At 48.9% G+C, this 576,716-nt stretch overlaps 1 protein-coding gene across 4 annotated transcripts; it reads right to left on the minus strand.

Annotated features, from left to right (window-relative positions):
* Window positions 1-167,767: 167,767 nt before the first annotated feature.
* On the minus strand, window positions 167,768-437,354 carry NAP1L1 (nucleosome assembly protein 1 like 1). Of its 4 annotated transcripts, none has more exons than XM_069629371.1 (16): window positions 437,145-437,279; window positions 413,690-413,715; window positions 395,123-395,211; window positions 378,242-378,344; window positions 371,666-371,807; window positions 361,869-361,949; window positions 348,207-348,335; window positions 324,999-325,070; window positions 323,963-324,102; window positions 308,097-308,242; window positions 307,999-308,018; window positions 276,793-276,912; window positions 243,000-243,032; window positions 224,414-224,464; window positions 224,137-224,167; window positions 167,768-168,445 (listed from the first exon to the last, which is right to left on the minus strand). In XM_069629371.1, the coding sequence occupies exons 2-15, from the start codon at window positions 413,704-413,706 to the stop codon at window positions 224,162-224,164; spliced, it is 1,149 nt and encodes a 382-aa protein (XP_069485472.1). In that variant the 5' UTR covers window positions 413,707-413,715; window positions 437,145-437,279; the 3' UTR covers window positions 167,768-168,445; window positions 224,137-224,161. The 4 variants fall into 4 exon arrangements, with proteins under 4 accessions (XP_069485472.1, XP_069485473.1, XP_069485474.1 ...); XM_069629372.1 differs by having other exon boundaries at window positions 348,207-348,332; window positions 437,145-437,274; XM_069629373.1 differs by lacking the exon at window positions 224,137-224,167 and having other exon boundaries at window positions 437,145-437,354.
* Window positions 437,355-576,716: the final 139,362 nt, after the last annotated feature.

Here is a 576,716-nt window from a genome sequence, read left to right on the forward strand (position 1 = left end):
ACTTAACCTCACCCCCCCCCCAATCTCAACAGACAAATTCAACAGCCTGGTGAGCAAAAGTAAAAGAGTGGGCTCCCCAGCAGATCCATGGCCACCGGACCGCAACAAAACCATCCTTGCCCAGAGAACATCCCCAGAATACTACCGCAACCTCTCACTAGCATCAGGAGCAGTACTGCAAGCCGTCTAATTAGCGTACATCAAACCACTCCTTGAAAGATCACTTGGGAAATGCGGATGAGCTTACCAACTAGTGAACAATTTCAAATTTCCCAGAGCTGGCTAAACTACTGCAAAGCTACGTCTATGAACAAATCTTGGAATACATGGAAACAACCAGCTGCTTCAGGCAGAAGTAGGTTTCAGCCCAAGAGAGGAACAGAAACTGTACTACTATCTATCTGGCATGACAAAGAAACGCAGACTCCAACATAAACTCAGCATTAATACTACTCGATCTACTACTCGATCTCTCAGCAGCTTTCAATGCAGTGAACCACAACACTCAAACAACTAGAAGATATCAGGATCGACAACACTGCTCTCCATTTGCTATAATCATTCCCGATGGAAAGAAAAGAAACATGGCTAGCACCATTCAAATAAACACCTCAGAAAACCTCATGTGGAGTCCCACAAGGCTCATCGCTGTCACCACTACTATAACATCTAAATGCCACCCCGAATCAACCTCAAAAGAACATGGTCTAACCTGCTACAACTACGCAGACGAAAACCAAATTATCTATAAAATGGATGCCAGCAAAGAGGATAACCCAACATTAACCAACTGTCTCAATGAACTAAACCAATGGATGAGCATCAACAGCCTTAAGCTCAACCCGGACAAAACCGAAATCATGTTCACACCCAATGACCTGGCAAATAACCAACACCTTTCATGGCCCCCTAAGCTGGGAAACACACCTGAACCTTCCAAGGTGGTCAAAAACCCTGAAGTTCTAATGGACAATTAACTAACACTAGAATCACAAGTCAACGCCGTAGTTAAGAAATGCTTTTTTCAACTGCACACAGTCAAAAAGATACTTCCCTTCTCCTTCACACACAGAACACTCACCATCATCTCCCTCGTCATGTCATGAATAGACTACGCCAAAAGCATCTACCTTGGAATGCCAGAACACCTGTTAAGTAAGCGACAACAAATACAGAACACAACTGCAAGACTACTCCTAAAACTAACCAGAAGGCAATACATCACTGTGGCTTTAAGAATGCTGCATTGGTTGCCTGTCAAAAAACGAATTTTCTTAGAAGCACTTTGTATAACACAGAGCAATCCGTGGCCAAGGAGCAGAATTTATACAGGAGAAAATCACCATCTACAAACCAGCACAAACCTCAAGGTCCAGCAGCATCTGCCTTGAACCCAAACAATACTCAAAATAGAAATAAGGAGGATTAGCATTCTCTAGCATAGCAGTGAAACTGTGGACTTGCTGCCGAAGGAAATAAGAACAGAGGACCACCTCAATTCAGGAAGAAGCTAAAAATATGTCTGTTTAACACACAGAGCTGAAGAAAACGTCTGAGCAACAAAATTCCATCGACTGCAAAACAAGAGAAAACCAAGAGAACGAGAACACCCAAAACTGACCACTGACCCAATAAGACCATGGCCAAGCTGATGGGACTAAAACTTGTAGCATAACCCAACCACCCTTTTAATAACTCCCTCACTCCACAACATAACCGTAACACACTACATAACCAACTTAACACAAACACTGAACGCTGACACTAGACACTGAAACTACAGACCCTCTACCATCCCTCCATAACACCCGACACGACAGAAATCATTCCATACACTCACCCACAAACATACAACTGCCTACCAACCATTGCTAAAATAGCGAGAATTGTGAGCACCTTCACTGCTACGTACAGAAGATCCTGCCACCTAGATGGATTTTCGGGATATGAAATGTGTCGCAACTAGATTTTATTCTTTTGTAGGGGTAGAAATGTGTCACTCTTGGGTGGATGTATGGGGGTGAGAAATATGTTGCACTTAATGATATTTTGGGGGTAGGAAATGTGTCACCCCTACATAGAATTCTGGGAGTGGGAAATGTGTTACACTTAGATAGACTTTGGGGGTGAGAAATGCATCGTTCCAAGAAGGAGGTCTGGGGGAAGAATATGTGTCGCATACAGATACATTTTGGGGGAAGGAAATGTCTCGCACCTGGATGGACCTTTTGAGGGCAGGAAATGTGTTGCACTTAACTAACCGTATGAAAAACTCAGTACTCTGCAAACTCACCCTCAAACTCTAAACTAAACACAACACCACCTCTACCGCACCACAAACCGCACACACTTCTCAACACCCAACATGAAACCAAACACAAGTACACACAAAGCACCCATGCACAATCATACTTCAACACCGCATGACTACCAACCAAAAATGCACCAAAGCTCAGTGACTGGATTCTCTGAACTGAAGCTACCAACAGCACAAAGCTCTCTTGCTCTTCTCCCTCTCAATCCCACTAACAACCCATGCAACCTTCCTTCCATTGCAGATCCACCAGAGCACCATGAGGCCACGCAAGTGGCAGCAATGCACTGTACAAGACCAGAAAGCATAGCATAACATACAATTCCAAATAAAAAAAACCTTCAAATTTACCATAAATAGATTAAAAATGAAACAACTTCAACTTCAAGTGACATATGCCAACAACGCTAAAATGGACCATGCTTCAAATACTGTTAGCACATCAGTTTCAATATTTAATCCACTTTACCCCACAGTTTAGTCAATTGACATATTAAGCTAACATCATCTCCATCCAGGTAAGTACTCCACAAAGAGTCCAAAGACCTACACTCCATGTCATCTCCATACACCAAACAAGCATTGCCACAAATAGTTGCCAAAGCCCAACACTCAATGATTAAGTGTTAAGGAGTTTCCAGATCCATCGTCCCACAGAGCCTGTAGTAGCGCTGAGTCAAGGGAAGACCTCTACAGTTCTCAAACGCAGCAAATGCTCCCACTAGATTACATTTAATATGGATGGAAAATGAAATAATCCTGTTATATGGATACACAACCAAATACCTATGTTCACCAGTGTTGCACATCCGGTGAGACCAGTAGAGGTTTTGGCAGCTAAATTGGCCAACACTTGCTCAGAGGCTACTTCAGAGATGGCCCTCTTCCACCAGGGACCAAGTTTAGGATATCGAAAGAAAGCAACAATACACTCAAATCCTGACACGCAATTGCAGATTTCATGATACGTGTTATAAAATGGGATCTTCCTGCAGCCTAAAGCATCCGAATGCACAAGGACATTACTACAATGCCGTAAGGAATCCTCAGGGGATTGAGATACTTTTAAGCATAAATTGCCTTGACCTATCTTTAAGGGACTGTGCAAAGAGTTAAAACGAGTCTCAAGTAGAACGTATTGAAATGGAGTAGAGAAAGGCAGATTAAGGATCAATTTTAGGCAGCATCTTTCAATCTGGCTCAGTTTTCCAAGATGCTTATCGGCCCGTATTTCGGCACCATACAGCAGTACTTGTCTTATTTGAATCTTCTACAAGTTTTCCAAGCTGGTTATTGAATGGCCTGCATACTTCCTAGCAAATCGCTTCAGTCCAACTACAATTTGTTTCACCTTTCCCTGGATACGATCCAAAAGATGACAATCACAGGTGAGGCCTAAGTGATCATAAGATTGAACTTGTTCCAACGACAAAGACCCAAACTTAAGGGAAAGGCGTTGGCTCTGCTTTGATTTCTTAAATCCGAATACCACGGTTTTAGCTTTGCTAATGTTAATTATCAGACCGTATTCCACACCATAGTAATTGAGACAGTCAAGAGCACACTGTAAGCCCAGGGGTGTGAAGTTCAGTAGAACCAAGTCATCTGTGTAACCCAACTAGGGCATTTAGTTCCTACCCAACCTTGGTGGAATGCTAGTGTCAATGTTTAAGGAAGCCGGAAGATCATTTAAGTACAATTTAAATGACAACATGGCCAGTAAAGAGCCCTGTTTTAATCCTATATAATTGCTAATGGGATCTGTGATAGCACCAGAGTTGCCAAGTCTAACCTTGACAGTGGTATTTGAATAAAGAGCCACAAGCAACTCGAGGACACCCAATGCGATTCCACGCTCAATGTTCCACATGAATTCTTCAACCATAACGCAATAGAGACTGCCACAGAAGAGGGTAGGTCAGAATGGTCCTGGTAGTTCATGCCCGAGCATTGATAAGGTTGAGGAAGAAGGAGAAGGGAGTCGACACATTCACAATAGGTCTTACTGCACATGAGCAACGCAAGTAAGAATCCAACTAAGGTTGGTATTGAGCAATATCTTTGGCCTTCTACTCCTCTACACAAACATCAAGTGAAGATGAGTAACAATGCAGGGTGACTCCCAACAAATCACAAATCACTTTCTTGAAAAAAGACTTACTGACTCCGATGAAGGAGCTACAAGATTTCCTAGCAGAAGGATCTCTGGCCTCAAAATGGAAATGTCAAGAAATATTGCCACCTTTAGGGTAGAGATTGCCAGTTTAGGTGACATACCAACGATCAGGCTATTGGGGGCGTGACTACGCTAGTACCTAGGGAAACAGATGATATTCAACATCTGCAACAAAGATTAGAGGAACTAACTGCAACCTGGGAAAACTAAGAGAACCACTCATGCATAGGTAATATTAGGCTGTAATAACTGAGACAAGGTCAGATGATGGTCCCAAAAAGGGACGACAGGGTTGGACAGAACAATGAAAGTATGAACAGCAAACCTGGAAACATCCTCTTTAGACCCAAATCTTATATTTGTAAATAAAATCTTTGCTGGGAAGCTAGAAAGTTGGGCCCTGTGGCGTTCTGCAATGCTAGTACACAGTTGGTGTTTGATTTGTAAGCCCCATCTCTTCAAAGACAGCTCTCTTCCAAACAATAACAGAGCACCTGTGAAAATAAGGCATCAAATACTGATGGGTGTTCCCAATGAGGATCCAATTCGACCTAAAATTCAACCATCGCACCATCATGACACTTTAAAAAGGATTTAGGGTTTGGGTTTAGCTCTACACTTTACAAAAGATGCTTCAGGTTCCATCAAGACACCTAGGAGGAAACTAAAAGGGAAAACCGAAATAAGGTAAAAAACGGGAACGCAGTCTGACCACAGGTCCAATGGCTGATCTCAATCACAATGCTAATTTCCCCCATTGCTGTAAAATATGCTTTGAGTTGAATTTTTAATTACTTGACTATGGTGAAAGGATACACTTTGCTACTTTTGTAAGGTGATTTATACCTATTCGGAAAGATATGATGCATGGAGGTGATATAAGTAACAGGGGGCTTGCCCCACTATTACTGTGTCCCTTGCTATAATGTGCTTAGGTTTTATTTTCCTTACTGCCTCACTGTGCTTGGTAAAGCACTAAACACATCCGTAATGCGATCTCCAAGTTTTGTGTATGTCAGAGGTTGACTTGCAAATGACCTTGGGTGGGTTTTCAGTGTGCAGGATGAGGGAGAGCTGTTACAGTTGTTGGGGGTTGGTCCTGAACCCCCTCGCGATGCCCGTAAGCCCCCAAGCAAGCACAGACTCACACGCACACACGTCTGTACTGCTCGGGCTTCCCGGTCGCACTGTCGCGGCCGGGAACGCCCCTTTTATTTATACTGCACGCGGCGGCGTGCAACATCACGCCGCCGTGTGCGTGTTCCTTCAAGGGGCAACGCCACGCTCCTCCTTTTTCAGGAGGACAACAACAAAATGCTTTAATGCTACACACCACAAAACCAAAGACTATACTAATACAACCCTTGAACAACAGCTTCCCCACATGCCCCTTTATTAGCATCCACCCGGGTCCCCTTACTAAACAGTCCAAGGACTCAGGCCCACCAGATAAGTGTCCCAGCACATAGTCACTGAGGTAAGCGGGTTTCCCTCGCCCAGCCTTCTGGGGGTACCTCCCGCTTACCTCCGGCACGGGTAGTCTGTCCATAGGCATTCCCGGGCAAGGGACTCAGGTGTGCCGGATTGGTCTCCTCCGTCGTCAGGTACCTCCATTAAGTCCGGATCAGGGGGAGGGTCAGTTCTCGGGTCTCCTAACTTCTTAAAGAAGCTCACGTTGCGGGTGACAGCTGACCTTCCGTCCGAGGCGGTCACCATGGACCCCGAGACCACCACGATGTGCAACGGCTCCGGCTCGTATGAAAGGGAGAGCTTTCCATGGGGGTGTCTGTTCCGGATGAGGACTTCGTCACCTGGCTCCAGCCGCTGCGGGCGGAGCCCCCTCCTGGTGTTTTCCTGCTCAATCCTCAATCGTCGGTCCACCTCTACCTGTTGGTTATCAATCACCCCCGGCTCCTTTCCCCCACCTCGGGCAGAAAACCCAGAGGGCAACGCTTGCATAGAGCCTCGGCCGGGGCCGCCCCTGTGGGAGCATGCAGGGTGGTGCGGTACACCCGCAGAAACTGATAGAGGGCTCTCTGGAGGGACTGTCCCTGGCCTTGGGCAATTCTGAAGGTCTTGTTCAGTGTCCTCATTAGCCGTTCGGCTTTGCCATTTGCCCTCAGCCATTAGGGGGTGATCTTCCGGTGCTGTACCCCGCAGCTCTCCATCAGTTCCGAGAACCGCTCACTCTAGAACGGTGCCCCGTTGTCAGAGCACAACATGTGGGGGAAACTATGGGCCACAAACACCTTCTCCACGGCCACCACCACGTGCTCATAGGCCACCGATTCCACGAATTCCAATTCAGGGTACCTGGAGTGTTCATCGACGATCTCTAGAAAGTGGGTGCCCATCGTTGTAGATCTGAAGTCTGCATGGACCACCTTCGTCTATGATCGGCTCTCGCTGCAGAGGAGATGCCACCTGACACCAGACACAGGCTGCCACGAAGTCATCCACTTTCCACTCGAGCTCAGGGAACCATACTTTCAGTCGTAGCCTGGCCTTGGTCTTTGCAGCGCCCTGGTGTCCATGGTGAGCAAGAGTGATCACGTCCTTCACCTTGGACTGAGGAACGACGATCCCATCACCTCTGAGCAGCAGGCCGGACGCCGAGAATGATAGTTCTTCCCTGACCTTCCACAGCTGTTCCAGTCCTGTTTTGGCCTCCTGAGTGCACCCCACCAGGGCCTCCAGCACCGACTTCCAGGAGCCTCGCTGCATGGAGTGTCTCAGGATTTGGAAACACTTGTCTCCCGCTGCTGCTGCCTCTAGCTCCCCCAGGAGCATCGCATTAGGCATGGCCGCCTCCACCACCATGCGGACATGATCATCTGCTTCTTCAGCACATGTGTCATACTCTTCTCCCCCATGTGCATCCGGGTGTTGAGATAGCCAGTCTGCCACATTGTTCGCCCCTGGCGGATACACCAAGGAGACCCCATACTCCAGGAGAGCGAGCATCCACCGCTCGATCCTCGCCGGCAGCTTGGACGACGACCCTGCCAGAATGGGAAGCAAAGGCTTGTGGTCAGTCACAACCATCACGGGGCGTCCCAGGACATATCATCTGAAATGCCTGCAGCCCCAGAGCACCGCCAGCGCCTCGCGCTCAATCTGCGAATACCTCTGCTCCATCTCAGACAGCGCCTTGCTGGCGTAGGCCACTGGGCGGACACCCCCATCACGACCAATCTTAGGTAGCACGGCGCCCAGGCCAAACGGGCTGGCGTCCACAATGACCTCTGACTGTAAGGCAGGGTCAAAGAATGCCATGGTGTCTTGATGCCGCCAGCACACCCTTGCTCAAGCGGGCCACAGTGCCAGATGGAGTCCTTCTTCGTCAGGGCCCTGAGGGATTCCGATCTCGAAGCAAAATTTTGAATAAACCGTCCACAGTATGTAACCATGCCGAGGAAACTCCTCACATCAGACACCGACTCGGGTGGCTGTGCCTTTTTGATGTCCTGGACTTTCTTGGGATCCAGCGACACACCCCCCTCTTTGAAAACAAAGCCGAAGAACTCAATAGACGGGCGCAGGAACTCACATTTTTCTTTGTGAAGGGTTAGGCCCGGCGACTGCAGCCTCTCAAAAGTCTTAGCCAGCCTCCTCAGATGGTCCACCTCTGTCCTGGCAAACACCAGGATATCATCACTAATGTTCAAAACGCCCTCTAGGTCTGCAAGGGCGCCCTGGATGATATTCTGAAAGACCTCTGCTGCCGAGGACAAACCAAAGCTCAGTCTTTTATAGCGGTATAGCCCCCGGTGGGTGGTGAATGTGGTAATGTACCTCGATTCTGGGTGTAGGACCACCTGATGGTAGCCCGCTCGGAGGTCCAGCTTGGAAAAGAAGCGAGCACCCTGCACCTCGGCAATGATATCATCGATTGTGGGGGTAAGGTGCCTCTCTCTCTTGATGGCTTTATTCGGCAGTCTCATATCGACACAGATTTGGACGGCGTCTGGTTGCTTGGGTTTCCTTGCCACAACAATCGGGGACACCCAAGGAGTCGGACCCTCCACCTTCTCAATTATGTCGAGATTAACGAGATTGTCCAGCTCCCTGTCCACCTGCTCACAAAGGTGAAAGGGTTCCCTGCGATGTTTTAGGGCGATGGGCTGCACCGACTCATCTATATGCAACCTCACCGGGTCGCCAGCCATCTGTCCAATTCCATTGAATAGGGCAGCATACTTGTCAAGCAGGTCGTTAATGTCCTCGAGGTACACCGAGTAAGCAAAACTGACGATTCCGAGGGCCTCGGCTGCTGCACAGCTCAGCAGGGTGTTTGTGCTTAACGGCGTTACATAGAACCGTGCGGTGATCCGCGAGCCATCATGCTCCACCTTCGCCCCAAAGGCACCGTCCAACGGGATGGGTTCCAGGCCCCTGAATGCAAAGATGCAAGCTTTCGGTGTGACCAGTTTGGGAGGCGTGTCCATGGCGTCGTAATGCCCACGGGCCATCACGTTGACTGACGCTCCCGTGTCTACCAGGACCGGGACTGGCGACTTGTTGACCTCCACCACACACCTCGGCTGTCTTGACGGAGCGTGACCCAGCCTCCATCCTCGCTGCCCGAGCCTCAGACACCTCATGGCATCGCCCCAGCTCAAGGATGCAGGGCAACGTGGTGCTGGGCTCTGTTAGGACCGGTCTTCTGAGCTTGCCCGAGGAGCACGCCTGGATGAGCATTGTTCTTATCATGTCCTCTGCATCGCCCCATGCACAAGCCAGCGACAGGCGCCTTAGGCTTCCATAAAAGGTGTCCAAAGTCTCATCCTCCTTTTGCTTCGCGGACAGCATAACAAATCGTTCGTAGTCCGAGTTGGCAAGGGGCAGAAAATGAGCCTGGAGTGCTGCCTTTGCCGCCGCATAGGAACCATCCCCTGGTGGAAGCGACTCAAATATCTCCTGGACCGAAGCATGCTGTCATCATCCGTCACCTGTGTGGCCCTAAATTACATATCGAGGCAATCAACCCACATCTTCCATCTGGGCCCTAAGCTGGATGGCGGGCCTGCAACGTCAAATTCCGGGATGGTCTGCAGGGCCGCATAGGCTCGTGCTTGGGCCATGACAGGATGTGCTGGCTGAGCAACCGGTTACACCACTTGCGGCGCCTGAGGCAATGGCTCCTGGCCTCCTGTTTGAGCCTGAGGAGGCTGCTGTATAGCTGCTGGTTGTCCGCCGTCCTGGGGGGGGCTGCTGTTGAGCTGCTGCTTGCCCACCGTCCTGAGGCTGTTGCTGTTGAACTGCAGGCAGTCCACCGTCTTGATCACCAGCTCCGCTCATGGGCTTGAGCGCACAGGCACCCCCAGCATGGAAATTGGGGGCCGCAACTCAACACCCACCACCACAACACAGTCCAGACACACACCCAGGCAAATGAAATTTCCAACCTGGTAGAGAAGGTGACGATGGCAGTGTACCCCTTCACAGATGGCCTCATACACAGCCACAGCAGCTAGACATGATGATGAACAAGATGAGGAGAAATGGAAGATCCACAACAGCAGCAGTCCTCACTGATGATGAAAAGGATGAAGAGGAATAAGATCTCCAGCCTGATGATGAAGAGGATGATGAAGAACATACTCCTCAGCTACAGCAGCACCTCATAGGCACAGGGGTTCCAAAAATTGAGTCAAAGAGAAAGTTTGGGCTAAGCAGGCCCAGCCATTGTAGCCCTCCTCCTCGCTTGCACTCGACGTAATGTAAGAGGATTCAATTCAACACTACAGCTAAGTCAATGCCTAGTCTGGGATACTGAATGGAAACCCTTATTAATATATCTTTATGTCCAGTTCATGCGTTCTGGATGACTACCCCTATATAACACCCCTCTCTTGGAATCCCCCTGACCCCACTGAGCCAAGAAGTAGTTCTGTTTTGCAAGTTAAAAGGTTTATTTGAGAATTTAAACAATATATATATATATCACACTTTATAATAAATTAATAATTGAATATCACACTTAATCTGATATGATAAAGATTAACAACGGAGAATCTGGCACTAGCACACTTCTTTATAATCACTAAGGAGTTGACATGAAATGGATAAGGTAGCACACTGGTAAATAGGGACAGAAGAATAATGTGGTAGAGAATGCTTTATAGGGTTCAAGGAAATGCAAGGTTGAATGAATGAAATGCAGTATAGAAGATAAACTGATATGGTTTCACAAAAGACAAGGTAATCACTTTCCCTTTGTGGCAATTCCCCCCCCTATACAATGTAAGGAGATGGAAGGAAGAGCACACAGTTCAGGTATACAATCACAATGTAATACAGAGTTCCAGTTTCCCAGCAAGCTTAGAGGAGAATAGATATGAGTTTTACACAGGCTCAAAATGCTTTAAATGTGATAGCAATATATTGGAAAATGTGCTAAAATGATTTTTATTCCCTCTGGAGGTTCAGGTTGAGGATTAGTTGGTTTAAATTAGTTCAGGCTTACTTTAGCAATGTTCTAGGAATGATTGGCAGGTTAAACGAATTTTTGGCAAATGAAAGCAAGGAAGCTGCTGTTTTCACACGTGGAGAAATTTGCAAATCGCGGCAAATTCGTGAGTGCGTTTTTCGCGATTGCGGCAAAAGTATAGGGAGTATGAATGCGTTTCTAGGTTTGTTGAAAAGCCAAGATTCCCAGCTTTCAGAGGAAAGTTACTGCAAGTCTCTAAGACAAACGGTCACGGAGATATGAGTGATATGGTAAAGGTCGTTTTTCAGATTTGAAATTTTAAAAGTTCAAAGTGACAAGTTACAGCTAGCAACTAGAAATGACAGGTGACAGCTTTGCAAATGACAGGTGACAGTTAGGAGACAGTTCTGGTTAGATTAAAATAGATTGAATTATATTATTTTAACTAAGAGATTGGTTCTGCACAGTTCTGCTAGGTACTCACAATATATTTTAAAATAGGCCTCGCCACGGACGGTTTCTGCGCACAGCGTCGGGGTCAGCTCTACTCTGCTGTTCTGGTCTGGGTCTCTGGTTCTGATCAGGTCTGTGGGTCCGGATACAGCGGTCTCCGGTTCAGCTGGTCTCTCTCTGGATACAACACTGCTCTCTGGCAAATGGCAAGAGTTCTTGCAAAGAATTCAAACAGCTCGTCTGGCTGTGATAATGGCAATGATTTGAGGCCTGCTAAAGAGGGATTTAGCTTGTAGTTGACCTCTCTGCTACAAATTCTGAAGTAAAGTCTTGGTCTCTGAAGGTGGATAGATTGAAGTCTCTATGTTGGCTCTCTGGAGGTTGATGGAGGTAAAGTATGGATTTTCCCGGCAGAGCGTCCCGCAGCAGATGGAATAGAATGTCCCTATCTGTCCTGACTGTCTGCTTTTATGTGTTTTGAAAGTGGGTGGAGAGGCTAGCTTTCTAGGCCCAACCCCTTCAGAGTTCTGATAGGTTGGAGAATTCTTTGCGTTCTCACTGGAGAGCAGGATTGTGTGTCAGAATGATGTCATTTAATGGCTTTCAGAAAGGACACTCCCCTGTCAAATTGCACACAATCTATATTTGATCAAAAAGACATATTTGCACAGGTACACATTTGTTTAAAATTACATGCGCCCATCACATATCACAGGAGGTATACCCTGTCTTCCTGAGAGCTTGCATTGAGAAATGGCAACATTTTGCACTTTTTAACTGGTTTTGCAATATCGGACATTAACCCAAATTTACACACATGTGCGCAAGGAGTATGGACATTAATTGATGAAGTGTCAGATTTTTAACATGCATACATTTTAAGTAATACCCTCTTAACTGCTAGCTTGCCCCCAGATCATACCACCGGTTCTAAAAACCTCTTAAAATGTGGGCAGAAAAATCACAAGAATTATGGTATCATTTATAAAATTTTCACAAGTCCGCTCTATGAATGATCCATCTTTTTAGAGTTATGTTCTGGCCCCAAAGGGGTGTGGTTTCCCCCCAGCACAAGGTTGAATTTCTGGTTTTTCCAGTTCTGCCAAGCTCAGAGACCCTGCCCCTCCCAGCTTCTGCCAAGAGGAAGCTGTTTTACGGTCCCCCCCAATAAAGCATCTGCCTGGGTCCTGGAAGGCCCATTGTTCAAGAGGAAGCCATTTATGGCCTCCCCCCAATAAACCCTCTGCCTGGGTCCTATGTTTAGTCTCTAGCAGTCTTTGGTAATTCAATCAGAGAAGTGTCATATCCCTTTTGGTGGGAACAGCAAAAGACAGCTAGGCATGGGAACACAGCTGTTGTGCAAGTCTCAACTCCTGTAGGGGGTAGCTGGTGGGCAGAATTCAGTTCCTTAAGCCAGGCCCCAGCTAATGTCACTTTTAGTTACCTAGTTTTCTGCATTCAAATAAAACTAACAATTTTTACATATGCAGCTAGAATGCTGATTCTAAGTTTAAAACTATGACATTTAAACAATTGCAACCTATGTGACACTCAAAGTAGGTCACTCATTTCTTTTAAACATTTAGCTCTTTAGTGTCTTTCAGTCCAAATTTACTTAAACTGCTGAAATCCACAGCTCAGCCAGTCTTGTTATAAACCTTTAAGTCACTTCAGAATATAACTTTACATTGTATCCACCCCTCAGTAAGTCTTTCTTTGGCCTGCTTTGGGTTCATTTATTCAGTTTTACACAAATGTCTGGTGTTGTTTTAAAACGCCGGCTTTCTGATAGTGGTGAGTACTGGTAATGCACCCATTTTTGGGATTTAAGAAAATGAATTCCCCACAATTCTAGGTTGCTTTTGGCAATCAGCATTGCCATTCCCAATGGTTTCAGGCTACTGTGTGGGTAGTCCAATGGGGTTTTAGGCAGTGCCCTTCTGTGCCCATAACATCGGCAAAAATGGGGGGCAGCCTATTCTTCATGCATTTCCCTGGGCATTTTCTGGGAAGCTCTGGCCATCATGATGTTTTCAATGCCAGTACTGCACAGTTTTTGAGGTAGGGCTCGGATGCATGGGTAAAAACATCCCACAAGCCCCCCTCTTGCGATGGCCATTCTGTTTCACTGATGGAACTCGCAAGACCTGGGATGTTTCCTCATCTTCTTCCAATAGATGGCACAGTTCAGCATCTTTTCCTCCATCCAGTACTGATCGATCGGTTCTCCTCGCCGGTCCTGATGGGAATATTGGGCGGTACACTGGGCCCCTTGCGTCTCTGGTCCCGGTCTCCGGATCGTCCTCCTTGGCCAGCCTGCAGGTTTTCCTTCTCCTAGGACGACAAAGGAAGAGCGGCAATACCTATTCATGGACATTTCTCCCCCACCATTGATATAGTGGGGTGGCATATAAATTTATAGTCAAAACATATGAACCTGCACATTTCTTTTTGCATTCAAAAACCAAAACACCCACATTGAGAAACTCAGAATTTGATAGGCGATATGTAGGATATTTTAAGGTAGAACTGAATTAATCTGAGACAGCACCCTCTAGGATTCCAGAGGATTCCTCCAGTTGTTGCAGAGTGTGCCTGGGATGGCAACACTTCAACTGGTTAATGTGGACCCACTTGTCTTCCCCCTCTGCCAAACCGCCTTTGGGGATGCGGATCTTGTAGGCCACAGGGGAGATCTTGTCTATAATCTCAAAGGGTCCCTTCCATGTAGGCAAGAATTTTCGCTGTTTTGCCTGGTTTCTTTGGAAGTTGTATAGATAGACCCGGTCCCCCACCTGATATTCCTTCCTGGAAGTTTTCAGGTCATAGTGGGTCTTCATGCTATCAGCTGATCTTTCTAGATTCCGCTGAGCATAAGCAAAAGCATGTTGAAGGTGTTTCCTTAAATTTTCAACATACTCATGAGTTGTGGAGGCATTTATCAGTGTCTGCTCTTGGGTCCTGTAGAGCAAATGCTGAGGAAGCACCATCTTGCGCCCAGTCATCAACTCAAACGGTGAAATTTTGGTTGCAGATGAAGGGGTAGATCTGATGGCCATTAGGACCAGAGGTAATCGGATATCCCAATTTGGCCCAGAATCGGCCACAAACTTCTTTAATATGCTCACAATGGTTCGGTTATATCTCTCTACTGCCCCAGAAGAAGCTGGCCGGTAAGCAATATGCAACTTCCTTTTGACCCCCAGTATCTCCCACATCTTTGTCATTACTTCACTGGTGAAGTGGCTACCCCTGTCTGACTCAATCCTTTGAGGTAGACCGAAACGGGAAAAGATGTGGTTAATCATCAGGGCAGCTGCTGTTTCTGCCTTGCAATTTGGGGCTGGGAGACATTCCACCCACTTGGTAAACAAGCATGTAACGGTCAACATGTACTTGTTTCCTCTAGACGAGCGAATCACAGGGCCTACAAAGTCGATTTGCAAATTTGACCATGGCAGTGTCATCCCCCGCTTTTGGAGAGGCGCGCGGTGTGTGAGGGACGTCGGCTGAAATTGCGCACACACAAGACACCCCTTCAAGTATTGGTCAAGGTCCTGCCCCATGTGTGGCCAGTATGCAACCTCTCTTAAGATTTCCAGTGTTGTGTGAAACCCCCTATGACCGGCGGTGGCCGCATCATGGGCGTGACTTAACATCAGGCTTCGGAATGAGGTAGGAACCACCTACTGATCGTGGCCAGCTTTGGATTTCCTTACCAGCAAACCGTCTTGGATTCGGAACATTTTTGGACATTTCATCAACACTCTTAGGTCCTCTTTCCCAATATAATCGGTATCCGTCAGGGGAAAGTTCTCAGGGTCCTCAAGGTGTTGGTAAAACTTACCAATAATTGGATCCCCCTTCTGAGCGGTAATCAAATCAGCATCAGGGGTCTCCTTACTCCATTGTGCAATTGAAAGGTCGTTGTGAGCATTTGTCTGGGACCTAGTGATAGCAGTGACCTGGATTTCCCGCAACAGGGACTCAATCTCAATTAGATCCCCTTGGATGGCCCCGGTTTTGGCCAGCTGATCAGCTAAGTCATTTCCAGTTTTGTCTGGTCCCTCTACTTTGGAATGACCCTTGATCTTTTTCCAATAGATGGTCATCTCATTCGAGGTGACCAGATCATCAATGTTTTGGATCAACTTCCCATGTTTCAAGGGTTTGTTGTTAGCACATAACATGCCTCTGGTTTTCCAATTAACCAGGTGCTCCACGAACCCGTTCCGTACATAATCCGAATCTGTGATTATGACCAGTTCGTGGAGTTGATGCTGGACAGCAGTGAGAATGGCCTGATGCACAGCCATCAATTCTGCCACCTGACTACTTCGGGGACCAATTTTGTATCCAGCGGAGGGTTCTGGGGACTCATTCACCCATGCATTCCCTACGCCGGCCACCAGTTCTTTCTCCCCGTCGTTGTCAACATGGTAAGAGCATCCATCCACATATACAGTGGGCATTCCCTCACACTTGTCTTCTTCAAAGACTTTGTGGGGGGAATTAAGGTATGCCTCCATGTTGTCCTTTATTTTTAGACTTTCGTCCTCGAGACAGTTTTCTCTGGCACAATCATGCAAGTCAGCCAGACCTTGCGCGAGGGGACTCTTCTTGTTTTGGCCATATCTGACCTCCACAGGAAAGCCTTGCATTGACAGAATCCAGGAAGTAATTCGGGAATTACTCACATTTCCTGCCCGGATTCTGTCACTTTGGAGATATTGCAGAGGCTGGTGTGGAGTCTCCACTATGATGTGTTCCCCCTGGATAAACGGGCGGTAATTCTTCAATGCCCACACCGTTGCCAGGAGTGCCTTCTCACAATCGTTGAATTTTTCCTCCACAGAGGATAAAGTTTTGCTCGCATAGGAGATTACTTTATTGACCTTGTCATGCTTTTGGTATAATACTTCCGTCAAGCACGTATTAGAGAAACCCGTCTCCAGGAAGAACTCCTTGTTTCTGACAGGGTAAGCTAGGCAAGGCACTTTTGAGAGGCTTCTTTTGAGTTGTTTTACTGCCTCGGCTTGTTCTGGACCCCATTCCCACTTGACCCCCCCTTCAGGAGATGAATCAGGGGTCTGGTGATCTCTGCGTAGCCCTCAATGAACTTTCTGCTGTAATTAGTCAGTCCAAGGAGGCTCCTTAGTTCCCGCAGAGTTGTGGGGTCTTTCAGTTTCTGAAGTGCTTCCACTTTCTTTTCCTGTGGACAGAGACCCTGAGGAGTAATCTCATGCCCCAAGAAATTAACACGGGTTCTACACCACTGTGCTTTCTGAAAGGAAAGTTTTGCTCCGGCGGCCCTCAACTGCGTCAGAACATAACGGATCTCCGCTATGTGTTCCTCCACAGATGAACTTTTGATGAGGACATCATCTACATAAGCCAGGTTACCCCTTGCACCCAGGTCGGGCATGGCCTTATGTAGGAAAATATTGAACTCATTACCGGAGTTAAGGTATCCGAAGGGAGTCTGGGTCCATGTATACTGCTGGCCCCCAAAGGTAAAAGCCAGCTTGTATTGGTCCTCCCTACTGACCGGCACGGTCCAGTATCCATTGGTCAGGTCTATTGCAGTGAATACCTGTGACCCCTGGATCTGGGCCAGCCCTTGGTCAATGTAGGGCAGAGGCCATCGGGAAGTATGGACCCGTTTGTTGAGCTCCCTGAGGTCGGCGCAGAGTCTCCACTGGCCGTTTGGCTTCAATATTCCCAGCACCGGATTATTGAAGGTGCTGTGGACTGGACGGATTATTCCCCGGGACTCAAGGTTCTTAATTATTTCAGTAAGGGACTCCATTGATGCGAGAGGCAAGCGATATTGCTTCACAAACACAGGAGTCATGCCAGGGTCCGTGGGGATTGTTGTTGTGTGGATGTCAGTGCGACCACAGTCATATGAGTCTACCGCAAAAAGATCTTGGAAATCCAAGAAAACTTGTTTCAACTTTTGCTTTTGTTCCAGAGTCACACAGGCATCAGCTAGGTTGACTCTCTCTTCCACCATCTGCCTGAAGCCTGGAAAGACTTCTGGTTTGGCTATCTCCGCGGCCTCCTCCAGCTGGGTGGAGAAGTCCCTGGTCAGAGTGCTGATTTGGACCGGAGGCTTCAGGTGGGAAAGGCAGCCCTCATGGACCTGGAAAATCACCTCATCCCTCCTGAAGTCACAAGTCACATCTTCCTTACCATAGGGGCAGGAAGTGTACACCAGGAAGTTCCCCCCATGCCGGGTAAAAATCCTGTCTGGTGTTGTGTTGTCCTCACTGTCACTGTCAACGCAGTCCTTGGGGATTGGCCCTAACAGTTCATTACCTAAATCAATGGAAAAATGTCGGTCATCAACCGCCATTCCAATAATGGTGCCTGCGGCTAGAGTAATACTCTTTAAGTCGCTGTTATCCACCTCTATTAGAATGGTGTCATGTTCTATGTTGACTACTGGTGTTGGGTTTACCCCTAACCCTTGCTGTTGGAGAGAAGCATTTAGATGTATGTAAGCATCAGGGTTTTGCAAATATTGTCCTCTTTTAGCTTTCACTTCCAGGGAGAATTGTCGGGTCCTTTCTCGGATGGTGACTTCCTCTTTGATCTGAATTTCAACTGCATAAGGTAGCAATTGAGCTGACCTAAATGCTTTTTCTGGATCATCAAAGCCCATGGGATTATCCGCTAATCGGGACCAAGCTTTGAAGTTTATTAGGTCCAAACTAATGGCAAAGCAATTGAGAATGTCACTGCCTAAGTAAAAGGCGGCAGGGACGTCTCGCACGACCCAACAATTGTGGACTATGCTCTTGTTGCCAATGGAGATTTTGAGCATACACCTGCTTGGCAGGAGATGTTTGGAATTAGGTGCTTCCAGGTCCATTTCCCATTTGTCTATCAGTTTGAAGGTGGGAATGGCTGGATCTTTTGGGAGTTGGCGAAACATGGCTTCGCTGATGAAGCTCTTACCATTGTTCACACACACTCGAGCGAAAACAGAGTCCTCCCCATGATTTAACTGAACAGGGATGAACAACTGCTCTCCAATTTGCTGAATATCAGCCAGACTCTGAGCTGATTTCACATCTTTCTGGACTATAAGAGTGGGAGTTTCTGATTGTGGATTAGTAAAGAATTTCAGGGTGTTTCCTTCCAGTGTGGAATACCACCTTAAACTGGAAGGAAGGTTGATTTTCAGAAATAGAGAGGACCCCCATCACCAGTCTGTTGTCCAACTGCTATTACTGTCACGTCTGGAATTTGGTTGTTCTGGAAGTGAAATTCTACTTGGTCAGATTTTTGTTCAACCATGTGGCAGGTGCCGTTTAAACTAACATGGTTGACACTCTGTTTTAATTTTATTGGTCGGCTAGTCTGGGTCCAGAGGACCTTGTTTACGCAATCTATTAAGGGTGACAACCTCCTCAGGAGGTCATTCCCCAGTAAACAAGGGGTGCCCTCTGGAGTCACTACTATGACTGGGTGTTTCACCTTGTGTCGCCCGATCTTAATGTCCAAGTCTGCAGTCCCCTCAACGGGAATTTCCTTCCCGTCAAAGTTCTGCAGTTGTCCAGGAAGAGAGGTGAGAGGAATTTGGTAATTCTCTCCCCTTCCTGCATTCAGTTCGTCAAAGGCCCTTCTGGACAGAAGGGTAGCTTGAGATCCTGTGTCCACCAGCGCTGAAATCGTACCCTGCCCCTGTACTTGTACCGGGGCATAGTATCTTCCCTCCTTCTCCTCAAGGGGGCACAGATAATGCACATTTTTGGACAACTGGTGGGCTAACTTTCTGGTTTTGGACATCACTAGCGAAGAGATTTGGGCAGAATTCTGTGGAGAGCTTTGGGAATCTGAAAGAAAAAATTGGCAACTGGAGATCAGAGCCATTGTGGGTTCCCCTGGCTCCGGTTCCGGGCCGCCCCCCCCTTTTTGGAGGCAGTCACCAGGATGGGTTTGAACCAGGGGATTTTCTTGCTGTTGGTTCTGGGATGAGATGGTGGGCGGCGGTAGCTCAGTCTCCACATCTCCCCAGTCTGGATTTGCATCCCTAGGGACCCATTTTTCTTTGGGAGGAGTTCCCCCCTCTCTGAAGGAGAAGATCCTTTTCCCAGGATCCTCTGAGGATCCCTCTCCCTCAAATTGGAAGATCTGTACCTCCTCCTCAAACTGAGTCTGTTTGGGTCTTTTGTTTCTCCTACCCCCCCTCTGCTCCTTAGGAGGCAGACTTTCAGGGGCAAGAGATTTTGTTTCCGGTTCCTGGGTTTCCAGGGGCTGTTTACAAGTGAGGAAGGAAGCTTCCTCCAAGGCTTTACACCCCCCTTCCCTTTGTGCCTCCTCCCTGGGAACCGGTGAGTTATCGGGGTTCTGCCCCCGTCATTGTTCTGGAGCACCAGGTCCAGAGTTGGGTGCGTTCTGCGCCGGCATGCCGATCTGAGGGTTCTGCTGAGCCCTCAGTATGTGACCCAGATCCCGCGCCATGTTTTGAACCTGGCGCTCTAACTGGGAAACCCGCTCAGGCTTATACAGGGCCCTGTTTTCTCCCCTGGGCTGATCCCGGGAAGGGTAGCTATCCCTTCTTTGGTAGTACCCCTGGTTGGGAAGATTTGGATACCCCTCCACCCTTGGCCTCCCCTCTCCCGGATTCGTTTGCCTGGGCTCAGGGAATTGGGGAAAGAAGGGTGGAGGATTTTGGGGCTGGAAGTTGGGTGGATACCTGGGGAAGAAGTTCTGCCCAGGGTTTGGTGAGTTTCTGTCCTCCTGTGAGAAGTTGGGAGGGAAGTTCTCTGGGTTAGGTGCTTGGCTGGATCCCCCCCCTTGGGCTGGAGGAGTCCACACATAACCCAGGATGGGTCTGTTTCCATTGTAACGGCGGTTTACATAATCAGGAGAGCGAGGGACCCCATTTGTGGGGCTGGCTCCCTGTCTGTGACTGGCCCGAGGACCTTCTGGGCCTAGCATTATTAGGTGCAGGTAGGTTTTTAGGCCCCCCCCCCATCTCCAAATCTAAAACGGGGGTGACCTTTACCTCTGCCACCTTGGCAGCAGCAGGGGTGTTGTTGGCTTTGGGGTTTTTGGGCGCATTATTTTTATTTTCTATTGGCTTCTGCACCTCATAGATCCGGGTCGCCTGTTCAATGACCCAGTCTAAAGATCTTTTCTCGTGAAAATCCCTCACGAGCTGGGTCATTATGTATTTGGGCAAGGCATGGAAAAACGTATTAATAAATTCTCTGCTATCCATGCGCACCCTTCTTGTGGTCTGTGCAAAAGCACGCTTTAACTCCTGCACAAATTCTTGTGGGGCCTGATCCTCCCCACATTGTAAATTGTAGGCTGCCTTGCGAGCCTCTTGAGGATTTCTATGAGTAGAAAAATGTTTCAAGATGGCCGCCTTATAGGTGGACCATCTTAAATGATTTTGGTCCTCCAGCCCCGCAAAGAAACTGGAGTATTCCGGGGAGAAGGTCCACTTTACATATTGAATACAGCTTTGGCTGTCCTTCAAATGGAAAGTCTCCATCATTTGCTCAAACAACTCTAAGTGCTCCCAAACAGAATACTTGGCGTTCTTATGATAAGGCGTGATGACGCTCCTGATTGCCTTAATCTGCTTTAAGGGGTCCTTAAGCAAGGCCCTTTTTGTCTTATTGGCCCTTTTGGTCCGGGTAACCCTGGTCCATTCATCTTCTGACTCAGAGGCACTGCTCCCAGAGGTTCCCGTCTGTTCTTCCAGGTTTTCCCGGATTCTGCGAACCTGGGAATGGCTGGCAGAATGTGGGGACCTGGTCTCCTGTGTCCTGTACCGCTCAGAGGAGTCTTCAGATCCCTCCTTGCTGCCAGGATTTGATGGGTACCCCCCCACTGACCTAACTGGGCAGAGGTTTTCAGGATGCCCTTAATGGGCCTACTCTCCTGGGGTTCCCCATCAAATTGCACTGTGCTTGGGTGCCCATACCCGGATGCCCGCCCCTCCATTCCTGGGTGGTACTGGCCTATGAGCCCCATGCTTCTGGCTGGATAGTAATCTGCCATCCCTGTGGCCCTGTGCTCATGTGCGCCAGGGGACATGGGGGTGGCAGAGTCCAGGGACTGAGAGAGATAAAGGCCTCTGGTACTAGGGCTCCTGGGGTTATGCTCAGGAGTTTCTCTTTCCCAGCGAACATCATCTCTATCCGCCCCTGCTCCCTGTTGCAATGCAAGAGCCTGCGCCTTCAGTTCCTCAGTTAAGGCCTTACTAGACTATCAGTCTCTCCTGCATCGCTACCTGTTGTTGGAGTCTGTCATTGTGCTGGCAGAGAGCCTCATTCTCTCTCTGTGCCTCCTGATTGGTCCTGGAGCACTGGGCCAGTCTTTGCTGCAGGAGGGTTACCTCCTGAGCTGTGTCCCTATTGGCCTGCTCCTTTCTTGCCAGAGCATCCTCCACCCTCCTGGTGTGTTCTAACAAGTTCTGGTGTTCTTTTTGGAGGTCACCCAGCCCCTGGAGGGCCAAGTGATTTTCTTCTGTTTTTCTTTTTAAATGGCAGACTTCCTGGCCTAAGGCGTCTCTTTCCTGACTAAGAGCCTGCATTTGTGCAGCCGGGTCGTCCCTCTGCCTTTGAAAGGCACCAGCTTTCTGGCGTTCTTCATCAAACTCTGTCTGGGTATCCAGGTCTTTCAAAATCAGCTTGTTGCTCTCTGCCTTCACTCTATCTAGATGACTTTGCAGGGTGGCTACCTGCTCCGTGCATGCCCTGTTAAAGTCTAATTGTTGCTCCAGCTTTTTCTGGCTCTGCAGTAAGGAGTCCAAACTGTCTTGGTGCTCCTTCTGCAGGGCCAGAAATCTAGTATCCTGGTCAGCCTTTTCCTGTTGCAGTATGTCTATGTCCTCTTTTATTTTAATGATATACTGCCTACTATCATTTTCTGACTCCTGGCTCCTCTGCAGCCTCTGCTCAGAAGAGTCCAGATCAGATTGGGCCTTCTGTAATGCCAGCAGTTGCCTACTCGCCAGATCTTGGCCTTCAGCATATTTGTCCTGCATGGCTCCCATATGTAAATATAAATATGCCGCTACCCTGGCAATCTTGTTGTGCTCATCCTTGGCCTTAGAGGACATATATAGTTCACTCAGGGCCACATGTAAGGGACCCTGGTCTCTCCATATATCTGACCCTGTTTCCGTGATCTGGGGTGCGACTGCTTGCAACCAGACCGCCGGTCCTGATGAGTCCACTCACCTCTCACAAATAGCTTATGTAAGAAGTGCTCTCTGGCTATTTTCATATCTACCAAGGTCGTCATTCTGGAATTTGAGTTCCTTCCTGACTTACAGAAGTTTGTATTTTATTTTTGCAAAACAGACCTTTTCCTTAGAGCGTTCCTTTGAGGAGTGCTTTACAGCGTAACACAGCGTGATGATCCGACCTGATATATGTATCTGGTCAGCTGGCACACTGTATTAATCTGCACAAGTGATAGATATAATCCGGAATCCCCGGCTACGAGCCCCCAATTTGTAAGAGGATTCCATTCAACACTACAGCTAAGTCAATGCCTAGTCTGGGATACTGAATGGAAACCCTTATTGATATATCTTTATGTCCAGTTCATGCGTTCTGGATGACTACCCCTATATAACACCCCTCTCTTGGAATCCCCCTGACCCCACTGAGCCAAGAAGTAGTTCTGTTTTGCAAGTTAAAAGGTTTATTTGAGAATTTAAACAATATATATATATATATCACACTTTATAATAAATGAATAATTGAATATCACACTTAATCTGATATGATAAAGATTAACAACGGAGAATCTGGCACTAGCACACTTCTTTATAATCACTAAGGAGTTGACATGAAATGGATAAGGTAGCACACTGGTAAATAGGGACAGAAGAATAATGTGGTAGAGAATGCTTTATAGGGTTCAAGGAAATGCAAGGTTGAATGAATGAAATGCAGTATAGAAGATAAACTGATATGGTTTCACAAAAGACAAGGTAATCACTTTCCCTTTGTGGCAATTCCCCCCCCCCCTATACAATGTAAGGAGATGGAAGGAAGAGCACACAGTTCAGGTATACAATCACAATGTAATACAGAGTTCCAGTTTCCCAGCAAGCTTAGAGGAGAATAGATATGAGTTTTACACAGGCTCAAAATGCTTTAAATGTGATAGCAATATATTGGAAAATGTGCTAAAATGATTTTAATTCCCTCTGGAGGTTCAGGTTGAGGATTAGTTGGTTTAAATTAGTTCAGGCTTACTTTAGCAATGTTCTAGGAATGATTGGCAGGTTAAACGAATTTTTGGCAAATGAAAGCAAGGAAGTGTCACGCCACTTCTGGGGAGACCGAGGTCCAGTGCGATCGCTCCCCCTTCTCCTTCCTGGCGGATCTACCCGCGCTTTCGCGTCTGGGGAGCCGCCAGGAGGAGAGCCTCAGGAACCGCTGTTGGTGGGCTGCGGCGCATGCGCGGGAGAACACCAACAGCGGTTCCTGAAGCTCTCCTCCTGGCGGCTCCCCAGACGCGAAAGCGCGGGTAGATCTGACAGGAAGGAGAAGGGGGAGCGATCGCACTGGACCTCGGTCTCCCCAGAAGTGGCGTGACAGGAAGCTGCTGTTTTCACACGTGGAGAAATTTGCAAATCGCTGCAAATTCGTGAGTGCGTTTTTCGCGATTGCAGCAAAAGTATAGGGAGTAGGAATGCGTTTCTAAGTTCGTTGAAAAGCCAAGATTCCCAGCTTTCAGAGGAAAGTTACTGCAAGTCTCTAAGACAAACGGTCACGGAGATATGAGCGATATGGTAAAGGTCGTTTTTCAGATTTGAAATTTTAAAAGTTCAAAGTGACAAGTTACAGCTAGCAACTAGAAATGACAGGTGACAGCTTTGCAAATGACAGGTGACAGTTAGGAGACAGTTCTGGTTAGATTAAAATAGATTGAATTATATTATTTTAACTAAGAGATTGGTTCTGCACAGTTCTGCTAGGTACTCACAATATATTTTAAAATAGGCCTCGCCACGGACGGTTTCTGCGCACAGCGTCGGGGTCAGCTCAACTCTGCTGGTCTGGTCTGGGTCTCTGGTTCTGATCAGGTCTGTGGGTCCGGATACAGCGGTCTCCGGTTCAGCTGGTCTCTCTCTGGATACAACACTGCTCTCTGGCAAATGGCAAGAGTTCTTGCAAAGAATTCAAACAGCTCGCCTGGCTGTGATAATGGCAATGATTTGAGGCCTGCTAAAGAGGGATTTAGCTTGTAGTTGACCTCTCTGCTACAAATTCTGAAGTAAAGTCTTGGTCTCTGAAGGTGGATAGATTGAAGTCTCTATGTTGGCTCTCTGGAGGTTGATGGAGGTAAAGTATGGATTTTCCCGGCAGAGCGTCCCGCAGCAGATGGAATAGAATGTCCCTATCTGTCCTGACTGTCTGCTTTTATGTGTTTTGAAAGTGGGTGGAGAGGCTAGCTTTCTAGGCCCAACCCCTTCAGAGTTCTGATCGGTTGGAGAATTCTTTGCGTTCTCACTGGAGAGCAGGATTGTGTGTCAGAATGATGTCATTTAATGGCTTTCAGAAAGGACACTCCCCTGTCAAATTGCACACAATCTATATTTGATCAAAAAGACATATTTGCACAGGTACACATTTGTTTAAAATTACATGCACCCATCACATATCACAGGAGGTATACCCTGTCCAAATCTGCTCTTCCTGAGAGCTTGCATTGAGAAATGGCAACATTTTGCACTTTTTTAACTGGTTTTGCAATATCGGACATTAACCCAAATTTACACACATGTGCGCAAGGAGTATGGACATTAATTGATGAAGTGTCAGATTTTTAACATGCATACATTTTAAGTAATACCCTCTTAACTGCTAGCTTGCCCCCAGATCATACCACCGGTTCTAAAAACCTCTTAAAATGTGGGCAGAAAAATCACAAGAATTATGGTATCATTTATAAAATTTTCACAAGTCCGCTCTATGAATGATCCATCTTTTTAGAGTTATGTTCTGGCCCCAAAGGGGTGTGGTTTCCCCCCAGCACAAGGTTGAATTTCTGGTTTTTCCAGTTCTGCCAAGCTCAGAGACCCTGCCCCTCCCAGCTTCTGCCAAGAGGAAGCTGTTTTACGGTCCCCCCAATAAAGCATCTGCCTGGGTCCTGGAAGGCCCATTGTTCAAGAGGAAGCCATTTATGGCCTCCCCCCCAATAAACCCTCTGCCTGGGTCCTATGTTTAGTCTCTAGCAGTCCCTTGGTAATTCAATCAGAGAAGTGTCATATCCCTTTTGGTGGGAACAGCAAAAGGCAGCTAGGCCTGGGAACACAGCTGTTGTGCAAGTCTCAACTCCTGTCGGGGGTAGCTGGTGGGCAGAATTCAGTTCCTTAAGCTAGGCCCCAGCTAATGTCACTTTTAGTTACCTAGTTTTCTGCATTCAAATAAAACTAACAATTTTTACATATGCAGCTAGAATGCTGATTCTAAGTTTAAAACTATGACATTTAAACAATTGCAACCTATGTGACAGTCAAAGTAGGTCACTCATTTCTTTTAAACATTTAGATCTTTAGTGTCTTTCAGTCCAAATTTACTTAAACTGCTGAAATCCACAGCTCAGCCAGTCTTGTTATAAACCTTCAAGTCACTTCAGAATATAACTTTATATTGTAACCACCCCTCAGTAAGTCTTTCTTTGGCCTGCTTTGGGTTCATTTATTCAGTTTTACACAAATGTCTGGTGTTGTTTTAAAACGCCGGCTTTCTGATAGTGGTGAGTACTGGTAATGCACCCATTTTTGGGATTTAAGAAAATGAATTCCCCACAATTCTAGGTTGCTTTTGGCAATCAGCATTGCCATTCCCAATGGTTTCAGGCTACTGTGTGGGTAGTCCAATGGGGTTTTAGGCAGTGCCCTTCTGTGCCCATAACATCGGCAAAAATGGGGGGCAGCCTATTCTTCATGCATTTCCCTGGGCATTTTCTGGGAAGCTCTGGCCATCATGATGTTTTCAATGCCAGTACTGCACAGTTTTTGAGGTAGGGCTCGGATGCATGGGTAAAAACATCCCACAGTAAGAGGCCCAAAAAATCAAATAAAATTCGAAAATTGTGCATGGGCATGCAGGTATAACTGCCTGCTAACAGTGTGTCCAAAAATTTGGCCTGGATGCCACTCACCGCCCAAACCGGAGCTCGGTGAAGTCCCACAGCCAAAATTCAAAATGGCTGCCAGCCACTTGGTCGATGCACGGCCTACGGCATGAAACGAAATGCAGTCCGAATTCCGTTTCAGGGCAAAAAATTGATTTTCAATCACCGCCGGGCCCAGGCATTATCCCACCTTCGTCGCCACTGTTGGGGGATGGTCCTGAACCCCCTTGCGATGCCCGTAATGCCCCAAGCAAGCACAGACTCACACGCACACAGGTCTATACTGCTCGGGCTTCCCGGTCGCACTGTCGCGGCCAGGAACACCCCTTTTATTTATACTGTACGCGGCGGCATGCAACATCACGCTGCCGCGTGCGCGTCCCTTCAAGGGGCAGCGCCACAACAGTAGCGTTTTAGCCACGAGTAGTGTCCAGACCCATACTTATCTCTGTGTTCAGGGGATTGTTCTGCATGTTATGGAATTGGGTTTCTTGGATGGTTCTTGGGAACACAGCATAAGTCTAGTTTGTACTACAGACGAATGATTCATTAATAGCGACATGAACACGGGTCTTGAGGTTCCTGAAAGAGGGCAACACGGAGAAAGCTATGCCCCAAGAAATGCACATCCTAAAACAAGACCAGCATAGACTTGAATCCAAAATCTTTGCTGTACATATTTTTCCTTAGAACCCATTCAAGAAGGCTAGAGTTGCAATCCTTCCTAAGCAACATTCAGGGTTTAAATGGATGAATACAAGGGGGAATATGTCTTGATGAAAGGGCTACTAGGGAAATAAAGTTGACAATTAGCTATATGTATGCTCCTAAATCAGGCCAAAATGTGTTTTTCAGATCTTTCCTTCCGGAGATACTTGTCTTTGCAGAGGGGGAAATTATTCTGGGACCTTATGAACAGGAACCTCGATCACTTGAAGGTATCCTCTGTGCAGGCTCGATCAGTCTCAGAAATGGTAAGGGAAGAGTTCCAAACCATAAGGGTTGAGGAAGTTGGGGATCCATTCAGGAAAATGAAAGACTTCCCTTTCTACTCAAATGTTTACTCTGTATACACTGGCATTGGCTAAAATGTACGTCCTTCATTCTCCCTTGGAAAATCACAGAAGACCCTAAAGGTAGCTTCACCATCGTGTACCACAGTGCTATTATGCAGAACCTAACCTTCCGCCAGAGGGGCACTTTGATACGATCCTGGCCTTTAGCCAAACATTAGCCGGTCAAGTGGCATCCTTGCAGAGCCTAACGCAGGTTCGAATCCCGGCGGGGGCCAAACTCAGCCTTTCATCCTTCCAAGGTCGATAAATGAGCACCACACACCGTGGGTAATAAGCAGCGCTCAGGTTTCGTAGCGCTATATAAATGCCAAATTATTATTATTTACTGACAGAGTGTGGGTGTGGGCGACAATTGTACCCTCCTCGCTAAATGAAACAACATTAACGATAAACATACAGTATTCCTTCGAGATTGGTACCCGGTGTTACAATATTTGACAAAAATACACAGGGGAATGTGTTGTCGACTCGTTTATGAGCCCCAAATTTGTTTGATCTTCAAGCGATAGGACTCCCATAGAAGTATGATTTGGGGAGTTTGCTCCAATGGGATTTACAACTGACAGGAGTTTATTCAATATGATGTTTTCAGGCATGTCTGTATGTGTTCTGCAGGGAATACAGTTTGCCTGTATTGCCCACCGTGAAATGCTCATTTCTACATCAAGTTATGAGCGGTGCATGACGTCAGCAATGTTTAGCACATTTTGGTTTGGCCTTTTTTTTATTCACGCTGTATTTTCAGCTTGCTAGTAATGTGTATAGAAATACAAATGTTAAAATATTTTGTAAACAAAAATGCAGAGATCTATATTGCAGTTTGCAGGTGTATTTATGTTTATTTGTTTATTTATAACGTGCCGCCAGGGCGCGACACAAACACAAGCTGACCAACAGATAACACGGGACAAGTTCATAGGAAACTGGACCGGGAGGGAGGATTTAGGTTAGAGCCTAAGGCTCGCGCTTTACAACCTTAAACACGGTGACCCATATGTTCTATTACACGTTTGCTCCTTCTATAATTCCCCTTTTCTATTAAGACAACCGAATGAGCTTTACACATGTAGTGAAGTGCATTGGGTACACCCCCTTTCGGCGCCGCCGTTTCGGCGCGGCCAGTTGGCCGCAGCGGCCAGTTCGCCGCGCCCATTTCGGCGCGGGAGCCTTTCTGGCGCCGCCGAATTGGCACGAGGGACGTTTGGACGTGGCTGACATTGCAGCCACGTCTAAACTTCCTCGCGCCAAATTTAAAAGCATAATTATTTTCAAATGCAGCACGTTGACAGGAACTGTGCCTGACAACGTGTTGCATTTGAAAATAATTTGGGGTCACTGGGATATCAATCCTCTATGATTGAACAGTCTAATAAAAAAATAATAAAGCATTTGGGCAATTCACAATAAAAAAGAACCCCCTGCCCACTACCACCTCCCCCCTCCCACCACCTGCCAGCTACCACCTCTAACCCCCTGCCAGCTACCACCTCCCCCTCCCACCCCCTGCCCACTACCACCTCCCCCCTCCCACCACCTGCCAGCTACCACCTATAACCCCCTGTCAGCTACCACCTCTCTCCTCCACCCCCTGCCCACTACCACCTCCCTCCTCCCACCACCTGCCAGATACCACCTCTAACCCCCTGTCAGCTCTCTCCTCCACCCCCGCAAGATGCCACAAACCCCCTGCCCACTACCACCTCTCGCCTCCCACCACCTGCCCACTACCACCTGTAACCCCCTGCCAGCTACCACCTCTGACCCCCTGCCAGCTACCACCTCCTCCCTCCCACCCCCTGCCCACTACCACCTCCCCCCTCCCACCACCTGCCCACTATCACCTGTAACCCCCTGTCAGATACCACCTCTCCCCTCCACCCCCGCAAGATGTCACGAACCACCTGCCCACTACCACCTCTCTCCCCATGCCAGGGATTACAGGGATTCGCTGGAGGTAGTGGCCTTACGGTAAGTACTCTACCCCAGAGTCTTGCAGGCCATGGTTTGTGGATAAACTGAACCTTTCTTTAATTTCCCCTTTTAAATAAAAATAATGTGATATTTTGCAAATACAATCAAATTAAAAGCTTTAGCCCAGCCACGAACCATGGCCTGCAAGATTGTGAGGCTTGGAACTTAGCAACAAGACCAAACTGGCCTTGTGCCTGGGGCAGCAAAAGTTACATATTTAACTCGCATGAATGAACAGTCTAAGAAAAAAAGAATAATAAAGCATTTGAAACAAGAAGCTCAACACTGGTGCATGTGCGCCATCTAGTGTTTTCTTTTCATAAAGAGGACAATTTAGAATGTTATTGCATAACTAGTTAAATAAAAAATTGTGTACGAATAGCAAGCACACTGTTCCCAAATACTCTAATTAACCTACTGCAGAAAATAACAATTGAAAACGGACATTGGAGGTTAAAGAAATCAACCAAACGTTTCAATCAAGATTACTACTATTCACACGTGCTGGACAAACCCGACCACCTGCGAGTTGTCGCAGGATTTGGTGGCATTTTATAATCCTGCTTGAGCTCGCACGGGAGTATGGCAAGCCAATTAAAACTGCAAACCTCTTCGAGATTTGAGGGGCCAGCAAGAGCCCTAGAAACTTTGCAAGGTCCGGCAATCCCATGAAAGGCCCGGTGCACTTCCAAGCTGTCCTTGATAACAAATGGCACGCGTGTGTAGGCCCTGCAAGATGGCCGCTCGGATGCTCTACTCCCGCCTTCCTAGTAGTCACAGAAAGATTGTGGCACACTGTTACAGACACTGAAAGTAATCACATTCCTCCAACCAACACTGGGGTTTTCAAAAAGTAACCAACCTATCATATTCCTCCTACCTCTCCCTCAGTGGCTCCAACTGAGAGAGAGCCAGAAGCAGTAAAGGTCTGTTTCCTTCTGGTTGGTCGAGATGCCAGAGGTACTTTACATTGTCCAGTGAATACTCCTGCTGCACTGTCTGCGCGTCCTTTTTAACCTCATTGGGCCCATTCTTTACTCCTCTGAAGTAAAGAACCCAGTCACAAGACGGAACTGAACGCTCATTGCCACATCCCGTTTGTTCTCCCTCTAAAGATTCATGGAAATATATTCTATGGCTTTGAAACTATCTAATCTGCATACATTTCTCCAGAGCTGAGCAGCAGGCTCTCAGCAAGGCCTTGTCTTGTCTTTGGTTCCAGTGTTTGAGCTGGTCCTGCTTGGCCTATGTGGCGCTGCCCATGATGGGACGCGCACGTGGCGGCGTGACGTTGCACGCCGCCGCGTGCTGTATATATAAACGGGGCATTCCCAGCCGCGTCAGAGCGACCGGGAAGCCCGAACTGTAAGGACGTGTGCTGTGTGGTCCTTGCTAGTTGGGGGCTTACGGGCATCGCGCAGGGGTGCTGTACCCACACCCAACAGTGGCAACGAGTGGAGGCTGATGCCCGGGCCCGGCGGTGAAATTATGGTTAATTTTTTTTTCTGAAACGGATCGAACAAACTTTTCGTTTCATGCCGTGGCCGTGCATCTCTTACGCGGCTGGCGGCCATTTTGTCTACAAGGCCGTGGAACTGCACTGAGCTCCGGTTTGGGCGGTGAGTGGCATCCAGGCCTAATTTTTGGATACACTGCTAGCAGGCAGTCATACCTGCATGCCCATGCCCGAATTTTGTAATTTTTCCAACATTTGGGCTTCCTACGTCGAGTGTAAGCTAGGAGAGGGGCTATAATGGCTGGGCCTGCTTAGCCCAATTCTCTTTTCGTGGCTCAATTTTTGGGACTCCTACACCCACTGGGTGCTGCTATAGCTAGGTGGCTGGTGCTTCTTCATCCCCTTCATCATCAGCCTGTTGAGGCTTAATCTTCATCCTCTTCATCATCTGGGTGGACTGCTGCAGTGGCAGACCCTGTGGAGTTCCTCCTTCTGTCCCCGGCTGAACCTTTATATGCCTGGGTGGGGCAAAAAGACTGCGCAGAGGTGGTGGGTGATTGAGTTGCGGCCCCCAGTATCCAAGGAGGGGGTGCCTGTGCGCTCAAGCCCATGAGCGGCTCAGAGGATCAGGACGACGGTGGTCAAGCAGCAGCTCAACAACAGGCCCGGGTGCCTCCAGTGCAGCCACAGCTCCACAACAACTCCCTCAAACCCAAGTCGGTGGTCAAGCTCTGGTGCCACCTCTAGCACAGCCAATTGCTCAGCAAGGACTTCCCATCATGGCCCAGGCACGTGCACAGGCGGCCCTGCAGCCCATCCCTGAGTTCAACATATCGGCCCACCATCCAGCATTGGGCCCAGGTGGAAGAGGTGGGTTGACCGCCTTGATATGTACTTTAGAGCCGCACAGGTGATGGATGATGACAGCAGGGTGGCGACAAGCTGTACTCGGCGGGGCCTTCGGTCCAGGAGATTTTTGAGTCGCTTCCAGCAGGGGATGGCTCCTACGATGCTGCAAAGACTGCCCTTCAGGTTCACTTTCTCCCTCTTGCCAACTCAGACTATGAGAGATTTGTAATGCTGTCGGCCAAACAAAAGGAGGATGAAACGCTGGACACTTTCTATGGACGCCTGCGCCGCCTCTCCCTGGCATGCGCATGGGGAGACGCGGAGGACATGATACGCACAATGCTGATCCAGGCCTGCTCATCGGGCAAACTCAGAAGGCAAGTCCCGAGGGAGCCGGGAATCACCCTACCCCGCATCCTCCAGCTGGGCCGGTGCCACGAGGTGGCGGAGGCTCGGGCATCTAGGATGGAGGTGGGGTCCCGCTCAATCAAGTCTGAGGAGGTGTGTGCCATATGGTGGGGTGGTAGAGGATCGAGAAGGCCTGGGGTAGGAGCCCGTGACAGACCAGGAAGAGCAGGGGAATCTTGCCAGAAATGCGGATACGACCTTCCGCACCCAACTGAGTGTCCGGCGGCCAGGAGAATGTGTGGTAGGTGCGGACTGCCTGACCATTTCTCAAGGGTGTGCAAGGCAGCCCTGCCCGTGATGGTGCCGAAAGGCCCGGCTCGGACCGGGTTTCAGCGCCAAAGCCGCCCACCAAACGTGGCCCAGGTGGACCAGGGTGGGGAAGATGCCCACGTGGAGGAGGCCGACGAGGATGAGGAAGAGAACATTTTCTTTGTCTCCAGTGTGGGGATCCTGAGGGGCAAGAACAGGAGACAACCGAGGTGTGTGGTGGAAGTCAATCAATCGCCGGTCCCGGTCCTGGTAGACACTGGAGCATTGGTCAATGTGATGGCCCGGGGGCATTATGATGCTCTGGACTCGCCCCCCCAAGCTACTCACACCGAAAGCTTGCATATTTGCATTTGGGGGACTGGAACCAATCCCACTGGACGGCGCATTCGTGGCAAAAGTGGAACACGAGAGCTCGCAGATCAAGGCCCAATTCTATGTAACTCCAGTGAGTACCAACACGCTCCTGAGCTGCGCCGCCGCTGAGGCTCTCGGAATTGTCACATTTGCATATTCAGTGTACCTTGAGGACATTAATGATCTGCTCGACAAGTATGCTGCCCTCTTCAGTGGAATTGGACGGATGACTGGCGACCCGGTGAGGTTGCATATTGATTACTCTGTGCAGCCCATTGCCCTGAAACACCGTAGGGTGGCGTTTCACCTCCGGGAGCATGTGGACAAGCAAATGGATAACCTTGTGAGCCTCGACATCATTGAGAAGGTCGAGGGCCCGACTCCCTGGGTATCCCCGATTGTGGTTGCTAGGAAGCCCAAGCAACCTGACTCTGTCCGTATCTGTGTAGACATGAGGCTGCCCAACAAGGCCATTAAGAGGGAGCGACATCTCACCCCCACCATCGATGACATTATTGCAGAGGTACAAGGGGCTTGTTTCTTTTCTAAGTTGGACCTCCGGGCAGGCTATCATCAGGTAGTCCTCCACCCGGAATCGAGGTATATCACCACATTCACCACTCACTGGGGGTTATACCGCTACAAGTGACTGAGCTTCGGGTGTCGTCGGCAGCGGAGGTGTTTCAGAACATCATTCGAGTCGCCCTCGCAGATCTGGAGGGTGTACTAAACCATTAGCAATGACATCTTGGTGTTTGCAAGGACCGAGGTGGACCATCTGAGAAGGCTGGCGAAGACATTTGAGAGACTGCAAGTGCTAGGCCTCACCCTTCATAGGGACAAGTGTGAGTTTATGCGCCCTTCCATCAAATTCTTCGGATTCGTATTCAAAGAGGGAGGGGTATCGCCAGACCCGAAGAAGGTCCAGGACATTAAGAAGGCGCAGCCACCTGAGTCGGTGTCCGATGGGCGGAGCTTCCTTGGCATGGTCACCTACTGTGGGCGGTTCATCCAAAACCTCACCTCTAGGCCTGAACCCATGAGGGCTCTAACAAAGAATGAATCTGCCTGGCACTGGGGCCTACTTGAGCAGGCTGCAATCGAAGACATCAAGGGTACCCTAGCGGCTGAGGACACAATGGCGTTTTTCGACCTGGCATTACCATCCGAGATCATTGTTGATGCCAGCCCATTTGGTCTGGGCGCCGTGCTAACCCAGGTGGACCGTGACGGGGGTGTTCGGCCAGGGGCATACGCCAGCAAAGCGCTGTCCGAGACTGAACAGAGATATTCCCATATTGAGCGGGAGGCTCTGGCGGTCCTGTGGGGCTGCAAACATTTCTGACTCTATGTCCTGGGCCGCCCGGTGATAGTGATGACCGACCACAAGCCACTGCTTCCCATTCTGGCAGGGTCCTCTTCAAAGCCACCGGCCAGGATCGAGCGGTGGTTGCTCGCTCTTCTGGAGTATGGAGTCACGTTGGTGTATCGGCCGGGGGCCAACAATGCAGCAGACTATCTCTCCCGGCATCCGGGAGCACATGGGGGAGTAGAATATGACACCTGTGCTGAGGAGGCTGATGATCATATCCAAATGGTGGTGGAGGCGGCCACGCCCAATGCAATCCCCTTGTCGGAGCTTGAGGCGGCAGCTGCCGAGGACGAGTGTTTCCAAATCCTAAAGCACTCCATGCAGCAGGGCTCCTGGAAGTCAGTGCTGGAGTCCTTGGCAGGACGGACTCAGAAGGCCAAGACGGGGCTAGAGCAGCTATGGAAGATCAAGGAAGAGCTGTCCTTCTTGGCGTCGGGCTGTTGCTTCGAGGTGACCGGATAGTGGTCCCACAGTCCAAGGTAAAAGATGTGATCACCCTGGCCCACCATGGACACCAAGGTGCCGCAAAGACCAAGGCAAGGCTGCGGCTGAAGGTTTGGCTCCCCGAACTGGAGCGGAAGGTCGACGACTTTGTGGCGGCATGTGTCTGGTGCCAGGCGGCATCTCCGTTGCAGCGAGAGCCGGCCATCGAAGCGATGCCCCGGGGCACACGGCCCTGGGAGGTGGTCCATGCAGACTTTGGATCAACGACCGTGGGCACCCACTTCCTGGTGATCGTCGATGAGTATTCCCGGTACCCAGAGGTGGAGTTTGTGGAGTCTGTGGCTTTCGAGCACGTGGTGGTGGCTGTGGAGAAGGTGTTCGCGGCCCATGGATTCCCCCACACACTGTGTTCGGACAATGGCTCGCCCTTCCAGAGTGAACGGTTCTCTGAATTGATGGAGAGCTGTGGGGTTCAGCACTGGAAGGTGTCCCCGCTGTGGCACCGGGCAAATGGAGATGCTGAGAGACTAATGCGGACACTCAATAAGACCTTCCGGATCGCACAAGGGCAAGGACAGTCCCTCCAAAGAGCTCTGTATCAGTTCCTGCGGGTGTCCCGCACCACCCCACATGCATCCACGGGGGTGGCGCCGGCCGAGGCCCTGTTCAAGCGCTGCCCGTGGGGTCTGCTGCCCAAGGTGGGGGAGAAAGAGCTGGGGGTGATTGGCAACCAACAGGTCGAGGCGGACCGGCAGATGAGGATCGATCAGGAGAACTTGCGAAGGAGCCTCCGTCCTCATCCGCAACAGACACCCCCATGGGAAACTCTCACTCCCCTATGAGCCAGAGCCATTGGACGTTGTGGCCATAAAAGGGGTCCATGGTGACTGCCTCCGACGGAAGATCTGCCGTCACCCGGAATGTCAGCTTCTTCAAGAAGCTGGGGGATCCCAGAACTGAACCCCCTTGGAGCTGGACGTGATGGACATGCCGGATGATGGAGGCGGCTCCCCGAGCATACTCGAATCCCCTGTCCAGGGGACGTCTGTGGAAGGACTTCCCGTGCCGGAGGTAAGCGGGAGGTACCCCCAGAGGGCTGGGCAAGGGAAACCCGCTTACCTCAGCGATTACGTGCTGGGACATGTGGCTGATCAACCTGAGTCTGGGGACTGTTGAGTAAGGGGACCCGGGCGGTTGACAATAAAGGGGTTTTGGGCAAGTGATGTGTGAAATGTTGTTGTTAAGCGTTTTGTGGTTTGCAGTGTATAGTAATAAAGTATTTGTTTGTCCTCCCGGAAAAGGAGGAGTGTGGCGCTGCCCATGATGGGAAACGCACACAGCGGCATGATGTTGCACACCGCTGCGTGCTGTATAAATGAACGGGGGTTCCCGGCCTCATCTGATTGACCGGGAAGCCTGAACTGTAAGGACATGTGCTGTGTGGTCCTTGCAGGTTGGGGGCTTACGGGCATCGCGCGGGGGTGCTGTACCCACACCCAACAGCCTATAGCACAGACCTGCCTACATGTGAAAATAAAAAAAAACCTGAGATGTCTGTTGTGCGCGGTGCACGCTCGCCGTGCTGCACACCCTGCAGCACCATAAGTCCCTCACCACAACCTAGGCTAAAGGAAATATATATAAAATAACGCAGCAATTTCAACCTATCAGCATCTATAATTTTCTTTCCAAAGGTGTAAAGTAAAATATTCCTGCTTTGTTAATAATTTAAAATAGTTGCACATATGGTTTCTGTTGAAATATTCAGCAGGGTTTACACATTTTTCATTAAAAAAAAGATACAATGAATACTTGGAGCCGGACGCACTCAGGCCTTACCTGAAAAAGCCCTGCCTACGGTACCTGAAGCGCTTTATCCTATGTCTTCCACTGAACATTTTGCCCACAGCAGAACATTTTGGGGCCTGGAAGGAGATCCCAGTGGAGGAGGCGGAGCGCATCTGCCGCATGTTCTCCTAACACTGTGAGGACAGCCGCCACCGATTAACCGCCTGCCGTTTCTAAAATGTGTTTATTGGAAGGGCTACAATACATTTGTAAACTCTGATGCTTATATTGAGTCGGAGCAATTTTGGAGTTCCTTGCTTGGCGCTGAATCGATGCTGAGAACTGCCACAGCCTATTATCTATGGAGGGAGGCAATGAGACAAATTGAGGCGAGATTCACTTTGGAGTAGTAGGAATCTGTTGATGAGCACCTTATATTAACATAATTTTCTCTATTTCTTTTTTATCCATTTTAAGGTGTATATGTCATTTTCTTAAAGGAAATGATGTTGTAATAAATGTGCTTACGGTTTGTATTTAAAACTAAATGCACAATAAAGTATTTTTTAAAAAAATCAAATCTGTAGCTAAGGCACAGAGATAAAAAATAATTTGCCCACGATCGCACACTTTAGCATATCTTCTCAGGTGTAGTTGGGTAGGAGTATGTGTTAATGTTTGCCTCCTAAGAATTTTCTGTTTTGTAAAAATGACCAGCAGAACAGAAATCCTAATAAAACAGCATGACAAATATAAATCTTTATAGAACTAGGTTAGGCAAAAACAGTCTAATTGTAGATTTGTTCTACCACCGCCTCACTTTGAAGAGGAATACAAGTTTCAGAATGTGAAGTTATGCAAGCTTAAAAAATGAGTTAAGCGTTTTGCAAATGTGCTCTGAACACTTAAAGCCCCACAGCAAAGGATACTGTGATAGGTTTGCCTGCTTATTTGTTAACCCAGTCATCCTTATGTATGTGTAGTGTGAGGAAAATGTTACATTCTGCATAAATGCAAACCCTCCTTTGTGTGTTAAAATAAGAAAGCATAATGGAAATGAGAGACAGTTTAAATGTGTTTGCCTTCAAATAAGGCCCAGACTTGGAGATTTATTTGGTCTTTCAAAGGCATAATAGCTAATGCCATCTTCAGTTCTTACCACTGACCGTTAACAAAGAGGTGTTGATTAAACACAAAAATACCTAGGGCTAAAGTAACGACCAGACGTGGTCAGGGGAAATTTACATTCCTACTGTTAAGGCAATGTATGATAACACAATGAACGGTGTTAAGAGCAAGTGTTGTCACTAAGGAGACAAATTCTCACTTGAGTTGCACAAAATCAAAACAACACACACATTCGGGCTGCCCCTACAGGGAAGAACACCCCGTCCCTATTCCATGGGTCTCGCCCTAGGAGTATGGTGGTGCGCCGCCTATCTAAAAGGGATAGCAGAGAGGCTCTCCCTGATCAACTGGTATACACATATACCTACAACCCTATATGTGGTAAAAAGGTCAGATACAAGTGTAAAGATGTTACATCGAGGCACTCTACATAAAAAAGGGTCTCTCCCGTCTCTGACTGGGTACTGTTACTAGGGGTTTCTATCTGTGTTTTATTCACCAAATAGTCCAGAACTTGTACTGATCATATTAAAACAATGAACCCTCTAGAAAGGGAAAACCAATCCGGAACTTGTACTGATCATATTAAAACAATGAACCCTCTAGAAAGGGAAAACCAATCCGGAACTTGTACTGATCATATTAAAACAATGAACCCTCTAGAAAGGGAAAACCAATCCGGAACTTGTACTGATCTTATTAAAACAATGAACCCTCTAGAAAGGGAAAACCAATCCGGAACTTGTACTGATCATATTAAAACAATGAACCCTCTAGAAAGGGAAAACCAATCCGGAACTTGTACTGATCATATTAAAACAATGAACCCTCTAGAAAGGGAAAACCAATCCGGAACTTGTACTGATCTTATTAAAACAATGAACCCTCTAGAAAGGGAAAACCAATCCGGAACTTGTACTGATCATATTAAAACAATGAACCCTCTAGAAAGGGAAAACCAAGGAGCCTAAAGGCATGAAGTCTATCTAGGCAGATGAGTAGTAATAGACGGTCTGCACATGAGAAGACTCATGCACTGGTGGGTCGCCCGGTTTCGATGACAGTATTAACTTTGGTCATCTTCTTCAGGACCAGGTGGTCTGTGTAAAGGTGTCCCTTCTTCTGTTGACCATCCACTGGGATCCAGGCACCACCTCTGTTCCCCTGATCGCGAGCCTCGCTCGTTTCGTGCTCCACGTTTTCGGGTATTTGATTTTCTTCAGTCTGCTTCCAGGTCATCAAAGACTGGCAGCTCGTCCGAAGTCAGCAAAGATGCGGGAACCCTCTTCGTGTGCGCGGTAGGGGGCGTCAGGTCGCAGGACTGATGCTGTTAGTCGAGGAACACGGGGGTGTCGATGAGCGGTATACCGGGGCGTCTGATCCTCTGCTCGTAGTGCCGGCTGCTTCCATCCAGTCTTTTATGGCATGAAAACAGACAGAAGAAAATCAAATACCCGAAAACGTGGAACACGAAACGAGTGAGCCTTTTCATGTGCAGAACGATGCAAAATTAAATAACCAGTGCACGTATATTACTACTGCTTAATGGGTCCCTTTGTCCTTGAACAGGCTCATGTCAGCAATCTCACTCGCATCTTTTAGGTTTTCATCACCAACATTTTGTCCTTTCTCTACATTCCATCCATGGTCCCTCTCTCCAGATGTTCCACCATCTTGATCATTCTGTGCTCTCTTGGCAAATACAGTTACTGTTTCCAGGTTGTATTTCTTGCATCTTGTGTGCATTTATATAATTTGTTCCACACAAATGTCATCAGCTATCTGAACCTGGATCCTTTGAGTGTCTTTGACTAATTTCTTATCTTCCCTGTGTCACCCTCTTCTGCCATGGTTCTTTGTACAGTTCTGATCTGCCATACCATGTTTTCATTCTATCCTTACTTTTCCAGATTCTCCATACAATATTTTCCATGTCCAAGGTTTCATCTTCTTTTATTCTGGAGAGCCATGGGGGTACCAGTACTGGCGCTCCCTTTCTTCCTTTCTTCCTTTCTTCCTCTCAGCATGTGGAAGGCAGATACTGCAGTGGTGGCTTTAGGAGTCAGTCTGTGTGCTGAAGCCGCTTACATGGCGGTTGACGGCACAATAAAGAGCCATACCAGAGGCTCTGGCTAGCTGGATTACTCCTTTAATTAACTGGTTGGCTCACTCTACCAATCCATTTGCTTATGGGTTTTATAAAGCTGCTTGTATTTGTTTGATGTTGTGCATGCCTAAGAACTTCATTTCTAAAGATGTAAGTTAACACCATTGTCATTTTCCATTTTTATGCAACCCCTCTCTGGAATAATATTTTGAGAGCATCAATTGCTTTTTTGATTGTAATGTCAGGTACAAATATGGTTTCTGTTCCTTTACATAATTAGTCTACTACTATAATGCTGTACCTGTGTTCTGGTTGCATGGTTTCAAGTGGGCAAATTCAATCTAGCCCAATCTGTTTGCATACTGTGGCTGGGGGTTCCATGGGTATTAAAGGTGCTTGTCATAAGCATTTGTCACTGTTTATGCACCCGAGGCATCCTTCCAGACCAGCCACTACTTCGGTACCCATGCATGGCCTCCAGTATGACTCAAATTTCCCTTCTGGCCATATCACTCGGGAGGATAGCTCAGGGGCAACGCGCTCACCTTGGAAGCAAGACGACGCAGAGCAACAGAGGTTTGAACCCGGGTCTGCGCTTAGAAACCTCTGGATAGTAAGCGTGTTATAAATAACCAATCATATCATATCATTAGTGTCTAAGTGACCTGAATGAGCTTGTTCTATCATCATGTTTCCCCACGTGTGTGGGTATATCTATCATTGATAAACAGCCAATCATTGTCCGAGTAGAGCTCATTTGACAGTTTACAGAAAGGTTGCCAGTTTTGTGGCACCACTCTCTCATTGGGCCATCCTTTCCTTACCAATTAATTTGGGAATAGCTGTATCTTGAGCTGTCCCTTCAATCCAATGTTGTTTGGTCATCACAAGCTATTCTTTGCCACTTTCATCTTAAAATGTGCTGTCTTCATTTTTGACTAGAGGTAATCTTGACATGCAATCTGCTTGGGAGTGCTTCCATCCTGCTTTGTGTAAAATGGCACATGTGTTCCTGCAATGTTTCTACAATGCGTGCCAATCTTGGTATATAATGGTTTGTGCCTCCGGGGCTCAGCTTATGTATCAACAGCTTGTGATCCGTTACTAAATAAAACGTAGTTCCCAACCCATTGTTTGAAAATATTCTAGCGCCAACGTCTCTTTCTCAGAGGTACAATAGGCCTTTTCTGACAGCTCCTTGTATTTGTATAAAAGTAGTCCTATTCTGTATTCACTGGCGTTTGTGGTAGTATGTTTTCCTTTGTGGATGGAAGGCCTTCCAACATGGCGCTTCTATGATCATTCTCTTCACCCCTTCAAATTTGACTTTTTGTGCATTAGTCCTGTTGTAATCTACACTTTTCTGGAGTACATTTCTCCTCTTTGCAGTCATTTACGATCTTAGAGTAGTATTTGGCTAGTCCTAAGAATGACCATAGTTTGTCCCTATTGTCTGGTGTCGGAGCATCATCCATAGCCTGTAAAAGATGAATTTGCTTGATGCCACTTTGTGAAATAGTACAGCCCAAGTATCAGACTTCTTGCGTCTTGATTTTGCACTTGTCATATCTAAGTTTCACTCTCCTTTTCTTTAGAATTCCAAACACTTCTAAGCACCCTGTTCTTCTCAGCATACACCAAAATGTCATCTTAAAAACTAAACAGTTACAATTTTTCTCAGTAAGGAATCGATCATTCTCTGAAATAGCGAGGCAGCAGAGGACAATCCAAATGACATGCACGTGAATTCATATGTACCAAATGGGGTAGTGAATGATGCAAGAGGCCTCGATTGTTTGTGCAATTTTATTTGGTGGTAGGCATCTCATGTCCAATTTCGAGAAAAGCCTGGCCTCTCAACAAGAGCAGTTTGCTTATGCTTGGAAGTGGGGAGCTGCCCATAACTACTTCTTGGTTTAAACTGCAAGTCTATATAAAGCCTCAGTAGTGCTTTAGATTTTGTTTTTTATAAGACCCACAGGGCTCAGCCACTCCTGTGATTCCCCCTGCTCTATGTTGCCTTCCTTTTTCATTTTCTGTAACTGTTCTTGCAACGCTACACAGTCAGTAGCAGGTACCAGCTAAACTCTGTTGAACTAGAAGCACTCCAGGCTTTATTTGTATTCGGTGCACAAATTAATTTTTATACGCCCTAAGGATTTTAAAAACAACTTAGAAAATTCTTCTTTTGAAAATGGGTTGGCCTCCTATTTAATCGATAGTACTTGATCTGAGGTATTGCAGTCCAGCTTATTGTCCAATTTGGCTTGATCACTCCATCACTGCTGGTCCTATTGTTGAAAAGGCACACCTTGTTTCTTGCTTTTTATCCTTTCAATTCAATACCGCATTTTACATACCCCAGTAATTGTATGCGGGCTCCTCCAAATACCTTCGGTTGTTCTTTGGTTTTCAATACCCCAATTATGTTTTCCACCCATTACTTAAGTTCTATACAAAAAAAAGTGCCAGGGCCCAAATATTTTCTAACACATCAGGGCAGGCAACTCCCTGCCCACTGGTGCCACCATACACTGCAGTGCCCCAAGGAGTCAGCATTTTTAGGGTATAACCTGTCACTGCTATCGGCTATTGCGGGTGATGGATGCCTACCCATGGCAGAAGTGCAATTTATAGATACCAATTGACATAGCACACTAGTTTAAGGCAAACGTTTGAGTAATTCTTTAAACACATAATTGTTAATATTTTGCTCCGATTCACTAGGCAGCAAATGGAAAATGTGTGAGCATCCATCCACAGAAAAAAAAGTAAACATGCTTTCCTCCTATGCTAAAATGACGATTGCATGAACACCTATTCCTGAACTGATTAACTTGCCTATTAAACACTGCAGCAAAGTCGCTGTGTACAGTTTGGCGCTCATGCCAGACACTCCTCTTAGGCAGTGGCCATTTCCTTGGCTTTGTCCCATGTTGGTGTTGCTGGCTGGTGACTATCCTCTTATTGTCATGCAAGATGACTGGAGCAGTAAGCATTATCTCCTTACAACTCATTGTTATCCATGAAAACTAGCACTGTCCTGCCAATCTGGGTCATTAGGTCCAGCAATAAAAATGAACCGGCGCAGATTGAAGAGACTGCGGCCGGTGCACACTGTTGTCCCTTGTGTGATAGCTACTGAATGAGAGTTACATTAATAAAGTTTCCGAAAAACTTCATCATAATCAGAATTAGTTGGAGAAAATAAGTCCTGGGGCGTTTGCCAGACAAACACCCCCACAAATTAAGCACTGTAATTCCAAACATTTCTTTATATGTGTTTATTGGATAGTGAAGTCTGATCCAGAGTCAGCCATTATTCTGGTCTCTTTGCCATCTACCTTTTTTTACACAATCTGGCTTTTCTTTTCTACATCTTCCCATGTCCACCATTAGAACAGTGGATTGGTCTTCCTCCATGGATTCTTTATCTGTTGTAAGGAACTCAGGGTGGCAACAGTAAAGACAGACACAAGTGATCACAGTTCAAGGGTGTTTAATAAACTGTATGAATGGGTGAGAAAGACACCTAATCTGAACCTAAATCTAAGATGGGAGCAAGTGTCGACCATCAAATGAAAATACAACAGATTAAAGAAGTTGTACAATCACACTGCGCCAATCACTGGATTGTTTACTGCAACAATATTTATTGTTTGCACACATCAGCCAACACGTGTTTCAAGCAAAAAGGCTCTTCTCCAAAGGCTCCAAGTTGTCTTGTTGAGTGTACATCAAACATAAAAGAGGCTTGTTTGCCCAGAGGTTAGATTCAGATGCCTTATTTTTAAAAAAAAATATTTATTTGTTTTGGTTTAGAAAAACCTTTACAAAAAAATTCATTTTCATTACAAAGATTCCAGACAGAAGCAAAATAACATTATCGGAAACCATTATTCTCATTTGCAATACATAGTAATACTTATACCACATTTGTACCATTAATTTGTTTTCTGCCATGGCTTCATGAGATGACCTAATGAACATCCAAAATTCATTCGCAAAAACTTTTACATAGTAAGAAAACCAAACCACAATTGGAAAATAAAAGAAAAGGAAATTTAAGTTTTAAAAGTTCTCTATATATTTTAAAACAGAGCACAAATGTTTCTCAGAAATGTTGCAACCCTGATGTTCAGATTGCCTTTGCAGTTGTGTAACATTTTATACCAAATAAATTCTCTATCCACTTCCGCAGTGTTATGAACATATTGAGCAAAATATAGGAGTCTTTTTTCCTTCAATGCCGGACATACCAACATATGTGTTTCAGGTCCTCTACCGTACCTTCTACCCAACAGAACCTGCACCACAGCCATGTTAATTGAACAGTAGATCTGATTGAAAGTATTTGGTTAGTAGGCAATACATTGAATCTAAAACGCATAAAATAATTTCGGATTGTTATATTTGGATACTTGTTTAGGTAGCTTTCCATCCCTGGGAGCCATTTATTTAATGCACACACTTGTTGAAATAGTTTTGTACTCAGTATCGTATTTTCTGTATGGATCCCGTCAAAACCCAACACTTTCTTTCACCCTAGCCGGGTTATTCCTAAGCGAGGTGGCTGAAATCCCCATTAGCTTCAGGCTTTTTATAATTTCCTCATTCAATTCCACTATAAAAGGATTGGATGTATCTCGACCTGCATAATAGTACAGAGTGTTGGTATCTAAAGAGTTACATTTCCTCCATAACGTCATTCTTTTCCAGGTCACCAGTGCCTGGAGCGAGTTTAGACCCATTTCGTACTTCACTAAATTATATGGGATACATTTCGGAAGGTAATACATTACAGATTTCCAGATGTAACTTTCTATCGAGGCCCATTCTCCTTCACATGCTAAGGGATGGAATTCAGCCACATATGTTAATCTGGGAATTACTTTTTTGGTGTAATATTCTCTAAGAGCGGTCATTGAGAATTTCCCAAATTTTGCATCAAGGGCCCTCATTTGAGAAATAGTAATGTCGGCCTTAAGTTTCAATTGTGTTCTGAGTAGGGGTCTGGATTGTACACCTGCTATTGAGAAACCCAGGTATTTAAACTCTGCTTTTGCTTTAAGTCTGATATTCCCGGATACCCATGTTAGCATATTTGCTTTCTTGTTCTTCCTCCCTAGGTGAACAATCACTGTTTTGTCCAGATTCACCTTTAATGCAATTGAGTCAATGAAACCCTCGAAGGCTCTGAGCATACGTTGTAATCCCACTTTAGTGGTGTCAATGAGAAGAAAATCGTCCGCGTATGCTAACCAGGCCAGGCCATTTTCTCTCTGATTTCTAAGTCGAAATTATGGGCTCTGTCTTTCCTAAGTAGAATCATCCGGTTATCAGTGTTGCCCAGTTTTTCCAAAGAGCTGCAGATATATTCAGTAAAATTACTAACCGCACAAGTCTTTTTCCTCTGCTGTTCTGAAAAATTCTCTATGTCCGCCACCAAGGATGCAGTAAATTCTCTACTTTTTTTTCTCATCCATGAAAATCGGTTCCCTGCTTGGTTGACGTAAATATTATAGTCAAACCCCGTTTTAGACTCAATACGTACAGTGATACATATTTCCAGAGACAAGATACAATGATCACTAAAGGTGTTCTCAATGCACTCAAGATTCCCAGAACGATTGAACAGGTCCCCTGAGCATATGATATAATCAATTGTCGAAAGACAGCCTCTAGCTTTCCAGGTTGGTAGGAGATTTACCAAAATTTCCAAGCCCCACATCTCCGCGAAGTGGGACCACATCCTCCCCCTGCACCTTAGGTTATCAACCCTTTGGGATTGTTCCCCCAATTTGCTAATCAGAATGTCCCCACTAAAAGAATCCCCATGAATAACTGCATTGAGATCACCTGCGATCACTATCTGGCCTCCTGTGTTTATTAACAACCGGTTCTGCAATAGGGACCCTAGATTACATAATTCAAGCCATAATTGCCTGTCCGAGAGTTCAGCCGGGTTCCAGTAAATATTGACTAACAAAAAGGGTGTGTCCCTGTTATTATACAACAGTAAGGAACCCACGGCCAAAAAATGATGGGCAAAAGCCCATTCTCCCATAATTTTGGGATACAGGTGGTTCTTTGCTGCAATAAAGAGGCCACCTTTAGGACGACCTCTGCCTCCCCCTTGGGCACATAGAGAACACACCGTAAAACCCTCCCAGCATAAAGGGACCTTTGACCAAGTTTCTTGGATGAAGAGTAGATCATTTTGTGCCAGGTCCCTCATTAAATTCACATTATGTAAGAGATTGGCCGAGCCTCTCGAATTCCAGGTTAACAATTTCAGAGTACCATTTGCCTTTACTAAAGTTGCTTCCCTAGTTTTTTGAGGCTGTCAATGGACTCTCTTAAGGTCAAGGCAAGCCATCTCCAGTCCTGTTTCTCCTCCTTTTCCCTCTCCTCATCCCTTTCTCCTTCCTCCTTGTTTGAAGGGTATTCCTTCTGCTCTCTGCCTGTATTTCGAGATGTCGCTATAGGATGTGACTCTGTCTGAACATATTCGAAGATATTGAAACCCCTACGATACAGTTCTTCGGCTTCTTTCATCATAAGGTTTCTGACCAATGGGGATGGTATCACTATACGGACATAGTCCAACCTCTGCCTGTGCATATAATCGACCAGATATATGTCAGTGGATTCAATTAGGCTTAGGTTTGGAATCTGACCCAGAAAAGACAAAATATAGGGTCGATTTAGGGCAATGTTATTCTGATCTAGGAATAATGTAGTCAGTACTAGGGCTGGAAGATCCGGTGTCACCGGATCCTTCAGGTCCCGTGTCTAAAGTGGCTGTAGCTGGTCCTTCTCCATCACCTTTTCCCTTCTATAGGCCTCTCCCCTCCTTCCGGAGCAATATTCTTCATATGTTTCCTCCCTCATATTATTCTGTCGCATTTCAATTCCAATTTTGGGCACTCCTGCTGCTGCTTATCTCTTAGCACTCTGAGGATATTTTGATAATGGGTCTCATCATTAACATTCTCCTGTATTTTCCCTGCTGATTTCTGGTTATCTTGGTGAAAAATGTTTCCCCTCTGAAGCCCACTATCCGTTCCATGGTCTTGGTTACAAAGATTAGTATTGCCCAAGTACGGACTCGAAAGAATTTTGGGTTCATTACCCTGGGCAATTTTCCAGTCCCTACTCCCCAAGCTCACATTATCAGCAACAGGGATAATATTCCTTCCCGGGGCCTTATCAATAAGTATTTCATTCTCCTTCGTAATACTTTTAGTCATGGGTCCTTCCCTTTGTGTGGAATGGTTTAGCTCTTTGGCTTTTGCAAGCCACCCAATATTAGTTGTAATGTCCTGCGGAGGAGCCGCATTTAAGATTTCATATACCTCATCCCTTTTGTTTTTATCTTTCATTACTTCACATAGTTGTTGATCACCTTGTACATATACACTTTGTGTCGCTTGGTCCTTCACCTTATTGGTGACCCTACCATCCTCCTTTAGAATGTTTTTGTTCTGCTGTTGTCTATTTCCTCTATTTGGAGATTCCTCAAACTCTTCCCCCTGAGTAAGATTTCTCAAAAAATGTTTAGATGTTTTGGCAGTTACTCCTTTTTTATTTGTATTTTTCTTTTTTTGTTTTGCCATTTTTTTAATCTGTCTTTTAGACAGTTTAAATTCGGTCAGCTGGTCCACTGACCCATTTGTCCTCGTTCTTGCATCCGGACAACTTAGGTCAGTGTCCTCCAACGAGGTATTCCCCCCCCATCCCAATAGAGTCTCGTGCCTGTTCTTGTGAGGCATCTACCAGAATTATCTCTTCCGTGAGAGGATCCTTCGTAAGATCAACCGGCCTTACCTCCCCCTTCCCACTCCTTTATTTTCTTCAGATATTTTAACAGTTTGTCAGATAATCTATCTGGTAACGCTTTGAAATCAGAGGTTAAATTGGTCAGACACTCAGTTTGCTTACGCAGTTCAGACAGAATTAAACGATTAAAAATTGTCATCATTACCGTAAATTCTGAGGGAGAAGAATCTGAACTGATGTTAATAGCATTCTCCTTATCAAATGTAGTGCCGTTTCAGAAATCGAGCAGTTTATCATAATTCAGATTCTCATGCACATCATTATCCTTCAATTTATAGGTATTCTCATGCTCTTTATTTGTATTAATTACCCCAGCTCATTAGGTTGCACAGTGTTCGCTGAATCATCCTCCCCAAAGGGCGGTTGAGAATCATCAATAATGTCCTCACTGTTTCTCGAGAAGCGAGCGTTCTTGAGCATACTTTAGAAATTCGGCCTCTTGCGAGGGATCAATGCTGTCCTCCGACTGTTTTTCTAGCTGAGAACATTGTTGTGCACATTGAAGTAAGTCAGCCTCGTCCTCGTTGGCCTCCGGCAGCGATAAGGCTGCAGCCCTGGCCAAACTCGCCCTTCTGGTGCTTACCGCAATAAAAAAGTCAGCCCTCGCATCTTTGCGGGGCGGAAGTTTAACTTTCCCCATTTCTCACAAAACTTCAAAATTATATCTGCGGAGATACACAATGCACGGTTATGTGTCCAGTTAAACCCTTTGCAGCAAGACACACCAGCCTCTAGTCAAAAGTCTACAAGCCCAAGTTAACTCTTACACCCTCCGCCAGCCGAACAGCCCAACAGCCGCACTTCCAAGCACTTCCGGATGCGCGCGAGATGCACGTGCACCTGTGCTTTTACGGAAGTGGAAGTGGCTGAGGGCAGGTGGGCCGGCAATGGGCTGAACCAGTAGGCGTGGCTAAAGGGAGGCGAAAGCCAGAATGAGTTACTCTCGCCTCATATGAGACCCGCGGTCAAGTTAAATCAGATAAATCAGAGCGGGAATTGGGAACAAATACCCTCGAGTTCACTATGAAGTCCACAATGTTGCGCGTTTCGCTCGATAAGGAAACTGCTAAACTTCAGCTTGCCGACGCCTTCACAGAAAAGTCGGCTTCTCGATCCAAAGTTCGATTCCAGCAGCATGACACAGCCCAACAGCTGCACTTCCAAGCACTTCCGGATGCGCCTTATTAGCATTACACTATCATTTCAAATTAAGTAATACCAGCCTTTCGGCGTTTGAACGGCTTGTATTACCTTTTTGCTTGAAACACGTGTCGGCTGATGTGTGCAAACAATAAATATTGATGCATTGTTGCAGTAAACAATCCAGCGATTGGCGCAGTGTGATTGTACAACTTCTTTAATCAGTTTACCTTATTGTGGTGTATTGGGCAAAATACCCAAACATTCCAATCACTGCTGCCTTTCAGACAGTAAATCTCTCGTATGCAAGCGCTAGGGTGTCGTCCTCTTTCTTGTCCATGAATATTTGCAGTAATAATACAACAGTCCTTGTGGCGTCTTGTCACAATAAAATAGGCACATACTAAAAAAACCTTACCGCTAAGATACCAAAACAGTGTGAGGTAATGTTCACCAGAAAAGAAAGACGTGTTCACAAAATGATAAGTCAGGATGCTATGGCTGGGGTCTACCTTCCCCATGTTTTAAGCACGGGACAAGGCAGCACTCCTAAGCACAGCACACTCCTGGGCCTAAATAACCATGAGAATCACAGTTCATTCAATGATACCAGGACCTTCAGGGCCAAGTCTCTTTTCTACAAAGTCTCTTGCCGTAGATGGCCTACTGGACCAAAACAGCAAACAAGAGTTCCTTCGATGCTCTTGCACATTGGGCGACTGCTCTTCGCCCCTTAGATCTCCCTCAGCCAGGCTTGGATCCTTCTTGCAGTGTTGGCCTCCCTCTGACTGATTCACTACAACCTTTCAATCACAAATTCAACAATCATTCACTGTGGACAACCCTCGGCCGGGTTCACTCTTGTCAACACAATGCTCTCGGGTGCTTTAGGCTTCACACTGATTTGCAGGCATCCCTCTGCAGGGTTCACATTTGCCAGATACACATTTCAACTTTGCTTTGTCACAATGCGGGATTTCACTTCTCTTAGCTTTTCCCTTCGCATCCCCCTCAGTTCGGTTCACATAGAAGATCATGAACTGTGTTGAAGATGGCAATTCATGATTTGTTCATCTCATCAGAAAGCAGGATTTCCCTTCTCCTAGCTTTTCCTTCAGCATTCCTTCGCCGGGTTCACCCTTGCCTTATTCACAATATTCACAATCTTATCAGAAAGCGGGGGGGTTGGGTGGGTTCCCTTCCCCAAGCTTTCTCTCGGCATCCCCCTGTCAGGTTCACACTTGCCACAATTAACAGAACAGTCTCTTTAGAGCCCTTAGGTTCTTCTCTTTACCCAAGACATGTTCTCAGCCCTAGTTAGGTTACACACAGTTCTTGTTAAGACAACATCCACTTTGCTTTCCTCCACGTGTGAAAGACATTCGATTGTATGAGGGGTTTGCTTGACCCTTGTATGACCCCTTTGACACCTCACGCCGGCCTTCCCCAAGGCCCGTTGGTTATGGTGATTTCAAAACAGGTCCCGGCCAGTCTTTCAAATGAGTGCCCACGTGGCATCAGACCAGTCTGCACCTGGACCTTAACTGGGCTTTCTTTAAAGTTCATATAACACATGTTCTTTGACAGTTCAAATGTTGCCACTTGCAACCTTGGGCCGAGCATAGTTCGGTTTTATATCAGTTTCCTCCGACTCACCGGCTGTACTGAACTGGCTGGACTCTCTTTTCTCAGGAGTCAAGGAAGGCACCACAGTGGCAATCGCTGATCCCCGCTTTGGCAATCCGCGCGGGAGGGCCCCATGTGCCGTTGACACCAGTCAGACCACACGCCAGCTGGACTTCATGATCTTATGATTCTCCTTTCGAAGGCTTTGCAGGGCTGAGTTGAAAAGGGCAAGGCCAATTCCCTCCTCGTCCTTTCAGGTCCTACCGCCTTTTTCCTTTGCTTTAACTGCCGGTTTGGAGTAGCTGCTCTCTCGGGAGTTCGCCCTTGCTCAAAGTGTGCTTTTGTGCTTTGCCTTTTATCCCTGTGGGGAATACAAAGGGCCATCAGGTGTGTCTAATTATTGGTAATTGCCTGACCCTTCAGTTGGGACATGTCAGGTAAACAGTTTTGGCATAAGTCTTGTTGTCACATGTGTAAGAAAGTGTTCATGTTGGAAGAGGAGGGTGGTAGAGTTTCTGCGTATCCTACAGGATGGGATGGATAAATGGTGTTATACGGGATTTTAGCCCTTGAATTAGGGGGGGGGGGTTGGTAAACTCAGAAGAGTGAGATTTGTAAGGGTTGTGGAATGAACGGAAATTACCAGAGTTTTTAATCGTGATCAGAACAGGGGGGAATTGTGGGAATGGTAGTGTGTTGTCAAAGTAAACTGGGAGTTCAGGAAAGAATAATCAGAGGGACATGGAGAAGAATGACTAGGAGTGTTCGGGTAGCAGATAGGGATTCTAGGAGACGTGGTGTGATGCTGGAAATGCATCGTAGGGTCAGGGCCTCTGAATCCTTGTCCTTTATTGATTTTTATCATGTGTTCCATCTTGTTTTCCACGCAGGAGTTCATGTGGGACTCCTGGCGGTGCAGCTCTTCCTGTATTTGGTTTGTTGAACAGACCGTTGGGATACACTTATGGCACCCATGGGTGGGAGTACGACCCTGTACTCCTAGTGTATGTTTTTGGGCACCTGTGTGTGGCCCACAGAGAAGGGTACGGGCTGGTGGCAGCTCCATGCTGAATTTGACAGGTGCTCTGAGAATGCTCCATTTTGGGATGCCTAGGCCCTGCCATTGGAATCAGTGAATTCCTGATAGGAAACAAGATGGCCCCTGTGACCTCTTGCTTTCTATCGCCTGTCACGTTACTTTTCCCAAAGCCCGGGGAAGCCCGGACTCTGTCCCGCCCCCCTGACTGGCTGTTGGGTGGAAGTTCCATATATGGTGTTGTGGGAAAGTCCTGGCCAGACTCGCTGGAGCCTTCCCAATGACTGTATGTTGTTGGTACGGCTGTGGGATGGGGTGGGACCTGGGTGAATTGAGTGAGTGACGAATACGCATTCTGTGTTAGGGGTGTCTAGTATCTGGTGTTCGAGACAATGACTGAGACAGCAATGCCCGAAACTGGTATGAATGCAGTGTGGAGTGCTGAATGGCAAAGTACTTGTCCGAATCCACATTCTGTGTTGTGAGTGACTGGATGGAGAAGAATGGCCTGAATGCACGGTGCGCCTGATTGGCTGACTGCCTAAATGCCCTGCTGGATGATTGGTTGCCTGATTGTGACCCAGCAGAGTGAATGGGAGATCAACAGTATATCTGGGAGCCTCTCAGTGCTAGAAATCGTTCAGAAGCTGAAGTAGAAATGGATACTTAACTGTGAAGCCCACTGGAAGACTAAGAACTTCTGCTGCTGTCCTTCGCTAATCTGAAAGCTGCTGTGCCTTCAAAGAACTGATCCAAGAGAGGACCTGGCTAGGAGACCTCTTCCCGAGCTACGAGGGACCATCGTGCACCAGCTGATCTTTGGCAAGGCTCCCTGGTAGACAGACCTACGAAAGGCTGCCGACCGGAGAAGGGGACCGCCGAGGAGAACGAAGAGAAGCACCAGTCAGCCATCCACCGGCAAGGGGGGGGGGGGTCGTCGCTGACTGGAGACACCATGCTCCCTTTGCCTAAGAACATTTGATCCAAGGACTCCCTAGTTCACCCTCGTCGACCGCTTTCATCCTGCCGGAGAAAGTCAAGGCCGCCAATGACCGAGGAAAATCCGCTGGTGGGTTTCCCGCCACCCGAAGACCTCAGAGACTCTGACGAAGCTACTGAAACCAGCCGTGGTCACGTCCTGTACGCCGACACCAGACGCCGAGACACCCTTGCTGGGCCAAAGTTCTTCACTGACTCTTTTCGGCAACAAACCATCAACGTTGAGGTGCACTGCAGGCATCCCCTGTTGCAGGATGTTTTTGACAGATCGTCAACGAGCACCGCAAGGACCAAAGATGCTGCCTCAACAACAACGTTCACCTTTTCTTCATCTCGGAAGTTCGATGACCCATCGCTCCTTCGTGAAAGGGAGTCACTCATGAAGGGCCCGACGAAGAACTCTCCAACACAAGGTACATTTGGGTCGCAGAACTATAGAAGATAAGACCTTAATAGATGTATGGACTGGGCTTGTAGTGCATCTTCATTTACAGGTTGCCCAGATGGGGGGATCTGCATACAGAACTGTGCCTGACGGTAGGGGCTCTGTATTCTGCCAATTGTCTAACCAACTTGTTTTCCTCCTAAGTCTATGGTTGATATCGTTTTACTGTGTTGATTTGTATGCTATTTGAACTGAGTACAGTTGATGCATTTTAATGGAATCAGAGTAATCGGGGTGCCACCTAGAACTGTATATATTTACTATTTTAGAATTGTCAGAGCACAGTGTGTTATTGTGATTGTGTATATAACGAGAACCTTATTTATATAAAGAGCTGTGTTTTCACTAACAGTGTGTGGACATTCCTTTGTGGGTGCTTGGGGACTACACTGTACTTAAGAACCAGCCCGCATCACCTCCTGAGACGCTAGGCACTGATTGCTCATCCATTGCTACCAACAATAGAGAATCTTGGCTGAGGTCCTCTATGCCTCTCCTCTGCTATGCTATGCCAACAGGAGTACAGACACCCCCCTCCAGTCTTTACACTGGTGGGAGCGGTGGGATGCTTATGGTTTTAAGAATCAGTGTGTAACCTTGCCACTTATACAATATCTACACTTTGTTAAATTGAGGTTTAGTTGTGTACAAGATGACTGCATTACAAGCAATGGAATCTATTGCAAATGGTAAATTGACTCGGATGAGTTTAGAGGCTCTTCAGGGTGCTTGCAAAGCCAGGGAGTTAAACTTTGAGGATAAGTCTAGGGCTGAGCTGATAGGTGCCCTGGTGGACTACCAGACTGATTGTGAAGCTCTTGAAGGGGAAGATGTAACCATTGAGGCCCCTGGGGTTGTTGTTGAATCGGTTTCTGGGAATGCCGCCATTCCTGCTGCCTCTTTTCCGACCTCCAGCAATGTTTCTTCAGGGAATGCCTTGGAAATTGTGTTAAGGATGAAATTGGCCTTTGAATACCACAAGTTGGAAATAGAATCTGAGCTTAAGAAATAGGAGTTGGCACAACAAGTGGAGCTCAAGAATAGGGATCTTGAACTCAAAGATAAGGACCTTGAACTTAAGAACAAGGACACAATGTCAGAAAGTCCAGCTAGAGAAAGCAAGAGTGGAGACTTCAGGGAAACCAGTTGAGAGTGTCGGGTCCCCAGCCACCAAGTTTATGAAAGATTTGGTTGGTGTGTATGCGTAGGGTTCTGATATCCTCCAATGGATTGCAAGCGTTTGAAATGGCTTGTGGGATCCATGATGTTGATAAAAGAGATTGGGCTAACTGTTTGTTAATCAAAGTGCCTCAGGCTGGATACGACTGTATTCTGAAACCGAATGTGGAAGAAGGGGGTCAGTATGAGTGCATGAAGGCTGCTTTGATTGCCAAGTTTGGCAAGACACCTATCCAATACCTTAAAAGGTTCAGGGAATTTAAGACACAAGAGAATGTGTCTTGGGTTGACTGGGTGAGTGCTGCTCACATGAACATGATGGGGTGCATTGATGGTTACAAAGTGAAAACATTTGTTGAATCATCCCACCTTATGTTTTTTGAGCATTTTTGAGAAACCTGTTCACCAGAGCTGTGTCAGTATGTTGCGGACCAGAACATTTTGGATCCCCTTAAACTGGCCAGGCTGGTTGACAAGTGGGTCAACCACCAGGTGTCCCCTAAGGACTCCAGTGGGAAGGACAAGGAAAAAGAGGGCCTCTCAGAAGGCCGAGGAGTTCCAGAAGCAATCACAGTCGGGTAAACCAAAACCTTCCTCTCCTAAGACACAAAAATCTTGTGGGGATAAATCCTATGTGGGTGGGAGTAAGAGTAGTGGTCCACCTGCTGCAAAGCAGGCTCCAAGTAGTTCTAGTACCGTACCTCACATTCCAGGCACTTGTTGGGACTGTGGTGCTCTGGACCACAAGAAGGGTGACCCCAAGTGTAAAGGTAAGGCACTTGGAGTCCAGGCTGTCAGCCTGACCTACCCTTACCCCATGCTTGAGGTGGAGGCCAGTGTCGTCCTCTCCTCTACCGGGATCACATTCGGTGCTCCTGTAGAGATTTCCCTAGTGTCCCTTGGATCCTGGGACCAGTACACAGAAGAACTGGCGACAATCCCACAGAACACCCATAGGTTTTTGAGAAGTGTCCTCTTGAATGGCCAGCCTTCTACTGGTTTGAGACACACTGGGGCAAGCATGAAAGTGGTGGACAGGACCCTGCTCAAGCCAGGGGACTATGTAGGTGCTCCTCTGAGAACCACCAGGTTAGCTGGTAGGCTTTCCAAATTATCGCCTGTAGCCTTAGTCAACATCACGATTGGAGACAAGACAACAAAGCTTCATTCCTGGTTCAGGACAATGTGCCTGCTAACTTTTTGTTAGGATATGATTTGGTAGAAATGGGAATGATCTCAGATGGTCTACCTATGGCTGTTGCGGCGGTCACCCGATCACAGGTCACACTGGGTCCAGCTGCAAGTCCCGTACACTCGCCGACGGGGAAACCCAAGGCACGAATAAGGAAGAGCCAGAAGGCCACCTCTGCGAAAGGGACCCCTCCTCTTCTTGCTGCTCCTGCAGCACCCATTGGGATCCATGCTCCGGGCGGACTGTGTCCAGTGGACAACCCAAACTCAACTCCTGAGGGAGAAGAGGCAGAAGACCTTCCTGCGGGAGAGGTACTCAATCCGGAGGACCACCCTGACCTTCAATGCCTGTTGGCTGAATGGGGAACCTCCCGGGTGAACTTCTGTAAGGGTTAGAGAGAGTGCCACTCTCTCTCTCCCGAGGGTCTGAGGAAACAGGCCCTGTCACAGGCACAGGGAGAAGCACCTAGGACATTCTGAATCTATTGGGAGGGTGAGCTCCTGGTTAGTGAGCCCACTAAGCCTGAACCTGGTGCCCTCAAGAGGTTGGTGGTACCCCAGGTTTACAGGCCCTTCCTGCTGCAGTTGGCGCATGAGGTGCCCTTAGCTGGTCATCTTGGTACCAAGAAGACTAAGCAGAGGCTCTCGGCCCATTTCTACTGGCCCGGATGGGAGTAGAAGTGGAGTCCCACTGCAGGACCTGCCCAACTTATCAGTTGTCTGGCAAGACTGGAAGCAGTGTCATTGCCCCACTACAGCCATTGCCAGTGGTTGTCACGCTGTTTGAGAGGGTGGGCATTGACATTGTCGGTCCCCTTGACCCTCCCATTTCAGGTTGACATCAGTTCATCCTGGTCTTGGTTGATCATGCCACCAGGTACCCTGAGGCTATAACCTTTCGGACTATTATGGCCACGGTGGTTGCCAGGGCTCTCCTGGGCATTTTCACCCGTGTTGGATTCCCTAAGGAGGTTGTCTCTGACAGAGGATCCAACTTCATGTTGAGTTACATGAAAACAATGTGGAAAGAGTACAGAGTAACCTACAATTTCTCCACCTCCTACCATCCCCAGACCAATGGTCTGGTTGAGAGATTTAATAAAACTCTCAAGGGCATGCTGGGTGCTTTGGAAGAGCTCCTAAGGAGGAAATGGGATCTCCTCCTGCCATGCCTGCTGTTCGCTTGCAGAGTGTTGGTTTCAGCCCCTTTGAGTTGCTCATTGGACATCCTGTGAGGGGGGGCCCCTTACCTTGATCAGAGAAGGTTTGGAAGCCACCCTTCCAGGTCCTGCCATGCAAGTAGGGGACTATGTGTTAGGCCTCAGATGGAGGATGACACAGATGATGGGCCAGGTGACATCAAACCTTAAGGCAAGCCAGGAATTGAACAAATACTGGCATGACCTTAAAGCATCACAAGTGGATTGGACTCCAGGACAGGAGATCCTTGTGATGGAGACTACCAAACCTCAAGCCTTGGCAGATAAGTGGACTGGACCCTTCAGGATCTTCTCCAAGATGGGCAAAGTCAATTATCTGGTTGACATGGGAGTCCCTGGGGTAACCCTTCAAGTATTCCGTGTCAACAGGCTCAAGCCTTTCCCTAGGCGAGCAGAAGTCTCATGCCTCTTGCTAGCTTCAGAGCAAGAAGAGGATGAGAGTGAGCCCCTTCCTGATTTGCGGCATAGCAACCCTCAGGGTGGCTTAGTGGAGGGAGTGCATCTCTCTCCAGATCTGACACCAGAGCAGCAGAGGGCCTGCAGGGCTTTGCTGCGGCAGTATGCCCCTCTGTTCACGCTGACACCAGGCCTCACCCCTTGGTACAGGCACGAAATTGGCAATGGTGACAGCGTACCTGTCAAAAGCAGATGCTACAGAATGTCAGACAGTGAAGAACCACATCCAGGCTAAGGTCGCCAAGATGTTGGATCTGGGTGTTATTGAACCCTCAACCAGTCCCAGTCCAGTGGATTGGAGGTTCTGTTTGGACTACAAAGGAGTCAATGCCATCACCAAAACTGACAGGCACCCATTGCCCAGGGCTGATGAGCCCGTGGACACCATAGGTGCTGCCAAATTTGTGAGCACCTTTGACCTTACCTCAGGCTTTTGGCAAACAGACCATGGCAAGGAAAAGACTGCATTTTCAACACCCGAGGGACTCTACCAGTTTAGAGTCATGCCTTTTTGGTTGAAGAATGCACCTGCCACTTTCCATCGTTTAGTCAATCATGCACTCAGTGGGCTGGAGGACTTTTGTGTGGCCTACTTAGATGACATCGCTGTGTACAGTTCCACTTGGGAGAAGCATTTGACTCACCTGGATAAAGTGTTGCAGGCCTTGAAATGGGCTAACCTCACTACCAAGGACACCATGTGCCATATAGCTCAGGGGAAAGCCATGTATCTTGGTGATGAGGTAGGAGGGGGGTCAAATACAACCTCTCCCTGAGACTCCCACTACTCAAACCCAGGTGACAGCCTTCTTGGGCCTCACTTTGTATTATTGCAACTTCATGGCAGACTATGGAACCATAGCTGCACCTCTGACTTCGCCCAAACAACCAAGAAAGGTTGATTGGACAGAAGACTGTCAGAGGGCCTTTGTTGGCTTGAAAGAAAGTCTGTGTAGGGCACCTGTGTTGTGTGCGCCTGATTACAGCAAGCCCTTTATCGTCCAGACAGATGCCTGCGACACCGGAATTGGAGCCGTTTTGTCCCAGTTAAATGACAAAGGGAGGGAACATTCAATCATATTCATCAGTAGACAACTCAAGGGTAGAGAACTTAAGTGGGCTACTGTTGAAAAGGAATGTTTCAGTATAGTTTGGAGCCTTAGGCGTTTTAGGCCCTACCTTCAAGGTCCAAACAGACCATAAGCCTGTGAAGTGGCTTAAGCAGATAAAGGTGAAAACCTGAAACTGCTCTGGTGGTCCATTAGTCTACAAGGGCTAGACTTCACCATAGAGCATAGACCAGGGAAGAGTCATGATAATGCAGATGGCCTTTCCAGAAGGTATGTTGACCGTCTGGAGGAGGGTGTCAATCTTGCAGGAGATTAGACACCCTAACCTCAGTCTGGGGGAGATGATTGATGTTGGAAATGCATTGGAGGGACAGGGCCTCCATATCCTTGTCCTCTATTGCTTTATCATTTATGTTCTATTTTGTTTTCTGCACAGATGTTCATGTGGGACTCCTGGCACTGCGGCTCTTCCTCTCTTTGGTTTGGTGAACAGACCCTTCGGATACCCTTATGGCACCCATGGGTGGGAGTACTACCCTCCTAGTGTATGTTTTGGGGCACCTGGTTGGGGCCCACAGAGCAGGGTATGGGCTGGTGGCAGCTATATGCTGAATTTGACAGGTGCTCTGAGTATCCTCCATTTTGGGATACCCAGGCCTTGCCATTGGAATCAGTTGATTCCTGATAGGAAACAAGATGGCCCCTGTGGCCTCTTGCTTTCTATTGCCTGTTACATTGTATTCCCAAAGTCCCGTGCAGCTCTGACTCCATCCCTTCCCCGTGACTGGCTGTTGGGTAGAAGTTCCATATATAGTATTGTGGGGAAGTCCAGGCCAGATCAGCTGGAGCCTTCCCAATGACTATGTTGTGGGTACGCCTGTGGGGTGGGACCTGGGTGAATGAGTGTGACGAATACGCATTTCATGTTATGGGTGTCTAGTATCTGGTGGTTGACACAATGACTGAGACAGCCCTGCCCGAAACTGGTACGAATGCAGTGTGAGTACTGAATGGCATAGTGCTTGCCCAAATCCATATTCCGTGTTGTGAGTGTCTGGATGGAGAAGAATGGCCTGTGAGCCTGATTGGCTGCCTGAATGCCCTTATGAATGATTGGTTGCCTGAGTCTGACCCAGCAGAGTGAATGGGAGATCAAAAGTATATCTGGGGCCTCGCACTAATGGAAATCATTCAGAAGCTGAAGTTGATACTTGATGCTTAACCTTGAAGCCCACTGGAAGAAGAATTGCTGCTGCTGTCCTTCGCTCAATTTGAAAGCTGCTGTCCCTTCAAGGAACTGATCCAAGAGAGGACCTGGCTAGGAGACCTCTTCCCGAGCTACGAGAGACCATCGTGCACCAGCTGATCTTTGCCAAAGCTCCCTGGACGTTAGACCCTCGAAAGGCTGTGGCCAGAGACGGGGACCTCTGCAGAATCACAAAGCGAAGCACCCAGACATTGAAGTCCATTGCCGTCGACGTGCTCCTTTGCCTAAGAACATTGAAACAAGGACTCCCTTGCTCATCGTCGACCACGTTCGTACTGCCAGAGAAAGTCCTGGCTGCTGCCGACCGAGGAGAATCCCCCGGTGGGTTTCCCACCACTCGTAGACCGCAGAGATGCTGATGACTCAATGCCGTTGCTGGGCCAAAGTTCTTCATTGACTCCTTGCAGCAACGAACATTCATCGTCGAGGTGCACCACACGCCTCAGCTTGCAGGATGTTTTCGACCGATCATTAACAAACACAGCAAGAACCGAAGCTGCTGCTGCCGCAACAACAGTGTTCACCCTTTTTCCTTGTGAGATCTCAACGATCCGTGGCTCAAGCCTTTAAGGGAGCCGCTCAAGAAGGACCAGACGTCAAACCCTGCTATTCAAGGTACATTGGGGTGTAGAGCTGTTATAGAAGGAAATAAGACTTAATAGACAATATATGGACTGGGCTTGTCAATATCTTTATTTACAAGTTGCCGAGGTGGGGGATCCTCATACAGAACTGTGCCTAACGGTAGGGGCACAGTATTCTGCCAATTTAACCAACCCGCTTTCCTCCTATGTCTATTGTTGGTTCACATTATTAACTGATTTGTATGACTATTGAACGGAGTACAGTTGATGCATTTTAATGGAATCAAGAGTAATTGTGGTACCACATTGAGACTGTATATATTTACCATTTTAGAATTGTCGGAGCACAAAGTGTGTTATCGTATGTGTACATAATCAAAGCCTTATTTATATAAACACTGTTTTCACTAAAATAGTGTGTGGACATTCCTTTGTGGGTGCTTGGGGACTACACTGTACTTAAGAACCAGCCTGGATCACCTCCCGAGAGTGTAAGCCTTGATTGCTCGACCTTTGCTACCCAATAGAGAATCTTGGATGGGGTGCTCTGTGCCTCTCCTGTGCCATATAGAGAGCAGGAGTACAGCTACCTCCTCCAGTCTTTACAGTCTGCCGACTGTACTATAACATGTTGTAGTCGGCACAGATTCATGACTGTGCTACGGCCCGGAAACAAATCCATTCTGATCCCTGTGTAGGAGTTCACCAATCACCCTAGTGAGTCTTTTCGCCAGTACAGTCATAAGTATTTTCATGTCATAAATTAGCATTGCCAATGGCCAATATGAATCACATTTGTTAGTGGCTTTCCCTAGCTTGGGGATTGTTGGGATCACTAGGGTTTCTTTCATGCTCGGAAGTATCCCCTTTTCATAAGCCTCCTTAACACCTCATGCAGAGGGGGGGGCTGGGGGGTGTGGGAGCTGGACTGGTGCGTATGCTTTATAGAATTCCGGGGGGGGGTCCATCGCTCCCGGGCGCTTTGCTAGTGGCCAGTGATTTAAAGGGTGTCCATTATATCCTCTTGGGGCACCGGTTCTTCCTGTCTGTACAGGTGACAATAGAATTTGGTAAAGGTATCGTTAATCGCCTATTCCGACTTCAGTTTGTTGTCCTCCCCATTTATGAGTTCTGTGGTTAAGTGTCTCAGGTTTTCCCTTTTGCACAGCCATGCCAGTAGTTTACTTGGTTTGTCTCCCTCCTCATGTGCCCAGGTGGTCTTGACCGTGTAGATCGTCTCACCCAAGCATCTTATCATTCACCACTGGCTACTGCCAATCGGGACTCCTCATCTCAGGTGCCTAATGTTTGGGCTTCTATCCTCCTAATGTCTTCCTCCCTTTTCTGAAGTTCCCCCTTCAACGTCTTTCGGATACCACCGGCAGTAGCGATGACCTCCCCTCTCACTACTACTTTCAGTGCCTCCCACACTGTACTCCAGTCCTTCACACTGCCTACACTCCTCTATTTTCATCGTAAACCCTTCTCTGAAGATTTGGTCTGTCAGAGCATCCGTGGGCATGCGCCACAGTGGTATGGGGGGCTTTGGGCCTCGCATCTTCCAGTCTATCAGAAGCAGCGAGCGGTCCAAGATTGACCTGCCTAGGTACTGTGACGATTCAATTTCCGCTAGTTGGGACCGTCCCACAAATAGGTAGTCTATCCTAGTGTATAGTGTTGGGATGGAGCCTAGTGATTTCCTTCTTTCCCAAGTGTTTTAGAATTAGGCAAGACTTCCGTTAACTGTTTTCTAAGCACTACAAGAGTCCAAGGGGGTGGGGAGAAGGAAGGTTCACTAAATAAAGATAGGTAGTATTTAAAATATTAGGTGCATATCACCAGTAGTTGAAAACACATGTAAATGTTATTCTGTGTAGTTTTAAAATAAAATCTCAAAGCAGGCTCTCTGCCCAAAAAGAGTGTGGCCGCCGCTAAATATGGATCGCAGAGCTCATGCGGTGTTGCGTCACTGAGGCTAAGGCTTGCAAAGAGCACAAAGTGGCTGAGCAGCTGTTTCCGTCAATCAAAAGCCCAGGCACTAAGAATAGGAAAATGGACGTGCTCATGCACACAATGCAACAATATGTAAAAATAAGTGTTTTTATGAGAATTAGTGGACCAGACAATATATAATTTTATGGCGTGAAGTGTTGAGAAAATGGCGGGAAGATGTGTTTATGTATGAATGTTTATAGCATAGCAGATGATGCTAAGAAAGAGCACAATGTATTTCTGCATAGGCAGCATATATGTAGCTTGTCCCAAACAGATCCAGCCATGCCAGAAGGAAAAATTGCAGCATCCCTTGTATGGCAAGGAGGACAATTTTGGAAGTGCTCTGCCAGTATCCAGTAACCAAGTCAAGATGCAGATCATATTAACCTGGGGAGTAGAACGCCTGTGCAACCGAAGCTGAGTAAACTGCGAAAAGGAAAATTGTGGAGGGATAATGATAAAGTGGGAGTAACTAACGCTCACCTGGCTCCCACGGAGGCGCTGGTCTTGGTTGCTGTGGCCTCTTCAAGCGTGATGCGCAGAATTCGGACCACCGATTGAACAGGACCCCCAAATCTTGCTTGTCGGGCCTGTAGGATTATCCTTCTGCAGATGAGAAAGGGGATTAACTGTCTGCCAAATAGTGTGCTTGCTCCACCCTTCCCCCCTTCGTTCTTCTCGGATTCCTCCAAAACCCCCGGTTTAAGCTCACCTTATGGTTTGGAAGGATGAACTCTCCATCCTGCTTCTGGTGCAGGGGCGCGCGTTTGTCCAGTTACTTCACTGGTTTTCAGAATGGCGCTGGCACATCCACTTGACTTTTCTGAGCAATACGCCGTAAGTATGAAGATGCAAAAGTTCAAGTGTGAGCCTCCTTTTATGTTGTCTTTTCTGTCCTTTATTTCAGGTGCAGAACAAAGGCGATGCGTTGAGGGATTAAATTGCCGGTGGTAAAATCAGGTGAGTTTGTGATGAGGGCGACCCCTCTAAATGTCTTTATAATTCCCCAGTAATGTCTTTTGTCCTTTCCCCATAGGGGCCGGGGTGCGGTACCTGCCAAACCCAAGATGTGGAATGATTCACCAAGAAAAGCCGGTAAGTAATATGGCTGAAAATGTCCTTTCCCCATAGGGGCCGGGGTGCGGTACCTGCCAAAGATGCGGCGCCGACCCGAGATGTGGAATGGTTCACCAAGAAAAGCCGGTAAGTAATATGGCTGAAAATTCAGCTTTCCTCTTGTGTTCCCTTGCTCACCTTTTGTCTCTTCTTCTCTCTCCTAGGTGCAGAGATGTGGCGACCGGTGCTGAGAGCCGCGATGGAGCCGGGCAGTGTCTCGGGAACAGGTGAGTGAAGCGCGGCGCTGCAGCGAGCAACGCGGTGCTTTTAAATGGAAGTCTTCCTTCAGGAATGCTGGCGTGAAGATTCCGGATGCAGGTAAGAAGGTTGAATAAGTTCTTGGTTTTCACCTTTCTCTTCTCTTATTCCCTTACAGGTGTTCCAGGTTCGAGGCGGGCATGGCTGGAGTCCAGGTGCAGGAGCAGGAGCAGACACGGTGAGCGTTCAGCTGCTGGGATGCATAACAACGCAAAGCACGTGTGGCTGTCCGGGCGTGGCTTAAATAGCTTTGGAAGAAGTTCCAGGTGAGTATTCTTCCACAGCCCCACCCAAGTAACAAAATAGTTCCATCAGAAAAATAGTTCCTCCTAAGCCTCATTTGGCTTGGTTCTTCATGCAGCATGGTCTGCATCAGGTGAGTGTGCAGCATGGTCTGCTTCAGGTAAGTGCACCAAACACTTCCCCTTATGAGCCTGGCGCTTATGGCGCCAGGACTGATGTCCAACATGAGCCTGGCACCAACGGCGCCAGGACAGAGTCCAAAGAGCCCCTATAAAGGGCCGCTGGGCTTTTACCCAGGGGCGTGATGCCTGCTCCCGGGGGTGCTGGGCCTGGCCTGGTGTTCCAGGGGTAGGCATGACAGCACTCCCCCTCCCCCCAAAGGCCCCTCCCAAGGTCTTTTCCCCAGGAGGTTTCGGTTTGTTCGGGAAATTCCGATGGAACCTTTTTACTAGCCGAGGTGCATGTACATGGTCGCTGGGTTCCCAAGATCTTTCCTGAGGCCCGTACCCCTTCCAATCAATTAGATAGAAAAGTTTTGATTTTGAGATCTTAAGAGTCCAAAATGTTCTTCACCTCGAATTCAGGTTCCCCATCTATCTGGACTGGTTCTGGTGGCTTTATTAATCTGGTTCCTGGTTGCACTGGTTTCAAAAGCGACACATGAAAAACGGGATGAATCCGCATGTTAGCTGGTAGATCTAGCTTGACTGCCACTGGGTTAATTATAGCGTTGATCGAGTAAGGGCCTAAATACCTTGGATTAAAAGTCCGAGGTCCCTTGAGCGATAAGTGTTTGGTAGCCAACCATACTTGATCCCCTATTTGGTATGGAGGCGCCTCCTTTCGATGCAGATCCGCATTCTTTTTGTATTTCCCTTTCGCATGTTGTAAGTGTGCAGTAGCATCCTTGAAGGCTTGAGTAATCGTAGAATGCAAATGGTCCACTGCGGGCATTTCGAGGCTCAAAGGTGAGTCCAAGTCTGAAGTACGAGGGTGATGTCCATATAGGGTATAAAAGGGGCTCTGACCAGTTCCAGAGTGTATCGAGTTATTGTATGCATATTCAGCCACCCATAAAATATCCTTCCAATTACCCTCCGAATGGTGCAACATACATCGTAGATATTGTTCACGGGTCTGGTTCGTTCTCTCCGTTTGACCATCGGTCTGTGGGTGGTGGCTGGTTGAGAGTCTTACGTCGATTTGTGCCAGTTAACAACACTTTTTCCAAAAATGAGAAATAAACTGGCTTCCCCGATCAGAGATTAGTATGGACGGGAATCCATGCAGACGGATATTTTCTAGGAATTCCTTGGCAAGAACAAAAGCTGAAGGTAATCCTTTCAACGGAATAAAATGGGCCATCTTGGAAAATAAATCCACCACAACCAGAATAGTATTGTATCCATTGCAAGAGGGCAGGTCCGTGATAAAATCTAGTGACAAGGTGTGCCAAGGTGCTGGTGGAATGTCTAAGGGTTGAAGAAGACCGGCGGGTTTTGTTTTTTGACCTTTGTTTTGGGCGCAAACTCCACAGGACATCACGAAAGATTTAATATCCTTTCGCCAGGACGGCCACCAGAATTGTCGTTTAATTTTTTCCTCTGTTTTGGCAATGCCAGGATGTCCTTCCATCAGAGTATCGTGATGACGGGAAATAACCAGTTCTTGCAATTCCTTTTCTGGCAAAAATAAACGTCCTTGGAAGTAAGGTAAGCCATCGTTGATTGAAAAGGCAGATCCCCTCTTGATCCAATCCTGCAAGGCTGAAGAGTCCCGGAATAGTTTTACCCGTGCTTGAATGTCTTCAAGGGTTTGTAAAGTGGTTATCCGCAAGATTCTTTGTTCAGGAATTATCGGCACAGGTTCTGAGTTTGTGTCCATTTCTCCCATTCCAATTCGAGATAGCACATCCACTTTGCCATTCTTACAGCCGGAACGGTAGGTGATTACAAAATCGAACTCAGCAAAGAATAAAGCCCATCGGAGCGGTCGTGAAGACTGAGCCTTGGCAGTTTTTAAATATTGTAAATTTCGGTGATCAGTGATCACGGTGATGGTATGCCTGGCGCCAAGAAGATAATGCCGCCAAGCCTTAAAGGCGGACTTAATGGCTAATAATTCCTTATCTGTGATTGCATAATTTATCTCCGGTGGCGAGAAATTTCTGGACCAAAATGCTACAGGGTGCAGTTGGTTGGTTTCGGGGTCTCTCTGAGACAGGACAGCTCCCATGGCTAAGCTGGATGCGTCGGTTTCAAATATATTTGGGAGATCAGGACGCGGGCGTTTCAAAATAGGTGCGGACGTAAATTTAGCTTTTAATTCCTGAAAGGCCTGTTCAGCTTCCTCGGTCCATTCAAAACGTTTATTCTTCCGCAAGAGTGCAGTGATGGGTTGCACCACCCGTGAAAATTCCGGGATAAACCTGCGATAAAAATTGGCAAAACCAAGCATGCTTTGGACACCTTTCACCGAACTAGGTGATGGCCATTTGAGGATGGCATCCACTTTCCGTGAGTCCATTCGGACCCCTTTAGGTGTCAGGATGAATCCAAGAAACTCAACCTCGGTGGTATGGAAAACGCATTTTTCCAGCTTTGCGAACAGTTTGTGCCTGCACAATTTCTCAAGGACGGCCCTGACATGTTTTCTGTGATCAGATTCCGAAGAGGAGTACACCAGAATGTCATCGATATACACGACAACACAGACATCGATGAGTTCCCGAAGGACATCGTTCATGAAGAATTGGAAGGCAGCAGGCGCGTTGCACAACCCGAAAGGCATCACCTGGTGTTCGAATAGTCCATATTTTGTACGGAAGGCCGTTTTCCATTCGTCACCTTCTTTTACTCGTACCAGATAAGCCCCCCAGAGATCTAACTTGGTGTATATGCAAGCGTCCTTCACCTTGTCAAGGAGTTCAGGGATCAAAACCAGAGGGTAACGATTTTTAACAGTTATCTGGTTCAATGTGCGGTAATCGATACATGTTCTAAGGTCGCCTTCTTTTTTTGGCATGAAGAACAAAGCCGAGGATGCCAGAGACTTTGACGGGCGAATGAAACCATTGGCTACTTATTGGTCTAAATATTGTCTCAAATGCAGATTCTCCGGCTCAGTAAGGGCATAAATCCTGCTACAAGGGGGTTGTGCACCGGGCACCAGATCGATTTGGCAATCGTACGATCTGTGAGGAGGTAACGTGTTGGCCTGTTCCTTTTGGAAGACGTCCTGAAAGACTTGGTATTCCGGAGGTAGTTGCATGGAGACAGAGGTTACTGATGCTAGACTGATCTTCAGATTTTCTGGGTAGCAGGTTCGTGCACACTCCGGAAAGGTTATTCTCTTCGCTCGCCAATCAATTTGAGGATTATGTGTCTCTAACCAAGGGATTCCGAGAATAACCTGAAACTGTTGAGCCTTGATTACATCAAACACAACTGCCTCCCGATGGCCGTCCGAACCTACAAGTGTCACCTCAGCTGTGGAATGTGTTACCGGTCCCGAGGCAATTTCGGTTCCATCAACTGTGGTGATGACATCTTTGCTGGTTTTAAGACCAGCAGGGGAAGGTTAATCCTGGAGATCAATTCACGATCCACGTAGTTTCCTATAGCCCCACTATCGATGTATGCCTTTATTGCATGCAACCGCTTAGGCTGTTCCGGATCTACGAGGACCATTGGCACAGTGAAATGCGAGGTCCGAGAGTTCGTTTTCAAGCTCAGCAAGCAGACCCCTACGCTTGGGCGGGGTAGTTTCCCGATAGAGGTTTCATGGATTTTATCAGCGGCTCCTACCACCTTCCTGGGCAGCCTTGCCGGGCAATCTCGTAGAAAGTGTCCAGAGGATCCACAATAAAGACATAAGTGCATCTGCCGTCTTCTTTCACGTTCCTTTTGCGTTAAAGGTCCTTTAACTCCTCCGATTTGCGTTGGCTCAGAGGCTTCAGCCCCCTTGAGGTTAGCGTGGGTCTTGACTAACACCCGGGTCTCAAACTTGGACCGATCAGCTTTTCTGTTTTGCAGTCTGTGATCCAATTGGACCACTAAGTCTATATATTCTGAGCATTCTTGGGGCAGATTTACAACTTGGGCCAGGACATCTTTAAGTTCTCCGCGTAAACCTCGATAAAATAACATGTTTCTTTTATCTTCTGGCCACCCAGTTTCCACAATTAGTCTATTAAAGGTTGCAATGTAGGAAAGGCGGTCTTGATTGCCCTGTCGCAGAGATAGAAGTTCGTCATCTAGAGCCTGCCCCTGGGAGTGACGAGCAAATAACCTTTCCATGCTTGCTTGAAATCCTTGAAAATCACGAAGAATCGGGTCATCTTGAGTACCAGTGGAACTGACCAATCGGCAGCACTGCCGCTGAGATATGACAATACAAAGGCTACCTTGGTCTGGTCATTAGGGAAGGACCCAGGTCTACACAGGAAATGCAAACGACACTGATTCATGAATACAGCGAATCGTTTGGGGTCCCCAGCAAAGCGTTCGGGTGGGGCCAGCGGCATGTTTCCAGGTAGATTTATCTGCACCGGGTTACTGGAAAGCACAGGAGCGGGGTTCCCTCCGGAACCGGGTAAAGGGGTTTGTCCAGCTTGAGCTTGCAAAAGCTGTCTAGCCAGGTCATCAGCTCTTTCCTTTGTTACAATCACTTCCCTCCTGAGAGCATTAGTTTCTTGACGAGCGGCGTGTACTTCGGCCCGTAATTCCCCCAGTAGTTGGGCCAACTGGTCAGTCTCGGAAGTTTCCATAGCGTCTGGGTGGGAATTTGTAGGAAGGCTTCACATTCTGTAACGCTCACCTGGCTCCCACGGAGGCGCTGGTCTGGTCTGGGTTGCTGTGGCCTCTTCAAGCGTGATGCGCGGAATTCGGACCACCAATTGAACAGGACCCCAAATCTTGCTTGTCGGGCCCGTAGGATTATCCTTCTGCAGATGAGAAAGGGAATTAACTGTCTGCCAAATAGTGTGCTTGCTCCCCCCTTCCCCCCTTCTTTCTTCTCGGATTCCTCCAAAACCCCCAGTTTAAGCTCACCTTATGGTTTGGAAGGATGAACTCTCCATCCTGCTTCTGGTGCAGGGGCGCGCGTTCGTCCAGTTACTTCACTGGTTTTCAGAATGGCACTGGCACATCCATTTGACTTTTCTGAGCAATACGCCTAAGTATGAAGATGCAAAAGTTCAAGTGTGAGCCTCCTTTTATGTTGTCTTTTCTGTCCTTTATTTCAGGTGCAGAACAAAGGCGATGCGTTGAGGGGTTAAATTGCCGGTGGTAAAATCAGGCGAGTTAGTGATGAGGGCAACCCCTCTAAATGTCTTTATAATTCCCCAGTAATGTCTTTTGTCCTTTCCCCATAGGGGCCGGGGTGCGGTACCTGCCAAAGATGCGGCGCCGACCCGAGATGTGGAATGGTTCACCAAGAAAAGCCGGTAAGTGATATGGCTGAAAATTCGGCTTTCCTCTTGTGTTCCCTTGCTCACCTTTTGTCTCTTCTTCTCTCTCCTAGGTGCAGAGATGTGGCAACCGGTGCTGAGAGCCGCGATGGAGCCGGGCGGCGTCTCGGGAACAGGTGAGTGAAGCGCGGCGCTGCAGCGAGCAACGCAGTGCTTTTAAATGGAAATCTTCCTTCAGGAATGCTGGCGTGAAGATTCCGGATGCAGGTAAGAAGGTTGAATAAGTTCTTGGTTTTCACCTTTCTCTTCTCTTATTCCCTTACAGGTGTTCCAGGTTCGAGGCGGGCATGGCTGGAGTCCAGGTGCAGGAGCAGACACGGTGAGCGTTCAGCTGCTGGGATGCAGAACAACGCGAAGCACGTGTGGCTGTCCGGGCGTGGCTTAAATAGCTTTGGAAGAAGTTCCAGGTGAGTATTCTTCCACAGCCCCACCCAAGTAACAAAATAGTTCCATCAGAAAAATAGTTCCTCCTAAGCCTCATTTGGCTTGGTTCTTCATGCAGCATGGTCTGCATCAGCTGAGTGTGCAGCATGGTCTGCTTCAGGTAAGTGCACCAAACACTTCCCCTTATGAGCCTGGCGCTTATGGCGCCAGGACTGATGTCCAACATGAGCCTGGCGCCAACAGCGCCAGGACAGAGTCCAAAGAGCCCCTATAAAGGGCCGCTGGGCTTTTACCCGGGGGCGTGATGCCTGCTCCCGGGGGTGCTGGGCCTGGCCTGGTGTTCCGAGGGTAGGCATCATGACAGTAACTTGGCATCAAGGGACCCTCGAGGCCACTTTAGATTACATCGTCGTTTCTCCCGGTCTCTCAGTCCTCCGCCCCAACCTCATCTTAAACTGGGAGGGGGGGGGGTGGAAGCGACCATGCAAGTCTGGAACTCCTGTTCCCCGATATACAGAAGTCTCAGCATTTCAACAATACGCAGGAACTCGAAGGTCTCAAAGGAAAACAGAGTAGTAAAGTATAAACACAGGGGGAAAATGCTGAATAAATTACTCGAAGCAGTTCCTCCCTCAACATGAAGTGATGAATTCCATCCGGAGAAATTTGGGAATTTTGTTTGGTCTATTCATCCCCCAAGCGAAACAAAGGTTGCAGGTAATCAAAAACATCTTCATCTTTTTGATGAAGAAACACAAAAGAAAGAGAATCCTGCAACTAACATTGCGTCAGATGAGAAAAGGGCAGGATGATCCCATCACACGCAAAGAAGACCTAAGATTGGCCAAACAGACCTATAGAAACTGGTCAAAAAATCATAAACATCAGAAACTGCAAGAAGATGGTGAGAGAATGCTCCATTTACTCAACACAAAGAACTGTAGAAACTTCTGGGCGGCGCTGAGCCAACAAGAGACCGGTCACAACAGTTCTCTTTGTAATCTGGTCCCAGAGCAAGAATGGGTGGCACATCTGTCAGACAACTTTAAACCAACTGGGTCCACAGATTTCATTTCACCATCAGACCCACATTGGTCCCTCACATTTGAGGAACAGGACATCGTGTAACTCATTATCTTCCTCCGCATCGAAAGCGGCAGGTCCCAATGGTCTTACTTACCAGGTTCTTAAAAACAACCCGAAACTGTGGGCTAAGCTGCTAAACCGCCTTTTCAAGGAAATCCTGCAGAATAGGGTTTTTCCTCCATCATGGAAGAATGCATTAGACATCCCATTTTTCAAGAGGGGCGACCGGTTAAGTCCGGCTAACTATCGCCCTATCGCCCTCCTTGATATTGACAGCAAACTCTTCATGCGGCTGCTGCTAAAAGACCTCACACTCTGGGTGGACTCCAGGCAGATCCTCTCACAGCACCAAACAGGTTTTAGAAAAGGGCTCTCTACCAGCCTCAACGGGCTCATTCTGAACCTACTCAGCAAAAAGACAAAATGAGAAAGAGGGTGCCCCCCTCTATGGGGCTTGGGTCGACCTGTCCAAAGCATTTGATCTAGTGGACAGATCCCTTCTTTGGCGGAAACTCCATGGTTGGGGAATTCCAGCTCCTCTACTAGCAATGCTTATGGAGCTCCATAGGAACACCACTATAAGATTGAGGCTGGACGATTTGGGTCACCTGTCAGATATAATACAGGTCTTTGAAGGGGTGTGGCAAGGATGTCTTGGAGCCTCTCTGTTTTTAATCTATTTCTGTCAGACCTAGGAGTCTTCCTGGCATCATCATCACTGGCCAGCCCCAGGATAAATGGAAAGAGAATACATTGGCTGGCCTCTGTCCAGCAGATTTAGTTCTGCTGGACAGCTCGGCGATTGGTCTGCAACGGCTCTTGTCCAAACTAGGGGAATAGGCTACACAAAATGGGCTGCTAATTAATCCTCTGAAATCCAAGATTCTCATCTTTAAACATCCTAAAAAGAATCGAGGCTCCAGAAAGTGGGTTTTGGATAGAAAAGCAGTCCCCCGGGCCGAAGAACTCACTTACCTTGGCTATGAAATCCTAGCCTCTCCTGCCCAGAATAAAGTGACTACGGCCATTTTGGACAAAGCCACCAAGATCATCTCGCAAATGAAGAAACTGAATGGCAAATTTTGTAAATTCTCATTACTCCTTATCAAATACTACATGGCCAAAGCAGTCCCGGTTCTCTTGTATGGTCTGGAAGCAAAGACTATGCTTTGGCATTACAACTTGAACAAAATCGAGGGTCTCCAGTGGAAAAAAATCCCTAAATCTCCCAATGTGTACCCCACTTGTGAGCCTTCGGTTCGAGCTGGGACTGACCTCATTGGGTTGTCGAGCAGATTGGAAACTCCTACCTCTTTACCATGAAATAACAGCTAGCCAGTCCTCCCTTTACTTTGATGTAAATGAACATCTTAAAAAAGAAAAATCAAAGCAACTAATTGGACTGGAGAAGAAAGTGGGAGACATTCTGCTCAGGCTTGAATTAACACCAGAAACCCTTGCTTGCAATCCCATGAAAGTAAAAAAGCTTTTGGAAATAAGAGACTGGATCACCACCATCGATGGAGTAAGGAATCTCAAACCTCTTTCTTAAGGTGGATAGAACGCTTGGTTCTCTCCCTGGTTATCTCCAAAAGTTTCCTGAAAAAGGTATAAGAAATAATTTTATGAAATTAAGACTCAACATAGCCCATTCGGCGGCAATTTTAGCTAGAAGAAACTAGGGGGAGAAAGCAAAAAGACTCGGCAGAAAATGCGACTCCCCAAGCCACCAATCCCTTAGACATTTGCTAATGGAGTGCGAAGGCACTTGGGAAACAAGATTGTCATTGCTTGGAAGATTCGTGGCTAAAGAAGAGAGCTTAATGTGTGATTTGTTTTGCGACAGACTGATCGCTGGTCAAGAGATTATGCTCACGGCTACAATAGTAAAAGTTTAGGAACATTTTTCCATACTTTCAAGTTCAAAAGACACTTGCCAATTTTATGAGCAAAATGAGGGCCACGTTTAGTCTTAGTTTTGTAGCCCCTGGTTTTCTTTGGCATCTTTTATTTTTCACAATTTTTGTTTGCATCTGTCTATTCTTGTTTCGCTTGTATTACTGAGGTTTTTGTAAAGGTTTTTCATTTAAAACCAAAACAAATAAGAAAAAAAAATGTATTTAAGCCCCAGGCCCATCACCAGTCTTCAGGCCCTGGGAGCCAGCTATGGAAGACACGATGCTGGTCAGAATGGCAGAGTCCTTTGCCATTCACCCCAATCCTCATCTTTGTAAAGATTAAAGTTTGTTATCTTTTGCAAGATAGACTCATGGCCTTAATTCCCTAGAGGGGTGCATTTACTCTGGTTTGAGCGTGATCAGGAGGTACCCCAAAATATTTAAGGGGTGCTCCTGTAAATTGGGGTTCACTTTCAGTGGTGACCCCTTGACGTGACCTCAGTCTTCACCTGTACTTTGCAAAGCCCCAGGCCAAGTCAGACACGCCCAACTATAGTGACCAGTCCCCTAAATAAAAATAAAAAACACGTGTTTCCTGAGCGGTTTTAGTAGAAACCATTTGAAAAGAAATCCTCTCTGCTCACTGAAGCAGGGCGTGGCTCCAGAAAGACAGGCCAGCATGGGATTTCAGAACAGAAAAATCGAGTGAACAATGCCCATGTGAGTATACTCTTGCAAGTGATAACAAAATGGGAACATGTATGTATGGTATTATGGTGATGTACAAGGTGGATGCAATAGGACTTTTGGTGATATAGTATTGGTGATGCAGTATAAAATAGGACTTTGGTGATAAAATTGGATTTCAGGTTATGTGTAAAGGAGTAGATTGGTTAAAAAGTGGGTCATGTATTGAAATGTGCACGTATTTCAGTTTTTCTACTTTTTATAATGGAAAGGGAAGGAAAAAGGATCCCCAGCTTATAAGGACTCGGAGGTAAGGTACCACACATAAAAGCAATAAGTGGTATTACAAAGGTAGTGGCTCAGTATAAGGAATGAGCTTGGATTTTAGTGATTTTTTATACTTTCTCTTGCTGTATTTTGTGGTAAAAAAGGAAGGAAGGTGGATGAGTCGCAGTGTGTGTGTGGGTGAAATCCAAGTGAGAAAAAGTAAGGTGGTGGGGGAAAAGTGGGTTGATCTATATTTTTGAAGCACGTGCAGCATAGGAGTAGGGTTTAAGTGAAGCATTAGGGACGCGTGCAACATTATGGAGGAAGAAACTCCAATAAAACACATGCGTAGGGTTCTGCCACTGTATTGTGACAGAATAAATAAACAATTGATAGTAGAGACAAAGGAAGGGGGACGTCCTGCTCCTGGCCAGAGCAGGGCTCCCATAACAGAAACATGCTAGAAACAATGTCCATCTTTGTAGCAGCAAAATATGAAGGAAACAAGTTCAAAAAGAGAAGCAATTCCAGATCTCTGTCAAATAGTTGAGCATATGGGAGATCAGGACGGGGAAAAAGAGATCCAACGTAAGGAGATCTACCCTGTTACGCCTAAACCTGCAGTAGGTTATAAAAACCCAGTCTATACACCTCCAGAGGTAGGTACAGAGAGTGTCAACAGGATTAGCAAATAAGGGGGTGGGACTAAAGCATTTTTGCACCTCCACATAACCCATCCACAAGCTCTAATATGTCCGTAGCATTGGTGTACCCAGGGGGTCCACAAGTAGACAGACAGTGAGTTAAGAGCATTGCAGGAAAGGTTGGTCAGGTTCCAAAACCTGGAGAATTATCACCAGAAATAAGGGTACATTTACAGAAAATAGGGGATTGGAAGTCAGGAGATTTTTTGTTTAGGTTTAACCCTGGGGCAATAAGAAATGTTTGTGTTGAAAAAAATTGATGGGCAGAAGGCATGGACGATCATGGGACAAGAAGTAAAACAAGCAAGGGAAAATGGAGTGGAAGATCAAGGTGGTAGGGAAAATGGAGAGGAAGATCAAGGAGGAGATCAAGGAGAGGAGGTGGCAAGAAACCCGTCCCTGCCACAAGAGGCAGTGGGGAAGGACAGACCAAGAAATAGACCAGATTTAATCATGGTAGTTCAAGATCAAAAGAATACTAAAGGGGTAGAAAACAAAATAGATATGCAGATGCCTCTAATACATAAAAAAGTCGGGATAATGCAGTATGTGCCATGCCCTCAAATGGACAAAAATAATTTGATTAACTCTCTCCCCCAGCTTATAGGCGAAGCTAGTAAATGGATCCATGAATTTGAAAAACAATCAGCAGGGTTGCCTTAGCAGCAGGAGACTTTAAGAGTTTACTGGTCACCATAGCTGGGGACATATGAACCAGGGCTGGGGTAAGTCTTGCAGATAATGGACATGATGGAGCAGCATTTGATGAGGTAAGGGCCAGGGTATTGGCTGCCCTACGAAGGATGTACCCGACTTACATTCTTTAATGCAGTGCACAATGGGTGAGGAGTACCCAGTTAGGTTTATTCCTAAGTTACAGGAAATGTGGAGAGTTGAGACAGTACCCCTTTTCTATTTTATTGTAAGGAGGGGACTACCAAAAGAGGTCTAGAAGGCACTAGATAAAATTGTGGGAATTGAAGCCAAAGGGTGGGCAGATATTCAAAGTATAATAGTCCACAATTGTAAGAGAATCAAGGTGCAGGAAAGGGAGACAGTACAGAAGTGGCAAACAGACTAGGCAAAACTAGTGGAAAAGAAACGAAATAAGGTTGTTGTCCAAACACCAGTGAAGGTCAGCTCAGGGGAAAATGACAGGAAATACTCAACGAATTGGGAATGCCACAACTACAGCACATTGGGGTGAAGGAAGACAGGGACAATGGAGAGGGGGTGGGAACAGTCTCCCAACCCACAGTGGCAGTGTGAAGGAGCACCAAGGGGAAAAGGAGGATTTCAAGCAGCAGGAGGCTTTTGGGGGCTTAGGGCCCTGGGGAGGAGGATTGCAAACATCACAATGCTGGTGTTGTGGGAAATGGGGCATTTCACGAGGGAATGCAGGAACAGGCCTGGGATGAGATTTAATTATGGGCCATCACCTCTAGGGCAGGGATTCCAAGGGCCTCAAGGAAGGCGACAACAGCAATTTGGGCGAGGGAGTCAAAATCAGTCCCCTTATGGGGCTGACAGGAAAGGGCAACAACTACAGCAGGGTAAGGGAATGCAGTTTAACAGAATGGCAGGGCAAACAGGTGCCCCATTCCAAGGAGTTACAATGACAGGAGCGGCCCTTTTTCATTCCCCAGGACATACATATTCTGATTAGGACAGCCCACAGAAAGCACTCACATGTCCAATTCTATTGATAACCACACACCCTGAGGAGGAGCCCTTGCTGGAGGTGGAAATAGGACACAGACAATTTATATTAATGGTAGATTCAGGTGCAACTAAATCATGCATCACGAAGGGGAACTTTCCATTATCAGGTAAAACTCTTTACATGCAGATTCTCTGGGGCCATTCCTACAGTTCCATACACTGAGGAGCTGGATATAAAAGTGGGAGGGGAGGTAGTACAAGCCCCCTCGTTATATTCAGAGAGTTCCCCTGTGAACTTGCTGGGTAGGGATCTGCTCAGTACAATAAATATAACTATTATTCACAGATCAAGGGATAGTGTGTTCCACTCCAGGGATGCGAGTATCTCAAACAATGGTAATAATCAATGCAATAGCAAGGGAGTCAGTAGTACATGGGGTTCCTGTTGCCCTAGATAGATTTATTTTAATGGTATTAGTAAAAACAGTGCCTCAAATTGCAAAAAAGTGTTGGCAAGTAGCTACAGATTTTATTTTCCGACCCATGATGACACCCGAGATGGTGGCATGGACAATATTGTCATTAGATTTACAAGGACTAGTAGTGTCAGAAAAATAGCAGTCCTAATTGAAAGACCATGTTGGGTGCGAGTGGCACATAATATGTATAAATCCGGCAGTGTAATTAAATAAAATGGCTGATGAGTTATTTGAGGACAGTGAGTATATTGGGGAGAGTATTTTGGAAATCTGCATCCCCTGTGATATGATATGGTGCAGTATAGGGAGGTACAGTGCCCCCTGATGGCAGTGGTAACTCAGATTTTATTTTTTGAGGAAGACATGCGATATGTGCCAGCATAAGTATGGACTGTTAAACCACATGATGTTGGGTTACTGAGAGCTGTTACCTCAGTACAGATTACATTGAAGTAAGGTGCTTAGCACAAATCATCCAGTATGTGGTTGATCGGTTGGTATGTAGTGACAATGAACATCAGTGCAGGAGGGATTGTGTTGCATTATTGTAATTGCTGGCTCACAAAGGGTACATGACAGATACAAAGAAGCTACAATACTGCCAACAGGAGGGACTATACTTGGGACACCTCTTTTGTAATGGGGAAACCATTTTTATCAGATAGGGCGGCAGCAGTACGCACTGCCCCCAGGCCCAGTATTGTGAAGGAAATGTAGCAATTTTTTAGTACGATTTAATTATTGTAGGGCATGGATCCTAGACTACGCAGTCTACACAAGGCCACCGTTACAAAATCTCAGGGAAGGGCAGAGGACTTAAAAGTACATTTTAATGGATTGACAAAATTACTAGACAATTTTAGGACTTAAGCTATTTGCACGGCCCCTGTTTTAGCAACTCTGGATTATATACAGGAGTTTTAATTATTTTCCAACTCCAATGAACGGCTCATGCATTGACGGAAGGAGACATTATATGTTAATGGGTCATAAAAAATTGAGCAGGGCTCGCTACGGAAGCACACAGGGGTGGTAGTGGTGTGTGATAAAGGGGGGGGGAGAAATAATGACCACCCCTGTAGAAAGCGAGACCATGGTTCCATACACAGCATTGCCCAGCATTGGACCATTCTTATCTGGGGAACTGATCAACCACAGGTTTAAAGGTCCCTATGAGATGGTGTTCTGTACTCCTCTCGCAGTCCACATGCAGGAGTTAGATATTGGGTGCATCTCTCGGATGTCCTAAGGGGATAGCCAAAGAAGAGACATTTATGAGGATCCATGCCAGGGTTGTGTGCAGTGACACACGCCCGATTTTCTCTTTTTTCATTATTCATTTTTTTTTCTTTATCTTGTCAATTATATTTTGTTGCAGGTCTGGAACCCGATCGGCCCTGGTGGAAAAGGGGTCTCTTTCTCTCTCTCCCTCTACTCCTCTTGCGCTCTCTCCCTCTTTTTAGATGACCTTTTTTCTCCTCTCCAGGAATAAACAAAGATGGCTGACCGACCTCCGTTATGTAGGGATAATAATAAAGATGTTATCGAGTCTAGAAATGTAGTAGTATTATGATGTTTTGTATGACATTGGTCTTGGTTGTTGGAGTGGATGAAGGTATCTCTTTTATATGGGGTGGCCATATAAAGGAGGGGTGGACAGTTGGAAAATAAATTATAAGTTACTCACTGTAGTGACTAATGTACTCTTAGTCCTTAGTCCCCTTTCCTACATACTGCATGGGTTTCCCTTCCAAGGGACAGGAGACGGAACCTTTTTCACCAGAAAAAAAAAAACTTCTTCCCCCTTTAAATTTAGAGGCGTGGGGGGTGCAGCCCAGTGAGTATGCGCTGCCCTGACTCTGCCCTCCGGCGCCACACCTCAGTCCCCACTGACATGTCAACAATAGATGTAACATTGCCTAATGATACCAGTATTATTAGTGGGGCGGATGGTGGGACGTATGGCGGAAAGGGGACAGAACAAGTTACTTACCTGTAACTGTTCTCCAGCATGGGTCTGGCATCGATTCACATGCTCATATTCCCCATCAGGCTGGGAACCCTCGGTAAAGAAAAAAAATCAGTTTCACTTCTGAGCGGTCTTTCTCCCAACAACCAATCACTGGTCTCTGAATCATACTGCCCCCAACCAATGACTGCCCTCTACCTAAGCCCCTCTTCTGGCAGCCATCTTCAAATTCCATAGCACGTAAAGTGGCAGTAGGAGCAAGAAAAGAGTTGCAGACGGGTAGGCAGCAGGGTTTGCATGTGAACCCATGCCAAACCCATGCTGGAGAACAGTTACAGGTAAGTAAATTGTTCCTTCTCCAACATGGGGTCTGGCATGGATTCACATGCTCATGGATAAAGAATACATCGCAGTACACACATGCACAACCACAGGAGGTGGAAAGGCTCAACATTAAGCATCTCACACCTCCTCACCAGGCTCACCTTCAAGAGAACAGGTTGCGCAGCACTGCTTGGCTGACTCGACTCCTCCCTGGAATCCCTGTCGACGTAGTAGAATCTCGTGAAGGTGTGCATTGACCTCCACGTAGCAGCCCTGCAGATGTCCAGCAGGGGCACACCAGACAGGAATGCCGTAGTAGCAGCGATCACTCTGGGCGAATGGGATCTCAGATGGCCAGGCAACGGTCGGTTTGCCAACCGGTGACCATGAGTGATGCAGCTGGAGAGCCACCTGAAACGGAAGCCTTGGGGAGGGCCTTCCCAGTATTCACAGGGCCACAAGTTCACAAAAAGTTGCAACGTCTTCCGGAAACTCTTTGTGCGGTCCACATAGAACTTCAGCGCTCTAGCCACATCCAGAAAGTGCAAAATCCTTTCAGCCGGCAAAGGCGTCGGAAAAAACCCAGGTAACATCAAGGGCTTGTTTAGGTGAAAGTCTGACGGCACCTTGGGCATTAAGGAGGGGTGCATCCGGAGCACCACCCTTGTGTTGTGAAAAGTCAAGTAAGGTGACTTACAGGACAGGGCCTAAATCTCTTCCACTTGTCGTGCAGAGGTGATGGCCACGAGGAACGCTGTATTCCACGACAAAAACTTCAGCAGTGCAGAGTGCATAGGCTCAAAAGGAGGACTCACAAGTCTAGTCAGAACCACATTGAGCTCCCACGCCGGGGCCGGGACCTTCAGCGGTGGGAACGAACGGAAAAGTCCTTTGATAAACCCCTTGACCAGACGGTGTGACCATAACGACGACCGTCCCGGAACTCTAGTTTAGCGGGAGATAGCCACCAGATGAACCTTGATGGAAGCATGAGCCAGACCTAGGGGGGCGTGGCTACGAGGGCCATGTAGGAGGACGCAATCTGAAGGAGCTCCCGAGATCCTGCAACGATCCGGGCAAAAAAGTGCGTGAAGACAGGCCGTCGACCGCTGAAAATACACATGCCGGTGTGTGAATGATTGGGCTATGCGTGGTGAACTTCTGGATGGTGCAGGAGGGACGGCGGCAGAGATCGGTGCGGAAGAGATAAGGAGCACCGGAGACGAAAGACGACAAAATGGCCGACCAATGTCCGGAACAAAAGCAGGCCGCACGGTGACCTAGCGAAAGGGGCGTACTGAGTGCACATTTGTCACTTGCGCAAAATACAGGTCCCCTCGGTCATGTCGAATAGAACGGGGAGGCCGAAGGCGAAACAGCCCACCTTAGACGACTTCGCTAAGACGTCCCCGGGTCAAGACATTACCAAGAGCATGGACAAGCTGCCTGCAAGCGGCATGACGACTTCGGGCGCCAACCAAGAAATCCTGGCTGCGATTGCGGACCTAAGGGCGGCCTGGGAATCTAAGCTCGAACTAGCCGTCACTGAACTAAAAACGGCACTGGACCTCAAGGTCGGAGAGGTGCAGGAGGACGTTAACCTACTCCGACGGGATGTCAGGGCCTTGGCGGAGCGCACGGAGACCCTTGAGAAGGAAGTTAGCCCGAATACTGCGGATTGCGCCTCCCATAAAGCCGAACTGCATGCCCTGATACAAAGAGTGGGCAACTTGGAGAGCAGAGCGGAGGAGGCGGAAGGACGAGCCCGACGAAACATCTGCATCGTGGGCCTGCCGGAGGGATTGGAGGGCCACGATCCCATGGAATTCATTGAATCCATGCTACTGCAAGAGATACCCGGAGGAGCCCTATCCCAAGGATTTGCAGTGGAAAGGGCACACAGAGCCCTAACAAGGAGGCCGCCACCGGGGAACCCACCTAGGCCTGTGATAGCCAAAATTCTTAATTACCGTGACCGGGAGAGGATATTGGAACACTTTCGTAAGGGAGGAACGATCACACGAGGAGCGGCAAACATCACGGCTTACCCGGACTACACCCTGTCTGTGCAGCGCAGCCGCATGAACTTTGGGACGGTAAAGCGGAGATTGAGAGAGGCGGGCCACAAATATATGTAACTGTATCCGGCAAAATTGAAAGTCATTCATAAACATAAAACTTTGTTTTTTGAGACCCCAGAGGATGCCATGGGATGGCTTGATGCGCAAGGATGTCCCCAAGAGTCAGAACTAGGGACGGAGAAAGAGCTCGGAAGAGATAAGTGATGCATGAAGGTTCCGCAAGATGGCGCGGCACGTGGGTCTTGAATATAGTCGCTTGCGCAGCCTTCAGTAGAGAAGGTCAGACTATTGCACTATTTGTCATAAGCACTGTGGTTAATGTTGACTTAACGGGAGCCTTACGGAGCGATTCTCTCTACCCCACAACAGTTTTAGTTAAGTGCCCATTAGGGCGACTTCACCCTACTGAGCTCTGTACATCGTTCAGTGCTTGTAGGGCTAGATGTGGGGGTGCCTGAGCTCCGAGGATGGAGCTGGGCAGCAGTTGGGGTGTGTGATGTTGGGGAAGGGATGGGTGGGGGGAGGGGAGGGAAGTTGGGGATTTATTGTGTACATAGTTATGGGGAGTTTGAGCTGGTACGAGAAGCTACAAGCAAAAATGGAGGTCTGTATCTGTATCACGTGGGCAAAGGGGAGTCGCTACATGGGAGGCAGGAAGACACTCATGAGCCATGGGAGACCTTAAGATCGTAACATGGAATGTCATGGGACTTAACAGCTACTTAAAAAAGAACAAAGTCATGATGTACCTAAAAAGACAGAGGATTGATATTGTGCGGTTGCAGGAAACGCATCTGACCCAGCAAAAATTGGAACTGGTGGGGAAGAAGTGGAGAGGTACTGTAGTGGGCTCTCCGTACTCTGCCTACGCTAGGGGAGTGCTGGTCTGGGTGGCAGCGCACGTTCCGCTCCAACTCACACAAGGTGGTGGGCACGGAGGGTAGGTTGGTCATATTGAAGGCCTTGGTAGAGAATAAAGAGCTGTGCATTATAAATACATATGCCCCCAACCAAAACACTGCTACGTATTTTAGAACCCTATGTACTCATCTGGGCGCATGTGTGGGGGGAGCGGTTATCTGGGGAGGGGACTTTAACTGTGTGCTCGACCCAAAGGCAGACAGATCTGATGGGAAGATTGATCGGCCCACCCCGGCGGCCAGGGTATTACAGACATTACTAGATGACTTTGGGCTGGCGGATGTTTGGAGACTGAAACACCCTAATGAAACACAGTACTCGCACTACTCAGCTCCGCAGCACCTGCACACAAGGCTGGATTATTTTTTTGCCACGCCAGATGTGAGGATAGAGACCACCCAAATAGAATATAGAGCAGGGCGCAGATACCGACATGGCGCCTCCGGGCAGAGGCGCTCAGAGACCCAGTCTTCAGGGAAGATATCAGGGATGCGATCTCACAGTACTTTGAGGTGAACACAGGCAGCGTAGATTCAGAGTGCACACTCTGGGAGGCCTTTAAGGTGGTGTTGCGGGGTGCTGCTATTGCTAAGTCAAAAGGCCTACAGGGTGGGGTCCTAACAGAACTAGAGGAAGCGGAAGAGAAACTGGAGCGCGAAAACAACAGGGCAGGAGGGGACGCGGACCTTGTACTCGAGTTGCAGCAGAGGTGTGCGGAGCTTTGGGAAAGGCTCTGCAACCTTAACCACAAAAAGTATGTCGAGAGGCAACATGCAGGTGGGGATAAAACAGGCCGCTTGTTGGCGTGGTTATATAAGAGCGAAACCCCCAGGCCCCCGATTAGGATAATAACCAGAGAAGACGGGGAGGTGGTTCACACCCAGGTAGGAGTCAACGAGGCATTCTTGGACTATTATATAACATTATGACGACAGAGGAGGGGACAATCAGGAGGAGATTAGAGAAACACTAAAAGACATGGAATTACCTAACATTAGTGATGAAGAAAGGGAGGAACTAGACACAGATTACCCTGGAAGAATTAGAGGAGGTGGTAAAACAGCTGCCCACCTGCAAGACCCCGGGTACGGACGGATTCCCGGGCGAGTTTTACAAAATATATAAAGCAGAAGTACCCCCCCTATGCTAGAGATGCTCAATGAGTCTTTTGAGAAGCGTTGGCTACCGGACACGCTCAGAGAAGCACTAATCGTGCCGCTCCCCAAGCCCAACAAGCCAGGGCATTGCTGCGGTTCCTATAGGCCGTTGTCAATGTTGAACCAGGACAGCAAGATCTTGACGGCGGTCCTGGCTAATAGGCTACGAAGGGTCATCAGTAAACTGATACACCCGGATCAGACAGGTTATGTCCCCAACAGAAATATAACCCACAACCACAGGCGACTCCACCGGGTGATTGAAGAGGGAAATAGGAGCGATGGGGAAATGGCGGTGGTGTCCCTAGATGCAGTCAAGGCTTTTGATTCAGTGAGGTGGCCATGGTTGCTGGCGGCCCTGGAAGAATACGGGATGGGGCCGGGTTATGTTAGGTGGGCGAAATTGTTGTACAGTGAACCACTGGCCAGAGTATGCACAGGAACGGTAATATCTGAGAGGTGGCAACTCAGTAGAGGCACCAGACAAGGTTGCCCCTGGTCCCCGATGTTATACATTCTGGCCCTAGAGCCCCTGGCAGTGTACCTCAGACAACAATATGACATGGTCGGTATTGAAGCAGGGGGAGAGAAACACCTAATATCCTTATATGCTGACGATTTGCTACTGTATTTGAAATATCCAGAGGAAAATCTTCAGTATATTCTAGAGGTCATGGAAAAGTATGCAGAACTGTCCGGCATAGCTGTGAACCCCCAAAAATTGAGCATGTTCCCATTGGGGAGCTATATAGGAGCCCCTCTGGAACGGTTGCCAGTGTTGTCCGTACCTTGGGCAGCTGATTCCTTCCGCTACCTCGGAATAGATGTGTACCATACGGTGGAGGAGGAATACTTGCATAACACTGAGGTGGCTGTGAAAAAAATCCGCACAAATATGAAGTTTTGGGAGAAGCTGCCGCTGGCGATGATGGGACGGGGGCGATGCTCAAAATGGTGGTCCTGCCTAGGCTGTTACATTTCTTCAGTAATATACCATACTTGATACCCAAAAAGTTTTTTGTCAAACTGAACAGCATGTGTAGGGACTTCCTATGGCACGGCACTCGCAATAGAGTGGCGCTATGGAAGCTACAGAACTTCCATGATAGAGGGGGCATTAAGCTGCCGAACTTTGAGGCCTATTATGTAGCTAGTCAGTTGCAATATGTGACCACATGGCTCTCTGATGAGGAAACTCCTGAATCTAGGCTGTTTGGGCAGGACTGCACCCCGTTTTACCTAAAAGATTATCTAGGTTCCTAGACTTGAAATGAAAGAACGCCCGGGTATGTTGTTGCTTGGGTGGAAGATGTGGCACAGAGTATGCCAACTGATGGAGAACCCGTGCCCGTGTTTCCCGCAGGTGCCGCTAGTTGCCTTGGCTAGGGGAAACAACCAACTCAGGATGATAATCAGGACCTATTGGGAGTCGGTTGGGCTGGCCACATTGGGAGACATATGGCAAGCAGGGGCTATTAAAGATTTCGAAGACCTGGGAGAAGAGACAGGCTTGCATGGAGGCCAATATGTCACGTATCTTAGGCTAGTGCAGACTATTCGCAAAACCTGGCCAGAGACTGTACTGGCGGAAGAGCCAGACGTTCTAATGGGAACAATATATGACATATCGGAGGGAGGGCACGAGATCTCTAAACTATATGAGATGGTGATGACCCGGGTGGGGAAGGATTTGACTCATCTGAGGCTGGACTGGGAAGCAGAGGTGGGTGCACAGATGACCGATGGAATGTGGGAACGTGCTATAGGATACCACAAGAAAGTGTCCAGAAATGCTAGATTGCAGCAGATAAAGTTATACATAACGCATAGAGCCTATATGACCCCGAAGAGAATATCTAAGTTTGCAAACGCAGGAAGACAAGCATGCCCAAAATGCGATGAGGAAGACGTTGATATGACACACATGTTCTGGTCTTGCCCAGTGATTGAAGCTTTTTGGGGGGATGTGGCACGGAAACTAGTCAACATAGATACGGCCTGGGCCTGCCTGTTGGGAGGGTTTCCCAGACCACGGAACACTAAACACCTTGGGAAACTGAGGGACCTGGCATATGTGCTTGCTAAAAGAAGGATAGCTATGGGCTGGAAGCAATGCCACAAGCCACGGGTAGAGGTATGGTGGTGGGACTTGCAAAAATGGGCAGAGGCTGAAACGGTGGTGTGGCAGGAGGCATGTAGCAATTGCGGGGAAGAAAATGTAGGTAACCTGATGGCTTGGAGAATGTTAATAACAGGACTGTTTGGCACAGTAGTGGATCCTGCAGCTTCGGAAGGAAGCGATACCCAGCCACACGCAGTGGATACAGAACTAGAAATGCAAATAAGCTCTTGGGGGGCAGGGATTTGGGGAGCAGTAATGAGCGTTAATTGATATTCACGACTTTATTGTAAATAATGCTGCAAGCTTGGTTTGTATGGTTTATTTTTCAAAATAAATTAGTTAAAAAAAAAAAAAAACGCATGAGCCAGACCTGCTTTGGCCAGCAACAGCAAATACTGCAGCACCTGCGGAGCCGTAATTCGTAGAGGGTGGATCTTCTGTGCACGGCACCAGATGGCGAACCTCTTCCACTTATGTCCATAGCATTGAAGTGTAGACGAAGCCCTGGCCTTGGCAAGTACCTCCTTGAAGTCTGCTGGGATATCGTATCCCGCAAACTCTAGTGCTGCAGGTGCCAGGCCTGGAGGTTCAGCAATCCTGGATCATGGTGCAGAATCGCACCTCCTTCTCTGGCAAGAAGATCAGCAGCCCCCAGAAGTCCAGAAGGTCCGGGTACCACATCTGTCTCGGCCACATCGGTGCGACGAGCATCATCCTGCACCGGGACCGTCTGAGTTGATGGACTAGTTCAAGAAGCAATGGCAATGGAGGGAACGCATACAGGAACAGGCCGTCCCAGGGGAATGAGAATGCGTCCCCATGCGCCCCGGCTGGGGAAACCTGCTGGCGAACCTCTGGCACTTGGTGTTCATCACCGTCACAAACAGATCGATCTGGGGATTGCCCCACCGTCGGAACAGAAGATCCACTTGGTCCTGCCGAAGCTCCCACTTGTGGCAAAAGCGCAGCTCCCTGCTGAGGAAGTCAGCGACAGGGTTCTTCACTCCTGCCAGATGAAACGGGATGAGGAACATCCCCTGGGCAACGGCCGAGCTCCATTGGTCCTGCGCGTCTCTGGAGAGTGCTGGGGACCTGGTGCCCCCCCTGCTTCCGGATGAACATCGTGGTGGTGTTGTCTGTGAAGACCCATACCACCTTGCCCTAGAGGGACAGAAGGAAAGACTTGAGGGCCCAAAACACTGCCTGCTGCTCTGGTATGTTGATATGAAATGACTTCTCTTCCGGAAGCCAAAAGCCTCTTGCGTGGAGTCTTCCGGTGTGTGCGCCCCATCCTTCCAAGGAGGTGTCCGTCGTGACCATCTCCTGATGAGGTGGGGTCTGGAAGCTGCACCCGCCAACAGATGCGCACAGACTCCCCACCACTGTATCGCTCGACGGAAACTCTGAGTTATCTTGTCCTCAAAGTACCCCGCTACCTGAATCCAAGGGGCGTCGAGGAACTCTTGCAGTGGGCACATCCACAGCCTGCACAGCTGAATGAGGTATATGCATGACAACATCATGCCGAGAAGGGACTTGATGGACCTCACCCTTGCAATCTTCAGGGTCAACAGCAGTTGTACTTTTTCCGAGGATGGAAGCTATCCTCTCCGACTGAGATGCCAGGCACAACACCGTGTTGAGCTGAGACCCCAGAAACAGCACATCTTGCGATGGCACCAAACAGGACTTCGCATAGGTCACCGAGAACCCCAGCTCGTCAGCAGCTGGACGGTCTTTGCCATGTGTTGGACGGCGATCTCCCTCAATTTTGCTCGGATGAGCCAGTCGTCCAGGTAGGGGTAAAAGTGGATCCTCGTATACGCAGCTTTGCCACCAGGCACTTGGTGAAAACCCTTGCCGCCGACTTCAATCTGAAGGGGAGGGCCTTGAACTGGTAATGTTGCCCTTGAACCATGAAGCGCAGAAACTTGCGGTGCCCCTTGTGAATGAGGAAATAGCATTCCTCCAAGCCCAGCGACGATAGAAAATCCCCTTCTTCCAGCTGTCCTAACATGTGCTGAACGATGACCATCCAAAACCTCTGGGATTTGATGTGCTTGTTCAGACGGTGGAGGTCTAGGATGGGCCTCCAACCACCAGTCTTCTTGACAAAGAAGTACTGAGAGTACACTCCGGAGGCCCGGGAGCCTCTTTGGGATAAGCTCTATCGCGCCTTTCAGCATGGCCCGCACCACCGGCAGAAGCTGAGGGTTGTGGTTTTCCTGTCTCGCCACTGGTGGTATGCGAGGACACTTTCGTTGGAACTCCAGGGTGTGACTGTGGGCCAGAGCATCCAGCACTCAACGGTCGGTGGAGTTGGCCTTCCACACACTGACGAAGTTTGCCAGCCGGCCGCTCACCAGGGTGCGCAGGTGGGGGCCCGATGTCACAGCCGGTTCAATCTTGCTTCGCCGTGGAAGTGCTGCCTTGGGGACCTTAGCGACGACCACCTCGACTTGTTACAGCCCCTGTAGGCCTCCTGGGCCAAAGAGCGGGATGGTTGACGGTAGGACAAAGCTTCCACCGAAGCCTTTGAAGGAACTTTGGAATGTACCTCCGGAGGTCCGAAAGGACCGCTGTCGCTGTTGAAGTGTGCCTAAGGCACGAGCCATCTCGGTGTCCGCCTTGATGGCCTGAAGGGACTCGTCCACGATCTTTCCAAACAAATTGTCCCTGTCGAAGGACATGTCCAACACCCTTGACTGCACCTCCTGGCAAAAGTTAGTGGCCCTTAACCATCCTCGCTGACGAAGACAAACGCTGTTGCCCATTTGGCGGAATCCTGTGTCGGCAATGTCCGTGGCCACTGTAATGGCATGGTCCAATGCCACCTCGCCCTCCTGCAGTATCTCCAATGCTTCTGCTCTCTTGTAATCAGGAAGGAAGTCCAGGAGGGGAGCGATCTTAAACCAGAGCTCCATGTCGTAGCGTGCTACGATGACGAGGGCATTGGCTGCCTTGATGATCGTCGCTGCCGACGTAATGACTCATCCGACTTCTCCCCCTCGCTGTCTGGGGTGGGGGGGGGAGGGAGGTGTTCATGGACGCCGAAGAGCCAGAAGATTTCTTCCTCGCTGCCGCCGAGACCACCAAATCCGGGGAAGGCTGGGACCTCAAACACTTGGATGCAGAGTCCAGCACCCTGTGCTTTTTCAAGTAACGGCCCCTCTTCACTGGGGTTGAGGACGGGTTCAGAAGGGACAGTCTCTCATCCCAAATGTCGTCCAATAGCAGGATTGAAAGTACAGTCTTCCTCTTAGCCTCGCAGCGTTGGTACAGTAAACCCTCTATCTTCTATTTTTCGGGGGTCATTTGAAACAGTTCTGAGGCCCTAGCGATCATGGCATGGAACTAGCCTATCTCGTCGAGCAGGGAGGCTCTGGGCGGCAAAGATGTGAAGTCTCCTAACTCGCCATCGTCGTCCGTGCCTGTGCCCATTGTCGCTGTGTCCAGGTCTATCCTCCCTCTGTGTAGCGGAGTGAGGCAAAGGGTGACAAGGAGGTGGAGGGTGAACTCTCCTCTTCTTTACATTGGGCTCACCTGATGGTCCCAGTGCCACAGGGTCTCCCGCCGGTGGAAGGGGCACCCTCTCCAGATCTCCGAGCACAAGGTGTGCAGTGCCTGGGGAATTTCCACCAAAATGTCTGCTGGGGATTGAGGTGGTTGCTGAGGTGGCAGAGGAGGGAGCAACGGCGACAGCAGTGTAGGGTCCCCCAAATCCTCCACGGCTTGCTCCTCGTCTGTCTCGTCGCCACTCTCGACGTCTCCCTCGTTGAAGTCCCTCCCGTAGGACTTGGCCTCAATGAACTTCACTTCCAAAATGGTCTGGAGAATAGAAAGCTCCTCCTCAGAGGAGATAACCGTGCCCTGCAGGACTACCGCCCCCCCCCCCATTCTCTGCGACCAGGGGAGACTGTTTCAGGGAGATGATGGGCATCTTCTCCCGTGTCTTCTCTATGGGCTGAAAAGACGATTCTGAGTTGAGGAACTGCTGGAAAGTTTGGCAACCTGAGCCCGCTGTTGTCCCGGGGGACTCCTTTGCATCTGGTCGTCCTAGAAGGTCTGCGAAGACGCTTCGACCCATTGGAATAGTGGGACCAACTATTCGCGGCACCTTCATCAAAACTTGCAAGTAAGCTTTCTCGGAAGTCTCCCTGGGCCAACCAGTGGACTGACCAGCTTACCCAGATGCTTTGCTCTGTCACCGCCGCCATTTAGAGGAGACCCTTGAAACTTGGTATACTGCTAGCTCTGTGTCCACGGCACCCTCACACCAAATTTCATACACTTGGCGTTCCCAGGTCTGAAGTGAGACCAGTGAGCCAGGACCGGAGAATATGCGGTTACCATGTTGCCGTGCCGCGGCAACAACCTTTGCAAGTGCGCTGCATTTATGACCCTCTTGCCCCTGGAGCCTGCTGCAGTGAAACCATGTCGATCCATCCACCCAGAGTGGAGAAATCGCCACTGTCCCGTTTGGGAATCCTCACTGTATCTCAGGAACTGAAAGCCGCAGAGAAGTCCTTTTTGTCACGTTCGAACCTGCAAGCGAAGTGGACTGAACTGGCGAAGTATGGGTCTGAGAGCACCTGGGACCGGTGAGTACTTCAAACACTAACCAGTGGGCCCTAGTGCCAGGGCCCCTTTTTACACACAGGTGGCCCCTTAGGGCCCCTCTCCTTTCCACTGCTAGTGCAAACTAGCGACTCCATCGCAAACTCTGGAACTGCCTCTTCCTTCAAGTGGAGGTCCTCCCTGAATAGTGGGAACTTATTCTTCATTGCCTCATCCACCTTACCGAGCTGCTAGAGACCCGGTTTTGCCCATTGGAGCAACCTTGTGCACCTGAATTGCATGTACTATCGAGCACAAGGCTCCTCTCTTCTTAGGGCTTGGACTGCCTCTGAGTTGGGTGTATTGCTGATGTCGAAGGGGCCTAAAGACTACCTGCACTGCCTGTTTCCTTCCTATCTAGGTTGTCGACATATTTTGTCTATTTAACCCTTAAAACCCCAATGGTCTTTTATATGCATTGTATTGATAGTGTTGTGTTGATTTACTTAGTTATACTGTGATTATTTTGCTATGGTCTGAGTTACAAAGGCCTTGTAATAAATGTCTATATTTTTGATATAACACCTGTCTGGGAGTAATTTGTAAGTTTCCTTGCTCTGTGTGCTCATTGAGGTCCTTCAGTCACCCTCACCCCTGCTGAGACGTAGTCTTGACCGCCTGCCATAGCTACCTTGATTGGTCTGGCTTGTCCAGAGGTTACCCTGTTCCAAGAAACTAGGCTGGCCTTCTGAACCTCTGCCCACCAAATCAGAGTTCAGAAATCCAACTTAACATCCGCAAATTTCTGGTGCCAGAAATGTGTATGGAGAGCAAGCCTGCCCCCCCACTGGAGGCACGTGGACCCGAAGGGGCATGTCATGCCTACTTTCCCTCGGAGGCTGTCGCGGAGGAGGGGGATTGGAAAAAGCCCTTACTCTCCCCCACCCCCTTTTTGTTGCTTGCGCCGGTTCTGAGACAGCAAGCGGTCCGGCTGCCTGGATTACCATTCCTGGAAGCCGTGGAACCCTCCCTATGTACGACCCCTGTCGAAGCGCTGCTGAGATTGGGTGTACGATTTGGGCATGGTCTTTGTCAGAATGGATAAAGACTTGCCCGTTTGTGAGCGGTTTTTCTTTTTGTCCAGCTCTTCGTACGTGGAGGAGTGGAAGAGGTCCCTCCCCTCAAACAGTAGATCTAATATGTGTTCCTGGACGCCTGGGTTGAATTTTGTTGCCCGGAGCCAGACTGTCCTTCTCATGTCCGTGGGGATACAGATGCCACGGCCAAAGGTGTCGATATGGGCCAGCGTGGATTCCATGAGGTCACGCACCAACAGCTTGGCCTCGGCCAGCACTGCCTTAATGCGTGATTGGCTCTGAGTAGGGATTCCAGGAGGAAGTCAGCAATTTACTGCCATAACCTTTGGTTGGCAGCAGCCAGCATGGCATCGGCATTGGCCTGACGAAGATGCAAGGACGAGTTGGAATAGAGCTTCTTCCCGTATCACTCCAGAATCTTCTCCTTGCCTAGCAGCGCCGCTGAGGCCGAGGACGACTGAGGCTTGGAGTATAGTGATGCCGCAGTGATCACAGAAGAGTGTGGCTGAGGATGGGCCGAGAGCAAGAGTGCATTGCCCTCCATCTGTCTGTACTTGGTGTCCAGGCGTCAATTGACCGGCTGGGCCGACTGGGGCTTGAGCCAACCCTTCCTGGCCAGGGAGACTACATCAGTGCAGAGGAATCCCCATTTTGGCAGAGATGCGTTGCGTGAGGACTTGAGCCAGAACCCACTCTGCTGGCTGCTCGACCTCGGGTTGGGGTAGGCCCCCGCCGGTCTTGCAAGACATTTGTGGAAGGCCCTGGCCGAGGCTGGCGTATCTGGATCCTCATCCATATACTGTGAATCGGGAGGATCCTGTGGAGGAGTAGTTGGCGCCAGAGTCTGGGGTACAGGGAACACGGTCGGAGGCTGAGGAGGCAGCTGAGGCTGGTACAGAGCCGCCTTAGGCATTGGCTGGGGAGCCAGAGGCAACGGCTGCGCCGGGGTCTGGGGCAGCAGCGAATGCGCTTGTGGTGTCGCTAGCATTGCAGGGAGGACGCCCTTGAGGATAACACCCATCTGAGGTGACTTCATGAGGCAGAGGACCCACTCGAAGAACCCCTCTTCACTGGACGACGAGGTGGCAGGGGGTGCTGACTGGGTAGCTGGGAGCTGCTGGAGCTGCTGCGTACCCTGCCAATATGGACGCAGTGGGACGCTGCCCTCTGCAAAAGAGGGATAGGCTGTAGGCCACCTACCTGGTTGAGGCCAGTGCCACCTGGACACTCATTCTTCGCCAAATTCCTGGAATGGCATCAGACGGGTGCCTCTGTCTGGCGCGGTGTCTATCTTGTCGAGCTGCCTGCCACATGCCTGCAATGTATTGCGCAGCCCTCTGGGCCCAGCCTCCTCCAAGACTCTTGCATGTGGATCACAAGGCCTACCCTGCTACTCGGGCCAAGGCCCATTAGGTTGCTTTACCCTCGACCCAGGTGTTGGTAGAGCTGCGTTTAGGTACCCCCTCGGATGTAATGCCGGTACTAGGGCGTAGCCCCTTGGCCACATTGCCGGTACAAGGGTGGAGCCTCTTGGATGACAATCCGGTACAAGAACCTTCTGGTCCCTCATCACTACCACTGGGAGTATCCAAGGATCCCTCGGCCCGAAGGCCAGTAGCTGCAGCAGACTTGGTGCACGAGCTGGTATAAGGATCTTACCGGTCCCTCCCACGCGGGAGAGTCCCTGGGAAGGAGTTTCCTTTGCAGGGTGCAATGGAGAATATTGACCCTACCTTGGGATTGGCCCAAAGGCCCTTGAGGTCCTTTGGAGGCGACTTCCGGAAGAGCTCCCTCCACCTGTCTAGTCGGTTCTTTAGCACTTTTGAGGACAGCGAGCCACACGCTGTACAAGCTTGCCAACCGTGGTCTGGGCCAAAGCAACGTAGGCAGAGGGCATGGGGGTCTGAAGTTGGGAAGACCCCATTGCAGGATGGACACCTGCTGAGCCCTGTGGAAGTCGACATGCGCCGGGGAGGAGCGTGACGCCTGAGGACCGAGTACCTGAATGATAAAAAGACAAAGTATCCGCGCGTGGAATTACATGGCCGAAGCCAAACCCAGGAGCACTGGTGAATTCGGCCTGTTCCCGTCGATGCGGAAAAGGGGACCGAGGTGTGGCACCTAAGGGCAGAGTCAGGGCAGTGCGCATGCTCCCTCGGCCGCACCCCCACGCGCTTCTAAATTTAAAGGGTATGAAGGTTTGGAAGGGACGCCCATTCATTATGGAAGAAAGGGGACGGGACGCAATGTTAGTAGATATATGTATGAAACAAAAACACAATCAGAAAATGTCTCACTTTATGCTGGCCACCCCTACACGTTTTCATAGATGAATTAAACGAAGTATGAATGACGTATGATTTATATAAGGGGTTGGGCTTTGACACTATTTCTGACATCCAGAATGTAGAAACATTAAATAGCTGGTACTCTGATAAGCGGGTTGCAGGAAGGAATATAATCAAAGTAAGCAGTTACATTTGTGCACTTATCCCACACGCATTAGGGGCTCTTAAGCTTTTAGTTCCACATCCAGTCCCAATTACAGAGGCACAATGCTTGGTACATCTTGCACGCTAGAGGATGAAGGGCACATTCTCGGCACGCAGAGTGCAGTTGAGAAGCATTGCTCTATACCCAGCGTTATGAAATGGCAACACAAAATACCGCCAGTGTCTACAAGGACCATATTTTTCCTTGGGAGGTTACTCAAATGACAATGATAAATGGCAGGGCACCACAGTGATGTGCTTGGCAGATGGGCTGATAAAGTACAGTGGAGAAGCAATATCCCAAGTAGTGACTATGTGTACGCAAATATGGTCCCAACATATCACAAGGCTGACGTGGATTACAACAATAAAGAAGCCAGTACGAATAGATAGAGCCAAAAACTCTGAACTTTGTTTTTGCAATGAAGGAACAATTCCTAGTGGCGCAAACACACAGTTTTACCACACTGTTGTGATCCATAATATGACAAAAAGGTACAGCAGCAGTGAAGGATTAGTACCGGGTTTGTGGCCAACAAGCCTACCTGCAACTCCTACCATCTTGGAGGGGCAAGCGTTCACTCACCACCCTGCACTCAGTGCTACTAGTAATCCTGGAAGAACACCTGAAGGGATAAGCATTGCCTGTCGGGGTGCCAACAGCCACTCTAGCACCTAAAGAAGGAGAAAGAAGCTTGCAGATCACACAAGAATTTAGTATGCTGCCAGAAAAAGGACAATTTCAACAGCGGGGAAGAAAGAAGAGATCAAACTGTCTCAAGACTGTTCTGCACTGCTCAGACCTGTATCAGCTTTTTAGCTCAACTGAGACTTTGGTTTCATATTTTCTGGCTCCTGGGGTACACGCAGCTGCTGCACTTTTATACCCCTGGAGGATGCTGAGAATGGGTCACTATCCCACGTCATCAAGGTGGTGCACAATCTAGGTGTTCAAATCAATAAAGAAGGTGGCATTCAGAACACAGATTGGCTATTGCTTGCCTTTGATGGGGTCTCGTCATGACTGGGGGCAGCAGTAAAACTACCAATGGGGTCTCCAATGATGTGTTCGTATAGTTCCTAATAGTGCAAAGATGATGGTATCAATTGGGGGTGGGGGGAGGGTGATCTAAAACCTCTTGACATACAATAAACAGCGAAACTCAAACTAATATTTACTGGGTTATAGATTATGTCAGGTGGTGAGGAGTTCATTACTGTAGAAGTAACAAAAGGGGGGAATGTTCAAAAGGAGCCTAGTGCTTTCCTTCTTTCCAAGCGCTTTAGAATTAGGCAAGACTTCTGTTAACTCTTTTGTAAGCACTACAAGAGCCCCAGTCTGGAGGGGGCGGGCGGGGGACTGCACTAAATAAAGATAGGTAGTATTTAAAATATTAGGTGCATATCATCAGTAGTTGAAAACACGTGTAAATGTTATTCTGTGTAGTTTTAAAATTAAATCTCAAAGCAGGCTCTGCCAAAAAGGATTGTGGCCGGCGCTAAAAATGGATCGCAGAGCTCATGCGGTGTTTTGCCACTGAGGCTTGCAGAGAGCACGGAGTTGCTGAGCCGCTGTTGGTCAATCAGAAGCCCATGCAGACTAAGAATAGGAACATTTCAAAAAAGGTAGCAGGTGCTCCTCTCCAGAAAAAACATGGCACCTGTTCTGAGATGAGTTTGCAGCACACGCTTTTTGCTCACTGTACCTTTCACAGACGGGAAATATCCATTTGCATATCAGTCTTTGTCCCGCCCACATGGGCAGTTCAGCACCGAAATGATATGGCAATTTCTCAAGCGTGTGCTGCAAACTCATCTCAAAGTGGGAGAAAAAAAAACACAGAACAGGTTATCATGCCATGTTCTTTCTGGAGAGGAGTGCCTGCTACCTTTTTTGAAATATTTGCAAGGAACTTAGGGTTGGTCACCCCGAGTTACCTGGGGAACCCAGACGTGGACTCCCTACTCACTGTGTTCAGAGAGGCACAGCTCCACCTCACTGATGAAGCCAAACACGTGTATGGGTTGCTGTTGGTACTCTTGTTCAGAACGGAATTGCCATAGCATTTCGGTGCTGGACTGCCCATGTGGGCAGGACAAAGACTGACATGCAAATGGATATTCCCCATCTGTGAAAGGAACAGTGAGCAAAAACCGTGTGCTGCAAACTCTCATCTCAAAGTGGGAAAAAAAACACAGAATAGGTTATCATGCCATGTTCTTTCTGGAGAGTAGCGCCTGCTACCTTTTTTGAAATAGAAAAATGTACATGCTCATGCACACAATGCAGCAATATGTAAAAATAAGGTTTTTTTGAGAATTACTGGGCCAGATAATATATCATTTTATGGAGTGAAGTGTTTGTTTATAACATAGCAGATGATGCCAAGTAAGAGCACAATGTATTTCTGCATAGGCAGCATAATGTTATGTAGCTTGTCCCAAACGGAACACCGCCATGACAGAAGGAAAAACTGCTGCATCCCTTGCATGGCAAGAAGGACAATTTGGGAGGAGCTCTGCCGGTATCCAGTAACCAAGTCAAGAGTATTTAAGCCCCAGGCCCAGCACCAGTCTTCAGGACCTGGGAGCCAGCCACAGAAGACAGAATGCTGGTCAGAATGGCAGAGTCCTCTGCCATTCTCCCCAATCCTCATCTTTGCAAAGATTAAAGTTTTTTTATCTTTGCGAGATAGACTCATGGCCTTAATTCCCTAGAGGGGTGCATTTACTCTGGTTTGAGCGTGATCGGGGTACCCCAAAATATTTAAGGGGTGCTCCTCCAAGTTGGGGTTTACTTTCAAATGGCAATGGGGTGAGGAAAAATAAGAGTAGCACCTATCGCTAGGATGGTGTTCCCGCCATACATCCACGAGATCTAGATTTCGTGTCAATGCATCTAGCATCACAGAGGCCACCCCTGGCTGGTTAACAGGTGGGAGAGATCTATCCAAGTATCCAAGTCAAGATCTCTAACACAATTGAAGTCACCCCCCCCCCCCCCAGATAAAAACAAAACTATCCTGGTATGGTAGAATCTTAGTGCATATCATGTTAAGGTGGGTTGGGATTCCATGGTTGGAAAAATAGGAGTTAATTACAAATACTTCTACTTGTTCAATGCTACTGCGTATATCGGGTACATCCCGCCTTCATCTGACTCCGTCCCCAGTAACCGGAAAGGGACCGCAGCATTTACCCAGGTAAAAACCCCACGTGCATATTTGGAGTATGCCACCCCATACCCTCATCTTCCCCCAGGACTCTTTCACCCTTGCAAGTTCTCCCTCCATGAGATGGGTTTCTTGCGGCAATGCTAGGGACACATTTTTCCTATTAAGGAAGGACTTCACCCGGTTTCTGCGCAAATACGTGCCCAGTCCCCGTACATTCCATGTCAATCCCTTGATGTTACCCGCCATGTACACGTATGGCCGCGCCCTCTCGTTCCATCCCCGCACCCTCCCAGTTAGGTTCTTACCCATGAGTCTGCCCCTGTGATCCGCTTCAAAGTTCCCGACCTCCCCTTTCCACCTGTCATCCAGAGTGACCATTCTCTTTCGTTAACCATTTTTTATGTGAAGAACTTACAACAAACCAAACATTAACCAATATAAAACATTTGCACCCAGCAGCCGCTCCCAACGTGCAGCGGTCAGGCACCCCTGCACTTTCACGGCCTATCCAGGCCTTCTTGTGCGAGTTGAACAGTGTCAGCAATCAGCCGACTGACCATTGCATGGGGTAGACCGGTGAGCCCAAGGTAAGTGGCCAGACGCCACTCCCATCTAAATTAGGATTCATAAACGTGTTTTCACTTAGCGGCCATTCGGTGTTAGCACATCCTGCTACACAATTCAATAATCAGTGTGGTACCCACATTCCCACCACCCTCTCAAGCAGGGTTACCGCTCATTTAACAGTTGCCTTCCCTCCATCCAAGTTGTGTTCCAGCCACATGGTGGCCGCAGCCAGGGTCTCCAAGAAAACAGAACGGCCCTTCTGGATCACCTTTGGCCTAGATGGGTTCATTAACATGTACTTGATGTTTAGTTGCCAGAGTGTGGCCTTAATCGGCACAAAGAAGTTTCTAGCCTTTTGGACAGCCGGCATGTAATCCGGGTAGATAGCAATTGTAGAGTTGTCTCGTCATATCACTCCACCCTCCCGTGAGGATTTCAGTATGGTTTCCCTGTCCTGAAAGTTTAAAATCTTTGCAATCATCGGGCGAGGGGGCAATCCAAATGGCGGTAGTTTCTGCAAGGATCTGTGGGCCCTCTCCACTGCAAATCCCTGTGTAAGTTTGCGTGTACCAACCGCTTGCAGCAGCAGGGTCTCCACAAAGCCCATGGGGTTCGGGCCCTCAAGCCCCTCAGGAATTCCCAGCAGTCGCACATTGCTGCGCCGGGTTCGCCATTCTGCATCCTCCGGGCGCAATTACAGCACAGCGTTTCTCCTCTCTAACTCCTTCAGTCTCGTTTCCAGGTCTTTCATGGTCTCGCTGGTTGCTTTTAGGTCCAACTCTAATCGATACCCTCTCCGCCAGGTTCCGCATATCTTGCCTCATCAATATCAACCTTGACATCGTACATTTTTGATTCAACGAATGACTGCAGTGCTGCAATTACCCCCAACACCTAGTCTTTGGTAGCAGCGTCTGTTGTCCCGTTTGTGTTTGATGCCACGGCACCCCATGTGTGGTTTCTTGGGGTCTGGTCATGTTGAAGGAGTCCATAATTGTAGACGTTTTCCCTTAGACGGTGATATGCCCTTGTGTTTGCTGACAGACCGCACTGTCCCTCAGCTTCGGCAGCTGTATTATCAACTGGGCCTTGCAGTGTTTTATGGCTGTTATGAGATGACTGTCACCCACCTGTGGTGTGATAGGTGCAGTCTCTGAAGGTGACAATCTGCAGTTTCCATTGTTGTGACGGACTTTGGGTAGCCTGGACGTTGTATTGGTGGCCTATATTCCTGGTTTTCCAAGTGCCTGGTCGTTGCTCTTGCTGTTTTGAGGGTAGCCTTTGTCCTGACCCGTCTCTGTGACCCCCAGTTCGACTGTTGTGCAGTGTTGTGACCCTGTAGCACCCACAATGTGACCATTTATCCAGTATGCCACTGGCAAGCCCCAAAGGCAGGAGCCTCCTTGTCATACAAATCAACCGGACCGGCCAGTCGGTAGGATTGCTGCAGTGTTTTTGTAGGCAGTTCGCTCCCTGCCTCTCATATGATCTTTCGTGATGCAGCAGGCGAGTGTCTTTAATGTACTTGTCCTGCTAACAGCAATTCTCCCTCGACCAGTATTCGTTGTTGATGGCCAGGTCTCTTGTTATACATGTCCTGAGGAGGCAAAGGTGTGCACAAGCCTTCTTTGCCCAAACTCCAGCGGCGGGTTTGCAGTGCGCTTTCCCAGGACCTCATGCGCTGCCGCATGTCACATTATGCCGTGTCCCTCCTTGCCTCGTACCTTTTCTCATGGGTGCTTCTCGATTCGGGATCTCGTTGCCATGTCGTTTGGGGTCCTTAGTTGCCGCCTGCACCACATTTCTCTGGTTGCCTACGTGCTTCGGGCGCTCTGTGCCACCTCCGACTGATCCACGCTTCACCCGGGAAATTTGCGTGAGAAGCCTGCAGGCGTCATTTCCAAGGTAAGGGTGGGGAGCCTCCATCAGCACAGAGTTTCTCCTCAAATTTTATGATGGGGTTCACAAGCGCCCCATGGGCATCTCAGGGTTGAAGCAGTCTTGTAATGCACTCTTGAGCGTACACCTTCTCCCTTCAGAATGTACTGTGCCGTTCCAAGTGTCCCCAGTGTTCTGTTGCTCCAACCACAAGCCCATACAGTGGTCAATGTATGACTTTGGGGCAGTCCAAGCTGAATGTTCCATAAGGCCCGGGTGATTCCAATTGTAGCCCGATTCTGCATGTCACAGTCCACTGGCAGCACTGCCATTTGCATGGTCTCGGTGCTCAGATCGCCTGCACGACTCCCGCAACCCCCAGCAGCAGGACCTAGTCCCGGGCCTCCTGGTGGTGACTGCTCGGTCAGGGAAGCACAGCAACCCCTCTTGCTTCTCTGCTGTCGACTCGGCGGCACAGTTGTAGCGGCCAGTCTGTCTTTCCCTCAGCTGCCGGGTCAGACATACACAGCCTTTTCTCGGGGCTTGCCAGCCACTTTGTAGTGCTGCCTCTAACGCGGTTCGCATGCAGCCAGGGTCTTTACCGGCCTAGGTTTTTCCGCACCTTATTGCCATCATAGGTTAGCAGCCAGCTCAGTCAGCGGTTCTCTGGCTTCCCACGATGTCGCTGATTCTTGCCGGAGAGGGTGTTGCTTCAGGCCAGGGCACCTTACGCCTAGACAGAGCTTGTGCCACTGTCTTGCTTCAGCACCTCTTCCTTCAGAGTTCAGCTGCGGCCTCGACCACCATCTTGCCAGCGCAGGGTCCGTAGTTCACAGCCTTCGTTCTCCACATAAACTGCTCCAATTTTCATAGGGTTTTTTCGAAGGCAGAGCTGGGAAAACACTTCCTACATTGGTGGATGTACTTAGATATTTGCAATTTAAAGCTAACCGTTGCTTGTAAGGATTTCAGTCAGGATCTTGACAAGAGCTCTGCTCAGGCACGCTGGGCTCAGGCCACGCCCCCACCACAATGCCCATAGGCCCCTGCATCGCATGCCCTGTTACCGAGCACAACAGAACATGAAGACTAAGTATTAATCACCCTGCGAGGCGAGTTGATAATCCTTCAGAGCAACTCAACTACAGTACCTATAGAGGGGTATGCGCAATTTATATGTGACGTTTTCAATTCGTCATTCACATTGATTTTGATTTTTACGTGAGCTCATCAGTGGGTGGGTTGCACAATGTATGTTATCCCGATAAAAGAGGGCCATTTGGGTGTTTGAATAAGAGCGCGATAAAGCAGTTATGTCATTCTGGAAAAAATGTGGCCCTTGCAGGACCAGGACTGCAGTCCTGTTTCTGTGTCCATTGTAGTGGGATGTTTTAACTGTCCCATACAGGCACAAGACAAGCCCCCCTCAGCTAGGATCGACGCTGGAAGAACATAGCCAGACCGGTAAGCGTTACCAAAGAGTCGAGGGCGGTGATAATATCTTGTGAATACTAGAGATCCCCATGAAAAATGCTTCTGCAGCCGTTTATTATTATTATTTTTTTTGTTTTAAGTAGTTCTTGCCTTCTGGCAGTTCTGTTGTATAAAGGGGGGGCAGACTGGCAGTGAATGACTCCAGGGCGGGGTATGAACATCTATGTGCATTTCTGCAATCTATAATTTGAAAGCAAGTGTAGGGGCCGGGTAGTAATCTTATCCCTCACATGTTTTGTTGCAGGCGAGACTGCCCAAGAAAGGAAGTAAACTCTTTTCTTTGAATCCATCATGAGATGATCACATAGTTACTGAACGTTCTGGAAACCTATTTTCCATTTGTAAGCAATATGCCACGGCATGTCATTTTGATACATATTAAAGGATGTCCCGTGGCAGATACTTAGTTGTCGGAATCTTGATTGTAGGTATTCTACGCCAACAATGAAACGAGGGGGAATAGTCTCAAACGGAGTGTTCCTAGGAAAAAGAAGAGTATTATTCACACTTACATGTGGTACATTTTTGAGATCGGATTAACAATCCCACAAAAGGTAGGGAATGTCAGGGCTGCCCATTTCCTTACCCTGCTGCCTTTTCTGACAGGCTTTGCCAAGAAGTTATCTGGTTGCATGAGCATTGGTGATTTTCCATGGTCTTGAACTTACTCCCAGAATCTTCTGGAGGTAAGTCAATTTCGTGTAACAACTTAGCGGTTACATGCACAAGTTACTGTGCCTCTAGTCATAATGAACAAGGATGGGCAGAACACTGGTGGTAAGAGACTGATATGCAAATGGATATTTCCCATCTGTGAAAGGTAGTGAGCACAAAGCGTGTGTTGCAAACTCATCTCAGAACAGGTTATCATGCCATGTTCTTTCTGGAGAGGAGCGCATGCTACCTTTTTTGAAATATTTGCAAGGAACTTGGGGTTGGTCATCCTGAGTTACCTGGGGGCAACCAGACGTGGACTCCCTGCTCACTGTGCTCAGAGAGGCACAGCTCCACCTAACAGATGAGGTCCAACAAGGCTGAAACGCGTGTATGTGGTTGCTGTTGGTACTCTTGTTCAGAGAGGAATTGCCATAGTATTTCAGTGCTGTACTGCCCATGTAGGCAGGACAAAGACTGATATAATTGAGTATTTCCCATCTGTGAAAGGTACAGAACAAAATGCGTGTGCTGTAAACTCATCTCAGAACAGGTTATCATGCCATGTTCTTTCTGGAGAGGAAGCGCATGCTACCTTTTTTGAAACACTGGTGGTAATAGGTTATTTATTTTATTTCTAGATGAGGTTTACAACTCCATAAGCATAGAAGTGGGGTACATCAATTCATCCACTTCCGACCTGAAGAAGGTTGGAGAAAACTGAGGACCATAGTTTGTAGGCCCGCTGATTCCGACTGAAACACGCGTCAACATATGTTGCGGGATAGACACTAGTATACACATGGGGTGTAGGGAAATCTTTGAATAACTGTCAAAAGGTCATGTATGTTACAAGACCGATATATGAATAACATATAGAAGTACAATATATGTATGAATGAATGAGTAGATCTAATGGAGTAGGAGTTACTATAGCCATTTGTACAATTTGGTTTTTAATGCCTAGGTTTGTTCAGTATCACTAAATATTTGCCATGTATGAAAATAAATTGAAATTTTTGTGAAATTGGTCGAATTGTTGCTTTCCATCCTCTTGCTACTGGTCCTTTTTTGTGTATACCCATTGCTTACCTGGGGTACCGAGATTGCTGGATTTCTACTAGTATGGCGCTTGTACACATCTTATACGAATTTGCTTAGTCCACTGAAATGCATAGTAGGTATAGTCCACACGTTTACTTTTGATACCATTGTGATTGATTGAATATTTGTTATTTTTGTTCACCATGGGGGCCAACACGTGCTTCGAACATCTGAGGGTCATTAACACCTGTTAATGGCTCATATGAGCCCATGGCATGGCTCACCAGCACCAAGGCACCTGAAATTACCCTTGTTGAAGGCCCCCATGACCATTCACCCACCAGGTGGTGGTTCACCCTTGTGAACACTGCTGCATCTCAACGCCCTGGCCATTCTTGCCTTCCAGGTACACCGGCAGCACACAGCGATACAATAAAAACCTAACCCTTTAAGCCACAGCTGTATTTTAAATTTGCAATTTGCAATCCAAACATTGACATCTCCTCTCCACAGATGCACCTAACCAGGTGTGACCATCCACCCTCAAAAATACAGCTAAATCCTAGGTTAGCATGACATTTCACTCCTTATTCAATCCGTCTGTTTAAAATGAAACTTATAATATGCAGCCTATAAACTGGCTAACCTACTCTCCTCTTTCCTTCCCTTGTGCACCATTCTCTCCTTTCACTAATACAATTGTGATGTATGCTTATATTGGCTAATCCAATATCTATTAGATGTGCTTTGCTAACAAAAGTGTGACTCTGGATACTGTTACCCCAATTCTCCTTTGCCCCCACCCCCTGTTCAAATATTGCATTTTTTATAATTTGTCTTCATGCTATGCACTGAATCACCCATCACATTGCACCCTTCACAATAATGGTCTGTTTTGATAAATTATACCTCAATAAATTAATGGCTGTAGCCTTAAAGACCCTCAGATGGTCAAAACACGTGTCGGCACCCATGGTGAACAAAAATAGTCAATAAAACACAATAGTATCAAAAGTAAACGTGTGGACTATAGCTACTACGCATTTGAATGGACAAAGCAAATTTGTATAAGATGTATAAAAGCGCCATACTAGTAGAAATCCAACACAAAACTGCATAGACCTATACTTGGAGTACCAGGAGCACGGGCCCTATGGTTTCTACTGACTGTCTGCATGTACAACTAGACATGACAGAACACTGAGGAAGGCACGGCAACCACTAGTTCCTAGTGCTCTCACCTCTTCCGACTTTAGAAATTGTGTCACTAGTGGGATTTTGAAATATGAGCATTGTTCTGACGAGCACTTAAAGATGGATAGCACCACAATATAGCCCTTAATATTTCAAACCTGGAGCCCCAGATTGGCTAAGGATAGTAGAAAGGATACCACCTCTGGTGTGTTGCACAGAAAAGGGTCTACATTCTGGTCTTTGCACCAGCTGCATAATTTGTTCCAACGGCAACGGTGAAAGAACTTTGATGCTGGCCTTATGGCCGAAAGCAAAATCTCCATTAGGTCATCCGGGATGTCCCAATACTTGTATCCCAGTCTCTCAGAAACCACGCATGAAGGCAGAGTATCATGATCTCTGGATGGAGAACCCGACCCTCCTCTTACTAGTCCTCTTAGTGAAGACTTATTGGAGGGCAGATGGACATGTCCAGAAGGGCCGGTTACCACGTCCTCCTTGGCCCAATCCGGGGTAATTAGGATCATGCGTTTCCCCAAACTTTCTCAACCTCCTGATCATGTAAGGAATCACAGGGACAAGGAAATGTGTATAGGAACAGAAAGGAACAAGTTACTTACCTGTAACTGCTGTTCTCCAGCATGGGTCTGGCATGGATTCACATGTTCATGAATATTCCCCGTCGTCAGGCTGGGAATCCTCGGTAAAGAAAAATCAGTATCAGTTTCGTTTCTGATCTGTCTTTCGTAGTAGTAACCAATCACTGATCTCTGTGTCATACTGACCACAGCCAATGACTGCCCTCTCCCTAAGCCCCGCCTCTGGCAGCCATCCTCAGATTTGGTAGCACGTAAGTGGCAGTATGACCAAGTGAAGAGCAGCAGAGGGGTAGGCGGGAGGGTTTGCATGTGAATCCATGCCAGACCCATGCTGGAGAACAACAGGCAAGTAACTTGTTCCTTCTCCAGCATTGGGTCTGGCATGGATTCACATGCTCATAGCATAGCAGAATACATAGCAGTACACACATGCACAGCCACGGGAGGTGGCAAAAGGCTCAACATTAAGCGTCTCTTACCTCCCCACCAGGCTCACCTTAAGCGAACAGGTTGCGCAGCACTGCTTGGCCGACCCTGGACTCCTCCCTGGAATCCCGATCGATGCAGTAGAATCTCGTGAAGGTGTGCGTCGACCTCCACGTAGCAGCCCTGCAGATGTCCAGCAGGGGTACACCAGATAGGTACGCCGTAGTAGCAGCGATCGCTCTGGTCGAATGGGCTCTCGGACGGCCTGGCAGCGGTCGGTTAGCCAACCGGTGGCAGTGCATGATACAGCCGGAGAGCCATCTGGAAATAGAAGACTTCGAGAGAGCCTTCCCTTGATTCACAGGTCCGAAGTTCACAAACAGCTGTGATGTCCTCCGAAAACTCTTCGTGTGGTCCATGTAGAACTTCAGCGCTCTAGCCACATCCAGCGAGTGCAAAGTCCTCTCGGCCGGCGACGAAGGAGACGGGAAGAAAACTGGTAACACCAGGGGCTCGTTAAGATGGAAGTCCGAAGGCACCTTGGGCATAAAGGAGGGGTGTGTCCTAAGCACCACCCTCGAGGCATGGAAAGTCAAGTACGGTGCTTTGCAGGATAGGGCCTGGATCTCTCCCACTCGTCGTGCAGAGGTAATGGCCACCAGGAATGCAGTCTTCCACGACACAAACTTCATCGGTGCGGAGTGCATCGGCTCGAATGGGGGCCACATGAGCCTGGTCAGCACCACATTAAGTTCCCACACCGGGGCCGGGGCCTTCACCGGCGGGAACAACCGGAACAGTCCTTTCATAAACTCTTACCAGTCGATGGGACCACAGGGACGTCCGTCCTGTGGTTCTGGTATATCTGGAGATCACCGCTAGATGAATCTTAATGGAGGCATGGGCTAGCCCAGCCTTTGCCAGCGATAGCAGGTACGGCAGCACTTGAGGGGCCGTAATCCGTAGGGGGTTGATCTTCAGTGCTCGGCACAAGATAGAGAACCTCTTCCACTTGGGACCGTAGCATTTGAGAGTCGAGGACACCCTGGCCTTTGCAAGAACCTCTCTGCAGTCGGCCGGTATATCGTACCCTCCAAACTCTAGCGCTGCAGGAGCCAAGCCTACAGGTTCAGCGACGCCGGGTCGTGGTGGAAGATGGCACCTCCTTCTCTGGAGAGAAGATCCGCTTCTGCCGACAGCTTGATGGATGGGGACGTTGACAAGTCCATGCCTCGGCCACGCCGGTGCGATGAGGATCATCCTGCACCGGGACCTCTTGAGATGGTTGATGAGTCGAAGCAGCAACGGCAACGGAGGGAACGCATACAGGTATAGGCCGTCCCAGGGGAACGAGAACGCATCGCCCATGCTTCTCGGCTGGGGAAACCTGCTGGCGAACCTCTGGCACTTCAAGTTCGTTGCCGTTGCGAACAGGTCGATTAGGGGTTTGCCCCATCATGGGAAGAGTTGATCCACCTGATCCTGGTGCAGCTCCCACTCGTGACACGCACGCAGCTCCCTGCTGAGCGAGTCGGCGAAGGTGTTTCTTTCTCCTGCCAGGTGGAAGGGAACCAGGAACATCCCCTGGGCGACCGCCCAGTGCCACAGATCCTGTGCCTCCTTGGGTAGGGCTGGGGATCTGGTGCCTCCCAGCTTCCGTATGTAAAACATTGTCGTGGTGTTGTCTGAAGATCCGCACCACCTTGCCCTTGAGCAACAGGAGGAATGATTTGAGAGCCCAGAACACGGCTCGGAGTTCCAGGATGTTGATGTGCAGGAGCTTCTCCTCCGGGAGCCAGAGGCCTCTTGCGTGGAGATCTCCGGTGTGGGCGCCCCAACCTTCCAGGGAAGCGTCTGTCGTCACCGTCTCCTGGTACGCCGGCGTCTGAAAGTCTGTGCCTGCCGTGAGGTGCGCTCGAGCGCCCCACCACTGAATCGCCCGCCGGAACACCTCGTTGAGGGACCCTGTCTTCGAAGGTGCCCGTCGCCTGCATCCACCAGGCGTCGAGAAATTCTTGAAGAGGGCGCATCCGTAGTCTGCAGAGGCGCACCAGGTAGATGCAAGAGGACATCATCCCCAGGAGGGACTTGATGGACCTCACCCTGGCCACGTCCGTGGCTAGCAGGCGCTGCACTTTGCCCAGAATGGTCTTCGTCCGTTCTTCCGACGATGCCGCCAGGCGCCTCACTGTATCGAGCTTCGCTCCCAGAAACAGGGCCACCTTCAACGGCACCAGGTGGGACTTTGGGTAATTTATAGTGAATCCCAGGTCTGTGAGTAGTTGGACGGTCATCGCAGTGTGTTCGACGGCGAGTTCCCTCGTCCTGGAGCGGATGAGCCAGTCGTCCAGGTAGGGGTAGACGTGAATCCCCTGCAGGCGCAGCCGCGCCGCCACAGGTGCTAGGCACTTGGTAAAGACCCTGGGGGCAGACTTCAATCCGAACGGCAATGCTCTGAATTGGTAGTGGCGTCTCTGGACGACGAACCTGAGGAACTTTCAGTGACTTCTGAGGATGGGAACGTGGAAGTAAGCATTCTCCAGGTCCAGCGACGATAGAAAGTCGCCTTCCTCCAGCTGTCCCAGCACGTGCTGGAGGATGACCATCCTGAACTTTTGTGACCTGATGTACTTGTTCAAACGACGAAGGTCCAGGATGGGGCGCCAGCCGCCCGCCTTCTTCCTGACGAGGAAGTACCTTGAGTACACCCCGGAGCCTCTTCGGGACGAGCTCGATGGCGCCTTTTCTGAGCATCGCCCGTACTTCCAACAGCAGTTGCGGGACGTGATTTTCCTTCCTGGCCACAGGTGGAACGTGAGGGCACTTCTTCAGGAATTTGATAGTGTGTCCTCTTGCCAGGGTATCCAGCACCCAACGGTCGGTGGAGATGGACTTCCACACGCCGACGAACTTAGTCAGCCGGCCTCCCACCGGGGTGCTTCGGTGGGGGCCCGAGGCCACGGCCGGTTCAGTCCTGCTTGGAGGTGGTGGCCTTGCCGCCCTGGCCACCTTGCCGACGGCGGCGAGGCGCTCCCCGCGACCCCTGTAGGCCTCCTGAGACGAGGAGCGTGCCGCCTGGCGGTAGGACGAGCCACCGCTGGATCCCTTGTAGGCCCCCTGTCTGCCTCCGGAGCTCCGAAAGGGCTGTCATTGCTGAAGGGCTCCTAGGGCGCGGGCCGTCTCCGTCTTTATGGTTTGGAGGGATTCGTCCACCGCCTTCCCGAACAAGTTGCTGCCGTCGAACGGCATGTCCAACACCCTGGTCTGGACGTCCTGACGGAAGTCGGTCACCCGGAGCCAACCCTGTCGTAGGCAAACTCCGTTGCCCAGCTGGCGGAACCCGGTATCGGCAATATCGGTTGCCACCGTTATGGCGTGGTCCGACGCCACCTCCCCTTCTTGAAGTATTTCCAGGGCCTCGGACCTCTTGTCGTCCGGTAGGAAGTCCAAAATGGGGGCCAGCTTAAACCAGAGCTCCCTGTCGCAACGGGCCACGATCGCCAGGGCGTTGGCCGCTTTGATCGTCGTCGCCACCGACGAAATGACCCGTCGCCCCATGGCGTCCAACTTCTTTCCCTCGCCGTCCAGAGGGGAATTCGACGTTGAAGCTCCTGACCCCGCCATTTTCTTCTTCGCCGCCGCGACGACCGAGTCTGGCGTTGGCTGGGCCCTGAGGCACAGGGGAGCGGTCTCGGGTCCCGTTCGAAGTAGGCCGCAAATCTTCTGGAATCCTCCAAGAGGTTGATTCGACGAAATCTTCACCCTTGAGGGGCATAGGAAAATCCTGCAACGGGTACCCGTTAACCGAAGTAGAGACGGTGGAGCTTGAGGCTCGATTAACCGAAAAAATGTGAAAATTCACCTGAAAAAGCGCGAAACACGCAGCAAAAGCTCGAGAGCTAAGCACGAGGACTCCCAACACTTGAACGTGCGGTAAAAATCTGAGGATGGCTGCGAGAGGCGGGGCTTCGGGAGAAGGCAGCCATTGGCTGTGGTCAGTATGACACAGAGATCAGTGATTGGTTACTACTACGAAAGACAGATCAGAAACGAAACTGATACTGATTTTTCTTTACCGAGGATTCCCAGCCTGACGGGGAATATTCATGAGCATGTGAATCCATGCCAGACCCCATGCTGGAGAACTCCCAGTCCACTACGAACACATCGCCTAGAGCTCCTGAGGAAATTACCCTGGTGCAGTCCAGTTCGCATTTCCGGTAGACACTGGTTGTGAACAGAGCCATTTGAGGGCTTCCCCAAAAAGGGTGAAAATCTCTTGGACTTCCTGCGCTCGTTCCCACTCATGGGAGACTGCTCTGCCAGCTCAGAGCATCCGCTGCCGTGTTGACCTCTCTGGCTAGGTGAACTGCTTATAGGGCGATTCCTTCTTAACCTGCCCAGAGCCAGAACCGCATTGTCTCTGCACAGTGGTAGTGACCCTACACACCTCTTGTTGAGGTAGTACATGGCCACTGTGTTGTCCGTCATTATCAGGACATTCTTTCCCAATACAGAGGGCAGAAAAGCCTTTAGCACTAGTCCGATTGCCCTCAGCTCCAAAAGAGGTCCATGTAGTTTGGACTCCGATGGAGAACGACAACTGCTGACTGTCAGATCATTGGTGTGGGTACCCACCCTGTGAGTGAGGCATCCGTCACTACAGTTATCGCCGGCCATGGTTGACAAAAGGGCTCTCCCCCTCAGAATGTGGTCCTTGCAGGTCCACCACAGGAGATCCCGTGCGACCCTGCTTGGAACCTGCAGTAGGTCTGACATGTTTCCTGAGAACTGGGACCATTGTGTTCCGAGGGCCCATTGAAGGGATCTCATTCTTAAGATAGCCCTCTGGCACCAGACAAATGCAGGCTGCCATGAGGCCAAGTAAACAAAAAACAAAAAATAATTGTAGGCCGGGAGACGCTGGGCACTCAAACTTGGAGACCATCTGCAAAATGTCTAGAGCCCTCATCACCTAGGGTGGCAAGCTCTCTCCCCCTCCTCCCCCCCACAAGGATGTATCCAGTACAGTCCCGATGAACTGCAGATTTGAGAAGGTGTCATATGGGACTGCTTGTAACGGAGGCACGCCAGTCTGAAGATAGTGGCAAGTCATGCTGAGATGATGCAGGACTTATTGGAGGGGGAGGGGCGCACCCTGATCAGCCAATTGTACAGGTAAGGGTAGATGTGAACCAATCCCCCCCCCTCTCTCCCGAGACTCACTGCCACCACCATTAATTCGGTGAAAACCCTCAGGCGGAGGTTAGCCCGAATGGGAGAATTCGAAAACGGATGAGAACCGCCAACATCGATAGGTATTTTCAGTGCTTGAGATGGATTGGCACAGGAAAATAAGCATCCTGAAGGTCCAATGACACCATCCAATCATAGAGTTGGAGGGCCTGAAGGATCTGCTAAAGTGTGACCATCTTGAACTTGTCCTTCCTGAGGAACTTGTTAAAGTATCTCAAGTCCAAGATGGGTCTCAGTCCTCCATCCTTCATGGATATTAGGAAATATGGAGAATACCATCCCTTGTTCCGCTCCAGGCACTGGTTCTATAGTACACATCTCTAGCAGGGTCAAATTTCCCACACAAGGAGCGGATCCGGAATCCTCAAAGAATGGCTCCCGGGTAGATGGATCTGAGGTCTCTGAATGAAAGGAAGGCAGTAACCGTGGGCTATGGTTTCCAGTGCCCAAGCATCTAAAGTAATGTCTCGCCATTCTTTCAGATGCCGAGACAGTCCGACTCCCACTGGTGATTTGTGACTCAAGACAGAGGTTTTGAGACGGCTGATGGTAAGGATGCTCCTGCTTGAGCGGCCTTCGCACCTCTCCCTCCTCCACCCAAGAGGTAACTTTGGCCTCTTTGACCAGCCATTCCTCTCACTCTTCCAACTGAGTAGTAGTGAAAAGATCTACCCCACCAAGACTGTCCACTGGGGCGAACGAGCTGCATAATAGCGGCACCTAAAGATTTGGCAGCCCCCTTTGAAGTCTGCAACTTCTCAAGGCTTTCGTAATCCTTGTGGCCAAAAAGGTGAGATCCATCCATCAAAAGGCATGTGGAGGGGTCTGTATTGCACATCAGGTGCCAATCCAGACTTCCTCAACCATGCAAATATGAGTAAAGTTCTAGTAGCCATAGCTCTGCTGATGCGGTCAGCAGAATCTAGACCCTACTGAAGAGACTCGCACATGGCTTTTTTGCCGTTTCGAATAGCCAAGAACCAGTCTCTTTCCTCCCCTCGGGAATGTGCTCTGCCACCATGGAAATGCAGTCCCATAGAGTGAATGAGAATTTTGCAAGGGCACATGTGGAGTTGGCCGATTTTAGAGCCATCCTTGCAGAATATAATTCTTGCCCATCCATCTACTCTTATCATCCCCATTTGGAGGGATAGTAGGACAAGCTGCATGCTTGGAAGTTGCGGTAGCTGCCTGTAAGGACAGTATTTTTTGGTCAGGTTTTTATTCACTGCCAGATTAGTTTCTGGCACCTCCCAATTTGCCACCACCCTTTTTTGGAGAGCAATATTAAATAGTAATATAGGATCCATCTGTGAAGCCCAATTAAGGACGTCTGTCAGATCATCCTGTTCAAAGGGGAGGGGAGGCCTACTCCACCGCATATAGTCCACCACTGTAGAAATGAGTCGTCTATATGAAGCATCCGAGTGCTCACCAGCCTCAGAGCTACCAAAGTCCAGGTGAGGTATACACCCCACTGGCAGTCTGTAAATTATCATACAGCTCTTTCAACCTAGACTCCAGAAATAAAACTCGGGCACATTTTGTGTACCAAATTGGAAACCAAAAAACACATTGTCTGAAGGTTCATTTCCCTCATGAAATGAGATTTAAAATCATCTTTCCTTGGTAAAGGAATATAATTTTTTTTTCTTCTGGTATAGGCATCAGAGTTTTAATAAACTGGATTTGACACTCAAGGAATCATCGAAATTTCTTTTGGCTTTAATGGCACCATAGAATTGGGATCAACGGTGCAGCTGGCGTTGAGCTTAGCTGGCGTTGATGATCTTGACTTATGTTTTGGGCTTGCAGCTCGAAGGATCCTTCGATGATTTGTCATTGCCTTGAGGGCTCTCGATGAGGATATGGCCTTCATCCCAGGGTCGAGGGCACACAGGATTTGGCTTGAGCCCTTTCTTTACCGGCTCCTTTTGAAGGTGCGGTAAGAGCATGGCTTGCCATGGGTTTTTGGAATATTTTCAGCATTTTACCTAAATGCTTCCCATTCGGCAGGTGTGGTTTTTCATGGGGCAAGACACCCTCTCGGGGGAGGTGTTGGACGACGAAATCCAACAAGGCAATCTGTGGTTCCCCTTACGTTCGACGACTAGGAGTGGTAGGAGCCATTCCCCGATCTTTATCTTTTAACCTTCCTCCTCTGAGGAGTCTCGCCCCTCATCTCATCGGACAAAGTTTTTTTTTCCCCCCGACAGGGTAGATGGAGATTTTTGGGGGAGTTTCTACCTACCACCAATTTCCCATTACGCTACTTCAAGGTCTTTCCGATCATTGACTAGCACTTGGAGCACGCCGAGGTCTTATCCTCCACCCCAAGACATACTCTGTGTGGGGCCGTTAAGGACATTTTCAAATCACAACACTTCTTGAACCCAGTCTTCGGGGTAGTCTGTCGAAGACATATCGCAAAGAACAAAGGAAGCGCGCTGAGACAGAGGCCCTCGAGGGACAGAGTCCACTGCATCAACACACAGCACCCTCTGCCGAACATTTTTATCCAAAAGCAGCTGAAGCTGGATATCAAATATCAAAAATGATGAATACGTGGGAGGACCCAATCCATTCAAACCACACAATGCAATCATAACCAGCAGCCCTATGACACTATGCACTAAAAACTGCAGACAGCTGAAAAAGGGAATCGATATGTCATTTATAACACAAGTGTACACATTTCCATCAATCACATGAAATGCCCGACCCCTCCTTGCATGTGATGGGTAAGCCATAGTGATGTGCATTTCTGGTTCCAAAAATGTTCCCAAGACAAACTCCTTCATTTTGGACATTTATCAAGAATCCCAAATGGAGCATTAGTCTTGTGCAGCTCCCAGTTACAAGCCAGCCATGCAAGTATAGGTAGGACTTTTATTCTGCACAGCTGTGGCTACCATAGCTAGTACTTTTCTTAGCAATGTGCTAACCCCCCCCAAAAAAGAACCTTGAACTATTGATGCTAGTACAGGCCCTGCATCACTAGCCAATGGCAAATACAATTGACTCTTGAGATTACAAAATGGTGGGCTGTGTATTGATAGCAATGCAGTGGTGAGCGAATCATGCAACTTCACATTTCTACCCATGAAGACACTTTTTGGACCACACAAATCCCATGTGCAGTGTTGAAGCAACCTCCATTGGCAAGCACCGAAGCACCTTTTCTAATGCCACCCTGAACTTCTAGACCATGGCAAGCTGAAGAGTGAAGTCTGGTTGCATTGTTAACTAATGGAAAGGAGGAAAACCGATGTTGGTGCTCTGGACTTCATACAGCTCCCACATTTCCACCCCACCCCCTTTTTCTAGCAGGGTAGCACACTGCCTCTGGGAGCAGTGGTGCTTGGGTGTTGTACAGGTCTTTGAGACCTTTCAGCCTACAGACTTCCCTCAATACTTTTCATATGGCACCCAAAACACTGGTTCAGGTGTCCCGTGTGTGAGCAGAGTTTGTAACTCATCCCCCTGCAGGGTAGACATGGTAGGAACTTCATAGGGAAATCCATTACTTGGGTGGTGTTCCACCTTGGATGGGAGAACTCTTTGCACTGCACTGGTAGGATTGGGCTTTTTTGGAAACTTTGTGAGCCCAAGTTAAAGGTAGGGCTGGTAAAACGAGTTCACTCAGTCCCCTTCTGGCAGCACCCATGCTTCTGCATGGAGATCTGTCCCACAGGTTGGCATGAGGCTTTGAGGATCCAGTACCTGTCGTGTTTTTTCAAAGCTCTCCTCCACCCCTTTGCCAAACTGGAGTAGTTAGCCTACAGGGATTCCAACACCTGTCTCTCCAGGCAAGAATCACAACAGCCACCAATTTCACATTCGGATCGCTGCATGTTGTCCCATAATTTGACACATCTATGCTGCTCTTGATCACACCGTTGGAGGCCATCAAACCCTTGACCGCTTGAACTTCAGTTTGCACAGTTCTCGATAACCATAGCCACAACACAGCATCCTAAGGGAGCAGTTGTATCCGATAGCTAGCACCAGTGCTAGGGATGCATATTTTATAATCAGTCCCCAGCTTTCCCATAAGATTCAACAGGTACATACCTTTGAAGTTTAAGTTACTGTTCAGCATCACTTGTGAGCCTTCCTGAAGCTTGCCCGAAATCAGCGGATCAGTGGGAAAGGGCTTCCATTTATTTTCAGTTCTCATGTTAAGACTTGGGAGGTGCAGGAGCTTGCACAGAAGCCTTGTTTAATAGTTTGAGGCACATATTGGGCCAGGGGCTTAATCTCCACCAGCGTGTCCTTACTTCTGACAGTCTGCCATTGATTTGACTGGAACCCCAGGCAACTTTGTACCCTTGTTGCTTTGTAAATGAGTGGCCCCATCAGCCTCAGTAACCAACTCTTTATTGCAAGCTCTAGTCTGTTCTTAAGACCTCCTTTACAGGAATCATTTATCCAATTTACTTACTCCGGTGTTTTTACATTGTAACACATTCCACCTTCAGTGGAATGCTACCGGGGTACAGTTTTTTCATTTTACAATTAACACTAGTTATATCTATGATGCACACAATACATGCATACCCATGTTCTCAATTAGCAGGATCTAGCCTTTTATTCCCAGTCAATGCTTTGGGTGCCTGGAACAAGGGAAGTGACCGATGCCAATCCATATACCAGCCAGGCGATTTCTTGCTGTGCAGATGAGGAAGCCGACTGTCCATGCTTGTGTTCAAGATTACTACACTCTGGCCCAGTGGACAGATATATAGGAGGCCAACCTAGTTAGTGAAAAGTGACAACTTTGGGAGCTGTAGCCAAATCAATCAAGGTAGCATGGAGTGACCAAGTCTCAGGAAGGAGCGAGTCTGGTTCCACAAGGCAATTAATCCAAGTATTACACTGGTTATAAAAATACTAGATTTATGGCCAAGCAAGCACTATAAAAGTTGAGCTGGGAAAATGTTGATTTAATGGGTGGGAAAACCTCTCTGAAGCACAGCTTTCAAAAAGGCAACATGTTTTCCCAAAAGCAAACAACTGTAAAAAGAAAGTATTCAAAACCTTTACATGTGGAGATAGGGGTGAAGGCAAATACTGCTGTAACTCAATCCCCTACTCCCCCACTCTGGTTTACCCTCAAGTGGCAGGTCAGCGGGCCAGTTTTCCCCCACTGTTGGTTCTGGTCACAGAGCCCAGGAGTCGCAGGTGCAAGAGTGGTCCCAGTTGGATTCAGAAGTTGGTGCAACCTGGCCCTGAAGATGAATGCAACTCACACTGATGCAGCACTAGGCACTGGACCAGACACAGGAAAGGTTGTTTCAACAAAAGTCACCAATACACAGCAACAGCAGGGACATAGTTTGCCTCCTATTTCGGGTCCCATTGATGCTGGAATGTTGCATGAGGGAATCTTTTAGAACAAGCAGAGGGTCCAAGGTTCTGAGCTGAACACTGCCTCTACCATGGTAGCCCAAACTTGTCTGTACACAGGACGGTTCCAGGAACGCCCTAGAAGACACCAGCTTGGTGGGCACCAAGCAGATATTGAGGTATCACTGAATGCCAATCAGACAGGGCTGCAGTGGGACTACAGCAAAAGTGCATCATCAGGCCTTCTTAGGACAGGTCTTCCGACATCAGAGAGGGATACTTGGCTCCTCACAGGATCTCTGGCTCCTCACAGGATCTCTGGGGCATGGCTGCAGGACACCCTTATCCAGAAAAATCAGGCAAGACCAGCTCAGCCCACCCAATGAAAGATCCGCCCCTCACACCCCAGCAATGATCCAATCCAGACGACTGATGGTGAAACTCCTGCATACTCTAGACCTACAGAAACCAATTTGTGGATTACAACCAGACAGTCCCAAACAACTTCTTGGTAACTAATGCACCTGGCCCTGCACTAGCATGCAAAAACCAAGGCTTTCCCTGGCAGTGCATGACCATAAAATGAATTTCCTGGCAAAGGCAGGAACAGGACAAGATAGTCATGGAACAAAACATGTTGGGATGCTAGTCACCGTTAGTAGCCAAACATGGTACGCCTAATAAAAAGTACACTAAAATAAAGGCACTGCTGCCACCAGTTTGTCCTTAAGGACAACAAATCAGAGTGTAGTCAAACGCCACTTGCAGGGAGATACTCGCCAGGGCGTTGATGTTAGTGCTACAGACATAAATTAAACATTTTGCAACTTGGTGCCGGTCACAGAAGCTACACCCTCAGAGGGTCACAGCCCTTCAAGTAGCTCTGTATTTGTCATTTCCTAAATCAGGGCACGCTAACGCCTCCAAGGTACATCTGGAAGCCATCTCCCACTATACCAGGTCTCCAGGACTAGCTTCACTGTGGTCGCACTGTCTAGTCAAAAATATCATGAAGGGACTGACCACCCGTTCCCGACCCAGACTGCGGGCCTGGCATGGGAGCTAGACGTGGTGCTGACTAGGCTCATGGGGTGCCTCATTCGAACCTATGCATTCATCTCCGCTCAAGTTTATCATGAAAGACAGATTTCCTCGTGCCCATGTATGGGAGCGAGGGGCCCCCAGGCCCCCTCGCGCCGTACACTCCTCAGTACGGGACTTGGACCACATGCCTCCAGTAGTGGCGTTGCCCCTTGCCCTTATGTAAAGTTAACCACGGTTGACCGCTACATAGATGGGACTACTGAGCAGGACACGGGGCATCCATCTTTTGTGCCCCCTTTCGACTCCATCTTGGGTAAACAGGCCTCACTGCGATAGTACAGCAAGGCTCAGCTCCCCCTTCCACCGCAACAGCCAAGGACAGACACACACACACACACACACACACACACAAGGCGCGCAGGCAGCTGGCTGGCCCCCACCCTTGCACTCCCCCTGCGAAGGAAAGCTCTGCGCTCCCATTCTCACGCTGAAGCAAGTTGCAATAACCAATATGATAGTTTTCTTCCTCTGAGATCACTGCTAGCATGAGAACCAGCATGAGAACCAGGATGAGCTAAGCACTTTTTGCTCGTTCGTCCCCATAAACGTACAAGCCACCCACCCCCATTTAGAGTAATTAATTGCCATCCTGACCCTGCGCTCCCTGTAAGGTATTTCTTTCAAGTGCCAGACCCTCGTCTGCGCTGCGAAACCCACCCAACACACCCTCTACTAACCTTAAATACCTTGCCACAATATGTGTTTTTACTTATACTAATAGGTCTAAAGCTTAGGAGATATGTGAAACACAGCTGGACTCTTTACATGCACAATAAAGGTCAAGGCCTCCAATTAAAGCTACGAATGACCCAATTGTACTGACAATAAATACTATGTGTGATTTGTGTAGAAATATGAAAAGAAGTATAAAATGTTTAGATAATTTGTTATTTAGTGTTTTACGAATGCACCATATTAGTTTAGGTAGTGACCACAGTGACCGGACCCTGACCTGCGTGGAGCACAAGATATTTGACGTCCATCATCTCGTCAGCCACTCAGCCAATCAGAGGGAAGAGATGCCACCCACACCTACAGCACCACACCGCCTGGCCAATCGGGTCCATCTAGTATTTTTTGTTAGTTACTTTGAGATATATATATATATATATATATATATATATATATGAGTGATGATGTAAATGGGGTGGGCATTTTTTGGGTTATTTCCTAGCTGGAGAAATAAACCATCCTTTGAACTCTTGCAGCCGGTTCTCAGTGCCTCCTTCCCCAACAGGGGTTGTGTTGGTTATTTTATTTTCTCTTACACGTAGTAAGCCGGGGAAAGGCACCTACATTTTTGGTGACCCCCCGCGACGTGATTTAGAGAGGTGCCTCGAGGCTGGCACCGCCCGGCAGCGAGATCCAGGACGCCCCCGCAAGACCATTGCATCCGCGGTTGACCAGACTGTGCACATCAAGAAGAAAGGGTCAAGGGTTCCCAGTTGACGAAAACCCGATTGAAAAGGCTGCTCGCCAAGGCAGGCCACGGCTTGGTTGGGGGACGGACCTGAGCAAGGTCCGGCCGTGAGCGGTGACCCTCGGAGTACCTGACTGAACACGTGGAGTCCCAGTTGCAAAGACCCCAAAGGAAGGTAAGGGGAAATACGGGATGAAGTGAATTAGCAAACAAAGGGAAGGTAGTTAAGAATAGGGTCTGTGTGAGTGACAGCGAGGCTTTTCTGATCTATCCTTTATATGGCCATTAGGTGTTGTAAGAAGAGAAGTGGTATCTTAGCCCGTACAGGGTAGAAGGTGGCGCTGCGTAGCATTTGCCCCGACCAAGTGCACAATAGAGATAAAGAGAAAATAGTAGGGGTCTCGTATATTGAGTAGACTCAGAGTAGTTTTAGAATATTCTTTTTCCATGGAGGTAGGAAATCTTGAGACATAATAAAGGTGAAAGAGGTGGGGAATGAATGCGAAATAGTAGGTAGAATAGGGAAGAAGAAAAACCGGGGACATTAACGGGCATAGGGAAAGAACAAACGCGCACAGGCAGTGCATGTGTATGTTGCATGATTATATGTTTGTTGGTCTGCTTTGTGTATATGTCCTGTTGAACACGCCAAAGTATTTCAGTACAAATAACTTGTTGATTAATGAATAATAAGCAAAGAAATAAATTGAGAGGTGACCAGGTAACACCTCTCAAGAAGAACAGCTAATGTGACATACCATAATTGCGAGCATTGATAAAGAACGTATTTTCACATATTGTAACTGACATACCAAGTGAGAGGTGGGAAGGGACTCAAGGGTACCAGAACACACAAGAAAGGAACCGGCACATATTTGCCAGCACTTTCCACTATATAGCAACAGGATACAGAAGTATCACGATCAGTGGATCACTGAGATAAAAGGAGATGGGGTTATACCAATTTGGCCAGAAGGAGGGTCATTCGACAAGAGTGTTGGACCTAGTATAAACACATTTGCTAGCACGATACAAAGGGAAACAGTTACAGAACCGGAGAGAAGTGTTAGATTTATGGCAAATGTTCGAGGAAGTTACCCCCACGGCAGAGGTAGGTACAAGCCGAATGATAGAAAAGCAGAAAATACCTGAAGTAAGCGGGACACCAAAAGGGGAGTGCTCAACAACTCCAACCGAGAACGAAGTAACAAAAATCTATCCCTTAATGACCAGGCTAGCAGTAGGGTTTAGTGAGCCCATTTATATACCACCCACCCCCACTGCTCCGTGCGGGGCAACAGCCCCTGAACCCCTACCATATGACAAAGGAGACCTGTACGGCCCCACAAGTGCGCCTCCTGTGAACTTAGCATGTTTAACAGGCGATTTAAATCGCCAGCTAGCACACGCACAAATGGAAATAACACGGTTAAGAGCTCTATGCGACAAAGGGCAAATACTGCCAGGGGGAGGGGAGGTACCCCCGCTGTCACTGGCAGATCTCACACCCCCGATAGGGGCAGTAAGCAATGCAACCCCAGCAGTCTCAGTATCAGGGAAATCTATAGCATCACATGGGACGTCATCACAGCAAAGACAAAAGAGTGGCAGTCAGGACAGTTCCTGTTCCAATTGAACAACAAGCCAGTGAGAATTATACGCCCAGATACACCGGAGAGTCAACAAAGTGGAGATCAGGGTGAAAGACAAGGAAGTGAACCCAAGGAAAACTGGGAGGATAATAACGTCAGAAATAGTAGTATGGGATGATTTAGATGAATACGAAGAGGCAGCTGCCGCAGAGGGTTCCCCACTGCCAAACTGCCGTTACCCAGACACACTATCACCACCATTATGGCAGGGTAGATTAAGACAACAAACAGGGAGGACAGGGAACATACTGGTAAGTAAAACGAAAAAAGAGAACGAGCAAAACAGGAAAGAAACAAACTACAAATGCCACTAGTACATAAAGGAGCAGGTACTCCAAACTATATCCCGTGGGCCCAAATGGACAAAAACAACCTGTTAAAACTCCTCCCCCCGCTGACGGGAGGAGCAGGTAAGTGGATGAGAAGAACACGGCAGGCGTGCCGTTAGCTATAGGTGATGTGAAAAGCTTATTAGTATCAGCAATCGGGGACCAAGCAGACAATCTGGGAAAGGGCAGGGTTCCGGGAGTAACAATGAGCTGTGATCGCCACGATGGATCACCATTCAACAATGTTCGAGCACAAGTGTGGGATGCATTGCAGCGTGCATTTCCAGACGTTCCAGACTTACATGCAGTGCACGATGGAGGAGAGCGAGGATCCTGCGCAATTCATTTTGCGAGTGCAAGACTTGGAGAAGTGAAACTGGTACGGCATGGAATCAACAACCTTATTTTATCATTAAAAAGGGGTTGCCTAAAGAGGTGCAGAAGGCTTTGGACAAAATAGCAAGGATCGAAGCCAAAGGGTGGCCTGAAATTCAGAGCATAATTGTACACCATTAGAGGAGGATCAAAGAGAAGGAAAAGGAGGTCACACAAAAGAGGCTGGCGGGCGAAGCAAAACTAGTGCAGACCAAATTAGTGAAGGTCGCCGCCATTACTGCCAGTGTAACCACAGAGAGAAAACGAAGGAGAGGAAAACGCAGGAGGAAGGAAAAGGTGGGTACCGTGGGCAGAGGGGAGGATACGGAGGAATGGGAAAGAGGGTATGGTGGGCAAGGACCAAAAGGAGGACAACAGGGGTCATGTTGGAATTGTGGAAGGTGGGGACATTATTCACAAGATTGTAGAATGCGACCATCAGGGTATTTTCAGGGGCAGCAGCCCATGAACAATGAACAGGGGTGGGGCTGCCCACACCCAGGTAGCCCTTGTGGAGCTCCAATGGGGAGGGGGGGGACAAGATCAGTACTGCTATGTCCCCCAAATGCAACAGACAGCCAGCCCCACAACAGCAGCAACAGCAGCAGCCACAACAGCAAAACGCACTACAGCCCATGGCAAGACAAAACTCAGTAGGGAACAATAAACCTTTTGCAGCAGCTGCAAACGGAGCCCTTGCACCATTCCGTGGCGTAATGGTCTTAGGTGACAACGTTTTTTCAGTGCCAGGTCAGCAAAGATACCAAGACTAGGACAGCCCACAGGGAGTACTTGTGTGTCCAGTCCTATCCACCACACAAAGTGCAAATGAGGAACCACCAGTGGCGGCAGAGATAGGAAACAAGCAGTTTATCTTTATGGTAGACTCTGAAGCAGAAGGATCATGTCTCACAGAAGGGCGGTTTCAGCTCTCGGGAAGAAATTTGGAAAAACATGGGTTCTCTGGGGCTATTTTAAAAGTTCCTTACACAAAAGATCTTGATGTAACAGTAGGGTGAAAAACAGTGCGCGCACCCTTATTGTATTACAAAGACGCGCCAATCAATTTGATGGGACGAGGCTTGCTCAGTAAGTTAAACAGGACCATAGCTTTTACTGAAAGAGGGATAGTGTGCTTGACTCCAGGGGTATGCCCAGTACGAGCACTCCTGATAAGAAGCACGATTACAAAGGAAGTTGCAGTAAGAGGGATTGACATGGACATGTTCGTCTATGGAACACCGGCATTAGCCCGAGTAGTGCCTGAAATAACACAAAAAGAGTGGAGAATACCATCAGACTTCATATTCCGCCCAATCACACCAACAGATGTAGTGCCAGGCACAATTATATCTATAGACATTGAGGCAGTTCAAGTTTCCAACAGACGCATTGTGGTCATGGGCCTGGACGCGCAGGGACACGAGTGGAGAAGTGTACTATGCAAAGAGCCGAACATAATGCTAAAAGATATAACTGATGAAGAATTGTTTACCGATTACAAGGGGGATGGAGAAATAATAATGGAAATAAGCATACCATGTGACATTATGATCCACTACAGAGAAATACACAACCCACTCATGGCTAACATAAAGGCCCCACTGACAATATTTGCGGAAGACATGGCCAGGGTAGCACCTGAAATTTGGACTACAGGGCCACACGATGTGGGATTGTTGCATGAGGTGACTCCCATAAAGGTAAAACTGAAACCAGGTGCCCTCCCACCCAGAGTGAAACAATACACAATACCCAAAGAAGCAGAGGAAGGTATTAGAGAAACAGTGAATGCACTCCTAAACCAAGGTATCTTAGTGCCATCAACTTCCCCATGCAACACAGCAATTTTTCCGATTAAACAAGCAAAAGGAGGGGCGTGGAGAATGGTCCAGGATCTCTGCCCACTCAATGACGTCATCCAAAAAGAGTTCCCATTAGTGCATAACCCGGCATATATATTGTGCACTATACCAAAAGAGGCAACTTGCTTCACTGTCATGGATTTGAAAAATGCCTTTTTCTCTGTGCCACTTTCACCAGAATCGCAGTACCTTACAGCCTTTACATTAGGAAACCGCAGATACGAACACCGCAGACTCCCACAGGGGTATTTCGAGAGCCCAAGCATTTTTAACAGAGTACTACGAGAAGACATCGGCAACAGATGTAGGGAGCACCATTATACAGTACGTAGACGATATACTCATCTGCAGCAAAACAGAAGAAGAGTGTAGAGAAGACTCGATAACACTGCTTAATGTATTGGCTGCCAAGGGATACAAAGTGGACAAAGGAAAGTTACAATACTGCCTTGCAGACGTTGTATATCTCGGCCAGCAAATATCTAAAGATGGAAAAAGAATACTACCAGACAGAGCAGCGGCCATTCGACACATTATCATACCAAAAACAGTGAAGGACATGCAGAAATTTCTTGGCATATGTAACTATTGCCGAGCATGGATCCTCGATTATGCAGCATACACACGGCCAATGCTACAAGCACTGAAGGAAGCACAGAAGAACAGAGCCCCAATAAAATGGACACATGAGCCAATTGCCCAATTCACCCGATTAAAAGACCTTATTGCAGACGCCCCAGTCCTTGCAAACCCAGATTATGAAAGGGAATTTTTCCTGTTTTCACACAGCAATGGAACATTGACAGTAGTATTGACACAAAAGACATCGCTAGGCCACAAACCATTAGCATAGTACAGTGGAATATTAGACCTAGTAATGCAGGGACATTTCGCTTGCGAACAGGCCCTCGCTGCAGCGGCCTTCGCCATTGAGAAAAGTGCCACAATCGTAATGGGATGTTCAGTGACGCTATATGCGGAACACTCATTATTTGCCATCCTGGAAAGATCAAAAGCTACTCTCACAACAGAGGGCATCTGCTTATGAAATAATATCCAGTCCAAATGTACACGTGGTCAGATGCAAGACAGTGAACCCAGCCACATTCATTACAGAGCCATGCACAACTGAAGATTTACAAGAACACTATTGTAGCACGTATGAGGGAGAGGGCAATGACATTCCCAAAGCAAGAGAAAATGCCCTTACAGAAGGAGAAATCTATTTCATAGATGGGTCAGCATCCATAAACTCAGACAGGAGAGAAACATGTGGGGATGGCAGTAGTGTGCATGGAAGAAGACACATACGGAGTGATTGTTCAAAAGCGCCTCCCCTCACACTACTCTGCACAAGCAGCCGAACTGACTGCACTAATCAGCGCGTTACACACAGCCAAAGATTGTGCAGTAACAATATATTCAGACTCAGTTTACGCCACCACCACAGTTCACTCAGAGCTATCACGTTGGCGAAGGAGAGGGTTCAGAAGAGCAGACGGGTCCCCCGTACAACATGCCACATTGCTAAATTAACTAATAGAAGCTTTAGCAGAGCCATCGGTAGTGGCAGTGGTTAAATGCCAAGCCCATACCAATAACACAGACGCTGTCTCATTGGGGAACGCGGCAGCCGAAACAGCAGCAAAGGAAGCCTTGTACTTCAATAAGACACCAACATGAGAGTACGTTGTAAAAACAGCCACAGCAGTACCACCAGCAGAAGCATACAGTAACACGCCCATAGCACAATTGATAGAACTCCAGAGAAGGGCCCCACCGGAAGAGCAGGAGTTGTGGGGGCAAACGAGGGTGTAAACAATCAGCCACAGATCTCATTTGGAGACAGGAAACGACAGGCAAGGTAGTGATGCCTGTAGAATTATTAAAAGTAGCGTTCCAACAACTTGTTACACTCACCTGGACCCCACAGGGGTGTCGATCGGACCCGGACAGCTGCGGTCTCCGTCAACGTGATGCGTAGTGCAGAGATGACTGACTGGACTGGCCCGCCTAGTCTTGTCTGCTGGACCCCAAGAAGTATTTTCCTGCAAGTGGAGACAGGGATTAGCCACCTGTGGGTTTTAGTGATGGCCTCCCAACTGTTCTGTCATGATCTCTGCTTCCAAAAGGTCAGGGTTTTCCCAACTCCCTTGGAAGCAGATCCATAACCCAGGTTCCGAGTGCCAACCAGTCCCAATTGGGACCTTTTGGACCCAGTCCTGGCACCAGGCTCATAAATATGCCCAGTCCCAGCGCTGGAAGCGCCGGGCTCATAATGCTTGGGTGGACTTACCTGCAGCAGACCATGCTGCTTACTTGCCTGCCAGTTGAGTCTCTGATCCTCTTCTGTTTGGGACTACTTTTCCTGTTGGGTGGGGCAGGAGCCACTCCCTAGATTCAGAACACTGGAACTCTTCTGGAAAGCAGGAACTCTTTTCTTACCTAGGCGTGGCTGTGGAAGGAGACACCTAAGCACTACAGGAGGCTATTTAAACCACACCCCATGGATGAATCTTGCTTTGCGTTATTCTGCATCCTCAGCAGCAGAACGCTCATCGTGTCTTCTGCATCTGATCCTGGGCCTAAGGAAAAAGGCTTACCATTCTGAATCCAGTCTTCAGCAACACCTATAAAGACAAGAAAGAACAGGTTAGCATTACGGTCTTCAGTGACAGCTCTTCACTTACCTGGTCCATCGGCTGTCACCAACGCCTTGCGCTGCATTCCGGCATCTGAAAGACAAAGGCTTACCTACTCTTCGTGCGCTCCGGAGGCCTTCGGCGCTGCATCCCGCATCTGAAAGACAAAACAAGGTGCGTTTAAAGACATTGAGGAACTTTAATACTCACGTGCCATTACTCCTTTCCACATCTAACCCAGTGGGTATTCCGGCACCCTGCAGTCGCCCCGAACTTGTACCTGCAAAATAAAAAGACAGAGCGCATCGTGAAGCAGGCAACAAGCGCTTACTTACGTGCTTCCAAGCGCTTCTATTCATCACACGGGCTCCATCTTCAACTCACTTCAGCCCGCCATCCGCCATCGCCGGAACCCTGCAAAACAAGAGACATCATTACTAAAGACTTTAAAGACATTAGAATTACTCGAAACTTACCGTTCGTGCAGTAAACGACGGACAGCAGTCCTCTGAAGTCAAGAGGCCTGCTCCCCTTATCCAGTGAAGAAACTGGTTACAGCACCCTGCCTCGAGGCAGATGGAGAGCACGGCGTTCACTTACCTAAGGTGAGAGCGTTAACCTTTGGGGTTCTACAGGAGAAGAGAAAGGGAAGAAGAGAGAGACATTCAATAACCCAGTTCATTAATCCCACATTTTCTATCTGCAGACATCTTACCCTTCGAGCCAGACATACAGTGCACAGAGGTCCAGCCCAAAGAACCAGCCGTGTGTTACACAACACCTTTGAAGATACGGTATACGCCCAGTCAAGACCGGCGCCTCTACGGGAATCAGGTGAGCGTTACAGAACGCAAAGCCTACCACAAAACTCCCGTCCAGGCGCTATGGAAACCTCGGATACCGACCAGCTAGCCCAGTTACTTGGGGAACTAAGGGCAGAAATGCATGCAGCCCGTCAGGAAACGAACGCTCTAAGAAGGGAACTGATTATTTCCAAGGAGCGAACAGATGATCTCGCTAGACAATTGCTACAGTCACAAGCCGGACAGACCCCGTTACCCGCATCTGGGGGAAATCTTCCTTCTACATCCTCTATGAATCCAGTGCAGATCAACCTACCTGGGAATGTACCTCTGGCTCCGCCCGAACGATTTTCTGGTGACCCAAAGAGGTTTGCAGTATTTATCAATCAGTGCCGGTTGCATTTCTTATGCCGGCCAGCAGCCTTTCCAACTGATCAAGCTAAAGTAGCTTTCGTGCTTTCGTACCTTAGTGGCAATGCGGCAGACTGGTCGATCCCTCTAGTAAATCAAGATGATCCGGTCCTCCATGATTTTCAAGCTTTTCAGCTCAGTATGGAAAAACTATTCGCAAGACATTCACAGGGGCAGGCCTTGGACAATGAGCTTCTTTCGTTGCGACAAGGTAATCAAGACCTTTTGGCTTATATTGCGTCTTTCAACAGACTGATAGTGGAAACTCACTGGCCTGAGGACAAAAGGATTACGCTGTTTTATAGAGGTCTACGCAGAGAGCTCAAAGATGTGTTAGCCCAAGTAGTGATTCCCCCACAAGACTGTTCGGACTATATAGACTTAGTCGTTCAAATAGATCACAGACTGCAATACAGGAAGGCCGATCGTTCCAAGTTTGATGCTCGAGTATTTTCCAAACCGTCAACTCCTTCCAAAGGAGTAGACTCCGGGGAACCCATGCAAATAGGGGGTCTGAAAGGTCCTCCAACACAAAAGGAGCGGGAAAGGAGAAAACAGTTGCAATTATGCCTCTATTGCGGAAACTCAGGGCACTTTCTTCGAGACTGTCCGGTGAAACCTGCCAAGAAGACAGTAGGAGCTGCAGTTACCAAAGTTACAAACTCTGAGCAGGGAAACAACCTCGCCCGACAAGAATAGAGGTCCTCTTGCCGAGCGTGAAAACCAGTTCCGTGACCTCGCATTTCGTGATACCTATGGTCCTTATTAGCCCTGATAATCCGGATCGATTACATGCAATTGAAGCTTACGTCGACAGCGGTGCCATCGGCAATTATGTGGATCATGAAATGGTTTTGAGGATGAATCTAACTCTTTGTCCCAAGGCTGTAAAGGACGTCATTACTACGGTGGATGGTACGGAGATAGCCTCCGGGCCAGTAACGCATACCACTCAAGAGGTGACGCTAGTAAGTCAAGATGGACACCATGAGAAGATCGTGTTCGATGTGATCAAGGCCCCTCAGTTCCAGATTATTCTAGGAATACCTTGGTTAGAGAAACACAATCCTCTGATCGATTGGCGAGCAAGAACGGTCCAGTTTCCAGAATGTGTCTCTACTTGTCACCCTCCACCTGGTGTTGCACTGGCAGCAATTTCTTCAGAGACTCCCCAGTTACCTCCCGAATACCTAGAATACCAAGATGTTTTCCGGAAGGATCAGGCTAACTCTCTACCTCCTCATAGGTCTTATGACTGCCAGATCGACCTGATACCTGGATCTACTCCTCCTTGTAGTAGAATTTATGCCCTCACCGAACCTGAGAACCTTCACCTTCGACAATACCTGGCAAATGGGTTTATTCGTCCTTCCAAGTCCCCTGCTTCTTCAGCTTTGTTCTTCGTTCCAAAAAAGGAAGGAGACCTTAGAACTTGTATAGATTATCGCTCCCTGAACCAGATCACCGTTAAGAATAGATATCCGTTACCTTTGATCCCTGAACTCCCGGACCAAGTCAGAAAAGCATGCATATATACAAAGCTGGAGCTTACCACTTGGTATGAGTAAAAGAGGGCGATGAATGGAAGACGGCCTTCCGCACCAAGTATGGGCTATTTGAATATCAGGTCATGCCCTTCGGACTTTGTAATGCCCCGGCCGCCTTTCAATATTTTATGAACGATGTCCTCAGAGAGCTCATAGATGTGTGTGTTGTTGTTTACATTGACAACATCCTCGTTTATTCTTCATCGGAATCTGAACATCGGAAACACGTGAAAATGGTCCTCGAAAGATTGCGTCAACACAAACTTTTCGCTAAGTTGGAAAAATGTGTTTTCAACGTGACTGAAGTTGGGATTCATATTATCACCTGGCGGAGTGCGTATGGATTCAAAGAAGGTTGATGCAGTTCTCAAATGGCCATCACCATCCTCCGTAAAAGGTGTGCAATGCAAGTTAGGCTTCGCTAACTTTTACCGCAGGTTTATCCCCGAATTCTCTCGAATAGTCCAGCCCATCACTGCCTTGTTAAAGAAAAACAAACGTTTTGAATGGTCTACCGAGGCGGAACAAGGTTTCCAGGATTTGAAGACTAAATTTATCTCTGCACCAATCTTAAAACACCCTCGCCCCGAACTCCCCTACATCGTGGAAACTGATGCTTCAAGCCTTGCCATGGGGGCAGTTCTATCACAAAAGGACCCGGTAACCAATCAGTTGCATCCCGTGGCATTTTGGTCCCGCAAATTCTCGCCTCCTGAAATCAATTACACGATTACTGACAAGGAACTTCTGGCTATCAAGTCTGCCTTTAAGGCTTGGCGGCATTATCTGCTGGGGGCCCGACACACCGTTACTGTGATTACGGATCACCGAAACCTGCAATATTTGAAAACCGCAAAAGCCCAATCCTCTAGACAACTCCGTTGGGCATTATTCTTTGCCGAGTTTGACTTCATAATTACCTATCGACCTGGTACAAAGAACGGTAAAGCTGATGCCCTTTCTCGGATGGGAGTGGAAGAACACTTGATCAACCCTAAACCTGTACCAATCATTCCCGAACAAAGAATTCTGGGTGTAATCGCCACAGAATCCATAGAGGAAGTTAAGGATAAAGCCAGGCAACTTGTAACTCCAGCAGACATACAGAATTGGCATCTGCAGGGAAAGGACTTTGCAGTAAAGGACAACTTATTGTATTTCCAAGAACGATTATACCTACCCAGCACAGATTTACAGAAAAAAGTAATCTCTTGTTATCACGATTCTTTAATGGAAGGACATCCCGGTATGGCCAAGACCTCAGAAAAGATCAAGCGCTACTTCTGGTGGCCGTCTTGAAAAAAAAATATCAGAGACTTTATAATGTCCTGTGGAGTATGCGCCCAAAACAAGAGTCAAAACGAAAGACCAGCAGGCCTCTTACGCCCTATTGACATCCCACCTCGCCCTTGGCATACGCTTTCTATGGACTTCATCACCGATCTACCTCCATGCTCCGGATACAATACGATTCTAGTAATCGTGGACTTATTCTCCAAGATGGCGCTTTTCATTCCGCTCAAAGGCTTGCCAACAGCAGCAACTCTGGCCTGAGAATTTCTCGAAAACATCGTCCGACTGCACGGTTTTCCTTCGGTTCTAATTTCGGATCGAGGTAGTCAATTTATTTCTCATTTATGGCGAAGTTGCTGTCGGTCGGCTCAAATTGATGTGAGACTATCGACCAGTCACCACCCTCAGACCGACGGACAAACCGAGAGGACCAATCAAACTCTGGAACAGTATTTACGCTGCATGCTGCAACAAACTGAAAAAACTTGGAAAGACATCCTTTGGATAGCCGAATATGCCTACAGTAACTCTGTCCATTCGGGAACTGGGAAAACCCTGTTTTTTCTTTTGTACGGCAGTCACCCTCGAACCTCGGAGTTGGATCCCCTCCAAGATCTTGAAACACCAGCAGTAGACTACCTGCATTCTACAATCACCCAAGCCTTTAAGGAAGCTGTTTCTCACCTTCAAAGGGCTAAAGAACAATACAAGAGAGGAGCAGATCAACATCGGAAGGAAGCCCCTCAATATCAAGTAGGGGATCAAGTCTGGTTATCCACCAAATATCTACCTCTAAAAGGGCCACGCACATTCAACCCAAGATACCTTGGTCCCTATTCCATCACCACCATAGTAAACCCAGTAGCGGTCAAGTTGGACTTGCCCCCGCACATGAAGATACATCCGGTCTTCCACGTCTCTCTATTAAAACCCGTGCAACCTCAAACCCGACTAACCAAATCTCCAAAACCTATCCTAGTTGATGGAGAACTCGAGTTTGAAGTCAAAAGCATTCTGGACTCCAAGATCTCCAAATCTAAACTATTCTACCTAATTGACTGGAAAGGCTACGGCCCCCAAGAGAGATCCTGGGTACCTGCTGAATATGTCCACGCTCCTCGCCTAATCAAAAGATTTCACCGAACATTTCCTGACAAGCCAAAACCCCCAGAGAAGCCCGCTTTGGGAGGGGCCTTGAGGGGGGTACTGTCATGATCTCTGCTTCCAAAAGGTCAGGGTTTTCCCAACTCCCTTGGAAGCAGATCCATAACCCAGGTTCTGAGTGCCAACCAGTCCCAATTGGGACCTTTTGGACCCAGTCCTGGCGCCAGTGGCACCAGGCTCATAAATATGCCCAGTCCCAGCGCTGGAAGCGCCGGGCTCATAATGCTTGGGTGGACTTACCTGCAGCAGACCATGCTGCTTACTTGCCTGCCAGTTGAGTCTCTGATCCTCTTCTGTTTGGAACTACTTTTCCTGTTGGGTGGGGCAGGAGCCACTCCCTAGATACAGAACACTGGAACTCTTCTGGAAAGCAGGAACTCTTCTTACCTAGGCGTGGCTGTGGAAGGAGACACCTAAGCACTACAGGAGGCTATTTAAACCACACCCGATGGATGAATCTTGCTTTGCGTTATTCTGCATCCTCAGCAGCAGAACGCTCATCGTGTCTTCTGCATCTGATCCTGGGCCTAAGGAAAAAGGCTTACCATTCTGAATCCAGTCTTCAGCAACACCTATAAAGACAAGAAAGAACAGGTTAGCATTACGGTCTTCAGTGACAGCTCTTCACTTACCTGGTCCATCGGCTGTCACCAACGCCTCACGCTGCATTCTGGCATCTGAAAGACAAAGGCTTACCTACTCTTCGTGCGCTCCGGAGGTCTTCACACTGCATTCCAGCATCTGAAAGACAAAAGCTTACCAACTCTTCGCACGCTCCGGAGGCCTTCGGCGCTGCATCCCGCATCTGAAAGACAAAACAAGGTGCGTTTAAAGACATTGGGGAACTTTAATACTCACGTGCCATTACTCCTTTCCACATCTAACACAGTGGGTATTCCGGCACCCTGCAGCCGCCCCGAACTTGTACCTGCAAAATAAAAAGACAGTTAGAGCACATCGTGAAGCAGGCAACAAGCGCTTACTTACATGCTTCCAAGCGCTTCTATTCATCACACGGGCTCCATCTTCAACTCACTTCAGCCCGCCATCCGCCATCGCCGGAACCCTGCAAAACAAGAGACATCATTACTAAAGACTTTAAAGACATTAGAATTACTCGAAACTTACCGTTCGTGCAGTAAACGACGGACAGCAGTCCTCTGAAGTCAAGAGGCCTGCTCCCCTTATCCAGTGAAGAAACTGGTTACAGCACCCTGCCTCGAGGCAGATGGAGAGCACAGCGTTCACTTACCTAAGGTGAGAGCGTTAACCTTTGGGGTTCTACAGGAGAAGAGAAAGGGAAGAAGAGAGACATTCAATAACCCAGTTCATTAATCCCACATTTTCTATCTGCAGACATCTTACCCTTCGAGCCAGACATACAGTGCACAGAGGTCCAGCCCAAAGAACCAGCCGTGTGTTACACATCACCTTTGAAGATACGGTATACGCCCAGTCAAGACCGGCGCCTCTACGGGAATCAGGTGAGCGTTACATGTTCTCGCTCTCCCACACTAATCACCTCAAATATCCCCTTAGTAACCTCACCTTATGTTTGTAAAAGATGAGCTCTCCATCCTGCGTGTCTTGCAGGGGCACATAGATACCAGTTACTTCACTGGTTTGAAGGCCTTGGGAGAGTTCCGGTAAGCATCGACTCTGAAGTCCCAGGCGGGATTGGTAAGTATCAAGTTCAAAGAGTTCAATGTGCCCGATGTTCACTCTTGTCCCCTTCCTTAAGTTGCAACTGAGTTCGTAAGAAGAAGGTCTCGTAGCTGCTGCTGGCGTTCAGGTAAGAGTCTGTTACCCAACGCTGTCCGGTAACTATTGCATGCGTTAACTTGTTTCTCCCCCTTTACAGATGCGGCATATGAAGATATGGAGAATAATACCGCCGGTGGTAAATCAGGTAAGTCTATGGTGGTAGGAGGTATTTGTTGATTCCCTTGGCTCACCCGGTTATTCTTGTGCCCCTAGGTGCCGGAGTACGGCAAAGGAATGATGGACAGTGCCGGATCGAAAGATGCTGCGAGCACTGGTGAGTGTGGCACTGTGCTGGAGCTGGCGAAGCGATTCGTGCAGGACTAATGTACTTTCTAGGTCGGGGGATGAAATGGATCCGGAATCAGGTGAGGAATTTGAAATAAGTTTGTTTTCTAACCTTGTCTTTTTCTTCCTTTTTATTCTAGGAGCTCCGGATTCGAAGCGGGCGTGTCAGAAGGCTGGATGCTGGCTGCAGGCACGTGGGCATGGCAGAAGACTGGATGCTGGCTGCAGGCACGGTGAGAGTAACGCTGCTGGATGCAGAACACGAAGCATGTGCTGCTGATCGGGCGTTGTTTAAATAGCCTCCAAAGTAGTCCCAGGAAGTTCCCCAGGACCACACCAGAGTAAAAAATAGTCCCTGTAGTAAAATAGTCCCATCCAGGCTTCACGTTGGCTTCGATTTATTTGCAGCATGGTCTGCATGAGGCAAGTAATGTCTATGAGCCTGGCGCCCATGGCGCCTGGACCGATTTTTATAATGAGCCTGGTGCCAACGGTGCCAGGACTGAACCCAGACAGCCCCAAGCTGGGGCTGCTGGGGTTTTTGTAAATGTCTGGATGCCTGCTCCCGGGGCTGATGGGCTTGATCCGGATGCCCAGGGGTAGGCATCATGACAACTGCACTTCCCAGCTCAGGTTGCAAAACACCACATTGCCTCAGACATTCAGGAGGATTGGTTTGTTCCCAATCTGCGCGAATACTTGTCTAAATTTGTGATTGAATGTACTATATGCCAAACTTACAATTCAGGAATGACATTACGAACTCTGCGTGGCACTTTGCCACACCCTACAGGTCCATTCAGAGAACTACATATAGACTACGCCGATATGGGAGAAAGATGTAATGGAGCGAGATACTGGATTGTGGTGGTATGCCCTTTCACGGTGGGTGGAAGCGGGCCCCTGCCCCCATCCTGATGCAAAATGTGCTGCCAAGTTCCTTGTGCGAGAAGTATTCTCGCGGTGGGGAATCTGTGACGTGATCCGTTCAGACAACCGCACGCACTTTGTGAATGATCTTTTCAAAGAAGTAACCTCCCTTCTGGGGGTGAAAAACTATGTTCGATTTATCATCAATGGGCTGCTCAAAAGCAATTTATCGAAATTATGCAGCACGTTGAAAAAAAATTGGATATATTGTCTGCCCCTAGCACTGTTCCAACTCAGAAATCAACCATGCAAGGATCACCATTTGAGCCCCCATGAAATCGTGACGGGGAGAAGAATGCACACGCCGCCCTCTCCCGTTAGGAGGGCGTCGGATGCACACAGGGCTGCCAGTGCTGGGGGAAGAGTTTAAGGAATACCTAGCACAGCTAACACGCACAGTGCGCAGCATAGCAAAACAAATTGCTCCGCCATTTACTGAAGATGTAGCAACAGACACCTACATGCCAGCAGCAGATAGCCCGGAGGTGCCATTAATGCCAGGGGAACACATCTACGTTAGAAGCTTTGTAAGAAGGTGGAATTCACCAAGATTTCATGGTCCATACACAGTGGTGTACAGCACACCAACTGCAGTTAAGGTGAAGGGACTGAAATACTGGGTGCACCTCTCGGACGTGAGAAGGGCGCGCAGTGTCGCACTCCCCCAAAATGAAACAGACTGTGGGTGGCATTGCTAACAGTCTGACATGACGAAAACTGCAACCAAGAGAGGAAAAGTATAGTAGAAAAGCAAAATGTTTTTTTTTATATTCGTCGTTCCCTTTTTTCTCTTACTCTCGAATTGTGTTATTTTTCCTTTTATTCCTCATTCTTTTTCTGATAAATGGAAAGAAATTGTTAAATGCCTAACTAAGCAGAAGATGAAGAATGAACAATTGCAAATCCGTTTCTTTTCATGATGACTTAAATTTGTCTCGCCCACATAGTTTCAACATGAGCCAATACGATGAAACGGCTGAGCAGGCTGAAATGTTAGATAGAAATAGGGATGCCACTAGGGCCAGTAGATTGAGCATTGTGGAATGCGTTATAAGGAACAAGTTACTTACCTGTAACTGTTGTTCTCCAGCATGGGTCTGGCATGGATTCACATGCTCATGAATATTCCCCGTCGTCAGGCTGGGAATCCTCGGTAAAGAAAAAACCAGTATCAGTTTCGTTTCTGATCTGTCTTTCGTAGTAGTAACCAATCACTGGTCTCTGTGTCATACTGACCACAGCCAATGACTGCCCTCTACCTAAGCACCGCCTCTGGCAGCCATCTTCAGATTTGGAAGCACGTGAAGTGGCAGTATGACCAAGTGAAGAGCCGCAGAGGGGTAGGCGGGAGGGTTGGCATGTGAATCCATGCCAGACCCATGCTGGAGAACAACAGTTACAGGTAAGTAACTTGTTCCTTCTCCAGCATGGGGTCTGGCATGGATTCACATGCTCATGAATAAAGAATACATAGCAGTACACACATGCACAACCAAGGGAGGTGGCAAAGGCTCAACACTAAGCATTACATCAAACTCAACATTAAGCATCTTACCTCCTCACCAGGCTCACCTCAGGCGAACAGGTTGCGCAGCACTGCTTGGCCGACCCTGGACTCCTCCCTGGAATCCCGATCGACGCAGTAGAATTTCGTGAAGGTGTGCGTCGACCTCCACGTAGCAGCCCTGCATATGTCCAGCAGGGGCACACCAGAAAGGAACGCCGTGGTAGCTGCGATCGCTCTGGTGAAATGGGCTCTCGGACGGCCAGGCAGCGGTCGGTTTGCCAACCGATGACAGTATATGATACAGCCGGAGAACCATCTGGAAATGGAAGCCTTCGAGAGAGCCTTCCCCTGATTGACAGGTCCAAAGTTCACAAAGAGTTGTGACGTCTTCCGAAAACACTTCGTGCGGTCCACGTAGAACTTCAGCGCTCTAGCCACATCCAGCGAGTGCAAAGTTCTCTCAGCCGGCGACGAAGGCGACGGGAAGAATACAGGCAACACCAAGGGTTCGTTGAGGTGGAAGTCCGACGGTACCTTGGGCATGAAGGAGGGGTGCGTCCTGAGCACTACCCTGGTGTCGTGAAAAGTCAAGTACGGGGCCTTGCAGGAAAGGGCCTGGATCTCTCCCACCCGTCGTGCGGAGGTGATGGCCACAAGAAACGCTGTTTTCCACGACAAAAACTTAAACGGGGCCGAGTGCAGAGGCTCGAACGGAGGTCCCATGAGCTTGGTCAGCACCACGTTGAGCTCCCACGCCGGGGCTGGAGCCTTCACCGGCGGGAACGATCTGAACAGCCCCTTCATGAACTCTTTCACCAGACGATGAGACCACAAGGACGTCCGCCCCGTGGTTCTGGTGTATCGGGAGATCGCAGCAAGATGAATCTTGATGGACGCATGTGCCAGTCCAGCTTTGGCCAGGGTCAGCAGGTACGGCAGTACTTGGGGAGCCGTAATCCGTAGAGGGTTAATCTTCTGTGCGTGGCACCAGACAGAGAACCTCTTCCATTTGTGTCCGTAGCATTTAAGAGTCGAGGACGCCCTGGCCTTTGCAAGAACCTCTCTGCAGTCGGCCGGTATGTCGTATCCTCCAAACTCTAGCGCTGCAGGAGCCAGGCCTGCAAGTTCAGCGATTTCGGGTCGTGGTGGAGGATCGCGCCTCCTTCCCTGGAGAGCAGATCCGCGTCCACCGGCAGCTTGATTGGCGGGGACGCTGACAAGTCCAGAAGGTCCGGGAACCATATCTGCCTCGGCCACGCAGGTGCGATGAGGATCATCCTGCATCGTGACCTCTTGAGCTGGTTGACGAGCCGGATTAGCAGTGGCAAAGGAGGGAACGCGTAGAGGAACAGGCCCTCCCAGGGGAACGAGAAAGCATCGCCCATGCTCCTCACCTGGGGAAACCTGCTGGCGAACCTCCGGCACTTGGAGTTCGTCGCCGTCGCGAACAGGTCGATCTGGGGTGTGCCCCACCGTCGGAAGAGGCGATCCACTAGATCCTGCCGTAGTTCCCACTGGTGGCACGAGCGCAGCTCCCTGCTGAGTGAGTCGGCGATGGTGTTCTTTATCCCTGCCAGATGAAACGGCACCAGAAACATCCGTTGGGCGACTGCCCAATGCCACAGGTCCTGCGCCTCCTTGGACAGTGCTGGGGACCTGGTTCCGCCCTGTTTCCTGATGTAAAACATGGTGGTGGTGTTGTCGGTGAAGATCCTCACCACCTTGCCCTTGAGGGACGGAAGGAAGGACCTGAGGGCCCAAAACACTGCACGGAGCTCCAGGACGTTGATATGTAAGGATTTCTCCGTCAGGAGCCAAAGGCCTCTTGCGTGCAGATTTTCGGTGTGCGCTCCCCACCCTTCCAGGGAGGCATCCGTGGTCACTGTCTCCTGGTGGGCTGGGGTCTGGAAGTCCATGCCCGCCGTCAGATGCGCGCGGGTGCCCCACCACCGGATCGCTCGTCGGAAACTCTCGAGTGTGATCCTTTCCTCGAAGCTGCCCGTCGTTTGGATCCAGCGCGCGTCCAGGAACTCCTGCAACGGGTGCATCCGGAGCCTGCACATGGGAATGAGGTAGATGCAGGAAGACATCATTCCGAGGAGGGACTTGATGGACCTCACCTGGGCGCGTCGGCCACCAACATCCGCTGCACCTTGCCCAGGATGGTCCTGGCCCTCTCCTCCGACGGGGAGGCCAGAAGGTACACTGTTGAGCCTCGCTCCCAGAAACAGTGTCTTGCGCGGGTACCAGGTGGGATTTGGCGTAGTTCACGGAGAATCCCAGGTCCGTGAGAAGTTGGACGGTCCTTGCCGTGTGAACCACGGCGAGCTCCCTTGTCTTGGCTCGGATGAGCCAGTCGTCCAGGTAGGGGTAGACGTGGATCCCTTCGCGGCACAGCTGCGCCACCACCGGTGCGAGGCACTTGGTGAACACCCTGGGTGCCGACCGTAGTCCGAAGGGGAGGGCTTTGAACTGGTAATGACGCCCTTGGACCACAAACCTGAGGAATTTTCGGTGCCCCTTCAGGATGGGAATATGGAAGTAGGCATCCTCCAAATCCAACGACGACAGGAAGTCTCCTTCCTCCAGCTGACCCAGGACGTGCTGGAGGGTGACCATCCGGAACTTTTGCGCCTTGATGAACTTGTTCAGACGTCGCAGGTCCAGGATGGGGCGCCATCCCCCCCGTCTTCTTCCTCACGAGGAAGTATCTCGAGTAAACTCCGGAGCCCCGAAGCCTCTTTGGGACGAGTTCGATGGCGCCCTTCCTGAGCATCGCCTTTACCTCCAGGAGAAGTTGAGGGACGTGAAGTTCTTTCCTGGCCACGGGGGGACGCGCGGACACTTTCTTTGAAACTCGAGCGCGTGGCCCCGGGCCAAGGCGTCCACCAACGGTCGGTGGAGATGGACTCCCACACGCTGACGAAGCTCGCCAGCCGGCCTCCCACCGGGGTGCTTCGGTGGGGGCCCGACCCCACGGCCGGTTCAATCCTGCTTCGACGAGGCCTTGCCGCCTTGTCCTTGGCGACGACGGTGGGATCCGCCAGACTTGCCTCGTCCTCTGTAGGCCTCCTGAGACGACGAGCGGGCCGCTTGACGGTAGGAGGAGAAACCGCCGCCGGAACCTTTGGAGGCGCCCTTGCCTCCGCTGCTCCGAAAGGGCGTCCGTCGTTGTTGCAGAACTCCAAGGGCCCGGGCCGTCTCGGTGTCCGCTTTAATGGCCTGAAGGGAATCGTCCACCGTTTTCCCAAACAGGTTGTTCCCATCGAAGGGCATGTCCAGGACTGTGGTCTGAACGTCTTGACGGAAGTCCGTGGCCTTGAGCCATCCACGCCGCCTAAGGCAAACGCCGTTGCCCAACTGGCGGAACCCAGTGTCGGCGATGTCCGTCGCAACGGTAATGGCGTGGTCCGAAGCCACCTCACCTTCCTGCAGGATCTCCAGGGCCTCTGCCCTCTTGTCGTCCGGCAAGAAGTCCAGCAGGGGAGCCAGTTTGTACCAGAGCTCCCTGTCGTATCGGGCCACGATAGCCAAGGCGTTGGCAGCTTTAATCGTCGTCGCTGCAGACGAGATGACTCTGCGTCGCATAGCGTCCAATTTCTTTCCCTCGCCGTCCGGTGGGGAAGTGGAGGCCGCACCCCCCCCCCCGCTTTTTTCCTGGCCGCCGCAGAGACGACGGAGTCCGGGGTAGGCTGCACCCGGGGGCAGAGGGGGGCCGTGTCCGGGACCCGGTACTTTTTCTCGTACCGGTCTCTTCTAGCTGGCGTCGTGGAAGGGTTCTTGAGGAGGGTGAGGCCCTCATGCCAAATGTCGTCCAATAGAGGCACCGCGAGGACCGTCTTCCTCTTGGCCTCGCGCCGCTGATAAAGGAAACCTTCCTTCTTCTCCTCAGGGCAGAGTTGGAAAAGCTCGGCTGCCCTGGCGATCATGGAGTGGAACGATCCAATCTCGTCGGGCGGAGAAGCCCTGGTGGGAGGCGACGACGGTACATCCTCGTCGTATACCTCGTCCGTACCCGTCGCTGCCGTGTCAGTCCCCGTATCATCCCCTCGGGTGGACGGGGAGGAGGGCTGGAAGGGGCGCGACGGCTGAAAAGGAGGAGGAGGAGGGTGGATCCTCCTTTTCTTGGTAGGGGGAACCCCAGAAGGTCCCGGTTCTGGGTCCCCCGACGGGAGAGGTTCCGTCGGCAACGGTAGTCTCGTCCTTATCTCTGAGCATAAGGACTGTATAGCCAACAAAATGGCCGCCGAGCTGTCTCGCCGCGCTGGCAGAGGGGAATCCGACGGGCGATCAGGGGCCCCGTCGGTACCCTCGACGATGTCGTCGTCCCCTGCGTCGGGATCCATCCCGACGGGCCGGTCTTCTTCCACGCCGAGGCCGTGGCTTAAGACTTCGACCAGCTCCTCCTCCGAGGTTGAGGCCGAATCTACGACGACGCCCTGCCCCCCCCCTTTTTCTTCCCCACGGGGGATTTCACGGGGGTCCTATCGATGGGCACAAAAGAGGACTCCCTCCGAGGTGGCAGGGAGACGCTGAGCCCCGAGGTCGCCACCACTGGCGTAGCCTCCACAGGCTGAGCCAGGGCCGCCGCGACAGACTCGATAGAGGGCTTGGCCGGATGGATTAAGGCCTTCACCACCTTAGGTGCGCTCACCGCCTTATCCTTGAGGGGGGGGGGGGGGGGGAACAGTGTCTCGCTCCCCCTCAGCCTTCGAGCTCGACCGGGGCCTCTCCAGGAGCCTCGCCGGGTGCTCGGCCTTCCTCTTACCCGACCCAGAGCGTTGGCTCGTGGTTGATGGTGCCGGGGAGGGTGCGCCCAGCCTGGCGCCCGTAGAGCCCGACCGTTCGGCGCTCCCGGTGCCAGCGGACTCGCGGTGCTTGGCCTTATGTTGGACCCCCGTCGCCGGGGCGTCCTCAAAGGTCTTAGAAGACCGCTCGGATTTCTTCCTCTTCTCGCCGGACGGGCTCTTCCCTTCCAGCCAGTTGGCGAGACGTTGATGGCGGTCCTTCATGGTCCGCTCCGACATGTTGCCGCAAAACGCAGTCCTTCTCCACGTGCGTCTTGTCCTCATGTAAGCAGTAGAGACAAAAGGAGTGTTCGTCCTCCTTAAAGACGTTCTGGAGCTGGCATCCAGGGCAGATCCTGAACAGCTTTCCGGGCGTCGAGCTTCCCCTCTCCTGGGCCATGTCCGGGCATGAGAAACTTCTGGAGTCCTCCAAAAGCGTAGCTCGACGAAATCCTCACCCTTGAGGGGCGCAGACGAATCCGACACGGGTCCCCGTAGATCGGATGGAGAGTCGGTGGAGCTTGAGGCTCTTTTGACCGAAAAAAACGAAGTTTTTGAGAAAAAACGTGAAAAAATAGCACTAACGCTCGAGAGCAATAGCACGAGGATCCCAACACATGAACGTGCGGTAAAAATCTGAAGATGGCTGCCAGAGGCGGTGCTTAGGTAGAGGGCAGTCATTGGCTGTGGTCAGTATGACGCAGAGACCAGTGATTGGTTACTACTACGAAAGACAGATCAGAAACGAAACTGATACTGGTTTTTTCTTTACCGAGGATTCCCAGCCTGACGACGGGGAATATTCATGAGCATGTGAATCCATGCCAGACCCCATGCTGGAGAAAATATGCTGCCATACTATTTGCAATAATGTTTTATTTTATTTGGTATAACGTAGTTTTATTTGTGGCAAATGAAATGAACAAAGGGGGGAGCGGGGCTAACATGATAAAACCAGGGTCTAAACTAATATGGACTGGAGTAACAACCATTTGGAAGGACACTTATAACATTAAATCGAATAGTATAAATGCAACGCCACCCTATATCCAATTGCATGTAAACAAAACTGCTAACCCATTGTTGAGTAATACTGTGGCCAAGGAAATAGAGCCAGGATGGGATGTAACTGACGGTTACTATTGGTTGACGAACTCCAGCAATACAAGCATGCACGCACACGGCACCAGAAACCACTACTGAATACACACCTCACCATGAACAACATTGATGCATGGTCCAGAATATTCCCGCTGCAATATCAACAAGTTGGTACCCAATTAAAAAACAAGAGGAGAAAAAGGGGGCGGGAAAAACATTTATCATAACCTGGGGTTAGATGAAATAGAGGACCCCCGACACCTTGACCAATCAAATAAATGGTATTCAGACATGAGCACCGCAGCAAAGCAAGCAAGTAATGAAAGTTGCTACGTGTGCTCACTTATTCCTCATTCAACTGGAACCCCAAAAATGTTAATTCCACAGAAAGTACCCTTGCCTGAGGCCCAATGTTTGATTCATCTGATGCTGTGCAGAATAAAAAAAAGACATTTCAGGCACACAGTCACCATGGAAAAATTGGAAAACGAACAAACATGCACCAGCAGACAAGGAGTAATTTTCCTCCAAGAGCCATTTTTCATCATAAAAGGGACAAGGTATGCAGACAAGTGGCATGATGAAACGATTGAATGCAAAGTTGAAGGGCTTCGAGGGCTGCCAGACGAAACATACGAGTGGGCAAAAGAAACGTGCATCCCCATCTGGTCACAGCATATCACCAAGATGACATGGGTCACACCACGAGAGACCCATAAAGATTAAAAAATTAAATACCGCACAAACTTGCTTCCATGGAGAAGGGAAGGTGAATATGGGAAACGCACAGCAGTGCAATAAGACTTTAATACCAGATATGAAAAAAGTCACTGCTGCATTAATGGACATATACTGGATCTGTGGCAAACGAGCTTACCTGCATCTCCCAGAATCCTGGAGAGGAACTTGTGCCCTAGCCACACTTCACTCAGCACTAATGGTGATACCAGAGAGCCACGTTCAGTTTACAGCAAGGCCTTCGGCTGACGGTTCGACAGCAGGCCAACCGGCTGACATATCGGCAGCAGGGCAATTCGCTGCACCATCGACAGCGGCCGATGAGAATCATGGAGCCCCCAGCATACGAACTATTGTCAGAAGAAACACAGAACCAAGTTGTCATGCAGCAAAAGATCCAATTATATTTCATCCAAATCGTCAGAACTCCTTGCTGAAATCCCGCAGCAGTACAAGCTTTTCTCATCTGCAGAGACATTTTTTGCATCATTTCTAGCACCAGGCGTTCAAGCCAGCGCAAACGCGAAATGGCTGCAGATAACACGCTGGGAGCTCATCCAGCTGGCTAATGACACTGAAGGATTCAATATAAAAATAGAGCTCCGTGCACTGTGCCTGATGACGATGCAAAACAGATGCGTCTTAGATCTTATCACGGCGATGGACAGCGGTGTTTGCAAAAAAATGGGGGCGTGCTGCACGTTCGTACCAACTTCAGATGCTGATAACGGGACACTCACGTGATAACAGCAGTGCATAATTTAGGAGAAGGAATGAGAACGTAAGGTGGAGCAGACAACAGCACGTGGTTCGACAATCTGTTCAGCTGGATACCATCATGGGTGAACATAGCAGCGAAGATACTCATTCCCATTATTGTCTTTCTTCTCCTAATATTCTGTGTGTGCCAACTGGGACTAAGATGCTGTGAAAATAATATGCCTAATTCAGCGATGAATATGGTAACAGTGGGCCGACGGACAACGGTGGCTACCATGATAGATGCCCAAGTACAAACTGGAGAATACACCACACCACAGTATAGAATGACTGCCATCTATAGGCAGTATGGGGACGTGGTCGATAATCTACAACACTACCATTAAAGAACCAAAGGACTTGCTGTGGTATAATGAGGTTTGGATAGATCTGGATGGGGATGGTGGGATATAGTTAATGGTCACCCCAGAAGAATACGCAAGAAGGGGTAACAGCTTAAGAAGTGTGTGCAAAGCATGGATGCCCATAAAGGGTACACCTGCTTGGGATGAGGCTGTGGCCGAAGCTGAGCGCTACCGAAGGGAGAACGGAAAGAACGAGATAAGTAGTTTATTACTTTAGATGTAACAAAAGGGGGGAATGTATGGGAGCGAGGGGCCCCCAGGCTCCCTCGCGCCATACACTCCTCAGTACGGGACTTGGACCACGTGCCTCCAGTAGTGGGGTTGCCCCTTGCCCTTATGTAAAGTTAACCACAGTTGACCGCTACATAGATGGGACTACTGAGCAGGACACGGGGCATCCATCTTTTGTGCCCCCTTTCGACTCCATCTTGGGTAAACAGGCCTCACTGCGATAGTACAGCAAGGCTCAGCTGCCCCTTCCACCGCAACAGCCAAGGACAGAGACACAAGGTGCGCAGGCAGCTGGCTGGCCCCACCCTTGCACTCCCCTGCGAAGGAAAGCTCTGCGCTCCCATTTTCACACTGAAGCTGTAGAAAGTTGCAACAACCAATATGATACAGTTTTCCTCTTCTGAGATCACTGCTAGCATGAGAACCAGCATGTAAACCAGGATGAGCTAAGCACTATTTGCTCGTTCGTCCCCATAAACGTGCAAGCCACCCACCCCCATTTAGAGTAGTTTATTGCCATCCTGACCCTGCGCTCCCTGTAAGGTATTTCTTTCAAGTGCCAGACCCTCGCCTGCGTTGCGAAACCCACCCAACACACCCACTACTAACCTTAAGCACCTTGCCACAATATATGATTTTACTTATACTAATCGGTCTAAAGCTTAGGAGATGTGAAACACAGCTGGACTCTTTTCATGCACAATAAAGGTCAAGGCCTCCAATTAAAGTTACGAATGACCCAATTGTACTGACAATAAATACTATGTGTGATGTGTAGAAATATGAAAAGAAGTATAAAATGTTTAGATAATTTATTTAGTGTTATACAAATACAACATATAAGTTTAGGTAGTGACCACAGTGACCGGACCCTGACCTGCGTGGAGCACAAGATATTTGACGTCCATCATCTCGTCAGCCACTCAGCCAATCAGAGGGAAGAGATGCCACCCACACCTACAGCACCACACCGCCTGGCCAATCGGGTGCATCTAGTATTTTGTTAGTGACTTGGAATATATATATATATATATATATATATATATATATATATATATATATATATATATATATATATATATATATATATATATATATATATATATATATATAATGAGTGATGATGTAAATGGGTGGGCATATTTTGGGTTATTTCCTAGCTGGAGAAATAAACCATCCTTTGAACTCTTGCAGCCGGTTCTCAGTGCCTCCTTCCCAGACAGGGGTTGTGTTGGTGATTTTATTTTCTCTTACACGTAGTAAGCCGGGGAAAGGCGCCTACAGCCATCACCTCTGCAAGAAAAGGCGAGATCCAGGCCCTGTCCTGCAAGCAGCCTTACTGACTTTCCACGAGATGAGGGCGGTGCTGCAGATGCACTCCTTCTTGCCCAAGATTCCATCAATTTCAGCTCAACAAACCCTTGGTATTATCTGTGTTTTTTCCCCCAACTCATTCTTCGCCAGCTGACAGGCTTTTGCACTCGGATGTGGCTCAAGCACTGAAGATTTACGTGGCCCCTCTAAGAGTTTCCAGAAAACTTCTCAGCTTTGTGAACTTTGGTCCTGTGAACCATGGGAAGGCTCCGTCAAAGGCTTCCGTTTCCAGGTGGCTCTACGGCTGCATCACTCACACCACCGGTTGGCAAACCGACCACTGCCTGAGCCCATTCTACCAGAGCGATCGCTGCTATGAAGGTGTTCCTGTCTGGTGTGCCCCTGCTGGATATTTGCAGGGCTGCTACAGGGAGGTTGACGCACACCTTCATAACATTCTACTACATAGACAGTTACTCCAGGGAGGAGTCCAGAGTTGGCCAAACAGTGCTGGGCAACCTGTTTGCTTGAAAACGAGTCTGGTGAAGAGGTAAGAGATTGCTTCTGTTGAGCCTTACCACCTCCCGTGGTTGTGTAATTATGTAATTCGGTGTATTCTTTATTCATGAGCATGTGAATCCAAGCCAGACCCCATGCTGGCGAAGGAACACGTTACTTACCTGTAACTGTTCTGCATGGATTCACAAGCAAACCCTCCAGCCTGCCCCTCTGCTGCTCTTCACTTGGTCCTACAGCTACTTTACGCGCTACCAAATCTGAAGATGGCTGCCAGAGGGGCTTCGGTATAGGGCAGTATGACCCAGAGCTCAGTGATTGGTTTATAGGAGGCAGTTTGGAAACTAAACTGAAACTTGTTCCTTTACAGAGGATTCCCAGCCTGGCAACAGGGAATAGTCATGAGCATGTGAATCCATGCCAGACCACATGCTGGAGAAGGAATTTAGTGAAAGTCAAGGAATCAAAAATGTAACTGTACATACTTTCAGTACTTAGTCACTTTCCTTCATACTGTATGGGCATCCCTTCCAGGGGAAAGGAGACCTTTTAAACCAGGAAAAAACCTTCCTTTTATATTTAAAGGCACGTGGGGGTGCAGCCCTGGTAGCATGCGCGGTCCCGAATCAGCCCTCCAGCACCACACCTCAGTCTCCATTGACGCGTCGACAGATTCAACATTGCCTAATGACTCCAGTATTGTTAAAGGGGGTGGTGGGATGTATGGAGGAAAGTGGACTAAGGACTACAGTGAGTAACTTATTACTCCTACGTCCTGTCCCCTTTCCTCCATACTGCATGGGTGATTACAACTGAAGGTAGCCCCAGGGTGGAGAGGAGACCCTCCTTAAGCAAATAGGTTCCTGAACCACTTGTCCGAAAGCCGCATCAGATCTAGAGCAGTCATCCAAACAATAATGCTTGCAGAAAGCAGAGGGAGTGGCCCAAGTGGCTGCCCTGCTTATGACTTGCCAAGGAACATGGCGCTGGAATGCGATGGCCGTTGCCTTGGCCCCGACTGCATGGGCGTGCATGTTGGCCAGAAGCTGCTTGTGCTGGCCCTCGTACACTTCTGTGATGGCCGAGACCACCCAGCAGGATATGGAGACCAGATAGCCTAGCCTTGAGCCTCCGAAAGTGACGGGGCATCCGATTTGCAGAAGCCCTTGGTCCTGTCCAAATAGAATTTCAGGGCACGCCCAACATCCAGGCAGTTCAGTACTCTGGGTTTCGTCCTTGGACCGGCAAATAACGTAGGAAGGACCATTTACTCTTTCAAGTGGAAAGCAGACAGCACCTTGGCCAGAAACGCTCGGTGTGTCCGCAGGACCACTTTGTCGCGGTGAAAGTTAGTGTATGGTTCCGAAACGACAAGCGCCTGGATTTCGCGGACTCAGAGGCCGACTCGCAAGTCTGTCTTGATGGTGACCAGCCTGATGTCTGCAGATGGCATTGGCTCAAACTGTTTGTGCGCCAAGGCACCCAAGACTATTATGGTCCCACATGGGTGGGGCCTCTTGATGGGCGGGTAGAGCATTGCAAGCCACGTCAGCTGTTTGACGATAGGAATGGAGGAGAAGATGCCCTCCAAGTTCCTGTAAGCCCCTGTGCGGTATGTACGACAGGTGTCCACCTGCACACCAAAGTGGGCGAGGTGCACCAAGAAGGAAAGCATGTCGTCCAGAGTACATGCTAGGAGGTGGGTGGTCGATTTCCTTAGAGTCTGCCCAGTGGCAGAAGCAGGTCCATTCACTTATACTGGGCCCTGGTAGCCTTGCTCCATATATGATTTCCAGATTAGCTTGGAAGAGGCTGAGGTGACGCATGGTTACCTGCTCAGGCACCACACTGAGGTCCAGTTTCTGCAGCGCAGGCGGATGACCCCGCCCCCTGCAGCACCAGATGATGTGCTGGTCCCATCGGGAGGTGAATCTGAGGCACCTCCGAGAAGCTAAACAGCTCTAAAAACCAAGGTCTGACCGGCCACCACAGAGCTATTAGAATGAGGTTGAGCTGACTCCTTGATCTCTTGCAAATCACTCTGAATAAGCAGAGTGGGCGGGAAGGCGTAAGCCGTCATGCCGCTACACTGAAGCCGAAATGCATCGCACAGGGAGCCGGGGCCCTGTCCCTGACAGGAGGCGAACTGGGGCACTTCTTGTTGTGCCGGGGGGCAAAGATCCACCTGGGGATGATCCCCCCCCGGCCCCCCCCCGCCCGCTGAAGAAAGGTTTAGCTGCCACTCGTAATTGTCCGCTCCCAACCTGCTGAGCCTGTCTGCCTCCAGGTTGACTTCCCCGGGAAGGTGGACTGCCGTGAGGTAGATGTCGTTTCACAGGTCCCACTGCCACATGCTGATTGCCAGTCTGCACAGAGGGGCTCTGGTGCCTCCCTGCTTGTTAATGTACATGCTGGTCTAGTGGTCTGTCTGGATGAGGGCAACCTTGCCCCCGAGAAGTGGTAGGAATGCTCTCATCGCTAGCCAGATGGCGTTCAGCTCTAACCAATTGATGTGGTATTCCTGCTCCTGTCGAGTCCAGGTGCCGTGGACAGATTGTTCAGGGTGGCTCCCCAGCACTCGAGCGAAGAGTCTGGTGATGGTGGCCTGCGGGGTGGGTGGCTGAAAGGACTTGCCTGTCCGTAGGTTGCAGTCCCTGGACCACCAGGTTAGGGCCAGGTGGAGAGATGGAACATTGATCATCTCAGATTGAGAGCCCCGCTCCAGGTTCCATGAGGCCGCCAAGTGCAGCTGAATACTCTTAGTCCTCAGTCTCATGTGTGGGACAGCTAATAGGACCGCCTCCAAGAGACCCAGGAGATGCTGGTACCACCAGGCCAAGGTCACCTCTCTAAAGGAAGTGGGCAGTGGAAGGGAATAGTTTCTTACCTGTAACTCCATTTCTCCAGCATTGGTATCTTTCATGGATTCACATGCTTAGAATATTCCCCGTCGTCAGACTGGGACCCCTCGGTACACATATATATAGCCTTTTCCTGTAGGAAAACTTCCGACACTTTTGTGTCCTATCCTCGTCCTTTTAGGACCCGCCTACGCATGCTCCGCAGGCCGTCCCAGTATAAGAGGGCCACCCCCGCGGTTCCCCTTCAGATTTCAGCCCCTCCAAAGTAGGAAGGGTTAAACTTATCCATCACATACATTGCAGTCCCGGGGAGGCTTGGCGGGCGCATGTGAATCCATGAAAGATACCAATGCTGGAGAAATATAGTTACAGGTAAGAAACTATTCCCTTCTCCAGCATTGGATCTTTCATGGATTCACTACTACTCACATAACCTTTCCCACCGAAAGTATACTGTCATCAAAGGTAGAAAACAGACTCCACAACGTGGAGCTTACCTTACTGAAACAGATGGCGCAGGACAGCTCTTCCCATCTGCACCTCATCCGCATGCTGCCTGGCAAGGCAGTAGTGGCGGGTAAACGTGTGGGGCACTGACCATGCCACAGCTTGGCATCTGTCCGTCAGCAGAATTCCGGCCCATAACGCTGTTGAGGATGACATCGACCTTGTAGAATGGGCACTAGGATGTCTTTGCAGTGGCCTTCCGGCCTTAGAGTGACAAAAAACAATTGTTGACGAGACCCATCTGGCCAATCCCTGTTTCGAGATTGCTTTACCTCTCGTCGACGGACCATATGCAACGAACAGTTGCCGAGTAGCCCTGATGTCTTGTGTGCGATGTAGGTAGAATTTCCGAGCCCTCTTAACGTCCAGGGTATGAAGAGTTTTTTCTGCTGCCGACGATGGAGTGGCGAAGAAAGTAGGCAGAACCACGGATGAGTGTTTGTGATATACCGTCGGAACCTTAGGGACGAACGTAGGGTTAGTCGCCAGAACTACCTTGTCCTTAAAGAATCTTAGGGGTCCACGACCAGCGCTTGTAGTTCCGAGATACGTCTGGCTCATGTGATAGCTATCAGGAATGCCAACTTCCCCGAAATGAATTTCGTGTCGGACGTGGCCATAGGCTTGAAAGGCGGTTTCATCAAACCTGCCAACACTGTGTTGAGGCTCCACGCCGGGGGAAAACGTTTCACCGGGGGAAAGGCTCGAAATAAACCCCGCATGAAGTGTTTCACCAGTCTGTTACTGAATAGAGGAGACGACTGCCTCTTCCTTGTGAACCTCGAGATGGCTGCCAGGTGTACCTTTATCGATGAGGGGGACAATCCTTTTTTGCTAAGAGGAGCAGGTAAGGTAGAACTTGTTCCGGCGTCACCAACAATGGTTGTAGGTCCCGCTGTCTTCTACACCATTCACAGAATCTCCGCCACTTATAGGAGTAGGATTTGTTAGTGGAAGGGGCTCTAGCCGCCTGCAGAATTTCTTGGCACTCCTCTGAAATGTCTAAAGCCCCGAATTCCGAGAAGTCAGGAGCCAGGACGTAAGGTTGAGACTGTCCGGGTCGTGATGCCACACCGTGCCTCTGTCCCGGGATAGAAGGTACGGGACTTTCGGAAACGCTATGGGATGTTCCAGCGATATATGGAGGAGGTCTGAGAACCACGGTTGCCTCGGCCAGTATGGTGTCACTAGAATCACCCGGCAATTGTATCTGCGTATCCACTGTATTGTTTTCCATATGAGGGGAAACGGGGGAAAAGCATAGAGGAACATGTCTGTCCATGGGAAGGAGAACGCCTCCCCCACCGAACCCTCTTGGGGCCACCTGCTTGCAAATTTCTCGCATTTCTTGTTTTCTTTGGTCGCGAAGGCGTCCAGAGGGGGGTGGCCCCATTTCTCGAACACTCTTCAAGTGACCCGTGTCCATTTCCCACTCGTGTATCTGGGCCATGTTTCTGCTGAGGGAGTCGGCTTGGCAGTTACTCACTCCTGGAAGGTGATGAGCCACGAGGGAGATATCGTGCTTCAATGCCCAATGCCATGTTTTCTGAGCTTCTATGGAGAGAGTCCTTGATCGTGTCCCTCCTTGTTTCCTCAGATAAAACATGGCTGTTGTATTGTCGGTCAGTATCCGCACCCGCGACCTCGATGTGTGGTAGGAACGCCTTCAAGGCCCATCGTACCGCTCTGAGTTCCAGCACGTTTATGTGTAGGAGTGACTCCGTTGGAGACCAGTGACCTTGCGTTTGGAGAGCACCCATGTGCGCTCCCCATCCGGTTAGGGACGCATCCGTAAGGAACAAGTTACTTACCTGTAACTGTTGTTCTCCAGCATGGGTCTGGCATGGATTCACATGCTCATGAATATTCCCCGTCGTCAGGCTGGGAATCCTCGGTAAAGAAAAAACCAGTATCAGTTTCGTTTCTGATCTGTCTTTCGTAGTAATAACCAATCACTGGTCTCTGCGTCATACTGACCACAGCCAATGACTGCCCTCTACCTAAGCACCGCCTCTGGCAGCCATCTTCAGATTTGGAAGCACGTGAAGTGGCAGTATGACCAAGTGAAGAGCCGCAGAGGGGTAGGCGGGAGGGTTCGCATGTGAATCCATGCCAGACCCATGCTGGAGAACAACAGTTACAGGTAAGTAACTTGTTCCTTCTCCAGCATGGGGTCTGGCATGGATTCACATGCTCATGAATAAAGAATACATAGCAGTACACACATGCACAACCACGGGAGGTGGCAAAGGCTCAACATTAAGCATCACATCAACTCAACATTAAGCATCTTACCTCCTCACCAGGCTCACCTCAGGCGAACAGGTTGCGCAGCACTGCTTGGCCGACCCTGAACTCCTCCCTGGAATCCCGGTCGACGCAGTAGAATTTCGTGAAGGTGTGCGTCGACCTCCACGTAGCAGCCCTGCATATGTCCAGCAGGGGCACACCAGATAGGAACGCCGTGGTAGCTGCGATCGCTCTGGTGGAATGGGCTCTCGGACGGCCAGGCAGCGGTCGGTTTGCCAACAGGTGACAGCACATGATACAGCCGGAGAGCCATCTGGAGATGGAAGCCTTCGAGAGAGCCTTCCCCTGATTGACAGGTCCAAAGTTCACAAAGAGTTGTGACGTCTTCCGAAAACCCTTCGTGCGGTCTACGTAGAACTTCAGCGCTCTAGCTACATCCAGCGAGTGCAAAGTCCTCTCAGCCAGCGACGAAGGCGACGGGAAGAACACAGGTAACACCAAGGGTTCGTTGAGATGGAAGTCCGACGGTACCTTGGGCATGAAGGAGGGGTGCGTCCTGAGCACTACCCTCGTGTCGTGGAAAGTCAAGTACGGGGCCTTGCAGGAAAGGGCCTGGATCTCTCCCACTCGTCGTGCGGAGGTGATGGCCACAAGAAACGCTGTTTTCCACGATAGAAACTTCAACGGGGCCGAGTGCAGAGGCTCGAACGGAGGTCCCATGAGCTTGGTCAGCACCACGTTGAGCTCCCACGCCGGGGCCGGAGCCTTCACCGGCGGGAACGATCTGAACAGTCCCTTCATGAACTCTTTCACCAGACGATGAGACCACAAGGACGTCCGGCCCGTGGTTCTGGTGTATCGGGAGATCGCAGCAAGATGAATCTTGATGGACGCATGTGCCAGACCAGCTTTGGCCAGCGTCAGCAGGTACGGCAGTACTTGGGGAGCCGTAATCCGTAGAGGGTTAATCTTCTGTGCGTGGCACCAGACAGAGAACCTCTTCCATTTGTGTCCGTAGCATTTAAGAGTCGAGGACGCCCTGGCCTTTGCAAGAACCTCTCTGCAATCGGCCGGTATGTCGTATCCTCCAAACTCTAGCGCTGCAGGAGCCAGGCCTGCAAGTTCAGCGACTTCGGGTCGTGGTGGAGGATGGCGCCTCCTTCCCTGGAGAGTAGATCCGCGTCCGCCGGCAGCTTGATCGGCGGGGACGCTGACAAGTCCAGAAGGTCCGGGAACCATATCTGCCTCGGCCACGCGGGTGCGACGAGGATCATCCTGCACCGTGACCTCTTGAGCTGGTTGACGAGCCGGATTAGCAGAGGCAAGGGAGGGAACGCGTAGAGGAACAGGCCCTCCCAGGGGAACGAGAAAGCATCGCCCATGCTCCTCGCCTGGGGAAACCTGCTGGCGAACCACCGGCACTTGGTGTTCGTCGCCGTCGCGAACAGGTCGATCTGGGGTGTGCCCCACCGTCGGAAGAGGCGATCCACCAGATCCTGCCGTAGTTCCCACTCGTGGCACGAGCGCAGCTCCCTGCTGAGTGAGTCGGTGATGGTGTTTTTTATCCCTGCCAGATGAAACGGCACCAGAAAAATCCCTTGGGCGACGGCCCAATGCCACAGGTCCTGCGCCTCCTTGGACAGCGCTGGGGACCTGGTTCCGCCCTGTTTCCTGATGTAAAACATGGTGGTGGTGTTGTCGGTGAAGATCCTCACCACCTTGCCCTTGAGGGACGGAAGGAAGGACCTGAGGGCCCAAAACACTGCACGGAGCTCCAGGACGTTGATATGTAGGGACTTCTCCGTCGGGAGCCAGAGTCCCCTTGCGTGCAGATTTTCGGTGTGCGCTCCCCACCCTTCCAGGGAGGCATCCGTGGTCACAGTCTCCTGGTGGGCTGGGGTCTGGAAGTCCATGCCCGCCGTCAGATGCGCGCGGGTGCCCCACCACCGTATCGCTCGTCGGAAACTCTCGTCGAGCTTGATCCTTTCCTCGAAGCTGCCCGTCGTCTGGATCCAGCGCGCATCCAGGAATTCTTGCAACGGGCGCATCCGGAGCCTGCACATGGGAATGAGGTAGATGCAGGAAGACATCATCCCGAGGAGGGACTTGATGGACCTCACTTTGGCCGCGTCGGCCACCAACATCCGTTGCACCTTGCCCAAGATGGACCTGGTCCTCTCCTCCGACGGGGAGGCCAGAAGGGACACTGTCGAGCCTCGCTCCCAGAAACAGTGCGACTTGCGCGGGCACCAGGTGGGATTTGGCGTAGTTCACGGAGAATCCCAGGTCCGTGAGGAGTTGGACGGTCCTTGCCGTGTGGACCACGGCGAGCTCCCTCGTCTTGGCGCGGATGAGCCAGTCGTCCAGGTAGGGGTAGACGTGGATCCCCTCGCGGCGCAGCTGCGCCGCCACCGGTGCAAGGCACTTGGTGAATACCCTGGGTGCCGACCGTAGTCCGAAGGGAAGGGCTTTGAACTGGTAATGACGCCCTTGGACCACGAATCTGAGGAATTTGCGGTGCCCCTTTAGGATGGGAATGTGGAAGTAGGCATCCTCCAAATCCAACGACGATAGGAAGTCTCCTTCCTCCAGCTGACCCAGGACGTGCTGGAGGGTGACCATCCGGAACTTCTGCGCCTTGATGAACTTGTTCAGACGTCGCAGGTCCAGGATGGGGCGCCATCCTCCCGTCTTCTTCACGAGGAAGTATCTCGAGTAGACTCCGGAGCCCCGAAGCCTCTTTGGGACGAGTTCGATGGCGCCCTTTCTGAGCATCGCCTTTACCTCCAGGAGAAGTTGAGGGACGTGAAGTTCTTTCCTGGCCACGGGGGGGGGACGCGCGGGCACCTTCTTTGAAATTCGAGCGCGTGGCCCCGGGCCAGGGCGTCCAGCACCCAACGGTCGGTGGAGATGGACTCCCACACGCTGACGAAGCCCGCCAGCCGGCCTCCCACCGGGGTGCTTCGGTGGGGGCCCGACCCCACGGCCGGTTCAATCCTGCTTGGACGCGGCCTTGCCGCCTTGACCTCCTTGGCGACGACGGCGGGGTCCGCTAGACTTGCCTCGTCCTCTGTAGGCCTCTTGCGACGACGAGCGGGCCGCTTGACGGTAGGAAGCGAAACCGCCGCCGGAACCTTTGGAGGCGCCCTTGCCTCCGCCGCTCCGAAAGGGTGTCCGTCGTTGCAGGACTCCAAGGCCCCGGGCCGTCTCAGTATCCGCCTTGATGGCCTGAAGGGAATCGTCCACTGTCTTGCCAAACAGGTTGTTCCCGTCGAAGGGCATGTCCAGGACTCTGGTCTGGACGTCCTGCCGGAAGTCCGTAGCTTTGAGCCATCCACGACGTCGAAGGCAAACGCCGTTGCCCAGCTGGCGGAATCCAGTGTCGGCGATGTCCGTCGCCACGGTGATGGCGTGGTCCGAGGCCACCTCACCTTCCTGCAGGATCTCAAGGGCCTCCGCCCTCTTGTCGTCCGGCAGAAAATCCAGCAGGGGAGCCATCTTGTACCAGAGCTCCCTGTCGTAGCGGGCCACGATAGCCAAGGCGTTGGCCGCTTTAATCGTCGTCGCTGCCGACGAGATGACTCTACGCCCCATAGTATCCAATTTCTTTCCCTCGCCGTCCGGCGGGGAAGTCGATGTGGAGGCCGCACCCCCCCCCCCCGCTTTCTTCCTGGCTGCCGCGGAGACGACGGAGTCCGGGGTAGGCTGCGCCCGGAGGCATAGGGGGGCCGTGTCCGGGACCCGGTACTTTTTCTCGTACCGGTCTCTTCTAGCTGGCGTCGTGGAAGGGTTCTTGAGGAGGGAAAGGCCCTCATCCCAAATGTCGTCCAACAGAGGCACTGCGAGGACCGTCTTCCTCTTGGCCTCGCGCCGCTGATAAAGGAAGCCTTCCTTTTTCTTCTCCTCAGGGCAGAGTTGGAAAAGCTCGGAAGCCCTGGAGATCATGGAGTGGAAAGATCCGATCTCGTCGGGCGGAGAGGCCCTGGTGGGAGGCGACGACGGAAAGTCCTCGTCGTATGCCTCGTCGTCCGTACCCGTCGCTGCCGTGTCAGTCCCCGTATCATCCCCTCGGGTGGACGGGGAGGAGGGCTGGAAGGGGCGCGACGGTTGAAAAGGAGGTGGTGGATGGATCCTTCTTTTCTTGGTAGGGGGAACACCAGAAGGTCCCGGTTCTGGATCCCCCGACGGGAGAGGTTCCTCCGTCGGTAACGGTAGCCTCGTCCTTATCTCGGAGCATAAGGACTGTATGGCCAACAAAATGGCCGCCGAGTTGTCTTGCGGCGCTGGCAGAGGGGAACCCGACGGGAGAGCAGGGGCCCCGTCGGTATCCTCGACGTCGTCACCTGCGTCGGGGTCCATTCCGACGGGCTGGCCTTCTTCCACGCCTAGGCCGTGGCTTAAGACCTCGATCAGCTCCTCTTCTGAGGTTGAGGCCGACTCTACAACGACGCCCTGCCCCCCCCTTCTTCCCCACGGAGGGTTTCACGGGGGTCCTATCGATGGGCACAAAGGAAGACTCCCTCCGAGGAGGCAGGGAGATTCTGGGCCCTGAGGTCGCCACCACTGGTGCAGCCACCACAGGCTGAGCCAGGGCCGCCGCGACCGTTTCGATAGAGGGCTTGGTCGGATGGATCAAGGCCTTCACCACCTTAGGTGCGCTCACCGCCTTATCCTTGAGGGAGGGGGCACTGCCACGCTCCTCCTCTGCCTTCGAGCTCGACCGGGGCCTCTCCAGGAGCTTCGCCGGGTGCTCGGCCTTCCTCTTACCCGACCCAGAGCGTTGGCTCGTGGTTGATGGTGCCGGGGAGGGTGCGCCCTGCCTGGCGCCCGTAGAGCCCGACCGTTCGGCGCTCCCGGTGCCAGCGGACTCGCGGTGCTTGGCCTTATGTTGGGCCCCCGTCGCGCCCTCAAAGGTCTTAGAAGACCGCTCGGATTTCTTCTTCTCGCCAGACGGGCTCTTACCCGCCAGCCAGTTGGCGAGACGTTGATGGCGGTCCTTCATGGTCCGTTCCGACATGTTGCCGCAAAACGCACAGTCCTTCTCCACGTGCGTCTTGTCCTCATGAAGGCAGTAAAGGCAGAAAGAGTGTTCGTCCTCCTTGAAGACGTTCTGCAGCTGGCATCCAGGGCAGACCCTGAACAGCTTTCCGGGCGTCGAGCTTCCCTTCTCCTGGGCCATCTCCGAGACAGGGCCTGAGAAGCTTCTGGAGTCCTCCGAAGTGTAGCTCGACGAAATATTCACCCTTGAGGGGCACAGATGAATCCGACACGGGTCCCCGTTGATCGGATGTAGGATCGGTGGAGCTTGAGGCTCTTTTGACCGAAAGAATCGAAGTTTTTGTAAAAAGCGCGAAAAAAATAGCACTAACGCTCAAGAGCAATAGCACGAGGATCCCAACACATGAACGTGCGGTAAAAATCTGAAGATGGCTGCCAGAGGCGGTGCTTAGGTAGAGGGCAGTCATTGGCTGTGGTCAGTATGACGCAGAGACCAGTGATTGGTTATTACTACGAAAGACGGATCAGAAACGAAACTGATACTGGTTTTTTCTTTACCGAGGATTCCCAGCCTGACGACGGGGAATATTCATGAGCATGTGAATCCATGCCAGACCCCATGCTGGAGAACTATGGTGCTCTGGAACTCCGGCTCCTGTAGGGGTACACCTTTGTTCAGATTGTGGGAGCTCTGCCACCACTGAAGGGTCCGAAGTAGCTTGTCGTCGTCAACGGTTATCCTGTCCGACCACGATCCCTGAGCCTGTGTCCATCGGTCTGCGAGGAATTCTTGGACTGGCCTCATGAAAAGTCGACAGTTTCTCACCAGATGGATGCAGGATGCCATGGCCCTTAGGACCGAAACGTACTTTCTCACTGAGATCCTGGTGTTTCGCCGTAGCCGGGCCGCCTGTTGAATGAGTTTCGAGGTCCTGTCGAGAGAAGGTTTCATCAGCCCTAGCTGAGTCTCGAACTGTGCCCCCAAGAATACCAGCGTTCTCGATGGCCGCAGAGAGGATTTCTCGAAGTTTATGGCGAATCCTAGCCGTTGTAGAAGCTGCATGGTGGCTTGTAGACTTGTGTTGGTCGACGCTGGGGAGGATCCCCTTACCAGCCAGTCGTCGAGGTATGGGTATACATGGTGGCTTTGCTTCCTTAGCCAGGCCGCCACTGGAGCCAGGCATTTTGTGAACGTTCTGGGAGAGGTTTTGAGCCCGAAAGGAAGAACCGTGAATTGGTAGTGGGTTCGCCCTATTACAAAACGTAGGAATGTCCTGTGTTTCCGACACATTGGAATATGGAAATACGCATCCTGTAAATCCAGGGAGGCCAGGAAATCTCCCTTTTGAACTGCGCGGATCACATCCTGCAGAGTGAGCATCTTGAATTTCAGGCTCTTTAAGGACTTGTTGAGCTCGCTTAAGTCCAGAATGGGACGCCATTTGCCGTTCGGCTTTTTTACGACGAAGTATCTTGAGTAGACTCCTTGGCCTCTGTGATGTTGGAACTAATTCTATCACTCCCTTCGCCAACATGTGTAACCTCTTGTTGCAGTGCCTTCATATGGGACTGAGCGGTGACCGCAGGTGGAATTTGCGGGGGGGGGCTGTGTTTGAATTGAAGAGTGTCCTTGTCTTATAGTGTCTAACACCCATTGGGCCGTCGTTATCCTTTCCCATTCGTCGACATACGCTGAAACTCTTCCCCCCAGAACAGGTTGTGGAACGTCACTGCTGATCTTTAGTTTGCTTGTCTCTCGCCGACGATGGGTACGATGGTAGTTTTCTGGAAGACTGGAAGTTTCGTCGACAGTTAGCCGATTGTGAGGCACGTCGGTATCCCTGGGAGGGGTAAGCCGATCTGGCAAAGGATCTGTCTCCAGAAGAGGACCTTAAATTACCTTAAGCCCCTCTAAAGGGGCGAAAAGACTTGTAGCTTCTGCCACTCTGGAGGGCACCCAAAGACCGTGCCGTGTCCGAATCTTCTTTCATCCCTTTTAGGGCCTCGTCCACCTTCTCACCGAAAAGAAGTTCTCCCTCAAAGGGCATATGTAAGACCTTGTATTGTACTTCTGGTCTGAAGTAGGTACACTTCAGCCATGACTGTCGACGTAATACGACCCCATTATTGACTTGCTTGAAGCCAGACTCAGCAAGATCCACCGCAATGTTTATTGCGTGATTTGAGGCTTCCTCGCCCTCTCGGACCAGTAGCATCGCCACCTTCCTCTGTTCCGGAAGATGGTCAAGCAGCGGAGCCAGCCTGTGCCACATCTCCTTATCGTATCTGGCTACAATTGCCAGAGAGTTTGTTGCCTTTACTGTGGTCGCTCCCACGGAGAGCACTTTCTTGCCAAAGGCATCTTGGCGTCTTGCTTCATTCTTGGGTGGAGTCGTGCACTTGTGCTGTGCCTTTGCCTTCCTCGCTGCCGCCGCCGACACCACCAAGTCTGGTGTTGGTTGAGAGGATAGACACTTGGGTGTAGACTCTGGAGCCTTAAACTTTTTTTCTAGGTGTTCTTTCACTGCTGGTTCTGAGAATGGGTGTCTCATTGTCTGCAACCCCTCTTTCCATACATGGTCAAGTATCGGTATCGAGAACACCAACCTTCTCTTGCCCATGTGGTCGAACAAAAAAAAGTCCTTTTTTGTTCTTCCTGGGACAGACCAAATTCTTTGCATGCCTTCTCCATCATCGAATGGAATGACGCAATGTCGTCGGAGGGGACGGGTGAGCTGGGCTTCTGAGGTTTTCTAACTCCGCTTCTGACTCCCAGGTAGGATCCCTGGAGGGGGATAAAGAGACCTCTGACATGGCTCCCCTGTCCGACTCCGAATCTGGCAGCTCACCTTCCTCCTGCGCCAGTGTTGAGATTGGCGTGCGTGGGTGTGGCGGTTGACGGGACGGGCCCGGCTCGTCGACGGGTGACTGTGGCAGGCTGGCCTGGGGAAGTCGCTGGTTCAACGACCGTAGCAAGGACTGAAGCGAGGACAGAATATCCAACGACAAAACAGATTGAGGAGAGAGGCAGATACCGGTGTAACTGATGCCCTCGTCGACGACTTGGCATCCGCTCGTAGCCCTAGGTCTGCTGGGCCAGCCACTGTCTTGTCCTCCGAGGACAGCAACATAGCTTGCTCTTGTAGCAAAGCCTCTGGGGGGGTAGGGTCGAAGACTTCAGGCCTCCTGTAGGACCCCCGTCGACGAGGCTCTCATCGACACCATTGTCGACGGGACGGAGGATGCCCCTTGCGCTAGTGGCGGGAAGGCGGCCGGTGACTGGATCGCCGTCGACGACGCAGGCTTCGCAGGTGGTTTTGGCGGTCCCGCGTTCTCCACACTGTGCCCGCTTTTACTCGACTCGTGGTCGATCTGTGATGATCGCCAGAGGAGGATTTCCTTTCCTTCTCATACTTTTTTGATGAGGATGATTTCTTTGACGAGGAGTCTGTAGTGGAGTGAGTTCCAGACGACTCTTTCCGACGGTCTAGATTTCTTCGCCGGTGGTTCCGAGGCCGCGCGGCGTGATGTTTTCGCCGACTGTGTGGAGCCTACCTCCGAGGGGGGTATGCCCGCGCACCCTCATTCAGCCATGCCACCAGGTGGCGGTTCCGGTCTTTGAGGGTTTTTTGAGAAAAACCCTTGCATATGTCGCAGGCATCCGCCGAATGGTGAGGGTGGAGGCAATATATACAATCCATATGTCCGTCCCCCTCGTAAACCTTTTTCAAGCCGCACGTCATGCATGGACGGAACAGCGCTTTTCCTGATACAGAGGACATATCGTACTCGAAATCCAATAAGGCAACCTAGTACAAAATAGTAAGGCAACACGAGGAGATCCCACTACTTTGGAGACGGTTGAAATCTGAAGGGGAACCGCGGGGGCGGCCCTCTTATACTGGGACGGCCTGCGGAGCATGCGTAGGCGGGTCCTAAAAGGACGAGGATACGACACAAAAGTGTCGGAAGTTTTCCTATAGGAAAAGGCATATATATATATATATATATATATATATATATATATATATATATATATATATATATATATATATATATATATATATATATATATATATGGGATAGGGGTCCCAATCTGACGACGGGGAATATTCTAAGCATGTGAATCCATGAAAGATCCAATGCTGGAGAAGGCTGAGATTTTGTCCTCCGACGTAAATACATTCCGACCACATGTCCCAAGAAGGTCAGAGTCTGTGGGCTGCAACTGCAACTTCGTCAGATTGAGCGAGAAGCCCAGATCGTGCAGTGTGTTCATAAGGGCATGGGAAGAGGTGACCCACTTCTTGAGATGTAGCCCTGACAAGACAGGTATGGGCAGATGTGGAGGCTCTGCACTCTGAGGGCATCCACTATTCATGAACCTGATAAAGACCCTGGGGGCTGAGTTGAGGCCAAAAGGACCTTGTATTGGAAATGGTATCCCATGATCCTGAACTGAAGGAAATAACAATGAGGCTGCCAAATTGTGACAGGTATGCGTCGTTCAGATCCAGGGAGCACATCCAGTCTCCCTTGCACAAGGTCTCCGCTATGAAAGCTGGCATAACCATCTTGTTTTTGCTGGGGTAAGGAGAGGTTGAGGGTGGAAAGGTCCAGCACAACTCAGGCCCACCTGGTTCTTCTGAAAGCAAAAATCCTGGATTAAAAGCCCAAGCCTCGCTGGGAGGCTGGGATTTACTAGACTGCCTGGCTCTGAGCAACTGGATCGCCACCAGAAGAGTTGCTGTCCCAACTTGAGGGAGGGAGGAGAGGCTGGTATGGGTAGGCGGTACCCCATGGATTTTACCGAGAGGATCCAGGGGTCCACAAAATTCTGGCACCAGAAGTGTGCATGGAGCGCAAGCCTGCCCCCCACTGGAGAAACATGGACCCGGAGGAGCGTGTCATGCCTTCTTTCCCTCGGAGGCTGTTGCAGAGGGGGGACTGTAAAAATCCCTTACACCCCCTCGCCGCCCAACCCCCTTTTTGTTGCTTGCGTTGGTTCTCAGGCGAGCGGTCAGGCTGCCAGGATCTCCATTGCTGGAAGCCACAGAACCCTCCGTATGTACGCCCCCTGTCCGAGCGCTGCTGTGCCTGGGTGTACGACTTGGGTGTGGTCTTTGTCAAGATGTTTAAAGACTTTGCTGTTTGCGAGCGGTTTTTCTTGTCCAGCTCTTCGTCCACAGTGGCGTGGAAGAGGGTAGCCCCCATGCCCCCTTCTAACAGCAGATCGAATATGCGTTCCTGGACATCCAGGTTGAATTCCATTGCCCAGAGCCAGGCTGTGCCCTCATGTCCCTGGCTAGACAGATGGCACAGCCAGAGAGGTGTCAATATGGGCCACAGTGGATTCCATGAGGTCCTGCGCCACCAGCTTGGCCTCAGCCAGTCCCGCCCTGAAACATGATTGGCTCTGCATAGGGAGTTCTGGGAGGACGTCTGCAATTTCCTGCCATAACATTTGGTTAGCAGCCGCCAGCATGGCATTGGCCTGACAAAGATGAAATGACACGTTGGAATACAGCTTCTTCCCGTACGCCTCCAAGATCTTCTCCTTGCCTAGAAGCCCCGCCGTTGAGGTTGATGACGACTGAGGCTTTGAGTATAGTGATGCTGCAGCAATCGGAGGAGTGTGGCTCAGGATGGGCCGATGAGTATCCCCTCACCTGCCTGTACTTGGCGTACAGGCGTCGATTGACCGACTGGACAGACTGGGGGCTTGAGCCAACCTTTTTGGCCAGGGAGATTGCATCAGTCTGCTGTGGAATTCCCATTTTGGCAGAAGGGTGTCACGCGAGTACTTCAGCCAGAACCCCTTCTGCTGGCTGCTAAGCCCAGGTACTCGGCCAGCCCTGCAAGACATTAATGGAAGGCTCTGGCTGAGGATGGAGTCAGGTGGAGCAGGAGCCCGAGGCTGGGGTACAGGGACCGAAGGCTGAGGCTGGTACAAAACCGCCTGAGGAATTGGCGGGGGAGGCAGAGGCTGTGCCGGGGTGCCAGTAGCATCGTAGGGAGCACTTCCCTGATGGAGTCCCTGAGGATAACCCCCATTTGAGGTAACTTCATGAGCCTGAGGTACCTCTCGAACCCTTCTTCACAGGTCAGAGGTGGTAGGGGGTAGCAGGAGGACCTGCTTACCCTGCCCGTAAGGAGACAGTGGGAACCTGCCCTTTGCAAATGAAGGATAAGCTGTAGGCCACATACCTGGTTGAGGCCCGTCCCACCTTGACACTTGTTCTTCACCAAACTCCTGGAATGGCGTTGGACAGGTGCCCATGTCTGGCACAGCAGCCATTTTGTCAAGCTGCCTGCGTCATGTTGGTCGGCTCACTGGGCCCGGGTCCTCAAAGTCTCGAGTTTGGATTGCAAGGTCTACCCTGCTCCTTGGGCCTAAAACCGATAGGTGCGACACCCTCAAACTGGGGGTCAGTAGAGCTGCGTTTAGGCACCCCCTCAGACGTATTGCCAGTAATAGGGCTGAGCCCCTCAAATGAAAAATCCAGCACAAGAACTGTGTGCTCCATCAAGACTCACTGGGAGGATCCAAGGATCCCTTGGCCTGTAAGACAGTAGCTGAATCAGCCTTGGTGCACATGCTGGTACCAGGACCAGAGCGGTCCCTCCTGCACGGGCGAGTCCTTGGGAAGGAGTCTCCCTTGTGGGGTGCGGTGGAAAATAGAGGCTGTACCTTGGGCCTGGTTGGATGTTTCACAAAGTTCTTGTGGTCTACTGGAGAAGACTTCTGAAAGAGCTCCCTCCCCTGGCTAGTCTGTTCTTCAGTGATTTTGATGACAGGGCGTTGCACAAGCTTGCCAGCCATGGTCAAGGCTATGGCAACGTAGGCAGAAGGCATGGGGGCCTGAAGTTGGGAAGAGCCCTTTGCAGTTTGGACACCTGCTGAACCCTGTGGAAGTCGAAATGAGCCAGGGAGGAGTGCGACACCGGAGGGCTGAGTACTCGAATGAGAAGACAATGAAGTATCCGCGTGTGGAATTACATGGCCGAATACAAACTCTGGAGTGCTGTTGAATTCGGCACGTTCCCGTTGATGCGGAAAAGGGGACTGAGGTGTGGCGCCGGAGGGCAGAGTCAGGGCAGCACATGCTCCCAGGGCCGTGCACCTCTATTGAAGGGGAAGGTTTTTTTTCTGGTGAGGTTACATCTCCCATCCCTCGGAAGGGATGCCCATTCAGTATGGAGTTAAGGGGACATAAGTATATTTAAAACCAAGCATTCATTCTTATTTAACATAAGCAATTAAGAATCTAAGTTGTGAACTGGTGTGCAACTAGAAAACGGTGACAGCTCCATACAAGATTGATGGAAATGATTTCTGCAAATAAAAAGTAATTCCCCATTACAATGAGAGCATTTTTCCTGAGAAAAACTCACACCCAAAAAGTATTTTGTAATTCACCCAGTAGTTTATACACCATTTGAGTTTGTATTTGCAATTTATTTATGTTTGAGTATTTGCCAGCTTCAAAAGTTGTCTGGTATGCAGTTTACCTGTAGGGCAGTATGGAAGGATTAAGTTATGCACCTGCAACTCATGCTATCCAGCATTGGCATCTTTCATAGATTCACATGCTTTATGAATATTCCCAGTCCTCGAGCCAGGAATCCTAATATTTTTCTCATTTGAAAACTAATCACTAGTTCTATTGGCACCTTTTTGTGTTACTTTGCCCTGCATCCAATAGGCAGCATGTACCTCAGCACCTCACAGAGGCTAACTTCAGATTAGCAGAATGCATGTGAAAGTGCCAAGATGAACCATATGGATCCTTAAGAGGTGAAGAGGGTTGCATGTGAATCTATGAAAGTTACCAATGCTGGAGAACAGAGGTTGAGTAACTTATTCCTTTGCCAGCACTAGTTCTTCCATAGATTCACATGCTGTATGAAGCGATTACAAAGCAGTACCCATACAGTATAAATACCAAAATAGGTGATGTTTTCCCTGCATGAAAGGTCACCCCACAAGAAAATTACAACCTGCCTGTCCCTAGACTTGAGTGGCAACGCAGTAAAACCTTGTTAAGGTATGTACCAATTTCCATGGCGCTGCTCTGCAAATGTTAGACATCAGGACCCCAGAGAGTAAGGCTTTGGGGGAAGAGACAGACAAGGTGGGGGTGCACCCTCTGCCTACCCAGAAGTGGCCTGTTGGCGATTTAACAGCAGTATGAAATGCTGGCAGACAACCATTTGTAAATGGAGGCTTTAGAAATATGTGTCCCACTGCCACTGGCCCAAAAGATAGAAAAAGCTGGTGTTGATTCAGGCTACATTGCATTCTTTGGAAGTTATGAAGGCTTTGAAATAAGAATGTTTTTCCAGAGTAGACACTCAAAGAAAATCGGCAGGATTAATGGTTCCTTAAGATGAAAGGATGGAGGAACCTTCAACATGAAGGTATTATGTAGCTGAACCTTGAAAATATAAGGGCAGTTACAGGGCAGTTTGGAATGCCACTCCTGCCAGAGGTAACAGCAACCAGGAACAGTTAAAGGACAGAAATTTCATATCCCTTGTGCAATGGCTATAAGGGAGGCCCGTGAGCTAAACATCTGGGAAGGCATGCGCACAGGTGAAAATGCATGAAAACTGCCTTTGAGGAATTCCTTTACTAGCGCTGCAGTCAGTGAGGGTGCACCCAAGTTGAGGGTAACTCCCTGATGTAGCAGCCAGATGGACCTTCAAGCATGTGCCAGTGATGATGCAGCAGTCTCATGCGTCAAATATCGTAAACCGCTTCAACTATTACAGCATGAACTGTAGATGTGCACCCTTTGGGAAGAATGTCCCTGCAGTCTTGAGGCATAGGAAGGAGTCCAAATTCTATGGACGCAGCAGCCAGACCTTCAGGTTGAGAGGGACCAGATCATGGTGCTTGACTACTCGAGTTCCTGGACAGAATGTTGAAAAATGAAAATGGGAGGCGCCAATTAGCGGCTGTGAGCAACACCAGGTTCAATCTGCACCGAGTGAACGACCTTTGGAATATCAGTGTTAACACAAATGAGTGAATGGTCACGAAAATGAACATTCCACAGGATTCCATGTTCTGGAAATCTGCTGGTGAATGCCTTGCATTTGACCTTTTCCCCAGCAAGAATGATGTCCAGGACACCTCACATTCAGAAGATGCAGAGCACCTGGTCATTGAATTCCCACTTGGGGCAATTTCTCTGCTGAGGAAATCCTCAATTGATTTGTGAATGCTAAGGTGGAACAGCAGTAGAAACACGGTTGTGCCCACCTCTGTAGTAGAGTAGCTTCTGTGGAGTAAAGTAAGAGCTTTAGTGCCCCCCCCCGCTTCTGAAATTAGAAGATAACACCTGAGCAACTTTCTCTTGAAGATGGAGCCGGAGTGAGTTCAGCGCACAGAACACTGCTTTCAATTATAGGTAGCAGTTGGTCTTCTTGGAACCAGAGGCCTCTGGTGTGGTAGTTGCCACAGTGGACTCCCTAACCTTTCAGGGAAGTATTGGAGTCACTGATCTGGTGAGCTGGGGCAAGAAAGGGGCACCAAGTGAGATTGGAGAGCATCTACCACCATCGAACAGCTTTGTGGAAGGCATGCAAGATGAACACAGTCATCCCAGGACTCAGATCTGTTTGCAGCAGGTATTTAGGTATTCTTGAACAGACCTCAGGTGTAGCCAACTAAGTTGAATTTGAGGAATACAGGAAAATCATGCAGAGGAATTTCAGGACGTGGACCAATGTCACTTTTTTCCTGACGTGTAGGTGGGTCTTTGCCAGAACGGCCTTCAACCTGTTGGGAGACTAGGAAGTGCTGCAAGTAGTGTTCAGCTGGGATCCCAAAAACTCAACTGAGGGGAAGCAAGTAGGACCTAGAGCATAGAATCCCAGCAAGTATAAGCAGCTTATCGTCTTGGCATGTAGTTGGGCTTGGGGAAGGGACTATGCCCTGACAAGCCAATCATTGAGATGGAGATAGTGCCCAGAGAACATGCAGGTGGGCCGCAGCCTGCAGCTAGCTAGGCATTTTGTTAACTCACAATGCGGATTGAGGAAGAAAGGCCATGCCTTTAACAGTAGTGGAGGCCAGCCACCGAATTGCAAGAACTTTGTGGCAGCGATGAATGGTTATGTTGAAGCATCTTCCAGATAGAGAGCAAAGAAAATCACCCTGTTGTAGCATGACCATATGGTACGTTTAGGACCGGAAGGGCAGAGGTCCAGAATGAGGTGTCAATTGTCTCTTCAACAGCAAGTACACACCTTGACACTGTCACACACTGTCACTTTCCATCTGCACTGTTGAGGGCCATTCTTTGCATCGCGGCTCCAGAAGAGTCTTTACTCCTTTGGAGGGAGGTATGCTGGGTGGTTTCGAAAGGAATTCTAGGGTGAGACTACCGAAGTAAAGCTAGAACCAACCTTTGTTTTGAGGTTTTCCAATTTTGATGGAAGTGGGAGAGTTGCCCCACCAATCAGAGCATGGAGGGGCAGTTCGGTAAACCGGCCTGACCAGGCTGCAGGAGTGTCCCACCAGTTGATACCCTTTTCAGCACTTGTTCCTTCTGTAGGATTGACACTTTCCTCTGTAGCCGTCTCCAGAGGTGTAGGTTGTGCAGCACTAGGCCTGCAAGCGTTAGGAAGCAGGAGAAATGTCTCCAACTGAAAGGACTGAGTATGTTGCTGCAGAGTCCCCAAAGATTGTGCTGTGTCAGTCCTAATAGCTTGTAAGGGGTCAAATACTTTTCCCAAAACATGCTATGCACAAAAGCATGTCCACATCCTTGGCTTCAATATTCAAGTGGAGGTTTGCCTTCAACCAATCTTCCCAGCAGCATAGAACCCATTTGGCAAAATATGGCTCTCCTAAAGTCCACCTCCACAGAGATGGGGTGTTAGGGAGAATTCCCATTTCTGTGCCAAATCCCTTCAACCTTCGAGACCCCAAACCCTTTTGCTGGATTTGAGGATTTTTTAAATTTTAACCATGCAGTGAGCCCTTTCTCACGTGTTTTGACACGATTTGGATGCATTACCTTTGTTTTTGGAGTCTGAAAAACTTCATAGGCATCTACTTTAGATTTGTAATGTTTAAATAACTGTTCAAGAATAAAAGTGAAATTGACTTTACTTTCCTTTTCTCTTTGTAGGTCCAGCACACCTCATCTTATGTGGAGCGCTGGGGATTAACATAGTAGCCCCTTTTCCTACCTACTCGAGTAACATTTTTTAGGTTACCCTCACTATTTTAAATGTCTGGTGGCAGGGGTTTCATTTTTTCTATCATTGTGCTTTCCTGCCCCAGGCTGAATCTCAGCTGCAGTATAGCATCCATGGGGCACCATTTTGTCAAAACGGCCCCAGTCTTTTTCTGCCATTTTCTGTTCGTGCGGTCTTGTGTTTTACTCTGCGCGCCAAGCCAGGTTTGAGCCCAGAGCTTCAGTACTGAAACCCGCCTCTGGCTCCAGTGTGTCTGGAAGGGCAGGCAGTGTGGGAGGTTCCTGAAACTCCTGTCCTTTGTCTTTAGGAATGCCTGAATGCACCCAGTCATGAATAGCTGGCCGTCTTTTCAGGACAGCCAACCTGCTGTTTGCCTGACAGCTACGCTGTGCATGAATGGGAGCAACCTGCTTAAAAGGCAAGGGTTTTGGGCCTGAAGGCAGAGTCCACCACTAGTAAGAAGCTCCCGAAGAAACAGTGAACAAAGTTAGCTCGATCCTCCTAGACAGTTGATCCGAAAAGAGCCCTTAGCTGCCACCGACCTCTGAATTGCTGCCGCAGGAGTTCCCAGACGTCCCCTTTGTCCCCACGACAGGTGCAGGGACACAGGATCTGCATCACTCCAAACAAACCAGCTGGACCACTCTAACCAAAGGTACAGTTCTGACACGTGTCTGTAGCTTGCTCTTCTCAGTTGAGTCTTGCAGTAGCTGCTTTTGCTAGAGTTCATTTCATGTCTACCCTTCACAAGTTAACAGCTTGTGACCCCTACAGTGATTTTCTTCAAACTAACTTTGTGCAAGACTTATCTGAGAAGTGCCTACGCTGCATGCACTTTGCTCCAATTGACTTTGGCTGTCCTGGCTCCCTGCAGACTTCTGTTCCATTTGACTTGGTACTTCTGGTCCCTTTATAGGTGATACATTGGATTTATACTACTATTGCTGCGAAAGATTTTTAAACTAATATTGCTGGGAAGGGTTATCTTGACTTCATTGGAAGATTTAAAGTGCTCACATGCTCCAAGAACCTGTTTAACCTTTCCTTTCTACAAATCTCAGAATCTATAGTCTACTAGGGATATATAAATGTCATTACTGTCCCAGTTCATGAAGTCATCTGAGTGTAGGAAGTGTAGAAACATCTCTAAAGAATATCTACAAGCTTTGAGGTGATTCAGAAAAAGTATGTATTTGATTGCTACATATATGGCACTTTCTAAATAATGCTTATTTAAAAACTATTGTTAAATAATTTAACAAAAACCTTGAGTAGTGCTACTTGCATTTGTGGATTTAATTGCTACAGCACACATTTACCCCTCTTGAGATGAGCCTGGCTGCTCAGTCACCCTACCAACTTGTGTAGTACAGGCCTATACCAATATGGGTGTTCCCAATACCAAGACTACAAGGGTTACTACATCAATTCTTGCCCAACAGGGTGGTCTGAAGAAGCTTCACCATGCAACTTTTAATGTCTAGTCCTCATCAAGAACGGGTCTAATCTTCCACCATAACTCAGTCGCAACAGGATTGTCAAAGAGTTGGCCACCTTAATTGGACACAATCTGTTCTCCAAAAGCATCCGTCGTCTACTTTGCTTACCCGGTGGCACTGTGCACGGAGACAAGGTGATAGAGTGCATGTGAGCTGATAAGACCGTCCAAACCTGGCTGTGTAGAGGCATTTGGGGCGCCGTCTGGAACCCTATATTTCAGAGTATTCTTTTTAGGAAGGGCCATAAAGGGACGTAATAGAGGACTGGGATTAAGACAAGTCTTGGTTATTCCCTCGGTATAGCAAATCATACTCTGGGGAGCAAATCAAACCTCATGCTGGCTTTGTACATAATGGTATGCAAGTATGGATTACATAGAGCACGGGCGACCAAAATTATTGACAGTTGGTTCACCATTCTCCAGTATGTGGCCACTTGCCATTAGGAACACTCTTGAGACCTCAAACTCTTCAAGATAGTTGAGTCTTGAAGTCTGAGGCTAAGAGGACCGACTCCTAATGAAAGTAGTGAGGCCACGGTTTGCTCATCCAGTCAAGTCACTAACCTTTGACTGTCGCCGAGGGTTTTGCTGGAATGACAAATTGAGCAGGAACTCTGGATATAGGCAGAATTTCATGCTCTACTCGCAAACATTTTTTCAGATGGAGCATATCTTAAAAAAAAGGTTCATTATAGCCTTTTGATCAGCAATGGTGGCAGAACAGACAGATCTGTTAAACAAAGCTGGTAGTTGGAAAGGCGTGCTGAGAGCACTCCCTGAAGGATACAAACACCAATCAAGTTAGATTAGATGGCCAAAGACTGAAATTTAAGAACAATGTTGAGTTGTTCGAACTGGTAGGACACTCCCAAGACTTGCACTGTACAAATCTGAAGTGAGCCCCTAGAGAAGGAGCCAAGGTGCATGCTGCCTATTGAGGCAGGACAAGATGACCCAAAACGACTACACTAGCGATGCAATTTAAATAAAAACTGCTGTTACTGAGGATTCCTGATCTGATTGGGAGTATTCAAACAGAACGTCAATCTACAAAAGCTCCAATGCTGGATAATTAAGTGCTTTCCCAATACAGTGCATGCTTAGACTTCTGAAATGCTCACACATCATACATAAACACCAAATACTTTGTTTCTGAAAATACTAGGTTTTATTCACACCCCAGTGGTAAACAACCTTAATATGGTGACTAGATATTAAATGTAAATCACCATCACATAAAATACAAAAACCCATTGCAAACAAGCAGTTATGAACATTAGACATGGTCGTTGGAATTTGACAACCAGTTCTTTAGTCTTCAGTCAAATTCAAAATGCATCGTCTCCCAGTGATCACATCATTGCATTTCTAGGAAAGTAAGGGGAAGGCACATCTAGTGCAAGCAGACAAACTTCAAAATTACTGGGCTGAAATACTTTGGTTGGTTCTCAAGAAGAATTATTTTCTTTAATATTTTTTGTTGAAAAACTGTTTGGTATCCTCAACGGCTGCAGTCCAAAACTACATGACAGAAGAGACAAAGAATGAACATTGATGCCGAGATTCACTGCATTTTAAGTATGCCAGAAGAGACTTAAAATGCCAAGTAGAATGGGAGGCTTACATTTGAAACTTCTCTTTAAATGTTTTTATTTATATATTTTAACAAAAAATTCATGTACTTGATTCTACCAGGAAATACAAAAACATAAGGCTGCAAGTAACTAAGTGAGTGTAGGCTATTACAGTGCAGGTAATTGCTCAAGGCCACTTCTTTACACACTGCTTCACTGCTGCTTGCACTCTGCTGGATTCTGATCCTTCTGTAATAGAAGAAGCGTTTCAGGTTCAAAAGAATTATGTAATCATTTCAAACAGTAAAAATGTCATTCATGCAACCCTATCCAGAAAAAAATCAACGTTATATTGAAAGCTACAGCAATTGGAGTACTATTGCCAAGAGGCTCCTACTCAAATCATTGGTGTTACAACAGGAACTAATTCCTGAGCTTAACCAGTGGAAGCTGCACCATCAAGGTCAACTGTTGTGTGGAGAAAGTGTTTTAGAGCATTGCTTCACACCATTGCTGAACATAGAATATGTTAATTACCTGTAACTGTGGTTCTCCAATATTGGTGTATGATTCAAACACGGTTACATACTGCCCGCCAGGCTAAGAATCCTCTGAATAACCAGCAATATAAAAATGAACTGCATTCAGTTTAGTCATTTATGGTTCATCTACTCTGCAGCCAATAGGGAACAAGTTACTTACCTGTAACTGTTCTCAAGCATGGGTCTGGCATGGATTCACATGCTCATGAATATTCCCAGTCGTCAGGCTGGGAATCCTCGGTAAAGAAAAGGGAATAGTTTCTTACCTGTAACTCCATTTCTCCAGCATTGGTATCTTTCATGGATTCACATGCTTTGAATATTCCCCGTCGTCAGGCTGGGAATCCCCGGTACATTGTATAGACCCTTTCCCGTAGGAAAACTTTTTCGACGCTTATGCGTCCTATCCACCTCGTTTTGTATCATGCGTGCCCGTGCCGTCAGGACGTCATGATATAAATACAGGCCCCGCCCCCGCGCTCCCTCAGATTTCGGCCCCCAAAGTAGTGGGGGAACCGGTTTGCATGATCAGGGGAGGCAGGTGGGCGCATGTGAATCCATGAAAGATACCAATGCTGGAGAAATGGAGTTACAGGTAAGAAACTATTCCCTTCTCCAGCATTGGATCTTTCATGGATTCACATGCTTTGAATAGATTACATAGCAGTACTACCCCCAAGAGGAGGCGTGCATGCAAACCCATATACTTTCTTCGTAAAGGCCGTTCCCTATGATCATGTATACATCAGTAATAGTTAACATAGGAAAAAACGGACCACATACAGTCATAAATTCCACAGGATGCAACCCCGCAGCCGGGGCTTACCTTACTGGAATAGGTGTCGAAGCACCGCCTGTCCCATCCGGGTGTCTTCGGCATGTTGCTGCGACAGGCAGTAATGGCGGGTAAAGGTGTGTGTAGTCGCCCAGGTAGCCGCCATGCAGATGTCCCCTAGAGGGACTCCGGCCCACAGTGCCGTCGACGATGCCGCTGCTCTAGTTGAATGAGCTCTCGGCCGTCGTAGAAGAGGCTTCCCTGCCCTGGAATGGCAGTACGAAATAGTAGATGACACCCATCTTGATAGTCCTTGCTTTGAAATGGCTTTTCCTCTAGCACCCAAACCATATGCCACGAACAGCTGTCTCGTTTCTCTGAATGGTTGCGTACGATGAAGATAAAATTTGAGAGCCCTTTTTACATCCAATGTGTGTAGCATGCGCTCCGCTCCCGAGCATGGCTCCGGAAAAAACGTAGGTAACACAATAGAGGAGTGTTTATGGAACACCGAAGGAGCTTTTGGTATGAACTGTGGGTTAGTGGCTAGGACTACCTTGGTCTTGAAAAATCGCAAGTATGGTGGGTCTACCATTAGAGCCTGAACTTCTGAAATACGTCGGGCTGAAGTGATGGCCACCAGGAAGGCCAATTTCCACGACAGAAACTTTAGAGACGATGATGACATTGGCTCAAAAGGAGGCTTCATAAGAGACGTTAAGACCAGATTGAGGCTCCACTCCGGTGGAAATTTCTTCTCTGGAGGGAAACTCCGAAAGAGGCCTTTAAGGAAGTGCTTAATCAGGCGGTCGCTGAACAATGGTGCCGAGTGCCGTCGACGAGTAAACCTGGAAATGGCTGCTAGGTGTACTTTTATTGACGACACCGACAGGCCCTTTTGAGCTAATAACAGCAAGTATGGAAGGAGCTGTTCCGGCCTAATCGATTGCGGGGCCAAACCTGGTTGATCCTTACACCATTGACAGAACCTTTTCCATTTGTACGCGTATGAGGCGTTTGTGGAAGGTGCTCTTGCAGGATACGTCGACAGTCCTCCGGAATCGTTAGCCGACCAAATTCGGCGAAGTCAGGAGCCAGGCCGTCAACTTGAGGCTGTCCGGGTCGTGATGCCAAACGACACCCTCCTGTCGAGACAGAAGGTCGGGGGTCTTCTGGAATCTCATCGGTTCCGCCGCCGCTAAGTGTAGTAGGTCTGAAAACCACACCTGTCTGGCCCAGTATGGGGCCACCAGAATTACCCGACATGGATACCTGAGGATCCATTGCAACGTCCTCCGGACAAGGGGAAAAGGAGGGAATGCGTACAGGAATTTGTTCGTCCATGGGAATGAGAACGCATCCCCCAGTGAGCCCTGCTGAGGCCATCTGCTTGCGTACTGATGGCATTTCTTGTTGTTCTTCGTTGCAAACAGGTCTATGGAAGGGTGTCCCCATTCCTTGAATACTTGTTGAAGTTGTTGGTCGTTCAGCACCCATTCGTGAACTTCGTTCATTTCTCTGCTGAGGGCATCGGCTTCCACGTTTTTCACTCCTGGTAGGTGAAACGCTAAGATTTGCATGTTGTGTTGCAGGGCCCAATGCCAGATTTTCTGTGCCTCCGTCGATAGGGACCTGGAACGTGTCCCTCCTTGTTTCCTCAAGTAGAACATCGTAGTGGTGTTGTCCGTCATGACACGCACCACCGAGTCCCTCAGTTGCGGAAGAAAAGACTTCAGAGCCCATCGCACTGCTCTCAGTTCTAGCAGGTTGATATGCAGGGAGGACTCCTGCAAAGACCACTGGCCTTGAACCTGTAACATATCCAGATGAGCTCCCCATCCGCTCAGCGATGCATCCGTCACCACCGTCTTTTGGAACTCTGGTTCCAGTAGAGGCATCCCTTTCGTTAGATGAGTAGACACTTTCCACCAGCCGAGTGCTTGAACTAGTTGTTCGTTGACGACCAGTCTGTCGGACCAGCGACCTCTGCTCTGTGCCCAACGGTCCGCTAGAAATTCCTGGCAAGGCCTCATAAACAGACGGCAGTTGTTTATTAACGGAATGCAGGACGACATGGTCCCTAGCAGGGACATGTACTTGCGCACAGAGACTTTGGTACCGCCTCTCCATTCCGACGCCTTGTTTTGAAGTTTCTGAATTCTTTCGCTGGATGGTTTTACCAGGCTTGTGTGTGTATGAAACTCCGCTCCTAGAAAGACCAAGGTCCTCGAAGGCTCTACTGAGGACTTGTTGAAGTTTATTGCGAAGCCCAGTTCCTGTAAGATGGACATTGTGGCTCGTAGACTGTCTCGTGTTTGTTCTTTGGATGACCCTCTGACTAGCCAGTCGTCTAGATATGGATAGACATGATGACCATCCTTCCTTAAATGGGCCGCTATAGGGGCCAAGCACTTGGTGAACGTCCTGGGGGAGGACTTGAGCCCGAACGGGAGGATCTTGAACTGAAAATGCTTTCTCCCGACGACGAATCTTAAATATTTCCTGTGTCGTGGGCGTATTGGGATGTGAAAATAAGCATCCTGAAGGTCTAGTGATGATAGATAGTCCATGGGTTGCACCGATCTGATAACCTCTTGGAGTTTTAGCATTTTGAATTTTTGGCTCTTTAGCCACTTGTTGAGTACCCTCAGGTCGAGAATGGGCCTCCATTTGCCATTTGGCTTTTTGACCACAAAGAACCTGGAATAAACTCCTTGGCCTTCCTGTGCCACAGGAACTCTCTCTACCGCCCCTTTTCGCAACATAAGCGCCGCCTCTTGTCGTAGGATTTGGAGGTGGGGCTGTGTCGAGAATAAAGGAGGAAGACGCGGAGGCTTGTCTTTGAATTGCAGCGCATGACCCATGCGAATCGTGTCTAGGACCCATCGATCTTTGGTGATGCATTTCCATCGGTCGAAGTGATGAGACTCGACCCCCCAGGACGTTCCAAAGGCCGTCATTGGTTGCTGGTTTGCTTGTTCTTCGTTGACGACGGACCTGAGCCTCGACGCCTGGAGGCTTGATAGTCCCTGCTTCCACGTGCCGACTGGGACGCTCGTCTGAACCCTTGTGAAGAGTACGAGGGCCTGTTAAATCCACGGTCCCTCGAGGCTCCAAAGCGGGAGTTTCCAGAAGCACCTCTGAAGGGGCGAAAAGAGCGAAAATTTCTACCCGTTTGAAGGGCGCCGAGGGACCTAGCAGTATCCGTGTCTTCTTTCATCCCTTTCAGCGCTTCATCAACCTTTTCGCCAAACAGGTGCTCCCCTTCGCATGGCATGTCCAGGACTTTGTACTGTACTTCAGGACGGAAAGTAGTACATTTGAGCCACGCTTGTCGACGAAGCACTACTCCATGGTTGATTTGTTTGAAACCAGACTCTGCTAGGTCAACTGCGATATTAATAGCGTGGTTCGAGGCCTCTTCGCCGTCCCGCACCAGTAACATAGCTGCTTTCCGGTGTTCATCTGGCAGGTGTTCTAGGATAGGGGCTAATTTGTGCCACATTTCCCTATCATATCGTGACACGATCGCTAAGGAATTGGCTGCTCTTACTGTCGTCGCTCCGACCGAGAGCACCTTCTTTCCAAATGCGTCCTGCCTCCTAGCCTCGCTTTCCGGTGGCGTTGAACATTTTTGCTGGACCCTGGCCTTCCTAGCCGCTGCCGCCGACACCACCGAGTCAGACAGAGGCTGTGATGTTAGACATTTTGGAGTGGACTCCGGAGCTTTAAACTTTTTCTCGATCCGTCCCTTTATGGCTGGTTCCGAGAACGGATGGCGCATCGTCTTGAGACCTTCTTGCCACACGTGGTCAAGGATTGGGATGGCAAATACCGATTTTCTCCTTTGACCCATATGGTCAAAAAGGAAACAGTCTTTCCTCTGCTCCTCAGGCATCAAGCCGAATTCGGAACACGCTTTCCCCATCATTGCATGGAAGGCTCCCACATCATCAGGGGGAGATGGCTGTGTCTGGCTCCTCGTAGACTCCAATTCTACATCCGAATTCCATGTCGGGTCCCTCGACGGTGACAGGGAGATGTCTGACCCCGAGTCATCACGTATAGAGTCGGACTCCGACAACTCACCCTCCTCCTGAGCTCGAGGACGATCTTTCACCGCCTGGGGAGCCGATGGGTGATTCGTCGACGAGCGAGCCGTACAAGTTTGCTCGTCGATGGAAGGTACAGACAAAAGTGACGATGACGTCCCAGGTTGAGGGAACTGGGTATCCAGCCGCTGTAGTAGCTTCTGAAGAGTATTAAGCACATCCAGAGACAAAACTGTCTGGGGGTTCAGTAACGTGGATGATATAGGTACCATACCCCCGCTCGCACTCGCCGTCGACGTGGAAGGCCGTAAGCCTAAATCCGATGGCTGCAGAACCATGTCACCTTCCCCTTCCGCCGAGCAGGCCGTGTCTGGCTGCAGTAAGACCTCAGGGGGGATCGGGTCATAGACCTCAGGCAGCCAAGCCATAGACTGAGTCTCCGTCGACGAAGGAATCCCAACCGCTGCTGCTTGAACGGTAATAGGCATCGTCAATGACACCGAGGTAAACGAGGAAGTCGTCGTCGTCGAGCCCTTAGACTTCGTCGTCGATTTCGATGCCGACTTCCCGGCTGAAGCTTCTCGACTCACGGAAGACCTGGGACGGTCCCCTGAGGAGGATTTAGACAGCGCTAGCCTCTCCGTCTTAGATGATGAGGAGGAGGGCTTTTTATGTGACGAGGAGGATCCAGCATGTTTCCCCTTATGCTTGTCCTCAGCGCGAATTTCTGCTGGCCGCACCTTCTTCGATGGAGGCTCCGACTTGCTCCTGGAGGCCGTGGAGCCAACTTCCGAAGCCGGGTAGGCACCCGCTCCGTCATTAAGCCAGTCGACCAGCCTTCTTTTACGGTCCTTAAGGGTTTTTTGGGAGAAACCCTGGCATATCTCACATGTCTCCGCCGTGTGGTGCGGGTGGAGGCAGTAGATACAGTCCATGTGGCCGTCTCCTTCATAAACCTTTTTGAGGCCACAGGTTGCACATGGGCGAAATAACGCCTTTCCAGACATAATTCTCCAGAATTTGAACTTCGCTTACGCGAAACAGACAAAAAAATAAAAAATAACCTAGTTTTCACTAGTAGTAACCACGAGGATCCCACTGCTTTGAAAGACGGTTGAAATCTGAGGGAGCGTGGGGGCGGGGCCTGTATTTATATCATGACGTCCTGACGGCACGGGCACGCATGATACAAAACGAGGTGGATAGGACGCATAAGCGTCGAAAAAGTTTTCCTACGGGAAAGGGTCTATACAATGTACCGGGGATTCCCAGCCTGACGACGGGGAATATTCAAAGCATGTGAATCCATGAAAGATCCAATGCTGGAGAAAAATCAGTATCCGTTTCGTTTCTGATCTGTCTTTCCTAGTAGTAACCAATCACTGATCTCTGCGTCACACTGACCACAGCCAATGACTGCCCTCTACCTAAGCCCCGCCTCTGGCAGCCATCTTCAGATTTGGTAGCACGTGAAGTGGCAGTATGACCAAGTGAAGAGCCGCAGAGGGGTAGGCGGGAGGGTTTGCATGTGAATCCATGCCAGACCCATGCTGGAGAACAACAGTTACAGGTAAGTAACTTTTTCCTTCTCCAGCTTGGGGTCTGGCATGGATTCACATGCTCATGAATATAAGATTAAATAGCAGTACACACATGCACAACCACGGGGGGGGGGTGGCCAAAAAACACAACATTAAGCATCTTACCTCCTCACCAGGCTCACCTTAAGCGAACAGGTTGCGCAGCACTGCTTGGCCGACCCTGGACTCCTCTCTGGAATCCCGATCGATGCAGTAGAATCTCATAAAGGTGTGCGTCGACCTCCACGTAGCAGCCCTGCAGAAGTCCAGCAGGGGCACACCAGATAAGAATACCGTAGTAGCAGAAATCGCTCTGGTCGAATGGGCTCTCGGACGGCCTGGCAGCGGTTAGCCAACCGGTGAGTGCATGATACAGCCGGAGAGCCATCTGGAAATAGAAGACTTCGAGAGAGCCTTCCCTTGATTCACAGGTTCAAAGTTCACAAACAGCTGTGATGTCCTCCGGAAACTTTGTGCGGTCCACGTAGAACTTCAGCGATCTAGGCACATCCAGCGAGTGCAAAGTCCTCTCGGCCGGCGACAAAGGAGACGGGAAGAAAACAGGTAACTCATTAAGATGGAAGTCCGACGGCACCTTGGGCATAAAGCAGGGGTGCGTCCTAGGCACCACCCTCGAGGCATGGAAGGAACAAGTTACTTACCTGTAACTGTTCTCCAGCATGGGTCTGGCATGGATTCACATGCTCATGAATATTCCCCGTCGTCAGGCTGGGAATCCTCGGTAAAGAAAAAACCAGTATCAGTTTCGTTTCTGATCTGTCTTTCGTAGTAATAACCAATCACTGGTCTCTGCGTCATACTGACCACAGCCAATGACTGCCCTCTACCTAAGCACCGCCTCTGGCAGCCATCTTCAGATTTGGAAGCACGTGAAGTGGCAGTATGACCAAGTGAAGAGCCGCAGAGGGGTAGGCGGGAGGGTTCGCATGTGAATCCATGCCAGACCCATGCTGGAGAACAACAGTTACAGGTAAGTAACTTGTTCCTTCTCCAGCATGGGGTCTGGCATGGATTCACATGCTCATGAATAAAGAATACATAGCAGTACACACATGCACAACCACGGGAGGTGGCAAAGGCTCAACATTAAGCATTGCATCAAACTCAACCTTAAGCATCTTACCTCCTCACCAGGCTCACCTCAGGCGAACAGGTTGCGCAGCACTGCTTGGCCGACCCTGGACTCCTCCCTGGAATCCCGATAGACGCAGTAGAACTTCGTGAAGGTGTGCGTCGACCTCCACGTAGCAGCCCTGCATATGTCCAGCAGGTGCACACCAGAAAGGAACGCCGTGGTAGCTGCGATCGCTCTGGTGGAATGGGCTCTCGGACGGCCGGGCAGCGGTCGGTTTGCCAACCGATGACAGTACATGATACAGCCGGAGAGCCATCTGGAAATGGAAGCCTTCGGAAGAGCCTTCCCCTGATTGACAGGTCCAAAGTTCACAAAGAGTTGTGACGTCTTCCGGTCCACGTAGAACTTCAGCGCTCTAGCCACATCCAGCGAGTGCAAAGTCCTCTCAGCCGGCGACGAAGGCGACGGGAAGAATACAGGCAACACCAAGGGTTCGTTGAGATGGAAGTCCGACGGTACCTTGGGCATGAAGGAGGGGTGCGTCCTGAGCACTACCCTCGTGTCGTGAAAAGTCAAGTACTGGATCTCTCCCACCCGTCGTGCGGAGGTGATGGCCACAAGAAACGCTGTTTTCCACGACAGAAACTTCAACGGGGCCGAGTGCAGAGGCTCGAACGGAGGTCCCATGAGCTTGGTCAGCACCACGTTGAGCTCCCACGCCGGGGCCGGAGCCTTCACGGGCGGGAACGATCTGAACAGTCCCTTCATGAACTCGTTCACCAGACGATGAGACCACAAGGACGTCCGTCCCGTGGTTCTGGTGTATCGGGAGATCGCAGCAAGATGAATCTTGATGGACGCGTGTGCCAGTCCAGCTTTGGCCACCGTCAGCAGGTACGGCAGAACTTGGGGAGCCGTAATCCATAGAGGGTTAATCTTCTGTGCGTGGCACCAGACAGAGAACCTCTTCCATTTGTGTCCGTAGCATTTAAGAGTCGAGGACGCCCTGGCCTTTGCAAGAACCTCTCTGCAGTCGGCCGGTATGTCGTATCCTCCAAACTCTAGCGCTGCAGGAGCCAGGCCTGCAAGTTCAGCGATTTCGGGTTGTGGTGGAGGATGGCGCCTCCTTCCCTGGAGAGCAGATCTGCGTCCACCGGCAGCTTGATTGGCGGGGACGCTGACAAGTCCAGAAGGTCCGGGAACCATATCTGCCTCGTCCACGCAGGTGCGACGAGGATCATCCTGCACCGTGACCTCTTGAGCTGGTTGACGAGCCGGATTAGCAGTGGCAAAGGAGGGAACGCGTAGAGGAACAGGCCCTCCCAGGGGAACGAGAAAGCATCGCCCATGCTCTTCGCCTGGGGAAACCTGCTGGCGAACCTCCGGCACTTGGAGTTCGTCGCCGTCGCGAACAGGTCGATCTGGGGTGTGCCCCACCGTCGGAAGAGGCGATCCACTAGATCCTGCCGTAGTTCCCACTCGTGGCACGAGCGCAGCTCCCTGCTGAGTGAGTCGGCGATGGTGTTTTTTATCCCTGCCAGATGAAACGGCACCAGAAACATCCCTTGGGCGACTGCCCAATGCCACAGGTCCTGCGCCTCCTTGGACAGTGCTGGGGACCTGGTTCCGCCCTGTTTTCTGATGTAAAACATGGTGGTGGTGTTGTCAGAGAAGATCCTCACCACCTTGCCCTTGAGGGACGGAAGGAAGGACCTGAGGGCCCAAAACACTGCACGGAGCTCCAGGACGTTGATATGTAAGGATTTCTCCGTCGGGAGCCAAAGGCCCCTTGCGTGCAGATTTTCGGTGTGCGCTCCCCACCCTTCCAGGGAGGCATCCGTGGTCACTGTCTCCTGGTGGGCTGGGGTCTGTAAGTCCATGCCTGCCGTCAGATGCGCGCGGGTGCCCCACCACCGGATCGCTCGTCGGAAACTCTCCGAGTGTGATCCTTTCGTCGGAAACTCTCCGAGTGTGATCCTTTCCTCGAAGCTGCCCGTCGTTTGGATCCAGCGCGCGTCCAGGAACTCCTGCAACGGGCGCATCCGGAGCCTGCACATGGAAATGAGGTAGATGCAGGAAGACATCATTCCAAGGAGGGACTTGATGGACCTCACCTTGGCCGCGTCGGCCACCAAGATCCGCTGCACCTTGCCCAGGATGGTCCTGGTCCTCTCCTCCGACGGGGAGGCCAGAAGGGACACGGTGTTGAGCCTCGCTCCCAGAAACAGTGTCTTGCGCGGGTACCAGGTGGGATTTGGCGTAGTTCACGGAGAATCCCAGGTCCGTGAGAAGTTGGACGGTCCTTGCCGTGTGAACCACGGCGAGCTCCCTTGTCTTGGCTCGGATGAGCCAGTCGTCCAGGTAGGGGTAGACGTGGATCCCTTCGCGGCGCAGCTGAGCCGCCACCCGTGCGAGGCACTTGGTGAACACCCTGGGTGCCGACCGTAGACCGAAGGGGAGGTCTTTGAACTGGTAATGCCGCCCTTGGACCACAAACCTGAGGAATTTTCGGTGCCCCTTCAAGATGGGAATATGGAAGTAGGCATCCTCCAAATCCAACGACGACAGGAAGTCTCCTTCCTCCAGCTGACCCAGGACGTGCTGGAGGGTGACCATCCGGAACTTTTGCGCCTTGATGAACTTGTTCAGAGGTCGCAGGTCCAGGATGGGGCGCCATCCCCCCCTGTCTTCTTCACGAGGAAGTATCTCGAGTAGACTCCGGAGCCCCGAAGCCTCTTTGGGACGAGTTCGATGGCGCCCTTCTTGAGCATCGCCTTCACCTCCATGAAGTTCTTTCCTGGCCACGGGGGGGACGCGCGGACACTTTCTTTGAAACTCGAGCGCGTGGCCCCGGGCCAAGGCGTCCAGCACCCAACGGTCGGTGGAGATGGACTCCCACACGCTGACGAAGCTCGCCAGCCGGCCTCCCACCGGGGTGCTTCGGTGGGGGCCCGACCCCCGGCCGGTTCAATCCTGCTTCGACGAGGCTTTAGCGCCTTGTCCTTGGCGACGACGGCGGGGTCCGCCAGGCTTGCCTCGTCCTCTGTAGGCCTCCTGAGATGACGAGCGGGCCGCTTGACGGTAGGAGGAGAAACCGCCGCCGGAACCTTTGGAGGTGCCCTTGCCTCCGCTGCTCCGAAAGGGCGTCCGTCGTTGTTGCAGAACTCCCAGGGCCCGGGCCGTCTCGGTGTCCGCTTTAATGGCCTGAAGGGAATCGTCCACCGTTTTCCCAAACAGGTTGTTCCCATCGAAGGGCATGTCCAGGACTCTGGTCTGAACGTCTTGACGGAAGTACGTAGCCTTGAGCCATCCACGCCGCCTAAGGCAAACGCCGTTGCCCAACTGGCGGAACCCAGTGTCGGCGATGTCCGTCGCAACGGTAATGGCGTGGTCCGAAGCCACCTCACCTTCCTGCAGGATCTCCAGGGCCTCTGCCCTCTTGTCGTCCGGCAAGAAGTCCAGCAGGGGAGCCAGTTTGTACCAGAGCTCCTTGTCGTATCAGGCCACGATAGCCAAGGCGTTGGCAGCTTTAATCGTCGTCGCTGCAGACGAGATGACTGCGTCCCATAGCGTCCAATTTCTTTCCCTCGGCGTCCGGTGGGGAAGTCGATGTGGAGGCCGCACCCCCCCCCCCCCGCTTTTTTCCTGGCCGCCGCGGAGACGACGGAGTCCGGAGTAGGCTGCACCTGGAGGCACAGGGGGGCCGTGTCCGGGACCCGGTACTTTCTCTCGTACCGGTCTCTTCTAGCTGGCGTCATGGACGGGTTCTTGAGGAGGGTGAGGCCCTCATCCCAAATGTCATCCAATAGAGGCACCGCAAGGACCGTCTTCCTCTTGGCCTCGCGCCGCTGATAAAGGAAACCTTCCTTCTTCTCCTCAGGGCAGAGTTGGAAAAGCTCGGATGCCCTGGCGATCCTTGAGTGGAACGATCCAATCTCGTCGGGCGGAGAAGCCCTGGTGGGAGGAGACGGTACATCCTCGTCGTATACCTCGTCGCCCGTACAGTCCCCGTATCATCCCCTCGGGTGGACGGGGAGGAGGGCTGGAAGGGGCGCGACGGCTGAAAAGGAGGTGGAGGGTGGATCCTTCTTTTCTTGGTAGGGGGAACACCAGAAGGTCCCGGTTCTGGGTCCCCAGACGGGAGAGGTTCCGTCGGCAACGGTAGTCTCGTCCTTATCTCTGAGCATAAGGACTGTATAGCCAACAAAATGGCCACCGAGTTGTCTCGAGGCGCTGGCAGAGGGGAATCCGACGGGCGATCAGGGGCCCCGTCAGTACCCTCGACGATGTCGTCGTCACCTGCGTCGGGATCCATCCCGACGGGCCGGTCTTCTTCCACGCCGAGGCTTAAGACCCCGACCAGCTCCTCCTCCGAGGTTGAGGCCGAATCTACGACGACGCCCTGCCCCCCCCCCCCTTTTTCTTCCCCACGGGGGATTTCACGGGGGTCCTATCGATGGGCACAAAAGAGGACTCCCTCCGAGGTGGCAGGGAGACTGAGCCCCGAGGTCGCCACCACTGGTGTAGCCTCCACAGGCTGAGCCAGGGCCGCCGCGACAGTATCGATAGAGGGCTTGGCCGGATGGATTAAGGCCTTCACCACCTTAGGTGCGCTCGCCGCCTTATCCTTGAGGGGGGGGGGGGGGGGGGACACTGCCTCGCTCCCCCTCCGCCTTCGAGCTCGACCGGGGCCTCTCCAGGAGCTTCGCCGGGTGCTCGGCCTTCCTCTTACCCGACCCAGAGCGTTGGCTCGTGGTTGATGGTGCCGGGGAGGGTGCGCCCTGCCTGGCGCCCGTAGAGCCCGACCGTTCGGCGCTCCCAGTGCCAGCGGACTCGCGGTGCTTGGCCTTATGTTGGACCCCCGTCGCCGGGGCGTCCTCAAAGGTCTTAGAAGACCGCTCGGATTTCTTCCTCTTCTCGCCGGACGGGCTCTTCCCTTCTAGCCAGTTGGCGAGACGTTGATGGCGGTCCTTCATGGTCCGCTCCGACATGTTGCCGCAAAACGCACAGTTCGTCTCCACGTGCGTCTTGTCCTCATGTAGGCAGTAAAGACAAAAAGAGTGTTCGTCCTCCTTGAAGACGTTCTGCAGCTGGCATCCAGGGCAGACCCTGAACAGCTTTCCGGGCGTCGAGCTTCCCTTCTCCTGGGCCATGGCCGGGCCTGAGAAACTTCTGGAGTCCTCCAAAAGCGTAGCTCGATGAAATCTTCACCCTTGAGGGGCACAGACGAATCCGAAACGGGTCCCCGTTGATCGGATGGAGAGTCGGTGGAGCTTGAGGCTCTTTTGACCGAAAAAACGAAGTTTTTGAGAAAAAACGTGAAAAAAATAGCACTAACGCTCGAGAGCAATAGCACGAGGATCCCAACACATGAACGTGTGGTAAAAATCTGAAGATGGCTGCCAGAGGCGGTGCTTAGGTAGAGGGCAGTCATTGGCTGTGGTCAGTATGACGCAGAGACCAGTGATTGGTTATTACTACGAAAGACAGATCAGAAACGAAACTGATACTGGTTTTTTCTTTACCGAGGATTCCCAGCCTGACGGGGAATATTCATGAGCATGTGAATCCATGCCAGACCCCATGCTGGAGAAAGTCAAGTACGGTGCTTTGCAGGCTAGGGCCTGGATCTCTCCCACTCGTCGTGCGGAGGTAATTGCCACCAGGAACGCAGTCTTCCACGACACAAACTTCATAGGTGCGGAGTGCATCGGCTCGAATTGGGGCCCCATGAGCCTGGTCAGCACCACGTTAAGTTCCCACGCCGGGGCCTTCACCGGCGGGAACAACCGGAACAGTCCTTTCATAAGCTTTTACCAGTCGATGGGACCACAGGGACGTCCGTCCTGTGGTTCTGGTGTATCTGGAGATCACCGCCAGATGAATCTTAATGGAGGCATGGGCTAGCCCAGCCTTTGCCAGCGATAGCAGGTACGGCAGCACTTGAGGGGCCGTAATCCGTAGGGGGTTGATCTGTGCACGGCACCAGATAGAGAACCTCTTCCACTTATGACCGTAGCATTTGAGAGTCGAGGACGCCCTGGTCTTTGCAAGAACCTCTCTGCAATCGGCCAGTATATCGTAGCCTCCAAACTCTAGCGCTGCAGGAGCCAAGCCTGCAGGTTCAGCGACGCCGGGTCGTGGTGGAAGATGGCGCCTACTTCTCTGGAGAGAAGGTCCGTGTCCGCCGACAGCTTGATGGGAGGGGACGTTGACAAGTCCAGAAGGTCCTGGAACCAGATCCGCCTCGGCCACGCCGGTGCGACGAGGATCATCCTGCACCGGGACCTCGAGCTGGTTGATGAGTCGAAGCAGCAACGGAGGGAACGCATATAGGTATAGACCGTCCCAGGGGAACGAGAACGCATCGCCCATGCTGCTCGGCTGGGGAAACCTGCTGGCAAACCTCTTGCACTTAGAGTTCGTTGCTGTTGCGAACAGGTCGATTTGGGGTTTGCCCCATCGTCGAAAGAGTTGATCCACCTGATCCTGGTGCAGTTCCCACTCGTGACATGCGCGCAGCTCCCTGCTGAGCGAGTCGGCGATGGTGTTGCTTTCTCCTGCCAGGTGGAAGGGAACATCCCCTGGGCGACCGCCCAGTGCCACAGATACTGTGCCTCCTTGGATAGAGCTGGGGATCTGGTGCCTCCCTGCTTCCGTATGTAAAACATTGTCCTGGTGTTGTCCGTGAAGATCTGCACCACCTTGCCCTTGAGCGACGGGAGGAACGATTTGAGAGCCCAGAACACGGCTCGGAGTTCCAGGACTTTGATGTGCAGGGGCCTCTCCTCCGGGAGCCAGAGGCCTCTTGCGTGGAGATCTCTGGTGTGGGCGCCCCAACCTTCCAGGGATGCGTCCGGCGTCACCATCTCCTGGTACGCCGGCGTCTGAAAGTCCTTGCCTGCCGTGAGGTGCGCTCGAACGCCCCACCACTGAATCGCCCGCCGGAACACCTCGTTGAGGGGGACCCTGTCTTCGAAGGTGCCCGTCGCCTGCATCCAACGGGCGTCGAGAAATTCTTGAAGAGGGCGCATCCGTAGTCTGCAGAGGCGCACTAGGTAGATGCAAGAGGACATCATCCCCAGGAAGGACCTCACCCTGGTCACGTCCGTGGCTAGCAGGCGCTGCACTTTGCCTAGAATGGTCTTCGTCCGTACTTCTGACGGGGCCACTAGGCGCCTCACTGTATCGAGCTTCGCTCCCAGAAACAGGGCCACCTGCGACGGCACCAAGTGGGACTTCGGGTAGTTTATGGCGAATCCCAGGTTTGTGAGTAGCTGGACGGTCTTTGCAGTGTGTTCGATGGCGAGATCCCTCGTCCTTGAGCGGATGAGCCAGTCGTCCAGGTAGGGGTAGACGTGAATCCCCTGTAGGTGCAGCCGCGCCGCCACTGGTGCTAGGCACTTGGTAAAGACCCTCAATCCGAATGGCAGTGCTCTGAATTGGTAGTGGCGTCCCTGGACGAAGAACCTGAGAAACTTCGGTGACTTTTGAGGATGGGAACGTGGAAGTAAGCATCCTCCAGGTCCAACAACTATAGAAAGTCGCCCTCCTCCAGCTGTCCCAGTACGTGCTGGAGGGTGACCATCCTGAACTTTTGTGATCTGATGTATTTGTTCAAACGACGAAGGTCCAGGATGGGGCGCCAGCCGCCCGTCTTCTTCCTGACAAGGAAGTACCTTGAGTACACCCCGGAGCCTCTTCGGGAAAAGCTTGATGGCGCCTTTCCTGATCATCGCCCGTACTTCCAACAGCAGTTGCGGGACGTGATTTTCCTTCCTGGCCACAGGAGGAACGTGAGGGCACTTCCTCAGGAATTCGATGGAGTGTCCTCTTGCCAGGGTATCCAGCACCCAACGGTCGGTGGAGATGGACTTCTACACGCCGGGCCTCCCACCGGGGTGCTTCGGTGGGGGCCCCGAGACCACGGCCGGTTCAGTCCTGCTTGGAGGTGCAGGCCTTGCCGCCCTGGCCACCTTGCTGACGGCGGCGAGGCGCTCCCTTGCTTGCCGCGACCCCTATAGGCCTCCTGAGACGAGGAGCGTGCCGCCTGGCGGTAGGACGAGCCACCGCTGGATCCCTTGGAGGCACCCTGTCTGCCTCCGGAGCTCTGAAAGGGCCGTCGTTGCTGAAGGGCTCGGGCCGTCTCCGTGTCCATTTTTATGGCTTGGAGGGACTCGTCCACTGCCTTCCCGAACAGGTTGCTGCCGTCGAACGGCATGTCCAACACCCTGGTCTGGACGTCCTGACGGAAGTCGGTCGCCCGGAGCCAACCCTGTTGTTGTAGGCAAACACTGTTGCCCAGCTGGCGGAACCCAGTATCGGCAATATCGGTTGCCACCGTTATGGCATGGTCTGACGCCACCTCGCCCTCTTGCAGTATTTCCAGGGCCTCGGACCTCTTGTCCGGCAGGAAGTCCAATATAGGGGCCAGCTTAAACCAGAGCTCCCTGTCGTAACGGGCCACAATCGCCAGGGCATTGGCCGCTTTGATCGTCGCCGCCGATGAAATGACCCACCGCCCCATGGCGTCCAATTTCTTTCCCTCGCCGTCCGGCGGGGAATTAGACGTCGAGGCTCCTGACCCCGCCGTTTTCTTCTTCGCCGCTGCGATGACCGAGTCTGGCGTTGGCTGGGCCCTGAGGCACAGGGGAGCAGTTTCGGGGACCCGGTACTTCTCATACCGGTCCCGTTTGGCTGGTGCCGTGGAGGGGTTTTTGAGAAACGACAGGCCCTCCTCCCAGATGTCGATTAGGGGCACCGCGATGACAGTCTTCCTCTTGGCCTCCCGGCGCTAATAGAGGAAACCTTCCTTTCTCTGCTCCTCCTCCAGAGCTGGAACAATTCAGACGCCCTGGTGATCATGGCGTGGAATGAGCCAATCTCATCGGGCGGCGAAGACCGCGCGACGGGTGACCCGTTCCGTCGCCCTCAGAACCCGTCGTCGAGCCCAACGCACCGTCATCTCCCGACTCGTGGGAGTCGGAGGAGGGAACTGTAGGCCTTACGGGGGTGAGCGGAGGAGAGGGTTGGGTCCTCTGTCGTTTGTTCTGAGGACTTCCAGAGGGGCCAGGTTGTGGGTCCTCCGGCCTGGGCCGTGGGAATCTCGTCCTTATCTCAGAGCATAAGGACTGGATTGCAGACAAAATGGCTGCCGAGCCATCCTGAGCCCTAGGATCCGGCTGTGCCGGAAGGGAAGGCCGCTCTTCCTCACCATCGTCGTCTTCCTCGGTTATCTCCAGAGGATCTTCCTGACGGGATCGAATCTTCTCGAATTGGACTTTGAGGTTCCTCACGCCCTCGGTCAGTTCCTCCTCGGAGGCTGACTGAGCTCGAGGAGGGCACCGTGCCCCCCTCGCTTCTTCCATCATGGCGGACACGACGATGGGCTGAAAAGAGGATTCCTCCTTGGCGGCAGGGAAACTCTAGTCCCGGAGGCAGTCTCCGCTGGCGGTGTCTGCCGGCTTGGCAAGAGTCGCCGCAATAGCCTCGATAGAGGCCTTTGCCTGCTGGGTAGGGGCCCTCACCACCTTAGGTGCGTCCTGGGCCTTGTTCGGGGGAGGGGCGACGCCTCGCTCCCCCTCTTCCGAGATCGGACGGGGCTTCTCCCGAAGCTTAACCGGGGTCTCGGACTTCCTCTTCCCCGAACCGTTGGCTCGTGGTTGATGGTGCCGGGGAAGGTACGCCCAGCCTGGCGACCGAAGAGCCCGACCTTTCGGCGCTCCCGGAGCCAGCGGACTCGCGGCGCTTGGCCTGGTGTTGGGCCCCCTTCGCCGGGGAACCCGCATAGGACTTAGAAGCCCGCTCGGACCCTTTCTTCTCACCCGTCGAGCCCTTCTCCAACCAGCTTGCGAGACGGGATCGACGGTCCCTCATGGTCCGCTCCGACAAGTTCTTGCAGAACTGGCAGTCCTTCTCTACATGAGTCTTGTCCCCATCAAGACAGAGGCATCGCGAATGTTCGTCTTCCTTAAACACATTCTGCAGCCCGCATCCAGGGCAGCTGCGAAACAGCTTGGGTCCGGGCGACAAACTCGCATCCTGGGCCATCTCGAAGTAGGCCGCGAATCTTCTGGAATCCTCCAGGAAGTTGATTCGACGAAATCTTCACCCTTGAGGGGCGTAGGAAAATCCCGCCACGGATAGCCATTAACGGGAGTAGAAACGGTGGAGCTTGAGGCTCGATTAACTGAAAAAATGTGAAAATTCACCTGAAAAAGCGCGAAACACGCAGTAAAAGCTCGAGCTAAGCACGAGGACTCCCAACACTTGAACGTGCGGTAAAAATCTGAAGATGGCTGCCAGAGGGGGGGCTTAGGTAGAGGGCAGTCATTGGCTGTAGTCAGTATGACGCAGAGATCAGCGATTGGTTACTACTAGGAAAGACAGATCAGAAACGAAACTGATACTGATTTTTTTCTTTACCGAGGATTCCCAGCCTGACGGGGAATATTTATGAGCATGTGAATCCATGCCAGACCCCATGCTGGAGAAGCACCCTTTCCCTCAACTCCTCCTGGGGCAATCTTCAGAAGATCGGCAGCATGTAACGCCAAGTCTCATGTGGTGCTGGGGGAGGGTTGCATGTCGATCTATGAAAGATACCAACGTTAGAGAACTTTAGTTAGCGAAGTAACTTTCTCCAGTATTGGATTTTCTATAGATCACACGCTGAATAGACTGCAAAGCAGTATACAGGGAGAAGGCACTGAAAGGCTCACCTCATGCTACCATGAGTTGGACAGGTTCCCCTATGCAATGACTTAGACGTGCCCCTGTTGATTCAGTAGACCCTCATATGCAGGACTCGCAACTCTACTCTGGTAAGATGGCACGTGAGCATCTCTTGGCTTCCCATCAATTGTGTTGTCGGCTAGAACTTTAGTGCCCAACAGACTACCCAGAGTTCCAGAACATGGGCATGCAGTTTTATTGGCAGAAGACTATAGCCCCTTTCTGTGCAGGTCTTACAAGTGGGTTTATTGTGAAAACATTTTTTGGCATAGTTTCTATTGCTTTATTGATCTGGTCCTGACATTCGGAAATAAAGCCACCAGCTTCATTTGCATTTTGCTTGTTCTACAGAAAGCGACAGTCCTTCACGGTATTGGTACTGAGAAACCTTAGCAAAAATACAAGAATTCAAAAGAAACAATTGCACATAGCACCTCAGTGCAATGGGGGAAACTTTGTACCCCCAAACGTTAATTATAGTTTTAGATTACTGTTAGGACAGTTTCTGAAGTACAACTAAGGGCTTCACAAAACCATACAACAGTACAAAACTCCACTTAGTGTAAGGTTGTACCACCCGAGTATTTGGTAGTTTAGACAGAGCAGCCATACTCATCCAAGGAGGGAGAACATAAATGGGTCAACAAAAACACCTACACCCAGAAGAATGATAAAAAAAAGGAACAAGTTACTTAGCTGTAACTGTTCTCCAGCATGGGCCTGGCATGGATTCACATATTCATGAATATTCCCAGGCTGGTGAACCTCGATAACAAAAATCAGTTTCATTTCTGAATTGCATTTCCTAACAACCAATCACTGAGCTCTGGGTCATACTGCCCCTAGCCAATGACTGCCCTCCTCTGGCAGCCGTCTTCAGCTTTGGTAGCACGTAAAGTGGCAGTAGGACCAAGAGAAGAGTCGCAGGCGGGAGGGTTCGCATGTGAATCCATACCAGACCCATGCTGGAGAACAGTTACAGAAACTAACTTGTTCTCCAGCATGGGGCCTGGCATGGATACTCATGAATAAGAGCATGTAACAGTACACACAAGCACAACCATGGGAGGTGGCAAGTCTCAATTTAAGCACCCCTTACCTCCTCACCAGGCTCACCTTCAAGCGAACAGGTTGCGCAGCACCGCTTGTCCGACTGGTCTCATGCCTGAAATCCCTGTCAACACGGAATTTTGTGAAGGTGTGCGCTGGCCTCCAGGTAGCAGCCCTGCAGATGTCCAGCAGGGGCACACCAGACCGGTACGCTGTAGTTGCGATCGCTCTGGTCAAATGGGCTCTCGGACGGCCAGCAGTCGTCTTGCCAACCGGTGACAATGAGTGAAGCAGCCGGAGAACCACCTGGATATGGAAGCCTGCGAGAGGGCCTTCGCATGGTTCACAGGGCCAAAAGTTCAAAAAGTTCTGACGTCTTCCGAAAACAGGCCACATAGAACTTCAGCGCTCTAGCCACATCCACCGAGTGCAAAATCCTCTCAGCCAGCGACAAAGATGTCGGGAAGAATACAGGCAACACCAAGGGGTTTAGATGAAAGTCTGACGGCATCTTGGGCATGGAGGGGTGCGTCCGTAGCACCACTTGTCTCGTGGCATGTCAAGTTAGTTTACAAGAGAAGGCCTGGATCTCTCCCACTAGTCATGCTGAGGTGATGGCCACAAGAAATGCAGTTTTCCACGACAAAAATGTCAGTGGCGCCGAATTCATAGGCTTGAACAGTGAACCCATGATCCTAGTCAGCACCACATTGAGCTCCACGCCAGGGCCAGAGCCTTCACCGGCAGGAACGAGCAAAATAGTCTTCACAAACTCCTTGACCAAACGATGCAACCATAAGGATAGGAGATCTGGTGTAACAGAGACAGCCGCCAGATGGACCTTGATGGAAGCATGGGCGAGTCCTGCCTTGGCAAAGGGACAAATACAGAAGCACCAGGGGAGCAGTGACTCGTAGAGGGTCGGTCTTATGAGCACTGAACCAAAAGGCGAACCTCTTCCACTGGTGCCCGTAGCATTCGAGAGTAGATGACGCTCTGGCCTTGGGCGAGCACCTCCTTATCTGCTGGAAGATCGTAGCTCCCAAACGCTAGTGCTGCAGGAGCCAGGCCTTCAGCGATCCTGGGTCGTGGTGCAGAATTGCGCCTCCTTCCCTGTTCCCCAGCGAGATCTGCGTCCGCCAGAAGCTTGACTGGAGGGGACGCCGACAACTCCAGATGGTCCGGGTACCATATGTCTTGGCCATGCCGGTGCGACGAGGATCATCCTGCACCGGGGCCGTCTTGAGCTGGACTAGTCTAAGAGGCAACACGTACAGAAACAGACCGTACCAGGGGAAAGAATGTGTCCCCCCATGCTCCCCGGCTGGGGAAACATGCTGGCGAACCTCGGTACTTGGTGTTTGTCACAGTAACAAACATATCGATCTGGGGATTGCCCCATCTGCGTGACAGGTGAGCCACTTGGTCCTGCCATAGTTCCCAATTGTGGCAAGAGCGCAGCTCCCCGATGAGTTAGCGATTGTGTTCTGCACTCCTAGATAAAACAGTAAGTGGAAACATCCCCTGGGATATGGCCAGTGCCAAAGATCCTGCGCCTCTTGAGAGCACCGAGATCTGCTTCCGGATGTAGAAAATCGTGATGGTGTTGTCTGTGAAGACCCATACCACTTTGCCCTTGAGGGACGGAAGAAAGGACTTGAGGGAGAGGCGTCAGAGGCGTCTGTCCGTCGTGACAGTCTCCAGATGAGGTGGGATCTGGAAATCCGTGCCTGCGGACAGATGTGCACCACTCCCACCGTATTACCCAACGGAAACTGGTCCATGAAGCTCCCCTCCACTTGTATCCAGCGGGCATCTAGTAACTCCTGCAGCGGACGCATCCGCACAGCCGAATGAGGTAAATGCATGACATCATGCAGAGTAGGGACTTTATGGATCTTACCCATGCAACCTTCAGTGCCAACAGCCATTGTACCTTACCCAAGATGGCCACAATTCTTTCCCCCGACAGACGCCAGGCACAAAACTGTCGGGCTCCCAGAAAGAGTGCGTCCTGCGATGGAGTCAAGCAGGACATCAAGAACCCCAGTTGCGACAGAGGAGATGGACTGTCCTCGCCGTGTGGTCGACGGCGAGGTCCCTCAAGTTTGCCCAGATGAGCCAGTCGTCCAGGTGCAGGTAAACGTGGATCCTCGTAGACATAGCTGTGCCACCACCAGGGCAAGGCACTTGAACACTCGTGGCGCTGACTTCAACCCGAAGGGGAGGGCCTCGCACTAGTAATGTTGTCCTTGAACCACGAAGAGTAGGAACTTGGTGTTCCTTGTGTACGGGGATGTGAAAAGATGCATTTTCCAAGTCCAGTGGCGATAGAAAATCCCTCTTCCAGCTGTCCTAGCACATGGAGTTACCATCCGAAACTTTTGGGACTGGATGTACTTGTTTAGACGACAGAGGTCAAGCATGGGCCTCCAACGGCTGGTCTGACGAGGAAGTAACGAGTACACACAGACCCAGAGCTTCTTTGGGACAAGCTTAATCGCCCCTTTAACATGGCCCGTACCTCAAGCAGGAACTGAGGGATGTGGTTTTCCTGACGGGGCACTGGTGGTATCCTAGGACACTTCCGTTGGACCTCTAGGGTGTGTCTGTGGGCGAGACCATCCAGCACCCAATGGTCAGTGGAGAGGTCTTCCACACGCTGATAAAGTTCGCCAGCCGGCCTCCCACTGTGGTGCAGAGGTGGGGGCCAATCTTGTTTGATGTTGAAGCAGTGCCTTGACGGCGATTACTGTCCACCTCCAGATCTGGCGTGGCCCCTCCAGGTCTCCTGGGCCAATGAGGAACTTTCCCCCAGAAGTCTGAAGACTGCCGCTGTTGAAGCATGCCCAGGGCACGAGCAGTCTGTCCGCTTTGAAGGCCGGGAGAGACTTGTCCACAGACTTTCCAAACAAATTGTCCCCAAAGGGCATGTCCAACACCTTTGAACATCCGGGTGGAAATTCGTGGCCCTCAGCCAGCCTTGCTGACTAAGGCAAAATGTCAGTAATGTCTGGCCACTGTAATGGCGTGGTCAGAAGCCACCTCGCCTTCCTGTAGTATCTCCAATGCCTCAGCCCGCTTGTCATCGGGAAGGAAGTCTAGGAGGGGGGCCAGTATGGGAGTAGGCTGCCGATAAGCCAGAGGACTTCTTGGCCGCCTCGAAACCACTGAGTACAGGGATGGCTGGGACGGTAGGCACTTGGGCGCAGAGTCCGGCACTCAACTTCTCATAGCGATCCTCCCTCGCTGGAGCCGATGAAGGGTTCATGAGGGACAACCCCTCCTCCCAAATGTCATCCAATAAATGGATCAAATACACCGTCTTCCTCCTTTCCTCCCAGCGCTGGTAAAGTAAACTCCTTCTCCTCCGGGACAAGCTGGAACAGCAGAGGCCCTGGAGATCATGGCGTGGAACGAGCCAATAACAGGCGGTGAAGATCTGGGCGGAGACCTGCCAGGCTGCTGACGTCGATGCCAGTGCTAGTTGTCACTGTCAGACTTGGTGTCATCCCTTGGCAGGGGGGTGAGGGGTGAACTCTCCTCTTGGGTGGTTCCTCCAATGGTGGTTCCTCTGATGGCCTTGGCGCTGCGTGCTGGATTTGCCGGCGCAAGAGGCATCCTCGTTCAGATTTCCAAACACAGGGTATGCAGAGCAGCCAGGTCAACTGAGCTATCCCCAAGCAGCTGCTGGGGTGGAGTCGACAGGCACTGGGGTGTTTGAGACTTAGGCTGATCCGCTCTGTCGCCACCACCCTGTTTCTCTGAGACGGGAATAGAATTATTATCTTTTTAGAAAAAGATAAGACGTGCCATTTTAAGAGAATTGTTAGCTGGGAATGTTCGAGCCGCAGTTGGAACAACTGTTGTGTCCCATGTAGATCTAGTCTATGTTTGTTAGAAGCGCCCTGATGCCTGCGGCTCCTGGCGCTATACAAGCATACATAACTAACCCAGGGTAGGGGCCTTGGCCGGCAGCCACTCGTTGAGGTGCTTGCGTCGGTCGGCCCACATGCGCAGCACCATCACCTGACAAGCTACGCAGTCCTCCACATGATTCTGGTCCGAATGCATGCAGTAGAGGTACAGGGAACGTCCATCGTCCGAAAAGATGTCTGTAGGTTGCAGCCGGGTCAAACCTTGGAGTCGACGAGTCCTTCTCCGCCATATCCACGTGGTGTAGGTCTCAAAGAAACTAAACAAAATCTGCCCTTGAGGGGCACTGAAGAATCTGAAAACGGGTCACCATTAAAGGGTAATCTGTGAAGCTTGAGGCTCAATTGACCGAAAATGTAGAATAAAATACAGGATTTTTTATCGCAAAACACAGTAAAAGCTCGAGTTATAGCACAAGTACTCCCAACACTTGAACGTGTGGTAAAAATCGGAAGATGGCTGCCAGAGGAAGAGCTTAGGTAGAGGGCAGTGATGGAGGTTAGGAGAAAGACAGAAGTGAAACTGAAACGGATTCTCTTTACCAAGGATTTTCAGCCCGACTGGGAATATTCTTGAGCATGTGAATCCATGCCAGACCCCATGCTGCAGAAGGTAATTCTCATGACCCGGTCTATCCTCACAAGACCGTTGGGTAGCGCTAGGAATTAACTTAAGGGTCTGAGTGAACTCCTTGATCTTGAGGCGTGAGATGTACTTCAGGAGGCATAGAGTTCTTTAGGGCTGTAGACAGGGAATCTTGTTCATGTGTCTTTATTCTTGTGAGGGGACCTATCCATTTGGGATCCTTTATGGGGGGAGGGGTCTTGGAAGACTTTTATACTCTAACCTTTATTAAGCTTTCTGGGACGTTCTTTACTGAATGGGCTAGTCCTGCCTGGATAGTACAGATTTTGCCGGAGAATGTCAAACATCGGTAGTTGAAAGATTCAACGCCTAATCTACGAACCTCTCCCTAGACGTCATGCATTGGGCCTTCGAAAGGCATGTCGAGTCTCAGCCGTGGGCTGGCTGTGTGTTTAGTGGAAGGGGTTGTGATAGCGCTCTTGCCCCCGGGTGTCATACCCGCAACAAGGCAGCCGGCCTGTCAGGTGGGGTCAGGGGGCCTCCGCTTGGGAATCCAGAGTTTCACCATTGCCTTCGGATACTGCAGCGTTGCTGCAGTCGCTGAAAGTCCCCTCCACGGCCAAGGTGGCTTCACCTGCATGGCGGGTTCCAGCTTTTCATTAAGAGGTCCTTTAATATCTTGAGTTTGAAGAGCCTACAAGCCTGACCAGTCCCTTTGATGTGGTGCAGAGGGAGACAAAAGTTGCACTCCAGGTGCTTGTCGACCCACGGAAAATTCTTGTTGCATTTAGGGCAAAGTTTAAAGGGGGTACTAACCATAACGGAATGACATGGCAGCTAGCAGAGTGTACGAAAAGGGGCAAATATATTCTTAAAGGGGCAAATACATTCTTAAATGGGCTCCCCCTCTCCCCACTGTGTAGGCCGAACAAATCTGCCAGCAGGAGTCTGACAGCCGATCAGATCGATAGCTGGTGATATGGAATAGAAGATAGTAAGAAAAACTCATTAATTTGTAAAAGTCAATGGCGATAAGCCGAGAACTGTGCAAAATAGCGTCCGTCTACAATGGTGGAAAAAAACAATCTGAGGTACCTTGACACGTGAAGAACCATGGGTACAGTGGACATGTCACTAGGGATAGTATTACGGACACGCCCTGCCGACGTCCCTTTCAGAATTTCAAAAACTAATACTGCATCTTCCACTAGATGTCAGCCTATGCACAGCATGTGATCGAAGCAGAGACATAGTATACTTGCGTTTCAGCATCTGTAGTTCTAAAACAGCTTGCATTTTCTTCAGTGTTTAATGCACATGAAATGTTGCTCAATTCTTCACTTCGCCAGCAGATTCTACAAGGTCTATGTACTCTTCATTGGCATCTCTTCTGGGTGCGCCATTTCTGCTACATGTGACGTCACCAGTCTTCACACTTCTTCCAGAACCTCCTTTAAAAGACTCTGGATACATTATAGGGTTTTCTCAATGGACACCTTGTTTTGAGAATTCTTCACGGTATAGGGACCAATATTGGGGTTGTGCATGTTGCAATTTCCGGTTTCCAACATATAGGTAATCAAGCGTCCTCCAGATCCAGCTACGTCAGGAAGTCTCCTTCCTCCAGTTGGAAGAGCACATGCAACGTGACCATCCTGAATTTCTGGGACCAAAATATTTATGGAGGCACCGTAGGCAGAGAATGGGCCTCCAGCCTCTTCTGGAGTTATCTGGAAGATCTGACACTGGCAACCATGGTGTGGAACGACCCCACTTCATCCAAGGTGGGGAGGGTCGAAAGGATGTCCAGAGAAACGTCCCTCTGAGGAGTCAGGGAGGTGGGCCCCCAGCACCATAGTCGCATTTCCACAGTCGCAGTCTCCCTCAGTGTTCCCAGTAGCTGTTCCCCAAGTCCTGCGGGATACACCTGGTTCCCTTCATCCAAGGAAGACATATCCATGCCCTGGAGCACAGTCAAGGCCTCCCCTTTTGCATCCCAAGGGGTAGATCTCTGGCTTAGGGATGGCATCCTATTCTCCGGGTCAGCCCCTTTTACCTTCGAGAGGGTGGCCGCCACCAGCTTGATAGTAGAGGATGCCTTCACCTGCGCCGCCTGCCTGGGCCTTTAGGGGCAGGTCGGACACCTTTCCCTGAGCGCTGATCTCTGGCTTCTCCTGCAGCTTCCCTGGGTTAGCCGATTTGCTCTTCAAGGAGCTGGAGTGATGAGATGGTGAAGATAAGCACACCCTGCCCATCGCAGTAACCCACTTGCGCAGCTACCCCAACAGAAAAGGACTTGCAGTGCTTGGCCTTTTCTTGGGCCCCCACGGAAGGAGTGCCCTCAAAGGGCTTAAAGGCCTGCTCCTCGGACTGGCTGGTCCTGGGTGAGTCATGCCCCCGCATGCGGTAGAGGCCTGGGCGCTAAACCATGCCACCAACCAAGATAGATGTGCTGGTGAGGTTGGTCCTCCACAAAATGTTCCAATCTGCAGCTGGATCAGAGCTTGAGGAGGGAGCAAGCCTCCGCCAACATGGTCCGGCATGCGGTGTAGGCCTGATGGCCTTCTGCAATCTTCAATGAAACTTCGACATTTCTTGCCCTTGAGGGGCGTAAAGACTGACAAACGGATTCCCACTTGACAAAAATAGAACTTTGTGAACAAAAAAAGCACTAAAACATAGATGGGTGGCTTGGGTAGAGGGCAGTCATTGGCCAGGGGCAGTAAAACCCAGAGCTCGGCGATTGTTAGGAAATACAGTTCGGTAACAAAACAAAACTTTCATTTGAGGATTCCCAGCCCGACAGGGAATGTTCATGAGCATCTGGAATGCTCTTAGCAGGGACCTCTAGTAAGAACATTGCCAAACTGCAATTGGTACAAAATAATGCCCTCAGGGCTGCCACTGGGATCTCCAAGAGGGACCACATCTCCCAGGTGCGCAAGGAAGTTCATTGGCTCCGAGTAAAAATTGTTTTTAAAACCCTTGCCCTCAGACAAAATGTCTTCATGCATTGGCACCACCCTACCTGGGTCAAAGAATAGTTAAGTCCACCTCAACCAGGCCCACCAGGACTGCCTACGCCAACAGGATCTCCCTGCCTAAAACCTGAAGAATGCACGCGGGACAAGTTTCCCCTCCCTCGTGGCTTCCCGCTGGAATGCTCTGCCACCACACGCCAGGCTCATTGATTCGCACTTTGCCTTCCGTAAATCAATCAAAACCTTGCTATTTGACTCCGGATCAACCCGCACCTCAACCCCACAATTTAGCTTGACCACCAAGCCTGTTGCAACTCTGGGGCCTGCCTTCTCCTGTTTCTGCCTCTTGAGAACTGTTTGCACACAGTTAATGTCTTGTAACTAAGCAACTTGGGCAGCTTTTTTGTAACCCTTAATCAAGCTCATGTTAATTTACCTGTGACCGCGCCTCCATGCCCCCGGGCTGTAGTGCGCTATACAAATCCAAATAAAATGAATCCATGCCAGACCCCATGCTTCAGAAATATATGGCCGTGGTGCTGTCTGAGGACTAGGACTGTCTTTCCCTGGAGGCGTGTTTGAAAGGCCTTCAGGGCTTTGAATATTGCTAGCAATTCCAACAGTTTTATGTGGTTGAAGGCTACCGCTAGGGACAAAACTGCACGCGCCTTCTGATGAAGGTGGTAAAATGAGTCCGTGGCGAGTGGCTATATAGTGCAGGATCTGGAACAGCAGGTTGTGAACCCTCTTGGAGGCAAAGACGAGTCTTTGGTCCGAATTAGGGCCCCAGGCTGGACTTCTTGTTGATTGAGAATCCCAGAATGAAGAGTAGCTCTACTGTCTTATGGGTATTTGATAGGCATGTTCCGTATGAATGACATGCATTACTCACTGAAATAGCATTTCTGATTGCATCTGCTTAGATTCACATGCTGTGCATATAGTCTGACATCCGTGGTTACCACTGGAGCATTGCATCTAGTCTTTTGGGGACCGAAAGGGACGTCGGCATAGGCGCGCCTTTAACACTATCTAGCGTGACGTCTAGTGTCCCCAAAATCCCTCACGCGCCGAGGTCCCTCAAATTGTATTTTTTCCACCATGAGGGAGCCCAAGGCTATAGTGAGTGAATACATAGAGAGAAAGTAGTAAGACGTATAGGTTTCTTCCACCCCGAGCGGAGAAGTAGGGAGAGCGCATGTGAATCTAAGCAGATACAATCAGAAATGCTATTACAGTGTTTAATGCATGTCTTCTGATGCTTGGAATCCCATGCTGTGCATAGACTAGCAAGCAGTCCCGGAGTTGGGTTGTGATGAGGCACAGTAGAGAAAAGATGTCTTAGTACTGCTTGTCCCACCTAAGAATCAGACCTAGAATGAGTGTCTAGGCAATAGTGTTTTGTAAAGGTGTGTACAGAATTCCAGGTTGCCGCTTTGCAAATGGATGCGAGGGGGACCATGTGTAATTAATGCTATGGATGCCCCAGTGCCTCGAGTAGAATGCTCTAGGCTTGAAGGGCAGTTCTCTTACCAAGAGAGAAACAGTGATGCATTTGACAATCCACCTTGAGATAGGTGATTTAGAGACAGGATCACCTTCTCTACCTGCTGCCACTGAAATGAAAAATTGGTTTTCCTCAGTGGTTTAGTTTTTTCTAGGTAAAACATGACTGCCCTGCGCACATCCAGTGTGTGTAGGGTTCTTTCGGCCATGCTAGAGGGATTCTGGAATAAGGTAGGTAGTTCAATGGACTGGTTCACATGGAACTTGTGATAGGAATTTAGGCGCTATCTGGGGTGCATGTGCAGAACTACCTTATCTTTGTGGACCGTACAAAGGGGTCTAGTAAAGTGCCTTTAGTTCGCTAACTCTTCTGATAGAAGTGATAGCTACTAGGAAAGCCTTTTTATAAGTCAGGTCTTTCAGACTTGCTTTATGCATAGGCTCAAAGGGAGCTCCCATGAGCCTGGTCAAAACCACATTTAGGTCCCATCCAGGAGCAGGATGAGAAGTGGGAGGGTAAATCCTCTTAACCCCTTCCATAAAGGCTTTAATCACTGGTATCTTCCACCAGGACACTGATGTGGTGTAGGCTGACAGAGCAACCAGTTGCACCTTTAGGGAATTTAAGACTAACCCAGTGTCCAACAGATGGGTTAGGTACAGCACAATGTGTGGGTGAGACATCAATGGGATTGACGCCCTTGCCATTGCACCAGATGACAAAACGTTTCCATTTGCTGGCATAGCAATAACGTGTGGTCGGTTTCCTAACTTCCCTGAATTTGTCCATGCACCTCTGAGGGAGCTGTAGGTGTCCAAACTAGGACCTCAGGAGCCAAGCTGCTAAATTCAGAGTGTGGGTATGGGTGTAGGGTTCCCCCCCTGTCCTGAGACATGTTGTACAGGCAGGGTAGTTTTACTGGTGGGGAGAGGGACATTTCCATCAGGTGAGCGACCCAGGGTTGGCGGGCCCACATGGGGGCCACCAGTATCATGGTAACTGGTTCCTGGTGCATCTTGTGCACTATTTGTTGAGTAGGGGAGTCGGTGGGAATGGGGTGCATAGACAATTTTCCCTGACCATGTTATCCAGAGACTGTTCCCCTTGGATCAGTTCTGGGGTACCTAAGACATAGTCGTGGCATTGGGCGTTCTGAGTAGCGAACAGGTCGATCTCTGGGAAACCCCATTCTGCGAAAACGTTGGACACCATGTCTTTGTGTAGCCGCCATTTGTATTCTTCGGGCAGAGGAAAATCTCTGCTGAGCACATCTGCCAGAAGATAGAGTTCCCCTGAAACCTCTTGTGTTTTGAGAGCCCACATCCAAATGTTTTGGCACAGATTGGATAGCCCTGGAGTGTGAGTGCCCCAGTTTGTTCAGGTAATACATGCTTTAGTGCAGTCTTCCCTTGTAGTTGCATCTGAAAAGCCTTAAACACTGCTAATAGATTACATTTATATGGTTGGACACTAGTTGTGGGGACCACACTCCATGCGCTGTCTGCTGAAGCAGGTGAGTCCATATCCCATGAGAGACGAGTGTCGTGAGAGTGGCTTCCACTGCAGGGGTGGCGGCGGTTTTCCCCTTCAGAAGGGTTTCCCTTGACCACCACTGCAGAGAACGAGGGCTGGAGAGACAACTACCAGATCTTCCCATTGTCTGCTGGCCTGACAGCACTGGCTGTTGAGCCACTCTTGCATGGGACGCATGCGCAGCCACGCGTGGGGAACTAAGTATATGCAGGACGCCATCATTCCTAGTAAACGCATGGCTTTGCGCACCGTCACCTCCGGACTGGCTACATAGAGGTATCTGAAAAAGCATGTTCTGAACCCTCTGAGGGGAAGACTAGGCAGTCTTCCGTCCGGATTAGAGCTCCCAGAAATTGTTTTGACTGGGGACTAAACTAGATTTCTCGAAGGGAGTAGTTTAACTAACCATTTCTCCAGCGTTGGCATCCTTCATGGATTCACATGCTGCAAATATTCCCAGTCAGGCTGGGAACCTCAGTCATTTTAACTTAGCGTTTTCCTATGGAAAAATAGGACACTTCAGTGTCCCATCAATGTCCTTTTTGGGTGCTTTAGTCCCCACCAATAGGACCTAGAGTATACATAGCCCCACCCCCACGGCTTCCCTTCAGATTGGAAACCCGAACCAGTTTTGACCGCAGGCGCATGTGAATTCATAAAGATACCAACGCTGGAGAAATGGAGTTACAGGTAAGAAACTACTCCCTTCTCCAGCATTGGATCTTTCATGGATTCACATGCTGCAAATAGATTACATAGCAGTACCAATCATGCATGGCGGAGTGTAAAGGCAAACAAATATAGAAAGAGAATCACGTACATGAGACAAAGAAAGCCATATAGTGATCAAGTTCAACACAAATACCCTGAAGCAGCAGGGCTTACCTTATTGAAACAAGCATTGTAGGACCACCCGTCCCACCTGCACATCCTTACCATGCTGCTGCTCCAGACAGTAATGCAGGGTCAAGGTATGCAGCACTGCCCAGGCCGCCTGCCAAATGTCCACCAACGGAAGCCCCGACCATAATTCCGCCGACAAAGCTGTAGACATCGAATGTGCCCTCAGAGTCCTTCCCAGCTTTAGTGTGGCAGAATGAAATGGCAGAGGACACCCAATGAGAAAGTCCTTGTTTGGAGATTGCCCGTCCTTTGACGGATGACCCATAAGCCACAAACCGCTGTTTAGTCTGAAATCTTGAGTATGATGCAAATAAAACTTCAACGCCCTGCGCACATCCAGTGAATGCAAAGCCTGTTCAGCAGGCGTGGAGGCAGAAGCAAAAAAACGAGGGCAACACAATAGAAGAGAGTTTGTGAAATGCAAATGCCACTTTTGGGATAAAGTGCGGATTAGTAGCCAACACCACCTTGTCCTTAAGTATGGAGGGTCCACAACCAAAGCTTGCAACTCAGACATCCTTCTGGCCGAAGTAATGGCCACCAGAAAAGCCACCTTCCATGACAAAAACTGCAAAGGAGTCGTCGACATCTGTTCAAATGGTGGTCTCAGACCTGACAGAACCGCATTAAGGCTCCACACCGGCAAAAACATTTGACGGAGGAAAAGTACGAAACAACCCCTTCAAGAAATGCTTGATTAGACGGTCACTAAACAGACGCTGCATGTCATCTAAGTAAATCTCGAAATCACTGCCAAGTGTATCTTTATGGATGATGGCGCCAGGCCCCTTTTCGCCAACTTCAACAGATAGGGAAGAATTTGCCCTGGCTGGCCCTTCACTACAAAACCTTTTCCATTTACCAGAATGTGGTGCCACACAGCGCCCTTGTCCTGAGACAGAAGGTCCGGCGTTGCTTCCAACCGAATTGGCTCCACTACGGACAGATGGAGATACGAGAAACACGGCTGCCTGGCCCAGAACGGAGACACCAGAATCACACGGCATGGGTATCTCCAAATCCACTAGAGGGTCAGTCGAATGAGCAGAAACGGAGGAAATGCATAAGCGAACCAGCCTGTCCACGAGAACGAGAACACATACCCTAGAGCCTCGGGGTGAGCCCACCTGCTGGCAAACTCCCTGCACTGTTTGTTCTCCCTTGTTGTGAAGAGATCCAACCGAGGATGGCCCCATATCTGGAAGATCATGGACACCTGTTGCTCCTTCAGCTGCCTTTCGTGGAGCTAGCCAACATCCCTGCTGAGGGCGTCCGCTTGCACATTCAACACTCCTGGCAGATAAACCGCTACAATGGCAATGTCATGCAACTGAGCCCAATGCCAACGTTCCTGCACTTCTTTCGACAGCACCCTGGAATGTGTGCCACCCTGTTTTCAGAGCTAACACATTGTGGTGGTAGTCTGTTAACACCCTCACCACCGAACTGCATATGCGTGGCAGAAACGATTTCAGGGCCCAATGTACTGCTCTCAACTTCAGAGCATTTATGTGGAACCGAGACTCCACCTGAGACCACAGGCCTTGAACCTGTGATCTGCCGAGATGCGCCGCCCATCCTGTCTGAGAGGTGTCCGCCACAATCGTAAATTGGCCCTAGCAACGGAATGCCCCGAACCAGATTTTCTAAGCACTGCCAGCAGCGAAGAGCATCCACCAGACAGTCGTTTATCACCACCTTGTCCGACCACGAGCCACGACTGAGCCCACCCGTCAGCGAGGAACTCCTTCACCGGCCTCATGACGAGAACAGTTTGGAACCAGCGGAATGCATGATGACATGGCACCTCCCCCTCGGCTGCCAGACATGTAGGTTTGCACCAATCTTCCACTCCGCCGAGCTTCATCACCCTCTCGCCCGAGGGCTTCACAATTCCCAGATGAGTCAAACTCTGCCCCCAGAAACACCAAATCCTTGGAAGGCGACAGGATTTCTCGAAGTTTACGGCAACGCTCAGCCATTGCAACAACTGCATGGTAGCACCGAGACTTTCCTACGCTTCCCCTGGCGACGAACCCCGCACCAGCCAGTTGTCCAGGTATGGGTATATGTGATACACCTTCCGTAGGAGCCACGCCGCCAAACATTTTGAAAACGTCCTGGGAGACTACTTTAACCCAAACAGGAGTACCCGAAACTGGTAGTGATCTACGACAAACCGCAGGAACTTGCAGTGCCGTCAACGCACTGGAATGTGGAAGTATGCATCCTGTAAATACGACACCAGAAACTCATCCGGCTGCACTGACCGAATGACTTCCTGAAGAGTGAGCATCTTGACCTTGAGACGTTGCAGCGTCTCGTTCAACGGCTGAAGATCCAGAATGGACCACCACTTGCCGTTGGGTTTCTTCACGACAATAGCGTGAATAAAACCCTTGGCCTTTCTCGGCCACCAGAACCTATTCTATAGCTCCTTTCTGCAGCATAGGTACAACCTCCTGCCGTAGGATATGAAGCGGAGGTTGCATGGCATATACTGAGGAATGGAAACTGGGGAACGAACCAGGGAACACTTGTCCAACCCTCACCGGTCCGACATAATCTTGCACCACTCGTCCATGTGCAGTGCCACCCTGAAGACAGTCATTGATGTGGCTTAGCCAGTCTCCCTTCAGAGGGAGAATGCGCACCTTTTCCTCGAGGCCTGAAAGTCCCAACTCTTGTGCGCCCACCTCCTATACCCCTGGGAGGAATACCCCGATCGCCCATAGCCACGGTCCCTGGTGGAAGTAAGCCAGGCATTTCCCGAAGCCCCTCGGAATGGACGAAAGAAGCGTAAAGAGCCCCCACTCTGCAAAGCTCCCAACGACTTAGCAGTCAGTGTCCTCCTTCATTCCTTTGAGGGCCTCATCAATTTTGTCCAACTGCTCCCCTCACAAGGCATGTCCAGAACCTTATAATGCACCTCAGGGCAAAAGTCTGTGCAAACCAGGCTTGGCGATGCAGCACAACGCAGTTAATCTGCTTACAGTCAGACTCCACTAGGTCCACGGCAATATTAATACTATTATTGGAAGCTTCCTCCCCTTCACGCACCAAAAGCATTGCAGACTTGCGGTGTTCCTCCGGCAGATGTTCCAAAATAGGTGCTAGCCGATGCCACATCACACAATCATAGCATGCCATGATCACTAAGGAATTGGGCGCTTTCATAGTTGTCGCCCCAACAGTACCTTCTTCCCGAAGGCATCCTGTCTCATGGTGTCACTGTCCGGATGGGTAACCCCACTCATGCTGACTCTGGGCATTACGACTGGCAGCCGCCGATACCACAGACTCAGGAGTGGGTTGCGACACTAAGCACTTGGGAGTAGAGTCCAGGGCCTTAACTTCTCTAGCCTCCCTTTGACAGCCGGTTTCAAGAAGGAATGTTGCATCGTGCGCAGGCCCCCCTGCCGCATGCGGTCCAGGATAGACACAGAATACAGCTTTCCATCTTTTGCCCATGTGGTCGAACAGGAAGCACTCCTTCTGCTCTTCCTCAGGAGCAAAACCAAATTCCACACAAGCCTTAACCATCATGGCATTGAATGCCCCAACGTCGGGATGGTTGCGCTAGACTAAGAGGATGTTCCACCAGACCATCCAAATCCAGGGGATGGTTGCGCTAGACTAAGGATGTTCCACCGCCCGTCCAAATCCCAAGTCACGTCCCTCGTCGGTGACTAAGCCAGTAGACATGGACTCCCAAGGCACACTGTCCGACTCAGCCAGCTCACCCTCCTGAGGTAGGCACGTGGACGATCTTCACTCACCGGCAGTAGCTCCGGCAACCCAGCCGTAGCCGACTAACGCAGAGGAACTCCAGCAGTGTTCATGCCAGGAACCACAGGCAGAGAAGGCAACCTTGAATCCAGCTGGCCCAACAAGGATTGGATTGCAGCATGGACAGAACCTGTAGCAACAGCCTGTGGGTTCACCAGCCGGACCAGCACCCGCAGCCCTGACTTTGAAGGTCCAACACATTGCAGCACCAAGGCCGATGGTCACAACACCGGATCCCAGTCATCGTCCAGCTCTGAGGACACTGAAAAAGCAGCCATTTCTTGATGTAGGATGGCATCCACGAGTCAAAGGATGACGCCTGCCACGCGCCACTTGTCGGCACCAATTCTTCCGTAGCCATCCTCGACAAGAAAAGCATTGGGCCTTTATCAAACCCCATCGTCACCGGAGCAGATGACACCCATCGACAATGGTACCGTAGATGGCAGAGTAACTGTAGACGATGGAACTCCTGTCAACGAGGACAGTCAGAACCAGCAGTGCAGATTTCCCAGGTGAACAGGCCGTTTTAGCAATGCTGGACCGGTGCTTAGACGACCTGTGATGGTCCCCAGAAGAGGAGCGCTTCGACAACGAGTCTTTCTTGGGACACCAAACTCTAGCCTACCTCTAGACCCTCAGGAATGGTCCGACTGACCAGGTTTGGACGAAGCAGCCCCCCTTAGGTGCTTACTCAAAGATGCTCCACCCCTCTTCCTGACCTCCGACCCAGGATCAGGGCAAGACTTTACCGGAGGATCAGCCGACACTGCCCGGCAATGATCTGCCACCGGTACAGGCCACTCAGAAGACAATCTCCTGACCAACCTCACCTCGGAAGCGGCGTAGGTGCCATGATTCAGCCAACACACCAACCACTGATTGCGGTCCTCAAGGGTCTTCGGAGAGAAACCCTTGACAAATCTCGCAAGAGTCGGCAGAGTGATGAGGGTAAAGGCAGATGCAGTCCATATGCCCGTCCCCATGCCCGTCTCCCTCATACACTTTGTTCAGCCCGCAAGTCGCACAGGGCCGGAAGAGACTTCGGAGCCCCTGAAGAAATCACAAAACAGTAGCACAAGCAAAAAACCATAACATGGTGATCCCAACACTTTGGAGACAGTTGAAATCTGAAGGGAAGCCGTGGGGCGGGGCCATTTATACCCTACGTCCTATTGGTGGAGACTAAAGCCCCCAAAAAGGACATTGACATGACAAAGTGTCTAAGTTTTCCATTGGAAAACGCCAAGTTAAAAAGGACCAAGGTTCCCAGCCTGACCGGGAGTATTCAAAACATGTGAATCCATGAAATGTCCAATACTGGAGAAACCCAGACTGCACAGAAGGTTTACGGTCCTTTGGGTTTTCAAAAAACGTGTCGTACGAGTCCCCTGTTATGAGCCAGTCGTCGAGGTAAGGGTAAACTGGGATGGATAGTCTACCAAGGTACTGGCAGTAGCAACAGCACACCTGCAAACACCCTTTGCTCCGAGGCGATGCCAAAGGGAAGCACTTTGAATTGGTAATGCCTGTCCTCCATCATGACCCTTAGATATTTCCTGTGCGCTGGCAACATTGAAATATGAAAGTATGCATCTTTCATGTCCAATGTTGCCATGTAGTCCCGTTTCAGTGGGATCACCTCCTGTAGTGTTACCATGCAAAACTTTTGAGGTTATGAATGTTTCGCTGGGCGCATATCTAGAACAGGGCGCATGGAGGTCCTTTTTGGGTACAAGGAAGTACACTGAATAAATACCCTTGTTTACCTAATAGGGACGGCTTCTATGGCATCCTTTCCCAGCAGCACTTCCACCTCTTGATTCAGGATCTCCAGATAGTCCAGTGAGAGGCGCTGTGAGCGTGGTGGTCTGAATTGTGGAGGTTGGGCGAATTCCACACAGTACTCGTGGGCGACCGTCTTTATAACCCACTGGTCTGAAGTTATCCCCTCCCATGAGGAAAGATGTTAAGCGCCCCCCGACTGGGGTGACATGAGGGGACCTGATCTGATGGACATTTCTGACCAGAGGCTGCGGCTCCTCTACGGTTGGGGCCTCCACCTCTGGCTTTGCCGCATCGCTGACCCCTTGGTGGGTAGTATGCAGAGCTTCCTGGTGTTTGTCCAGCATTAATGTTTCCCGTGCAATAGTTCTGGCTTGCACAGGACTGCCTTCGACAGGACCGACGAGAATTACCTCCCCTCTGGGGGTGGGGGGGAAGGTCTTTGAGTAATTTGCAGCAGAGACTTGAAGAGTCCCATGCTCTTTGGCTGTTTCTAGGGCCTCATCGACCCCCTTTCCAAAGAGGATATTTCTTCAATGGGTTTACTGATGAGAGCTGACCTGTGTCTCAGGCTTAAACCCTGAGGTGCCAAGCGTGCCTCTTAAGTAAGGGTCCCTGGGCCAGAGACCTGCCTGCTGTCAGCCGTGTCCAGTGTTCTTGATTACATTCTGGTTCACTTGACTGCCTTCGGCCACAATAGTGAGACGCTTGGACCAGACCAGCTCTGGGACGTCCTGGAGACCTTCCTGTACTAGGTTCCATTGAGCATCAGCATCACTTGCCAGCAGCGTAGTATATGCGGCAGCTAAGGTAACCTGCAGCATACAACCTCTTGGATTCTTTATCCAGAGGCACCTGCCCCGTAGCAAGGGGTACTCTTGCCCATTTCCGGGTGGTAGTCACTACAAGGGAGTTGGGGTGGCATGCCCTTTAATGTATTGAGGGTCCGAAGGAGCTGGCCAAAATAACTTCTACTCTTGGGTTCACTACCCAGGTCTGTGCTGGGACACCAGCGAGGGGGCCAATCTTCTCTTTAACAGAATTGAGGAGAATGGCCTGGATAGAGGGGGGCTTCTCCTTGAGAATGTCTTCCCTGCTCAAGCACCGCCTCTGGAGTAGTGATTTGAAAGTGATCTGCTGCCTTCATGGCATTGAAGGCCATTTCGTTGTCTACAGGTGAGGCCTGGCAAGCCAGGGTGGATGGAGTATAATCCAGGCACAGAACATCAGTGTCCTAATCTTGTTGGTGGGGAGGGAGGAGCATCCATGGGACCATCCCCACTTGGTGGGTTTCTTCCCAATGGTCTGTGGCATCCGCCTGGTCCTCATTGTATACCTGCAGGAAGGGATTAGTTTACCTGTAACTCCATTTCTCCAGCATTGGTAGCTTCATGGATTCACATGCTTAGAATATTCCCCGTCAGGCTGGGAACCCTCGGTACCTTTATAAAGAAGTTTTCCATAGGAAAAATGTTGACACTTGTGTCCCATCTATGTCGTTTTTGGGCCGCTTACGCATGCCCCAATAGGACGTAGTGGTATAAATCCCCGTGGCTCCCATCAGATTTTAACCCCCCAAAGTAGGAAGGGGTATATATTGTTTGCATGTAGGGGAGGCCAGCGGGCGCATGTGAATCCATGAAAAGATACCAATGCTGGAGAAATGGAGTTACAGGTAAGAAACTAATCCCTTCTCCAGCATTGGATCTTTCATATGGATTCACAGTCTTAGAATAGATTGTATAGCAGTACTCTTGATTTCTGGAGGTGTGAATGCAAACCAACAACTCAACCATATCCTCTCTCCCTTATAACTTCAGCGGTTACACGCTAACTTCAAAGAATAACATACATATACATCTACATACACATACAGAGTAAAGGCCATTCCCTTAAACAGGGCCTACCTCACTGAAACAGATGACGTAGGACTGCTCGTCACTACATCGTCTGCATGCTGCCGTTCGAGGCAATGGCGGGTAAATGTGTGGCTACGACCAGGATGCTGCCTGACAGATGTCTCCCAGTTGAAATCCAGCCCACACCACCACCGAAGATTAAGTTGATCTCGTGGAATGGGCTCAGACGCCTTTCCAGCAGTTTCCCCGCTTTCAAGTGACAAAAGGCAATAGTCCCACTTGAAAGTCAGCTTGCTAACGCCTTGCAATCCAAGTTCTGCAGGTCCAGCCACCTGTTCTATGGACAAGGCCGCCTCCTGCAACAAAGTTTCCCGGTAAAACCGGGTCGTATACATCCGGTCGCCAGGCCTCCTGTGGAGCCTCCATGGACTAGGTTAAATTCTGCACTATTGTCGCCGTCACCTGCGGCAGAACACCGGACGAGACGATCTGTGTCACTGGCAGTGAGGGCTTCGACGATCGCCCTCCCGTCAACGACGCTGGTAGCTGCGCAGATCCTTGAGGCGTTCCCGCCTTTTTTTAACTTGATCTGTGTTTTGCAGAGTCTCGACTCGAGGATGATCCATCATCACCTGAGGAGGATCTTGACTGTTTTCCTCTCCTTAGACGAGGACGACAATGTTTTAGCGAAGATTCTCTCGTGGAATGTTTTTCCGATGAGCCTTTCTCCATCAGACGCGCTTTCTTCACCGGAGGTTCAGCCGATGGCTGAGCAGCAGGGGCCCCTAAAGATATATTGTCGAGGCCAAGCTATGCGTGGAGCCTACCTCCGAAAGGGGGTACACACCCGCCAATTCCAGGCTTTTGAGAGTCTTCTGGGAGAAGCCCTTACAGATGTCACAATTGTCTGCCAAATGGTGAGGGTGGAGACAATATATACAGTCCATATGGCCATCTCCTTCATACACCTTTAATCCACATGTAGCACACAGACGAAAAAGAGCTTTTCCAGACATTAGGAAAAATGACGAAACAACCTAGCAAAAAGATGATGCGAGGTGATCCCACTACTTTGGAAGACAGTTGAAATCTGATGGGAGCTGTGGGGGCAGGGCATTTATACTGCTACGTCCTATTGTGGCATGCGTAAGCGGCCCAAAAACTACATAGATAGGACACAGAAGTGTCAAAATGTTTCCTATGGAAAACTTCTTTAGGTACCGAGGGTTCCCAGCCTGATGGGGAATATTCCAAGCATGTGAATCCATGAAAGATCCTTCCTTCTCCAGCATTGGTTCTTCATCTTCACTGTAAATGTCCTGATAAGTATCTATTTGGACAACGTCTTCCTGATGGACAGCTGATCTTGGAAATGTGAAGCAGATTGGTTCGACAAGAACTTTTCGGGGAAGGATGTTCAGAATTTTTCTTCAAGATTATCCATGCACCCTTCAAATTTCTCCCTTGTCCACTTAGAGGAACTAGAAGGGCCTATGGTTGGAAAAATCTTCCGCCCTCTGATGCCGACATTTGTCACTCGGTGTTGGAAAGAGGCTCTTGACTGTCCTTGTAGGTATTGCGAAAAACAGGGCACCATGGCGCATCTATAGATTTGTCCGCGGCCTGCCCCATGTTTGACGGAATAGGTACAAGCCCAACTGCCGAAGCAAATCTTGCAATATTGTGTTCAATTTCTGCCGAATTGGCACAAGTTAGTGGTTCCGAAGGTCTATCGGTAGATTTACCACCTACCGTGGCGTTAGAAGGCCTAGCGGTAGGTTTTCCGCCTTGAGGCAGTCGCAGTTTTTGGGCCCACCAGGCCTTTCGGGACCGTTGGAGCGTCAAAATTCCATGCTTAGACGTGTAAACTTGATTTAGGGGTAACGCCCTTGTTTTGGGATGCCCATTCAAATGCGGCTGCGGATGCCGGAAAGGCTTTGGATCTGAACAATCCGAGGAATCTGCCGAAATATAACGGCCCTGCTGGCGCTTTCACCTTTTTGACATACCTGTCGAAATAGGTGGATGGGTTGTGTGTTTGTGTAATGCATTTTGTACGCCCCTGTCGCCGGGTGTTTTCCCTGAAGCAAGACTAGTGTCAGGCCTTGAAGGGTCGGGGACAGGCATGGCAGACCTAGAAGTATCACATTTGCAACTGATGTTTGGTCAGAGGTGCCCCCGTCACTTTCAGTGTGTCGGTGGGGGGGGGGGGGGAAAGAGGGTTCCGCCAGTGACAAAACCGTATGCGGTCCACCGTTTAAACGGCACTCCTTGAGGGAGTTAGGCAAAAAGGAGCACATCACCTTGATGTAATCTAAGAGGAGAAAGGAGCGAAAGGGAAAGATGACCAGACCTAGAGGGTAAAGCGGGGGAAAGGAAAGCCAGAAATATGGCCACCCCAACCCCACTCTCCCTACTGTGAAGACTGGCCAGAGGGCCCAGCCACGTGGATGCTTCAGCCGCTGGATCTTAGGCACTGAAATCCACCACGTAGACGAGTCCCCCGCAGTCTTCGTCGAAGTTGTTCTTGCTGTCAAAATAACTTGGTGAATAACCAACAAGTCGGTTTAAGATAAACAATGTCTATGTAAGAGCTCCGCTATAGGGCGACTAGTTATCTGGGCGGAAAAAAACAATCTGAGGGACCTCTGCGCGTGAGGGATTTTGGGTACACTACATGTCACGATAGGGAGACACGCCTATGCAGACGTCCCCTTTCGGTCCCCAAAAGACAAGATGCAATACTCTGCGGTTACCACTGGATGTCGGACCATATGCACAGCATGTGATTCTAAGCAGATCAACAAGCATCAGAACATCTTCCTCGCAGTCGCCGACACCAGCACCAAGTTTGGTGTCTGTTGCAACCGTAGGCACCTGTACTTTCTCTAACCTGTCCAGCTTGGCCAGATTCTTAATTCGTGCCAATTCCACCCAAACATCGTCCAGGAGAGGTACCGCCATGGTCTTCCTTTTTGCCTTACGCCTCTGGTAGAGGAAACCTTCCTTCTTGGTCTCTTCGGTTGTCAGCTGGAAGAACTGATGCTCTGGCAACCATGCCATGGAACAGCCCCACTTCATCTAGTGGTGATACCCTCGGGCCCCCCTCCCCCGAACATGTAGTCCGATGTCGCTGTGTTGGGTCCCGGGTGAGCACAGGTGTGAAGGTTTGATGCTGAGGTGACAGATTGATTTTCCCCTTTTTTGCCGGAGGCTGATCTGGGGCCAGTGTCACTGGGGAGTGCTGCATCCTTTTCTGGATTTCCAACACCAACATAGTGTCAAAAGGATGTCCAGCGATACATCTCTTGGCAGAGTCGGCGTTTCCTGGTCCACCTCCGAGGAAGAAAGTGTCTGCCGTATAGCCTGTGGCAGGCTCGAGACCTCCTTACCCCTTCCCCCTTTTTGCATCCCAAGGGGTGGCAGACTGGCTCAGCAATGGCATCCTCCTCCCACCTCGGAGTAGGGATACTCTGGGCTACCCTCACTGGGTGAACACCTTTGGCCTTTGTGAGCGGCCACCACCATCTCTGTTCCTGTGCTGTCTGAGCAGGCTGGACACCTTTCCTTCCACCTAGGCTTCTCGGACTGCTCCCGCAGTTTAGCCAGGTTTGGCGGTTTCCTGTTTGAGGAGCTGGCTCGATGGCTGGCGATGGAGGCAGCGCCCTGCCTGTGTGGGACCCACTTGCACGGCAAACCAACGGAAACTGATGTGATGCTTGGCCTCATCTTGGGCCCCCACGGGTGGAGCAACCTCAAAGGACTTAAAAGCCTGCGCCTTCGACCGGCCTATCCGGGTGGGGGGGGGCGGCGGGGGGTTCGGGGGCAGGGGGCGCAATCCCCTGCTTGCCACACAGAGCCAGAGGCCTTGCCGCTGAGCGACGCTGCTAGTCTACTGCTACTATCCTTCATTGTTCTCTTCGAGAACCCGAGGCAGATTTCGCAATCTCCTTCTCGGTTATCCAGGGGAAGAGACAGCCACTGAAGGAGTGTGTCCTCCACAAACACATTCCGCAATTCGCATCTGGAGCAGAGCTTGAAAATTGAGCTTCCCTCTTCTCTTCCAACATGGTCGAAGGGGAGAAGCTGTGCGGAGTAGGCCCAATGACCACAAGGAACCTGAAACTAGATACTTGCCCTTTTGGGACGCTGAAATTCAGCGACAAATTGATCCCCACTTGTCGGCTGATGGAGAGAAGATCACACTGGCTCCGTTTGACAGAAATCTGACTCTCAAGCTGGAGTAACCGCAGAATAGCTCATGGAGCTATACACTTGAACATGCAGTAAAAATCTGAAGATTGCTGCCAGAGGGGCTTAGTGACAGGGCATCATTGGCTGGAGGCAGTGTGAACCAGAGTGCAGAGTGAAACTTTCCTTTTACTGAGGATTCCTGGTCTGACAGGGAATATTAATTAGCATGTGCATACATGCCAGACCCTATGCTGGCGAAGGGAATAGTTTTACCTGTAACTCCATTTCTCCAGCATTGGTATCTTTCATGGATTCACATGCTTATATTCCCCGTCGTCAGGCTGGGCATCCTCGGTAAGTTATATAGACATTTTCCATAGGAAAAATTCTGACACTTGTGTCCTATCTACGCCGTTTTGGGCCGCGCACGCTGGCGCCACTAGGATGTAGAGGTGTATATATAGCCCCGCCCCCGCGGCTCCCTCAGATTTCGGCCCCCAAAGTAGTATGGGGGGAATCTCTGGTTTGCATGCTCAGGGGAGGCAGGCGGGCGCATGTGAATCCATGAACGATACCAATGCTGGAGAAATGGAGTTCCAGGTAAGAAACAATTCCCTTCTCCAGCATTGGATCTTTCATGGATTCACATGCTTAGAATAGATTGTATAGCAGTATCCCCCAACATTGGAGGCGTGTATGCAAACCAACATCACAATCACAATGCATATTCACCATGGCAACACATTACATTATAGTATGTTAACAGTGAAAGACACGACACTTTAAAGCATAGTTGCCGAAGGGTGTAACCCCCCCCCCCCACTTGGGGCTTACCTTATTGGAACAGGTAACTTAGTACTGCACGCCCCATCTGTGTATCTTCAGCATGTTGCTGTGCGAGACAGTAATACCGGGTAAATGTGTGGGGTACCGACCAGGAAGCCACCTGGCAGATATCCCCCAGCGGAATTCCAGACCACAACGCCGTTGACGATGTAGATCTCGTCAAATGGGCCCTTGGACGCTTTTCTAGCGGTTTTCTGGCCTTGGAATGACAAATGGCCGAAGACACCCATCTGGATATTGTTTGGAGATCAACTTACCCTTAGCCGCAGGACCATAAGACACGAAAATTTGTCTCGTGTCTCTGAAGCTTAGAGTGCGATGGAGATAACATTTTAGAGCTCTTTTCAAGGCCAATGTATGGTGAGTCTTCTCCGCCACCGAAGACAGTGTTGGAAATAATGTAGGCAACACTATAGAAGCGTGTTTATGGAACATGGAAGGCACTTTAGGTATGAAATGCGGGTTAGTGGCCAGCACAACTTTATTACTGAAAAACCTCAAATACGGAGGGTCAATCACTAAAGCTTGTATTTCTGACAGACGTCGAGCTGAAGTAATGGCCACCAGGAAAGCCAATTTACAAGACAAAAATTTGAATGAGGTCAACGACATTGGTTGAAAAGGGGGTTTCATCAGGGCTGCCAGAACCAGGTTTAGACTCCAGATCGGAGGAAACTTGTGGGAGGAAAGGTTCGAAACAACCCTTTAAGGAAGTGTTTAACTAGGCGGTCACTGAACAATGGGGTTGAATGTCCGAGTAAATCTCGAGATGGCAGCCAGATGCACCTTTATGGATGAACCAGTCAAACTGTTTTCAGCCAGGAGCAACAAGTATGGTAGGAGCTGTTCCGGTGCGATCGTCAGCGGGACCAAACCTGGTTGACCTGCGCACCATATGCAGAACCTTTTCCATTTGTATAAATATGAAGCTTTCGTGGAAGGTGCCCTTGCAGCTTGCAAAATGCAACAATCCGCTGGAATCGCTAATGCGCCAAACTCGGAGAAATCAGGAGCGAGGCCGTCAGACTGAGGCTGTCTGGGTCGTGATGCCAAACGACCCCTTTCTCCTGAGACAGAACGTTGAGGGATCTTCTGGAACCTCATTGGTTCTGCCGCTGAAAGGTGAAGTAGATCAGAGAACCACACTTGTCTGGCCCAATACGGGGCCATCAGGATCACCCGACATGGATATCTGTGGATCCATTGCAGATTCCGACGGATGAGAGGAAATGGGGCATACAGAAAATTGCCCGTCCACGGGAAGGAGAACGCGTCCCCTAGCGAGTCTTGTTGTGGCCACCTGATCGCGTATTGTGAGCATTTCTTGTGGTCTCTCGTCGCAAAGAGATCGAGGGCCGGATGACCCCATTTCGCGAAGACACGGTGCAGTTGTTGGTCGTTCAGTTCCCATTCGTGTAGACGATTCATCTCCCTGCTTGCACATTTACTCCTGGTAAGTGGAACGCCAACAGATGTGTCGTGTTGGAGGGCCCAATGCCAGATCTCCTGGGCTTCTGTCGACAGGATCCTGGAGAGAGTTCTTCCCTGCTTTCGTAGATAAAACATTGTCGTCGTGTTGTCTGTCATGATTCTCACCACTGAGCCCTTTATCTGTGGTAGAAAGGATTTCAAGGCCCAACGCACCGCCCTCAACTCTAGCAGATTGATGTGAAGGGCGGATTCTTCCGATGACCCTGAACCTGTAGGGACCCCAGATGAGCTCCCCACCCAGTTAGAGAAGCATCTGTCACCACTGTCCTCTGGAACACAGGTTCCAGCAGGGGCATTCCCTTAGTCAGATGTATGGAAATTCTCCACCATTGAAGAGCCTGCACGAGCTGGCCGTCGATTGTCAACTTGTCCGACCAGCGCCCTTGACTCGATCCGCCAAGAATTCCTGAAGAGGCGACAATTGTCGATCAAGGGTATGCAGGACAACATGGTCCCCACCCAGCAGGGACATGTACCATCGCACTGAGACACTGGTGTCAACCTTCCATTCAGATGCCTTTTGTTGCAGTTTGTGAATCCTTTCGAGAGATGGCTTCACCAGCCCTGACTGTGTGGAACTCTGCCCCCAAAAAGACCAAGGTCCTTGATGGCTTTAATGAGGACTTGTCGAAGTTCACTGCGAAGCCCAAACATTGTAGGAGGGACATGGTGCATCTAGGCTTTCTTGTGCCCTTTCCTGAGACAATCCCCTCACTAGCCAGTCATCCAAATAAGGGTACACATGGGGACCTTCCTTTCTTAACCATGCTGCTATTGGAGCCAGACATTTGGTGAACGTCCTGGGGACGATTTTAGTCAGAACGGGAGGACCTTGAACGGATAGTGGGGTCGTCCGACGAATAACCGCAGAAATCTTGTGTCATCGACGCATCGGGATATGGAAGTATGCATCCTGAAGGTCTAGCGACGACAAATAATCTCCGGGTTGTATCGATCGGATCACCTCCTGGAGTGTAAGCATTTTGAATTTTAAATTCTTGAGCAGTTTGTTGAGTGCTTGTAGATCCAGAATGGGACGCCATTTTCCATTTGGTTTGACGACAAAGTAACGGGAGTACACTGTCCTTTTTCTGCCACCGGGACCAGCTCTATAGCCCCTTTCTGCAGCATAAGCGCCACCTCCTGCAGTAGTATTTAAAGGTGGGGCTGAGCCGAGAACACCGGTGGAATGTGTGGTGGCTTGTCCTTGAACTGTAGAGAGTGGCCCAGATGAATCGTGTCCAAAACCCATTGGTCGGTTATGCGCTCCCACTCGTCGACATGACGAGACACTCGGCTCCCCAGGACGTCCTGAAACATGTCATTGTTGGTTCTTGGCTTGTTCATCTTTCGTCGATGAAGGGTAGGCATCCCGCCGTCTGGAGGTTTGGTAATCTCTGCCTCTACGAGAAGACTGGGCCACAAGTCTGTAGCCTTGGGACAAGTAGGAGGGTCTGTTGAAACCTCGGTCTCTAGATGACCCAAACCGGGAGTTATCAGAAGCCCCTCTGAAAGGAGGAAAGGAACGAAAATTCCTACCACTCGAGGGCTCAGAGTGACCGCGCCATGTCAGTATCTTTCATGCCCTTCAAGGCCTCATCAACTTTTTCACCGAATAGTTGTTCCTTCACACGGCATACCCAAGACTTTATATTGCACCTCCGGTCTGAACGAAGTGCACCTGAGCCAGGCTTGTCTTCGTAGTACTACGCCATTATTGATTTGCTTAAATCCGGACTCAGGCTAGGTCAACAGCAATGTTTATAGCATGGTTGGAGGCCTCTTCTCCCCGTATTAGCAACATGGCGGACTTTCTATGTTCTTCGGGCAAATGTTCCAAGGTAGGAGCCAGCCGGTGCCGCATTTCCCAGTCATACCTAGACATAATCGTCAAGGAGTTGGCTGCTTTAACTGTAGTCGTGCCGACCGACAGCACCTTTTTGCCAAAAGCGTCTTGCCTCCTGGCTTCGTTGTCCGGCGGGGTCGTGCATTTATGTTGAGACCTGGCCTTTCTAGCCGCTGCCACAGACGCCACAGATTCCGGCGAAGGTTGAGATGTCAAGCACTTGGGAGTCGATTCCGGAGCCTTGAATCTTCTCCAAACAATCTTTTACTGCCGGCTCCGAGACAGGATGACGCATGGTCTTCAGGCCCTCCTGGCAGACATGGTCTAAAAATAGGGATGGCGAATATGGATTTCCTTCTCTTGCCCATATGATCAAAAAGAAAACAATCCTTTTTCTCTTCTTCAGGGACTAGGCCAAACTCAGCACACGCCTTCATCATGGCATGGAACCCCCAAGTCGTCAGGTGGTGATGGCTGCGCCGGACCGCGGAGCTTCCATTTCGCTTCCGAGTCCCATGTTGGGTCCCTTGAGGGGAGTGAGATGTCTGAACCCGACCCTTTGCGGTCCGAATCAGAGTTAGGTAGTTCTCCCTCTTCTTGTGGGCGAGGGCGATCTTCCACAGCTTGGGAAGCGGCAGTAATCCTGGTCGAGCGAGGAGCCGGGCCCGGCTCGTCAACGAGTGGCGTAGACTGTAGAAGTGCCGGGGCACTGGGCTGAGGTATCTGTGTCCAAACGCTCTAACAGCTTCTGTAGCATATTTAGCACCTCCAAGGACAGAACTGCCTGGGGGTTCAGTAATGACAAGGTCATAGGGATGGTACCCCCACTCAAGAGCGTCACCGCACTGGTTGGTTGCAACCCCAGATCGGTTGGGTGCGTGACCAGCCCACATTCCTCGTCAGCCGACGATTGGAAAAACCCACCTCTGGTTGCAGCAGGGCCTCAGGCGGAACAGGGTCGAAAACCTCTGGTTGCCATCCCATAGACAGAACCACTGTCAACAACGATATGTTTCCTACAGCCGCAGTCTGAACCATGGGAGGAGCCGCAGATGACGCAGGCATCGACGAGCGGGCCATCGAAGCAAGTAGCGCAGGGCCGAGGTGTTCCCGCCGCTTTCGGGGCAGACTTGCTAGCCGAGGCCTCGACTCAAGGTAGACTTATGACGGTCTCCTGAGGAGGATTTAGATGGTTTTCTCCTTTTTTTAGACGAGGAGGAAGAAGACGCCTTGTGTGAAGAGGGGGCCTTTGAATGTTTCTCCGAATGCTTCTCCGAGGGGCGTTTTTCAGCAGAACGCGCCTTCGTCGGGGTTCTGACTTACCTCGAGGCCGTGTGCCCACCTCTGATGCCGGGTACGCACCCTCTGTCATTGGGCCATTCGACAAGGCGTCTTTTTCGGTCTTTGAGGGTCTTCTGAGAGAAGCCCTGACAGATTTCACATGTGTCCACTGTGTGATGAGGATGAAGACTAGTCACTTTAAGTATCTAGCCAGATACAGTAAATGGATGTGCACACCAAAAAAAATGAACAGTAAAAATGAAACTGCTGGCACCACCCCGTCTTGAGGCACACAAAAATAAACTAAAATCCCATGTGCAACTAGATGGGGTGAAACAAAATGAGCCATTGCACACAGCATATTACAATGCATTGCAATGTAAATAAATTTAGTGTAGTCAATGTAAAGCATTTAGCTGAATTTCGATGAATCAGTCCACTAACCTTAATTCTCCAATATCCTGCATACTCACCCTAAAGCACAGCACACCCATGCCTCTACTGTAGCAACACCTAAAACCACAGACTGCATACACTGCGCAACACAACAAATAAGGAAGTTACTTACCTGTAACGGTTCTCCAGCATGGGTCTGGCACGGACTCACATGCTCATGAATATTCAGTCAGGCTGGGAATGCTCTAAAGAAAAAACAGTTTTACTTCTAAACTTTCTCCTAACAACCAATCACTGGTCTCTGGGTCATACTGCCCCCAACAATGACTGCTCTCTAGCCAAGCCCCTCTGGCAGCCATCTTAGGGTATTTCGTAGCATGTAAAGTGGCAGTAGGACCAAGAGCTGCAGAGGGGTAGGCAGGATGGTTCGCATGTGAATCCATGCCAGACGCATGCTGGAGAACAGTTACAGGTGGGTAACTTGTAACATCTCCAGCATGGGTTCTGGCATGATTCACATGCTCATGAATACGTAGCATTACACATGCACAACCATGGGAGGTGGTAAGGCTCAACATTAACCATCTCTTACCTCCTCACCAGGCTCATCTTCGAACAGGTTGCGCAGCACTGCTTGGCTGACTCTGGACTCCTCCCTGGAATCCCGGTCGATGCAATAGAATCTCGTGAAGGTGTGCGTCGACCTCCACGTAGCGGCCCTGCAGATGTCCAGCAGGTGCACACCAGACAGGAACGTTGCAGTTGCAGCGATCGCTCTGGTCGAATGACTCGGACGGCCAGGCACCCTCTGTTTGCCAACCAGTGACAATGGGTGATGCAGCCGGAGAGCGACCTGGAAATGGAAGCCTTGGAGAGGGCCTTCCCTTAGTTCACAGGACCAAAGTTCACAAACAGCTGTGATGTCTTCCGAAAACTTGTGCGGTCCACGTAGAACTTCAGTGCTCTAGCTACATCCAGCAAGTAAAAAGTCCTCTCAGCCAGCGACGGGAAGGAAACAGGTAACACCAAGGGCTCGTTCAGATGGAAATCCGATGGCACCTTGGGCATGAAGGAGGGGTGTGTCTGCAGCACGACCCTCGTTTCATGGAATGTTAAGTACAAGGTTTACAGGAGAGGGCCTGGATCTCACTCGTGCAGAGGTGATGGCCACAAGAAACGCTGTCTTCCACGATATGAATATCAGCGGCGCCGAATGCATAGGCTCGAACTGAGGACCCATGAGCCTAGTCAGCACCACATTGAGCTCCCACGCCGGGGCCAGAGAAGTCACCGGCTTGAACAAGCGGAAAAGTCCTTTCATGAACTCCTTGACCAGGAGGTGTGACTACAGTGACAACCGCCCCGGAGTTCTGGTGTAGCGGGAGATAGCTGCCAGATGAATATTGATGAAGTGTGCGCCAGTCCTGCTTTGGCCAGCGACAGCAATTATGGCAGCACCCGAGGGTTTGTAATCCCTAGAGGGTTTATCTTATGTGCACAGCAGCAGATGGTGACCATCTTCCATTTATGTCCATAGCACTTCGGTGAAGGAGCCTTGGCAAGTACCTCAATGCAGTCCGTCGGGATCTCGTATACTCCAAACTCTAATGCTGCAGGAGCCAGGCCTGCAAGTTCAGTGACCCTGGGTCGTGGTGCAGAATCGCGCCTCCTTCCCTGGTGAGCAAATCAGCGTCCGCCGAAAGTCTGACTGGAGGGGATAGTCTAGAAGGTCTGGGTACCATATTGGTCTTGGCTATGCTGGTGTGATGAGGATCATCCTTCACCGGGACCGCCCGAGTTGATTGATGAGTTGCAGGAGCAACGGGGGGGAACACAAAAACAGGTTATCAAGGGAAAGAATGCATCCCTCATGCTCCCTGGCTGGGGAAACCAGCTGGCGAACCTCCAGCACTTGGTGTTCGTCGCCGGTGCAAACAGATCGATGTGGGGATTGCTCCATAACAGAATATCCACTTGATCCTGCCGAAGCTCCCACTCATGGCACGAGCGCAGTGCTTGAGGGAGTTGGCAAATATGTTCTTCACGCCCACCAGATGGAACGGGAGGAATATTCCCCTGGGCCACGGCCCAGTGCCATAGGTCCTGTGCCTCTCTGGAGAGTGCTGGGGATCTGGTGACCCCTGCTTCCGGATGTAGAACATTGTGGTGGTGTTGCCCGTAAGACCTGTACCACCTTGGCCTTGAGGGAAGGACTTCATGGCTAAAATACTGCCTGTAGCTCCAGAAGGATACGTAGTGACTTCTCCAGCAGCCACAGGCCTCTTGCGTGGAGACCTCCGGTGTGCGTGCCCCATCTTTCCAGGGAGGCATCCGTCGTGACAGTCTCCTGGTGAGGTCTGCAAGCAGTTTTACCTTGCCCAGGATGGCTGCTATTCTCTTTGACAAGGATGCCAGAAAAGACACTTGAGCCGGGACCCCAAAAATTGCATGTCCTACGATGGCACCAAGCAGGACTTTGCAAAGTTTATCGAGAACCCCAATTACATGAGTAGCCGGACGGTCCCCGCCGTGTGTTTGACGGCAGTCTCCCTTGGATGAGCCAATCGTCTAGGTAGGGGTAGACGTGGCTCCCCTGCAGGCATAACCATGCTGCCACTGGCGCCAGACACTTGGTGAAAACCCTTGGTGCCAACTTCAATCCGAAGGGAAGGGCCTTGAATTTGTAATGCTGCCGCAGAAACTTGTGAATGGGGCTGTGGAATTGGGAAGCCTCCAGGTCCAGTGACAACAGGAAATCCCCTTCTTCCAGTTGTCCCAGCACGCACAGCAAGGTGACCATCTGAAACTTCTGGGACCTGATGTAGTTGAGGCTGTGGCGGTCTAGTATGGGTCTCCAACCGCCAGTCTTTCTGACGAGGAAGTACCTGGAACACATGCAGGAGCCCCAGAGCCTTCTTGGGAAGAGTTCTATCGTGCCCTTCAACTTGGCCGGTACCTCCAACAGAAGTTGAGGGATGTGGTTTTCCTTCCTGGCCACCAGTGGAATGCATGGGCACTTCCGTTGAAATTCCAGTGTGTGCCCTAGGGCCAGGGCATCCACCACCTAACATTTGGTGGAGATGGACTTCCATACACCGCCTAAGTTTGCCAGCCGGCCAGTGACTGGGGTGCGCGGGTTGGGACCCGATGTTGCGGCCAGTTCAGTCCTGCTTCATCATGGGGTCGCAACCTTGGGGACCATGGAGATTACGACCCCTGGACTTGCTGCAGTCCCTGTAGGTTTCCTGGGCCAAAGAGCGGGACAGTTGGATGACGAGCCAACACCGAAACCTTTGGAGTAACCCTGGGCCTTTCCTCTGGAAGCCCAAAAGGACCGCCGTCGCTGCTGGAGCATGCCTAACGCCTGGTCCGTCTCTGTATCTGCCTTGACGGCCTGAAGCAACTTGTCACTGCCTTGCCGAATAAGTTGTCCCCGTCGAAAGGCATGTCCAACACCCAACTGTACATCCTGGCGGAAGCTAGTGGCCTTCAACCAACCCAGCCGAAGGCAAATGCTGTTGCCCATCTGACGGAAGCCGGAGTCAGCGATGTCTGGCCACTGATGGCATGGTCCGATGCCACCTAGCCTTCTTGCAGGATCTCTAGCGCCTCCGCTCTGGTCATCAGGCAGGAAGTCCTGGAGGGGAGCGATCTTAAATCACAGCTAACGGGCTAGAGTACTTATTGTACTGGTTGTACCGGTCCCCTCCTCGCCGGGGCAGAGGACTGGTTCTACTTGAGGGACAGCCCCTCGTCCCAAATGTCACTCAGAGCGTGACAGTATGGGCTTCCTATTGGCCTCCCCGGCGCTGGTACAGAATCCTTCTGTCTGCTCGGGCCAGTTGAAACATCTGAGGCCCTAGCAATCATGGCGTGGAAGGAGAGCATCTAGTCGGGCGGCGAGGCACTGGGCACAGGAGATCTGTTGCCATCCGTACTCATTGCTGTATCTGGTTCTGCATCATCCCTTTGAGGGGGTGGTGAAGGATGGACTCTCCTCTTGCCGTGTGTTCCCTCCGACGGCTCAGGCGCCGTGGGCTCTCCTGCCAGCGACCTGGGCATCCCTGTACGGATCTCTGAACGTAAGGTGTGCAGTGCCTGTAGGATGTTCACCCACACGTCCGCTGGTGGTGGTGGCTGAGACTGCAACAGGAGCGGTGCAGTGGCGTGGTGTCCTCTGGCTCCTCACCGCCCTGCTGCTAGTCTGTATCCTCCCGCTCGGGGTCCTTCCCATTAGGACCTGGCCTTGACAAATTTTGTCCAGCACGGCCTTCAGGCCAGCAAGCTCCTCAGAGGAGAATTTAGCCCTGCAGGACTACAGGCCCCTCCTCCCCCCGCCCACCCTTTCTGCTCGATCAGCAGGGTCGGTTTAGAGGAGATGATCAGCATAGTCTCACCCATGTCCTCTCGATAGGTAGAAAAGTAGATTCCCTCTGCAGGAAGGGAAACTCTGGTCTTAGGGGCCGCCTCCTGCGTACCCGCAGCCTTTACTAGGGACGCCACTACTCCTTCAAGGGAAGATTTTGCCCGGTGAACCTGGGCCACTCGGAGAGCCACTTGTGATGGTTCTTCATGGTGCAGGGCACCATATCCTTGCAGAACGCATAGGTCTCTTCCAAGTACGATTGGTCGAAATGTAAGCAGTAAAGGCACAGCGAGTGCCCATCGGTCCAAGAACAGGTACATAGTCCACATCCTGGGCAGACCCTGAACAGAGGCAGCAAGTCTCCTTGGTCTTCAGCCATGTCCACGCGGGGTAGGCCTCAGAATCTTCTGCAATTGATGAAAAATCACCCTCGAGGGGGATGTAGCAAGTTCGGAAAAACTGGTCCCCGTTAGTCGGATGATGGATCGATTGAGCTTGAGGCTCGATTGACTGGAAAAAAATAGAGCAAACTTAAAAAAAAAACGCATTAAGGGCTTGAGAGCTATGAGGACTCGCAAAACTTGAACGTGCGGTAAAAATCTGAAGATAGCTGCTAAAGGAAGGGCTTATGTAGAGGGCAGTATGACCCAGACACCAGTGATTGGTTGTTAGGACAAAGACAGTTCAGAGGTGAAAAATTGTTTCTATTGAAGGATTCCCAGCCTGACAGGTGAATCCATGAGCAGGTGAATCCATGCCAGACAACTAAACCAACTACACAAATCTCAAACACCCATCTACTGCATAGCGTCCAACTAAAACATAACGATTACTGTTTTTCCAAAACAGAAGCTACCAAAAGCACAAAGCTCTTACCCTCACTCCCAATCCCACTTATCCCTCCTTTCAATTAAGGTCTGCCAAAGCGCCTGTAGACAATGAAAATGGCAACGATGTATGGTAAAAATCACAAAAAGAATACAAAAAGGAAATAGTATCCCAGTATTTAGTCTGAAGGACTAGTCTGTTTCCCCATAACAACTGAGCAAAAGGCAAGAGACATGAAGCTTGAAAGATTTACTTCCCTTCAAAGGTGTCGTACAGGATAAAAAAATGCTAAAGGTTCCATAGGACACTATGGAAAGTTCTGGGAGTCCTACCGGCACGAACACAGCCCATTGACCCGTTTTTGGGTGGATGGCCCCCGCTTTAGCTCATGGACCCTTTGCTCACGGTGTCTGAGAGGCTGAGCTTCACCTCACTGATAGCCCCGACTAGGCAAACACGTGTCTGGTGTTGCTGATGCTTTGTTCAGAGGCGATTTGCCTAGCATTTCGGTGATTAACTGCCCTGGTGGGTGGGACAAAGTGAGCCACAACGTGGTTGTAGACCCTCCTGAATGGAAGAAATTCCAGTTATTTGACCCATGTTCATTCTCAGAAGGGCTTCCCTTTCCCATAGTAAAATATTGAGGGGAAAGTAAAAAAGAAGCATTACACATTAATATGCAATATTTGGCACTAAAGCCTATGTGAACTTTACTAAATGTGTAAGGCTGCCCATGTCCCAGGTGTTCGGCACATCCTCCACCGACAACCAATCCCCAAATGCCCTCAATCTATTGAAAAGAGGCACCGGAAGGGTGGTTTTGAGACCTGAACACACCTACCCAGAGGGTCAAAGATTGAATCTGGGGAGGAGCTGGCCCACATTGCCACAGAGGGTGTAAAGGAATAGGGCTAGATGCAGAATCCAGGCATCCCAAGTGCCTATCACAGGGCAAAGTGAAACCCTCCCCTGGAGGAAATAGTGGGGGCAGTAATTGCCACACATGTTCAGAGAAAGGGATAGAAATCTCACTGTAAATACAGTAGGGGTAGGCAAGCCACTCCTAAAATTTCACCCTAACTAAAAATTCACACTTTTGCACACCTCAACCATACCTCTATAGCACCACAAACTGTACATACTTCACAACTAAAACACAATCTTGCCCAACACCACATTGTGGCCACCAACCAAAAATCACACCTACTCCGTGAACAGTGTACCTAACTGAAGCTGCCAACAGCGTATCACAGCTCTGGCTTTTTGCGTTCAATCCCAATTCACACCCTCCTTGCATTAGATCTGCCAGAGCGCAAAGAGACAGGTGGTAACAGAGCACAGTTTAAGAACATGAATAAATACTCTGTGGAACTGCAATGTAATTGCATTAAAGTAACCGTTTCCATTCCATAAGGCCATTAAGCTAGAATTTGAACAGCATTACACCTATGAATATGCTGACTGCTAACCATTTATTTCTGCTACAAATCTGTACCAATGCAGTTTGCGTATTCAAATATATAGGCTAGAGCTACTCTTTCCCACGAACGCCTACATCAATTCTCCAGTATGGAGCTCTTCTGGGGCAACCATTCAAGTTGCAATCTAGTAGCCAAAGCAACATGCCACATCTATTGCATACATACAAAGCACACCATGTCTTGATCTCTAAGGGTCAGATATAACTAGCAATCGACTAGTGCAAGTTTACTCCCTGTCCTGTATTACAAGGGTCATAGGAGCTCAAGGGGAAGGAGGAAAAGTTGCAGTTTTCTACATATGACCAAAATATTGCATACTGGAATGAAGTAGACAATCACAAAGACCAAAAGTAAAACCGCCCACTTCATACAGTGATCTGAATGGCGACCTCCACCCCCCACCCACAACCCCGTAGTTAGAGATTAGTGATCTGCTGTGAAGACTAATGCACACAAGACAATTAGTGTATTAAAGCAGTGTTAATAGTTACAAGCATTACCTACCCAGGACAAGATTTCTACAAGGTATTTACACCTATTGGAAAAATGAAGAGTAACTGATGTGTAAGGCAAGTAACATGCATACAAAAGCAGATTTTGCAAGTCAACCAAATGTCCATCATGTAATTATGTACAGTTCCACTGAAAGTATGACCAATTGAGAGTACATAAAAATGCTCCCAAAGAAAATCACATCAGTCTTCTAAAGATAAAAATACTGATCAGTATTTTGTAGGTCGAAATGCAATTCCTTCAAACATTTGCTTAAAAAGCCACTTACCTTGGGTTCATAATCTGGATCGTTTTCTTCATCTGCCTCCTCCTCACCTTCCTGTAGTAGAAATGCAGTTATTGGAGACCATTGAATATAAATTAAAATGTCCAAGTTGCACTATTGACTATGGGGCTTCAGAGTTGAAACCATCCCCTCCCCAAAAGCTTATGGTTAATCCTGAAACAATTCTTGGAATCATAGTCAATAGTAAGTCTCCCCTTTTATTTAAAGCCATTTTTTTCTTGAATCAAATCCTCATTTACTGGGAAGTCAGCTTTGGTTGACTTGCAAAGTCAAGTCTAAAAGCAACTCTTGGTAAAGAGGCCAAGCAGTTAGGCTGGAACTTAGATCAGGGGTGGTGTATAGTACAAATATATTGTCCACACAAGCAAGTACAAAATTAATTCTGTTTATCAACATGTGTTGAGTTTTTGCAGAAACCATCCTGTGGCAAGGAGTAATTGACACTTCATTTGGCTAACAGTTCAACTTGGTGTAGAAAGCTGTAGGGTAGATTAAGGTGCTAAAGCCTGGTGTATTAGTACAGAATACCAAACAGCACTAGGACCAGCAACACATACCAATTAAACCATTAAAACTATGCAGGTAAAACAGATTAAGCATTTGTCAATGAAGCACCATATACACATGAACAGTGAGACCAAAGTGAGATCAACAGCACTTTATACTGAATCAGTTATCAAAGCAGGAAACCAAGTAGTAAAATGAGAACTGGTAAGTAGGCCTAGGGCCTCACTCAGTACCAATTCATTGCAGGACATGTCACATTTCCAGAATGATGTGGTTTTAAAAAGGCAAGACATTTCTATTCCAAAACCACCAAAAATATGCAGAGTCTAGTGGATCAGAACTACATAGTCAAGATATAGGGAGTGCTTTTGCACCCATATGATCACCCATGGCAGATGGGGCAAACAGGCACATATATACTTTTAATTGGCTTCTGAGAGACCACCCATCACTGGGGCCACTCCACTAGTTGGTCCAGTTGCAAGAGGGGTCCAGGGAGGAGAATGCAGTGACTGATTCAGCATCAGGATTGGTTCCAGCACAAGGAACAAGTTGCATACCTCCAACTGTTCACTAACATGGGTTTGGCATGGATTCACATGCTCATGAATATTCCCAGTCAGGCTGAGAATCCTCATTAACAGAAAAAACAGTTTCGTTTTTAAACTGTCTTTCTCCTATAAACCAATCACTGAGCTCTGGGTCATACTGCCCCCCAGCCAATTACAGCCCTGTACCCAAGCCCCTATGACAGCCATCTTCAGATTTGGTAGCACAAAGTGACAGTGGGACCAAGAGAAAAGCTGCAGAGGTGCAAGCGGGAGAGTCGCCATGTGAATTCATGCGGGAGAACAGTAACAGGTAAGTAACTGGTTCCTTATCCAGCATGGGGTCTGGCATGGATTCACATGCTCATAAATAAACAGCAGTAATTACACAAGCGTAGCACTGCTTGGCCGACTCTGGACTCCTCCCTAGAATCTGTCAACGCAGTAGACTTTTGTGAAGGTGTGCATCGACCTCCACGTAGCAGCCTTGCATATGTCCAGCAGGGGCACACCAGACAGGAATGCAGTTGTCGCAGCGATCGCTTTGGTAGAATGGGCTCACACGACCAGTTAACTTGTTGGTTTGACAACCAGTGACAATGAGTGATGCAGCCATAGAGCCACCTGGTAATGGAAGCCTTGGACAAAGCCTTCCCATGGTTCACATGACTACAGTTCACAAAAAGCCGAGAAGTCTTCCGGAAACTCTTCGTGCAGGCCACATAAAACAGTGCGAACCACATCCAGTGAGTGCAAGTCAAATCAGTTACACAGGTAACACCAAGGGCTCGTTGAGATTAAATTCCAGCAGAACCTTGGGCATGAAGGAGTGGTGCATTGGCAGCACCACCCTCATCTCGTGGAAAGTCAAGTAAGGCTGCTTGCAGGACAGGCTATCACATACTCTTCTTGCAAAGGTGATGGCTACGAGGAAAGTAGACTTCCACGACAGAAACTTGAGCGGAGCTGAATGCATAGGCTTGGATGCCCCCCACACACACACCCTCCTCCCCCAATGAGCCTAGTCAGCACCACGTTGAGTTCCCACACCAGGGCCTTCACCGGCAGGAACGAGCAGAACACTCCCTTGATGAAGCCGACTAGATGGTGCAACCCCAGTGAAAACTGTTTGAGACATGGTATAGTGGGAGATAACTGTCAGATGTACCTTGGAGGCGTGCGCCAGCCCAGATTTAGCCAATGACAAATAATGAAGTACTTGAGGGGCTGTGAAACTATCTTCTACGACCGGCACCAAGTTGCAAAACGCTTCCATTTGTGTCCGTAGCACTTCAAAGTCGACAATGCTCTGGCCTTGGCGATTACCTCCCTGCAGTGCACCGGAAGCTTGTATCCACCGAACTCTAATGGTGCAGAAGCCAGGCCTTCTGGTTAAGCAATCCTGGGCCGGGGTGCAGAATTGCACTTCCTTCCCTTGCGAGAACATCTGCAACCACTGGAAGCTTGACTGGAGGGGATGCGTAAATGCAGAGAAGGTCCAGGTACCAGATCTGTCTCAGCCACGCTGGTGCAACAAGGATAATCCTGCACCGGGACTGAGTTGATTGATGAGTCGAAGAGGCAACGGGGCAACGGAGGCAACACATACAGAAACAGGCCGTCCCAGGGGACTGCGAATGCATCCCCATGCTCACCGGCTGGGGAGAAACCTGCTGGCCAACCTCCGCCACTTGGTGTTCATCGCAAGTAGATCGATTTGGTGATTGCCCCATCTGCGTAACAGATTGTTTATTTTATTATTTGTATAGCGCACTACAGCCCCCAGGCAGAGGCGCTGTGAGCGTAATAAGGCTTAATTCAGGGTTACAGGAATGTAGCCCAACACCACAATTCTTGGGACAGGTTACTCATTGGCATAAAAGGCATAGCTATAGGCATATAAAGCAACAGGTGCAGTGTCATACAAAGCTTTGTTTTGATGGCTTTCTGGAATGCTGAGTCAATAGCTCTAATGTGAGGCGAGGGCATTCCAGAGGGTGGCGGCCATGGTCGGGAAGCTGGTCCGGCCCGCATGGACTCTGCAGGTTTTCGATAGTGATCCTGTTGGTGTAGGCCGCCCTGGTTAGCCTGGCAGGGTTAGGTATGGACCAGGTAGGGCCCGCCCTCATCCCCCAAAAAAATCGTGGACATTTATGCATCAGGGCAAGGATTTTGAACATAATCTTTTGACTGGGAGTCAAGGGACCTGTCTAACCTCCGTGATGTGGTACCTTCGTGAGATGCCTGTGGCAGCCCCAAGGGTGTTTGGAACCAGTTGGAGTTGGCTAGGTTTTTTCCAGAGGTCCCACCAAAGAGGGCATTGCAGTAGTCAAATTTAGACCGAATTCTTGCCCTAGCAATGGTGAGGCAGTTTTGTTGGGATAGAAAAGGTCTGGCTGCATTAAGCAGTAGAGTGGTAGGCTGAAGTAGATGCTTTGGCATTGATGGTGTTCTGCCCTGCCAGATAATCACCCAAGGGGGTGAGTGTCATCTGCAGAAATGGTGTACGAGATGGCCAGGGCGCCGAGAATTTTGAACAGTGGTCTCAAAAGATTAGAGGGTGGGAGCTATGCAAGAACCCTGTTGGACCCCACGTGATGGGACTAGGGTTGGCACACGAGTAGGAGAAGACCTTCATCGCTCTTTCTTGTAGGAAAGAGGTAATCCAGGCACAGGCCCCCGGGGAGACATTAGCTGCAGTGGCGAAGTGATGGCAGAGTCTTATGATCCAGCAGATGGATCCAGGAGAAGCACAGGTTTGCCCGTGTCTGAGGTCGTCCATTTGGTTTTGGTGGTTCACTTCGTCCTGTCGAAGCTAAGAGCCTAGCGCCCTGCTGAGAGTCGGTGACCGCGTTCTTTACTCCTGCCAGATGAAAATGAAAGAACATCCCCTGGGCTACAGGCCAGTGCCATAGGTCTGGTGCCTCGGAGGGCAGGGATCTTGTGCCCAATTTAAAACATTGTGGTGGTATTGTCTGTGAAGACCTGCACCACCTTGCCCTTAAAGGAAGGCCTTGAGGGCCCAAAACACTGCCTGAAGCTCCAGCACATTGATGTGCAACGTCTTCAATGGCAGCCACAGGCCTCTGGTGTGAAGACTGAGGTCCCCATCCTTCCAGGGAGGCGCCCAAGCAGTTGTAGAGTGATCTTGCCCTGGAAGCTTCCCGACACTTGTATCCAACGGTCATCGAGGAACTCCTGCAGTGGATACATCCTTAGCCTGCAGAGCCGGATGAAATCGATGCATGACAACCTCATGCTGAACAGAGATGGTGGTCCTCACTGTGGTGATCTTCAGTGCCAACAGCTGTTGCACCTTCAAAAAGATGGCCACTATCCTTTCCTCCAGTGATAACCAGGCACAAAACCATGTGGCGTTGGGATCCTAGGAACAGTGCGTACTGCGATGGAGTCAAGCAGGACTTTGATCTGGGGTTCTCAGTGAACTATGCAGTCAGCAGGCGACCGTTCCTCACCATGTGGTAGACTGACTTCCCTCGATCTGGCCCGGATGAGCCAGTCATCCAGGTAAGGGTAGACGTGAATCCCTTGCAATCATAGGTGGGCCAGCGCCAGGCACTTCGTGAAGATTGGGTGCTGACATCAGCCCGAAAGGAACTGGTAAAAACCTTGGACGAAGCAAAGGAACTTGCGGTGACCCTTGTGAATGTTACTGTTCTACAACATGGGTCTGGCAAGGATTCACATGCTCATGAATATTCCCAGTCAGGCTGGGAATCCTTGGAAAAGAAAAACAGTTTCACTTCTGAAGTCTCTCCTAACCAATCATTGGTCTCTGGGTCATACTGCCCCCAGCCAATGACTGCCCTCTACCTAAGCCCCTCTGGCAGCCATCTTCAGATTTGTTAGCACGTAAAGTGGTAGTAGAACCAAGAGAAGAGCCGCAGAGGGGTAGGCGGGAGGGTTTGCATGTGAATCCATGCCAGACCCATGCTGGAGAAGTAACTTGTTCCTTCTCTAGCATGGTGTCTGCTATGGATTCACATGCTCATGAATACATAGCATTACACGCACAACCACAGGAGGTGGCAAAGCTCAATATTAAGCATCTCTTCCCTCCTCACCAGGCTCACCTTCAAGCTAACAGGTTGCGCAGCATTGCTTGGCTGACTCGACTCATCCCTGGAATCCCTGTTGACGCAGTAAAACTGAAGATGTGCACCTCCATGCAGCAGCCCAGCAGATGTCAAGCAGGGGCAGACCAAACGCCGTAGTTGCAGCAATCGTCGGTTTGCCAACCGGTGACAATGGGTGATGCAGCCAGAGAGCCACCTGGCAATGGAAGACTTGGAGAGGGCCTTTCCATGGTTCACAGGGCCAAAGTTCACAAAAAGTTGCGACGTCTTCCGGAACCTTTCATGCGGTCCACATGCACTCTAGCCACATCCACCGAGTGCAGAGTTCTCTCAGCCGGTGTCGGTAAGAATACAGGCAACACCAAGGGCTTGTTTAGATGAAAGCCCAACGGCACCTTGGGCATGGAGGGGTGCCTCCGTAGCACCACCCTTGTCTCGTGGAATCACAAATAAGGTGGTTTACAGGAGAGGGCAAGGATCTCTCCCACTCGTCGTGGCGAGGTGATGGCCACAAGAATGCCATTTTCCACGACAAAAATTTCAGTGGCTCCAAATGCAGTGGCTCGAACGGTGGACCCATGAGCCTAGTAAGCGCCACATTGAGCTCCCAAGCCGGGGCCGGAGCCTTCACTGGCAGGAATGAGCGAAATAGTCCTTTGACAAACTCCTTGACCAAACGAGGTGACCATAAGAATTATAATCCAGGAGATCTGGAGTAGCGGGAAATAGCGGCCAAATGAATTGATAGAAGTATGGGCCAGTCCTGCCTTGGCCAACGACAACAAATACGGAAGCACCTGCAAAGCAATGACTCGTAGAGGGTCGATCCGAATACGGCACCAAACGCGAACCTCTTCCACTTGTGCCCGTAGCATTTGAGAGTAGGTGAAGCTCTGGCGAGCACCTCCTTGCAATCTGCTGGAAGACGTAGCCCCCAAACTAATGCTGCAGGAGCCAGACCTTCAGGTTCAGCGATCCTAGGACGTGGTGCAGAAGCGCGCCTCCTTCCCTGGCGAGACAATCTGCGTCCACCGGAAGCTTGACTGGAGGGGATGCTGACATGTCCAGAAGGTCCGGGTACCATGTGTCTAGGCCACGCCGGTGCAACAAGGATCATCCTGCACCGAACTGAGTTGATTGCAACAGAGGGAATTCATACAGAGCAGGCTGTCCCAGGGGAAGGAATGCATCCGCATGCTCTCCGTCTGGGGAAACCTGCTGGCGAACCTCCGGCACTTTGTTTATCGCTGTTGCAAACATATCGATCTGGGGATTGCCCCATCTGCAGAACAGGTGATCCACTTGGACCTGCTGAAGTTCCCACTCGTTGCAAGCGCGCAGCTCCCTGCTGAGAGAGTCGGCAATGGTGTTCTTCACTCCTACTAGATCAAATGGGATGAGGAACATCCCCTGGGCTATGGCCCAGTGCCAAAGGTCTTGCGCCTCTTTGGAGAGCGCCGGGATCTGGTTCCCGCCGCTTCCAGATGTAGAACATCGTGGTGGTGTTGTCCATGAAGACCTGTACAGCCTTGCCCTTGAGGGATGGAAGGGCTTGAGGGTCCAAAACACTGCCCACAGCTCCAACACAATGTGCAATGACCTCTGATGGACATAGGCCTCTTGCATGAAGTCTCGGAATGTGCTCCCCATCCTCCCAGGGAGGAGTCCGTCGTGACGTCTCCTGATGTGGGGTCTGGAAATCCATGCCTGCGGATAGATGTATGCACCCACCACTGTATAGCTCAACGGAAACTGTATAGTGCAATCTTGTCCTTGAAGCTCCCCGCCACTTGTATCCAACAGGCGTTGAGGAACTCCTGCAGCAGACGCATCTGTACCTTGCAGCCGAATGAGGTAACTGCTCGACATGCCGAGTAGGGACTATGTATCTCACCCTTGCAACCCTCAGGGCCAACAGCCATTGTACTTTGCCCAGGATGGCCGTGATCCTCTCCTCCGGAGACACCAGGCACGACACTATTGAGTCCTGCGATGGAGCCAAGCATGACTTTGCAAAGTTTATCAAGAACCCCAGGTCCGTCAGGAGTTGGACTGTCTTCATTGTTTGGGCGACAGCGATGTTCTTTGAGTTTGCCCGGATAAACCAGTCGTCCAGGTACGGGTACATGTGGATCCTTCGTAGATGCAGCAGCGCCGCTACTGGGGCCAGGCACTTGAACACCAGTGGTGCCAACTTCAACCCCGAAGGAAAGGGTCCCACTCCCCCTTAGCCTTCTCAGTCAGGCTGGTCTGCGTCTTCTCCGGGTGGTCCGACTTCCGCTTTGAAGAACTTGTGTTGGCTCGTGGTTGAAAGCGCTGGAGACGCTGAACTCACCCTGGCCGCCGAGGAGACCGTTGAAACGGAAGGTTGATCGATGGAGCCGAGGCTCGATTGAAAAAAAAAAAACAGCAAAATTACAAAACAGTCAAATCTCGAGAGCTGTAGCACAAGGACTCCCAACACTTGAACATGTGGTAAAAATCAGACAATGGCTGCCAGAGGGGCTTGGGTAGAGGACAGTCATTGGCTGGGGGCAGTATGACCCAGAGACCAGGGATTGTGATTAGGAGGAAGACCGTAAGGATTCCCAGCCAGACCCCATGCTGGAGAACTGTATAAAAGGCATGTCGTTTGGCTTAGAAGGCAGAGTCGACCACTGGACGAAGAAACCGAAGGACACCTGCTGCAACTCCTGGACTGTTGGTTTGCCCAGTGAAGCCCTGCCGCAGAGTCAAAATGCCAAGTTCACATCGAACTTCTTGGCTGCCACCGAAACCATGTAGCCCGGAGACGGCTGGGACCGTAAACACTTGGGTGCAGAGTCTGGCACCATGTATTTCTTCTCACAACGGTGCCTCTTCACCGGGGCCGATTAATAAAGGACAACCCCTCGTCCCAAATGTCATCCAAGAGCAGTATCGAAAGCACGGTCTTACTCTTTGCCTCTTGGCGCTGGTAAAGGAAACCCTCTTTCCTCTTCAGAGACTAGGTGGAACTGCTTCGAGGCCCTCGAGATCATGGCGTGGAACAAACCCATCTCGTCGGGCGGTGAAGATCTGGGCAGCGGAGACTGGAGATTCCCCCCAATATGCAGTTCGTGCCCATCGTTGCCATGTCTGGATCAGTCTCATCCTTGGGGGAGTTGGGATGGAGGCAGGCGAAGGGTGGAAAGGAGGGTTGGCGGTTGCTCCGATTGACCAGGCGCAAGAGGCATACTCGTCCGAATCTCGGAGCATAGGGTATGCAGAGTAGTGAATGTCCGAGATATCCCCAGGTGGTTGCCGAGGTGGCTGTGGCGAGGGCGTTTGCAGCTTAGGCTGGTCCTCCAAGCCCTCAAGGCCCTGCTGCACCTAGTCGCCGCTGCCCTAGTTGGGGATCTTCCCGTAGGGCCTGCTCTCGAAGCATCGTTCCTCCTGGAAGGTCTGGAGGTTGGTAAGCTTCCCTCCCCACCCCCCTTCTCGGTGACCAAGGGAGAAGATTTCAGTGAAGTGGGCTGAAAAGAGGACTCCCTCCTGGCAGGCACACTCTTGCCTTCAGGGTCGTGCCCTGTGGTACCTGGGCCTCCACCAGGCTAAGGGTCTGAGCCCCGCTCCCCCTTGGCCTTTGTAGGGTCTGTCTGGGTCTTCGCCAAGAGCTTGCCCAGAAGGTCAGACTTCCTCTTTGAAGATCTTGAATGTTGGCACGTGGTCGAAGGCACTGGAGACACCATTCGCCCTGGCTGCCGCGTAGCCAGTTGCAATAGTGCTCCCAGTTGCAGTGGAGGTGGTGCTTAGCCCTATGATGGGCCCAAGCAGGAGGGGCGCCCTAAACGGTCTTCGACTACTTTCTTCTGGGCAGGGGAGGCATGCTGCTGGGACTCGCGCAGAGCAAGGGCCTTGGCCTGCAGCCACTCAAGATGCCTGCGGGGTACATCTGACAAGATGCAGTTGTCCTCCACGTGCATCGGGTCCGTGCAGGCAGTAAAGGCACAGGGAATGTCTGTCGTCCCAAAAGACATTCTGTAGGTTGCAGCCGGGTCAAACCTTGGAAGCACCAAGTCCTTCTCATCCGCCATGTCCAAGAGGCATAGGCCTTGAAGCTTCTGGAATCCTCCAAGAATGACAAAAATCGCCCTTGAGGAGCGCTGAAGAATCCATAAACAGGTCCCCATTAATCGGAAGGTGGAGCGATGGAGCTTGAGGCTGCCAGAGGAGGGGCTTAGGTAGGGCAGTATGACTCAGGCCAGTGATTGGTTAGGAGAAAGACTGTTCAAAAGTGAAACTGATTCTCTTTACCAAGGATTCCCAGCCTGGAAGTATGCATCCTCCAGGTCCAGCGATGACAGTCTCCCACTATCAGCTGTCCGAGTACGTGTTGAAAGAGTGACCATGCAGATCTTCTGGGACTTGTTTAGTCAGATCGAGAATGGGCCTCCAGCACCTTGTCTTTTCGTACAAGGACCTCAAGTACACTACAGAGCCGCTGTGGGACCAACTATCGCCCCTTTCTTTAACATGGCCCAGACCTCCAGCAGCAGCCGAGGTATGTGGTTTTCTTGCCGGCACTTCCGATGGAATTAGAGTGTCCATGGGCGAGAGCTTCCAGCACCCATCATCTGTAGAGATGGACTTCCACGCACTGACGAAGTTCGCCAGCTGGCATCCCACCAGAGTGCATGTGTGGGGGCCCCGACATCACGGCCGGTTCATTCCTACTGGAGGTAGACAGGCCGCCTTGCGGTCCCTGACGGCATCCTCTGAAGTTCTTGAAACGGCCCTGTTCTCCTGGGCCAAGGAACAGGTAGGTTGATGGTAAGGAACAAGTTACTTACCTGTAACTGTTCTCCAGCATGGGTCTGGCATGGATTCACATGCTCATGAATATTCCCCGTCGTCAGGCTGGGAATCCTCGGTAAAGAAAAAAACCAGTATCAGTTTCGTTTCTGATCTGTCTTTCGTAGTAATAACCAATCACTGGTCTCTGCGTCATACTGACCACAGCCAATGACTGCCCTCTACCTAAGCACCGCCTCTGGCAGCCATCTTCAGATTTGGAAGCACGTGAAGTGGCAGTATGACCAAGTGAAGAGCCGCAGAGGGGTAGGCGGGAGGGTTCGCATGTGAATCCATGCCAGACCCATGCTGGAGAACAACAGTTACAGATAAGTAACTTGTTCCTTCTCCAGCATGGGGTCTGGCATGGATTCACATGCTCATGAATAAAGAATACATAGCAGTACACACATGCAACCACGGGAGGTGGCAAAGGCTCAACATTAAGCATTACATCAAACTCAACATTAAGCATCTTACCTCCTCACCAGGCTCACCTCAGGCGAACAGGTTGCGCAGCACTGCTTGGCCGACCCTGGACTCCTCCCTGGAATCCCCATCGACGCAGTAGAATTTCGTGAAGGTGTGCGTCGACCTCCACGTAGCAGCCCTGCATATGTCCAGCAGGGGCACACCAGAAAGGAACGCCGTGGTAGCTGCGATCGCTCTGGTGGAATGGGCTCTCGGACGGCCAGGCAGCGGTCGGTTTGCCAACCGATGACAGTACATGATACAGCCGGAGAGCCATCTGGAAATGGAAGCCTTCGAGAGAGCCTTCCCCTGATTGACAGGTCCAAAATTCACAAAGAGTTGTGACGTCTTCCGAAAACACTTCGTGCGGTCCACGTAGAACTTCAGCGCTCTAGCCACATCCAGCGAGTGCAAAGTCCTCTCAGCCGGCGACGAAGGCGACGGGAAGAACACAGGCAACACCAAGGGCTCGTTAAGATGGAAGTCCGACGGCACCTTGGGCATAAAGGAGGGGTGCGTCCTAAGCACCACCCTCGAGGCATGGAAAGTCAAGTACGGTGCTTTGAAGGATAGGGCCTGGATCTCTCCCACTCGTCGTGCGGAGGTAATCGCCACCAGTAACGCAGTCTTCCACGACACAAACTTAATCGGTGCAGAGTGCATCGGCTCGAATGGGGGCCCCATGAGCCTGGTCAGCACCACGTTAAGTTCCCACGCCGGGGCCGGGGGCTTCACCGGCGGGAACGACCGGAAAAGTCCTTTCATACTCTTTTACCAGTCGATGGGACCACAGGGACATCCGTCCTGTGGTTCTGGAGATCACCGCCAGATGAATCTTAATGGAGGCATGGGCTAGCCCAGCCTTTGCAGGCAATAGAAGGTACGGCAGCACGAGAGGCCGTAATCCGTAGGGGGATGATCTGTGCACGGCACCAGATAGAGAACCTCTTCCACTTATGACCGTAGCATTTGAGAGTCGAGGACGCCCTGGCCTTTGCAAGAGCCTCTCTGCAATCGGCCGGTATATCGTAGCCTCCAAACTCTAGCGCTGCAGGAGCCAAGCCTGCAGGTTCAGTGATGCCGGGTCGTGGTGGAAGATGGCACCTCCTTCTCTGGAGAGAAGGTCCGGGTCCGCCGACAGCTTGATGGGAGGGGACGTTGACAAGTCCAGAAGGTCCGGGAACCAGATCTGCCTCGGCCACGCCGGTGCGACGAGGATCATCCTGCACCGGGACCTCTTGAGCTGCTTGATGAGTCGAAGCAGCAACGGCGGGAACGCATACAGGTATAGGCCGTCCCAGGGGAACGAGAACGCATCGCCCATGCTTCTTGGCTGGGGAAACCTGCTGGCGAACCTCTTGCACTTGAGTTCGTCGCTGTTGCGAACAGGTCGATTTGGGGTTTGCCCCATCGTCGGAAGAGTTGATCCACCTGATCCTGGCGCAGTTCCCACTCGTGACACGCACGCAGCTCCCTGCTGAGCAAGTCAGCGATGGAGTTTCCTTCTCCTGCCAGGTGGAAGGGAACCGGGAACATCCCCTGGGCGACCACCCAGTGCCACAGATCCTGTGCTTCCTTGGATAGGGCTGGGGATCTGGTGCCTCCCTGCTTCCGTATGTAAACATTGTTGTGGTGTTGTCCGTCAAGATGCGCATCACCTTGCCCTTGAGCGACGGGAGGAACGATTTGAGAGCTCAGAACACGGCTCGGAGTTCCAGGACGTTGATGTGCAGGAGCCTCTCCTCCGGGAGAGAGAGGCCTCTTCCGTGGAGATCTCCGGTGTGGGCACCCCAACCTTCCAGGGAGGCGTCCGTCGTCAGTCTCCTGGTACGCCGGCGTCTGAAAGTCCTTGCCCGCCGTGAAGTGCGCTCGAACGCCCCACCACTGAATCGCCCACCGGAACACCTCGTTGAGGGGGACCCGGTCTTCAAAGGTGCCCCTCGCCTGCATCCAGGGGCGTCAAGAAATTCTTGAAGAGGGCGTATCCACAGTCTGCAGGGGCGTATCCGTAGTCTGCAGAGGCGCACCAGGTAGATGCAAGAGGACATCCCCAGGAGGGACTTGATGGACCTCACCCTGGCCACATCTGTGGCTAGCAGGCGCTGCACTTTGCCTAGAATGGTCTTCGTCCATTCTTCCGACGGTGCCGCCAGGCGCCTCACTGTATCGAGCTTCGCTCCCAGAAACAGGGCCACCTGCGATGGCACCAGGTGGGACTTTGGGCAATTTATGGCGAATCCCAGATCTGAGTAGCTGGAAGGTCCTCGCAGTGTGTTCGACGGCGAGTTCCCTCGTCCTTGAGGGGATGAGCCAGTCGTCCAGGTAGGGGTAGACGTGAATCCCCTGCAGGCGCAGCCGCGCCGCCACGGGTGCTAGGCACTTGGGTAAAGACCCTGGGGCAGACTTCAATCCAAACAGCAGTGCTCTGAATTGGTAGTGGCGTCCCTGGACAACAAACCTGAGGAACTTCGGTGACTTTTGAGGATGGGAACGTGGAAGTATGCATCCTCCAGGACCAACGACGATAGAAAGTCGCCTTCTTCCAACTGTCCCAGTACTTGCTGGAGGGTGACCATCCTGAACTTTTGTGACCCGATGTACTTGTTCAAACGACTAAGGTCCAGGATGGGGCTCCAGCCGCCAGTCTTCTTCCTGACGAGGAAGTACCTTGAGTACACCCCGGAGCCTCTTCGGGACAAGCTCAATGGCGCCTTTCCTGAGCATGGGCTGTACTTCCAACAGCAGTTGCGGGACGTGACTTTCCTTCCTGGCCACAGGTGGAACGTGAGGGCACTTCAGGAATTCGATAGAGTGTCCTCTTGCCAGGGTATCCAGCACCCAACGGTCGGTGAAGATGGACACGCCGATGAACTTCGTCAGCCGGCCTCCCACCGGGAGGCTTCGGTGGGGGCCCCCGAGACCACGGCCGGTTCAGTACTGCTTGGAGGTGGTGGCCTTGCCGCCCTGGCCACCTTGCCGACGGCGGCGAGGCGCTCCCAGCTTGCAGCGACCCCTGTAGGCCTCCTGAGACGAGGAGCGTGCCGCCTGGCGGTAGGACGACGAGTCACCACTGGATCCCTTGGAGGCACCCTGTCTGCCTCCGGAGCTCCGAAAGGGCCATCGTTGCTGAAGGGCTCCTAGGGCACAGGCCGTCTCCGTCTTTATGGCTTGGGATTCGTCCACCGCCTTCCCAAACAAGTTGCTGCAATCGAACGGCATGTCCAACACCCTGGTCTGGACGGAAGTCGGTCACCCGGAGCCAACTCCGTCGTCGTAGGCAAACACTGTTGCCCAGCTGGCGGAAACCGGTATCGGCAATATCAGTTGCCATCGTTATGGCATGGTCCGACGCCACCTCGCCTTCTTGAAGTATTTCCAGGGCCTCGGACCTCTTGTCCGATAGGAAGTCCAATATGGGGGCCAGCTTAAACCAGAGCTCCCCGTCGTAATGGGCAGGCGGTGGCCGCTTTGATAGTCGTCGCCGCTGACAAAATGACCCGCCGCCCCATGGCGTCCAACTTCTTTCCCTCGCCGTCCGGCGGAGAATTCTACATCGAGGCTCCTGACCCCGCCGCTTTCTTCTTCGCCGCCGCGACAGTCTGGCGTTGGCTGGGCCCGGAGGCACAGGGGGGCGGTTTCGGGGACCCGGTACTTCTCGTACCGGTCCCGTTTGGCTGGTGCCGTGGAGGGGTTCTTGAGAACCGACAGGCCCTCCACCCAGAGGAGATCGATTAGAGGCACTGCGATGACAGTCTTCCTCTTGGCCTCCCGGCGCTGATAGAGGAAACCTTCCTTTTTCTGCTCCTGCGGGCAGAGCTGGAACAATTTGCACGCCCTGGCGATCATGGCGTGGAATGAGCCAATCTCGTCGGGCGGTGAGGCCCGTGCGACGGGAGACCTGTTCCGTAGTCGTCGAGCCCATCGCACCGTCATCTCCAGAATCATGGGAGGATGAGGAGGGAACTGTAGGCCTTACGGGGGCGAGTGGAGAAGAGGGTTGGGTCCTTCGTCGTTTGTTCTGAGGACTTCCCGACGGGCCAGGTTGCGGGTCCTCCGGCCTGGGCCGTGGGAATCTCGCCCTTATCTCAGAGCATAAGGACTGGATCGCAGACAAAATGGCCGCCGAGCTATCCTAAGACCTAGGTTCCAGCTGTGCCAGAAGGGAAGGCTGCTCTTCCTCGCCTTAGTTGTCTTACTCTGTTATCTCCTGAGGATCTTCCTTACGGGATCAAACCTTCTCGAATTGGACTTCGAAATTCCTTGCGGCCTCGGTCAGTTCCTGCTCTGAGGCCGACTCCGAGCTCGAGGAGGCTACCGTGCCCCCCCTCGCTTCTTCCATCATGGTGGCCATGACGATGGGCTGAAAAGAGGATTCCCTCTTTGGCGGCAGGGAAACTAGTCCCGGAGGCAGTCTACGCTGGCGGGGTCTCTGCCGGCCTGGCCAGAGTCACCGCAATCGCCTCGATAGAGGCTTTGCCTGCTGGGTAGGGGCCTTCACCACCTTAGGTGCGTCCCAGGCCTTCGCCTTAGGGGGAGGGGTGACGCCCCACTCCCCCTCTTCGAGATCGGACGCGGCTTCTCCCGAAGCTTACCCGGGGTCTCGGACTTCCTCTGAACCGGAGCGCTGGCTCGTGGTTGACGGTGCCGGGGAAGGCGCGCCCTGCCTGGCGCCCAAAGAGCCCGACCTTCCGGCGCTCTCGGAGCCAGCAGACTCGCGGCGCTTGGCCTGGTGTTGGGCCCCCATCGCCGGGGCACCCGCACAGGACTTAGAAGCCCGCTCGGACCCTTTCTTCTTCTCACCCGTTCAAGCCCTTCTCCAACCAGCTGGCCAGACGGGATAGACGGTCCCTCATGGTCCGCTCCGACAAGTTCTTGCAGAACTGGCAGTCCTCTACATGAGTCTTGTCCCCATAAAGACAGAGGCATCGCGAATGTTCGTCTTCCTTAAACACATTCTGCAGCCCGCATCCAGGGCAGCTGCGAAACAGCTTGGGTCCAGGTGACAAACTCGCGTCCTGGGCCATCTCGAAGTAGGCCGCGAATCTTCTGGAATCCTCCAAGAAGTTGATTCGACGAAATCTTCACCCTTGAGGGGCGTAGGAAAATCCCATAACGGGTAGCCGTTAACAGGAGTAGAAACGGTGGAGCTTGAGGCTCGATTAACCGAAAAAAGTGAAAATTCACTTGAAAAGCACGAAACACGCAGTAAAAGCTCGAGAGCTAAGCACGAGGACTCCCAACACTTGAACGTGCGGTAAAAATCTGAAGATGGCTGCCAGAGGCGGGGCTTAGGTAGAGGGCAGTCATTGGCTGTGGTCAGTATGACAGATCAGTGATTGGTTACTACTACGAAAGACAGATCAGATACTGATTTTTCTTTACTGAGGATTCCCAGCCTGATGGAGCATATTCATGAGCATGTGAATCCATGCCAGACCCCATGCTGGAGAAATGTACTTCTATTTTTTACCTGAAACCTTGAGTTAGTGGAGTCACAATAAGTGGTCCTTTGTGTAATCTCTACTACTGCTCATTTACTCTAGAGATAAGTCTGTTTGCTCTGCTACCACTTTAACAGTGTAGTACAGGCTTGTACCAAAGGTGAACTTGTATTACCACTTGTAGTCTTAATTGTGTGTAGTGGTCCCTAAGGGCACTGCACAGGATTCTGCCTAACATGCAGTCGCTGGAGACTGACGCTCCCTGGCAGCCAAGGAACCCGCTGCAACAGAGCTCCTGGTGGCAGTGGACTTGGTGCTTAGCCTTTTGTTGGACCCTCGCAGGAAGGGCGCTCTCAAAGGTCTTAGAAGCCCGCTCAGCTTTCTTGGATCTGGGAGAGGCATGCTCCTGGGACCACACCCAGTGCAGAGGATCTTCCAAAAAGCAAAAACTCAGTACAAGCTCGAGAGCCAAGCACGAGGACTCTGAACGTGTGGTAAGAATCTGAAGTTGGCTGTAGCGGAGGGGCTTAGGTAGAAGGCGGGCAGTATGACCCAAAGCTCAGTAATTGGTGATAAGGAAATACAGTTCAGAAATTAAACTGAAACCGATTTTTTTCTGTTACTGAGGATTCCCAGCCTGACGGGGAATAGGAGCATGTGCATCCATGCCAGACCCCATGCTGGAGAACCCTTGTTTACCAGACCTGGGACAAGTTTCATTGGTCCCTTTTGCAGCAGGGCTTCCATTTCTGCTTGAAGAATAAGATAGTCTGGGGACATGGGTATTTTGGCAGGTGGTACCGAGGGGTCAGGAGAAACTATTCTTCACCGACTTTTGAGCACCCACTTGTCTGAAGAAATCCCCTACCATGCCCGGGTGAAGTAGGTTATCCAACCTACTGGCGATGCATGGGAGGGGACTGTGACCAGAGTGTCATTTGTTTGCTGGGGCAGGGGAACCTGGCAGCTACATTCCTACTCTTACTTTGCCATGCCGAAACCCCTGTTGAGGAGATTGATGGGAGTCAACAAGCCTTGGTTGGAGTACCAGGGTGAACCTCCTGTGCCATAAGAAGCCCGTTTGGCTCTGGAAAAAAAAGACTGCCCCTGAAAGGAGCGTTTGGTTATAAAAGACTGATGCTGCGCATACGGTTTGCTAGCAATTTAGTCTAAAGATTTTAGAGTTGTGCTTTGCCTTTTCAGGCACTGTCCACAGCTTTGCCAAATAAAACAGACTCCATCGGCTTATTAATGGAGGCCTGTGTCTTGGGTTTGAAACCAGAGTTCTTTAACTAAGCATGGTGCTTTAGAAGCATGCTGTTAACATTGTCTACAGAGTCCGAAGTATTTAAAATGTTTGGGAGACTTGCAGTCATCCTTGAATAGCAAACAGCTGTGACTTGGCTGGTTCAAGAACTCTTAAACCGTTCTGCACAAGACCCCACTGGACATCATTGAACCTGGCAAGCAACGGGATGTTCTTTGCAATGCAGGTACTATAGGCCGCAGGAGACAATCTTTACCTAGGGCATATCAATTGTTTACAGTCAGGAGCCTCAAATGACGACAAACACCTGCATGCTTCCTGGTTGTGGTGACCACCAGTAAAGCCAGAACAGAGTCCCCAAATAAAAAAATGGGTCTGAAGGAGCAAGCCTGAACATATCTTCCCGCGTCAGGGAGTAAGGGGTGCTGCACTTTATAGAATTAAGGGGGATTGACAAGCTTTCTCTTTAGAGGAAGCAGGGATGATGGCATCAATGCAGCAGATTCTGGCAACAAAAACTGGCCAGAAAATGCTTTCAGCATGTAATGCTAGACAGTGGACAGGGTGAGGCAGGTGATTTCAGACATCCCACACTGACTCCCAGGAGTAGAAAATATGATATGAACATCCTGTATTCAATTCGTATGCACGAAAACTTTCAGCAGGTTGGGCAGGGACCAGGCAGGGCATTCAGGTACAACTGGAGAATGACCAAAGGAAGTGAGAACCCAGGGTCTACACTGGTTTATTTTTATACTAGTTAGAACCAATATGGAGGGAGCCACGTGGGGCAACAAGCTCACATGTAAAAGTCATTTGAAGCCTACCTCGTGGTTGCCCTAAACAAATTAAGCTCTACAACAGATGGCAGAGAGCAGGATTAGGAGACACCTTGGTACCCCCACCCCTTCAAGGGTTAGTAAATTTGCATATTGGGTTGCCACTGGTGACGACAAACAGTGCCACCAACCTACCCCTAAAACTAAAGTGATCTTAACTTATGGCAAAAGGATAGTTTACTTGTAATGAGTTCAACCTCTTGCCCACAGAGGATTTATAAACTATTCAGTTGCATTTCGTACATTTTCTATGATGCTTGCCTGAATACTGAATTCCCTTTATAAACATCCTCGAACAGGATAACCCTGGGAAGAAATCATTACCATTATTGCCTGTAAAGGCACCAGGTCATAAACATTTCTAATGTAAAGTTAGACCCATTTAACAGTTCACATCTACTCTAAGTAAAACCAACACTAATTTTAAAAAAGCAGAACCTGTTCAAAGTCTGGGTAATTTCAGTTGGTGCATGTTTTCATCTCACTTTAAAACCAAAGCTCAGATACCCTTGTGCGCAAGATTAAAACACCTACTTGGCTCATCCTCAAGTCTACCAGTAATACTATTAATATTCAATAACGTTACCTCATCATCAGCCTCTTCCCCTTCCTCATCGTACTGCAAAGAAATTAAATGTAATAAATTAGGTCATGCAGTAACAAGAGTTCAGGCATAGCTCTGCAATGCTGCATATTTTTTACTGCAAATTCTCATAACTGCAATTAGTCAGCATGGTTCCAGTAAAGTCATTACAAAGTGAAATCTATATTTGACGAACATTACATACCTGTAATCCAATGCTTGCATTCGGTACACCCTGTTTCGACACCGCTGGTTTGGCGAGGGCCTATTTGCCACTGCCAGTATGGCAATGGGATGTTTCGGCGCGCCGCACACCAGTGCACATCACCTGGTGTTTAAGGAAACGTGCAGTGCACTGAAAGTGCGAGTTTCAACTTCATCCCACACTATCGTCGCTCCCAAATGTCCTGCTCCGGCTTGCATTTGCTTAAATTCAAATGCTTTCCATAGGCCGGCATCTAGTGGTTGGTTCAGATTATTACACAATTTGTTTTAGATTTCGAAAAGTGACGTGGCATGTTTGTAATACTATCCCTATTGTGACATTTACTACCCATGACCCTTCACACATTGAGGTCCTCAGATTTTCTGACCCAGAGGTCGCATGAAGGGTATAGTGAAAAGATACAAATGTGTAGATGGTAAAAAGGGAACAAGTTACTTACCTGTAATTGTTCCAGCATGGGGTCTGGCATGATTCACATGCTCATGAATAAATACATAGCAGTACATACTGTTTGAGAATTCTCAGAAATTTGCCGATTCCCTTCTACCTTAGAGACCCCCAGCACTTTTGCTGGACTTAGGACTATTAATTTCAAACCTGGAGAGAAAACCTCCCCCCACCCTCATGCATTTCTCCGATTTGTACTCGGACTTTGGAGTTTGTCATAATGGAAAAAGATGCCTATGGATTTTTCTCAAAGCACCTTCAGTGCAGTGGCACAGGAAGTCGGATTTCCCAAATGTTGAAATACCTTCTCTTGGATAACTTTGCAGTGAAATGGACTTTACTTACATTTTGTAACTTTCTAGACCCAGCACACACCATCTTACAATATGGTGCTGGAGGGGTTACTTCGTATCCCCTTCGTCTAGTTTCTCATGTAACAGTTTTATGTAACCCTTTCTACAATGAATGACTGGTGGCAGTTAACTTTTTCCTACCATTGTGTTTTTACCACAAGCTGCAATATGGGTGCCCAGTCAAAATGGCCCTGGTCTTTTTCCGCCATTCACAGTTGGAAAGGTCCTTAGAGATTTACTCTGCGCGCCAAACCAGGTTTGGTCCCTTGGTTCGTTCAGTCTTTGGCGGGATTCACTGGTGAAGCCCGTGCCTGGCGGGGGCAGGTGACCGAGTGCTTAATCCCCTGGGTTACAGGAATGCACCCAAAGGGGATTGTTGGCTGTCCTCGCAGGACAGCCACCCTGTTGTGTGCGTGACAGCTAGGCTGCGAATGAGGAGAGTTGCATAAAAGGCAAGGCTTTTACGGCAGTCGACCACTGGACGAAGGAATCTAAACTATAGTTGCTTTCTCCTCGTCCACCTTGTATATTCTCTGGCTCTACCAGAAATGTCGTCAGGCCTAGTACGGTAGTCGCCTGTCTGTTCCCCATTTTCCTCCCTGTGTCTTAACACTTGCACCATCTGAAATGTCGCCAGGCAGAGCATGATCGCTTTTTACATTCTTGTTCATGGCCTATAGGATTGTTTTGTATTTTCCCTTGCTCCCTCCCTGGTCATGAAGTGCTTTGAAACACATTGTGTATAGGCGCTATATAAATAAACCATATCAAACTTGGAAGAGAACCCTTCTGCAACTCCTGGTTTGCCCGTTGAAGCCCTGCTACTCTGCTGAAGCTCCAAATTCGCCTCGAGATCAGCCCTGCAAGGACTTCTCCCCGTAGGTGGGACCAATCAACCCCAAAGTTAACTCGTCTGGACATCCTCAGAGCTGGCTGTCCTTCCATTGCTGCTGCAGGAACCGAAGTGCCAGGGAGAGGACCAGCACATTGAGTGCATTGCTTTTAAGTCAGACCTGAACTCAGGAAGATCCTGCGGATTTCCATGAAGCAGGACTGACCAAGCCTGAGCCACAGAGTGCTGAACCCCAGATGCAAAGAAAGTCCAAGAGGGTATCCGAGAACCGTTGTGGTGATATTTGCTAGAGCCGCGAGGAGCTGAAACCGTGGTGCTGCAGTTTGCCCATTGCTGCCGCCGACATTCCATTTGCAGTGCAAGAGTCACCAGATGTCCTTATCCCCATAACTGAGCCCCAGGAACAGAGAATCTGCAGACCTAGTGCAGCTGGATCCAGTTTTCTTCTAACCAAAGGTACTGTAAACCCAAGGACTTACCTCTTGTGTAGCCTTGCTGGTTCTCAGTTGAGACTTGGTTGCCAATGCAGAGTTGCTTGCAGCTTTGCTGCTCCCAAGCCGCCCAGCTTCTGGCCCTTCAAGTTATCTTATTTCTACAAACATTTCTAAAACATTTTGCAAGACTTACCTACAATAATATCTCCATCTGCCCTAGACTTTGCTCAACCAACATTAGCGTCCTGGCCCCCTAAAACACTTACCTCAGACTTTGTGCTTCTGCCTTTCCTCCAGTTTATCATTGTTAACCTTTGTTTCATTCCTCCCCATCTAATCTTTTGCACCCAACTCAGGATTGGTCTAAAATGTACCAGTGATGAATCAATGTCCAGTGTCCTAGCTACTGAAGTCAACCAAGGGTGTAGGAAATGTCTGCATGCCATTCCCAATGCGTATCATCGGATTACAAAAACTGTTTCAAGTGTTACATATTTTTCTCCCTTCTAAAGAAGGGAATAGTTTCTTACCTGTAACTCCATTTCTCCAGCATTGGTATCTTTCATGGATTCACATGCTTAGAATATTCCCCGTCAGACTGGGACCCCTCGGTACACATATATAGCCTTTTCCTATAGGAAACTTCCGACACTTGCGTAGGCGGGTCCTAAAAGGACGTAGATAGGACACATGCTCCGCAGGCCGTCCCAGTATAAGAGGCCCGCCCCCGCGGTTCCCCTTCAGATTTCGGCCCCTCCAAAGTAGGAAGGGTTAAACTTATCCATCACATACATTGCAGTCCCGGGGAGGCTTGGCGGGCGCATGTGAATCCATGAAAGATACCAATGCTGGAGAAATGGAGTTACAGGTAAGAAACTATTTCCTTCTCCAGCATTGGATCTTTCATGGATTCACATGCTTAGAATAGATTGTATAGCAGTAACACTTGAGACGGTGGTGAGAATGCAATGTAACATACCCTCACCCTACTACTCAAAACATGCGCAGCAGTAATAAGTTTACTCATATAACCTTTCCCACTGAAAGTATACTGTCAAAGTTAGAAAACACTCCACAACGTGGAGCTTACCTTACTGAAACAGATGGCGCAGGACAGCCCTTCCCATCTGCGCCTCAACCGCATGCTGCCTGGCAAGGCAGGAGTGGCGGGTAAACGTGTGGGGCACTGACCATGCCGCAGCTTGGCATATGTCCGTCAGCGGAATTCCGGCCCATAACTCTGGAGGATGACATCGACCTTGTAGAATGGGCTCTAGGATGTCTTTGCAGTGGCCTCCCGGCCTTAGAGTGACAAAAAGCAATCGTCAACGAGACCCATCTGGCCAATCCCTGTTTCAAGATTGCTTTACCTCTCGTCGACGGACCATATGCAACGAACAGTTGCCGAGTAGCCCTGATGTCTTGTGTGCGATGTAGGTAGAATTTCAGAGCCCTCTTAACGTCCAGGGTATGAAGTTTTTTCTGCTGCCGACGATGGAGTGGCGAAGAAAGCAGGCAGAACCACGGATGAGTGTTTGTGATATACCGTCAGAACCTTAGGGACGAACGTAGGGTTAGTCGCCAGGACTACCTTGTCCTTAAAGAATCTTAGGTAGGGCGGGTCCACGACCAGCGCTTGTAGTTCCGAGATATGTCTGGCTGATGTGATAGCTATCAGGAATGCCAACTTCCACGAAATGAATTTCATGTCGGACGTGGCCATAGGCTCGAAAGGCGGTTTCATCAAACCTGCCAACACTGTTGAGGCTCCACACCGGGGGAAAAGCTCGAAATAAACCCCGCATGAAGTGTTTCACCAGTCTGTTACTGAATAGCGGAGGCAACTGTCTCTTCCTTGTGAACCTCGAGATGGCTGCCAGGTGTACCTTTATCGAAGAGGGGGACAATCCCTTTTTTGCTAAGAGGAGCAGGGATGGTAGAACTTGTTCCGGCGTCACCAACAATGGTTGTAGGTCCCGCTGTCTTCTACACCATTCACAGAATCTCCGCCACTTATAGGAATAGGATTTGTTAGTGGAAGGGGCTCTAGCTGCCTGCAGAATTTCTTGGCACTCCTCTGAAATGTCTAAAGCCCCGAATTCCGAGAAGTCAGGAGCCAGGACGCAAGGTTGAGACTGTCCGGGTCGTGATGCCACACCGTGCCTCTGTCCCGGGATAGAAGGTACGGGACTTTCGGAAACGCTATGGGATGTTCCAGCGATATATGGAGGAGGTCTGAGAACCACGGTTGCCTCGGCCAGTATGGTGTCACTAGAATCACCCGGCAATTGTATCTGCGTATCCACTGTATTGTTTTCCGTATGAGGGGAAACAGAGGAAAGGCATAGAGGAACATGTCCGTCCATGGGAAGGAGAACGCCTCCCCCACCGAATCCTCTTGGGGCCACCTGCTTGCAAATTTCTGGCATTTCTTGTTTTCTTTGGTCGCGAAGGCGTCCAGAGGGGGGTGGCCCCATTTCTCGAACACTTTCTTCAAGTGGCCCGTGTCCATTTCCCACTCTTGTATCTGGGCTATGTTTCTGCTGAGGGAGTCGGCTTGGCAGTTCCTCACTCCTGGAAGGTGATGAGCCACGAGGGAGATTTCGTGCTTCGATGCCCAATGCCATGTTTTCTGGGCTTCTATGGAGAGAGTCCTTGATCGTGTCCCACCTTGTTTCCTCAGATAAAACATGGCTGTTGTATTGTCGGTCAGTATTCACACTCGCGACCTCTTGATGTGTGGTAGGAACGCCTTCAAGGCCCATCGTACCGCTCTGAGTTCCAGTACGTTTATGTGTAGGAGTGACTCCGTTGGAGACCAGCGACCTTGCATTTGGAGAGCACCCATGGGCGCTCCCCATCCGGTTAGGGACGCATCCGTAACTATTGTGCTCTGGAACTCCGGCTCCTGTAGGGGCACACCTTTGTTCAGATTGTGGGAGCTCTGCCACCACTGAAGGGTCCGAAGTAGCTTGTCGTCAACGGTTATCCTGTCCGACCACAATCCCTGAGCCTGTGTCCATCGGTCTGCGAGGAATTCTTGGACTGGCCTCATGAAGAGTCGACAGTTTCTCACCAGATGGATGCAGGATGCCATGACCCCTAGGACCGAAACATACTTTCTCACTGAGATCCTGGTGTTTTCGCCGTAGCCGGCCGCCTGTTCAATGAGTCTCGAGGTCCTGTCGAGAGAAGGTTTCACCAGCCCTAGCTGAGTCTCGAACTGTGCCCCCAAGAATACCAGCGTTCTTGATGGCCGCAGAGAGGATTTCTCGAAGTTTATGGCGAATCCTAGCCGTTGTAGAAGCTGCATGGTGGCTTGTAGACTTGTGTTGGTCGACGCTGGGGAGGATCCCCTTACCAGCCAGTCGTCGAGGTATGGGTATACATGGTGGCTTTGCTTCCTTAGCCAGGCCGCCACTGGAGCCAGGCATTTTGTGAACGTTCTGAGGGAGGTTTTGAGCCCGAAAGGAAGAAACGTGAATTGGTAGTGGGTTCGCCCTATTACAAAACATAGGAACTTCCTGTGTTTCCGACACATTGGAATATGGAAATACGCGTCCTGTAAATCCAGGGACGCCAGGAAATCTCCCTTTTGAACTGCGCGGATCACTTCCTGCAGAGTGAGCATCTTGAATTTCAGGCTCTTTAAGGACTTGAGATCGCGTAAGTCTAGAATGGGACGCCATTTGCCGTTCGGCTTTTTTACGACGAAGTATCTTGAGTAGACTCCTTGGCCTCTCTGATGTTGGAACTAATTCTATCACTCCCTTCGCTAACATGTGTAACCTCTTGTTGCAGTGTCTTCATATGGAACTGAGCGGTGAACGCAGGTGGAATTTGCGGAGGGCTGTGTTTGAATTGAAGAGTGTCCGTGTCTTATAGTGTCTAACACCCATTGGTCCGTCGTTATCCTTTCCCATTCGTCGACATACGCTGAAACTCTTCCCCCCCCCCCCCAGAACGGGTTGTGGAACGTCACTGCTGATCTTTAGTTTGCTTGTCTCTCGCCGATGGGTATGATGTCGTTTTCTGGAAGACTGGAAGTTTCGTCGACGGTTAGCCGATTGTGAGGCACGTCGGTACCCCTGGGAAGGGTAAGCCGATCTGGCAAAGGATCTGTCTCCAGAAGAGAATCTTGAATTTCCTGAAGCCCCTCTAAAGGGGCGAAAGGACTTGTAGCTCCTGCCACTCTGGAGGGCACCCAAAGAACGTGCCGTGTCCGAATCTTCTTTCATCCCTTTCAGGGCCTCGTCCACCTTCTCACCGAAGAGAAGGTCTCCCTCAAAGGGCATATCTAAGACCTTGTATTGTACCTCTGGCCTGAAGTAGGTACACTTCAGCCATGACTGCCGACGTAATACGACCCCATTATTGACTTGCTTGAAGCCAGACTCAGCAAGATCCACCGCGATGTTTATTGCGTGATTTGAGGCTTCCTCACCCTCTCGTACCAGTAGCATCGCCGCCTTCCTCTGTTCTTCTGGAATTTGATCAAGCAGCGGAGCCAGCCTGTGCCACATCTCCCCATCGTATCTGGCTACAATTGCCAGAGAGTTTGTTGCCTTTACTGTGGTCGCTCCCACGGAGAGCACTTTCTTGCCAAAGGCATCTTGGCGTCTCGCTTCATTCTCGGGTGGAGTCGTGCACTTGTGCTGTGCCTTTGCCTTCCTCGCTGCCGCCGACACCACCGAGTCTGGTGTTGGTTGAGAGGATAGACACTTGGGTGTAGACTCTGGAGCCTTAAATTTTTTCTAGGCGTCCTTTCACTGCTGGTTCTGAGAATGGGTGTCATTGTCTGCAACCCCTCTATCGAGAACACCGACCTTCTCTTGCCCATGTGGTTGAACAAAACAGTCCTTTTTCTGTTCTTCCTGGGACAGACCAAATTCTTTGCATGCCTTCTCCATCATCGAATGGAATGACGCAATGTCGTCCGGAGGGGACGGGTGAGCTGGGCTTCTGGGGTTTTCTAACTCCCTCTGACTCCCAGGTAGGATCCCTGGAGGGGGATAAAGAGACCTCTGACATGGCTCCCCTGTCCGACTCCGAATCTGGCAGCTCACCTTCCTCCTGCGCCAGTGTTGAGATTGGCGTGCGTCCGGCGGTTGACGGGCCCGGCTCGTCGACGGGTGACTGTGGCAGGCTGACCTGGAGAAGTCGCTGGTCCAACGACCATAGCAAGGACTGAAGCGAGGACAGAATATCCAACGACAAAACCGCTTGAGGATTGAGGAGAGTGGCAGATACCGGTGTAACGGATGCCCTCGTCGACGACTTGGCAGCCGCTCGTAGCCCTAGGTCTGCTGGGCCAGCCACTCTCTCGCTCTCGTCCTCTGAGGACAGCAACATAGCTTGCTCTTGTAGCAAAGCCTCTGGGGGGGTAGGGTCGAGGACTTCAGGCCTCCAGGCCTCCTGTAGGACCCCTGTCGACGAGGCTCTCGTCGACGCCATTGTCGACGGGACGGAGGATGCCCCTTGCGCTAGTGGCGGGAAGGCGGCCGGCTGGATTGCTGTCGACGACGCAGGCTTCGCAGGTGGTTTTGGCGGTCCCGCCTTCTCCACACTGCCCACTTTTACTAGACTCTCGACTCGTGGTCGATCTGTGATGATCGCCAGAGGAGGATTCTTTCCTTCTCATGCTTTTTTGATGAGGATGACCTTTGACGAGGAGTCTGTAGTGGAGTGAGTTCCAGACGACTCTTTCCGACGATCTAGATTTCATCGCCGGTGGTTCCGACGAGGCCGTGCGGCGTGATGTTTTCGCCGACTGTGTGGAGCCTGCCTCCGAGGGGGGTTATGCCCCCGCACCCTCATTCAGCCATGCCATCAGGCGTCGGTTCCGGTCTTTGAGGGTTTTTTGAAAAAAAAACCTTGCATATGTCGCAGGCATCCGCCGAATAGTGAGGGTGGAGGCAATATATACAATCCATATGTCCGTCCCCCTTGTAAACCTTTTTCAAGCCGCACGTCGCGCATGGACGGAACAGCGCTTTTCCTGATAGAGGACATATCGTACTCGAAATCCAATAAGGCATCCTAGTACAAAATAGTAAGACAACACGGGGAGATCCCACTACTTTGGAGACGGTTGAAATCTGAAGGGGAACCGCGGGGGCGGGCCTCATACTGGGACGGCCTGCGGAGCATGCGTAGGCGGGTCCTAAAAGGACGTAGATGGGACACAAAAGTGTCAGAAGTTTCCTATAGGAAAAGGCTATATGTGTACCGGGGTGTCGCAGTCTGACGGGGAATATTCTAAGCATGTGAATCCATGAAAGATCCAATGCTGGAGAACGCTTATTCAACTGACTTAAAATTAAGAAACCTTGAGCCCAAGTGTTTATTTGAATAACTGTCACTGCAAAACCTGTTACAAACTTACAGCTCACATTGAGCAGCCAGGCTTATCTCAGGTGGTGTCAGTCACCCTACCAACTTGTGTAGTACATGCATAGACCAAAGGTTGGGTTAACCACTGCCAAGAGGACAAGGCTGGTGCAGTCTCCCATAGGGTACTACATCCAATCTTGCCCAACAACCATGGGAGGTGGCAAGGCTCAACAGAAGCAAGGGAATAGTTTTACCCGTAACTCCATTTCTCCAGCATTGGTATCTTTCATGGATTCACATGCTTAGAATATTCCGTCAGGCTGGGAATCCTCGGTAAATTATATAGACCTTTTCCATAGGAAAATTGACACGTGTCCCATCTACGTCGTTTTGGGCCGTGTACGCCTGCGCCACTAGGACGTAGAGGTATAAGTAGCCCCACCCCCACGGCTCCCTCATATTTCGACCCCCAAAGTAGTGTGGGTGACATCTGGTTTGCATGCCCGGGGAGGCCAGTGGGCGCATGTGAATCCATGAAAGATACCAATGATGGAGAAATGGAGTTACAGGTAAGAAACTATTCCCTTCTCCAGCATTGGATCTTTCATGGATTCACATGCTTAGATAGATTGTACAGCAGTATCCCCCATAGATGGAGGTGTATGCAAGCGGAATAGACTGACTAACAGGGGCAAGTCTGTCAGGAAGAGTTTCCCCTGTGTCCATTTCAAAATGCGCTGCTGCCTTGCGCAATAGTGCATTAAGGGAAGGTTGGTCATCTATGGGAGAGGTGTTTCCAATAGGTGAATCCTTGGGAGGAGAAGGGTGAAAGGCATCAGGGTCTGAGTGCACAGATGGGGATTGCCAGGGCTGCGAGGTGGCTGTATCTTCTTCAAAAACTCCTGCACTAGTTAAGGATCTTCTTCAAACCCCTCTTCATGTTCTTCCTCTCCACCCAAACCCTCCTCATCTTCTTGGAGGTATTGCTCCTCTTCAGTGAGGTTATATAAGTCTGTAGAAAGGGGAAACAGTCTAGGGATCTTGACCCTAGGGTCATCCTGGGGCCATTCTCCTGGTCTTGTGTGTGGGTGGGTTTTGGCTTCCCAAAAACCTTTCCATTTTCTCCATACAAGAATGAGTCTTTCAAGGGTCTCATGGGGGACCCCTGAATAGTCTAGAGGGGGGAAATCAGTGTTTTCGCCTTCCAAATGCTTAGAACGCTCCCACAACGTCGACGAAAGGTTTCCCTCGCCCTCAGAAAAGCCCTCCGGTCGTTCAGAAGTGCCCTTAGCTGAAGGGGCAGTTCTTGGCTACTCGTGCTTTTTCGGCGTTTCTATAGCTTTTGGTGCAGTATTCGACGTCTGTTTCGTCGTCCGCTTACGTTTGTCTTCGGAAACAATTCTCGCCAGGCTCTCGACAACGAGTTCGTCGGTAGAGGTCTCTGGTATCGACGTTGCATGCGTTACGCGTTTCTCGACGGCCGCTCTATGGAGCGTTACGTCGGATATTTGAGGTAGCGCCCTTGTTTGATGAAAGCCCAATCGCTGGTCGCGGCTGCGTTTGCAGGTGGGGCTTGAGACCCTTACGGTCTGAGGTAGACGCCGGAGTGCCCTGCGTCCCCTTCGGCACTGATGGATCCTTAGTCTTCGACGAAGAGCCGTGGGTTGTGTGCTTAGGCCTATGGGGTCTATGTGCGTCCTTGTCGCCGGGGTGTTCATCCCCATAAGCAGGGCGTGAGCCGAGCCCGTCGGGGCCGGGGACGGACGTCGAGGAGCGCGAGCGCTCCTTCTGGGGGTTAATGACTTCCGTAACGGACGTCGAGTTATCACCCTCCTCGTCACTTTCTGTAACAGCGGCGGCGGGTGAGGAAACTGACTTCGACATAGCGTAGTCCCCCCACCTCTTAACTTTCCGTTCTTTAAGAGTTCTTGGTTTCAAGCGCTTACAGGCCGCGCAGCTGTCCTCCTTATGATCGAGGGGCAAGCAACGATTACAGAGCATGTGTTTATCCTTCCAAGTGTATTTGCCCCTACAGCGTGGGCAAAACTTAAAAGGTGTCCTCTCCATAGCTGAGGCAATAATAACTGGTGATAACAACCCCAAGGGAAAGATAGGGGAGAAAGAAAGACATTCTCAAAGAGAAGATAAAAGTTCGAACCCGCACTCTCCCTACTGTATGTTGGCCGGCGAGGCCAGGCCACGTGTTCGGCAGCGCCGAAGGATCCCCCCCGTCTCTTCCCCTCCGTCGAAAACTTGTTCGGTGGAGAAACAGCTTCACAGCTAACTTGGAGGGATCTTTAAGAATATAATAAGTATAATTATGGACCGAGGTCCGTAGTAAGTATTTTGCAATGTCTCTAGGAGTTCCGCATAAGGCGACCAGAAGCTGGGCGGAAAAAAACAATTTGAGGGACCTCGACGCGTGAGGGATTGTGGGTACGACGCACGTCACTATAGGGATAGTGTTAGACACGCCTTGTCGACGTCCCCTTTGACTACGAAAAACAAAATGCAATACTCCGCAGTGACCACTGGATGTCGGACCTATGCACAGCATGTGATTCTAAGCAGATTAACAAACATCAGAAATGGAGTTACAGGTAAGAAACTATTCCCTTCTCCAGCATTGGATCTTTCATGGATTCACATGCTTAAAATAGATTGTACAGCAGTATCCCCCATAGATGGAGGTGTATGCAAACCAACATTATAACCATTAATGCATATTCGCCCTGGCTAGACTTCAAATCATAGTACATGAACAGCTAAAAAAACCACTTTAAAGTACATTAGCCGAAGGATATACCCCCTTTACTGGGGCCTACCTTATTGAAACAGGTGCTGTAGGACTGCATGACCCATCTGTGCATCCTCCGCATGTTGTTCGAGGCAATAATGCTGGGTAAACGTATGTGGTACCGACCAGGAAGCCGCCTGACATCTCCCAGCAGAATCCTGGACCAAAATGCCAACAAAGCAGATCTCGTAGAATGGGCTCCTGGACGTCTTTCCAGCAGTTTCCCAGCTTTTGAGTGGCAAAAAGAAATGGTAGATGACACCCAGCGGGACAGTCCTTGTTTTGAGATTGCTTTACCTTTAGCCAAAGGGCCATAGGCCACAAATAGCTGTCTTGTGTCCCTGAGATTGAGTGGAATGGAGGTATAATTTCAGAGCCTTCTCAAGTCCAACGCATGGAGAGTCCTCTCCGCAGCAGACGAAGGTGTTGGAAAAACGTCGGTAGCACCATAGAAGAGTGCTTATGGAACATGGTAGGGACTTTAGGCATGAAATGAGGATTAGTAGCCAACACTTTATTCTTGAAAAACCTCAAATATGGTGGATCGATCACCAACGCTTGTATTTCTAACAGACGTCTAGCCGAAGTAATAGCCACCAGAAAAGCCAGTTTCCATGATAGGAATTTCAATGACGATATCGGCTCAAAAGGAGCCCTCATTAGTGCTGCTAGAACCAGGTTAAGACTCCAGATCGGAGGAAACTTCTTTGGAGGAAAAGTTCAGAACAATCCTTTCATGAAATGTTTAATCAACCAGTCACTAAATAATGGAGTTGAATGTGTCTTCCGAGTAAATCTCGAAATGGCCACCAGATGCACTTTTATCGATGAAAGACAAACTTTTTGAGCCAGGAGTAGTAAGTATGGTAGAAGCTGCTCCGGTGTGATGTGAAGTGGACGTAAACCTGGCTGATCCCCGCACCAAATACAGAATCTCTTCCATTTGTACGTATACAAAGCGTTTGTGGACAGCACCCTTGCAGCCTGCAAAATGCGACGACAGTCCGGTGGAATTGCTAATGTACCAAACTGAGAAATCAGGAGCCAGGCTGTCAGACTGAGGCTGTCCGGGTCGTGGTGCCAAACCGCCCCTTTGTCCTGCGACAGAAGGTTCGGGATCCTCTGGAACCTCATGGGCTCCGCTGCTGAAAGATGGAGTAGATCGGAGAACCACACTTGTCTCACCCAGTACGGGGCCACCAGGATCACCAGACATGGATATCTGAATCCATTGCAGCGTCCGACGTCTGAGTGGAAACGGGGGGGGGGGGAGAAGGAGAATGCTTCCACAGGAAGGAGAATGCTTCCCCCAGTGAGTCTTGTGGCCACCTGCTCGCGTATTGTGAGCACTTCCTGTTCTCTCTCGTTGCAAAGAGATCTAGAGCCGGACGACCCCACTTTCGAAGACAGTGTAGTTGTTGGTCGTTCAATTCCCATCCGTGTAGTCGATTCATCTCTCTGCTGAGAGTCTGCTTGCACGTTTGACTCCTGGTAAGTGGAACACCAATAGATATATCCTGTGGAGGAAGGCCCAATGCCAGATCTCCTGGGCTTCGGTTGACAGTCCTGGATCGAGTACCCCCCCCTGTTTTCTCAGTTAAAACATCGTTGTTGTGTTGTCTGTCATCCGTACAACGGATGCTTTTATGCGTGGCAGAAAGGACTTCAGGGCCCAATGCACTGCCCTTAACTCCAGCACGTTGATCTGAAGGCTGGACTCATCCGATGACCGACCTTCAACCTGAAGGAAATCCAGATGAGCTTCCCAGTCAGAGAAGCATCCGTCACTATCATCTGGAACCCAGGTTCCAGTAAGGGCACCCCTCGTTAGATTTTTGGAGATTCTCCACCACTGAAGTGCCAGCACGAGCCTGCTGTTGATGTTCAATTTGTCCGACCAGCGACCTTGACTCTGCCCATCGATCCATCAATTCCTGAATGGGCCTCATGAAGAGACAATTGTTGATCAAGGGTATACAGGACGCCATGGTCCCCAGCAGGGACATGTACCTTCTCACCAACACTCTGGTGTTCCATTTCGATGCCTTGTGTCGTAGTTTCAGAACTCTTTCGGATGGTTTTACCAATCCTGACTGCATCTGGAACTCCGCCCCCAGAAAGACCAAGGTCCTTGATGGCGATAAGGACTTTTCAAAGTTTATTGCGAAACCCAAGCGCTGTAGGGGGGACATGGTGGCATTCAGACTTTCCCGTGCCCTTTCCAGAGATAAGCCCCTCACTAACCAATCGTCCAGATATGGGTACACATGACCTTCCTCCTCCAACCAGGCTGCCACTGGTGGCAAACATTGTGAACGTCCTGGGAGACTATTTTAGTCCGAATGGGAGGACCTTGAACTTATAGTGGGTTCGCCCGACGACGAACCGCAGAAGGGAATAGTTTACCTGTAACTCCATTTCTCCAGCATTGGTATCTTTCATGGATTCACATGCTTAGAATATTCCCCGTCGTCAGACTGGGACCCCTCGGTACACATATATAGCCTTTTCCTATAGGAAAACTTCCGACACTTTTGTGTCCTATCCTCGTCCTTTTAGGACCCGCCTACGCATGCTCCGCAGGCCGTCCCAGTATAAGAGGCCCGCCCCCGCAGTTCCCCTTCAGATTTCAGCCCCTCCAAAGTAGGAAGGGTTAAACTTATCCATCACATACATTGCAGTGCTGGGGAGGCTTGGCGAGCGCATGTGAATCCATGAAAGATACCAATGCTGGAGAAATGGAGTTACAGGTAAGAACTATTCCCTTCTCCAGCATTGGATCTTTCATGGATTCACATGCTTAGAATAGATTGTATAGCAGTAACACGAGAAGCTGGTGAGAATGCAATGTAACGCACCCTCACCCTACTACTCAACACATGCGCAGCAGTAATAAGTTTACTCATAACCTTTCCCACCGAAAGTATACTGTCATCAAAGGTAGAAAACACTCCACAACGTGGAGCTTACCTTACTGAAACAGATGGCGCAGGATAGCTCTTCCCATCTGCACCTCATCCGCATGCTGCCTGGCAAGGCAGTAGTGGCGGGTAAACGTGTGGGGCACTGACCATGCCGCAGCTTGGCATCTGTCCGTCAGCGGAATCCCGGCCCATAACGCTGTTGAGGATGACCGACCTTGTAGAATGGGCTCTAGGATGTCTGCAGTGGCCTTCCGGCCTTCGAGTGACAAAAAACAATCGTCGACGAGACCCATCTGGCCAATCCCCGTTTCGAGATTGCTTTACCCCTCGTCGACGGACCATATGCAACGAACAGTTGCCGAGTAGCCCTGATGTCTTGTGTGCGATGTAGGTAGAATTTCAGAGCCCTCTTAACGTCCAGGGTATGAAGAGTTTTTTCTGCTGCCGACGATGGAGTGGCGACGAAAGTAGGCAGAACCACGGATGAGTGTTTGTGATATACCGTCGGAACCTTAGGGACGAACGTAGGGTTAGTCGCCAGGACTACCTTGTCCTTAAAGAAGCTTAGGTAGGGCGGGTCCACGACCAGCGCTTGTAGTTCCGAGATACGTCTGGCTGATGTGATAGCTATCAGGAATGCCAACTTCCACGAAATGAATTTCATGTCGGACGTGGCCATAGGCTCGAAAGGCGGTTTCATCAAACCTGCCAACACTGTTGTGGCTCCACGCCGGGGGAAAGGCTCGAAATAAACCCCGCATGAAGTGTTTCACCAGTCTGTCACTGAATAGAGACGACTGCCTCTTCCTTGTGAACCTCGAGATGGCTGCCAGGTGTACCTTTATCGATGAGGGGACAATCCCTTTTTTGCTAAGCGGAGCAGGTAAGGTAGAACTTGTTCCGGCGTCACCAACAATGGTTGTAGGTCCCGCTGTCTTCTACACCATTCACAGAATCTCCGCCACTTATAGGAGTAGGATGTTAGTGGAAGGGGCTCTAGCCGCCTGCAGAATTTCTTGGCACTCCGCTGAAATGTCTAAAGCCCCGAATTCCGAGAAGTCAGGAGCCAGGACGTAAGGTTGAGACTGTCCGGGTCGTGATGCCACACCGTGCCTCTGTCCCGGGATAGAAGGTACGGGACTTTCAGAAACGCTATGGGATGTTCCAGCGATATATGGAGGAGGTCCGAGAACCACGGTTGCCTCGGCCAGTATGGTGTCACTAGAATCACCCGGCAATTGTATCTGCGTATCCACTGTATTGTTTTCCATATGAGGGGAAACAGGGGAAAGCATCGAGGAACATGTCTGTCCGTGGGTAGGAGAACGCCTCCCCCACCGAACCCTCTTGGGGCCACCTGCTTGCAAATTCCTCGCATTTCTTGTTTTCTTTGGTCGCGAAGGCGTCCAGAGGGGGGTGGCCCCATTTCTCGAACCCTTTCTTCAAGTGACCCGTGTCCATTTCCCACTCGCGTATCCGGGCCATGTTTCTGCTGAGGGAGTCGGCTTGGCAGTTCCTCACTCCTGGAAGGTGATGAGCCACGAGGGAGATATCGTGCTTCGATGCCCAATGCCATATTTCTGGGCTTCTATGGAGAGAGTCCTTGATCGTGTCCCTCCTTGTTTCCTCAGATAAAACATGGCTGTTGTATTGTCGGTCAGTATCCGCACCCGCGACCTCTTGATGTGTGGTAGGAACGCCTTCAAGGCCCATCGTACCGCTCTGAGTTCCAGTACGTTTATGTGTAGGAGTGACTCCGTTGGAGACCAGCAACCTTGCGTTTGGAGAGCACCCATGTGCGCTCCCCATCCGGTTAGGGACGCATCCGTAACTATGGTGCTCTGGAACTCCGGCTCCTGTAGGGGCATACCTTTGTTCAGATTGTGGGAGCTCTGCCACCACTGAAGGGTCCGAAGTAGCTTGTCGTCAACGGTTATCCTGTCCGACCACGATCCCTAAGCCTGTGTCCATCGGTCTGCGAGGAATTCTTGGACTGGCCTCATGAAGAGTCGACAGTTTCTCACCAGATGGATGCAGGATGCCATGGCCCCTAGGACCGAAACATACTTTCTCAGAGATCCTGGTGTTTCGCCATAGCCGGGCCGCCTGTTGAATGAGTCGAGGTCCTGTCGAGAGAAGGTTTCACCAGCCCTAGCTGAGTCTCGAACTGTGCCCCAAGAATACCAGCGTTCGATGGCCGCAGAGAGGATTTCTCGAAGTTTATGGCGAATCCTAGCCATTGTAGAAGCTGCATGCTGGCTTGCAGACTTGTGTTGGTCGACGCTGGGGAGGATCCCCTTACCAGCCAGTCGTCTAGGTATGGGTATACATGGTGGCTTTGCTTCCTTAGCCAGGCCGCCACTGGAGCCAGGCATTTTGTGAACGTTCTGGGGGAGGTTTTGAGCCCGAAAGGAAGAACCGTGAATTGGTAGTGGGTTTGCCCTATTACAAAACGTAGGAATTTCCTGTGTTTCCGACACATTGGAATATGGAAATACGAGTCCTGTAAATCCAGGGAAGCCAGGAAATCTCCCTTTTGAACTGCGCGGATCACTTCCTGCAGAGTGAGCATCTTGAATTTCAGGCTCTTTAAGGACTTGAGATCGCGTAAGTCTAGAATGGGACGCCATTTGCCGTTCAGCTTTTTTACAATGAAGTATCTTGAGTAGACTCCTTGGCCTCTGTGATGTTGGAACTAATTCTATCACTCCCTTCGCTAACGAGTGTAACCTCTTGTTGCAGTGCCTTCATATGGGACTGAGCGGTGAATGCAGGTGGAATTTGCGGGGGGCTGTGTTTGAATTGGAGAGTGTCCGTGTCTTATAGTGTCTAACACCCATTGTTTGACATATGCTGAAACTCTTCCCCCCAGAACGGGTGGTGGAACGTCACTGCTGATCTTTAGTTTGCTTGTCTCTCGCCGACGATGGGTATGATGGTCGTTTTCTGGAAGACTGGAAGTTTCGTCGACGGTTAGCCGATTGTGAGGCACATCGGTATCCCTGGGAGGGGTAAGCCGATCTGGCAAAGGATCTGTCTGCAGAGGAGAATCTTGAATTACCTGAAGCCCCTCTAAAGGGGCGAAAAGACTTGTAGCTTCTGCCACTCTGGAGGGCACCCAAAGAACGTGCCGTATCCGAATCTTCTTTCATCCCTTTTAGGGCCTCGTCCACCTTCTCACCGAAAAGAAGGTCTCCCTCAAAGGGCATATCTAAGACCTTGTATTGTACTTCTGGTCGGAAGTAGGTAACACTTCAGCCATGACTGTCGACGTAATACGACCCCATTATTGACTTGCTTGAAGCCAGACTCAGCAAGATCCACCGCGATGTTTATTGCGTGATTTGAGGCTTCCTCGCCCTCTCGGACCAGTAGCATCGCCGCCTTCCTCTGTTCCGGAAGGTGGTCAAGCAGCAGAGCCAGCCTGTGCCACATCTCCCTATCGTATCTGGCTACAATTGCCAGAGAGTTTGCTGCCTTTACTGTAGTCGCTCCCACGGAGAGCACTTTCTTGCCAAAGGCATCTTGGCGTCTCGCTTCATTCTAGGGTGGAGTCGTGCACTTGTGCTGTGCCTTTGCCTTCCTCGCTGCCGCCGCCACCGAGTCTGGTGTTGGTTGAGAGGATAGACACTTGGGTGTAGACTGTGGAGCCTTAAACTTTTTTCTAGGCGTCCTTTCACTGCTGGTTCTGAGAATGGGTGTCTCATTGTCTGCAACCCCTCTTTCCATACATGGTCAAGTATCGGTATCGAGAACACCGACCTTCTCTTGCCCATGTGGTCGAACAAAAAAACAGTCCTCTGTTCTTCCTGGGACAGACCAAATTCTTTGCATGCCTTCATCATCGAATGGAATGAAGCAATGTCGTCCCGGGGGGGGACGGGTGAGCTGGGCTTCTGGGGTTTTCTAACTCCGCCTCCGACACCCAGGTAGGATCCCTGGAGGGGGATAAAGAGACCTGACATGGCTCCCCTGTCCGACTCCGAATCTGGCAGCTCACCTTCCGCCTGCGCCAGTGTTGAGATTGGCGTGCGTGGGTGCAGCGGTTGACGGGACGGGCCCAGCTCGTCGACGGGTGACTGTGGCAGGCGGTCCTGGGGAAGTCGCTAGTCCAACGACCGTAGCAAGGACTGAAGCGAGGACAGAATATCCAACGACAAAACCAATTGAGGAGAGGGGCAGATACCGGTGTAACGGATGCCCTCGTCAACGACTTGGCAGCCGCTCGTAGCCCTAGGTCTGCTGGGCCAGCCACGCTCTCGTCCTCCGAGGACAGCAACATGCTCTTGTAGCAAAGCCTCTGGGGGGGTAGGGTCGAAGACTTCAGGCCTCCAGGCCTCCTGTAGGACCCCCGTCGACGAGGCTCTCGTTGACGCCATTGTCGACGGGACGGAGGATGCCCCTTGCGCTAGTGGCGGAAGGCGGCCGGTGACTGGATCGCCGTCGACGACGCAGGCTTTGCAGGTGGTTTTGGCGGTCCCGCCTTCTCCACACTGTGCCCGCTTTTACTCGACTCGTGGTCGATCTGTGATCGCCAGAGGAGGATTTCCTTTCCTTCTCATGCTTTTTTGATGAGGATGATTTCTTGGACGAGGAGTCTGTAGTGGAGTGAGTTCCAGACGACTTTTTCCGACGGTCTAGATTTCTTCGCCGGTGGTTCCGACAAGGCCGCGCGGCGTGATGTTTGCCGACTGTGTGGAGCCTACCTCCGAGGGGGGTGGGGGGGTATGCCCCCGCACCCTCATTCAGCCATGCCACCAGGCGTCGGTTCCGGTCTTTGAGGGTTTTTTGAGAAAAACCCTTGCATATGTCGCAGGCATCCGCCGAATGGTGAGGGTGGAGGCAATATATACAATCCATATGTCCGTCCCCCTCGTAAACCTTTCTCAAGCCGCACGTCGCGCATGGACGGAATAGCGCTTTTCCTGATACAGAGGACATATCGTACTCGAAATCCAATAAGGCAACCCAGTACAAAATAGTAAGACAACTCGAGGAGATCCCACTACTTTGGAGACGGTTGAAATCTGAAGGGGAACCGCGGGGCGGGCCTCTAATACTGGGACGGCCTGCGGAGCATGCGTAGGCGGGTCCTAAAAGGACGAGGATAGGACACAAAAGTGTCAGAAGTTTTCCTATAGGAAAATGCTATATATGTGTACCGAGGGGTCCCAGTCTGACGGGGAATATTTTAAGCATGTGAATCCATGAAAGATCCAATGCTGGAGAAATCTTGTGTCGACGCATCGGGATATGAAAGTACGCGGCTTGAAGGTCTAGCGACGACAAAAAATCTCCCGGTTTTATCGATCAGATAACCTCTTGCAGAGTAAGCAAGCATCTTGTTGAGCCCGTAGATCTAGAATGGGACGCCATTTTCCATTGGGTTTCTTGACCACGAAGTAACAGGAGTACACTCCTTTCCTCGTTCGGCCACCGGCCACTGGGACTAGTTCTATAGCCCCTTTCTGCAGCATAAGCGTCACTTCCTGCACCAGTATCTGAAGATGGGATTGCGGCAAGAACACCGGCGGAATGTGTGGTGGCTTGTCCTTGAACTTTAGGGAGTGACCCAGATGTATCGTGTCCAAATCCCATTGGTCCGTTATGCGTCCGACGAGACACTGCCCCCCCAGGACGTCTCGAAACATGTCATTGCTGGGTTTTTGCCTGTCGATCCTTTGCCGACGATGAATAGTAGCCTCCTTCTTGAGGACTGGTAATCTCTGCCTCTACGAGTAGCTTGGGCTGCTTGTCTGTAGCCTTGGGAAGAGTAGGAGGGTTGACTGAAACCTCGATCTCTAGGTGATCCAAACCGGGACTTTCCGGAAGCACCTCGGAAAGGAACAAACATTTCTGCTACTTTGGAGGGCTCCGAGTGACTGAGCAGTGTCAGTCTTCTTCCAGGCCCTTCAAGGCTTCATCAACTTTCTTACCAAACAGTTGTTCCCCTTCGCATGGCATGTCCAGCACCTTGTATTGCACCTCTGGTCTAAAAGTCGTGCACTTAAGCCAGGCTTGCCTCCTTAACACTACGCGTTAATTGGTTTAAAACCGGCCTCCGCCAGGTAGACAGCAATATTTATGGAGTGATTGGAAGCCTCTTCCCCCTTCACGTACTAGTAGCATAGCTGACTGCCTGTGTTCCTCTGGTAGATGGTCTAAGATAGGAGCCAAATGATGCCACATCTCTCCATCATACCGTGCCATAATGGCCAGGGATATGGCTGCTTTCACTATAGTCGCACCTACTGACAATACCTTCTTTCCAAACGCATCTAGTCTCCTGGCATCGTCGGCGGGGTCGTGCATTTGTGTTGCAACCTCGCTTTTCTGGCCGCAGCAGTGGACACCACCGAATCCGGTGAAGGTCGAGATGTCAAGCATTTGGGGGTTGACTCCGGAGCCTTGAATTTCTTTTCTAACCGTCCTTTTATCGCTGGTTCTGAGAAAGGATGACGCATGGTCCTCAACAACTCTTGCCAGACATGGTCCAAAATTGGGATAGCAAACATCGATTTTCTTCTCTTGCCCATATGACCGAAGAGAAAGCAATCTTTCTTCACTTCTTCCGGCGCCAGGCCAAATTCCGCACACGCTTTTCCCATCATTGCATGAAGGGCCCGATGTCATCCGGCAGAGATGGTTGCGCCTGACTCTTTGTAGTTTCCATCTCTGCATCCGACTCCCATGTGGGGTCCCTCGAGGGGGATAATGAGACGTCTGAAAGGGACCCTTCACGCTCCGACTCCGGCAATTCTCCCTCCTCCGAGTGCGGGCGAGAACAATCCTCCACCGGGCAAGTTGTAGGTATTCTGGTCGTTGAGCCGGGCCTGGTTCGGCGACGGCCGGCGTAACGTGCGGTACAGTCGGGACACCAGTGTGCGGCAACTGCGTGTCCAGACGCTGCACTAGCTTCTGTAACGTGTTCAACACCTCCAGGGACAATAGAGACTGGGGATTCAGCAAGGAAGAGGCGGTTGGGATGGCACTCCCACTCGGGAGTTCACCCGAACTGATTGCACGCAACCCTAGATCAGTCGGCTGTACGATCGGACCACGGTCATCCTCCGCCGACGAGATGGAAAGGACTGCTTCTGGCTGCAACACGGCCTCGGGCAACATCGGGTCAAAAACTTCTGGCAGCCAACCGACCGAAAGTGCCACCGTCGACGACATCTTCTCCATAACCGCTGTTTGACCCGCCAAAGTGATCGCGGGAAGAGCAGGCACAGATGGCAAAGAAGACGTCGACGATCTGACCGTCGACAAAGTTTTTGGCGCAGAGCCTTGTGGCACACTCGCCGGTTTTGAACTCGGCTTGTGGGTCGATGACACTCGACGTAGAGCCATGGCGGTCTCCCGAGGAGGATTTCAATTACTTCTCCTTTTTCGATGAGGAAGAGGACGTTCTTTGACGAAGAGTCCCTCGGAGGATGTTCATCAGAGGGGTGTTTTCCCGATGAACGTGGTTTCTTCATCGGAGGCTCTGCCGACGCAGAGCGACGAGGGGGTACCAGAGATTTAGATCTCTAGGCAGTAGAGCCTACCTCCGATGCAGGGTACGCACCCACCCGGTCATTGAGCCAAGTTAACAGGCGTCTGTTTCGGTCCTTCAGGGTCTTCTGGGAGAAGCCTTGACAGATCTCACACGTCGGCTGAATGACGAGGGTGAAGACAGTAAATACAGTCCATATGCCCATCACATTCACACACTTTAAGACCGCAGGTAGCACACAGAAACACCACCTTTCCAGACATCTTCGAAGCAAGTCCAAGAAAAAATGCACAACCTAGCAAAAACAGCAAATACTCGAGGAAATCCCACTACTTTGGAAGACGGTTGAAATCTGAGGGAGCCGTGGGGGCGGGGCTACTTATACCTCTACGTCCTAGTGGCGCAGGCGGCCCAAAACGACATAGATGGGACACAAAAGTGTTGAAATTTTTCCTATGGAAAAGGTCTGTATAATTTACCGAGGCTTCCCAGCCTGACGGGGAATATTCTAAGCATGTGAATCCATGAAAGATCCAATGCTGGAGAATTATTGTTTTTTGAACATTAATAAAAATGCCATTTTCCTTTGAAAACACCCTGATGCTCCAATGTACCTGGATGCTCCACTGTAATCTGATCGCTGTTCTATCTAACAAAATAATATTTTCAGTGTGGCATAACCAGGCCAGGTGATCAGGGCCTTTCTTTGGGGGGGGGAACTGGAAGACATTCATTTTTAAACTAAAATCTGACACAAAGATTATATACCAAGGGTGCAAGGATGCACCCTTGTTTAATGACAATTAGTTTTCACTTCAGAGCCCATACCACTTCCATCCAATCTAATATCCACCAAAGTGTCCTGGGGTAGTAGTTCCAACAAAGAACAATCACACTCCGGACCAGGCTCCCCTTCAAGCAAACCGGTTGCGTAGCACTGCTTGGCCAACCCTGGACTCCTCTGGAATCCCCGGAGCAATCTCGTGAAAGTGTGCGTAGACCTCCACATAGCTCTACAAAAGTCCAGCAGGGGCACACCAGAGGGGAATGCCATCATCACAGGGATCGCTCTGGTGGAACGGACTCAGACGGCAGGGCAGCATTTGGTTTGCCAACTGGTGACAGTGATGCAGACGGAGAACCACCTGGAGATGGAAGCCTTGGACAAGGCCTTCCCATGGTCCACAGTACCAAAGTTCATGAAAATTTGAGACATCTTCTGGAAACTCTGCGCCACAGAACTTCAGCGCTCAAGCCACATCCACACCCAGCGAGTGCAAAGTCCTTTCAGACAGCGAAGGAACACAGGCAACACCAAAGGTTTGTTGAGATGGAATTCAACCAGGACCTTAAGTGTGCTACTGCATCACCATGCTCCCTATTTTCCACGAGATCAGGCCGCTTGCAGGACCAGGAAATTAAGTAGCTTGATGCGTAGGCTCGAAGGCCTAGTCAGCACCACATCGAGTTCCCACACTGGGGAAGGAGCATTCACCGGCAGGAATGATGAAAACAGTGCTTTGAGGAACTCTTTGCTAGACGGTGTGACCAAAGAGAAGACAGTCTGAGACCTGGTATAGCAAGAGGTAGCCGCCAGATGCACTATGTGGCGAGCCAACAAATGCGGAAGGAGCAGAGGGGCTGGGGCCCTCAGAGGGTGCTCTTCTGCGACGGGCAGCAAGTTGCAAAGCACTGTCACTTGTGCCAGAGTCGACAATGCCCTGGCCATGACCTCCCTGCAGTCCGCCAGTAGCGTGTACCCACCAATCTCTAAGGCTGCAGGAGCCAGGCCTTCAGGTTGTGATCCTGGGTTGTGGAGCAGGATTGCGACTCCTCTGGCGTGTAGATCCGCAATCACTGGCAGCTTGACTGGAGGCGACGCCCACAAGCTGAGAAGGTCCGGTACCAAATTAGCCTCTGCCACACTGGGGCGACAAGGATCATCTGGCACTGTTTGAGTTGACAGATGACTCGTAGCAGAGGCACTAGCAGGAACATGGCCTCCAAGGGAGTAGAACCCGTCCCCCATGCCCCTCAGCTGTTGGAACCTCTGGCACTTGGGTGTTCACTGCAGTCGCAAATAGATCGATCTGGGGTCTGCCCCATCTGAGGAAGAGGCTGTCCACTTGATTGTCGAAGTACCCACTTGTGGCAAGAGCGCAGCACCCTGAGGCAGTCGGCAATTGTGCTCGACTTCCGCCAGGTGAAAGGATATTAGGAACATTGCTTGGGCTATAGCCCAGTGCCACAAGTCCTATGCCTCCCTGGAGAGTGCCGGGGATCTGGTACCACCCCCCCCCCCCCACTTCCTGATGTAGAACATTGTGGTATTGTCTGCTTAGACCCTCACCACCTTGCACTTGAGGGACGGAATGATTTTAGGACCCAGCACACTGCCCCGAAGCTCCAGGACATTGATGTGGGGATTCCTCTCCAGTAGCCACAGGCCTCTGGCGAGGAGACATCTGGTGGGCTACCCAGCCATCAGTGAAGCGTCCATGGCAATTGTCTCCTGGTAGGGACAGCTATGGACATCCGTGCCTCCGGTGATGGTGTGCACGCCCCACCACATCACTCAATGTCACTCCTAGCTGAGAACAAACTTGTCTGCAAAGATTCCAGACACCTGGATCCACTGAGCATTCAGGAATTCCTGAAGGGGTTGCATCTGCAACCTGCGGAGTTGGATCAGGTAAATGCACAACGACATGCCTAGCAGCAACTTGCTGGCCTGCACCTAGGTGGTCTTCACACGGTTCTGTAAGACATGGGGGGGTGGGGAGATGACAAATGCGGAGGGCGATGGCGGAAACGCTGATCGGGATGACTGGGAATGACTATGTGGGCGCTGGGTCCAGCACGCCTACCCCCGATGCCTCCCAGGAACACATTGCTGACATCCTTTCAACTTTCCACACCTGTCTGATATCCAGAAGAGGATGCCGATGGCTCCTCCTGCCGGCAAAGAGAAAACTGCACCCTATGCCACCTAATCAACCTCCACGCAAGCCCCAGAGGGGATGGTCTCTTCTGTTCTCAGCTGCAACTTTCTCCAGCATGGGTCTGTCATGGATTCACATGCTCATGAATATGCCCCATCAGGCTGGGAATCCTTGGTAAAGAAAAATCTGTTTAGTTTCTGAACAGTCTCTCTAATAACCAATCACTGGTCTCTGGGTCATACTGCCCCAAGCCAATGACTGCCCTCTACTTAAGCCCCCCTCTGGTAGCTATCTTCAGATTTGGTAGCACGTAAAGTGACAGTAGGACCAAGCGAACAGCCGCAGAGGGTTCGCATGTGAATCCATGCCAGACCCATGCTGGAGAACAGTCACAGGTAAGTAACTTGTTCCTTCTCCAGCATGGGTCTGGCATGGATTCACATGCTCATGAATACATAGCATTACACATGCACAACCACAGGAGGTGGAAAGGCTCAACATTAAGCATCTCTTACCTCCTCACCAGGCTCACATTCGAACGAACGGGTTGAGCATGCACTGCTTGGCCGACTCGGGACTCCTCCGTGGAATCCCGGTTGACGCAGTAGAATCTCGTGAAGGTGTTGACCTCCATGTAGCAGCCCTGCAGATGTCCAGAAAGGGCACACCAGACAGGAACGCTGTAGTTGCAGCAATTGCTCTGGTCGAATGGGCTCTTGGGCAGCCAGGCAATGGTCGGTTTTCCAATGGGTGATGCTGCCAGAGAGCCACCCGGAAATGGAAGCCTTGGAGAGGGCCTTCCCTTGGTTCACAGGGCCAAAGTTCACAAACAGCTGTGATGTCTTCCGAACTCTTCATGCGCTCCACTTAGAACTTCAGCGCTATAGCCACATCCAGCGAGTGGAAAGTCCTCAGTTGGCAACGGGAAGGAAGCAGGCAACACACCAAGGGCTCGTTGAGATGGAAGTCCAATAGCACCTTAGGAGGGGTGCGTCCACAGCACGACCCTCGTCTCGTGGAATGTCAAGTACGGAGGCTTACAGGAGAGGGCCTGGATCTCTCCCACACGTGCAGAGGTGATGGCCACAAGAAACAGTCTTCAACAATAGGAATTTCAGAGGTGCCAAATGCAAAGGCTCGAACGAGGACCCATGAGCCTAGTCAGCAACACATTGAGCTCCCACGCCGGGCCCTGAGCCTTCACATGCGGCAACGAGCAGAACAGTCCTTTCATGAACGCCTTAACCAGGTGATGAGACCTCAGCAATGATCGCCCAGGAGTTCTGGTATAGCAGGAGATACCCACCAGATGAATTTGATTGAGGCGTGAGCCAGCCCCGCCTTGGCCAGCGACAGCAAGTACAACACGTGAGGGCCTTGATCCTTGGAGGGTTGATCTGTGCACGGCACCAGATGGTAAACGTCTTCCATTTATGTCGTAGCACTTCGCCGTGATCTCGTACCCTCTGAACTCTAGTGCTGCAGGAGCCAGGCCTGCAGACTCAGCGACCCTGGGTCATGATGCAGAATTGCGCCTCCTTCCCTGGCGAGCAGATCTGCGCCTGCCGGAAGCTTGAATGGAGGGGATGCCGACATGTCCAGAAACTATACCTGCCTTGGCCACGCCGGTGCAACGAGGATCATCCTGAACCGGGACCGTCTGAGTTGACTGACGAGTCACAGCAGTACTGGCAACAGAACGAATGCAGAGGAACAGGTCGGCCCAAGGGGGAGAACGCATCCCCATGCTCCTTGGCTGGGGACACCTGCTGGCGAACCTCTAGCACTGTGTTCCTTGGTGTCGCAAAAAAGGTTGATCTGGGGATTGTCCCATCATCGAAACAGTGAGTGACAGTTAGGCTGTATGAATGGGGATCTTTTTGCATAAAAGCAGGGCCCCCGAGGACTGGAACAGCAAGTCGCCGCCACTGGAACTAAGCAGCCGAAGAGGAGAGAAGCCAATGACATCGGCAATGACTGAACCACCGGTGAAGCCCTGCTGCAGCATCACCACTTTTCTCCACACGATGAGAAGATCTTCACCTGCAAGAGCCTTCTTCCCATGAGCTGGTTGGGCCAACCAGTTTGCCAATCGCCTTCCCGGACCTGCCTTGGTCAAATCTCCCATACTCGGAGGCCAGCTAGCCAGGTACCAGTCCACCCGGACCACGATTTAAAGGACTGTACCTTTTATTCGTTGGGCAGCACCGCGGATGGTTTCATCCCTGGGTAGTGCAGTAACTCGAACCTTCCTCCACGACGAGAGCCTCTCTTCCTCTGCTGGATCACCCGAACTGCAGGAACTACCAGGAACAACCGCCACCGCAGGAGCCACTTCATTTTAAGGTACATTGTTCCGCCAGGTCGCCATTTCTTCGCGGTAGTGCTAAAGGTGTTTTTAAATCAGTTACCTACCTGTTGGGTTGGCCACCTCCCTCTTAACATTGTCTTTTCAACTTCTGCAACCACCTTTTCAAATTCGTTAGCCAGAGACATAACTGCAGCTACAAGTACATTTTGCTCCTGGGCACTTGCCCTGTACCACCGACTCTGGCACAGGCCTATTGACTCTGGTCACATTTGTTAGATCTGCTTTCTTTAGATTGATTCTCACTGAGAACTGTTGGCGCCCTTATTTCTTTTAACTACCCTTTCCTTCCCATTCTTAAACATTGTGAAATGCTCAAGCTTATACTGAGGCAGTGTCCTGCTGAACTGGTTCAAACTGATGGGAAGTGTTGCTAGGCTGTATGAGAAACTATTTCTAGATAACTTGTGTTTTCCCTCCCTTGTGAGGCAGTTAGAGAATCCAGTGTGTAGTTTTCACTGCCGTTTTCCTCAGTTTTCACTCTGGTTCACTTGGTCTACAATTCAACTTGTGAGTGTATATTTTCCTTTGACTTAATTTAACTTGCTTGATGACCGATATATATTTTATACACTTCTAATAAAATGCATGCAACTACTTTTTAATACCAAGCTTTGGTCAGTGTTTCCTTGTACCATAGTACAGTAGACCTATTGTGTAAACCCTGAATACTGCTCATCTCCCTCTTGAGATAAGTGACTGCTCAGCCACCGCTACCAACTAAATATTTGTGGTACAGACTGATACCAAAGGGGATTTATTGCCCTCACCTCTAGTCCTAATCTGGTGTAGTGCTCTTAAGGGAACTGCACTGGATTCTGCCTACCACTCCCACTTGTGGCAAGAGCACAGCTACCTGCTGAGTGAGTCGGTGACAGTGTTCTTCACTCCTGCCAGATGAAAGGGTACCAGGAACATCCCCTGGGTGACGGCCCAGTGCCACAGATCCTGTGCTTCCTTGGAGGGCTGGAGATCTGGTGCCCCCTGCTTCCGTATGTAGAAAGTGGTGGTGAAGACCTGCACCACCTTGCGGGATAGTAGGAATCATCTGAGGGCCAAAAACACAGCCCGGAGTTCCAGAACTTTGATGTGCAACAACTTCTCCGGTAGCCAAAGGCTTCTTGCGTGGAAATCTCCATTGTGCGCGCGCTCCATCCCTCCATGGAGGCATGATGTGCTGGGGTATGAAAGTCTGTGCCCGCCGCCAGATGTGCGCGAGTGTCTTGAGGGCGATCTGTCTTCGATGCTTCAAGACACTTGTATCCAATGGGCATCAAGGAACTCCTGCAGCGGCCGCATCCGCACAAGGTAGATGCATGACGACATGCAGAGTATGGACCCCACCCTGGCCACTTTCATGGTCAGCTGTTGAACCTTGCCCAGGATGGCTTTATCCTGTCAAACGGTGATGCCAGGCGCGCCACTGTGTTGAGCCTGGACCCCAGGAACAGAGCGTCCTGCAATGGCACCAAGCAGGCCTTAGCATAGTTTATCAAGAACCACAGTTCCATGAGCAGGCAGTCACTGTTCGACAGCAAGTTCTATGACTTCGCTCGGATGAGCCAATCATCCAGATGGGGGTAGATTTCGGCCCCCTGCAGGCGCAGCCGCGCCGCCAGGCACTTGGTGAAGACCCTTGGAGCAGACTTCAAACTGAAGGGAAGGGCCTTGAATTGATAGTAAAGCGCAGGAATGTCCGATGCCCCTTGTGGAAGGGGAAATAAACATCCTCCAAGTCCAGCAACGACTTGGAATCTCCTTCCTCAAGCTGTCCCAGCACGTGCTGAAGAGTGACCATCCGGAACTTTATATATTTGTTGAGGCGGAGGATATCTCGAAGGGGGTCGCCAACCGCCAGTCTTTCAGACGAGCAAGTACCCGAGTATACTCCAGAGCCTCTTCGGTCTATCGCACCCTTTTTCAGTATCGCTTGTACCTCTAGAAGCACTTGCGGAACGTGGTTTACTTTCCTGGCCACAGGTGGAAAATGGGGACACTTAGTTTGGAACTCCAGGGTGTGTCCATGAGCCACGGCATCCAGCACCCAACGGTCTGGAGATTGATTTCCACATGCTGATGTTTGCCAGCCGGCCTCCCACCGGGGTGCTCGTGTGGGGGCCCGATGTCACAGCTGGTTCAGCCCTGTTTTGCTGAGGCCGTTCGCCTTGGTGGCGATTTCCTCCGGCCTTGCTGCGCCCCCCTGTAGGCTTCCTGGGACGAAAAACGGGCTGCTTGATGGTAGGAAGAAAAGCTGCCACCAAATCCTTTGGAGGCACCCTGTGACTTGCCTCCGGAAGCCTGGAAGGACGGCCATCGCTGCTTGTGTGTGCCCAAGGCACGGGCCAGTCAGTCTGCCTTGATGGCCTGCAGCGACTCGTCCAGTCTTGCCGAACAAGTTGTTGAAGGGCATGTCCAATACCCTCGTCTGGATGTCCTGATGGAAGTTGATGGCCTTGAGCCAACCACGCAGACTAAGGCAAACGCTGTTGCCCATCTGGCAGAACCCAGTGTCGGTAACGCCCATGGCCACTGATGGCATGGTCCGATGCCACCTCACCTTCTTGCAAGATTAAGGACCCTCGTCGTCCGGGAGGAAATCCAGGAGAGGAGAGATTTTAAACCACAGCTTCCTGTCGTAGCGGGCCACGATTGAGAGCTTTGGTCGCCTTAATGAAGATGACCCATCGCCCCATGGAGCTTTGCCATCAGTGGGGCAGTGGAAGTCGCCGACCCTGCAGATTTCTTCGTGCCCGCCACCGAGACCAAGTCCGGGGACAGCTGTGCTCTGAGACACTTGGTGTAGTCTGGACCCTGGCATTTCTTCTCGTACTGGTCTCTTCGCAGAAGACGTGTTCTTTAGAAGGGACAGCCCATTGTCCCAAATGTCGTCCAACAGCGCGATCAAGAGCACGGTCTTACTCTTGGCCTCTCGTTGATAAAGGAATCCTCCTTCCCTCAGGGTTGAGCTGGAACAGCTCCGCTGCCCAAGATCATGGCGTGGAAGGAGCCAATCTCGTCGGGGAGAAGCCCTGGGCACCGGCAACAGGAGATCTGTTCTATTGTCGCATCTGGCTCAGTCTTGTCCCTTGGCGGAGGCTGGTACGGTGGAGGGGGATGGACTGGTCTTTTCACTGGTGGCTCCTCTGAAGGTCCAGGTGCCGGATTGCCCGTCAGAGGCGTGGGCAACCTTGTCCATATCTCTCTGTGTGCAGAGCTAGTAGGATGTCTTCCGACCTGGTTGCGATGGAATGTTGGAAGTGGCACAGTGTCAGGTTCCTCACCACCCTGCCATTCCTAGTCAGTTCCCTTGTCACTCCCCCCATCTGCCTAGTTGGGGTCCTTCCCGTAGGACCTGGCCTCAACGCCCTTCTCAGGCAGAGTCCAGTTGGACCACTGCACGCCCCCCCCCCCCCTTATTCTCAGTCAGGGGCAATGGTCTCGGAGATGGTTGGTATCGCCTTCACAGGAGTCTTCACAATGGGCACAAAGGACGATTCTCTCCGGGCGGGCAGTGACACTCGCCTTGGTGAACGTCTCATGGGAACCCACATCTGCAGCCTTCACTAGGGACACCACAACTCCCTCAATAGACTGTTCACATGGTGAACCTGGGCCTTCACCGGGGGGGTGGGGGCTCAGCGCCTCGCTCCTCCTTGGCTCTCTCCATTGGGTGGGGCAGTATGACCCCAGCAATTGGTTATTAGGAGAAAGACAGTTCAGAAACAAAACTGATTCTCTTTACAGAGGATTTCCCAGCCTGACGGGGAATGAGCATGTGAATCCATGCCAGACCCTATGCTGGAGTAGTCCGATGCTGGAAGCTAAAGAGGTAGTCAACCACTGGAACCAAAATTAAAGAGGATGGACACAGCTGAGAATACCGTCGACTGGAGAGTCTGCAGTAGCCCTTCCTTCCAATCGATCTGGGGACTTAACAACCCAGACCCTGGTGAGACCCACTAGACAGGAGACCTGCATTTTAAGCCATTCCCCCACTGTGATGAAACCTTGCGGGGCTGCAATACCCTGGTACCTAGAGACACTGCAGTCATCCCAATTCAGAATCTTGCTGAAACTTTGTGGGCATCCTCGTGAAGGATCTCCAGAGGCACAATTCGTCCCAAAATTCCCCTCACCAGTGCTGGACTTTGCAAACGAAGAGAATCCAACTGGCGATATTTTCTCCTGTGCTCTTGAAAAAAATTCAACAAATCCACAGCTGCAGAGAAAAACCTTGCCTAGAGCTTTCCCTGTGATCCTTGTTGCAAAAGTCCTGTGTGTCTTTAATGAAGGAAATACCAGGTTTTTGGCTAAATATTCTGAGGTTCTCCTGCTGCAAAATCTGTGCTGGCTTGGGTAGTTACTTACCTTATGGTCTTGTGATTCCAGTGTAGTTTTGCTGTCTTTTCTGCGATTGCGATTAGATGCCCCTCGTCCAGTGCACCCTGGCCCCTGCTAGGGATTCTCTGAAACCCCTGGACCCTCAGCTAACTCTAAAGTAAAATATGTACTTGGTATAACAGTCTTTTAGGAACTCTGAATTTAGCTTCTTAAGAACCTATCCTGACCTGCCTGTTTGACACTAGACCCTAGTGACCCCCCTTCTGCCACAGAGTACTCATGCCCCAAGAATACGGGAAAGACTTACAAGGATTGGCTGTTAGAATAAGTGTTTAAAAGTTACTTACTTGCAAAAGAAGTTGGTTGGAAACCGAGTGAAGTTACAAAAATTACTAAGAAATGTTCTGCCATTCTGCAAAGTATGTAACATCTTCTCCTTCGAAACGGTTTTGCCATTCTAATAGAAAATAGATTTAAGGTTAGTTTGCTAACCTGTAAATTGGCTGGGGCTCTTCCCCAAACGTAATGCTGTTGGCTTCACTAACTTTTGTCCAGAGAATAGGTGTACAAGTGTCCCAACTGGGTCTGGCTTCCCCAATTTGAAGTTAGCCTGTCCAGAATAAGTTTGCATTAGGTTTTACCTACCTAGAACATTGGGTTTTGCTTTCCTCGTTTTATACCTGCCTTTAAGTTGCTGATTGCCTCTTAAAAAAGTATAGGTTTTAAGTACCTTGAGGTAGCCGTTTGCCATCCTAAAATAAGTTACAAAAGGTATTGCTCATCTCAATCTGTAATTGAACATTACATCCTTCAGTTTTACTCACCATTTAATCTGGTGAATACAAGCGTTACAGGTTTATACTGTACGCCAAGTGTCCCACTACTCACAGTATTGTCCATTAAGTGACTTCTTGCTGTGTCAAGGTACAACTGCTAGGGTCTACTAAAAGTAAACTATTGGTTTGGCTGCCCCAGTACAACTTTTCGGTGTACCTTCAAGCATATTATTGTGTTTTTCTATGATGTGTACATGATCTGAGACAATACTCCCCCCTCCCCCCCCCCAGATTTAATAGTTCAATAAGCCATTTATTTTTACAATACATAGTGTTGTATCACAATTTTTGTACTGATTCTACAGCCCTCAATCCTAAAATAAACTTGGCTGCTCCGTCTACGCTACCATGAACTCAGGTGGTACAGCCTTGTACTAAGAGGGGAGTCTTGTACTGCCTCAGTTGAATGGTTTTACTGAGTCATTGGACTCCAGAAAAAACTTTGTTCACTTTAATTGAATCCTAACTCGGGATCAATGTGACAGCTAATAACTGCTTTTTAAAGCATGCTGTTTTAACAGTGGCCATGATGGGTGAGGTGCTAGAATGAGGAAAAGTGAGAGGCGGGTTAGAGGGTAACTCAGAGGCTTGGGGGGGGGGGGGGGGAGGCTTGTTTGGTTTTGAACAAATGTGGGCCATTTCTCAGATGTCCGGGGAAGAGAATTCCAGGCAAGAACAAAGAGCAGAAGCGATGGGAAGCACAGGGGTCGAGGAGCCCCCTCCCCCCCAGTCATAGCAGAGATTACAAGAAGCTTTGAGTGTTGTATAGAGGATAACAGTTGTGCCTTACCGTGGATAGATTTGTGAACCAGGCAAATATATTTACATCTGGCCCAGTTGTGCATCTCTAGCCAGCTGGTGACTGAGGAAGTAGATGTGGAGAGGACATTCATTGAGTCCTGGTAGCATTAATGATCTTGTCGAGAGAACAGAAAGCATAGTTGGAGACCAAAGAGGATTCTGGCACAGTTTATAGAAGACTTGAGCGGTTAAGAGATGTTTGGCAGTGTTGGAATGAGGTGCATGATTTTCGTAGGTTGAGACAAGATGCTGTTCTAGTTTTGGAAATCAAAGTAGAGTAGGTTGGTTAGTAGGCAGATTCCTCAAACCTCACTAGCATGCTCCAGGGCTATGCCCCGTGGTCTGCGGAGACTTGCCTGTCAAATGAAGGGCAATGTGTTGTCGGGGCAGGGGCCAGAATCACTGCTTTTCCGCCCAAATGGCTACCCTGTCGTCTCCAACAAGCACCACCCTCTAAAAGTCCCCAATGATGGTGATTTATAGAACCCAGTGACCACAACACTTCACACCATCCACAGCCATCATTCCTACCACATCAAATACCAGTATTTAACAATCCATTCTAGACATTAGGCATTTGATCTAGCAAACCAAGAACCTGAAAGCATGATCTGAAGGTGCAGCCATTAAGGCATTTACTTACATCGTCGTCATCTTCAATAGCCTCACCGGTGAAGTACAAAACGGATCGAGGGACTATACGTTCTCGTAGAAAGTGCCCGATTTCAAAGTCTGCTGCTAGAATTGCTTCAGCTTCATCATCCTGTACAAGAGAGACCATGTATAACTTCATAGCTGTCATTTTATGGTATCCTTACAGCACACCACAATGTATTCTAAAGTCTAAATCAACTGAGCAACCATAAATCGCAAAAAACAAGACACTAAGCTTAACACCCTGACCAGCTTCAATCAATAAATTGCAATTCTCAGTATTTGGCCAACCCAAGCCCTTAGATGTGGATTCTTCCGGGGGAGGTGTGGCAGAGCAATAACGGCTTCAAATTTGTAACAATACAATAAAAAGGGATGGAAATGAAGCATGCAACAGGAAGGAACAAGTTACTTAACTATTGTTCGTCAGCATGGGTCTGGCATGGATTCACATGCTCATGAATGAATACATAGCAGTACAACATTGTACAACCATGGGAGATGGCAATGCTTAACAGAAGCAATTACTCTTACCTCCAGAACAGGCACACCTTCAAGCGAACAGGTTGCGCAGCACTGCTTGGCCGACTGACACCCCCTGGAATCCCTGCCGATGCAGTAGAATTGTGTGAAGGTGCGAGTCCACCTCCACATAGAAACCCTGCAGATGTCCAGCAGGGGCAGACCACACAAGTATGGCAGTCATTGCAGCAGTCGCTCTGGTTGAATTGGCTCCGACTGCCAGCCAGGCAGTGGTCGGTTTGCCAACCGGTGACCATGAGTGATGTAGCCGGAGAGCCACAAGGAAATGGAAGATTTGGACAGGGCCAAAGTTCAATGAGAATTCTTCCAGGAACTCTTCCCAGGGGTCACAAAACTTTAGCACTCAAGCCACATCTAGCACGTGCAAAGTTGTGTCAGCTGGCAGGGGACCCCAAAAACCCACCAAGGGTTCTTTGAGATGAAATTCCGACGGAACCTTGGCCAAGGAGGGGTGTGTCAGCAGCACCACCACCGTGGTCTCACGGAAAAATCAAATAAGGAACAAGTTACTTAGCTGCAACTTGTTCTCCAGCATGTGTCTGGCATGGATTCATATACTCATGAATATTCCCAGTCAGGCTGGGAATCCTCGGTAAAGGAAAAAGGTTGTGATTCTGAACTGTCCTTCTCCCACCAACCAATCACTGGTCTCTGGGTCATACTGCCCCCAGCCAATGAGTGCCCTCTACCTAAGCCCCTGCTCTGGCAGCCATCTTCAGATTTTTACCGCACTTTCAAGTGTTGGGAGCCCTTGTGCTTAGCTCACAAGCTTTTACTGCGGTTTGCGCTTTCAAAGATTTCACTATTTTTTCGGTCAGTCAAGCTTTGCACTCCAGCCATCTACCTTCCAATTAACAGTGACCCGTTTGATTCTTCATTGCCCCTCAAGAGCAAATTGTCAAGTTTCTTTGTGGTTTATTCCAGAAGTTTCTTCAAGGCCTACTCGGCGTGGACATCTCGGAGGATAAGGATTCAGCTCCCTTTTCAAGATTTGTTCCGAGTGCGGCTTGCGTAATGTCTTCTCGGACAAGCATTCCAAGTGCCTCTACTGGCTGTACCCAGACCCAATGCACGTGGAGAACTTGTCAGGAGATGGTGCCCCGCACGCTGTAGGATTTTAATCAGTGGCTCAAGGAGTGGCGGCAGGCCAAGGCCCCTGCTCTGGGTGGGTCCCTGCAGCATGCCACCCCTGCTACCAAGAAAACAGAGTGGTCTAAGACCTTTGAGGGTGCTCTTCCCACTGGGCCCAACAAAAGTCCGAGCACTGCAAGTACACTGTCACTGGAAGAGTTGTTGCGACAGGCTCCTTGGCGGCCAAGGCAAGTACAGCGGCTTTGATGAAGATCCCGAGCTTTGGCTGGTGATCAAAGAGGAAGTCCAACCATCCAGGTAAGCTCAAGGAGAAGCCCAAGACCGGCCCACCAGATAAGGCCAATGGGGAGCAGGGCACTGACCCTTCCCTTAAGGCTGCAGGTTAGACCAAGACCGTGAAGGCCCAGGTACATCCAACGCAAGCCCAGCCTTCCATCAAAGGGGTGGTGATGTCACCCACTGAGGCCAGCGTATCCGTGCCTGCCAGGAGGTAGTGCTCCTTTCAGCCCATTGTGAAGACACCGGTGGAGACGATGCCAGCCATTCCACTGAAACCATCGTCTCTGGTTGCAGAGGGGGTGGGGCAGGCCTGGTAGTCCTCCAGGGCACGATCTCAGAGGAGCTTATCTGCCTCCAGACCATCCAGGAGGAGAATTGGGTTGAGCAGGCCCTATGGCAAGGATTCTGATGAAGGCAACGACGAGGAGACAGCAGGGCGATGGGGGCCTGTGCAACCAGCTTGTGCCAGTCACCGGTTTTGTTGCCTCAGCAGCCACCTCGAGATCTCGGCTGACATGCTCAGTTTTGCATACTCTAGTCTCAGAGATCCAGACAAGGTCTTGCACCGGTGGCCCATCCCATGGCACTGGTACAGACGAAGTGAAACCAACCAAGAAGGACATTTCACCCTCCACCTCCTTGCCACCCTTCACCCGCCCCTGAGGAATTAGACTGATCCTGACACAGCAACTGGCATGGACAATGACAGCAGGTGGGAGGGACCTCCCATCTGCCTCCCAGATCTTCGCCACCCGACAAGCTATGCTTGTTTGATGCCATGATCTCCTGGGCTTCAGAGCTCTTCCAGCTCGTCCCTGAGAAGAAAGGTTTCCTATACGAGAGCCAAGAGAAAGACCATCCCGTCGGCCCCACTGATGGATGACATTTGGGACGAGGGGTTGGTCCTCATGAAGAACCCTTCCACAGCCCTAGAGAAGAGGGACAGTTACCAGAAGTACAGGGTGCTGGACTCTGCGCCCAAGTGCTTGTGGACCCCAACCGTCGCCGGACTCTGGTTTCTGCAGCAGCCAAAAATAAGACTTCAGGCTCCTCTTCAGTGACCTCCACCCCCCTGGCAAGCAACGGCAAGAAGTTGGAAGCCATGGGGTAACATGTCATCATATTGGCAGCGATCATCAAGGCCGCCAACGCTCTTCCCATTGTGGTGAGTTACAACCGGGAGCTGTGGTTCAAGATCGCTCCCCTCCTGGACTTCCTTCCCAACAAGAGATCGGAAGCTTTGGAGATCCTGCAGGAAGGCGAGGTGGCGTTGGACCATGCCATCACGGTGGCCACGGACATCGCTGACAGGTTTCAGCCAATGGGCAATGTTGTGTGCCTTAGTCGACGGGGCTGGCTGAAAGTCACCATTTGTCAGGACGTTCAGTTGAGGGTGTTGGACATGCCCTTCGACAAGGACAATTTGTTCAGGAAGGCCGTAGGAGTCTCTTCAGGCCATCAAGACAGACACCAAGACTGCTCGTGCATTGGCACGCTTCAGGAGCGATGGCCATCCTTGGAGCTCAGGCAGCAAATCCTCAAAGGTTTCAGTGGAGGTGCCTCGTCTTACTGTCAACCCTCCCACTCGTCGGCCCAGGAGAACAGGGGCCATTCCAAGGCCTTCACGTTGTTGCAAGGGTCCCGAAGGCAGCCCTTAGACATCCAAGCAGTAATTGAACTGCTGTGGTGTTGGGCTGCCACCCGGCAAATTTCATCGGCATGTAAAGACCATCACATGACTTGTGCTGGACACTCGCCCACGGACAGACATTTCAATGGAAGTGTCCCGCAATACCACTGGTGGCCCGGCAGGAAAACCACATCCTTCAGCTGCTGCAGAAGGTGTGGGCCATGCTGAAGGGTCCCAAAGAGGCTTCGGGTCTCCAGAGTGCAAGACCAGAGGCACATCCTAGACCTCCGTCTGAATACATCATGTCCTAAAGGTTCCGGATGGTGACTCCATCATGTGCTTGGACAGCTGGAAGGAGGGGACTGTTGTCGCTGGACTTCGAGGATGCTTACTTCCACATCCCCATTCACAAGGGGCATCGCAAGTTTCTGCGCTTTGTGGTTCAAGCACAGCATTACCAATTCAAGGCCCTTCCCTTTGGCGTGAAGTTGGCACCAAGGGTTTTCACCAAGTGCCTGGCGCCAGCGCAGCTGCGTCTACAAGAGATCCACATCTACCCTTACTTGAACAACTGGTTCATTCGGGCAAGCTCAAAGGACATTGCCTTAGACCACGCAGCAAGGACTGTCCGCCTTCTGACGGATCTGGGGGTTCTCTGTGAACTATGCAAAATACTACTCGACTCATTGCAGGTCGCGCTGTTTCTGGGATCCCGACTCAGTGTCGTGCCCGTCAGTCGGAGGATAGGATAGCTGCCATCTTGGGCAAGGTACAATGGCTGTTGGCCCTGAAGATTGCAAGGGTGAGATCCATCAAATCTGCTTAGTATGATATGCAAAAACACTCATTTGGCTGTGTAGGCTACGGATGCGTCCACTACAGGAGTTCTGACGCCCGTTGGATACAAGTGTTGGGAAGCTTTGAGAAGATCACAGCCGAGATTTTCCGTAGAGCGATATGGTGGCGGGGAGTTCATGCACATCTGCCCGTAGGTGGATTTCCAGACCTCACCTCACCAGGAGACTGTCACAACAGGCGCCTCCCTGGAAGAATGGGGAGCCCCGTCCCGGAAGCCTGTGGCTACCAGAGACTACGTTGCACATCGTGTTGGAGCTGCAGTCAGTGTTTTGGGCCCTCATGTCTTTCCTTTGGTCCCTCAAGGGCAAGGTGGTGCAGGTCTTCACGGACATCACAATGTTCTACATGAGGAAGAAGGGGTAGCAACTGTGGCACTGAGCTGTCGCTCAGGGGACGTTCCTCATCCAGTTTCATCTGGCAGGAGTTAACATTCGCAGACTCAGCAGGAAGCTGTGTCGTCAAAAGTGGGAGCTTCATCAGGACCAAGTGGATCGCCTGTTCCGCAGATGGGGCAATCCCAGATCGATTTGCGACAGCAATGAATACCAAGTGCCAGAGGTTCGCCAGCAGGTTTACACAGGCGGAGAGCATGGGGATGCATGCTCATTCCCCTGGGACGGCCTGTTTCTGTATGCGTTCCCACCATTGCTTCTTGGACTAGTCAAATCAACTCAGACAGTCCCAGTGCAGGATGATCCTTGTCACACTGGCGTGGCTGAGGCAGATATAGAGCCTCGACATGTCAGCAGCCCCTCCAGTCAATCTTCCAGTATTCTCATATCCCCGCCAGGGAAGGAGGCGCAATTCTGCACCACGAACCAGGATCGCTGAACCTGCAGGCCTGGCTTCTGCAGCATTAGAGTTCAGGGGCATAGTCTACTCTTAAATGCTATGGACATACATGGAAGAGGTTTGCTGTTGTGCAGTGCACAGAAAATCGATCCTCTACGAGTCATGGCTCTGCAGGTACTGTCATATTTGCTGTCGTTGGCCAAGGCTGGACTGGCCCATGCCTCCAAGGTCCACCCGGTAGCCATCTCCTCCTACACCAGATCTCTGGGGTGGTTGTTGCTATGGTTATACCGTCTGGTTAAGGATTGTGGACCGCACAGTTTCTGGAAGACATCAACTTTTCACAAACTTTGGCCCTGTGAACCATGGGAAGCCCTCTCCAAGGCCTTCATTGCCAGGTGGCTCTCCGGTTGCATCACCTGTCGTCACCAGTTGGCAAACCGACCATTGCCTGGCCGTCCAAGAGCCCATTCGACCAGAGCGATCGCTGCAACTAGGGCGTTTGTCTGGTGTGCCCGTTAGACATCAACGCACCCCTTCACAAGATTCTGCGTCGACAGGGATTCCAGGGAGGAGTACAGCGTCGGCCAAGCAATGCTGCGCAACCCGTTTGCTTGAAGGTGAACCTGGTGAGTAGGTAAGTGATGCTTATGTTTAGCCTTTGCCACCTCCCGTGGGCATGTGTGTACTGCTATGCATTCTTTATTCACGAGCATGTGAAGCCATGGCAGACCCCATTGCTGGAGAAAGAACAAGTTACTTACCTGTAGCTGTGCTCCAGCATGGGTCTGGCAGGATTCACATGCAAATGCTCCTGCCTATCCCTCTGCAGCTCTTTGCTTGGTCCAAATGCCACTTTACGTGCTACACAATCTGAAGATGGCTGCCAGAGGAGGAGCTTAGGTAGAGGGCAGTCATTTGCTGGGGAAGTATGACCCAGAGACCAGTAATGGGAACGAGGATCCTCCTGCACCTGGGCCGTCTGAGCTGACCGATGAGTCGCAGAAGCAACGGCAAGGGAGGGAATGCATAGAGAAACAGGCAGTCCCAAGGGAAAGAACGTGCCCCCCCCCCCCCCCCCATGCTCCCAGGCTGGGGAAACGTGCAGGCGAAGCTCCAGCCCTTGGTGTTAGTCATAGCAACCAGATTAATGTGGGGACTGCCCCATCATCGGAACAGAAGATTCACTTGGTCCTGCTGAAGTTCCCACTTGTGGCACGAGCGCAGCTACCTGCTGAGGGAGTCGGCGATGTTCCTCACTCCCGTTTTATCTGGCAGGATGAACCACCACCCCTGGGCAACAGCCTAGTGCCATATGTCTTGGCCCTTTCTGGAGAGTGCCTGGGGTCTGGTGCCCCCTACTTCTGAATGTAGAACATTGTGGTGGTGTTGTCTGTGAAGACCGTATCACCTTGCCCTTAAGGGAAGGAAAGACTGGAGAGCCCAAAACACTGCCGTAGCTCCAGTACGTCGATATGCAACGACTTCTCCGGTAGCAACAGGCCTCTTGCGTGGAGACTTCTGGTGTGCATGCCACCATTCTTCCAGGGAGGAGTCATTTGTGACAGTCTCCTTGTGATGTGGGGTCTGAAGTCTGCGCCTGCCGACAGATGTACAACTCCCCACCACCATATTATATTGCTCGACAGAAATCCTTGTCGAGTTATCTTTTCCTTAAAGCTTCCCGATACCTGAATCCAACGGGCGTCGAGAAACTCTTGCAGTGGCCACAGCCTGCAAAGTCGAATGAGGTAGATGCACAACATGCCGAGAAGGGACTCGGACCTCACTCTTGCGATCTTCAGGATTAACAGCTGTTGTACCTTGCCCAGGACAGCTGCTATCCTCTCAGACTGAGACGCCAGGCAGGATACCGAGTCAAGACCCCAGAAACGGTGAGGCTTGCGATGGTACCAAGCAAGACTTTGCATAGTTCATTGAGATCCTCAGTTCCATTAACAGCTGGATGTTTCCGCTGTGTGCGCGACAACTGCCTCCCACAATTTTACTCAGATGAGCCAGTCGCCCAGGTAGGGATAAATGTGGATACTCCGATGCAGCTGTGCCTCGACTAGCGCCAGGCACTTGGTGAAAACCCTTGGCGCCAACTTCAATCCAAAGGGAAGGGCCTTGAACTGATAGTGTTGGCCTTGAACCACAAAGGGAAGACACTTGTGGTGGCCCTTGTGAATGGGGATAAAGTAGGCATCCTCCAAGTCCAGTGAAATCCTTCCAGCTGTCCTAGCACGTGCTGAAGGGAGACCATCGAAACTTCTTGGATCCGATATACTTGTTCAGACGGCAGAGGTCCAGGATGGACTTCCAACCAACTGTCTTCGTGAAGACGAAGTACAGAGTACACCGGATACAAGCTCTATAGCGCCCTTCAGCAGAGCCCGCACCTCCAGCAAAAGCTGGGGGACATGATTTTCCTGCCTGGCCACAGGTGGTATGCAAGGACACTTTCATGGAATTACTGAGTGTTTCCATGGGCCAGAGCATCCAGCACCCAACGGTCGGTGGAGAGGGACTTCCACACGTTGACCAAGTTGGCCAGCCGGCCTCCCACTGGGTTGCCCCGACATTGCGGCTGGTTCAATCTTGCTTCGCCGTGGGGGACCTTGACGGTGACCACCTCCGGCCTTGCTGCAGCCCCTGTAGGCCTTCTTGGCCGAAGAGTGGGACGGTTGATGGAACGACGAGCTTCCGCCAAAGCCCTTGAACAAACCTTTACACGCTGTCTCGGTAGCCGCCTTGATGGTCTGGAGGGACTGGTCCACGGTCTTACCGAACAAATTATCCCCGAAGGGCATGTCCAATACCCTCGACTGCACCTCCTGGCAAATCCCCGCCGAAGGCAAACTATGTTGCCCATTTGGTGAAATCCTGTATCTGCAATGTCTGGCCACTGTGGCAACACTTCCGCCCTCGAGAAGGAAGTCCAGCAGGGGCGCGATCTTAAACCAGAGCTCCCTGTCGTAGCGCGCCACAAGGGGATTGGCCTCCTTGGCCATCACTGCTGATGTGATGACTAGTCGTGCCATGGCGTCAAACCTCTTCCCCTTGCTGTCTGGGGGGAGGGGAGTTTGTTGATACTGCAGAGCCAGAGTATTTCTTCCTCGCTGCCGCAACTACCCAATCTGCAGAAGGCTGGGACCATAAACACTTAGGTGCAGAGCCGGCACCTACCGGTCCCTCTTCACCGGGGCAGATGATGAATTCTTCATAAGGACAGACCCTTGTCCCAAATGTCATCCAACAGGAATCTACAGCATGGACTTCCTCTGTATAGGAACCACTCCTTTCCCGCAGGCATTGCTGAAACAGGTCCGAGGCCCCAGAGATCACGGAACGAGCCCATGTCGGACGGGGAGGCTCTGGGTGGTGGAGACGGGCTGTCTAATCAGTCATCCGCACCTGTGGTTGCGGTGTCTGGGTCCGTATCCTCTGAGGGGAGGGACAATGGGTGAAAATGTGGAGGGGTGCACTCTCCTCTTGGTAGAGGCGGCCCTGATGGTCACAGGATCTTCCAGAAGGGGCATCCTCATCTGACTGATCACAAGGTGTGGTGTGCTTGGAGAATGTCCACTGAAATGTCTGATGGGGTTGAGGTGGCAACAGTGGCAGCTTTGTAGGGTTCAACACCTCCACGACCTGCTCCTTCTAGTCTCATCGCCACTCGTGACGTCTCCTTCGTTGGGGTCCCTCCCGTAGGCCTTGGCCTCGACAAATTTCTCCAAAGTGGTCTAGAGAGTGGAAAGCTCCTCCACAGAGGAGATTTGTCCTGTAGGACTACTGTTCCTCACCGCCCCTTTAATTCGACCAGGGGAGAATTTCAGGGATATGACAGGCATCACCTCAATAGGCTAGACCGATTCCCTCCAGGCAGGGAAACTAATCTAGGCTGTACCCTGCGAACCCGCTGCCTTAGCTAGGGACGCCACCAATGGATGGCTTCGCCGGGTGCATCAGGACCTGCATGACCTTGTTCGAGCTAAGGGCCTTCACCTTGTGGGGGGGTAGGGTGGGTCAGAGCCCTGCTCCCCTTGGCCTTCTACGGGCTTGTCCAGAAGCTTACCCGGGTGGTCAGACTGCCTCTTCGCTGAACCGGAGCGTTGGCTCATGTTCAAAGGTGCAGGGGACGCAGTGCCAGTCCTGGCCACTGGAGAGCCTGTAGCACCGGCACTCCTGGTTCCCCCAGACTTCTGGTGCTTGGCCTTCTGTTGGGCCTCCGGGGGGCCCTCAAAGGTCTTAGAAGAACTCAGATTTTCTTTGGTGGCTGGGGGATGCATGCTACCAGGACTCAGTCATAGCAGGGGCCTTGGCCTGCAGCCACTCGAGAGATGCCTGCACCGATCCTTCATGGTGCATGGGACCATCTCCTGGCAAAACGCAGTCATCCTCCACCAGCGATTGGTCAGAAAGCAGAGATACATGGAAGGCCTGTCCAAGTAGATGTTCTGCAAGCCACATCCTGGACAAATCCTGAACAGAGGCATCGAGTCTTCCTTCTCTGCCAGGTCCACGCAGGCTAGGCCTTGAAGAAGCTTCTGGAATCCTCCAAGAAGAAATTCAACAAAAATGTAACTTTGAGGGGCTCTGAAGAATCTGAAAACGGGTCCCCGTTAATCGGAAGATGGAGCTTGAGGCTCGATTGACTGGAAAAATAGAGTAAAACTTAGAAAAATCACAGTAAAGGCTTGAGAGCTATAGCACGATTACTCCCAACACTTGACCATGCAGTAAAAATCTGAAGATGGCTGCCAGAGTAGGGGTTTAGGTAGAGGGCAGTCATTGGCTGGGGCAGTATGACCCAGATACCAGAGTTCAGAAGTGAAACTGATTCTCTTCACCAAGGATTCCCAGCCTGACAGGGAATATTCATGATCATGTGAATCCATGCCAGACCCCATGCAGAAGAAAGGGGGGCCATGACCTTCAATCTTCTGCAACCGGCATTAAGTCACAAAAAACACTTCCATTTGTGGCGGAAGCATTTCAAAGTCGGCCCTGGCGAGGACGTCCCGGCAGTCTGCCGGCAACTCATAACCACCAAATTAGCGCTGCAGAAGCCAGGACTTCAGTTCAGCAACCCTGGGTCGTGGTGCAGAGTTGCACCTCCTTCTCTGGCAAGAAGATCTGACCACTGGCAGCTTGACTGAGGTGACACCAACATGGTCTGCTACAGATTTTCCTCGGCCACGCTGGCGCAATGCGGATCATCCTGCACCGTCTGAGTTGACTGATGACTCCTAGTATCGAAGGGAACGCGTACAGACAGGCCTTCCCAAGGGAAGGAGAATTGATCCCCATGCTCACCGGCTAGGAAAACCTGCTGGCGAAGGGGAGCAAGGGGGACCGAGGTTGATGACTTCCTCCTAGCTTCAGCAGAGAGGCTGTGGTTTTGACCGCAGACATTAGGGTGCAGATTCTGGCACTTGGTATTTTTCTAGCCGGTCACTCTTCGCCGGGTTTCTTCAGCAGCACCAGCCCCTCATCCCAAATGTCCAGGAGTGGTACCCACAGAATAGTCTTCCTTGTTGCCTCCTGGCACCAATACAGGAAGCCCTCTTCTGGGGTGAGCTTGAAGAGTTCCAATGTACAGGCAATCATGAGTGGATGGATCCAATTTAGTCTGGCAGAGAAGCCCTTGGGGTGGAGAGATTCTGCATTAGCCAGTGCCCGCCCCATATCCCTAGGGGGCAGTGGGAGCAGAGGCATAGGGCATCTCCTTTTCTTCAGCGGTGGTGGCCCTGGTGTTGCCGTCAGCATCCTCTTCACCAGTGTGTGGAGGGACGAGAGAAATCAAGCAACAGGTCCCTTGGAGGTGCCTGGGGAACCGTGCTGTGGGGCCCACCGCCTATGTAGTCACTGACAGTCTCCTCTGGCAGGCATCTCAGACATGCTCATCGTAGTCACCACCCTCCTCCAAGACGGTGCAGATGGATACTAGGTCTTCCTTGTCAGACAAAGAAATAGCCATGCCCTGGAGCTCTTCTGTGCCCCTCCCCCGATTCCCCCCTTTGGGTGCGGAGGAGTCAGCTTTGGGCTAAGGTCCAGCATCCCCTTTTCTGGCGTCTTCTCCAATGGTCTGGCCAAAGTCTCCCACCTGGGAGGAAGAGCCACCCTGACCACCACCGAGGTACCCTGGACTGTGAGTCAGCCCCTTTTAAAGGCCCGACAGCAACCAGCTCTATTGGACGATTTGGCCTGGATCACCCGGGCCTCAACCGGCAGGTTGGACACCTGGCCCCGATTGGCCTTCTCCAGCTTATCGCAGCTTCCCAGGGGTAGCAGACTCCCTTTTGGAGCGCTGGAGCAATGGCAGGAGATTGAGGCTGATTAGGCGCTTCGTCTCTGACTGTCGCGAGACCTGCTTGCGTGGCGACACCGACGGATGCAGACTCTGCTTGACCTAGTCTTGGGCTCCCACAGATGAGTGCCCTCAAAGGACTCGGAAGCCCGCCCTGGCTAGATCTGGATGAGGCATGCCGCTGTGACCCACGCAAGAGGCGGCAAGCCACATCACCAGTGGGACATGTCAATCCTTCATGCGCTTGCAACAGCCACAGCAGATCTCACAATCTTCTTCCTTGTGCGTCAGGTGTAGGCAGTACAGGCACTTGGAATGTTGTCAGTGAAAACATTCCTCAAACTGGAGCAGAGCTTTAAGAGGGAAGAGCTGTCCTGCTCTGGCATGGTCCGGCGCAGTGTAGGCCCGATGGTCTTCTAGAAGCTTCCAAGAAGATCGATGTTACCTTGAGGGGCAATGAGATGCCAAACAACGTGTCCGTTAATTGGATGACTAGACTATGGAGCACATTGGCTCGAACAAAAATATGGATTTTCCATTTTAAAAAGCATGAAAAACTCAGAACACAAAACGCAGTAAAAATCTGAAGATGGGTGCGAGGAGGGGTATTGGGTAGAGGGCAGTCATATATATGAGAAAGACAGTTTAGAACCTAAAAACGGAAACCTTTTTTACTGAGGATCCTCAGCCTGACAATAGAGAATATTCATGAGCATGTGAATCCATGCCAGACCCCCATGCTGGAGAATATTCCAATTTAACATTTTAGGATTACATTTTATTGGAATTGCAAAGAGATTAGTGAATATTTGAAACTAAGGTTAAACTGCTTTTAACTAGGTTTACCAAGTACTTTTTTAAAAAAATAGCGATTTATGACAGGTACTTTTATCTCTATATGTATTGATTCATGTACATCTTTTATTCCTTTTTATCCGATGTTTCATGTTGTATATGCAAAGCACAATTGCTATATGTACATTAAATCAAATAATGACATTTGGGAAAAGCAGAGGGAGGGATAAGCAAGTAGTGTGACCGTCATCCCCTCCATTGGACCATTGGGACCAAAGTCCCTTTGTCTGGCACTCGCCTCGTCGAACCTGGATCAGGCAAGCTACCCTGGGATTTGCCTTTGGTCTGGAAGAAAGGAGATCTACTGGTAAATTGTTGCAGAAATGAGTTCGAAACACTGCATACATGTGAGAAGCCGTTACATCCTGACACATTTGGGCACCGGGGTCCATTTTAACGTTTGGACTTCTAAAGTTGGGATATTGTACCAACTGGTTCCCATCATTCCATGCAAAACAAAAGGGGATGGCTGGAAGGATTGAAATTATTCCAACTTCTGGCATTGCTCTGGGCAACCCTCCAGATAAGGAAGTTATTTACCTTAAACTGTTCTCCAGCATGGAGTCTGGCGTGGATTCACATGCTCATGAATAAACACATGCAGTAAACATGCACAACCACGGGAGGTGGCAAGGCTCAACATTAAGCATCTTTTACCTCCTCACCAGGCTCACCTTCGAGCAGTAGGCTGCACAGCACCGCCTGTGCAACTCTCGACTCCCTGGAATCCCGGGCTACGCAGTAGAATCTCGTGAAGGCGTGCGTCGACCTCCATGTAGAAGTTCTGCAGATGTCCAGCAAGGGCACACCAGACAGGAACGCTGTATTTGCAGTACTCGCTCTGGTCGAATGGGCTCGGACGGCCAGGCAACGGTCGGTTTGCCAACCAATGACAATGGGTTATGCAGCCGGAGAGCCACTGGGAAATGGAAGCCTTGGATAGGGCCTTCCCTTGGTTCACAGAGCCAAAGTTCAGAACAGCTGGGCTGTCTTCTGAAAACACTGTGCGGTCCACGTAGAACTTCAGCGCTCTAGCCACATCCAGCGAGTGCAAAGTCCTCTCAGGCGGCAACAGGAAGAAAACCGGTAACACCAAGGGCTCATTGAGATGGAAGTTAGACGGCACCTTGGGCATGGAGGGGTGCGTCCTCAGCTCGACACTTGTTTTGAGGAACGTCAAGTACAGCAGCTTACAGGAGTGGGCCTGGATCTCTCCCACTACACTAGGACCCTCTGAATTGACAGTCACAGAAGCAACGAAAAAGGAAATGCATAGAGGAACATGCCGTCCCTGGGGGAAGGAGCATGCGGCCCCATGCTCCCCGGCTGGGGAAACCTGCTGGCGACCTTCCGGCACTTGTGTTCGTCATTGTTGCAAACAGATCGATCTGGGGATAGCCCCATCGTCGAAACAGTAGATCACTTGCCACGAGTGGGAGCTGCAGCAGGGTCAAGAGTGCAGCTCCCTGCTGATTGTTCTTCACTCCTGCCAGATGAAAGGGCACCAGGAACATCCCCTGGGCGACAGCCCAATGCCACAAATCCTGCACTTCTGGAGAGGGCCAGGGATCTAGTGCCCCCCTGCTTCCAAATGTATAACATTGTGGTGGTGTTGTCAGTGAAGACCCGCACCACCTTGCCCTTGACGGACAGGAGGTATGATCTAAGGTCCGAGAACACGGCCCAGAGTTCCACCACAATGTGCAAAGACTTCGCCTCTGGTAGCCAAAGGCCTCTTGCGTGGAGATCTCTGGTGCGCACACCACATCCCTCCAGGGAGGAGTCAGTTGTCACAATCTGATGTGCTGGGTCTGAAAGTCTGTGCCCGCCGATAGATGCGTGCAGATGCCCCACCCCCGAATTGCTCGATGGAATGTCTCGTTGAGGGCGATCTTGTCCTCAAAGCTTCCTGACACTTGTTCCTCAATGCCCATTGGCTACTCCTGCAACGGCCGCAGCCTGCACAGCTGAAGGTAGATGCATGGCATCATGCCAAGCAGGGACTTTATGGACCTCACCCTGTCAACTTCCATGGTCAGCCATTGTACCTTGCCCAGGATGGCTTCTATCTTGTCCTCCGATGGTGAGGCCAGGCCCACTACTGTGTTGAGCCTGGACCCCAGGAACGGAGCATCCTGCAATGGCACCAAGCAAGACTTTGCATAGTTTATCGAGAACTCCAGTTCCGTGAGCAGGTGGACGGTCCTGGTGTGTTCCACGGAGAGTTCCCTTGACTTCGCTTGGACAAGCAAATCGTCCAGATGGGGTATACGTGGGCCCCCTGCAGGCGCAGCTGCGCCGCCAGGCACTTGAAGACCCTTGGAGCCGACTTCAAACCGAAGGGAAGGGCTCTGCATGGATAGTGGTTCAAGGATCACCAAGTGCAGGAACATTCAATGCCCCTTGTGGATGGGGGTGTGGAAATAAGCCAAGTGCAGCGACAAGGAAATCTTCCTCCAGCTGTCCCAGCACATGCTGAAGTGCAACCATCCAGAACTTCTGGGACTTGATGTATTTGTTGAGGCGCGATCTAGAAGGTGGGTCGCCAACTGCCAGTCTTCTTTCAGACGAGAAAGAACCGCGAGTATACTCCTGAGCCTCTTCAGGACAAGTTCCATCGCGCCCTTTTCCGGCATCACTCATACCTCTAAAAGCAGTTGTGGTATGTGGATCTCTCTACTGGATACAGGTGGAAAGTGGGGACACTTCCTTTGGAACTCCAGAATGTGTCCGTGGGCCACTGCATCCAGCACCCAACGGTCGGTGTAGATTGCTATCCACACACCGATGAAGTTCGCCAGCCGGCCTCCCACGGGGGTGCTCATGTGGAGGCCCGACGTCACGGCTGGTTCAGCCCTGTTTCGCCGAGGCCGTACCACCTTGGCAACGATGATTTCCTCCAGCCTTGCTCCGATCCCTGTAGGCTTCCTGGGACAAAGGTTGCTTGACAGTAGGAAGAAAAACTGCCACTGAATCCTTTGGAGGCACCCTGAGACTTGCCTGAAAGGACAGCCGTCGCTGCTAGAGTGTGCCCAAGGCATGGGCCATCTCGGCGTTTGCCTTTATGGCCTGCAGCTACTCGTCCACCGTCTTGCAGAACAAGTTGTCCCCGAAGGGCCTGTCCAATACCCTCATCTGGACATCCTGACGGAAGTTGGTGGCCTTGAGCCAATCATGCTGACGAAGGCAAATGCTGTTGCCCACCTGGCGGAAAGTGTTGATGTCTGGCCACTGTGATGGCATGATCCGATGCCACCTTGCAGGATTAAGTTAAACGACAGCTCCCGTCGATGGCAAAAGCGTTGGCCACCTTAATGGTTGTTGCCGCCAAGATGACCTCGTCTTCCCATGGCATCTAGCTTCTTTCCCTCGCCGTCTTGTGGGAAGGGGAAGTCGATGCCACCGACCCTGCAGATTTCTTCCTGCCCACAGCTGAGTCCGGGGACGGCTGTGCTCTGAGACACTTCGGTGCAGAGTCTGGAACCCAGTCTCTCCACAGAGGACGGGTTCTTCAGGAGGGAAAACCCTTCGTCCCAAATGTTGTCCAACAGCAGGATCGAGAGCATGGTCTTCCTATTGGCCTTGTCATTCATAAAGCAATCCCCTCCCTCTTTTCCTCAGGGTTGAGCTGGAACAGCTGAGGCCCTAGAGATCATGGCGTGGAAGGTGCTGATCTTGTCCGGGGGTGGGGAGAGGTGAAGGCTACCAGCAATGGGAGATCCATTACATCGTCACTGTCTATACCAGTCGTTGCTGTATCCGGCTGTCTCGTCCCTCGGCGGGTGGGGGTATGGTGGAGGATGGACTTGTCTCCTCTTAACTGGTGGATATTATGAAGGTTTAGGTGCTGGATCGCCCGTTGAGGCGTGGGCAACCTGGTCCATCTCAGTGCACAGGGTGTGCCGCTAGTAGGATGTCCTCTGACCAGTCAGTGGTGCAGGTGGTTGCGACTGGAGCATTAGAAATGGCGTGGTGTCTGGTTCCTCAACGCCCTGTCGTTCAAAAGTGCCGTAGTTGCTCTTCACCATCTGCCTTGTCGGCGTCCTTCCCGTAGGAACTGGCCTCACCCTTCTCAGGCACGGTTTCCAGGCTTGAAAGCTCTGCACCACTGCCACCCCCCCTTCTCGGACAGGGACAACAGTCTCGAGGAGATAAGGAACAACTTACCTGTAACTTGTTCTCCAGCATGGGGTCTTACATGGATTCACATGCTCATGAATATTCCCCGTCAGGCTGGGAATCCTCGGTAAAGAAAAATCTGTTTCGTTTCTAAACTGTTTTTATACTAATATCCAAACACTGGTCTCTGGGTCATACTGCCCCCCCAGCCAATGACTGCCCTCTACCTAAGCCCCTCCCTTTGGCAGTCATCTTTAGATTTGGTAGGTGGCAGTAGGACCAAGAGAAGAGCCGCAGAGGGGTTGGAGGGAGGGTTGGCATGTGAATCCATGCCAGACCCATGGTGGGTAACAGTTACAGGTAAGTAACTTGTTCCTTCTCCAGCATGGGGTCTGGCATGGATTCACATGCTCATGAATACAAGCATACATAGCAGTAGACGCACAACCATGGGAGGTGGCAAGGCTCAACATTAAGCATTTCAGTAACCATTTTACCTCACCAGGCTCACCTTCAAGCAACAGGTTGCGCAGCACTGCCTGGCTGATCTGGACTCCTCCCTGGAATCCCAGTCACCACAATAGAAACTCGTGAAGGTGAGAGTCAACCTCCAAGTCACAGCCTTGCAGATGTCCAGCAGGGACACCAGACAGGAACGCCATAGTAGCAGCGATCGCTCTGGTTGAATGGGCTCTCGGACAGCCAGGCAACGGTCGGTTTGCCAACCGGTGACAGTGCATGATGCAGCCAGAGAGCCATCTGGAAATGGAAGCCTTAGAGAGGACCTTCCTTTGGTTCACAGGGCCAAACAGCTGTGATGTCTTCCACAAACTTTGCGTGGTCCGCGTAGAAATTAAGCACTTTAGCCACATCCAGCAAGTGCAAAGTTCTCTCAGCCAGTGACGAAGGCGATAAACACCAAAAGCTTGAGATGGAAGTCCAACAGCACCTTGGGCATGAAGGAGGGGTGTGTCCTCAGCACTACCTTGTCTTGTGGAAAGGAATAGTTTATCTGTAACTCCATTTCTCCAGCATTGGTATCTTTCATGGATTCACATGCTTAGAATATTCCCAGTCGACAGACTAGGAACCCTCGGTAAGCTTATAAAAGCCTTTTCCCGTAGGAAAACGTGCAACGCTTGTGTCCTGTCGTTTTGGGCCGCGCGCACGCCCAATTAGGACCTAGTGGTATAAATGCCCCGCCCCCGCGGCTCCCTTCAGATTGACCCCTCCAAAGTGGAACGGGGTGAAACAAAATGACAAGAGGATTGCATTTTGGGGAGGCCGGAGGGTGCATGTGTCATGATCTCTGCTTCCAAAAGGTCAGGGTTTTCCCAACTCCCTTGGAAGCAGATCCATAACCCAGGTTCTGAGTGCCAACCAGTCCCAATTGGGACCTTTTGGACCCAGTCCTGGCGCCAGTGGCACCAGGCTCATAAATATGCCCAGTCCCAGCGCTGGAAGCGCCGGGCTCATAATGCTTGGGTGGACTTACCTGCAGCAGACCATGCTGCTTACTTGCCTGCCAGTTGAGTCTCTGATCCTCTTCTGTTTGGAACTACTTTTCCTGTTGGGTGGGGCAGGAGCCACTCCCTAGATTCAGAACACTGGAACTCTTCTGGAAAGCAGGAACTCTTTTCTTACCTAGGCGTGGCTGTGGAAGGAGATACCTAAGCACTACAGGAGGCTATTTAAACCATACCCGATGGATGAATCTTGCTTTGCGTTATTCTGCATCCTCTGCAGCAGAACGCTCATCGTGTCTTCTGCATCTGATCGTGGGCCTAAGGAAAAAGGCTTACCATTCTGAATCCAGTCTTCAGCAACACCTATAAAGACAAGACAGAACAGGTTAGCATTACGGTCTTCAGTGACAGCTCTTCACTTACCTGGTCCATCGGCTGTCACCAACGCCTCCCGCTGCATTCCGGCATCTGAAAGAAAAGCTTACCAACTCTTCGCACGCTCCGGAGGCCTTCGGCGCTGCATCCCGCATCTGAAAGACAAAACAAGGTGCGTTTAAAGACATTGGGGAACTTTAATACTCACGTGCCATTACTCCTTTCCACAACTAACCCAGTGGGTATTCCGGCACCCTGCAGCCGCCCCGAACTTGTACCTGCAAAATAAAAAGACAGTTAGAGCACATCGTGAAGCAGGCAACAAGCGCTTACTTACGTGCTTCCAGGCGCTTCTATTCATCACACGCGCTCCATCTTCAACTCACTTCAGCCCGCCATCCGCCATCGCCGGAACCCTGCAAAACAAGAGACATCATTACTAAAGACTTTAAAGACATTAGAATTACTCGAAACTTACCGTTCGTGCAGTAAACGACGGACAGCAGTCCTCTGAAGTCAAGAGGCCTGCTCCCCTTATCCAGTGAAGAAACTGGTTACAGCACCCTGCCTCGAGGCAGATGGAGCACGGCGTTCACTTACCTAAGGTGAGAGCGTTAACCTTTGGGGTTCTACAGGAGAAGAGAAAGGGAAGAAGAGAGACATTCAATAACCCAGTTCATTAATCCCATAATTTCTATCTGCAGACATCTTACCCTTCGAGCCAGACATACAGTGCACAGAGGTCCAGCCCAAAGAGCCAGCCGTGTGTTACACATCACCTTTGAAGATACGGTATACGCCCAGTCAAGACCGGCGCCTCTACGGGAATCAGGTGAGCGTTACAGCATGTGAATCCATGAAAGATACCAAAGCTGGAGAAATGGAGTTACAGGTAAGAACTATTCCCTTCTCCAGCATTGGATCTTTCATGGATTCACAGGCTTAGAATAGAATGCACAGCAGTGAACTTTAAACAATGGAGGAGGTGTAAATGCAATCCAGCACCCACCCCATGCTGCAAAAGGCGAATCATAATCAAATAGGATTCGAAATTAACAATATGCCACAGTACTGCACCAAGTAACATTTATATAAGGCAAAAAAAGCATACATAAAACACACGCGTTTACCACCATGCATATATCTCCTATACAAACCAGCATAGACCCTCAAAGAGAAGGACTTACCTTATTGAAAAAGAAGATGTCACAAGACAGCTCGTCCCATTTGAATCACGTCCGCATGCTGACGGTCGAGGCAGTAGTGGCGGGTGAATGTATGGGGCACTGACCATGCTGCCGCCCTGCATATGTCAGTGGAACCCCCGCCCACAACGCCGAAGAAGTCGCCCTGGTCGAATGAGCTCCGACATCCTTGTAGCAGTTTCCCCGCTTTTGAGTGACAGAAGGCAATCGTCGACGAGACCCATCGGGCCAGTCCTTGTTTTGAAATTGCCTTTCCTTTGCCGAAGGCCCATATGCAACGGAGAGTTGCTGCGTAGATCGAAGTTGAGTTCGATAAAGGTAACATTTTAGAGCTCTTGACAACCAGGGTATGCAAGACCTTTTCCGCAGCTGATGAGGGAGTCGCGACGAAGGTGCGCAGGACAATGGGTGAATGATAAGTCGTAGGAACTCGGGAAGAAACGAGGACTCGTTGACAGGACCACCTTGTCTTTGAAAAACCTGAGATATGGAGGGTCTATGACCAATGCCTGTAACTGAGATCCGTCTAGCAGATGTTATGGCTATTAGAAAAGCCACTTTCCATGATAAAAAGTTCAGACGACCTGGCCATCGGCTCAAAGGGTGGTCTCATTAACCCTGCAAGAACCATGTCGGTGGAAACCGCTTAACCGGGGGAACGTCTGGAATAGACATGAAGTGTTTCACTACCCTGTCAATAAACAAGGGCATTGATTTCCTCCCTCTTGTGAACCTGGAGATGGCCGCCAGATGAACCTTTAGTGATGAAAAGGACAAACCACTCTTCGCCAAATGTAGTAGATGCCGGAGAATCTGTTCTGGAGTAACCCTCAGAGGTTCCACTCCTGCCTGTCCTTGGCACCATGTACAGAATCTCCTCCACTTACACCTGTAAGACTTGTTGGTGGACGGGGCCCGCGCAGCCTGTAATATCTTCTGACAGTACGAGGGAATGTTCAAGGCACCAAATTCTGAAAAGTCAGGAGCCAAGCTGTGACGTTGCGGCTGCTCGGGTTGTGATGCCACACTGTTCCTTCATCCCGGGACAAGAGGTTGGGCACCTTCGGGAACGCTATCGGGCAATCTGCTGACAGATGAAGCAGGTCAGTAAACCACGGTTGCCTCGGCCAACACGGCGCTATCAAGATGACTCGGCACCTGTACCTGCGTATCCACTGCAGAGTTCTCTGTATCAGAGGGAATGGAGGGAAGGCGTAGAGGAACTTGCCCGTCCACGGGAAGTAATACTTCTCCCACCGAATCTTCCTGTGGCCACCTGCTGGCGTACATCTCGCACTTCCCGTTTGCCTTCGTGGCAGAGATCCAGTTGAGGTCGCCCCCATTTTTCAAAGCCCTTCGACAATTGATCGGTGTCCATTTCCCACTCGTGAATCTGGTCCATATTTCTGAGCGAGTCCGCCTGCTCGTTCCTCACTTCTGGCAGGTGATGAGCTACAATGGATATATCGTGTTTTAGAGGCCAGTGCCACACTTTGAGCCTCGATGGAGGGTTCTGGATCGCGTGCCGCCTCGTTTCCTTAAGTAAAACATTGCCGTGGTGTTGTCCGTCAGAACTCTCACTGTGAATCCCTTGATGTGAGGCAGGAACGCCCTCAGGGCCCAGCGGACCGCTCTCAATTCCAGAAAATTGATGTGCAGGAGAAATTCCTTCTGAGACCAACGGCCTTGTGTCTGCAGAGTGCCCATGTGCGCACCCCATCCAGTTAGGGACGCGTCTGTCACCACAGTTAATCGGAACTCCGGCTCCTGTAGGGGTACCCCTTTGGAAATATTCTGAACCTTCTTCCACCACCGAAGTTGATAGGAGATAGTCGACGGTCAGCCTGTCTGACCAGAGGCCCTGAGCCTGCGTCCAACGGTCTGCCAAAAACTGTTGCACTGGCCTCATGAAAAGGCGGCAGTTGGGCACCAGAGGAATGCAGGACGCCATAGCTCCCAGGATTGATGTATATTTTCTCACCGACAGCCTGGAATTGATTTTCAACTGACTTGCCAATCAACTGAGCCTGGTGATCCTGTCGAGGGATGGTCTGACTAGCCCCAACTGGGTTTCGAACTGTGCACCCAGAAACACCAAGCTTTTGGATGGCGTTAACAAGGTTTTTTCGAAGCTTATTGCAAACCAATCGTTGCAAGAGGCTCATGGTGTCCTGTAGACTCCTGTGTGTTGACGCTGGGGAGGACCCCCCTCACCAACCAGTCATCGAGATACGGGTATACATGGTGGCCTTGCCTTCTCAGCCAGGCTGCCACCGGAGCCAGGCATTTTGCGACCGTTCTGGGGGAATACATCAGTCCAAAGGGAAGAACTGCGAACTGGTAGCGAGTCTGCCCTACCACAAACCTTAGGTACTTTTTGTGTCGCCGACACATCGGTATGTGGAAGTACGCGTCCTGCAGGTCCAGAGACGCCAGAAAAGCCCCTTCTTGAACTGACCTGATCACCTCCTGGAGCGTGAGCATCTTGAACTTTGTGTTTTTCAGCAACTTTAGTTCGCGCAGGTCTAGGATGGGACGACACTTTCCATTTGGCTTTTTCACCACAAAGTATCGGGAATAAACCCCTTGACCCCTTTGTGACGACAGGACCAGTTCTATAGCCCCTTTTTGTAGCACAAGTGCTACTTCCTGCAGCAACATGCTCAGATGGGATTGAGCTACACGCCGGTGGAATATGCGGAGGGTTGCTCTTGAATTGCAGGGAATGACTATTTTACAGTGTCCAACACCCATTCATCTGTTATCAGCTCCCATTCGTTGATGTAACATGACATTCTGGCCCCCAGAACGTTCCGATGCCTGTCATTGCTGGTCCTTACTCTGTTTATCCCTCGTCGATGAGTAACTTGCTCTCTTCTTGGGGGCCTGGTAGTCCCGGCGACATTTAGCCGCTTGCGAAGCTCGCCTGTATCCCCGAGAGGAATATGCTGGCCTACCGAAGGGTCGGTCCCTCGATGAAAATCTGGAATTCCCCAAAGCTCCTCTGAAGGGATGAAAAGACCGGAAACTCCGACCACTCTGGAGGGCCCCCAAGGAACGCGCCGAGTCCTCCTTCATGCCCTTCAGGGCTTCGTCGACATTCTCGCCGAAGAGGTCTCCTTCAAACGGCATATCCAGTACCTTGTACTGCACCTACTTCCGACCGGAGGTGCATTTTAGCCACGCCTGTCGTCTGAGAACTACGCAGTTGTTCACTTGCTTAAACCCTGACCCCGCAAGGTCTACCGCGATGTTAATGGCGTGATTCGAAGCCTCCTCACCTTGCCTGACCAGCAACATGGCTGCTTTTCGATGTTCATCCGGAAGGTGTTGGAGTATGGGCGCCAACCGATGCCACATCTCCCTGTCATATCTAGCAACTATGGCGAGCAAATTGGCTGCCTTCACTGTGGTAGCACCTACCGACAGGACCTTTTTGCCAAACGCATCCTGGCGTCTAGCATCACTTTCCAGAGAGGTTGTACACTTGTGTTGAGCCCTTGCCTTTCTCGCCACCGATACCAGAGTCAGGTGTTGGTTGAGAGGAAAGGCACTTGGGAGTAGAGTCCAGGGCTTTGAATTTTTTCTCTAGGCGACCCTTCATCGCTCTGAGAAAGGGTGACGCATGGTCTGAAGACCTTCCTTCCACACATGATCTAGGATGGGCACTGAAAACACGGACCTCCTTTTACCCATGTGGTCGAACAGAAGAGTCCTTTTCCTCCTCTTGGGCCAGGCCAAATTCCGTGCAAGCCCTGGCCATCATGTTGTGGAATGACCCAATATCGTCTGGGTAGAGGGCTGAGCCGGGCTCCTCTGGGTTTCCAATTCCGCATCGGACTCCCAAGTCGGATCCCTGGAGGGGGAAGTGAGACAGACGACGCTCTGCTGCCCGATTCCGAATCCCAACAGTTCCCCTTCCTCGCAGCGTGGGGCCGAGAGATTTGCCACCGGAGGCTCTGCCGCGAGGGTTAAAGGTGGAGGGCGGTGAGATGGGCCCGGGTCATCGACGACCAACCTGGCCGGAGTTGTTCGGGCCAGTCTGTCATCCAGTGTCTTCAGCAGCGTTTGCAGCGTGGACAAAACCTCCTATGACAAAAACTACTGCGGGTTGAGCGGGGGGGGTAGAACCCGGAATGCTCCCGGGGAAAGGTGTGGTAAGTTGTAACCCCAGGTCTGCAGGGGCAGCCATCCTTTCACCCTCGTCTCCCAAGGATGCCGACAAAGGCTCCTGCTGTAGAAGTGTCCGGCAAAATTGGGTCGTAGACCTCTGGACGCCAGGCCTCTTGAGGGGTGTCCGTCGACGAAGCGATAGTTGGCCCCGTCGCCTGCAATCCAGGACCGGTTGATAACTGCGACGACGGCAGAGAAGTAGATGACGACTTCCCAACCGTCGGTGGTGGTGGTGGTCGCGCAGGCTTATGCGTTGCTCCCGCCTTTCCCGAACTCCGCCTGCGTTTCTCCGTCTCTCGACTCAAGGTCGATCTAGGACGATCGCCCGAGGAGGATTTCCATTTTTTTTGTCTTTCCTCGCTGAAGAGGACGACGAAGAGGCCTTTCTCGAAGAAGAGTCCCTGGAATGGCCTACTGACTATTCCATGTCCACCGGTCGCGATTTCTTTACCGGTGGTTCCGATGACTATGAGCGGCGTGGGACCCCTGAAGATTTTGACACCGAGGCTGCGCTGCGTGTGGAGCCCGCTTCCGAAGGCGGGTATGCCCCCGCTCCATCGTTCAACCATGCGACAAGTCTGCGACTCCGATCCTTAAGAGTCTTCTGGGAGAAGCCCTTACATATGTCGCACTTGTCAGCCGAGTGATGAGGGTGCAGACAGTAAATGCAGTCCATATGTCCGTCCCCCTCGTAGACCTTCAGTCCGCACAGGTGGAACAGAGCTTTCCGACATTAGGAGAAAAAACTGCAACAGCACAACCTACCCAAGTAGAAAATACACAATGTGTTCCCACTTTGGAGACGGTTGAAATCTGAAGGGAGCCGCGGGGGCGGGGCATTTATACCACTACGTCCTAATGGGGCGTGCGCGGCCCAAAACGACGTAGATAGGACACACAAGTGTTGAACGTTTTCCTACGGGAAAAGGCTTTATAAGCTTACCGTGGGTTCCCAGTCTGTCGACAGGGAATATTCTAAGCATGTGAATCCATGAAAGCTCCAATGCTGGAGAATGTCAGATATGGCGGTTTACAGGAGAGGGCCTGGATCTCTCCCACTCGTGCGGAGGTGAAGACCACAAGAAATGGTCTTCCATGATAGGAACTTGAACCGTGCCGAATGCAGAGGCTTCGAATGGCGGGCCCATGAGCCTGGTGAGCTCCCACGCTGGGGCCGAAGCCTTCACCAGCGGTAACGAGCAGAACAGTCCTATCAAACTCCTTCACCAGGCGATGAGACCACAGATGACCGCCCGGAGTTCTGGTGTAGCAGGAGATCGCCGCCAGATGGATTTTGATGTAGGCGTGCGCCAGCCCCGCCTTGGCCAGTGACAGCAAGTACAGCAGCACTTTAGGGGATGTAATCTGCAAAGGGTTGATCTGTGCACAGCACCAGACAGAACCTCTTCCATTTGTGCCCATAGCACTTTACTCAAGGATGCTCTGGCCTTTGCAAGTACCTCCTTGCAGTCCGCCGGGCTATTGTACCCTCCGAACTTAGCGCTGCAGGAGCCAGGCCTGCAGGTTAAGTGATCCCGGGTTGTGATGGAGGATGGCACCTCCTTCCCTGGCGAGAAGATCTGCATCAGTCAGCAGTTTGACTGGGTGGGGGAATGCTGACATGTCCAGAAGGTCCGGGAACCATATCTGCCTCTGCCACGCCAGTGCGACGTGGATCATCCTGCAACAGGACTGAGTTGACCAATGAGTCGCAGCAGCAACTGCTGGAACGCATAAAGGAACAGGCCGTAACAGGGGAAAGCATGCATCGCCCATACTCCCCAGCTGGGGAAACCTGCTGGCGTACCTCCAGCACTTGTTTGTCGCTGTGGTGCATAGTTCGATCTGGGGGATTGCCCCATCGTTGGAACAGGAGATCCACTTGATCCTGGGAAGCTCCTACTCGTGGCAAGAGCGCAGCTCCTTGCTGAGCGAGTCCTGCCAAATGGAAGGGTACCAGGAACATCCTGTGGGCAACAGCCCAGTGCCACAGATCCTGCGCTTTCTTGGATAGGGCTGGGGATCTAGGGCTGGGGATCTGGTGTCCCCTGCTCCCGGATGTATAACATTGTGCTGGTGTTGTCGGTGAAGACCCTCACCACCTTGCCCTTGAGGAACGGGAGGAACGACCCGAGGGCCTAGAACGCGGCTCGGAGCTCCAGGACGTTGATGTGTAGTGACTGCTCCTCTGGGAGCCAAAGGCCTCTTGCTTGATGATCTCTGGTGTGCGCTCCCCATCCTTCCAGGTAGGCGTCAGTCGTCCGTTTCCTGATGTGGTGGGGTCTGGAAGTCCATGCCCACCGCTAGATGCGTGCAGTTGACCCACAACTGGATTGCTTGGCAGAAAGTGGTTGAGGGAGATCTTGTCCTCGAAACTGCCATTGATTGCATCCAATAGGCGTCGAGGAACTCCTGCAGTGGCCGCATCTGCACAGACGCACGAGGTAGATGCAAGACGACATGCCGAGCAGGGACTTGAGGAACCTAATCCTGGCCGTGTCCATTGTCAGCGGTTGTACCTTGCCCAGGATGGCTTTCGTCTTCTCCGACGATGAAGCCAACCGTTCCACTGTGTCGAGTCTGGTTCCCAGAAACAGGGCGTCCTGCGATGGTTCTAAGTGGGACTTCACCAAGTTGATCAAGAATCCCAGTTCCGTGAGCAGGTGGACCGTCTTCGCTGTGTGATCGATGGAGTTCTCTTGACTTTGCTTAGATGAGCAGGTGCAGCTGCACCGCCACCAGTGCCCGGCAGGTGAAGTCCCTTGGTGCTGACTTCAGCCCAAAGGGCAGGGCTTTGAGCTGGCAGTGCCGCCCTTGGACCACAAACTGTAGGAACTTGGGATGTCCTTTTCGTATGGGGATGTGGAAATAAGCATCCCCTAGTTCAGCAATGACAGCAAGTCGCCTTCCTCCAATTATCCCAGCATGTGCTGAAGGGTGACCATCCGGAACTTCTGGGACTTGGTTTGTTGAGGCAGTGCAGGTCTAGGATGGGCCGCTTCTTTCCGACAAGGATGTACCGCAAGTACGGAGCCCAAGAGCCTCTTTGGGACAAGTTCTATCGCGCCCTCTCAGCATCGCTTGTACCTCCAGAAGCAGCTGTGGCACATGGTTTTCCTTCCTGGCCACAGGTGGGAAACGGGACTTTTTCTTTAGAACTCCAGGAAGTGCCCGTTGGCCACAGCGTCCAGCACCCAACCGTCGGTGGCGAGGACTCCCACACGCTGACAAATTTCGCCAGCCGGCTTCCCGCTGGGGACCTGACGTCACAGCCGGTTCAATCTTTTCACTGAGGCCTTGCCACCGTGGAGATGACTATGTCCTCTTGTCTTGTTGCGGCCTCTGTAGGCTTCCTGCAACGAGGAGCGGGCTGCCTGGCGGTACGAGGCACTGCTGCCGAATCCTTTGGAGGCACCTTGGGACTTTCCTCTGGAGGTCTGAAAGGACAGCTGTAGCTAGTGGAGAGAGCCCAGGGCCCGGGCCGTCGGGAGTCCGCCTGATGGCCTGCAGTGACTCGTCCACTACCTTGCCAACAGGTTGTTCCCGTCTAAGGGCATGTCCAGTACCCTGGCCTGCACGTCCTGACGTAAATCGGTGGCCCTGAGCCAACTGCGCCAGCGAAGGCAAACGCTGTTGCCCATCCGGCAAAAGCCGGTGTCGGCGATGTTCATGGACACTGATGGCGTGATCCGACACCACCTCATCTTCCTGCAGGATTCCAAGGGCTTCTGCCCCTCTTGTCATCTGGGAGGAAGTCCAGGATGGGAGCGATCTTGAACCACAGCTCCGCCATAGCGCGCCGCGAGGGTGTTGGCTGCCTTGATGGTGGTTGCTACCGACGAGATGACCCATCGTCCCATGGCCTCCAGCTTCCCCCTCTGCGTCCAGCGGGGAAGTGGAAGTTGATGCAGTCGCCCCTGCTGATTTCTTCTTGGCTGCTCCAGAGACAGTCTGGAGACGGCTGTGCCCTGAGGCATATAGGAGCGGAGTCTGGGACCCAGTACTTCTTGTACCTGTCCCGTTGCCAGGGCCATGGACGTGTTCTTCAGCAGGGACAGTCCTTCATCCCAGATGGGGGCTGAGGACAGTCTTCCTCTTCGCCTCCCGTCTTTTGTAGAGGAACCCTTCCTTCTGCTCTGTGGGCATAGCTGGAAAAGCTCTGATGCCCTGGTGATCATGGCGTCAAAGGAGCCAATTTCGTCGGGGAGGGGATGCCTGGGCAGGGGGTGATGGAGATCCGTCCTGTACCTTGGAGGGGATGGGGTGGAGGCTGGAAGGGAGGTAGAGGATGGACTCCTCTGCTTGTTCGGTGGGCTCCCCGACGGTCCCGACACCGCTAGATCGTCCACTGGTGATAAGGGCAACCTTGTCCATCTCTAAAGCTAGCAAGATTGCTCCCGAATCTTGTGCAATCGGCGGCAAAAGCTGGGGCGTGGGTTCCTCTGCTTCGATGGTTCCTCGTTGGCACCACCATTGCTCTCCAAGTCTGCCTTGTGATCCCTTTCGTAGGCTCTGGCCTCCTCAAACTTGTCCAGTATCTTTGACGCCGGCCAGCTCATCTTCAGAAGTTGTATCTGTGTCCGTTAGGGCTACTGTGCCCCCCCCCCCCCCCCTTTCTCATCCCGGGGTTTCATGGGGTCCTCAATAGGCTGGAAATATGTTTCCCTCCTGGGTGGCAGGGGAAACTCCAAGCCCGGAGGTAGTCTCCACTGGGGTAGCCTCGGCAGGCTTCACCAGTGCCGCCACGACTCCTTCAATGGAGTCGTTAGCCGGGTGAATCTGGGCCTTCATGACCTTTGAGGCCTTCACTGTGGGGGTCACTGCCTCGCTTCCCTTTGGCTGTCTCCGTTGGGATCGACCGGTGCTTCTTCCGAAGCTTACCCAGGTTCTCCGACTTCCTTTACCGAGCCAGAGAGTTGGCTCGAGGATGATGGCGTTGGTGACATTGCGCCCTGCCTGGCAGCCGAGGAGCCTGAACCAACAGCACTCCCGGTGCCCGCGGACTTATGGTGCTTAGCCTTTTGTTGGGCCCCCATAACCAGAATGCCCTCAAAGGTTTTAGATGACTGCTCGGACTTCTCACCTGCTGCTGGGCTCTTCCCCTCCAGCCAGTTGGTGAGTCGAGTAAGGCGATCATTGTCCGGACGGACATGTTCTTACATAACGCACAGTCCTCCACGTGAGATTTGTCATCTCGAAGGCAGTAGAGGCACCGGGAGTGCTCATCTTTCTTGAAGACATTCTGTAATCCACATCCAGGGCAGATCCTAAACAGCCTGTATCCAACAGGCGTCGTGTCTTTGTCCTGGGCCATGACCACGCAGGGCAGGCCTCAAAGATCTTCTGGAATCCTCCAAAAAGTGAAAACTCAATGAAAATTCACCCTCGAGGGGCGTAGAAAATACCGAAACGGGTCCCCGTTGATCAGAAGTAAAATCAGTGAAGCTTGAGGCTCAATTGACTGAAAAAATAAGAATAAACTTTGAAAAACACAATAGGCAGTAAAAGCTTGAGAGCTACAGCACAAGGACTCTCAACACTTGAATGTATGGGAAAAATCTGAAGATGGCTGCCAGAGGAGGGGCTTAGGTAGAGGGCAGTATGACCCAGAGACCAGTGATTGGTTATTAGTAGAAAGACAGTTCAGAAATTAAACTGAAACAGTTTCTCTTTACCAAGGATTCCCAGCCTGACTAAGGAATATTAAGCATGTGAATCTATGCCAGACCCCATGCTGGAGAATAGTCACCGCTCTCACGGGAGTCTTCACAATGGGCAGAAAGGACGATTTCCCTCCGGGCAGACAGGCAAACTCATCTTGGTGGATGTCTCCTGGAACCCGAGGCCTTCGCTAGGGACACCACCACTCCCTCAATGGACGGCTCAATGGGTGCGTCTAAGGCCATCACTGTTGAGGGGGAAGAGGGTCAGTGCTTCGATCCCCTTGGCTTTCTCTGCCGCAGTAGAACAGGCCTTCTCCAGAAGCTTCCCAGGTGGTACAACTTCCTTTTCTTCTCCGAGCTTGAGCGTTGGCTCGTGGTTGACATTGGCAAAGCTACACCCGGCCTGGCTGCTGCAGAGCCTGTACCAACAGTGCTCCTGGTGCCCGTGGACTCGCAGTGCTTTGCCTTATGTTGGGCCCCCGTCGCTGGAGAACCCTCAAAGTTCTTCCAAGAGAAATTGAGCGGTCTTCTGAGAAGTATGCTGCCGGGGCTCACCAGCCGCCGGGTTCGTCTCTGGCCACTCGACAAGCTGCTTGCGATGGTCCTTCATGGTGCGGGCGGACAGGTCCTTACAGAACGCACAGGCCTCCATGTGCGAGCTGTCTGAATGTAGGCAATAAAGGCACATGGAGTACCCATCCTCCAGGAAGAGGTTCCTTAGTCCACATCCTGAATGGAGTTGTCAAGTGTCCTTTATCTTCGGCCATGTCCACGCAGTGTAGGCCTCGAAGAATCTTTCGGAATCCTCCAAGTGAATTCGACCCAAAAAAAAAAAGCCCATGAGGGGAGGGGCATAGAAAGTTCCAAAAAATGGGTACCCGTTAGTCGGTGGATCGATTGAGCTTGAGGCTCAATAGCTATAGCACGAAGACTCCCACACTTGAATGTGTGGCAAAAATCTGAAGATGGCTGGCTGCCAGAAGGGCTTAGGTAGAGGGCACGGCAGTCATTTGCTGGGGGCAGTATGACCCAGAGAAAAGTTATTAGGAGCAAGACAGTTCAGAAACGAAAGGACTCCCAGCCTGACGGGGAAGATTCATGAGCATGTGAATCCATGCCAGACCCCATGCTGGAGAATGTGCTTGATCACATCCCTTCTGTACGAGTCTGCAAGCATCCCCAGCCAAAACCTTCCAGCCATCATCTTTTGCGTCCCATCATTCTATTGCATCTACAGTACCTACCTGCATTGCTGATAAGTTATTTATGAGGTCTATTAACAATACTGTATAGTCACAGTTTGGTTCAAGGCCTAAAACTGCGTGCCATTATGTGTGGTCGAGAGCACCACGCCAACCACACTTTCTCTCAGACTAAGCCTAGATTGCACTCCACATTACTGCAATTGGGTTTTTGCTAAACTCCCTGTACATCATAACTGGGGGGGCTCCTAAAAGTACAACCAGGCCAGATTGTAGAAATCCATCTTAACAGTCAGCCTACCACCACTACCAGAGTTGAACCCTGGAGGTCTGTCCATGTTACCTAGCAAGATGTTTGGCTAGTGTTAGTAGCTTTAGCACCCCCAGTGGGTGCTGCAAAACTGTCTTGCAGCCCAAAAAAAAAAATCTGTTTTGACCCTTATCTTGCTCTGAGCAAGACAAGCAGATTGTGCACATGCTTGTGAAAATGCCTGAAAACACCAAGTCAAAAAGAAACAGCCAAATATTTGTGACTCAAGACAACCCTATTTTTGGAGTTGACACAAGTGAATTCAGCATTTATGAAAGTATGCACATTTGGTTATTAAAATGTAATAAGAGACAACTTACCAGTTCTCCACTTTCTGGAACTGCAAAGAAAACGAAAGCTATAAGTATATTTGAACATGCAGAGAATATATATTAAGTCAGTAAGTGATTATGTTCACCTTCCGGAGGAGTGAAAAAGTTGAAGAAAGAATCGTTGGGCACTGTTTTTGTTACTGTTCTAACTGTGCCACGGCCCTTATGCTTCTGTTTTTTCTTAATTGTTTTCAAAGTTATATTCTTTCCTTTCTTCCAGTCTATTTGGCACCTACAAGAACAAGAAATCCATTTGGCACAGTAGTCCACACTAGCTGAAAAAATTCCAGTACCTTACTATACAGGTCCATAGGCCCCTTTGATCTGCATCCAAGCAAAAATTGACATTTTTAAATTATATGTAATGAGTTACCAGATCTAACCAGTCACATTTTCCCCAATACTTCAACTGTTAGGACTGATTCTCAGGCCTTGTGGACAAATGCATAGAAGGCCAACCTAGTATTGTGACAGGGACAACTCTGGGAGCTGTCTAGGCCAAGTCTGAACAGGTGGGTGCTTGTAAGGGGGTCCACAATGAGCACAGGGTGAAGCAGTCAAGAGACACTTGGACAAACGATATGAAAATTAACAGTAAAAAAATGCCAATACTACAACACTAAAAATGACATGCATTACTCACTGCAATAACATTTCTGATTATTGCATCTGCTTAGATTCACATGTGCATATCTAGTGGTAAGAGTATTGCATCTTTCTTTCGAAGAGCGAAAGAAGAAGTCAACATGGGCATGACTAACACTAGCCCTAGCATTACATGTAGTGCACCCAAAATCCTGCATGTGTCAAGGTCACTCAGATTGTGTTTTTTCTGCTCTAAGAGGCTTATAGTCCGCATGAGTACAGAAGAGAGATCCATGTTCCTTCTACTCTATCAGGGGAGGAAGGGTGGGCAAATGTGACTAAGCAGATACAATCAGAAATGCTATTACAGCAAGTAATGCAGGTCTTCTGATGCTTGTTAATCTTAGAATCACATTCTGTGCATAGACTAGCAAGCAGTACCCAGAGATCGTGGTGGTATGTGTGAGGGAACAGTAGCAAAGAGATGCCTTAGCACCGCTTGTCCCACCACAACTCGGAGTATCTAGGCAATAGTGTTGTGCAAAGTGGTGTACAGAAGGAACAAATTACTTAGCTGTAACTGTTCACCAGCATGGGTCTGGCATGGATTCACATGCTCATGAATAATCCATCAGGCTGGGAAGCTACGGTAAAGAAAAATTGTTTCCAGTCTCTCCTAAAAAACAATCACTGAGCTCTGGGACATACTGCCCCAGCAAATGACGGCCCTCTACCTAAGCCTCACTGGCAGCAATCTTCAGCTTTGGTAGCATGTGAAGTGGTAGGACCAAGAGGGAGGTTTCACATGCGAATCCATGCCAGACCCAAGCGGGAGCACTGTTACAGGTAAGTAACTTGTTCCTTCTCCAGCATGGGGTCTTGGCATGGATTCACATGTTCATGAATAAAACAGCAGTACACATGCACAACCACAGGAGGTGGCAAGGCTCAACATAATCATCTCTTAACTCCTCACCAAGCTCACCTTCAAGCGAACTGGTTGCCCAGTACTGCTTGGCCGACTCTGTACTCCTGCCTATAATCCTGGTAGAATTTTTGTGAACGTGCACGTCGACCTCCACGTAGCAGCCCTGCAGCTGTCCAGCAGGGGCACCAGACAGGAACACTGTTGTAGCAGCGATCGCTCTGGTAGAGTGGGCTCTCGGGCAGCAGTCCGTTTGCCAACTGGTGACTGATGCAGCTGGAGAGCCACCTGGAAATCGAAGCCTTGGTCATGGCCTTCCGCAAGGTTCACAGAACCAAAGTTCAAAGAGCCAAGAGTTTTCTGGAAGCTCTTCGTGCAGGCTACATAAAACTGCAGTACTCTAGCCACATCCAGCATGTGCAAAGTCCCTTCAGCCGGCAATGAAGGCGTCAGAAAAAAAACAGGTAACACCAACAGCTCATTTAGAGGAGTCTGATGGCACCTTGGGCATGGAGGGGTGCATCCGCATCACCCTCGTAAATTCAAGTAAGGTGGTTTACAGGAGAGGGCCTGAAATCTCCCCCACTCGTCATGCAGAGGTGATGGCCACGAGAAAAGATGTTTTCCACGAAAAACTTGTGGTGCAGAATGCATAGACTCGAACCAAGGTCCAATGAGCCTAGTAAGCACCACATTGAGCTCCCACGCCAGAGCCTTCACCAGCGAGAATGAGTGGTATAGTCCCCGGACTAATTCCTTGATCAATCAGTGCAACCACGAGGATTGTCGTCCTGGGGATCTGGTTTTGCGGTCGATGGCTTCCAGATGAACCTTGGAGGCGTGTGCCAGCCCCGATTTGGCCAATGAGCGCCAATATTGAAGTATTCAAGGGGCCTTGACCATCAGTGGGTCGATCTTGTAGCATTTCAAATTCGACGATGCTCTAGCCTTCGACGAGAACTTCCTTGCAGTCCGCTGGGAGATTGTAGCCACTTCTAGTGCTACAGGAGCCAGGCCTTCAGGTTCAGAGACCCTGGATCATGAAGAATGCCATCTCCTTCCCTGGCAAGAAGATCGGCAACCACTGGCAGCTTGATTGACGAGACGCCGACATGCCGAGGTTGTGGTACCGGATCTGCCTCGGCCATGCTGGTGCGTTGAGTATCATCCGAACTGACATGGGTCAGAGTAACAAAGGCAACGGAGGAAACTCCTACAGAAAGGCCTTCCCGAGGGAAGGAACAATTTACTTACCTTTAACTGTTCTCCAGCATGGATTCACATGCTCCTAAATATTCCCAGTCATCGGGTTGGGAATCCTTGGTAAAGAAATAAAAAAAAGTTTTATTTTCTGAACTGTCTTTCTCCTAACAACGAATCACTGGTCTCTGCGTCATACTGACCTCAGCCAAGGACTGCCCTCTACTGAAGCCCCTCCTTTGGCAGCCATCTTCAGATTTGGTAGCACGTACAGTGGCAGTAGGACCAAGAGAAGAGCCGCAGAGGAAGACTGAGGGTTCGCATGTGAATCCATGCCAGACTCATGCTGGAGAACAGTTACAGGTAAGTAACTTGTTCCTTCTCCAGCATGGGGTCTGGCATGGACTCACATGCTCATGAATAAAGAGCACATAGCAGTACACATGCACAACCACGGGAGGTGGCAAGGCTCAACCTAAGCATCTCTTGCCTCCTCACCAGGCTCACCTTCAAGCAAACAGTTTGTGCAGCACTGCTTGTGAGAGTCTACCTCCACGTAGCAGCCCTGCAGAGAGGAGTCAAGCAGAGACACCAGACAGGAATGCCGTAGTCGCAGCGATCGCTCTGGTCAAATGGGCTCTCAGACAGCCAGGCAACAGTCGGTTTGCCAACTGGTGACAATGCGTGATGCTGCCGGAGAGCCACCTGGAAATGGAAGCCTTGCAGAGAGCCTTACCATGGTTCACAGGGCCAAAGTTGACAAAAAGTTGCGATGTCTTCCGGAATCTTTGTGCAGTCCACATAGCACCAGTGCTCTAGCCACATCCAGCTAGTGCAAAGGCGTCTGGAAGAATACAGGTAACACCAAGGGCTCGTTTAGATGAAAGTCCGACGGCACCTTGGGCATGAAATGATAGAACAAGTTACTTCTTACCTTGTAACGTTCTTTCGACGGGATGTTCCTCCGACGTATTCCTCATCTTAGATATCTCCTTCCAGCTCTGCTGGCCTCGGAAAATTCTCTAGGGGGCGCTGCGCGTCGACGTCCTCCGAGTCGATGTCCCTCGACAGCCGCCGTATCGACGTCATCTTGCCTATAAAGGCCGCACGCAGCGTCTGTTGCTCAGTTCCGTTTTGTAGCCCACAATAATACTTTCTAGACTAATCACCCTGAAGGAGCGTAAGCTGCAACAACAAGGGACGTAGACCTGCGGGGATGGATGGGAGGGTCGATGAGGAATACGTCGGAGGAACATCCCGTCGGAGGAACATCCCGTCGAAAGAACGTTACAAGGTAAGAAGTAACTTGTTCTTCGAAGGGATTGTGTCCGACGTATTCCTTATCTTAGATAGGCTCCCATAGCAGTATTCTATTATTGGAGGAGGGAGTACTGACTTCACGCTGTCTTCTATTGAAGACTAGAAGACAGTACAGCCCTTCCAAACCTAGTCTCTTGACTGGAGGAGGAATCCAAATTGTAAAATCGTGTAAAGGTATGGACAGACGACCATGTAGCGGCCGCACAGATGTCTTTAACCGGCACGCCTCTTGAGGGCCGATGAAGCTGCAATACCTCTGATCGAATGGACCCTAAGGTTTTGAGGGGGCTCTTTCCCTGCCAGTTTATAACATTCCAGAATGGCTAGAATGATCCATTTGGAAATGGTCTGCTTAGTTATTGGTAACCCCAGCTTGTGACCTGTGTAACCTACAAACAGCTGGTCTGCCTTTCTTATCCTGGCTAGTCTACTGATGTAAAAACTTAAAGCCCTTCTAGGGTCTAGCCTGTGTAACCTCTCTTCCTTTCCCCGGATGAGGAGGATAGAAAGATGGTAGGGTAATCTTCTGAGTGATATGGAATTCAGAAACCACCTTTGGGAGGAAATTAGGCTTCACTTGCAGGACAACTTTGTCTTTGTGAAATATTGTGTGAGGGGGTTTACAAGAAAGCTTGTAATTCGCTCACCCTTCTAGCAGATCTAAGTGCTATTAATAAAACAGTTTTAAGGGTAAGGAACCTTAGCGAAAAAGAATGGAGTGGTTCGAAAGGTGTGCCCATCAGGAAAGTTAGTACTAAGTTTAAATCCCATAGTGGAACTTGGAATGGTCTTGGGGGATAAACGTTGGTTAACCCCTTTAGAAACTATTACCAAGGGTACATTGAAATAGGATGGTTCCTCCGCAGTGCCCTTAAAGATGGATAGCGCTGCGAGATAGCCCTTAATGGTGCCACCTTGAAGGCCTGAATTCGCCAAATATAGAAGGAAGGACAAAACCATTGGTGTACCACATGAAAAAGGGTCGATATTCTGTTCTCTACACCAGCTGCAAAATCTGTTCCAATGGCAGTGGTATAAAGACTTTGTTGCTGGCCTCCTTGCCGAAAGCAACACCTCCATATCAGGGAGGTCCCAATCCTTGTACCTCAACCTTTCAGAAGCCAAGCGTGAAGGTTGAGGGTTTTGATGTCTGGATGGAGAACCTGACCTCCCTTCTGTGAGAGTAGGTTCTCGAATTGGAGGGCAGATGGACAAGTCTAGAAGGTCCGGGTACCACGTTCTCCTGGCCCAATCCGTGGCAATTAGGATCATGGTTCTCCGGAATCTTCTCAACCTCCTGATCATTTGAGGAATGACAGGGACCGGTGGGAACACGTACAGAAGCGGAAACTCTCAGTCCACTATGAACGCGTCTCCCAGAGCTCCTCTCGGGGGAAATTCCCTTGAGCAGAACAGATCGCATTTCCTGTTGACGCTGGTGGCGAACAGATCCACCTGAGGGGTTCCCCAAAGGGCGAAGATCTCTTGAAGGACTTCCCGAGCTAGTTCCCACTCGTGGGAGACTGTGCTCGGCCTGCTCAGAGCGTCCGCTGTCAAGTTCTTCTCACCGGCTAGGTGAACTGCTGATAGAGAGATTCCTTCTTGGATTGCCCAAAACCAGAGCTGCATCGCCTCTCTGCACAGGGGTTGTGATCCTACGCCTCCTCTTTTGTTGAGGTAATGCATGGCCACTGTGTTGGCCGTCATTATCAGGACGTTTTTCCCTTGTACAGCTGGCAGGTACGCCTTCAGCGCAAGTCTGATGGCTCTCAGCTCTAACAGGTTGATATGTAGTCTGGACTCCGATGGAGACCAACGACCGCTGATGGTCAAGTCGTTGGAGTGGGCTCCCCACCCCGTGAGTGAGGCATCCATGACTACTGTTCTCTCCGGCCAGGGTTGCCAAAACTGTTCTTTCAGAATGTTCTCCTGACAGGCCCACCACTGAAGGTCTCGAGCCACCCTGTCTGGAACCTGAAGATCTGTCATTCTCCCTGAGAATTGTGACCACTGAGTCCTCAGTGCCTCTGGAGGGATCTCATTCTCAGACGAGCCTCTGGCACTAGGAAAATGCAGGATGCCATGAGGCCTAGCAACCTCAAAAAGTCGAAGGCTGGGAGACGTTGGGCATCTTGGAACTTGGTAACCATCTGTAGAATATCTTGAGCCCTCACCTGTGGTGGCGAGGCTTTTCCCAGGGAAGTGTCCAGGATCGCTCCTATGAACTGGAGTCTGATGGTATCATTTGTGACTTCTTTAAATTGAGGGAGCAGCCCAGTCTGTGAAGGGAGTGGCACACGTGATTTAGCTGGATCTGAGCTTGTTCCGAAGAGACAGCCCTGATCAACCAATCGTCCAGGTAGGGGTAGACGTGAATCCCTTCCCTCCTTAGACTTGCCGCCACTACCGACATTAACCTGGTGAAGACCCTCGGGCGGAGGTCAGCCCAAATGGCAGCACTCGAAATTGATAATGAGAGTTGCCAATTGCGAACCTCAGGTATTTCCTGTGTTTGAGATGGATAGGCACATGGAAATAAGCATCCTGACGGTCCAGAGATACCAACCAGTCCTGGAACTGAAGGGCCTGGAGGATCTGAGAAAGTGACCATCTTGAATTTGTCTTTCCTGAGGCATTTGTTCAATTCTCGCAAGTCCAAGATGGGTCTCAGTCCTCTGTCTTTCTTTGGAATGAGAAAATAAGGGGAGTACCAGTCCGTGTTCCTCTCCGCTACAGGTACCGGTACCGGTTCTATGTCACCTTTCTCTAGCAGGTCGAAAATTTCCTGCAAGAGGAGCGGATCTGGAGCTTTGAGAGCTGATCCCCGGTGGATGACTGAGGTATGCGTAGGAGAGGCAGGCAGTAACCTTGGGCAACTGTTTCCAATGCCCAAGCAACTGACGTGATAGCCTGCCATTCCGCCAGATGTTGAGTTAACCTGCCTCCTACAGGTGTCCTGAGAGGGAAGTCCTCAGAGTGGTTTTGGAGCGGGTGATGCGGATGCCGATGGTAAAGAGGCACCTGCTGTTGCTGCGGCTTTTGAATATCTACCCCGTCCACCTCAGGTAGTAGTTTTGTCCCCTTTGAGCTGGTCGTCCTCTACCTCTTCCGAATGCGGAGTAGCAGCGAAAGGACTTGCCCCTCGCAGAGGTTCCTGTGGGACGAAAAGGTGTCTGACGGATTGCAGCGCCTAGGGATTTTGCTGCTGCTTTTGAAGTTTGCAGTTTCTCTAAACTGTCATCCGCCTTTTTCCCGAACAAAGCCATCAAATGGCATGTTCAAGAGCCTGGCTTGCACATCAGGGGCAAAACCAGACTCTCAACCAAGCAAATCTCCTGGTTGTTGTACTTGCCGCCATTGCTCTGCTGATACTGTCAGCCGAATCAATGCCCGTCTGGAGGGATTCGCACATAGCATCTTTACCGTCCTGTATATTATTCAGGGACGCCTCCCTTTCTTCTCCCTCCGGGATGCAGTCAGCCGCTGTAGAAGCACACTCCCAAAGTGTATGGCTGAATCTAGCAAGGGTGCAAGTAGCATTAACAGATTTTAACGCCATGCTACATGCCGAAAAAACTTTGCCATAGCATCATATTTTTTATCGTCCCTGTCCTGTGGGACGGTAGGATAAGCCGTCTTGACATCGGTAGAAGATGCTTCTGGGGATGGGTGTTTTGACAAAAACTCCAGGTCTGTAGAGGATACCCTATATTTTGTAGACCGTTTTTTATTTACTGCCGGGATTCCCAGTTCGTCATAATCTTCCTCTGAAGAGCTTTATGAAAAGGCACCACAGGGTCCTCCTGTGGGCCCTTGTCAAGAATATCCATAAGGTCATCTTGTTGGAAAGATTGTGAAGGTGCAGACCACCCCATAAACTGTGATCCTGGCCATTAAGGCTCTATAGGGGGTTTCAGCATGCTCCCCCGGGTCTGGCCTAGCAAACTCCACCTCAGGGGAAGTGTAACCCACTTGCCTCATGTAAGGAATCATGAAGATCCTTTAACCTGCGTTCTTCAGAGGAAAATTCCCCTCTAATTGGGGTTACAGGTCCCTGCAACTCAAATGTGTCATCCTGTTCAGACAATTCACCCTCTTCCATAATTGAGGACATAGTTCGCAATTGTTCTGAACTCATAAAGGGTGTAAATCCCATTTCCAAGGCAGAGGGTGCCAAACTTATCGACCTCGAAAACGTCGATGGCTGCGAGCGTGGCGTCGAAAACAAAGGCGGAGGCCTCGATGACCGACAGAATTGGGATTCTTCTCAACAAATCTCGAAGCCATCGAGGACCTAGGGATAGTCACTGGGTGTGTCGTGACCGTGACTTTTCTTGGCGTCGACGCCGGTGTCGAAGCCGGTGTCGAAGCTGGCGTCGAGTCGACAGACCCGTGTGTCGAAGGTCCCTTCGACAACGGCGTCAAAGACACCGACCTCGCCGTCGACGGAACCTTCGAGGAAGGTTTGGAGGTCATAGACCTACTCTAGGGTTCGAGACGCGCTCGAGAGGTTTCCTTCGCCGGGTACTGCGACTCGTGGTGTTTTTTACCTTTGGGTCTTTCGACCTGAGCATCGCTCTCGGCAGTCTTCGAGGGGGGGGGGGGTCGAGGCCGCTTTCTCGAAGACGCTCATCATATTTTTGCGGAATTCCTCCCATTCAGCCCGGGAACTATGTTTCGTGGGGCAAGGGATTCTTTTTGGTGAAACAGAGGAAGAGGAATACAGAGAAGGGGGATACAGAGAAGGGGGATCTTCGAAGTCTCCTCTCGAGTGCTTCGATCTCGAGGAGTGATGGGACCCACTACGAGACCTGGAACGCGAATGGTGAGGAGACGAATGTCTCGACTTCGTCGACGAAGAAGCTTTAAAAGTCTTACCTTTCTCCAGCTTCCCCCTACGCTCCTTCAGGGCCTTAGCTGTCATGGACATACAGTCCTCGCACTCCGAACAATCGTGTTCAGCTCCCAAACACCACAGACAAACTGAGGGGTCAGCGACATCTTTTTCCCACAATCTCGGCATTTTTTTGAAGCCGGATTGAGGAGTTGTCGGTTCCGACGAAGAAGCCATCGAGTACAGATCGAATAACTTGAGGTAAATAGATTAAATCCTGACAAAAAACTGAGCAACGGTATTCCGAGGCACTGAGTAAGCGCGGAAAAACGGAACTGAGCAACGGACGCTGCGTGCGGACTTTATAGGCAAGATGACGATACGGCAGCTGTCGAGGGACATCGACTCGGAGGACATCGACGCGCAGCGCCCTCTAGAGAAAAATGTTCCGAGGCCAGCAGAGCTGGAAGGAGATATCTAAGATGAGGAATACGGAGGACACAATCCTACAATCCCTTCGAATATGGCATTTATAATGCGCCTATACACAAGTGTTTCAAGGCGCTGCAAGGGAGGGGGAACCAAGGGAAGACCGACAATGATCTTACTAGGCCAGGTGTCATTCAGATTGCGCATGGGAAGGGGGAAGGGAAAAGTGCGTGGGGGAAGGGAGAGGGGAAGTGCAGTACATGGTATAGTAGAAGAAATAAAAATGGCCAGATTGTGGCAAGTGCAGACATAAGTGCTGGTAGGGGGACTGTAGGGATACATTAAACAGTCCTCACGTGCAGGGGTTGCCAGGGAGGCAGTGCAGGTGTGCAACTGGCGGGGCCTGGGCCAGAGATCAGAAAGGGTGGCCAGGTAACCAGTGCAGTTTCAGCAAGGAATTCAGCAGTGGCGAGGAAGAGACAGCAGAAGGTTTTGAGGTGCTCCCAGAACCTGAGATGGTTCTCAAGTTTCAGGGAGGCAGGAAGGCTGTTCCAGAGGGAGGCCCCTGCTGAAGAGAGCTCTACCACCAACTTGCTGCTTGGAGAAGCGACTGACCCTGAGGGAGTTGGAGACAGATGAGTGAGGAGCTGGAGAAGGAAGATACTTAGGAAGAGTTTACGGTATTGCAGTCCCAGAAGGCTTTGTGATCAATGCAGAGGATTTTGAAATTCATCCTCGCAGCCACTGGGACAGTGCAGAGATTACAGTCCTGGAGAGATACGATTGCTGGGCTTGAGGCCAAGGACAAGTCTCGCAGTCCTGTTCTGGATAAATTGCAGAGGGCGGAGAGTAGAGGCAGGCAGATTCAGGCTGTTAAAATAGTTCAACCTAGAGAGAATCAGGGCTCTGGAGACAGCTTCTGGGGGAAGGAGGAAAGGAAGAATACCTCCGAGGAGGTGCAGCTGGTAGTGTGACTTCCTTAGAGACGTCAGATGTGAGAAGGAGTGGAGTCGAAGGTGGCCAAGGTTTAGCCTTGCAGGTGGGAGCAGAAGAGGGCCAAGAGAGGCCGGCCAGAGAACTGCAGGGAAGGAGGGAGTGGGTGTGCTGAGCAGTATCTCAGTTTTACTGGCATCAAGGCAGAGGTAATTGGCGGCACACCACTCCTGGATAGCAGACAGATGGAGATGAGGAGAGGAGGCCGAGGGTAGCTTGAAAAATGAGCTGGGTATCATCCGCATAGCATTGAAAATTAGCAGAGCAACAATGCAGTGGGCAAGGAGTGCCAGGTATTGGTTGAACAGCCAGTAAGAGGTTAAATCCCAGGGGGACACCACAGGTAGAGAAAAAGATATTGGAGGGGGGACCCCAAGTTGGACCTGGGAGGGTCGGAGAGGAAAGTCAGCCATGCCAGAGCCTGACCTGCGATACCCAGGTTATCAGAGACAGTTGAGCAGGATGGCATGGTTGACTGTCAAAGACAGAAGAGATCAAGCACGATGAGGACACGGGGTGTCAGTCAAGGTTGGAGAGCAGGTCTTCGCGGATGTTCAGGAGAGCAGTTTCCGTGCTTCTGGCAGCTCTGAAGCCAGACTGATGGTCATGAAGACAACCAACAGATTTGGTGTGGAGATACCTGGGAGATGGCCAGTTTCTCCAGTAGCTTGCCCGGGAAGGGAGTGATGGAGATTGGGGAATAGTTAGCCAGGCAGGAGGGGTCGGCAGTGTTTCAGAAGAGGATGCACAAGAGAGTGCTTCCGGGGGGATGGGAAGACTCCAGTGGTGAAGGCTTCATTGCAGAAATGAGCCAGGGCAGGTACCAGGGAGCTTGTGGTCCTTGATAGTTTTGAAGGAAGGGGGTGATTGAGGGGTGTGTGTCTGTAGCACTACCCTGTTCTTGTGAAATGTCAAATAAGGTGGTTTACAAGAGAGCCTGGATCTCTCCCACTCACCGTGCAGAGGTGATAGCCAAAAGAAACGCTGTTTTCCATTACAAAAATGTGAGTGGTGCCGACTGCATAGGCTCGAACGGTGGACCCATGAGACTAGTAAGCACCAAATTGAACTTGCAAGCCGAGGCCGGAACCTTAACCGGCAGGAACAAACAAACTAGTCCTTTGACAAACTCCTTGACCAAACGATGCAACCATAAGGATGATCGTCCAGGAGATCTGATGTAGCGGGAAAAAAACGCCAGATACACTTTAATAGCATGGGCTAGTCCTGCCTTGGCCAATAAAAATACGGCAGCACCTGCTAGTAGAGGTTCAATCTTCTGGGTACAGCGGCACACCTCTTCCACATCTGCCCATAGCATTTGAGTGTAGATGAAGCTCTGACCTTTGAGAGCACCTCCTTCCAGTCTGCTGGGGGATTTGTAGCCCCAAACACGTGCTGCAGAGCCAGGTCTTCAGGCTCAGCAATCCTGGGTTGCGGTGCAGAATTGGACCCCTTTCCCTGGCGAGAAGATTTGCAACCGCCAGAAGCTTGTCTAGAGGGGGATGCAGACATGTTCAGAAGGTTTGGGTTGTCTCATCCACACCTGTGTTAGGATCATCCTGCACCGGGATCGACCGAGTTGATTTACTAGTCGAAGAAGCAACAGCAGGAATGCATACAGAAACAGGCCGTCCCAGGGGAAGAATGCGTCCCCAATGCTCCCCAGCTGGGAAAACCTGCTGGGAAAACCTGCTGGCAAACCTCTGGCACTTGGTGTGCATTGCTGTTGCAAACAGATCGATCTGGGGATTGCCCCATCTGTGAAACAGGTGATACACTTGGTCCTGCCGAAATTGCCACTCGTGGCACGATCACAGCTCCCTGCTGAGAGTCAGCAATGGTGTTCTTCACTCCTGCTAGATGAAACGGGACGAGGAACAGCCCCTGGACTACAACCCAGTGGCAAAGGTCCTGCGCCTCAGCAGAGCACCAGGGATCTGGTTCCCCTGCTTCTGGATGTAGAACATCATGGTGGTATTGTCCGTGAATAACCACACCACCTTGCCCTTGAGGGAACGGACCCAAACACTGCCCAAAGCTCCAGCATGTTGATGTGCAATGACTTCTCCTCTGGTAGCCACAGGCCTCTTGCATGAAGACAGTGCACTCCCATCCATCCAGGGAGGAGTCCGTCCTGACCGTCTGATGTGGGGTCTGGAAATATGCACCTGCAGTCAGATGTACGTGCATTCCCACCACTATCGCTCGATGGAAACTCTTGTATCCAACGAGTGTTGAGGAACTCCTGCAGCGGACACATCTGTAGCCTGCACAGCCGAATGAAGCATATGCATGACGACATGCCGATTAGTGTTTTGATGGACCTCACCCTCGTGACCTTCAGGGCCAACAGCCGTTGTCCCTTATCCAGGATAACCACCATACTCTCAGACGGAGATGCCAGGCACGACACTTGAGTTGGGCTCCCAGAAACACGTCCTGTGATGGAGTCAAGCAGGACTAAGTTTATTGAGAACCCCAAGTCAGTCAGGAGTTGGACTGTCTTCGATGTGTATTCGACGACAAGGTCCTTTGAGTTGACCTGATGAACTAGTCGTACGTGTACACATGGCTCACTCGTAGGTGCAGCTGCGCCACCACGGGGCCAGGCATATGGTGAAAACTTGTGGCGCCAACTTCAACCCAAATGGAAGGCCTTGAACTGGTAATGTCCTTTAACCATGAAGCGTAGGTACGCTGTGTCCCTTGTGCATGGGGATGTGAAAATAGGCATCTTCCAAGTCTGCAACAATAGAAAATCCCTCTACCAGGTGTCCTAGCACGTGCTGAAGGGTCATCCTCTGAAACTTTGTGACTGATGTATTTGTTCAAACAGCGGAGGTCTAGAATGGGCCTCCACCCACCAGTCTTTCTGACGAGAAAATAACTAGAGTACATCCCAGAGCCTCTTTGGGATCAGTTTGATCGCCCCCTTTAACATAACTGTACCTCCAGCAGCAGTTGAAGGATGTGGTTTTCCTGACGGGCCACTGCTGGTATCTGTGGACACTACTGTTGTAACTCTAGGGTGTATCCCTTGGCGAGAGCATCCAGCATCCAACCGTTGGTGGAGAATGTCTTCCACACGCTGACCAAGTTAGTCAGCTGGCCTCCCACTGGGGTGCATGAATGGGAGACGACTAGTTCATCCATCCAACTTTTCCCCCCTCACTGTCTAGGGAGGAGGCCGCTGACTAGCCAGAGGACTTCTTGGCCGCAGCTGAAACCACAGAATCTGGACGGCTGGGACCGTAGGCACGTGGGCGCAGAGTACGGCACTCCTTTCTTCTCATAACAATACCATTTTGCCAGAGCCGATGAAGGGATCTTCCCGAGGGGACACCCCCTCGTCCCAAACGTCATCCAGTAAAGGGATCAAAAGCACGGTCTTCCTCTTTGCCTCCTTGCACTGGTAAATGAAGCCCCTCCCTTTTCCCCTCCGGCACGAGCTGAAACAGCTACGAGGCCCTGGAGATCATGGCATGGAACGAGCCAATGTGGTCGGGTGAAGATCTGGCCGGCGGCGACAGGAGATCCCCAGGCCGCCTTTGTTGCAGTGTCAGGCTCCGTCATCCTCGAGGGGGGATGGTGGCTCCTCCGATGGGCCTGGCGCTGCAGGCGGGGCCTCGGTGCAAGAGTCATCCTTGTCTGGATTTCTGAGCACAGGGGATGCAGAGATGCAAGTATGTCTGAGATGTCCCCAAGAGGCTGCTGGGGTTGAGGTGATGGGCATTTGCAGCTTAGGCTGGTCCGCTCAGTCGTTGCCCTTGTCGGGATCCCACATAGGGCCTGCTCGCAATGCATCTCCCCTCTTGGAGGACCTGAAGGCCGGTGAGCTCTTCCTGAGAAAATGTCTGCCCTGGAGGACTACTGCCACCCCCTTTTTTTCTGACCAAGGGAGACTTTTGGTGAAATGATGAAAGGACTCCCTCCTGGCAGACAGGGATACTCTTGCCTTCTGGGTAGTGCCCTGCAAATCTGCCCCGTCGGACTTTGAAAGGGATGCAGCTAAAAAAAGTGGGCCTTCGCCTGATGCACGCGGTCCTTTATGGTCTCGGCAGAGTCTGCGGCCTTCACCTTAAGGGGAGGGTTGGGGCCCTGCTCTGTCAGGCCGGTCTGGGTCTTCAACAGCATGCTCGGATGGTCTAACTACCTCTTTGAACCACCCGAGCGTTGGCTTGTGGTAGACTGCTGGAGACGCTGAACTCGCCCTGGCCACAAAGAAGCCTGTCGCAACGGCACTCCTGGAGGCAGTGAACTGTGCTTAGCCTCATGTTGGGACCCCGCAGGAGGGTTGCCCTCAAAGGTCTGAAAAGACCGCTCAGCTTTCTTCTGGGCAGGGGCAGCATGCGGTGGACTCACCCAAAGCAGGGGCCTTGGCCTGCAGCCACTCGTTAAGGTCATTGCATCGGTTTGCCCACGTGCGCAGCATTATCTACCACCACATGCATCTGGTCCGAATGCAGGCAGTAGAGGCACAGGGAACGTCCATCGTCTGAAAAGACGTTCCATAGGTTGCAGCTGGGGCAAACGAAGCAAGGCGCCGAGTCCTTCTCCGCCATGTCCACGGTGTAGGCCTTGAAAAAGCTTCTGGAATTCTCCAAGAAGAAACTCAAAACTGCCCTTGAGGGGTGCTGAATAAGCAGAAAACAGGTCCCTGTTAATTAGAAGATTAATTGAGGGAGCTTGATGCTCTATTGAAGAAAAAAACTTAAAAAAATACATAACGCAAAACGTAGTAAAAGCTCCAGAGCTTTAGCATGAGGACGCCCAAAACTTGAAAGTGGAGTAAAAATACAATGTCTGCCAGACGAGGGGCTTAGGTAGAAGGCAGTCATTGGCCGGGGCAGTATGACCCAGAGACCAGTGATTGGTGGTTAGGAGAAAGACCGTTCAGAAATGAACTGATTTTCTTTAGAGGATTCCCAGCCTGACAGGTAATATTCATGAGCATGTGAATCCATGTCAGACCACATGCTGGAGAAACTGCCCTTTAAAGAATGCTCATTTAAAGCATAACTAAATGATATGTATCAAAAAAACATTGAGTGCAAGTGTTACTTGGCTACTTGTATTGGTGGATTTAATTTGCTATAGCTCACATTTAGCCCTCTAGAGATACGCCTGGCTGCTCAGTCATACTACCAACTTGTGTAGTACAAGCCTATACCAAAAGTTGGGTTACCTAATACCAAGAGAACAAGGGTTGTGCAGTCTACCACAAGGTTACTACATCAATTCTTGCCTAACACATGAAATCCATAAACGGACTTAATCTCAGCATAGTACCATGTACTGACCAGGTTCCTCAAAAATAACCAAAGCAATGGCAGTAACGCCAAAAGTTTTACTTTACTCCAAAAAGTAAAGTCAGGATTCAAAACAAATCGTAAAGAAAGGGTATCCAATAGTTTATGAACAGAAAGCAGCAAATCTCACAACACCCTAATGGTTAAGATTTTTGGGGACTTTGCATGGAAATAAAATTGGGTAGGACATACAGGATATATGTAACACCAACACATTAACCAACCCATAACTACATGAGAAACCCAAGCCTAGCAAAGAAATATTGCTCAGTAGGAAGAATCCATAAAATAACTAGACATCACAAGTCTGATTTTCATTGCATCAAGTCTAGAAGAAAAAATTCAAATGCTTACCCTGTGCAGCCCATAATTTCTGGTCCATCAAAGGAAAAGGGATCAGACTCATCTGGCTCAGATCTCATTTTGTACGATTTTGTCAACAGTTCGTTTGTGAAGAATTCATTTGATTCAAAGTAAAACTCTAGCGTGAAACTCTAAAAACAGAAAGGATGAAGTTACATGTCACACCTGTGCGCCAATTTTTTCCTTAAGGCAAAAGCCACAGTGCATTTTAGCAACTATACCATGATGGAGAAGGTGCAAGCATGGTTTTACTAGAAAATGTACAAAGGGTATGGCCAAATTAATAATGAGGTAATGTCATGTATTTTAGTCACTAACCTGTGCTGTTCAGTGTAAAATACAAAAAGGTTAGGTGCACAAAGTATTACCATCCAACAAAAAACTGGGTTCCAAACCCTACAGCACTGGCCAGATTTTATAACCTCATTTACACTTGGAATCATGGTTCTTTGGAGTTCCTTTTGTAGTTACTTACATAGCATAAAATCTCAAATAGAGGGATGGAAGCTTCCAGTGGTAAAGTGCTAACTAGCATAAATTCACCCGGAACATTATAACCAGCTAGCACTATTGGCAGTTCAAGCAGGTTGATTTAGCTACCTAATAGTCTTCTACAGTGGCCAAAACCACTCACTTAGCTAAACCCAGAGCACAAATGAAGACTTGTGCAACATAAATGCCTAATGTGTCCACCTTAATGCCTTTGCTGCAGTGCTATTTAACAGATCTTCACTCGGGCTGTTAAAAAGCAAACACAACAACAAATGTAGTGCTTTAAATTGAACATTCACTGGATCCTCAGATCAAACAAATTACCAACATGCCTTGGATTAAAAGATTTAACCTGCAAACGCAGAGCAACATAACAGCACAGTGGGATGCCAAGAGATAATTAGGCCAACACAGCCATACTTCCAATTAAAGAGGTACTTAAATTGTAGATTAGTGCGATTGGCAACAATTTGCACATGCCTTGTCAGCAATAATAAAAAGTATATTTTACTTTAATAGAATCTAACCAACTTACCATGGGCTGACCAGCATCAGAGAACTTCACTTTGATATCTTTCAAATGCTTCAGTATTGGTTCATCATGCTCCTTCAAAAATAAAAGCAGTAATACAATCAGCAAATGATACCTCAAATCATGCAACTTCCAATTAACCATTGCAGTCAAGACTTTGCAAAATACCTCATGGAGTAGTTTTCAGGAGTGTGCAAAGTTAACCAGGGTCCTTATTTGGGGTGCAAAAAAAAGCCTGCATTTATTAGCACATACATTACTCACCAGAATAGCATTTCAGATTATTGCATCTGCTAAGATTCACATGCTATGCATATAGACCGACATCGGTGGTAATGTTACGTATAGTGTACTGAAAATCCCTCACGTGTTAAGTCCCTCGATTGCATTTTTTTCTGCTGTGAGGATGACTATCGCGAGTGAATAATGTAAGAAGTTTATGCTCCTTCTACTCCAAGAGGGGATGATGGGTGGGCGCATACTATCGGAAATGCTATTACGATGAGTAATGCAAGTCTTCTGATGCCATCTGCTTAGAATCTCATGCTGTGCAAATACTATCGAGCAGTACCCATAGATGGTGGTGGGATGTGGGAACGTTGGAGGAGCGAGCGGCTTTGGCTAACCCTCCCTGCACCCCTCAAGCACTTTAGTCAAGACTTCTAAGCACTATAGCACTGGGAAAAGCTTTCATGCAAAAATAATCAGAGGCGTGGCCAGTCACTAAATATTGTTATTTGCATCTTATATTCCAATCCCAAGTATTAGTTGGATTTGTAAAACTGTTGTACATTGTAAAATAGCTTTGTTCAAAACACAGTAAAAAGCAGGCTCTGCCAAAGGAATGTGCTTGCGCTAACAATAGATTGCAGAGCCCATGTGTGGTGTTGCATCACTGAGTCTAAGGCTTGAACAGAGAACGTGGCTGACCAACTGGTCCTGTCAATCACAGGCCAATGGAGACTAAAAAAGATTTAAGGCACACAGAATACTATGGGAAAACAGCTTTTTGTGTAGGAATTGCTGGACCAGATCAAATATAAGTTCGAGTTAAGTGCCGAGAGAATGGTGTGAAGATGTGTTCTTGTATGAATGTTTATAACCTAGTAAATTATGCAAAACAAGAGCGACAAAACAGTGATGCATATTCAGCATACTGTTATGTAGATGTCCCAAAGGGAACCTGGCCATACAACACTGGAGCCTCTGCACCATCCCTTGTATGGCAAGAGCAAAGTTTGGAGGAGCTCCATGGGAATCCAGTGACCAACTGAAGAGTATTTAAGCTTCAGACCCAGGCGCAGTCTCCAGGATCTTGGGAGCCAGCAACAGAATGCTGTCCTCAAATGGAGTCCTCTGCCATTTCCCCCAACCCTCATGATCTGTAAAGATTAAAGTCTTATCTGCAAGACAGACTCCTGGCTTTCGATTCCCTAGAGGGGTGCATTTACTCTGGTTTAAGGTGATTATGGATCCCTGTATTTAAGAGGTGCCCCTGTAAAATGGGGTTTGCTTTCAGAAGCAACAGTAGTAAAGTCTTTGCACCGCTTGTCCCACGATAGTCAGACCTAGTGTCACAATGCCTGCCCCCGGAAATCCAGACCAGGCCCAGCAAACCCGGAAGCAGGCATCATGCCACTTGGAAGTATGCCCAAAAACCCGAGTTAGGGGCTATTTGGCTACAGTCCTGGCGCCAGGGTCAGTCCGTCCTGGCGCCATGCTCATTACAGAAAACTTACCTGATGCAGACCATGCTGCATACCTACCTGATGCAGACCATGCTGCACGAAGCCACAAGCCAAATGAGGCTTAGGGGGACTATTTTACCTCAGGGACTCCTTTCCTCTCGGGTGGGGCTGTGGAAGAATACTTACCTGGGACTTCTTCCAAGGCTATTTAAGCCACACCCGGACAGCCACACGTGCCTCGCGTTAGTATTCGTGCTGCAGCGTAACGCTCACCGTGTCTTCAGCAGCTCCAGTCTTCAGCCACGCCCGCTTCAGCACTGGAACAAGACAAGAAGAGATCAGAACAAAACCCTTACCTGAATCCTTGATGCAGCACATTGATCTGGAAGAGATAAGCCTTCACAGGTGCGTTGCCACGCACCTCGCAGCACCGCGCTGAACTCACCATCCGGGCTGCATTCCTTTACTCCATCACGAACCCAGCATCTCCAGGCCATTCTTCAACACCTGGGGAGACAAGAACAAATGGGTGAGCAAGGGCAATACAAACCACCCCCAAAGACTTACCTGATTACCACAGGGGGGGTGCACCTCATCTCGGGTCGGCGCAGTTAATTCTGCATCATCGCTGTACCCCGGCCCCAAAGGGGAGAACCACAATAGCCTTACCAGGATCTTACCAATTGCCACTTGGAACTCTTCTAGTGGTTTAAATCTGCAACCTGCAAGGAATCTGGCAGATTGAACTCTTACGAACAATTGGACTTTAGAGTCAATAGGGGAACTCGCCAATTCCTCCATGCCAGTGAAGTAACTGGTCATCAACGCACCCCTGCGCTCGACGCAGGATGGAGAGCTCATCTTTCCAAATCATCAGGTGAGATTAAGAGGGGACTTCAGAAGTGTTCTGTGGGCAGACAAGGGGAGTGGGAAGGTGGGTTATCAGATTACGGGAGGTTAATTCCCTTCTCCATTGCAGAAAGATATTCGTACGAGTCCAACAAACGAAGCTAAGTGGGTCTGTCCAGTCCGTCATCTCGGCTCTACGTGTTACTCTGGTGGAAGCAACAGCGGGCCAGTCCAGATCGACGCCCCCGTGGGAATCAGGTGAGCGTAACACCTAGAGTGCATCTAGGCAGTAGTGTTTTTTAAAAAAAGGTGTACAGAACTCCAGGTTGCTGCTTCACAAATGGACTCAAGAGAAACATTTGCAATGAATGCTATGGAAGCCCCAGTGCTCAAAGCAGTGTGCTATAGGCTTGAAGGGCAGATCTCTTAGCAAGAGGATCAGTGTGATGCAGTTTACGATCCACTTTGAGATTGTCGATTTAGAGACAGGATCCCCTTCTCTACCAGCTGCCACTGTTTTAGGGGTTTAGTCTTTTCCAGATAATATATCACTGCTCAAGTCTGTGGCAGCTTTTTCTGCCACGTTGGTTCTGGAATAAGGTGGGTAGTTCTATTGATTGGTTCATAGGCTGCAAGATAGGGCCCATTAGTCTCGTTAAAACACCATTTAAGTCCCATCCGGGAGCTGGGTTTGAAGTAAGGGGATTAAGTAGTTCAACCCCTTACATAAAGGGCCTTGATCACTGGAATTTGCGACAAGACCTTATTCTGGGACGTGGTGTACGCTGAAACTGCAGCTAAGTACTTTCAGGGAGTTGAAAAAGACCTCAGTCAGTACAAGAGTTAGGTACTGGACAATATGAGCAGTCAATTAGATTGTCATCTGGTGCAATTCCAAGATCAAAGTGTTTCCATTTGTTGGAATAGCAGTGTCTGGTGTTAGGCTTTCTTGCTTTAAGACGGTCTATGCATCTTTGAGGAAGTTGGAGGTGTCCGAACTCCATGACCTCAGGAGCCAGGCTGCTAGGTAGAGTATGCAGGCATGGGTGGAATTCTTACTTGTCCTGTGACAGCATATTTTACAGGCATGGTAGCTTCCTCGCAAGGGAGACAGACATTGCCATCAGATGAGAACCAGGGTTGGCAGAGCCACCTGCATCATTGTGACTGGTTCCTGGTGCATTCTGTGCACCATCTTGTTGAGTTGGGGTGTGGGTGGAGCATAGACATTTCCCTGACCACGTTATCCATAGACCATTCCAGGTACCAGCAGAACCGCTACAAGGGGAGGTGTAATCTGGGCATTGTGCGATCCCAGAGTTTCCAAACAATGTTTTGGGGCAATCACCACTCTCTACAGGTAGTGGGAAGTTTCTGCTGAAGGAACAAGTTACTTACCTTTAACTGTTTTCGCCGGCATGGATTCACATGCTAATGAATATTCCCCTTTGTCAGGCTGGGCATCCTTGGTAAATAAAAAAAATCAGTTTTGTTTCTGAATTGTCTTTCTACTAATAACCAATCACTGGTCTCTTGGTCATACTGCCCCCAGCCAAGGACTGCCCTCTACCCAAGCCCCTCTGGCAGCCATCTTCAGATTTGTTAGCACATAAAGTGGCAATAGGACCAAGAGAAGAGCCGCAGAGGGGTGGGAGGGTATGCATGCAAATCCATGCAAGACCCCTGCTGGAGACCAACAGTTACAGGTAAGTAACTTGTTCCTTCTCCAGCATGGGGTCTGGCATGGATTCACATGCTCATGAATACAATACATAGCAGTACACATGCACAACCACGGGAGGTGGCAAGGCTCAACATAAGCATCTCTTACCTCCTCAACAGGCTCACCTTCAAGTGAACAGGTTGCGCAACACTGCTTGGCCGACTCTACTCCTCCCTGGAATCCCAGTCGACCCAGTAGAATCTTGTGAAGGTGTCGACCTCCATGTAGCAGCCCTGAAGATGTCCAGCAGGGGCACACCAGACAGGAACACCATGGTAGCAGACATCGCTCAGGTTGAATGATGCAACCGGAGATCCATCTGGAAATGGAAGCCTTGGAGAGGGCCTTCCCTTGGTTCACAGGTCCAGTCTTCCGAAAACAGGTCCACGTAGAACTTAAACGCATCCAGCAAGTGCAAAGTCCTCTCAGACAGCAACGGGAAGAAAACAGGTAACACCAAGGGCTCATTGAGATGGAAATCCGACAGCACCTTGGGCATGAAGGAGGGATGTGTCCTCAGCACTACCCTCTTCTCGTGGAATGTCAGGCCTGGAGGTTTACAGGAGAGGTGCTGGATCTCTCCCACTCATCGTGCGGAGGTGATGGCCGCATGAAACGCCGTTTTCCTCAACAGGAATTTCAATGGTGCTGAATGCAGAGGCTTGAATGGCGGGCCCATGAGTCTGGTCAGTACCACTTTGAGCTCCCACGCCAGGGCCTTCACCGGCGGGAGCAAGGGGAACAGTCCGTTCATGAACTTCACAAGGCGGTGAGACCACAGCAACGACCGCCCCAGAGTTCTGGTGTAGCAGGAGATAGCCGCCAGATGGATCTTGAGGCATACGCCAGCCCCGCCTTGGCCAGCGATAGCACAGCAGCACTTGAGGGGCCATAATCCGTATAGGGTTTTTCTGTGCATGGCACCAGACAGAACCTCTTCCATTTGTGCCCATAGGACTCAGTCGAGGTCGCCCTGGCCTTTGCAAGGACCTCCTTGCAGTCCGCCAGGATATCGTAGCCTCCAAACTCTAGTGCTGCAAGAGCCAGGCCTGCAGGTTCGGTGATCTGGGTCGTGATGCAGGATGGCGCCTCCTTCCCTGGCAAAAATATCCAGGTCCGTCAGCAGTTTGACCGGGGGATGCCGAAAAGTCCAGGAACCATATCTGCCTTGGCCACGCCGGTGCAACGAGGATCATCTTGCACTGGGACCATCTGAGTTGACCAAGTTGCAGAAGCAACGGCGGAAATGCATACAGTAACAGGCCGTCCCAGGGGAAGGCGAATGCATTGCCCATGCTCCCCAGCTGGGGATACCTGCTGGCAAACTTCCGGCACTTGGCATTCATCGCGAATAGGTCCCTGGGGATTGCCCATTCGTCGGAATAGCAGATCCACGTGATCCTGCCAGAGTTCCCACTCGTGGCACGAGTGCCGCTCCCTGCTGAGCGAGTCGGCAATGGTGTTCTTTACTCCTGCCAGGTGAAGGGTACCAGTAACATCCTGTGGGCAACAGCCCAGTGCCACAGATCCTGCGCTTCCTTGGCTGGGGATCTGGTGCCCCCTTGCTTCCGGATGTAGAACATCATGGTGGTGTTAGTGAAGACCCTCACCGCCTTGTCCTTGAGGGACGGGAGGAACGACCTGATGGCCCAGAACACAGCTTGGAGCTCCAGGATGTTGTGTAGTGACCTCTCCTCTGGGAGCCAAAGGCCTCTCGCATGGAGATCTCTGGGGTGTGCTCCCATCCTTCCAGGAGGCGTCCATCATCACCGTCTGATGTGTCAGGGTCTCCAAGTCCATATGTGGAAGTAGGCGTCCAAGTCCAGCGACGATAGTAAGTCGCCCTGCAGCTGTCCCAGCACGTGCTGCAGGGTGACCATCTGGAATTTCTGGGACTGTTTAGATGACAAAGGTCCAGAATGGGTTGCCAACCACTGGTCTTTCGGACGAGGAAGTACCGGGACAAGTGCTATTGCACCCTTTTTCAGCATTGCTCGGACCTCCAGAAGTAGCTGTGGCATGTGGTTTTCCTTCCTGGCCTCACGTGGCCGACAGGGACACTTTCTTCAGAAGTCCAGTGTGCCTGTGGGCCAGCATGTCCAGCACCCAACGGTCAGAGATGGACTCCCATGCACCGATTAATTTTGCCAGCTGGCCTCCCACCGGGGTGCTTGGGTGGGGGCCCGACATCACGGCCAGTTCAATCTTGCTTCGCCGACGAAGTCCTCTGGCCTTGCTGCGGCCTCAGTAGGCCTCTTGCGACGATGAGTGGGCCGCTTGGTGGTACGACGAACTGCCACCAAATCCTTTGGAGGCACCTTGAGACTTGCCTGCGGGGGTCTGAAAGGCTGGCCGTTGTTGGAGAACCCAAGGCCCAAGCAGTCTGTCCGCCTTGATGGCCTGCAAGGACTAGTCCACTGCCTTGCCGAACAGGTTATTCCCATCAAAGGGCATGTCTGGTACCCTGGTCTGAAAGTCCAGACGGAAATCGGTGGCCTTGAGCCAACCGCGTCTGAAGGCAAATGCTGTTGCCCATCTGTCAAACTTGTGTCAGTGATGTCCGTGGCCACCGTGATGGCGTGGTCTGATGCCACCTCGCCTTCCTGTAGGATTTCAAGGACCTCTGCCCTCTTGTCTGCCTGGAAATCCAGGAGGGGAGCGATCTTAAACCACAGCTCCCTGTCGTAGCACGTCATGATCGCGAGGGCGTTGGCCGCTTTGATGGTAGTCGCCTCCGAGATGACTCGTCCCATGGCATCCAGCTTCTTTCCCTTAACGTCCGGTGGGGAAGTTGATCCTGTCGACCCCTGCCAATTTCTTCATGGCTGCTGCAGAGACCACTGAATCTGGGGACAGCTGAGCTCTAAGGCACATCGGGGCGGAATCTGGGACTTCTCATACCGGTCCCTCTTTGCAGGAGCCGTGGACGAGTTTTTGAGCAGCAACAGTCCTTAGTCCCAGATTTCGTCCAGTAACAGTACCGAGGACGGTCTTCCTCTTGGCCTCACGCCGTTTAGAAGAAACCATCCTGCACTTTGGGATAAAGCTGGAAAAGTTCGATGCCCTGGCGATCATGGCATGAAAGGAGCCAATTTCATCGAGAAGGTGGGTGATGTGGAGATCCGTCCTGTCACCATCCGTCCCCATCTCATTCCTCGGTGGAGTGGAAGGAGGTGAAGGTTGGAAAGGATGGATTTGCCTCTTGTTCGGTGGGCTTCCTGACAGTCCAGGTGCTGCTGGATCGTCCGCTTGGGGGTAAGGGCAACCATGTCCTTATCTCCATACACAGGGTCCGATAGCCATCAAGATTGCGCCCGAGTTGTCCTGTGGCATTGATTGTGACGGGAGCAACGGCTGGGGAGTGGGGTCCTCAGTTTCCTCGGTCCGCCTCATAGGGATCCTCCCGTAGGACAGGACGTCCAGGATCTTTGCGATGCTAGCCAGCTCATCTGCAGAGGTGGCATCTGTGCGTTATGGCTGTGCCCCCCTTTTTCCTCCCAAGGGTCCTCGATAGGCTGAAAAGAGGATTCCTCCGGGGTGGCAGGGAAACTAGGCCCAGCAATCGTCTCCACTGGGGTAGCCTTCACAGACTTTGCCAGGGCCGCCACAGCTCCTCCGATTAAGGCCTTAGCCGGGTGAATCAGGACCTTTGTGACTTGGGCGCGCCTTAGGCCTTCACCTTGGGGGAGGGTCGCTGCCTCGCTCCCCTCAGCATCGACTGGGCTTCTCCCAAAGCTTACCCGGGTTCTCCAACGTACTCTTCACTGAGCCAGAGCGTTGGCTCGTGGTTTATCGAGTCAGTGACATTCCGCCCTGCCTGGCAGTCAAGGAGCCCGAACCATCGGCGCTCCCAGTGCCCGCAGACGGTGCTTTGCCTTTTGTTGGGCCCCATCGCCGGAGCGCCCTGAAAGGTCTTAGAAAACTGCTCGGACTGCTTCCTCTTCTCACCTGCTGCTGGGCTCTCCCCCCAACCCCCAGTTGGTGAGTCGAACGCGACGATCCTTCATATTCCTTTCGGACATGTCCTTACAAAAAAAAAACGCAGTTCTCCACGTGCGATGTGTGTGAAGACAGTAGAGAGTGCGCACCGGGAGTGCTCATCTTCCTGGAAGACATTCAGCAATACGCATCCCAGGCAGCTCCTGAACAGCTTGGAACAGACATTGTGTTTCCTTTGTCCTAGGCCATGACCACGCGGGGGTAGTCCTCAAAGATCTTCCGGGATCCTCCAACAAGTGAAAACTCGGCGAAAATTCGCCCATGAGGGGCGTAGAAAAAAATTCAGAAACGGGTCCCCGTTGATCGGAAGTAGAATCTGTGGAGCTTGAGGCTCGATTGACCAAAAATATAAGAGTAAACATCGAAAAAACTCTAAACGCAGAAGCTTGAGAGCTATAGCACGAGGACTCCAACACTTGACCGTGCAGTAAAAATCTGAAGCTAGCTGCCAGAGGAGGGGCTTAGGTAGAGGGCAATCATCGGCTGGGGCAGTATGACCCAGAGACCAGTGATTGGTTATTAGTAGAAAGACAGTTCAGAAACAAACTGATTTCTCTTTACTGAGGATTCCCAGCCTGATGGGGAATATTCATGAGCATGTAAATCCATGCCAGACCCCATGCTGGAGAAGATGGAGTTCCCCTGGAACGTGTTGTGACAAGAGGAACATCGTGTTTGCGATCCCATTGCCATAGGTACCGACACAGTTTGGATAGCCCTGGAGTGTGCCCCTGGTTTGTTCAGGTAATACACGACTGTGGTGCTGTCCATTAGGACTGTCTTTCCCAGTAGGTGTGTTTGAAAGCCTTCAGGGCTTGAACACTGCTAGCAATTCCAACAGGTTTGTGGTTGGATGCTACCACTGGGGACCAGACACCGTGCGCCATCTGATGGAGGTGGGGGGGGGGGGGGCGCCCCAGTCAGATGTGTCCGTAGTGAGTGGCTTCTACTGCAGGGTTGCTGAAGGTATTCCCTGCAAGGGGTTTTCCTTGACCACCACTGTAGAGCACGAGGGCTGCTGAGACAACCACTATATTGTCCATTGTCCGCTGGCCTGACACCATTGGCTCGAGAGCCACTCTTGCATAGGGTGCATGCACAAACGTGCGTGGGGGACTAGATAAATACAGGAGGACATCATCCTTAGCAGTCGCATGGTGATTGGCTACATAGTGAGGCTCTGGAACAGCATGTTTTGAACCCTCTCGGCGGGGAAGACTAGTCATCTTTGGCCCCCAGGATTTGCTGGACTTGGCTGGGTCTAGGCAGGACTCCATCAAGAATCCCAGACTGGAGGAGATCTACTGTCTTTTGGGTATTGGAAAGGCATGTTCCATATGAATCCCATGTTATTAGCCAGTTGTGGAATGGACTGCCTGCGTAGGTGAGCCGCCAGTACCTTTGTAAACACCCTTGGGGCTGAGGCAATGCTGAAGAGAAGGACTTTGAACCGAGTGCTTGTCCTCCATCATGAACCTTGGCAACATCGAAATATGAAAGTATCCATCTTTCATATCAAATGTGGCGTGTAGTCCTGTGTTAACAGTGGATTACTTCCTGCAATGTTGTCATTCTGAATTTGTGGCTTGACAAATTTGTTCGCTGGGGACATGTTAGATCCTTTTTGGGTACAAGAAAGTACACTGAATGGTCTTATTTACCCGATGAAGGTAGACTACCTCTATGGTGCCCTTTTCTTGAAGGATCTGCACCTCCAATAGAATCTGCAGGTGTGCTGGTGATAGGAGTCTGGATGTTGGTGGACGGTATCGAGGTGGCCGGTGGAACACTATACAATACCCGTGGGCTCTGGGCTTTAGCGCCTGGTCTAAGTGACTCCCTCCCATGCGTGGATAAAAGACTTAACGTCACCCCCAGACCGGGGAGGCATAGGAAGGGATCTGGACTGGCAATTTATTTGAGCAGAGGCAGGTGATCCTCTTCGTCAACCCCTTTGCTGGTATTGACCAGTACCAGGTGCGCCCTGCACGGACGACCATGGTGAACCCCTTGTTCCATACAGATTATGTGGGGACTGGTGAAAGGATTGCCCTCGAAAGGAGCAGTAAGAGTTCTCCCTCCTGTTGGTAAGGGCAAGCAGCGGTTTGGTTAAGATATTTGAGTCTCGTGATGCTGAAGGGACATGGCCTCCTTGTCCTGTTCTTTCATGTGTGCTCGGCACAGGAGTCCATGTGGGACTCATGTCAGTGCAGCTCTTCCTTTTTGGTTGTGGTGAAGTGTTGTGCAGAATCCTGTGCAGTGCCCTTAGGGACAACTACACAACTAAGACCACAAGTGGTAGTACAATTTCACCTTTGTTACAAGCCTGTGCTGCACAGAAAATTTGGTAGCAATGGCTGAGCAGCCAGACTTACCTCAAGAGCAAATGAGCAGTAGTAGAGATCACACCAAGGACTACAATTACTGCGGCTCAAGCAAACTAACTCAAGGTTTCTGGTTAAAAAGTATAAGTACATTTATTTTTCAACCATCTGTTCACAAAACACTTCTATTAAATTAAACCCACACTTCAAATATACTACACAACCAATTTCCTTGTGCAGATCAATTCAAGGCAAGTACATTGGATTTGACAGACTGGTGTGAAGCAAAGCTGCTACCGTGGGTTAATACGTGATCACTTTGACAGTACTGACAGTTTGGTCTCACGAAAGGGTGTACCCGCGAGAAGCAAAATGTTACTGCAGTCAAACACTTGGTAGATTAACACAAGAGAATAGGGGATAAAAATCATATGCAACACTTTTGTCAAGGCAGCTAGAATCAGAGGATACTTTCTAAAACGTAGATAAAGTTAATAGGCCTGCGCCCACAGGGGTCCTGTTGTCGAGGATCACAAGGTTAGAACAGTTCATGATTTGAGATTGCCAGAAGTACTTGGATATTGTCAAAAGGGAAGCAAAAGTTATAAGAGGGAAGGAAGACAAGGACGAGAAAGGGGTTCACCCCAATTCCTCAAAGTTGAACACAGTACCTTATTGGTTTGAAGAAAAGCTGGTGCTACGGCAGTTCCTGCAGACTCAGTTCCTGGAGCTTCAGTCGAGGGGACAAGGACGCCTCGAGATATCTGCACCACCCAGGGATGAGGCCAGCAGCAGCGAAGCAACTGTGAATAAAAGGTGCGCTCCTTTAAAACGAGAGGCTCTTCAGATGGCTATCTGGACCACTACAGCTGTGTGCAGTGATTTCGACCAAGAAGAGGCTCCTCTGGCTGTGGAAGGTGAGCCGGTTGATCGCACCAGGCTCAAGGGAAGACTCTGGATTGAATCTTTGTCGTTGAAAGGTAGATAGCTCTGGACTGCAGCAGGGCTTCACTGGGACTCGGGAGTTGCAGCAGCCGTCTTCTCTTCGGTTCTTTGCAGTTCCAGTGGCGACCGACTTCCAGCCCAAGAGTGCTGCCTTTTATGCCAAAATCCCCCATTCACACAGCCTGGCTGTCAATCACGCAGAAGGTGGTTTGTCCGGCGTGGACAAACACCTCAGCCAATTGACACAGTGCGACTTGGGTCTCCAAGGAGACCCTGTGCAGGGGGGGTGACTAAACCCCCCCCCCCCCTCACATTAAGCCAACCTAGACACCCAGACGCCAAAGGAGGGCTTCTGGACAGAAGCCTCCTAAGGTCGGCGAGCAAAGAAAGCAAACCTGGTTTGCTGCGCAAAGTAAAACAGAAGGATTTTAACAAAAATAAATGGTGATAAAAACCTGACTGGAGCCAAAATAAAAAGTATTTGGTCAAGCGGGTTTAAGTTTGAGGCTAAAACAGTACCACGTTTATATACTGTAATCGTGGTAGAAAAGATAGGGTAGGTACCACTGCCACCAGCCAAGTCTTGGAGTTTTGTTTTGCTCCCTTAACACTAAGAGGCGCAGACAAAGAAGGAATTAACCCTTTCCAGTACTCCATGTAAGATGGGGTGTACCGAGTCTGCAGTTTAAATGACTACATAAAGTAAATGGCAACTTTACCTGTTTCTGGGGGACAGTAGTCAGCCCCAGAAAAATTGAGTCAGTGGGAAGTCCTAGAGACAACCCTGTGTCACTGCACTGAAGGTGCAGTGTAACAAAAAGTTGGGCTTGCGGTGTGGCTCCGGAGTCCAAGATCACAAACAGAAATACACATGGCAAAACACATGCAAGGGTGGTAAAAAGGTTCACACTTACCAGGTGGAAAACCCCAGAAATCCAGCAAAGCTGCTGAGGGACTCACTAGTAAGGGAAATTATCCATAAATGAGAATTCTCCCTAACAGACCTTTGGGATACCCTTATGGCACCCAAGGGTGGGGGTACAAACCTGTACCCTAGTGTATGTTTATGGGCACGTGTGGCCCACAGAGCAGGGTATGGGCTGGTGGCAGTTTCATGCTGAATTTAACACATGCTCCGAATATCCCCATTTTGGGAAACCCAGGCCCTGCCATTGGAATCAGTGGATTCCTGATATGGGACAATATGGCCGCTGTGGCCTCTTGCTTTTTCCCCCAAAGACCTGGGAAGTCACCTCTGTCCGTTCCACCCGACTGGCTGTTAGGTGAAAGTTTCATATATGGTATTGGGGCGGGACTCCAGGCCAGACTGGCTGAGCCTTCCCAGTGACTGAATGTTGTGGGTATAACCTGGGCGGGGGGACCTGGGTGAATGGAGTGACCAATCTACATGTATGTTTCTGGTGCGTGAAACACCAGACACCCTGCCTGAAAGCAGTATACACGCAGTGTGTATTGGATTGCAGGGTGCTTGCCCCATTCCTTGTTAGTGTCTGGATGGAGAAGAAAGGCCTGAATGCACCGAGCCCGCTTGGCTGCCTGCTGAATGCCCTTCTGAATGATTGACTGCCTGAGCATGGTACCTACGAGACCAGTACCTACGAGAATACATCTGGGGACATCACTTACTGGAATCATTCCTGAAGTCGATACATGCTGCTTAACCTCGAAGCCGAGCCGGAAGAATTGCTGCCGCTTTGCTGCCGCTTTCCTGCGACGCAATCGGACAGCTGCCGTGCAAGGACTGATGCAAGAGAGGCCCTGCCTAGGAGACCTCTTCCCAAGCTACGAGGGACCATCATGCACCTGCTTACCACCAAGGCTCCCAGGAAGTCAGTCCTTGAGGCTGCCGACCAGAGATGGGGACCGCCGAGGAATCCTGAAGGGTCGATGGCCTCAACGACCATCACTGTTGACTGGGGTTTGGAGGACTGCTGTAACCAAGTGGACGTAGCTGCAACGCTCCATTGCCTAAGACACTTTGAACCAAGGATTCACAGTCAACCGATCCCACCAGAGAAAGGTCACCGACAACAGAAAATAATCCACTTGTGGGTTTCCTGCCACCCGAAGTTCTCAGACGCAGACGAAGAGCCAAAAGCCAGCCGTGGTAGAGTCCGGATTGTTGACACCAACAACCCGATGCCCTTGCTGGGCCTACGTTCATGGACTGCTTTGCGGTAACTATCATCGTTGAAGTTCACTGCACGCCTCATCTTCGCAGGAAGTCCGCAACCAATCATCGACGAGCACCCAAGTACAGAAGCTGCTACCTCGACAACATTGTTTACCCATTTCGAGGAATCTCCATCCGTAGCTCCAACTTTAATTGGCGTTCACTCATGAAGGATCCATCGACGACCAGATGTCAAACTCTGCTAAACCAGGTACATTTGGGGGGGCAGTAGAACATTTTATGAAGGAACCAACTGCTCAATATATGGACTGGGCTTGTCGCTACACTTACAGGCTCCCCAGGTTGGGGGATCCTCAACTGTCTAGTGGTATGGACCCAGTATTCTGACATTTGTTTTACCCAACTTGTCTTCCCGCTGATGTCTATCGTTGATTGAGTTAAGATTAAAGTTTGATCTCTTGCAAGATACTCAGGACCTTAATTCCCTAGAGGGGTGCATTTACTCTGGTTTGAGCGTGATCACGGGTACCCCAAAATATTTAAAGGGTGCTCCTGTAAATTGGAGTTTGCTTTCAATAGCTACCCTATAGAGAATATTAGCTGGAGTGCTCCGTGCTTCTACTCTGCCATATAGCGAGCAGAAACCCCTTCTCCAGTCTTTACACTCTTGCTCCTTTGCCATTTAAGGCATCATCCACTGCTTCCCCAAACAAATGCGTCTCCCACTGGTTTATCAGCGAGGACTGGGTTTCTGGCTTAAAACAGAGTTCTTAAGACAGGCATGCCTTTTTGAAAAAAGGCCCTGAGCCAGGGTCTGCCCCGCAGTGTCTGCATCTAGCGTGTTCTTTTAAGAGGTGACCCGTTTCAGAGACAACAGTCAGCAGGTGTGATCGTAGCAGTTCTGGGACTTCCTGGAGACCATCCTAAAGTAAATTTCACTGATTAGTACTACAGCTTGCAAGAAGTGTAGTGTCAGTAGAAATTCTCGCAGAGTATGCCCCTGAAGTGGTGATGCATTAGGGCTTGTTCTGAAGTGGACAGTGGCACCCCGGCCCTCTTCATGGTAGTAACTACAAGGGAGTCTAGTGTCATGGGACTGGATGTACAACTAGTCCAAAGGGGAAGGGCGGAACAGTTTTGCAACCTGAGGTTTGACGGCCCTGGTCAGTGAATGTGTTAGCATAGAAGAAGCAATGCACTTTGATGGAACTCAACAGGGGTATGGACCGACTTGCAGGTGGCATCTCCTACGGGATGTCCTCCACAAAATCAGTATTTTATGAACTTTCTGCATGGCTATCTGGAAGTGTTCTGCAGACCTTGTGAGGATTGCATTAAATGCCATTTCGACAGGTGAAGCTTGTCTCTGTAGAGGTGAGGGAGGATCAAGACAAAGGGTGTCTGGGATAGGTGTTTGAGTGGGGGAAGCCAAGGTGCTTCAGGCAAGGTCCACAGGCTGATCTTGGCCCAATATGGGCAAGGGTTAGGTGTGTCCTACCCAAAGGGATTCTCTTGTTGGTCAGAGATCCTCATAGGCCTCTTTGAGTTCTGAGAATTCACAAACCTCTTCCTGTGGGGTTTGGGTGGAGAGTTTGTGCACTGGAAAAACGAGAGCAGGAATCCTCCCTAGGTCTTAGGGGTGAACTACTTTGACAGTTTGGAAATCATGTTAAGACCCTCGCATTGCTCTGGTGCATTAGGGTGCAATTGACACGCCTGTCAAGGTTTTTGTTGCCGAAATCTTTTGACACTAGCGCTCTTAGCCATCGTGTTTATGCTAGTGTTGAACAGAAGCACCCTTACGCTGGTAATGCCCGAATGCATGCCATGACTGCAGGGAGGGTGGCCAATCGTGTGGATCGGTAGGTGCAGTGGAAACCTTTGGCGGGGCTGTTGCTTCTACGCATCTGTTGAGGGTGTCCGTGGGGTTATGTGCTCATCTTTGTGGTGCGGGTGTGCCCCTGTTGCAGGGATGTAGTCTCCCATAGCAGTACTTGTGGCCTGCCTGTCGGGACGGGCTACTGGGCACCCGACTGTTCTGCACATAGGTCTATGGCCTCCACATCTGAGCCATGGTTGCTACTAGAATCCTTGTCACTCGAGACGCCTGCATGGACTGGGGAACTCTGGGCCTTCTGCATGGCCTAAGCCAATCTTTTAGCGACTGATGAAAAAGTAGTCAGGACTTGCAGGCCCACTAGTCATGATCACGAGGCAAAAACAATTACGCTTTTGGCAAGTCCTTCCACAGGTACTTGCCGTTGCAGGACGGACAGAACTTGGGAGTCCTCTCGAATGCAAAGCCCGGGGGCCCCATTCTCCCTACTGTACAGGCCTGGCCGGAGGGTGAGGCCATGACAGGGCCGGCCGAATCACCAGTCACCAACATCTCCAGCGTAAGGGTTAACAGTAGCCAAATATGGTTGAAGAGTAAACGACCAACAGTATGAGACAAAGTTAAGGTTTTGCAATACATCTGAGCTCTGCATATGGTCACCAGATAGCTGGGCAGAAAAACAATGAGGGACCTAGACGCGCAGGGAATTTTAGGTACACTACACGATAGTGTTACAAGCACGCCCATGTGAAAGTCCCCTTTCGATCCTTGAAATAAAGAAAATACTCTGCATTTACCACTTGATGTTAGACTATATGCATAGCATGTGATTCTAAGCATCAAAAGTATATTTACTGGATTTAATGCAGTCAACAAGCCTGCAGTGAATTCCCTCAACCCCAGGGTTCAGCAAAGGGAAACGTATAACCGATCAATAACCCAATATTCCGGGATCAATAACTTAACAGTTAAGTTCTTACTTTGATTCCTCTAGGTAAGATTCATATTCATGATAAATCTTCCTGAACTGTCAACCAAAACATGTTTGCTTGGACTGTCATTATCCCTTGTCCCTAGATGACGGGGAATCCATTTCTCCCTCACCTATGGTAATGTTTATTTGTAAAGCACCTAGACACAAGGCAAGTGTTTCAAAGCGCTCAAGGGAGGGAACCAGGGATGGGGTGGTCATTCAGAGCCTTTGAATTTCTGAACAAGCCTGACCAGGCAGAGCAAGTGCATATGGTACGATTAACAGTGTAGATCACAGCAAATAGGCCTGACGATTCTGCAGTTTTTCCAAGAGCATAGAGGCACCACCATGCAAGGCAGGTGGTGTGGGGGGACAGGGAAGAAAAAGATAGACTATCTTCATGGTATGTTCAGATCGTGCAAGCGTACAGACGATTGGGGAGGACAAGTGCAGGGGGCAATCCAAATGCCCCAGTTAGTCAGAAACTGGGTGCTGAGAAATGCCAAGCATGTGTCATTGACCAAGTATTGAAGCAATGAGGCAAGTGCAGGCCATGAGGCATGTGCAAGGACTGGTGAGGGTGCCAGGGACCTGGGAGACGGAGGTACACCCGGCGGCCAGTCCCACGTGTTGTGAAAACTAAGTAAGGTGGCTCACAGGACAGAGCCTGAATCCCTCACCCGTCGTGTAGAGGCGATTGCCACGAGGCACGCCATCTTCAACGACAAGAACTTCAGTGGAACAGTCTGCATAGGTTCAAATTGAGTGCCCATGAGCCTAGTCAGTAGCACATTAAGTTCCCACCCCAGGGCTGGAGCCTTCACGAGTGGAATGAACTTTAACTAAATCCTTAACCAGACGTGTGACATAACGTCCGTCCAAGATCTGGTGTAGCAGGAGATGGGCCAGTCCCACTTTGGCCAACCACAGCAAATATGGTAGCACCTGCGGAACCGTGACTCAGAGGTTGATCTGTGCACAGCACCAAATGGCGAACCTCTTCCATTTATGTCTAGCATTTTAGAGTAGACTATGCCCTGGCAAGCAGAACTCTAAATGCTGCAGGAGCCAGGCCTGCAGGTTCTGCAATCTTGGAGTGGTGGGGTCTGGAAATACACGCCTCCGGACAGATTAGCGCACTATTGCTCGGACACTCGTGGAGCAGCATCTTGTCCTGGAAGCTTCCTGACACTTGTATCCAACGGTCATCAAGGAACTCCTGAAGTGGATGCATCTGCAGCCTGCAGAGCTGGATGAGATTGATGCATGACATCATGCCGAGCAGACATGGTCCTCTCTGGCGATCTTTAGTGCTATAGCAGTTGCACCTTGCCCAAGATGGCTGCTATCCTTTCCTCCGACAGGGACGCCAGGCACAACAGTGGAGTCGGGATCCTAGGAACATCCTGTCCTGCGATGAGTCAAGCAGGACTTGCATAGTTCACTGAAAACCCCAAGTTCACTGAAAACCCCAGTTCAGTCAACAGGTGAATGGACCTCGCCGTGAGATAGATGGCAACTGTCCATCTGGCCCGGAAGGGCAGATGTGAATCCTTGCATTGGTAGGTGGGCCACCACTGGCGGCAAGCACTTAATGAAGACTCTGGGTGCCGACTTCAGCCTGAAGGGAAGGGCCTCGAACGGATAATGGACCCCTTGAATGACAAAGCATAGGAACTTGCGGGGAACCTGGTGAATGGTGATGTGGAAGTATGCATCCTCCAGGTCCAGCAACAGAAAGTCAGTCTTCCAGCTGTGAAAATTGAAGCCCGACCATGTAGAACTTTATGAATTGGTTTAGTCGTCGCAGATCAAGAATGGGCCTCCAGCCCCAGCCCAGTCTTCTTTCGTACGAGGAAGTACCTTGAGTACACTCAAGCTGCAGTGGGACTAACTATTGCCCCTTTAACATGGACTGGACCTCCATCATCAGCTGAGGTATGTGGTTTTCCTGCTGGTCCACTGGTGGCATCCATGGGTACTTCCGAAGGAATTCTATAGTGTCTGGGTGAGTGTCCAGCACCCAGCGGTCGTTGGAGCTGGACATCCACGTGCCGATCAAGTTCACCAGCCGGCCTCCCAATGGGGTGGGGGCCTGATGTTACGGATGGTACATTCCTGCTTGGAGATGTAACTGCTGCCTTGCGGTCCCTGACGAAAATTGAGTTGTCCGAAATTCTTGGAGTGGCACCTGTTCTGGGACGGGGAGTAAGCGGAGGATCTTCCACTGAAGCTCTTTGAGGACCGAAAGGACGGGCGTCGTTGCTGTAACGTGCCCATGGCCCGTGCTGTGTCCACTTTGATGGCCTGTAGGGACTCGTCCACAGCTTTCCCGAAGGTTGTCACTCAAAGCAAAATTCTGATATGGACTTCCTGATGAGTTGGTGGCTTTGAGCCAACCACAGTGGCAAAGGCAAACGCTTTTGCCCATCTGACAATCTTGCGTCCGCAATGTCCGTGGCCACCGTGTTGGCGTGGTCTGACACCACCACCTTTCTGAAGATTCTCCAATGACTCTGCTCCCTTATCAGGGAGAAAATCCAGCAGAGGCGCAAGCTTGAACCACAGCTCCCGGTAGTAATGTGCCATGATAGCGAGGGCCTTGGAGGCGATGGTCGCCGCAGCAGAGTAGATCACTAGCCTACCCATCGTACCCAACTCCCCTTGTTAGGATGGCCGGATGCAGCCAAAGACGTAGAGCCCAAAAACTACTACTTCCTGGCCGCTGTAGAGCCCAAGTCTGGTGATGGTTGGGCCCGAAGACCACTTGGGTGCAGAGTCCGGCACCCTGTACTTTCTCCAGGCGGTTCCTCTTCACTGAGACCGTAGCAGGGTTCTTCATGAGTGCCAATCCTAGGTCCTAAGTGTCAAGAGGAGGACGGAAAGGATCCTCTTCACTCGCTGGTATGAGAATCCCTCCTCTGGCAAGAGTTGGAATAGCTCCGACACCCTGGAGACCATAGCATGGAAAGATCCAATCTTGTCAGGGGAACGACCTGGGCGGAGGCTACAGGTCCGCCATCCTGCCGTCGTCCATGCCCGTAGTCGTCACTGTGTCCGTCTCATCTCAGATAGGGTGGTGAAGGCTTGAGGCGAAGGTTTGAGGCAAAGGGTGCCTCTTCCTCTGCTTACCTGGTGTTCTCCCTGCCTCCCCACCGCCGCCCCCCCCCCCCCCCTCCAGTGGTGGTCGGCACTGGAGCCATGGGAGGAGTCTAACTGGTATCCTCTGAATCTCCGAAAACGGAGTGTAAAGAGAATGTCCAGCGTTCTCTAGCGGGGTAGTTGAGGCGGATGTAGGAGGCTGTGGCATAGAGAGTGCCAAGACCCCCCCCCCCCCCCCCCCCCCGTCGTCATGGGGCTCCGTCACCTTCCTCAATTGTATCCTTGTCTTTGCCTTTGTCGTCGTAGGGTGTGACGTTTCCCTAGTCATTGACATCCTGGCTGGTCTGAAAGTCGGTGAGCTCCTCCGAGGAGATATCCGTGCCCTGGAGAACATCTGCATCCCTCCCCCGTTTCTACGCATCCAGAGGGGACTCGGGGAGATGCAATATCTTCTCCATGGGCTGGAACATAGTCTACCTCCTGGGATGAAGGATACTCCGCCTTCGGAAGTGCCCCCTGCGTGTCCACCTCCGTGTCATTCGAAAGCCACGCCACCAATACCTTGTGACTGTTCTCGACATGGGTCTGGCATGGATTCACATTCTCATGAATAAATACATGCACAGGTGGCAAGGCTCAACATTAAGCATCTCTTACCTCCTCACCAGGCTCACCTTCAAGTGAACAGGTTGCACAGCGCTGCTTGGCCAACTCTGGACTCCCCCTGCAATGCCTGCAGACAGAAGAACTTTGTGAAGGTGTGCGTCGACGTCCACGTAGCAGCCCTGCAGATGTCAAGGGGCACACCAGACAGGAATGCCGTAGTTGCAGCAATCGCTCTGGTCAAATGTGGCTAAGCAAGGGTCGGTTTGCCAACCAGTGACAATGGGTGATGCAGCCAGAGGGCCACCTGGAAATGGAAGACGGAGAGGGCCTTCCCATCGTTCACAGGGCCAAAGTTCGGAAGATGTTGCAACTTAGTAAAAACTGCAGTCCACATAGAACCTCAGCGCTCTAGCCACATCCAGCAAGTGCAAAGTCGCTGAGGCGCTTGCGTCTGTCGGCCCGCGTGCATGGCACCCTCTCCCAAAAAGCTATGCAGTGGTCCTCCGAGTCAGTCCGAATGCAGGCAGTAGCGGCACAGGGAATGTCCATCATCCGAAAAGACGTTCTGTAGGTTGCAGCCGGGGCAAACCTTGGAGGCGCCAAGTCCTTCTCCGCCATATCCACGCAGTATAGGCCTCGAAGAAGCTTCTGGAGTCCTCCAAGAAGAAAATGGACGAAAAATCCACCCTCGAGGGGCGCTGAAGAATCCAAAAACAGGTTCCCGTTAATCGGTGGAGCTTAAGGATCTATTGACAAGTAAAACTTAGGAAAAATGGCAAAACTCTGTAAAAGATCAAGAGCTCTAGCACAAGGACTCACACTTGAACGTGCAGTAAAAATCTGAAGATGGCTGCCAGAGGGGCTTAGGTAGAAGGCAGTCATTAGCTGGCGCAGTATGACCCAGAGACCAGTGATTGTTAGGAGAAGAGTGAAACTGATTCTTTACTGAGGATTCCCAGCCTGAGCAGGAATATTCTTAAGCATGCAAATCCATGCCAGACCCCATGCTGGAGAAGCAGTACATACAACCATGGGAGGTGGCAAGGATCAATAGAAGCAATTACTCACCTCACCAGGCTCCTTCAAGCGAACAGGTTGTGTGGCACCGCTTGGCAGACTCTGGACTCGTCCCTGGAATCCCCGTCTACACAGTAGAATTTTGTGGAAGTGTTCGTAGACCTCCATGTAGCAGCCCTGCAGATGTCCAGCAGGGGCACTAGACACAAACGCTGTTGTAGCAGCAATCGCCCAGGTAGAATGGGCTCTGACTGCCAGGCAGCGGTCTGTTTGCCAACCGGTGACAATGAGTGATGCAGCCAGAGCCACCTGGAGATGGAAGCCAAGGCCTTCCCATGGGTCACAGGACCAAAGTTCACAAAAAGCTGATGAGTCTTCCGGAAACTCATTGCTCGAGCCACATCCAGAGAGTGCAAAGTTCTTTCAGCCGATGACGAAGGAGTCGGAAAACAGGCAACGCCAAGAGCTCAAGAAATTCAGATGGAACCTTGGGCATGCATGAGGTGTGCATCTGCAGCAATACCATTGTCTCGTGGAATATCAAGTAAGGACATTTGCAGGACAGGGTATGGATCTCACCTTCTCTACTGGCAGAGGCGATGGCCATGAGGAAAGCGGTCTTCAAAACAGCAACTTTAGCAGAGCTTGATGCATCTGCTCGAATGGGGCCCCTGGGAGCATAGTCAGCGCCATGCTGAGTTCCCACGCCAGGTGCCTTCACCGGCTCAAACGGAACAGTCCTTTGATGAACACCTTCACTAGACAGTGCGACCAAAGAAGACCATCCCGGAGGCTTGGTGTAGTGTGAGATAGCTGCCATATGCACTGGAGGTGCGCACCGGCTCCAATTTAGCCACCGACAACAAGTACGGAAGGACCTGGGGGGCCGTGGGTTCTGCAAGCAGCACAAAGTCGTGAAGCGCTTTCATTCATGTCCGTAACACTTGTCGACACCCTGGCATTGGCAAGGACCTTGCTGCAGTCCGCAGCCAGCTCAGCCACCAAACTAATGCTGCTGGAGCCAGGCCTTTAGGTTCAGCAATACTGGATCGTGGTGCAGGATTGTGCCTCCTTCCCTGGCAAGAAGATCTGACCACTGGTAGCTTCACTGGATCACCTCCCTGACCCTGCCTCCCTGCTCCCGCCCTCCATCCATTGCGCCGATTGGCCACTGGGGCCTTTCATAGATGTAGTGGGAACCTATTCCCCCGCAGCAGAGCCCCAGACCTCCAGCACCAGATTACTTGGCCGAATCGTACCTGAACCCCCACCAGCTCGGTGGTCTGCTTCAGTGTTCCATTTCCTTCCAACCCTCCCACCTCCTCCGATTGGCTAGATCACTCGCAATAAATTATCCTCCCAGGGCAGCCCTCTGCCTGGCAGCCCCTGTGGCTAAGGGCCCCGAAGCAATGGTACCCAATCTAGACAGAAATGTAGAGATTCATGTGCCACATCTAGAAAGAACATTGACATTTAGCACCACCTCTAGACAGTAACGCCAATAACCAAACAACTAACGTCACCCCTCTACATACACCTCTCAAACCTTAAACAAAAAAAACCACAACCCCATAGCACAAAAGACCACAAAGGTCACACCGCAACAAAGCAAACCACACAGACTCAACAGCACACAACCACCAACCAGAAAGCACCCCAAGGCAAGCGAAGTGTTAACCAGGCTAATGCTGTCAACAGCACATCACTGCTCTTGCACTTTTCCCGACTCGTTCCCATCAACTCACCCCCACCCCCTTTTGAGCTGCCAGACCACTCCGGTGGTCATAGTGCATGGTACAAATATCCATTAACATGAGCATGTGAATCCATGCCAGATCCCATGCTGGTGCTGCTGAAATCACTTGAAGTACTGCAGGCAGTCATACATGAGCTATATCCTAAGCTGCAATGCATGCCTTGCCAGAGCTTTGTATTGAAAATACAGAACTTAATGTATGGATCACAAACTACTGTATTTATAAACAACCCATACCTGGATCATATCACTGAGTAGATCAACATTCTTGAACACCGTCAGCCAGAATTCAGGAATCCCTTTAGGGTCTTCTTTCTCTTCATCTTTTTTTTCCTCTTCAATCTTTGCTTTCTCCTTCAGTTCCTCCTTGATGAAATTGAAATTCGCATTAGTCTTTTGGAAGACTCATCAAAAAATGCAGCACAGACATTTGCTCAAATGGGTAAAGGGATTGGTCAGTAACGATCCCATTGTCCATGTAACCTCCCATAATCAGAAACGGTCTTTGAATTACAAATATAGAAGGTATGCAGCGGTCACTAATTCAACTGGCTTCTAACAAACTTCAAGATTAGTTGTATTTAGGGGCAATTACTGGACTAAACATATCAGGTGGGAGTATCCAGTGTTGCCCTTTATAATGCAGACATACTGTAAGATTTTTGCACAACCCAAGGCTGGATAATCTAATTTAATGGTGGAACGAGTCTCCCAAAAGGAAAGATCAGAGCCCAATGGTAAACTCGCAGAGCAGTCAGGCTTAACTTTAGGTGCGAGAAAAGTTGGTAGGGAGGTACAATTGGTACCGAAAGCATACAAGATCCCACAATGGAATACTGTAAAAACACACCAAGGTCACAATATTAAATGTAAAAACACGAGTTACACTGAACAAAATGGAGCATTGTAAATAAAAACAAAGTGTAGGCCCTCCATACATATAGGCATTAGATATAAGCTTAGAAATGCAAGTTAATTGGATAGACGCAGACAAAATTACACAGTAATTATGATCATGTTCAGGATCCAAAGCAGAATGTACTTGCTTCCTATATACATACACATATGCATATAACAGTATAGCAATTAAATGATCACAGGGCAACACAAAGCCCAGCACAAACAGGAGGGCTACCAAAATCCAGGATCTTTTAGACGCAGTCCCGAAGTCCCTGAAGTGTTACTATTTCTCCAGCATTGGTATCCTTCATAGATCACACGCTTGAACATTCCATCAAACTGGGAATACCTGGGCATTTTAAAAAGTTACCTAGAAAGCAATATGGACTGCCAAGCCTAAAGGATCTCACTTTTGTAGACCATTTTTGGTACTACCAGCCAATTTTGTTGGGTCAACATGATTCATATCAGCGAGTGGTTTTTGCGCAGCGTTGCCTTGCTTCCAAGACAAGTGCATTCCAAGCTCCACCTTGGCCAGCCATCTTCTTATTTTGAGCCTCCAATATAGGGACTGCTAGGGTGAGGGACTATCAGGCACAGCCTTGTCAGGGAAGCAGATGGGCACATGTGAAACTATGACAGATACCAATGTTGGGGAAGACATGCATGGAAGACTAATAGCATGTCTGGTTGTATCTGCTTCGATTCACATGTTGTGCATATAGTCCAACATCCAGTGGAAAGTGAGCGGTAAGAAGAGTCTTTCAGGGAGCCTGGACAGACAATGTTATTTGAGCAAAATTTTAGGTGAGCTGAAGCACTTCTTGTAGGTAGATAAAGTCAAAGTTTTAGAAGTCTTTGTAGAAAATGAAATCACTGTAGGGCCACAAGCTGGGAGGCGTGAGGGGCAAAGCTGCAAGCAACTCTGCAAAAGCAACCAAGACACAGCTAGCAAGGCTACACGACAAGTATCCCTTGTTTTACAGTAGCTTTGGTTTGAAGAAATTGGTTCCAGCTGGCTTCTGTTCCTGTGTAGGTCTGCAGATCCTGTTCCTGTACCTCAGTTGTGGGGACAAGAGGGACGATGTTTGGGGAATCCTGCACTACAAATTGGTTGGCGGCATTAATGGGCAAACTTCAGATCAGCGGCACTTAGTTTCAGCTTTTTGCGGCTCTCGCTAATGGCACCACTGTGGTTCTCAAGATACCTTTCTCTTATCTGGGGTCCAGGACTGTTGAGGTGGCTCAGGCTTGGTCAGTCCTGCTTCATGGGAGTCCGGAGGATCTTCCTGGAGCTCAGGTTTGACTTCATGGCTTCTGGTGTTCCTCTCCCTGGCAATCAGTACAGCCAGCTCTGAGATGATGTCCAGACAGTTCGCTTGGCGGGGGTTGGGGTGGGGGGGAATGGGGGTCAATTGGTCCCCCCAATTGAAGGGGAGAGAAGTCGTCCGTTGCAGGGCTTCTCAAGTCAAGGCAACTTGGAGATTCAGCAATACAGCAGGGCTTCAAGAGTTGCAGCCAGCGTCTCTTCCAAGAAGTTCCTCGGATTGGTCGACTGCCTTCCAAGCAAAATGCCTCGCCTTATGCAGGTTTCTCATATTAATTTGCAGCCTAGCTGTCACTCATAGCAGGGTGGCTCTGCAAGAACAGCCAGCCAATCACCTTTTGGTGCATTCCTGTAACCAAGGGGATTCAGCACAGGGCGTTTTGGGCACCTCTCACTTCCTGCCCTGCAGACACGCTTGAACCAGAGGCGGGCTTCAGCTATGAACCCTGCCAAAGACAAAACAAACAAAGGGACCACATCTGGTTTTGCACGCAGTTTATATCTCAAGCACCTTTCCACCAATAGCGAAAACGGGGCCATTTTGACAAAATGGGCACCCATGGGTGCTTTACTGCAGCTACAATTGCAGCCAGAGGTAGACTCAGTGGTAGTAAAAAGTATACTGCCACCAGCCAATAATTGTAGAAAGGGTAACAAACATTTTACATGAAAAACTAGACAAAGGGGATGGGAGTAGTTTACCTGCAACTCCATTTCTCCAGCGTTTGTGAAATATTCACAGCATGTGAATCCATGAAAGATACTGTTGTCAGGCTGGGAAACCTCAGTAACTTTAACTTACTGTTTTCCTATGGAAAACTGACACTTTAGTGTCCCATCATGTCCTTTTTGGGTGCTTTAAGCTAGGACCTCTGGTTTAAGTAGCCCCACCTCTGCAGCTTCCTTCAGATTTTAACCTCCAAAGTAGAGGGAACCCGAAATCAGGTTTGCCTGCAGGGGCAGCTAGCGGGTGCATGTGAATCCATGAAAGATACTAACGCTGGCGAAATGGAGTTACAGATAAGAAACTACTCCCTTCTCCAGCACTGGATCTTTCATGGCTTCACATGCTGTGAATAGATTACATAGCAGTACAACCAATGTGTGGTGGTGTGTCACAGGCAAACCAATCAAACTGTACTTAATCACATACATGAGACAAACCCAGCAAGTGATAAAGCACAAAAACCCAGAAGCTGCGGGGCCTAGCTAATTGAAAAAGGCATTGGAGGACTGCACGCCCCACCTGCACATGTTGCTGCCCCAGACAGTAATGGCTGGTGAAGGTATGTGGCACCGCCCAGGAGGCTGCCTGACAAATATCCACCAGCGATATCCCAGACCACAACGTCAATGAAGTGCAGAAGGTTGGCAGAGAAGGATGGCAAGGTTCAGCGCAAGGACTAAACAATTTAGTGTGGTTCAGATGGGCTGCAGGCGAATGCGGTAGGTTCAGCGCAAGGACTAAACAATTGTGTGGTTCAGATGGGCTGCAGGCGAATGCGGTAGTGGGACCCTGCCAAGTTGCCACTGAGTGATTATTGCAAGGAGGATTGGTTGCAAACACTGCGCACACAAATAGATGAATTAATGTGAGCAGAAAGGTGGTGAAGCCTGACATGTTTCGAGCGACTAGCTCTTCTACTGAGGCTGCGCATTATACATTCAGTATAATGAAATTATAACCGTGGTGAGTATAGCACACCCAACAGCTGAACAAAATAGGTGGACCAATCCAAGAAACCAATTAAAACAAATAGTGCAGATAAATGCATGCAACAGTTGAACCAATTTTTAAGAAAAGGATATGCAAACCATATAGTATGACATGCATTACTTACCGTAAAAGCATTTGATGATTGTATCTGCGTAGATTCACATGCTGTGCATATGGTCCGACATCCAGTGGTAACCACAGAGTATTGCATCTTGTCTTTCGGGGGGACAGAAATGGGACGTCCGCATAGGCGTGTCTGAAACACCATCCCCCATCGTGACGTGTAGTACCCAAAATCCCTCATGCGGCGAGGTCCCTCCGATTGTATTTTTTCTGCCATGAGGGAGCCCACGGCTATAGTGAGTGAGTACATGGAGAGAAAGTAGTAAGAAGTCTGTTCCTTCCACCCGAGCAGGAGGGAGGGTGCATGTGAATCTAACCAGATACAGTCAGAAATGCTATTACATAAGTAATGCATGTCTTCTGATGCTTGTTAATCTGCTTAGAATCGCATGCTATGCATAGACTAGCCAGCAGTACTCAGAGTTGGAGACGGGTTGTGAGATGGAACAGTAGAGAAAAGGTCTTGGTACCGCTTGTCCCACCTGAGAATCGGACCTAGCATGCCTGTCTAGGCAATAGTGTTTTGTAAAGGCGCTACGATCCAGGTTGCCGCTTTGCAAATGGACTCTAGGGGAACATTAGCAATGAATGTTATGGATGCCCCAGTGCCCAGAGTAGAATGTGCTCTAGGCTTGAAGGGCAGTTCTCTTTGCAAGAGAGAAACAAAGTGTGATGCATTGGACAATCCACCTTGAGATAGCCGGTTTAGAGACAGGATTCTCCACCCCCCTCTACCAGCTGCCACTGAAATGAAAAATTGGTTTGTTCAGTGGTTTTGTTCTTTCCAGGTAAAACATGACTGCCCTGCGCACATCTAGTGTGCAGGCTTCTTTCGGCCATGCTAGTGGGATTCTGGAAAAAGGTAGGAAGTTCAATCGATTGGTACACATGGAACTTTGAGGTGAATTTAGGCACAAATCTGGGATGCGTGTGCAGAACTGCCTTATTCCCCGAGGCCTATAACAAAGGGGTCTAGAACAGAAAGGACGTGTAGTTCACTAATCCTGATAGAAGTGATAGCCACTAGGAAGGCAGTTTTACAAGTAAGGTCTTTTAGACTTGCTTTATGCATTGGCTCAAAGGGAGATCCATGAGCCTGGTTAAAACCACATTTAGATCCCATCCAGGAGCTGGGTGAGAAATGGGAGGATGCATTCTTTTAACCCCTTCCATTAATCACTGGTACCTTCCACCACGACACCTTTTGTTGTAGTGTATGCTAAAGAGCAGCCAGATGACCCTTCAGGGAATTGAAGAGCAACCCCGTGTCCAATAAATGGTTAGGTATAGCACAATGTGTGTGGGTGAGCAATCGATGGGATGAATTTCCATTTGCTGAAATAGCGGGTTTTAGGTTTCCTAGCTTCCCCGAGGAGGTCCATGCACCTCTGAGGGAGCTGTAGGTGTCCAAACTGACACCAGGAGCCAGGCTGCTGAGTTCAGAGTTTGTGGGCATGGGTGTAGAGACTCCCCCTGTCCTGAGACATGTTGTATGGGCAGGGTAGTTTTACTGGTGGGGATAGGGACATTGCCATCAGATGAGCGAACCAGGGTTGGTGGGCCCACATGGGGGCCACCAGTATCCTGGTAACTGGTTCCTGGTGCATCTTGTTGAGACGGGGAGTCAGGGCGAGGCGTAGACAAATTTCCTTGACCATGTTATCCAGAGACTGTTCCCCTTGGAGTGGTTCTGTGGGTACCTGGAGGCATAGACTTGGCATTGGGCGTTCTGAGTCGCGAAAAGATCGATCTCTGGGAAGCCCCATTCTGCAGACATTGTACATGAGGTCTTCGTGCAGACCCCATTTGTATTCAATGGGCAGAGGGAAATCTCTGCTGAGCACGTCTGCCAGAAGAGTGTTCCCCTGGAACAAAAAACATCTTGTTTGAGAGCCCACATCCATATGTTTGGGGACAGCTTGGATAGCCCTGGAGAGCGAGAGCGCACCCCCCCCCCCCCCGTTTGTTCAGTTAATACATGGCTGTAGTGCTGTCTGCTAGAATCAGCACCGTCTTCCCTTGTAGTTGCATCTGAAAAGCCTTTATGCCTTGAATACTGCCAATAGCTCCAGTAAGTTTATATGGTTGGATGCTACTTGTGGGGATCACTCAATGTGCTGTCTGCTGAAGCAGGCGAGCACCCCCCCCCCCCCCCAACCTGTGAGAGATGGGTCTGTTGTGAGTGGCTTCCATTGTAGGGGTGGTGAAGTTTTTCGCTTGACCACTGCAGACGACAAGGGGTGGCGAGACAACTACCAGATCTTTCCATGGTCCGCTGGCCTGACACAATGGCTGTTGAGCCACTCTGCAGGACGCAGCCACGCGTAGGAAGCCAAGTATATGCATGATGCCATCATTCCTAGCAAACGCATCGCTTTGCGCACCGTCACCTCCCGACTAGCTACATATTGAGTGATCTGAAAAAGCATGTTCTGAAACCTCTCATTGGAGGGGGGAAGACTAGGCAGTCTTGTCCAGATTAGAGCTCCCAGAAATTGTTTTGACTGGGGACTAAACTGGATTTTCTCTCGATGGAGAAACCCAGACTGAACAGGTGGTCTATGGTCCTTTGGGAGTTCATGTGTCATACGAGTCCCGTGTTATGAGCCAGTTGTCGAGGTAAGGGTAAACCAGGATGTATAGTCTGCACAGGTGTGCTACTGCCAGTACCTTGGCAAACACCCTTGGTGCCGAGGCGATACTGAAGGGCAGCACTTTGAACTGGTAATGCCTGTCCTCTATCATGTACCTTAAATATGATGACCTGTGTGCTGGCAGTATGCATCTTTCATGTCCAATGTTGCCATTTAGTCCCCCCCATTTCGACAGTGGGATCACCTCCTGTAGTGTTACCATGCAAAACCTGAGGTTTTATGAGTTTTACAGGGCGCATGGCGAGGTCCTTTTTGGGTACAAGGAAGTACACAATAAATCCCCTAGTTTACCTGAATAGGGATGCTTCTATGGCGTCCTTTCCCAGCAGCGTTTCCACCTCTTGATTCAGGATCTCCAGATCTGGTGAGAGGTGCCATGAGCAGTGGTCTGAATTGTGGAGGTCGGGCGAATTCCATGCAGTACCCGTGGGCGACTGTCTTTATGACCCACTGGTCTGAAGTTATCCCCTCCCATGCTGTGAGGAAAGATGTTAAGTGCCCCCCGACCGGGGTGATTGGGGACCTGGCTCTAATGGTCATTTCTGACCAGAGGCTGCGGCTCCTCTACGGTTGGGGGCCTCTACCTCTCGCTTTGCCACTGATCCCTTGGTGGGTATTACGCAGGGCTTCCTGATGTTTGTCCAGCATTAAAGTTTCCTGTGCCATAGTTCTGGCTTGCATAGGACTGCCTTTGAAAGGACTGATGAGAATCAACCCCTCGGAGGGGTGGGGGGGATGGGGGATCTTACAGTAATTTGTTGTAGAGACTCAAGTCTCATGCTCCTTTTTTGGCTGTTTCTAGGGCCTCATCGACCGCCTTTCCGAAGAAGTTAGTTTCTTCAATGGGTTTGATGAGCGGCCTCCGTCTCAGGCTTAAACCCTGAGGTGCAAAGCCAAGCGTGCCTCGTAAGGTTCCCTGGGCCAGAGACGTGCCTGCTGTTTCAGCAGTGTCCGGAGTGTTCATTACATTCTGGTTCACTTGCCTGCCTTCGGCCACAATAGTGAAAAGCCTGGCCCCCAACTGGCTGTGGTACCTCCTAGAGACCTTCCTGTACTAGGTTCCATTGAGCATCAGTATAACTCGCCAGTAGCGTAGTGTTATTCGCCATGCGCATGGTATATGCGGCAGCCAAGGTAACCCGCTTACCCAAGGCATACAACCTCTTGGATTCTTTATCCGGAGGCACCTCCCTGTAGCAAGAGGTACTCCTGCCCGTTTCCGGAAGATAGTCACAAAAAGTGAGTCAGATGTGGCGTGCCCTTTGATGCATTGGAGGAGCTGGCCGAAATAACTTAGTCTTGGGTTCACTGCCCAGGTCTGAGCTGGTGACACCAGGGAGGGGGCCAATCATCTCTTAACAGAATTAAGGAGGGGAATGGCCTGGCTAGAGGGGGGGGGTTTCTCCTTGAGAATGTACAAAGCCCTGCTCAGGCACCACCTCCTGAGTAGTGATTTGAAAGTTATCTGCTGCCTTCCTTAACATGGCATTGAAGGCCATTTGGTCATCTACAGATGAGGCCTGGTGAGCCAGGGTGGACGGAGTAGAATCCAGGCACAGAACATCAGTGTCCTGATCTGGTTGGGGGAGCGTCCATGGGTCTGTCCCCACTTGGTGGGTTTCTTTCCAATGGTCTGTGGCATCCGCCTGGTCCTCATTGTAGCCCTGCAGGAAGGTTCTTCCTCTTCACTGTAAATGTCCTGATAAGTATCCATTTGGACAATGTCTTCATGATGGACGGGGACTGAGGGCTGATCTAGGAAATGTGAAGCATTAGGGTCTCCGAGATCTTTTCAGGGAAGGATGTTCAGAAAAAAAGAAATCTCAAGACGATCCATGCACCCTTCAAATTTCTCCCTGGTCTACCTATAGGAACTAGAAGGACCTATGGGTGGAAAAACGTCTTCCGCCCCCTTGACGCCGAAATTTGTCACAGGGTGTTAGAAAGAGGCTCTCGACTGTCCTAGGTAACGCGAGAATAGGGGCACCATGGCGTATCTATAAATGTATCTGCGGCCTGCCCCATGTTTGACAGAATCGGTATAAACCCAACCACTTAAGTAATTCTTGCAATACTGTGTTCAATTTCCGCCAAACCGGTGTGAATTAGGGGTTCCGAAGGTCTATCGGTAGATTTACCACCTACTGCGGCGTTAGAGGGCCTAGTGGTAGGTTTTTCACCTTGAGGCCTAGTTGTAGTTTTTGGGCATGCTGGGCCTTCGAAATTTAGCGCTTCGACGTGTAAACTTGATTTAAGGGCTGTGCCCTTGTTTGTTTTGGGATGCCCAGTCAAAATGCTGCTGTGGATGCGGGGAATGCTTGGAATCTGAACAATCCGAGGAATCCACCAAAAGTGATGCCACTGTTGGCACTTTAGACGTACCCATCAAAATAGGTGGCAGGGTTGTGCGTTTAGTGTAATGCGTTTTGTACACCCGTTGCTGGGTGTTGTCCCTGAAGAGAGACTAGTGTCAGGCCTTGAAGGGTCAGGGAAAGGCGTGGCAGACTAGAAGTGTCTGCCTCGAAGTCCATAACATGGATGTTTGGTCAACGGAGAAGCCCCCGTCACTTTTGGTGGGTGTGGTGGAAGAAGTGTTCTGCCCGTGACATACTGTACGCAGCCCACCACTACACGGCGCTCCTTAAAGGTCTTAGGCCGAAGGAGTTTACAATCTGCACACCGCTTCATATGTTTCTGAACCTTTTCATGGATTCACATGCTGTGAATATCCCGTCATCAGGCTGGGGACCCTCGGTCATTTTAACTTAGCGTCAACACTTTAGTGTCCCATCAACATCTTCTTTGGGTGCTTTAGCCACCACCAATAGGACAGGGTATAAATAGCCCTGCCCCCGCGGCTTACCTTCAGATTTCAACCATCTCCAAAGTGTTATCACCTTGTGTTTTTGCGAGGTCTTCAGGAAAATCTTTGTTCCGGCCTTGCGGGCTTAAGTGTATGCGTGAGACAGACATATGGACTGCCTCTTATTGCCTTTACCCCCCCCCCCCCCCCATCACTCGGCAGTCTTGTGAGATCTGTTAAGGGTTTTCAAAGAAGATGCTTAAGCATCGCAATCGGCGGTTGGTGGATTGGCTGAACGAGGGTACCTACCCTTCCTCGGAGGTGGGGTTGGTTTGTAGCCTGGCATCTGAAAGGCCTGCTCAAGCGGCGGATATCGCTGGTCGTCTCAGCGTGTCCCTGGGGCGGAGGTCAGGAATAGTGGTCGCTCCTCGAGTAAGCACCTGTTGAAGGGGCATCTTTGTCCAAACATGGTCGGTTGGACCAGTCACGAGGGCCTGGAGGTAGGCCAGAGAAGTCAACATCTCACGTGAAGGCCAAGACAGACTAGTCGTGAAAACACTTCTACAGGGGACCATCACAAGTCCTCCAATAGGGAGTGGTCTAAACATCAGTCCAGTGGAGCCAGGCAGGATTGCCTGAAATACCACTGCAGGTTGCGGTTCCAACTATGTTGGTTGTGGTTCCAACTATGTCGATGGGAGTCCAGTCATCAACAGCTCCTTTGCCAGCTCCGATACAGTTGACGGTTGCTTCTTCGGCAGGAGAAAAAGGCCCAATATTCTCGTCATCTAGGATGGATATGGACAACTTGCTGCAGAGTGAGGCATGCAGGCTTCCGCTTTTGATTCCCTTCTACCAGACACTATTCTACATCAGAGGCAGACGACGATCGTGAGCCGGTGTTGGGTCCGTCAGCCTTGGGTTTGTCGGCCTTGCAGAAAGTTGGTCCAGCAACGGGTGTGGGGCTGGTCTGTCCAGTTATCCGCTGGTGAATCCGCAGGCGATGTTGCTCCAAGTGCTGTCCACATTGCAATCCTTGTTGGGCAAGCTGGATTCCAGGTTGCCTCTTCTGAATGTAGCTCCGGTGGGGTAGATTGTTAACGCTGCAGGTGTTCCTCCGCATTCGATGGCTGCAGCAGAGTTGCCGGCTCCTCTGCAGAACGAAGATCATCCATGTTCCCCTCCTGAAGAGGGTGAGCTGCCGGACCCTGAATCGGACAGTGCCTAGGGAGACCATGTCTACTGGCTCTTAGTCAGTAGAGGGATCCGGCATGGGATGCAGACATTGAGCTGGAGCTACCTCGTAGCCTGGCACAACTGTCTCCGACTGATGTTGGGGCATTCCATGCCATGATGGCGAAGGCATGTGTGGAATTTGGGTTGGTGCCTGAGGAGCGGAAGGAGCGTTTCCTGTTTGACCACATGGGCAAGGGACGGAAAGCTGTGTTCGCCAAGCCTATCCGGTACCACGTGTGGCAGGAGGGCCTGCGCACGATGCAACACCCCTTCTCGGAACCAGCTGTCAAAGGAAGGCTGGAGAAGAAGTTTAAGGCCCCAGACTCTACACTGAAGTGCCTAGTGTCACAGCCCACTCCGGAGTCGGTGGTTTTGGTGGCAGCTAGCCACAAAGCCAGGAGTCAGGACAAGTGAATTAGCCCTCCCGACAGTGACGCCAGGAGACAGGATGCCTTCAGTAAAAGGTTTTGACTGTTGGGGCAACGACGGTGAAAGCGGCCAATTTCCACCCTTCCCACCCCCCCCCCCCCCCCCCAAGAGACTGGGGCTACAGTCGGTCTTGTTACTCCTCCCAGTGGTATAGAAGATCAGCACAGTCGATGCAGAAGAGTCGGGACTTTCAGGCCTCCAGGAGAAGAGGTGGGGAGGCCTCTTCCTCCAAGGGAAGACTAGCTAAGCCACAGCAATGACTCATTGGGAAAATCTGCTGGGGCAGGGTAGCACTACACGTGTAAGAGTAGTGCAAGATCAGACCGTTGGGTGTTGAACATTGTGCATCTGTGCCATTCCCTGGCGTTCAAGTGTTCCCCGGTCCCCATTCCTCCAGTGCATACCATACAACCTCACCTTCACATTCTACGACAGGAGGTTGTACTTATGCTACAGAAAGGGGCTATAGAATTGGTTCCTGTGGCCGAGGGGGTTTATTCCCGTTACTTTGTGGTAAGAAACCCAATAGCAAGTGGTGACCCATACTGGATCTTCGGGCGTTGAAGACTCTGCAACGCCTGAAGTTCAAGATGCTCACGCTTCAGGAAGTCGTTTGGTCTGTACAACCAGGCGAGTTTCTGGCCTCGGATCTACAGGATGCACATTTCCACATTCCTGTGTGTCAACGACACCGCAAGTTTCTGCGGTTTGTTGTAGGAGAATATTACCAGTTTAGAGTGCTCCCGTTCGGTTTAAAGTTGTCCCCCAGGCCGTTAACAAAATCCATGGCGCCGGTGGCTCCGACGGGAAGGTCATCACGTCTACCCATACCTGGATGACTGGCATGTATGTGGTTCGTCGCCAGGGAGGCGCAGGAAAGGCTCAGCGCTACCATGCAGCTGTTGCAATGGCTATGCTTCGCTGTGAACTTTGAGCCAGAGTTTCAGACTCAGCTAGGTCTTGAGGCCCTCGGACGAGAGGGTTTTGAAGCTCAGGCAAAAAGCGGCAGAGTTGAAGATCAGTACAAGGATGTTGGTCCGGACCTACAGGTCACTGCTGGGGCCATGGCATCCTGCTTGTGAAAAACTCTTCATGAGGCTGGTACAGTAATTCTACGCCGACAGATGGGCTCAGGCGTGGATCGTGGTCCGACAAGGTGGTGACAGCGATCTGGTGGAAGCTCTTCGATTGTGGCAGTGCTCGGACAATCTGGTTCCAGGCATGCCATTGCTGGAACCGGAATTCCACTTTACAATTGTGACGGATGCCTCTCAGACAGGATGGGGTGCATCTCGAGGACTCACAGGTCCATGGCCTGTGGTCTCGGGTGGAGTCACGTTTCCACAATGTGCTCAAGGAGAGTGGTACATTGGGCCCTGAAATCGTACAGTATGAAAATAGGAGTGGATGTGCAGACCGACAATCTGAATGGCAGACAGCACGAGTGAAGCGATGGTGGGCTAATTGAGTGGAGACACATGGTCAAGTCCACCTACCAGCACCTGGGGTACCAGCTTACGTGCTGCTAGTGAGCCGAATGTTCCAGAAGGATACAGGCTTGCCAACCAATAGTAGAAGACTAACGAAATGTTTGAGCCAATGATGTACCGTGTACTTAACTGATGAAGATTACTTGCACGAGGAGGGCATAAGTTGACCTGACTGTAGAGATCCAATCACAATCCAATCCCATATAAGGTATGCCTAGATGTTCCCCTTAAGCGAACCACAAATCCATGTTAGCCACATAGTATGACATCACATGACAAATTTGTTATAAAAGTAGGGTTTATGAAATGCGTTCACTATGCTGTGCGACATCCGTTGCAACCCAGTCGATACTGTAAACTTCCCGAGTCGGTCTTCGTGTCAAATTCTCCCATCCTTGTATGGCATGTTACAATTTAAAAGGGCCCCTCGTGGGTTCACCCATATCACCTGAAGTCTGCCTTGCAGCTCAGTCCATGCTACTCATGGAGTTAGGTGTTGAATATACAGTACATCAAATGGGGCCTTGAAACCCTCTTCCCAGTGATGTTCTGAAAATCCATTAAAGTATTTAGATCACCCGACTGAGTAACGCAGAGCTCAAAACCAAGAATCCAGTGGAGCACCACGTATAAATAAAAACAGTCCCCTCCACTAACCACCTCACAAATCACCCATCACCAAAGTTGGTTTGTCTTGAATGGCCCATTTCAGCATTAAATGTTTCCTGCCAACTTTCCCCAATTGTATCTCAGCAATAGTACACTGTCAGTTTAAAAGTAGTTGGAGGCAATTAGGGAACAGCTCCCTCAACCTAGAGGTAAAACGTTATTAGGGACCAGCCACCATTGGGTTTTACACTTGGTTAGTTACTTGGTGTCCAGCACTGGCTTCATAGATGCGCACACAATCCAGCATCAAGATAGCAAGCCAGTCTACTGCTAACCTGAAACATACCTTTATCTTCATGGGCAATTGCCTAAAGTTGAGCAAATTAACCTGTTGGAATTTATCCTTACCAACTTCAAACTGAAATATGATCAAAGAATGGGTAACCAACAAATGTTTTGGTTAAACTAAAAATTGACAAAGCATTTAGATATTTTACAGACTGTTGAGCGCTGCTATTAATGTACCACTGAACCTCCCCACCATGCTGTACCACAACATTTTTAGTATCGAAAATGCTTGTGTGTCAACTAAAGCACAGCCAAGTACTCACTGAAAGGTCTTCCTCTTCATCCGCTTTCCATTCACATTCTGCCTCGCTGGGCTCATAAACTGCATTGATTATTTCACTACGCTGAAACAGAAAATGTGCACATTTAAACCTGTCTTATAGATTACTCACGGAACATAGGCAATAAACACTATTGCAACTAGCTACATGCAGCAAACTTCTTCCAGATATATACCTAGTGACTGATGTGGGGTGCGTGATTGAATTTGGTTTTACCAGATGGAAAACATCAAAATGCTTCTATAGGATTACAAAGAACATTCTTTAAATATGTCAAAAGACTTGTCGAGACCACAGTAAAAACATGCCTCCCTTTAGTTATCCCACTTGAGCCCCTGGTGTGGTAGCACAATGTACTTTTACAAGCTGGGACTAGTTTCTACAGTCAGGCTTAATGGCCCTGCATGCTCTGGGCCTCCCGAGGCAGGGGTCCCCAAAGGAAGTCTGAGAAACTACCCTGTTCTGTAGCGAGGCTGGTGTTATAGAAACCATTACCTGGTGCGGTCCTTTGCCCCTACATTCATCAAAATGGTTGTCTTGGTTGCATGAGAGCCAAGAGGTCACATGACTAGCTCTTCCCCCCCTCCGAATTGAAAATGGCCAAGTGTAAGGAGAATTTTCATTTTAGTGTCCAATTCTTCCCTCCTTAGAGACCCCTCCCCTTCGCTCTCGCTGAACTTTGATTTTAACCTTTGAGGTTGTGAGCCTTTTTCCTCTCACCCGGGTGTTTTTGGCTTGAGTTGAACAGTTTTTTGGTGTCAAACTCCATTGGCATATTTTTACATTGTCACAGCACCTTCAGTGCAGTGGCACAGGGAAGTATTTCATAACCTCTTGATTAAACTGTTTCCAAGATCAGTCTTATGTTTCGAAACTTTCTAGAACCAGCACTCTTACAATAGGGTGGTTGAGGGGGTTACTTTATATCCCCTACGTCTAGTTTCTCATGTAACATGTATGTTACCCTTTCTGCAATTATTGGCTGGTGGCAGTAGAGTACCGTGGCTGCAATATAGCACCCATAGGTGCCCATTGCCAAAAAGGCACTTTTGCCTTTTCTTGTTGGAAAAGTCCTTGAAATTCTCTGCGTGCCAAACCAGGTTTGGTCCTTTTTGGCAGGGTCCAATGCTGAAGCCCACCTCTGGCTACAGAGTGTCTTGCAGGGTAGGAAGTGAGGGAGGTGCCCGAAACACTGCTTAATCCCTGGTTTACAGGAATGCACCCAAACATGACTGGCTGGCTATACTTTGAGGACAACCACCCTGCTGTGTGATTGAAAACTAGGCTGCCTGCATAAAAGGTGAGGTCTTTAGCTTGGAAGGCAGAGTCAACCACTGGACAAAGGAATCCTAGGAAGAGACACCTGCTGCAACTCCTGGACTGTTGGTTTGCCCAGTGAAGCCCTGCTGCTGTGCTGAAGCTCCAAATTCGCCTCGACTAGAGAAGCCCTGTAAGGACCACTTCTCCCCTTGGATTGGTGAGCCCAATCAACCCCAAAGCAAACTAGTCTGGACATCCTCTCGGAGCTGGCTGTACTTCAATTGCTGCTGCAGGAACAGACTGCCAGGGATAGTAACACCAGATTGAGTGCATTGTTTTTAAGTTAGACCCAAGCTTCCGGAAGACTCCCATGAAGCAGGACTGACCAAGCCTGAAACAACAGAGTTGTACCCCTAATGTATCGAGAGACCCGAGAGAACCGTGGTGGTGCTATTTGTGAGAGCCGCAAGGAAGTGCTGCTGATCTGACATTTGCCCACTGCCGTCGACCATCAAACCATAGTGCAGGAGTCCCGAGACATCCACCCTGTTGTCCCTTATGACTGAGGCCCAGGAACAGGCTGACATACTACAACTGGAACAGAAGCCAGCTGGAACATTTCTTCAGACCCAAGGGACTGTAAACAAAGGGGACGTACCTCTGTTAGCTGGGCTAGATCTCAATTGAGACTTGTCTTGGTTGCCTTTGGAAGAGTTGCTTGCAGCTCTGCCCCTTAAAAGCCTTCCAGCTTGTGGCCATACAGTGATTTCATTCCTACAAATATTTCTAAAACACTGTTACTTGCCTTCAAGAAGTGCTTCAGCTCCCCAAGACATCTGTTCAATTGACATTGGCTGTCCTGGCTCCCTGAAAGACTTACCTCGACATTGTGCTTTAACTATACCTCAACTTGTGGTGCTGGGAAACTTAATTTACTTTGCAATGTTACCCGTTTCAGAATATTTGTTAGCCATTGTTTTATTCCTATACCTTTTCCTTTGACACCAAGCTCTAAATGTGCCAGTGATCTATTAATGTCAACAGTATCCTGGTAAAGTCACCTCAGGGAGTAGAAATGTGCGCCATCCCAAAAGGCCATCTACAAAGTGTATTTTGAAGTTTGTCACATATGTGCTCCAGTTATTCAACTGACTTAAATTAATAATTTAATCATCAAGAAACCTTGAGGAAGTGTTTATTTGGATACTAGTCACGGAATCTGTTATAATCCTACAGTTCACATGGTCCCCTCTGGAGAGAAGCCTAGCTGCCGTGTAGAACATGCAAGGTTAGGTTAACCATTGCCAAGAGGGCAAGGCCGGTGCTGTCTCCCACAGGGTACTGCATACAATCTAGCCTGAAATGTACAGATTAGTTGGGCCAGACCTCACTAAATCAGTTTGCATGTTTAAGGGTTGTGTGCAGTGATCCAGATACGGGAGTATTTTAATCAGATTTAAGGAACTCAAATGCAATTCGAATTCCAATGAGAATTCGATAAGTGGGGAAATAGGTTTCAACTGGAATTATACAATTTGTATAATATTGCCAACTATGTTACTCATGCACATTAAGATGCAGGTTTACTTCTTCCGATCAGGCAGTTACATTAGTTTCCTCCTCTGGTACTATGTACAATACTGGTCCAAGCGTAGCCATGGACCTCTGGGGTAAAGGTATGTTTTTTGGGGTTAGTGAAAGTGGCAGGTGCACTCCTTATTTTTAGGGCTGGTTGTGTGCTTTTTTGCGTACACGTCCATGCTGTCGAGCTTCAAGAAATCTTTGCAGATAAAATGCTACACTATCCAATAGTGTAGGTTGCAGCAGTGCACTTCACAGCATTTGCATAATGAACAGGACATGCTTTTTCTTCAAACATTTGCAAAATGTTCGAAACGGGAGTGCTGTAAGAAGCCAGTACACAAAATGTAATTTAGTACCACTGAACTATTTTGAGTCAGCAATGGTGTTCACTCCTGCTAGATAAAACGCGAGGAACATCCCCGGGCTACAGCCCAGTGCCAAAGGTCCTGTGCCGGGATCTCGTTCCTCCTGCTTCCAGATGTTGAACATTGTGGTGGTATTGTCCATGAATACCCGAACCACCTTGTCCTTGAGGGACGGACTTTAGGGACCTAAACACTGCCCACAGCACCAACATGTTCATGTGCAACAACTTCTCCAGTAGCCACAGGCCAAGACTTCCGGAGTGCACTCCCCATCCTTCCAGGGAGGCATCTGTTGTGACCGACTAATGAGGTGGGGTCTGGAAATCTGCACCTGCGGACAGATGTGCGAGCATTCCCACCACTGTATTGCTCGACAGAAACTAGTCGAGTGCGATCTTGTCCTCAAAGCTCCCTGCCAATTGTATCCAACGGGCGTCGAGGAACTCCTGCAGCAGACTCATCCATAGCCTGCACAGCCAAATGAAGTATATGCATGATGTCATGCAGAGTAGGGACTTGATGTACCCCACCCTTGCGACCTTCAGGGCCAACAGCCATTGTACCTTGCCCAGGATATCCGCAATCCTCCGACAGATGCCAGGCACAATGTTTAGTCCAGAAACAGTGCGTCCTGCGATGGAGTAAAGCAGGACCTTGCAAAGTTTATCGAGAACCCCAGGTCAGTCAACAGTCTTGGCTGTGTGTTGACAGCAATGTCCTTTGCGTTTGCCCGGATGAGCCAATCGTCCAGGTATGGGTACACAGATCCTCGTAGGCACACGTGTGCCCCTGGGGCCAAGCACTTGGTGAACACTCGTGGCGCCGACTTCAAACCGAAGGGAAGGGCCTTGAACTGGTAATGTTGTCCTTAAATCATGAAGGTTACGTATGGAGGATGTGGAAATAGGAATCTTCCAAGTCAGCCGATAGAAAATCTCCCACTTCCAGCTGTTCTGAAGGGTTACCATCCAAACCTTGACATGAACGGCAGCGGTCCAGAATGGGCCTCCACCCGCCTGTCTTTCTGATGAGAAAATAAAGTACACTCCAAGCCTCTTTGGGACGAGTTTAACATGGCACGTACCTCCAGCAGCAGCTGAGGGGTGTGGTTTTCCTGACTGGCCACTGGTGGCATCTGAACACTTCCGTTGGAACTCTAGGCTGTGTCGCGGGCGAGAGCGTCCAGCACCCAACTGCTGGTGAGATGGTCTTCCACACTAAAGTTAGTCAGCCAGCCGCCCACTGGGGTGCATGGGAGGGGGCCAGAATCCACAGCCGGTTCAATTTTGTTTTGGCATCGATGTCCACCTCCAGACTAGGCGGGGCCTCATAGGTCTCCTGGGCAGACGAGCAGGAGGGCAGACAGCAGGACGCAGCACCTCCTCTGAAACCAGAAGAACTTTGGGATTTCCCTCCAGAAGTAGAAAGGCCAGCTGTCTGAAACGTGCCCAGGGCACAAGCAGTCTGTCCGCTTTGATGGCCTGTAGAGACTGTCCCGTCTTCAACAAATTGTCCCTGTCGAAGGGCATGTCCAACACCTTCAACTGGTGTTGGACACAAATGAGTGGCCCTCAGCCAGCCTCGCTGCTAAAGGTGAACGCTGTTGCTCATTTGACTGAATCGTGTTGGCAATGTCTGGCCACTGTAATTGCGTGGTCCGAAGCAATCTCACCTTCCTGTAGGATCTCCAAAGCCGCAGCCCTCTTGTCAAGAAGTCCAGGAGGGGGGCCATCTTGAACCAGCGTTCTGTCAAAACGTGCCACAATGGCTAGGGTGTTACAGCTATGGTCATTGCTGCTGACGTGATCACTTTGCACCATGGCATCCAACTTCTTCCCCCTCCCAGCCCGGGGGAGGTGGGGAAAGGATGCCGCCGATGAGGATGAGCCCCAAGACTTCTTGGCTGCCGCCAAAACCACAGAATCTGGGGAAGACTGGGACCATAGGCACCTGGGCGGAGAGTCCAGCACTCTATTTCTTCTTGTAGCGATCCTAGCTGGAGCCGATGAAAGGTTCTACATGGACACCCTCTTCATCTCCCGGCACTGGTAAAGGAAGCTGTCGTTTTTCTCCTCTACCACGAGCTGAACAGCTCAGAGGCCCTGGAGATCATGGCATAGACCAAGCCAATTTCAGTGGGCAGTGAAGATCTGGCTGGCGGCGAGAGATCCCCATGCTGCCATCGTCCGTGCCAGATGTGTCCAGCTTGGCGTTATCCTTGGGGTGGGGGCCAAGGGTCAAAATGCGAGGTGGGTGAACTCTCCTCTTGGATGTGGCTCCTCCTATGCAGCATCCTTGTCTGGATTTGAGCACAGGGTATGCAGAGCCGCAAGAATGTCCACGGCAATGTCCCCAGGAGGCTGCTGGGGTGAGGCGACTGGGGCCGGGCTGTCTGCGGCTTAGGCTGGTCCACCCGGTCATCACCACCCTGTTACTCGTTGGTCTCCTAGTAGTCACCCTTGTCCGATTCCCCGTAGGGCCTGCTCGACACATCTCCCCTCCTGGAGGACTAGGAGGCTGGTGAGCTCTTCCTCTGAGGAAATGTCTGCCCTGGAGCACTACTGTGTGCCCCCCCCCTTTTCTGTGACCAAGGGAGACCGTTTCCGTAGTCTTCTTGATAGGCTTGAAAGAGGACTCCATCTGTAAGGCAGGGATACTCATTCAAGGTAATGCCCTGCGAATCGGCCCTGGCGGCCTTCGCAAGGAACACTGCCCTGTGGCCATCGCCTGATGCACCTGGGGGGTTTTGGCCAGGTCTGCAGCCTTGACCTTGGGGAGGATCAGGGCCCACTCCCCCTTGGCCCTCTGTCGGACCGGTCCATCGCTTACCTGGGTTGTCCAAATCTTTGAAAAACTTGAGTGTTACCTCGTAGTCGATGGGGCTGGAGATGCTGACCTCACCCTGGCCGCTGAGGAGCCTGTTGCAACAGCACTCCCGGAGGCAGTGGACGTGGTGCTTAGCCTTATGGTGCACCCCTGCGGGAGGGGCGCCCCCCAAAGGTCAAAGACTTCTCCACTTTCTTCTGGACAGGGGAGGCATGCTGCCAGGCCTCTTCCAGAGCAGGGGCTTGGCCTGCAGCCAATTGTTAACCACTTGCGTCGGCACGTGTGAGCGGCACCATCTCCCGACAAGCCATGTGTCTGGCATGCAGGCAGTAGAGGCACAGGGGATTTCCATCGTCCGAAAAGACATTCTGTAGGTTGCAGCTGGGGCAAACCTAGAGAGGCGGCCGAGTGCTTCTCCACCATGACACGGTGTAGGCCACGAAGACGCTTCTGGAATCCTCCAAGAAGAAACGCAATGAAAATCTGCCCTTGAGGATCCAAAAACAGGTCCCCTTCAATCAGGTTGACCAATGGAGCTTGAGGCTCAATTGAGCAAAACTTAGAAACATTGCAAAATGCAGTAAAAGCTCAAGAGCTGTAGCACGAGGACTCCCAACACTTCAACGCATGGTAAAAAGCTGAAGATGGCTGCCAGAGGGGCAGCATTGGCTGACGCAGTATGACCCAGAGACCAGCAATTGGTTGTTAGGGAAAAGACATTTCAGAAGTGAAACAAACTGGTTCTCTTTACTGAGGATTCCCAGCCTGACCGGGAATATTCATGAGCATGTGAATCCATGCCAGACTCCATGGTGGCGAACCTCCGATACCAGGGGGATCCTCCCCCCAGGGTACTCGCGGATGTAGACACCAGGTTCTCCCCTAAGTGGTCCTGTGAAGCCACTATAACTGGTCGTCTGTCCCTAAAGCCGATACTTAACGATTTACCCATCTGCAGGTACCGTCTCACCAATGCTGGCCTACCTGGTTTCAGTTGGAGACATGGGGTGAAGAGTGGTACTTAAGTTAGCGGGGACTAAAGGGTCAGCCATCTTTGAGGGCCAGCTTTTTTTCCTGGCCTGCCTACACATGCTAGCGATCCCAACCAGTTGGGAAGTAGGTAGAGCAGGGCAACAGAAATGGCTGCATACAAGTGTGTGAATACTACATTGCTTAGAGCATCTTAAGGGGTAGTACCCACACACCCTCAGTATAACTTACTGCTCTGCTACTCAACCTTGATGGAATTTGCTATACCGTCTTTCCCTGTTATGATTGGTTGGCCTCAGAATCCAGCACAGGCTGAAACACTGCCCCAAGACAATTTCCTGCTGTATACTCAACATGAACCATTCACATTCAAACTGCCCTCGCTCTACCCATGAGTTGCAGTTTACATACTACAGTTACTGTGCCAGGATGGAGTGTTTTAAAGCAAAAAAGCTCCATCTCATCTAAAGAAGGCAACGCATCTATGGTGTACTGATGGGACAGATATTTTAGGCAACTTTCCTTAATATTCCATGGAACCTTTTGTTTTACACCTTGTCCTGACTTTTTGCAGAGATGTGAAACTTTGTTATGGGGAAATGGACTAGTCATTGATGGTCAGTACTGGGAAACGGTTTCCCCGACATGCTCAGTTTGGGTAATTTTCATATTGCACACCTCTTTCAAAGCAGTAGAATGGGGATACGTTTATCACCCCTTAGACAGTGATTTTAGGTTAATATGCCCAAAGACAAGCTGGTGGCAGTTATATTTATCATTTTGCTATATCTTTAGCTAGCTCATTCACATTTACCGTGTCTGGCTACTAACTGGCTATTGTCTTAAGATGGTGCTGTGCCATGCGGTTTGCTTGTTTTGGCCATTGACTTTCTGCCCAAGGTCAAGAATTCTTTTATTGTCGCTTTTGCATGTCATGTGTATTGCTCAAGAAGTGGACCAGGATTGGTCACAATCCACATACCGGTGCCAGCAGGTCTGGTGTGCATGTAAAGTCAGCCCCACAGTGGTCCCAGATTGGACCAATGCTAGTGTGCATGTGGGGCAGACCTTTTCACTCGCCTGAATTTGGGGTAAGAGGAGTCCTGCAACCATTCCAGCAGATCAGGAGTCAAGTATCCTGTGCAGACAACAGCAGTCCAAAGGACTAACCCTGAAGTGTGGCAACCATTCTTGCTGCAGTCCCAGTTTAAGGGTTCTACGTGATTTCGAGGACCTATTTTTGGTCGTGGTACTTTTCATCACCGGATTTTACATCGCCAGAAACCCTGTTTTTATTCAATGGGGGTTCCCCCCAGACCTCCACCTTACTATTATAACCCCTCCAAAATAAAAAACGGGATTTCTGGCGATGTAAAATCCGGCGATGAAAAGTACCATGACCAAAAAATAGGTCGGTGAAACGTGTGTATACCAGTTTAAGTACCTGATCTCAGAAAACACTTGCTGGTGCTTTGACCCTTTGGACTGGTGGGACCAGCCAGTCGGATGCCCTCTCACAATCCTGCAGCCTACGAAGTATCCATGGACCACCCCATCGACTGGCCAGCTCTGTTTCGGGGTACCGTACTAGATAAGTCGCCATGTGCGTTTTGGTCTCAGAACTTCAGTGGTCTCCAGCTAGTCCTACAAGTCACCTTCCTGCCAAGTAAGGGACCCCAGCATGGTAGACCTGTCCCGTTATGGAAGGCTTCCTTGGTTTGCAACGGAGATGCCTGCCGTTACCGGTGTGTAATGACCGTCACTGGAAGCAGCTATCACCCGTCTGGTAGAATATCCTGAAGAGTCCTGCATCAGTGCCTGCTGCATTTCTCCAATGGAAAGTGTTCACTCTGCTTCTGGACCAGAACCTTGCTTGTACCTGTAGCTCCTGGGCCTATTACACTGGATCCAACAGCAGGGAACCTACCTCCAGCGAACCCCTGCAACCCCCCCCCTCACCCCATTCAAACTACCAAGTCCTTTAGAACAGTCAGGTCAGTGAATAATCACTACTTGCTGGTGCCCTTATTTCAAGTTTTTGAAGAACTTTTCCATTGCTTTTCACTTTTGTTGCAAAAGCTGCTCTAGAAGCTAGGAGACCTAGTTTGCTTACCTGTAAAACCTTTTCCTCACACCCAGAAGGAATATTTCCTCATTTCGTCCCAACTTCTAAAGGTACTTTGTGAACTGTTGGGCAAAGGCCCATTCAACTTTGGTTTGGACGTCTAAAATGAGGGCTTCTATTCCTATGGACTAATACAATTAAACGACTTACCCTTCAGGTATATGGGTAACTGTGCATCGTATTAACTGATTGTTGTGAAATAAGCCTTTACCATACATCGGAAACCGCAGCAGAGGATTTAGCTTGATCATTGCCCAAGTTTTAATTCCAGAGATTGAGAAATTGACATCTTTGGGACAACGTGGGTGACATGGCCCCTTTATGGTAGCACTCCGATGTACTGCAAGTGATGCTGTGTCACATGACAATTGGCAGCTGAGTCAGGTAGCTTGGACCATTCCAGCACTCTACTGCAATGAACCTATACCATGGTCATCCACTAGAAAACTTAGCATGTGTTGGTGAGTTCAAAACATAAATCACAATTTAGGGTAGTACAAGATTTCACAGGCAAGGCAGTTGTGTCTGAATCTTTACGAGCCCCACAAACTAATGCACCCCACAATTCATCCCAACCATGCAATCCAGCTTGCTGAAAAAATGCGCACCAACTTTAAGGCAAACATTACCTTGTCAAATAAGGGTTGATAAAGTGCAGCATACTTTCGTTCCAACTCATGAACTTCTTCATAGAATTTCGCTTCGATCTGTGCGCATTTCACTTGAAGGTTCTTAAGGGCATTTACTCTTCGTTTGACTACTTTAGGTAAGCTGAAAAATTAATTTACATTATGCTTAGAACAGATCTACTTGAGTGCATAAGTATAACTAAGAGTGGTTCTAAAATCCACACAGGATGAAAAGTGCACAAAGGAAATCAGTTACACTGCATATCAGAATTAGGTGAACTTTTATATCAGCAATGCCCCAACATGCATTTGATCTGTCCAGGGTTAATTTGAAAAGGGCATTAACCCTTTTAGACCACGTTAATGTAGCTGTAGCTATGAGTAGGAACAAGTTACTTACCTGTAACTGTTCTCCAGCATTGATTCACATGCTCATGAAGACTACATAGCAGTACATACATGCAACCACAGGAGGTGGCAAGGGTCAACAGAAGCAACTCTCATCACCAGGTTCACCTTCAAGCAACAGGTTGCCCAGCACTGCTTGGCCGACTCTGGACTCCTCCCTGGAATCCCTGTCGACTCAGAATTTAAAGGTGTCGACCTACAGGTAGCAGCCCTGCAGATGTCTAGCAGGGGCACACCAAACAGGCCGTTGTAGCAGTGATCGCTCTGGTAGAATGGGCTCTTGGGTGGCCAGGCAGCGGTCAGTTTGCCAACCAGTGACACAGTGGAGAGCCACCTGGAAATTATAAGTTACTCACTGTAGTGACTAACATACTCTTAGTCCCCTTTCCTCCATACTGAATGAGCGTCCCTTCCAAGGGATGGGAGACTGAACCTTTCACTAGAAAAAACCTTCCAAGTTTAGAGGCGCAGACCAGGGAGTATTAGGGGAGGTTGGTGGGACGTATGGAGGAAAGGGGACCATGGACTAAGTACATTAGTCACTACGGTGAGGCACTTATTACTTACGTCCTGTCCCTGTTCCGCCATACTGTATGGGCCATTAAAGCCCTAGGGTGGAGAGGAGACCCTCCTTAAGCAAATAGGTTTCTGAGAACCACCTTTCTGAAAGCAGCATCAGATCTAGAACCGGCATCCAACAATAATGCTTGCAGAAAGCAGAGGGGGAGGTCCATGTGGCCGCCCTGCTTAGGACTTGTCATAGGACATGGCGTTGGAATGCAATGGCCGTTGCCTTGGCCCCGACTGCATGGGCATGCATGTTGGCTAGTAGCAGCTTCTGCTGGCAGAGACCATCCAGCGGGATATGGAAGCCTTCGAGGCAAGATAGCCTGGCCTCGAGCAGCCGAAAGTGACGAACAAGGCGTCCGACTTGTGGAAGCCCTTGGTCCTGAATCAGTGCAGTGTTGGGGAGAATTCTCAAATGGTCGATTTCCCTTACCTACCGAGTCCCTCAGCAGCTATGCTGGATTTGTCACCTGGTAAGAGTGAGCCTTTTTTCCCTCACTTTTACATGTGTTTTGCTATGTGTATTTCTACTTTGTGTGATCTTGGGCACTGCAGCCTCACCTACTCCATGGCACCATAGTCTTCCATGTGTGTTACACAGCACCTTCAGTGCAGTGACAGGGTTGTCTTTTAGACTTCCCACCGACTCATTTTCTGGGGCTGACTACTGTCCCACAGAAGATAAAGAAGCCATTAACTTAGTCACTTTTACCAGACCAAGTACACCCCATCTTCCATGGAGTATTCTCTTGGAGCATTGTTTCACTCCCTTTACACCAAGACTTGGCTGGTGGCAGTGGCATCTACCCTATTTTTTATACTGTGGTTATCTTAAATAGCCATGGTATTGTTTTATGCTATTTTTATTAGCCTCAACCATAAACCTGCTTTACCATATATATCCTATTTTGGCTCCGGCTGGGTTTATTCGCCATCTTTTTGTTAAAGTCGGTTTTTCACTGTGTGCCAAACCAGGGATGACTCCTTTGTCTTTCCGCGGGCTTCTGCACAGAAGCCCTCCTTAAGGCGCCTGAAAGTCTAGGCAGGATGTGAGGGAGGGATCTTCGGACCCCTGCCATAGGTTCCCTTGGTAACCCAAGTCGCACTCCTGTTTGAGTGGCTAATAGGACTGTCCATGCCAGGACAGCCACCCTGCTGTGCGATTGGCAGCCAGGCTGTATGAATATGATGGGGGACTGCATAAAAGCAGGTCTCTGGGACTGGAAAGGCAGAGTCGCCACTGGAACGAAAGAACCTACGAGGAACTGACAAGAGAATCACAACGACTGAACCGCCTGGTGAAGCCCTGCTGCAGGTCCGAATCTTCAGAATCAGAAGACAGAAGATCCAATAAACTTCTTCCCTTGAGCTGGTGGGACCAACCAGTTCACCCAAACTGCAAGCCAGGACCCCTCTGGTCAGCTGGATAGCCAGGAAGGTCGGACCCTGCTTTGGTTTTAAGGAGTGCACCTTTTTGTTGCTTTGCTCTGCTGCTGTTTTCTTCCCTGGGCAGTGCAGGACCCTCCAGTCTTCCTACTTCTGATCAGTAGGACAGTCGCTTCAGGAACCGTGAGCCTGCAGGAACTACCAGGAACATCTGCCTTAGCTCCCTCGGTTTTAAGGTACTGTGCAAATCCGGTTTGTTCCGTTCAGCCGTGGTTCTCCAAACCGAGGGATTGTCCTCTTCAAACTAACTTTTGTATCAACCAACCGCGTCCAGAACCGTGCCACGAACGTTACCGCAAACTACCCTGAAATGATCTTGACCAAAAGACTGGACCCATTGACTTTGGCCCCAAGCCTTTTCTATCTGATCTCACTGAAGTTCCTCTTGTTCAACTGCCGAGTACTTACCTGATGGTTTGATCTAATTTCTAATAACATGTCTTTCCCTCCCTTTTAAATTGCTGGAGTGCCATTTTGCTCCCACTTCATTTTGTGAGCTTAAATTGTCTGGAATTTAAGGGACGTGGTATATTAAGATTGTGACTTGCTTATAGAGTGAAATAAATGTATGTTTCAACTTGAGTCAGTGTTTGCCTGAATCATAGTAATTGCTGTCCTTTGTCTAACTATCTTGTACTGCTCACTTACTCTTGAGAGAAGTCTGGTTGCTCCGCTAGTGCCACCACTTTAACAGTAGTACAGGCTTGTACCAAAGGTGAATTTCTACTGTCACCTGCAGTCGTGTGTGGTGTTCCCAAAGGGTCCTGCCTAACAGGCACGCCCGATATCCAGGCAGTGCAGCACTCCGCATCATCCTTGGGATTGGGAAAGAACATAGGGAGGACCATTTCCCCCCTCAGGTGAAATTCAGATGGAACCTTGGGCAGAAATGCCGGGTGAGGCTGCAAGACTACTTTGTCCTTGTGAAAGGGGGGTATATGAATCAGAGACAACCAGCGCCTGAATCTTGGTGACTCTGCGAGCAGAGGTAAGACTGACTAGTTAGGCTGTCTTGATGTGACCAGCCTAATGTCCACGGAAGCCATTGGTTTGAAAGGTTTGTGCACCTGGGCACCCAAGACTATATTAAGGTCCCACACAGGGAGCGGCCTCTTGACAGGCGGGCAGAGCCTAGCATAACCAGTCAGATGTTTGACGATAGGGTTGGAGGAGGAAATAAATACCTTCCTTTGAGTTCCTGTATGCCCCAATGGCTGCAAGGTATGTATGGCAGGTGTCTCCCGAATGAGGTGTGCTGAAAATGAGAGCATGTCGTCCAAATTGCAGGCCAAGGGGTCAATTCCCTTGGATTCTGCCCAGTGGCAGAACCTAGTCCATTTGCTTGTACTGGGCCCTGTGGCTTTGCTCCTGGCGCCCTGTGAGGTGCTGAAGCGTAACCTGCTCAGGTACCACACTGAGCTAGTTTCACCTGGCGCGGGGTGGATGATTCTGCCTCCCTGCTGCACCAGAGATGTGCTGGGCCTGTCGAAGGTGTATCAGTGGCACCTCCGAGAGGCTGAGGAGCTCCAAAAACCATGGCCTGACCGACCACCATGGAGCTATCAGAATGATGTGGAATCGGTGAGACTCCTTGATCTTGCAAATTACTTTGTACCAGAGGAGTGGGCGGAAAGGCGTAGGCTTTCATGCCGTCCACTGTAGGTGAGCTTAGTCACCCAGCAAGCTGGGGTGCTGCCCTTGCCAGGATGCTAACTGGGGCACTTGTGCCAGGTGGCAAAGAGAACCACATGGGATGAACCCACCTGCTGAAAATGCCCGAGTAACAAAGTCATTTAGCTGCCACTCGTAATGTTCCGCTCCCAGCTTGCTGTGTGCCTCCAGGTTGGATTCCCAGGAGGTAGCATGCCGAAGTACATTTTGTTTTCCAAGGCCCATTTCTACATGCTGGTCGCCAGTCTGCACAGAGGTTATCTGGTGCCTCCCTGCTTGACGTACTACATGCTGGTTGAGTTGTCTGCCTGGATGAGGACAACCTTGCCCCTAAGGGGGAGGAATGCTCCAAGCACTAGCCAGATGGTGTTCAGCTCCAACCAATTGATGTGGTATTCTTGCTCCTGACGAGTCTGGGTGCCGTGGACAGATCATCCAGGGTGGCCCTGGTGATGGTGGCCTGCGGATGGGGTGGCCGGAAGGGCTTGCTCGTCTGTAGGTTGCAGTCCATGGAACACCAAGTTAGGTCCGTGTGGAGAGATGGAGGAACGTTAATCATCTTCGATTGTGAGCCCCGCTCCTGATTCCGTGAGGCCATGAAGTGCAGCTGAATCCTTCTCATCCTTCGTCTCATGTGTGGCATGGCAAACAGGACTACTGCTGCTAGTATACCCAGGAGATGTTGGTACCACCATGCTGAGGTCACCTCTGATGAGGAAGTGGCCCTTTTGATGGATGAGATCTTGTCTTCAGACGGGAAAACCCTCTCGAAACACGTACCCCAAATGAGTCCCAGGAATGTCAGTCTGCGTGGAGAGCAGTTGTGACGAGGTTGAGCGAGAAGCCCAGGTCGTGTACTGTATTCATAAGGGCCTGGGACGAGTGGTGAACCGCCTCCGGATACGTAGCCCAGACAAGCCAGTCGAGGTATGGCTACAGCAGAGGCCCTGCGCTCTGAAGAGGGCCGCTACAGCATTGATGAGCCTTGTAAAAACCCTGGGGGCCCGAGTTGAGGCCAAACGGAAGGACTTTGTATTGGAAATGGCAGCCCACGATTCTGAACCGGAGGAACAAATGGGGCGGCCAAATTGAGTACACGTCCTTCAGGTCACGGAAGCACATCGTCTCCCGCGTCCAATGTCTGCTATAAAAGCTGGCGTAACCATCTTGTACTTTTGCAGGGTTAAGAGGTCGAGGGTGGAAAGGTCCAGCACAACTCAGGCCTGCCTGGTTCTTCTGAATGGCAAAAATCCTGGAGTAGAAGCCAAAGCCTCGCTGGGAGGCTGGAACTACTGCCTGGCTCTCTATGAGAAACTGATCTCTGCCAAAAGAGTTGCTGTCCCAACCTGTGGGAGTGGAGGGATGAGCGGCTGGGATGGGTAAGCGGTACCTCCGTGGATACTATGGAGAGGATCCATGGTCTGCGAAAATCTGGCGTCAGAAGTGTGTGGAGAGCAAGCCTGCCATCCACCTGAGACGTGGACCTGGAGGGGTGTGTCATGCCTCCTTTCCCTCGGTGGGGGACTGCAAAAAACCCTTACTCTTCTCCCCCCACCCCCCTGCTTTTTTTGGTTGCGCTGCTCTGTTACGGCAAGAGGTCCAGCTGCCTGGATCTACATTCCTGGAAGCCTCAGAAACCTCCATATGTACGACCGTTCTGAGGGCTGCTAAGATTGGGTGTAATATTTGGGTGTGGCATTTGTAAGAATGGACAAGGATGTTGCCGTTTGTGAGCTGTTCCTTGTCCAGCTCTTCATATGTATGACCCAGAGCTCAGTGATAGTCTTTCTCCTAACCAACAATTCATAAATGAAAGCGATTCTCTACCGAGGATTCCCAGCCGGATGACAGGGAATATTCATGAGCATGTGAATCTGCGCCAGACCCCATGCTGGAAAAGAAAAAACACTTGGGGTTTGAACAGTGAAAATGGTAGAGTATTATGGGGTTATCATGCCCAAAGTTCTATACAGAGAAACGATGAATGCAGGGTCTAGGTTCAAAGGATAAATGCCTGGGTATGAAAACAGTGACCAAAAGCAGCACAAGATGGCATGTCCAACCTGCATCTAGGACATTATTCTAATTACTTGTCAGGCTAAGACAATCCTTCCAATAGACTTGGTCAGATTTACAGAACAATGCAACAGGCCTGGCTTCAAAATACAGAAATCTACCGAAAGGCATTTAAAGACCTACACCTGCAGTAAATTCAAAAAGTCAGTTTTGACAAGCTGAAACTGGGTAACCTGCAATACAAGCAGGGACAGCAAAACAACAAATAAAAACCATTAAAGAGTGGATCATGTTAAGCAATTCAAGCTTGACAGTATGATAGGCAATTAAATTGATTGGAAATTCAGTTGGTGTTTCTTTAAGCTTTTTGCATTAGGCAAGACAATATTCCTTGCCCCAAGCCAGTGTATTGTTACATAACTCATGCAGTTTATTACATGGGAATTGTGACTAAACATTTAAGTATACCTTTCAATGTACCCTGTAGACGCCCCCACTAAACCATCCAGTCTTTCTTGAAGGGCTGCAAGAATCTGGGGATTTTGCATCATCTGCACAGTGAGTTGACGAGCTGGGGAAAAAAAGTTATTCTATCAAAATGGCTTAATTACTGCATTCAAAAACATGCAAAGTAAATTGTGCTAAGCATGCAAAAGTACATTTCAAGAAGTGGCAGCTTGAATACTGCTGTGAGCTGTATTCAAAGTGAATTGGTACCTCACTTGCACAATTGCAACAATGGGCATTCTGTCATGAATGTGTGGCACTATAAAAAAAATAAGCTTCAGGACATTTGTGCTAGGGGGCTAGAAGCATGTGTAGCAGATAGGAGCCCCCTTTGTGGAAGGTCAATAGGTTGCATGCATTGCCCTGCTTTCTAAATCAGCCACAAGAATGTCAGGTGCCCCAATTAGTTTCAGGGCACACTCCATAATAGCATAAAGTACTTGGGTTGTATTTTCATGGTACATTTTAGGGGCTGTCACTGAACAGAGCATGTGCTACTCAAACAAAGATGGTATGATCCACCACCACAAGGTTAAACATGCCTTCTTCCCCATCTGCTGGCGTATGTGGTTCATACTTCCATATGTGGTGGTACTGCCGGAATGTTCAGGCCTACTGGGTCCTGGCTGCAATTGCAGCTATAACAGGGATCAGATTGCCTATGTGCCAGCCGTTATGCTGCTGGGCACACCAGTTTCAGAAACCCAAAATCAGAAGCGACCACCAAGCATACTCACTTGTTAGCTAGAGTTACGATCGCAAGAGCCTGAAAAGCCACAGGAAGACTGCTCATACCGATGTGGTGGGCTAAGTGAAGATATTTGGTAGCAGCATTCGCCATGGGTTTACCGATGTCTGGTTGCCTGTACTTGGAATTTGATTAAAGCTACCTATCACAAGTATAAGCCATGACTTATCTGCAGCTGCAAAGGTGAAAGTAAAGCAGCAAGAGGAGAGACTTCCCATCGGGGAGTGACTGTTCATAAGGGGCAATCGGAATGCATTTGCTTTGTGATCTGTTTGTACAACTTACCTGCAACTGATTTTCATCAACTAAAGTGGAGTCATGCAGCCATGCCTCAAACCTGGATAATTCCTACAAGGAGCAAAGTAACCTGCCCAGCTGTAAAGACTGGAAAACCAGTGGACCAGTCCCAAGCATGCCTGGTGACCAACATTTGCTGCAGTCCCACTGGAGCACTGAATGATCTTCAGAAGGCCTTCACTCGCACTTAAACCATTGTGTGCTGGGCCCAACCATTCCAGAAGACCGGGGTCTGACGCATTCCTGAAACCATACGGTAGACTGACCAACAGTGGTAGAGACATTGTGGCTTGGAACTGTGGGACCCTCAGCTAGTTCTACAAATCCCTCCTGTGCAGTTTCTCGCTTTAACAGGACCAGAGATGGGACGGACCGTCGAAACAGGCTTCCTGCATCTGGTTCACTGCTGAGAGGTTCGACAGGAATAAAACAGCTGTATGCAAAAATGTCACCTTGCACGCATGTCGCCTGTGATCGGAGCAAAGGGTGGGAAAATAGAGCCAGCCAACTCCTAGTACAGGGGATGAGTTACATTAATCCATACCTGCCCCCCACCCACCCCATTTGTTTGGCTTCAACAAAACTTGCCTAAAGCCAAGGGAACTGTTTAGAATTCATCCTTACCCGACTTTAGGAACCTCTCCAATCCACAAATCCCTGCCAACTTTTTCCCAGCTCCAAAACGTCTGGAAACTGAACTTATGTATGGCAGAAGGCCCCAAGGCCCCAGCCAACTTAGGGTTGGACTTTGAGGTTGTATTCTTGTGGACTGCCATGGCAAATAACCATTGCCTTCACTTTCAGTATTGGTTTATTGCACTGGCTATAGTAGTACTTCCATATTAATTGTTTATAGTGTTTGCTTGGCCATATACTAGTTATAATTGTCCAGAACACTGGATTACTTTACCAGGCTCACCCTTCCTTGGCTACTCTCCATGCTAGCCTGATAGGTCAGACTTGCACGCAGTCTTTTATCCAGCATTAAGTGTCTTCAACATGTAAGGGAACACTGCCCGAGAGAATCTATGTTCTGATCAACCATAACAGTTTTCCCTTTAAAAAACTCAAAACTGCAACGTTGATAAAAAAGTGTTTAACCTCAATGCTTTGTTAACTTTTTGAATCCTAATATGTGGTTACTGCTTTTTAAAGAATTTTTAATATTGGTGAATAAATTAAGTGTTTACTTGGATACCTTTTACTGATTTCTTTGTACAGCTCTTCAGCTCACAACCCCCCTTAGGATAAGCCTGGCTGCTCAGTCACACTACCAACCTGTGTAGTACAGGCCTATATTAAAAGGTGGGTTACCCTGTGTAGTCCAATCCCATTGGACTGCACTCATTCTTACCCAACAAGGGTGGCAGGCGGTGGGATTGGTGGAGTGGCTACAGTGACTGTTGGTTGTACTTGCGCCTAAACCATTCACAAGGCTAGCTCAACCAAAAATACAAATTAAATTTGGAACAAAATGAATGCCAGAAATGGATCATTTTAATCAACAGTCCCTTACTGCACTGACCATGAACAGTGATGCATGTAGGACAAAGGGACGGAATCTAAAAGGGAAGAATATAGTCAATTACCAATTCACCAAAATCCTGGGAGTAGACCCATAACCCCTACTTTGAAAATGGATATGGAAGGGATTTGTTTACCTGTAACTCCATCTGTATCCTTCATGGATTAACATGCTGTGAAAATTCCAGTCAAGCTGGGAGGCATTACTTACCGTAAAAGCATTTCCGATTGTATCTGCTTAGATTCACATGCTGTGCATATGGTCCGACATCCAGTGGTAACCGTGGAGTATTGCATCTTTTTTACAAGGATCGAAAGGGGACGTCAGCATAGGCGTGTCTAACACTATCCCTACTGTGACGTGTAGTGTACCCAAAATCCCTCATGCTCTGAGGTTCCCCATATTTTATTTTTTCTGCCATAAGGGAGCCTTAGGATTATCGTGAGCGATTACAAGAGAAATTAGTAAGAGGCCTGTTCCTTCCACCCCGAGCGTGGAGGGACGGCGAATGTGAATCCAAGCAGATACAATCAGAAATGCTATTATGTCAAGTAATGCAGGTCTTCTGATGCTTGTTAATCTGCTTAGAATCACATGCTGTGCATAGACTAGCAAGCAGTAACTGCAGTTGGAGGTGGGTTGTGAGCAGGAACAGTAGTGAAAAGGTCCTCATACTGCTTGTCCCACCTGAGACGACCTAGAATGAGTGTCTAGGCAATAGTGTTATGTAAAGGTGTGTACAGAACTCTAGGTTGCTGCTTTGCAAATGACTAGGCACTGGGGCTTCCATAGCATTCATTGCAAATGTTCCCTAGAGTAGAATTTGCTCTAGGCTTGAAGGGCAGTTCTCAAGAGAGCATCAAAGTGATGCATTTGACTATCCACCGAGATAGCCAACTTGGAGACAGGATCCCCTTCTCTGCCACTGAAATGAAAATGGTTTTCCAGTTAAAACAGGACTGTCCTGCGCACATCTAGTGTGCAGGCTTCTTTCGGCCAGGTTAGTGGGGGTTCTGGAAGAAAGTGGGCAGTTCTTCACGTGGAACTTGGAAATAAACATAGGTGGAAATTAAGGGGGAGTGCACAGAACCACCTTCTCTGAACAGTAACTACAAAGTCCAGTACGAAGGGCCTGTAGTTCACTAACCCTCCTTATAGAAGTGATAGCCACTAGGAAGGCTGTCTTATAGACTTGCCTTGTGCATAGGCTCAAGGGGGACCCACCCCCGCCCCCCCATGAGTCTAGTCAAAACCACTTAAGTCACATCCAGGAGCTGGGTTTGTAATGGGGTATGAAAGCCTTGATAAAAGGTTTACCCACACGCTTAGCTGCTCTCAGCCTACACAATGTCACAACAAAGTGAACATTTAGTGAATTAAAAACTAGGCATGAACCCTTCAGGTACAATACCATGTGAGTAGGAGAGCAGTCAATGGGATTGACGCCCTTGGCATTACAGATAACGAAGGTTTTTCCATTGACGAATAGCAGTATCAGATTCTCGCTTCCGAGTAGGTCCATACATCTGAGGGAGTTTAAGGTGTCTGAACTCTAGGACCTCACCAAGGTCAGAGTTTGCAGGCATGGCTGCAGTGTTCGCCCCTGTCCTGAGGCATGTTGTAGGGGCTGGGCATTTTCATGGGGACGACATCTACATCAGGAGAGAACCAGGGTTGGCGGGCCCACATGGGGCCACCAATATCATGGCGACTGGTTCCTGGTCATCTTGTGCACGATCTTGTTGAGTAAGTGAGTCGGGGGGAGGAGGGGTGCGTACACAAATTTCCCTGACCATGTTTATCCAGAGCCTGTTGCCCTTGGAGTGGTTCTGTGGGTACCTGGGGCTGTAATCTTGGCATTGATCATTCTACAGAGTTGGGAGCAATTTGATCTCTGGGAAGCCCCATTCTGTGAAAATGTTGGAGCCAAGGTCTTAGTGTGGTCGCCATTCATACTCTACGGGCAGTGGGCATCTCTGCTGAGCAGGTCTGCCAGAAGATTGAGTTCCCCTGGAACGTGTTGGGACAACAGGAACATCCTGTGTTTGAGAGCCCACATCAATGTTTTGGGACAGCTTCGATAGCCCTGGAGAGTGCACCCTCGTTTGTTCAGGTAGTACGTGGCTGTGGTGCTGTCTGTCAAGATCAGGACCGTCTTCCCCTGTAACTGAAAGGCTTTCAGTGCTTTGAAAACCGCCAATAGCTCCAACAGATGTAGTTGGACACTTGTGGGGACCACACACTGTTCTGTCTGCTGAAGCAGGTGAGCTCCCCACCCCGTGAGAGATGAGTCAATCGTGAGTGGCTTCCACTGCAGGGGTGGTGAAGGTTTCCCTTCAAGAGGTTTTCCCCTCGACCACCACTGCAGAGAGAACGAGGGCTGGCAAGACAATCACCAGATCTTCCCATTGTCCGCTGGCCTGACACCACTGGCTGTTAAGCCACTCTTGCATGTGACAGACGTGCGTGAAGTAAATGCAGGACGCCATCATTCCTAACAGTCACATGACCTTGTGTACCATCACTTTGACTACCTACATACTGAGGGATCTGAAACAGCATGTTTAAAACCCTCTCCAAGGGGAAGATGAGGCAGTCCTTTCTCCGAATTAGAGCCCCCTAGAAACTGACTTGACTGGGGTCTAGGCTGGATTTGATGGAGAATCCCAGACTGAATAAGAGGTCTATTGTCTTCAGTGTGTTCAATAGGCATGTTTCGTAGGACCTCCCCCACAATCTCCCCCGTTATGAGCCAGTCGTCGAGGTAAGGGTAAACTTGGACGGATAGTCTGCGCAAGTGTGCTGCCGCTACTGCCAGTACCTTAAACACCCTCAGTGCGGAAGCACTGCGGAAGATGAGTCCTTTGAACTTATAGTGCTTGTCCTCTATCATGAACCTTATGTATTTTCTTTGTGCTGGCAACATTGAAATATGAAGTATGCATCTTTCATGTCCAGTGTTGCCATGTAATCCCATTTCAACAGCGGGCTTACTGTAAAGTGACCACACGAAACATCAGGTTTGACAAACTTGTTTGCTGGGTGCAGATCTAGCACAGGGCACATGGTGATTAAGTACACTGAATACATACCCTTGTTTAACTGTAGAATAGGGGTGACTTCTATGGCATCCTTTCCTAGAAGGATCTGCACCTTCGCAGTAGGATTTGCAGGTGGTCCGGTGTCAAGATCTTGGTGTCTGAATTGGGGTGGTTGGGCAAATTCTATACAGTACCCATGGGCGCCCGCCTTGAGTACCCCACTGGTCTGTTATAACATCTTACCTTGCTGCATGAGCTGGGATATGTCCCCTGACCAGGGTTGCATGGAAGGGACCTGGATCCGCATGTCATTTCTGGCCAGAGTGCCTCTGGAGTTAGAACCTAGTCTTATCTTTCCCACACCGCTGTCCTCTGGGTGGATAAGTGGTGAGGTATTGGAACCTTGTCCCAAATGAGTTTCCTACATTATTCTGGTTCTGGGAAAAACCAGACTACCCACGAAAGGACTGGCGGGAGCCACTTCCTCCAAGGAGAGGGTTTCTGGGTAATTTGTTGAAGGGACTGAGTTATGCTTTTTAGCTGTTTCAAGAGCATCATCCAATGCCTTGCCAAACAAGTTTGTCTCAACGGGTTTAATCATTGCCACTTTGGTCTCTTGCTTGAAACTGCAGTTCCTCAGCCAAGCGGGTCTCAGCAAGGTACCTTATGCCAGGTTTACCCTGCTGTCGGCAGCGTCCAGAGTGTTTGAGCACATTCTGGTTCACATGCTTGCCTTCAGAAACTATGGCAGGCAACTTGGTCCTTGTTGGTTCTGGCACTTCCTGAAGGCCTTCTTGCAGAAGGTTCCACTAGTTGTCTGCATAGCTGCCAGTATCATTGTGTTATTGGCTATACGGGTAAACACGGCAGCTGTTAGCCTTTTTCCTAAAGTCTCTTGGATTCCTTATCAGTTGGTGCCTCTCCTGTAGACAGGGGACCACCAGCCTGTTTTCTAGTAGTGGTAACCACCAATGAATCTTGTGGCATGACCCTTGTCAGAGAAGGCCAAAACAACTCATCCCTAGGGTTCACCACCCTGGTCCAGGCTGGCATCAAAGTAGGTGCCAACCTCTTAAGAGTTCAAGGGGACGGCCTGGCTGGCCGGAGACTTTTCTTTATATCCTCCACGAAATCAGAATCTGGTAAGGCCTTTTGAGGGGCGAACTAAAAAATGGTCAGCTGCTTCAAGATGGCTTTGAATGCCATCTTGTCATCGACTGGGATGCTTGCCGAGGCAGAAGTGGGGAATCTATGCACAGGACATCGGGGTCCTGGGTGGGAATAGGGGTCATCCAGGGTTGAGCATCAACCGACAGGTTGTCCTCCCAAAAGACTGGTCTGATCATTTTCCAGGAAGGTGCCATCTTCATACATCATAAGTGACCATATCAATCATCTGAGGACACAAGTAAACTCATGTGGATCTTACAAGGTCCTTTGAAACTTGGATACAGGAGTAGAAGGCAAGTCTGAGGCCTCTTGGGAGCAAAGGTCTCAGAATAAGACTTTTCTAATCTGACCATACATCCCTCAAATTTCTCCCTGGTCCATGAGGATGAACAAGAGGGGTCCAGGGGAGGAAAGCGTTGATCTTCCTTATGACTAGGGGTATAACGTTATAGATACCATGAACAGCTTAATTTAACTATAACCACCGTCACATTTACACCGGTATACCATTTTAGGGCATGCAGCTATTAAGTGAGCTTTTCAATCTGATTTGGAAAGGCTGGAGTAAGTGGTGCACATTCTGGATCTTGCACTGTGGCGTTTGGCAGACAAGAGCATAGGGAAAGTGAGGCCACATAGTAAATGCAGCTTTAATGCTGTGACCGCTCTGATCAGTAGTCGGGTTAAAAAAAGCTGATTTGTAGTTTTCCACCAATTTGAAAGATGGGGGGGTGGGGGGGGAACTACACATCTCAGAATTCAAAGGGGGAATGAACTGGATGCCCTTCTGATAGGCCCATCAGTGCTTTGTGGTAGTATATAAACTGCCCCCCTCCCCACACTGTCCTCCATGTAATTGGCACGAGTTGTTGCTGCGCTTGATCCTTCACCTGCCTTCTGCATATGGCACTTAACTCAGACAGGACATTCTACATTCAATTTGAAGTATCCAGAGCAATGGGGTGAAATTTAGGTCTATCCTCGATTTGTGACACCAGACATGACAGCATTCCACCGTCTCAACTCACATGACAAGGGGGTCCTAATGCACCCAGACGAGGGGAAAATTGTGATGTGGTGGTCTAGGCCATATTTGTGCAGATATTTATTTCAACTTTGTCCGTTTTGTGCCACTATCTGAAAGTAAATGAACATGTGTTGCAAGCATCAAGAAAGTAATCAATAGCGCCCACTGCAAGCTGTCCCATTAGGATTACATGGTCAGTGGCGACGCCAACAGACCTTTATAATACACCAGGCAGATGGTAAACAAGCTAGTGATTTGATCAATATGCAACCTTTCGGGGAGGGTGTTGGCTAGGACATTGACAAAACACAATGACATGGGCTTTCAGACCTCACATGAGTGACTTCTCCCTTTAATGGGATAAAGCGTTATCAAAACAATTGACTTGGTCATGATGACCATGTCATGTGGTTCCAATATAATGCAGGTCCAAGGCCGATTTTCAAAGCGATGACCTGTGACTGAGCAACCTCATTGCTCAAAATGTGCATTTTAAACACATCCACTAGTCACTTTCATTGAAGGCGATCAACGAGTGAGCGCCATCTGCAGCCGCCTTAGATTACTGCAGGATCAGCTAAAAATGTGCAGAGACAAATTTCGAAAATTCTGACAATTACCTTTAAGAAAATATGTGTTTTGATGCCACCTGCTATACCGCGATAATCATGATATACCGTCATTTGGCAAGGTGGTTATAACGGCATAAAACCAATACTGTGACACCCCTAACTGGGACGTCGAGATTTTTCCCCTAATGTGCCTGACAAAGGCACATGAATCAACGTAGTCCTGGTGGAGTTCGGGGTGCTGTGGCCTATCCGACACATCACTCGCCCATTCTTTGTGCTTCGCTGCCTTCTTCTACCGCTCCTTCAGTCGGTCAAAGTCATCCTTGCAATGCCCTCTAATGGTCGAGAATCCAGGCGGTCTACTGGCTGAACCGGAGGCTGAGCTGTGGATTTCAATGCCACACAGGCCTTAAGCAGCATCTGCGCATCCTCCTGGAGCATCTCAACGTCCACATGTCTTCGTGTTGGCGCCCTTTAATTTGGATTGCCCAGTCGCAGGCTGCGACTGGTTACAGGGAAGGCTGCTGATCATGCGATCCCGAAGATTGACAATTCTGTTGGTGCTTGGTATGCTTCGACAGTGCCGCCGCAGCAGAACCTTGGGTTGCGTGTGGTATGATCGTGTGCGCCCCTGTTGCTGGGTGTTTTCCCCATAGTGCGACTTTCATCAGGCCTGGTGGGGGACAGGCATCGTCAGCCGAGAGCAGTCCGCTGTTAGGTCAATGAAGCCATTGACCTGGTCATCGCTAGTTACGCCCCCCTCACTTTTGGGGGTTGCAACAGGGTGTAGGTCTCCCACCGCTTTAAGTGGTGCTCCTTAAGTGTCTTAGGGCGCAGGAGTCCACGGGCTGCACAACTCGCTTTGTTGTGGTCGAGGGAACGAATTGTTGCACTGAGCGTGCCACGATATTTGGCCCTGCATGAGGGACAAAATCTAAATGGCGTCTTACAAAACCCAGAGGGTGAAAAAGGAAAGGCAATACTTGTAAAGATGTCCAACCCAACCCCACTCTCCCCATTGTGTAGGCCAGCCAGAAGGCCTGGCCACATGGAGCGCTGCCGGGATCAACTGGTGTCGAAAGTCGGCAGCAGTCTTCGGCATTGTTTGACAGGAATCAGTCAAGTGACTGAACGGGAATAATGAGTTGATTGACAATAACGGCATCTCTAGGCAAGAGATCTGCATTAGGGCGACCAGTAATCTGGGCATAAAAACATCTGAGTGACCTCTGTGCATGAGCGATTTTGGGTACACTACACATCACAGTAGGGATAGTGTTACACGTCGATACCAGCATCCCCTTTCAATCCTTGAAAGACAAGATGCAATATGCAGTTACAACTGGATGTCGGACCATATGCACAGCATGCAATTCTAAACAGATTAACATGCATCAGAACCCTGGTTACTTTGATTTAGCAATTTTCCTGTGGAAAAACAGTGAGTTGTCCATCCACATCATGGGTGCTTTTGGAGCCCACCAATGGGACATCTAATTTATAGCTCTGCCCCAGCAGCTTCCCTCTGATTTTAACCACTCTAGCTGGAGGCTATCCCCCTGTAGAGGATGTTTGCCTGTAAGGGGTAGGCTGGAGGATGCGTGTGAATCCATGAAAGAAAAACACTGGAGAAATGTAGTTACAGGTACTCCTCCAGCATTGGATCCTTCATGGATTAACATGCCGTTAATAGATTTTGTAGCAGTATAGGTGGAGGTGATAAACCAGGCAAAAACAGACGAATGCAGATAATTTCTGAAGTACCTAATGCGAGAAAAATACATTTGTGAGTACTCAGAAAACAACCCCAGAAGCTGCAGAGCTTACCTTGCTGGAACAGCAGTTGAAGGACTGCTCATCCCATCTGCACATCCTCAATGTTGATGTAAGCAGTAGTGCCTGGTAAATGCACTAGCCCTGTGCCATTTGGTAAATGTCTGATGGTAGTTCAGACCAGACCCGCCGAGCCTCTAGTGGAGTGTGCTCTGGGCACCATTTGCAACAGCCGGTTGGCTGGCAAAAGGCAATTGTAGACTTAATCTTGAAATCCCGTTTTGATATGGATTTTCCCTTGTTGGATGGCCCAAAGGCAACAAACGGCTGCTTAGTAGATCTGAAAGATTGTGCAATCAATATTTCAGTGCCCTTTTGATGTCCAAAAGTGCAGGGCCTTATCTGCCGTTAGTGGAAAGTACCACCTTCGCCTTCATGAACCGTAGATACAGAGGGTCGACAACCAAATGCCGTTGCCCATCTGGCGGAACCCGCATCAGCGATGTCATGGCCACCGTGATGGCATGGTCCGACACCACCTCGCCAACTCTTCCGACCTGTCGGGAAGGAAGTCCAGATGGGAGCAATCTTGAACCACGTCTGGTTTAACAAGCCACGAGGGAGTTGGCTGCCTTGATGGTAGCCGCTGCAGAATAGACGACCCATCGTATCCAACTTCTTGCCCTCGCTGTCCGGTGGGGTGGCAGCTGCTGAGCCCAAACCACCCAAGGACAGCTGCTGAGCCCAAACCACCCAAGGACTTCCTGGCCAACACCGACGCTACAGGCCCAGACTTCCCCCAGATTCTGTAAGCACTTGGGCGCATGGAGTCCATCCATCACACTATTTCGAGGCGATCCCTCTTTGCCGGAGCAGAGGCAATCCCTCTTCGCCGGAGCCGTGGAAGAGTTCTTCATGCTCGTCCCAAATGTCATCCAGGAATGGAATCGAGAGGATGGTCTTCCTCTTTGCCTCTGCGCTGATATAAGAAGCCCTTCTCCAGAGAGAGCAGAAAAAGTTCTGACGCTGGAGATCAAGTGGAACGAGCCAATCGCGACCGGCAGTGATGGGATGTCCACCTAAACTGCTGTAGTCCGTGCCCATAATCCATGTGTCTGGACCAGTCTCATCTCAGGGGATCAGTGGCAAGGAGGTGGAGGGCGTACCGTTTCTTGGCTGGGGGTTCCCCTGTGGGGGGGGGGGGGGTGTTTGTCGCTGGTGCTGCAGGCGGGGCTGCCAGAATAGACACTTGTCAGGCTCTCCTATACCAGCATAGGTAGTGCCAAAGGGATGTTCACTGAGGTCTCTATGTGGTACCCGTGGTGGGGTGGCAGCCGAGGTGCAGGCATAGACCGCTGGGACACCGCTATGAGCCCAGGTCATTGTTGCCTTGCTGCTCCAACAGTGTCAGTGTCACCTTAGTCAGTGTGCTCGTTATAGGGCCTGCTTCCCCAAGTTTCCCTCCTGGATAGTTTGCAGACGGTGAGCTCCTCAGACTTCTGTACCCTGGAGGGCCACCGCATGCCCTCTATTTCCAGCGATTAAGGTCTTGGGGAGATTACTGGCATCCTCTTCTCCGCTGGGGTCTTCTCTATGGGCCGGAACGCAGCCTTCCTCCTGGAAGAACACCTTGGCCTGGGGGGAGGGGGGTGGTATCCCGTGGGGCTGTCGGCGGCCTTCACCAGAGACGCTGCCACCCCCTGAATGGCAGGCTGGGCCTTCGCTGGGTGCACCTTGGCCTTCACAGTGAGGGCCAGAGCATTGTCCTGGTTGGCCTCCTCAGGGGGAGAGTGCAAGCCCCACTCCCCTTGGACTTCCCTGGTAGGACAGACTTGGGCCTCTCGAGTTTGCCCATATGGTCAGACTTCCTCTTGTCCAAATATCCTAGTTGACTAGTGACGGAGGCTGGAGACGAAGTCGCGGCTGCTGAGGAGCCAGTCGCAACGGTGCTCCTGGTCACAGTGTACTCCAGTGCTTAGCCTTCTGTTGGACCCTGCGGAAGGGGCGCCCTCAAAGATCTTAGAAGCCTGCTCAGCCTTCTTGGAACTGAGAGGCATGCTGCTGGGACCCACTCAGAGCAGAGACCTTGGCCTGTAGCCACTCGTTCAGCCGCCTGTGCCGATCCTTCAACGTGCGACCATCTCCTGGCAAAATGCACATTGGCTACAGGCAGTAAAGGCATTCGTAATGCTTGCCCAAAAAGGCATTCCACGAGCCGCAGCAGGAGCAGATCTTGAACAGGAGTCTAATCCTGACATGATAAACGCAGCGCAGGCCCAAAAGAATCTTCTGGAAGCCTCCATGAAGAAACTTGACGGGCGCTGAAGAATCAGATCCCCGTTAATCGGATGTGCTCCATCGATCAACCTATCTGATTAACAGGGACCCTTTAATCAGACAGATGAACACAATGCCCGATTGACTGAAAAATAGAGAAATACTACTCAAAAAGGCGAAAAAATGCAGTAAAAGAGCTACATACGAGGACTCCCAAAACTTGAACGTGTGGTAAAATCTGAGGATGGCTGCCAGAAGAGGGGCTTAGGTAGAGGGCAGTCATTGGCTGGGGCAGTATGATCCAGAGCTCAGTGATTGGTTAGGAGAAAGACAGTTCAGAAATGAAACAGATTCTCTTTACTGAGGATTCCCAGCCTGATGGGGAATGAGCATGTGAATTCATGCTAGACAAGTATTTCCCCTGAGGGTGCAATTAATCCCGCACACCTGCCCTTACTTTCTTGGAACCTTTGGGTTTCCCTGCTCAAATCACCCATTTTTCTTAAAACGCAAGTTATTACATAATGCATAATTACAGTATTGATACTGTAAAACTGCACAATTTCCATGCAGTACAGTAATGTGTTGGTTAGTGTATTTAATGTTATAGGGCATCATTACAACTGGAGAGAGCCATGCCCTTAATAAGGCCCTATATTGTATGCCAGGATTATACAAGGAACCCTGAAAGTGAGATGAGACAAACTACAATATTCCACCTAATTTGCCCAGTTTCTGCCTGCTACGCAATCCACTCTGCTGAGTCTTTCTTGCCTCTTACATAATGAATACACAAAGCGAAATAGATGCTTATGCACAGTAGTGATCAGTAGTTCCATCCAGTCTGCATCTACAGATCTACTGCAATACCAAACACTGTAGTTAGCCTCCAGAGCTCGCTTTGCTTTATGCTTATGATTGTATTATACATTACCAACTGTGGGAGACAACTGGCCAAATTGTTTTTCATAGCCTTTTTTAATCACATCTATTTATCTGTGTCCATTCATGCAGCCAATTTTACAGACTCGTCTATGGCTCGCAGTCTTTTCGCTCACTCGAGTAGATTTTATGAAAGGAGAGTAGCATTTACAAGATAAGTTTGAAACTTAACATTTACTTTGCAGTAAATATCAAATAAAAGTTGCACTGTGCATTACTGGCCTCTGGGGGCAGCAGTTTGTAAAACAAAGTGGGTTTGTAGTAACATGCACCATTTGACAGGAATCGCATTTTAAATTTGTCGTCCTCTGTTCCTATGGGTCGAGTGCATTTCTTAGGCTGAACTAAGTTACCCGACCTGCAGGTCTAGTATAAATTTAAAGAATTGGCAAGGACTGACTGATCTCACTAATGTCTTATTTCAGCGGTACACATAACTGCTATATCATGTCTTGGGTACAAATAATGTCTTGTGACAATAATTTTAGTACAAAATTGGTCATTAAATGGGTCGGTTTGCTAAAAACAAACTCTGCTAATCAATTTTTGAAAACTAATTTATACCTTGCATGCACAGAATGAATAGCACCAACACCACCCTTTGCTCGCACCAATAGAGATGTCAACACCATATACCCACATGCTATTTATTAGGGATAGAATCTTCAGCAGCTCTTGAGAACACTTTTACTACTTCTGATCCAATACCACTGGGCAAGGAGTCTGAAGGGAATGCTCCAGGCATAGGCAAAATGACTAAATCGAGTTATGCCCCCCACAACAATACATTGTCCTTATTGGAACACCAACAACCCATTTCAGTTGCACTTGCCCACTATACAATGATGCAGTAGCTGTGCACTGCCTGGCATGCTCTTTGGTAGGGAATACCCAGGTGTGACATGAATCAGGTACCCAAGTGGTAATGTGGCAGAGAAATTCAGACTTAGCGAGGGTTACTTAGCAGGTACACAGCTACTTGACAAATAAATGAGCCAATGTCTACTACACATTAGGATAGTTCTATAGGAAAATTTAAGATCACAACTCCAGAGTCTAGTACAAAGTTCAGTAAACCATTTCCTAAAGGAACGGAATTACAGGCCAAGTAAAGTTACCTATATACAGCAGAGTTGGAGGTCACCCAATTGTGCAGATAGTCGGGCTAGCAAAGAAAATTTACATAAATGTCAAGGAGTTAAGCCTTCAGGTGCCAGAAGACTTCATGGGAAGTGAAGATGTCACCGCCCTCCACGAGGAGGTCCAGTTGGGAAGGCAAGAGTTAAAAAATGTTATGCAGCAGGCAGTTGTGGTTTCCAGGACCATAACATATTTGTTGAATGTACCCCACCCAGTGAGGACACAGGTGCAGGAAGTAATTGCAAGACTGTAGCACAATTAAGATTCTCTCCTGCAAAGGTTTGTGCCAGAGTAAAAAAAGAAAGCTGCAGTAGCTGGCGCTACATGGTTCAGAGTCATCCTAGAGTTCAGGATTTTGGTTAGGCGTTAGGAGAAGTCCCTAGAGACATGCAATTCAAAACGCACAGTCAATTGGAGGGGACAGGAAGTATTGTTTGGCAGTGAAAACTACACATGCCCCTGGGGTTTCCAGGATGGTGAGTTTGTATTATGGTGCTTGCATGGGGTCTTCATGAAGCATCTTCATACAAGTGGTGCAGTGAAATGCCCCAGCATTAAAGGTGCGCCCTTCTGGATCTGGTGATGGTGTGGCCAGGAGGTTTAGAAAGGCAGTGCCTCTGCTCGTGTTTCTCCACTGAATACAGGAAGTGTTGCAGTCTTCCTTTCGGTCATCTAGGGAAAGAGAGCTGTGCGGTGAGTGGAATGTATGTCAAAGGTGCTGGTACAAAGCTTTGGTTCAAAAGTGCAGGTTGTGTTCAACAGTGTATTGGGTAGTGGCTTATGGGTCCACTTAATCTCCTAAGGAGGCAGTGAGTGAAACAGCACCCATTCACACCATGCAACATTTAAACCAAGGTGTAGTAGATGGCCGATCTAGGTACTCTGAACGGTCGCAAAGAAAGGAAAAGCTACACTTAGACAGTTGTGTTCGAGAGTCAAATATTCAGACTTGCTACAGCCCCCAGTTTGAATACATGCATCCTGTTCTCAAGCAGTCACTTCCATCTGTACCCAGGTTAATGTGATTTATACCACATTGCCATGTCGTCTCGGGTGGATCTGAACACGTGGAGGGTTTGTTAGTGGAGAGGGCACAATAGTGCATTTGCTGTACTGTTGGCAGCTCAATGGTTAGCTTCTAGGTGGTATGATTGGTGTGTTTTCTGGCATACAAATCTGTATAGGTTGTTGGTATAGGTTTGTAATTTAAGCATGCTGGTGTGCATTTGGCTGTATGATTTGGAGCTGGTGCTATAGTATGAAGTTTTATTTGCATTAGGCAGGGTAGATCCTCATTTGAATGTTGTGCTGATTTAGACTAGAATTCCCCGCCTGATTAGACGTGGTTTACTTGAGCCAGACATGGTTTACTTAAGCCAAAATAGGGTTTAGCGTTTTCACAAATTGAAAATGGTTAAAGACAAATCAACTCTGGGTTGTTTCCGTCTGCAGAGATTTTTCTTCCAGGAATTCCGTTCACATGCCATAGATTGCTCTGTGGGCTATGTAGTGTGTTTTGGTAGCCAGCACAGGCATCTACATGCTGGTGGGATGTGCGCTTAGCAAGTTGAAGTAGTTTTGCTGCTGCATTCTGCATCTGTTGCAGTCCAGCGTTCAGATGTCGTTTGCTTATACCATTAAGTGTTCATTTATACCACGCACCTCTACCACCCAGGGCAGTCTCCAGGCATGTGGGAAAATGGTAGCATCATTGATTGTGCGTTGCTAAATTCATTAAAATGAAGATGTAACTATGTTGGCTGTTTTTCGTAGTTTCCCCATGTTGGTAGGCCATACTATGGTGCAATGGAAGAGTGGGATATTTCAGGGCTGCTGCTCATCCATTTGCTTGTTAGGTAGTCAGTAAGGGCTTGCAGTCTACCCGCAAGTGCATTTTGTAGCAGGCGTGCCCATGTCTTGATGTTTCATAAGTGGGGTCATGTGAATGTTTGTGGCAAGGGATGAGCCTTGTGGCACACCCCTCAGGTGAATGAACGTGTGCGAGGTAGTGTACTGAATGAAAGTAACCAGGTCGTTTTATCCTTAGTAGTGCAGTGTTGCAGGCCCATTTCTTGGATTCTTTTGATGTGCGGAGTGTTTAGCTGAACACTGCTGAAATGTCTAGTGGTACAGACGTGAAGTTGGATTGTGTTAAATTTGAGGTCATCCCAGTTGAAGTAGTGCTGACTGAGTCCCTCATGAGTTATGAGACGGCTACCACCATGAGGTTTAAAATTGACTGCAGCCAAGTAGTGATTTCTATAATATAAAAACCACCAGCCTAGCCATACTAGTACAGCTATAAGACTATATTCTAAAGAACTATATACCTTTGCAGTTTGCATCTTCACCAGTTTCTTCGTCTTCCACTTCCTCAACATCTTCCATATCTTGTTGGTCAAGCTCCGCCTGTTCTTTGCTAGTTGAAAAATCAATAAAATTAATAAATGCATTTAATGCAAATCCAATAGTTGCCAGAAAGCAGGATTAGTAGACGTACAGCGACAATAGCAACTATTTGCAAACACGAAATCTTTATTTGCAGCTTGGTAGAAATGTAACCTTTTGGTAAGAGCCAAATCAAAGTTGCACTTTTATTCTGGCTTTTAACCTCCAAAACATAAGTCGGCTGAAAAAATAATATACTTGCAGCTTACATACATTTATATCACAGGCTTTCAGTCGGTTTCACACTCATTTCACAAAATGAAAGCTGCAAAGTTCCAGTGCAGATCCATGATCAAAGTAAATTAAAAGACTACGAAAAGTGGTGGTGTCAGTGCTTGTGGCCATGTACATTCGGTACTCCATTACAGCAGGAGACCTTCAGCACCCAGTGCCACAGGATGTTTAATCCACTCCCACCCATTTATCAATGGAAGAATGCAAGCACCATTTATAGTAAGTCTAGTAGAGTTTCATCTCTAGTGATTACATGATATTGACTCAAGGGGACCTTGAAACAGCTTTGGCTCCACCTTTTAATGCACCGAATAGGCACTGTAAGAGTCAGCTTTGCATAGGACAAATCAGACCAAAAAGCTGTGAAGTGCGCAGAGATTTAGGCAACTGATTTCCTACAGTTACAAAAATGCATAACTTTGGCCATGGGAGTGGTGAGATGTGAGCCTCCCTCTGTCCACTGGACTTCAGTGTGTTGACTGAGGCAGCTGAAAAACCTCATGGAACCTGGCGACGTCCCCAGAATGGGGGCATCTGTGCTGCGTGTCTGCCCAATCTGACCCTCGTGTGGAAGAGGGGGTTATCGAGGGCGGGCTTGCTGTGGGCTCTTGGTGCGGCTGGCGAACCTGCACTTACAGGGGGCCACATGAACATGCATTTGGGGGGTCATCGGAGGACCGAGCAGCTTGGCGGAGCAACAAGTGGCCAGGTAAGAGGAGCCGATGCTCTGAGAGCTGGAGTTTGTCTAGCCCTGAAAATGCCCCATGGGGCTGGTGGCCTCCAGTGATGAAGAGGGTGAATGGCGGCAGGAGGAGTCCTATGCAGGCCTTGCTCCAGCAGGGGGGCCAAGGGGCCAGGCCCCCCCTCCAAGGCCAGCCTCTGCCCCCCTAGAAAGCAGGGCCAGGCTGGGAACCAAAAGAGGCCCTGGAAAATGGTCCCATATCTTGCTGCACGAGCAAGCAATATTTAGAGCACAGGAAACTGACTGCACCAAGGGGAACTATTGCAAAATCGGGCTGGTCGATTCCATCATATTGAAAACAAGCATTGGCAATGCCAACAGTTTGTGTAGGCATGGGAAGAGCACTTTCCAAGCAACGCCATATTGGTATTAACTGGCCATTAATGGTAGCAGGTGCAAAACGATGCGAGTACCTGGGCACCCATTAGCAGTGCCTGGCAAATGCCTGGTACTTATACAAAAGCCAAACCTGTTGGCTTTACCAAGGTTTATTTTTAACAGGACTTAAATGAAGGGCATGCATAGTGTGGCTAAAACGGACCTGGTGAAGACATTACACCAGTAGTGGTGTATGCTTCAACAAAACACTAGCGGGTAAGTCTTGATTAAACCAAAGTCAAAGAGTTCACTGAAGGAGGTGTTTGGCAGGGAGGGACGGGAACAATGGGATCATGGGCAGTCAATGGGTGGGCACATAACCAAACACCTACATGCTGGGTGTCCCTCATTACCAATTCCCCCCCCCCCCCCCACACCCCTCCCCCATCTATACTTTAATGCAATAGTTTTGGTTTATAGCTGGTGCAAGCGCAATCTAGAAGCCCAAGCTGGTGCAAGCGCAATCTAGAAGCCCAAACTAATGGATAAGCAAGCGTGCAGTGAATACTAACAGGAATCCTATGGCATGGGGGTGTGATGGCAAATGTGATCGTTAAAGCAGAGGGTAAAATATTACATTACAGGGCTGGACGATTTTGGCCGCAATACATATGTAATGGGTGGTTAATAACCACACTAATTTCAACACCAGCGGCAGTCCTATATATTCCCAACTTACTTTTGACCGTTCTGCTGCCAGCCCATCAGGGAACCCATTTGTTTAATGGGTAGGTCATGCTACAGCACAGGGCTGGCTTTATGCAGGGCTAAGGGATTAGATAAGGAAGGGGATTTTTCTTATGTGGAAGAATTACAGCATGGGTCTGGGGTTTTAGGGGGAACGATCAAGCAGTGGTGGGCTGGAGGATTACACAGCATGCACATGCTGTGGCGTGCTCAGCGCAGTGAGAAAACTGCACATGCATGCACCCAAGAATGAGCCGGGCAGATATGAAATTACCATCGGAGTCCGGAGGTAGAGGGGAGGACCGGGTGGAGCAAGGGGGTGGCCAGGGCATAATGTACTAGCTGCCGATTGCTGAGTAAGGAGAGATTTAGTGCAAATGTTTTTGGGAAATCACACCACACTGATTACAGCACACCAGGTGGGGCGTTAGTGCAGGAAGAGAGGTGCACACCACAGGGAGCGACTACCAGCAGAGAAGCCAATGTTACAGTGGGAAGTGGATGGTGCAGCAGACAGATTACAGCACGTGGCTGGAAGAGTACAGCACTTGGAGAGCACACTACCCCCACTGAGAATGGTACAGCACACAGGGGTAAGCACCTTGCTAAGTGCCATCTGTGGGCCTGAGGGGTCTCCTCGCCCCCCCAATCTGCATGCCCCGCAGCCAGGGAAAGTCTTGAATGTTTTGTTCTCGCAGAGACGTAGTGGCCCAGAAGCAGAAATGCCATGTTAAGGCACCCAAAATACAACCAGATAAGATAAGGGTTTGGCAGAGGGGGTGCTGGAACACTCCCCACATACACAACTCCTGTCCAGAAACAGTATAACCCTAGACCTGTTATCAGGGCCAACTCTGGCAGCATGCATACCTCACCACCTACCACAAAGATCAGACAGTGGCTGGCCAGGATTGGCAGAGCTTTGTGGGAGTGTGTGATGGAAGAATGGGGTTGGTTCTAGCCAGGGTTGTGTTACACTGGTAGAGCTGCATGTGAAGGAGCCACTGACTAATTGAACGGAAGGTGTTGCAGGCCAGCATAGAGGGTCCATTGGCAGATCTGTGTGTGAGCCACCATTATGGAACAGTGGTTGCTGCTGGCTAGGATTGAAGTCCATAAACTGCTAGACGCAAAGGGTTTACTGCTGGTAGAGTGACAGATGAACCTTGTATTAGTTGCTGTAATATAACAGCAGGCGCCAATGGAGGTCAGTGCTGACACATTGGCAGAGTGGTGTATGGCTCCAACGTACTAGAATTGCAGGGTTGTGGGAGGTCAGGATTGGGAAGAGGTGCATTAGCAGAGCGATGCGTCAGCCTCTATAATGACATAGGCAGGGGCTTCTTTAGGTCATGGTAAGGTACATTTGTAGGGGTGGATCTGAGTGGCAGTACTGGATTAGCAGTTTAGTCTTGCAGAGCTGAAGTGCATTTTAATAGGTCCTTGGGTTGCCAGTGTTGCCACTACACCCCAATAACCATCCCCATTCAGTTTGGGGCGGGGATCACTGCACAAGGATTGGATATCCGATAAACAGGGTGCTGTTTTACAGTATAGCTTAGGCAGGGACCATTACAGCACAGGAAGGGGAATGTTAGAGCTCATGGAGAACATATTACATGACCCCGGCTGGTAAATGATTACAGCACAGGGGGGAACACATTGCAGCAGAGGTGGAGAATTACAGTCCATGGCATCACAGTAAGAAAAAAGTTGAGCCCTTGCATGCAGAATAGGAACACAAGGAAAACCTTGTTGCATGATGGCTCGAAAATATTACAGTACATTGGAAAAGCTTTACCGCATAGGGCGAGGGTTCTTTTTATTCTTTCATCAAAAAGGTGAATGTATTTTAACTATATGCAATTAAAAAGAAACTAAATATAAGTTAACTGGACCGGGGGCACTGGAGGGGGGGAACCGGGGTAAAAACAGGCTGGGGTGATTTTGTGTTAGCATTATGAGGGGCGGCACTGCAGGAGGCAGTCAGGATTTGTTTGCTTGCTCTGGACAATGATGCATGTCCCACAGCAATGAAAGCAAAAATGAGCAGGGATATGGAGGGCCATTCACACCTCGTAAGGTAGCACACTTGCTCAGGCAGGCTACAACTAGCAAGATCCTGTGTTTTAATCTGAATTACATTTCAAACCTTTTATAAAGTAGCTGTTGTCTCAAACCTATCAATTAGATTTCAGTAATTGAATGTTGGTATTTAGGTTTGTGAATACAACTGTTCCAATCATGCCTAATTAAATATAATAACTGTCAAAAATAGATGGCAGGTGATGCTTGGACACAAACAGGTGCATAAATGGCTGAGGACCCTGACAAGTTACATTGACTGGAACACAAGATACCGCAAGCATTTTTAGGCCTTGTGGTTTAGCAGTTTGGGTATGGCTGCTGACAGTGGCAGGGAGGCCGAGGCTGATTCGTAAATAACGATATGGAAGCCTGACCGAAGCAATAGCAGTGGTTAACATTGATTCAGACATCCATCCACCCGACAGAGCCCTTAAATTCCTTTCAAAGTATATATTCTGCTGCACAAACTACTGGAGTATAAGTGAAATAAGGTTGGTAGTAACAATGTAAACCTTGAGGGGAGAGTAGTAAAAAAGTGATTTGATGTAAGGCGTTGAAATAGGCTATTAGGTGTAAGAACAATTACATTGGACCACAAATCGGATTAAGAAAGGATGTTAGGAGGGATACACCTTCAATGGATGGTTTGGTCGTTTACCCATCCATGCATATCTATGGTATTCCCACCAACTACCTACCCCCTCCCTGCTGAAACGTACCCTCTTGGTTACTCCGAGCTAGCTCGGTCACAAAGTAACAAACTTTATGCTATATTGGGCCTGCTTTTGTTGTATCTAAACATGCTTTTGAGTGTTCAATGACTTAATTGCCGCTGTAAATGAGCTTATGTTGTAATATTAACATTGTAGGTTTTCAACCAGTCTATTTAAAAGCCATGGTGTCCTCACATCCGTTCCTTCCTTGCACTGGAATCCTAAATCAATCACAAAGTCAACCGTTTTGACATGTATAAGTATTACACAGGCATTTTCCAGACAATGACATATGCCTAGGTACTCGCACCATTTTCTAAATGGTCGTACCCTTATAACAGTGCCTGGCAAATGCCTTTGCCATGTGCATTCAAAAGCCCTAAATGTTGCCTTTGCCAATGTGTGCTGGCATCAGTTTATCTTCCCAAGTGAAAGTATATATGCCCTGGTGTGGGAGCCCTGTGTGCAACGCCTAGGGGCTCACACTGCACCTCACCGAGTTGGTCCAACAAGTACCTACCTGAACATATCAAGGCTAGGATGGCAAGTATGGACCAACTTCAGATCTGCTCATGCATACTTACCAGTGTGGTTCCGACTAAAATAGTACGTGTTTTTGTCTGTGTGCAAGCTCATGTAATGGGCAGATTGAGTACTGCCTCATACTATTGGAGTAACAATTAACAATGCCTGTATGCAAACTGAATACATTGTGTATTGTGGGTCTTGTTTGAAAAGTGTTATAACTGCTAGGTGTTTAGGCAGTGCCAGAAATGGAAGTTTACTGTCAGAGCCACCAGTGACAGGGGGGTGCAGGACTGAAGGATTGTTCCCACTTCCCCCAACATTTGGCTCAGAAGATGATCATTAAAACTTCAAAACAATTATTCTGTTTCTGGCAACGTATAAACGGTGCACATCTAAATGTAAACAAGGGTAGTGCAATCAGCGGTGGATTTAACAGTCAGACAATGGACAAATGTCAGTGGGGCACCCTTGCTCTGCCTTTCTCCCCTCAAAGTCAGTCAGGCTGCACAGGTCCTCCCAGTGACCTTATTTTAACATGACTCAGATGCAGATTTAAAATAGGAAGTGATTAGTGATGGAAAAGGTTCTTTAAATTATATACGCTTTTAATAAGCTATTAAGTGACTGTTGGGTGATTAGAAATGATGGGGGTACAAAGAAAGCTGTGTGAAACAATGACTATTTCATTGAGTCTCTGTATGGGAAGCTCTGATTAAATAGCATTGAGCTTGTAGGCTTTCAGAGGGCAAGTAAAGCTACAATAAAAATTTTACCGCCACTTTCCACTCCACAGGACTTGGAAAATGACCACATAATTGTAACTTTATTGGTAAAAGTAAGCAGATTCCAAATTGTTAATTGTGGGAGAGATGTACACTTTTCCATATGCATAGTGAAAAGGCGATTTTGCTTTTTTGCCATTTACTTTTCCAGTACTTTGTGGAAACAATTCAAATTGCCCTGGGGCCACAGTAGCAGTCCCCCCTATGCAATTTAGGATTCAAAACAAAATTGCCCCAATACTCTTTCAACCAGATTCTACAATGAACACATTGTCTGACTTGTGAAAGTTTAAAGTAATCTGTATTAAAGTGAGTATTTGTTATCGTTTATGGCTTATTACAAACCTTTACAATTTTTTTAGCAAAGAAAGAAAAATAAAAATGTAAAGAGAATACAGGAATATTTTCATGGCTTACAATCATTGGTATAAAAGTTTGCAATTCATAATAAAAAATGTTTTCCTAAATCCCCATCACTTAAATATTTTATATACAGAACGCCTATGGTAATCAGGGAACAAGTACAATTTCAAAATCTGTACAAAAAGTGATAGTAATATTTTAGTTATTTAAAACCAAACTTCAATACATATTTGTACCAACTTTAGCTGGGAAGATGTGTGGTCAAGTACCTACATTTCAGGCTATTAAGACGTTCTGGCTTTACCAATTAACCAAACCGTGCAATCCTGGGAAAATCATTGTGTTTCCTGGCAAAATTAGGAGCCCCTAGAAGTGATCCATTTTTTAATATGGTTTAATAGATCGGCAGCGCAGGGGTCAAGGCCAGCCAAGGAGACATTTGGAAAATATAAAGCCACATTTATTGGTCAAAATCATGACATTCAAAATAGTAAAGTAAACATGACAAAGAAGTCATCATGGACAATTGGATATTATAAACAGTATGTACCAGACGATGTATAGGGGTGACAGGGAAGCAGTGGCCCCTCCTCCCTGCCACATCCAACCAGGAGCGATGCCAGGAGGCCGGAAAAACTTCAACCTCCACTTTCACCTGGATGCTAGCACCACACAACTAAATTAAAATTAGCTGGAAAATTGCAACAATGTTTTGCTTCAAAATGTCATTTGTTAAAGAAAATATCCCATTCCTTGCTTCAATATTTATCAAGGAGGGGCTGTCTTTCACAACAAAATGGCTGACCACAAGAACCTAATAAGTTACCTTCTGAATAGCCACAGTATTCAAGGAGGTAGTGAGCGTGCCTTTATGTTAAATGGAATAAGGACTGGCATCTTTGTTGCTCAGCCCCGGCAGAGGAGGAGACGGCATCCACGATTCTCTTCGTCCAACAAGACGTGGGGGGTAGGTGGGATTGATCGTACATGAGAATGTTAGTCAGGGGGAACTGATGGAAGGGGACGGGGTGATATTGCCACCATTTCTTCTGCCACCATTTCTTCTGCTTCTCTTTTGCCCTGTACTGTTTTTATATCTCAATTATAGCAGTCATTTGAACAGAGTGAACCTGGCCAAATCACCTCATGTCAGCAAAACCGGTGAGATGAACAAGCTGCTTCCAGCTAGAGTCATACCTCTAGACATACAGTTCCAACAACATGTAACATCTGTTGCACTCATGACAGCAATTAACGACTTCCACATAAGCTCCACACCCATGCCCCACCTACCCGATCTGTTAGCCTTGCCCAATAATTCAAGTAGTCTTGCACCTCTCGCTGGTGCAAACAATCTGGGTTTTAATCCAAGCTTCTGCCTTATAAAGCAGTCCAGACTAGAGAAGGGCAAATGGCTTTGGACAATGGCTTTCAGATCCAGGAAGACATTGTTTGCCGAATCACGAATCTGAGAATAGTTGGCCCCCTGATCACAAACCTGGCCCACCCAGATAAAAATTCCTTGAATGGGCCCTACAGCCCACTGGAGTGAAATGACCAAGGGGGGGGGCGACAGGCGTAACTGTCAAAGAGATGGCTGCTAGCCATGAGAGTGCCAGGCAGAGCACGGCCTCCCCCACTCTACATCAGCTGCCCTGGGCCATGTTGGCCGCATAATATGCCTCACACTGTGGGGCTCTTCACAAATGCAAACAACTCATTATGCAGTCCTGGGCAGGTCGGCAGAGCAGGAAAGTAGCTGTAACCTGGCAGGGCATCTGCTGTGTGCGTAGCATGCCCTTCATTGAAGATCCAGCTGGATGGCTGAGGAGCGCATATGGAGTTCCTTGGGTACAGTCTGCCAACAGCACCCCTTGTCACTAGGGATCCCAGTGACGTCCCAAGAAGGGGCAGCTCTCAAACACCCAAGACTTGGGTGTGAGGGGCAGCCGAGTTGTACCTGCTGTATAGCCCTACTATGAGAATTTCCCCTTGTGGTCTGGCACTGTAGGTGAGGGCCACCTGGTCCTTTAAAGAGTCCATTCATGCCGAGATCCAGGACCTCTAAAGTAATAGCTGACTCAACAGGCTAACTGGAAGGAGCTTGGAGCACTCCACTGGGACAAGGTGGACCATACTGAGCAGAAGGTAATGAGTGCAGTTATTTTGCTACTGTCCACATTGCCCAGATCTTTTTAATGAGAGCTCACTGGACTAAGTTCCATCTAACAAGTCAATACTGGGGAGGCAAGGAAGGCTGCCTGGATCCAGTTCCATGACTCCACGATACACATCTGCCAGGACATGTCCCAACTTACGCTACAGAAGGAGTAATATGAAGTTGGTTAGAGGAATTGTAGACTGGTACCGCTGGACCTGCCCCTTTTTGCTACAGGTCAAACCTGGAGACAGGGATCGCACAATCTTTGTTAAGGTGGCGCAGTTACTGGACATGCCCATCCTGGCCAATGCCTGCTCTGGGACAGAATTTTCAAGAGGGATGAGCTTAACACGGGTGGTGGAAACCAGCACACTGGGGCAAAAAGCGACCAGACACGCAACATCCTCACCTCTTTCCTATTGAAGGCCCACTGGGCTTTGGGTGGTGAGGGCGTGTGGTGCAATTTTACACCTTCCCTTGGTGGTTGGGTTGCCTAGTTGAGGGCTTGGAGAGCCTTACTGTGGTTTACTGCCAGGGTCTTTGTCATTTGAAACCTGTGGGTGCATGCTTTGGCCTGGGGCAAGGGCAAGCACTGAGATGGGTGGAGCCCATCATGGGAAATTTAATAGAGTATGGGGATATGTTATTGGGGATGTGTACTGTTTGCAGGGGCGATCAGTACTTGTTCAAGCAGCAGGGTGGAACAGGAGGGGCTCCAATTTGCCCAGGTAGAACCTCTAGTAAAAACACTGGAGACAATAGGCATCCAAAGCAGCAGAGATGGTGATTAATGTAGCCACATTGAATACCAGGGGACTCAAAACCCCTAATAAAAATGCACCCGACTAGAGAACTGGGGCGGCTGGACTTAGTCATCCTTCATTGCTGGCCGGGTACCAAGGTAAACTGCAGAATAGATTGTACCCACACCGATTGCATGCATCAGCAGATGGGAAATGGGCAAGTGGAGACCCAATTAGAACTAAGGTTGTGATGGAGGCAGGTTGCTGAGTCTTTGCAAGGGAAGCTGTCGCCCGATGGAAAATGGCTCCTATGGTATCAGACCTGCCTGAACCAATTAAAAGAGCGGGTGGATAATGGATTTAAAAACCCGACAGTTTCTATAAATTACTCATACCAATCACTGGACACCCTTAAATTGGTCGCTCTGGGCAACATGATCTCAAATGCAGTCACACTGAAGTGTCTGCAGGGACTGAACAGCAGCTACAAGAATTAAAAGATGCAGACAAGTGACAACCTGACAAGACAATTTCAAATTAATAAATACAAAGCCATCTGAAGCTCCTTAGGACACTCGGGTGGCAAGCACACTGCATTGCCTGGGGCATAGCTACTGAGCAAAGTAATGTACCAATGAGGATGGTAGCTTCCCTCCTTAGGCAGCAGGCTAATCATTTATACAAGTTCTGATCGACGCCCAGGGCAAAGAATGGGGAAATTAAGTCGAGCCGTGGGATGACTTGAATAGCTCGATGTACACCAAGAACTGGCCGAACCACTAAGTCCAAATCTACCCAACGGTATCAAGTTGAAATCCATAAGGAAACATGATTGGATCTTTTAGATTCCCAGCTACCCGTTAGAGTTGATCTACTAAAAACCTTGAAACCAATCAAATCCCCTGTCCAGTGATTCACCACCGACTTTCATAAAGCACTTACCCACTGTTGGCAAAACCACTGGCAGACATTTAATGACATCTGGGAGGGGGTCCAGGAGGTTCTTATACCCAAGCCAGGGAAGGACACTAAGCAGTACTCCACTTAGACCTATAGTAGATTCAAAAGCTTTTACTAAAATCTTGATGGGTAGGCTTGAAAAGCTGATGCCGGCAAGCAGACCAAGACCAATCAGTGTTTATATGGGGAAGGGGCACAACAACATCAGGAGGGTTCTTCATTTTAGAAGACTAGGTGCTAAGATTCCGATAAAAGCTTTTGACTGAGTGGAGTGGGGAACTATGTCGACCAGACAGCTTGCCAGATGGTGAAGCACATGGCCAATAGGGCTTGCACCAGACAAGGGTGCCCCTTGTCGGATTTTTTGCAATGGAACCCTGGAGTATAAGGGCAAATTCATATGTGAGGCTCTGCACAAAATAAACCGGTTTGCGGGTGACATCATACCCCTTACCGATCCACATGTTGAGATGTGGAGGTATGGCGGGGGTCATGAGTCAAAAGTTAGCTTAAACCCCCCCCCCCTTGCCAACTGCAGCAGAAATTCCTACTACTGGTGAATAAAGGGAAATAAACATACCAGGAAGCCAACTACCCTACCTTGGTGAGCATTATTAAGGATGTGCAACGATGTGATGCCCTACACATCCTGGAAAGCAAAAGGGCTGTAATAAAGATGCATACTCCCAAGATTTTTGTACCTCAGTCCCTATACGACCAAGAAAACTGTGGGGACTGGGAAGCTATGCCATTTGTGGAGGGGCAGCTCCCACAGAGTAAAGACTCAGGGGGGCCTATCCTTTCCTAGGCTTTGGAATTACCAGGCTGCACAAATCAGACCATTGGTTGACTGGGTGCAAAGGGTAATATATGGGTGACTTAGTCCTACTGTAATACCACTTTAGTAAGCTATCCCAACTCTTAGTATAGTCTGATACCAACTCGGGCCCTTGGTAGAGAGGAAGATGTGAGCTGTATTTAAGTAGACTGAACCCAGTTAGACATTCACATCAAAGCAGCATGTACATACTTATAAAATTACATATATTTATACTAGAACCACTATACCTCATACAGTTACACTGGAACAAGTATGACACTCACTTAGGACACTCACTTATGGGTTTGTTTGCAGTTACATTTGTTGCAATGTTAGAACGGGAAAAGAATGCCAATTTATTACCATAAATTATGCGCACATGCAGTTCTTAGCAGATTTAGGGTAAGACATTTACTCTGCAGACACATACAAAAAAGTCACAAGGAAGGGAAATAGTTAAACACTAGTATGGCTCAAGGTTCTAGAGAGGGTTTCTTCGCAAGTCTTTCAAGTCCCAAAACAACCCTAGCTAAAGGCAATTCGGCCGCTGCCAAGACTTGGAGCCCTGTCTGAAGAGTTCCTGTGGATTTAGTCAAGTCTCTAGTCTTTCAGAAGCAGCAAGCTGATCACCAACGAGGTTAATGCTGGATGCTCTGCAATTATGCAGCTCTGGTCCAGACCTCCAGATTACTTAGTCTGATGACTAAAGGAAAGACACTGGACGGGGTCAGCAGCAGTATTGAGGGAGGACCTGGGGCACGACGTTCACCCTTAGTTCACTGCAGTTGGTGCCTAAAGATTTGGAACTCCCGGTCAATCTTCACTTCTTGTAGTCCCACCCATGATGCAGTCTGGGCAAGCAGCTCTCTGGGGTGTCCTTGAGGGTTCAAAGATTTGGATGGATTCGCCTTTCCACGATTCACTCAAAATGGGTAGCAGTCTCCTAGCATTGGGGTTCCGTAACTCTGGAAATTCCTAGGACCTCAAATATTCTCAATTCAAAGTTAATCTTGGGACTGGGTGTTGCCACCAACCATAGAGAAGGAGTCCTCTTCAGAACTCCTCACAGCAGCAATGGTCGCTTCACAGTGTTGCAAGTGTCTCTGGACGTCGGGTGCTTCAGTGGTCAACTTGGTTGGACTACAGAAGTCACCTTTTATACAGTTCCAGCTCACAATGCTCTGCTCTCAGCATTTTACAGAAAGGGAGGTTGGACCGCCAGTCACCACATCAGAGCTAGTCTATAAATGTCAGGGGGTTAATACCTTCCCACTTCCTGCCTGCCCAGACACTCTGGAGCCTAGGCAGGTACACCCAAGGGTTTCACAGGCCTCCCTTACCCAGAATGGTAGAAGGGCTGACAAACTACGAAAATTAAAGTGCCACAAGTTGGTACTTGGGTGCCTCTACTGTGCACTGAGTCTATGGACATGCCTGCTGTACAAGAATTACACAATAGTTGGAAAAACAAGTCACTGCCACCAGCCATCACTAGCTTTAAATTCTGTGCCAATTCCCTTTAACCTTAGAGAACCCCATTTCTTTTGCTGGACTCCGGACTTTTAAGATTGTACTCCTGAGTGGGGGCCTCTCTCTCACTCATGTGAGTGCCTGACTGATTTTCTAGGTTCCTTATGTTTTATGGAGTCCGGTAAACTCCATGGGCATCTGCTTTGGGACAGCACCTTTTGTGCAGTGCAACTGAAGTCAAAACATTTAACTACATTCTCTAGGGTGAACTACAGTTACCAAGAATACCAAGATGAGCCCAGTCTTACTTAATGGGTCCAGCAAACCCCCCCACCCCACCCCACATGTGTAGTGCTGGGGCTACTCCCTTAACCCATTCCTCATGTAACATTTACACCAACTTACTTGAATGGCTGGTGGCAGTGGTTTTACTACCTAGTGACATGCATCTGCAGGCCGATAGATCAGCTGCAGTGCTGAACCCAAGGGTGACCATTTTCACAAAATGGCCCCCACCATGCGTTAGTGTCTTCTGACCTTGTGCAGTTTGCCTTTGGCAGCCTTCAGCCCCAAAGCCAGCCCAGGTGCCTGTGTGTCTGGAAAGTCAGTGACGGAGGGTCCTGAAAATTCCCCATCCTCTCTAGGTGTGCCAGAGTAACACTAGTTCCAATGGGCCAGCTGGCTATCCTGAAGGACAGCCACCCTGCTGTGTGATTTGACACCCTAGGATGGAATGGGAAAAGGGAGGTTTGAGACAAGAGGCAGAGTTGACTGAGGACAATCTATAAAGCAGAAAAGACACCAGCAGCACCCTATTGGACCGTGAAGTGCCAGTGAAGGTAAACCCTGCAGTTGTGCTGACAGTTTTTCAATCAGAGGAAGACTTCCTCCCTTAGGCTGGTGGGACCAACTAGCCTCGAGAAACTATTTTGGCACAACTTCAGACTAGACTTTCCATGGCTGTAGAAGCCCAATACCTGGGGTACCTCGACCACTTGCGAGTGCAGTATGTCCCCAAGTCTGAATCTGGCCAGATCTTTGATGGCATCAAGGACCCTACAGAAGAAAATTCACACCTAGAGTCCTCACCCGAGTCCAGGACCGAAGAATCAAGGAAATCCTAACTAGAGCTTTGTTCAGTGGTGCTGAGCAAAAGGCACCAAAACCACAAAGCCGCCATCGCCAGAAATCCATTGGTGCATAGTCCCTCTCGTGCTGACGCAGGAGCCCGCCAAACATCCTCATCAAAACAAAGGATCAGGAACAATAGTCCATTGCATCGTGAACGCAACCAGCTGGAACAATTCAAGGTACTGTGGGGCTTTGGGTATTTCAGCCATTTGGGGTGCTTCGTACCTGAGGGAGTGCGATTTACCCCAACAGCAAGTAGCCCTTGCATTGGCCTTGCAGCTTGTGCTTTCAAAAAGGAGACTCCTCTCAAGTTGCTTTTGAGCACTGACTATTTAGAACTTTTCTAAGAGCATCAGAACTTTTGACTTTGTCCATCGACTGGCTGGCCTGGCTCCCTAAAGGCCTCCTGAACTTATTGGCTTTGCCAGTGCTTGTTCCCCTACAGGTCTTAAATGTTGAACACTAAATGACTGCCTGCATCCCTCGGGAGAATCCAACCCGAAACTTTCCTTCCTGAAAAACTATATATTGCAAATCTTGCATGGTGATAATATATAAATGATAATTACCTCAAATGACATCACCTCCGGGTGCTTGAACATAATTACTCACCTACTTGGTTCACTTTAATTGAATCCTAATTTGGGATTAATGTTACTGCCAATTACTGCTTTTTAAAGACTGCTTTAAATATCTGGTGGGTTTAATTGGATATTTTTATTTACTGATTTAATTGAACAGCTCTACACCTCACATTACCCCTCTTCAGATAAGCCCGACTGCTTAGTCACTACCAATGAGTAGTACAGGCCTACATTAAGGTGGGTTACCTAATACCAAGGCGATTATTCCCACACCAGTTGGACTGCACTAATTCTTACCCAAGACGGACTAAAAAGTCACAGGAGCAGAGTAGGGATGCTAGGTATCCCTTTGGCACTCCACATAAGGTGGCGCGTGCAAATTTAATTAAGTTAAAGGAGAAATATTAAATATCCTCAACTCATTTACATGAGGGTAAGAAAAATCTCAAAAAATTGACCAAGGATTGCCTGCAACTGGGTCCATGAGGTGTGTACTGCAAAACAGATGCCTTTAAGAGCTATGGAGCAGGCAGACGCGATAGTACAGGTAGAATACAAAGAATAGCGTTCCAAAAGACAGCCCACAAGAATGCATGCAACAAGGTTCCATGCATTCTTGTGCACGCACTCATGATTAAGCAGAAAGTTCCATAAATCCAGCAAAAGGTGCTGGGGTCTCACTAGGAGAGGGGATGAAGCATAACTGACCAATCTATGTGGCTAGCGTGGAGATTGTATATAAACCTCACTACCAAGGCCGTGATGGAGTTATGAATACCTCGAGTAGGTCATCTGGTATGTGCTCCTTCCAGTCAGCATTCACTCCAGACTCACGACAAATTCATCCCTGGCAGACTGACAGGATTCACGTGCTGGCCAGCCAAAGGCTTGGTAAAGGTGGGATACTATAGAGGGCAGGTTAGGCCATTAGAGGACTACAAAGTGGAAATTAGACAGCTCACCCTGGCACTGTTCTTCCAGGAACCAACTGAAACCAAACGGCTGATGTCCAAAATACATTGGCATCAATACGCTGGCAGTCCCCATCTTACTGTGATAGGTGGGAAAGTAGCTCCTGAAAGAATGGGAAAGGGTCTATAGGGTGCTCAACAGTTGGGAGTGGTACAGAACCCCGTCCGGTTGCACTCACCCAACCAGTTAGGTTAAAGCTGAAGGAAATTCTATGGCTGGAAATCAAGATACCCCACGCCTAGATGGATCAGCAATGCATGAGGGCAGAGCGCAAGCTCCTGGTGCACATACTGCTATCAGCCAACGTGTTCACGCCCCATCTCTGGAAAGAAGACTGCATCCCTCTGTTACACTATGGGTGGACAAAGGGTGGTCTATTCTTGCAATGGAAAACTGCTAACATGAGGAACTCTTTCATGGCTACCTGGACACTTTTCTGCAACATGCCCAAGAGGGTATTAATGCCCTCCTATGCCCAATTCGTTTGAGAGCCCATAACCTGGTGGAGCAGCACCCTAATGTACACTTGCAATGTTACTACCAACGTTACTTTAAAAAGTCATAACTCCTAAAGCCCCAAGTTAAATGTTTTAGTTCTTGGATAGCACAAACTAGTGTAGCAGGAGTGTGCAGATAACATTTCAAAAATTAAACTGGTAACTGCTGACATAGCCAAGTGGCACTCCATCAACTGAAAGTGCCAATTTGTTGATCAACTCCAATTAGTGTCTCAAGATTTACAATGCGGGACACATTGCAAACGTTCAATTGTAAAGTGTAGAATCGGCCTCAGAAAACTAAATCAGCAAGAGAAATATAAAGCGTAACTGAACAGAACGCTAATAACTTGGCACTTCAAAAACTATTCCTCCCAAATTCGTATTCTTAATCTGGTTGCTATTCTTATTCTTAATCTGGTTACTAACAGTTTAAACATCATTTGGGGGAAGCTGGTTAATTGAATCGGCATAGGACTAAAACGCAGAAAGCTTTTGCTGGACACAGTAATACCCCATAAGGATATGAAAGTCTGGGTTAATCTATGTGCAGAACAGAACCAAGACTGGTGCGAGGGAACAAGTAATGCATTTGGATTAACCAAACTTGAAGGGCTCCATAGGAAAGGCCAGCCATTGAAGTCAATCTATGGGCATGTTTGAAACATGCGTCACAAAACAGTTTACAAAAAAAATCAAGCCAACTGCCAATACATTACATTTGATAAAGATGTAAGGTTAGATTGACAGGTCGGCAGCAAAGCTTTAACCCATTACATTTGCACAAGCATCTTGAGGAATGAGTAACCATCTGAACTATAATTTAGTATTTGGACAAAAGGAAAGACAAAGCAGTAGCCATGGCAGAGCAGTCAGGCTTAAGGCAAGTGAAGTAGGAAGGCAGTAAAGTAAGAACGTTATTCCACGCGAATCTACTAAAGCTTTTAATCGAACATCTAGTTAAAACCCTCTTAGTAAAGTGCAGAGTAAGTCAATTAAGCCCTAACACTCATACATGAGCTCCCCACTACCTGGAGTTAGCACAACACTAAGTGTTAGCATGAACCTGGGAACCCTAGACATTAACATTCATAATTGGGTCCACACCCAACACAAATCAGGTAGTAACGTCCAAGACTAGCATATCCTAACAATGAAGCATGCCACACTTTAAATACAGCACAGCGTGGGAATGAGTCAATACTTCCCAAGGGCCACCAAAAGCGAATTCAATTAAACTTCTAGCACTAGACTCCCCTTCGAAAATAACCTTACCATTATAAAGTTAGAGATTCAAGGCCAGTATGGTGGAATACACTGGAGAAAACCAGCAACACTTCCTAAAACTAATCTTTGGACAGTTGCAATTATTACTTCTGCTTTGAGCTACCGAGCCCCGCTACCGAGTCAGGGCTCAATCCTGTCTGCATCAAATCATTCCTTGGTGATGCCTCTTTCAAGCCAGTCTGGCTACTGCAGAATTGGGATTTTATCAGGACCCATGTTCATTCCACCCAAGTTTGGCGCATTCATAGAGTAAATATTTGAGGTATCACAAGTGGCATAGTTTTTCTAGGTTTTCTCCAGTATGAGGTTTGTTAATGATGCTACCTCCCATGATGAATCCACAGTTGCAACAATGCAAGCAGGGAAATGTGCCAATATGTGTTGTGCTTTGTACTTGGGTGGTCTGGTGGAGACCAACTGGTCTCAAATTTCTGCTCCTCAGATATGCAAACACTGGAAATTTCTAAAGATGTTCGGAGAGCACAAGTTCGAATCCTCCAGTTTGATTGTTTTGATTGTTACTCAATCAAAAATTTCGATTATGTACACAAGTTGTGGTGCACATGTAGTCTTCTGTGCAGGTATGCCGTTCAATTTGGTGGTTGCCGTTTTATACCCACAGGCGATTCATTTCTTCATTTCAGTGAGTTCATGGGTGTAATCTTCTGGATCACGTGTTAACCACTCTGCTGAATGGTAGGTTTTAGGTCAGAGCTAGTCTAAACCAGCGCAAGCCACGGGAATGGGCTCAGTGAGCCCATGTGTGAACAGCCATGTTTGGTTTACCTTGTGGTTTCCATAAACAAACTAATCACCCCAGAGAAAATGGTCTGAAACTAACGAGGTTAATGTGGTATATCTGGTGAACACTAAATTACAGCGGTCCCACAGCTTACTTTAATATCACCCTAGGGCCAAAATGAGTTCCTTAAAAGCACCTCTGCCCTGGGAGCCTTCTAGCCTAGACATGACCATATACCAAGGAAGGGTTGCAGTGGCAGAAGCTACAGAAGTCCGAATGTCAGGTACTCCAAACCAATTGGGAAATCAGTGTTGGGCTCCCGTAATTGCTGAAACTACTATTACAGGGTGAATCCTTGCTGTTGCAGTTCACATGTGCCAAATCAACCCTCATCTTTGTGGCCTTTATCACCACTACACCAAGATGTTAAATCAATCCTTCTGGTCTGGCTTTACTCAAATATTCTGGAGGCAGACACCAAAGGCAAAGTGTACAAACGAGCATTAATCCATTATGCCAATGTGACCATAAGATGCAATACAAAGACCAAATCAAAAGGGATCTTACTTGTCTAGGTCTGCCATGTTGAGGTTCTATAAGGGGGAAAAAATACAAGATTACAATTAAGTTATTGCCATTATTATACATTTGTACAGAGTATTACAGTAATTGGTCTAAAAATACCAGATTTCAAAAAGGAGCATGCTTGTTTCCCTTAAAGCAAAGGAACTTTATGCAGTGACATTTGGGGTACATGTATGAGCAAGCAACTGGTTCCAAAAGAGACTACAAATACTACAATATGCGACTGCTATTCTAGGCACATTCCATTCATCCTAATGTTCACACAAAATTAGACATTTCAGCCATAAACGTGTTGCCATCATTCAAGTACCCTTCAGTACAAATAACTGGTCCTCCAAAAAGGAGGTTAGAGTAATTTTTGGTGGGAAACAGGCAGGGTTCTTTCAAGCAGCCTATTGCAACTATGTCAAACATCCCTTTTCTGCATATAGCAATGCTAGAAACCTTCAACCTGTCAACAGCAGCTACAAGGCATAACCATAGGCAGTGCTGCATAGTAATTTGCTATGCAATATGTAGGTTTGCCAATTAAATTGACACGTGTAGCACAGCTAGCTATTCAAATTCCCCAGTGCAATGAAAGGACAGCTCCCTTCATTCCCCACTTGCTCCCTGTGCTCGCCATCTTTGTTGACTGAAAGTTCAAAAAGGCTAATGAGTGCAGCAATAATTCAGTGCCAAAGTACTGTGTGCGAGTACTTAGCAACTGAATTGCAAATAAAGTAATTGGGATTGTATTTATGAAGCCATTTCCTGTTTGGCAATGCCCAGAATGAATTTGCTTTTTATAAGACAGTCCAGCAATTCCTAAAAAGGAATTACATAATGCATAAATACTGTATTGCTACTGTAAACCACTGCACAGTCTGTTTCAGTAAGCTTGAGTATTATTGTCAGAGAAGGTGCAACAAATTTACTGTTTATTTGGCCAAATGCTTGATTTCAAACAGTTGTGACCTGGGTCCCGTTGAGCAGCAAGAAGGAATGGCGACCAAAGTGTTGCTCCGGCAACATCCTTAACGTATAAATGTGTGCTGAAAACACATTCGAATGCAGATCAGCTGAAAGTGTGGGGACGCTGTCCGAAAAGAACTATTCCGACGAGTAGTAAGCACCGATGCAGAGGTGGCGGTCCCACAGCTGAGGCGCCAACGAGTGAGATGACCTGCGTGACGTACCCCGCAATGTGACGTCTCATCGGCGCTACTGATGAGAGCCGATAAGCAGGCAACTGCAGCCCGAAATGTGAGGCCACTGCCCGATTGCTGAGGGAGTACGATTGGGGGAAACCGTGGTGACGTGGCAGAGAGCGACTACACCAACCTGATGGACTGCAGGGGTTCCCAGGAAACCCACATTGAAGCTTCGAGCTTGGCCCGAACACTGCTCCTGGCCAGCTGGTGGCTGCCATAGTTGTGGTTCTGGCACTATGGGCGGCAGGTGGGAGCAAGTGCTACGGCAGCATTACCACCCGCAAGGCACAGATGTGGCTGTAATACACTTGGGGTACCCCTGGAGTCGTATTACATAGTAATTCCGCATGGCGTGCATAAGGGTATCTAAGCCACAAACGTTATGAACCCAGCTGGAAATCTAAATATCCCATACACTTGCTAGCACAGGACAGGAAATTGGCAGAGGCTTAATCCCCAGACACAGGCGAGTATGGGAGTGTGGCAGCTTGCCCCCTCAAGACAGGAAACATTGGCCTAACGTGTCGGCACGCAATACTGCATCGAGGAGAGTGGACCTTGAGCGTGCGAGCGGCGCCCAACATTCCGGATCTTAATACCGTACTGCATTGTAGAACGAGAAATGTATCCGCATGCAGAGCTTGGGAGCAGAAACGCAGTGAATAACCCAGATCCAAAAAATGTAAATGTAAAAACAAAAAAGGTCTGCCAATTACTCTTCAGGGACACAACAGTAAATCCGTTTCTTAAGCTACAAATCGTGGTGTGAACCCCATGGTGGGCATTGGAAATCAAGTTGTGCAGTGAGCCATAACAATCTAAAGGACAAGTGTGTGGCGAACACAGTCGGCTAATACACATTATGCAGCAATGTCACCTGGGGCAAGGAAAGGGCTCCGACCATTAGAGCTCACCTGGCGGTTAACAAAAGACGGTAACTGACACGAGTTAAGCGACAGTCATTAGCGGAGAGAACAGCAGCACAACAGGACTAAGGGCACCAACAAGACTCGAGGCCCCTTGGAAATTTACACAAATACTACGGCAAATAGCACTTCACCAGCCGATCAGGGAGCTAGTGGAAGCACAGAGCCAATGGGAACCCACGATCACCAGTTGATGTTGGCAATGCAGAATGGCTTTATTTAAGTTGGACTGGCAACGATAGCTCCCTGAAGGCGAAGGTAGAAAAAGAAAGTGGGCGTATAACAGGACGAAACCAGAATAGGAGCAGTGGACAGAATAGGCCAATATGACTGCAATATTGCAGAATTGAAAACTGAAGACTTGTGGCGAATGCGAGTCCTTGAATAAAGATGGCAGCCTAACATCTGCATTGTGGGGATTCTAGAAAAGGAAGATGGAGCCAGAAACTCCTCCAAACCCTAGGAGTCCGCATCTTTTTCACCACATTTCTTAGTTGAACACACACTGCTCTGATACGCAAGCCTGGCGCCCCACAACAAAGTTATTGCTAGACTGCTCAATTACAGAGGCAGGGACCTTATTCTCAAACTATCCAGGGAGAAAGTAACAGTACTACTATTCAGAGAGAAAGTAACACTGCACTACAAATCTAGTAGTGTTCATATATACCCGGACTTCAGACGGAGGTTGTACAACCAAGTGAAAAGAGCATTGAGAGCACAATGCGTTCCATATGCTCCGATGTTCCCAGCTAAACTTAGGATACAGCATAATGGTTGTGCGTTCGAGAATCCGGCAGATGCTATGGCATATCTGGAAGTGTTAGCCCCCTACCGCCACGGGATTGCAGGAACCACCAAAGCCCTGATTGAGATTGGGAATGCATGACAAGGCAGGATGAAAAGTGAATCTAGAGCCCAAACAAACCAAAAAATAAACATGGCACAAATGGATTTTGAAACCGGGAATGAACACTGGGCACACTGAAGGAAGCGCTAACTGTTCTAGAATTATCCAGGAATACTCAGTTATGAAAGGGTTAAACCATCGAGTTGGGGTAGATTGTGAGGGGGCGCAACATGTTTTAAGTTACAAAATGCAGGCTGGCAGGGCAGAATGATCCAGGATCACACCAGAAAAGTCGGTATTTAAAAAAAGCATAATAAAGTATGGTTAAATGGTGGAGTGACTGATGGGTGAATTGATAGAAATACTGATGTTCCAAGAAACCCATGCTTCAGGTAGACAATGAAAAGTTTGCCTCTAGATGGGGCAGATTTTTTTTACCTCCTACTCACCCCAGTCCAGAGGGGTGTTGATACTAGTACATTGCCCTTTAATTCACATAGGGTACAAATAGACCCAGAAGAAAGGCATGCAAGGGTCAGGTGACTTGGCTGGGAAAAAGATTGTACTGGTAAATTCATATGGGTCCAATATAAAACAGTTTCAACAATGGGATCGATGAGAAATTAGCAAGGGAAGGTGAGATCCTCATATGGGGTGGGGACCAACATTGTTTAAGTTAACTAGAGACAGAACAAGCAACAGCCAACAGAAACCAACTAATGCTGCACAGAGGATCAAGACAATGTGTCAACTGGGGTTGATGGATGTGGAGGAACGAACAAATAGCTGAGTGCACTCAGGGCATGATGCAATGTCTCGAATTGACATGTGGCTCATCTCCAAGTGGGCGACCAGACTAAAGGGTTGCAAGATCTTACTGCACACTCTTTTGGACCATTCACCAGAAGCAACGAGTCTGCAGCTGAGGGATGTACTGAGATATTGCCCATGTGGAGAATGACAGCATTACAAGACTACTCACTGGTGATCTCCTTGCAAAAGAAAATAGAAGGGTTTTTCGAGATGAATGAGGGAACAGTACCTAAATATGCTACGATATTAGAGGATATGTGGCACAATGATTTCTACCACCACTGGGGTACTGAAAAGACAAGAAATGGGAAATAGAGGGGGAATTATGACACCTGTATGACAAAAGATAGGGCAGGGCTCTCTATTAAAGGGACCCTGATTAAATTCTGTGATCTGGTGGACTGAGAAGTGCAATATATGGCTAGGCCAGGAAACTGCTCGGAGTGGTGGTAAGGGGCACAAATTACTGGAATCATAGGGACATCAGGCCAGTTGATTATGGGTGACAGGCAATAAATGAAGAGTTCCCAGAAATATTATGGCATTATATGCCAATGTGACACTAGTACATGCAAAGAAATATAATATATTTAGCTGAAATCTCCCCATTGGTTTCCCGGCAAATATGGAAGAAATTAACACGCCAATTGAGTTGGAGGAAATTGAATAGTCCATAAACGCACTGGCTGCAGGCAAAGCCCTGTGCCCAAATGGCCTTGGCATTGAATCTTACACAGTATAGGGGAATTTTAGACCCAAAAAGAGTGAAGAGGCACTAGAGAATGGTCGGGTCCTTCCATTGTTGTCAGAGGCCGTAATCACTGCTACCAAAACCAGGATTGCCGCCAAACGATATGGCGTCTTACTGCCCTTTATCCTTAATAACTACTGATGCCAAGACACTAGCAAACAGGCTTCTCTCCATATGCAAGAATTGGTTTATCCAGATCAGGATTCATACATGAACGGCACTGAACCTTCGATGACTATTGGATCATTTCACAAGTAAATCCAGAGGCAAGGGCAGTGGCAGTCATGGATGCTGAGAAAGCCTTTGATTCAGTGTCATGGAACTTTTTGTTCGGCGTGCTTAAACGCTACAGAATGGAACTTAGATATACCAGACTGCTGTTAACAATCAACTGCTAGAGTCCACACAAATGGGACATTACAGGCATTTTGAGTTAGCCCGGGGTACCCGGCAGGTTTGTCCTTTCTCACCCCTTGTTAGTCGCACTCCCAATAGCACCCCTGACCCGAAGAATGTGCGAACGACATGCACAGAAAAACCAGAGGGGGCCCCCCTCAGATAATCTCCCTATATGCAGACAATTTCTGGAACCCCGAAGAAACCTTAAACCAGTCATGGCAGAGGATGGGAGTAGTTTACCTGTAACTTCATTCCTCTAGCGTTGATCTTTCATGGATTCACATGCTATGAATAGATTACATAACAGTACAACCAATGTGTGACAGTGTCAAAGGCAAACCAACTACTAGCATCTAATCACATACATGAGACAAACCCAGCAAGTGATCTAGCAAAAACCCCCGGAGCTGCCAGGACTACCTTACTGAAACAGGCGTTGAGGACTGCACACCCCACCTGCACATGTCGCTTCCCCACAGTAATGCCTGGTTAATGTATTTGGCACCGCCCAGGATGCTGCCTGGCAAATGTCCACCAGCAGTATCCCAGACCACAGCTCGTCAGACGCCGTGGACTGTAGAATGAGCCTTTGGCACACCCCTCAAAGGCAGCCCAGCTATAGTGTGAGAAAACGAAATTGCAGATCACACCCAACGGGAAAGTCCTTGTTTGGAAATAGACTGCCCCTTGTTGGAGGGCCCAAATGCCATAATCCACTTTCTCGACTTCCTGAAGTCAAGTGTACAATTCAGAAAACTTTATTGCCCTCTTAACGTCCAGAGAATGTGGGGCCTTTTCTGCCGGCGTGGATGCATTCGCAAAGAACGAGGGTGAGGGAAATAGAGGCAAGTTTGTGAAACGCTAAGGCACTTTTGGGAAAAGTGCAGGTTGGTAGCCAGGATAACAGATAAGGTGGGTCAGTGACCAGTGCCTGCAACTCTGACACGCGATTACCTCAGCCAGGCGCCACTAGAAAAGCCACCTTCCATGAGGAACTTCAAAGAATCAGTTGACATGGGAGGTTTCATCAAAGCCAAAACTACATGGAGGCTCCACACCAAGGAAATTTCCAAAATAGCCCTTCAGAAAATGTTCCAAACGATCACATGACAGCGGAGCAGCATGGCACCTTCTTGTGAATCTGGAAATCACTGCCAAATGCTCATTAATGATAACACCAGGCGCCCTTGTGCAAGGTGTAATAATTACACAAGAACCCGAGCCGGGGCGACCTCCAAAGGCTGTATCTCAGGATGATCTTCACACCAGGTACAGAATCTTGCCCATTTATGACCATACAAGACACTGGTAGAAGGGGCACTTGCTGCTTCCAAGATCTGTCAACACTCCCTGGATACTCAGATGACCCAACGAGTGATCAGGAGCCATGCTGCCAGGCTGAGAGACGCCAGATTGTGATGCCACACTGCTGTTGTCCTGAGACAGGAGATCTGGATCTGTTCCCAACTGAACCAGCTCTTCCACTGCCAGATGGAGATCTGAAAACCATGTCTGCCTGGGCCAGAAGAGGGCAAATCACCCTGCACCAGTACTTCCGAATACACTGGCCGGTCCTCCGAATGAGTGGAAACATATGCAAATTGGCTGGTCCACAAGAACGTGTCACCCAATGACTCTGGAGTTTGACAGCAGAGGCTCATCCAGACACTGTTTTCCCTTGTACCAAACATATTGGAGACCCCCTCCCCTCCCAATCACTGGAAGATTCTTGCCACCTGTTGCACCTTCAGCCTCCACTCGTGCAGCTGACTGGCATCCATGCTGAGTGCATCTGCTTGAACATTCAGAACACCAGGCAGATGAAGGCGACAAGGTTGATCCCTTGAGCTAGAGACCAATACCAAACGTCCTGCGACTCCTTTGACAGGAGTCTGGAAGGCGTGCCCCAGAACATTCTGGTGGTATTGTCCGTTAACACCCTCCCCACTGATCCGTGGAACAAACAACTTCAGGGCTCAGTGCACTGCTCACAACACATTGATATGCAACAGTCCACCCGAGACCATAGGCCCCTGTATCTGTGACTTGTCGAGGTGTGCCCCCATCCTATCTGGAAAGCATCTGCCACGATTGTGAATTGGTACGCCAGCTCCAGCAAGGGCATGCCCCTCACAACATTGGTTGTGCACGTCCACCACCGAAGTAAGAATTCTCAGAAATGTGCTAATTTTCCCTTCTACCTTAGAGACTCCAGCACTTTTTGCTGGAGTTTAGGACTTCCACCTGGAGAGAGACCCTCCCCCCCCCCTCTTGTATCTGTTATTTGGACTCAGTCTGACAACTCCATCGCATCTTTCTACATTGTGACACAGCACCTTCAGTGCAGCGGCACAGGGAAGCCTTTCAGATTTCCCTGCTCTTGGTAAAACTGTTTCCAATCTTGAGATTTACTCTGCATACCAAACCAGGTTTGGTCCCTTTGTTCGGGGTCTTTGGCAGAAGCCCGAATCTGCCTCCAGCGTGTCTGGCAGGGGCAGGAAGTGAGGTGCCCGAAACTGTGCTTAATCCCCTTTGTTACAGGAATGCACCCAAAGGTGATTGGCTGTCCTCTGGGGACGGCCTCCCTGCTTCGAATGAAAGAAACCTGCATAAAAGGGGAGGCTTTTGGCTTGGCAAGCAGAGTAGACTGGACAAAGGAATCTGAATAAGAACTTGGAAGAGATGCCTGCTGCAACGCCTGGACTGTTGGTTTGCCTGGTGAACCACTGCTTCTTTGCAGATGCTCCGAATTCGCCTGGACTAGAGAAGCCCTGCAAGGACGACTTCTCCCCTTGGGTTGGTGGACCAATCAACCCCAAGGTGAACTCATCTGGACATCCTCTTGGAGCTGGCTTTACTTCCACTGCAGGAACCGATTTGCCAAGGAGACCACCAGATCGAGAGCATCGCTCTTAAATCGGATCCGAACTCCAGGAAAATCCTCCGGACTTCCCATGAAGCGGGACTGGCCAAGCCTGAGCCACCTCAGAGGGCTGGACCCCAGTTGCAAGGAAAGTCCAAGAAGTCAGAACTGCAGTGGTGCCATTTGCGAGGAGCGGAAACTGCAAAGTTCCGCTGATCTGAAGTTTGCCCATTGCTGCCGCCCACCTTCCATTCGTAGTTCAGGAGTCCCCAGACATCTTCCATCTTGTCCCCACAACTGAGGCACAGGAACACAGGATCTGCAGACATACACAGGAACAAGTGCAGCTGGATCCAGATTTACACCAAACAAAGGTACTGTAAACCTAAGACCTACCTCTTGTTGTGCAGCCTTGGCAACTCAGTGTAGACTGGTCATGGTTGCCATGGCAGAGTTGCTTGCAGCTTTGCCCCTCACAAGCCTCCCAGCTTGTGGCCCTTTAGCTTACCTAGACTTTGCTGAACATTGGCTGTCCTGGTTTCCTGAGACTCTTACCTCTGACTGATTTTGCTTTTCCTCCAGGAAGGGGATCATTCATTGCATTGGAGGGTTCAAAAAGGACTTATGAATTAGTTATCCTTTGTTTTATTCCCATACCTAATCCTTTGCACCAAACTAGTGCTCTAAATGTACCAGTGATAATCAAGGTCCTAGGAGTGGTTTGAAGTATATTTTTTAAGTGTTGCATATCTTGCTCCCTTCTAAAGAAGGCTTATTCAACAGACTTAAAATAATTTAATTACAAAACCTTTAAGTGTTTATTTGAATAGCTCACAAACAGTTATAACCTTACATCTCACCATTGACCCCTCTTGAGATAAGCCTGGCGCCTCAGTCTACCAACTTGTGCAGTACATGCTAATACCAAAGGTTGTGTTAAAGGACAAGGCTGGTGCAATCTCCTACAGTGTACTGCATACAATCTTGCCTAACATCAAGATCCATGTAGGCACCTCTGCTGCGGGGGAGATCAGACCGGCATGGGAGGAGAAAGCACCCTTCAACATAAAAGCACCAAATGACACCCCACCATGGTGGACCCTTTGTCCCTCACGCAGTCTCCTGCGGGCAGGGAGACCAGGGACAGCACTGCCCCCAATAAAGTAGTGTTTGTGAGAACTGGTCTGCACTTGAGTGGAGTGGACGTCCTGGCTGAGATGGTGCTACCTAGGGTGCATGGATTAGAGCCCAACACAGCCTAGAAGAGCATACACCTGTAGAGACTGCTGCAGTCTCAGTTCATCCAACCGGACAACATGCGTGCCACTGTGCAGCCAAGATTTACCCACCTGCCAACCAATGGCCTACTTCCCACACTGAAGGGCAACCTGGACTCTGGGGAAGTTGTGCCAAATATTGCTGATACCCAGCCACAGTGAACACTACATTTCTGGCTTGCCTGTGGATACCGGGCTGGTCTTGCGCTGCAGACCAGTGAAAATACCAAAAGGCGTGAGCATGAATGCCTTCACAAAATATGCACTGAGTGTGCCTGGCCAGTGGCAGTGCCTTGGAAAGAGATGCCTGCCCAGCCGCAGATTAACCCACAGAACTACCAAGAATATTGGCAAGCATGAAAAAGGGTTTCATATTGTCATATGCAAAGCTGGAGAACATGCATGGGAGGAGAGGCCGAGACTAGAGTTGGTCTAGTGGGGGGCGAGGTTGCTGTGATAAGGGCATAGCACAGTCCTTACCAAAATGGTAAAGACATCCAAAAAATTGGAATTGCAATAACTAGGCGTCCTGCAAGGACTTCACTGGCAACATGGAGTACACTGCTGTTACTCAACCAAACAATATTCATGATTCAATCTCTAGTCACCCTGCCAAAACTCAGATCACCAACAGGTCCCAACTTTAGAGTCAGATGCTATCCTGAGAGAAGACAAGCGCGAACTTGTGTCAGAGCCACAAATACCCAGACTGGTCTGTTGCTGTTCAGCAAGAACAAAAGACTTTCTTGGGAGCTCAGTGTTCTGAGAGCGCAACATACTACACTGCAAAATTGCACTAGCATTTCAAATGTACTTTCATGCTGCCTGGAGTGCTGACCTTCAATGAACATATCCTAGGGTCTGGCATATAACAAAAGCATACTAGGATTTGCAAAAGATTTAGAAGTGTGTTTTGCGTCTGATCGAATATATGCATAAGTGTCTTAAGGTAGCATAACTGCCATGTACAACTAACTGAGCCAAACTTGTTGAAAGTGGTGGTTTTTAGGGAAGCTACACTACGGGGGTTATAGTGGTGAGAGCAGGGGCAGTTGGGGTTAAAACGTGCAATATTTAAGACAAGCAGGGAGATACAAATAATTGATTAGAAGCATGAGACATTGACTTACCATTTCAATATACTTAGCATGGTAAGTGGCACGAGTTGGAACATGGAATGGGTAACCCTGAAATTAGCTTATGTTTGGACACCACAGGGTTGGTATCGTATTCCCACAAGAAACGCACTCTACTGAAGAAATTCCTAGTTTTCCTGCACATGGGGAGAATACATTTTACAAAATGCAGTCGAGAAAATGTTCAAATCTGATGCTACATGATAGCATATAGCAGAACTAAGGGTGAAATCCTATTTGTGACTACATATTGTCCTAATCGACTATTGTCAGTTCTACACCTTACCATTGGTGCCAAGGGCATGGAGGCTTTAATATACTAAGTACTAAACAAATGCAGAGGCAAGCAATCAAAGGGATTGGCCAGGGCCGCTCTGATCCTACGACAGCATGGACGGCAAGCATTACACCAGGGCACACTGAACATACAGACTATCCCTCTGTACACAACTTGACCTCCAGGATAGGCTCCACCCTCAGTGGCATCTGGTAGAGATTCTCCAGAAAGCCTACTCTATTCTGCCAACGCTCATAGCCACAAACCCTACATTTGTTTACACCACTAGAGCTGCATGACTTCTCATCCAAAATACTAAATATTGGAACACAAACCGGTTAGAGGCAAGGACAAGGTAGCAACCTTTTAATGTTCACATTAAGGGGCGGGGGGTCTACTATACAAACCCTGAAGCAAGGGTGTGCACCAATGAGGCAATGTCCAAAACCATCACCATAGAGAAGGAAAGCCACCAGGATATCCTTATTCCCATTGCTCTTCACAATTATTGAACCAATAGCATATATGGAGACTTAAAGGGAACCCAAAACCATGCAGAATATTGCCTCAACTATAATCATTGCTCTTCTACCACCACACCATGGACTGCCCCACCCCTCATCTCGACTTCCTCTCACCTTAGCTGATCAATTGTCCTGTAAAAATTGAAATTTAGCCATGCCTAGTGGCTGCTTGGTGTCCTCATCTGTGTGCACTACCCTATCTCCCTCCCAGTGTCCCCCACCCCCATGTGCATCAGTGCCTCTGACTGGTAAGTGTCCTACCCACCACTGTAGCCAACTATGTTGCTCTCTCCTATCGTCTCAACTGTTTCACCACCTCCTATCCTCCATCATTAAATATGCCTGGAAGAAACTTAAGGACATATTGGGCTCCAAACCATCATATTGCAGACACCCATGTCACAGCTTAACATCCTTTTCATTGTGAACGCACCTGACCTATGGACTCGCTACATGGTTGGCTTTCTCTCCCATCGCCTCTTCTCCCATTAATGGTGGTACTCACTGGGAGGTTCTCCTTGACCTCTTCGCCATCTCCAGTCATGAATGTCCATTTCAATGGAATCATGGTTGTGTCCTCAAGCAAACTGATAGGCTCCTCCCTTGTCTCTCTAACCTCACCTCTCCCTCCGGCCAGGATCCCTTGCCTTCTGTGCCTACTTGCTCTGCACAGGCCCTCCTTCTCCACTGTGCCCTCTACAGAGGTGCCCCTGCTGTACTGTCCTGGCTCCATCCTCCACTATCCCTCTGGCCCTCTTGCCACACTTGGGGACTAGATCCCCATCCCCCCACACCTGAGGAAGACCTTCAAAGGCGGCAATCTGCGCCACATTGCCACACTTGCTCCACTGTCAAACACTCATTGACCTCTGCAATCACCTCGAACTCATTAACATGCTCGCTATCAAGGAGACATGGTTCAAGTCCGATCTATGAAAGCCGCGCCAATATATGAAAGCTTTGTCAAAACAGGTTCATCCTGTTCCTCTAAAACCATCAAGGACCACATGGACACCCTCGCTCTGGCCCTTGCCGATTTTTGCAACCACTCCTTTGCCTCGGGATCCTTCCCCCCTCCCCTCTGAAGCACTTGTCCGAAACCCACAGCTGATCCTTGTCCAGCTAACTATCACCCAATTTCCATTACTCCCTTTCTGGGCAAACTCCTGGAAAAGTTGTCCATCTCAGCTTAACCTTCATCCAAATTCTGTTGTCTCCCTGACCACCAGTCTGGCTTCAGAGCTGCAGAAGCATGGAAACTGCTCTCCTGAACATCCGTGAAGATATGCTCTCCAACCTTACTCTAACATTCCCTATGTCCGCATCGATCTTGATCTCTCCGCTTTCGACACGGTCAACCAAACCATCCTGCTCAACCGTCTCCATGAAAACATGGAGATCACTGATCAGGCTCTGGCCTGGCTGACTCCTCTCAGATCGACCCTCCAGGTCCAACTTGGGTCCTTCCTTTCATCCATCTTCCTTTCTACCTGTGGTGCTCCAGGGGTCTAACTTCCAACCAATACCTGGCAACTCTCGCCCACTGCATTGCCACTTTCTGCTCAAATTTCCAGTGCTAGGCTGACATGCAGCTCATTTTCAGGCTGCCCTCTGCCACCTCTCATCTGATGAGCTGCCATTCAAGGTTGGTGTGCCGCCAATGATCTGCCAGCAAGACGGAGATCCTCCTCATCAGCACACCTTCACCATCCTTTCCCCTCACTCTGGCCGCCTCTTGGCCCTCTTCCTAACCCCACCTGCGAGGCTAACAACCTCGGGGTCATCTTTGACCCCCTTTCCTTCTCTGCCCACATCAGAGGTCTCTAAGTCAAATTTACTACTGCACCTCCTTAGAGGTACTCTGCCTTTCCTCTCCTTCCCCCAGAGGCTTATGGTATCCCAAGCTCTGGTTCTCTCTAGCTTGGACTATTGTAACAGCCTCTTTCTACATCTACCTGCCTCTCCGCCCTCTGCAACTAATCCAGAACAGGACTGCGAGACTTGTCCCTGGCCTCAAGCCCTGGGATCGTATCTCTCCAGCTCTGAAATCTCCATTGGCTCCCAGTGGATGCAAGGATTAAATTCAAAATCCTCTGCATTGTCCACAAGGCTTTCTGGGGCATAGGTCCAAAATATCTTTCAGCTATCCCTCCACAAATACCTCTCCTCGAGCTCTTCGCTCCTCTACCTCCAACTCCCTCAGGGTCAATCGTTTTTCAAAGAAACAAGCTGGGGGTAGATCTGTCTTCGGCTGGGGCCTCCCTCTGGAACAGCCTCCCTTGCCACTCTAAAACTTAAGACCATCTTGGTTCCGCAAGCACCTCAAGACCTTCCTCTTTTGTTCTGCCTTCGCTCCCCCGCTGATCTGTTCTCTTGGCACTGTGCACCTGGCCACCCCTGTCCTCCAGGCCCAGGTACCCTTTCACCCTGCCACCCTGCTGCACTGCCTCTGGGCCACCCCATTGCACTGGTGTCTGCATCCAACCATACAGCCCCCCCGTTCCTGCCCTTATCAGACCTACCTCGTCTGCTGCCTTAAACCTAGCACTTGCAGGCTGCACTACCACGGTTTGCTGCCTTTATTATTTGTTAAATATCTGTTTCTCCTCTGCTTCGCACTTTCCACTTCTCCCCCCTTTCATGCACTTACACGTTCTCAATGTCACTGGGCCTTGTAAGATGGCCATTTTGTTCTCCCCTGTTCCCCTCCCTTGCTGCGCTCTGAAACACTTGTGTACGAGCGCAATAGAAATAAAATATCAATAACCCACATGGAACGCCAGAATGTCAATTTAGAGACTGCAAAACTAGAATCAAGATCAGTCAAGAAGACAGTATATATAACAGGTGTGTTGATAATGTAAGGGAATTGATGTGATTAAAATTGAAACAGCTTGGCACATCTTGATGTCAAAGGTTAAGTTTATTCCATTTCATGCAATGACAATTTAGTTCCGTCCTTTGAAGCAGGCCATCAAAGCATAGCAATGCATACATTTATACTGAATAGATGCTTAGCTCCATTAGTGAGCAAGGTGAATAGCAATGTTTGGTAGATGGAGAAACAGTAACTACCTGTTATCTTGGATGCAGTGGTACTCTTGTGCTAAATGTGTTTTGAATGTCTGGCTGGAGTTTATAGCTCAAGTGTGGTCAGGCCTTTAAGCCTTTCACCAATCCTTGTGTGCCAAGGTGTGCTGAAACCATGTTCTAGGGGTGGGGGGGGGGGGGGGAGCATATGCCTCTACTTCACCACCATACACCACTCAGAAGTGGTGTCAATATGAGGTGCAGAATACACCCAAAACATGGAACAGGGAACAAGGAAAAGCTCCCCTCAGCCTCTCGATCTAACCCAGTGGCCGCATCTATCTGATCCAATAGGGTGGCCCAGCAGGCGGAAGCCGGCACCCTCCCCAAAGGCACCTCACACAAGCTGCCTGTCCTGGCCCCACTGTGCATTGTTATCTACCCCTGGAGGAGTCTCCGCATTAGGTGCGCTGCAGGAGCAGCACACCTAGACCATCAGGAGCCACAATCTGCGTTACCACACAGAGGTAAGCATGTCCGGGCTGGTGCGCCATCCCAATTCACTTGACGCACTATTGTGTTAATGTTACAGTGACATTACGTTGAAGTTCTCCCTGCGCACTACATCGGTGCATTTCCCCTGCCGTGCTTAGGAAGGCACCACGAAGTTCATTGCAGCTACCACATTCTAAGATGCCGCCGCCAACCTAGTCGTGCTCATTGCCCTGCTCCCCTCTGCCTCCTGATCCAATAGGGTGGACCGGCAGGCGGAAGCTGGCACCCTTCCCAAGGCACCTGGCCGGGGCCTGTCCAGGGGCGGCCAGACGCCACTCCCTGCCCTTTTTGTCATGGAGGAACGCCAGTGAACTTCACCCCCAGGCACCGCAGCACTCACAAGGACACATGGTATGCTGCCACCGACTACGATCCACCCACCAGATCACACAACATACCTTACAATTGGACTAACGCCTAACGCTTCTCTTAACCAACTCCATGCCGCGCTCAGAGCGTCACATATCAGCCTGCTCACGTAGTTATGCAAGCTCTCCTGTCTTGACTTTACCTGATGCTAATTTGCCAACCCCTCAAGAAATGCTGCTGTTAGCTAAACACTCCATTCTATTTTTTCATTGAATCACATTCACCACATCCTCAGCCATTGAAATAATGCAGTTAAGATTGCTAAGTGATACTGCAACGCTGCATTCAAGTCACTATTTTTTACTGTACCATAACTTGTAATACAGTTGCCATATGCAATGATCCAACATAGCTCCCATTCCAGCAGCTAGCGCTATGTACGCCTCATTAAGATTACATATTTTTGTCTAGCATGCTGCTATTCTTTTCTGTATTACTTGCGAACCTTTTCTGAACGAATAGTATATTTGGCTCGTCATGTCTGTGTTACTGTCCTTAATACACATTGAGTACTGCCTGAACTTGACATTATGCGCAGAGATCCTTACCAGTGCCCTCTGCAACTCCTTAGCACACTGTCTTGACTACATGTTCTGACCTGACTGAAGAGATGTGCCTTCAGTGTACTGCACTGACCTACTGCTCTATTTCACACCATATTGAAATGTAACTGCTGGGTGCTATACAAGCTGTGTTCTACTGCTTGTACTACAGTGTCATGCACTCGTGCCATCATTGCTGCCCTTCCAAACTTACATGACATAATTATTCCTGCTAGCACCATATTGTAATCCACTAGCACCATATTGTAATCCACTGTGTCCCATACCATCTACATGCCTTGCACTCCCCTGCTCACTTGCTGGCACTCTAGTCATGTGCGCCCAACTGATGCTCGTTATCTTTCGTAGCTGAACGCCAATGCTTTAGTTATGTATGCTTAGTGTGCCATCTGAACTGCTTACTGTATACCTTGACCAAGTCCACTATCCACAGTGTGCTGCTCGAAAAGTGGCATAACCATCTTTATATCTTCCACCACAACATGCACACTATTACCCACAACCTCTACTTTATCAGTACACCAAGTAGAACTAGTCTCCCAGGGTACTGCAACTGGCTCCCTCCCTTTGATGCACAAGCCCCACCTAACCTGACCAAAATGACAGTAACTAGCCTACCTTGCTACTCGACCAGAGTACACTCGCAAGTAACCCTTGCACCTTAAATTCTAGAACTAGACTCGCCAGACTACCTAAACTATGAACCTCTCATGAGATCACTGCCCTTGTCAAATATAACTCCCAAACATGTGAGAAGCTCAATACCAACCACGTCACTATCCTGCCTCGCTTGTACAACACCACTAAGTAGCATACTGTGTATAAACACAAGATACCGATTACGGCTATTCAGGCTATAGCTACAACAGAGGCCTACCCACTCAAAGGAGCCCTTGTAAATGCTGGGTCCCTGGTTGCCCATGCAACAGACATTTCTGACCTCATACTAGCAGAAAACAGACTTTGCCATATCTGAATCATGGCTACATGATGCGGCACAACCACTACTCTCGCTAGCTGTCCCTGATTGTTACACTATATTCAGACAGGACAGAAAATATGAGGTGGCATTGCCGTAACATCCAAAACAAGCCTTTCTCCGGGACGAGCTCCACACAAATTACGCAATCCTGCGAAGTCCTCACTATTAAACGCCCCCTAATCAACTCACAGACCCTCACTATTCACTTAATTTACAGACTTCTGGGCCCACAGGAACATTTGAGGATGACATCTACACCCCATTGTCCAACAACCTTAAACCAACCACCCAATTTACTGCTTGGTGACTTCAATCTAGGATTGAACGACCCGTCAGATAAGCATGCCTTAAGTATAGCTAATGTCCTATCAGAACTCTGCCTAACCCAAAAAATTAAGCCTACCCTAGATTGGGTAGTTGACTACAATTGTACTGCCAATATCCACCTCCATCACACGGCAATTGTGGACTGACCACTACCTCGTGTCTTTCACACTGGCTACTACTACACCACTCCCACTAGCCACACTAATCGCCCCACCATGTTTAAGGAACAAAATACAGTGGACAAAGTGATTCCTGCAATTCCCCTAACCCTTAATGCACTGACTGACAACCTGGATCCAGGCACATTGGTCAATGACAACAACTATGCAACACAATTGCCCCACTTAAACAAGTGGTTTACCCCTCAACTAAGGGACTTACGACTCCTCAAGAGGAGATGTGAAACCACTTGGAGACTTCTCCCCTCAGAGGATAAATCCAAACTAACCAAAATCTCTTCCCAATACAAGAATGAAATCCGCCTAGCTAACAGCAATCCAATGAATGCATCTCCAGCGCCAATTCCAGCATGAAGGAATTTACCATACTAAAAGAATTAGAATTTCCTATCCCCACACCCGATAGCGGCATCAAAAATAAATCATGGTGCTCAGATATTCAACAGGCACTTTCCAACCAAGTAACCACCCTCCATAACAAAATAGCCAAGAAAAAAAGCCTCCCTTAACCAGCTACCACAACAGAATAATTCAGAACTCCCCACCAGTGAAACGACTGCCCTGCCATATTCCACTTTACTAAAACCTCCATACTTGAGGTAGAAAAAGTATTTCTTTCACTCAAGTCTTCCAATTGCCATGGTGACCTACGCCCAGCTCAGATTATAGCAGCAAGAGATCTTGCCCCTTTTATCTCCAAACTCATTGCCTCATTTTCATCTGGCACCATCCCCACCAACCTGAAGCAATCCTGGGTGCTCCCTTTGTTAAGGAAGCAAGCCCTTGATCCATGAATTCCTACCAATTACCGTCCCATCACGACAGTACCCGTCCTGCTCAAAATACTTGATAAGGTGGCTTATACTCCGGCAAGCAAGACAATGAGGTTTCCGCCCCCAACATGGAACGGAAACTGCACCAACTTGAAAACTCAAGTTGATGAGCTAAGAAACTATGGAAAAACTGCTCTTCTCTTACTGCTAGACCTCTAGGCTACATTCAACCTCGAGGATCACAAGGTCTTATGTGGCCATCTGGATTCAGCTGCCATAGAGGCCATTAGATTATTGAATCATTCCTGAGCGACAGAACCATGAGGGTCTTCGACCTCTGCACGTGATAGAAATAGGGTCAGCCGCTGCCGAGTCCCCCAGGGCTCCTGTTTCTCCCCCACATTTTACAATATATTCACCAAGCCCCTGTTCGATGATCTGGACCTTCTGGGTATCACCTACACTAACTATGCAGGTGATACACCGATTCTCCTTCCACTTTCTGGGGATTACAACAAGGACTTGGCACTGGTGAATAGAGCACAACATCCAGGCATGGATGGCCACCCACGGTCTATGCCTGAATGACAAGACAGATCATCCTGGGCACCCACACCAAGAAATTAGGCCAGGAATAATCATTCAACATTGACGGGAACCTTATTAGGTGGCTAAGGAGGTAAAGACGCTGGGCTTTTACCTTGACCATGCCCTCTTTTGACAAAGTGAATCAAAGGCCTTCACCACTGCCTACACTTGTAAGCTCATTAGGTCCGGCAAACCAAACTAACTGCATGATCCTGGCCAGAGCTTCAATACTCTAGGCTAGATTGTAATACCCTCTACATGAGCGAAAAATTATTCAAAGGATACAAATCCTCCAAAATAACACCTTAAGAGCTGCACTAGGAGTGAACAGAAACTCAGCAACTAGGCACCAAAACAACTTGCTCGACGCATTATAAAATCCTAAAAACTGCATCCCAACTCACAAAGCATTAAACAATGCTGCTCCTAGCTATCTCGTGGATAGATTCCATAGAAGAACATCCACCAGACCTATGAGACTTGGCAACGCCAACCGTCTCACTATCCCCAGATTTAGGCTCACTAAGGCTGGTGGTAGTAGCTTTCCCGTGAAAGCAGCCAAACTCTGGAACTCCTTGCCACACCCTCTTAAGAGAAGATCAACCGTACTTGAAATTTAGACAACTACGTCAACTTGCCTAAATCCACAGACCTGTAGATTTTACAGCTGTTTTATCTCTATCCTGGGAACGCTTCTGCACATTCCCTCAAATTTTTCTTGACACATGTTTGCTGCATATTTGTATTTCACCTGCTTATAACCTACATAGGTTTTAGCATTTCTGTAATACAAGCCTTGCGCTTGCTTAAATTGCTGTGCCCTGATGCGCACCGGTGCACATTAGAAACAACAAAACAAACTAACAAACGCCAACCTGGCATAATGTACTGGCACGTAGCAAGCTACCTCCAGTTTTAAGGACTCTGCACCTAGTCATACATTTCAGAAATGCAGGCTCAACTTGAGAAAACGTAATTGAATCCTGGGGAGCTTACGTGAATTGCAACAATTCTTAGCATAGGTGGGAAGGTTAAAATAGGAGCCAAACGTAGTGCAAAAACTTTGCTCGCTACATCTCTTCCCAGTCTTGGATTTAGCATTTAACTCTGGTTGTGCAAGTATTTAATATGGTGTAGAGCGCTCATCAGCTTAGATTGATCTGCTGGTGTCTATGCTATAGCTCTTCTCATGCCACTCGTGTAGCTATTTTGTTAGGTGCTACCTTCTAGTTGCTGCTACAAGGCATTTTGTAAAATTGATTAGCAGAGTTTACTAAACAAAATCGTCTTGATTACAACAGGAAATATCGCAACACCACAGTAGTTTTGCATACTGCTGAAATAAGACAGTGAGGAGTCAGGTCTTGCAACATCTTTAAAATTCAACTAGACCTGCAGGTTGGGCAACTTAGTTTACCTATTGACCCAAGAGAAATGCACTTGCAACGGATAACAAATTTAAATGCAAGTTCTGTAAAAGGGTGCTTGTCACAACAAACTCACTTTAATTTTTACAATGCTGCCACACAGAGGCCAGCCATGCACAGAAACGTTGACATTTACTGCAAACAGTCAATGTTAAATAAAGGTTTCAAACATTCCTTGCAGATGGTACTCGCCCCTTCAAATCTCCTCTGCTATGCAAGTGCATGAAAAGACTTTGCAAGCCTGGGATGAGTCTAAAATGAAAAATGTTACCTGCACGAATGGACAGAAATCAATACAATAAAAATGGCCACATGTCTCCTGCAGGTGTTGTATATAATTTCAAGCAAGGCGACCTCTGGGGCTAATAAAGTTTATGTCAGTGCAGAAGATCTGTAAGTGTACAGACTGGATGGAACTACTGATCACTACTTTGCATAAACATCTAGTTAGCTTTGTGTATTATGTAAGACGAATGCTAAGCAGAGTGGATGGCATAGCAAGCAGAACTGGGCAAACTATGGAATATTGTAGTTTGTGGTCATCTCACTTTCACAGTAGCTGGTCTAAAGCAACAAGGTGGTAATATAGAATGTCAAGAGATTGGCATTGCTCAGGGTTGAGAACCAATTGCACAAATGTATGCAACTTGCAAGTTACAGAACTAGGTTTGCCATCAAAAGCATTTGATTGTGTTATCATGTACGTTTTCAAAAGGGTTCACTCGTCAATATGATGCATCTTCCCCAACAAAATGAGATAGTCTAAAATGAGATTTAGATACACTAACCTAAACTAAACTGTCCAGAGTTTAAAATTTGACACGGCATACAGAAGAGGGGCACAACATGCATCCTGTTGGCCAAATGCTGCCCCAAGTCACATGTATTTTGATTGATTGCCTAGTCTGAGTCAGTAAATCGCTTGTTCGATCATGACAGGTGTCCGAAGACTTTGCGGTCCTGTTTGTCTTTGCATCATGATACAAGTAATTCCATTTAAAAACATGATTTAAGCCCCATAATAGCATCCTTTAAAACTTTAGCTCCCAATTCAAGCACAATGCCCCTGCCACATGCTCATTCCCATGGCTAGTCCGGCCCACTGTAGGGGACTTCATCCAGCACTAGTTGTGCACCCATGGTGTAGTATACATCGGAGTCCAACAAGAACAGCACAGGGCAGATATCTGAATACCTCTACAGTCAACTTGATTACCTTATGACTGCAACACCACTAAATAGTGGCACTTGCACCATTACATCTAGGCATGGTGGTAGTAGTTTTAAGTGCATCTTTACCCAAAGATGCACGTGTATACTCACGAAGTTATCAGACTTCCACATGCACCAACATCCAGTTTGCCCTGTGATGCGGTGTAATGTTAGGAAAGAATGGGGTTAAAGGGCACTTGAAAGGGAGGGTTGCCAGTGGGTGGAAAGTACAGCAGTGTTGCCAGGCGATGCCCCTCACAGTGGCAAATGCCAACTTTCACACTGACAAAAGGGATAGGGTAAAATTACAAAGGAAGTGAAGTAGCAAAGGAAAGATTCCCATTTGGGCTGTAGGGCCACAACTAGTCCCTTTGATCATGTCACCCGGAGGGCTTTGCCTAAGGATTAGGCTCAGACTGGCTTCTAGGGCAATATGTCCATGGCAAAAAATGCAAAATGCGTGTGTGCCAGTTTTATGGGTCAAAGTGGGGCACTTTTGGCCAATTTGATCAGTTACTTCACTATGCAGCTAGTAGTTTTGACCAGTGTTGCTGAATAAATATTCCTTAAAATGTGTATCACAAAGCCCCCCCCCCCCCCCCCCCCGCCCTTGGGTACTATTCAAACAGCGTCACATGTAAAGAATCCCCATTTGCAACTGTGGGCAACTTTTTTGTTGGAGCCCAAGACAATTTTATGCCCCAGCCCGAACATGCTCGCCCCAAAATTATCAGGGGCAGTGGGCATACAGGAACAGTGCCCCCCCCATAAACAACCTGCTCCGCACGTAGCGTGTGGATTCCCTTTTGACACCCTGCAGTGAGAAAAGAAAAGGGTAACGATCAGCAACTAAGGAATGAAGTCGTGACGCATGGGGCACGGGTTAGACTGCCCACAACACACGGCGACAGTACAAATAGGCATGACAGGTCCCATTTTCACGGACCTCAGAATATGACGGGTAGCTGGCGTAGGAAAGGCATAATTCTTCCGGACGGAAACTGATGTGCACAAAAGCACAGTAATGATTTTCTTTAACAAATGTATAAAGCCTTCGACCTGAACGCCATAATTCTGATTCCTGTGTAAATAACTATTGTCAGCCGATTGCCTTAGAATGCTCCACCCCTTAAGCTTTGAATAAACTACTTATACAAGTAAACTGTTTTCAAAACTCCCAAGCAGGCGCTCTGCGTTAAAACTACTTCAATGATGACCATCTACTGCCCTATGCCCTGCTTTTCACAAAAAAAGCAAAGTGCTTGTTTAACTTCCTGGCAGCTGAACCATCACCAAAAAGCATATGTAGGACCAAGAATCTGCCCATAGGAGGTGTGTAGCGGAAAGCAAAACTGAATTAAGTTACCCGATAAATTAGTGAAAGATAGTCAGGCTGCGAAATGTTACACGTGTCAATGACTGTTGCCAAAATCGCTGTCACATACAAAGCAACACTGCTATTATCGCGAGCATGTCTACCAAGACCACAAGTCATAACAGTAAAGCAAGCCCGGCCATCACCTGATAACCCTTCACGGGTACCAATGGCATCATGAAAGGTCATATCGCAATGCGCACTTCCAGGCCATTGAATATATTCCTTAAAAAAATTAAGGACACATGAAAATGTTGTAACAGCCTGGGTGTGCAGAAACGCACCAACCTTACCAAACATTAACTACCGTCATGTGGATCATGGTGTAGCCTATAAAAGTAATATGAAAAGATTTTGAATGCAAAATAAATGAAGTCGGACGAAGCGGGGACGTGCTCCTAAAACGCGTGTCTGCAAGTGAGAGCTGTAACTCGAGGGTAGATAGTAGCCTGCAAGTACACCCTCCGCCTCCTGTAGAGGCTGCACGGGACCTAGCTGAGTTCCTACTCCGACCACGTGTGGCTGCGACCCCACTGTTCAAGAGGCTGACTGCAGGGGCGAAAGGGGCACGATCTCGAACGAGGAGCGTAAAAAGGAGCCACAACAATCCATCACGCACCCAGGTACCACTCATTGCACTGTCACGCCAGCGTGACTTCCCATTTAACATGGGAGTGTCACCCCCATAGCAGATTAAAGCCCACTCTCAAGAAGCAAAGGGCAACTGACAGCTCTGCTCATAAACCGACCACACCAGCATCCCGCCCCTAGGGCCTCCTTGTGTCCTGGGCGGCATGTAGCTGGGCAGGTCTACACGAGTGGCATCCAGATTTCTGGCCAGAAGCAACAGTCACTCTTTAGTCGTCAGTTCCCCCACCATCCCCGTATGGAACGCACGCAACCATCTGTCGAGCCCCGCCAGGCCCAGGAGCTCGCCACCCGTCGCCCAGAATGTCAGCCCTACCTAACAGTTCTGAGTCACGTGAAGCCAACGAAGCGCAACCCTATCGGCGCAACAACCCGCAGTTTGCTAGCTTTTCCTCCTTACCGGGTTGGTACTGAGGACGGGAGCCGGGCGAGCTGCGCAGTGACTCAGGGCAGCAGCGCGCGAGAGAGAGACAAGAGGAGGCGCCCCTCGGATGGCGGCAAAAAAAGAACGGACGTCCCGCCGATCACGCTCATATACAATGGCGTCATCACGTACCACCCCGCCTCCTCCAGCCGTCTCCGAGGCAACGCGCTCGCGCCCGCTGGTGAAGCTGCGGACCGCGCGTCTGCCTCTGGCCGGCAATGTGTTCGTTTACCTCCTCCCAGTTGCTCCGACCAACAGTCGTTGAAAGAACACGAGGTGCAAAACAGCAAACTGGCACTCCCTGCAGACTGACTTATGGAAGTTATGACTGTATTTTTATAAAAATGTATTGTTGGATTTCAAACGAAACCTTACACAAATAGAAGTTAATAGACACTATGTAAAAAATAAAGACATATAGAAATACAATAACATGTCACTATCCGTAATACCACAGTATACACTAATACAATAGAACTAATACAAAATTACAATACGCAATCATCCTTAAAATCGATATCCTATAAATATTAAAAAAATATAACATTTTTTTTAAATTGATGCATTTACAGTTTACAAAAAACCATCCACAACAAAATACAAAAGGCGAAAAAATAAGAAATAATGAAAGAATAAAATACCATTCAACGGAAAACATCTTATAATATCAAAAACACAAGAGCAATAGGATACAAAAATATTTACAATTTACAAATTGTTATACTTCCAAGGATACATTTTTCTTATTCAATTCAGAAATTAAAAATACATTTATTTTTCGTCAATCTAAATTGGATTATTTCACAATATCAATTCAACTCGGTATTGAGCATATCAAAGAGCGAAGTAAAACATCTTTACAGAGCCAGCAATGGGGCAATACAATTGCCCTCCATTAACTTGTTCCAAAAGGAATCACTCTTTTGTAGGGTTCTTCCCAGTTCTGAAGCACTACTCCTAGACACGTAAGTATAATAAGTGCCTTTATTGTGACAGGTACAGGTAAGTAATTACCTATGTGTAAAACCACTGGTATCCAGCACCAAGCCAGCTCCAAGACTAACTGTCAATCAGTGGAAAACCTAGGCACCCAGCACTCCATATTCCAAGCATGCACACTAACATTCCAACACTCAGACATACAGAACACCAGTAACCTGCAAAGCAGAATACTTCACCTCCTCCACTGTATGCTGTTGGAACCAATACACTAGGAACGCCTGACTCCAAATGAGTACTTCCACTGAACCGAAACCACACACACACACTGTAACCCAAAGGAACCAGACACCTCTCCAGGAAATTAAATATGGCCAGTGAAAAATAACCTGAAGCACCCAACAAAATCACCTCACTCCACATCCCCACAGCGACGTACACACCCATAAACAACACCGAAAACATCAACCAAAACCTTCTGACACACTAACAGTGGCAGTCAATGGAACTCACCGAAATTAACAAAGGACCAGCCGAAAAACGGCACACCAAAACTGACAGGAAGACAACCGACCTAAAACACAAATCTCTGTCCACCCGACGCTGCCACCCCAGGGTCCTAGGTCTGCCAACCCCAGGCACAGACTTGCTCTCCTCTGAGTGTAAAAAACACCCAACACACTGAGACCAACAGAAAAAACAAACTCCTCCTACTCCAGACTGCCACCCCAAAGTCCTAGGTCTGCCGTACCCAGGCAGAAACCAAAAATACTCATCCAGGTGCAAACACGCAAACAACCAATCCCCTGTCAGACAAAACACCATACAAGACCTAGCACGCCATAACCAGGACTGTACCAAATAAACCACCATGAGACTGGCAAAACAGACCCCATAGGCAAAAATGGGTCAGGCACTGCCCCAATAGGAAAGCCTGACCTGAGAACAGGTTGTAACCCCGCACATACACCAACAAGCAATGTAATCCACCGACCACAAATACAGCAAAATAACCTGTAACCTAGAATTATAACCAACACACCAACAGCAACTGCACCAATGGTCAATCACCCCACCCGCAGAATGAGGCAAGCTACCATAATCAAACAAACTAGGCAACCTCCAAAACACACAGGAAACAAAAGTACCCGTTGGAGTGTTGGTGTTCCTGGTGAGCCTTGGGAGACGTGACTCTTGAAGCCTCAGTGACTAGGTGTCAAATCTTTCATTCAGATGGACGCTACTAGTGGCCAGCAGTCAGTTGGGCATTCGAACATGGATTCACCCCCACAAACTCGCTCACAGCTACAAAGCTATAACTCTGTCCTGTTACATCCGCCACAGCTGGTTCGGAAGGAAACCAAAAGAAGCGAACAAGTAAGTGTGGGGTTTACAAGCATTGAGGGGGAGTGTGCAAATGTATCTTGTCATGTCTCTGGTGATGGCAATCTTGCCCCAGTACAGGACGGTCCTCTTACGATCCAACGCTATGACTTTCTAAACCCGCTTTGTTTCGCACAGTTTCTCTGAGCTGTTCACCATATATATTGCTGCATGAAAGTGAACATTTTCCCGAGTGCAATCAAGTAGGGGCTGTGAAAAACACAGACTGGAAGCGCGTGCTTCAGCTCATGCAATTGGGGTGAAAACATGTATTCCGCATCAGCCAATTGAACTGTCCTGCTCTCGCTCCCCCCTTCATTCCCCTCCGTGCTCAACCCAAGAACTAGAAAAGGGGAACATGCTGCCGTTGCGTGTGCTGGCGTGGAGGATAGTTGCGCGAGGATCCTCTCCTAGGGGATACCATATGGAAAGAGAGCCCAGCGCGGGCAGTCAAGAAGGGTGCTCTAACCATGACACAAACGGAGTAGAGGCACTTTATCAGGAGTGCAACAGACTCGTCATACCGAACGGGGGCGAACGCTCAGAACATGAGTCAAGCGCTCATGAAATCTCAGGACAAGTTCAGGAGACTAGCAAAAAACAGCACTGCCTTTTGTGTGTTGAGGATCGCTCTATAATAGCCCGAACTTCTCACGCATCGATTCTGAAGGGGCCAGTCAGTCCTTGTGATATTGGCAGTCGCGCCGTGAGCGTAAACCAACTTGCAAGTCAAGTAACTACAGAGACTACGGAAAGACATCCTGAAGCGGTGCACCAAGATGTCTTTGACCTTGCAACAGTGCAAGAAAGCCAGTCGATATTCGGTGAGGAGCCCTTCAACACCAATAGCGAAAACGGAATCACAACCCCCAAAACACGTTACAATTCGATCGCAGTGGCTGATCAACTCATTAAAGATCTGACAAGTCTGGATGCAAAATTTAACTGTAACAATTCTGGCGTGGAAAGTTTCAGCAACACGGAGAGGTGGATGTCAGAAATTAATGAGCAATGTAAAACCACCAATTCTGAGCAAATTGTCAGCAGGAATAGCTGGGTCATGCAAAAGGAGCTTAATAAACAAAAGCACCCACAAAAACGAAGACGGATTGAGTCTAGTCCCATGGAACTGATTCATTGTTCCTAAAAAAAAAAACCTGACTGCTAAGGAGTTTCAGAAAAATAAAAGTCAGTTGGTTACCCTGGGAACCAAAAATATGTTGCAACCAGAATCAAATGAACCGAAATCAACATCTGAAGAGCCTTCATAAGATTACTCATTTGTGGAAAGGGAATTCCCAAAAATAAGAAGATCTATACAAGGAAGAAAAATGGAAACGTCAACAAATTACATGGATATCCATCTCCTACGTAAAATGATTGAGAAAGTGGTCAACGAACTAAGGCCGAACCTTATGTCTGCAATGACCATCTCAATAGCTCCCCTGACAAAAATGTACGAGCAGTTCAATGAGAACTGTAAGGATCAAAACACTCTAATCGCTCTCATGAACTCTAAGTTGGCTAAGTTCGAAATGGATATACAGGAAACGAAACAGCAAGCCACCTACGAAAATCAGAAAAACGAGACATCAAACAATTTGCTGAAACACTTGCTGAAAAATAATGGAGATGACAAAAGGCTTCTCGCTGAAGTTGCAAGAGAAGCCATAGCTATACTAAAGAGGAAGACAGCCATAAGAAGAGATCATGGCTCAATGAGTGCTGACATTTCTAAACAAAGAAAGGAACCCAAGAGGCTTAGTCCTTATGCCCACATTGAGCCTGAAATTGAAGTAAATAAAGACAGGCTGCAAGACTCTATCTCCATCGACAAGCCAAGTACAAGTGGGCTGAGCTGTGCTTCGGTAAACCCTGGTGAAGCCGCTTGTTCTTGTGTGACTTCTCTTGAACAGCATCAACTAGTGAACAAAAGTGTGGGAGAAGAACTAATAAATCAAAACCAACTTGTCGGTATGCTTATTGCTATCCCATCAACTTCTGCTAATGCGGAAGGGTTGAGCACAAACCCTGTAATGTCCCCAAAAAAACTTTGTAAAAACTGCCATAAAGTCCAATGAAATTTATGCAATATTTGAGAAAACAAAAAGAGAGGAAGTTCCGAAAACCACTTGAGGCTAATCTAAAGGGTGCCAAAAACAAAAAGAAAACGAAAAATATGCAGAGAGGAAAAAACTTGAATGCCAAAAACTCATGTACATTTTTGAGGAATATCAAATCCTTGAACGTAACAATCCAAACTTCCAATCACAAAAAGGCATCGATTCAGTGTGATGAAGCGAAGTCACTGTTTCAAGGGATCAAAAAAATCGCAGAGAAAAACAAAGAGGGCATTAGCCCCTCTGAGGAGGAGAGCAAAGAAATTAAATTGACAAATGAGATGTTGAGTCTGTCTACATACAACACAGATGGAGAAAACAAAGAGGCTGAAGCGGGCATCCCACAGGATGATCAAATCATTTTAGATCCGGATTTTGAAGAATAAAAAGCACAACCACCCCCCAGGAAGCCACGATGGAAAAACTTTCTAAAACTGCAAAAAGAGTATGCATTATTCCTACCGCACCGAAGAAGCCTCAAAACCGTACATCAGGTATGAGTGGGGGCGCTCCCTATTAAGAGGGCTTCCTGACAATTGAAGATCGAAGAGTTATGATCGTAGCAAAACATGCAAACATAAAGCAAAAGCCAATACCGAAACAGAAATCTAAGGCAGTTGCTCAACCTAAAAAACAAGTGATGAAACTATCACTTGGTAATTCCTTGGAGGAAGCTTATAAACGTAAAGCTGATCCCAAGGAAGACTTGGAGTATGACTGAAGAGTTGATAAGCACGGAGCAGTTCCAGGAATTGTAAACAATTCGAGTAAAAGACAAAAGATAGACTTCACTTACTGTTTACTATTGGAAAGAATATCACCTATCAACAATGGGTTGATTTTAAATAGATACAATGTTCTACAACTTTTCCGTTATATTCCACATCTAAGATCGATATGTTCCAATGACATTAAAACTGTTGAATTTATTACTGAGTCTACGTTTGACCGAGTACTATTACACATCTATTCCAAAATAATATGTGATATCATTCTAGATGGAACTTCGGACATAAACATGTTGGGTTTGGGATGACAAACCATCCAAAAGTCATATAGAGATGATTGAGGAAGAAGATGAGCTGGAAGGCAACTCACTAGAGTAGGAAAGAAGTCCTAAAAAACAAATAAAAATCACATTCCCCTGCGACAACAAAAATCCTCCAATGGCAAAGATCATCAAAGGCGCCACGGATAAAATCAAAGACTGTGACAGCTGCAGCTGGCAAGCCGGAACCTTGAACTCCAAAAGGTCAAGCTAATGTTCAACCACCCGCGGCTTAATGTCAACACAGATGGGCTCCTGGAACACGCAGGGTTTTGCCCACTTGTTCCACAACTCCTCCATGGCTTTGAAACCCTTGGATATAATATGTCAACAGGGAATGTGGTTGGTAACTTGTCCATGTGTTGAAGGATATGGCCTTGCATTAAACCTTGCCATTAATCAAGCCAAGGGTCGACCGATGTCGGGTCTAATCACCCTGGTTAAGTCAGAAAGCGGATTTCAAATATTGAACACACACAATCCGTCTGTCACGCCTACGAGAACTTCACGTTTATCTCACATCTATGGGAGAAGGACATGGCGTCTGCCCTGCAGCCTGCAGCAGCGTTCCTGACGATCTCCTTAGGGCACTACGCTTCCCAACGGGACCCGCGCTATATGCGCCTGTGGAACGCTGGCTCTCCTGCGTTTCACGTCTCTCTTTGGTGTATGCTTCCTACTAGGCCACACACCCCCAAACGCTGTTTCTCCTAAACCGTTGTTACGGTGAGCAGCGTTTGTTTTCTGTGTAAATTGCTTGCTTCTTGTCTATCTGGTACTTGTACCTGGCTTGCCTCCTGACTCCCGCCTTGGATTTTGTTCTGCCTTGACGCCTAAGAGTATTATCTTGTTACGTGTCTCTGGCCTCGGATTGTTATCAAAGACTGCCTTCTGCACGCTCAATGCGTTCTGGTTACTGGCCCCTTTTTCAACTCCCTGACGCTTCCTGCATTTACTCTGGCTCCTACACCTTCGAGATTTAAAACGCTTCAGCATCCCCATCTTTCAGCTAATTGCTCTTTTCCTGCGGACACTTTATTGGTAACGTTCTAAATATATTTTACCTTTGCACCCCTTTGGTTACCAACACTGCCCTTTCCTCCCTGGACGCTCTGCTGCTGAGGAAGGGAGGTGTTTTGTACTTATTGTGCTCCCTGATTCCATTACCCTTACCTCCCTGGACGCTCTGCTGCCTACGAAGGGTGATGTTCTGTACTTTTTGTGCTCCTGGATTTCACTGCCCTTTCCTCCCTAGACACTCTGATGCATAGGCAGGGTGGTGCTTTGTTCTGTTGGAACTCATAAAGACAGACTCTCTGCATGGATTTTTGTGGATTACTTCCTGTTACCTCCGAGTTGCGCCCTCGTTCCGCCCGGGTTAGGGATACTCCAGTCCTGCATCAGGAGCAACCATAGTGCCTGTTTTCTTCCAGATTCCTCCCAGCCTGGCTTGCAACATTGACCCTTTCTACATCTTGTGTTCTTCACAAGTAGGTACATCACTGGTCAAGGGATTATCACAGGTAAGCTTGTGGGTATTGGGGTAAGAGGGTGAATGATGTGTTTAACCATAACAGAACAACAGTAAGTAATGATTGCCTTGTTTTCCTCCCTCTAGCTCTGCTGTGCATCCCGCCTTTCTGCCTGAGCCCTTGGCCTGACAGGTTTTACAATCCTGCAAGCCGTGCTCTCAGGAAGAAAGTCTATTTTCTTCAGTGGCAAAGGGTCTTTTTGGTTTTCCGGACCATCCAGAGACCCGACGGAGTGCGACAGATTTAGGAGCCCATTTTCTGGTGCCTGTCTGTCTATCATGGATCCAGGGGCAGACCCCATCGCAGCTTTAATGCAGGCCTTTTCCACGCTCCGTACAGACATGGCAGCAGCACACGCATCCTTGCATCAACGCATGGATGTCATGCAGAGTCTTGTACACCCCCTACCCACGGATGAGGAATTCGGGGATGGTCCCGCTGTGGTGCCTCCTCCTGTTCCAGCAGCATTCCAGCCCGGCTTAGCACTGGTGGTGCTACCTAGATCCTTCCCTTTAGCTCCACCGGAGCGTTTTACACGGGACCCCAAGACCTATAGGACATTTATCAACCAATGTCGCCTACATTTTCTATGTCGTCCTTTAGCGTTCCCTAATGCCACCACAAAGGCAGCCTATGTTCTTTCCACTGCATGGGCTAACCCCTTATTGGAGTCTGATGACCCCACCTTATATGATTTTGATGCCTTACTAACAGCCATGAACCTGGTTTTTGACGCCAGACACAAAGCTCAAGCTTCTGATTTGGAGTTCTTGGCGTTATCACAAGGCAAGCTATCTTTGCTAACGTATCTTGCCCGGTTCAATCAATTAGCAGCCAAAACCTCCTGGCCAGATCAGAAGAAGGCGGCAGTGTTTTATAAGGGCTTATCTGATGAACTCAAGGACGCATTGTCCGTCGTTCCTGCTGTCCCTTCAGCATTTTCTGAACTGTTAGATCTAATATTGCAGGTAGACGCCGGCCTGCAACAGAGGCATGGAGAACGTCGTCATCCTGAGTTTCGTCTAGGCAAACATGAGGCAGTATCATCTGCAGTTCCTACTGAGGTTGAACCCATGCAAATCGGGGCAGTCAATGGTCCTCTCATGAAGACCGAAAGAGAGAGACGATTACAAAACAACCTTTGTCTGTATTGTGGACCCACAGGGTATTTCATACGTGCATACCCAAAACGTCCCGTCAAGCGGGCGGGAAACGCCAAGACCCGTCCTTGAACCGAGCCAACGAGACGAGTCGGCTTTCTGATTGCTCACTCCATTCTTTGGCTGCCACACATATATATCTGCCTATGTCCTTTTTGTTGCCCAACGCCCAGACCTTCACCAGTCCGGTCATGATTGACTCAGGGGCAACAGGCAATTACATCGACGGACAATTAGCAGCAGCTCATGGTATTCCTGTTGATGACAAGGACCAACCAGAAGCGGTCTATGCAGTGGATGGATCCTGTCTGGCTTCAGGGCAGGTCACGAAACAAACCCTACCTCTGTTAATGGGTACTGCATAAGGGTATACAGAACATGTTTCCTTTGACCTCATATTCGCACCCCAATTTGGAATCATTCTGGGCCTTCCTTGGCTGCGGAAACATAACCCGGTCATAGATTGGGTTAAGCAAATGGTGGCCTTCTCTTCTCCATTATGCACAACTGAGCGTTTTCCTACTAGGGAGACGTCTCTTTCATCGCCATGTCTAGCTGTGGTGTCGAGCACACACTCGGTTAACGCCATGGCACGGGTTATACCCTCCACATTGCCTCCTCGGTATCAAGATCTTGATGTGTTCGACAAAGGCTTATCTGAACGGCTCCCCCCGCATTGTGTGTATGATTGTCCCATCGACTTAGTGCCTGATGCTGTCCTTCCCTATGGTCGCATTTACTCGCTCTCACAACCAGAAGAAGCACAACTAAAGGGCTATATTGAGAAAGCATTACAGCTAGGCCATATAAGACCGTCCCGTTCTCCAGCTGCCTCACCAATCTTCTTCATCCCGAAAAAGGAGGGAGATCTCCGCCCTTGTGTGGACAACCGCGCTCTCAATGCAGTGACGGTAAAAAACCAATACCCATTGCCCCTCATATCGGAATTGCTGGACCGGCTTACAACCGCCAAGGTCTTTACAAAGATGGACTTAAGAGGGGGGTACAATTTGGTCCGAATGCGTAAAGGTGATGAGTGGAAAATGGCCTTTAAGACCAAGTATGGCCTTTTTGAATATCTAGTAATGTCGTTCGGTTTATGTAATGCCCCTGCCACATTCCAGCACTTTGTTAATGATATCTTCTGGGATGTGTTGGATGTTTATGTCATCATATACTTGGATGATATCTTGATTTTTTCTGACACCCAGGAACAGTATGAGAAACACGTGCAGACGGTTTTACTCTGCTTACGTGAACATGGACTTTTTGCCAAAGCAGAAAAGTGTGTATTTCATGTCCCCTCTGTGGAATTTTACGGTCTCCTACAGGCCAGGCCCCTTGCATGGCAAGGTTGACGCTCTTTTGCGTATCGCTGACGCTGAGACACCCCCAAAATCCACTCATCCTGTTCTACCGAAGAATGCAGTGGTATGCGTGTGTGCTACAACAGGCTCTATATTAGAGGGCATCCGTCGTTGGATGACGGATCATGCTGAAGCCCTTCATACCATGCAAGCTTGTTTGGTGTCAGGACTGCCCTACATACAGGACTGTCTATACATCCCTGATTCCCGGACCCGGTTACAAGCCTTATGCTGGTCCCATGACTCCAGTCTATCAGCCCACCCGGGCCAAACCAAGACGCACGATCTACTGCAACGATGGTGTTGGTGGCCAAACATGAAACAGGATGTAGTAGACTATGTATCCAAGTGTGCGATATGTACACAATGTAAGACGGTACCTGGTAAACCAGTTGGGCTACTACAGAGAATGCCCATTCCTCCACACTCTTGGCACACTGTATCCTTGGATTTTGTGGTCGAGCTTCCACCGGTACTGGGTCTAACAACAATTCTGGTGGTCGTGGACATTTTCACTCGAATGGCCCGGTTTATTCCCTGGCAAGGCGTCGCCTCTGCTCCTGTCTTAGCCAAGCCATTCTTTGAACATGTGGTTCACCTGTTTGGCCTTCCGTTAGTTCTTATTTCTGATCGGGGTTCACACTTTACCTTGCACTTTTGGTTGGCTCTCACTCGCCTGCTTGGCATTGATGTACGCTTGTCTTCATCCTACCATCCTCAGACCGACGGTCAGACTCAGCGCCTAAATGCCAACATGGAGCAGTACCTCAGTTGTCTCTGTCTCCAATATCATTCTGACTGGCTGTCGGTTTTGGGTGCCGCTGAATTTGCATATAACAATGCTTCTCACTCCTCAGTTTGCTGCTCCCCTTTTTATGCCATTTATGGCCAACACCCGTGAGTTTTGCCAGTCACCTCACCGTCTGTTGCACAAGTCCCCACAGCTCAAGCTGCAGGTCGTTCCCTACTGTCCATTCGTGCAGCCGTATCTCATAATTTACGCAAGGCCCAGGACCGCATGAAGGCACAAGCTGACAAGCGCCTGTTGCCGGCCCTGCAGTACCATCTAGAAGACAAAGTCTGGCTTTCTACCTCACATCAGCACATTCCGGGTAAGCGCAAATTGATCCCACGTTATGTGGGTCCTTACCCGATTACGAAGTGCATTAATGCTGCAGCTTTTCGCCTGGATATTCCTTCTCGTTGGAGGATCCTCCCGGTGTTCCATGTCTCGCTGCTGCGTCTGTTTGTTGCTGGTACCAGGATGCCCCGTGTTCCCACTCCTTTAACGGTTCAGGGTGAGACTGAATATGAGGTCCAAGCTCTGCTGGACAGCTGTATCGTCCAAGGTTCCCGTTACTACTTGGTGGACAGGAAAGGCTACGGCCCTGAGGAACGCACCTCGGAGCCTGCATCTAACATTCATGCCCCCTGCCTCTTGCATGCTTTTCTTTGGTCTAGGAGTCAGCGGAATGGGGGACCCCCATCCTTGTGATGGGGTACTGTCACGCCTAAGAGAACTTCATGTTTATCTTACACCTATGGGCGTGGCGTCTGCCCTGGCGCCTGCAGCAACATTCCCGACGATCTCCTTAGGGCACTACGCGTCCCAACGGGAACCGGGCTATATGTGCCTGTGGAATGCTGGCTCTCCTGTGGCTCACACCTCTCTTTGGTGTATGCTTCCAATTTAGGCCACACCCCCCAAGCGCTGTTGCTCCTAAACCGTTGTTACGGCGAACAGCGTTTGTTTTCTGTGTAAATTCCTCATTTCTTGTATATCTGGTACTTGGACCTGGCTTGTCTCCGGACTCCCGCCTTGGATTTTGTTCTGCCTTGACGCCTCAGAGTATTATCCTGTTACGTGTCTCTGACCTCGGATTGTTATCAAGGACTGCCTTCTGCACCCTGAATGTGTTCTGGTTACTGGCCCCTTTTTCAACTCCCCGACCCTTCCTGCATTTACTCTGGCTCCTCCACCTTCAAGATTTAAAGCGCTTCAGCATCAACGTCTTTCAGCTAATTGCTCTTTTCCTGCAGACACTTTATTGGTAACGTTCTAAATATATTTTCCCTTTGCACCACTTTGGTTACCAACACTGCCCTTTCCTCCCTGGACGCTCTGCTGCTGAGGAAGGAAGGTGTTTTGTACTTATTGTGCTCCCTGATTCCATTACCCTTACCTCCCTGGACGATCTGCTGCATAGGAAGGATGGTGCTTTGTTCTGTTGGAACTCATAAACACAGACTCTCTGCATGGAGTTTTGTGGATTACTTCCTGTTACCCCCTAGTTGCACCCTCGTTCCGCCGTGGTTAGGGATACTCCAGTCCTGCATCATGAGCAACAGTGGTGCCTGTTTTCTTCGGTATTCCTCCCAGCCTGGCTTGCAACATTGACCCTTTCTACATCTTGTGTTCTTCACAAGTAGGTGCATCACTGGTCAAGAGATTATCACAGGTAAGTTTGTGGGTATTGGGGAAGGAGGGTGAATGACACGTTTAACCATAACAGAACAACGGTATGTAATGATTGCCTTGTTTTCCTCCCTCTAGCTCTGCTGTGCATCCCGCCTTTTTGCCAGAGCCCTTGGCCTGACAAGTTTTACAAAGCCGTGCTCTCAGGAAGAAAGTCTATTTTCTTCAGTGGCGAAGGGTCTATTTGTTTTTCCGGACCATCCAGAGACCCGACGGAGTGCGACACTGCCACCTTCTATACAACTGACTACAATTGAATCTCAACAGAACCTCGTTGGTGATAATCTGAAAATCCATATCATCAATGTATACTGGCAGCACCAAGCCGCGGGGGAGTTGACTTTTATTGATGAGATTTGTGACATGATAGATGTGATAATGTGCAATGATCTTTATCCCTATATTATTCTATGTGGAGATCTAAATATGGAGCTCTTTAAAATGGAATCTGATAAAACAAGCTCAAATTCAAAAACGAAACCTCAGAATGCTCTTAAAACAGTGTGGCTGGAGTAAATGGATGCTAGACATGTGTTTGATGAATGGCAACACACTGTGTGTCAAAAATCAAGTACACAATAATGGGGGAAGATGTGTTGACACTCTCCCCCGAACCACAGAAGTGGAATGAAGTCGACCCTCCACCCGTGGTTGGCACAGGTACCTGATATACGAAACACAGGATACCACGTGGCAGCCAGTGGGGGGAAGAGGGTTAGGGAGAGATTGTGGATGGGGAGGGGTATGTTAGGAACACCGATAGAGGGCTAGGAAATGCCTAGGTTAGATAGGACCAGGGAAGTAACAGGAAAAACCCTGCACTTTCTAATACCTTGGAGAATACCATAGACCATAACACAAACTCAGACCACCAGTAATACCCCTTGATACAGGTCCCTGATTCACCTTCCTAAATCCCTTGTACCCCTAGAATCCCTTGATAAAGGCACAGGTTGTCATACAATTGCAGGAATCACATATATGCAAGCAAAATGAAACATACACATGGGAGGTTGTCCCAACATGAAGAACATAACACATGGCCCTATGGGCGAGCATTAGCAACACTTATAAACATAAAACATGAAGTGCCATAGACATGGAACAGACACAACCATGTGCTGTCTTTCTCAACACACTCTGAGTAATCTGGTTAACAGCACTGAAACTCGAGTGAAGCCTGTGCTTCTTTCCATAAAAAACTGAAAAACTGCTGGAGCGTTACATAAACCAAAAGGCATTACAAGGTATTCAAACAAACCAAACTTAGTTCTAAAAGCGGTTTTCCACTCATCCCCCTCTTTGACCCGTATCAGATGGTAAGCACCCCTTAAATCCAGTTTGGTATAAACCTTGGCAGCCCTCACTTGGTCTAAAAGATCTGACATCAAGGGCAAAGGAAATCTGTTCTTTATTGTTACCTTATTTAATGCACGATAGTCAATGCTGGTACATAAGGTCCCTTCTTTCTTGGAAACAAAAAATAAAGGTGAGAAGACTGGGGATGTAGAATGTCTAATAAAACCCTTAGCCAACATCTCATCTAAATATTCCCGTAAATACTGATTTTCCTTTTCTGTAAGAGCAAAAATTCTACTGCAAGGCAATTTTGCTATTTCCTCCAAGTCAATAACACAATTATAGGGTCTATGCGGGGGTAATTGCTCCGCAATTCTCTTGTCAAAAACTTCACTAAACTCCATGTACTGTGAGGGAAGTCCTTCTCTCACTGCTCCCAAAATCTGATCTCCTGGCCTCTTTTCAACTAACCATGTTGCTGGTCCTGCTTTCGAAAAAATATGTTCCTGACACCTCTGCTCATCAAACCCCACTGTCTACCTTTCCCAATCAATTCTCCGATTGTGAAGAACTAACCAGGACATTCCCAAAATGAATCCAAATTGAGGTGCTGCTATTAAGTCAAATGTGGTTTCCTCTTTATGACCAAGTCCACAAATCATGTCCAATTTTTCTGTCTGCTTTCGTATAGGCCCTGATACCAAAGGTGAACCATCCACCCATTGCAGTCCTTCCACCTTGGTTTTGTCCAACAAAGGCAACCCTAACTACTCTGCCAACTTAATATTGCAATTGCCAGTAGCCCCTGAATCCACCATTGCCAGGACCTGTTGCTTAGATAAAGCAAAACATAACATTACCAAAATGTATAAGTGAGAGGTGTTAACCCCCACTGTGTTTGCAACCCATCTGGGGAACCCTATATCCATCGGGCTGTTCCCCCTAAGGCCAGCCCATCTCTTTTCCCGCCTCCTTTGTACTCCTCTCACCTCCCACACTTTTCTGAGGTGTATTGAGGCATGTACGTATAAAATGTCCTGTTTGTCCACAATAGAGGCACAATGTATTAACCTTACACTGTTCCTTCTCTGCTGCTGACAAAGGTCCTCGTATACTACCAATTTGCATTGGCTCCACTTCACTTGTCCATCCTCCTCTAATCCTGTCTAACCGCACAAAAGGTACTGCTTCCGGTCTCTTTTTATCTCCTTTCCTCTCATTCATGCGATGATCCAACCTTAAAGCTAAATCAATCCTGGCCGTGCAAGTGCTGCGTTGCGGCTTCACTTGAGCAATTGCACCCTTCAATTCCTCGTGTAATCCCTGATAGAATAACACTGTTTGTTTAGCCACTGGCCACTCAGTCTCAATTATCAACCTGTTGAACTGGGTTACATATGTTACTAAATCCCGGCCTCCCTGTCTTAATCCCAACAACTCCTTATCTTGTGCTAATGAAACCTCTCTGCGGTCAAATAACCTGCCAAATTCCCCTAGAAAACCATCCCGATTGTATAATAAAGGGTCATCTTTCTGTACCAGCGGCATAGCCCATGCAGCTGCATCCCCTGTCAAATATGAAATTACAAAAGCCATCCTGGCCTGAATGGTTTTCAACGCAGTAGGTTTACACAAAAAATGAAGTCTGCATTGGGTAAGGAATGTCATGTATTTCCTAGGATCCCCTGAAAAGCGTTCTGGAGCTGCCAACGGTACACTACTAGGAGGTTCAACAATTACAGTGGGATTCTGACTCGTGGAACCTCCCACAGAACTAGCCCCCTCCAACGGGGTCCGCTGGGCTACCAAACTCTGTACTTGTGTCTTTAAATTATCAGATTCTTGTCTTGCTTGTACTAACTCCACCTGAATATCCTGAAGCGCCTTTAGCACATCGGGCAAGGTGGGAGTAGTCGCTTCCATTTGGCTTGGGTGGTTGTAAGTATCCCAATCTGGGGGTGGCTTATTATATCAAAAATCAAGTACACAATAATGGGGGAAGATGTGTCGACACTCTCCCCCGAACCACAGAAGCCGAATGAAGTCGACCCTCCACCCGTGGTTGGCACAGGTACCTGATATACGAAAGACAGGATACCACGTGGCAGCCAGTGGGGGGAAGAGGGTTAGGCAGAGGTTGTGGATGGGGAGGGGAATGTTAGGAACACCAGATAGAGGGTTAGGAAATGCCTAGGTTGGATAGGACCAGGGAAGTAACAGGAAAAAACCCTACACTTTCTAATACCTTGGAGAATACCATAGACCATAACACAAACTCAGGCCACCAGTAGTACCCCTTGATACATGTCCCTGATGCACCTTCCTAAATCACTTGTACCCCTAGTGCCCCTTGATACAGGCACAGGTTGTCGTACAATTGCAGGAATCACATATAGGCACGCAAAATTAAACATACACATTGGAGGTTGTCCCAACATGAAGAACATAACACATAGCCCTATGGGCGAGCATTAGCAACACTTACAAACATAAAACATGAAGTGCCATAGACATGGAACAGACACAACCCTGTGCTGTCTTTCTCAACACACTCTGAGTAATCTAGTTAACAGCACCGAAACTCGAGTGAAGCCTGTGCTTCTTTCCAGTGCGTGCGCCACATGCATTGAAGCAACAATACTCTGGAAACAATGTGGCGAGATCAACGTTTTCTCTCCAGACACTATTGATGGTAACCCAAGAATGTCGAGCCCACAAGCAAAGCCCATCAACAGTTATTGCCCTCTAAATGAGAAATACAATGAACATATCACCAACATATGCACGTGTAACCAAGAGAGTTCATAAACCCCTCCCGCACTTATCTTTCGTCCGGGAAGCTCGCAAGCCTTCCCGGACGTGATCTTGTGTAGCTCGTAGCAGCCGCGAGTGTCCTTCTTCCGCCGCTGCAAGTTCAATCCGCTCATGGAAAATGAAATACAGGCATGGAAACCGCACGTGTCCTCTTTTCGCTGCTGTCCATTCGGGTTGCCTGCTTAGAAAGGATACATGCAGGCGCGAGCGGCTCCCCTCAATCCTCCGGCATGACTTTGTCCCACAAAAGCAAAATAAGCCACACCTGCCGTGCGCCGTTGACCCTTGATAAGCTGTTGCTTATTAGAGTCAGCTGGCCACACACGCGCACGACATGAACTACCAGATGTCCCAAGGACTGCTGGGAAACGTAGTTAATTTCCCTGTATACCATTTGCTAAGCTTTCCGGAGACCCTGACACCTCTTCCACCCCATACTCCTGACACTGGGAGACATTCCCCAAATGCAACCTGGGAAAGAGATAACAAAAGCTTGATACTGGACTATTTCTTTGTTTCAGAAAACATGGCCAGAAAAATTAGTAATCTTATGGTTGTTTAAACATTACAAAGTGATCCCAATTTAGTGAAGATGACCTTCGTATGCAAAAAAATCTCCACGCCTTCAAGATGGAAACCCTCCCTGTTCGTTGAACCTGGTAAAATCGATTGAGATTGGACAGCTCGAAATCATAAATATTACGACAGACTTAAAGAATAGGGAAACTGGGAAATGGGGTGATCAGATTGAATATAGCGCTGTACTCCAACATTATATGGAAAGAAGCAATGGACGAGAAAAACCGGGATTTAAAAAACAACATGCTTACGATCCTGAAATTGTAGCAAAAAAGCGAGAACTACAAAAAAATATTAGAACCATCTTGAAAAGTCATAACATAAATCAACCTAAAGAGAAAAGGAAAGCAAAAATGAGATACAAAAATTGGCTTTCTGGTCACAAAAGTATCATGGATCAGCAGGATGCCGAAATGATGCTTAAAGGTATGGCACAGAAAAACTCAAGAGAATTCTGTGCTATCATTAACAACATTGATGCAACCCAAAACTCGAGCCAGTGTAATATGGTAACGGAAGCACAATGGATTACACACTATACAAGCCTATTTAAGAAACAAGGCTCAACTTTAGAACCCGAATACCACTGCCCAAAGCACTGGAAAATTTTGATTTCAAGAGAGGACATTTTTGAGAACATCAGACGAGTCAGTTCCTCTCTGGTCCCTGGCCCGGATGGCAGCACAAATCAAATGTTGAAGAAAAATCAGAATGAGTGGACAGACTTCTGTGACAACCTCTTTTGGATCATATTGAAAGCGTGCAGAATACCATTGTCATGGAAGGCTGAAATAATAGTTCCAATCTTTAAAAAGGGCCTAAGATCTGAGCACAAAATCTATCGACCGATAGCACTCCTAGATGTGGTAGGGAAGTTCTTTGCCACCCAACTCCTAAACCATTTAACATCTTGGATTAATTCATCTGGAGTCTTCGATCCCCAGCAAACGGGATTCGTAAGGGGAGTTGAGTGTGGTCTGAATCTACTAATGCTTAATTTGTTGAAAATGGAAGCAATCATGAAGTGAACAAAAACATATCTCGCCTTTGTAGATCTGGCCCAAGCATTCGATAGCATCGATAGGGAGTTGCTATGGATGAAGATGGCAAAAAGGAACTTTCCCATAAGCCTGATCACGGCCGAGCTGTATTCCAATACACTAATTCAAATCTGCTTACATCAAAGTGGCTCACTATCAGTCCCGATAAAAACATCTCGAGACGTGAAACAGGGGTGCCCATTGGGCTCAATACTCTTCGACTTGTTTATAGCAGATGTTGGTAGCTCGCTGGAAGAAACCCAATCTTTTCTGCCCAAAATGAATGGAAACCATCTGAGCTGAATGATCTACGCAGACAACATTGTGCTTTTGGACGCAACTCCAATTGGTCTGCAGCGTAAATTGTCAGCCTTGAAAACGTACTCCGACAATAATGGCTTGTAGATAAATGTCGCAAAAACAGAGATTCTGCTCTTACAAAACTTAAAAGGCTCTAAAGAGAGGGGCAAAAAATAATTAAATGGAAGCTAGGGCAAGAACCATTGAAACGTGTAACACAATCTCAATATCTGGAGTCATAATTAATTCGAACATCAACGATGAACCCATGTCCCATAAAATCAAAATGAAATGTAAACTATTTGCTGTACAAGGAGCAATGATACATAAAAAGTATGGCAAGTTTTCCCTGAAGCCTGTTTTAAACTTTTACAAAAGCAAAGTCATACCAGAGTTGATTCATGGAGCAGAAGCCGTGTTGGGATGCTCTCACTTGACATGGTCCCAGTGTGAATATGTGTTTTGGAGAAGAATTTTACAACTCCCGAAAGGTACTCCTGCATCCGGTACGAAATTGCTCTGACTTCAATCAATGTGAGGGTCATGTGGAACACCTTGTCGCTGTATAAAAAAGTCATTGGAGTAGACAGTCTTCCGTAATTTAAGATTCTGAACTCACTCGCGGCATATAAAAGTCACACATTACTGGACAAGTGGATGCAAAGGTGTGAAAAGATCCTCATGCAATTAAACACTAATAAAATGTCCTGCTACATAACACGGAGGAAGTGAAAAAAAACGTATGGCAGCAGGATTGGATCGAAACCATAGACCAGAGAGCTTTACATACGTGCATGTTGAACAATGCCCTGGAGTCTAAAGCTCTTAACAAGCTGCTGAAATATAAGGAAGAGTTTCCCTGAAGCATATAAGAACACTCTTTCTAAAGTTCTGATTAAATTTATTTCGAACTAAAGAAGTACAAAACATGAGAAAAAAAGTGCTGACAAAGACAACAACTGCAGATTTTGTGTCGATGCTAAGGAAAGGCTGAAGCATCTTGTGCCTTTCTGTTCAGAGCTTAAGTCTTTAAGAACCAAACATCTAGGAAGCGAAATTGCAAAAAGACCGTCTCTAAGTGGGGCGGACTAGTGGGCGAGAATGTTGGATGGAACTGACAACAAGCTGGTCTTCGTATTGACATTCTAGCTTGATCACTTGAATAAGAGACTAACAAATCAAGGAGAAGTGTCATGCTTTTAGTTGGCAAATCAAAATAATGTGAAAAATAGAAAGCTTGTATCTTTAGGAAAAACATTTTTTTCTTCTTTACTACTCTTTGTTTTTTTTTATTACTGTTCTCGCTTTTGCTTCCTCTTTTGGATGAAGTTTTCTTCTTTGCTTTTTAAAAAGTTTGTAACAAACTGAATTAAAATTAAAAAAATTAAAAGTACTCGAATAACCACCCTACAAAACCAGTGCGCCAAAACCTTGTCACAACCCACCAAGAACAACACAAGAGCTTGTAGCAACCCACCAAGAAGAAGAAAACGTATTACTGCACCTGCAGCAGGACAACTGCACCACAAAACTCCTGACAAAAAGAAACCTCCAGAAAACCAAACGCACCCGAACTGCACCAAAATCAAAACAGGAAAAAGAACCTGACTCCACATGACTACAAAACCCTGTCTGACCCCAAAACCCAGCAGCACCTAACTGCACCCAGTCTCCCACAGCACCTCACTGCCCACATGACCCTGCAGCACCTTGCTACTAAACATGACACCCAAACCTCCGGCTGAAAAACCCTGCATCACATCACTGCCCACATGACTCTGCAGCACCTTTCTGCAAAAGATGACACCAAAACCTCCGGCTGAAAAACCCTGCAGCACCTCACTGCAACCATACACCAGCAACACCTCACCGACCACATGACCCCACAGCACCTCCCTGCACACTGCACAGGACAAACACAAAACGATGAATGACCCTAGTGCTTTAACGCCCCCAACACGCATGACCACAAACCCAGGGTGAGAATAAGTTCAAAAAGTCCAGTACCTGAAAATGAAAATGGGTAAAGCACAATTATAATCAACATTATACCAATAATGCAATGCACAGTATACACCAGAACAGACACTGCACCCTCAAGTCTGTGAGTCCTGACCTGCACCCAAAATTCTTTAAGGCCACAGGTCCCCGAAGCCCAGGAGTCAAAACCCCACACCCTCATATCCAAAAAACCCAGCAGTGGGAATGACCACCCACGAAAACAAATTCCAAGGGAAAACCAAAAACGTTGCGAGGTAAAGCAAATACTAACATGAGGCCGTAAACATCTAGCGTTCCAATCACAGCACACACACACACCAGAAAATACAGTCCTCAAAGCAAACCTACACATGAAATCCCTCCTCCCCCCGGGAGGGTCCAAATAATTCCTAAACCCCGGAGACCACAGCACACAACCACACTGGACAACGAAACAATATGAATGCAAAACACAACAACGAACACCTAAAGAAACTCCATAACTTCACTCCTCTTGACCCCAAGTGTTCATTTCCTTAAAGATCCTTCAAAGTTTAGGCTCGCACAATTCAAACTCACCGAAATACTCCAGACAGGTTACAAGGGAGATAACCCCCATCTGGAGAGAAGTGTCCACTACTCGAGAAGGCTTTGCAAACATCACAGCACGTCCCTTCAAAATGGGCCTTCTTGATGGTGCCGACCACCGCCTCACCAACATATTCACACATGACATGGGCTTCAGCCTGTTCCTATGCCAGTCCCCCCCATTTCATGAAACGCCACAGAGAACTTATTGCCGATGCCTTCAGTTTCCGTTGCCTGCGTCTCGTCAGAACGCCGGCATGTGACACATTCTCCTCCCCTTAGACTTGCAGAGGTCATCATTACCCCATTGACATGCGTATGATTAACATCCACCTCTCTGCAAGCACCGCCAAATGGAGGGATGCTTCCTTGCAACGAGCTATTCCCAGCACACGGTTCCATGTGTTAAAATCATGTAAAAAATGGCAGCGGACAAAAAATTTCACGTCAAAAAGGCTGTGGTTTTGCCGCCGCAATCCATGTAAATGATGCAGGGGACACCCCCGCAATCCCCGGACCCATTATACCATTTAAGGGAAGCGGGGGACACCCCCGCAACCCCCGCTCCCCTTAAATGGTGTAATGGGGTACACCTTTAACGGGTCAAACCACAGCATTTTTGCCCCAATTTTTGTATAGGCGACATTTTGCCGCTATTTTATCACTGCATACCCAGCACACTGCCCGCCATCACCGGGTGCTCCCAGGACTCTGCCCGCCTCAGCACAACTGCGCTACACTATCGCTGAGGTGTACCGCCAAGCCCGCCTGGCTCGGTGCACCTTCGCCCAGTGCTGAGCCCACCTGGCCCTTGGCACTTGCGCCGATGACCACTCACCAAAGCACCAAGGGGTCATTCAGACCCGCTGCAAACCCGCTCCGGACTTGTTCCTGGTTGAGAGGCCATAGCTCTCAGCCCCTGCAGCTTGCCCCCACAGCTTCCACCAGCGCACCGCGGCTCACGACTGATGGGAAGATTATTGCGTGAATGTCCGTCCCGGGCTGCTTTTAGCCCCCTTGGCCGGCCTCCTGAAGCCGACAGCCCAGCAGGGACCACGGCCGCTCTCCAACGCCTGGGGCCATTGTACCTGGCGCTCGGCTCCTGCCAGCACCTTGCAATACACCGGATGGAGACTCTCACACAGTGCTGGAAGAAAACAGCTGGCCCGCTGGCTGGTGTGCTGGATGGATGGTCTGTTGGGGGACAGTGGTGACACATGGCTGCTCCCCTCAGAGCTCCTAACCCTTTTCACCCAAATGCTGTAGGGTTCATGGCAGTTCTGAAGCACTATACTTGGACATGTAAGTATAGTAAGTGCCTTTATTGTGCCAAGTACAGGTAAGTAAGTACCTATGTGGGAAACCACTGGCACCCAGCACTAAACCAGCTCCAAGACTAACTGTCACTCAGTGGAACACCCCAGCACCCAACACTCCATATTCCAAGCATGCACACCAACATTCCAATACTCAGACATATGCACACCAACATTCCAATACTCAGACATACAGAAGACTGGTAACCTGCAAAGCAGAATACTACACACTTGCATCTATAAATTGTAAACAAAGCGATTAAAATTTTCTGAGTTCACCACTCGACTCACAGTATAATGTTAGATGCTTCAATGGTTCTATAAAGTCAGCAGCCCTACAAAGTCGACAAATTCTTGCAGACTTATCTAACCGTAGTCTCTGACCAACGCATTCCAGTGTCGGCAATGTGTTTAACTTTAATCTAAGATATATTCACTGTGCATGACTGCAGGGAAACAAATGGATGTATCCAGGCAACTTAGGCCTATTTCTGACAAAAGCTGAATATTCTTCATATAGAGAATATTTGCTCAGTTGATCAATCATTTCCATCCAATTCATTTCATGTGATCTTTCTTGTCTTTGTTTTAAGCAGATTTGTTAACAATTCTGCTACAGTAGAGTTAATCTTACCTAAAATCATGTCCACTTGTCTGTTAAAATGAGTAAAGGAACTAACTGATCCAGACAACAGCACATTGGGCAAATCCATATATAAAGAATCAGAAGGTGGATCCCGTATTTTAGCATAAGTGCAAAGCTGGTTCCAAATCACTATTGTGTGTAAAGATATTAGGCCCATCTCATGTCTAATAACTGCATTCAGTATAGAGAGTGACAAGTCCAAAGTCCACTTCCAAATAATACCCTGGATTGTATTCAAGCAGGGACCAATTTTCGCCAACAAACTATCCAGACCGCATGTAATGGAAGGCACAATTTTGGTTGTGTAACTATGAATATTTGCTCAGCCTTAAGAAAACTCTTTTTAAATTAGGTAAACAGGGGCTGTGTCCTTGCTTTTATCCCTTCTCTCAGAACTTTGGTCAGAATATTATTAGACAAAGTACATCCTAGATATCGTTAAGAGGAAACCCTTTGCAGGCATGAATCTCCCACATGCCAAGGCATAGCTTTTGACTTTTGTTTATTAGAATAGATTATTATCTTAGATTTAGATCTGCTGACTAAGAGATTATTGTCAATAGCATAGTTGAAGAATAGCGACAATTTTCTTTGAAGACCGATGGGAGTCAGACCGAAAAACAATAAATCGTCTGCTAAAGCAAGCCAATTAAGCGTGGTTGTTACCAACTTTATAAGATAAGTTGTCCCAGATGACCAAAGTTCCTCAATATATGAAATATAAAGATTAAAAAGAATAGGTGCAAGACCGCAGCCCTGTCTTAACCCTATGTAGGTAATAATCATTCTGGATAAATGCCCCTCTTTAGACAACCTAATCCTAACCGCCGTGTCTTGATGTAAAAGAGATAGTATTCTAACAATAACAGGTAGAACATTCCACATCAATAATTTACCCCATAGCTTATTACAAATAAGTTAGTCGAAAGTGTTGGACATGTCCATTGATGCAATATAGACAAGACAGATGGACCCCTTCTTTACTTCTGCCAATGTATGGGACATTACTGTGCCATTCAGGGATGTGCCTAGGTATTGTCTAAATCCCACCTGAAAATGCAATAGAAGCCCCAATTTGGAAACCCACATTTTAAAATCCTTCAGTACCAGTGAGGTAAATATTATCGCAAGGCTGTAGAATAACTGCCCTGAGATTGGCCAAATGCAGATATGGAAATTAGATTTGTGCAAGAAAGGCATATTTATACCAACAAGACGGGGAAACTATGCTCTCATCGCTGTTAAATGAAAACTCAGCCCAAACGTGGCAGATGCTGAACAATGTCAAGTCGAACAAGCAATTAAGTGGTCAAATCAATGGTGTGAGCGACTAACAGTGGGTGAAACATTATACAAACCTATATGCTGATTCTGAATTCGATAATTTCATATATCCAAAGGCCACTAACCAAGTATGGAAACTAAAGATATCAGTAGAAGAAATAATTGAATATATAATTGGGAAATTGAGTGGCTCAAGGGCAACAGGCCGTGATGGCCTAAGCAATAGCATGTTTAGAGCAGATCCTTACAGCTGGTCCATCATATTGCATAACATTTTCACAGATGTAATTGCGAAATGTGAGATTCCCAAGACTTGGTGCACATCTTTGATCATACCTATATATAAAAAAGGCGATCAGGCCTCTCCGATTAATTATAGGCCGATATCACTCCTAGACGCGCCTGGTAAGGTCTTTGCGCATAACATATTGCAAGAATTTAATGCCTGGACGCTAGAACACCTGAAGAGAAATCCGAATCAGACCTGCTTTGTCCATGGTATGGGCACCACAATCAATCTACTTTGTATTAATATCATCAAATCTGAAGCCCAATTGAAGGACCAAGCAATGTATTTTGCATTCGTGGACTTATATTCCGCATTTGACTCTGTTTCTCGGGTATTGCTAATTAATAACCTCAAAGAAGCAGGTTGTCCCTCAACCCTTTGCGATATAATCTACGCATTCCACTCTAAAACATCTGTTAGAGTAAGACTTTCCTTGGAGGGCCACCTTTCATCACTTATAAAGACATCCAAAGGGCTGAAGCAAGGGTGCATACTTGCCTCAGCTCTATTTTTTTTTTTTATCCATGACATCAAGGATGCTTTCGAGGATATTGTTTCAGACTCACCAAAACCTATGAACACACAGGTCAAGGCATTACTTTATGCCGATGATCTGGTGCTCATATCAAAAACACCAATGGGATTGCAAAGGCTCTTAGATTCTTTATCATAATATATAGATACGAACCAGCTCAAGATTAATTTGGAAAAACGAAGATAATAGCATGCAGACCGAAAAAAGTGCCTACTTACAGAAAGATCTGGACAATTAAGGGTGTACCACTGGAAGTTGTCTCGAATTATGCATATCTTGGCTTGGTTATAGACGAAACCTCACAAAATAAATTGCAATTAACTGAGCTTGGGAAAAAAGTTACATGTGCTATTTCGCAAACCTAGGCCATACTGAGTAGATATGGCACATTTTCTTTACTTCCAGTACTAGTATATTGTAAACAGAAAGTCCCTGCAACTCTGTTATATGGGATGGACACTAGAGCTGTTCTACCAAAGACCTTCTTTTCCAAACGTGAAGGCCAATACTGGAAGCAAGTACTAGATCTTCCCCAATGTGTCCTAATAGCATGGGTAAGACATGAGCTGGGCATAATATCATTATATGTATTGTATTGCTGGCACTTATGCACAGCGTTTAGGAAATGCCTCATCTCAATGCAAATTAATTCCCTGCTAAAAAAATTGAATAACTACATGTTTTATTCCTGACACGCAACTGTGACTACATGGACCAAGAGCATATGTAGCATACTGGTTAGTGTGGAAGTCACCCTTGAAATCCTGATCACCAATCCGAACCGAGTAAAGGAAAAAATCTATCGAAGTCACTGAATAAAAACAAGGGAGAGATGTTTAACGTACAAACATTTTGCACTTTATCCATTTAAGATAAAGAAATATGGTGCAATGGAATCATACTTATGTAGGTCGCCTTCACCGCACATTCGGTCTGCAATCTTGCACATGAAATTAAATCTATGGCCAACTCGAGATTTACTAGCAGAACGTAAAATAATAACCAAAGAGCAAAATGTTTGTAGGTTCTGCAAAGTTCCTTCATGCAAAGAAACAATAAAGCATTTAATAAACTGCTGCACAGCCCTCGGCCCAGAAAGACAACGTGCGTTTGGAAATCATTTAAAGTACCTAAGTGACCTAAATCCAGAATTAAGATGGGAACTCATTTTAAACAAGCCATTAATGAGTATAAGCATCACAACTGTTGATTTTTATGACATTATTGAAATTAAATGTTGATTTGGAATTGGACGATGCAGATGCTTTATGTGACTAACAGTTGACATATCTTTTATCCAATTAATTTGTTTAGAGGATATAAAGGATAATAAATAGTAAAAACGTGAGGGTGATTATTCACATCAAACAACTGAATATGTTGTCTGACATTGTTTGTAAAAACTACCAAATACAAGTATGTAATCATTGTTTTAAACTGATTTATTTTATTTCTTAGAGTGTTTTAATTTGCGTCTACTAAAGACTGTTTGGTCGCGTTGAAGTATGTTGGTAAGCACATTTTATATCATTTGTGTATTGTAATAATACATATTCTTTTCCTTTTTTTTCATTTTAGTAGTATTATATTATAGGGAATTGTAATTAATTTTGAGAATTACGAACTCATTGTTTAAAGGGTTGTGCGATATGTTAGATTCCAATGTTAGGATAAAATGTATATGTATCTTAACGTATGGTCTTTTGATGTAATCTTAAATTTGTAATATATTGAAAAGTTGATTAAATTCAGCTATATCAATAAAAAATATATATATATTTTACTAATCACATCCAGAATGGTCACACTAGTTTGTGGGGTTAGATCACTCCCATTTAAAAAAACAATGGGGATAATAAACAATAATTTCCAAGATGGGGCAAATCGTAATTTTCTAGAGTTTCCAAGAATAACCAGGAAATAATCTGTGACCATAGAACAGGATTGTTATTAACAATACAGGGAGCAAGGCCATCAGACCTGAGAGCCATAGAGGGTTTTACCTTACAAATGATATCACGGATATCCTCCATTGACCATGAAAAGTGGAAATGATCCCCCTTATACAAGTTTGAGAAGGATACCAAGCTCTCATAATCTAACTTGGCAAAAAATGCTGGGCATAATGTGTGCTCACATATTTTCATGTGTGCATCCCAGGTCATCACCTGCCCCATTCCCAAAACCTCATTTGTTAGCTCCCAACATTTTGACGAATGTGTATTATTTATATAGTACAGGATGGTCTGGCTGTCTTTTCATTCCAAGTGGTATTTCAGACCCTTAGTGAAGTTTTTTATATCATTGGGAAATAATTTTATTGAGAGGTATGACAGTTACACTATCTCGATTGCACAGCATTAAGGCCCTAAACTGTTTTCTTTTTTCATAGTGAGCCAAAACTATCCTGGAGGCACACGTATGTCTTATTCATTTTGGCAGGCCTATGATCCCCTTGTAGAAACAGTTTCCAAACAGGAAGAAATTGTCTCATTAATAGTGGCCATTAAAAAGATGTTTAAACCCTTATCGTAATATTGACTGGTAAGACGATGCTTAAGCTCCCCAGTAAATGTATTACATGCAATCTTGTTCCATTCCACTGATAGCCCTCTCCTATTCGGGATAGCAAATGCTAAACTATGGACAATCTCATGTAGAGACAAAGAAAAAGAGATATTAAACTTGATGAATGAATGATCGCTCAACTCGGATTTCTCAATGACTATGTTAGAGCACCTTGAGAAAATATTGGCTGATACAAATACATGGTCAATTCAGGAAGCATGGACACCTCCCCTCCAAGTCATAATGTCCTTTGTCTGAAAAGAACCCTCTGGAGTCAGAAGATGATAGTGCAAGAGGTCCATAAAATCCTGCCAAATGTCCCCTTTAGTTTTTTTAAACAGGCTGGATAAATGGTCCAAATCAACAAAAATGTCAGTAACATTCAAGGACTCGTATGTCGAGTTATAATCTTCCCCGATGACAACATTATTAGGAAAGCCCATGCCCAACTAATCTAATAAAAGCTCATTAAGAGCTCCTTGTATTTTGAAAATATAACACATATCTGGATTCCAGCACAAGTTAATGATTAATATGAAAAATCCCATCCTCTGAACATAAGCCCACTGCTACTAACACATTGCTAGGCGTGGGAATTTCAAGGCACCAAACCTTCAGATCTAAATCAATCGCAATGACCAGCCTCCCAAAGGGGCGACCACTAGTACCTCCAGATGCTTGTTTACAAAAAGTATTAAATCCTGCTATGACCAAGGACTCAGTAAGCATGGTTTCTTGGAACATCAACATTTTTTGACCCTTAAAAGGCAATTTAGCAGAAACCACATGAATACCATGAGACAAAATACAAGCTATTTGAGCTAAAGAATAGTCAGGTTGGACAGCGTACTGCCCGGTTTCCCATTCTTATTCAAGTTGGAAGCCAACTGTGACCAATCGAGTTTAAGGTCTGTAGATTTCCACATAGGCCCAATGTTAATAACTGATCTAGATGCCTCAAGGAAATCTCTCAGTATATCCAGTGGTAGTTCGACCAAACATTTATCCAACCTCACATCCTTGTTAGCAGCCAAGAAGGGGGAAATATGGTCAGGATGTTCCAAATTAACCAATTCGAACCCCATAGACCTAGATAAAACACATATGCCCTAGACTAGTTTCGCCACACGGTGAGAATAAAAATGAACAACTAGTCTATCCAAGCCTGGCTCAGGAATTTCTACCAAGTAAATGCCACTTGAGTTCACAAAACGAAGAGCAGGAATCCTGGAAAAAATATGTTAACGTCTGGCTCTATTTAAGTGGATTTCACTGTTGACTTGTGTTAAATACTTCAAACCAATCACCCTATCATCGAAGCTCAGTGATGATTGATCACCCAAATGACTTTCATATTGAGTTAGAGTTGAACACTGCTTGTGGTTCTGTAACGGTTGATCATCCATTAGATCAGAGCAAGAGTCACTCTCAGACAAGGCCCGAGAAGCCTCATCAGATTATAGGGGCAAGTTAGGCACTGACATGGGACTGCAAGGGGAATCATATGACAAATCATTAAGAGGGTTAGCAAATCAATGACCTCGTCCATTTCCTCTTGAGGGATCAAAAATGTGGTAATCTTCTTTTGGTTATCCAAATTAGAGCCCACTTTTTTCCTCTTTCCTTTTGTTTTCTTCTTAGCATGCTCTAATGAAGCACGGTCACCTACTAATTCCACTTCCACATCAGGAATCGCAGTGGGTTGAGTATTCAAATCAATTATTTTGTCAACTACTGGAAGAGCATGCAAAAATGTGCGGGAAGATTTCTTCTTTTTATTTGTGCCAGGTACATTTTTTGTTTGCTTCCTTGCTTGCAACACGTTCTGTCGTTTCTTGCAACCTCTTCTCATTAATCAAAATGGCTCTTCTTGGTTATCTGCCACAGTAATCGCCTCCTCCCCAACAATAGGAGCAATGCCGTCCTCTCTAGGAGATGGAAATTGAACAGGCGACATACTCAATCTTGATTGACAATCAAAAAGTGGTGAGGGGCTATTGATATCATCTTCAGCCAGGAAGACTGAGAACTGGTTGCCGACAGCTATTACACCTTCTTCCAAAGGCGCTTTATCTTGATTGTTCTGGCGCACAGTTAAGTTAATACGCTTCCTGTCAATAGATTGAAATTTGGCTGAGTTATCCTGTACAATATTTTTAATGTTCCCATACACTGAAAGGAGAGATTCCATTACCAGATGGAGACTTGATATAGATGGAGGCCCTATAGACTCTAAGTTAGGCATGACATTTGACTGCGTATTCTGAGTGTTCTAGGAGTAAAGAAGTCAGCTTGAGGACTTGAAGATATATGAGCCTGTGCAGAAGGAATGAGAGGTTGCTCCAATAATGGCGGGCTCTAGTTTTTTGGGCACCCTGGTTTCATACCATCATCCAAGACCTGCCACATTCGATAAATGATTCCTCCAAAACAATTGAGTCCATCTCGCTCAATTTGAATGGTATCGCTCTCTGCTATTTGCTCAGAGCTACCAAGCACCTGCAAGTCCACATTATGTACAATTACTTGGCAAACATCAGTAATCTTTACTTGTTTTCTCTTTGATTGCAAATTAAGGTCGGTAACTGGATTTTGCAAGCCAACCCCAAAAGGTAATTGAATCATAGCACTTTGGGCAATCGGAAGGATTTGTTCTGAGATCGAATTAGATCTCTCTCTCCCACTGCATGACTCATATGAATCCACCACTTCTGGTGGTTCGGTCATCTCTGCTAGAGCAATTGAGGGAGGTGATTCCAGAGTCTGGTTTGAGCTTCCGTTGCCGCTGCAAAGATCGTACATTTCTGTCGAAAGGAGAACCAGCAGGTAAGAAAACTGTGATAGTTGTAAACAGATACTCCACTTGCTAGGAAATTGAATGCTGCTCAATGGAGCTTAGTCAAACAAACAAGTGCAGCCCCCAAACAAAAGTGGTAGCACAGTCATTAAATAAAATGGAACTTACTCAATCTCGACTCTCTATTGATAGTGGATGACTCAATCTGCGATTCTATTCTGCGTCGTGGAGGTGCAGAGAGTTAATAACAATTTGCAAATATCTGTTCCACAGAAGCCAATATCCGGCAATTTGCACAGTCAATTGAACCTTGTAAGGAGTTCCGAGATCCTCTGGGTAGGGCCAGCACTAGACACAAATTCAGGAAAAAGGTGCTGCTCAATACTTGTCAGTGTACACGCAACAGGCAGTGCACGATCTAAGGAGCCTGGAATGCCCGGAACCCGAGTTTGCTGCCAGGTACACCACGTTGTGACTGTAATTTGGATGCTCCAGCAACGAGATGACCTTGCTACCATCCATTTTAATAATTAGACAAAATTAAGTAGAAGCCATCAATAAAGACGCAAAAACACATACACATTAAAATGAATATATGGGTGTTCATTGCCGCTTACTAATTCTAACTAATACCGTGAAGATTTTGCTATTCCAAAACTGAAAACCTCAAGTTACGAATGTATTGAATATTTAAAAAAATATATATATAGTTTATTGAATATATAGGCACATGCAGGTTAAGATTGGTTAACAATTACATCTTTGAAATGCAGTGCAATGCTTGTAGGTACTCATATTGACCCCACCCGGGTTACCCTCCCCCTTTTCAAAATCTTTCAAACATGCATTGGCAATACCAACAGTTTAGGATGAAGAGGGAAGGTCGAAATCCGGCCCTGTTACCCCACCCGCAAAATACTCAAACCAAAAGAAGAACCAAAGACAATATGGCCGCCGATCGTACGAGCTCCCACCAATCCCCACTGCACGTACGATGGACAAGTACAATGAAAGATACCCTCTCAGTCAACCTTACAACTTAAGAGCAGTACGAACATTACCCAAGGTGGACGAAAACCCACAGTATGGAACCAAAGGCAACTCCATAGACAGTCTCGACTAAAAGAGCCAAGAAGCCATGTATCTGTCATGGCCATTGGACAAGGGTCCAGGCCTTCCTCACCCCCAGGGTCCAAATGGATCCGGTCTGGCGCCTCTGGCGCCAGGCTCATGGAAAAGTGTGCTTTGCACACTCTGTGCCTAGGGCACGTGCATCAGGGCCGGGCGTGGCCATAGACTATCATTGGAAGGCACGTGCAAGAGTCCCTGGGAGGGGCAAGGTGGAGCCACAAGGTGGGGGCCAAAGGGAGGGGCAGGGCCAGTCTATTTAAGGCCAACCCACCCACATGCTTGCGCTTCGCGTTATTCTGCTTTCAGCAGCGTAACGCTTACCGCTGTCCTTACCTGTTCTTCATCCCGTCGTGCATCCACTTGATTCCAGCTGCTCCATCGCTGAAGACCATCTCACCTGGATCACGCTACTTCATCGCGGAAGACGCATTTTACCAGATTCCAGCAACTCCATCGCCAAAGACACGCTGTACCTGATTCCAGCTACTCCATCGCTGAAGGCGTACCTTACCCGATTCCAGCTATTCCATCGCTAAAGGCACCTCTTACCTGAATCCAGCTACTCCATCGCTGAAGGCGCATCGTACCTGATTCCTGCCGTTCCATCGCCGGGCGCGCATCTTACCTGCATCCCATCGCTATCGGAGTCAGAGCCTTTCCTCACCTGATCCGGGCGTCCAGCAACACGGAGCTCCACTTCTTTTCTTCATCTTCGCGGTACCTTCATCCTGCAGCCGCGGAGCTGCTCCCGAGCATCCAAACTCCGCTCTACGCCACCAGTCTTCTCCTGCAAGGGAAAAAGAACACAACAGGTTAGCAACCATATAAATAACGAACGCTTGGCCGTGCCATACCTGAGTCTAGAGTTCCATTATAAAGGGCAATTTACCAGTTAATTCGGGAGCTCCATCATCCTCAAGGGAATCCCCGCTCCACGACTCTGATTGGCCATCTTCACACCTATTGGTAAAGAGATAAGAAATTGCCAGAAATACTATTAATAATCAAGGCAAAAGACATTATAATAAAACAAACATTAATCATAACCAAAAGACTTACCTTCTAAGTGGATTGGTCGCAGCCGGTCTGGATCACCACTTCCATGGACTAGTGAAGTAACTAGGGCCACTCTACACGGCCCTGCTACAAGAAGTAGGATGGAGAGCTCATTGTTACAAAACCACAGGTGAGCTTGCATGGGAAAACACTTGCACACTTCATTTTGGCACAAGAGGGTCGAGAGTATTCACGAAACCACCACGCCATTCTCATTGCTTCTCATCTTCTCTCAGGGGCAAGACCAGCGTCCAGAGCAGCAGGCTCAGCAGCAGCTGGGGGAGAGAGTCCATCCAGGGTAGCCAAGTCGAGGGAGGGCTCCAACCATGCCCCAACGTCGCCACAGAGACCAGGTGAGCGTAACAGAATGCAAAACCTCTCCGAAACTCTGCCTGGGAATTATGGAAACCTCTGAAACTGACCAGTTAGCCCAATTACTGGGGGAGCTGCAGGCTGAAAGTGCATGCCTCAAGACAAGAGACTTATTCCTTGAGGAGAGACCTTATAGTAGCCCGAGAACAGACGGATGATTGGGCAAGGCAAATGCTCCAGGCACACGCAGGACAAGTTCTGTTACCCGGTATTGCACCCACTCCTTTGCCTCAACCATCACCACCAGTGCAAGTGGTACTTCCAGGGGCAGCCCCACTGGCTCCACCAGAATGCTTTTTCGGCAACCCGAACAAATATGCTCTGTTCATGAACCAGTGCCGTCTCCACTTTTTGTGCTGACCAGGAGCCTTCCCTAACGATAGCGCAAGGGTGGCCTTTGCACTTTCCTATTTGGGAGGCTGTGCAGCTGACTGGTCCATACCATTAGTAACCCAGGATGATCCAATACTTCGGAACTTTGGGGAATGCCAACGGGAATTGGAAAAATTGTTTGCCAGGCACACCCAAGGACAAGCATTAGGCAACAAAGTACTATCCCTTAGACAAGGAAACCATGACTTATTGACTTACATTGCCATCTTCAACCGTCTCATAGCACAGACTAATTGGCCTGAGGAGAAACGGACCACACTTTTTTACCAGGGGCTACGTGGTGAGTTAAAAAACGTACTAGCTCAAGTGGTCAATCCGCCCGACTGTTGTGCGGAATATATCAACCTAAATGTGCGATTGGACCATCAGTTACAAGACCGAAAGATGGACCGCACAAGGGTGGAAGGGAGATCAGTTTACATATGACCTCGGGACAGTCAAACCAGGACTCATGAAACCACCGAACCTATGCAAATTGGAGGATTACGAACTCCCATTTCCAAGGCTGAGAGGTAAAAAAGGAGACAACAACAACTTTGCTTATATTGCGGAAAGGCTGGACCTTTCTTGCGAGATTGCCTTATTAAACCTCCCAAGAAGATGGTAGGTGCTACGGACAATGGCAACAAAGAAAAGGAACAGAAGTCAGAAAACTCAAACGCCCGGCAAGTTTAGGGGTCCACTTGTCAAGCGGAATTAAGAAAGTTGTACAGACCTCACACCTGGTCATCCCGGTATTAATAAACCATCATCAACAACTGTCAAAAGTACATGCTTTAGAAGCCTACATCGATAGCTTGCGGTGGGAAATTACATCGATCAGGATTTGGCCGCACGGATAGGCCTTCCAATTCAGCAAAAATCACACTTGGAAAATGTTACTGCTGTGGATGGCTCCCAGCTGTCTTCAGGCCAGTAACTCAATACAGCGACAAGGTAATGCTGACATGTTAGGATGGTCATCGGGAAAGCATTTTGTTTGATCTTATAGGGGCCCCTCAGTTCTAAATGATCCTAGGAATGCTGTGGCTTGAAACCCATAACCCAAGGATTGACTGGCGCACAAGAAAGCTGACCTTCCCTCAAGAATGTGCAAAGAGCTGCTACCATAGGGACGTGAGGAATCTACAACTCAAGGGGAAACCCATCCTAGGAATTTCTGGTTCATTACCTTCCGAATATCAAGATTTTCTGGACGTGTTCCAAAAGGAACAAGCTAACACCCTGCCTCCACACAGAACTTACGACTGCCAAATCGATCTGGTCCCAGGGGCACAAATTCCCTGCAGCAGAATCTACGCTCTTACTGAGCAAGAAAATCAGCACCTAAGGACATATCTAGATCAGTACCTAGCTAATGGGTTCATCCGCCCATCCAAGTTCCCAGCCTCCTCAGCTCTCTTCTTCATGCCAAAGAAGGAATGGGACCTCAGACCTTGTATAGATTATAGGGCGTTAAATCAGATTACTGTGAAGAATAGATACCCTCTGCCACTCATTCCTGAATTACATGACCAAGTAAATAATGCTCAAATCTATACAAAATTTGCCCTACGAGGAGCTTACCATTTGGTAAGGGTAAAGAAAGGCGACGAATGGAAGACAGCATTCCAAACCAAATACTGACTTTTCGAGTACCAGGTCATGTCCTTTGGGTTATGCAACGCACCAGCAGCATTCCAGTTCTTTATGAACGATGTGCTCCACGAACTGCTAGATGTCTGTGTCCTTGTCTACATCAACGACATCCTCATCTATTCAGTATCCAAGGAAGATCACTTGGACCATGTAAGGACCGTTCTGGGAAAATCTCAGTAAGCATCGGCTGTTTGCCAAATTGGAAAAAAATGTTTCCATGTCAAGGAAGTCGAGTTCTTGGGCTTCATGCTTACCCCACGAGGGGTGCACATGGGCACTCATAGGGTGGAAGCTATACTTCAGTGGCCATCCCCGACATCGACCAAGGGAGTGCACAGCGTACTCGGGTTTGCCAATTTCTACCGCCAATTCATCCCGGGATTTTCTCAAATCGTTCATCCTATCACTTCTTTATTAAGAAAGAATAAAATGTTTTCTTGGACTCCCGACGCCGAAAAGGCCTTCCAGGAATTGAAATTGGCTTTCACTTCAGCACCCATTCTTCGGCATCCTCGACCCAATCTGCCCTATGTAGTTGAGACCAATTGTTACGAACTCTCACTCTCACTGGGTTTTTCGCCGCATTTCCTTATGGCGCAGCTGGCGTCACATAGCAAACATCCAGAGTACTACCCACAACATGGCCGCTATACTACCAGGTGTCAGTCTAGAGGTTCAGAATGCGATTGAACTGACTCTGCCCATTTGCGACGGGACAGTATTTCCAGCATTCGAAGCAGGACGGCTTCGCGTTGCTTCTGTTTACAGAGCCTACGCTCCGAACACACACACCTCGAGTATCTCTTCCGGTTTGTCCTTTCAGGAACTCTGTGAACCGTCACACTCTCAAGCTCCACGCCGCTTAGAAACTCCATTTGTCCCGGCTGGTACATACTGCAACCACCCAACCACCATTCCTACCCGATCGCGGGACTATTTCCCGAATCTTTCTTTCCTCCAGCCAGCAAAGCCTCCGGTAAGAAGACTTGCCTTATATTATCTAATCATTTTTCATTTCGGACAGCAACTTGATTAACAGCCTATCTTTCCATATTAGTCATCAGCTCTCTCCCTTCATTGGACTTCAATCAACCACACATTCTACTTTATCTAGACTTCAAGGGTAGTAATTCCCATAAATTAACTTTATACCTGTTTTTTCTTCTTTACATCAGACTAACGGTCCTTTCTCATTATAGTTTAATTCCAGGATCTGAAAGACTCTTCCCTTCCTAAGGACGACTTGACTTTGAACAGCTTTCCCCAGAAGACGTCCATCTGAGTCTCTCCACATCCGTCTCTCCACGAACTCCATCTTTGGGGTTTTCTTCCCCTTGAGGGTTTCCCCGGTATTTTCACACAGTGCGAGATTCCTCCGTACGGTGGAAGGGCGCCGGGTAAACCTCTCTAAGCTACAAGCAGCTGCAGTTGAAGAACAGGTAGGATTTCTTATCTTGACACTTGTGTATAAGCAGTGGAGGTGATTGGTGTATATCTTTGATACTAGAATGGGTCATAACAGCAAGCAACGCCCAAAATTTACAGATACGCACAACTCACCTCCTTACACGGGTTGCAAAGATACAAAATGGAACAAGTCCAACAACTAGTGACAGCCATGCAAAACCTATCAGCTGAAGTACAGTTTCTTAAGCAGGAAAACCTGTCCTTAAAGAATCAGGTTGTTCGATCTGCTCAAAGCTCGGAGGTCCCTCCGGGTCCTCTCCCCTCTGGCAGGTTTGATGGCAATCCCCATCTAGTAAAATAATTCCTTGAATCCTGTACCGTCCAGGTTGCTTTCAAGGCAGCTTTCTTCCCAACCGACAGGGACAAAGTAGGTCATATGATTTCCCAAATGACCGGAGCCGCCTTAGCATGGGTGACCCCATTAGTGACAAGTAGTAACCCAATATTGGATTCCTACCCAGCATTTTGCAACCGCATAAAAAACATGTTTGGAAGACAAGAAGTAACTATAGCCACCCAAGAGCATTTATTAGATCTCAAACAAGGTTCTCTAGATATCTTAGCATACATAACCCATTTTAAGCAGATGGCAGCTGATACCACCTGGGCGGATGACGCTCAGATGACCATTTTTCGGAGAGGTCTATCCGAAGAGTTAAAAGACGAGGTCTCACGAGTACCGCGTCCCCATAATATGAGTAAATTTATTTCATTGGTTCATGCAATTGGATTATGGACTTCAAGAAAGGAATCATGAGAAAAGAAAAGGGAAACACTATCGACCACCACTCGACGGGCATACAACTTCCAGTAAGACGGTGACCTCAGAGGAACCTATGCAGGTAGGAGCCACTCGTGGTCCCTATCCCCAGAGGTTATGGTGTTTATCACGAGAAACTCGAGTACCTGTTGGTTTGATTGTAGATCTTGATGTGGCAGCCAGACTGACAACTGTCTCCAGACGGACTTATGATGCGAGGAACCGACCCTTCCACCACCCAAAATGGTACTGGGTGAAAGATGGACCGACTCCCAACGTCACATGGTGCTCTCTCCCGATTAGCGTGACGTCAGGACAGTGCAAGCACTGACAGGAGAGGCAGATGTTCAGTGTAGTTGAATGTCCGATGAGGTTGATTGCCGGAGTGGGATATTCAGCAGAGCAAGTCCAGGAAACAACGGAACTGATGCTGGGAATGGTCGTAGTTCCAACGAAGACCAAGGCAACGTAGCTGAAGAGGTAAGGTCAGGCCAAGGAAGGCAGCCAGAGGAGATTCCAAGGGGTACAGGCTGACAAGAAAGAGGGCGAGGAACTGATACAGGAAGGGGGAACCAGGCAGGAGGGGAAAACCCTAGGAGAGCCCAAGAGCAAGACCCAAGGGGAACTGAGGAAGGGGAACCCTGGGGGGAAGGCCACGGAGGGAGACCTGGGAACCCCACAAGGAAGCAGCAAGGAAGACAACCAGGACAACAACCAGTACCCAAGCAAGGAACAAGGCAAGGAACAGGAAACAGAGCAGAACGCTCGGGAGTCGAGCGAGCAACGCGATAAACAAACCGCGTTAAGACGCAACTAACCCTCGCTCTCGACTCCTCTTATGGGCCGTCAGTAACCGAGAGGCTTGAGGCGCAAGCCATCTCGTTGCCTGGTACTGACGAGCCCAAAACGAGGCCTGGAACGCAAGCTGCAGCAGTAGCGAGGGCCCAGTCTACTGCGCATGCTCGGAGCCGGGAGCATGGTCGTCCGCGCATGCGCAGAGACACACCAGCTCGGACCCCCGAAACTCTCCCGGCAGCAGACCCCCAGGTGCAAAAGCGTTTGTAGAGCCGCCAAGAGGGAGCGGAGCGAACTGGCATAGAGGATCCCGGTCTCCAGGTAAGTGGTGTGACACTATGACCCCCCCAGAAAGACCCGGGGCCCCAGGTCTCCAAGGAAAGCGACCATAAAATTCACGCACAAGGCGGGGAGCGTGCACATGCCGGTACGGTTCCCAGGTGCGATCACAAGCTGGGTACCCCTTCCAGTCCACCAAAAAATGCAGTACCCCCCTGCGGAAACGGGCATCACAGATCTCCTGGACCTCAAATTCGGGGATACCCTGCAATAGGACTGAAGTTGGGCGAGGACAGGAACGACCATGGGTATCGTGAACATAGGGCTTCAAAAGGGAGACATGAAAAAACGGGTGCACCCGCCAAGAGGGAGGCAGCTGGAGGCGGTAAGCCACAGAGGACAGGCGCTTGGTTATCCTAAATGGGCCAAGATATCGAGGAGCCAACTTCACGGGTAAATTGTGAAGTGGCAGGTTCTTAGAGGACAACCAAACTCTGTCACCAACCTGAAAGTCAGGTTCCACACTCCTCCTCCTGTCAGCCTGCAATTTCATACGTTCCTTAGCTTCCAACAAGGACTTGCGTGCCATCACATGTTGCTTCCGAATGGTTGATATCAGTGAATCGGCGGAAGGAACCGAACTGGGAGGCACAGGACGGAAAGGCATCAATTTAGAGTGCTGTCCTGCAGAACAGTAGAATGGGCTGTATCCTGTAGAAGCATGGACGGAGTTGTTGTATGAAACTTCAGCAAGATCCAGACAAGTCTTCCAATTGCAGTTGGACTGAGTAGCGTTGGCAAAACAACGGAGGTAACACTCTAAAGTCTGATTAGTCCTTTCCGTAAGACAGTTGGATTGCGGGTGGTAACCAGAGCTTAATGCCCTGCGGATGCCAAGATGATCACACACTTTATCCCAAAAATGTGAGAGGAACTGAGATCCCCGATCCGAATTGATCTTTTCAGGTAGGCCATGCAACCGATACACTTCGTGCAAAAAGGCGACAGCCATCTGGGCAGCCGTGGGTATCTTGACGAAAGGAATGAAGTGGGCATACTTAGTAAAGCAATCAACCACCACCATTATGCAGGTATATCCATCAGAGGGAGGCAGTTCAACAATGAAATCGGTGGCGATGGTGTGCCATGGATAAGGAGCAAATTCCGTTGGTACAAGTAATCCCAAGGGTCGCCTCCTGGGAACCTTGGACTGGGCGCAGACGGGACAACTTCCCACGTACTTCTCGACCTCTCCAGCCAAACCAGGCCACCAAAACTGTCGGGATACCAGTTCTCGAGTAGCGCTAATTCCACAATGTCCTCCAATCGGTGAATCATGAAAGCCGTTCAGAATGTCATTGCGAATAGACCCCTCGGGAATGTACAACCTCTTCTTGAAGAACAGGAGACCCTCATATTCAGATACTGATCTCCGCTGAAGATGACCCGTCCGTTCCGGATCCCGTTGGGTGGCATCGGAAATGGACTGTAAATGCGGAGAGAGTGTCAACAAGAAATGGTGTGGGGAAATCAACGGCTGATCCAGACTGGGGTTTCCATCCTCCTTCTCCAAGGATCGGGACAAGGCATCCGCCTTCAAATTAGAGGCACCAGGAATGTATATAACATGGAAATCATATGGAGAGAAAAAAAAGCCCATCTGGCTTGGCGAGGGATACGGCATTGTAGAGAACGCACGTACTGCAGATTACGATGATCGGTACGGACCTCTACAGAGAAGCAACCTCCAAGTAAAAGATGTCTCCACTCCTCGAATGCAGTCTTTATGGCCAACAATTCCCTTTCAATTACCGCATAATTCCTCTCGCTGGGGGACAGTTTGCGTGAAAAGTAGGCCACCGGATGTTCAATGGAAGTTCTGGGATCACATTGTAAAAGAACAGCCCCTACAGGGAAATCCGAAGCGTCTGACTCCACTATGTAGGGCAATTCGTCTTGAGGGTGACGCAAAATAGGGGCGGTAATGAAAGCCGTCTTCAGGGAATTGAATGCCTTAGTAGTAAGAGAATCCCACACATAAGTAACCTTGCTGCTGGTCAACCTGGTGAGTGGCGCTGAGATTTGGGAAAAGTGTGGAATAAATTGCCTATAAAAATTGTCGAAACCCAAAAAGCGCTGCAACGACTTGACGTCATTAGGCTGTTTCCAATCTTGAATCGCTTGGACCTTCTTGGGATCCATTTGTATGCCAGTCTGGTTAATCATATATCCCAAGAATTCAATACTGGGTTGGTGAAAAGAACATTTTTCAGCTTTGGCAAACAATTGGTTACAAGATAAGCGACGAAGAACCTCACGGACATGTCCTACGTGTTCCTCCTCCGTACAAGAAAAGATCAGAATGTCGTCCAAATAAACCCAGACCAAAACACCTATCAGGTCACAGAAAATGTTATCCATGAACCGCTGGAAAACGGCCAGGGCGTTGCACAATCCAAAGGGCATAACCCGGTACTCATAATGCCCAAAAGGTGTTTTAAATGCCATTTTCCATTCATCCCCGGCCTTGATTCTAACCAGATGATAGGCTCCACGTAAATCAAGCTTGGTGAAAATCCGGGCAGTGTGGAGGGTCTCCAGGATACTGCAAATCAACGGCAATGGATATCGATCCTTAGTAGTAATTTCGTTCAATTGCCGGTAGTCAACACAAGGTCTCAAGGTTCCTTCCTTCTTCTTAACGAAAAACAAAGGGAATCCTGCGGGTGCTATGTATCCCTTACTTAAGCATTCTGACAGATAGTCCTGTAATACTTGTCTCTCGTTCAGAGTCAGAGAATACAGCTTTCCGTGTGGAATCTCAAAGCCTGGCAACAATTCAATGGCACAATCAAAAGAACGATGTTGGGGTAAAGGTATGTGCCCTGGCTCAGAAAACACACGTTCAAAATCGGCGTACACTTGTGGAACATGAGAAATGGAACAAAGACCAGACCCTTTGCCCAGGGATTCCAAAGTAGTCAAAGGGATCTGAATCTGAGCTGGCAAGCCGCAATTCTGAGAGCAAAAAGCGGAGGAAAATGACAGAGTATGAGTCCTCCAATTGATGAATGGATTGTGATGTTGAAGCCAGGGTAATCCCAAAACCACTCTTTATGTAGGTGACTTAATGACATCCAAGGCAATATTCTCCAGGTGTTCGGCAATCCGAAGCGCAAGACCCACTGTGTGCAGACGGACGGGTCCGGAAGACAAAGGAGTCCCATCGATGACTTCCACAGGTAGTGCAGCATCTCTGGAAAGAAGTGCTATCTTGTTGATGGTAGCGAAAGCTTCATCGATGTAATTACCTGAGGCTCCACTATCCAGCAACCCGTATACTTCCAGGACCTTGTCTGGCAATTGTAGTTGAATCTTCAAGGTCAGTAAAACGGCTGGTTGCATGGGATGAAGCACTGAACAAGATGAGGAAAGGACTGAAAAAGGAATGAGACCTGTCGTTGCCCTTCCATTACACAACAGGTCCTCTAGTTTTCCGCCTTCTTCTTCTGGGGGCGCAAAGGACATGTGCCCAGATAATGCCCAGAGGCCCCACAATAAAGGCACAGACGTAACGTCCTTCTTCGTCTCCTCTCCTCCTCCGACAAAGGACCTCTCATAGCCCCTAATTGCATCGGCTCTGTTCCAGAATCTGTGGAACCCAATGATCCGGCAGGAGCACTGGTCATTCTGGAGGTAAACCTCTCGGAACGACGTCTTTCCATTCTTCGTTCCGCTAACCTTTGGTCGATCCGGAGCACCTGTTCAATAAGGCGTTGAAGGGTCTCTGGCTCAGGGATATGAAGCAACTCATCCTTATATTCTTCTCTCAGGCCTCGGCGGAACAGAGTCTTCTGTGTGATATCTGGCCATTGTGAATCGGTTGCCAATTGACGGAAACAACTGATGTATGTTATCAAATCGGCGTTTCCCTGTTTCAAATCCATCAATTGATTCTGCACTGCAGATGCCAGATTGGGCGTCTGAAAAACTTCTAGGAAAGCTTTCTCAAAGGATGCAAAATCGTTCAAAATGGGACTATTGGTAGCTACCAAAGGTGTTGCCCAGGCCAGAGCATTCCCAGTTAAATTTCCCAGAATGTACCCGATCTTGGACTTGTCGTTGTTGAAATAAGTTGATCTGAAGAGAAAATGGATTCGACAATGATTACAAAATTCCGCCACTCGTCGCGGATCACCGTCAAATTTAATTGGAGATGTATGTGCTAATGAACCTTCCGATTGCGGGGCACCCATTGCCCCCTGTGTTACCATTTGGCGTAACGCTTGATTCTCCTGGTGTAGTGCTGTCACCTCGGCTCTGAGACTTTGTAACTCGGTTCGTATTGCTTGATCGTCCTCCATCTCCAAATCTGAAGGCAGGCGTCTCAATCTGTTATGGTGTTTATCATGAGAAACTCGAGTACCTGTTGGTTTGATTGTAGATCTTGATGTGGCAGCCAGACTGACAACTGTCTCCAGACGGACGTATGACGCGAGGAACCGACCCTTCCACCACCCAAAATGGTACTGGGTGAAAGATGGACCGACTCCCAACGTCACGGGGTGCTCTCTCCTGATTAGCGTGACGTCAGGACAGTGCAAGCACTGACAGGAGAGGCAGATGTTCAGTGTAGTTGAATGTCCGATAAGGTTGATTGCCGGAGTGGGATATTCAGCAGAGCAAGTCCAGGAAACAACGGAACTGATGCTGGGAATGGTCGTAGTTCCAACGAAGACCAAGGCAACGTAGCTGAAGAGGTAAGGTCAGGCCAAGGAAGGCAGCCAGAGGAGATTCCAAGGGGTACAGGCTGACAAGCAAAAGGGCGAGGAACTGATACAGGAAGGGGGAACCAGGCAGGAGGGGAAAACCCTAGGAGAGCCCAAGAGCGAGACCCAAAGGGAACTGAGGAAGGGGAACCCCGGGGGGAAGGCCACGGAGGGAGACCAGGGAACCCCACAAGGAAGCAGCAAGGAAGACAACCAGGACAACAACCAGGACCCAAGCAAGGAACAAGGCAAGGAACAGGAAACAGAGCAGAATGCTCGGGAGTCGAGCGAGCAACGCGATAAACAAACCGCATTGAGACGCAACTAACCCTCGCTCTCGACTCCTCTTATGGGCCGTCAGTAACCGAGAGGCTTGAGGCGCAAGCCGTCTCGTTGCCTGGTACTGACGAGCCCAAAACAAGGCCTGGAACGCAAGCTGCAGCAGTAGCGAGGGCCCAATCTACTGCGCATGCTCGGAGCCGGGAGCATGGTCGTCCGCTCATGCGCAGAGACACACCAGCTCGGACCCCCGAAACTCTCCCAGCAGCAGACCCCCAGGTGCGAAAGCGCGGATAGAGCCGCCAAGAGGGAGCGGAGCGGACTGGCATAGAGGATCCCGGTCTCCAGGTAAGTGGCGTGACAAGAGGAACGCTTTAGACAAAAGTCTCTCGGACTCTGTGTGTATTGCAGAGCCAACACACATACTGTCAAAGAGTGCCTTTTAGTTCCCACTAAGAAGGTGGGAAACGCCAGTGCCCGGCCACAAGGGGAACGACGGGCAGGGTACAATATCTACAAACAGTTCCCTCCTGAGTACTCTTTCTGAATCCCAAACTCAACCAACCGACAACGGGATGGTTGTTTTAGGAGTATCCCTCTCCTGGGGAAACTTATGATTAGAGAACGTGCCCGCATTAGTTGACTGTGGAGCCGCAGGAAACTTTATGGACGATTCCTGGGCCCAAAGACATAGCGTTCCCAGAAATCCAAAGACCGTATCCGTCCCAGTAGAAAGTGTGGATGGTAGTCCTTTAATTTCCGGTCCCATCAAGGACCAAACTGCTTCCCTGATCATGCCGGTCGCATCCCATCAAGAATCCATAGAGTTTGATATAATACGGACTGCGTATTACCCCATCATTTTAGGTCTTCCCTGGTTAAAAAGACACAATACGTATATCAATTGGACAGCAGGTAACCTATTCCTGGGCTCAGAAAATTGTGTCCGACATTGCCTAAATAAGACCTCCATTCAATCCAATGGGAACCGGGAAACTGATTGTTCAGGTCTTAGGAGTACTCAGCTAAATCAAGTCAATACTCTACCCCCAGAATACCAGCGGTTTCAGTCAGTGTTTTCTCACGGCGAGTTTCTGAATTACCCCCCCATCGAAGGGACAATTGTGCGATAGATCTGATTCCATTCGGACGTATGTACATTCTTTCTGCCAAAGAAAAGGAAGTGCTAAAAGAATATTTACGAACACATCTCCAAAACGGTCTTATTACGGAATCAACATCCCCGGTGGCGGCTTCCCTCTTCTTCATTCCTAAGAAAAACACTACGGAGCTCCGTCCGTGCATTGATTATCGAGGGTTGAACAAGATCACCGTGCCGGACAAATATCCGATGCCCCTCATTCCAGATATCTTGGAAGCAGTTCGAGGGTCGAACCGCTATACTAAACTTGATCTGCGCGGGGCGTAGCATTTAATCCGTATAAAAATGGGAGATGAGTGGAAAACGGCCTTCCGTACTCCATTCAGTCACTACCAATACAGAGTCATGCCGTTCGGATTATCCAACGCTCTGGCCGTCTTCCAACGGTTTATGGACCACATCTTTGCCGACATATCCCTACATTATGTAATCGTCTATCTTGATGACATACTGGTTTTTTCTTCATAATTGGCGGAACATGTTTCCCATGTTCAAGATGTTCTTTCCCGTCTCCAACAAAATCATCTCTTTTGCAAGATCGAGAAGTGTGAGTTCCATAAGTAGTCTATAACCTACCTGGGATACATATTGTCAGGAGAAGGTATATCAATGGATTCGTCCAAAATCTCTGCCATCACCGAGTGGCCAACTCCCAAGTCTGTCAAAGACATCCAACGATTCTTGGGATTCGCAAATTTTTATAGACGATTTATCCCCCACTTTTCCTCCCTCACTCAAGCCTTAACACATCTCCTTAAAAAAGGCATTCCGTTCCTTTGGACATCGGAAATACAACACTTCTTTGATCAACTAAAGAACTTATTTACAAAGGCACCAATATTGATCATGCCAGACCAACAAAAGAGATTCATAATTGAATCAGATGCATCCCATCAGGCACTGGGAGCCGTTCTTCTACAACCGGGAACTAATAACACCGAACAACCCGTGACTTATCTCTCTAAGACACTGTCCCCGGCAGAGATCAACTATACTGTGTTGGAAAAAGAGCTATTGGCCATAAAACGCACCTTTGAAGAGTGGAGGCATCTGTTGTTGGGAGCTCGATTCCCTATAGAGGTTAGGACCGACCATCACAACCTACGCATATTACAATATGCTCAAATATGCAACAGCCGCCAGGCCAGGTGGGCCCATTTTTTTTCTCCGTTTCGTATCACTTTTTCTTTTATCCCTGGCAGAACCAATTTAAAGGCTAACGCTTTATCTCAAAGAGACCCTGTGGGAGATACACCATTCCATCCCGAACCTATCTTCCCCAAGACAGTTTGTGTCCCCGTGGTATGGAACTTCTTGCATAAGATTGAAGAAACAACCAAACATTGGGAAGCCTTGCATCCGGAACAAGTAACAAAGTATCATCTGACAACCCACTGAGGTCTCTTTTGTAAAGAAAACAAGGTATTTATACCAGACAAGGACCTACAGAAGGAAGTACTACGTCTTTATCATGATTCAAAGGGTGCAGGTCATAGGGGCTACGCAGGAACCTTAGACCTAATTCAGAGACAGTACTGGTGGCCTACTATCATATCAGATATCCAGAACTATATCTCTTCATGCACCATCTGTCTGCAAACAAAAAGTTCCAGACAAGCACCCAGTGGGAAACTAGTCAGTACACGAATACCGACAAGACCCAGGCAAATCATCTCCATGGATTTCATAGTTGACTTACCCATTTCAGAAGGATGTAATACCATCATGGTTACTGTGGACTCTCTCACCAAGATGACTCACTTCATTCCTCTGCCGGCAATCCCTTCTGCATCAGTCATGGCTCGTGTATTTTTGGACCGTATCTTCTCTCTACATGGTCTTCCAGAAGTGATCATATCCGACCGGGGTCCACAGTACACCTCAAAGTATTGGAAACAACTGTGTCATATCTTAGGGATCTCCAGAGCCTTGAGCTCCGGTTTCCATCCATAAACAAATGGGCATACAGAACGTCTCAACCAAACACTGGAAGGTTACCTCCGATGTTACATTTCAGCCGCACAGGATAATTGGAAAGGACTTCTACCTTTAGCAGAGTTCGCCTCCAATAACACCACCCATTCATCTACCCGGTACAGTCCTTTTTTATGTACCTACGGATTCCACCCTTCATTGTTTCCAACCCTGGGGCCCATTTCCTCCTCCATTCCCAACATAGACAGTATGGTAAAAACCATACGAGAAGGACAAAAAGAAGCCATTGAGGCCCAACAAAAAGCACAACTCAGAAGCAAAACTCAAGAAGAAAAACACTGAACTTCTGCCCCATTGATTCAGGTAGGTGCCCAAGTGTGGTTATCAAACAAATTCCTCCCTAGGAGATTGGTCTCCTCTAAACTTTCACCTAAGTTCTTTGGTCCTTTTCGGGTGATCAAACAACAAGGTCCGGCAGCCTTCCAATTACAACTACCAGACTCATAGAAACGTATCCATTCGACATTTCATGTCTCTCAACTCAAACCTGACCTCCGAACCAATTTCCATCTACACGCTACCAGGAAACCTTTACCGATCCTAACGGACGATGGTCCCGAATACGAAGTTGCAGGAATCTGTGATTCACATTATAGGCATGGAACCTTTCAGTATTTAGTGGACTGGAAAGGTTACTCTCCAGCGGAAAGATCCTGGGAACCTGCATCAGCAGTACATGCCCATCGTCTGGTACGGGCTTTTTTTCCCCTTTCATCCCGGCAAACCGGGGTTTGTCTCCCATAAAAGGGGGCATACTGTTACGAACTCTCACTCTCACTGGGTTTTTCGCCGCATTTCCTTATGGCGCCGCTGGCGTCACATAGCAAACATCCAGAGTACTACCCCCAACATGGCCGCTATACTACCAGGTGTCAGTCTAGAGGTTCGGAATGCGATTGAAGTGACTCCGCCCATTTGCAATGGGACAGTATTTCCAGAATCCGAAGCAGGACAGCTTTGTGTTGCTTCTGTTTACAGAGCCTATGCTCCGAACACAACACACCTCGAGTATCTCTCCCGGTTCGTCCTTTCAGGAACTCTGTGAACCGTCACACTCTCAAGCTCTACGCCGCTTAGCAACTACATTTGTCCCGGCTGGTACGTACTGCAACCACCCAACCACCATTCCTACCTGATCAAGGGACTATTTCCTGAATCTTTCTTTCCTCCAGCCAGCCAAGCCTCCGGTACGAAGACCTGTCTTATATTATCTAATCATTTTTCATTTCGTATAGCAACTTGATTAACAGCCTATCTTTCCATATTAGTCATCAGCTCTCTCCCTCCATTGGACTTCAATCAACCACACATTCTACTTTATCTAGACTTCAAGGGTAGTAATTCCCATAAGTTAACTTTATACCTGTTTTTTCTTCTTTTCACCAGCCTAACGGTCCTTTCTCATTATAGTTTAATTCCGGGATCTGAAAGACTCTTCCCTTCCTAAGGACGACTTGACTTTAAACAGCTTTCCCCGGAAGATGTCCATCTGAGTCTCTCCACATCCGACTCTCCACGAACTCCATCTTCAGGGTTTTCTTCCCCTTGAGGGTTTCCCCGGTGTTTTCACACAGTGCGAGAGTCCTCCGTACGGTGGAAGGGCGCCGGGTAAACCTCTCTAAGCTACAAGCAGCTACAGTTGAAGAACAGGTAGGATTTCATATCTTGACACTTGTGTATAAGCAGTGGAGGTGATTGGTGTATATCTTTGATACTAGACTGGGTCATAACACTGATGCCTCCAGTGTGGCCATGGGGGCGGTGTTATCACAAAGGTACCCGGACACGTGGCAGTTACATCCCATAGCATTTTGGTCCCGTACGTTTACAGCATCAGAAATGAAATATGCCATAACCGACAAAGAATTATTGGCAATCAAAGGAGCCCTCTAAACCTGGAGAAACTACCTCCTGGGGGCTAGACATACTGTCACCGTTATCACGGATCACCGTAATTTGCAATATTTAAAAACTGCCAAGGCCCAATCTTCTCGTCAGCTTTGCTGGGCTCTTTTCTTTGCGGAGTATGATTTTGTGATCACATACCAACCAGGAGTGCATAACGGAAAAGCAGACGCTCTGTTGCGAATGGGAGAAGACAAAGACGCTTTTATACCATCAGAACCAGTACCCATCATTCCGGAAGAGCGAATTCAAAATCAGATCGCAGTAACTGCCTGCTGGGAAGATTTGAAGGTCGACCTCCAGTCTCAAATGGACCAAACTGCCCAACAAGAATGGTTAGACAAGGGAGACCAGTACTCCATCACAGATAATTTACCCTATTTCCAGGGGAGACTATATATTAAAGACAAAGAAACTCAAAATAGGATTATAGCAAATTACCACGAGTCATTAGTGGAGGAACATCCCAGGATTACTAAAACACAAGCCAAAATCAGGAAGAATTATTGATGGCCAATCTGGAGAAAGGAAGTGGCCCAATTCATTGCAACCTGCAGAGTTTGTGCACAACAGAAATCCCAAATGTCAAGTCCCGCAGGATTATTGCGTCCTCTGGCTATACCACCAGTTCCTTGGCATACGTTATCCATGGACTTCATCACAGATTTACCTCGCTGCGACGGCTTCAACACAATCTAGTGGTGGTAGATTTATTCTCCAAGATGGCACACTTTATTCCACTAAAAGGACTTCCTACTGCTGGAACTCTGGCTACGGTATTCCTAGAACAAGTTATCAAACTACATGGTTTCCCTTCGGTAGTGATTTCTGTTCGAAGAACGCAATTTGTCTCAGCCTTCTGGAGGAGTTGTTGCAACATAGCACAGATCGATCTTTGCCTGTCCACCAGTCACCATCCCCAAACCGATTGCCGAACTGAGAGGACTAATCAGACGTTAGAGCAATACCTGAGATGAATGTTACAGCAGACGGAAGGATCCTGGAAGGACATTCTTTTGTTAACCGAATTTGCATACAATAACTCTATCCACACCAGTACTGGACAAACCCCATTCTATATCATGAATGGTCGGCATCCCCGGACGTCCTCCTTTGACCCGCTTGACGAGCTAGAAATACCGGCAATCACCTCCCTACATAAGACTATTACTCAAACTCTTAAGGAAGCAACCAAGAATTTAACTAAAGCCAAGGAACAACAAAAGAAGTTTGCTGACAGGCAAAGGAAGCTCCACATTATCAAATTGGGGACAAAGTATGGTTGGCTGCCAGAAATATACCATTAAAAGGACCTCGGGTTTTCCGTCCCAGATATCTCGGACCTTATCCCATCAAGGCCATCATTAACCCGGCTGCAGTAAAACTGTAAAACTCAAAGGAGAACCGGGGTATGAGGTTAAAGACATCCTGGATTCTAAAATAGTACGATCAAAACTGTACTACTTAATCGATTGGGAGGGTTATGGACCCCAAGATCGCACTGTGGAATTTGTTCATGCCTTCGACTAATCAGGCGGTTTCACCATAACAACCCCACCAAACCTGGACCGGGGCGAGGAACGCCCGTGAGAGGGGCCTTGCGGGGGAGTGCTGTCATGGCCATTGGACAAGGGTCCAGGCCTTCCTCACCAGCAGGGTCCAAATGGACCCAGTCCTGGCGCCTCTGGCGCCAGGCTCATGGAAAAGTGTACTTTGCACATTCTGTGCCTAGGGCACGTGCATCAGGGCCGGGCGTGGCCATCGACTATCATTGGAAGGCAAGTGCAAGAGTCTCTGGGAGGGGCAAGGTGGTGGAGAAACAAGGCGGGGCAAAAGGGAAGGGCCAGGGCCAGCCTATTTGAGGCCAACCGTCCTACATGCCTCCACGTTGCGTTATTCTGCTTTCAGCAGCGTAATGCTTACCGCTGTCCTTACCTGTTCTTCATCTCGTCGTGCATCCATTTGATTCCAGCTGCTCCATCGCTGAAGACCATCTTACCTGGATCCCGCCACCTCATCGCGGAAGACGCATTTTACCAGATTCCAGCAACTCCATCGCTGAAGACACGCCTTACCTGATTCCAGCTACTCCATCGATGAAGGCGTACCTTACCCGATTCCAGCTACTCCATCGCTAAAGGAACCTCTTACCTGAATCCAGCTACTCCATCGCTGAAGGCGCATCTTACCTGTTTCCTGCTGTTCCATCGCCGGGCGCGCATCTTACCTGCATCCCATCTCTATCGGACTCGGACCCTTTCCTCACCTGATCTGGGCGTCCAGTAACGCAGAGCTCCACTTCTTTTCTTCATCTTCGCAGTACCTTCCTCCTGCAGCCGCGGAGCTGCTCCCAAGCATCCAGACTCTGCTCTACGCCACCAGTCTTCTCCTGCAAGGGAAAAAGAACACAACAGGTTAGGAAACCATATAAATAACGAACGCTTGGCCGCGCCATACCTGAGTCTAGAGTTCCATTATAAAGGCCAACTTACCAGCTAATTCGGGAGCTCCATCATCCTCAAGAAAATCCCGGACTCGCTCCACGACTCCGATTGGCCATCTTCACACCTATTGGGAAAGAGATAAGACATTGCCAGAATTACTATTAATAATCAAGGCAAAAGACATTATAATAAGACGAACATTAATCATAACCAAAAGACTTACATTGTAAGTGGATTGGTCGCAGCCGGTCTGGATCACCACTTCCACGCACTAGTGAAGTAACTGGGGCCACTCTACGCGCCCCTGCTACAAGAAGCAGGACGGAGAGCTCATTGTTACAAAACCACAGGTGAGCTTGCATGGGAAAACACTTGCGCACTTCATTTTGGCACGAGAGGGTCGAGGGCGTTCACAACACCACCACGCCATTCTCATTGCCTCTCATCTTCTCTCAGGGGCAATACCAGCATCCAGAACAGCAGGCTCAGCAGCAGCCTGGTGAGAGAGTCCATCCAGGGGAGCCAAGTCGAGGGAGGGCTCCAACCGTGCCCCAACGTCCCCACAGAGACCAGGTGAGCGTAACAGTATCCAGTCAATAAAGACAACATGACATAGCAGCGTTAGACATGAAGCACACGTGCCATCCGCACACCGGGACACAATCACGCCCCAAACACACGAAGAACACATGCGTACAGTTCTATAAATTAGAGGACAGTAACATGTACATACTGTCTACACGTTTATTATTTAGTCATTAGCTTGTCGCAGCAACACAGAAACCGCAAGGAGCAAGAAGATCTTGCGTAAATGCTTGCAGATGCTCACATGCAAATAGCCTTACAGAAATACAGGAACACTTGAAGGACTAGGCAGCGTCGGAACCCACTAACCTATGGATAGTATGGAAAAGCACATGCAGTATAAACCAGACAATGGCTTAGGAAATCACAGTGGACCAATGGTCTCAGGAATCTGAAGCTAAGCTGAATGCAGCACAAACCAGAGAGCTGCTGTGTGTGGAATGGGACCTCTGTCAAGGTCGCATTGTTGCAAGTGACATTCTTTCCCCTAAACTGAAGTAACACCAATGCAGCAGACACAAATAATTCTCCTTAAATTCAGACTAATTCAGAGCTCCAGAAGCTCACAAACACGGTCTCAGAACACGTGGTCCAGCAGAGCTGACGATGAGACAAGAACTGTTGGCTGGGAAAAGCAGAGGTCTCACGAGCCAGACAGTGGCTGGCAACAAGGTTGTTACAAACAGAGCCGAAGTTACACAATGGGAAAGGAGCACACTCTTATAATTATGGTGGTTCACATGCGGTTATACTGCAGACACATAGTTGCACATATCACCTTGAACAGGTACACTCCGAGCTGAGAACCAACTTGAGTCCCAGGCCTGGGGGCTCGCAGCTCGACCAATCACAATTTATGGCCCTAGGGGTGGGTAGCCGGGGCCACCAACCAATCATCGGGTCTGCATACTGTAACATTTTTTTGGGAATGGTCCAGGCCTGACACCTGCCATGGGAGGATCAGTGAACTAACCTCTATAGGAACCGCTATAAGGGAACTATCACTCAACACCCAATCACAGACAGTGATACGTTTCTGGAGAAGGGTCCAGACTATGACGTAGTTGTGATGTAACTGCAATACAAAACTGGCCTGCGAGCCAGTATTCGCCGAGCTGTGCCTGGACTTCTCTCCGTGTACTAATCCCTGATGGTTTGTTGGCTGTAATAAACCACAGTTGAAATTGCTGCGTGTCTGGACTTGTGTTCCTTTTGGGTAAGAGAAGGAGTTAGGCCTTCCATGAGTTCGGAGTTCGCGAACTCCTAGCAACCACCCTGCTTGCCTGGGAGTTCTCCCCTAACAAGGCTTTTGTCTAGGCATGGGAAAGGCACTTGCCAGGCACAGCTCTAGTGGTATTAACTGGTCATTGATGGTAGCAGGTGAAAAATGGCGTGAGTACCTGGGCATCTTATAGCAGTGCCTGGCAAATGCCTAATACGTATACCCAAGCCAAAACTGTCGGCTTTGCCAATGCTTGTTTTGAACAGAACTTCAGTGAAGGACACGCAGAGTGCGCATAAACCGAGTAGCTAAAGGCAGACCTGGTAAGCCATTTTTATTAGTTTAGGCTATTATTACACCAGTAGCGGGTTTACAACTCCAATTATGTGATTAACTCTCAGAAGACTACTTTGGAAAAACACTGGTAGGCACTACGAGTGCAACATTTGATGGTAAGGCTTGATTAAAGCAAGCTCGAAGATTTCCCATGAGGAGGTGTTTTGGGCAGGGAGGGGCCGGAACTAGGTGGGAATGGCCATAGGGATTAACATGGTCAGTCAATGGGTGGGCAAATATCCAATCAACACCTACAGGATGTGTGCCCCTCGTCATATGCTATTACTCCCACTCTGTACTCTAATACAATAGTTTGGGCTTATAGGTGTCGCAAGCAACACCTAAACGCCCAAACCAAAAATTGTCTGTTCCTTTTGATCTCAGTTAGTTCCGATTATGTAATTTAAGAGGACTAGGTTTCAATCCGTGCACAAACCTCTCATAGATCTCAGTTTACCAAAAACTAAATAAAAGTCTATCAATCCTCTAATTTAATAATGGTCTCTTCAGCCGACAAATGTTTCAAACCTTAGGCTCTTTACCAGGGCTCTTAACAACTACATCAATCATCTACATAGTGTGATACCATTAATCAGATATATGTCAGTTAACATGCATGAAATGATAATGTAGAAAAAATATAAATAAAACCCATGTCATAGATATATGAAATGCATACAATGCAAACATAGTCCAGAGATATAGTTTGAACATATAAAATCATACCCCATGCCATCATAGAGTAGACAAATCAAGAAAAGCAGAGAAACATAGACTGTGACATATACATACAATGTAGAACATTTTAGAAAAACACATTTTGATAGAGAGACACAAAAGAAAACAATATAGAAATTAATGGTTAGTTTCCAACCACATAAAAAGTTATAATTCAATTCACTTAAATCTGTTACTTTGTGCCTTTCACCTAATTAGCCTTATTACAAAAATGACTGGGGACCTCCATTGTGGGTAGAGAACGACCAACCGTGGTGTGTCCAGGCTTACCCATTTTTTTGCAATAGAAAGATCGAAGCACTGTGGTTTTGGAAGGGGGCACGTTGTGGGATCTGGAATCAGCACAGTCTGCATGTTGTGACGGGATTTGTAGGCCGAATGGGTCAAATTCTCAGGGCTTTGTCCAGTTGGTAAGCCTGGACACGCCACGGTTGGTTCTCTGGTTGTTCAAGATGCTATATCCTGCCAGCTTTGCTGCAAAGCCTCTTTGTTACAGCCATGTTGCGTCATAAGTTATACAAATGTCTCAATTCAGGAGATTTGGAATTCCATAATACTTTGTACTTCAATTTGCCTGTTGTGAGACCCAGGTCCATTCTCGTGCACCAGCCTCCCCATGCAATGTTGCAAGGTTTGTTGGGACTATTGTTCCAAGGGGTCCATCTTCCCAGTTTGTAGGAAGATGAGGGAAGGAGGGGGGGGGTTTCAAGTTGGGGTATAAAAATGCATTTGGCTATAGTCTTATCGGCACTTTTGACAATGAAAGGTCCCTGGGAGGGATATGTTTGTGATCTTGGTTTTTGAAGATGGAATGACAGATGATGGAAACCCCTATGTATAGGTGCCATACAAATGTCCAATACAATAAATTAAATGATCATACCTCTAGGTGGTTTTGCTGATGGGTGAGGTTACATGCATGAATTGGAATGTGAGGCGGCTGGAGAACCCCGTTAAGCGACGGAAATTGCTTGTGTATGTTGAGAGGCACAGGACCAAAATATAATTATTACAGGAAACACATGCTTTGGTGGCATGTTGTGAGGTATTTGCTAAAAGCTGGGGTAGGAACTGGTATTACACCACATACTAATCGCAATCATGGGGGGTACTCATACTGGTTGATAGGTCTCTCCCATTCCAGAGAGTAAAGGTCTGTGTTGATCTGCAGGGACGTAATGTAATGGTCTATGGGACCCTAGCCAGGAGGGAGTTGCTGTTGTTGAACATGTATGGGCTCAATATAGATGACCCCCAACTCAACACAGAGATTGCAGACATGCTAGTCCTTTATCCACTGGTGCCTGTACTGTGGGGAAGGGATTTTAATACTATTTTGGATGTTGCGCTAGACAGATCCACCTGAAACTACAGGGTTCTCACTAGAGCTGCTTGAGTGGTGCATGAGAGCATGAGAGGTCTGGGGTTAATAGATGCATTGAGACCTCTTCCCACACGGTATCGCAAGTATTCATACTACTCTTCTATGCATGACTCCTTCTTCCGGATCTACTTGTGAATAATCTAGAATGTGCTGCTTGGTGGGGTCTCCGATGCCCAAATGTTACCTAGAACGTACTCGGGCCACCCTCCCACTCTCATTACTCTTGCTGGATAGGATTCCCAAAGGCAGGAACACCAGGTACTACTGGATGTCGCTTTTGCAGCCAGTATGATGAACCATGTGAAATAGTTTTCCTAAGTAAACAAGAGGTTGGCGGAATCAGTAGGCACACTCTGGCAACCCTTTAAAGCATATATACGGGCCATGGCAACTGAATTTGGGGTCCTCAAAACGATCTGGCAAGATATCAAAAGAACTGTGGAGGAGCTTCATTGCTTGGAGCTGTGGCAATCTGCTACACTTGCTCAGGTCAAAGATCCAGTCGGTCAATTTAGGTGTAATTGAGAGGGAGCTGAAATTCTTGCATGCGCCGCCACTGCAAGGCACTATGGGGAGGGAAGAAAGACCTGGCAGGCTGCTGGCCTGAACGGTGAGGCGGGCAGAGGGGAATAATTGTATACCACTGATCAGAAATGCGAGGGGTAACGTAGTGCATAGACATGGGGAAATGAATGCAGTCTTCAGAGCTTTTTATGCCTAGCTTTATGCAAATAAAGATGATCACTCGGTGGATGGCGTTGAGAGATATCTCGCGACCCTTCCACTCACGCAGCTGGCTCACGAAACAAGTGCTCAATTGGAACTTCCGGTTTCCCAAGAGGAAATGGCTCAAGCGATTCATGGTCTCCCACAATAGGAAAGGCACCGAGCTCTGATGGCGGTACAGCCGAACTTTACAAGCATCATAAGGCATCAGCTGGTCAGATAGCACAGCCAGTTGGGCATTCGTTCTGACATCTGTTTGCCGCCTGCTGACGCAAGTTCAAATCCCGACAGGCCGCACTCAGACTTTCATTCTTCAGAGGTTGATATATTGAATACCACCCTGTTATTGCAGCGCTTAGATACCTGCGGGTTTGTAGCGCTATATAAAAACACATTGTTATCTTTGGTACCATAGCTTCATAACGTGTGGCTCGAGGCCCGGCTACTCCCGGATACCACGTGGGAAGCCATTATTATGGTCCTACTGAAGCCAAACAAGGCTCCAGATTGCTGCAAAGCCTACAGGTCTCTTTTGTTAATAAATTTGGATGTTAAAATATTTGCAAACATCCTAGCCACTCGGTGAAGTAGACCGGAACGGGGATTTATATATTTATATAACGGTAGGAGACATTATTGTAAAGTAATTATATTTATTATATTCAGTATTTAATACATAAACAAGTTACATGTAAGAAAGGAGGAGGGAGTCTGCTACCAGTAAAGGGAGCTGGGCAGTTGTGTTTTGACTGCAGCTCTCTCTTCTAGAACTCTTATAACTCCTGGATTCCAAGCATTGTGATTATACATGCTGTAATGTAGTCAGGCATGTCCCACTGAGGTCAGGCAGCTCCAACTATGAAGTTGTCGTACTACACATCTCCTTCCCTTTCTATTGTTCACAAACTATATACAGAAACTGACAACCAGAAGTTCTATCTGGTTCATGCAAATTCCACATAGTCTTCCATCCTCTTCGGCAAACGATAAGCTCTGCCAGATCTGGACATGCCTCCATCATATCTGGAGGTAGTTGGCAAAGAAAATTGAGCTTGTTCAGATTTGCCATCACATTTCTTCTTAACAAAACTATAACAACCACTCTTCACCCTACTGTTCATATTTTTAGAAATTCTAACATTTCTATCCATCCTATCCCCTACATTTCTCTTTTCTTTTTCATTAAGAACCTTACTTTCACACATCCAAATTCTTTCTACATTCCATATTCTTTTATCCTCTGTTCTGACAGCATGACGAAAAGCCTCTATAACCTTAATGGGTTTGGACCATTTGCATGGTCCACTTCTTAGAGCAGGAGGGAGTAAAACCTTGACAAATTTACCAATAGCTGTGGACATATCATATTTGTTGCTACGTACTTTCTTATCATAATTTATCTTGTTTTTCTTTTGCATTTCTCTAATTTTTTTTTTGCATTTACTAGATTCTTCTCTATTTCCTTACTTTCTTTGATGAGCCAATTGGGAGCCAATTTTGTGTTTGCCTTCCTTCCCCTACTATGCTCAAAGGGAGACACACCTGTACTGGTATGTGGAGTAAAGCGATGTGCAATTACTTTCTCCCTGACAGCATCTTCCCAGTCCATCCCATTGGCCCAAGCCATCCTGATGGTTTCTTTCAATATTTTATTAAAGCGTTCCACTAATCCATTAGTTTGAGGATGGTAAATGGAGCTGGTCTTATGCTCAATGGCAAATTTTTTACAGAAGTCTGCCACTTCTTTAGACTTAAATTGGGTACCGTTGTCGGAAAGAATACTTCCTGGATACCCTTCCCTCTCACAAATATTTGATAAAAAATCAACTACAGTTTTGCCCGTGACACTGGAAGTAATTAAAACCTCTACCCACCTGGTGAGGAGGTCTATGACTACCAAACAATACTTTTGTACACCTTTACAACATATGGGGCCCAACACATCCATACTTATATCCCTCCAAGCACTATTAGGAATGTCGGTAATAACCATTGGTTGCCTAGAACCCACACATTTTTTTTCATCATCACAACAAAGGATACATTCCCTAATATATCGCTCAATCTGCAAGTCGCAGCCAGGCCACCAATAGTCGTTCCTAATTCTTTGCTTGGTCTTTATGACTCCTTGATGACCTTCATGTCCTAGTTCTATAATCTTTGAACGAAGCTCCATCGGAGGAATTACTTTATCTCCTCTCATCATAAAATCCCCTTGTACATAAAGTTCATCTGCAACAGGCCAAAAAGCACTTAAATTGGCTTCTTCAAATTTAGATTTCTTCATACACTCATGACTTTGAATCAATTCTTTTAATTTCTTGATGTTATGATCATTTGATTCGGCATGATCCCAATCATCCTTTGATATGGAAGAAGTTTCCACACAGAAGACAACATCCATGTCATCATCTTCATCGACCACCTCGGAAATGTTAGTTAAACGAGATAAGCAATCAGCAGACACATTCTTTATTCCTGGAACGTATGTCACAGTGTATTCGAACTCTTGCATCATCATGACCCATCTTCTCATCCTGTTGGAAACTTTATTGAGACCCTTTGACATGAACACTTGGGTTAATGGCTTATGATCAGTTCGAAACTCAACTTGGTTTCCCCATATAAAGCTTCTAAATTTGTCAGATGCCCACTTGATGGCTAACGCTTCCTTCTCTATGGTGGCATATGAAATCTCTGCTCCCTTGAGTAGTCTTGATGCAAAAGCAATTATAGCTTCATGCCCATCCTTCTCTTGGGACAACACAGCCCCCAGGCCTACATTGCTGGCATCCGTAGTGATGATAATCTTGTCACTGGTACTAAAGTTCTTCAATGCAGGAGCAGAATTTATCGCATTCTTTATATACTTGAATTCATCTTCACATTCCTCATTCCACTCAAACACTTTCTTCTTAAGTGCCTCTCTTAATGGAACAGTATGGATGGCAAAACCCTTGACAAATTTAGAATAGTATTCAGCCATACCAATGAATGTACGAATCTCATCCTTGTTACTTGGGCTTGGCATTCCCACAATGCTGTTGACTAATTGTGGTTTCGGAAAAATTCCTTCTGCTGTAATTTTATGTCCCAAATATTCAATTTCTGTGCAATTTATTTTGCATTTGTCCTTGCTCAAAGTCATGCCTGCATCGCATAATTTTTTACATACATGCAATAGTCTCTCATCATGTAGTTCTTGAGTGATAGCATGAATCAATATATCGTCTTGAAAGCAAATGACACCCTTGGTATCTTTGAACATCCCATGCATAACTTTCTGGAACACTGATGCCGCCGATACTAATCCAAACGGCATTCTTTTAAATTGATATAAACCATCAGGAGTTATGAACGCAGTCAATTTCCTTGAACTTGTGTGAAGTTTGATTTGATGGTAAGCAGATGATAAGTCAAGAGTTGAAAATATTTTAGAAGGTCCAATGGTAGACACAATTTCTTGTATATTTGGTAACGGATGCCGATCAGGTATGACACATTTGTTCAACTCACGTAGGTCAACACAAATTCTAAGCTTTCCTGATTTTTTTCTTATTACCACAAGTGGTGAAACCCATTCACTGGCATCAATACTTTCTATGATTCCATTTTCTTCCATTTTCCTTATCTCCTTACTGACTTCCTCTCGTACGGCTAACGGAATGCTTCTCAATCTTTGAGCTATAGGTTTTTGGTCTGGTTTGAGTAATATCTGATGAGTATATCCTTGCAGGCATCCAATTTTATCTCGAAAAACTTTTAGCAAACCAGCTTTACCTATACCATTGTTACCATTAATCGATTCAGAATTGTTACCACTTATAGACAACACTGATTCCGTGTTGGTGGAATCAACTTTCACTCGTAATTTACTTTGGTGGGTCCAACTGAGTAGGGCAGTTTTCCCTTCACCAGTAATGTATATCTTGCCTTTGGCAACTCTGTTCTTAAATTTCAACTTTCCCCAATGCCAACCAATAACATTGATCTTCACACCTCCATATGCTCTTGGATTGATATCCGTCTCATGTAAAAACTCATGTTTAGTCTTGTTCCAAAATCGTCTTGGCAGAAGCGTATATTTTGCACCAGTATCAACCATCATACATACTTCATTTCCGTCAATAGACACCATGGCCCTTGGACTTTCCAACACTTCTTCATCGTCATCATCATCAGTTATGGTGCATACACAATCCTCTTGAATTTCTTTCTCACTGTGATCACTGTCAGAATTGTCTCCTATCCAATTCATAGCATTTTCACGTGATCTGCAACATCTGGAGAAGTGACCCTTCCCTTTGCACTTGCTACAAATGATCTTTAGTGCTGGACAATCCGGGTCATCAGCCCAATGATTCACATTTCCGCATCTATAACACCTTCCTTGACGTTTACTTTCCACTTTCCTTGATCGATTCTCTGGAATGTTTTTCCTGGAACTCTCGTATGATGACCCTTTTTGACTACATTTGCTTGACCTTTTGTCCACTTTCAACAAATTGTATTGTTTTGTGACAGATCTCCTTTTATTACTATTATTGTTGATCATGGAAATTGACTCCTCTTCAGGTGCATCATGCGATTTACTAATGGTGCTTCCTATTTTTACTTGTTTCAACTTGTTCTCTAATTCCTTGACACACTCCTCAGTGTGTTCTACTTCTTTTGCCACACGAAGAACAACGTCAAAGGAAGGATCACTTTCTGACCACAGTCTTTCCCTCACTTTACTACTGCGACACTCTAACATAAATTGGTCTCTGAGTCTCTCATCCAGTTGCTCATTGAAATTGCATGACTTTGCTAGTTTCCTCAATGCAGTGACAAACTTTTCCACACTTTCTCCCTCCTCCTGTGTGCGTTTGCCAAACTTGTAACGTTCTAAAATTATGCTCACCTTCTTTTCAAAATGTTTGTCAATTTTCTTTACAGCTTGTTGGTATTCATTTAGATCCACACTCTCCTCTTCTGGTAATTCTGGAAGTGTTTCATATTTTTCTTGTCCAACTGGACCCAAACAGTGCAAAAGTAATGACTTCCTCTTTTCTGCACTACAATTGGGGCCACAAATCACACCTGCGTAATGTTCAAAGGATTTTATCCACCTCTTCCACGGCAAGACAGGTTCATCAGTGCTGGGCATAAAGAAAGCAGGCGGAGGCACACTGCTAAATGCCATGTCAGCTTGATTTGGCGAAAACCACAAGTTTGTGTATGATTCTGTCAGGAATCACACCATGCAAACTGTGCCAGTTCAAATTTTTTTTATTTTATTTTGATAAATTAATTGTGTTCAACCGCCTCTTGTCAGTATAGAAATGGATCTTCATTAACATTTACAAATTTGACATACACTTGTGTGATCCTCAACATAAACGATTTCTTGAACTTGTGATGTAAACCCCAGCATGTAATATGCTTCTAATGAGACTTGGTTCTTCACTTGTTTCCAATGCACCGGTTTGCATTGGAGAAATAGACAACAAGAAACAGCGCACTGTCGCTTTAATGATTTTTTTTTCTTCCTCTGCGCATTCAGCGCATGCGCGAACATGAATGCACAGTGTCCGCGGAGAAAACTGAAGGAAAGGCTGAAACAGCCCGGCAACGTGTAGTGCGACCCAGCAGTTCGATCGAGTGCTTTACAAAAGAAAAATCGTCGCAGCTTGGCAACGTGCAGCGCAGCCCAGCAACAATCGAATTACTTATATCTTTTACTGATCGATTGAAACGTGGCGCCGGGACGATGCGTTGAGACGGAATACCGATCGTTACCTTCGGGATCAGGAAGACGGAGCCGCTGCTACACCCGGGCATGAGCGGAGCAGCTCCGTATCGATGGATGAAGTGCCGATCCCATCCTCGTCGCCAATGAAGTAGACCGGAACGGGGATTTATATATTTATATAACGGTAGGAGACATTATTGTAAAGTAATTATATTTATTATATTCAGTATTTAATACATAAACAAGTTACATGTAAGAAAGGAGGAGGGAGTCTGCTACCAGTAAAGGGAGCTGGGCAGTTGTGTTTTGACTGCAGCTCTCTCTTCTAGAACTCTTATAACTCCTGGATTCCAAGCATTGTGATTATACATGCTGTAATGTAGTCAGGCATGTCCCACTGAGGTCAGGCAGCTCCAACTATGAAGTTGTCGTACTACAGGTTTGTAGCGCTATATAAAAACACATTGTTATCTTTGGTACCATAGCTTCATAACGTGTGGCTCGAGGCCCGGCTACTCCCGGATACCACGTGGGAAGCCATTATTATGGTCCTACTGAAGCCAAACAAGGCTCCAGATTGCTGCAAAGCCTACAGGTCTCTTTTGTTAATAAATTCGGATGTTAAAATATTTGCAAACATCCTAGCCACTCGGTTATCGCCACTTATGAACCATATAATCAACCCAGGCCAGTCAGGTTTTATCCCAGGGCGTTCCACTGCGCTGAATCTGTGCCATCTATTCAACATAATGGCCCTACTGGATCCAGGGACTCATTCAGTGGTTGCCACACTCTACATACAAAAGGCCTTCGATTCGTTCTTGTGGCAATACATGTACACTGTTCTTCGGCAATGTGGGTCCAGTCCTGGCTCCTTGTCATATATCCAGCTGTTATATGCTTCACTGGTCGCCAGAGTTACCACTAATGGGTCTGTGTCAGCACCATTCAATATAGCGAGAGGCACCAGGCAGGGTTGCCCGTTATCACCCCTATTATTCGGTACAGCTATTGAACCCTTAGCGGACCTTATTTGGTACAAACCTTCACATAGAGGGATCAGAATATCTGGTGCTCTATCCCTGTACGCGTACAGGGTGTTATATCCCTGTACGCGGAGGACGCAATCCTTTATGTTAGGAATCCACATACCAATTTAGCACCAATTATGCGGGATGTCATTAACTTTGAGATCTATCTGGACTGTAGTAAATCAGAGATGTTCCCCCTGACGGAGGACACTGTGCAACCCCCGGAATTACATGGTTTCACATGGGCACCGATCAACATTCGATATTGGGGATAGTAGTAGCCAGGCAGACAACCACACTGTTGGGCAACTATTGGGATTACATGGCAAGCCTGGAACTCAAACTTAAGACTGGCCACAGCTTCTGTTCACCGTTGCTGGCAAGATAGCGTTGCTCAAGATGGTAGTGCTTCCAAAACTCCTTTACCTATTTCAACACGTACCACTCTGGCCGGGCTCAAAGTTTTTCAAAGATTTAGATGCAGTAATCAACAAATTTGTATGGCACTCAGGAGCGGTGCGGCTGAAATGGGCCTCTCTGACTAAAATGTACAGAAAAGGTGGGTTTGTGGCCCCTGAATTCTAAGTGTGAACTGGCTAGTGGCTCATGCGCATTTTGGTTTGCTGTGGGATTTCCCAGTCCGCATTTCAAAATAGAACCATACTCTGCTGGGGAGCGGAATCTTAGATCACTGGCCTTGCCTCCAGTATTTGCAGACAGATGTCGGTTTGATCCGGCGAGCGTAACCGCTGTGGCTTGGTGAAGGTTATGGAGAATGCTGGGAGTTGCTATCCCATACCATGGTGACCTTCCACTCTGGAATCTTTTCCCGGCTCTCCCAAGGGTGGACATAGTCACAAAACAGAACTGGAAGCAGGAAGGTTTTCACACATTACTTAATATGTATCTTAACGTGAATTTCATAGCTGTTAGTGATATCCTGACACCATCCCTATATCAATCTGTGAAGTGGCTACATTACTATGGCTTACGTAGAGCATTTAAACTCTTGTAGTCTGAATACCCAGTCGAGCCTGTAGATGATACAGTTTTGGGTTACATAATGGGGGCGAGTGATGGACGCAATATATTCCCCAAACTGTATCAATTGATCCAGAGGCTGGCACCTTAGTCACCAGCAATGGTTCACTCTAGATAGGCGGAAGACATGAATCTAGACCTCACAGATGAGGCCTGGGGTGAAATGTGTGTGCAGACACACAAAGTGTCATATAAAGCACGTTTCAGGCTTATACAACTTAAGGTGCTGCATAGGTGGCACTATACGCCAGCCCAGCTACAGCTCTTCTCACATATGGAGACGGGTAGCTGTCCTATGTGTGGGGGTTAGAAGGCAGGGTTAGCACATGTTATGGTATTGTCCATTACTGAAAGCCTTTTGGAATGATGTATGTTGGATATTGGCAGACATGACTGGAAATTAAATGACGGTTGACCCGCTGCAATGCATGGACAATGTTACAGAAATATACATAAGTTAATCAGAGGTTAATCAAATACTATTTACAAATTTACATAGATGCCGGTGTGGGCACTGGTTAGGGATAAGATATACAGGATGCAGAATTGCAGAGTTCCATCAGACTAGAGAGGCAAAGGGATCTGAGTAATTACGGATTATTTTAATGTATTTCAATGTATTTGAAGATAATGTTGGTCGCACACGAAAACACCTGGGCCTATGTCTGCTATTAGCTAAGCAGTGCATCTTAATTCACTGAATTAACTCCAGAGTGCCGACTAAGGATCAATGGCTTTGGGCGGTTACTTGGACTAATGAAAATGAGGAGCTTTGGACCAGTATTCAGCCTGCTGTGAACCACTCAAAATACATGTGGGGCCCTTTCAAAGCGTATCTCCTACGTGTGCCGCAAACACACACTGAGCAGGTGAGCCCAACCACAGTATACAGAATAAAATATAGACACTCTTCTGTCTAAATTGGTGCCGTTCTACGTACTGCTTGCTAAATTAAGCTTATTTTCCTCCAATCATCTAATGTCATGAAATGCCTGAATGAACTATATTTAGCCAAGTGTTTTAGTTTTAAAACAAGTAAATAAAGGAAATTAGCATCTTTTCTACGTGAGTACTCTCATATTTGTTGATCATGTGGCTGCAAAACCACATCTCTGTCACAAGGCCTAGGTGGAGCATCTGCGGCCACCTCGAGTTGCCATCTGCCCCTGGTGAGTGTTTTCCTACAGCCATTTTGGCCTGTGCATTTATTTTGAACTTGTGTGCACAAAGCCCCATGGCTGCATCCACTGAACCTCTTCCTCGTTTGCCTTCTCCTCCTCCCGCCTCCCAGCCCGCCCAGTCCCCTGATCAGCCAGCTCTGTTTGTGTGGTAAAGGTGCTCCCAGGTCCGAGGACCGACATGCATTTCCATCTGCGGCCACCTCATGTAGCCATCTGTCCCTGGTGAGTGTTTTCCTGTAGCCACTTTGGCCTGTGCATTTTTCTTGAACTCAGGTGCACACAGCCCCCTGGCTGCATCCACCGAGCTGCTTCCTCGTTTGCCTTCCCCTCCTCCTGCATCTCAGCCTGCCCCAACCCTTGATTGGGCCAGACTGCCCTTTAAGCACCCATCCAGGGCAGCCCCCTGGCCAGCAGGCCCTGCTGCTTAGGGCCCCAAGGCAAAGGGCAGTTCCCAAAGAAGCAGGTCCATACCGTGTCTGCAGGTGTCAGCAGGGGAAGCAGGAAGCAGGCAGCCATCAACCAGCAGCGACAGACAAAGTAGGTGTGGTATGGACTGGGAGCACAGCAATCACTGCGACACACTAAACTGGCCCCCCTCCCTCTTATCGTGTCTTACCCACCACCCATTAACTTGTAACCTGCATGTACCTATCTCTATTTAGCAACTGTTACCCCATATATATCCAGTGAGTGGTCAAATGTGTTTCCTAGCCATCTCTCACATCTAGGAGAAATGGTGGCTGGTGATATCTCACATCTAGATCAACTGTACTCTAACTGTGCTAGCTACCCCGGAAAGAACTGTGTGCATTAACCCACATCACATCTGGTCAGAACTGTGAATATTAGCTTGCGTCACATTTAGAAAGAATTGTGAATATTAGCTTGCATCACATTTAGACAGAATTGTGAATATTAACTTGCGTGACATCTAGGCAGAACTGTGAATGTTAGCTTGCGTTACATTTAGACAGAATTGCGAACATTAGCTTGCGTCGCATTTGGACAGAGTTGTGGATATTGGCTCACGCCACATTTAGACAGAATTGTGAATGTTAGCTTGCATCACATCTAGACAGAACTGTGACTAGTAACTTGCGTCACATTTAGACACAATTGTGAATATTAACTTGCGTCACATCTAGGCAGAACTGTGAGTATTAGTTTACGTCACTTCTAGGCAGAATTGTGAATATTAACTTGCATCACATCTAGACAGAAATCTGGAGATATTCATGTGATATAGATATAACCAGATTTGGAGATTATCCGGCACCAGATCGGTGAAGAATTGTGAAGTTTAGGATGCGTCACATCTAGATAGCAAATCCACTAACCATCCCCACTAAAAATAAATCTTACCCCTCTGCATACACCTCTGAAACTCTAACCAAACATAACCACTCCTCGAAGGCACACCAAACCACACACACTTCACTACACCACAACAACAAAACAAATCACACATAGCCTCGCACAACAGAACACGACGGCTACCAACCAAAAAACACACCTAAGCTCAGCGAGCAGTATTAACCGAACTGAAGCTGCCAACATCACTTCACAGCTGTCTTGCACTTTTCGGGCTCAGTCCTACTAACTCACCCTACCTCCTTTCCTTTTCATATCCGCCGGGGGCAAAGACACGCATCTGCCCTGCTAGGTCGAGCAATGGAGAAGCCCCCGATGCTTACTGGCGCTGGGCGGGCTCATTTCACAACCATAAAAGTGGGCAGAGAGGCAGTGACAAATTCCCTTTCCAGCCAAAAGAAAGGCTCCAAAAGCGTGACTTGCCGAGTGAATTTGTTGTGGAGGCCGGTCCACCCCCTCTGAAGGGTGCGCAGGGTGCAGCAAAAAGAAGAGGAGTGGGGGCGAAGGCGAGAGGCCAAGGTCTGAGCAGCTGAAGGGGTGCCCTCCCTCTGCAGTGAGAACTAGGCATGGGGTGATCAGGCCCCACCAGGGAGGGGACTGAGGTGCAGGAGGAAGAGTGCCCTCGGATCAACACTCAAAGAGAGGGAGGCGGATTCCAGGGACCCCGGCAGCGTCTGAACGCGGTTCTGGCGCCCACGGGACTGGGCCTCAGAGTGGAGCGGCAATATAAACACCTGGGAGGCAGGCCGGGATTGGGAGCAAGGAACATAGGAGCGGCCAGCCACTACATGAAAGGAGAATTGGGAGCAATCTTCATAATTACGGAGGAACGGGACCCCAAGCATGAAAAGCCTGGGCTTGGCTGACACAGCAGCAGAGCATAGAAAAGGATCTCCCTGGGCTGCAGGAGGGGCGAGCAGGTACCATCTGTCAAGACACAAGGAAGTGGGTCCATGGAGGGTAGAGTAGGCCAAAAGAGGATACTCCAGCAAAAGGAAGGGAAACATAGAGAATTAGTGGCCTTAATATTGGCACTATAATACAGCAGCGAAAAGGAAGTGACAGTGTATTCAGATTCAGCCTATGTGACATCCACAGCACATGCTGGGCTGTCACGTTTGCTGAGGAGGGGCTTCAGGCGTGCTGATGAGCCACCGGTGCATCACGCACTCCTATTGGGCAGATTGATAGAAGCAATAGACCTCCCGGAGCAAATAGCAGTAGCGAAGTGCCAAGCACACACAAGGGGAGTGGATCCCATCTCCAGGGGCAATGAAGCAGCAGACGGGGAAGCAAAACACGCGGCCTGCTTTGGAGACATTTTAAAAATAGAGGCTTCATCCCATGCGCGCATTTACGCGCAAACAATGATACTAAAGGAAGGGTATAACACATTACCAGTGACACAGATTATGGAGCTGCAGGGAGCTGCACCCAGTGAAGAAAAACTGTTGTGGATAAAGAGGGGATGTACAGTCTCCAACACAGGGAAAGTGGTAATGCCATTTTCATTATTGCACACTGCACTGACACAATTACACTATCCGCCCATACATGAAAGGAGGTGCTTGCTGCTCATATTGGAGAAACATGTTTCTGTCCTAACTTGGCGGAACATATGACTAATTGTCTAGTGTGTAAACAATTTACTGCAGGTCATACATTGAGAGTAGTGAGAGGAGCCATACCTCACCCAGTGGGTCCATTCAAACACCTGCATATCGACTATGTCAACATGATCCAAGTCTGCCAAGGTTACTGCAACTTGACAGTGGTTGTGTGCCCATTTTCCCGTTGGATCGAGGCCGGTCCTTTTTCTCATCATGACGCCCTTAGAGCAGTGACATTCCTGGTCCAGGAGATATTCCCACGATGGGGTGTGTGTGAGGGCCTGCGGTCTGACAATGGCCCTCTCTTCACCAATGAGATGTTCCAACGCATCACAACCTTGTTATGAATCCAACACGAATTCTCTTGTGCCTATCACCGCAAGCAAACGGAACATGTGAGCACTTCAACGGCTTGCTCAAGGAAAATATTGCGAAAACTAAAAAGACGCTGAACAAAAATTGGCCCCATTGCCTTCCCTTAGCCTTGTTCGCACTGCGCAATAAGCCCGGGTCTGACCACCATTTAACCCCACGTGAGGTGGTAACAGGATGGGGCACGCCACTTCCGCAGGCTCCTCCCACTAGGGCATTTAAAGACGCTGAGAATGCATCTGATGTATTGGGTCAGGAAATGTACGAGGATACTGCTTCCTTGATTGCTAGTGCCTCTTTTATTTCTCATTAACTTCTGAGACAACTGGAGAGGCCTGAAGCAGGAGAAGTGAGCGACAGTACCAAAGCCAACGAGGACTTACTTAAGCAGCCACCTTTGTATCCGGAGGACCAAGTCCTGTTACGCAATTTCTCCAGAAAATGGGACGCACCGTGGTTCACAGGACCGCATGTTGTTGAACAGATAACTGAGCGAGCAGTCATACTTGTTGGGAATAACACTTGGAACCACCTAGGGGACATCAAGCCCTACAAAGCGGTGGCCTCTCCTAGCACCAATATTGACAGGGCCAACGATCCACAAACAGAAGAGCAAAACAATAACTTGGAATCAGCACAACCCAGCAGAGGGCATCCAATGGTTACCCGCTCACGTGCAGGAGAGATATTTTATGTTGTTATTTTTCTTTCCTCACACATTCATCCTGAAAGTGCGACAGTTTTTTGTTGAATTTGTTCCATGATTCCTCGTAATCCCCATCCTGAAAATTTCCAATGCCAATTTGTCCAATTTGTTAGGAGGTCCAACAGTACTAGAATACGTCACCCTAACATGTATTTCCATGTCTTCATAGTCTATTTCTCCTAAATATATCCACACCTGGAAAGGGGAAATCCATCCGTACTCTCAGTATTACGTGACCCCAGAATAAAAGCTGTGTGGCAACAGCTATTCCTTCTTGCTATGGCAGACTACTTTGTTTGCGGCCCTTGAACTAATACAACACTAACCCAATAACGCTTGTTTTGCGCATTCCAGGCACACAAATGATATATTCAACTACGCAAGGATCCAGAACGGGTGTAAGTGATGGGCACCTTTATTAAAAGAATGATTATTGTATCTTGTGTCTTATTCTCATGTGGTAGTTTTGCCCTCATCTTTTGGCGAGTATCTTACATTGCTAGAAATGCTGCTGTATCCTCTACTAACACAACCCCAACTCTAGCAGGTTGAACAACCATGTCAGGTGGACCAAAAGGCACTGCAAGTACACTAAGGAAAGGTAGAAGCAGTGCAAATGCAGACATGGGGGGTGGAACTCTATCTCATCGATACTGCTCAAGTGTCTAACAACATGTGGTACAATCACATGACCAAAGTAGGTAAAGAAGCCATGAGGGAAAGCTGCTATGTCTGCTCACTAATCACATATGCAATTAGTGCCTCCAGAATGTTTAGAGCAACTGAAATACCAGTAGCAAGAGCACAATGCCTCATGTACCTATCCATGGTTACAACCCGAGGAAGATTCCAAGGGAAAACAGCAAGATTGAGATGGATGTCCAAGGCAACATTTTCCTATGAAGACAGTTATATAAAGACACTTAACATAACGAACAATTACTGGCAGCTAGACCAGCCCATACAATACATAACTGACGGCCCACAGAAAGGAGAAACCAAAACAACAACACTCAAGGAATTACCATGCCTAAGAGGGGACCCAAGGAAATAGGAGGAGTACCAGGATGTTGGGAAAGGCCACAAATGCTTGTGTATAGCCAAGTATACACAGCTGAAGGATGAAAGGAGCAGTAGGTAGGAACGCACACACCCTAGTACAAGCACGGGTAAACACAGTACAAGGTGAACGTTCTAATTGTAATGGGTTATTTATAACGTGCATAAAACCCAGGGGTATCTAAGCGCGGACCCAGGGATCGAACCTGTGTTGCTCTGCATCGTCTTACTTCCAAGATGAGCGCGTTGCCCCTGAGCTATCCTCCCGATACTATGTGACTAAAATGACAAATGCCAGAAGGAATGGGATGCAAGCACCAAGTTACTGACCTGGGTGGATACTGAAGCTGGACCAACGCCCATAATACCACTGAAGAAACCGGCATTGTGTTTCCCGAACAATGGAGCAGTAAAGGTTGGAGAAAACAAGAAGTGTAGGTACACAGAAAAACATCCAGCGATGAAGACTGGAACGGCAGTACTAATGGATCGCTACTGGGTGTGCAGATCTAAGGCGTAGGAGAAGCTGCCACCCAACTGGGGAGGAGTATATTCATTGGTACACATCAATATGCCAGCATTAGTAGTACCGCAGAAGGACATCAAGATAGACAATTTCCCCAAAATTGACAATATGAAAAGAAGAAAAAGGTCAGTAGAACTGATTAGAGTGAAAAGAGACAACTATTTATCATCAGCATCAGAAGTATCCCTGGACGATGTGCCACCTGAACACCGGCTGTTCCGTAGGGCAGAAATGTTTTTCACGTCAGAAGTTCCAGGTGTGCAAACGTACACCAATGCGAAATGGTTGCAGATAATGAGATGGGAGCTGATGCTGACATTAAACTAAACAGTAAATGGCTTCAACGCGATAAAAGAAGAGCTCCGAGCAGTAAAGTTGATGCCTCTCCAGAACAGATATGTTCTAGACCTTCTCACATCAATGGAAGGAAGAGTCTGCACCAACATTGGGAGTTCCTGTTGCATGTTCGTGCCTGCAAATGACTCAGAAAATGGGACACTGACAGAAGCAGTAACAAGATTATCGAAAATGCGTGCCTAAATGGAGGAAGAAGCCAAGGGAACAGGAAGAGACTGGAGTTGGCTGTCACATGTATGGTCATGGAGGCCAACATGGAGGGCAGACGGACTAAAAGTATTGCTAGGAGCACTAATATTAGTACTGCTAGGACTGTGTGTGATTAAGATCTGTATTACACAATGTCGTAAAATGACTGATAAAATAATAGGGATGAAAGTGTTAGTGGATATAAACGTTGAAGAAGAAAATAGTTTGAGGAAGAAATAACCTGAGGGCAAAGATAAAAGAGTGCCCACTGTTCCTAACTGAGATGATAACATTCGACAATCCCTGTGACTCCAAGTACTGGACGAAATCAGTATGGTGCAACCTGGAAGGAGACTGCAGTTACATGACATGGAGTTTCGGTGACCATGCCAATTACTACGGACATCTTGGAGGAGTAACAAGGATATGGCTACCAAAAGCAAGGGTGACTAGGTATGGTGGTTTGGTCGACAAGTCGATCAGAGGGGGGACTGAAGAAAGGGTCCCTGGAATGCCCCTCCTTTCCCCCATGAACATTACAGCCCGAAGAGTCAAAAATGCACGAAGCAACTCACTGTTTGTACAGCCCCTAGGAGGGCCAGTGACATCCACATATGCAAACAGATATTCTCTTAGACAGCCATTCAAACCTTATCTAGTCAACGGGCCTCATTACAAGTTGGCCAGACCAGAAACAAGGGTGCCGGTAAGCTCACTGGAGTTTGCCAGCCGGGGCTGCTGCGCTCGACACGTCTGACCTTGCCGGGCACAGTGGCCACAGAAGGCAGAGCTGTCACAGAAGCACAGGCACCATTAGCAACATGTCCTATCGTATTCTATGGGAATGGGACTTATATTTTACCTCCACCTCATTTCACGGGCTGCCGGACTTGTAATGGCCCGGTGGCACTGGGAAGTCAGGCGCTGGTAAAATATTACGAGTCTGGCGGCAGGTTTACTGCCGGACTCGTAATGAGGTCCAAAATCTTTATGGTTACAGGTGCCACTACCCTGATCATGGATCCAAATCCCTTGATGGATCAAATTGACTAATAACGGAAAACCATTGTGCTGATGTCATTAGTGACACCACGACATAGCAACATTAGTCATGAAGCAAACTTGCAGCCATGCACAAAGTTACACGGGCACACACATGCTCACACAAAGAACATGCTTACACGGTTCTGTAGATAGAGGATAGATACATATACATACTGTTGAAAGCTTTTATTATTTTTCTCATTAGTGAAGTGCAGAAACGCTGAATGCAAGGCAAAAGAAGAGATGCAGAGCAAGCCTGCAGATGCTTATCATAACCAACCTTATGGAACTACAGGAGCATATAAGAAGCCTGGATAATCCAAATACTACTAACCTATAGGAAACATAGCATGGTATAGACATATAGAAATCATAGTATAACCATAATGAGGTTACATGAGGCCACAAGCCACCAGGCGAGAGACATAGAAAAGCAGGACTGGGCTGCACAGAACAGCAGTCCATGGCTCGCATCCAAGGTCAGAGACAAACAGCACATTCTGAAGCTAAGACACACAGAGCCATCTGCAGAAAAACAGAATAAACCTCATAAATTGCAGACCAGAGTGCTCGATTTCGCAGTCCTCAATCACGTAATGCAACCGAGCCAGACAATGGTCATTCACCCGCTGTGGAAAGACGAATGGTTTCAGCAACATAGACATTAAAAGAAACATGTATTCTTTACAAGGTTGCAATGCTAAGGGCACACTCACCGGCAAAAGTGGTAGTATTAACAGTTACATTGGGAACACATATTCTTTCTCACCACCTTGAGATGGTGCACTGAGCGCTGAGAACAGAGCTGGGTCCCAAGCCTGCGGAGATCAGCTCCAGCCAATCAGGGAACAGAAATCCAGTGGTGGATGGCAAGGGCCAATGTTAATCCTGCTACCCTGCATGAATGTAATAGGTTTCTTGGGGAAGGGGCCGGAACACCACCTGACGTGAGGACCAATAAAGTAATATCTATAGGTGCCATGCATAGGCACTACCACCCCAACTACCCAATCCTGTCTTCTCGTATGTTTTTTGGGAAGAGCCCTGATTTGTGATGACACAGGCTCAGGAGTGGTGGGTCTGTGAGATTTCAAATGTCCTGTATGATCCCTGTCTGTTTGTGTAATAAACAACAGTTCTAACTTGCCCTTGGCTGAGTCCTCCATCTGTGCGATGGTGGAGGGTTTGTTGGGTCCTGGGAGCTGGAACGGTGAGCTCGTAGTGTGACCCCCAGTCCCTCTGGTATACGAAAGCCAACAAAGTGTTTTCACGCCTGTCCACGTTCATAGATAAAGGATCCCAAGCGACCTAAACATTCAGGGAATTACTAGAAATTCTAAACCAAAGAAAGGTGAAAAGTCTCTATATTTATCTCAAACCCCTCCTTGGAGAACTTCATTTCTTTTTTTAAAATATGTTTTATTAAATGTTTCCAGATACAATAAAACATATGATCTCAGTATGGCGTTTTATCATCTTGTCAGAATTTCATTCCCATCCCTCCCTCAATACCCTCCCTAACCCCAACTTAGAACAGTAACTGTATCACTTAAGCAATGGTTTCAAACCTGCAGGTTTCCTAGGACCAGAGTCTGTGGAATACAGCGTGTTGTTGGTTGGTCTGCATCTGGGGGGTTTATCGTCTGGCGAGGTGAATAGTTCTTGTACTAGCGTGTTCCATGATGTAATATCTGTGGAGCTTTCTCTCCTACCATTTCTTAGCGCTTCATACCAGACTGCTGTTTCCGCCATGGACCATCTGTTCAAATCTTTCCACCATGTGTCCACATTTGGACCATCTTTGGCTTTCCACTTCATTGCTATCATTCGCTTGGCCAGTGCCCACGCTAGGTCTATCATCTTTTTCATTGCTCAGTTTTTGTTTAGGTACTTATATAGGCCTAGGAGGCAAGCTTCAATTGCCCATCTTGGCCTTTCATCCCATTTTCGCATAGTCATTGTTCTATCTCTCGCCAGTACCTTTGGATTACTGAGCACTGCCAGAACATATGCCCTATATCTGTGTTTTCTTCTCTGCATTTTGGGCAGCTTTGTGTGTCGGCGCCGGGTAAGCATGATATCCTTTCTGGTGTCAGATATGCTCTATCGACTAAGTATAATTGTTGTTTCAGTCTGGCATTTCTGGATATTTTTTTGGGATACAGTTTCGCTTTGGCCCATTTTTTGTCTGTGATCGTTTTTCCTATTATTGCTTCCTATGCCGGTTTTCCTTTGGGCTGGTCTTTAGGTATTTCCTCCATGTGACCTGATATAGCCTGGATACTGTATGTCTGCCTCTAGTCATATCGTATAGCAGGCCTAGCACTGGATTCTCTGATTGTAAGGCTGTCGGGGATGGCAATTTGGTCTTTAGCTTCTTTACAAGTCTTGCGTAGGATATGTATTGTCCTTGGTACATTCCATGGTATTCGTTCAGGTTTTGAAATTCTAATATTGTCACCTCTGGGGCTAGATCTCCCGTTGAGATTATTCCCTTGGTCTCCCAGTAAGTTCTGCTTTGTTTGAGGTGTTCGTCATTGGTTCCATTCAGAGATGCCAATGGTATCTGGGGGGAGTATGGTTCATTCACCTTTAGAATATTCTTTGTCCTGTTCCATATTTGTTGTCCTAGTTGTAGGAAAGCCGGGGGTTGTGTAATTCTGTTCCTCTCTAGCCATAACACTTCTTTGAGGAAATATGGGGTCACAGGGCCTCATTACGACCCCGGCGCTAAACCATGGTGCTATTAGCTGGGGTCCTACCTAGAAACCAAAAACTAAGGATTTGTCTGTGTCAGGATGTCAGTAACTGAAAAACAGTCCTTGTGTCCAAAATGTCCTATCCTGACACTCACACTACAAACAAAACAACAAAGGTGTGCAAGGAAATGCCTTTAACTTGATGTTGGCAAAAGTGTTCAAAACCAAAAGTAGAAGAATGACTCCAACAAAAATGTTCTCCAAGATAAAGACCCATGGATCCAGAAGGTGGTCCTCTTCCCCCTAGATTCGTAAATAGGATGGCAAAAATGTCCCTTTAGGTAACAGTTCCTTTGCGTCTTCACTGGTCTCCTAAAGTTCTTGTACGCAAAATGTTCTGTAACAGTCTTTCTGTAGAATTTCTTATAACTTTGCAGATCACCTGGTAAACTCCCCTGCCAGGAATCCTCATACAATTTCAGCTGCCTGATGTACTCGCCTGCCAGGACTTCTAAAGCATTTCACAGTTCTTTGGCTATCCCACAATAGCATATACCGTGAGGTGCTTGGTATATCTGTCTATGGTAACATTTGCTCAAACATTTTCCCTGCACTGGCATCTCATGCGTCTGTATTTGATTGGGGTTTACCTTTGTACTTTGCCTTGTCTGCATTCAAACATTATTTTTATTGGGTGTTCAATTTGTACTTTTCCTTGAATGCATTCAAACAAACTTTGGGTATTTTCAGCATCCGCAATTTCACTCCATTGAAAACACTTGTTGCCGCGGTTGTCCCCTGCTGCTTTGGGCAGACCCACTGGTTTCTTCCAGCGTCTCTGATTCTGCTTGCATCTCTGCGGTATGGTTCCTTCGTTGGCTTTCCACTTTGGAGTGTGCAGACATTCTTCCAGCATCCTGTGTGGCACTGCGGTCACACGCCAGCTTTCCTTTTTGGCCCGGACTGGTGAACGCTGTCTCTTCGAGTAGGCCAACATCCAGGAGCTCCTGCGCGGCTCCCAGCATCTCCACGGCCCTTCTTGCTCGCACACAGCATTTCTCCTCCTGTCTCGGCGGTCTTCTCTGTTCCACCACACCTGTATGTGTGAGCGTTCGCGTTCGTGAGCCTCTGCAAAGGGTTCAATGTCTTCTCCTGCATTCCTCGATCCAATAGTGCGGTTGTCATCTTTAAATATCCTGCGCACGGAAGACTTGGAAAAACAGCAAGCCTGCATGTTGTCACTTTGCAGAAACTCCCTCCTCCACCTCCTCCTCTCAGTACCTGGGGGGTTATGGGAGTTGGAGTCCAAGGATGCCATTGGACTTTTAACTCCTGGATGGTTTTTCTCAAAGGTTTCACATAAAGGCACATCTGAAACAAAAGGTGTTATGTGTGAGTTGTGGGTGTTTGGGTCAAAGTGTGGGGACTAACCAGAATGACAATAGGCCATTAAGAACTCTAGTATTAGAGGGTGTTCCTCGTAGGAAAGGGGTGAATACTGTGTCTTGTCCAATGTAGCCAAAGCATGTCCCCGGTAGTTGGCTCCTTCAATGTGATCCTCCCTCATATAACCACCTCCAGAGTTGGTCTCTGTGCTCTCTCCCTTTTCTTCTTCTTCCATCAATGGTGGCACCCGGTGTGAGGCCCTCCTGGCCTCCTTCCTCTCCTCTAAGGTCATCAGTAAAGTTTACTTGAATGGTACAGTCTTGGTCCAAGGCCCTCAGGCCAGCCTTCTCCTCTTTGATAGACGCTTCCCACGCCTCATCAATTTCCTTTCTTCTCCTGCTGTCCCCCTCTTCCCTCCACAGCTTCCTTGCCTCTCCCTGGTGTCTCCTCCTTGGCTACCTTGCCCTCTCCTCCTTCCTCTTCTTCCCCCCCCTCGGGCAGCTTCTACACCTCCGCAGGGTGTACCTCTAATTTGTACCCCTCCCCGTAAGTCTTTCAAGGATGGCAACCTTCTCCATATTGCCACGCTCAACTCTCCCTCTACCGTCAAACACTCCTCTGACATCTGCCATCTACTGGAGGAACTTGAACTCAATGTCCTCGGTCTCACTGAGTCTTGGTTCACGGCCAGCTCTTTCACAAGCTTTGACACTCTCCTCCCTGATGGCTACAAGATCCTCTCCGCGCCCAGGTCCAACCGTTCTGGAGGGGGTGTAGCCCTGATGTCCCCCGAGTGGATTCCTGCCTCTGTCATTCCTACGCAGGCCTACTCTTCTTTTGAATGCCTCATCTGTAGGCTCTCTCTCTCTCCTGGCTATTCCCTTACTGTGGCTACCATCTATCGGCCACCTGGTCAGACCTCCGCCTTCCTCTCTGATTGGGCAGACCTCTCCTCTTTCCTCCTGCTCTCAACCACTCAACTCCTCCCTCTTGGAGACTTCAATATCGATCTGGATGCTCCCTGTCCTACTACTGGACTCTTTTGTGACCTTTGCGACTCCCTTTCACTCTCTATTCTCCCCCCTAGCCCGACTCACTCTGCAGGGCACACTCTGGATGTTCTGATCTCTTCAGAACTTCCCCTATCATCCCCTCTGACCACTACTCTCTCCTGGAGTAATCACTTCTCCTTTCTTCCCAGCTCACCCTCTCTACCCCCCAGGCTAAGCCAACTCCAGCACTGCCACCTACCTTCTCGGTTATCCGACCCATGAAGCGTGTGTCAGTTGAGGCTTTTGCTGCCACTTTCCCCCTCCCTCCTCTCCCCTTGGCTGGCTCACACCCTGACACAGCCCTTTCCATGCTCCACTCTGCTATATCTGATACTCTTGATGTTCTTGCCCCTTAAACGCAAGTGCAGGGTGGCTGAGAGGAAATGGCATGCTTCTGGTACATCCTCTGACAAACTGGCCTGACACCTGCTCCAAAGGTAATACCGGCTCTCTGTCTGCACTAAGAAAAGAGCCCATATCCAAGCCCGTGTCTCTGTGGCATCTAACAACTCCGCCGAACTCTTTAAAATCTGCAAGGAGCTGGCCAATCCTGCTGCAGTAGCTACCTCTCCTATCCCCTCCCAGGCCCTTTGCACTGCCCTGGCTTCTCATTTCATCTCCAAAACCCAAGACATCCTGTCCTCTCTCTCTTCCTCTCCTCCTCCTCTGTCCACTCCCTGTTCTTCCTCTGGCCGTTCTTCGGCCACCTCTCCTCCATGTTTCTCTGCCTTTCCCCTGTTCTCCCCTGAAGAGGTTTCTAGACAAGTCCGATCTGTGAAAGTCTCATCAAAACAGGTTCAACCATGTTTGTCCAAAACCATCAGGGACCACATTGATACCCTGGCTCCTACTCTGACTGATTTCTACAACCATTCCTTTGCCCCTGGAGTCTTCCCCTCCCCCCTGAAGCACTGCCTTGTGCACCATCTTCTTAAGAAACCCTCTGCTGACCCCTCCTGCCCAGCTAACTATCGTCCCATCTCCATCACTCCTTTCCTGGGCAAACTTGTGGAAAAGCTGGCCATCTCCCAGCTTAATCTTCACTCAGAATCTGTTGGCTGTTTCCATGACCATCAGTCTGGCTTCAGAGCTGCCAGAAACATGGAAACTGCTCTCCTGAACATCCATTAAGACCTGCTCTCCAACCTTGATTCCAACACACCCTGTGCCCTCATCTTACTTGATCTCGCTTCTGCCTTTGACACGGTTAACCATGCCATCCTGCTCAAGCGTGTCGGTGATAACCTTGGTATCACCGATCGGGCCCTGGCCTGGCTGACCTCCTTCCTCTCCAATCGACCCTCCCAGGTCCAAATTGGGTCCTTCCTCTCCTCCATCTCTCTCTCTACCTGTGGTGTTCCCCAGGGGTCTAACCTCTTGCTCTGGCTGTTCAAACAATACCTGGCACTTCTTGCCCACCCCATAGCCACTCTCTGCCTCATCTTTCAGTGCTATGCGGATGACACTGAGTTCATTTTCAGGCTCCCATCAGCCACCTCTTCTTCTTCTCTCATCTCTGACTGTCTGTCCGCCATCTAGGAGTGGTGTGCCGCCAATGATCTCTGCCACAATGCCAGCCAGACTGAGATTCTCCTCATCAGCACTCCTGCTCCCTCCTGCCCTGTCTCTCTCTGGCCGGCCACTCTTGGCTCTCTTCCTGGTCCCACCTGTGAGGCCAAAAACCTCGGGGTCTTCTTCAACTCCACACTTTCCCTCTCGCCGCACATCTCTGATGTCTCTAAGAAATCACACTACCAGCTGCACCTCCTCAGAGTTATTCTTCCTTTCCTCTCCTTCCCCCAGAGGCTCACTGTCTCCAGAGCTCTGGTTCTCTCTAGGCAGGACTACTGCAACAGCATCTTTCTAAATCTGCCGGCCTCTAGTCTCCGCCCTCTACAACTCATCCAAAACAGGACTGCGAGACTTGCCCTTGGCCTCAAGCCCAGGGACCGCATCGTTCCAGGACTGAAATCTCTGCACTGGCTCCCAGTGGCGGCAAGGATTACGTTCAAAACCCTCTGCATTGTCCACAAGGCCTTCTGGGGCCTGGGACCGCAATATCTTCAACTCTCTCTCTCTAAATATTTTCCTTCTCGAGCACTTCACTCATCTGCCTCCAACTCCCTCAGGGTTAGTCGCTTCTCCAAGCAGCAAGTTGGTGGTAGATCTCTTTCCTCTGCTGGGGCCTCTCTCTGGAACAGCCTCCCACCCTCTTTGAAACTTGAGGAGAACCATCTCCGGTTCTGGAAGCACCACAAGACCTTCCCCTTTGCTTCTGCTTTCCCTCCCCCTCTCCCTTGCTGACCTCCTGGCCGAATCTGAAACTGCACTGGTTTACCTGGCTACCCTCTGATCTTGGGCCCAGGCCCCCCCCCCCTGAAAATTGCACACCTGAACTGCCCCCCTGGCAACTCTTGTACTCGCGGACTATTTCTGTATCCCTACAGCCCCTACTTGCACTTGACACCTGATGTTTGTACTTAGCACTTGCCACCAGCCGGCTGCACTTCTTATCCTATTTATTATCCTCATTAATTCACTGTTCATCCCAAGTTCTGCACTTCCCCCTTGCACTTTTCCCCTTCCCCCCTCCACCGCACTTGCGCGATCTCAATGTCACCTGGCCTAGTAGGATCACTGTCTCTGTCTTCCCTCTGTTTCCCCTCCCTTGCCTCGTCGCGCCTTGAAATACTTGTGTATAGGCGTGTTATAAATGCCATATCATTTCATATCATATCATATCATATCATATCATATCAGGTACAGGCTGCTGTCCATGACTGCATGGGAGGAGATCACCACCAGGGAATCGTGATGACTCCATGGGATTCATCACACAGACCAGAAACCTTTTACACTTAACAGGGGGGTGGGGGGTTATGGTGTACTCACTGTACCCCTATTCAGCAGGGGATGGTAAGACAAAATAGTGTTTAAAGACACAACTAACTGTCTTGATGCTAAGGAATGAACTGAAAAGGTCGATGCCATAAAAAAAGATCTCTGGGCGTGGCTTGATGCCGATCGGGAATGGCGGCATAGGTACGTTGCTCCGGTCCACCACTCCGTACTTCTTATCTTTGCAGCAAGTTCCTGACTGATATCAGGCTCCCACATCCCGCTACGGTCACGGCAGACGTGGCGGTATAGTTGTATTCATTTTGCACACAATTCCAGCGTTCTGTGAGATGAGAGTACGATCTTCTAAAGCCCACAGCAGGAACATACGTAGTGTCTCAGCTACGTCTGAGGAGGTGTTCGGCAACAGTATCACGCAATCTGCCGGCTTGGGCCTGAGCGTTATTCCATTACAGCAACACTGCCATCGAGTGGACTACTTTATTATCGATGAAAATCATCAAATATCAAGGTATTGTGAAAGAAATACTACGCTCCAAAGCTTATTTCAAAATTCCTTTATTGAAATCAAGAATTTCAGTTCTTTCTTTAAAAAAAGCAAAATAATTTGAAGAGTTGTATTTTTGAAACATCATACTCTTAAACATATTGTTACTGCTGGAAGTGCTTATTTTCTGCTCCGCAGGGCTGCTAATATACCGCTTCTGATATTTTCTTCCGTGTACTGCTACTTGTCACATCAGCATAGCCTCAGGGAAAAATATTCAAAAGCTGCCCCTTGCCTTTAAGGAAACACACTGCCAATAAACAGCCAACAAGTGACTCCCCTCCACTGCAGCCCTCTGTGGAAACTGCAATTGATACTATTGCAAGAAATAAGGTCTCTGAAACCTTTCATTGAAACCGCCAACCAAAAACTACAGCAGTTGGATGACAGGTGGAATGTCTTTGAAAATAGGATGACGGAAATGGAAAATAGAATTGGTCTTACAGAGGATATTTCACCTAGAGTATTGCTGTTGGAAAAATCTGTCAGAGACCTTCAAAAACATAACAAAGATTTAGAAAACAGAAGCAGACGTAATAATGTTCACATTACGGGACTTCTGGAGGGTTGCAAAGGGAATGATGCCATCTAATTTCTTCAAAATCTACTCTCAGCTGTACAACATATCCCCAAGGAAATACTTATCAACATTCAAGGTGCAGATCGCATTGGCCCAGTCAGAAGCTCATCACCATTGCAACGCTCTTTGTGTACTATGATTTTTGCTTATTGGAATATACCCAATTACAACTCATTGGGCCTCATTACGACCCGGGCTGTAAGGGAATACCGGTACTGGTAAGGCCACTGGTGCCGGTAATCCCTTACCGCCCTAGTCTGAGGTCCCTTTGCGGGTCCTCCCTTAACGCCTGGTTTTACCAGGCGTTAAGGACAGGACCCGCAAAGGGACTTTGGAGCTAATAACGGTACCTCAATTAGCGGTATCGTTATTAGCGCCTTCCCCATTCCCATTGAGCCCTATGGGGGTTCAAATGGGAATGGGGAAGGGCCATGGTGAATGGGGAATTAACGCCCCCGCCAACCATGGAATGGGGCGGTAATTGCCCCATTCACCATGGCGGAATCGGTAAGGTTTTGGAGGCAACCATGGTGCAAATAGCGCCATGGGTCGCAATGAGGCCCATTATCTCAAAAACCAAAGAGAGGAACTCTTTAACATGGCACAGCAACAAGATCTACATATCACAAGATGTCGCCAGGAAAACTGCCCAACGTAGGAAGGAATTTCTCTCCTATCGCCCGGCGCTAAAACAGCTCAATGTCAGGTACGGTCTATTCCATCCATGTTCCTTCAAGGTAACTTTTGAGGGCCGTACTTCAATATTTGATGATCCAGCAGATCTTAAAGCATTCATACGTTCTCTTAAAACTGGAAACATGGATACATCTCTGCCTATCACCCCAGCAACATCTGGAACCTGACTATTTTCTTTTTATTAATCACGGTTTGCTGCAAGCATTAAAATATACCCATTGGAGTGGCGGGCCGGGCACCACTGGTTAGCCTCCATTTCACAGGGCTATTTTTCTTTTTCTGCCCTGCTGGAGTCGCCCGCTCCAAATTCTTTTTCTCCCTTTCTCCATTTTTTGGGTACTTGTCCCTGATTACATATCTAACCCATCATATAACATTACTGATATGTTCTTCAATACTTGGCTCATAACTATTTTTGTTAAGCTTCTGGTCAAGATTACCCTTTCCTTCCCATATTCCTTTTGTGTTTCCCTCATTTGGTCACTCTTACAATTGGTGGTGCATTTGCTTTTATATAATTGGTTGGCTCATATGGCTACATATATTATTTTGTTCACTAGAATTAATGTTTCTCTAACCCTTAGTTCTCTTAACATACCTAGTATAACAATGTCTATGTATCACAATGGTGTTTAGATGTGTTACATGGAATATTAAAGGTTGCAACCACCCGATTAAGAGATTTAAGATTATCACCCATCTGAAAAATCTTAACCCTCCATTGAATGTTTGCAAGAGACCCAACTTTCCACCCCAGAAGCTGTGAAGCTCAAATCATTTTGCGTAAAAGACGTAATAGCGAGTGCTGCTGTGGGTAGGAAAAATGGCGTCACTATTCTGATCAGTAAAAAATGATCATATAAAATTACTGGTCAGGATGTTGACACCAATGGAAGATGGGCATGGGTCAAATTGCACATTGGTTCTGATACCATCACAATTATGAACAAATATGGTCCCACTCTTCCCGATCCAGACTTTTGGCTCCCTATCAAGCAGATAATTCTCACATCTAAATTCCCTAACCTCATACTATGTGGGGATATAAACCATGTCATGGACCCCTTCCTGGATAGAAAATCCAATTGCTCATTTAAGAATACTAAGTCACATAAAGCCTTTAAACAATGTGTAGTGGAGACAGGTCTTATAGACTCTTGGAGACTTGTGCATCCGGTAGATTTGGATTATACATTCCATTCACTTCCCCATAATACATTTTCATGTCTTGACAACATTTTCGTTACCAAATCCCTCACAAACTCTATTATTGATTCCTGCATTTCAAATATTATCATCTCTGATCACGCCCCTGTCATCACTACATTAGATTTCTCAGTCATTAAAAGACCATTCTTTAGATTGAGATTTAACAACTGTCTCCTTCAGGATGAGAATTTCATTCAATCTCTTATCTCATTTCAACATCAATATTTTGAAGACATTTCTGACAATAATACCTCTATAAGTAATAATTGGGATTCCTTTAGAGTCAGCTTGAGAGGACACATTATAGCTTATGCTAGTAGGAAAAAGAAACAATACAAATTGGATCTTGACAGTCTTTACTCGCTTCTTACTAAGGCAGAAAAACAATTTCATCTTTCCTCTGCCAATGTAGACCTCCGTACAGTTCTATCGATACGTTTCCAAATCAATAAAAAACTCACTGTACAAGCCTCAGGTGCTATATTAAAATATAAATCTAAAATGTATCAAACCTCGAATAAAGCAGGTTGTGCATTGGCATCCTACCTCAAAGCAAAAAAAGAAAAAACACTTATTGCTAGTATCAAAAATGCCACAGGAACTGTAATTACCAATCCTATATACATTATTGAACCCTTCAAAGAATAATATTCTGACCTATACTCCCCAGACTGAACTATCCCTGAAGCCAATACCTGTCATGAGCGCTACTCCAGAGGAGCCAAGACTGGCCCAGCGTCCCCAGAAGCAGGCTCATCATCCACACCCCCGGTTCCAGCAGACCCCTACAGGGGCCCTTTGGACCATGTCCTGGCGCCTCTGGCGCCAGGCTCATAAGGAACCACAGTCCCGGCGCCATGGGCGCCGGGCTCATATTCTTAAAGTGTGCAGTAGTGATTGGGTGGACTTACCTGTGGCAGACCATGCTGCATACTCACCTAGAACAATCCAAGCTGGGTGAAGTCCCAGTGAAGTGACCTCTGCCTTAATGCCAGTAAGACTGAGATTCTACTCATCGGTACTCCCACTCCCTCCTTCCCTGCAGCTCTCTGGCCTGCCTCCCTTGGCCCCCTTCCTGCTCCTACGTGCAGGGCAAAAAACCTTGGGGTCATCTTCGACTCCACAGTCTCCTTCTCTCCTCATATTTCTGACGTCGCCAAGAGGTCACACTACCAGCTGCATCTCCTCAGAGGTATTCTTCCCTTCCTCTCCTTCCCCCAGAAGCTCACTGTCTCCCGAGCCCTGGTTCTCTCGAAGCTGGACTACTGTAACAGCCTCTATCTTAATCTGCCTGCCTCCACTCTCCGCCCTCTGCAACTCATCCAGAACAGAACTGCGAGACTTGTCCTTGGCCTCAAGCCCAGGGACCGTATCTCTCCAGGACTGAAATCTCTACACTGGCTCCCAGTGGCTGCGAGGATAAAGTTCAAAACCCTCTGCATTGTCCACAAGGCCTTCTGGGGCCTGGGTCCTAAATACCTTCAACTCTCTCTTCCCAAATATCTTCCTTCCCGAGCCCTTCGCTCATCCGCCTCCAACTCCCTCATGGTTAGCCGCTTCTCGAAGCAACGAGCTGGGGGTAGATCTCTCTCCGCGTCAGGGGCCTCCCTCTGGAACAGCCTTCCTGCCTCCCTGAAACTTGAGGAGAACCATCTCCGGTTCCGGAAGCACCTCAAAACCTTCCTCTTTGCTTCTGCTTTCTCTCTCCCTCTCCCCTGCTGAACAGCAAATTAATTCTTCACTGAAACTGCACTGATCCTGAAACTGGACCACTCTAAACGGCCTCGGTCCTGGGCCCAGCCACTCTCCACTTGCACTGATGCCGTTGAACCCCTCTGCACTGCGGGACTGTCTCTGTATCCCTACAGCCCCCCCTTCCCCAGCACTTGTTCTGCACTTATCTTGCACTTGCCACCAGCTGGCCCTATTTATTTATTACTTTTCGCCACTTACCTTGTACTGCACTTCCCCCCCTCCCCTTCCCCTTGCACTTTTCCCCCTCCCCCACCCCTGCACTTGCGCGATCTGAATGACACCTGGCCTAGTAGGATCGTTGTCTGTCTCCCCTTGTTCCTCCCCTCCCTGCCTCGTCGCGCCTTGAAACACCTGTGTATAGGCGCGTTATAAATACCATATCATATCATATCATTATCACTGGCTGGGAGGGACCAATCCTCTTTTACAGGAAATCTTTTCTTACCTGGGTGGGGCTGATGCTAATCCTCTGACACTGGAACTCTTTTCTTACCTGGGTGAGGCTGGAGGAAGAATACGCACCAAAGCACTTCTCCACTATTTAAACCACGCCCGATAGAATTCACGTGCTTCGCGTTATTCTGCAACAGCAGCAGGACGCTCACCTAGTCGGCTCCTGCATTCCAGGTCCAGACACACCCTCAGCTTCTCGAGCAGCAACCTGTGGATGAAGAAAAGGCACAGGAACATCTACTCACCAGAATTCAGCCACAAGAGTCCAGTCTCCGACAACCTGCAAATAAAGACACAAGGTTAGAAAACGGGCAACACGCTCGCAGCTGCGCTCGCTTACCTTATCCATCCGTGATCACACCGGAGTTCACCGCGGCCTTTGCTTCGGCAGCATCCCAGCACCTGGAAGACAAAAGACATTGTTAGTGGTGTCCGAGCCGAAGGGTTCGCAACTCAGTTATACTTATGCGCTTCTTCACGCGCAGCAGCGGCAGCATCGCCCCAGCATTTCGGCATCTGAAAGAAAGGAAAAGACATTATCAGGGGCGCCCATTTGGAAACGGCCACAATTCAGTTATACTTACATGCCACCGCACGTGCAACAGCGGCGGCATCGCCCACAGCATCTCGGCACCTGAAAGACAGAAAAGGACATTATAAAAGGGTGCTCCTTCAGAAGCGGCCTCAGATCTTCTATACTCACGAGCCTCTTCTTGCACAGCAGTGGTGGTGTCGCCAACAGCTCCTCGGCACCTGAAGGACTATTAGCCACAAAAAGAACACTGAGCCTAAACACTGAAATCATCCAGTGACGTAACTGGATTCCACGTGCCCCTGCACCAGAAGCAGGATGGAGAGCTCGGCTTTACTAAACCAAAGGTGAGAGTTCGTGGAGACCAGTCGAGAACCAAGAAGTGGGAAAAGCAGAAGATTGGTGGGAGAACTTATCCAACCAGCTTGTACTTACCCCTTTTTCTTCCACCTGCAGAAAACTCACTTTACAAGCCAGACAGTCAATATTCGGAGGTCCTGCCCAGAGCGTCTTCCGAGTTCTACGCCTCATCATAGTCATAGAAGCAACTGTAGCAGTCCAGTTTGGGTCAGCGCCTCCGTGGGAATCAGGTGAGCGTTACAGAACGCGAAGCCTACCCATAATCTCCTACCCAGGCGCTATGGAAACTTCCGACACAGACCAATTGGCCCAGTTGTTGGGGGAATTAAGAGCTGAAGTCCATGCTGCTCGCCAGGAAACGAATCCCCTTAAGAGGGAATTGATAATGTCAAAAGAACGAACTGACGATCTCGCCAGACAGTTATTACAGAGTCAAGCGGGGCAAACTCCTCTACCTAACTCAGGGGGGAATTATACCCCAGTTACTTCAACCAATCCCGTTCAAATCAACCTACCTGGAAATGTGCCATTGGCACCACCTGAAAGCTTTTCTGGTGACCCTAAAAGATTTGCAGTGTTTATAAATCAATGCCGACTGCACTTTCTTTGTAGACCCGCAGCCTTTCCAACTGACCAGACCAAGGTAGCCTTTGTACTTTCGTATCTTAGCGGCAGCGCCGTTGATTGGCCGATCCCTCTGGTTACACAGGATGACCCAATTCTTCGGAACTTCTCAGCCTTCCAGGCGAGTATGGAGAGACTTTTTGCAAGACATTCCCAAGGGCAGGGCAACCAGGACCTCTTAGCCTACATTGCATCTTTTAATAGGTTAATCATGGAAACTAGATGGCCCGAGGATAAAAGGATCACGCTACTTCACAGTGGTCTGCGTGGTGAACTTAAAGACGTCCTTGCCCAGGTCGTGAATCCTCCTCAGGACTGTTCGGAATATATTGATTTGGTGGTCCAATTGGATCATAGGCTCCAAAACAGAAAGGCGGACCGATCCAGGTTTGAAACCCGAGTATTCACGAAAACACAAAGCAACGCCAAAGGGGTCGACACCGTTGAACCTATGCAGATTGGGGCCGTAAAGGGTCCCTTAACCCAGAAAGAGCGTGACAGAAGACGACAAATGCAATTGTGCCTCTATTGTGGAAAATCTGGACATTTTCTTCGAGATTGCCCGGTAAAACCACCTAAGAAGACAGTAGGAGCTTCTGACAAGAACTCTGAAAAGCCTGAGCCGGGAAACGACCTCGCCCGACAAGTGTAGAGGTCCGCTTGCCGAGCTTAAAAACCAGTTCTTTGACCTCGCACTTCATAATGCCTATGGTCCTCGTAAACCCAAAGCAACCAGAACGTTTGCATGCTATTAAGGCATACTTTGATAGTGGAGTAATAGCAAATTACGTGGACCGCGAATTGGCTTCCAGGATGAACCTACCTCTTTGTCCAAAGGCGGTTAAAGACGTCATTACCACCGTGGATGGGACCGAAATCGCCTTCGGACCGGTAACCCATACCACTGCTGAAGTGACGTTACTAGGCCAAGACGGGCATCGGGAGGTAATTGTGTTCAACATGATCAAGGCTCCTCAATTCCAAGTAATCCTAGGAATCCCTTGGTTGGAGAAACACAACCCTCAGATTGATTGGCGAGCAAAGACGATAATGTTCCCTGAGTGTGCACCAACCTGCTATCCACGACCCAGCATTGGCCTAGCATCAGCAACGACTGACGGTCCACAATTACCTCAAGAGTATCGAGAGTTCCAAGATGTTTTTCAAAAGGAACAGGCTAACACCTTGCCACCTCACAGATCATACGATTGTCAGATAGATCTGCTGCCCGGTGCAACTCCCCCTTGCAGTAGGATTTACGCCCTCACCGAGCCTGAGAACCTTCATCTGCGACAGTATTTAGACCAGTATCTGGCCAATGGCTTTATCCGTCCGTCAAAGTCTCCTGCATCCTCGGCTCTGTTCTTCGTACCAAAAAAAGAAGGTGACCTCAGAACCTGTATTGATTACCGTGCTCTGAATCAGATAACAGTAAAAAACAGATACCCCTTACCTCTGATCCCGGAACTCCTCGACCAGGTGAAAAACGCCTGTATTTATACCAAGCTTGATCTCCGGGGAGCTTATCATTTGGTACGGATCAAGGAAGGTGATGAATGGAAGACGGCATTTCGCACTAAGTATGGGCTATTTGAATACCAAGTGATGCCCTTTGGACTATGCAATGTGCCGGCCGCCTTCCAATATTTCATGAATGACGTCCTCAGAGAGCTCATTGATGTCTGTGTTGTCGTCTACATAGACGACATTCTTGTGTACTCATCTTCGGAAGCTGATCATCGAAATCATGATAGGGCGGTCCTTGAAAAACTTCGCCAACATAAACTCTTTGCCAAGCTCGAGAAATGTGCCTTTCATGTCACCGAAGTCGAATTTCTGGGATTTATTCTGACACCCAAAGGAGTCCACATGGACTCGAGAAAAGTTGACGCAATCCTCAAATGGCCATCTCCTACTTCCGTGAAAGGCGTTCAAAGCATGCTAGGCTTTGCCAATTTTTACCGCAGATTTATTCCAGAGTTTTCACGAGTGGTACAACCCATCACATCCCTCTTAAGAAATAATAAGCGCTTTGAATGGTCTGCAGAAGCTGAACAAGCCTTCCAAGAGCTAAAGGCCAAGTTCACCTCGGCGCCAATACTGAAACACCCATGCCCGGATCTCCCTTACATCGTTGAACCCGACGCCTCCAGCTTAGCAATGGGAGCAGTTCTATCACAAAGGGATCCAGAGACTAACCAACTGCATCCTGTGGCGTTTTGGTCTCGAAAGTTCTCGGCGCCTGAGATTAATTACACCATCACGGACAAAGAGCTTTTAGCTATTAAATCCGTCTTTAAGGCCTGGCAGCATTATCTCCTCGGGACCAAACACACCGTTACGGTGATCACCGATCATCGAAATCTACAGTATCTGAAAACCGCCAAAGCTCAATCCTCCAGACAGCTTCCTGGGCTCTATTCTTTGCTGAATTTGACTTCGTGATCACTTACCCCCCGGGCAACAAGAACGGCAAAGCGGATGCTCTTTCCCGAATTGGAATGGGAGATAACGTTGTCAATCCCGAACCCGTACCAATAATTCCTGAACAAAGGATCTTGGGTCTGATTTTTTCGCGGTCCATCGAGGATATTGAGGCAAAAACGAAACAACTTGTGACCCCATCAGACTTACAGAGCTGGTTACAAAGAGGAGAGAACTTCACCGTAAACAATGACTTGCCTTATTTCCAAGGACGATTATTCCTACCACACGCCGATTTACAAAAACAGGTAATCTCCTGTTATCATGATTCATTAATGGAGGGTCACCCTGGCATCGCCAAAACCACAGAAAAAGTGAAGAGACCCTTCTGGTGGCCTTCATGGAGAAAAGACATAAAAGAATTTGTGATGTCCTGTGGTGTGTGCGCTCAAAACAAGGGTCAAAAGAAAAGGCCGGCTGGTCTTCTGCAACCATTAGACATTCCACCGTGTCCCTGGCATACCCTTTCCATGGACTTCATCACAGACTTACCCTCTTGTTCCGGGTACAACACTATTCTCGTTATTGTGGAATTGTTTTCTAAAATGGCCCACTTAATTCCGCTAAAAGGCTTACCTTCAGCTTCAGTACTAGCCAGAGAATTCCTTGAAAACATTGTCCGGGTACACGGCTTCCCGTCGGTACTAATCTCTGATAGAGGAAGCCAGTTTATTTCTCACTTTTGGCGTAGTTGTTGTCGGTCAGCTCAAATCGATGTAAGACTTTCAACCAGCCGTCACCCCCAGACCGACGGGCAAACCGAGAGAACAAACCAGACTCTCGAACAATATTTACGATGCATACTACAACAGTCTGAAAGCAACTGGAAGGACATCCTTTGGATAGCTGAATATGCATACAACAATTCAGTTCATTCGGGAACCGGGAAGAGTCCCTTCTACATCTTGTATGGAATTCATCCTCGAACCTCCAACCTCGACCCACCTCAAGATCTTGGAACACCCGCCGTAGATCAGTTGCACTCTATTATTACCCAAGCTTTCAAGGAAGCGACTGCACATCTACAACAAGCTAAAGAAAGGTACAAAAAAGGAGCAGACCAACACCGAAGCGATGCCCCTCAATACCAGGTTGGGGATCAAGTCTGGTTGTCCACCAAACATTTATCGCTAAAAGGACCTCGCACCTTCAACCCCAAATACCTGGGACCATATTCAATTATGGCCATAATTAATCCAGTGGCCGTTAAATTAGATTTGTCAACCCATATGAGAATACATCCTGTGTTTCACGTATCTCTTTTGAAACCCATGCAACCTGGAACCAGACTGACCAGACCTCCAGAACCCATTCAGGTGAATGGAGAGCCCGAATTTGAAGTTAAAAACATTTTGGACTCCAAGATCATCAAATCAAAACTATTCTACCTAATCGACTGGAAAGGCTACGGACCCCAGGAAAGATCCTGGGAACCCTATGACTACGTCCATGCTCCTCGTCTAGTCAGGAAATTCCACCGAACCTTTCCCGATAAACCAAAACCCCCGGGGAGGACAAGTTTGGGAGGGGCCTTGAGGGGGGGTGCTGTCATGAGCGCTACTCCCAAGGAGCCAAGACTGGCCCAGCGTCCCCGGAAGCAGGCTCATCATCCACACCCCTGTTTCCAGCAGATCCCTACAGGGGCCCTTTGGACCATGTCCTGGCGCCTCTGGCGCCAGGCTCATAAGGAAACACAGTCCCAGCGCCATGGGCGCCGGGCTCATATTCTTAAAGTGTGCAGTAGTGATTGGGTGAACTTACCTGTGGCAGACCATGCTGCATACTCACCTAGAACAATCCAAGCTGGGTGAAGTCCCAGCCACTGGCTGGGAGGGACCAATCCTCTGTTACAGGAACTCTTTTTTTACCTGGGTGGGGCTGATGCTAATCCTCTGACACTGGAACTCTTTTCTTACCTGGGTGAGGCTGGAGGAAGAATACGCACCAAAGCACTTCTCCACTATTTAAACCACGCCCGATAGAATTCACGTGCTTTGCGTTATTCTGCAACAGCAGCAGGACGCTCACCGAGTCGGCTCCTGCATTCCAGGTCCAGACACACCCTCAGCTTCTCGAGCAGCAACCTGCGGATGAAGAAAAGGCACAGGAAATCTACTCACCAGAATTCAGCCACGAGTCCAGTCTCCGACAACCTGCAAATAAAGACATAAGGTTAGAAAACGGGCAACACGCTCGCAGCTGCGCTCGCTTACCTTATCCATCCGTGATCACACCGGAGTTCATCGCGGCCTTTGCTTCGGCAGCATCCCAGCACCTGGAAGACAAAAGACATTGTTAGTGGTGTCCGAGCCGAAGGGTTCGCAACTCAGTTATACTTACGCGCTTCTTCATTTCGGCATCTGAAAGAAAGGAAAAGACATTATCAGAGGCGCCCATTTGGAAACGGCCACAATTCAGTTATACTTACGTGCCACCGCACGTGCAACAGCGGCGGCATCGCCCACAGCATCTCGGCACCTGAAAGACAGAAAAGGACATTATAAAAGGGTGCTCCTTCAGAAGCGGCCTCAGATCTTCTATACTCACGAGCCTCTTCTTGCACAGCAGTGGTGGTGTCGCCAACAGCTCCTCGGCACCTGAAGGACTATTACAAGCCACAAAAAGAACACTGAGCCTAAACACTGAAATCATCCATTGACGTAACTGGATTCCACGCGCCCCTGCACCAGAAGCAGGATGGAGAGCTCGGCTTTACTAAACCAAAGGTGAGAGTTCGTGGAGACCAGTCGAGAACCAAGAAGTGGGAAAAGCAGAAGATTGGTGGGAGAACTTATCCAACCAGCTTGTACTTACCCCTTTTTCTTCCACCTGCAGAAAACTCACCTTACAAGCCAGACAGTCAATATTCGGAGGGCCTGCCCAGAGCGTCTTCCGAGTTCTACGCCTCATCATAGTCATAGAAGCAACTGTAGCAGTCCAGTTTGGGTCAGCGCCTCCGTGGGAATCAGGTGAGCGTTACAATACCTCTGATTTTTTTAGTGGTATTGATAGCCCCTCATACCCTAATACTGATCTTTCTAATCTAGAGGGAGAACTTACAACCAGTGAAATTAACCAAGGCATCAAAGGGTTAAGCAGAGGCAAGGCCCCAGGGCCTGATGGACTTTCTACAGAATTTTTTGCTAAATTCTCGTGTCAGCTTACCCCCGACTTAAAACTTTATTTTCCTCCTTCCTGTCCAAGGGATTTTCATCTGGTACCTTCTCTGAAGCCCTTCTTATACTATTTCCAAAACCATAAAAAGATCTCCATCTCCCTAAAAACTATAGACCCATTTCCCTTATTAATGTAGAAAGTAAATTCTTTGGTAAGATATATAATCTCACTTTTCCAAATTGATTAAACCCGATCAAGTTGGATACGTTAAAGGCAGAAACATCTCCGCCAATGCCAGACTTTTACTAAATGCCTTACATATTACTGCCAAGATAAACAGGGTTACACCGCCACAGTATTAGATGCTGAAAAGGCTTTTGACCAAGTTAATTGGGATTTTATGTTCCATGTTCTTAAAAGGCTGCAGCGCAGGCTTAATTTCCCTAGTAAAACGTCTCTATTCAAACCCAAAATCCTCCATGTTTATCAATGGCCAAACCTCATCATCCTTTCCATTGCTTAGAGGTACCAGACAGGGTTGTCCCTTCTCCCCTATTCTTTATGTACTATCTCTTGAACCTCTCTTGGAAAACTTTAGACAGTACAGGAATATCCCCAGTATCTCTATTGATAAATATGACACTAAGGTTGCTGCATATGCAGACAATATTCTGTCAAAGAACCCCAAACAACACATTCCAAACATATTAGAAGCTCTGCAGAAATGTTTGGCTGTATCGGGTTATAAACTCAATAGAAACAAATCGGAAATGCTAGCCCTAAACCCCTAATGTCTTAAACACGAACTTGACATTTTTGGTTGTTAAGTGGTGCACTAACTCCATTAAATATTTAGGCTTACAGTTTGCCTCCACTATTAGTAGTACTATTAAAATCAATACTGACATCTTAATCAATAGGCTTTCTGATCTTACCTCCACCTGGTCCCCCCCTATTTCTCTCCTGGTGGGGTCGTTTGGACACCATCAAGATGATGCTCTCCCCTATCATATTATATATGCTACAAATGCTTCCCATTTTTCCTCCCACCACCCTGTTCGAATCCATCAATACCATCCTTCTTAACTTTCCGTGGGGCAAAAGTAAATCTAAAACAATTGCACTCAACAAACTCAAAACCTCCTATGAACAAGGATGAGTCAGCTTTCCTGATTTCAGAAAATATCATCATGCTTTCTTACTTAAACAGATTAGCTGTTGGGTACACCCCATCTCACTCAGAAGACCGCCCATCCTGGTGCAGGCTTGAAAAACAAATTGCCCTCCCTCATGACATTACAGACACCATTTTTCTTTTTCACCATACAACCTCCATTCTCTCTGACTCCATTAAAGTATCTAAATCTGCCCTCAGAATCTTCCTTTTTCCATCTACTATATTCCCCTACTGAGAGCTCTTACCTTATCTATGGTACAATAAATCAGTCACCAACAGCAGTACCTTCTCACAGAAGGTCTGGCTCTCCAAGGGTATTAGATATATTGATCAATTTGTTCAACAACACAACATAACATCATTTCAGAATCTTAAAAAATCCTTCTCTTTTCCTCAAACACATCTAATCCTCTATAATAAACTGGTTAATGCATGTATAGACAGATTACAGGTTAATGATCATAAGGTTTTATTTCCTGACTCCACGAAATTACAACCACTTTCTATTTACACAGATATCAAGGCTGCCAAACCATACAAACTATTAGAACCTGTAGAAACACTGATAGTGAAATGGTCTGCTCAAATTCAATGGGAAATCAATTGATGCACTTCTTTTGATGATAACAAATGGGGCCTCATTACACGGTAGGAGGTAGAGTGATAACGGCGCAGGTAGAGCTGCCAGCGCCGTTATCACTCTACCGCCTCATTACGAGGTCTGCTCACGGGTGCCGCTGTGGACGTCTGGCTGACCAGACGTCCTTAGTGGTACCCGCGAGCAGACCAGGATGCTGACAACGGGTCCGTCATTAACGGGCCCATTGTTAGCATCCTCCCCATTCCCATTGAGCCCTATTGGGGCTCAAATAGGAATGGGGATGTACTGGGTCCGGGTCCTGCGAAAGGGAATTACCGGGCCCTCCAAGGTCGGAATGGCCCGGTAATTCCCTATTTTCGGGACCCGGTACCCGGTTTGGGGGTAGCCATGCCATGGCTACCTCCAAACTCGTAATGAGGCCCATGGTCTCTATTATGGGGCAGGACCTGGGGGGTCTCTACTTCAGCCAACATTACCCAAATCCTTCTATTTTGTATGTCCACAAATATTCAGTTCATAAGATTACTGCTTCTCTGTTGACAAACCCCTTCTCTCGCAAGGCCGGAGCCCCTGGCACTTCACTCTAGGTGCTACAAAGTTGTCCCAAAGTCATCCTCCACAGTTAACATGTGTGAGTACATTGCTGCTTATTATGTTGCTACATGATGCAAACTAAAATGTATTCAAAACTAGATACAAAATAACACATATATCCCAAATCGTCTAACTAGACAGAACACATGTTAATTGGAACGTTGCGTTTAAAAAAGCCACACCATCCGCTAATATAACTTACGTAGCGTAAACCTCTTTTCCTTGTTTGCACATTGTACGTGCATCCCAACAAAGATGAAGATCTCAAAGCAACCAATAATATGAATTCATATTTAGCGTTTCCTCATAAAGTACATGACTAGAAAACCTGTCTGCGATCGCCCATAGTTTATGTGGATGGATGGTCCTACATGGGTGAATGACATCCCGGAACTCGTAGTCGGTTATCCAATTGGTCCCCAGAGTAATCAAGTGGAGGAACGGGTGGCAATATCTAAAGCTGTCCTCACTGCCGTAAATCACCAACTCCAAGAACTGGTAATCATAAATTGATTCAGACTTTGTCCAAAATTGATTTGTTGAGCACTTAGTGAACTGGAAAGCCAGAGGTATGCTTTGTGGAAACAACAAACCCCTGAAACCTGGGAAGTTAACCCTAACAATAGATGACTTAGTAGCATGAAACAACATGGCCTTATTTTGGAAGAAAATCAAAGGTCACTCAAAAGTTAAAGGTCCCGATAAAACAGGAAATAATTTGGCCGACCAACTCGCCAAAACTTAAGCAGTCTAGTACATTGATTTGGAATATCTCTTTGGAGAGATACAAGTAACAGCAATGACTTGATCATCAACTCAAACTAAGAATACGCCTTTTGTATTCTGCAATGGAGTAGAGATGCTACAGACCAAGATTTAATTACTGCACAAAAGAAAAGTCCAATCATAGGATGATTCTATCAGTATCTTGAAGATGAAGAAAACGTTCCCTTATCTGATTCAGATCGGCAGGTTAAAGTAAGCTCTTCGGGTATTGATGAAGTGCCAGAGAATGTTCAAAATTCAAGACAGCCCTTTCGTTAGGAAACCCCAAACTGGGAATGTTCAGTGAGTTGTACCGACCTCTTTCTGAAGTATAATGTTGAATCATTCACATGACGCAGTAACAACTGGTCATCATGGTTTCAAAAGATAGTGTAGAGTCTATGTGAGAGCACTTATCGGCCACACATGTGTCAAGACCTAAACATTTACTTTAAAGGATGTCTGGTGTGTGCTCAGTTCCAACCGATTTATCCCACTCACCGGGCTCCTCTTCAAAAGAGAGTAATGACCTTACCATGGTAAAATCTTTAGATTGACTTTATTGGTCCAGTGATTCATTGTTCAGGTGACAAGAAATATATGTTGACCGTTACATGCCTCTTCATCAAGTGAGTCGAATGTCTTTATGCTCTAAATTGCAAAACGTAAACAGCAGGTATATTAATGATGAACCACATATTTTCTCATTTTTGGCCTTCCTGAAAAGATTAATTTGACCAACGTAGTTATTTTACCAGTGAGGTAATGACTAAGATGGGGGAAATTCTCAGAGTGAAGAGTAAACTCTATATTGCCTATTACCTGGTATCCAGCAGGAGGGGTGGGAGGATACAATAAGGCAACAGTAGGAATTTTAAAGAAGTTCATGGTGGATTCTGGACCCAATTGGGATGTATGGTTACCACTAATCCTGATTGCTCTGAGATCGACATCCACTTCTGCAACCAAAATATCCCCATTTGAACTTAAGATTGTTAAGAAAATAGTCTTGCCTCAACATCTGTTATACCGAACACAGGAAGAGACGTTGATCAACGCTTTCACCACTCCCGAATACGTGGAGAACCTGCAAAAGCACCTCCAACAAGCTTTTGCTCTTGCCCTTAAGAAATTGGAAAAATCTTCTGTAAGAACCAAAACTTACTATGACCTACGAACAACCAAAAAGAAATACCAGGTAGGAGACTGTCAAGGGTATCGTGAATCTCCTCTTGATCCTGTAGGATCTCGGCCTCCCTTACTTCCCTTTCCTCCTCACCTCGTATTCCCCGGCGTAGATTCAGGGTCCGGTTCTCCTTAGGCTTGGCCTTCCCTTTTTTTTGTAGATGAGAACGGCCGAAGGAGGCCGCCACCGTGACACCCCAAGGGTGATCGGTGGTGACCCTCCGCGGCCGCGGAGTGAGGGGAAAAAGCCAGAGGCTGAAAAAACCCCAGAGGTCTGTAGAAGATGCGTCGGTAGTAGGAAGCACTTGACACTTGCAGGGCTGAGTAAACTGCTGGAGAAGGCACACTCCTTTCCAAAATTTGACAAACAGGTCTCCAAGGAGGAAACGCTGAGACCGGTAGGAATTCGGAAGTCCAAAGTGTCAGCAACAAGGTAAGCGGGCTAGGCAAGGCAAACCCGTAGTGTATTCCTGGGGGCTGTACACAGAAGGAGCCGATAACAAGAGAGGGCGAGTGGAGGAAGGTAAGTAAGAAAGGTGGAAGGGTAGACAAGGCGGAAAAGGCAATAATAGTAAACAAAGGCGGGCGGAAGGGGAGGTAAGGAACACGGGAAAGAAGCAATAGGAGGACGTAGTAAAGGTGGTAGGACGGGAAGGGAATGGAGAACGGGAGCGAGGAAAGGGGGAGAGGGAGGAAACCAGAATCGGAGCGAGCTCCGGAAGGTAACTGTAACAAACAATACGGTAGCAGGGACACTAGCACGGAGAAAACAAGCAGCAGCCAAAACTGGAGCGTTGCAACGCACCCGAACACAGGAAGGGGCGGGCTATATCCTGTGTCGGGATACGTTGCAGAAAAGACTAGACCGCTGCACTGGGTAGAGGAAGCGTGATCGGAACACCCGTACGCCGCTTCCACCTATTCCAGAGCTTCCAGGCTCCCCGAGCCGTGACAGTATGCCCCCTCCTAAGGTCCACCCCTCCTGGCTTGCCAGGGTGACTACGATGGTATTTGCGTAGCAAGAGGGGCGAGTCCAGATGTCCTTTAGGTTCCCAGGAGTCTTCTGATCGTGGGTATCCTTTCCAGTGGACCAGATACTCTAGACGACCCTTATGGTAACGTGAATCGCATATCTGAGAGACTTCGAAGATGTCGGTCTTTGGACCTTTTGGCACAGGAGCGGCAGTCTTCCTACGAGACCATTTGTCCTCATGAAAGTCTTTAAGCTGAGAAGAGTGAAAAACGGGATGTATACGTTGTAATTGAGAGGGTAATTGCAAGCGGAAGGCCACTGGATTAATTTTCTGGGTTATCTTATAGGGCCCTATGTATCTGGGAGACAACTTGGAAGGGCGCACCCACCTTGGTAAATACTTGGTCGATAGCAGGACCTTGGAATCCACGTTCCATTCAGGAACTGATCTCCGATGTTTGTTCGCCTGGTAACGGTGTCTGTTTTGAGCTTCTTGGAGCCCTAGTTTGGCCTTACGATGAGCTTCTTGGAGGCTTTCCGCAATAGATTCTACAGAAGGGACTGTGGATTCAATGCCGGTCAAAGGATATAAGGCACGGGGATGGTAACCGTAGGTGCAGTAAAAGGGACTCATACCGAGGGCTGAATGACAAGAGTTGTTGTACGAGAATTCGGCCGTCGGCAACAGTTGAACCCAGTTATCTTGGCGTTGATTGACGAAACACCTTAGGTATTGCTCAAGTGTACCATTTAGACGTTCAGTCTGGCCGTTCGATTGGGGATGGTACCCGGATGTTAAAGCCCTCTCGATGCCTAGTCTTTCGCAGAGAGAGGACCAAAATCGGGAAGTATACTGGCTGCCACGATCAGAGATGATCTTAGTAGGAATCCCGTGCAGTTTGAAGATGTCTCTTAGGAACACCTCGGCCATACTTGACGCGGTTGGTATGCCTGGTAAGGGGGAAAAATGGGCCATTTTGGTGAATGAGTCAACGACAACCATGATACAGGTACAACCACTGGATTCAGGTAACTCTACGATGAAATCGGTAGAGACAGTGGTCCATGGACCGGTAGGGATAGAATCCGGTTCAAGCAGACCTAAAGGTCTTTGAGTGGAGGCTTTATTGCGGAGGCAGGTAATACATGACTGGACGTATAACCTGGCTTCTTCCCTTATTCGAGGCCAGAAGAAATAGCGTAATAGGAGTTCCTGAGTGTTATAGATGCCACGATGACCTGCCACCTTGGCGTCGTGGCACCAGGATAGAGCCTTTTCCCGGAGAGAAGGGGTTGGTAGATACAATCTCTTGTCCACAATGTATAGACCGTCTTGGATAACATAATCCATTTTCTTCTTTAGACCGGTCTCGGCCTCAAACCTTCCGGTAGAGTCTTCCTTGACTTGTTGTAGGAACGCGGACAACGTTCCTATGGTACGGGACTCAGGAAACATTAGCTCAGGCTTGGTCTCCAGTTCCATAAAATAATCACTCCGTCGTGATAGGGCATCGGCTACTACATTCTGGTTGCCCGGAATGTATGTGATGTTAAAGTCAAACTGCGCGAAGAAGTGCGCCCATCTTGCTTGTCTGGTGTTGTAGCATTCAAACTGGCGTAACACCTGGAGATTCTTATGGTCCGTTCGGAGTGTGAACGGATGCATTCCCCCTTGGAGTAGATGACGCCACTCTACACAGGCCAGTTTCATTGCCAGCAGTTCTTTCTCAATAACAGAGTAGTTACGTTGACTGGGATTCAAAGTCTTGGAATAGTATGATACCGGGTGTTCCTTTCCTTGGTACTCCTGAAGTAGGACGGCTCCTACAGCGGCTGAAGAGGCATCAGTTTCCACCACAAAGGGAAGGCTTTGATTGGGTTGACGTAATATAGGAGTCACACAGAAGGATCGTTTTAGCAGCTGGAAGTTCTTTTCTGCTTCGGTAGTCCACCGGAATGGCGAAGAGGTCTTTTTGAGGAGAGAGGTCATCGGAAGCACCAATTGGGAGAAGTTCGGAACGAACTTCCGATAAAAGTTCGAGAGTCCTAAGAATCTCTGAATGTCCTTCACAGAAGCAGGAGATGGCCACTCCAAAATAGAACTGACTTTGCGAGGATCAACGGCTATCCCTGCCGAAGAAAGAATGTAACCCAAATAGGGTATAGTTGATGCTGAGAAAACACATTTCTCCAGCTTAACTGAGAGTTGATGGTCCTGTAGTCTGTGAAAAACTTCCACTACGTGTAGACAGTGTTCTTCTTGGGTGCGAGAGTAAACCAATATATCATCGAGATAGACGATGACCGAGTTGCCTAGGAGATCCGAGAAGAGTCTATCCATAAAGCGCTGGAAGATAGATGGAGCGTTGACTAACCCAAACGGCATCACCTGGTACTCGTACAACCCAAAAGGTGTCCGAAAAGCCGTTTTCCACTCGTCTCCTGTTTGTACCCTGAGCAAGTGATACGCATTGCGCAGGTCCAGTTTAGTAAAGACGGTGGCAGAATGTACGGCCTGAATGATCTCGGAAATGAGGGGCATAGGATAGCGATCTTTGATGGTGACCTTGTTAAGACCCCTGTAGTCAATACAAGGACGTAGTTCTTTGGTGTCCTTCTTGGGGATGAAAAACAATGATGCACCGGCAGGGGATTTAGAAGGTCTAATGAGTTCGTTGGCTAAGTTCTTGTCCAGGTATTCCTTCAAATGATGTCTTTCCTGGAGGGTTAGCGGGTACAGGCGACCGAACGGAACCAAGGACCCTGGATGAAGGTCAATGGCACAGTCTTCTGGCCTATGCGGAGGAAGATCCAGGGGGATCTTCTCGGTAACTACATCGGTGTACTCAGCGAGATAAGCAGGCAAACAATGGATTGTTTTGGGATCTTCACCACAAAAGGTGTGTACTGTAGAGAATTCTGTTTGGGGTAGACAATTGGTCTTGCAAAAGGAGGATTGGAAACTCAGAACGTTCTCGGACCAGAGAATGGTAGGATTGTGTCTTCTTAACCACCCAATCCCGAGGATTAATGGGAAGTGCGCAGCCCTGATCAAGTCGAAAGACAAACGTTCAGAGTGTTGCATGATGTGTAAGACAAGGGCTTCGGTAGTGTGCGTAATGAGACCAGAGCTCAAAGGCCTTCCGTCAACACCTTCTACCTTTTGATCTTCGGCCTTGGCAATACGGGAAATGCCTTGCCTTTCGGCCCAGAGAATGTCCATGAAGTTGCCTGCGGCTCCGCAGTCCAACAGGGCTTGTGTCTGAATGGTAGTCTTGTTGATGATCAAGGTGACCGCCATAACCATAAGACGGTGGTCTTCGGTGCACTCTGGAGAAGTAACAGAAAGGGTGACAAAGGGACTAGCTTCGCTCCCTCGGTAGTGCGTCCCCAGCTTTACCGAGGGTGTTCGTTTCCCGAACGCCTGGGTGGAACGTCGGGGCAATCTCTGAGTAGGTGAAGCGGCGATCCGCAATACATGCACAGGTTCCCTTCTCGTCTTCTTCTACGTTCCTCTGCGGTGAGAGGGGAACGTGTGCTTCCGATCTGCATAGGCTCTTCTCTTGTGAGACGAGTGGCGGTAGGGGGGAAGGAAAGAGAAGGGCCAGGGGGTATTGATGTACTGCTCTTAGTCTTGCGGCGTTCTGCTCGACGTTCTGCCAGTCGGAAATCTATCCGGAGAGTAGCCGAGATCAGGTCAGCAAAGGTAAGGGGACGTTCTATCCTGGCTAGTTCATCCTTCAACTCCTCACGCAGTCCCCTTCTAAAGATGGCATACTGTGCTTGTTCTTGCCATCCTGCTTCTGCAGCGATTTGCCTAAAGGAGGTGATATATGACATAACATCATTGTTTCCTTGTCTGATGTCTAGCAGATCTTCGGATGCCAAGTAGGTACTCTCGGTACGTAGAAACGTCTGTTTCATCAAAGTCTTGAAGGCCTCGTAATCTAGGAGGACGGGATCAGATCTGTTCACTAGAGGAGTGGCCCAGGCCAAGGCGTTACTGCACATATGGGTAATCATGAACCCCACCTTAGCATGGCCAGAGGCGAAAGTATGTGTACGGAATGTAAAATGCAGATGACATGCATCCAAAAATTCCTGGAGTTTCTTGGGGGTTCCATCAAACTTTCCCGACACAAGAGGTAAGGGAGGCAGGTCGGTGGACGGAAGATCCCGTTCTGCGATCCGTTGTTGTAGAGTAGCATTGGCCCCTTTTAGATTTTGCACCTCTAGGTTGAGGTTTTGAACTGCTGCTATCAGTTCTTGGATCTGTTGAGGAGAGGCCATGGCGGTATCGTGGCGTTGCAAACTGTCAAGGGTATCGTGAATCTCCTCTTGATCCTGTAGGATCTCGGCCTCCCTTACTTCCCTTTCCTCCTCACCTCGTATTCCCCGGCGTAGATTCAGGGTCCGGTTCTCCTTAGGCTTGGCCTTCCCTTTTTTTTGTAGATGAGAACGGCCGAAGGAGGCCGCCACCGTGACACCCCAAGGGTGATCGGTGGTGACCCTCCGCGGCCGCGGAGTGAGGGGAAAAAGCCAGAGGCTGAAAAAACCCCAGAGGTCTGTAGAAGATGCGTCGGTAGTAGGAAGCACTTGACACTTGCAGGGCTGAGTAAACTGCTGGAGAAGGCACACTCCTTTCCAAAATTTGACAAACAGGTCTCCAAGGAGGAAACGCTGAGACCGGTAGGAATTCGGAAGTCCAAAGTGTCAGCAACAAGGTAAGCGGGCTAGGCAAGGCAAACCCGTAGTGTATTCCTGGGGGCTGTACACAGAAGGAGCCGATAACAAGAGAGGGCGAGTGGAGGAAGGTAAGTAAGAAAGGTGGAAGGGTAGACAAGGCGGAAAAGGCAATAATAGTAAACAAAGGCGGGCGGAAGGGGAGGTAAGGAACACGGGAAAGAAGCAATAGGAGGACGTAGTAAAGGTGGTAGGACGGGAAGGGAATGGAGAACGGGAGCGAGGAAAGGGGGAGAGGGAGGAAACCAGAATCGGAGCGAGCTCCGGAAGGTAACTGTAACAAACAATACGGTAGCAGGGACACTAGCACGGAGAAAACAAGCAGCAGCCAAAACTGGAGCGTTGCAACGCACCCGAACACAGGAAGGGGCGGGCTATATCCTGTGTCGGGATACGTTGCAGAAAAGACTAGACCGCTGCACTGGGTAGAGGAAGCGTGATCGGAACACCCGTACGCCGCTTCCACCTATTCCAGAGCTTCCAGGCTCCCCGAGCCGTGACAGAGACAGAGTTTATCTTTACAATTTTCAGTGGAACCAGACCAAGGAATGTAAGTTCCTTGCAAGCTGCAAGGGATCATATGAGATGATTGACAAAATCCCTCTCATTCCATACAAAATATCTATCCCAAAAGGGGAATAGGCTGAGTCACTTTGACGCTGAACACCTGTCACCCTCGGAATGCTAGTCATTGGACAGAGGAATCAGATGAATGCTGAGCAGAGAAAGGAAATCTCTCTCTTAGTCTTAGTTTGACAGGTAGGGAAATCCTCGTTAGGTTAGGGATAGCATGGCGTTTATCTCACCCTTATTATTTAATAAAATGTCTACTTGTGAGAAAACTGTATCTACTTGTCCATCTCACATTTCTGATCTCTCATACTCCTGGCAGAGCAAGAGAAACTCCATTCATAGACTTTGTCATTTATTGGAGATTGCTGCCTCTTGCTTGTCAGTCACAATTAAAAGGGTGTTGGAATAGAGTGCACACTGTGCACACTATCATGTCCAGATAGAATGCTGTTACATATTTTCTTTCAGCCCGAGTGATTCATGAGTGATTTATGAGCCTAAAACATTAAGCACAGGAAATATATGTTACATTTTCATTTCAGTTGATTTCGTTTTATTACATTTATAAAGCGCTTTTTTGCCAAAAACGCTGAACAGAAATGATAAAGAAAGCAGTACAATCACGTGATAATGCAACATTAGTAAAAACAGAACTGGATGAGCTTTCAGATTTAATTGAAAAATACGAAAATATGTAGTAGAGTGAAGAAAAAGAGGAAGAGAGTTCAAGTGTTTAGGAGCTAGAAGAGCAAAGGAACGGAAACGGGAAGAGGCATGGGGCTTAGGAACAGTAAGAAGAAATACATTCTGTGATCTGAGAGAGCGACATGAAACATTGAACGAGACTAACGAGGAAAGATAAAGAGGAGCCAGACAATGAGTACATTTAAAGACAATTGAAAGAAAATGATAAAGCAGACGTGATTCAAAAGGAAGCTACGAAATGGAGAATAAGGAAGATCTAATAGAAGATCGAGAAGGTAAAGAAGAAAGAAGACAAATCAAAGAGTTATAAACAGAACAAAGAGGGAGAAGATGTGAATATGTCAGGGAGTGAGGCCAAGCAGGAGAGAAGAACTATAATCAATGCGAGAAAAGACCAGAGAGAAGAGAAGAAGTTTAGTAGCATGAAAAGAAAGATAAGGGCGAGCACGATGGATGTTGAATAGTGAATAACAGCATGAACGAGCAATAGCAGAGATGTGGAGTGATAAGGAGAGCAAAGTATCAAAAATAACTCCCAAGTTATGCGCAGATGATAAGGCAAAGAGGAAGGAGGATAGGAGAGAGACAAAGGAGGAAAGGTAGGAGGAAGAGTGGAAGCAGGGAAAAACAGAACCTCAGTTTTAGAAGGGTTGAGGTGGGGAAAATGGGAAGACATCAAGTTTTGAACAGCGGAAAGATAGATACAGCGGAGTGCAAAGCAGAATCAAGGAAAGAAAAGGAGAAAAAGATCTGAGTGTCCTCTGTGTACAGATAAAAGGAAAGATTGAATAAAGAAATAAGAGCAGAGAAAGGGGAACCATAAAGAGAAAAGAGGAGAGGACCAAATGCAGAGACTCGAGAGGTACTATATAGAAGAGGAAATGAGGATTAATAGTGTTGGGCCCAAGTTGCAGAGTAGGATCGTTGAGAAACATAGGAACAGACTCATTCAAGAACAGACCCAGAAATACCCAAGGTAGAAAGAGAAGATATAAGAAGAGAGTGATCAACAGTATTGAATGCCGGAGAAAGATCAAGAAGAATAAGAATAGAAGAAATCTTAGCATGACGAGGGGAGAGAAGAGAGTTAGAGACATGCAAGGGAGCAGTCTCTGTGGAGTGAGAGGGATGAAAGCCAGATTGAAGAGGTAGGAAAAGAGAGTGAAGATTTAGGTAACGAGTTACCTAACCGTATATAGCCCGCTCAAGGATTTTAGAAATTAATGGCAGAAGCGAGAACATTGGCAGCAATAGATGTGTCAAAAGTAGATTTTTTCAGAATAGGAAGAATAAGTGCATGCTTAAAAGCAGCTGGAAAACAGGAGTTTGAAAAGGAAGAATTAATAAGAGAGGTAAGATAAGGAACAATATGAGGATAGACCCGAGGGATAAAAGAAGAAGGAAGAGGATCAGAAGGAGAAGCAGTAGGATGAGCACAGGCAAGAAGAGCAGAAGTGTCAGAATCAGCAAGAGGAAAAAACGAGGAAAAAGAGTGTGAAGATAGACTAGGAGAAGGAGGAAAGAGAGGATTAACAGAGGGAGTGAAGGCTGAGTGAAGATCTGACACTTTAAATGTAAAATAGTTGGCAAAGTCAGAGGAAGAAAGAGACGAGAAAGCAGATGGATCAGGATGTTTTGAAGACAAGATATTGTGAAGAGGTTGATAAAGAGGTTGAGGGTGATGGGAGAGGGAAAGTGTACTTTTGGAGAAGTATGATTGTTTTGCGGCAAGTAAGGCAGAATCAAAAGAAGAATGTAAAGCTGAAAGCACAGTAAGATCAGAAGTAGATCTAGAATTATTCCACTGCTGTTCAGCTTTACGCAGGTGGCACTGGAAGTAAATAAGGCTGGGGAAATCCTGGGCTGAGGAGTTTTACGAGTAGGAGAAAAGGGGTGCAGAGGAGAGACTGGTCAAGTACAGATAGCAAATAAGAGTGCAGAGTGCTGGTAGCCATATCAGGAGAAAAGGAAGAGAAAATGGAGATTGAAGGGACGGAAAAATGCAAACAAGATAGAAAGATATAGAGGAAAAAAGATTACGACAAAATAATCGAGGAAGAAGAAGAAGTAAGTGGAGCAGGAGGAGAAACAGAAAAAGAAAGTAGAAAGAAAAAGAAAGTAGAAAATTGTCAGAAGCATAAAAGGGACAGGAAGACACAGGAAAAGAAGAAGGAAGTGAAGAGAAGATTAAATCAAGGCAGGAGCCAGACTGATGGGAAGTGGGAGAAGGAAGGAAATGCAGATGTGGGAATCAGTGAGTGAAAGCAACAAGGGGTAAGATGAATTAGAGGAGGGGACATTAATGTCCCCAAGTAGAAAAGGAAGTGAAGAAGAAGGAAGAAGAAAAGATCAGAGAAGATCAAGATGTTCATGCAAATCAGTAGCTAGACCAGGATGACAATAAACAAGAAGAGCAAGACTGAAAAGGGATTAGAAAAAGAGGAAAACAGTATTCAAAAGAGGTGTATGGAAGGCATGGTATCAATCAGCAAGACAGACCCAAGCGATTACAGTTCAAGGGTGTTTATTGAACTTCAACTGGGTGCGAAAAACACCTATCTAATCCTAAATCTAAAGATGGGAGCAAGCTACGACCATCGAATAATAATAACGCAGTCCTATTGGTGTCTTGTCAAAATAAAAGGGCCTATACTAATAAACCTATTGCCAATCCTTACTTCTAATTACAAATAGTGTGTGAAACAATGTGATGCAAAGGAAAAGTGTTCAAGAATTGATATGTCAAGATATTCAAGCCGTTTGCTTCCCTTCCCCATGTTTTCTGCACTGGACAAGAAGGCACACTCGGGTTTAGCACACTCTCTGGCTTCTCTAGCACGAGAATGCAGTTCAGAATCTTAGTATCAGGGCCTTCTGTGCCAAAGTCTCTTTGTTATTCAAAGTCTCTTACTTCAGAGGGCCTGATGCAACAAACAAACCTTAAAGTTCCTTTCTTATCAGGATTTTCACTTATACAACTTCTCGGGTGATTTACTTTTCACCCTGGGTCCTCATCCACCGAGTTCAGACCCACTTTATCACAAAACCTTCAATTGGTCTCCCTCTGCCGGACTAGTACCAAATTCACATACTTTTCCAAACTTTCTCTATTTCAACAAAATCAAAGATTTTCGACTGTGTGTGAGATTTTGCTTGACCCGTCGCAGGACCACTTCGATTCACATTTATTGGTTCACTTTCAAATGATCTCCCTCTGCCGGGCTCCTTTCATCCATCCTCAGCTGGATGCCTTACATAGACCTTCGATTGAGCACCCACGCGGTGCCGGACCACTCTGTCAAAGGTATTGTAGTTTGCGTTAAAGTTCAATCACTCATCAGCAGTCACTTCACTTGCGTCTCTTATCATATGCGTTTTCACGATGTTCGTTCCAGCTCTTGCCATACAATGTTGCTGCTTGCAACCTTGGATTCAACACAGACCTGTCTTGTATTGGTCTTCCCAACTCACCGGCTGTGTTGCCATCACTAAATCGGCTTTGTTCTTGAAGCCAAGGATGGTGCCACAGTGGCTGTTGATTCTCCACGCCTTGATTATTGACGCGGAAGGGCCCGGGTATCTCCGACACACAATGGAGGATTCTTCAGCCTGGTTTCCTGGTCTTACGTTTTCTCTTAAGGTTTTTGGAAAGTTTTGGGTTCCTTGTCGAAAAGGTCGAGGCAATATCCCCTTTGGTTTTGTCGCCTTTCCTCTCTTGCTCAGCTGCCGTCTCTAAACTGCTGTTTCCTTGTGTGCTTTGCCTCTCTCACAGTGTGCCCTTGTGCTCCACCTTTTATCCATGTGGTGAAGTGTAATGGAATTCAGGTGTGAATGATTGTCGATAATTGCCTGACCTCGTCTGACCATAGTATTGGGACATGTCAGGTACACGACTCAGTGTTAAACTTTTTTCCCTTAGAGCGGGCTGTCAGTGAGAAAGTGATTGTGTTGTAAAAGGCGGGAGGGGGTAGAATTCCTAAATATCCTGCCGGGTAGGATGGGGTAAAGGTGTTACAAGGAAGGGGAAACAGCGTCTCACCATCCGTTGTCCCACTCCCACTCCCAGAAGATCCCTCACCCAGGTGATCCTCCCACACTGATCCACCCCCAGGAACTGGATCCAAAAGTGATGGCCGTGCCCTGGACACCTGGAATAAAAACACAAATTAATGGGTCAGTCTTACCTATATCTATGCCCAATGGTTCTGTTAAAAGTCCAAGACACACCTTATTTTGTTAATATAAAGTGTATACATTCAAAGGTAAAGACCTAGTGGTCTAATAGCACACATGAATATAGAGTTATCCATTCCAAAACACGCTACAAATACATGATGTTGTAAAACAAACAATTTGAGGAGGAATCAGACTCAAAATTCAATACAGTGAAGTTTAGACAATATGAAACCTACTGCTGTGTAGCGTCACAGCAGGGGTCAAGACAGTTATTACATAAATGGAACAAAAAACATGAACATTGTGAATGGAAACAGTGTTAACAATTTTGCACTGCACTTAGGATTCAGGACTTGTCTACACAAATGTGTTTCGGCCCTCACTGACTCTAGTGCCGGCCATTCTTGAGCCATTGGGCATAGATATAGATAAGACTGACCCATTCATTCGTGTTTTTGTAACTATTTAGCCCTCCTGGGCAGAATGGGGTCATAACTAGGAAGGAGCCCCGATATTTTCCTGGCCACCTGGAAGACAGATCCTCAGGGACTAGTGGGGAAGACACCTTCTGGTTTCTCACAGAGGGAAAGCTTGGGAGACCAGAAGGGGAGGTAAAAGAGTCCAGGAAGAGTTATATAGAACCCCAGTACCTCCACCATGCCTAAATGGGCGATGACTGTGGTAAAACAAAGTAGAAGCAGTATGAAAGGAGGCTGGAGTAAAATAATTATCGGGAGCAATCCAGGTTTTGGTTAAGCAAAGAAAGTGAAAGTTACGGTGACAAAATAAATCAAGAATTGAGTGGGATTTGTTACAAACTGAGCAAGCATTAGTGAGGCCAGAGTTAAACAGGGGCAAACCCTCAGACGTAATTAGAGGACAGAAAAGATTGGAGTTATCGTGGGTGCAAGCAGAAGATGACTGAGAAAAAGTACGGTGGGTTATCCGAGATGGGGTAGGACAAGGCATGGAAACACCAGAGAATATGAAAGGTAAATAGAAGAACAAATGGACAGCAGATTGGTGCATGATCAGGCATGAACAGGGGCTAACAGTAGTAGTCACAGCCCTTATATGGCCGCCCTTTTAATGGGACGCCCAAGGGCTTAGGACGCCCTAGACCGGTGGAGATATAGCACAATGCACGTGATCCTTCATGTGAACAGGACGTCAGCTCGGCCAATGATGGTGATGGCAGCTGGGCTAATGGCAGTGCCAGACAGGTCAGGCAGAGCTGGAGGAAGCAGAAAGAGTACCTGTTGTGTAGTGCAAGACCACAACTGTAGGTGGGATCACGTCTGCCCCTTCATCAGCACCAGCGCAGTCACTTGCAGGTGAGATGGCAGGCATCTATACTATTGTGTGATATAGAAAACCGCATAATATTCAATGTGATGGATTGTCATTTGGCAAGGGTTTAGAAGCCATGGCTTTTTTGATTTGTATTTATTGAATACAATGATGTGGATAAGTACATCTCTGAAAGGTTAATCTGTTGATCGCATTCCCCTTTCATAAGCTCTTTGCCAAAAAGCATAGTGTACACCTGTGCAATGCTGCGTCCATAGCCTGATTACAGCACCTGCTCTACAGTGGCACAGAGCAGAGCCTGGTCATAGGTGCACCCTTGACAACTGAGGTGACAGCCAAAGTCACTGCAGCACAGGGGTGGCATTTCAGATACACACCTCTGTTCCAAAATGTCATGATTATGAATGGCCCATGCTGGTGACAGGGTAAACTATAAATATAAGTCATCCCTCAGATATGGCATGGTGCATGGCACTGCTCATAACCATTGCAGCCACATCAAATTGATATCACACATGTGTTAGGCCTGTAGGCCGAGTTCAGCTGTAGAAAGGTTATGTGTATTCTCTCCAGACAGGCTGGACTGGAATGTAGCCTGGGAGGACTGTCTCTCATTGTTCCTTTCTAAGGGCAGGTAACATCCTTTCCATAGAATAGCCACTCCACAGGCAGGAAGCTGGCCTGGGAACAGGAATCAAAGGGCACACCCATTCACATATGGCTTGGTCTCACACGAGCTGCTGCTTATGTAAAGGTTTTTGATTCTATTGAGAACGGAAGGGGCAGAGTTAGTATAGACAGGGAGAGCTCTGTACAGTTGAAGGAGGTTTCCACCATCTTATTTCTCACTGCCTTTGCCTCTCCTTCCTGTCCCCACCACTTCCCTTAGCACAAAGGATTTTGGGTATGATATCCGAAGGGAATGGTCTACTTCTTCCAAGAACAGGAATTGTACCCCTAAGGCGGGCTAGGTTTAGTCCAATCACCTGTGGACTTTTACCTTTAAAAGAAGAGATCTCACACCACTTCTTTGAATCATCGTCTGGGCTCAAACTCTTCCAAGAAGATTGCATTGGACCTTTGATTGGAGAGTTGATCTCTCCAATGCCCCCTCCCCCCCGAGTGATGTCAAGACTGAGTGTCCAAGGCAAGCTTTGTCCCCAAACCATCCTGAGGGACGATTGTGGGTATACCTGCCGCTGGTACAAGACCTGCCTCTCTGCCAGGCACAGCGATACCCATGACCTCATCATGTTAAAGCACCCCTGCAGTGTGTGCCAGCCTCCCCCATGTTTGGGAGCATGAGAAAGGGGCTTGTCTCGTCCCTGAGCCCTTACATTCAACTCACAGCACCATGAAAGCCATGACAGCTGGGATATTAGTATTTTTGCCATTGATTTGCTTGACCTGTTTTCAAGAGTTGTTCAATACATACGAACCACCAGGACCCTTCGGTGCTGTCTTTTGCACTCTTCCGATCTTTGAATTGCTCGCATATCCCTTTTGTACCCAAAAACATATCCTTTTAAAGAACATTGTGGTTATAACTTGCCTTACACCCTTCATTCATTACAGGGCTGCATCTTTCGATCTTTGCATATTCTGTGTTCTTTCCTCATGGTTGGGTTTTGTGTAGTGTTTTTCTAGTTAGGTATTATTGTACATGGTGCGTTTTACCTTTATGATTGTGTTGCCTCTTGGTTTGTAGAAGTGTGAGGGCTAAGTAGGTGCTTTAGCCTCTACTCATCCTTGTACTTCTGCAGGGCAAAGGTCAATTTATCCCATTGGTGGTAGCAGTAGGATTTGGAACAGACTGTGCCTACAGCTTAGTCAGCCAAAATAAAAGTGTGCATTTAACGTTAGATTCAATGTCAAGGTCATTTTGTATTACTATGATGTGACTCTCCACAAACATAGTTCAGGGCCTGAGAACAAGCTGCCTTCACAAGCTCTGTGAGAGGTTGGGGTTCCCACATGACAGTACGGTTAAACAGAGTGAATTGCTGAGAAATCTCAGAGCATTTGTAGGTGCTGTTGGAATTTCATTAGAATGTGAAACTACACAAAACCTCCGGTGGGAAGGAAGTATCTCAGGTGATGGTACCCAAGGACAGTGTAGGGGCCACATCCCCAAGGACATAGTCCAACCATCTGAGGGGGGCGGGTAAACCTTTTGAGGCATTTACACATCAGACCGTCGACTCTCTGTGTAGATGGGCCGCAGGTAACAAAGTTGACACAACTCATGGCATATCTAATTCGGACGTGTGTGAGAATATCCTTGAAAAGTGTAAGATGGAGTTCCACCACTGTTTAGGGCACATGAGTGGTACAAAGCCTGTGGAGCCTGAAAAGGCTGCATGTAACTATGTGAACACTCAAGTCCACAAAAAGGCTAAGGCTTATGCACCCAATTTGATAGCAACTGATAATGGTAAACGCATTAAGGGAAAGACAAGAGGTTCTGGCCCTTCTTCCAAGACAGGCCTCCTCCAAAAATCCAAAGGGAGATCGCAGACTCATGGTAGGTCAACTACCACTGGAAAATAGAGTGTGAGCACTTCTAGCACTGAGATTCTCAAACACTCCACAACCAGGCATTGTTTCCAGTGTGGAGATTTGACACATTGGAAGAGAAACCCTGCCTACAAGGGTAAACCCAAGCAGACCATTGTGGCTGACGGTCCTCTCAAGGAGGCCACAGTCAGCATGGGCATCTTAGCAGATCTAGGCCAGGGAGTGGCTGAAAGTTCTATCACACAGAGTGAGGATGATACCAAGTCCTTTGTTCCTGCCAAGACTCAGATGTTTCTGGACTGTGCCTTTGGAAACAGAGAAACGTCTCGCATCATGTGGGCATTATTGCTAGTTTAACAGCTTTCCAGCAACTGGTGAAGGTAGGGCAGTATACCCCCATACCAAACACGCAGGTAAGAGTGTTTGGTGGTCTAAGTTACTATCCCTTGGAAATGGTAGGGCTTAGTCAGACGGACACAACCTCCCTGCACCATATTGCAGGGTAATATACCATAATGTTGCCCTCATTTGTGTGCCCCCGCAGTCACTGCGACTTTGGGGGCGCACAAAATGCTGACTCCCATTACAGCCCCCAAGTAGAGCTGGGGTTGCGGGGGTGCCCTCCGCTCTCCTTGGGAGCAGTAACAGGAGTCGGGGTTGCAGGGGTTCCCCCACTTACCATTGTGGTAAGTGGGTGACAAGAAAGTAAACAAAAAAAAGAAAAAAAAAGCACCTGCAGCGTCAGCTCCGACCCACGCAAGTGGAAGGAACCGACGCCGCTGGGTTAGCTTTGAGTCGGCGGCGCACACAGAACTGTGCCACTGTGAAGGTAATTGGGTTGGGGTGTCGGGTAGGGGTGTGAGGGGTGGGGGAGGTGGGTAAAGTGATCTATGTGTTCACTGCGCCATAATTGGCATCAACATTTTTGGCGGCGCAGTTACGGGCGGGGCAGTGATCATATAGATTCTATTGCAGTCATGGTCTCCATTCCAGTAGGGGTTCTGTTAGGTAATGACCTCCCTGAACCAGATCTAGTCATGGCAGTTACTGGAGTGGAAGCTGTGGGAGCAGCTCATGAGAAAGCGATTTAGGGCCGCAACCCTGAGCCTTACTCGACTAGAGAGTGCAAAGGACGGTTGTCCCTGGTAGATCCCTATCTGAGCCTGAAGTCCCCTGAGGTGCCTACTCTTGCGATAGAGGGCCATTGTCTGCTGAGATGACTATGGTTCAGTGATCTCTGCGTTGCCTACTGGCATAGAAAAGCAACCTGAGATGGTGGATAGGGTGGTTCCAGCCTGCAGGGTACTCCAGGACTGAGTGAGTTGTCATCCCCTGGAGTTCCAGGTCAGACTGACTTTTGCCTGCTGAGGCAGACCATGGAGCAGGTACATGGTGGAGGTCCTGAACTGCTCCAACAAAGGGAACAGGTGCAGAGTGAAAGCCATGGTCTATTCCACAAACAGGAGGAATCCTCAGTTGGGGAATGTGAGAAACCGGTCTCACTTGTGTCTCCCAATCCAAACCTGAAGTCCCCTGACACTCCTACTCTTGCGCAAGTGGACTCAGCAGCCACTGAGGTGACTATCGTGTTAGCACCGGGTTCAGTTCTCGCAGGGTTGCCTACTGGCATATGAAAGGAACCTGAAATGGTGGACAAGGACGTTTCAGACCTGAATAACCAGCCAAAACTGAGTGCATTGTCTTCAGCTGGAGCCAGAGGTCAGACTGATTCTTGCAGGGTACTTGGAATCTGTCCCACCCTAGCGAGTCTGTTGAAGCAGAAAGAGGAGCAGGCGCAGGACAGAGGTCACAGCTCTGGCCTCTTCCAAAACCCTGAGTTGGTACAAGGCGAAGGCCCTGGCCAGATCAACGCCAAGAGTCCCAAGAATTCTATGCAGGGCACAGCCAGGAGCTTGTTCTTCACCCAGGCCCCAGGAGGTAACTTCTCTCGGGTGGAATCCCCAATGTGTCATAGCTAACAGGGCACCCCATACTCTATGTGTGGCTGTGGAGACACCACAGAGAAGTCAGCAGGCCTCTGCTTGCCAAACACCCTTCCAGTGCTGGAAGTCTGCCTCGCGCAGGACATCAGTTCTAGGACTCCCAGACTATGGTGCAGACAAGGAAATAAAAGCTATACAGGCACCTGTAAATCTGGAATTGGAGTGGAATTGCAGTTGAACTGAGAAGTTGCTGATCAGCCCATTGACCCTCTTCACAGGCAGCTGATGGGATCAGAGGTGGGTCCAGAGACAAATTGGGCCATGGTTGACAGGAATCCAGAAATTGGAAATTGGATTATCTCTCTACAGAGAGTTAAAGTGGACATGCTGCCTAAGTCTGGATCTCAAAAAGCGCCACTTACAATGAAAGAATTGCTAAAGCTAACTCTGTTCATACATCGAGAACTTGAATCCCCAGCCCTGTAGACAGCAAATTGCTCCAAAGATCTTGCTTGGTATTGTAGTATACAAAATGCCCTGCTGCCCAAAATCTCTGGCCTCCAACAAAATATCTTAGCTAAGAAAAACAAACTGATCCCCTATGAAGTCCTACCCGACATAAGTGATTTAAAACCTCCGCCAATCACCTCACTCGTCCAGCAGTTTGAGTTTAACCCAGTCAATTAATTGGAAATAAACTCATCCAAGGTCTAAAACCATCTAGATGTCAAGAGGACATCTGCCCAGCCCAAGTCATCAATGACTGCGCACAAGAGGTGGCACCTTTCATTGCCGCTCTCATCAATGCCTGATTCGCCTCTAGCATCGTGCCTCCGAATCTAAAAGATGCTTGGTTTCTGCCACTCCTTAAGAAGCCCACCCTCGACCCTAACACACCAATCAACTAGCGCCCAATAATGACCGTGCCTTTCCTACTCAAAATCATGGACAGAGCAGCCTATCTACAAATCCAAAAGCACTTAGAATCTAACAACCTCCGTGGGCTGCACCAATCCGTGTTCCACCCTGGCCACGGCACTGAATCGGCTCTCATAGACCTAAAGATCGAAATAGACGATTTTAAAGATAAGGGTAAACTTGACCATCTCCTCATATTGGACAGGCAGCAGCATTTGACTGGACTGATCTGGCATTTATAACGCGCCTATACACAAGTGTTTCAAGGCGCAACGAGGCATGGGAAGGGAAACAGAGAGATGACAGACAGCGATCCTACTAGGCCAGGTGACATTGAGATTGCGCAATGCAGGGGAGGGAGGAATGTGAAAGTGCAGGGGGGAAGGGGAGGGTGCAGGGCACTACATAGGATGACAGTAAAATAAAAAAGACAATAAATAAGAAGTGCAGCCCGTAGGTGGCAAGTGCAAGGGTACGTGCAGACATCAGGTGTCAAGTGCTAGTAGGGGCTGTAGTTATACAGAAACAGTCCGCAAGTGCAGGGTTGCCAGGGGGGCAGTGCAGGTGTGCAACTTGTGGGGGGGACCTGGGCCCGAGATCAGAGGGTGGGCAGGTAAACCAGTGCAGTTTCAGATTCACACAGGAGATCAGCAGGGGAGAGGAGGAGAGAAAGCAGAAGCAAAGAGGAAGGTCTTGAGGTGCTTCCGGAACCGGAGATGGTTCTCCTCAAGTTTCAGAGAGGCGGGGAGGCTGTTCCAGAGGGAGGCCCCAGCAGAAGAAAGAGATCTACCACCAACTCGCTACTTGGAGAAGCGACTAACCCTGAGGGAATTGGAGGCGGATGAGCGAAGAGCTCAGGAAGGAATATATTTAGGAAGAGAGAGTTGAAGGTATTGAGGACCCAGGCCACAGAAGGCCTTGTGGACAATGCAAAGGGTTTTGAACTTAATCTTCACCGCCACTGGGAGCCAGTGCAGAGATTTCAGTCCTGGAGAGATGCCCAACACTACTTCCATTGCAGACCTGCCAGAGCACCAGGAGACTACGCAAGTGGCAATGGTGAGAGGTACAAGACCCATTAACATTAGAATTGACATTAACATGTGTGAGTAATGATGCTGAGCAGTGGTGTTGCCTGTGACAGCGTAATCTGTACAGTCAGTCTATGCATGCATGCCCCATGTCTCACCAGGACATACATCACAAGGCACTAGGTGGCCTAGTCTACTGATTCACTGGCATTGGAGGGGCATGGGTGTGTGCATTCTGGTACCTTTAGTGCATTACATATGGATGTCCTTTTGGGTATGAAATGGCCTGGTCAGTGACTGCTAAATCTCCAGTCAGGTGCTGCTCTTGTGTGTTGTGGCTTGTCAATTGAGGCATGCGCTGGTTGTGCAGGGTGCTTGCCGGACATGACATTCAGGTCCTTTGTCCTCCCTGATGCACCATGTAAGCTGGCAGGGTGCTGTTCCGCAGAACCATGGAGTTGTGGGTTAATCCTGGGTACCAGGCACAGCAGTGCGTGATGGTCAGGTCTGCGTCACAGGTCACCTGGACATTGAGGGTATGGAACTGCTTCCGGCTCCTGAAGACCTCCTCTGACGTGTGGGGGGGCACCAGCTCTATGTGCGTGCAGTCCAATGCTGCCAACACATTGGACATGCCTCAATCGTGTAGAAGTGGGCCTTGGTGGTGTTTACCTGTGCCTGGGTGGTTGGGAGGGTGATGTGCTGGCCCACATGGCGCAGGAGGACCTCTAGTCCCTGCACCAGCACTCTGGAGAAGGCAGGCTGTGAAATGCCATGCAGCTGTGCTCACAGAGTGCTGGAACATGCCAGTGGCCAGGACATGCAGGACCAACACCAGCTTCAACAGCAGTAGTATGGCTGTCCTGATGCCGATCCTGCTCCCAATGCCATCCTGGATCAGGGTCAGGAGGTCAGGAATGGTCTCCCTGTTTCAGCAGTACAGTGTCTGTCTCGCCACCTGCATCTCCTGTATCCCCATCCTCCTCCTCCTCCTGCTTCTATCCCTGGCCTCCTGTCACCACTGCTGCTGCTCCAGCAACATCAGGTGCACATCAGCATGCAGCGCCTCCAGGTCCAAGGAAGCGACAATGAGTGGCAGCATGGTTGTGTTGGTCAGTGTTCTTGAGGGGGTGTGGCCCTTTAGTACTGTTCCTCTGTGCATTGGGTGCACCTTGGTGGATTTGGTGCACCTGTGGCCTTATTTCCTTTATCTGGGTCCATTTACTGGCAGCTCTGAGGTGAGGGTATTTCCGGCTTGCTTTTGCCTGTAATACCGGTGAAAATCTGCCAGTATTACTGCCAAATCTATGCTCATAATGAGTCAGTGATGCCAGTGTGCCCTTATTACCAGCACAGGTTTCCGGCATTGCCGGTATTACCATTGCTTGTGATACCGGCACTGGCAATTCCAGGTGAGGTGTTATTGGCCCTGGTAATTCCGGCAACTGAGTTCCATTAAACCCATACTTTGCCAGACCAGGAAAAGTGTTGGGAAATGGTATTACCAGCACTTTTACCGGATACCGGCAAACTCGTAATGACCCCCACAGTCTACACATATGCACTGCTGGATCAGTAGCCTAATTGCTGTGTCTGTCCTACAGTGGCATGGCACAGAGCATGTTCAGTTCACAGGTGCCCTCTTGACAGCTGAGGTGACAGCCAAAGTCACTGCAGCAGAGGGGTGGCATTTAAGACCTACACCCCTGTTCCTTAATATCATGATTACAAGTGTCTTCTGCTGGTGGCAGAGTAACTCTAAATCTAAGGCCTGCCTGAGATAGGGCATGGTACATTTCACTACTCATAATCATTGCAGCTACATCAAAGTGATATCACACATGTGTCAGCCCTGTCTGCCCAGTTCAGCTGTGCAAGGGTTGTGTGTATTCTCCCCAGACAAAATGTCTCGTTTGCCTCCTGGCATGAATGTAGCCTGGGGGATTGTCACTCTTTGTTCCTTTATAAGGGCAGGTAACAGCCTTCCCCAGGTATAGCCACTCCACAGGAAGCTGGCCTGGAAACAGGAATCAAAGGGCACACACATTCACAAAAGGCTTGACCTCACACCAGGGTGCTGCATATTTAAAGGCCATTGATCCTGTTGAGAAGGGAAGAGACAGGGCTAGTGTACACAGGGAGAGCTTTGTACAGTTGAGGAAGGTTTCCACCATCTTGTTTACCTCTGCAACGGCCCTGCTTCCTGTCCCCTCCCCTTCCTCTAGAACAAAGCAATTTGGGTGTGATGCTAGAAGGGCAAAGTCCACTTCTTTATAGAACAGGGATTAGACCCTAAAACAGGCTAGCTTCAATCCAATCACCTCTGGACATTTGCCTTTAAAAGTAGGGTTCTCACACCATCTTTTGGACTCCATCCCTTCAAGAAGATTTAATTTGACCTCTGTTGGGAGAGTTGATCTCTCCAAAGTCCTCTGCCAGTGAGGTGAAGACGTAGTGTTCAATGCAGACCCAAGTTCTGTCCCCTAACCATCCCCAGGGAACATTGGGTATAAACCTGCTGCTGGAACAAGGCCGGCCTCTCTGCTCAGTACAGTGGTACCAAGGACCTCACCGTGCTGCAGTTGTGTGCCTCCATCCCCCTTGTTTGGGAGCCCGAGAACAAGGACCCATCTTGTCCCTGAGTTCCTGGAGTTGGACTCACAGCAACATGAGAAGTGACCTGCTGCTGGAGCAAGGCCTGCCTCTCTGTCAGCACAGTGGTACCAGGATCTCACAGTGTTGAAGGACTCCTGTAGTTCTGTGCCAACCTCGCCCATGTTTGGGAGCACGAGGAAGCACTCATCTTGTCGCTGAACACCTGAATTGGGACTCATAGCACCCTGCGAGTCAAGACAGCTGAGATCCTAGGGTGTTTGCTGTTGAATTGCTTGGGGCTGTTTCCAAGAACTGTTTGACACATTTGAACCACTAGTACCCTCCGCTACTGCCTTTTACACTCTCCCAATCTTTGAATCCCTACCACAGCGCCAAGAAGTCTGATTCAGTGCTGCCGGACCAACAAGAACCACAATAAGGTATTTGTGACTGCTAACTGCCCCCTTGGTCAATTTCCGGTCCGTAGAGACTGGTTATTACTTGCCTTAAACCCCCGATTCATTACTCAGAGTGGCTACTTCTTGCTATCTTTGCCTATTTCCTCATAGGTGTGTTTTGTGTACTGTTTTTCTAGTTAGTTACTATTGAATGTACATGGTGTGTTTACTCAAAGTATATATATTTCTATAGAACATTGACTGGACATTCCTTTATTTTGGACTGTTCTACTTCCCTGTTTCGATTGCTAATGAACCACATTCACACTGCTCTTAAAAATTGTATAGCCTTACCTCAGTCACGTTATAACAAAAGGCGAAGGATGTATATCTCTTAACTGTGCCTGTTTTACCTTTATGGTAGTGTTGACTCTTGGTTTGTAGATGTTTGAGGGCACAGTAGGCACTTTTTAATCTTTGATCATTGTAAAGATATCATGAAGTAGACACAGACAACTGAGTTCAAGTTTTGGACTATAGACTTTCATTCAACAAAAAGCAGGTTGGAAAAAGGCCTAAATTGTCCTATGCTAAGGTGGGATTTCCCAGGCTAAATAAACTAAGGATAATCTGCGTCAGCAAGTCGAGAGTAAAAGTCTGTCTCTGTCCCTCACAACTATTTGTATACAATGTGCAGCGATGTCAGCGTCAAAACAAGAAGTGTTCAAATAAAGGTTCAGAGCGTCTTCCAGCTCGTCATTTTGGAAAGGGCATTCCCTTCCCCAAGGTTCAAGATAGTTCACAATGCAAAGGGGTTCCCTTCCCCACGCTTTTAAGTCTTTCAGCTTTTCTAAAACAAAGTTCTCTGTGATACTTTCCAGCTCCTCAGGGTTGGTTAACATTTACCAACTTCAAAAAGTACAGTTTCTCAATTACAGTTAATCAAATCACCTCTCTGCTTGTCAGGATCAACCAACCTGTGGACTCCCTTGTCCTCCCACAGCTTGTCAGGATCAAACCACCACTCTTTCCTTCCGGATCCACAAATCCATCGCAATCAGCCCAGCGTGGGTCTCTGCAGGTGTAGATGTGGTAATGTAGTGGCTGTGCAGCTGGTGTTTGTGCCCACCCCTCCTCCAAACAGCGTGGCCAAGCACCAGGAACCAGTACAATTTATAAGGACCTTCCACCCAGAGCATGCACCCTAGCCCTAACCTGGACTCCAGGTTGTCTCCGCAGTGCAATGATGATGTCTCTGTGAGGTACCAACTGCCTCCTTCTCTTTTCCAAATTGTCCCATGGGCCCAGTATATGGGCCTATCCAGTCGTCCAGTCGGCGCTTCCGCGGCAGCTCGGCACACTGCACACTGCACACCTTAGGCCACCAGAGCGATTCCAGGGGTCACGCTCCTGGGTGGGTGCTCACTCTTCTGGGGGGCTCCCCCAGCTGCTACACCCCCAGCCACCCTGGGTCCGCTCCACTATGCCTCTCAGTGCGTGAGAGATCTCTGTCCGCAGTGCCCAGATCAAGGCATAGCAGATCCATTCACTGACTCCCCTCCTCCGGGCCCCACGATCACTTGCAGGGGCATCCGCCGTGGTACGTATCATGTCGGCTCTTCGGGCCGCTCCTGACCATCTCCGCTCCAGTCTCCAGCATGGCCCTCTACGTTGCTGGCAGAAAAGCAAACGTGCCTGGACTCGGGTTTTCGAGAGTGCACTAGGCAGACTTGCATCTACCGGCACCAGGTGCCTGGGTCTCAGGTGACCCGCCGGAGCGCTGCAGCCACCATTTTCTGCATAGCTGCCTCGATTCTTCTCCACTCTGGTTCAGCTGCGCAGCTGAGATCAACCAGCAAAATTCCTGCAGTGTTGGTCTCTGCCGCTTTGGGCCCCCTTTTGCAGCTATTTCAGCTATTTCGTGCTTATTCAGGCAAAAAATACTATCTTAATTGAAGGATCCTGAGGGAGCTACACAGATAGGCTGCCTCACTGCATGGCCGCTAGCTTAGTTAGTCAACATGGCGGCCAGGTTGAGAAATGTTATAGTTACAGGGTCCTTTCTGTTCTAGCACCTCATAAGGCCTGTGCCATTTGGATATTAGTTTATTCCCGGAGTGTTAGGATTCGCTACAGCCGTACTCACCTGTTACCATGGTGTCTGGGGGCTCATCGCTTTCTGCCTGCCGCCCCCAGGAAAGCCGGCATGGTTCTGCATAAGGACTCTGACCCAACGCGCATTCTCCATCGCTTTCAGGAAGCCTTCCAGGTTCGGCATGACAGGCGCAGGCGTAGGAAGGTCCTTTTGTCTAATCTGCCAATGCGCGTTTTACTGGATCTGACAACAACCTCGCACTCACTATAAAGCGGGAGACTGTGCCTTGAGGTATTTTTCTCTCAACGGTCCTTCTTGCTAAGACCCCATTTTTGAACCCCATGTACTAAGGTCACTTTAGATCTTACTCTTAGAGTCCTTTAGTAATAGGTACTTAGCCTTTAAACAGTAGATTTCCCAGGTGATTTGTTCCAAGTTTCCTGTTGCCTTAACCAGGTACAAAGTGCGATACAGTTGACCACAGGGTAAGCCCTGGTTCAGGGTATATTTCATACTGCCTGTGATTCAGTGTGTATACTGTTCTGTGCTTATTAAGGATCTGTATTGTATTCCCCTGCAGCTCCTGTATCCTCTCCTGATTATCCTAAGGAATGGGGTCTGTCAAGTAGCACTACTGCCTTCCTGGAAAGGCTCTGGCCATTTTTATTAGTCACATTTGAACGGGTGACATTTCCTTGAGGGTAGGGGTGCCTATTCTGCGTCTGACGTTTTGGCTGACACAGAGGTTGGCAACAACACTGATACCTTTTTCCCTACTGAGAAAGTTCTTAATGTAATCTGTCTATTATATGAGGTTTTCAGCTGTTCTTGTGCCTTGGCCATATGGGTTTGGACTAAAGATCTTACTACAGTCAGGTGTTCTTTAAGATGGTTGGCAGATTGGGAGAGTGGAAATGGGGCTTCCTCCCTTTCTTCCCAGGTCTCTCTCAATGTATCCAGGATTTCTCAGGGTTCTTGTCAGTAGAGTAGTTCAAACAGGTAGAATTTTGTCAAACCCTGCGGGGTCTTCGTAACAGCAAATAAAGCTCAAGTTACCATCTGATCCCAATTCCTTCTGTCTTGGTTCCACTAGTTTCCATAATATAATTTTCAGGGTTTTATTGAACCTTTCTACAAGGCCATCTGTTTGTGGATGGTATACTGAAGTTCTGAAGGTGGTAATATGTAATAGTTGTTTCACTTCCCCTATGAGTTTGCCCATGAATGTAGAGCCCTGATCTGTAAAGATTTCTTTGGGGGTCCCTTTTGGACTTCCTGGTCCCTGACACATCGAGGCCTACACTCAGCAGTACTACCATCATGGCCGACAGACATGGAACGTTGTTTACCAGCTTCCACGTCGGACGTGGTGCACTCTATAAAGAAGCCACACCCCGCGGGCCCTGGCGTCTCAACGCTACCGCTTGCAGTGGCTAGACATGCGTTGCCGTAGTTCGCTCTCGCTGACTACCTGTTCCCGGTTCCTGGACCCTTTGTTCTTCCTCCTTCAGTCCCTTCCTTTCCTTACCTCCTGTATCCTGGACCCCTGTGTAACCGTCTCGAGTACACATTATTATTTCCTGGATTTCCCAGACATACTGAACGTTCCAGGAGTCGAAGCGCCGATCACACGCTGGAACCCGAAGAAGCCCACACGGGGCTGTACAAGACCCGGACTGTACGCAAGAAAACCCCTTCAAGGAGCTCCAGTAAACAACAGCAACAGGTGAGAAGGGGGGAAACCTGTGACAGGGTAGGTGTTTCAGTATCTGCTGAGTGGTGTTCGCTCTAAGGGGAAAGGCTTCTGGATACTGTGTGGCATAATCGACTATTACAAGTATGTATTTGTTCCCTAGCTTAGATGTTTCCAGAGGTCCTACAGTGTCCATGCCAATACAAGAAAATGGAACTTCACTGATTGGGAGTGGTTGTAAAGGTACTGGTCTTTTGACATATTGCACAGGATTGTACAAAGGTTTTAATATCTGCATGAAATCCGGGCCAGTAGAATTTATTCAGGATTTGTGCCTGGGTTTTTGTCTGTCCTAAGTGACCGCCTCTCAGATGGGAATGGGATGCCTCCAGGGCAACCAGCTTGTTATTTTTAGTGATAACTGTGTTCTGACCAGGCCCTCTGGAGTGGTGTCTCCCCGGTACATTAACCTCTACTTTAGAAACTAAAAAGGTCCCCCCTATCTCACGGCCCTCTACTTATGGTATTGTTTGTTAGAAGGCTTCAGCTAACAGTGGGTCATTCCTTTGGCCAAAGGATAAGTTGGGAAGAGTTTCTGGTTCTTCTTCTATGACCCTTCTAGGCTCAGGTTTTGGTGTGGTGTCAGGTGCTTCATCAGCCTTCCCAAAGCCTCGGGTACCTCGATCTGTTACTTCTTTCCTGGCCTCTTCCTTCACCATAGGAAACATTGCTCTTTCGAGGCACCCATTGTACAATTTTATCCCCCTGATGGATGTGGAAGGGATCTGAGTTTATAACCCATGCTAATACATCTATTCCAAACTTCCATGCTAACCTCGACTTGGGAGCCAATCTGATGTATGTGTGTGGTGGTGGAATCAAGACCAAATCAGCGGGTATTAGTCTTCTTTCACCTGGAGGATTAATAATTTCTTCCCTACTGCTGCAAATATCAAACCTAATAGAGCCTTCTGTGACTACTGAGGGGTCTGACGCTTTGGGGATTAACTTCTCAAACTTTAGGGTTCCCCAACTTGTATCGGGTGAGCCGCATCCCTCCCCTGACATCATTTGTAAAGGCATCATGAAGTAGACACAGACAACTGAGTTCACGTTTTGGGCTATAGACTTTTATTCAACTAAATGCAGGTTGAAAAAGCCTAACTTGCCCTATGCTGAGGTGGCATTTCCCTACCTAAATAAACTAAGGTTAGTCTGCATCAGGAAGTCCAAAGTAAAAGTCTGTCTGTGTCCAAAACCTAGGCTTGCCCTCAAATTTATGTGTATACAAGGTGCAGGGATTTCAGTGTCAAAACAAGAAGTTTTCAAATAAAAGTTCATAGCGTCTTCCAGCTTGTAGTTTTCGAAAGGGCGTTACCTTCCCCAAGGTTCAAGATAGTTCACAATGCAAAGGGGTTTCCTTCTCCAAGCTTCAAGATAGTTCACAATGCAAAGGGGTTTCCTTCCTCACGCTTTGAAGTCTTTCAGCTTCTCCAAAACACAGTTCTTTGTCATACTTTCCAGCTCCTCACAGTTGGTTACCTTTCACCAATTTCAGAAAGTAGTTTCTTAACTTCAGTTCATCAAATTTCATTTATATTCAATTACAAGCTTCTTAGCGGGTATTTTATTTTAAGTGGCTTTCACATAAGTAGGCGTCCTTGGTCTAGGCGCAGTTGTCTGACCACGCGGTCCACGAGGTCACACAACCCAGACACCTGTCTAGCCTCTTCTTCCTAGTATACATGTTGCCACTGTTTCAGCTCTACAGTGGTACTTGGGTTCTTTCCATTCCACATCTTCATGACGCTTTACCATTTGCTTGTTTTTACACTATTCACTTGTTGCACTTTCATATCTTTCTATGGCTCTTGCCAATTCTTGTTCTCTCAATTCACACAGTTCGATTATAAGGTAGAAATTTACAAAACTTCTTTCATTCAGGTCAGTTTTCAACAGTACTTGTTTTCACTTAAATCGGTATTAAAAAAATGCTTCTTTTCTTGCTTTCATTTTCTTTCTCTTGGTGAGGCTTACAACGTCCTTTTGGCGATTTCATAAAGCTTGCTAAACTCACAGTTTCATGAAATTCACCGTGGAGTTTCGCTCGGCTCCAAGTTAGCCTTTCTTTCATCTCTGTTACAGTCTGATATTCACAAATCCCTTCACTCGGTTTTCGCAGCAGTTTTATGTCATCATTATTATCAAAAGTATTCAGCAATTTGACTGCGTTCAAACTTGACCAGCGTCCATATTGCCCAAATGGCCCTTCGCTTACTCGCTAGCAACCAGACCTGCAGCAACTACCCAGTCTACACGTCGTAATCCGGGAGTCACTCAGGCTTCTCTGACTCACACGGTATGCTGTCTCCAGGTGCTCTTCTCTGTGTCGGCAGGCTCGCCGTGGCTGTCGCTTCTCCCGCCTTGGCGGGCCTCTCCTCCAGGGTCTCCGCAACCTCTGATGCACAGAGAGCGAGTCCCTCTGACTCCAGGAGGTATGCAGACCAGCTCTGCTACCAGTGACCTCTCAAATGATCCCCCCACGAGCAGCTTCCGCTGCAACGACTCTGCAGCTTGTAGGCGCTTCAGGCATGCATTTCTCTGGCTTCACCTCTAGCTTCTCCAGCAAGCGTTCCACAAGTGATCTCTCTAACCTCACCTGAGGAGGCCATTTATACCGTCCCCTTGGCTTCAGATGTAGGCAATTCATTACATATCGGTATTGGTACTCGGCATCCCTCTTCCTTGTCCCAGTACCAGAGTGGTGTTTTAGGGAAAGATTTTCGGGAAAACCATGGAAGGGATTACCAACAGCCTATAAAGGCCTGGGAAATGGTGGACTCATTGTGAAAGGGAAATGGGGGATACAGTGTCTCATCCAAGGGCGCCTCCTCCCCACTCCCAAGTCTCCTCCACCCAGGTAATTCTCCCTCGCATATCCACCCCCAGGGTCAGAATCCGAAAGCAACAGCCTTTCCCTGGCCGCCTTGGGGGAGGACACATTGGGGAAAGAGGTGAGGACGCCCTCAGATACCTCACATCATCCTTGTACTCCTGCAGGGTAGAATTCAATTTGTCATATGCATTAACTGTTGTTATTATGTTTTTAGAGTGTAAGATGCATTTATAAAAATGTGGAAGTCATTTTGCATCATTAGGGGAAACATTATTGTAGAATTTCTCTGATTAAAAGTGCATAGGGTTCATTATGATGAAGCGGATTTCAAATGCACAGACATTTACATTTAATTTCTGCTTTGCCAAGCAAGTTGGAAAGGAGAAGCCTGGAAGCTGCTGAGGACAAAACGTGAAACACTTCACATGTTTACTTTTCCTGGCCTGACACAGTCTAGGAAAGCACATGAAGGACGCACATAATGTGCATCTTTGGTCCAGTTTGTGCTGGCTCCAGAGATTGCACAAACACACCCATTGCCGGATGTATTTAATGGGTCTTAAACTGTCAGCATCAAAGGGCCTTGTCATAATCTGTCAATGTCCAAGCTTATCATAAAAACTGCAGTACCAAGAGGTCAAGGGAAAGGGTGAGTGAAATCTAGAGGCCCGGCATACACAACAAAATGTAAAGGTGAAATGTATCGAATTTCTGCTGGCAGACAGAAATACCTGCTTTGGAATATACATGGACTAGTGTAAGAGCCTGTGTACACGGGCCAAAGTGCAGGTTTTCATTGACACAGTAGGACCACTACATATCTTAAAGCAACAGACCCCTCCAGCGGTGACAACAGGCGAAGTTAGGCGAATTGGCATTATCTCTATGTATCTAAAGGCAACAGCTCCCTCTAGCAGTGACAACAGGCAAAGCTATATGAATGTGCCTTAATTGCGCATGACTGCATCGGACAAACATACAGGGACAAACATACATCTGACCTTTTATTATATTGTTAGACGGTATACAAGAGGGAGCATTTAGGTGATGTACTGCCACTGCCAGAAACTTTGTTTATTTAACATGAAGGGAGAATTCATATCAAATGTGTAATCATTAATTTGATCTGTGCATCGCCAGCAAACCTTCGATTTACTCCAAATTTGGAAATGTTGTATATAGAAGCAAAAACTATGAGATTCTGTAAGAATATACATGGCATCCCATGTTTGTAACTGATAAACAAAATGCCAATAACACATAGAATCATCAAAAATGATCCAAACTTAATCATTCAAGGTCTCTAAATGTCTGCCTCGACTCCCAGAATCGGGACATATAAGGTTAATAAATCTCATGTATTTCAAGAGTTATGTTAAAAATGTCTTAGGGAGATTTATCATTTTTATGCTTCATCCCCACTCCTAGTCCTAGTCCGAACTTTTTGCTGGACTTCTGGACCTTTTTCTTTCTATCCTGAATGATTGGAGCCTTTTTTGAAACTCTATTCTCTGTGTTTTACCTTTACTATGGAGGCTACTTTCCTCCATATCTCTTTTAAGGCATCTGTGTTTAACTTTTGCAGCACACAGCTCCTTATGGACAGTGTTGCTGGAAACCGTTTGGGTTCTCCTTTGAGATTTTTTCTTTATCCTTGAGCAACTACAGTTCTTAAGGATAGCGGGATACTTTTCATCCCATATGAAACTTTATACTGTGAGAGATTGGCACACACACCCTATGTGGAATGCCAAGGGGAAACCTAATATACCCCTTCTCCCTGCTTCTTGGACTTTTTAGTCACACAGACAACCTTCTAGTTATGACTGGTGGCAGTGGACGTGTTCTCTCAACTACTGTGTTATTTTTTACTGCAGACAGTATTCACAGTCTCGGTTGTGCGCAATAGGGTCACCTATGTTCTAACATGGTGGCACCTTTCTTTCTTTGCCATTTCTAATGTGGTTGTTCTTTGTTAGCCCTTCTTCTATCATTCTGGGAGGGGGAGGTCTGTGAGTGTGTTTTGCCTTTGGCTGGAACCCTTGGGTGTCCCCGCCTAGGCTACAGTGTGTCTGGGCAGATAGGAAGAGGGGAAGGGGTTTTTCACTCCCCTGCCCTTTGTCTGTCTGAGTGCCTGACTGGAACCAGCTCCTACTGGGGATCTGGCTGTCCTGATTGGAACATTTCTGTAAACTGCTGAGAGAGATTGCAGAGGAGTGTTTGCTGAAACTGAATACAAGGTGAGGTTTCTGAGGTGAAAGGCACGTTGACCACTGGAACCTGAAGTAACCAAAGAAGAAGACAACGAGAGATGCCCGCAGACCCTTTGCAACACCATGAAGCGACCACTGCTGTCCTGACATTGTTTTCTATGTAACAGTGAAGCTCCGAAGAGGAAGACGCCTTCCCTTTGGCTGGTGGAACCAACCAGCCCTGAGACAAGCTGCAGTATGTGACATCTCCTGAGGCATTGTACCTCTTCAGAGCTGCAGATCGTGAATAGCAGGAGACCTCCAACCCAATTGATATGCATCGTATTTGAAAGGCTGAAACCATCCAAGTCTTTGCTGAGCTCCAGGTGAACTTCCAGAGACACAATCTGACTCATCCACGTCCCCTCACCAGAGTGCAGGACTCCAGGAGTTGAAGAAGATTGACCGGGCGAATCATGTCCTTTGTTGGTGCTGCAGAAAAGGTGCCAGAACCGCAGACTGACCAGAGAAGCTGAAGAAATCCATGCCAGAGGACCTCTCTCGAGACTGCTGTTGTGATATCCTGATCACTGTTCTGCCTTTCATCACCAGACCAAGCAATACGGAGATGGGGTTGATCGCTGCTGCACAGAGGAGAATCCGGCCACAAACATTTCTTCTAACCTCAAGTACTATGGGGAGAAAAGGTATTGCTTATCTAAATCCAAGAAGTCTGACCCAAGCTGCCAGCTTGCGTCCCTTTTGTGAGTCCTTTAACAGGGTCTCTCCACAGTTGCTTTATTCTTCTAGTATCCTTACCTAGAGACTGAAAGTATCCACGGGAACCTTTGCTGTTCTGCTGCTTCGTGAGACTTTGAGACCTCTCCAAACTGACTTTTCCATATACTTAGGGATCAGACTTTAAAAGTGTCAACTTGCGCTAAAACTGCCTCTAGAACCTTAAGCCCTACTACTGTTTGACTAACCAACTGTTTTCCTTCCCAAAAGACTTTGGGCCTCAATACAAGTATGGTGGTAAGGCAACAACGGTGCCGGATTCGCTACCAGCACCATTGCTACCGTACCGCCATACTAGGAGTTGTGCTCGCGGGTGCCCTTGCAGCCACCAGGTCTAACCTGGAGGCTGTACTGGCACCCGTAAGCAGAACAGGATGGTAGCACCGGTACCGTTACTGGTGCGACCACCCTCCCCATTCCCATTCAGCCCTATGGGGCCGAATGGGGATGGGGAGTCCCTTATTACCGGCACCCGCGAATGGGCAATTACCGGGTCCGCCAAACTCGCTATGACACAGCAATTGCCATTCGCGGGTGCTGGAAAAAAATGGATATCGGCGGCAGCCGGCTACCGCCAGCCTCGCCTGTACTACAGGCATGGCTACCACCAGCCTCGTAATGAGGGCCTTTATCTTATGTGGTTTTGCTAACTAAATACAATTACCATGTTTCTTCTGTTTTACGCGAGTGCGTGGTAGTAGCGAAAAATACAGTAGAACTGTCATTAGTGTCAAACACTGAAACAATTGTAACCACAAGCAACTACAAACTAAAAAGTGGCCTTTGAAAAGTATCTACAAATAATCTTATATGTTTTGGTTGAATGTTCTAAGTATTTTAAGACATCTCTTGTGTAAATATAATAAATATATATTTTATATAAATGTATTGGTGTAAGTGTTTCTTTGATCTGCTTTACTAACTGGGTTGAGTGTCCTTACCTACAGTTCACTTCTTCCTCTTATGATACACCTGACTGCTCTGCCACTCTACCAAGGTTCCGTGAGTAGTACAGAATGATACTAACAGTTGGGAACCTGTATACCATAGGGATAGTTTTATGAAGTCTTACCTCAAGTGGACTTTAGGAAAATTCCTCTAACACTATGTTGAATACAAAGTGAGATGTTTTCCTTTAAGCCCAATTGACCAATGAAAAATGAAAAAAAAATTAAAAATAAATATGCCACTTTAATGTGTAAGTGTCTTTGTAATGTTAAGTATTATTTGAAAACTAAGAAATGGCTTAAACTGGTGTTGGGCCACGTTGGGCCATAGCGTAAATGTATAATACTAATACTTGGAGTGACATCATGTATTTAATGTAGCCAGAGAAAGCTGTAGACTTAGATCAGATGTCTGCGCAATGAAATGTATTCTGAGAGAAATAATTCAATGTAGTAAAAACTGTGCAAAATGTAAACCCTTGCGAATCATTGTCCTTTAAAGCATAAGCAGATTTATGTGCAATGTGAAACGGAAGGGAGGGGTTCAACTAAGTATTTGTTACTGGAGAATAGTATATCTCCAGTCCAGTAATACAAAGAGATTGAAAGTATCACATGTAGACCCCTTTAAGACTGTGTATGAGCCTATAAACAGTATATCTCCAGCCCAAAAATACAGCCAGGCTGAAAACCTCACACAGAGATTGAATATGTATGTACCTGGTGGCTGGATGGGGAGCATATCTATATGTAGCCATCATCTCCCACAGTACTTGCTACCAAGCCAACTCACTCACTAGTGCCAATTACAAATGTTCCTTAATCAACCTATTTACCTTTTCTATCAAGCCATTTCCTTGGTGATGGTAGACTGATGCCCTAAGATTGATAATTGCATGCATGGCCAGGAAAAAAATGAATTTCAGTGGATGCAAATTGCACCCCATTATTGCTATATACTTAGGGTAACCATCTTGTGCACACACTTCTAGCAGAAAATCTATCACCACTTTGGTGGTCATTGTGGTTGTGAACTTGACTTCAAACCACCTTCACATGTAATCCACTAGCACGACCAAATAGTGAAGCTCATCTCTCAAAGTCTCCATCGAACCCCACTTTCTCTCTTACTTCTATTGGCACGCATGCTGGCTGGCAGGGTACAGAGTCTACTCTTTTGGTTTTATCACTTCGTACACGTGCGTGATAATTCCTGACTGCTGTTTCTATCATGCCATCCATTCCTTGCCACCAATATCGCTCTTCCTACACATGCGTGACAATTCTTGACTGCTGTTTCTACCATTTCATCCATTGCTGACCACCAATATCGCTCCCTCAATCACCTTTTTGTCAAACTATGACCTAAATGTAAGTTGTAGGCATGCATCACAAAGATTTGTCTCATTGCCCTAGGAGGAACGTGTTTCTCTTTTCTCGCCAGCCCCCACTCACATGTTGCCAACTCTTCCTGAACCATAGTGTATGCAGTTTCACATTCTGGTTTCCCAGGCCAATCTCTTTGCATATACATTATCGCCCAATTCAATTCCTCGACTTCTTCTACTGCCCCAGCTTTCCTCAACTCTTCCTTTTGTACTACTGCACCCACCAAATCACATATACACGGCAACCATGACAAGCAGTCTGCCACCAAGTTGTCCCTCCCTTGAACATGCTTCACAGTAAAGTTTAAATCCTCAGTGTTCGACATCCACTTAGCAATTCAGAGATTTGCCATGCCTGATCCTCAAGTGGAAAACAAATGTACCAATGGTTTATAATCACTTCTTATTTCAAAGGGTATTCCCCACAAATACGACCTATAATATCCCACTGGCCAGCAACATGCCTCCTTTTCAATAACAGAAAGCTTCCTCTCACATTTGTTTAATGCACATGAGGTGAAAGCAAGGGTGTTTCTTCTAGCACTTCAGGTTGGCTCAATACCACTCCTCTACTACTCTGACTAAGATCTGCCATCAAAAATGTTCTCGTACCCACCTCAAACCTATAAAGAGTAGAAGCCCTAGCAATAGCTTCCTTAATATCTGTGAATGCTTTTTGCATTTGGTCCAACCACTTGAAAGTCCAACCACTTGAAATGAGCACTTTCTTCAAAACTCCCTTAACTCAGCTATTCTGTCAGAAAAATGTGGAATAGACATTGCATAGAACTCTACTGGCCCCAAACAAATCGTAATTGCTATTTGTCCTCATGTTCCATTACCTCTCTGATTGCTTCTTCCAATTCTGATTTTTTTTTTTTTTTACTGTATTTATTATTAGGTTCTTTTTTTTTTACTGTATTTATTATTAGGTTGTACACATGGCGAATGTCACATAAGCATCATTTTACAGAAACAAGAAAAGGTAAACAAACAAAAGCGCCATCACCAATACTTCATATGACAATATATAAACCGCAGGTATCTCCATTTTATCCTCTCTGAGGGATCTTGCACCAAGTGTTTCACCAAGAACGCACACATTGACTCACCTGCTTAGGTTTAGATGTTAACGCTGGCAATTTCTGGTCAAACTCCAAAAATGGAGTCCAGATTCCTGTGAATTGACTTAATCTACCCTCCTTGACTGCAGTAATTTTCTCTGCCACAAAGGTTGTCCCATACTTTTATCCACCAAAGAGTTAACAGTGAGCCTTCAGGGGATTTCCAGTTCTGTGCTATTGTAATCTTAGCGGCTAGTAGGAGTTCAGTTATTAAATTAGCAACATTCCCAGTTTTAGGATAGACTCCTGCACCTGGAGCACCCAGAAGAATGACCTTAGGGTAGATCGGGATGTTGTTAAACGGAACTGGCGCAATGTGGAACCTTCTGTGTTGTCAGCCACGCTTCTCTCTCACTGTGGACAACACTGTCATTGCACCTTAGCAGCTCTGGATGTCTCCTTCCGGACGGTGGCCGATTTATTGACACCTGCTAGGCTCTGTAAGGAAAGAACTCATGTGTCCAAACCCTGGTTCTCGGCAGAACTCAGAGCCTTAAAACTCGGTTGCGGCAAGCTGAAAGGAAGTGGCGTGTATCCTATTTGACCGCTGATAGAGTTGCCTTTTGCCTCGCCTTGTCAATATATCAAAAGGCAATTTTGGTGATAAAGTTGAATATGCTGTTAATAGGCCTAAAGCACTATTTGAGTTAGTGCAATCTCTTTCTATACCCATGAAGACTGGTGCCTCGAATGAACCCTCACACGCTCTCTGTGACTCCCTATCCTCTTTCTTTAATATAAAAATTGAATCTATTCATAAGGATATTAGAGAAAATTCTACTGGGAGTGCTACTGTTAGGTATCCTCCGAATTGCCAGCACCTAATGCCTCATGGCTATCTTTCCCTGTCTTCCTGTAGCAGGACATTCTTACAGCCATTGTCGGCTGATGCTACACCGTTGTCTGTCCTTAAAGACATTTCTGAAGATTTGATTTCATATATTACAATGGCAGTGAATCTGTCATTTAAAGAGGGGTTTATTCCCAGCACATTGAAGCATGCCTGTGTGCTCACCCTGTTGAAGAAGCCCTCCGTAGGCCCTGGTGTGCTTGCTAATTTCCGGCTGATTTATCTCCTCCCCTCTTTGATGAAGGTTTTGGAAGCTCTTGTTTCTCCCCTCCTGTCATCTTTTCCGGAAACTTCCAGGTTTTTCACTACATCTCAGTCCGGTTTTCGGCCAGGGAGAGGAACCGAATCAGTGCTCAACTCTGTGCTAGATGATTTAACCTGCCTGGGTGATCAGGGTGGGGTGGGAGCACTTCTCCTGTTGGACCTGTCGGCGGCGTTCGACACTGTGGATCATTCCACTCTGATCTCACGTCTGACTAGCGCCGGCCTGGCCGGCCAAGTACTGAGTTAGTTTGCTGCCTTCCTGGCTGATTGGTCTCAATCTGTCTCTTTGCCTCCTTTCTGCTCACAATCTATCTCACTGTTTTGCAGAGTCCCACAGGGATCTGCCCTGTCGCCAATCTTGTTTAACATTTACATTCGCCCCTTCTGCTTCTTATTCTGTCACATGGTTTCTGTTTCTATTCTTACATGGACGACACGCAGATCCTGGTTCACCTCGATCTCTCTCGTCCCAAAACTGCCTCGCGGCTTAGAAGCTGTCTCGAGGATCTGGGTGCCTGGATGGCTAATAACTCATTAAAGCTCAATGGTAGCAAGACAGAGGTTCTTGTGGTAGGCACGACAAGCCCACTTTCCTTCTGGACTCCTGAGTTCTGGCCTGTTTCTCTGGGCCCGTTCCCCCTCCCATCCGTCTCGGTGAGAAATCTGGGGATGAAGTTCCCAGCTTCCCTCTCTATGGCAGAGCAGGTTGGTGTAGTTTGTAAATCTGGTCATTTCAAGCTGTGCACCCCGAGGAAGGTTCTGCCCTTTATTCGCTGTAATCTCCATGCCCTTGTGGTAGCTGCTCTTGTGCTTAGTACAGCCGATTATTGCAATTCCCTGTACTATGGCCAACCTCTTCATCTGACAAATCGCATCCAGTTGGTCCAGAATGCGGCCGCCAGAGCAATTATTCGCCCTCAGCCACGAGTACATATGTCACTGCTGCTGAGACAGTTGCATTGGCTTCCGATTGAGAAACTGATTTTGTTCAAATCAATGTGTCTGGTACATCGAGACTTTTACAAGTTAGGAGCCGAGTACCTTCAGGAAAAATGTATTCACTATGTTCCGCCTCGTCCACTCTGTTCTCAGAATTCCCTTTTACTATTAGTTACTCGTGTTTGACGGTCACGGATTGGTGGCCGTGCTTTTTCTGTAGTAGCTGCAAAGGCTTGGAATCAGCTGCCCTGGGCTCTTCGAGCTACTACCAACCATCTGGCCTTTTGGCGGTAACTGAACACCCTCCTTTTTTAGGTTCTACTCTGTTCAATCACTTCCTCATCTCAACTGTCTAACGCCAAGATGCCTTTGGGCATATGTGCGCTGTATAAATACATATAACATAACATAACATTATGTGTGATCGATTCCATTATGGACACAATTGGCACCCAGAAAGAGTTAATCAGAGGGCAATCCCACCACATATGAAAGTATGTCCCCTGTGCTCCGCATTTCCGCCAGCATGTAGCCAGTGATGTAACTCGGAAATGATATAACTGTGATGGGAATAGTACCATTGAAATAAACGTTTCAGAGCACATTCATTGTTAGTTATGCATCTGGGTGAAGAATAATTTCTTGCCCATATATCCAACCAGGCTTGATCTTCCAATGAGCATCCCAAGTAAATCTCCCATTGACACATATAAGAAGGGCAAACCAACAACATGTCATTGCATAACAATTGATACATTTTGGAAACACCTCCAACATGTGAACCCTCTTGAATAGTAAGCTTTCTCGGTTCTCGTGTAGCCCTCTGTCTAATCGATGGGTGAGATATTCAGTGACGTAGTTGAATATATTGAAATCTATCTGATTCAGAAAGATGGAAAGCTACTTTACAGCTTTCAAAGGTGGGTGGTAGCTAGTTTTCAAATTATTGCGATAAAGTTTGCAGGCCTCCCCGCTTCAAATTTACAAATGCTCCTGATTGCATTCCAGGGGAGAAGGCAGGGTTATAAAAGGTTGGGGAACCTTTTTTTGATGTAATACTCAATCCCACGCTTTCAGTGTTGTTTTAGAAGAGATTAACAGGTTTTGCCATTGTTTTCATGCAGAGTATGGGACAAATGGCAGGGAGCAAAGGGGGAGGGGAAGTCTAAATTGTTCAATCTTTACCCATTTTGGGTGTGAACCCGGCCTCATCCATGTCAAAAGATTCAAAAGCTGGGCTGCAGCGTGATATTTGGACAATTCTGAGACCCCTAGGCCGCCCAGATGGCCCCTTCAAATCATTACCTTCCTAGACACCCTAGCTTTTCTTCCCCGCCAAATGAACCATAATATTTTCCGTTGAAGTCTTTACGGGGATCTCCACCGGTAATGATGTACAGAAGTATAAAAAGCGAGGGAGTAGATTCATTTTAATGGCTGTAATACACCCCCTTAAGGAAATTTCTTGAGATGCCCATCTTGCTAAACCGGTACATTTTATATTAACTTAACTCCGGTAGGTTTTATTTGCCAGAACCGAGAAGCCCTCCTTTCAGCGCCACTGAGTCTGGGGTGGGTCCATTGTGTGGGAGGGGGAGTAGGACCCCTGGACAGGGTTGCCTCAGCAACCCATGTCGCACTCTATCCTGATAGGCTGGTCTCCCGCCAAGATAACCACTCCACTGTGTGAGTGACAGCTAGGCAGTATGAATGGGGATTTTTTTGCATAAAAGCAGTCTGGAAGAGCAAAACGTCGCCACTGGAACTAAGAAGCCGAAGAGGAGAGAAGCCAAAGACATCTGCAACGACTGAACCACCGGTGAAGCCCTGCTGCAGTGTCTCACCACTTTTCTCCACGCGACGAGAGAAAATCTTAATCTGCAAGAGCCTTCTTCCCTTGAGCCGGTGAGGCCAACCAGTTTGTCAATCGCCTTTCCGGACCTGCCTTGGTCGAATTTCCCGTACCCTGTACTCGGAGGCCGGATAGCCAGGCACCAGTCCACCCGGACTGCGATTTAAAGGAGCGTACCTTTTATTCGTCGGGCAGCACCGCGGCTGGTTTCATCCCTGGGTAGTGCAGTAACTCGTACCTTCCTCCACGACGAGAGCCTCTCTTCCTCTGCTGGATCCCCCGAACTGCAGGAACTACCAGGAACAACTGCCACCATAGGAGCCACTTCTTCATTTTAAAGGTACATTGTTCCGCCAGGCCACCCTTTCTTCGCGGTAGCACTAGAGGTGTTTTAAATCCTTTACCTAACTGTTGGGTTGGCCCCCCCTCACTCTTAACATTGTCTATTCGCTTTCTGCATCCACCTTTTCAAAATCGTTAACCAAAGACTTGACTGCAGCTACAAGAACATTTTGCTCCTGGGACCGTTCCCTGTACCACTGTCTCTGGCACAGGCCTACTGACTCTGGCTACATTTATTAGACCTGCCTTCTTTAGATTGATTCTCATCTAGAACTGTGTGGTGCACCTATTTCTTACAACTATCCTTTCCTTCCCATTTCTAAACCTTGTGAAATGCCATTTTGCTCAGTTTTCATTTAAGTATTGCTTATACTGATGCACTGTCTTGCTTAAACTGGTTCACAAACTTATGGGAAGTGTTGCTAGGTTGTGTAAGAGACTACTTCTATATAACTTGTGTTTTCCCTCCCTTGTGAGGAGTTGTTAGAGGATGTGTAGTTGTCACTGTGCCGTTTTGCTCAGTTTTCACTCTGGTTCACTTGGTCTACAATTCATCTTGGGAGTATGTATATTTTTCCTTTGACCTAATTTAACTTGCTTGATAATGGTGATACATGTGTTTTATTAGAAGTGTATAAAATAAATATATTTCTACTTTTTGATACAAAGCTTTGGTCAGTGTTTCCTTGTACCATAGCCTTGTAGGCCAATTGTGTAAACCCTGAATACTGCTCATCTCCCTCTTGAGATAAGTCTGACGGCTCAGCCACAGCTACCAACTAAATCTTTGTGGTACAGACTGATACCAAAGGGGATTTATTGCTCTCACCTGTAGTCCTAATCGTGTGTAGTGCTCCCTAAGGGAACTGCAAGGGTTCTGCCTAACACTTATGTTCTGGTCTTAGAGGTTGTGGGACTGCGCTCCAATGTTTTGCAGCGAGGACTGGGAAACTTGAGCCTCCCGCTCTGGTTCGCTTGTATTTAGGTTAGATCAGCTTTTGGGTGTAAGGTGTTCTGGTAGGCCTGTTTGTTTGACGGCGAACAATTCTTGGATCTAGGTAAGGTGGGGCCACTTTAGATATGCACCTATGATTAATGGTGAGTGTCTTAAAGAGGATTATTTGCTGTATGGGGAGCCAATGTGCGTTGTTTTGAATTGTCTGGAGTTTGTGTAGATTGTGTGAGTATGTGCTTGCGAAAAGGAAGTTGCAGTAGTCCAATTTAGCACCTATCACTGCTTGTGCTATAGTTAGGCAATTATCTTCAGATAGATATGGTCTGGCAGCGATGAGGAGTTTGGTGGCATAAGCTGCGGATGAGGATATGGCATTTACTTGACGGGAGAGGGAGAGGGTAGCATCTAAGTAAATCCCCAAGGTCTTTACAGCCGGTGATACTGAGATCATTGTGCCGTCTATGTTGAAGGCAGTGTAATCTGTGTCCTATTTGTTTAGGATTGAATGTGGACCGACTAGGAGTAGTTCTGTCTTTTCATCGCTGAGGCAGAGACTATGAGTTGCCATCCATCCTTGGATGGTGGTGTATGTGGCGTTTAACAAGGCAGAGTCTTGAGTGTAGTTTCCTGATAGAGGGAGGAGGATTTGTGTATCATCTGTGTAATTTGTGAAAATAATAGCCTGAGCGTCTAGGAGGTTGATGAGAGGCTTAGTGAAGATATTATACAGCGTGGGAGAGACACAATAGCCTTGGGGTACTCCACATGTGATGGGAGTGGGTGCTGTGCTAGCTTGATCAGAGAAAACCTTCATTACTCGACCTTCTAGGAAAGAGATGATTCAAGCTTCTGCTTCGTGAGAGAAAGCAGCTGCGGAGGTGAGATGGCGACATAAGATACTGTGATCTACCAGGTCAAAGGGTGCCGATAGGTCTAGGAGGAGCAAAAGGGCCAGTTTTCCCTTTTCTCTAATGTCGTCCATTTGGTTTTTCAGATCAAGTAGTGCCGACTCAGTGCCATGGCCAGTGCGTAATCCTGATTGTCGGACACCTAAGATTTGGTTAGATTCTAGATGGTGTTGAATCTGGATGTTGTTAGCTCTGTCTAGGATTTTGAGACGGAACAGGACTGTGCTGATGGGTCTATAGTTATTTGGGATGGCTGGGTGTAGGCAGTTTATTTTTAGTAACGGCTTCTTTCAGCAGGGATGGGACTAATCCTGTCATAAATGAAGCATTGATAAATGATGTGATGAAAGGGGCCAGTTCTTCTGCACAGACTTTGATGAGTGGTGCTGGGCATGCTTCTCATTTACATCTTGAGGGCTTCAGGCTCTTCAAGATATGTAGTGTGTCTGCAGTGGTTATATTGTTAAATGTAAACTTAGGAGTGTCAGATGTACCAGAATTGAAGTTAGGCTTCTTAGTGGAGTTTTTTGGTATTGGTTTCGTGATGGCTTGTTTGATGGCTTGTTTTGCATCATGGCATTTTGTATACTGGTGCACCAGGGAAGGTCTTTGCTCTCGGATGAGGCTTGTGGGATGGGTTATTCCAGTTCCCTAAGGATGGTGAAAAGCTTGTGCGTATTGGAGTTGGCATTAGTTATTCTAGCATTATAGGTGGAGGCTTTGGCTGTGGTGATGGTTTGTTTGTACTGTTTGGCCAGGTTGTTGAATTCCTGCTTGAGGGTGTCCATGGGGGAGTTTTTCCAACATTGTTCTGCTGTTATTTTCTTGGATCTGAGGTCAGCTAGCTCTTGGGAGTACCATGGTTGATGTGCACGGAGGGTTTGGCTCTCTTGTGGGTTAATGGGGTGATGGTGTTAACCGCATCCGTTAGTGTCCTAGTGTACAGCTCAGCTAAGACTTGATGGTCGGGGTGTGGGTGGAGTGCAATGTAAGTGGGTCCAGGAAAGGTAGGATGTTTTCTCTGGTGAGTTTTCTAGAGTTGCGGCCCATGGAAGGTGGTAATCGTTTGGCGAGCGGTTTTGTAGGTTTATTTACTGGAATGGCAATAGTGATTATATGGTGGTCAGTCCATGGGCATGGGGTGTTTTTTTGATGGTGATATTACAGTTGAGGCCGACAATCCAGTCAAGTGTTCGTCCTTAAATGTGCGTGGGCTTGTTAATTCAGTGACAAAAACCAGGGGAGAGCAGTGAATTATCGAGAGAACATGCTGATGGGTCGGTGTGGTTGTTGAGCCCAAGACTGAAGTCCCCTAGGAGTGTCACTTGTGATTATAGTTTGAGGTTGTGACTTAGTGTCTAGAGGAGGTCTTCTTCGAAGGTGTTGGTGGCACCAGGATAATATGGATCGTTACAGTGTTGTTCGGGGAAATAGTTAGTTTTAGTGATAGGATGTTGCAGGCTTCGTTGAGTGAAGTGTTTAGCTGCCTGACGAGCAGGTGTTTTTTAGCTATAAAGGCGGTTCCTCCACCTCTAGCGAGTAGTCTGTCGCTTTGGAAAATGGTGTAATTGGGAGGAATGGCCAGTGCTAGGGCAGGACCTGAGACTGCATGAAGCCAGGTGCGACACAGGGTGCAGCAATGGTGTGAGGCTAGGGCATAGGCTAGTGGCAGGGGTATGTGCTAGTAGTGGGTATACCACTGTTAAGGTAGTTAGAAATGAGGGTGTCATTCTTATGTGGATTGACATGAGAGGCCTTGTAGATGCTGGCGGTCATGGACTGTGGACATGTAGCGGTACCTTGAGATCCAAGTGGTGTGACATTGGTGGTCAACATGGTGGCAGGTGGTGGAAGTGGGGTAGTAGATACTGAGCTAGGCAGTGAAGCAAACCTGGAAGTGGAAGATGCATGTAGAGAGCGTGTATTGCCAGTGGGGCAGGTTGCCATGGTTCCTTGGTGGGCCATAATGGTGGGAACTGGGTAATTGTGACATGGCTGTTGTGACAATGCCTAGTCGGAGATTGAAGCAG

Source organism: Ambystoma mexicanum, chromosome 12 (assembly GCF_040938575.1).
Source record: "Ambystoma mexicanum isolate Mex_15411 chromosome 12, UKY_AmexF1_1, whole genome shotgun sequence".
Lineage (NCBI taxonomy): Eukaryota > Metazoa > Chordata > Amphibia > Caudata > Ambystomatidae > Ambystoma > Ambystoma mexicanum.

Bases quoted from the DNA above. Each gene is read 5' to 3' on its own strand.
- NAP1L1 (XM_069629373.1), bottom strand. The intron at 378,345-395,122 runs GTATATAGTTCT...TTTTTTCCCCAG, and splicing joins TGAAGATGCAAACTGCAAAG to CTCGTCAACTCACTGTGCAG. The intron at 168,446-224,413 runs GTAAGTGGCTTT...CTTCTATTACAG, and splicing joins ATCCAGATTATGAACCCAAG to AAGGATCAGAATCCAGCAGA.